At 41.1% G+C, this 576,716-nt stretch overlaps 3 protein-coding genes across 19 annotated transcripts; 1 reads left to right on the top strand and 2 right to left on the bottom strand.

The window, feature by feature from the left end:
• Positions 1-201,967: 201,967 nt before the first annotated feature.
• Positions 201,968-515,761, bottom strand: ARHGEF28 (Rho guanine nucleotide exchange factor 28). 7 transcript variants are annotated; one of them, XM_035014641.1, is made up of 36 exons: positions 515,598-515,761; positions 446,320-446,363; positions 375,871-376,018; positions 372,115-372,408; positions 354,332-354,515; positions 351,771-351,951; positions 349,731-349,803; positions 337,599-337,651; positions 336,965-337,025; positions 300,548-300,669; positions 296,645-296,925; positions 293,580-293,787; positions 290,791-290,902; positions 286,854-286,896; positions 281,770-281,893; positions 281,304-281,436; positions 275,377-275,432; positions 274,259-274,307; positions 272,264-272,408; positions 272,059-272,186; positions 270,727-270,867; positions 266,811-267,058; positions 263,035-263,157; positions 261,498-261,615; positions 258,122-258,376; positions 256,150-256,226; positions 251,109-251,287; positions 249,979-250,070; positions 248,615-248,797; positions 243,770-243,901; positions 240,284-240,384; positions 237,236-237,274; positions 237,090-237,137; positions 232,335-232,820; positions 231,011-231,308; positions 201,968-202,639 (listed from the first exon to the last, which is right to left on the bottom strand). In XM_035014641.1, exons 2-36 carry the CDS (start codon positions 446,350-446,352, stop codon positions 202,476-202,478), a joined length of 5,112 nt encoding a protein of 1,703 aa, XP_034870532.1. In that variant the 5' UTR covers positions 446,353-446,363; positions 515,598-515,761; the 3' UTR covers positions 201,968-202,475. The 7 variants fall into 7 exon arrangements, with proteins under 7 accessions (XP_034870532.1, XP_034870530.1, XP_034870535.1 ...); XM_035014639.1 differs by lacking the exon at positions 515,598-515,761 and adding an exon at positions 497,843-499,499; XM_035014642.1 differs by lacking the exons at positions 201,968-202,639; positions 515,598-515,761 and adding exons at positions 224,485-224,514; positions 497,843-499,500.
• A 28,158-nt stretch (positions 515,762-543,919) lies between these two features.
• Positions 543,920-563,093, bottom strand: UTP15 (UTP15 small subunit processome component). Of its 6 annotated transcripts, XM_035014631.1 has the most exons (15): positions 562,958-563,093; positions 561,473-561,516; positions 558,900-559,072; positions 556,983-557,075; positions 556,699-556,883; positions 554,120-554,298; positions 553,383-553,508; positions 551,643-551,778; positions 548,847-548,931; positions 547,991-548,140; positions 546,739-546,840; positions 546,180-546,313; positions 545,944-546,002; positions 545,374-545,425; positions 544,903-545,038 (listed from the first exon to the last, which is right to left on the bottom strand). In XM_035014631.1, exons 3-15 carry the CDS (start codon positions 558,987-558,989, stop codon positions 544,999-545,001), a joined length of 1,431 nt encoding a protein of 476 aa, XP_034870522.1. In that variant the 5' UTR covers positions 558,990-559,072; positions 561,473-561,516; positions 562,958-563,093; the 3' UTR covers positions 544,903-544,998. The 6 variants fall into 6 exon arrangements, with proteins under 6 accessions (XP_034870519.1, XP_034870518.1, XP_034870521.1 ...); XM_035014628.1 differs by lacking the exon at positions 545,374-545,425 and having other exon boundaries at positions 543,920-545,038; positions 562,950-563,090; XM_035014627.1 differs by lacking the exon at positions 545,374-545,425 and having other exon boundaries at positions 543,920-545,038; positions 562,958-563,090.
• Positions 563,094-563,174: 81 nt separating this feature from the next.
• ANKRA2 (ankyrin repeat family A member 2) lies at positions 563,175-576,127 on the top strand. Of its 6 annotated transcripts, none has more exons than XM_035014636.1 (9): positions 563,175-563,472; positions 566,975-567,367; positions 568,253-568,411; positions 570,873-570,938; positions 573,381-573,478; positions 573,966-574,091; positions 574,385-574,451; positions 574,950-575,050; positions 575,613-576,127. In XM_035014636.1, the coding sequence occupies exons 2-8, from the start codon at positions 567,079-567,081 to the stop codon at positions 575,024-575,026; spliced, it is 882 nt and encodes a 293-aa protein (XP_034870527.1). In that variant the 5' UTR covers positions 563,175-563,472; positions 566,975-567,078; the 3' UTR covers positions 575,027-575,050; positions 575,613-576,127. The 6 variants fall into 6 exon arrangements, with proteins under 6 accessions (XP_034870527.1, XP_034870525.1, XP_034870524.1 ...); XM_035014634.1 differs by having other exon boundaries at positions 563,175-563,687; positions 574,970-575,050; XM_035014633.1 differs by having other exon boundaries at positions 563,176-563,472; positions 574,970-575,050.
• The last annotated feature ends 589 nt before the right edge of the window (positions 576,128-576,716 follow it).

The raw sequence follows: 576,716 nt of genomic DNA, 5'->3' as shown, positions 1-576,716 counted from the left end.
ATTTGCTTAGTCTCTGTATGATACACATTTACAGAGTCTCAGAATTGAGCATGGGGAACTGAGCAGAGAGAGTCCAGGGGATGAAGCAACAGGATGCTGTTAGCAGCCCCAGTCACTGCTGTGACTTTAACAGCTCAGCTGGAGTTGTCCGGGCTCTAAGTAGTTTGTTCACACAAGAGACACCAGAGCCAGAACTGGTCTGCATCCCCAGTTGGACCATGGATGGAGTCGTGGCAAACAAAGGTCTGGACAGAAACCTAACAAGTATGTATAGGCATGGGCTGTGTTTCCTTGGATGAAATGTTTGGTTCTCACTGGTGACTTCCGCTTTGTGGAGAGAGATGGGAGAAGAGAATTTCCTCCCCAGCCTTCCTTTGTTGTCTTTCCCCCTCTCTGCTGAGCCTGGAGAATGGAGGGAAAGTAAGAAAGCAGTATGGGGCAGTGGTTCAGAGCTCACACTGTGAGTCTGGCAAGGCATGCACTTTACTCCACGCCCACCATAGCTTAATGAGCTTTCGTGGTCACGGGCAATGAGCATGCCTAGCCTTCCTGGGCTAGAGCCTAGATTCAAGTGGAACAAGAGAATTTACTTATTCTTCTTACTAAACCAACAGAACTTTGGCTTTTCCAGGAGGTCCAGGACAGGTGACAAAGTAAAATGGAGAAGAAAGTTCTCAGGAAAGAGAAGATTTACATAGGGAGGGTAAGCTTAAAATTAGGATGATTCACTTGATGTCTTGTTAACTGTTTTTTGGGGTTTTTTTTCTAAGATTTTTATTTATTTGACAGAGAGATAGAGAGCACAAGTAGGCAGAGAGGCAGGTGGAGGGAGAGGGAGAAGCAGGTTCCCCGCCAAGCCAGGAGCCTGATGTGGGGCTCCATCCCAGGACCCCGGGATCATGACCTGAGCCGAAGGCAGACGCCTAACCGACTGAGCCACCAAGGTGCCCCAAGGTCTTGTTAACTGTTTGACTCTTCTTTCTCTTGGACTTTTTTCTGCATTGTAATTCTCTTCTTCACACTCAGAACTTCACACTCAGAACTCTCCAGAATACTTTATTGAGTGGTGTCTTGAGGGATGAAGAAGAGTAATAGTGTCCAGAGTTGGGAGAATTGGTACCAATCTGGGACAGCAGACATAGGAACTAAGAATGATGCCTAGGAGCAGGAGACAGCAGGTCATGGTGTGAACTATTCCAGGACTTAATGGGATATCAGCCCCTTCTAGAAAGAATACTGGAGAAAAGGAGGGAGTGTGGGGGTGGATTTGGGCTGCCCATAGTATGTTACATGAGCAAAGATCAAGCTGTTGTATTTGAACTGGGAAGTTATCCAGGAAGCAGACATTTGAACTATTAGCATATAACCTGGTGATTAGGTATCCTTTGGGCTTTCCTCCTCAGATGTTGGGCAAAGGGTATGGAATTTCCTTGAATCTCCTTAGTGCCTTCTTGGGTAAGGATGAGGGCCCCTGAGATACACATATAACCTTGTCAGATCCTCAGCGACACTTATGCCATCAGAGTCCATGGTGAGCTACCTCCAGCCACTTCCTCCTCACTCTCCCATAGTGACTCAACCATCCTCATCTCTTCTTTAAGCCACTGTGGCTAAACAGGATTCCATAATACATGAAGTGGAACCAGCCCCAAGTCAATGTCAGCAGGACATGTTGCATCCAAGAGAATCACCATTTCTATACCTCAGTCCAACTCCTAGAGTTGTCCATAGCATTTTGAACCTCCAACCATTTCCTACTCCATGTCTGTACTTCCTAAGACAAAGCATGAAATGGATCAAGGGAAAGGTGTATGAGGCCAAAAAAATAAGCTCCTGTAGGGAGAGTTTGCCTCTGCAACTCTACCTGTGTTATTCTGACCTCTTCACTTGGGGAGAGGAGAAAAATCCAGCACCTGGGATGGGTCTAGGGGACCCATATTGTATTCATAGTTCTCCTTGGGAGGTAAGGATGGTTAGAAACTGCCAAGGTAATGGGCCATCTGTTCCCTGTCCTCTGGTCCTCAGCAGCAGAGGTCAGCCGTGGTGAGGAGAAGCTAGGTGATCCCCAGGAGCTACCCATTCACTCTACATTCCCATGGCCCAGATCTGCTCCCAGAAAATATGGTAATCACCCAGAGAGGAGGGGCCTGCAATGACTCAGAGGGAAAATGAAGGCCAGCTGGAACAACCAACTGTAGTCTAGTCTGAATGACTATTATACAGGACCCACCTCTAAGGAACTGCGGGCTACTTGCTGGAGTTAAAATGGACAACAAGCCTATAAGCTGCAGACTCATTTAAGATGTAGATAAGCACTGGCAAAAGTCTTCACCTCTTCTTCCTTCTGCCTTTTTTATTTTTAACATCAAAAATTAGTGCCATTCACTGGAGAAACAGGAGTAGCTATCCATAGTGCTTAGCTTGCCTAGTTGACACTCAAGTTGGCAGTTTTGTAAATTTACTTGAAAATCTGCTTTCTCTTTCCTGAGTTTTTAATAGGAATAGTGTTTCAACAGGACTGTTTAATGTAGAGTCACTCTTTAAAAATGGCTCTAGAAAGAAACCCCCCTTTTGTATTTTTATAATTACTTGATGGAAACTTAAAAGGGACACATCTTCTAGGAAAGCTCCAGAACAATCTGTGATGACAGATTGACACCAGCAGTGCCCTGTTGCATCACACTCCAGGCTCCAATCACCCTGCTGATGTACAAAATGTGTGCAAAATAGCGCATAAAATGGGTTGTCAGCTGGGGTGTGACAAGCTTTTTGTTGTAGGCCATACGTTTTATTTGTAAAGTTTGTAAGTGTAACCAGAGTTCCCCAGAATGTGAAATCATCTCAATTTCCCTCACACTCACACATTTATCCATCAGCATACTCTAATCTTTGCCTTCAGAACAGCCCCAGTCAGTATCATCATTACGCTGACTTTTGCAAAAGCCTTCTTACTTCTACCCTTGTCCCCCATTCCCCTGCCACTGCCCTCAGTAAATTATCCAATAGGATCCAGCATAAACTTTGAAAATAGAAATCAAACCATTTACCTCTTCTGTTCAAAACCCACTAATATCTTTCCATCTCACCCAGAATAAAAGCCAAAGTCCTTAGCTGGGCCCAGAAGGCCCAGCTAACTCTCTGACCTTACCACTTACTACTTTCCCATTCTTTACTCTGGCTTCCTTATTAGTCCTTAAATATAAACAAGTTTGTACCCCAGGACCTTTGCATTGGCCATGCTCGCTCATCCGATTGCTCTCTTCTCACAACTTGCTTCCTTAATTCCTTATAGTCTCTGATAAAATGCTATTTGGTCATTGAGGCCATTGGTACCCCCAATCACTCCTTATCCATGCTACCCTGCTTTAGTTTCCTTTATATTATTTATCATCACTTGACAGATTGCATATAAACTTGTTCATTATTTTCAGCCTTTCTGTGTAAGCAGGGACTTTGTTTTGCTCACTACAGTATCCCCAGTGACACAGAGCATGAGCTCACTAAATATTCCCTGGATGGTTGAATGAATTACTGAATCCTGATACTCTGTACCATCAGCTGGCAACAATGCCCAATAAGGCTGTAAGTGACCAAGGGGATGTTAGCAAAAATAAATTATCAAGATAGTGAGGGGTTTTTAGAGAATAAGCAAATGTAGGAGAAACATTTAAAAATTAAGGAAAAAAAATAAGCAGAAAATGATCCTGGTTCTCGTCACCCATTCACTGAACCAAAGCCAGGCCAGATTTGTTCTCTTCAGTTGCTGAAATCTGGTTCTTGTCACAAACCAACCTAGACATCTATTTTGATACACATATTATATGTCTCTTGGCATGCAGAGGACTCATATCACTTACCAGATTTATTGAAATTACGAAAAGCGGTGTGAAATGCCTCCTGCCATATGGGAAAGAGGTGAAAATGCTGACATTTGGCTCTTATCCAATTTCACAAAAGTTTAGAGTTTCAGACTGTTTTCTTCTCCTGGGTGTGGTGGCTCTTTCTTATCAAACTTCTATTCTCTGAGTAGCCAAAAAGACATCTCTGTGTATCTGGTGGTATTTTAATACTCAAAAAAAAACATCTTCTGATGTGCATCAAAATGGACATTTTGGCCCAGCTGTTACAAGAAGAATAGAAAAGGCCTTCTCTGCCCCATTAATTGTCTGTCTTTCCTATCTCACTTTATCTGTTTATTGGTTGCGGGGCTCCCAGTTCCTGCAACTGTTGGTGGAGACCCGGCAGTGCCTCATGCACGGGGCTGCGAAGATTAGATGAGAGAGTCCATTTAGGCCCGTGAGTGTGGTGCTAGCATGGAAGTTCTCGCTCAAGTTTTCCCAGGGATTAGCATTACCTGTTGTTAGGACTCTAGCTCATGCTCTGGGGGGCCCGTTTTATTGAGAGTTGACAGATCTTTTCCCCCTAATGCAGTTCTTTTCTAGATTCTGTTTTTGATTTAAGTGAGTCACTTTGGCTAGGGAAGTAGGCATGTGAATTGCAACGTTATGCACATTTGGAGGTGGCACTGTACCTAACGTCAGGCTGGCGGCATGCTATGAAAACTCTTCCCGGTGTAATGCTGTATGTACAGTTTCCCTGTTAAACATAAGCACAGCTTTTGTTGGTATTGAATCTGAAACAGCTTTATTTCCAAACTGGCTTACAAATACTGTCAGGAGGTCAGATCCATGGAAATAAACAACGGCTTCTCCAACCTGTATGTCACCTTCAGCCCCCAAACACAGCCCAGATTTCCTGTAGTAGGCACCGTCTCAGCCCACAGGAGTGTGTGCGTGCGTGCGTTTGTGTATGTGAGGCTGAGGAACAGGACCTGGTAAATGAATTCTTCTGGTCCTCTTTTAGGGGACCTTCATTTCAGTTGTGCTAACCTGCCATTAGACCTTCATCCAAAACTCCTACTAGCATTTCCATGAGGCCAGGCAAAGTTTCAGATCGTTTCTTCAGAAATGGCCACTCTGATCCATTAAACATGAAAAAGCTCATAGCACTGGAGCTGCCTGAGACTCCAAATCTAATCTGCACCCTTCCAAACAGACTGGGAAAGAAATTCACCCTTAGCTATTCTTGCCTCTGTTTACGGAGGACCCATGATGTACAAAGCACATGCGCGTTTGCTGCCGCCCTGGGAGCACGGACATGAATACAGCCTGCGCTCCCAAGACGGTCTGACCCTCAGCCCGTTGCTGACAGGCTTTCCAGGTAGTAACTGCACACGTGGTTTCCATTCCTTTGCCTTTTTCCCCTCAGGTGGCGGTTTACGTTTGTTTATACTCTCTGGCAGAGACTTCCAGCATTTTCTGTTGGTAACTGAGTGGTAACTGTGCTCAGAAGGAAAATGCCCTTGTCACAAGCACAGAACAAGAGTCTGCAATTTTTCCAAAAAAGACTTCTGTTAACCCAAATAAAGTTATATGTAATTAGGACCACATACTCATCACTAAGCTGAAATGACTACAGTTTGCAGAAGATAATTGTTTGTGAAGAATGAGGCAGTGTTGCCTCATACAGACTGGCATTAACGGGTGATAAAGTCTGCGATTTAGATGTGATGTTGGGTTATCTTGAGAACAAAATATTCAAGTCCAAAATACCCCTCTTAACTATATTTTTATAAAATAATTTCATAGATGTATTTCATATTTCTTGCCATTTTAAATCTGGTGACTGACTGCATTTCAACCTCTCCTTGATGACTCAGAGTCATCGTCATGAGCGTGGATAATTTTACTGTGCCTCAGAAAAGCAACCTTGTCAGGGCCTTTTGAGTTATGAGCTGTGGTAGAAAATTCCTAGGTAAATGTCTCAGAGTCTTAGATTTATTGAACTCTGACAGTTTTTCTAATTCTTTCCTGGATGTCAGACTTTCACTTGTTACTGTCTTGTATTTGTCTCTAGAAACCTTCCTCCACTCTCATCCTTTTATTCAAGGACTGACTTTGAGTATTCCCAATGCACCAGAGGGTACAGCTCAATCAGAACCAGGGGGCAAGGGCCTGCCTGCGTGGAGCAGGCCTACTAGTGGGAAAGGTGAATAATAACCAAGGTCACAATTAAACAAGTTAATTCTAATTTGCTTTGGTCTGGGAGACTGAATACTCACACTTGAGAGTTATGCATAAATTAAGAATAAATAGGATTTCAGAAGTTTGCATGATCAGATTCCATTTCTGTTTACTTATGAGTAATTCCCCAGCAATGAGATTGTTGGCTTCACGGCTCTCTGAAAATGTGGAGCTTCTGTATTACCACGGAATACTGAGCATAATACTAGAAACGGCTTGATATCCTTCAGGGTAGGTTTCTTATATTCTGCCAAATGTCCCTGTGCCTACAACTTAAAATTGAGGACAATATGGCACCTGAGAGTCTAGAGGTTCCAAATTCACATCTCCAGGCCTGGTTTCCCTTCACCTCCATATTTGCAGATCTAACTGCCAAGTCCCCCTCTCCGGGTGGATGTCTTGTGGCATAGGAACTTTTTTTTAAAGATTTATTTATTTTTTGAGAGTGCTCACAGCAGGGGGAGGGGCAGAGAGAGAGAGAATCCCAAGCTGACTCCCCTGAATATGGAGCCTGAGGTGGGGCTCCATCCTACAACCCTGAGATCATGACCTGAGCAGAAATCGAGAGTCAGACTTAACCAACTGAGCCACCAACTGAGCCACCCAGGCGCCCCTGAAGTTTAACTTCTAATTTGACCCCTCACCATGGCCTCCACCCTACATTCCCTTCCTCTAGTCTTTCCCATCTTGGCAAATAGTGCCATAACTTCCCCCAAACAAAGGAATTATTCTCAAGTTTTCTCCTCTCATCTCTCACTCTCTCCAGTCCTATCCTTCACGGACTGAGACTGAGGATTTTTATCTCACACGCAAATCCCAAATATGAATCAGATCACGATTCCGCCCTGCTTTGTTTGCTCCTGGAGAAAAATCCAAGCTCCCGGTGGGGGCTTCAAGGTGCGACAGGATGAGTCTCCAGTTTACAGTTTTCCCGGCTTATCTCACTGTGTTGTGAGATTAGTTACTGAAGGTATCTCCCCCATAAATGCAAGTAGCAACACACCGAGAGCATGCCGGCGAGAGTGCAGACACTGCAAATGTGCGACGGCTCTTCAGCTGCCTGGTCCGTAAATTTGCATGAAAAACCACACACAGAACATAACCAGTGACGCACCTCTCTTTATGAATGGAACGGAGACCTTACCTTCATTTTATGAAGTGCCTTCCCACTATTCTCACCATCAACCAACTGATCAACAATGGTCAACGCGTGCCTACTATATGCCGAATATTCTGTACAAAGATTTTAAGACCTGGCCACTGCCTTTTGAAGGTATTAAAATCTTGGCGAAAGATACAGATATCCATAGAAATGTAATCATGCAAAGCAACATAGAATGAATAACTTACCCTTCTGAAGGCAAGGACTCAGAGCATCTGAATTCCTAAGGATCTTTCCCAGTCCATGATCTGCCACTCGGTATTCAGCACTAAATGAATGGTAAAGACCAGTGCATATCAGACTTTAAGGTGAAAAGAATGCCCTTGCTAAATATAAAGTCAGATTTAGTGGGCCTGGTGGGAGCCGTAGAACTTGTATTTCTAACAGGCTCCCAGGTGATGACAATGCTGGTGGGGTGAAGGCCACACTTTCTGTTGTAAGCAGAGAAAACACTGCTACTCAGTGTGGTCACCAAATTCCCAGGCACATCCCCAGACTTACTGAATCTGAATTCATGGGGTTGGGGCTCAAGAATGGTGCTCTAACTCTTCAGGTAATTTGTACATATTCTAAAGATTGAGAAGCACTGACATTAATTACTAGGGGCCAGATGTGTTGAATTTAGAACACATGTCCTTCCCCCAGCAATAAGCCACCAGATCGATACCAGGCTTCAGACTTTTCAGGGATGTCAGTTCAGTACCGAGTGGCCTGGTTCGACTTTACCAACATAAGCAGGTATAAGGCTGGCTAGGACCCCCAACGAGAGATTGACACACCCAACATGTTTGTTCAGCACAGACTGGATCAGACCAGAGAATAGTGGCCAGGAAGGAGCTATGATTTAGCCAGATTGATGGCTATTCTTATTGTAATACTCATGAGGACAGGGACTTTAATGGGTTTAGCAGATGTGGACATCCTAATGCCAGAGAGGCACTCTGCCTAAAAGGTAATTGTAATCATCCAATACATTTCCCCATCCTCTGGCCTGAGATTGAGTTGTCACAGGCTCCCAGACACTGCTCCAGGCGCCCCAGATGGTCCTGGCTGACATACCCCGAGCATGTCATTATGCACACATGCAAACCACATGAGGGCAACTAGCTTCTGGAGACTAAATGCAGGGCACTACTCCTTCCCCCAGGGTCCCTAAGACACTGCTGCAAGGAAGAGAGATAAATGGGACCTCAGGTGCTAGGAGGTCTTGGGAAAATGAGGACCCATGGGAAATCCTTAGGGCAAGGGTGCTAGGCAGACACAGAAATTCCTCTAACTATGAGTTTATATGAGAGCAAAAAATATTGAAGTTCTGGCACTTTCCTTCTCTTTTAATTTCAACAAGGTCTTATTGTTTGATTTAGGAAGTATTATTTTAGACTCAGGGTAGAAGCATTAACTTTTCATTCTAGCAGAGAATTAAAACAATGATTTTTAAAATTTTATTTAGCAATTTAGCAATGATACCATCCAGCTAGTAAAAATAAAACAAAGGTAAACGCTAACTTGAAAGCAACAAACTCCTTGGATAATTAATTTTCTTTGATCTAACGGATTTCAGAAATTTAAGAAGCCCACTGATCAGGACTCATCACTGACCCTGACTTTGGAAATAGAGGTCCCCACAATCCCGTTCTGTAAGATTCACAATAAGCATGTCTGCACTGGGCTAGAATTATCCTAACTCCTTGGGCTAAAGAGCGGGCTCTATCTACTGTCCCCAAACTCTAAACACACAGGGAAGAGTCAGGCTTGCTATGAATTCCACTGTTGGAACTTCAGTTTGATGCTTTGAATTCCAGTAAGGTTCAAATAGCCCTAGAGGGGGTAACACCTTTAAATGTCCCCCAAAGTGAAGCATTTTGCCAGAAAGAAGTGAGAAATCATAAGAGCCAGTAGCACCTGGCTCACAAGATGAAATCGTGAAAGGCACCAAGACAGAAGAGTCTGAGAAGTCTTGAGACAAAACTAGTTTTTGTTTTGTTTTGTTTTGTTTTTATTTCCAGACTGTTGCTTAGGAAGGTGTATGCTTAGGAAATTTACTTAACGCCCCTTAGGAATGAAGACCATGCTAGACATGGGATGATAAGCTCCAAAGACTTTTCCGGGAAGATCAAGTACCAAATAGTTAATCGGAAGGGAAGGGAAGTGATGCTTTTAAAAGGAAGCATATTGTCTATAAACAGTGTATGCCTTCTTATCTCCTTTGAGATACAACCAAACATAGTAGTTAAACTTCCTGATCGTAATCAAGGAAGCTGCATGGCTCTGCATTTGCACTAGAGAGGTGCTTAAGGTAGAAAACACTTTATGGTGCAATCACAGTAGCCCTAACCAACCCACTGCTAGCCCTAGTTATTTTGGTTTGTTTGGACCTTGGCTTTTATGTGATCTTAACTGGCTTCCTTTCCAGGACTTCACTGTGTGTGAAGAGGTTTTGCTTTCAAGTGTTTATTGAATTATTTCTCGTGTCAGAATCAGAGGGAGACAGCGCTGGAAATGATAAATATTAGAAAGACAAGTCATTGAAAGTGTTAGCCATCAACCCCCAGGAGTTTGTGAAGATGAATTTATTAGACTCCAAACTCCCCCAGTCAGGCCATGGATTATGGGGACAACTGGAGGACTGGGGGTGAACAGTACAAGCAGCATGTCTAACAGAAAGATGTTTCCACCTGGAAGAATGGCTCAGTTCCAGCCCGATTCCTTGTGGATTTGTTAATTGGATTTGTTCTTGCAGTTAAGGCAAATCAGCATATATGCTAGTTAGTGGTTTCAGGCCCTGCACAATTGGAATTCTGCTCAAGGAAAGGTTGGCCGAGAAATAAAAACACTTTCTCAAGAGGTTTACTCCTATTGGACTGAAAGAAAATTTACATGTTAAGCAGAGCCAGAAAGCAAAGTCGAAGTTCTGTATGTCTAAATTTCACTACTTAGGATGGAAGATTCAGATGTAATGTAGTTAAGGCTTCCCATACATGAGAAAGGCACTGGGTTAGGGAGCTCCTTGGAAAAAGTACATGCATACAAAGTTGTGTGGCCACAAACCCAGCGCCTCATGTCCCACCGAACACTATGTCGTATAATAACTTCATAGATAAATCACAGTGCTGTCCTCCTTACGAGGAGAAGGTGCTACTGGCATTGCCATTAGTGGGCGCAGGTGTGCCTAAAAGACCCCTGCAATGAAGAGTTCTTTCCAAAGGGGATGGGTGGAGCTTGTTCAATTTACAGATGTAGCCGTTACTGTCCAGGCAGGGCAGTGGGTGCAATTAAAGCGTGTCTGGGGTTGCTGCACTTGGAAGGAGTCCCCTGGCCCTGGAGGGCTGACAGGACTTTGGGAAGATCCAAGAGAAAGAGGATGCATGCAGTGGACAGCTGAGGTCTTGCTAGACATGGGATGATAAGCTCCAAAGGCTAAAGAGCTAAATGCAATGTGGAATCACAGATTGGATCCTGGAACAGAAAGAAGGACATTAGTGGATGAAATGGTGAAATGTGAATAAAGCCTGCAGTCCAATAAACAGTCATATACCAATGTTAACATTGGTGTTAACATTGGTCTTGGTTTTGACGAATGCACCACAGTGATGGAAGATGTTACACCAGGGGAGCCGAGTGAAGAGTTTATGGGAAATCTCTGAGCAATCGTTGCAATTTCTTTATAAATCCCAAATTACTGTGCAATTTTAAAAATAAATCTTTTAAAGAAGTTGATGGGGCTAGCATGTAACATAGAGGAATTAAATGAGCCAGGCTGGGACAGTCCCAAACTGGTCAGCCCTTACCCTGTCTAGAGAATGTCCACGTCTCACCGATAGCCAGTTGTTGCCATGTGGAAATGCAAGCTTCCGTTTATAGATTTTCTGAGTTTTCGAGAGAATGCAAAACTGTATATGTGTATCTGTTATCCTCGTTTTAAAACAATGGCTCAAAAATGAAAAAACACATTAGGGACAAAGAAAATACAGCTGCTCTGTGAGGACAAGCGGCTCACATGTAGGACTTGTCTTGTGGGCACCAGAGCAGTAAGTGTGCAAAGGGATGATCCCAGAAGCTTCAATAATGTAGATTCCTGGGGTGCCTGGGTGGCTTAGTCATTAAGCGTCTGCCTTCAGCTCGGGTCATGATCCCGGGGTCCTGGGATCGAGTCCCACATCGGGCTCCCTGCTCAGCAGGAAGCCTCCTTCTCCCTCTCCCACTCCCTCTGCTTGTGTTCCCTCTCTCGTTGTGTCTCTCTGTCAAATAAATAAAATCTTAAATAAATAAATAAATAAATAAAGTAGATTCCCAGGTCCCAACATGAGAGGTTCTGATTAGGTAGATTTAAGGTCAAACCTCGGATCCTACAATTTTATTGATGAAATGTATCCCATGTGCTTTTGACACAGCAAGTTCATAAAAACACTGAGAAACATTTCTTTCAGGAATGAGATCCCTTTTCCCTTAGCTTCTTCACAACATTTCATTCAACTTCTTATTCTTTCTCTCATCATCAGTGACATAACTTCAAAGCCAGTATTAAAATACAGGTCCAGAACTGTTCTAATATGATCTAGCCACCAGCTACAAGTAGCCAGTAAGCAATTAAAATGTGGGGCTCTAAGTGGAAAATACACACAGGATTTCAAAGACTTAATACAAATTTTAAAATGTAAAATATCCTATTAATAAATGCTTATTATTGATAAAATGTTGAAATGGTAATATTTTAGATATAGTGGGTGAAGTAAAATATATTAAAATGAATTTCACCTGCTACTAGGAAACAAAGCTTCATATATAATGAGGCTCACATTTGTAACTCACATTATATTTCTATTGGATGGTGCTGGTCTAGGAAACTAGGGTAAAGAGGGTTGTTTTCCTTTCAGCCTTGATGTCTAGAAAAAGAAGACAGGCTTGGTGTTCATATGTCCATGGTTCTGCCCAAATAACCAGGATTTCATATTTGGGGACAGAGCTCTTAGGCAAACAAACAACGTTCATGTCTTAGCATCTCTCCCTAGAGAAACAACAGTAAGGAGCCGGCTAAGATTTGAGGCCCTTGGGTCCTGGCCATCTCTCCCTCTGCCACCAGAGGCATGACTAAAAGCCATTCACATAATTAATCTATCACAGAAGGATGGGACAAGCACACTTCATTACTGGTACTGTTGCCAAGAGATAAAAGAAAAGCTACACATTTTGCTAGGGTTTAAACTGGGCACAGATTAAGACAATGCCCCTGATCTAATCTCAGATTAAGAAATAATTTTTTGGGCACCTGGGTGGCTCAGTTGGTTAAGCGACTGCCTTCGGCTCAGGTCATGATCCTGGAGTCCCGGGATCGAGTCCCACGTCGGGCTCCCTGCTCAGCAGGGAGTCTGCCTCTCTCTCTGACCCTCCCCCTTCTCACGCTCTCTATCTCATTCTCTCTCTCAAATAAATAAATAAAATCTTTAAAAAAAAAAAATTTTTTTCAGGGGTGCCTGGCTGGCTAAGTTGGAAGAGCATCCAACTCTTGATCTCAGGGTCATGAGTTCGAGCCCCACACTGGTTGTAAAGATTATGAAATAATTAATTTTTTAAAAAGAAAAATAATAGTTTCAGAAGACACCTTTGAAGAGATTTTTAGAAACTTTACAGGCTGATGTTAGAGTCATTTGCTAAAGAAAAGTTAACAAAACATAGACATAGGAAGGATAAAATTCTTACCATGAAAATGACCAAGTATACTTACAATACCCCATTAGTGGTTTGGGTTGAACAGAATATCTCAAGTTCTATTTACTATCTCATTCATTCACTAGATACCCAAATGTATTGTGTCAGCACTTTCAATTCTTAATTCTTTAAGAACATCTATGTGCTTTAGGAGAAATTTTATCCATGTGTTTCTGATTCACTTATACTTAACTAATCAAAATGCCATTTTATAAGAGCCATTTGATGTTCAAAAATACTTTTTTTTTTTTTAAGAGTGTGTGTGAGCAGGGGAGGGGGACAGAGGGAGAAAGAAAATCTTAAGCAGGCTCCACACCCTGTGCAGAGCCCGATGCAGAGCTTGATCTCAGGATCCTGAGATCATGACCTGAGCCAAAATCAAGAGTCAGATACTTAACTGACTGAATCACCCAGGCGCCCCCGATGTTCAAAAATACTCTTGATCTGCATTAATAATCCTGTTTTCTTTCAACCTGAGGGTCCTGTGGTGTCTCTACAGAAACCTGGATTCAAGTCCCAAGTCAGAACCCACACAATTCAAGCAGTTTTACAACTTGGCAAGGTAAGTTTTACTGATTCAGTTTTAAAGAAGTGTCCCAGTATCTACACACCTACTTGCTCATTCTTTTGGGGATCATTTTCCTGGTCTCACCTGTCTGGGTTATGTGTATTGATCTTTGTTGTTGTTTTTAATGAGTATTTCTATTCAGCAGCTCTTTTCTTTTGGTAATTACTTCTCTCCCACCTTTCAGCCTGTTGTCTGCAGGTCCCCAAACCCCCACTTCTGCTCTCGGTTTCCAAAGCTCTTGCCTTTCTCGGCTCTTCTCTACTCCCCACTTCTCATCAAATTCAGCATTCCCTTCAAGTTAAATTCCCACTTGTAAATGTCTGCCTTTGCCCCAGGGTAACCTAACTTCTGCCTTGTTAAGTTGCCCCAAATTCTGCAATTATCTTTCCGGTTGTTCTTTCTTTTATCCCGCTCCATTCTATTTGTGGGTACTTCAGAGATAGAACATCTACACAAGACCTATCTTTCTGACCACGAATAAAACACACTTCTAGCAGTCAGCACCCCTGAAGAAAAGGCTATGTGTTATTAGAAATACAGATGAAATTAGACATGTGCTCAGTGGATCCCAGTGCAGAGGACCATTTGGGACTATTCAAAACCTATTGGCCTGGCAGCACACTCTGAGAGCAGTATTCATAGCTCAGCCTCTTATTTTTGATTTGTTGATGAGAAGGAAAGGAAAAATAATGCACCAATAACAAGTAGTGCTTTGGTGACTTTAAAATATGTGGACATTTCAGCAAATGTCATTTTCATAAAATAAAAATATGTGTAGTCTATATATTCTAAGTCAGAGCAGATGGTTTTAACAGACATCCGACTACAAATTCGTCTTCAGGATTCCCATTTCTTACCACATTGGTGTCTTCGGTTCTCACCCTCTCTATTCCGACAGCAATTTTCCCAAGATGCTGAGTACTCCCCACCACAGCCTATTTGGGCTTGGATTCCTGTGGGAGGTTCCCCTGTATCCTGTATCAAAAAATACACCATTTCCATCTTACTCCCTTGGGACCTTCCTTTGGGGGAGCCCAAGAATCAGGAAGATCAGGCAGTGAATGAAGATGCCACAGCCCACTTCTAAAATTATCAATTTACACAAGAAGACACATTAAAATAAGGATCAAAAATATGTCAAAGGCTAGAGATTAGAAGGGAGAAGGAAGAACACATCAGAGACCTCAGCTAAAGGGAGCTGCCAAACGTGAGCACCAAGTTAAGCTCTAAGCCTTAAAGCAATCAGATGACAAGGAGAGATGCTGAGTTTTACAGTTTTCAGTGTCTGATCAAAGAAGCTTACGGACTGGTTTTCTCCTGACAATAAATTCTTGGAGCTTTCTGTTGAATTGATTTTTATATAAATGACAATATAGACTAAAAGTGGCTTACAGAAGATGTAGAAATGATTTTCTTATAGCCATTTCTTACACTGACCTGCAATAAACACTGAGGGCAGGCTGTTTATTAAATCATAACTCAGTGAAGATATTTCTTTGGGGAGTTTAGCTAATGTGGTCCAGACCCATAACGTTCTAGAGATTTATCCTGACATACAGAGAAAGCTCAGAGGGCCTGGAGGAATGGATGGTTAGTAGGATTCAGAGACACTTGCTCTTAAGAACTCATTGTTTTTTGCTGATCCTTAGGCAGAACCTGGAGACTGGTCCCTATGTTGGAAAGCAAAGCAAGCCATATGCTCTGATGTGCAGGTGTCAATGCTGAAGTTTTATCATGAGATAAACATTTCTTCATCTTGAAGGTAGGACTAGCCTGACTTTCCCTGGTTTTAGGCTAAGAATCCCACCTACTCATATAGTTAGGGCCCAATTTACCTTGGTCAAACAATTATTTGTCTAATGATCCCACTGAAGCTTGAAATTTCTCACATAAAATAAGGTTGGGACAAACTTGGCTTGTAAACTTTTAAAGGCAGGTATCTGTTGCAATCATAAAATAACCTACCTAGGGCACATTCAAAGATAGCATTTTAAGCTGTTCTTCCTCTGATAAGACTACAAAATTTACTCTCATTTATTTATGTGTCTTTTGCATGGAGACCTCATGAGCACCAGAAATGGTAGAGAAAAAGCCAGTCTGCGTGGTTCACTGGAGAGGCTCAATGACGAGAAATTATAGAAAATAATGTTTTTCCTTTGAAATCATGGCCCAGAAGAAAGGGTCAGCATTAAGGGGAGCTTTGTAGCTATTATTTTAGCCCATAAAGATTCTAATGCCTCGGTAGTACTGACTGGTATGAGCCCGATACAGGGTATTGGTTGCTAGGAACATTGTACAGACTCCACTTCTTGGGCATGGATGTGTTGGGTGAACTGGTCACAGCCCATCAGCAGCCTGCACCCTAGGAGCCAGACTCTGACAATGGCAACTGTCACCAAGGTTCGGAAGAGAGGTGGCACCATAACGTCAGCGCTCCACTGTGGAATCTTAAAGGCGATTACTTCTCTACCCAGCCCAGGCGAAGTACCAAATAAGTTGCCAGTGCCTAGCATAAGCAAGTGAAGATTTGGGGAGTAAATAAATGGATGAACGCCAGTGAGCATAAAGGCAACAGAGAAACTCTGGGGCTGGAGCCAGTGATTCCAGCTTGATAACCATGCTGACAGGAGGTAGGCTGTGACCCCATGACTACAGCCAACTGGGAGAGACAAAATGAAAATGGACTCTGAATTCCCAGCAGTTGAGGACTTTGGGACCCTCGTGATAAAAAAAGGAGAAGGCGAGAGGACCACATGAGTTAGCAGAACCTGTGCACGGCTCAGGTTAGGCAGAGGTGCTCCTGGCTGGAGGACTGGAAGAAGTCAGTGGCACTTTCCCACTCTGCCTTCTCTTCCCAGCAAGACTCCCCAGGGTGCCCTCCTTGTCTTATTTGGAGCATTTCCCTCCTTCCACTCTCATCTATAGATGAAGTGAGCAAACGGAGGCAAGTGAGACAATTTCCCAGGCTAGTGGCTCTCTCAGAGCTTTAAGAAAATACCATCCCAGAGATTCAAATTTAATTGGTTCAGGGAGGCCACAGTCACTGGCAGTCTTTAAAAGCCCCCCTAGGTTATTTCAAAGTGCAGCTGGGGTTAAGAGCCAACATCCTGGTCAAACGTGAAACCCTCCCTCTCCTGGGGCATGTACATGCTCCTTCATGTGAGTAATGTGGGTGCACATGAGCTGTCTCCTTTCCCTCCTTTGAGAAATCTGAAGGCTTACACTCTCCGTTGCCCGGTTCACTTCCAAATATTACACAAGATTGCTTATCCAGAATGACTGAGGTCTGACTTCCTTGCCACTAAGGATTTACATAGCATAGCTTCAAAAGAACACAAGTTTACAATGATGTTTTCATGTAATATTTTTACACAGTTGTAAATTATGCTTTAAACTTTTTCGTTTTGGGCAAATGATAAATGCCCAAAACGAAAAATAAATTTTCAAAAAGCCAAAATGTGAAAACCCCCAAGTTACCAGTGAGACTGCTCTGGCCTCTCCATTCAGCCATGACCCTAGTGAGCTAGTGCATGGGTCACACCTTCTTCCGGCACCAGGCTGGGCATTCATCATCCCTCAATTATTTCAAAGGCTTGAGTATTTTTTAAAATGGTTTAACATTTTAAGAATCTTTTAGAATTCTGTGGTTTGTGAGACTTTGGGGGCTTCTGACTCTCAGAACTTACCTTGTTTTTTAAGGCAAATTAAGGAAGTAGGGAGAAGGCTGTTTCTCCTGAGCCGTGATGAGAAGGGGACACTGATCAAGATACTTCCAGATTATTTTTGTGGGATTATATTCCTTCTGCCTTTATTTTCCCAAAGGAAACAGTCCTCCATCTTCTAGTCCATTAAAGACCTCCCACGAGTGATTGTGTCACCCTTGATGATCTTCCCTAAATGTGTTAAATAGAGGAATGTCAGTGGTAGGATTTCTCAATTAACATTTCCAAGCAATATAACTAAATTCTAAAAAATATATCCAGAACAAGAAATGTGTGCCCACATTAGAAATTTGAACCAAACTATCCAGGAAGTTCTAGATGGGTTCATTCAAAAGATACAAGATAGAGAAAACATCCATGTCCCTTGTTAGCTAAAGCACGTAATTGCATTCCTTGATGTGATATTTTTGGATGTGCAAGGTTGTAGCTCGGAGAATGCAACCTTTCCCAAGTATATTCAGTAAGAGCTGGTAACCCACAGCTGGCCTCTAGGCCCTGCCTGGCTTGCAGTCTCTGCCATCCTTCTCAGCTCCCCACCTGCAGGAACAGCACAGTGACAAGACAGAATGAATGAGCTAATGCCCCAGCTAGAACATTCAGTTGTATCATACCAGTTGGTGGGAGAACCTTACTCTTAGAGACCATATTATAGTAAATGGAATTCTTCTCTGCTCCCCTTTATAAGAGTGTGGCAGAGACTGCCTAGCTGGCCACTAGACCTCCTTCTCCTTCTTCCTGGGCACACAGGTAGATATGCTAAGTTAATGTGTCTGTGGGATCTGTTCTTGACCAGTGAATTTTAGGCAGACATGGTAAGTGCCCCTTCCAGGCCTCGCTTATTATAACCCTCCCATGCGTGATTCTCGATGCTTTTTCCTCTCATTGGTACAGTCTATCAGCACCATTTTTATAATAGCATTTCCTCACTTCATGTCTCTGCAACCCATTTTGGTAATTCTCACAATATTTCAAACTTTTTTATTACTAGTACTATGATATTTGTTACAGTGATCTGTGATCTGTGATGTTACTATTGTAATTGTATTGAGGTAACACGAGTCACATCGATAAAAGATGGTGAACTTAATAAATGTGTGTATTCTGAGTGTTCCACCAACTGGCCATTTCCCCATCTCTCTCCCTCTCCTTAGACCTCCGTATTCCCTGAGACACAACAATATTGAAATAGGCCAGTTGATAACCCTACAATGGCCTCTAAGTGTTCAAGTGAAAGGAAGAGTCACACGTCTCTCATATTAAATCAAAAGCTAGAAATGATTAGACTTAATGAGAAAGGCATGTCAAAAGCCAAGACAGGCTGAAAGCTAGGCCTCTGGCATCAAACAGCCAAGCTATGAATGCAAAGGAAGAGCTCTTGAAGGAAGTGAAAAGTGCTCCTCCAGTGAACACAGAAATAACAAAGTAAAACAGCTTTACTGCTGATAAGGAGAAAGTTTTAGTGGTTTGGATAGAAGATCAAACCAGCCACAACATTCCCTTAATCCGAAGCCTAATCCAGAGCAAGGGCCTCACTCTCTTCAATTCTGTGAAGGCTGAGAGAGGCGAGGAAGCTGCAGAAGAGAAGTCTGAAGCTAGCAGAGGGTGGTTCATGAGGTTTAAGGAAAGACACCATCTCCATAACATACAAGTGCAAGGTAAAGCAGCAAGTGCTGATGTAGAAACTGCAGAAGTTATCCAGAAGATCTAGCTCAGATAATCCATGAACGTGGGTACACTAAACAACAGATTTTTCAGATTTTCAATTTTCAACAGCTTTCTATTGGAAGATGTCATCTAGGACTTTCATAGCTCAAGAGGAGAAGTCAATGCCTGGCTTCAAAGATTCTAAGGACAGGCTGACTCTCCTGTTAGGGGCTAATGCAGCTGGTGACTTTAAGTTGAAGCCAATGGTCATTTAGCATTCTGAAAATCCTGGGGCCCTTAAGAATTATGCAAAATTTACTCTGCCTATGCTTTACAAATGGAACAACAAAGCCTGGATGACAGTACATCTGTTTATAACATGGTTTACTGAATATTTTAAACCCACTGTTGAGACCTACTACTCAGACAAAAAGATTCCTTTCAAAATATTCCTGCTTGTTCACAATGCACCTGGTCACCCAAGAGTTCTCATGGAGATGTACAACGAGATGAATGTTGTTTTCATGACTATTAACACCACATTCATTCTGTAGCCCATGGATCAAGGAGTAACTTAAACTGGTAAGTCTTATTTTTTAAGAACTACATTTCATAAGGCCACAGCTGCCATAGATAGTGATTCTTCTAATGGATCTGGGCAAAGTCAATTGACAATCTTCTGGAAAGGATTCACCATTCTAGGTGCCATTCAGAACATTTGTGATTAATGGGAAGAGGTCAAAAGAGCAACATGCACAGGAGTTGGGAAGAAGTTGATTCCAGCCCTCATGGAGGACTTTCAAGGGTTCAAGACTTCAGTGGAGGAAGTAACTGCAGATGTGGTAGAAATGTCAAGAGAACTAGAATTTGAAGTGGAGTCTGAAGATGGGACTGAATTGCTGCAATTTCATGGTCAAATTTGAATGGGTAAGGACTTGTTTCTTTTGGACAAGCAAAGAAAGTAGTTTTTTGAGATGGAAACTATTCTTGCCGATGATGCTGTGAAGATGTTAAAATGACAACAGAGGATTTAGAATATCACATAAACTTAGTTGATAAAGCAAGGGCAGAATTTGAGAGGATTGACTCCAATTTTTAAAGAATTTCTACTTTGGGTAAAATGCTATCAAACAGCATCACATACTACAGAGAAACCATTCATGAAAGGAAGAGTCCATTGATGTAGCAAACTTATTTGTCTTATTTAAGAAATTGCCACAGTCACCCCAGCCTTCAGCAACCACGACTCTAATTAGTTAGCAGCCACCAACATGGAGGCCAGACCCTCCACCAGCAAAAAAATTACAGGTTGCTGAAAGTTCAGATGATGGTTAGCATTTTTTAGCAATAAAGTATTTTTTAAGTATATACATTGTTTTTTTAGCCATAATGCTATTGCACACTTAACAGACTACAGTAGAGTGTAAACATAACTTTTATATGCACTGGGTAACCAAAAAATTCATTTGACTCACTTTATTGCGATATTTGCTTTATTACAGTGGTCTGGAACCAAATCCACAGTATCTCCAAGGTACGCTTGTATATATATAATACCAGCCTACCAATGCCAACTCCCACCTTTTTCTCTTCCCCGCAGGTAAGTAGACGAATCTGAGAGGAACATTTTTATAGGACCAATCTTGAATCTGCTTTAGTTGACAGTTTAAAAATAAATCATATGCAAACTTGGGGGCTTTGTACTATTTTGTGGGTGTACCTCAAAACCCACTGAAATTTACCAAGGTGTTGTGACATTAAGACTGAGAACACTGCCTATATAAAGTAGGTAGCTGTGTCTATGAAAAGACTGGGATGTGAGAAAAAACTGACAGGATGGATTTTACAGCCAGATATGTATCTTTTGTACAAAAAAAGAAATGATAAGTAAAAAAAATAATTTAGAGGCTTCTTCTAGGAATGTCAGCAATATGGTTGTGGTGGTTGTAATGGAGATCTCTAGCTAAATACTCTTGGTTTTGGAGGCTCTCCCAGGTATGGAATGGCACCAACCATGGTCGTCAGTTACTTTAGGAACCCACAGCAGACCATACCTCCTGGAATTGATGCCTTTGGGTCACCCCCTCCCTTGATTCTGGGCTGCCCTGTAACCACTTTAACCAGAAGTGAAACTGTGCCAGTGGCCTGACTGGTTTTTAAAAGGCCTGGAAGTTTCTATTTTTGCTTCTTGAATCTCCTCAACTGCCAAATAAGAAGTCTGGCTATGCTGCTGAAGAAGCCATGTGGGGAGATTCAGGGTAGAGGACATGGAGAAGGAAAAGACCTGGACTACACGAAGAGAGACATTGAGTCCAAGAGTCCCAGTCTCCAGCCAAGTCCAGACCCCAGCCTCCCTGCCAGCTGAATGCAGCCACACGATGACCACCTGCAAGCTCATATCAAAAAATTATGAGGAATAAAATGGTGGTTGTTTTAAGCCACTACATTTTGGGGCAGTTTGTACCTAGCAGTAAGTGACCAAAACACCATCACCTCCCCAAACACATCTACAGGCTTAAGCTGGAACCCAACCCTACCACAGCCTGTGCCCAACTGTCATGGCTGCCAAAGCAGCCCTCACTGGCCTCTGCTACCACCGCCAAGGGAGTCAGTGCCCTCTGGACTCCTTCAACCATCCCATCGGGATGACCCCCTAATTCCATATCCCTGAAATCCCCCCTCTTCCAGGTCCCTTCTCCTGACTCGGTCAGGCCAACTGGAAGCATTTCTGACAGGAGCACCCCTGCCCTTCCTCCTCATCTGGTCTCCCAAAAGGAACTCATGCCATCTCATCTTTGGAATCCCATCAGAAAAGCCAGTCCAGTGTGTGCTGTGCGTGCATGTATAGGGGGACTCTTAACTGCAAATGGATCAAGTCTTATTCTAGAACTGTGGCCAGAAAAATGAGTTCCTGGCACGTCCCACTGGAATCTGGAACAGATTTTCCCATAAAAAGCAATATTATAGGTGATTTTAGGTTCTGTGGTACTATTAGAACTATAGTTCAGCTACATTGCTGGTTAAATAGATATTTAGGAGCTGCTCTGGGAACATAATTACCTTTTATAACATTGTCCTAATGAGAAACAAGATCCAAATAACTGCCTTAAGAATGAACCTTTGGAAGCAACCCGTCTGTAAGTTGAAAACTCTCATTCTATATTGAGCACCATTTATATAGTAGATGCTGGGGGGGTGGGGGGTTAGGAGGAAAAAATAATATTGTGGCCTCTTCCCCAAAAGTTGCAGTTTCTTTGGGAGGCCTAACAGTGAGAAACAACATCCAGCAAAGTGGCCTATAAGCAATTCCAAACTTGAGTGAGACTGACTAGTCAGTGATTCTATTCTCAAGGCTGCTAAAGCAAGCCCAGAAGTCATCTTGCCTGTTGTTATTTACATCAGCTTCCAGACCCCTGTTTCGAGAGGGCTTGTGGACACCTGCTGTTCAAAATTGCCACTGAGCTGTTCCCTGTTAGCAGGAAAGGAGAGGGCAGCACCTGTATACAGGTGCTTAGGAGGCACCTGCATTCAGCTGGCTATTTAGTAATGACAATAGGAGGGCTCTGGAGCTTGGGAATTCATTATAGGAGGGCAACAGCCTGGTGGCTGGACAGAAACCCAGAGGGTCCTTACCACTGGCCTCATAAAGGGCCACCAAAGAGGCCCCACCACAGTGCTTCTCAACATGTGGTCTGGGGACACCTTTATTGGAATCACATAGCAGGGGCACTTACTAAAAATGCTGATTCCTCGGCCACAGCCCAGATCTTACAGTGAGGCTTGGGAAGCTACATTATTGATAAACTCCCCGGCTGACTGTTATGCTGATGCAAGTTTGAAATCGCTGTTCTAAATAAAGCCACCCTAGAGATGCAAGAGTGCCACCAAGATACTCAGGAGTATTTTCCCCGGGAAAACTAGGGGGGAATCTAGACACAGGTCTTAACCCCTTACATGCTCCACTTTGGTAGCCTTGCTAATGCCAGCCAAGTTTTTAGAGGAAAACAAACATGTTCAAATTGCTGGGCATGGAATCAGGGCTTCTGCACACTCTCCCAACACTTTTTGGCTCTATTTACATTCCAGGCACAGCACCGTGCATATACTGCAAACATGTCTAAGGCATCTGGACTGAAACCCAGCATCTGCTGTAAGAAAAATGAGGTTTTCAAGCAGGCCCTCTTTGGAGTGGTATGCTGCCAAGTGAGATAGGGCCTCCAGGTAGACTCCATCATGTGGAAACATAGGAGCAAATTTCCCCAGGACTAGAAAATGTGCTTTGAATAATATGCCAGGACTCATACAGGAACATGTTTCACTCCTTCCTCGGGTTTCTTGCCATCAAGACCATCCTGCTGCCCCAGGACATTTGGGTCCCTTACCATCAACCAGCAGTCACTCAAATGCAAGCACCATAGCATACTGGGCATTGCACTGGTTTTTCATTATTCAGGGTGAAATCATTTTAGAAATGATTTTGATAGCGAGGGGTACATGCCCATATGGCAGGCTAATTTTAAGATAAGAGTTGTTATGTCTGGCTCCCAACATTTACCCGCCTCTGCAACCATGTGGGCACCCACACACTTTGTGTCTATCGCCTCTGGGACAGGACGCTGCTGCCCAAGCAAGGACAACAAAGGTGCCAGACTCTCAGCTTCTCCCTTTCAGAAGCTTAGGCCCAGTACATAAACAGAAGATTTGGATCAATATGGAATTTGAGCTATTTCCCATTCCCTCCAGTACCACTCCTTACCCCCACACCCTAGGGAAAGCCACCCAGACTGAAGCAAGAAAGATCCAGTCCAGTTGGGTCACTGCAAGGGTCCCTTCCCCACCACTGGTCAAATCCCAACTGAGTTTGAGAATCTCACTGAACATGGGCATTGTAAAGCCCAGGAACACAAAACAAATAAGGAAGGGCCTTGAGTAGCCCCGCCATCTTCTTAGGCCTCCAAATATTGTGGGAGTACAGCCAAATATGTCCAGGGGCAGGAAATGGCTAAGCAGCGAACTGTTTGGTTAGGTATCAGGGGTTTGGAGGGGACAGCATATATCGCAGAGAATGTCAACCTGAAGAGATGACAGACTCACTTCTCCCTCCCCCAGGGCCTCAGAACTATAACCACCTGTGACTTGGACACAACCCTGGGAAGGGGGACAGGAAACCTGAACTGACTGAGATTTGGGTTTTGCCACTCACTGGAATGAGGGCTCAAAATGGAAATGAAGCTCAGATAGGTTCCAAAAGGTTGAACACTTTTCTCACCTGTCTACATTTCTGTGCATTATTACTTGCTTTAGAAAGTTTCCAAATGCCCATAGGTGATGCTAACAAGTAATTGAAGCCAAAGTGCTGAGGGTGGAAATGCCTTCAGTCTGAGGCCCCCAAGGGCTCCTTCAGGGCAGAGCCCTAAGCTGCCCATTTGGTTGTTAGAGGAATCCAGAAAAGCCAGGACTGTGCCCTTCAGACTCTGGATGATTCGACATCTGGTGGCACGGCTGATTTTGCTGGACAACTCTGGACGAAATGAATAACTCTTCTAAACCTTCTCCCCATTAGAAAGGGACTCAGAACCTGTCTAATGTGGATATGGAATGGCCTCATCCTACACAAAGTGTGTTTCCATCATTGACTGCAAAATGGCATGAAAGGCCTTTGGAAGTAGAAAACAGTATAAATATGCTCTCAAGTGACTTACTGGAGCCTGATGTGGTAAGCTTGGGATTCCAAAGCTATTCTCCAATTAAAGCCTAGGATTTCCTATTGAAATTCAAGGTTTTGATCAGGACATTCACAATGACTCAAAGATCTAAATATGTACAGTGTCAAACCACATTCTGAGCAGACATGAATGCTTAAGATTCCTCATGTATTTATCAAAAGTATGGCTGGGTTATAGTTTCATGAGATGATTATAAAGTTGTGTATGATGTTTGCATTTTCCTCATTCCCCCTGTTTTCTTATTCATGTGTTTTGCATTTTCATTCTACAGAATTCATTTGCCCTCCTCCTTATTTACTCCAAAACTTTTCTCCTTCTCGTCTCCTATTTTACTTTTCATCTTCACATTAATTCTGTTCTTCCTCTTTTCCTTCCTTCAACTTCCCCCTATATTTTTTATATTCAAAAGTGTATTTATATCTTCTCCTTCCCTTCACTTTTTGTCCATTCTTAATGCTGTTGCTCCTTAACAGTAATTAGCCTCTATTGAGTACTTAGTAAATGCCATGCTCCCTGCTAGGTGTTTACGTGTATCACGGTACCATAAATAGGGGAGGGAAATGAGACTCAGAAACTGAGTAACTTGCCCAAAGTCACACAGGAGGAATGGGGAAGCCAGGGCTCAGATAAAAGCGTCTGCTTCCAGACCCCAGGTCCCCGATGCGTACCTCCTCCTGTTATGCCCCATTCCCCACTGCCCTAACTCCACCTACTTCTGACCTCCTTTACCTGGATTACCCCTGCCTGCAACCCCACCTCCCTCTTCACACCCACCCTCATGCCCCACAACACACACACCTAAGATCTCCCCTTTGCCCAAGTCTATCCTATCCCTCCCCCTGTAGAGGGTGTGGCTGTCAGGCATGACATTCTCCTACCTGCTGTCTGTCTAGGGAACATGTTCAAAAGCCCCCTTTCAGGCCATTCATTGGGCCAGGGACCTTCCTTTCTTCCCCTGCTGTGACAATTCAGAGCCCATTTTTGCTTCCAACGGTCAGAATTTTTCCACAGTAACATTCTGATGGTTCTTCTCTCTTCTTTGTATATCTCTGTGTATGTATGTGGTTGAGTGCACCAGGTTCAATTTTTTCCAAAAGCTTTCTTTGAAAAAAAAAATAACCACTTTGATCCTAAGTCTATTAAAACTGAATGGCCTCAGTGGGCCCTTTGTACTATTTGCTCCTGGTCCTTTCATTCTCCTGCTCTCTGAGATAGCACACAACTCCACCATCCTCACCCTCAGTTGATGAACTTGCTTCCTAAGTGACCGAGCAAAAGGAAACAAGCAGAATCGAACTTCTGAGACTCTCATCACCACATCCCCCCACCTCCTTCTGGCTCACGTAACCCTCCCTCCCACTGGTCACTGTGGAGGAGGCATGCATGCCCTGGGTAAGCTGACCCCTTCACCAGGCACTTCATCCCATTTTCCCCACCTCCTCAAGAGACATTGCTCCTCCAAATATCCTCTTCTCACCTGAGAAGGGGGAGCTCTATCTTCTGCCTCTGTACCAGATTGGTTCCAACACTTAAAAATATACTATTACAGCTTCCTTCTTTAAAAAGCAAAAAAAAGCTCTTAACTCCACGTCCCCTCTCTAGATAGTGTCCCTTTGTTTCCTTATCTTTGAGGGGAAACTCCTCCAAAGACCTATTTTTTATGGTCTGCAATCTCTCCACCCTCACCCCTTAACACCATAGAGTCATCCAGTCAGGCTTGTTTCTACCCATAATTCCATCAAAATTACTTCACCTGCAGACAACACAAATGACCTCACATTGTTCAGTCCACTGGACGGTGTTCAGGAGCACGTGACACCACAGGTTGCTCTCTTTTGCACACGACACATTACTGGCTTGGTTTCCAACATGCCACAGGCTCTGGTGTTCCTCCTTCTTTCTAGTTGGTTCTGATCAGATTTCCCCTATCTCCATAATTTCTAAACCACTGTTTTTCAACATTTAGCGGCGAAAGAATCACCTGGAGGTTTTGTAAAAAGAAAAAAAAAAACAAAAACACCTCATTATGAAGGACCCCCCCCACCCCCGCTCCAAGTTTCTGATTCAGTAGGTATGGGCTGGCCCAAGAATTTGTATATCTATTAAGATCTCAGGTGATGTTGATGTTGATCTCTGGATCAGTTTTGAGGGGCAGTGCCTAAATTTTTCAATTATTATTCACTTCAGTGATGATATTAAGCACTTTCACAGTTTCAATATTTCTACATGCTAAAAACTACTAAATTTATATCTCCAGGCAGGTCCTCTGCCCTGACACCAGAGTCACATATCAAACTGCCTAACTTACCTCCTGATTGGGTTGGCTAATAAGCAACTCAGCGTTAGTGCGTTCAACCTGAGCTCCTCAGAGTCCCTCCCAGACCCTGCCCCTTCCATGGTTCTCTCCTCAGTCAGTGGTAACTTCAGCCTTCTCATTGCTCAAGTCAAAAACCTGGGAGTCATTCAGTATTTCTCTTTACTTTTACACTCCACTTCAATCCTTCAAATAACCATACTTTAAAGTAAAAATATATCTGGAATTTAGTCAGTTCTCACCATCTCTAATGTTGCCACCTTGGTCCAAGCAAGCATGATTTCTTTATTGGATTATATTAATAATTTCTTAAGAGGTCTTCCCTACCACATTCTTTACAATCTATTTTTTTTAATTAATTTATTTGACAGAGAGAGACACAGCGAGAGAGGGAACACAAGAAGGGGGAGTGGGAGAGCGAGAAGCAGGCTTCCCACTGAGCAGGGAGCCCAATGTGGGGCTCGATCCCAGGACCCTGGGATCAGGTCCTGAGCCGAAGGCAGACGCTTAATGACCGAGCCACCCAGGTGCCCCAACAGTCTTCTTTTTTTGAGAGAGAGAGAGAGAGTGCACCCATGCAAGTGGCAGGGGACCGGGGGCGGGGAGGCAGAGAGAGGGAGAGAGCTTCTTAAGCAGGTTCCACGCTCAGCTTGGAGCCAATATGGGGCTCGATCTGAGGACCCTGAGATCATGACCTGAGCCGAGATCAAGAGTCAGATGCTTAACCAACTGAGCCACCCAGGTGCCCCTACAATCTATTCTTAATAAAGCAATTAGAATGATCTGGCTGGCCCCAAGCCCTTTGTCTCCAGTAAAGCATCCAATGGTGCTCCTGGGATGAGGGGAGGTGCTTCCTGGTGCCACCACTGCTGGAAACATTTCTATGGCCTGGCTTAAGCTTTTTGAAACTCCATTTTCATATAGTTTTTTTGTGTGTGATTTTCTTAAATTTATAGCAAGTGACTGTTAGATGAGTAATATAGTAGGTATAAATAACAAATTCTGCTGTGAAAGGATCAGCAAAGCATAATTCCTATGTCATAGTGGTTGTACTTAGAAATACTTTAGGTTAATCTTGAAGTGAAATGTCTTTACTATCATAGAATTTGACCTTGGGCCTAGTAGTTAAGAGTGTGTGCTCAAAAGACAGACTGGAGTGTTCATATCTTTGCTCTCATGTAGAGAGCAAAATGGAGTCTCTCATGTCAAGGGGAGCCTGTGTCAAGCAATGATGAGAGTAGATAAGTACCCCCACTAGGAGATCTCGCCTGGACCAACGTCAGCTGACTCCCCAGAACTGATACTGAGTAGAACCAAAGGAGGTCTACAGAGACCGAAAACTGATGAAATCCCTTTAAAAAGGGAAGGATTTGCGCAGCAAACTGTCAGACTCTTCAGACCTGACCCGTCTATGTCTGACCATTCAAAAAAGGCAGCTGCCGCTGAAGACTCTGCCCGATGGATCTCTGAACAGAACCGAGAGCCTTTGCTGCTGGAATAGAAGAAGCAGTGTAGAGAGCTGACCCCGACCGGGCTGAGGCCTTATCTCAACTGCGCGCCTACAGACTGACTTCGAGTTTGGTTCGCTCACTTCCTGCGCCTTCTGTTTTGTTGTGTGGCTTGTCTTCTGTCCTGCTCTGTGTGCCGTGTTAAGAAGCCAAGTTTAGTCACATGGTGAAATGTCATTGAGTCTGGAATCCTGAACCTGCTTTATCATTGTGATGTAACTTTGCTTTATGACTGAATAAAGCTCACACTGTGGAAAGACACAACTCGTGTGTGCGCCTTCACAGCATGCTCATGACACTCTCCCATAAGTTACTCTAAGCTAGTTTACTACTGTCTACTGTGCTCGGTTATAGTTATGATGTTCGCTACGGTTTAGCTCATGATCCTGAGAAAGGGAAACTAAAGGGACCCCATGAAAAATTGTTTCCACTCCTTTTCCTGCATCCTTTCTTGTGAGGACCTGCACCCTCACCTTGCGCACACCTTATAGAACAGACACTGTCTGTCCTCCTGATAAAGGTCAAGGAGTTAATAATTTCTTTGGAGTCTCCCAGCACAATCGATAACATCTAAGGAATGATGACTGGGCAGGGTCATCATGAACATTTTCCAAGACTACTGACTCATCAAGACCCCTGGCTCCAGGGCATAAGTCACTGATGGAGAAGACCTAAACACTCTTTGTTCCTGGCTGCCTGAGAAGACACATGCACTGGACCACAATCCTCAATAAAAACCCCAGGCCCCAAGCAAAGACAAGGCTCACTCTCCTTTCATTTCTGAGTCTTTCAGATGCTCTGTCTGGATTTGCACTCTCTCCAGGTCTTCAATCAACTCTGCTCTCACTTCCTCTCAACTTGTGTTTGATTTCTATCCTGCACGGAGTCAAGAACCCTCTTGGCTGGTCCTGTGGAACCCACTCTGGTCCTCAGACCCAGCCAGCCTGCATCGATACTGCAGAATGACTTGTGCATCATTTTACACTCACCGTTTTGCAGACCGAATTTTTTTTGGCCTCCTTTAGTCATAAGGGAGAACTATAGTTGAATTTGGCCATGGAAATGTTAACTCTCTAAAAAGAGGGAGGTTACAGGCCAGAAAATTATTTTTAAATGAATTATTGGGTAGGAAATCAACAGGCTTTCCCTCCCATTTGATACCTTTCCTATACATTTTCAAAGGGAGATGCTTGGTGTTTCACTTCTCTGGCAGTTCCTTTTATGGTGGCCTGATTTCTCAATAGGGAAGACCATCCTTCTGAGTGATAGCCTTCACTTTATATCCTAGGCCAAACATTCAAGGAGCCTGTGCAAACATACCTAGCAGACTCATGACAACGGGTGTGCATTCGTAGGCACTGAAAGGAGGGACCAGCTTTCACAGTGGGTGCTGCTGCTTAGGTGATGCGTGTGAAAGCGTGAAAACTCACTTGCACGTTAGGGAAAGCCTGACTCCTTCAGAGTCTGGGGGCTTTGATGATACATGGCTAGCACCTCACCTGGGCTCACTTTGTTTCCAGCAAAAGTTTGACTGACACTCACTGCCAACGTGGTTACCAAAACATATGTTTGTTAAACATTCTAAACATTCTATAGTAGTTCAAAGTTACTTTGCCCAGCAATGCCAAATGATGCTGCAGATATGAACAGGAGGACACCAAAAAAGGCTTTGCTCAATCTCATGATTACTGGACCTCTTTACCTTATCACTGTTTTTCAAGAGTGAGCAGAGGTTGCACTGAATTAAGCAGCCAAATTTGGAAAACTCATTTTTCTCTACCTAAAGTATATGTCGCTTCTTTGGTATTTCCAAATCATACTAAGACAATTGCAGGGACCTTGCTGACTGGTTGCTGGGTCAGTGCGAGACCATTCACCCAGTGTTGGGATTAGTAAACAGCTCTCTGGGAAGCAGAGGGCCACGATCCTTCTAGGACTGAGACTTCTTTTTATCGTTGCTTTCCTGGACACCAACATCCACATCCATAACTCTGCCTGAAATGTGTAATGTATATTCTATTCCATATAGACCACCTAGTTAATAATAATATTACTACTAATAATGGCAATACTATGTATTGGCTCCTGACTCTGCCTCAGGCATCATGCCAAGGGCTGGCTTCGTGAGCATGTCACTAGAGCAGTTGTATAGGACCTCATGGTCAGAAGAATTATGAGGGTTTAATGATCAGCATTGCTTTGAGATTTTTAATAATTTTATCTTTGAATTTTCATTTTGTAAGTCAAGTCCAATGAGACAAAGGAGCATACACCAGGGTCTTAGAGACTCAGCTCAAACATCTTTCTGCTGTCTACCATCTCTCTGTCTCCCCATTGATGGGTTCTAAGCCATGCACTTCCCTGCTCCCTAGTCCCCAGGACCCTGCCCAGCCTCTCCACCTTCATATAGCAACCACTGAGGCCTTTCAACCCCCTAGCATGAAGAGTGGGTCAAGTGCATGTGCCTCATGGCCTCTTGGGAGGGGGCATGGCAGCAACCATCTCCACCCTGGGCTGGCAGCCCCATGAGCATTCATCAGGTGACTGTGCTGGGGAGAATTTCTTGCCCACCCCTGATCCAGTTACTAAATCAGTCTCTTGGAAGAGACAGCAATTCTTTTTAGGGATTATTTGTCTACCATGGATTGGATAATAGGCCCCTGAGAAGGCGAGATGCCTGGTCTAATTTCCCTGCATCTAGCTGACAGCTTACAGGAAGGGCATCTGGGCATCCAGGGGGCTGTGCGCAGGTACCAAGTCACAGAGAGGGTCTGTTAGATGTCTATAAGAGCCCATATTCACCCAGGATGTATCCCATACTCAGAGCCACCAAAGAAAGGAAAAAATGTTCTATTTTAGTATCTTTAGTGGTACTCCTTTTCTGTTTTTTGAACAAGGGGCCCTGCATTTTCATTTTGCATTGAGACTTGCAAATTGTGGGGCCAGTCCTGTTCCTTTTAATTTAATGTGACTCGCAGTTACAAAGCCACCAGTGATGGAGGTTGATGGAGGTTGTATTTTTTCATCATTTTATTTTACTTTATTTTCACCATGATAAGTGTATTTTTTTATCCCTATCCCCTATTTCCTCTATTTCCTCACCCACCTCCCCTCTGGTAACCATGTTTGTTCTCTATAGCTGAGAGTCTGTTTCTTGGTTTAGCTCTCCTTCTCTTTTTTTTTTCCTCCCTTTGCTCACTTGTTTTGTTTCTTAAATTACACATATGAGTGAGACCATATGGTATTTGTCTTTCTCTGACTAATTTAGCTTAGCATTATATACTCTCTAGCTCGATCCATGTTGTTGCAAATGGCAAGATTTCATTCTTTTTTATGGCTGAATAATATTCTGATGGAGGTTGTATTTAAACCCACCTACACCCACTAAGAACTGCTGTTAGCTCTGCTACACTGATCTCAAGTCATGGCCCATTAGGGTGCACAGTTCTCCCCTCGGTTGTCTTAACCCCAACTCTGCACTGCTTGCGGTGTCTTCTCATTTATATATGTCATAAAATCTATTCACGTATCATTTGTAAATGGAGATTGATAAAAGTGAGAATTTGGCAAGGTGGGAAAGGAAATAAGATGGCATTTAAGCTGTAGGAATAGATGGGAATAATCAAAAAGGCACCATGATGCACAGAAAGCAAGAGAGAAAGCTGTTTGGAAGTTGTGACTCTTTCAAATTGCACCCAAATGCATTGCCAACTGTCAACAGCACTGCCTGAGCAGATGGGCAGGTGCAAAGTCGTGATGATGAGGAACACAATAACAATATCATGCCATAGTTTTCTCACAAGGTGTCCTATTCATCTGGTAGGGAGCTAAGCACTTTTATTAAGCATTTTCGAGTTTTTCTAATCTGTTTTAAGCATTTCACTTTTACATTTCTGAACAGATGGCCAAAATGGAGTAAATGTGTATGTTGTCGGGTATGTGTGGGCAAGCAGGCTGTGGGTGTTGAAGCAGAGATGTGATGGTATTGAGAGCAAGAATGAGAAGGTGCAGCCATGGATGACCAGCTTTTCCTACTCACTTCTTGCTTCATGTATTCTTTATCTGGGTTCCATTTTTCAACTTGGTGAGATCCAGGTGCAACATATAAAATTTGAGCTCTACATGCGGATTAAGGAAGATGTTGAGATCCTCAGTCTGGAGATCTGCTGACAGAGGCAGGAAGCCTGTTACTCGTGGGTGCTTGCTCTCCACACCCTTCATTGGAAAAGCATGGGGGAGAAGGAAGGAGACGAGGCAGGAAGAAAGACTGGCTCTGTCTGTGCTGCCTCAGGGCAAGAAGGAGAAGTTGCTTTTGGGGAGATTCTGCAAAACTGGACAAAAACTAAGTTAATGGGTAACGCTGGCTTCTCTCAGAAAGGATAAATTCAGCATGCTTTGGGCTTCTGTTTAATAAGCATTTGACAAAATTTAACATCCATAATCAAACCTTTTAGCAAACTAAGAATAGGAGGAAACTTTCAATCCAATACAACATCTACAAAAAATAAAAAAAATCTAGAGTTAACATCATATATAAGAACGACACTGACTGCTTCCCTTGAAGATCCAGACCAAAGCAAAAATGTTCATCTTCATGACTTCTATTCAAAATCATACTACAGATCCCAGCCAACACAAAGAAATGTAAGGTACATGGGTCAGAAAGGAAAATGTAAAACTCCCTTTCTTTGCATATAACATCACTGTTTATATATAGAAAATCCTAAGTTATCTATGAAACACCTACTAGAAACTAATAAGTGAACTTAGCAAATTGCAGAAGATAAAGATGCAAGAGTCAATTGTATTTCTACATAATAGTAAGAAACAAAATAAAATTGAATAAATTCCATTTCAATAGCATCAAAAAATTAAATACTTATATAACGTTGAGGGAAAGACATATAATATCTTTATGTTGAAAATTTTAAAATATTGCTACAGAAATTAAAGAAGGCCTAAATAAGTGGAGAGGTTTAATGTTTTCATGGATTGAAAGACTGGATAATTTGAGAACAACTGTCCTCATATTATGCTATAGATTCAATGCAATTCAAATCAAAATCCCACAAAACTTTATATAAAAATGGAAATGTTTTTTTAAAATCTATATGTAAGTACGAAAGACCTAGAATAGCCAAAGAAATCTTAAAGGAGAAAAAAACCAAATTGAAAGAACTGCACTGCCTGATTTCTAGACTTGCTATAAGTCTACAATAATCAAGATAGTCTGGTACTGCGTCAAAAACTAATGATGCATTGTATGGTGACTAACATAACATAATAAAATAAAATTTAAAAAAAAAGATAGTCTGGTACTGGCCTCAGGATAGCCTAACAGATTAATAGAACAGAATAAAGAATTTAGAATTAAGTCTGCATGTGTATATATGATTTTTACAACATTGCCAAAGCAAAATCTTCAACCAAGGCCTTTCTCCTGTGTTCCTCTTTGTGGGCTGTCCCCGGGGGCTCTGGATCTGTATGTCAAATGCTCACCAGATCTCCTGTTTCTCTGACCGCTCACATCACTCCCTGCCCCAGTCAACCAGAGCAGTTTTGGCTCCTCCCTTTTCCAGTCCCAGCACAGGTAGTCCCCAGGGACCCCTTTCCCTTCACAAACATCTCTGCCCTCTGTCTAAGTGGATACAAGGAAAAAGCTCTGAGAACTGAGCTGTCTTTTCATTCCAGTGTTATCACTCCCTTGTAGCATTTCCTCTCTTCAGGGAAAATTCCTTATCACCCTTCAGCAGCATTTCCCTGTTATATGTACTCAAACGGCACAGACGTGGGAGGTACACGGTGAAGAACGGGAAAGCACTTAAATTGAAACTTTCAACTGAACCTTCAGGTTTACTGATGGTGCCAGGGTTCAAATATGGAAGCGAAGCCTGTCCCAGCTCTCCCTGATCAGCGTGCTGCTCTAAGGCAGGCGAGCCATCAGCCTCCTCACTCCTCTTCAAAGGCTACTGGGCCTAGTTCAGACGTGGTTGGGTGCGAGGCCCCTTTCCTGCCATTCCATGTAGGGTAGGCCCACCTGAATGTTACTGTCCTAATGCATAACAGGTATTTGTCATTGACAGCTTAGTTGTATTTGCAGAGAAGTAGTAGATCCTTTCTCTTCCAAAGCCCTCATAAAAATTCTCATATCCTGTACTACCAAGAAGGCTTATGAATTCAAAAGCTACCCAGGGTTTCTTTGCATCCCTCCTGACTGAAGCAGTGAGTGCCTCTCAACAACTTAGGTGCTGAGGGAAGAAAGTAGGCTCCCCAATCCCTTCTATTCCCCTCCCCTTACCATAATTAAAACCTCAAATTCTCAGACTATAGGATTAAACTGCATATTTTCTGGGCAACTGAAGTGATCACTTTTAATTATCCACAGGTATATGGTTAAGAGAAATAGAATGTCATATCTGGTTTCAAAAATATTTTCAAGGAGCTTTTATTTTTTGCCTCTGTAAGTGGCTTTTTTTTTTTTTTGCCTCTGAGAGTGTGTGAGCTTCATTACTTTTGACTTTAGAAGTTTGCTCTCTTCTGAGTCCTTAGATTGCATTTTAGCTCCTGTCTGAAGTCAACAGATCTCCTTAAAAACAACAACCATCAGTCAAGTTTCTTCCATGGGTGTGGGGTTGGCAAGGGGGCCTGAAAACCAGAGTAGTGCTCTCAAAAATAAAGCACATCCAGAGTTTCCTGGTTGGAATCCTTCTGTGGAAATTCTGGCTCCACTCTCTCTACACGTGTTGGGGGAAAATTTATGGCAGTCAGTAAAGCAGCCAGAAAAAGATTCAGGTTTTCTCTCTCCCATGCACACAGCATGATCACTTGGATTAACCGAAGACTATTTTGTTTTTCATCTGGCCAAACTTGAACACATGGAGAAACCAAACAAATCTGGGGGGCCGGGGGAACAGTGACCACGTCAGCAAAGAAAAACAGCCTTCAGGTGGCAGGTTGGCAGGCTGCCCTGTTCTGGGCTCCAAATCTGGAGGCACTGACCAGGTGGCAGCTGCGGGGCTGTTTCTTAAACTGGGACGGGCTAAAGAGTAGGGTTTTGTCTTGGGGTGTGATTTTTCTTCTCTCAGCTGTGGTGCAGGCATAGTTGGGGTGGGGCTGGAAGGTGGCTTTTGGTTTGTTAATGTGTGTACATTAGGATTCCATTTTAGAATCAATGCTCAGTACCAAACCCACTCAGAATTCACCAGCAGAGCCAGCCGCCATACATCCTACAAGCGCTTTTGAATCTTAAGCAAAAGTTCCTAAGACCCTTTATATAATGTATCACTGTCCTTTTCCATTGGGCAAGAGAGGGAAATGGTTCTCTCAGAAAGTATATTTATCTGAATCAAATAAAATGGCATTTATCCAGAGGCTATTGTCTCCTAAGTCAAACCATCTGGCTCACTGCTGAGAAACCAGAAGTAAAAGTTTTCACTACCTAAAAATTCATCTTGTACAATACATGCACTGAACTGCATGAGGTGAGTCACGGACTAGACCTTCACATCTTTGTTCAGAGCTTATTTACTGATGTTGTAAACATATTTATATTTAGTTTTAAGTTTTATTGGTTTGGAAGATGAGAAGAGGACAAGGAGATGAGAGAAAACTAGAGAAGACAGGTAGGCATTATCTGCCAGAAGACAAGCTCCAGGAGGGAGAGATGGGGTCTGTTTTATTCATTGCCGAAGTCCCAGGACCTAGAATTGTAGTAGGCATAGAGTGGGTGCTTATAAATATTTGCCGAATTGATTAAGGGGAGCAATGGAAATCATTGGTTTTTAGGACAGTCTGCTAGGGAACAGGAAGAAGAAGGAGAAAGAGAGGGAGAAGGAGAGGAGGAAGAGGAAGAAAAAGAAGAAGAGGAAGAGGAAGAAGAAGAAAAAGCAGAAGAAGATGATGATGATGATAGGGGGAGAAAAGATGAGGACCTCAAAGCACACTAGTCAAGGACAGTTTAAACACTCTCAAAAAATTCTGCATACTTTGAAAGTTCTTAAAAACATCATTGTCTTACAGCTTAGATGATGAAGATGATGATGATGGTATCATGTATGGTTATTATAACCCTAAATTATCAAGACATCAAAATAAATAGAAATTAAAATGTCTTCATTATCCCCTTTTCAAGGCACAGAAAAACACAAAATATCTGAAAAAATGTTTTCCAAAAATATGCTTGTAACTGTTTTAAATTTTAAATTTCTAAAATTTGAAATTTTCTCAGTTTTAAACTTCTACATTCACAGATGTAGAATACAAGTTACCACTACGACAGTAGATGAACAAAGCTGATAGAGAAGTCATTGTATTATCAGAGGCACACAGAGTCTCTGTCCCTCTGTTGTCATCCGCTTACATACAGCTAAAAGGATCCCATCCTCCGGCATTCACACCCCTGGCATTTTGTAGTTGTAAAGCTCAACATAATTTGGCTGACCTCTCTAAGAGACGTGAGCAGCACTGTGACCCACTGTAACACGTAGGACTGAAGGTTTCTCTGAACTTTGCATATAGAGAGCAACTTTCCAAACACTTTTTTTTTTAAAGATTTTATTTATTTGACAGAGAGAGAGCACAAGTAGAGGGAGTGGCAGGCAGAGAGAGAGGGAGAAGCAGACTCCCCGCCGAGCAGGGAGCCCGATGCGGGGCTCGATCCCAGGACCCTGGGATCATGACCTGAGCCGAAGGCAGACGCTTAACGACTGAGCCACCCAGGCGCCCCTCCAAACACTTTTTTAACCAGTGTGAGAAATCATGTGGTTTCAAAGACCAGAGCCCTAAAAATGGGGGACTCTACCCAAAATTAAGCCACAGGTTTGGCTGGTTTTATGATTGCTCTGGGCTTTGCTTTCTCTGAGAAATGCAGAGATATTTGAAAGGAATTTCAAGAAAAAATTTAATGTTAAAAAAAATCTATGAATGATTTCAACCTCTGGAAAGAGTAAGCAGAAATCCTAAGAAAAACCCAGGATCCTTCACAGCACACAGAGGGGCAAATACCCTATGTGTGCATTGCTCTTGGTTTACCAACAGGTCTCTTTGTTGACTCTCCAAGAGTTTGGTATCTCTTAGAGAGGGTCATGGAGCAGAGTGAAGGAAAAGCAATATAAAATACTGATTTCCTAAAAAGCAATTTTATATAATTTACCTTATATATATTTATATATAACCTAAAAATATCCTTTGAAAAATCTTGAAAATCAAGTACTTACCAAATTGTCTGAAATGGAACCAGAAGAAATGGAACTAGAAGAGTAAGAGGGCGCCTGGGAGCTTCAGTACTGTCATGACAGAGAGGCGGAGAGTAGAGTCCAACTTCCTGGGAGCCATCTATGTAGGAAGCTGGGAGGCTAGAACAGAAGGACAAAAGTGATTGTAGGGGCCTTAGAAGTGAGATCCTGTCACCTGATTCCGAAAGCTGGGAGGGAAGAAGCAGGTCCTTGGCACCAGGAGCACCGCAAGAATGGCTGCAAGTATTGTAGGTCTCTGTTGCTTTCATCGGCCAGCACCTTCTTTCCTGGGTAAGAGTCTCGCACATTCCATATGGTCTAGGAGGGGCTATTCATGGGTTCTTTCTGTCTTAGTTTGAGATAGCTAGAAGCAGACCCTGAGACAAGAATTAAATTCAAGCAGTTTATTTTGTGAGGCAATACCAGCAGATAATGGTAAGAGAGTAAGAACCTGAGACAGGAAAGGAGAGGAATCCAATAAAGGCTGTGTCTTTAAGCTAGTGGCCACTGCAGGAATCGAACTTACACTTGCTGGGGAACTCTGGGGGAGCAGTGTAGAGCATGAGACTCAGAGTTAGCCCCCATGAAGGGCAAGAGAACTGGAGTCTTTATACACCTGAGGGCAGATCCCAGGCACTTCTGCATGACCTTGCATAAAAGCCAGACAAAGCCTTCAGGCCAAGAGAAACGGGGACTGATGCTTGGATGTGTGGCAGCTGATCTGTGAAAGAGCAAAGGCCAAGCAGATAAGTATGTGTTACTGACAGCTTCCATTATACCTTCTGTCTTCCCCTGCTAGAAGCCAAGTCCATCAGAGCACATGAGACTGGTCTGCCTGGGGTGCATGACTAGTGAGTGCAGTGCCAATGCAGGTCCTTCTCTCATTGCTGTGCATGGAAAGATAAATGCTCTCTTTCCACTGTAGTTGCAGAGTGAGACCAAGTCAGCCTAGAGTTGCCATTTAGGCACTTTTCTTGGGGCCATAGGAAAGCTCATCTACAGGAAGAAAGAATGAGGCCAACAGACTGAAGGAAGAGATGGAAGATGAGAAACAGAGAGAGAAATCACTAAGATCATTTTCATGTGAACCCTTGGATCCAGCTTGATCTGAAGCCAGTTTCATTTTTGGACATCTTAAATAGGAACCAATACATCCTTTTGTTTTCTTGCTTAAGCCAGTTTTTGTTTGTAACCAACAGAGTTTTGTCTAATATAGGAAAGAATAAATGCCTTTTGTCTTTTTTTTTTTTTTCCTTTTTCTTCCCCTATAACACATACACACACAGGTATATCACTGAATTGTATATCTGCTAAAAAGCTGAGCTAGTTATGTTAAAGAGAGTTAAAGGTCTCTCATGTCATTTGGGAATGACTAAGCAATGTATCCCAAATAGAAAAAACGGGGTTGGGGGGCTTGGGGGCAACACTGCAACAATGAATATCCCAGACAAGGTAAAGGATGCCTTGGAAGGGAACCCAGAGAACGGAAGATTCCATTCTGTTTCTCCTTATAGAGCATAACACTTAAGAGCCAAGTGAGAAAAAAATTATTTCCAATTCCCTAATTGTTGAGAGGACAGAGCCTACGACGCAAGAATAGATGAGCTTCTCAAGTCAGGCGGGAGAGGTGGGACAGGGCAGAGCTGGGGGGACTGGTGTGCTTGCCGCACAGGGGCACATCTGCAGGCTGGGAGATTCAGGGCCGAGTCAGGCACCCACGGCATGGAGCAGCTGAGAGGGTACCCAGGGCCCCAACCCAGGGACTGGCCGGGCATTCGAGGTACAAGGTACAGAGCTCAGTCACTGCAAGTTGTTTCTGCGCCAATCGGCGGAGGCCCCCCGAGGACCAGCAGTGGCAGAGAATACGGACAGTATGCTCAGTAGGGGCAGAAACTGCACAGATGCCGCAGGTAGGGCTGAGTGCGGAGCTGAGGGGTCAGGGAACACCGCTGTACTGAAGCCAGGTCTTACCAGCTCCCAGAGGCTAACCGCAACATTTCCAGAAATTGTGAGACCATCATTCAATGTAGCAGTTATCAAAACTAAATGATTATTTAATGAGTTTATTAAAAGCAAAGGTAAAAAAATATATACTCGAAACTCCTCATTTCCTAATTGTTTCACTGTCTCTTACAAGATCTATGTTCTTGAGGTTATTCCGTGCTTTCGTATCTGCATGGTAGAGATAGTAACAGTGCTGTGTCACTGTCTTCTTTAAGCTCCTGTGTTTAGGAGCGTCCTGTTGAGAGCTTCAAATCGGCCAGGACAAGAGCGGAAACTGCAAAGGCTACAGATGAGAACTTAACTTACTGTTTTGTTAATTGCTTAGACAAGAATGTGATGAAAAATGTTAACCATGCAACTTCAGTTCAGAAGGGTGTTATATCTGTAGCCATTACACTGTGAATAGCACAAAATATTGAAGGAATAGTCCCCATGGGCTGGAAAGCCACGATTCAGCAAAGAAGGTTCTCACAGCACTGAGCAGAGTGAAGGTCAACACATCTTTCTGGTTTCACTTTCATCAGAGTCCACAGAAATGAAGATATCTTTCAACATTCCTGTAGAAACTACTATTTGTTAATTGCAAGCAACTGAATATTGGTTGCAGCTAGAGGTTGACTACAGATATGAAACTTCAGCAAAAAACAAAAAGTGCCTTTTTTGTTTGGGGCGCCGGGGTGGCTCAGTTGGTTAAGTGTCCGACTCTTGATTTCAGCTCAGGTCATGATCTCAGGGTCATGAGATGGAGCCGTGCATCAGGCTCTGTGCTCCGCATGGAGACTGCTTAAGATTCTCCCTCTTTCCCTCTCTCTCTCTGCCCGACTTGTGCTCTCTCTCACTCACTGTCTCTAAAAAAAAGTAAGATAAAAAAATAAAATAAATACAAACCAAAAAGCATTCTGTGAGAATAAATCGGCTTAATGGAATTTAGAAAAATAGGATATTGTATATTTATTATTCTTCTTAAATGATATTCTACATATCCTTCATGTCAGTCAAATTTAGAATAAATTTACCTATGTTTATACACACACATACATTTTTTCTGGAGAGCCGATTGTTAACCATTTACCAGCACACCACGGGGGCTGGGACACCATATTCTTCTCTATCTGGCCCTCCCAGAAAGCCGGCAAAAGCAAAGGAGCTTACTTGAAAAGGGGGCTCCATTTCTGCCTCAGCATGGAGTATGTGTCTTTGTAGAAGAAGAACATTCAGAGCATTTAGGACACATTTATGAAGACCATGATAGGTGAGAGACCCCAGCAGATGCAGGACTAATTGTGGTAAAGATTGGTCCCCCCACCCTTACCCCACATTTGCACATTTCCTATCCTCTGGATTTTTCCTTTGTGCTTTAATTCAAGTCACATGTGTAACTTGAGAACCTATAAATTACAAAGAGTCTTTCAAGCAAGGTTAGTATGTAAATATAAAATATAACATTAAATTCCCATCATTAATATTGAAGAGTAAGTCAATATTTGATAAAAATCACCTCAGGGGAGTGTGCCTTTCTGCCTGGCTTTATGCCTTGCAGACTTAATCAATTATTATTTAATTACCCGGTTAAATGTCATGGCTTACAAAGCAGGGATTATATTAATAATAACGTGAGGTTTGTTTTAAAACAACCCCATACATTAGATGGAGCTGATTTTGTTTTCCCATCTCACAGAGCACAGAATTGACATTATTCTTCTGCACCTGGTTTTGAATGAATTGCTTCTATTTAAGCTTTTCCCCTCCTCCCTCTCCCTTTTAAAAAATCATCCTCCTATATTTGTCATATTTTTCCAGTCTTTCAGCTATTCTCCACCGCACCCCTTCTTCCCCACTGTGGGAGTCTTAATTCCATCGTAAATCAAATAGCTTAACAAAGGATTGTGCCTGAAACACAGTAACACAAAATAGACGCCGGGTCACAGAGAACAATCTAGTTTCAAAGGAAGGTGGTGCACCATGCAGAGCAGTTTCCGAGCCAACACCTTCTGACTGAATGGTTTGCTGTTTAATTGTCGCTAAAAGTTGCTATAGCAACCGTTCTATCAGAAGGATTTGTTGGCACCTAGATGGACTTTATTTCCCTGACATTCAAAGAGGAGGGCGAGGACAAAGTCTAATGAGAGGACTGAGGGACAATAAATCTCTCTCCTTTCAGCTTTACCATATTGGACCAACACTTGGGGTGTTTTGAGCATGGCCCTTTGTCCATGAGAGTAGTAAAGGCACTCTCTGGAGGGGAGTAGAGAGCAGGGAAGGAGCAGACCCGGGATGCTTGGGGAGAAGGCTAGAGGGACAGCTGAAACACGGTGGGCCACGCAGACCTTTTGTTCTCCACCGTCTCTGTGCTGTGGTTTTGGGAGCAGAGCCAAAGGAACGTTACCTGCATTGTGCCTCTCGGGAGCTGGGGCGCGGCCGCCAGTCCTGCCTCCGAAACAAGGGCCTCACATACAATGACAGGGCCATAATAGCCTGGCAAATAAACTATTGGAACATTTGGCTTTATGAATATTGAGTAAAATTCTTCAAATAAATTATGAAAATGAATCTAAGTGAACAGACATCTGAATCCCATTGCAAGCCTAGGGCCACTGATTTGTAATGCTAAGTATATTAATAGTTGTATAAATGAGGAATACTTTGCAAAATAACTGGTGAGCTTGAAAAAATGGTGCGCTAAAGGGACTACTAATTGTGATTGCTCTTAAGGAACACCAGTGCTCACGATGTCCAACCACAGAGCTGAATGGAACATATGCAAAACACATGGACAGGTGGTGCCTTCTCAGATACGGAAAATAAAAATCAGATTATGCAGCCTTGAAAAATTATAACCGACAAAGTATCATATAGCCTTTCAGGAAGTCAGTTTGACAGTAGATACCAAAATCCTTAAAATTTTCAATAACCTTAGACTCAGTCACGTTCCACCTCTAATCATTTGTCCTACGGTAACAATTACAGATACATGTGAAGTCATAGCAATAAGAAAGTCAGTTGTAGTGGGTTTTATCACTTATTCTAAATGTATAACCATAGGAAACTGGTTAACATACATTATGGTATATACATGTAACACAGTACTTTGTAGCCATTCAAAATGAGGCTGAAGGATAGTTGATAAAATGTAAACAACATTAATAATATACCACTGAAGGAAAAAACAGGTTACAACGGAATATATATGGCTGGTTTCATTTTTAAGAGCATCCATACATTACAAAATTATTGCGATACAATACAACATTGATGACTGTTCATGAAGTAAAATTATAGATGATTTTATGTTCTTTATTATGCTTACTTATGTTTTCTGGTGTTTCAACAATAAATATGTTTTCCTGCTGTACTAAAACAAAGAAAATGTACTCTTTTTACATTTCTGTCCATTAATCACTTAGGTAATTCTTATCCAAGTTATTTTAAGAGAAGGAAAATCCTGGCCAGACATTCCAGCCTCCTGTGTCCTGATAAGCTCACATCCACTCTGGGAATTAATGGGACACAGATGTCCAGGTTCTCCTGAATAGAGTCTTCTACACTGCTAAGTCTTGGTTCTGAGATCTGTAGTTCAGGGACTCCCCTGTGTTCTGGAAGAACCAAGTTGCTAGAAGCAGTGACTCAGGGAGGCAGGGGCAGGGAGAAATGGAAGTGTTTTTGCAGGGCAAAGTGTTATAAATGTAGTGTGATTATGAAATAAGAAGATTGGTTTTATTGTTGACTTGTAGAAAACAGCCTCTCCATTGTATAGTCAAACCTAATACAATGCAGAAAGAGCCCACTGAAACCCAGCAGGGCCTCACCTTAGGACAGGACGACCTGAGAACTATCTTGCTTCCTCTCTTTCTGGGCATCCCCAGGAATCAGGAATATGACAAAGGGTGTCTGTCCTCTTCTCTCATCTCACTCCCACCCCAGTGTAGGCAGGCATCAGCAACCAATCAATCATTTGGAGTTGGCGCTTGAGCTGGGACCCTTACGCCATTCCTGGCCACAACGAATCTTCTCAAGTATCATCACAAAGGACCATACTTTTAACTTGCCAGTCTTGCTCTCCACTGTGACAAATACAATACATAGACTCTGGAACACCTTTACAAATGAGATATTTTAACACTCAATAAAGGCAATGTATTCATTGTATTTCTTGTTCTCGGAATAAAAAGTCATATAATATGTTTATTCTAAGGTCCTACAGCCCCTAAATAAGGAAGTAATGTGTATCAAGTACTTTTAATGGTTGCTAGTTTATTACATGCACTTATATTAAACTTGGCAGCACTTGCATAAACTTATTACATTAATAGGGTTACATAAATTTGATTTTAGAAAAAATAATCTATCCTTGAAAAGAGAATGTCATCACCTTCATGTAAACAGTGATCCTCCGCAAACAATGCCCTTTATTTTGGCAACGTGTCTTTCCTGCCATCTGCCTCCCAATGCACTTGCCAAAGTTGCAATAATAATTGAGTTACAGAGGGAATTAAGTGTAATGGAGGGGAAGGAAATTGATTGCTTAATTTTTATTAACAGAAAGGGAGAAAATTATGGCACCCTGCTATGAACCGAAATAAAACAAAGAGGGAAGATGCGGAGAGAGGACTCCAGGTGGCAGGAATGTTCCTGCATCAACATCAGCAATCCTTTGGCGAGGCTGAGAGGAGGCCAACACTGATGGTTGAGCAGAGAAACTGGAAAGGAAGCAAGAGGGAACAAGTAGCCAGGGGCTGGAGTGATCTGGCTCTCCACACCAAAAGAAAGGGTGCAGATGCCAGAGAGGCCACTAGCTTCTTCTGGAAAAGTAGGTCAACTCTTACTGCACTTGGTCTGCCCACATGTCAAGGGTACACATCATGGCCAGGTTGAGGTTAAAGCCTGGGGTGTGTGCAGGCATATGTGGAGAATGAGGGACCTCCAATTCTTGCCCTCCCCAGAGGTGACTACAACCTATAAACTACTGGATAGAGTCACTGGGACTTGCCTGCATCCTCTGAACAATGTGTTGCGGAATTAGCATGAGGCTGCCTGCCTGGGACTTGCCTGCATCCTCTGAACAATGTGTTGTGGAATTAGCATGAGGCTGCCTGAGCAGAGTTGTGCCCCCCTTCCCATCTTGGACAGAGACCCGTTCCACCTTCCTGAGAAGTGAGTTTCTTTCCTCTGTCAGGGGCAGCTGTGGGGTCACTAACCTGCCTGCGACTCCCTGGAACTAACTCAAATCTGGGCATCAGTTTCACGTTTGGGCTGTGAGCGGTGGGAAGGTAGTGGACCTTCTGGATGCTCGGTGAGCAGAGCAACTGGCTTGGGGAGAGAAGCTCAAATGATAATATGATAGTGTCACTGCAGGTAATGCATTAGCCCCCTTCATTCTATGCCACGCAGTCAACTGCACACAGGACGCGGCGGCATTTGGTTTCTCCCGTGAGAGATGTTCAGGCTTGAGAGTGGCCAGGATCACCGAGGTATTGCATTAGGTTCCTCAGAATACCAGACTCTGACCCCCCACATGGTTGACCTCTTGATTCTGGGTAGCAAGTTCATGGACTTTTTAACTGAGAATACTAGTAGATGGCTTCTCACCAAAATTGAGAGCAGACACGTTTGCTAAAGAAAAAGCCACAGATCACAATTCTGACTCCCTCAGAGAAAACAAGAAAGAAGGCATACAGCTACATTCTATACTAACAGGAGTAATTTTCTTAAGTTTAAATTATAATTTGGAGAGAATTTGGTAAAGTAGAACCCAGAGTGCAGAAAGGTAGGTAATATTGTTGGGAAGAAGTTAAATAAATTTGACACATCCATATGATAGACATAGATGCTGCTTTTCAAGTCTAATTAAATATTATGTGAATATATTCACAATATAAAAGCAAATTTTAAAGAGGATTTAAACTGCTATTTTCCAGGATGAACTCAATTATAGAGGAGAACCAAGAAAGTATACTGTGGAAAGTATACCAAAATGTTCACAGAACCTAACTGTGGATCATAAGATAATGAGCGCTTTTTTATTTTATTCTTTTTTTTTTTTTAAAGATTTTATTTATTTATTTGACAGAGAGAGAGATAGTGAGAGCAGGAACACAAGCAGGGGGAGTGGGAGAGGGAGAAGCAGGCTTCCCGCCGAGCAGGGAGCCTGATGCGGGGCTCTATCCGAGGACCCTGGGATCATGAGCTAAGCCGAAGGCAGACGCTTAATGACTGAGCCACCCAGGTGCCCCTATTTTATTCTTTATACATCCAATTTTGCTAAAATGATCATGTGTTACTTAAGAGTGAGAAAACAAATTTTTAATGCCATTGGGCATTTTTTTTAAATGATTAGAAATCATGTATCCATTATCCTTTTGTGAAAACACGTGGAGGCCAGGGAAGAAAGGAAAAGTTAATTTATGAAACCTCAGTAATTTAAAATATTTATTTCTGTTTCAGATAGTTGTGCCCATGATCGAGAGTGTTATCAGGCATCCTGGAGCCTTATTTCATAGTGCTCTCCCCCATAATCTGCTATTATCAGATTCTCCGGCTCGGTTGTTCTTTTTTGCTTTTTTTCCTTTTTCGTTCTGCTTTTCCAAACACAGCTGGGTTATGTAACTGGATATTTCCCAAAGACAAATGGCCTTTAGAACATGCTTTATTTATGTAGTTCTTACTTACAAGCTAGGCCATACCTTAAAATATGTAGTTTAAAATGCTGGCCATTCCAGGTTGCCTACAGCTAAGCCTTCCCTGAAATGTTCACTGCAGGGAAGAGCACTGAATTTGTGGTCACAGAGTCTTACCTCAAAATGTAATCTACGGATCCCAAGATCCCCATCTTCCAACTGTGTTATGAAATTTGAGTGATCCGGACCATTAATTATAATGTTCCTAATTGTCTCAAAGATTTTTGGTTGTAACACAGTCTTCCCTGTGGGACAGAGACCAGCAGGACTCTTGGCCACGATAAGACATTGGGCTCCCACGATATTTTTTGGTAGAATGTCAGGGCATAAGCTGACCCATATTCCTTCCCATCTAGGATTGTTAATGCAGTAGCTGTCTGAAATAAAGGTGGCACTGTAGGTTTCCCACTACTCATTGACTTCACCTGCTAACCCAAGTATGCCAGGAAGTTTTATTGATTTATTGATTTATTTATAAAGATTTTTATTTATTTATTTGAGAGAGAGAGAGAGAGAGAGAGAGAGAGAGAGAGAGCAAGCATGCGCTGGGGAGAGACAGAGGGAGAAGCAGGCTCCTAAAGCGGGGCTCGATCCCAGGACCCAAAGAGATCATGACCTGAGCTGAAGGCAGCCACTTAACCAACTGAGCCACCCAGGCACTCTGCCAGGAAGTTTTAAGTCAAAGGACTTTTCCCAGGGTAGAGAGGCACCAGTCAGGTGAACCCACAGTCTCCACGTGGTCAGCTGCACTGACCAACATGAGGCTGAGCGCTAATGTGGAGAGAGGGGCAGCTCTAAGCGTAGAAGCCAGCTCTGCTTCGTAGGGAGAACTGAGAACAGGGGTGATCACTCCGAAATCCTAATTACTTAGCACTTAGGGTGAGACTTGACGAAATACTTCTTGAAACTTAAGACATATAACTACTCACAATAGCCCTCAAATGGAAAGACCAATGTGCATCAACTGAAGAACAAGGTAAAGGAATTGCTATATGTGAACAAACATAGCAGGGCATACCCACATGTGCTACATAAAGACAGCAACTGTCCATAAAACAAGATTCTGCGGGGTCTCTCTGGGCTGCAGGGGGTTGTCTGCCGGGTAAGCATCAGCCCCCACCATAAGGAACTTCCCTCCTGGCTTTTGAGCTAGACTCACCCTAACTAAAATTCCAGTTTTGCCACTTAAGATCTCTGTGGTTTTGAGAAAGGCAACTCCCCACGTCTCTAGTTCTCTCATCTCTAAGATGGTGATAATAATAGGCATGACTGACCCATAAGATGCTTAGTCTGAGAGATGCTCAAACAACAGTATGCTTACTACTATTACTATCCTCGTTCCCTTTTCCCATCAGAAACTGATATTTCCAGTCCAAATAGCCAAGTATTTGGCCTTGCAGGATTGCAGGCTCTCGAGAGGCTAGCACCTTCCTCTGGAGAGGCCACTGGGATAAAGACCCAGACTGTAAAATCTCTGTGGAATTACCTAGAGACTTCTCCCTCAGAAACTCAGAGCACAGGGAAAGCAGCATCTGGAACAAGAGACCCAGACTTGCAAATCACTTCCTGGAGCTTCTCCCTTATGGATGTATTCAAGAGGAACAATGGCACATTAGGAGCCGCTGGGAGAGACAACCACAGGCATTGTCAGGGGGCGGGCATCTGTGCCGAGGAGGGTAGAAGCGAGCCCCTGGCATTTCTGGAGAACAGTTGGGTGGTTATACTACAGTTGGATGCTACCTACGCCAGCTGCACATTTGCCTGAGAGGAGAATGGAGCGAGACCTTTGCTGAAAAGCGCTCTGGGAGCTGAACGCTGGGCCAGGCACCCGTGGCATGAGCTCACCGTCTCTGGCACCCGTCAGACACAGGGCTCCAAGAACAACAGCTGCCAGCAAGCTCTGCAGGAAGCAGCACCACCCACAGCATCTGGATAAAGCCAAGAGGGTCAGGATAGACTCAAGACGGGATGCTCAACCTTGGGACAGTCGAGATACTCTCTGCTTGCTTGCCTTGCACTTCCTTTGGATCTAAAGATGCCCAGAGCGGCCCTCTACTGTCACTTGCTAATGGGTCAAAACTCACATGAGGTTATTTCATTATGAAGAAGAACATTCTAAAATTAAAATCTCTTCTAAGTTGATAAGATTTTGGGGTCATCAAAAAGGGCCGTCTCTTCTCTCCAAAAGCATTAACCAGGAGTGTTTGCATTGGAAGGGAACGATGAGGTTGTTCCAATCTGATCCTGCATTGTAACGATGTGGGAACGAGGGCTGTAAAGTTACGTGATGTTTTGTACCCAGTCACCTCGCAGTGAGGGCAGGGAAGGGACTAAAAGCCAAAGCGGATACTGGTCCAGTTTATATTCTATTATCCCCCACTGCTTCCTTCTCACTTAGCAAAGAAAACACCTGCAATTAGAACCTCGATGTTAGGGAGAAAAAGTCTTCAGTGCAAGTGAAACCTCTGAGTGGGGTGGGTCACAGGAGAAACATTGCTGACTCAGCCACCCACTTTCAGCCCCAGTTGGGGCACGTTATTTCACCTCTTGGTGCCTTCACTGGAAAGCCAAAATGCCCTTGAACCGTAGAGGAGTAACTCAAGGATTAATAAGCTAATGCGGAGGGAGATGAGCGCTGCTGCGTGGTGTGTGGCTGTGGGACTGAGCTAAGTCAACCTCAGCAGGCACAGCAACCGCGGAACATGAACCCTGATGAGATAATTTCCTTCTTCACGGAGAAGGCCCTCCAACCTAATGAAAAGCTATATATCCCTCTTGGAGACAGCACAGTCCACAAAAATGCCATAGCACTTACAACATTTGTAGGGACTATGTACACATTTACTAAGAACGTTCCTTGTCTGCCCCCACCCCCTTATTCAGAATAGCATGTCATGTTTACTAAGCGCTATAATGTGTCAGACAGCACCCTCAGGGAATCACGTGCATTATCTCATCTAATCCTCCCAACAGCCCTGTTAGGGAGGTAGTCTTTTTATTGCTATTGTATAAATAATAAAATGGAGAGTCAGGAAGAGTAAGCAACATCTCAAGGTCATTGAGCTGCTAAGTGGTGGCACCTGAATGTGAGCCCAGGTGAAGGCTGAGCTCCCACTTTGCACTGGTTGCTGTCCTGTCCCCTTCCAGTATCTGTAGTGTGATGGAATAGAACCCCCATCGTATTACAGTCCTCATCAGAGTAATGACCACCCGGCAGAAAGGCTGAGACCCCAAATCCAACAGGAGGGATGTGCAAATGGCCTTAAGGCTCTTATGTTTTACAGAAAAGCTGAAGGGGAGATCAAGAGGGAAGATCAGCTAAATAAAATAATGACATAAAAACACAAGGACATGGAAGGACAGTGTGAAGGGACAGCTCAGGAGTTTTCAAATTCATATCCTAAAATCAATGTACTTCTTCAATTATATTTCATGGTATTGAAGCTATAGGACATAAAATTCAACCACTCTTGTGGACAATTGAACAAAATGAATACAAACACAGCATATTCCCTGAACAAACATTCCCCATATGGTGTGGTTCCTGAGGAAACAATAAAAATAATCCAATTTAGTTATTCAGGGTTCACCTTCCCTTGCCTATAATTAGTGCTGCTCCAGTGGGGGAAGTGGAGAATTGCCAAAACAGAATCACTAGTCCCGACGAGGAGCAATGATCTCTCTTATCTACAATTTTCAAATCCCATCACTTATTATAGATATTTATCCTCCCTACTAAGATCCCTCACAACTAACTTTGTGATTCTTTTTCTGTTTTCATTCTATTGTCTAGTGCATGAAATAATAGGTGCTCAAAATATATTTGTTAATCAATCTGACCTGTTTTTTTGGTTTGCTAATTCATAAGAGGACTCTGTCCGGGAATTATGGCTGAGGCCTAAAGCTGAAAAGAAGAGGTTCTGAGGACTCCTCATTCTAGTGAGAGCTTCTCATATGGGTAGGCACCTCCCTGCAGGTTTTACTAATTAATAGCTAGCAGAGCAAGCCCTGCTACCACCAGGCAAGACTCCCTCCACCACCCATATAAAGAGACTGGAAGAGAGAAAGTTGACAGAAAGCTAAATTGGGGGGGGGGGGCATGAGTGTTTGACGGGGGCATTATTTCCCTTCCTTAATTAAAGTGGGGAATGGGGCAACCTCAAGAGAATTATTTGTAAAGACTCTGAAGTACCTACAAGAAGGACTGACATTTCATGTCCCAGATTGGACATCAGCTTAGCCAATGGGCTAAATGCCCTGCCCTGTGCCATCCTGAGAGGTATGGAAAAGTGGGAGGAAGGGCTGTTGGCAGAGTTCTCTGCATTCCCATGTGTGAAGTTCCTGGAGGTGTCAGGGATGCAAAGAGAGGGACCTGGACTTGACCTGCATTGTCCCTTTCGTACCTCTGAGGACTATCTGCTCTCCAGGGTATTCCAGCAGCAAAAGGCTAATGGGCAGGCTGCCCGTGTAGAGAGTTGGAGGTGATGGAAGTGGCCAAGCTGGAGCAACATCTTCTATGTCATAGAAAGGCCTCACAGGCTACTGTTGAACTCAGTGTGAAGCTCCATGACAGAGTCAGCCTCTGGACACCAGCCGTAGAGCTTGGTGCCAAAGCGATCATTCTCTTTCCACCCCAGCTGGGGTGTACTGAGATCTAATCTGGACACCAACCACCCAGAGTTAGCATCAGACTCCACAGGTGTAAGGAGACGGTCCCCAACTAGATTGTCCTTACTCCAGATACCAGCTGCACATGGGGTCCCCAGGTCACCTATAATTTTGACTGACTGGCAGCAAATTCAGGAGTTCCCACAACCCCCTCAGGTTTAATGAGTCACTAGAAAGACTCACAGAACTCAAGGGAGCACTATACTTATGACTGCAGTTTTATTACAAGGAATACACTTAGAGTAAGGTTTGGGAGGGACTGCAGAACTTCCATGGCATCAGGATTCTGCATAGAATCAGGTTACAGCACCCTACCAACTTCTGCTTAGAATTAGGATACATCACCCTACCAGCACATTGATGTGTTCACCGATCAGGAAGCTCCACTGAGCATTGTATGTAGGGTTTTTATTGGGGCTTCATTACCTAGTGATGACTAATTGACTCATTTGCCACACTGAATCTCCAGCTCCTCTTCCCTCCCCAGAAGTCAGGCTGGCCAAAAGTTTCAACTCTCTAATCATGTGATTGGTCTTTCAGGTGACCATCCCTCATCCTGAAGCTATCTAGGAACCCACCAGATAATGAAGTAGCATAGCAAAGATACTCCTATGACTTAGACAACTGCAAGGATTTTTGAAGTTCTGTGCCAGGAACTAGACACAAAGATCAGATATATTCCCCATTACACCTCACCAGGGAGAGGCAGAGAAGCAGCCACAACCAACAGGAGATGATTATGAGCTCACATAGCTAGTTAGCAAGACATTTAAAAAACTGTGCCCCTCTTCCCTGCCCCCAAACCAGAACCAGAACCTCTACAAGGGAGGAGAGTGTGGTCTGCAAAGACCATGTGCCTCTCCACTCTACCCCTTGTCTGGTCTGGAGGAAGGAAAGAAGTCTCAATTAGAGAAACACCTGAAATTTTAAACTGAACCAAACTAATGTTAATAACCAAAAAGGATCTTAAAGTTATGGGATTTTCCCAAGATACCATTGAAGTGATGGAAAAGTAGGATTTGACAGCATGGTTGAAATCAGGGGCTAGAAAAATAAAATTGCTTCATGATTTAAGCCTCACAGAGCTTCAACACTCATTTATAGTTATTTGTAGCTGGTAGAATGGCTAATATGAAAAAGATGGAAAATATCAAGTGCTGGCAAGGAAGTGGAGCCACCAGAACTCTCATATACTTTTGAGGAGTATAAACTGCTGCAACTGCTTGGGGAAAATGTTTGGCAGTATCTCTTAAAGCTAAATGTAAGCATACCATATGACGCCACCATTCTACCCAGAGGGACATGCTCAATAGAAACTCATTCACGCATTTATCAGAAGACACGCACTGTAATGTTACTAGTAGCACTATCCATAATGACCCGAAACTGAAGATTCCCCAAATGGCCATCAATAGATTTTTAAAATATATTTTTTTAAAAATAGATTTTTTTAAAAAGTTGTAGAATGTTCACAAATGGAATACTATGTAGCAAGAAGAATAAATAATCCCAAACTACATGCAACAATGTGGATGAATCTCACAAACATAATATTGGTATAGAGATCAATCTTGGAAGATAGAGATAATGTCTCCCTTTGGAGCAACAGGCATTGTTTGCAGTCCACTGTAATGATCCAGGTTCCTTAAACTCAAGATTCCTCCCCTGCAATAGCACCCACTAAATGTGCCAGTGTAGCCTGACCTTCCTCATGTAACCCTGGTAGGATGTGGGCTCAGGGAACTAACATAAGGAAATGATAATACTCTAGCTATAGCAATTGCTGTTAAGTAGTAAAGCATCTTTACTCTCCACTGCCCATATAAAGAGACTGGAAGAGAGAGAGTTGCCAGAAAGCTAAATTTGAGGGGGGGGGCAGTCTTTGTATCCTTTACCAGCATCCCTGAAACTGGCAGGCTAATTTGATAGCTTATAAATAGGGTAGAATCTCAGACTCTTCACAGTTCTTGACGTCATCATTCTTCCACGTGCACGCATTCGAAAAATAATGCTTCTCAGGGTGTATCTACTGATTCAATCTATAGATAATACCGGGAGGAGTTCCTATGGAGTTGCCAAAACCCCACTTACCAGCCTTCTTTCCTCTGGTTTAGGTACACCCATGTATTTTCAATTCTTTCTTTGCATCAGTACCTTCAATGTTTTATAGTGTCAGTTGCTTTCACCAGATCACCCCCAGATGAGGTGTGCACAGCCCAGCTACAATTCACCCCACGGTGCCTTCCACCCAGCACCTGCCAGGGCAGGCATCAGCACTCACATGTGTCCAGTTAACACTCGCCATACTTTTAAACTTTCCTTGGAGCTCACCCACTGTGGCACTGCTGTTTAATTTTTCTCTTCTTCATTAACTTTTTACAGTTTGTCTCTTTGCCCCCTCAATGCACTGGTTTCCCTCTCCTCTAATATCTCAAACTTAAGCTGTATTTAATCTTCCCTTTCACTGTACAAATCTCCCTCTCTTTCCAGCTGTCTGCAGAGAGGTGCGCTGCATTTTTCTCTCGCTGTTTCGTGGGCTTTGTAGGCTTCCACTGAATTCTCCCCTCCAGGTGACACCACATCCCTGGCGCCTCCCTGATCAGCTTTAACATTAAGCCCGGTGCTCCCACTTCTTTATGAGGCTGTCACAAGAACAAAGAGCCATCACCACATTTCACATGCCAGCCTAGTGTGAAATTGTACCAATGGAAAATAGGTGATGTCTTCCCTAAATCCCGGGCCCCTATTTTGTTGATGATCCCCTTTTTTTTTTTTTTTTGCACACTCTTTCCGAAGAGCAATGTTTCAGATTATTTTTAAGATGCCTTGCTGGTTACTGGGGTTCTTTTCCATGTAACTTTTTTTTTCTGCTCCAACTACAATTCTACTCTTCAATTTCCCACCCTGCAAAAAAGGTAACAATATCAGAATGGTGAATTAGTCTTCTCTCAATAAAAATGACTATTTAATCTAATCACATGTCACATGAGCCGGCCTAATCCTTCTGAAATAGTTTTGGGTTGAACATTTTCTTAGGCTGAGTCAGATAAACATAATTCTCTCCTTTAACAGACTTCTCCAATAAAAGGTAAAGATTTAATGCAATTTCTGTGTTTTAGTTATGAGTTGTATGTTAAAGAAATGTGTATTTATCAAATTATATCAGACTTTAGAACAGCTATGACCCTTCCTCTTGCCTACCATCTCAGTAGCATTTCACTTATATCTATTACACGACACCCATGCATTTGAAATTCTCCCTTTAGGTAGTGAGCTTAATTAGCCGGTGGGCTTAAGAGACCTGGCTACGGTGGGGTGCACGGTGGGGTTCAGACAAGCTGAGTCTGAGCTGAGCTCCGGAGTCCTGCAGTCAGTGTGCTGGACTAATTTATACTCAAGGGTAAAAATTAAGCCTAGTTCTTGGTCACTGGCCAGACGGCTGCACAGGGATAAGGCTGGGGATACAGAGTGCAAAACTGAAATATGCTTAATACGTTCTTCCTCTTCATGCTGTGTGGTATGGAAATTGTTTCCGGGGCCTCTCACCAGCACATCTGTCTCAACTGCACTTATCATGTGACTTTTCAGCAAAAGGTACATTCATGAAAACAAGTATCAGTGACTATTGAGTTGGGAGTCCAAATTAATAGATGCTTATTTCTCCCCTGGGTTACAGGTATCAATACTCTTCTGTGTATCTCATTTCTGTGTAAGGTCCATCTTTAACCAAAATTGCTAGTAATTAGCTTTCACTATAACTTCACAGTACATCAGATCCCATGAAAACATACTGAATCTCAAAGTAACCAAGCATCCACCTTGAGAGAAGGGCAGAAGAATTTTCTTTTCTCAAGCTTCTTTGAGCCTTTCTTGTGTCCAGGTTTCTGGTGTCCAACATCTCTTACAATTTTCTGTTTTTCTCCATTTACACTTGAGTTATAGGAAGGCCTTGCGAGATGTCTTTGTTGGAAAGTTCCATGGGTGCACAAAGAACCTCACTGAAGTCAGGCTTTGTAGATGTGAATTATGAGGAGGCGGAGTCACATGCAGCAGCATGATGGCATGATATCCCTATCATGCAGGGATGCCATGACAGTGACATTGTGCTTCCTTACTTGACTCTTCAGCTGGTAGTTGAACTGCTTGGAACCTCTTGTCATCTATAGATCATACATCCTTCTACAACTCTGGACAACCCTGCTGACTGCCATAGCTCAGGAATTATATCTGGAGCATACAGTCAATGAATATTTGTTGAATAAATCTAGAATGGGGGAAGCAAACAGATGTCATAAATTATGACAGCAAATCACAACTACTGATCTCCTCAGGTACTAATTTCCACACTAAAGTTTGGGGCCTGTCCCTAGGATTCTCATTGAGAAGGGATACCAAGGACTTCAAGGACTGAGTATGGCACAATGAAGAGAAGAGACCATTCCAAAGAATTTCTTGAGAAGCAATAGTGGTAAGTTTTGAACACAAGAAAGATCAAGAAGAACCTCAAGTAGGGCAGATAACTGTATTCTCACATGGTGGTCTTGACAGTGAGTCTTGTCTGCATCAGTTTTAGTTAGAGAGAAAGGAGTTTGTGACCACACACTGACTTGTGTCATGTCAGAAAGGTGAATCTTGGCAAACTCTGGGCATTTTGTTTTTAGCTCTGATTTCTACTAAAATCACATGCCAATTTGACCTAAGTGCCATAGGTCATAACCCCGTGGTTGTGGCATTCTTCTCTTATGTGGACTGACTTTAGCATGTAATTAGCGGTTGTCTTATGAGTTGTAATTGGACATATTTGCATAGTCTTAGCCATTTTACTCAAATCAAGGTTAGGAAGTATAAATGAGCTAACCTTACCAAAAACGACACCTTTCGGCTTGCAACTGTGTTTTTAAATTATTTATTCATGATGATGTTGGGTTTGCATCGTTATTCAGGTTCACTTTCTAACCTCTTCTTTCCTTATAATAAGCAGTTTACTTATGCAAGGTAGTTGGCTTAGCTTAAGGGTATTTTCTGTAATATACAATATGTATAAAATAATATGTAAACAGTCCGTGTCATACTTGATCTCATTACCTGCTCCTCCTGAGGATAATGTCTGAACCGACCAAAAACTTGGGCCAGTAGAAGCAGTTGAACCTTGTCTCTACCAAAGATTCCCGGTAATAATTAAGTAGCCCAGTGAAATATGTAGCTCCCAATTCTCAGTGGCTGAGGACAGAGCTTAGAGAAATAACTGTCATAGTTAATTCCCTAATTCAATTTTAGTTTCAAGGGCTATCTCTTTAATCCACTGGATCAAGAGCTAAGGTATTGGCCAGTGATGTGGCTCCCTGTGGTTCTCCTGCCCTTTTGATGAAGCATCTATGAACAACAAACAGAAAGATCTGGAATGGAGTACTGGTAAAGCAGAAAACTTGCTTTTGAGAATTATTCAAACCTTGAATAATCCAATGTTGATTTTTCATTTGAAGCACCTGCAGCAGAAACACTCCACGGCTTTCTGGAAAAGTGTGCCGTTTTCAGGGGCTGCTTCATTCCACTTCTGCCCTTCAGGAAGGATCACACATTCAGAGCCCAGAAGGACAAAAGATGCGACTGGCTGAGGTGGCTGAGAGAGGGCTGTGGCAGACTGCAGAACTCACTTGCCAAAGAGGCAGCCGGGCTTGAGCTCCCGCCAGAGGCTGCCATGCAGCAACTGGGGTGACTGTAGCCAGATTTTCTACTCATCAAGAGAAACTAGAAATCTTAAGTTGGTTTTTGTTGTTGTTGTTGTTGTTGTTGTTTTAAGATTGATTTATTTATTTAAGAGGAAGGGAGAGAGAGAGAGAGCCCGCAAGCGGGAGGGGCAGAGGGACAGGGAGAGAGAGAGAATCCTCAAGCAGACTCCCCACTGAACAAGAGCCCCACCTGGGGCTCAATCCCACGACCCTGAGATCATGACCTGACCCGAAATCAAGAGTCAGCCGTTCATCCGACTGAGCCACCCAGGCGCCCCGTAGAAATCTTAAGTATTTGATTACATCAGTTGATTCTGAAATGCTGGCAAATAATTCAAAAGCATTTTGCATGCTCTCTGGGCCAAATAAAACACGAGTGCAGAAGATTTAGTGAGGGGGCCACAAGCTTGCAAACTCCACCTTTAACATGTCCTTGAATTTTTGCTGACACCCAGGTTTCAGTCTTTATTTTTCAGAATTGCTATAATGTTGCTATTTAGTATGAAGAAAATGAAACCCATTGTTACGATGGTAGCCTCAGCATTTTCAGTAATGAGTACAGATGATTTGTATTTAAATATTATTAGCTAATACAGAATTCTATGAGTTCAAAATATATCAAATTACTATTTTTTGAGGAAAAGCAAGCTATTCTGTTTTAATCCTATCCAGCATAGAATCAGTCTAGAAACATTTTTGATTCAATAAAGTCAGAAACCCTATCTCTAAGCATTTCCCCTTTCATTTTAAAATCTGTGTACTTCTAAAGGAAATGCAACATATCCATTTCTGGTTCATTTACATTAAATCATTAAAATGTTGCTTATAATCCTTTTGATGTCTAAGATGCTTTTGGAAGTCATTCAAAAAGTGTTCTAATCCTTTTCTCCCTGTAGTCACATTTTTGACCAAAATAAACAAGTTCAAACACCAGACGATTCTACTTCTAGGCTAGAACCCAAAACCTGCAGACCGTGTAAATTCTACATAGCGAGAAATGAATGATTTTTCCTAATTAGCACTATCTCCATTTATTCCATCCCATAGAAACAACGAAATAAACTCCTCAAGCAAAGAATTCCCATTTCACAATTGCAAGACACAGAATCTAACCGTTTTAAGTATGACTCTGAGCTGAGGTCAAACCCTTAGATTCTTAAAATAACATGAACTTGGTCATGCAGCTCAAAGCTACTGCTTGCTATTCATCTGAATACACACATAACAAGGGCTGAAAAGATATGCCATATGGGAAAGGGATATATATTTATGAGATGATTCTTTATGCAGAGAGGACATACATTGCTTTATATTCACGTTCAAGCAGACAGAACAGATCTTCTGTAAGAGATGGAGCTATCCCCACATTCCCAAGAGCTGTCACTTAAAATACAATTTTGATTAATATCATTTTCAAATTGAATACTGACTTGGTTCCTTTCCTTCCAACAGGAAATGCAGATCTGTAGGGATACAGGCAGAGAACATATGTAAGCTCTGGGGAATGGACAATGATGAAATGACCCAAAACATGATTATTCCTTGCTACTTCCTGAAATCTGTTCCTCAAATCCCCAAACTAACAGTTCTCTGAATTTATGGTTCACAAAAGTGTTCGAGGGTTTTCAGACCACTCACCCAGCTCCACAAAAAGTGCAGAAGGGAGGGAATTCAAAGATGTGCACAAATGGGTCAGCCAAGGTTCATTCCTTGAGATCTTCCAGATATTTATTAGGCGTTCATGGGAGGGGATGTTCATTTCTGTAGACACAGGATGGATTTTCCAAAACATAAAGTGCAGGTACTTTTAAGTCTGTGGCTAGACTGAGATAAACTTGTCTGCTGATGACGGGATTGTTCAAATGTAGCATGTCTAGTTTACTTGGGGCTCACCAAACAAAGCAGGAGGGGAAGTGGGAGGTATGCCAGGAAGTTTTAAAATCGAAGGACGTTCCGGGTTGGAGAGGCAATGATCAGGTGAACCCACAGTCTCCGTAGGAAAGCTGCGCTGACCTTAGAGGGAGGCAGCTCTAAGCCCAGCAGCCCGCTCTGCATGGTGGGGAGAAGTCCACTCTAGGGAATCTTGTGAAATAAGCATGTGCACTTTCATGCAATCATATTGGCTTCCTTTAGGATTAATGGGGCCCAGTCTCCTTGTTAAGGCTCAATCACAAAATTAGCAAACGTTTACGTGCTATTGTGTGTGCAAAGCATTATACTGAGCACCAGGGCAGCCTGACTAGTGTTTTTCCTTTCTTCCCCCTTCACTACCTGTCCTGGTGCATATGTGTCTCTCCATACATAGCCCATACCTCCCCCAACAAAAAAGCAAATGTGTGTTCTTTTCTTTTCCAGACCCCCTCATTGGCGGCCCTTCCCCAAGGCAATCAGAGGTATACATATTTCTTGGAGAAGAATTAAAATCATTATAAGGAAAGAAAAGAGAAATATTTGATGTTTATCTTTTAAATTTCCCAAATAGGGTCTTTTTCTCTTCTTAGTAAGTTGAGGTATAACATGCCTACAATAAATGCACTTATCTCAAGTACATGATTCAGTGAATTTTTACAAATGTATATATACATGTAACCACCATCCAGATCAAGCCATAAATATTCCCACAAACTCCAGAAGGCTCTTTGGGCCCCTTCCCAGCCAATACCCTCCCTCTCTCAAGAGGTAACTTATATACTAATTTCTATTACCATGACTTGTTTGCCTGCTCAAGTCGCTATATGTATTTTTAAATTGTTTTTCTTTTCATTGTTGATTCATAGGAATTCTTTATATATTATGGATGCCAACCTTTTGTCAGACATATACATTGTGCATATCTTCTTCCAGTCTGTGGCTTACACTTTCACTCTCTTACTGGTGCCTTTTAAATGACATTAAGTTCTTAATTTTAATGAAGTCCAATTTTTTAGCTTTTTCTTTTGTAGTTAGTCCTTTTTGTGTCCTGATTTTTAAAAATTGTTGCCTGTGCCAAAGTCATGAAGATGCTCTCCTATGTTTTCTTTTAGAATATTTATTAATTTATTTCACCCTTGAGGCTATTGTTCATCTTGAATTAATATTTTAGTGTGAGGCAGGGGGTCAAGGTTAATTTTTTCATATAGATATTTAATTATTCCAATACACCTTATGATAAAGATCATCCTTTCCTCATTGAATTGCAACTCTGTCATAAATCAAGTGACTATATATGTGTGTCTGTTTCTGGAAATAATTTTAGAGAACAGTATTTGATGTGCAGTTTCTGACTTCCAAAGAAAGCTCTTGCAGCCCATATCAGAAATAGTAGTTTTGAAAACCAACATTTTTTATTTGTTAGAGTCAGACTTGATCCAGAGGGGAAAAGCTCTAAAGAATTTAAAGGAAAACTGGGCACTGTGTTAGCTTGAAATTGGAAAAAAGAGAGGGACCCTGGCTAATGGCCTCTATCCCTAGAGGCTTCCATTGGACTTAGATGGGAGGAGGGCGGAGAGTGGGATGGGACACAGGCATCTGAAGATGGGGGGAATGGACCAAAGCACCTTGTAAGGAAGAAAGAGTCAATGAAAAGAGATCAGCATGAATTGCATGGGGATCAGGTGCTTGTTTCCCAACGGCCATTCCAGAGACTATGACCACGTGAGCAGTACAATATGAGGGCTTCCTTCTGACTGCTACTTGCAAATCACCCACATATGTATCATCTAATACAAGCAAAAACATCCCAAAAGCCAAGATCTTCTGAGACTCGGATGGACATGGACTCGAATGACATCTGTAGGTCATTAAGACGGTGACAGAGGGAGAACATTCAGCTCTTTTACTTGGGTGGGACTAAACAATGGTGACACTTACCTCCATTAAACAATACTTAGTCTCCTGGACCTGAGGAAGAGAATCATCCCTATCATTAGGCATTTTACAGCTGAATGGGAGGAGTACCATATCGTATTTATTGAGACTCAAGCAATGTCCTAGCCCTCTAAACTTAATCTCTGTATCACAGACCTGGAAGCCTGGAAACTACACTTCCCAGACTCCTTTGCCAGCAGAGTTCTGGTTCAGATACAGTCAACGAAAGACACTGATATGAGGTTTCAGTGGCAGAAGAGAGTTAGTCATTACTCTCCCTCTGCAAGCTGTAGGTAAACGTGTATAAAGACAAGAGTGAGGTTTACAGCGGCTTCCAGGTGAATTCCTATGATTTGCCTCTTGTAGAACTGCTAGAAACACTTCATAATTTCCTAAAAGTAGCAGAGGGTCTCTGTGACTTTCACCCCCTCACCCCTTATAATAGTTTTATAGGTATGTAGCTCCTTGCATTAAATCCCTTCTTGCTAAAATATTTAGAATGATTTTCTGATTTTCTGACCACACCCTGACTGATTTAGGAGGTCACCTTTTTAAGAAACTTTCTTGAAATAGGAAGTTGATCCAATCCATTATTCAACTTTACAACAATTAAATGTTATACATATGAGGAGTACAACTCTTGGGTAAATGGTCATAAATCAGTTTGCTTGAATTTTTCTTTTGGTGGCCATTTCTTTTCTCACCCAATTTCATTTCACCTGTTCCAATACCAACTCACAACTCAGCAAATACTGACTGAACAGATCAATAAAAATTGAGATAGTTTGATAGAGCAGAAAGTATGAAATTTAGAATCAAAAGACCTTAAATTTAAGTTTTGGCTCTGTACTTATAAACTCTGTGATCTTAGATAAGTTATTAAGATTCTCTGAGCTTCCTCTATTAGGTCTAACAAAAACTTTTGCTTTGTCTATTTCACAGGATTTAGTGAAATAATGAATGCATTCCCTTAAAATTGTAAAGTGTTTAACAAATATTAACCACTGTTAATAAACACTTGTCTTAGAAATGATAGAATGTTAATTGTGATATGGGTCACTGCTGTGATATGTTATTAGTAATAAAAATTTTAGTAATACCTTTTTAGTGATTAAGAGGTAACATTTATTTTAGGTCAAGCACTATTCTAAGTTCTTTACATGAATCAATTCATTTAATTCCCATAATAATCCTATGAGATAAGTACTATTATTATTCCCTTTTACTAGACAAGAAAGTTGAGGCACAGAGAGGTTAAGTAATTTGCCCAATTTTACACAGCTGGTAAAATAGTGGAGATAGGATTAGAACCCAGATAGCCTAGCTACAGTGCTTTCAGCCACTAAGAAATTTGGAAGCTGGAAGAATAATATAAATATAAAAAGAAAAGTGAGGCTAGAAGTTCAGCTGCCCCCTAATATGCTCCATTCAACAAGGAGACAGAGAGTTGGTCAGTGTCAGCTGTCAGTCCACATTCCTCCTCTTGACATTGGTGTGGAAAGAGACCATGGAAACGGGCTGTGAGCAGCAACAGCAGCTGTGGCTTCCCACTTGGGGGTAAATGGGTAGGAAAAGCAAAGCATGGCTAGAGGAAGACGGGAAAGCACAGAATGTGCTCAGACTTCAACAAAATGTTCAGGGCCAGCCAGCTAGAGTACCAGGCCTAAGCCAGGCTAGAGGCAAAACCCCAAGATGGACCTTGCAGCAGCTGTGCTTGGTGACATCATCTGCATTCTCAGGGCCCATCTGCAAGGGGCCACGCCGGCTAGAAACACTGCATCACATCCAGGAGGAGTGCTACACCCACATCCTGCTCCCCTGGGGTGCTGGGCATGCGGACCAATGGCTTTACACTGCTGTCTGCATTCTGAAATGCCACCTGGCACTGGAATCCTTGTCCACTTACCATCTTAGCTAACAGACATGGCCGCTTCCTTCCCTCACACTTCCTCCCGCAGTCGCCATGCTCATCTGCTTGTCGCTCAGCTTTGATCCTTCCCTCAGAAGAGCAATAAGAGAAATGGAAACACTTCCACTGCAGCATTAAGGGAAAAAAACCAACTTTCTTCATAAAGCCTCTGGTCCTTTGAAAAATATTTAAAGCCTCCCAGTCATTTGAAAAGTTTTCATACAGTAACAAAAATTACAAAATAGAATGACTGAGGTGGACAAATGTGGAAACAGACCTAGTTTGGGAACAAAGAAATGAGTGAATCTGGTTTTAGACCTTGTATTTCCGACGGAGTAAAGGGCTGCTAGGTGTGGCTCTGGAGAGTTACATATCCAGGGATGAACGGAGACCAGGGCTGGAGATATGAATCAAAGCATTGTTTTTATAGGGATGATAGCTGAAGCCATGAGAGAAGGTACAGTCTGAAAGGCAACACGTAGCTGGCAAAAGCGAAGAAGCAAAGGCAAGGTCTAGTAACTTTTCACAGCTTTCTTTGGGGAGATGTGGTGGGGCAGAGATGGCGCTCAAGGACTTGAACCAAAAATGTTCTGGTCTCCCACTAATTATTTTTCCAGATCTCTTGGAATGCTCTCTAAATAAAAAGTTGGGAAATTTGAGTAAACTTGAAATTAAGAGCCTTTAGAAAAACACAGGAACATATTGTATTATTGTATTATTTGACATATTCTATTATTCATTTTCCGGGCATTGGAATTATTTGTACTAAACAGTAATGTCACATGCAAGTGTTTGTCATTTCTCATCAGTTTCAGTTTTAAAAATTAGCATTACCTCAATGGACAATATACACCTTAAGTTTTCAAAATATTATCCCAACACACTTCTATTTTTTCTATTAGTGCTCCTCCTAGGTTAGAAGTTTATTAAGTAGATGAACCTCAGAAGTGCATGACCTCAATGATGTAGACTAGCTGAAGAAAATGCGAAAATGAATTCTTACCCAACAAGGGTCTTGGCTAGGTAAAATCTGAGATGACTAAACATGTATTTGATTGTGGGATGGGTTGAGTACCACCTTACCCTTTTCTGTCCACATCCCACCCCTTCTACCCCAAGATCTATTTGCAGCAACTGAAATAACATGGCGGGGGGGAGGGGGCTGAGTGGCTGCCTAAATAATATCTTCCATGGGGTTCAAATGTATGTAGACATATTTGGAGTAGTGAGGGAGTGGGGGATGTGTGGACAGGGGGTAGACAAAGCAGGTTCCTCAAGGGAGGAGTCACTATATGGAATAAAAAGAGAAATATGGCCCAGTCAGCCAGACCCAACCACAGGGTCTGCCTGTAATTCAGAGTGGAAGAGATGGTCCTGGGATATGCAGAGAAGTTTGTGGAACATGGGATCCTCCCATTCTGCTGCTCTGGTGGCATCTGTCTGTTTTTTTGTTGTTGTTTTTTTTGAAAAAATTGGAGCTGGGTGTGTAAACTGACAGGTGTGGCAATAAACCTTGCAGGAATGTGAGGCCCAAGGCACCAGGCTGTGTGACACCCCCACCCACGCCCACACTCCCATCTAAAGGTGAGAGAAGGAAGGAGTATTTTCCTTTCTAATTTACAGGAGGCGGTGAATCTGTCATGGGCCTCTGGTGACTGATAGCCCTGGTGGCGGCCGGGGAGAATTAGCTGAATGTTGGCCGGAAGGGGTCCAGGTCAAAGGCAGGAATGTGGCTCTGGGAGGCAGGGGCCAATGCAGGGTGGCTGAGGTCCGAGCAGCGGTGTCAGGGGTCCTTGGGGGCTGACCATGAGCAACAGAGGCAGTGGGAGGCAATGTCCCTAAGCGGCTTCACAGATGGACAGAAGACACTCTTTGGGAAGTCATGTAGGTAGGTGGGGGACCATGGAAGGTACTAGATGAACAACAGGGAGTAAGATGTTTCAAAGACATGGGCAGCAGCGGTCATGGCAGTTCATGCAAACCCCCAGGTTGGCATGCTGAGGGAGCTGGAGATATAAATGAAACCTGTAGCTCACAGAACAGGTAAAAAGCAGCTGCTTCCTTAATAAGCTTCATATATACATAAACAGAGGTCAGGAAAGCATGCCTTGTAGATAGGTAGGATAAATTTTTAAATTCGTTAATTTTAAATTACTTAAGGATTAATGGACGCTTTTAGGATGCTTGCATACAGTTAATCCTCAGGCATTTTAACATTTAAACCCACTCCTTGTTTCCCTCTAATCTTATTGACACTGTTAATTTGCTTAGCAAATATTCTCTAGCTAATGTCATGTCTGTAAGTGCCCCTGACGTATGTAACTGGGGGGACTCAAGCTCTGCTCCAGGGTAAACACCAGACACCTGGAGACCAGGGGAATAAGGCCATATGGCCCCATGGAGCTTGCCTTTTCTTGGAAGAGACATCTAACAGAAACTGGCAAGGCACTTGGTTAAGTAAGGACACAGCCCCTGGTGGGAAGGAATGGGACCGTCTTGAGCATCCAAGAGCCTTTAGTCTGAAGTTGTCAACCCTGACCACACATCAGAACCACTGTGAAGCATTAATATGTCTGGTCCTGTTTCAGGACCCCTGTGACGGTCCTGCTAGGTCAGCGGCAAAGTTACAATGTCTCCTTCCCCTGTGGACATGCAGCCTTGGAATCCTGGCGACAGAAGCACATGGTACTGCGAGCTTGGATTGTTCTATGACTGCGAGATCATTTAAATATGGTGAAAGAAGCTGAAGGAATGAAATCTGCACTCGTTCTTCACTCTTTACATCTTGCACATCCTCATGAGAATTCTGGCATGCTGGCCATTTTGTAATATTTCTGTTTATAAAAAGCAGCAGCCTGCCTCTCAGTGCCAAGTGGGAAGGGAAGAGTTGCAACCAGGTGTCATCTCAGCCAGCCACCTTCATTATCGATAATGGAGGCTGGCCACCTTGCAGGGAGGAAAACTGTGCTGAGACTGTGTCCACAGAGCATGGCCTATGAAGGACCTAGTTCTCTGAGAACCTCCTTGGGAGGGAGGATTCTCCAGCTCTGCTTCGACCTTTGAAATTATTCAAACAAAGTATCTTGCCAGGGGAAGACTGAGCAATTTTACCTCACGGTGTCTCGAGTGGGAATGTGATCTAAGAGAGTTTGTTGAAAATCCCTTCCGCCTAATACCTGCTTCTTGGAATTCTGAATCTTTCTACAGCTACCTAATAAGAATCTGTTAATTCAGGGTCTGGCAAGGACCAGGGAGTGTCCCCTGATCTTAAGCTAAGGGTTCCTTTAAAACGGGTCCTACCTTTGTTCCAGTAAGGCTAAAGTAATTCACGGCCCTAAGCCATGGAAGTGCTGTTAAAAAATCAACAAAGGGTCATGCTGTGTTTCAGATCTGGAACCGTCTGAAGCACTTACTTTGTGTTAAATGCTATGTTAGTGTGTTACCTGCATATCTAATTGAATTTCCCAACACCCTCATTTTACCAGCTCAGAAATTGAGACTTAGAGTATCTGCAACCTGCCCAAGGTCACACAACTGTAAGGGGCTTAGGTGGGAGTCCAACCTAGAAGGCCGGTGCACCTCCCAAGGACACGCAGGTAACTGCTCCTTAATCACCTCGCCCTCCTCCCATCACACCTGCTATGCATCGTGTGACCCCTGTGTTTCAAACACTGTGCTGGGTACTCCAAAAAGACTTGCCCTTTTCATTCTTACAGAAATCCTCTGCAGGGATTCCATGTCCCATTTTAAGGGTAAGAAAACGGAAGCAAAGCTGGCCTTTAAATGCAAGTCTTTGTGACTCCAGCATCTGCAGTTAACAACTCTGCTCCAAGTCAGGGCCCTGCCGACACACATCCCACCTGACAGTCCTGTTGTCTCCTCTGTCGGCATTATACTACATGCTTGGCTCAAAATGACATAACTGCAGAGGAAACTTCAGGAGAATTCAAGTCAGCAGAAGTAACTCTTCCTAGAGTCCCTCGTGGGAGCCTCAGAACATTCTTGTAGGTGTAAACTGATGGGACAGGATAAAAATCATCACTACTATCAACATACATATATTTATATCTATCCTTCCCCTTCTGTGATGGTTAATTCTATGTGTCAACTTGACTGGGCCACAGGGCACCCAGACATCTGGTCAGACATTATTCTGCCTGCGTCTGTGAGGGTATTTCTGGATGAGATTTACATTTGAATTGGTAGACTTAGTAAAACAGATTGCTCTTCCTAATGTGGGTGGGCCTCAACCAATCAGTTGATGACCTGACAGGAACAAAAAGATTGAGTAAGAAGGAACTCCTTCTGCCTGACTGCTGAGACATTAGCCTTCTCCTGCCTTTGGACTGAAACTGAAAAACTGGCTCTTTTTTGGGTCTTGAGCCTATGGCTTTAGGATTGGGATTTATATCATCAGTTCTCCTCTTCTCAAGCCTTTGGATTCAGGGCTAGAACTTACACTGTTGGCTCTCCTGGGTCTCCAGCTTGCAGACTGCAGATTTGGGGACCTCTCAGCCTCCATAATCCTGTGAACCAATTCCACATATCTTATTGATTCTATTTTCCTGGAGCATCCTGACTAATACCATATGTATACGTAGATGTATTTCCGTATCTGTATCTATATCTATACCCTGTTTTCTCTCTTCTCAAGAGAATTCTGATTCTGTTCATAGAGATTCTTATCTCTTGTGTCCATCAAGGAAATTTTTTTTTTCTCTGCAAGGCTGGGTCTTTTGGCCTTTTAGGACAGAATTAAGAGTAACTGGGGAGGAATACAAAAAGGCTGGGAAGTTAAGGCTAGTGTTGGAACTGAGGGGCATTTGCATCAAAAAGAAGGGAACTGGTGTATATATATACATATATATAAAGAAAGCAAAAGTTTTGTTTTCTTTGTTCTAAAATATTGTTGGATTCTGTTGTTTCTTCCACTGTGTTCAAGAAATTCATGTACAGAACTTGAGTACCTTTTGGTAGGGCTGGACTGTGTTTTATTGGCTGCAACTCTGTGTTAAGACTGGTCCACTGGGGCCATAGCTTTATGAGAAGCTCCTCTGAATGTTCTCCAGCTAAATAATCCATGCATTCTATAGATTTCCATGTTTTTCCAATTAGGTATTTATTTAGCCCTGAAGGAGAGGTAAACTGCAATGCAACCAATTATTTCAGATCCCTCTTCCCATGGAAGGAAGGAAGGAGAGAGGAAAAAAGGAGGGAGTAAGAAAGAGAGAGAGGGAGAGACAGAGAAATCAAACTGTGCTATGGTGACTTCTCATAATCCTTGAAACAAGATAGTAACACAACCAGCAGTAAATCAGCATTCTGGGAAAGAATTAAGCTTGAGTTCCCTAAAGCACCCATTATATATAACCAATCAGCTTATCTCCTATGCATCTAATTTAGTACAAGTTATGTACCATCCTTGGGAAAATTGAGAAAAAGTCGCCCAGATCATTTTGTGTGTTCTGCAGTTCAGATGAGAAAACTGGATGTGAGAGGCTAGGTCAGTCTCTCCGCAGTTGGTGCTATCAACGACTCGGGCCTGGGGATTCTTTGTCGTGGGGGCTACTCTGCACATTGTAGGATGAGGTGCAGCATCTCTGGCCTCCATCTGTTAGATGCCAATAGCACTCCTGCCCCCCACCCCCAATTCAAAAGCCACTATAACTAAATGCCCCAAAATATCTCTAGACATTGCCAAATCCCCAGGTGGCAAAATCACCCCCGGTTGAGAGCCACCAGGTAAGATCCTTCCTCTTCAATGCGTAGCAATGTGGGCGTCATCCAGAAGCTTGATGCAATTGTAGGATCTCAAGGCTCATCTACACCTCAGGAATGTTTGAATCTCTGTGTTTTAAGAAGATCCCCATGTGATCTGTCTGCACACCAAAGTCTGAGAGGCACTTCCATCTTGCTGAGGCCAGCTTAATCAAAACACTATTGGTCATCTGCCATGAGCAAGATAGTGTATCCTGCCCTGCAAATAAAACTGATAAATAAAATAACATAATCCAGGTCTCATTGACCACCCAGTTTATACCTGTTCAGCTAAGCTAAGTGTATTATATAATTATTCTCATACACATCTATAGAATCAAGTAATATGTAGCCAAAAATTATGATGCAGATCTATATTTATTTACATGGATTGATGTTCATAATGTATCTTGTTAAGTAGAAAAGCAAACTGTAAAATAGTATATGCTGTACAGTCTCAGTTTTGTGAACACAAATTAATTTAAATTACATGCACATAAGAAATCCATCAGAGTATATAAACAAGAAAAATTTTAGCATCTCTCAGAAAAAGAGAGTATGGGTGGTTTTTATCTCCTTCCTTAAAATATTTTCAGGATTTTTCTGAATTTTTATGACAAGCACATATGATAATTAGCAAAGAGAAAAATCCTTTTTTTCAGTTCTGCAAAAGATGACCTTAACAGCTACATCTGCTCAGCCTCACAGTCTGTTCTCACAACAAGGAAGTCCAAGATTCATCAAACATGTCCACGTTATGCCTCTTCTGGTTGAAATTCATCCATTCATTCTCCCAAAGACCACAGTTGGTACGAAAGGTAGACGTGCCTCTGTAACAGGCCCTGTGCTAGAGGGAAGTGGGAAGGGGGTGCCCTAGAATGAAGTGTTAGGTGAGGCAGAGACGAGCTCGTGGGGTTCACTGGTCCATTTCCTTTTGCCCCTTCGTTTCTTCGGTTAAAGGAATATGGGCAGAAATGAGATGTGATGCTCTGGGCCTGGCCCTCAGACACCTGCCAGCTATGAGTTGCTGTACCCTTCCTCCTTAACCTGGGTAGGTATAGAGGGGACAGGTGAGACAGATGGCAGAGTCACCCTGGGCCCTAGCATCACATGTTGAAGAACAGACCACCAATTGGGAGCATATTTTGGACTTGATATAAGCAAGAAATAATAAACCTTGATCACGTTTGAATGGTTATATACTTTGGGGTATTTTGAATGAAGTACTGTCGGTGTACAGAGGAAAGAAAAGCAATAAGGAATTAATACGGGAGTAGTAGCCTTCTGAAGGAGGACTAGTTTGAATAAACTGGATCACTGTTGAGCTGAGTCTCACATCTAGGCTTACGGGAAGCACTTACTAGCACAGATGATATAAATGGAAGAAGCCAGATAGTTGGGCCCTGCCTGATAACTAAACGATGAAGAGTGAATTAAAAACACTATGTCTTCTTTAGAAAGATGGTGTACAGCAGGAATCTGAGTTCACTGGTCACTAAGCAGGGCTTCACTGTCGTTATGTGAGCAAGCTGTAGGTGAAAGGCTATCAAGCAATTCCATTAGAAGCCTGAGTCTTCTTGCTTCCTTGAGCATAACAGCTCCTCCATTTAAAACTGCATTAAGTTAAAACTTGGCACCAGGCTTGTCAGCCCAGATGTGAAATTTTATTGTCAAACAAACAGCCCAAAAATGTTAAAAAAAAAAAAAAAAAAAAGGTTCCGGAGATCTCAGGTTGTTGTGGTTTAAAGGTTCTTTTATTGGAAAATTGAGCCAACAGATAGAAACTTCCATTTAAAATGTAAAATTTTGCAAAGAGTTACTGCTTTAAAAAAATTTTTCATTCTGTTTACTTGCCAGAGCCTTTGAAATAGCAGCCAATAACAAAAGAAAACAAATCACTGATTAATAAACTGTTTGGGTGGGCATGTGTACATTCTTTTCCCCATCTCTCTACTAAAATGAAACCTTGATGCTAAATAACAAACCTTGACCTACAAATAACTTCTCTGTTTTTCATGGTTTCCTTTCTTGGTCTTTTACCAGGCAGGAAAGTAGCACAGTCTGGATGATATATTGACAACTAACGCCTGCCTTCAGAGGAGAAAAACAACTGTTGTTAAAACAGGAGTAAACTCTGAACACTGCCCCACCTAGTTACCAGGCTGAAATTCGGCATCACAGGGTATTATGTTAAGCCAAAGCCAGAAAGAACCAGAGAAGCTACCCCTTTAGAGTAAAGGGCTGCTTTGACAGAAGGAGATACTCAGGCTACCTAACACCTTCAATAACTTAGCATTGTAAGACAGAGTCACAGTGTGGGCATGGAAAATGTCACAAGAAGAAGTAAGAAGAATGGTACTAAACCATGGCAAACTGCCAGAAGATGGAGCGTAAGTAAATTATAAATCTCTTCTGGAGCATAAGCAGAGACAATGTTCTTGATTAAGCGTGACTATTCCACATCAAGCCGTAGACCCCTGGAAGTCCACGCAGACCACCAGGGAGGCCTGGACCACCCCTGGAGGACCACTGAGCTGGTGGGTAACTCTGGGAACACACAGGCAACACTCTCTGTGGCCAGAGCTCTTTTTATTGCCTGAAAGATACAATGATACTTACAGCCCATGCTGGGAGTCTGTAGGGCTTAATAAGTTCATATGCATAGGCACTGAGAAGCTTGGAGAAAAGACTGAAATTGTATTATTCCTGGCTGGAATGTTCCCTTTAAAATTCCTTGTAATTACAGTGCCACCCTTGTAGACACAGACCACTGTGAGGTCCTGAGCTGTATCATAAACTTATTCCCACCTAATAAACCTCCCCTCTTGGCATTTCCCTCTCTAAAATGTTTGCTTTTACCCCAAAGCCTTCTCTGCCCTGGCCTACCAAGTTCAGTGGGAATATCAGGAGGCTAAAACTGGACGAGGACCAATAGAGCCTCAAGTATAATCACGCTGTGTTACTGAGGAACTGAAGGACTGACTGAGAAGCACCCTGCATGGAGTTTGAAGGCCAGAAAACACTCACCCGCTCACCTGAATGACTCTCAGACTCAGCTATTTCCTAGAGCTTTCCGACTGGGCTCCTTCAAAACAACGATGTTCCAAGGGCTGGGCCTGCCACACGTGGACAGTCCTAGCAATTTAATCTCTTTCTGTCTCTTTCTCCCTCCCATCCTCCTTGCCTCCCTCCCTCCCTCTCTCTCTCTCTCTCTCCTGCCTGTGCATGTCTACACATGCACAGTTAATGAGTTGCATTTCCTCCCCTGTGAGGAGTTCGTGTGTACTTGTGCGTATGTGCATAAATTCTGGAGTCTGCAAATCCTTGTTGGGGTGAGAATCCAAGATGTATTTCATTTAGCAAAATCATAGTACTCAGTTATTCTAAGTTTAACAGATCAATGACTCACAGGTTCCCACAAAGAACACCGTCTTCCTGGTACTCTGCCGTCTGAGCACATGTGAGGGTCTCTGTGCTCCAGGCCTCCTTTGCCTGGATATGGACTCACAGGGAGAGAGTACCTGACTGGATGTGAAGGAGAGATGTTTTGAGACTCAGGACCATAAGTGCTACTTCAGGGTCAGGTTACGTAATGGCCGTGGCTGTGGGACCATTCTCCTGACCTCATCACAGAAACCAGCTTCGTCTGGGGCCCTCAGGGCTGCAAGCTGTGGGAGAATGGAGTCATTGTCCTCATTTTCCTAAAAGGCACCATTAACAGCAGCAACAGTAGGAGAACCCCCCCACAACTGCTCATACAGTAGAAGTTGACGAAACAAAGCTCTGGCAGAAGGTAAAAGCTGTGGTTGTCCCAGGGTGGCTGTGGACCAACTCGCAGATGGATTCAAGGTCTACATTGGCTGATCTTTGAGAAATTCAAGAAGTGTTTGTGCACACATGGTGGCCATGGAGTAAGTAGAGTGGTGGCTGGCTTGTTTTAAGGAAAGAGATGCAGGAAGAGGCTGCAGACTGGGGCAAAAATAGGGGCTTTGGGTCATTATCGTTAACCACAGCTCATTGGTAGTCCCTGGCTGGGTTGGTGAAGCCTGGAACATGCAAGTAACACAAAGTTAACACTTTCATCAGGGATCATGCCTCTTGTTAGTGTAGAATAGTATCCCAAGGACTGAAAGTGTTAGGTAGTGTTCATCCCTACAGGCCCTGCTTGTAGTAAAGAGTGACCTGAGCTCCAAAACATTTTTAGTCAACTGATGCATGCAAAAGCAATATTTTGGTGTAATTAGAAAACCTGGGTTCGAACTCTAGCTCTTCTTGCTGTGTGATTCGGGCCAAATTACACATGGTGAATCCTCTACCATCTGATCTTCAATTTACATTACAATTTTAAATGGGCATAATAATACCAACCTCACAGGATTGATGGGGGAATAATTTATTTACTTCATCAATAAATATTTACTGGGACCAACTATGAGTCAGGCAGTAGAGAGAGAATTATGAATAAAAAGAAACACAGTCCTTTCACTTATGGAGTTCATCATCTGGTAGAACATGAGAAATAATGTATAAAAACCACATTAACCCAATGGAATCAAAGGCACCAAACAGACACTTTTATCACTAGTTTCCATGGCTAGTATTTCCATTAGGGCTTTCCTGCCTACAGATAGAAACCCCAAAATAGCAAGGAATTTTACTTATTTTGTGCATTGCCACATAGCACATAGTAGGCAACCAGGAAACATTTGCTAAATGAGCAAGCCCAAATATTTCCCATAGCTTTTAACAAACTTTCGTAGTTCCTGTAGAAGTAAACATGTTTTGGACTGCAAATGCACATATTCCCCCACACGCTACACAGGGCTGATTTGTTAAAATGATATGTGTGTCTGAAGTATCTTCCTTAAAAAGTGTACATATACATACACTTATTTACATATTCCCACTTAACACTCCAATTTGGTAATTGTTACTATGTATTTTCCCTGAACTCTGAGAACTGGCATAAGCTCCACAATTAGGCAGAACCTGCCATGCAGACTCCTCCATGCTCTCAGTGGGGACGTGTGCTCTCCCCTGCACGCCTGAGTTGAGGGGTCATGGAATGGATGCCATTTGCTCATCACTATGATCTCTCTTCAGCCATTCATCTTGTGTTCCGGGGGAGCAGTTTTGATCCCAGATGGCTGATGGAAGATGCGCAAGTGCTGGAACCATAGCTGCCAAGTGAAAGCAAAGAGTATTCCACCAGATGGTAAAATTCAAGTTCTATGGAAGCCCAAGGTGCCTTCAAGGCAATGGTGGTAAGAAATGGAGAGGAAGAGCAGAAGGCTGTCAGAGCCTGGCACAAATTCTCAAGACATTTGCAAGGGAAATATCATAGCAGTTGGGAGGTCTGACCTGGTAGTTTCAGACACCTTGGGCCAGAGGCATGCCATGCCTTCAAGAGATCTGAGGCATGGAAGAGCTATTACTAATGATAAGAAAATAATCTCCATAGAGAAGATATTCTAATGGGCAATACAGTGTCGATCTTCCAGTGCTCCCCCTCCTGGAATGTAACCCCTGTGGGTGTGCAGGGAGTTGAGAAATGACTCAAACTGGCTTAAACCAGGAAAGAACATATGCAACACTGTTTCCAAAAACCCAAGGGCAAACCTGCAGCAGACCTCAAAGTAAAGGAGATTCTGAGGTAAAAGCCATAAGGAATCTGACTCTTTTTTCTCCTCCTCATGGTGAATGCATTTTCTTTTTTCTTTTTACACCCTGGCTTTCTCTGCTTCTATGGACAGCACCATTGAAAACATAACCAATAATGGTGTCTATCTACCTATAAAAGACTTTCTCCACTTCATTCCATATTCCTAAGAAGAAGTATTCCTATTGGCCCAAGGTGGGCCTGGTGCCCACCCCTGCACCTATGGCCAGGGGTTGATTCATATCCTATGAACATAGCCACCAAGAGCCATGGCGGCGGACAGGTGGGGAGGAGCAGTTCCCAAAAAGAGCTGGGGGTGGAATAGGGGTGACTTGCTGGACATACAACCCAGTGGGTTTCCACGAAACTTCCTGATTTAGGACATATAAATGTGCCCACAAGTAGTTTGAAATCAGGCCATAGGTTTTTAGTTGGATGCCAGATGAAGTAGACTGAAGTTGGCCTCGTGGTTGGAAACCCAGGTTCTTTATTTTGCCTTGTGGCCTAAGGCAAAGTCCTTCCTCTGGACATCAGTTTCTTCTTTTAAAAAAATAAATTGCCTTAGGCCAGTGCTATATAAATAGCCATATCAAAAATATTTTTAAAATTCTAAAGTTTATCACCCATTGACAAAAAGGCTGCTTTAGGTTAAACTGAATTAGAGCAGTCTTTACCTTTTACTGAAGTTATGGCAACTGATTTCTCAGATGGGAAGTCCTAATGGGGTGAAATTAATATGTCTGAAAACTACAAAGTGGGGAGAGTGAATTCATTACTAATTCATAAATGCATTTTCGTTGGCTAACTCCTTCAAAATAGAATCCATTTGGAATGAATAACAACAATGATGGCTACCATATTCCTGGCTGTTTGTCAGACTCTGTGCTAAGACTTCATTGGATATTGCATTTAGTTGTCACAGTAATATTATTAGGTAGGCACTATTTTTAGTCCTTATTCTACACATAAACTGAGCTCTGGCTTAAAAAGGTGTTCCAGTAAGAATATGTCAAAGTCAAGCTTCAAAGCCATTGCATTAGCTGATCTTTACCTCTTAAGTTGAAATTAAAGGTGGTAGAATTAATACATTATAAAGCTATACAATATGAATGTGTGTGTATTATATATTTCATAGACGTGCCCTTTCATCTCTGATATTCCACACTTCCATGCATGTGTCAGAAAGGTGTAGATGCAAAGGAATGTTTAAATAGAACCTATTCCCTTGTCTGAAAGGCATGACAGTGTTTCAATCACAGAGCCAGGCACGTGGGGGATACTTTCCAAGCACAAGCTCAACTATATGAGGGCGCAAAGGAAAGTTTTTATTGGCCTGGGTAGGGTGATTCAAGCCTTGATGTTTTACTGCTTGGGCCATGTGGTTTGGGGGGTACTGTCGTAGGGTGTGTGAGTTTGTGATTGCTCACGTGTACACACGTGTGTGTGCACGGCTGGGTGTTTTCCAGAGTGGAACAAGAAGGATTAACTTTCAGCATTTGGTTTATCCTAACCTATAGCAGATGGGCACTGGCTTTAAGTTCTCATAAAGTTAACCCCAGGAGACTTGTTGAATAATTTATCCTCAACTTTGGAAGAGCAAAGGAATAAGGTGATTAAGAAAAATGGAAAGCCACATGATAATGTGCCATTGATGGAGTGGGCCTGTCTTTCACTGTGGTACATGGTGGGTGTAGTAGTGACTGGATTTGGAGGGGGTGGGGAAGGAGAGTGTTGGGTCTGGTTCAGGGGAGCCCTTGGAGCAGACAGCTCCTGACTTTATCCCAGCGGCTGTGGCAGAGCAAGTGAGAAAAGCCTCCATTCTCTACTCAGGGAAGGGCCTCAACTTGAAAATATACTGAGCTATGCTAATTTTAAGGCCTCCCAATATAACCATTTTATTTCATCCAGCTGTGGGGCCTTACTTTGGCTAGCAAGGAGAGCCAGAGAGAGAGAGGGAGGGCAGAGCTGGAAAAATAAATCTACAGGATGCCTGTCAGTACCTGTTTTTAACTTAACGGGTGTGGGAGCTGTAGCAGAAGTCACATGGATGATTTAACATAGACCACCACCCCCTGCTGACTATAAATGACCTCCTTTCCTGTCCCCACTGCCAGCAGCTGGAGAAGCCAAAGTCCTGCAAACCTCAGTCATGAAGCTTTCACATTCATGCTCCCTTTTAATAAGATGCCATGAGCATAGCTCACCATCAAACTCCGCCCCCCCCCAATTGAAACAACTTTAAGGAGACAGGGTTAGTCAGGATCTGTGGTTGCAAACAACAGAAACTGTTTCTAGCTAGCTGAAGCAGGAAAGGAATTTTTTGGAAGGAGACTGGATAACTTGCAAAATCAATGAGCAGGCCCCATGCAGAACTAGATGTAGACGGCATACAGGTGCCAAGGGAAGCCAGGTCGTGGAAGCACAGCCAAGATCATTGCCAGAAGGGTCTGGATGTCACAGCAGCTCTCCAGGAAGTCCCCAACACTCAGCAACTCCTAACATTGCTGGGACTGCCGGCACTCACCTGTAAGCACCCCCATATTTCTCTGCATCACTCACTAGAGATTCGAAGGCTGGGGCAGTAGCATCCAACCCCACACGCCAGCAGCTGAAAGAGGACCTGTCTGAACTGCTTCTGCTTTGAGACCCCGGGCAAGCCCTGCCTCCAACATAGCTTGGAGGATTCAGAGGCTGGGAAGAAAATTTCCAGACACTTACCACAGAGCTTTCTTTAAAAATGGGAATCCCCTCTTCCCAGAGATGGATAAAGAATAAGTCCCCAATATCATAAGGGGCCCAAAGACTGGAAGAGATGGTTCACGTTTATTGTTTTTTTGTTTTTTTACTTTCTAGGCAGTTTAGATTTCTCTGACCTGGGTTCAAAGAAGAATCGGTTTTGAGGTTGTATGTCCAGGAAAGTGAACATGAAGGTCTTGGAGCACCTATAGGTATGGGCCCTGTTCCTCTGCATCCTTTGAAGCAGAGGAAGGAGCAAGAGTTGGAGAAGTCACCTGCCTATAAAACGATAGTGCCCTCTTTATAAGTTGCCAGAGTGGTCTGATCCTATGAAGAAAATCAAAAACAAGTGTTTGTTTCTTTAAGCTCCTCACCGGACACAGCATGTGTTAGGCTGGAGATTTAAGGACAGAGCCCAGGGTGCAGGCTCTACTCAGCAAGTATTTATACTGAATCCGCAGCAGCCAAGAAAGGTCACCTAACCACTCCTTCCACTACTTTGGTGGGGGTGGGGGGAGCGGCAGGGAGGATATTTCCCAGATGTTCATCTGCTTTGTCTGTCACCATCTTATGGGAAGCACTGAGGATAAGGGGAAAAACTGCTCTAGGAATGAGAGACTCTGTCTCAAGTGAGCAGTATGATCCTGGGCACATCACCAGACCTTTCTGGACCTTGGTTTGAGAGCTGTAAGGAGAAAAAAAAAAAAAAACCCACCACTTCCAGTCTTAAAATTAACTGAAGGACGATGAATTTAAAATACAAAGCAGATTCTCAGTGGCTAAAGAACTGGCAGCTCTAAAGGAATGAGGAAAAAATGTAAACTCTAAGAGCACTGCCCTTTTGAGGTCTAAAGTTTCCCATCTCTAGGATAAATTTGAATTTGGTCTCCATTGGGGAAGTATGTCTGACATGGCAAGTGCCCCCAGTGCCAATCACCCGGGGCTGATTAATTTGGTGGAGGCATTTCTTCTCCTCCAGCTGAAGACAGGTGGCTGTTCAATAATAAGCATGCCAAGTGTGGCCCAGATTTAATAACAAAGATGACAATCCAATGTGGGAAGAAATAAGAAGAGTTCAGCGAGATAAGTGAGCTTCACGTGTGACTGTGTGCAAGATGAAGTAAGCACAGCTCAGCTGTCAGTCTGAAGGGCAGCAAACAATGATCAAGGACAGCTCTCCTTCCTAACCATCCATTCCCCTACCCAAGTGCCACCTCCACCGCCACCAATCCTGCCCAAGTCAGTCCATCTGCTTATTCAGAAATACACCCAGGGCGCCTGGGTGGCTCAGTTGGTTAAGCGACTGCCTTCGGCTCAGGTCATGATCCTGGAGTCCCTGGATCGAGTCCCACATCAGGCTCCCTGCTCGGCAGGGAGTCTGCTTCTCCCTCTGACCCTCCCCCCTCTCATGTGTTCTCTCTCATTCTCTCTCTCACAAATAAATAAATAAAATCTTTAAAAAAAAAAAAAAGAAAAGAAATACACCCAGCACTGACTGATTGGAATAGTTCAACCAAGAACACTCACTGCCACTTTATGTTTAGCAATGTGACCAAATAAGCTGGATATTTGACTCAAGTGTTCAATTCTCCTGTCCTATGGCTAATCCAAACTTCTCTGAGTTCTTTCCTAGCCTGTTATAAGAGCGAGGCAGAAAAACAGCAGTTGAACATATGTGTTTTTGCAGAACCTGTCCTTGGAGGCACTCAAGGCCATGGCAGAGATCTTCCCCAGGGCAAGAGGCTGGGATTCTTCTCTGGGCCTCCTCTGCCCTCCGGGGAGACAGGATAACTGGAGTGACTCAGGCAGGCCTAGGAAGCAGTGGTGGTTCGCACTTGAGCTGGTCTCTGGAGACACGCTCTCCTCACCCACGGGTCAGAACGAGCTCTGATCGCAGTGATGCCTGTCTCCTCTCTGTTAATGGATCTCTTGGACCAGTTCTGATTTTTCATGCTCCATCCCTTGAACTCCTAAGAAACTTGTTATACATCCTGACTTCTGATTTGAAGAGTAGGGCCACTGACCCATTCAGGTGGCAGGCTCTTTCTTCTTTTCCTCTTCTCGTGTTAGTTGTTAACCAGATGTTACTTATGGAAAAATATTGGTGGGGTTTTTTTCCTGCCAGTGTAGCAGATTACATATTCAGAAAACCCTGCCTACTACCAAATACCTAGAAATGCTAGGAAACGATAACAAACAAGAATGTCGAGGGATGCCAAAAATAAAGAGGGGAGGCCACAGTCCAGAGGGAAGTAAATGTCAAGGCAGGTGGTGATGAGGGGGTTGGACAAATTTGGTGCCCTTGGGTTTTAACGATGACAAAGGGGACCAGGTCTGTGCCAGATGGGGAGCTAGAACTAAGGCTCTTGTCAAAATCTGGGACTTGTAAAGTCAAAGTGTAGATTAAGGGGAAAAAGTGGTGTACCAGCAAAAGGAGATGACAAGAAATATGCATGACTTGATTTGGGTTCTGAGCGGTGAAAAAAAGATTTCCTGGAAAATTCGCAGCCTCGTGCTTGTCTTTCTGTGGGTGTGGGGTTTGAATTTACACCACCTGCATGGTTGAGAACACCCTAAGTAGAGAAGTTAATTTAAAAGTTTTCCCAGTAAGCTATCTGGAACATCTGGTTGAAGACCACACAAATCCTCTTTGGAGAATAGAATCTCCTAGGCCTTAGAAGATTCTCACAAAAGTAAAAACCAGAATTAATGTTAATGAAAGCAAGAGACACACACAGTATTGCTTGGCCTGGCCTATGAGGCACCCCACCCACCCTCCCATTTACCACACATCTTTCCTGGGGTGCCACTGCGATATTCGGGAAACAATCATTGCTTGTAGTTCTTTGAGAAAACCGACTTTTAACATTTCACAGGTAGCAAGATTCAGACACAGGTCTTTAGTTAAGACTTCCTTTCTAAGGAAGTTCAAGTTAGTTCTAGTGGCTATTTAACATGTTTATAGTCCAGTTTAGAGCTGGGCTCCAAAGTCAGATAGATCTCACTTGACTTCAGCCCACCACATGTCACATGACATTCTTAGCCCTAGAGAAAAAAGGGTCATAAAAATATCTACTTCATTTGATTGCACCGAGTTTTTAAAAAGGCAATGCATGCCAAGTGTTTAGCGTTATTTCCTAACACATACTAAATGCAATATTCACAAAATGTTAAAGTGTTATTATTTCATAATTGTTTACTATTGTAATTTTATTCGATTTTATATTTTCATTTGGAGGCTAGAGAGCTAATTTGATGAAAGTCTACACCACAAGTACAGCATTTGTTTTACATAGAATGGCCAGGATCCTACTTTTATTTGCTGAAGCTTCATCTGGATAATAATATTTTATATGTGACCAGCACTGTATAGTCTATAAAGCCATTTTGCATCCATGTTCTCATTTTGCTCCATTATTTCATAAGTAGAATGGGATAGATTGAATCATTTTGTGTTTAAAAACAAACAGGTTTAGAGAAACTGAGTGTCCAGCCCTGTTAATTGCTAGAACAGGAAATCCCCATGTCTTCTAAGTCTTAGTCCAGTGATCTTTCCAATATGGCAGCCCACTTCATTCCTAGAGAAGCAATCTTAGAGTTCCTTCTAGGAGCTAGGGCTATAGACTGGGGATGCTGTGCTGCTCTGGATGTAGTCTGCACCTACCTGGGGAGCATGTAGGAGAGACACCTCACTCAGAATTGGGAAAATCAGAAAAGACTTCCCAAGACCCAGGGCTCTCACACCAACCTCCAGTGACCACAAGCCATGGTAGTTCCTCTAGATCTCTCTCCCAAAGCCCCACAGCCCAAAATTGACCCCTTCGCTTCCCCTACATGATCCCATCCCCACTGATTTTAACCCAGGCACAGGAATTCTGGTGTTCTGATTCAAGTAAATCACAAAGGCCAGTGACTCCCCCATTGTTGGGTGTTTGCCTGAGCAGGGATGAGTTGCTGCTTGAATTTCCAAAAGGTGAAATAGAGGATAGACCAGAGTCGGGGAGGAGAGAATATGGAAGGGAAGGATTGGGTGGGGGTGGAGAGGCACATCTATGCCCAACCCCTCCATCTCTCATTCCCACATTAGACTCCCCAGGTGACACCAGAAACTGTGGGGCTGGCACGTAATCTGGTCTCCAATGGGAGAAGAAAATGCTGAGGAACTTTCAAAAGACATTAAATTTGTGTCGAATGCCTTTCTTCCCTCTCTGAATCCTGTCCTATCTCCCAGCCTCCCCCCAAGTGGAGATATTTTATGGGCAAACAGAAATAAATTAAGACCAGCATAGAAAATAGGGAGAAAGGGGGTAGGGGATAGGGAAGTTAAAAGAGGAGGAGGGGCCCATTCCTTTTCCTACCCCACCCACCCAGCCGCCCCCAGTAAGCCCCAGAACCACTCCAGCTTCTGCCCACCTTCAGTTGCTCCCAGAGCTTACCACCAGGAGAACTAGGTAAGTATCCACAAATTTTAATGGCTTACTTTGCAATTTGGAGCTGTAAAATGACACATACTGCAGTTTCATTAAGGTGTAATTTTTGAGTAAATATTTTTAATAAAACCCTCTAAATCTATTTCAGTGTTTGGGTTTAAATCACCTCTTAAAACTGAATATGCATGATAAATTATAGTCACAAGTCCCCCAATTTTCCATGAGCCTAATGTTTCTAGTTATAAGGTTTTAAGTTACAGGACATTTTCAGCACTGCTTGGAGGTGGAACGTGATTTCATTTTATAGCTGGAGAAACATTTCATGTAATAAATACACTTCAAATAAATCTATGGAATGAATGAATATTAGAAAAGCAAGGAGAGTTTTAAAAGGCAGGTGCAGTGGGGCAGGAGAAGAGGGAGGTAAAGTCTAAACGGGTGCAGACATTTCTAGGGACATCTGAAAACAAAACAAAACCTGGTGGGACAGTCTTAGTCCATTCGGGCTAGTCTAACAGAATATCATCGACAGGGTGGGTTCAACAACAGAAATTTATTTCTTATGGCTTCAGAGGCTGGGAAGTCCAAGATCAAGGTGCGGGCCGATCCCGTGGCCAGCTCTCCGTTGCATCATCACAAAGCAAAGAGTAGAGATAGAGATCTTATAAGGATACTAATCCCATTCACGGGGGCTCTAACCTCATGAGCTAATCACCTCCCAAGGTCCACACCTTCAATGATACCACATTGGGAATTAGGATTTCAACATAGGAACTGGGTAGGGGGAGAAGATACAAACATTCAGTCCACAGCACAGACCCTAGGAGGCTAAATTTCCTGAGACACAGAAGCCTTGAGGACAGAAGCCAGCTAGAACCAGTGAGTCCTAAAGGAAAGCCTCAGCCATGCACAGTGAGGCCATCACCTACTTCTGCTCCTGGTGTAGCACTTTTGGACCTAATGTGGGACTCAGTGGAGAGCAGCATGGGTAGGAAATAAGAGGGAAATCTTCCTCTAAAACTCTGGAAAATATATATAGGAGGAGTGGGGCAGTCCTGCTGTGAGAATGCTCCAACTGAGTGTGATAGAGAATGGAAAGTAAGAGAAAACATGGCATGTGGCTGTGCTGTGCGTGTGGCGCCCGGGGGGTGGCCTGGCACAGGAAGAAGGTGGTACCCAGTGGAAGATGGCCGAGAAGTAGCTACACCCACTGACACAGATCAAAATATTGGAGGGGGCGGGCGCCTGGGTGGCTCAGTTGGTCGGGCAACTGCCTTCGGCTCAGGTCATGATCCTGGAGTCCCTGGATCGAGTCCCGCATCAGGCTCCCTGCTCGGCAGGGAGTCTGCTTCTCCCTCTGACCCTCCTCCCTCTCGTGCTCTCTGTCTCTCATTCTCTCTCTCTCAAATAAATAAATAAAAAATCTTAAAAAAAAAAAAAATATTGGAGGGGGCATTCAGTAGGAACTGGGCCCCTCATGGACAAGTGGGATCAAGAGGTGGCAGGCCTGACGTAATTTTGCTAATCTGCCCTCAGGTTGGGGAGACTTGAGTTACACAGGTAACCGCTAATTGGAACTCCAAACTCCTGTGTCTAATGCTTACTCCCGTTCTGCTCTAGCCTGTGTCCAGCAGCTATCCTCAAGTTGATTTTATTTACCAGAATCACACACACACACACACACACACACAAAGCTTATGAATATGCAGGTCATAAATGTATTCAAACCAAGAGCTCTTTGAAGTTAAAGATTATATATTAACAAGGCCCTGAAGAATGGGGACAGATCACCACTGCATAGAGCTCTGCAGTGATTTTAAACACAGTTACACACATTTCATTTGGTCCACATGATGAGCCAGCGAGGGAAGCACTGAGCCAGAGAACTTGACATAAAACCAAGCAAGTACAGCTGTGTAGCTGAAACTCTGTACAGAGATCGTAGGCTCTCACTACCAGCTTCTTAGCAAAGCAAGGCCTCCCTACTCGTGTGAGCCAGGCTGATGTGGTTGTTTGAGATCTTATCACTCCTGGAAGGGGAAGAAGTGAAATTCATGTGGCCTTCTGGAAAAGATCAGGTATTTTGTCTTCTACTTGGGGATTTGATTCTTCTTGACAAGGGAATGGACTTGATGAGCTAATGTAAGGAACCAGTTCTTAGAGACTTGGTTTGTTTTGAATTGTATTTGTGAAGTTTGTTTTAAGATGTGTCTACCTGTCACCGTGACATACACCAGTGTATGTGGGTTGAAGCAGCCCCTTTAAAAACACTCCACCACAAAAAGGGGCCTGGAAACTTTGTAGTTAACCTCTGCCCTTACAGATGAAGACACTCTTTTCTGGGTGCCTCTAGCCATACCACTAACTGCCACAGCCCTGACGTTTTAATAGGGATGGCAGAAGGCTCCAAAGGACAGTATCCTTTAAGCCTCCCAAGACTCTTGAAACCTATGGGCCTAAAGCTTCCATTTCTGAAGCACAAGGGAGTGGATTTCATGATTTCTCATGTCCCTTTCTCACATTAATTCTGTCACCCAATGGAGCTGGGTCTTTACTAGGATTCTAAGGAAAGGTCCCTTTGGGCAAAGAAGGAGATGCTGAAAATCTCAGGAAACCCAGAGATTCATTCATCCATCTGTGAGAGTCACCAGAATTCCTCCTTCTATTACAGCCAGTTAGTAAATGACTGTGTGTGTCAATGGGCTATTACTGTGGACCCATTCTGTGATTTGGGGGCTCTATTTGTGACTTCAGCTCACAAGTTTGGCTGCATCTCTTATTCATTCATTCATTCACATATTCATTCATTCACTCAATACATATTTTTTCATGTAACTGTGTTCCATGTACCAACTATTACTAACTAGATGCTAATATTTAATATGTGTAGTTAAATGGCAGCTACAATGTTAAGCAACATGCATATTTCACCTCATACTCTTCCCAAGAACTTAGAAGGCAATTACTATTAATATCTCCTTTTTATAGGTGAGAAAATGGAGGCTGAAGTTAGAAGAAACACTATAGCAGCTATCCCACATTAGACAGTCTGACTCCAGAGACCAAGATGTTGACCATGGCACTATACTGCCTCCGGGAAATTCAAAGGTGAGTCAAGCATGGCCCATACCTTCATGAGCTCATACTTTAGAAGAAGAGGCAGAATTGTAAAATAAGCACAGTGAAACTAAATGTTATCCTAAGGGAATGTGCTCTTGAAATAGCATGGGAGGAAGGAGCATCCTAGCCTGCCTGGTGGAGAGTATGGGAATCAGGGAGATCACCATTGTGTTACAAGAAAATGAACATTCAAACTGGGATACAAACTTCAATTACTCAAACTTCTTTAATACAAAGATAAAATACAGCTGAAATCACTATCAAAAGGCTTATAGCTCTATAGAACAGGTCAGCCCTCACTGGCAAGAGAGATATGAGATGCTTCCCAATAAATTGTAAATGAGGGAAACTTTGCCTTAGAGAGGTAAAGTATCAGCTATACAAACCTGAATAGTGTCTCAGTCCACTCGTACTTTTATGACAAAAAATTATAGATGGAGTGACTTATAAACAACAGAAATTTAATTCTAATAGTTCTGGAGCCTGGAAAGTCAAGATCTAGGTGCCGGCAGACTGGGTGTCTAGTGAAGGCCCACTTCCTGGTTCATAGATGGTCATCTTTTTGTTATAACATGACATGTCATAAGGAGTGACAGAGCTCTCCAGGGTCTCTTTTCTAAGGGCACTAATCCCATTCATGGCACCTCTGCCCTCATGATCTAATCAGTTGCCAAAGGCCCCACCTCCTAATACCATCACTTTAGGGGTTAGGATGTCAATATGAATTTGGGGGAGGACACACAAATATTCAGTCTATAATAAATAAAAATATACAATGTCCATGAGGCTCTAGCTTCCTTGCATGGCAAACCTATCTGAAAGTGTTAACATAGGTAAATAAGAAACACTCCTGGGGTGCCTGGGTGGCTCAGTGGGTTAAGCATCTGCCTTTGACTCAGGTCATGATCCCAGGGTCCTGGGTTCGAGCCCCACGTTGGGCTCCATGCTCAGCGGGAAGTTTCCTTCTCTCTCCCCACCTGCCCCTCCACCCTGCTCTTGCACTCTCTCTTGCTCACTCTCTCTCAAATAAATAAAATCTTAAAAAAAAAATAAGAAACACTCCCATCAGAAAGAATGATCAGCCATGTTTGGTGGTCTTCAACAAGGAGAGATTCAAAACTACAGATTGGTGCTGCCCCTCTTGGCACTGTTTAGGAGAGAGTATGCCCTTTTAGGCCAAAACTAGCAACCCAATGGGTCCACCCACATCTGGATGTCAATTCCTGATGATCACAATAAACATCCCCATGGTAGAATAAACTCCCCTATTTCTGATTCTGTAACTTTGCTCCCCCAGGATCTTGTCTATAAGGAGAAAGTGCTTTGGTCAGCCAATTTGTACATCTGCTTGGGCTTGACAATAACATTTCTCAGTGTAAAATAATAAATAAGCCTCCTAGCTTCTGTATAAAATAATAAATTAGGCTTCTACATAAGCTAGGTGAGAAAATTGAGACACGGAGAGGTACGACAGATTCTCAAGAATTCTCTCTGTAACCCTTCTTAAATCATCATCATCAAAGTAAGACATCACCACAGGCAGGGCACTCCCCAGATTGCATGGAGCCCTTATCTACATAAACAATTTGATTAAAATATAGGTTACAAAATTCATGGGCTCCTGTGAGGTACAGTGATTTTGCAATGGAGATTTGAAATACCAGGTAGAAAAGAGGTCTTCATGCATTTGCTTATTGTTCAGTAAGTACACATGAAGATCCTTCCAAGTGTCTAAGCACCAGGAAGAGCTAACATCTACTTTCTCTTTGTGTTCTTTATTGTCAAATGCACTGTTTCTGCCAAATTTCATACCTGTCACCATAAGAAAAATGTAGTAATGTTGGTATTACTGATGATGCCTTGGCTCTTCAGAACCTGTTTCTATTGAAATGATTTAGATGTTGCCTCTGCTTATTCCTCATACTGCTGATTTAATGCTGGTGAAATCTTCATTCATGACACTGCATCATTCATCTAGCTATTTGTAAATACTGGCTTCCAGTGACACTCTCAAATATAGTTACTGGGGTTCATTGATGATGACCACAAATGCAAGTCTTACTAAGAGTATGTAGGAATGTATGAGCAATAATTCATTTCCTTGTCATAGTGAATTTATCACTTGGAATTTTATAGCATCAACATAGAAGAGCACATCTTCCAAGTATATCTTCTTTTGAACTCTTTCGGCCATCAACAGTGTCTTTATAGATTGTGATCTCTTTGCACCCCTGCCTTCCACACACCTCCATTAACAGGGGATGTGGGTGAGGGGTCTGGGCAGCTAGAATACTGGTCTCATTCACACATAGAATGTTCACTATTTATCTGGCAGGATTCAGACCCACCCAGGAGAGCATAAGGTCATTAACTGAAAAAGTCTGTTGGCATCATGGAACAAAAGTTTAAAAGCCCTGTAGACACAGGTGTGGCCACCGTGGAGAACTACCTGACATGTGGTATGGACGCTTTGGAGGGGTGGGGTGACTGCCCAGCATACCAATAGGAAGCCAGATTGCCACCCCTGCCACCTTTGGGTGTTGCAGCCCAGAGGCAGCCTCATGGTCAGAACACAGATGGGTCAGAGCAGAAGCATGAGCCCACCATGCAGCTATAGGCCAAGAGTTGATGGTTCACCTCTGTTAGCCCAGAGCCCTGAATTCAATCTGTGTCAAACATGAACAAGCACCACCCAAATTCAGTATGTCAGCACCATCCTAGAGGCCCAGTTCCAAGAAAGGAATCACAAGCTGGCCAAAGGGAAGGATCTGCACACTGGGCCACCCTGGTAAGCATTAGTGTTAGGGACAAACTATGAATTTGTGTCCCCAAATTCATAAGTTGAAATCCTAACTCCCAATGTGATGGTACTAGGAGGTGGGCTTTCGAGAGGTGATTAGGTCATGAGGATAGAGCCCTCACAATTGGGATTAGTGCCCTTGTAAGAGGAGACACAGGAGCTTACTCTCACTCTCTGCCCTCCACCATGAGAGGGAACAAGAAGACGGTCATCTCAAAACAGGAAGTGTGGTCAAACTGGACACTAGACTGCTGATGCCTTGGTCTTGGGACTTCTAGGTTCCAGAACTCTGAGAAATAATTTCTGTCGTTAAAGCCACCCCATCTATGGTAGTTTGTTATAGCAACCTGACTGACTAAGCGAGTTACGTTATATAAATACAAACCTTGGGGATCTTAAATTTTGGTTCTCCAATCTATTGAAGTAGACTCTGGCCTAGGAGTCAGGAGACCTGATTTTTTTCTTTAAAGATTTTATTTATTTATTTGTCAGAGAGAGAGAGACAGCGCGTGTGCGCACACACACATACACACACACACACGAGTGGGGGGAGGGGCAGGCCGAGGACTGCAGACTCCAAGAAGCAGACTCCTTGCTGAGCAAAGAGCCCAATGTGGGTCTCAATCCCAGGACCCTGGGATCATGACCTGAGCCAAAGGCAGATGCTTAACCAACTAAGCCACCCAGGTGTCCCTGATTTTTTCTTATATTCCTCTTTATTTTGATATCATTTTAAACTTACAGAGAATTTACAAAAATAGTACATAGAATGCTATATATCCTTTATACAGATTTGCTAAAAGTTTGCATTTTGTCTCATTAGCTCTATCATTCGATCTATAATATATAATATACACATGTATGTATATGTAGATACATATTTATAAATACATTCATTTTTATATATACATTGTATGGATATATATATATATTTATATATCCATGCATTTTTCCCCTAAACCATTTGAGAGTGATGGAGACTCTAAATGTTTGCCCCTAAATATATTATGGTATATTATTTCCTAAAAAGAAAGATATTTTCTTACACACATTATAAAAAAATTAATATTGATAGAATATAGTTATCTAAACCACAGTCTATTTAAAGTTTTGTCAATTGTCTCAACAATTGCTGAAATCCTTAGACTATATAGATAACTTGTTTCTCATCAAGACTTTCCATTCTCTAACTTTAGCATCCATTGATAACTTTATAAATCAATCAGTTCTTCTGTATTTATTATCATTCTAGGTAAAGAAGAACTTCCCTTTCTTCCCCATTTGTTTATTTACATCAGTATAGAATTAGAATTTTTATTCCACTCAATGGGTTATAATGTTCTACACTTATTTTGATGTTCAAATTGTCCCAGGTTTAAGAAACATGGATTTTAATACCATTTCTGACCCTAAGAAGCTATGTGAACTGGGGCAAATCACTTTGCCTTTTGAGTTCCAGTTTCCATTTTGCATGACAAGCGAGCTACACTAGAAAATCATTAATTTCTTTTTATTACGTAGGCCTCAAAAACCAAGATACCTAATTTTCCTTCTCTTCCTTTCTAGAGGTTTTTTTTTCCTTGTTGTTTTTGTTTTGAGAGTATTTTTTAGTCTGCTTTTAAAATCATCTAAATAGCCATAATAGTGGATCATCAGCCAAAAGCAGCACATGATTAGCTAGTTCACTTATTTCTTAGCATGAGGAGAAGGAGGAGTAGAGTATGGCCTTTTGTATCAAAAGGATGGAATAAATTGAAGACCTCTGACCCTCAGCAGGAAATATTTGCCGCTTCCTCTGACAATGGCAGGTCTTCTCACATGGGGCATTGTTCTTGGAACTAATGGCCAGAGAAGAAGCAATTCTCACCACCTCTTCATCTTCCCTCACTTCCCCACCATTTCCCCACCCGCCGAGATGCCTAACACCCCAAGCTCTGCGGTTCTGTCTTTCCCTTACATGCTTTATGACCAGGGTGGGTTTGGCTTTATTAATGAGAACTGGCAGGGTGATTTGGAGAGGAAAGGACATGTGAGGTCCCTTTTGTGCTCTCCAATGACTCTATTACAGGCAAACAGGAGGAAGGCTTCTGTTCACAACTGCATGGTCAGGGTGTCATGTATGTTGTGTGTGTGTGTGTGTGCGTATGTGCAAACATGCCCATACACATACTCTGCAAGAAACACCAATTAATACCTAGTTTTTCATTTCTGCTTTTTTAAAAAAAATTCAGATACTGTGAGATGTACATTGCTATTTAACTGAGTTATAATTTTATTCTTTGTTTGCAATGCTGATGAAACTAATTAGGACCACTTTTAATGAGAATTAAGGCCAAAGGAACAAAGGTAAAAAAAAAATGAGGAGCATACATATGATAAAATGCTTCCTTTGGTCATTTACTATCAAGGATTTCTGGCAGTTTTGCTTTCTCATTCTTCTAGCTTACACCCAGGTCAATAATGGAGCAGACTAAACAGAAAGGGTTTGTTCTTTGCTTCTTTGTTCTAAATATTCCTATCAGCTTCCTAGTGTACTGTCGATCTCACTATGAAAACAGTTCTTACCTCTTCTTTCTAAAGATTATGATTTGGGGAGGAGAAGAAGTAGAAATTATTTATAGACATTTAAATTTTGTTTTCAGGCAAAAACAAGCCCTGGGAAATAAATTCCCTATGACCAGATTCCCTGTCATTTGAAAATACAGACATTTTTTTTGTTTGCTAACATCCCTAGACATTCCGTTTTTTGAGGAATTCCATGCAGAAACCTATGTTTATCTAAGTATCGATTGTACACAAGAGTTTAGGTGAGTTCCACTACAAATCAGAAACCAAACAATATCTTAAAAAAGATTAAGAATATGGCGAACACATAGCTTTTATTCCATCCACCCAGCATGTTAGTGTAGCAGATATTTTGACTATGCCAGCAATCTGCAGAAACCTTTCTGAATGGAGGAGCTTCTAGAATCTAACAACTCCGAGAAAATGAGTTATTCTTGTTATCAATTGGGGACAGTCGCCATTCATACTACAGAAGAAAGCAGATCTATTGCAGAGCATGAAATTAAATTTTCCAGGTAGCAACAAGTAATTGATACCGTGGGGTGACCTTTGCCCACGGCAGCCAATTTCAATCTGTAGAGAACAGCAATAGGGCCAGCTACCCTGTCTGACCCCCACAAGCTGAGCTTGAAAAACAAGACATTCGAGTAACTTCAATTTCTCTCTCATAAATACTCCCCATTTTTGTTACCTTTGTTCTCTCAGCCTTTGCTCTAATTCGTATTTCCCTGATGGTCACATTTTTTATGAAATTATTAACTCATCCACCTAAGATACTAAGTGAGAATCAGATTTCTCAACTTACTCTGTGGTTCAGAGTTTTGGGGGTTTTGTTTGTTTGTTTTCTTGCTTTTTGGTTTTTCTGGAGTTTTTTCTGTAATATGACTTTAATTTTTCTGGGTTTTCAGATCCTACCTTTAAAAATTTATCATCAGAAAGGTTTTTGGAAAATAGAAAAAGGTAAACCTAGATAAACCACACCTTTTTTTCTTATGGAATACTCACTTATATATTCAAAATTAATTGGTTTCTTCTGCATTGTGGCAGAGCATCTATCACCAAGAATGAGTTTTAGCATATTAAATTTATTTAAAGATGAAGTTTGGAGAGGAAAGGCAACCAACAGAAAAGAAAGTATGTGCTTGGCTTTGGGAATTATTTTAAAACTAAATTGGAAATTCATTCCATAACCTATTGCTAGTCTTGACATTTTTAACATGGAGTATGCAATAGCTCCCAAATTATGATTATTTGGTTCAAAGCTCCAGACCATTTTAAACCCCTTAGGTTAGGAAAATGGACTGAAAGCACTAATGTAGCAATTTAGGGCATAAATTATGTAAGTGTAAAAAGCAGACCAGAAGATCACAGCAACTTGAGCCAATTTAGATTTTAATCAGATTTCTCATTCCAACTTTAATTAAAGTGTTTGACTTAGAAAAATGGCTATTAGAAAAACTGACTGCCAGTAAAGCAAAGAGAAAAATTAATTGGAAAAAAATGTGCCCTGATTGCTCTGAAGATTCATAGCATATGTTAGAAAGGGAGCAGAAGAATGCTTTAATGAACTATTCTGACATACAGTAGTATTTCTCTCTCTAGACATATAGAAAAATGTGTGTTGTGTTTTTCTTCTTCCATGCTGACATAAGTAAATAGAAAATACCTTTTTTAAAAATTTAAACTCTAATGATACCCCCAAACTAACAGGCTATAGCTTATCATTAACTTCCTCTGCCTGGTTTGGTCAGGCTGATTTCTGTAGCAATGAAACAATTAGCTCATATTTGTTCAGTCTTTACTGGCCCAGGTACTAGGAGGATTCTTAAAGAAGTACTGAACATGGTTCCTGCTCTTGGAAATCTTGTAGTCTTACTGAAGATAGACAATCAGATCTCAAGCCTGAGAAATTGGATGGCACATTTCTGATGCTTATAAAAGCTGAGATACAGGGGAATCTGTCTAGTTATAGCAACTCCACTGGTATCTATGAAGGTGGGAGATTGAAGGATGGACAGAATTTGGGTAGGTACAGAGGTGTCCCAAGTTACTGTAATACAGGGAGCAGTTGCATAGGCTGAGGCAGGGGAGGGAAACCAATCCTGACCAGAATGGAGAGTTTTGTTTTTTTGGGTTTTTTGGGTTTTTTTGAGAGAGAGTCAGGGGGAGAAAGCACATGTACAAGTAGGGGGAGGGGCAGAAGGAGAGAGAGAGAATCTTAAGCAGGCTCCACGATCAGCGCAGAGCCCAGCATGGGCTGGCTCTCACGACCCTAAGATCATGACCTGACTGAAACCAAGAGTCTTAACTGACTGAGCCACCCAGGTGCCTATTTATTTATTTATTTATTTAAATTCAGAATGGAGAGTTTGTATAGTGGAATGGAGGTGTAGGAGTTCAATTGACCTGGACCCCGAACACAAGACAAAGGTATTTACATCAGATAGGATGTATCTCACATTCATTAGGTACTATTACTGTCTGTCTGGACTTTGAGCATTTATATTATTTCTATTATCTCTTTTCTAGGTGCTGGAGATCTAGGGGAGAGAGGATGCAATTTTTAGGAAGATCAGTCTGGTGGTTTGTGAAGATTGCGTTGTCAGGAGACTGGCCGCAGGGAAGCTAAGAGGCCACTGTCCTGCCCAGGGAAGAGGTGGACCTATCTGGACTGAGACGGATACAAACATGATGAATGCAAAAAGGAGAATGTGAACCACCGTCATTCAGCAAAAAATGTTTGACACTTTCTATGGGCCATCCCGGAGGTAAAAAATCAGTAAGACTTGGTGGGGGAGGGGGAAGCTCACGGTCACGTTGAGTCCAACTAGCAAGACCACACTGCCAGAACTCTAGGAAGCATAGATGCAGGCTCTATCACACCTGGCTTGATGACAGAGATTGGCATGGCAGGTGTGTGCGGAAGTGTCAAGAAAGCCTTCACCTGGAAGGTGATGTTTAGCTGGGCTGGGAAAAATAAGCCAGATTTTGCCAGGCAGAGAAGAAATAAAACACAAAAGCAGAGGATGAAAATTAATTGGGAAGACAGGCAAGCATTAAAGACAGAAATTTTAAAATTGAATGAAAGAGGTGCCACCATCTTTTTTGGTCTTATACATCCTGTCTCTGGGACTTTCTAAACCAAAAAAATTTTTTTAATTAAAAAAAATAATAAAGGAGGAAGAAGGGATCCCATACTTTGGCAAACAACAAAACACTGAGAAATAAAGAGGCGGAATACTTCAATCCGTGGGACAAGGCTTCAATGCTCATGCTTCACTGGGAAGAACAATCATGGGAAGTGAGGCAGGAATGTCAGCCAAGGTAAAGGCATGCATTTCTGCAATTACTGCTGTATCACAATAAGCCACGAAGTGACACGGCCAGTGGGCTAGACAGGGGGCAGGATGTCTCCAGACAAGCTGTATGAAAAACCCCATCTCAGAACAATACATCAAAGGGAGGAATCGAGAGAAAGTCCCCCTCCTGCCTCCCTCCTGCCTTCTCTTTCCTGTTTATCAAACAAACACCATGGGAGTTCCCTTCCTATATTTCTGGGTTGGGTCATCTGGCCTCTTTTGGCAACAGACCTCTTTTAAGGAAGCAGATCTGGTAACCTATGGTGTGGCATTTTATGGGATTAGAAGTGGAGGAAGAGCTGAAGACCACACGGAGGCAAGCATGAGATCCAACACGAAGTCCTTTGCCTCAGCTGCCAGTCCAGGGGCCAAGTGTCCAGGGGACAGGTGAGGCCAGGAGAATCTGATGAGGCCAGTAGGATGTGTGCTATATGAGATATCTTATTACCATACATATATCTCATAATTATTGTGATCAGTCCTTCCCTTATGCCAAGAAATTTCCAGACCCACTGCTTCTTTGATTTCTCCTTTCTGTATCCCTGATGTGCCCAATTATTTAGATATTTTACAAGGGCAGCTTGAAACAAGGAAAAGCAAAACCCATGTCAGTTAATGCTGTCACTTAGAAGCTCACTGGCAAAACTGGTTAAGCAGGATAGAGATAAATAAGGACAGATGGCATTAAATAAAAGGATGTGAGAGAAGTAGGTTCCAAATCATAATTTTTTTTTTAAGATTTTATTTATTTATTTGACAGAGAGATAGAGAGAGAGCACAAGTAGGCAGGGTGGCAGGTAGAGGGAGAGGGAGAAGCAGGCTCTCCGCTGAGCAGGGAGCCGGACGTGGGGCTCGATCCCAGGACCCCAGGATCATGACCTGTGCTGAAGGCAGCCGCTTAACTGACTGAGCCACCCAGGCGCCCCGATCATATTTTCTTAAGCTTAGTTTTCAGCAAAATCTTTTCTTACTTTTAAAGGGGGGCAGTGGAGGACTGTGTTCATTTCCTTGAAACCTGATCCTCTTCTTAGGAGAAAAGCAAGGACAGGGGGTGAGACTGACTGTGAAGGAGAGGCACATAGGCGCTCTGAAACACAAATGTTTACAGTCAGCGCTCCTCGGAAAGCATGGGTAAGGCTGCCATGAGACGCGCAGAGGTGGGATATTTCAACTATTTCCCTCACAGACTGATCTGACATACTCATAAACTCGTAAACTACTTTAGGACAAACCCTTTATTTATTTATTTATTTTTAAGATTTTATTTACTTGACAGAGAGAGACCAAGCAAGAGAAGGAACACAAGCAGGGGGAGTGGGAGAGGGAGAAGCAGGCTTCCTGCTGGGAGGGAGCCTCATGCAGGGCTTGATCCCAGGACCCTGGGATCATGAGCTGAGCCAAAGGCAGACGCTTAACGACTGAGCCACCCAGGCACCCCGGACAAACCCTTTAAAACAAAAAATAAGACAACAAAAAACAATGCTTTGAGTTCATACACATAAATGGTCTATGTGGCAACCAGCCCATGAAAAATGATCACAAGCCTTCTCTGGAAGGTTGCTTTTAAACTTGAAAATGATGACATTATCAGCAATTGGGTGGAAGCCTCATGTCCATCTGAACTGTGGCTCTGCTGGTTCCTTCCTAATTAACCTCTGTCCCACTGACTCTATAATTCAGCAGGGGCCTATAGATGCTCCTCTTTTAAGTTAACTCAGGCTGTCTGCTCATTCAAGCTAATCCTTATAGTGCTTTGCAAAGAATGAAAAGGAAAAGATTAGCAGTACCTGAAGCTACAAATGGAAAGCCTGTGGGTGGAAGAAGAGGAACCATTATTTTTCCCTTTTGTCTGAGCCCCCTATTTTTGAAGCTGTTCAATATAACTAATTAGAAGAGAGAATTCTGAATGTACCATCTTGCCATGCTTATAGTTAAACAACCCATGTAATTACTCTTTTTGTCTAAAATTTGGTATCATGTGAAATTTTACCTGATGTTTACATCTTTTTTTCAAAATTTGGTCATTTCATACCACCTTAACAATTTTTGCTATATCTCTGGGTCACTTTTAAATTGACTTACTTTGAAGAAAGTAAATGGCTCTTCAGCCCTATCTAAGCAATAATATTGTGAAATTTCAACTTTGATGTGCTCTGTATGTACGTGCATTTGTGCACGTATCCTTTTTAAAATGTATAATCTCATCTCATCCAAATTTCCTAGGGCCTTGGAGAATAACAAAGTATGGAGTGGCAATCTTTAATTAAAGCACTGAAACAACAAAATGGAAAGAAAAACAGAATCAGGGAACCTCTACATTCCTAGAAACGTATGGGAGTCCGAACTGATGTGTTTGTTTGTGAAAGGGAAACATTGCAATATTTGCCACCTGACCTGAATCTTTAATCTAACTGTGCATTAAGAAATACTCTCTCTAAATCTATATCTGTATTCACCCTTATTCATCTTTTTATGTTTTTGTCTAGTAAATCTATAAATAACCAACCAAAGAAATGTTAAATCACATACTATATAAAATCATCCCATGTTCGACAATTTGTTAAAAGATGGCTCATGAATTTAGTTGGTTAATTTGAGGAGGGAAGGGAAGAGCTCTTTGACATGAGGGTTGCTATCACTGAAACTCCTCATTTCCTGGAGATCCAGTCGCTGAACCTGGCACACTGGGCATGTTTGTTATGTGGATCCATCAGAGCTATCTGAATGGATCCTTTGCAGAATCTGCACTCAGACCTCCTGCCACTTTTTCTGCAGGGAATCTGGCCCCAGTTCACTCTCCTTAGAGAGGGTCACATAAAAAAGTAGATGTAGACAGACTCTTAAACATCAGCGCATTCATGAAAATCAAGTATGGTTTAGATTCAGAGCAGGAAAACAGAAGGAGTTCCACTTTCAGAATAATGGTGTGAGGAGCTCCATGAAATCATTCCCCAGCAACCGTAACTAGTGAAAACTATTTTTAAAAGCAATCATGTAGTCTCTGGAAATCATCCTAAGGACAAACATCAATTAAAAAACATTAATTCAAGAAACTCTACTAAATCTTAGAACAGTAACAGTCTGTGGCCCTTAAGGTATGGCTACAAGCCATGCTCTCCCTTCTCCTGCCTTCTAGCGGCTCAGAGAAGCTCCACTCTGCACAGGTGTGGCCAAGAAGAAGGGTCCCTCTTGTCTTGTCTCCCAGTCAAGAGATACAGTATCTCACTGAGAGGGAATGGCCACCGGCATTTCTCATTCCCTTCATCAATGACTTGCAGAGAATAAGTTCCTGGCAAGTGTGGACAAGATGTTGCCCCTTCCTTCCCCTAAACCTCCACTCATAAGGGAGAGGTTCTCTGTCAGACACAGCAGTGCAAGAATACTGGAGCCCCAGTTGCCCTGGTCTCAGCTTGCTATTAGGGTGGAGATCCCATTCTGGGAGAAACACATTGAGAAGACCAAAGGCCCCTGCCTAGCACCCTGCTCATAAGGCAGGGCTGTCACCCTTTTCTCACCTCTGGAGCAGTGGCTCAGAGATTTTTGCCAGGGAGTAAGGCAGGCAACAAGAAGAGAAAGCTCTGAAGCTCATCCCAAAGGAACTGACTTTATTTGAAACAGAGTGTCGGCAAGTTCAAGCCTAAGGATACTCTCAAAAACATCAGCCATGTTGGTGGCAAGTGATGAAGAGGCAGCTGGTAGCTCTCTGAGAACAAGAAATGAAACTATAGGGCAGCTAGTTTATGAGAGAGAACAAAGGAAAGAGACAGGTAAGACAAGCCATTTCTGGGGTCAGAACACCCCTCAAAGACTGTGCCTGCAAAAGGGGCTGGATTGAATAGGATCAGACTGAAAAGCCATTCATACCCCAGGCATTGTCAAAGACGGTAGTGAAATCAGCCAGCAATTAGGGGAAACTCTCAGCTTGGTGGGATACCAGGTGAGGCAGACACTGTAACAGATAAACCAAGGATAAAAACAGTCAAAGAGGTGGCGCCTAGGTGGCTCAGTTGTTAAGCGTCTGCCTTCAGCTCAGGTCCTGATCCCAGGGTCCTGGGATCGAGCCCCGCATCGGGCTCCCTGCTCCGTGGGAGGCCTGCTTCTCCCTCTCCCACTCCCCCTGCTTGTGTTCCCTCTCTCGCTGTGTCTCTCTCTGTCAAATAAATAAATAAAATCTTTAAAAAAAAAAAAAAAAACAGTCAAAGAGGGCCTTGCTTGAACCGCTGTCATCCCAGGGTAACAGCATGTGCATGGCCAAAGGCTCTACTTTCTGAGAAGCAGTACCATAAAGACCATACTATGGGAGAAACAGATTTCACTAAAATGAGCCAGCCAAATCAACAAGTAAATACCATCAAAAACAATCCACACAGAGGGGAAGGAGATCAGTATCCCAAGCTGGTACAATATATTGTCTAAAAATGCCCAGTTTTCAACAGAAAACTATGAGACATGAAGGAAACAAGAAAGTATGACTAATACACAGGGAACAAAGTAAGAAACAGGAGCTGTAAGGGGACGCAGATACTGGATTTAACTAAAGACTTCAAAACAAAAAACGAAACTCTGCTTTAAAAAGTAAAGGAAGAGAGATGCCTGGGTGGCTCAGTCGTTAAGCATCTGCCTTCGGCTCAGGTCATGATCCCAGGGTCCTGGGTTTGAGCCCCGCATCGGGCTCCCCGCTCAGCGGGAAGCCTCTTCTCCCTCTCCCACTCCCCCTGCTTGTGTTCCCTCTCTCGAGGTGTCTCTCTCTCGGTCAAATAAATAAATAAAATCTTTAAAAAAATAAAATAAAATAAAAAGTAAAGGAAGGTACAAGGACAATGTCTCATCAATAGACAATGTTAATAAATATTTTTTAATTAATTTGCAACTGAGCTTTGTCTTTTCTCTCCATTTGTTTATTTAATCATTTACATCAGTAAGAACTCAGATATTTATTTTATTTTATAATTTGAGTTATAATCCAATACTCCTTCACTTTGTTGCTCCAATTATTCCAGGTTTGTCCATTGGGAGCTCTTTGGGTTGGCTCCTTTGATATGCCCCATGAATATAGGGTTTGGTAGGTTTTGGTGTTTTGTTTTTGTTTGTTTTAGCACTTCTTTACTTTCTGGCACTAATCTTCATATATTTCCTGCCCAGTCCCTGAATCAGCCATTTTTCCCAAGGAATTCTGGTTCCTTTTATTGGAAAACGGTGCCAGAAACCATGACCTGAAATCTAGGTTTCTTCTCTGAGTAATGAAGATGTTCTAAAATTAACTGTGGTGATGGTTATGCAACTTTGTGAATATACTAAAGAACACTGAATTGTACACTCTAAATGGGGTGAATTGTATGATACACAAATCTCAATAAAGCTCTCATTAAAGAGAAAAGGAAACAGAATCAGTCTGGGGGAGTACTCTATTTTACAAAGCAAAGAACTACATGGACAAAAACTGTAAATAATAAATCCTTTGCAACTAGAATGGAGCATGTGGCCTCAGGGTGACCGTCAGGAAGGAACACATTTGGAATCACAACCACACATCAGGAATTACTTCCTGCAAATAAGAAAGTCTCAAAAATTTCTGAGCACTTTTTAAAGAAAGTTCAGCCATCCCAAATCATTCAAATTACCCTTTCTTAGGACCTTGGGGAGTGTTACATGTGGTATTGCTTAATTAGAGCTCTGAAATAATGGGATGTAAAAAACAGCATCAAAAACTCCTACATTCCTGGAAATACTGGGGAGTCTAACTAGTTTGCCTTTAATGGAAAACACTGCAGTGATTTCTAGGCAGCTACCATGAACTCCAAGTGCACACTGGCTGGTAAGGAGCTCCCCCACCGCCATCATACTCAACACAAAGACCTGGGGCTGTACTGCGCCCCTAAAACTGTCAGGGAACATAAGCCTAAACAGGTGTGAGTGTTGCTTGTTTCCTGAACATGCTCAGAAGCCCAAGGCTCCCTTATTCCATGTGTGGGAGACTATTTATTGGTACAGGAAAGGGTGGGAGAAAGAAAAGGAGATGAGAATTCAGACCCAAGCAGTTGTGCAGCCACCTCTGGTGTTTATTATCAGAGCTCCCAGAGAGATGCACTGTTGACCTCCTTTCTTGTCCTCACTTTATAACTTGTTCAAGAGCTAATGCATACTCTTGACTATAAGAACATACGTGTAGGTATAAGCACAAATATGTGTAAGGAGTTAGATGAGGACATAAACACATATGTGGTGAGAGACTGTAATGAAATGGTTAAAAGTGCCTCTCCAGAGTGACACTTAATGGGTCCAAACTCTGGCTCTGCCATGTACCAGCATAGGACCATGAGTATGCTCCCCCTGTGCTTTAGTTTCCTCATCTATAAAGTGGGGAAGAAAATAATACCTACCTCTGTGATCACTATAACTATTAGATGAGATACTGAATAGAGTGTATGGCATATAGCAGATCCATAATGTTAGCTACTAATATTATAAGTAGCATTATATATAGAAGTATTATTCCTTGCAGTTCGGATTCTATTTCTCCATTTAAAATATTAAACACAAATAAAACTCCATGGAGTCACACAGAATGACAGAATTCATATAACTAACGTACTGTTTCTTTGCCTTTACAACCACTGTGCTTTTGTTGCTTACTTCAAATCTACAGGCATGTGTGGTGCACAGGGGTGGGTTGGAGATAAAAATTGTGCTCTGAAGGCAGTTGAACCATAAGGGGCTTATTCTCAAAACACATGTAGCTGAGTGTGATTGTGTAGGAGAATGATTACATAACTGAGAGAACTGGACTTTAGTTCCATGTACAATGCAATGATTGGTAAAGGATAAATAATAAAATTGTCCATGTGCTAAAGCTTACACGTATACTGTTAAAATCAAGACTAACTGCTCAAAAATTGTTCAGCAGTTAGACCAACAAAAAGATATTTTGGGGGGACAAGTATTTTATCACTAATGTTGTTTAAAATTGTTAGCATATGTTGATAATAAAAAGCAAACTGACTTATAGTCAGTTTTGTTATTGTTACTAAATTACCTGCAGACAACGCCCCCATCCCCTTATTGCCTGCACTCAGGATGACCACTCCGTCCCCCATCCTTGGTTCACCACTGTTACCAGCAAATTAGGAAAGTTCTAGTTCTATATCCTTATAAACGTTTGGTATCATCAATCTTTAAAAATTTTAGACATTCTATTGGGTGTGTGATATCTAATTTGTGGCTTTAATTTGAATTTCCCTGGGATTAATGATATTGAATGCTTTTTCATGTACTTTTGGCCATGCATGTATATTCCTTTGAGAACTGTGTTAAGTTTTTAATGGAGCTGTTCAGCTTTTCATTCTTGGGTAATAAGAGTTCTTTATATGCTCTGAGTTCACGTCCTTTGTCATATATATATTTTACAAACCTTTTTTTCCCCAGATTGCAGCTTTACTATTCACTTTCTTAATGTTATCTCTAATCATCATCATCTTACAACTATAAGTTAGTTTGTGAAGAACTAACATGTTTATATTAGGCAATATTGCCATTCAGCCATCTAGTGTGTGACTTGGGATATTCAAATATTATTTTATGTCTCTCAAAAAAATTTTATTTTATTCATATAGGCCTCACACATTTCTTGTTAAATTTTTCTAACCATTTTATGTCTTTTACTATTATTGTGAGTGGGATTATTTTTCCATTTTACTTTGTAACTAATTATTGTTGACCTACAGATAAGTATACTGACATTTGTAGACATACTAGCAATTTGATGACTCTACTGTCCTTTCCTATCAATTCTAATAATTAGGGAGAAATTCGTTTTAAAATATTCCCTCAAAAATAAAAATTGTCACACTTTCTTTTCATAGTAAGGAGGGGGAAAGCTCATGCTTGTATTTATTTGGGGATCTGTAGTTTCTCTGAGAGTATATAGGTTATTTATATTTAATATTTTTCCCATTATAAATGGTGGAAACTATAGAGGAAAGTTTGAAAGGTTAATTAGATCAAAGGGCATCATAGTACTCAGTGATATCCCATGTTTATATAAAAATATGAACACACACATACACACACACACACCCCTCCATATAAAGAGATTGGCTTATGTCTAGAAAGTGCTCATGACTAAATTTCAGACATGACTAGACATGTCCAGTAGCGTGGTAAACAGCAGGCAACCAAAACAAATGAGTGCTTTTATAGTCATTTGTGAACACACACAGAACAGAGAAAAATTTGAGTCACCCAATGAACACCATCTCATCTGAGGTCAACTGAGACAACACTGCACCTTCTTATTTCAGCTCATACAGAGATGACCAAAGAATGGAGAAGTAAGGGATGGTGCAGTAGAGTGCAAAAAACATAGGCTCTGGGGTCAGTTGAGCAGGGTTTAAATCCCAACTCTGGTTACTTGTTAGAGGGGTGGCTTAGGCAAGTCACTTAAACACTTCTGAACTTCATTTTCTCTTCTGTATAATCAGCAAAATAGAATCTACCAGAAGAGGGAGCTGTTTTCAGAATTTAAGATTATGATCTACTTGAGGTGTGTGGGTATGTGTGGGTGCATGTGTATGTTTATTTTCCTTAGGAGCAATGGTTCAGTATTTGCTAATTAAGTTCACTGCAACTCTATAGAGAACATAACTACTGAGAATAAAAAAGAATCAACTATCTTTAAATAATATATTATTTTATTTGCTTGATTTGGGCTTTAGAAAAATGGCATGATATTGTATGCAATCTTGTAAAACCTGGGTTTTTTTCCTTTTTCACTAAATATTATTTGTGAGATTCTGCATTAGATATATACTAGTTCTATTTCATTTATTCTCACTGCTGTATAATACTCCCCTATCACTATCTATTCTTAAAGTTACCTATTGATGATCTTTCGGCTTGGATAGTTTTTGCCCTTACAAATAGTATGTAGGACCATTCTTGTAGATGGATCAGAAATTACTGAGGGGCTATGTCCAGGAATAGAATTACTGGATGAGTCAATAAAACCAGATCATCTTCCAGTGTTGTGGTACCAATGCACATACACTCCAGAGTGTATAAGCAATCTCTCCATCTACACTCATATCAGCACTTGAGTCTGTCAGATTTCTCAACTGTCTGCTAATCTGGTGGTTATGAATTAGGTTCTCATTTGGGTTTAATTTCCATTTCCTGCCTACTAGTGAAATTGAGCATTTTGTCCTGTGTAAATCTATCATTTGTCTTTTCTTTACCATAAAATATCTATTTCTGTTACTTACCTAGTTTTTCTATTGGGTTGTTTTACTTTTATTTCATACCTTTATTAATTCTTTATTCTCAGTATTAAACATTTGTTGGCTTATCTCTTCTGCAAGTTTAAATCTTATCTCTTTGCTTTCTTTATGGTCTCATTTGATAACCAGGAATTTTTAATTTTAGTTTCATTATTCTTTATTTCCACAGTCCCAGCAATTTATCCCCATTCTGCCTTTTGTGGGTAATTACAACACAGATGTGACAAGACAGACCAATATTTCCACCTCCATGGTGCTCCCCAGGAACAAAGTTGAAGATAGCTCTCCAGTGAGAAGACCACCAGAGTCTCACCAGTCACCAGGAAGAAAAACATACTTGGCCCCAACTTACCAAAACAACAGAAAAAAATATGTAAAAAAAATTTTAAATCAGACTGGCAAACCCAGCTGTCTGGCTACCTTTAATGACCCCCAACCTATCCTGCATGAATCACCTAATTCCATGTCCCTGGCCTGGCTTTCTCATTCAGATCGCCCCCTACCACTCTTAGCCTGTGTGCCCACTACCACAAATCTTTTTCTTTAGAGCTTTACTGATGAGGAATAAATGTGGTAAATCTGGCTCTTTTCACTTTGTAAAGTTTTTTATCATTGTTATACCCCTAAGCCTGTCACCATTAAGTTTCCCTGTTTTGAGAAAAAAGAGCAACATTCTTTTTCACACTTAAGTAATTCTAATTTCCAGTTATTCCTCACATGTATGTGTTAAAAGAGGAAATCAGATTATTTTTCCACAGACTTGGCTTAAGGGTTTCCTGGAATTTATGAACATGCTTCCCTAAAAGAGAATAAAAAGGAGCTGGGAAGGTAGGCAGAAAAGAGGGAAGGATCCCTCAAAAAAAAAGAAAAGAAAAAAAAAAGCCCCTTACTTTTACTTTTTATGATCCACCCTTTCCCCTTCTCAGTGCAGCTTCCAAAGGGAATTGTGGAGCCTTGTTTAAGACTGTTTCTTGTACATATTACCTCTATCACAAGCTGTGTGGATAAGTCAGCCTAAGAAAGTCCCTTAGTATTCCTGGACTTCAGTGGTTTTGTACATAGCATCAAGGATGGTGAGAAAGAAAAAAAAGTTTGAAAACCTGCCCCTTTCTAGAAGAAAACATGCCACCTGAGAGGGGCTCCTTTTCCGGTTGGTCTGTGAGCTTGTGTTTTTAGAGGCACAGCCCTTGTTTTCCACAAGAGACCATCCCCAGTTCCCTACAATCCTCTCACTTTGCAAATTCTTACTTATGGTCTGATGTGTTGAAACAATAAACATGGGTGCTTCCCCTGGAGTCTAGGGGTGAGGTGGGGGGTGGAGGCCAGGAAAGGGGTTTCCCAGCTTTGTGTGAGAAGTGAAAATGAGGTGGCAGCTTTAGCAGACAATTCTGGGCCGTTTTCCTCCTGCCAGAGTGCAAGTGCCAGCTGAGGCCCAATACCTCGTTTCATTGTGTAAAGACAGGAAAGAGATCTCTCAATTATCTTCAAATTAACTGCCTCTTGCCATTATCCGTTCCCTGAGGACCAATCAGAGACTGTGTTTGAAAAAGCTGGGAGTCCGCCTACCACTTCACCCACTCTCTGGGATCCCTTCCCACCTACCCCCCTCCCATACACACACCCAACCAAAATCATCTGTGGCTGCCATTTCTCATGACAAACTTTAATGCTTTAATTAGGAAGCATCTGTGTGTCCACTCTTCACCAACACCATATGGTGCTCAGTACAAAATATGTTTCATTTTCATGAAGGCAAAGCCTTAGGAAAGGGCAGTATTTTGAATATCAATTGTTGTTTCCACATTGGGTGAAGAATAAATTTGCTGTGCTTCAAAGAGATGACAGTGTTTGAAGGAAGCATTTTGTTGTCTACCTGGTGTAGGGAAGAAAAAAATTTCCCTTCTCACTTTCTAGGTTCTTTGGCTAGTCTAATAATTAAATTGCTGTAAGAGAGATTAACAAGAGAAAAACATATTTAATTACATACCTATGGGAGCACTGTAAGATATGAAAACCCAAAAGACAGCCAGGTATTTGAGACTTATATAACATCCTCAGCTAAGAAACTGGGTAGAGGTCTAGAATTCAAAGGGGGAGAAAAGCCACTCACAGGAAGGCAGAGGAAATATTTGGAAAACAAACGTCTTGTTATGCAGATAAGTTTCTTAGGTAAAAGTATCTCTGGTAATAGTTGTGTTTCTGGTACAGGCCCCCTTTCCGTTATAAATTTAGGCAGCTGAGGGGGAGGTAAAAAGCTTTTCCTGAATCTGCCCGGTTTTGATTGCCTTTAGCCGAAAATAATCTTTATGCCAAAGAGACATATTTTGGGGTAGCAAATCTGCTCCCTTTTGCTGGCAAAACTTGGAGGAAAAGATGTCTTATATTAGAATAAAGCAAAATTCTACTTTTAAGGCTCAGAAATTGAAAGCCTTTTAGAAGTATATTCCACGAATCCTCAAAACAGTCTAAAGATTTAGGATAAAAGATGTCCTATACTAACATTTCAACTTTTAAACAGAATGGCAAAACAGCCCTCCCTTACATGTTTAATATAGAAATCTGGGACCCAGTCTTAGAATGTTGAAAAGGCACTACTTACCAAAGCAGTCTGCCTATTGCGCTCAGGAAAATGATTTTTCAAGGGCATACTGCATGGGGAAAATCAACTACTTTGCTTCTTTGACAGCTCTAAACTGACTTGGGAAATATGCCTTATGGGATATGGTCTTTGGATTTGTTTTCCTTTCAAATATTGTGTCCTTAAAATAACAAATCTAAGCTTTCCAAAGTTCACATTTCTTTAAAATTAAAGAGCTTACACCAGGCCAAGTTTCGAGATCTTTTCTCCAGTGAGGAATAGGAGGAGATACAGGCCAAATTCCAACATGGGACTTTTCCTGCTTTTATGCAAATCACTCAACATGCAAATGATTAAATAATTAAACCATGATGGTGTTTAAATAAGCCATGTCTATTTTCTTCACTGCCCAGGTCAGCTACCATTCTTTCGTTGGAGGCAATAGGAAAGGGTTAGGGAAAGTCCCTCTGGAGGGTACGAGATTGGACTGGGAAGGGCTGTAATTACTCATTTTCGTTTTAAAATAAATAAAGCAGTGGATGCTATGGAGTGAACACCATACCCCTGTTCCCAAATGAGGAGACTGGTTTCTTTCTGCCTGGTCACCAGGGCCCCTGTTCTTTACTCCAGCCCGTGTGTCAGTCACCTCAGTTCTCTCTCAGACTCGACTACGTAATTATGAGCTACCACATGTGGCTTCTGAGACACAACTTTAATTATCCAAACTCAGAGCAGACAACAGACTCTGAATTGACTGAACAAAAGCCTATTAAAAGGTGATCCCCTGTGGTCACATTGCAATTATTATCAAGGGCCATGGTGGCTATGGAATTATCTCTGCAATATCTCACTAACCTTCTACGTTGGAGTCATGTGAGTGAGGATTTGTGCCATAATCTCATTTCTTTTAATGGTGTGACAACAAAAATAAAGGGCGGGGCGGGGGGGGGGGCTGCCTGGCTCTGGCCTGAAACTCAATTCAGAAGGCCACCACAGATGTGCAAACACAGCACATCCAGCAATTATTGCTGATAGCCTCTATCTTTACACCCACCAAGCCTGGAGCTGGGAACTGAGGGGCTTTACCACTCGCAGAGTTGGCCAGTGAGGCACACAGCAAGAGCAGCAGAAGGCCCCTGTGAGTGCAAATAAACAGGAACCACTCAGCAAAGTGATCCAGTGTGTCTTTTTCCAAAGAAGATTTTCATATAAACATAAAGAATTATTCCACTGCAACAGTAAGTCTTGAAATAAAGGGTATTAATGGGATGCTCATGGGCCTTTTCTTTGCTATAAGTGGGAATACTTGGCCCACACGAGATGCTCATTTTCATCCTTTGGACTCCTTGAGTAATACATAATGCAGATTAGCACAGATCTTTTTCACTTCTTAACAATGTGAAGTTGACTATTCAGCTTCTGTTCAGAACCTCAGGTCAGCTTGACCACATAACTTTTAATGTAACATAAAGAAAAAGCATAACGTTCTAAAACCACTGCTATTTTAATTGCTTATTTAACAAAACTGCTTTAATGTATTTTACTGGCTGGACAGATATCGTGATTTAATCACAGCATAGATTCCTACATTACAAACATAAGAAAATCCTGATTTGTCATCAAAGAACCTGAAGACAAGGCATATCATCATATTATCACAAATCCCTTTTCCTTCCCTGTAATTCCAATCTTTCCCTTAGAACCATTATGTTTTTGGAAGATGTGTTAAAACAAACCTATTTTATGGCCAGCTTTACCTCATGATTTATCTGTGTTATCATTTCCAAATTAACAAACCCAGGCATTCAAGGATCCATATAATGTAGACTCAGTGTGTGAATCTCAATCTCATTTATTTTCCCTTACTTACCTACCCATGACATGTAAGCTATCTAAACCAAATTCTTTAAATATTCATGATCTCCCACCTGGCTGTGTTTGTTTACTCTGGTCCCTCAAGCTAAAATGTCCTCACTTATTTCCTGTTCCACCCCTGATGATGACAGCTGATCCATCCTCCTGGATAATTTCAATTACTGCTTACTCCTTGTTTATTTTCCCAGGAGGTGCCATGCTTACCTAAACCTCAACAGTGCTCTTTTTAAAATTTTATTTTAAGCAGGCTCACCTCTAATGGTATTTACCTCATTGTAGCATGCATTATAATAAATTATGTGCTTCTCTATGCCTCTTTCCAGTGTGTAATCTCTTCAAGGACAATGATTAGGAATTACTCCACTAGTAACTCATTTATTCATTCATTCAACCATCTATCCATTTAATAGTTATTCGTCCATTATTGATTCAATAACACTATCAAGCTTCTACTAGATATTGGAGAATGTTTCAGGCATTGAGTATCTAAGGATGAGAGAGATTAAATAAGACACAGTTCTCTGAGTACCTACCATCAAGGAACCTAGACTCTAATAGAGAGAGAGAGAGAGAGAAGTATTCCGTGAATCAGTGTTCCCAGAGAAGTGGCTCTCAGAGCATGCCTAGAACAGTGCCAAATGTATGGCAGTTGCTCAAGTTGTATTTGTTAAATTGAGTAGACCCAGTTCCCCCTGAGTTCATTTTAGAGTAAGAATAACTTTACCTAAATGCGCTAAGATGTGTTATCTATAATGATTCCTAACTATACATCTTTAGAGATATATATCTCCCTTCCAATGATTCAAAAAGTAAAGGGCCCAATGCAAATTCTTCATGCATAAAACTTTCAGAGATGCTTTCTGAAAGCCCATTAGCTAACAGAGACTGATGGGTGGCAAGAAATGAGGTAGGGGAAGCTGTAATCATGAACCTTGAACACTCATGTCCCTTTTCTTCTTTCAGTCTATTAGTACCAGGCAATGCAACACATAAAGTGTTAGAGAGGTTTGTTCTCCAGAGTGAACACTAACTATTGGTGTAAGGTCAGGGAAGTCTTCATCAAGAAATACATTTTGAACTGACTTGAACTGACTTGAATGATAAAAATTCATCCGAGTGTCCATCCTGAGTTGATGTCACCCCTTCGCCTCTTGCATTCTTCACCCCTATTCTTCCTCTCTCCAAGATGTGAGTTATCTTTTGTTTTTAAATTAGGTTCAAAAAGTGCTTTAATATTTTGGTTCTTACACAATTCTTTTTGATTTTTTTTAAGTCAATGTAAAATCTGGGGTTTGTTAATAATAATGTACCAATGTTGATTTCCTAATTTTGACAAATGTACTATGGTTATATAAGGGGGAAATCTGGTATGGGTACACAGAATTCTTGGTACTATCTTTACAACTTTTCTGCAAATCTAAAGTTATTCCAAAATCAAAATATATTTGAACAATAAACAAACAAATATACCTCTTCTAAAGTAGTCAACGATAAACAGGAATATCATTTGGAAACAGAAACAAATATGCCTCACCCTTGCCCATATCAATCTCTATTTACGCTCTTATGCGTTCTTTTCTCAAGCTGACAGGATGGTGCAAAGCATGGATCCACTCATCCCCATCTATAACCTCTTGCGCTCTTGAACTCCGAATACAATTATAGGTCAACATCTTCTTGACTGGATTGGATGAAGTGGCCCAAGTGACATTTTGCCTTCAGGCTCTAATGGTGACATGGGCTATCCCTGGGGTTCTGACCACAGCTCTGTCATTAACCAGCTAAGATTGTTTTGTTAATCTAATGAATGGTTCCATAGGAAATAACAGAGTAAAGGCTTATTAAAGGTGAAGGCTTCATCCATTAAAATGCCCTTTGTCCTTAATGAAGGTCAGTGGAAGACTGATTATAGGAGGAAATCTTGCTTTATGCTCACCCATATGTCTTGATTAATCATCACGTCAAGCAAGTTGTCAGAGTGGGTTTGTGCTTGCCTTTATTCTTTGAAAATTTTGGTAGCAGGGATTACTGATACAACCTTAGTATGTTCTGCCATCAGAGAATGGTGTGTGACATACAGCATTACCCAAATTATTTGATTTTATTTTCTGAGATGAAATATTTTCAAGTATGTATTTTTTTAAATCTCTAATCTCACTAAAACTTTCAGATTTGCAATGTCCAGTACGGTAACCACTAGTCACATGTGGTTACCGAGCACTTAAAACCTAGCTAGTATGAAGTGAGATGTACTCTAAGTATTAAATGAACAACACTGGATAGCAAAAACCTACACTGCAAAAGCAAATGTAAAATATCTCGTTGATAACTTATATTGATTATATGTTGAAATGATATTTTTTAAAGTGTTGAGTTAAATATAATGTAAAATTTTATTTTACCTGCTTCTTTTTCCTTTTCTTAATGTAGCCAGTAGAAAATCTGAAATTGTATACATGGCTCAAATTACATTCCTATCAGATAGGGCTACATTAAATGTTCCAGAAAAATGTTCAGTGACTGCCTGAGCATATCTTTTCCTTAAGCATAGTTTAGATCTGTCTTGCGGGCAGTGGGGACATGATGAAAAATGTTATTTTCCTTTACCCTCCTTGATATAATGAACTAATCAACTTAGGTCTAGCTGCTCCACTTTGCTCACAAAAAAAATACAATTATTAATCTTCATGCCACTAAACCCTTACCAAAGACCAGAGCTCAGGAGCTACTTGCCTCAGCACTGGGGATATACATCTAAGACACCATCTTCACCCTGTAGGCAATCTGTTCCTGTCCCTGCTTGATGCTTTCTTCTTCTCTGATGTCTGCTTAGAAGTCTCACCTCCACAGTTAGTCGCCAACTACTTTGACAGCTTCTTCCTAGGTCTTTCCAAATTATCCTTATCTTTTACAAAAGCTTCTCTGCAGCAGCTCCTTGAAGGCAAGGCTTTTATCTTATTAACTGCCCTATCGTGCCTACCTCAGCACTAGGCACATAGTAGTTGCTCCATCGATATATATCAAATGAATAAGAACAAGAATAAAGCATATTGAATATAATAATATGCCTGATTGCTTTTCTTTTTTTTTTTTTTTAAAGATTTTATTTATTTATTTGAGACAGAGAGAATGAGAGAGAGCACATGAGAGGGGGGAGGGTCAGAGGGAGAAGTAGACTCCCTGCCGAGCAGGGAGCCCGATGCGGGACTCGATCCAGGGACTCCAGGATCATGACCTGAGCCGAAGGCAGTCGTCCAACCAACTAAGCCACCCAGGCGCCCTGCCTGATTGCTTTTCTAAGTGCTTTTCCTATAATCTCTCATGAAACCCTCTTAGAAATCCTCTGAGGATGAGATACCACCTCACACCTGTCAGAATGGCTAAAATTAACAAGTCAGAAAATGACAGATGTTGGCAGGGATGTGGAGAAAGGGGAATCTTTCTACACTGTTGGTGGGATGCAAGCTGGGGCAGCCACTCTGGAAAACAGTATGGAGGTTCCTCAAAAAGTTGAAAATAGAGCTACCAGGGACGCCTGGGTGGCTCCGTTGTTAAGCATCTGCCTTTCGCTCAGGTCATGATCCCGGGGTTCTGGGATCAAGCCCCGCATTGGGCTCCCTGCTCTGCAGGAAGCCTGATTCTCCCTCTCCCACTCCCCCTGCTTGTGTTCCCTCTCTTGCTGTGTCTGTCAAATAAATAAATAAAATCTTTAGAAAAAAAAAGAAAGAAAGAAAATAGAGCTACCCTATGACCCAGCAATTGCACTACTGGGTAGTTACCCAAAGATACAAATGTAGGGATCCGAAGGGGTACGTGCACCCCAATGTTTATAGCAGCAATGTCCACAATAGCCAAACTATGGAAAGAGCCAAGATGTCCATCAACAGATGAATGGATAAAGAAGATGTGGTATATATATACAATGGAATATTATGCAGCCATCAAAAAACCCCCTGAAATCTTGCCTTTTGCAATGACATGGATGGAACTAGAGGGTATTATGCAAAGCGAAATAAGTCAATCAGAGAAAGACATGTATCCTATGATCTCACTGATACGAGGAATTCTTAATCTCAGGAAACAAACTGAGGGTTGCTGGAGCGGTGGGGGTGGGCAGGATGGGGTGGCTGGGTGACAGACATTGGGGAGGGTATGTGCTATGGTGAGTGGTGTGAGCTGTGTAAGACTGATGAATCACAGACCTGTACCTCTGAAACAAATAATACATTATATGTTAAAAAAAAAAAAAAAAAGAAGAAGAAGAAGATAGTAAGAAGGGAAAAATGAAGCGGGGGAATCGGAGAAAGAGATGAACCATGACAGACTATGGACTCTGAGAAACAAACTGAGGGTCCTAGAGGGGAGGGGGGTAGGGGGATGGGTTAGCCTGGTGATGGGTATTAAAGAGGGCACATTCTGCATGGAGCACCGGGTGTTATACACAAACAATGAATCATGGAACACTACAGCAAAACTAACGATGTAATGTATGGTGATTAACAACATAATAAAATAAAATTTTAAAAAAGAGGTAATTAACATTACAAAAAAAAAAAAAGAAATCCTCTGAGGTAAATGCCAAAATTGCCTACATTTTACAGACAAGGAAACCAAGGTACAGAGGGGCTATACAACAAGCCAGCTGGAACACAGGTGGTAAGTGATGGAGCTAGATTTCAATGCAGGCAATGCTGTTGTACAATCAGAGGGAGGTGGTCTCAAGCAGTTCAGAAACTGACTTGGTGAGGTTGGAGATATCATGCTGTGGAGTCTCCTAACAAGAGCGCTGGTCCCTAAAACAAGGCCATGTCCCAGCCTTTCCATCTGCTACTCTGATTGTGAGGAGACAGATGAACACTAAGTAATTTTAGTTTAGGTAAGAATCTGTCCCATACATTCAGATATTGCTGGCATCTTGTGGTGGAACCCCGTAACATGGTGGCCCCATGCTCTGTGGTGAGGACAGGTAGAGGCCTGCACCCATTCTTGTGTCCAAAGTGCTGGTTGGCCAGGTCAGTCAGGGAGCTCCAACTCTCATCAGTTCTCCTGACAGGGGAGCATCAATCATGTCATCAGGGAGCATCAGGGAGCATGACAACTTGGACCTTTCCTTGAAGCTATAGGTTGATGCTTCCACAATCTATTTGACACTTTGGAAGAACATTTGGAAAAGCCAATTCAGCATTGCAGAAACATTCCCCCTTTTTTAACGTTAAAGAATTATAGGGGCGCCTAGGTGGTGCAGCCAGTTAAGCCTCCAACTCTTGGTTTCAGCTCAGGTCGCTGTCTCAGGGTCGTGAGATTGAGCCCAGCATCCAGCTCAGTATGGAGTCTGCTTAAGACTCTCTCTCCTTCTCCTTCTCCCTCTACCCTTCCCTGCCCTGCTCTCTCTCTCTCTCTCTAAAATAAATAAATAAATCTTAAAAAAAAAAAAAGAATTACATGCAAAAGGTGGGTAACAGTGGAGGCTAGAAGATATTGAAGGAATGTCTGAGAAGAGGCAGACAAGGAGCATTGAGGTGAAATGGAGAAACACCTGCTGGTGTCACAGGTTACTATGATTCAAGTTCTGACTCTGATATTAACTAGAGAATATTAACTCTTTTATGACCTTAAGCAATTCACCTTACCTCAGGGCCTCAGTTTATTTATCATCAAATAAATGAGAAGGTTTGACTCCTAGCATTCATCAAACAAAACACTGATACTTTAAAATGGTGTAAACATGCTTCCATCCTGTAAAAAAAAAAAAAGGGCAAGTACATAAATTGAATTCACCTCTGCCAAACCCCCTCCCTATAAATGTTACAGGGAGGAAGTTAGTGCCAGGGAAACTCATTAGAGGTTTAGACCAAGTAGTGTATACATGTTTATACTTCAACCAACCGTCCTAAGACACTAACACAATGGCTGGTTCAAGCTTCTAAACTGTGGAAATGGTTTCTTGATTGCTCTTGAGTGATAGTGTGAAACAGTCTCCTAAAATGGCTCTAGACTTCTGAGAGCTAGGCTTGTCATTCACAATCCAAGCTTTTGAAAAATTTTTCCTCTAGTTAGCAATTAAATTTCATACTGTGCATCTTTTATGGGATATTTTCTTTTCATGCTGATCATAGAACACAAAAAGAGTTTGTCGTTAGATAGGAAATAAAAATGCAAGGTAGTTGTCCCAAATTTTATAAAAATTGCTTCTAAGTGGCATTTACACAGCATTTCTTCCTGTCTACATAAACTTTCATTGTATATTTTCTGTAGAGTGTACATTTCTAGGTCTTATGAGAGTGAAGATGAGTTTGGGGAACACATAATAGGAAGCACTGCATCTGAGTCGCCTGGGATATGCAGTTCTTTTGCAAGGCATTGCTATTTATAGATGTTTGCATCTGTCTAATTTTAGACTTGTCTAATTTTATATACTAAACCCTTTAGGCAACAACCATGACTAATTGTATGTTTTGAAGTATACATAGCGCATGGTTGGTGCTCGATAAATGTTAAATAATTGAAAATGTTAACAATAATCATATTTGTAAGCACATTGAGCAAGACTGTTCCTAAATATGTTTTAGTGGAGAGCTCAGTGCATTGTTGGCAGGCAAACAACATGGAATGATAATAACACCAAATGGCCCTCTTGTTTTTTTCCAGAAAAAAAGGAAAATTCAGTGACAAACTGATTTTAGGGTCTGCAATAGACAGAATAGCCCATTAAAATGTCTGTGTCCTAGTCCCTGGAACCTGTGGCAAAGGGAAATTACGGTTGCTAATCAGCTGGTCTTTATATGGAGAGAGTATCCTGGATATCCAGGTGAGCCCAATAAAATCAAAAGGTTCCTTATAAAGCAGGGGGTAGAGGGTAGTAACAGAAGAATCACAAAGAGAGATGTAAAAATATATTACTGTTGAAGATGAAGTGCGGGGGCATGAGGCAAGGAATGCAGTCCCTAGAAGCTGAAAAAGACATGGGAGGCTGGTCTTCCCCTAGAGCCTCAAGAAGGAATGCAATCCTGCCAACCTCATGATTTTAGGACATCTGACCTCCAAAACTTATAATAAATGTGTGTTGTTCTGAGCCACAGATTTTGTGATAATTTGTTACAGAAGGAATTCAAAATTAATAAAGTGTTTTAACACAGACATGTGGGCCAACCACTGGTGATAAGTGGTTCATACATGCTCTGGGTACTACCTAGAATGTTATCCAATATTACCTCAAAAAAATAAAAACACAGAAAAAAAGCAGAACGCAAGTCTCTGGGTAGACTACGACGACCATTACATAAAAGCACATATATAGGGCACCTGGGTGGCTCAGATGGTTAAGCGTCTGCCTTCGGCTCAGGTCATGATCCCAGGGTCCTAGGATCGAGCCCCACGTCCAGCTCCTGGCTCAGCAGGGAGCCTGCTTCTCCCTCTCCCTCTGCCTCTCCCCCTGCTCATGCTCTCTCTTTCTCTATATCTCTGTGTCTTGAATGAATAAATAAAATCTTTATTTAAAAAAGCACATATATAGTATATGGACAACTGAAAACTAGAAGGGGAGGTAGACAATTGTTTTATATAAGGCCAGTAAAACATTTTTTTTCTGAAATTTACTTTAATGCTACCCTAATAACTTTAATAATATTTTTAAAAATAATCTCTATGCCCAATATGGGGCTCAAACTTATGACCCTGGGATCAAGAGTTCCATGTTCCACCAACTGAGCAATCCAGGCGCCCCTTTAATAATAATTTTTTAAAGAAAGAAAGGAGAATCCCAGTTTTATAAACAAGCATATATACCAGTGATTTTCAGACAGATACACATACTTTCCAAGGGCTGTGTGATCACATGTAGTTCTAAGGGATTTTTTCCCCAGATCCTCAACTTCTGTCTCTATTTTTTCCTAAATTAATTAGGAAAAATAATTTTTCCTAAAATTAATCTAGTCTGAGAATGAGACTTGGAAACATGTGCCTATGTTTCCAAAAGTTCTCTGGTCTATATGAAAGAAAGATAACCTCTCATGCATCTCAAATCTAACTCTGATATCTTGCCACAGTCCTAGGACTCTCCAAGACATCAAACAAAGGGGGCACATCCTCTGAGCACCAGAAACCGATGGGGTTGTCATCTTTCCCAACCCCAGGGGCATTCTGGCCCAGGTTTGGGTGTTCTGAACTCTAATCCATGGTGGACCCGGTTGGTAGAACAATGGCTGCTTCGGTCATTTCTCTTCTTACATCCACTAAGTGTTGTCAAAATACCTCCCTCTTGAGGAAGAGTTCCAAAGAGAGCAGAGAAACATGGATCTCTAAAAACAGTTGTTCCCTTACATATTTAAATAAAAGTTATAATGTTTAGCTATGCTCAAAGTCTTCTCTGGAACATATCACTACTTGGAAAGAAACAGTCAAACAGTCAAATAGTATAGACTTCTAATGTTGATTCTTTCAAATAGAAATGGAATATTTTCTGGGATTACTGTATTTTTAAAAGATCTATTAGAATAAATCTTTTGGATAAATCTTTGAAATGATTTTTTTCAAATTTGGTGTGTATTATTAATAAGATATCTAAAATCTATTTTGTCAAATTATATAATGAGCTATATATCCCAACCCTGGTCAATTCTCACCTAACTTCATTTAATAAAACGTTTAATATTTGCCACCTCCAATTTTCAAAAATTTTATTATATTCTAGCTGCCAAACAGTTAGTATTCATAAATATATACATTTCACTTTCAGTAATTACAAGGGGAAAGGTCTAGTGAAATTAATATCTAATAAAATTAAGGGACTTATTTTTACATATGATTGTACCTTAATTATCTAAAACCAAACACCAGAGTTTGATACACCCACATGCACATAAGGTTACTAAAAAATTACCGTGCCAATTACCAATTACCAAAAAATTTGTCAGACTCCTTGCTTTATATACAGCTTATTATCTCGCAACGTATCACACCTTGCATTATTACAAATTAAAGAGCTTATTCATTTACTATTCTGCATTTGCAGTATTATAAAAATAACCTAATTATATTTGTCATCACTTTAGTCCTAACCTGATCTACCTTACAAAATGCACTCCATAATTTATTTCTTTTTGTAGCTTATAATATTACTCAAAACCTATCAACATATTTATTTCAGTTGTAAATTAAAGTCATAGTCTTCCTATCATGGAGTAACTGTAATTTGACTAATTTGTTTGAAAATTAAGCTAGGCTTCTCTATAGGGTTTATGGTCATTATTTCTCACAGTTAAATAAGTTAAAATCTTCAGCTTCTGAAAAATATTATTTACAATATATGATAAGAAAAAAAGCATTTAGCATAATACATTTTATTGGAAAAAGTACAATAAAATTAGCAATGTTTTTCAGGTTAGATACAGTGCCTCTAAGTAAAAGAGTAAAAGGTATAATTGATAATAACTTCGTAAGTCTTGATATGTTTTTTGTATACTTCCCAGGAATTGAGAAAGTGGATGACTATAATGCAAAATTATTTTGCAAGTCAAGTGGTTTCTAATTCTTTGATTTGAACAGAAACGAAGAAGTACCTAATCAAGTTGTGAGCTAAAAGATTCTTCAATATAAATTTGGATGGCAGATCATTATCTGATTTTTGGCTCATAAACTCCTAAGTTCAAAGAAATGAGCAACAATGCTATCATAAAACTTTCTATTTTCATTTACTTATTTGTGTGAAGAAAATTTCTCAATGCTTCCATCTACAAAATTAACCATTAGTAACAGAATTGATGCTGAACCCAGTTCATTCTAGCAATAAGTCACAGAACACGAAAACTATTAAAAAAGAAAGCCACTCCACGGGTTCCTGGGTGGCTCAGTTGGTTAAGCAACTGCCTTCGGCTCAGGTCATGATCCCAGAGTCCTAGGATCGAGTCCCACATCGGGCTCCTGGCTCAGCGGGGAGCCTGCTTCTCCCTCTGACCCTATCCCCTCTCATGCTGTTTCTCTCTCTCTCTCTCAAATAAATAAATAAATAAAATCTTTAAAAAAAAAAAAAAGCCACTCCTTTCATTTGACTAAGACACACATACTTAAATGTTTCCTCTTGTTTAATTATTTATAAAAATATATGTTTAGGTTGTTTTGATCAAATGAGTACTTATAATAAGTATAATGATAAATGAATTAGGAAAAAATTTAACTTTTAGATCAGCTCTGTCCAATGGAACATTCTGCGACGAGAGAAGTGTTCTCTATGTGCCCTACTAATATGGGAGCCACGAATCAGGCACTTGTGACTAACATGATGAGGGAACTGAATTTTTAATTTCATTTAGTTTTAATTAATTTAAACTTAAATAGCTTCTAGTGGCTACTGTATTGGATAATACAGACTTAAAGTCTATGGATACAGGGAATAAAACAAATTTTCAGTTTTTAGGTATATTTTTCTTATAGAATAGTATGATGGATGGGATAATCAATAAGAGACTTTAATATATTTTTACATAGGAATATATCAACATGTGGACAAAATTCTGTATAGGTAATAGAATGGAAATATATAGAATCAAGGGTTTGAGGGGAGATATAAAATTTCCAAATGTTAAAAAAGATCTTGCTCATCTACATTTTTTAACAGATCCATGGTGGATATCAAATCCTTGTAGTGCTTAGATTCCTTGGATACATTCAAAAGAAGAATGTAGCAGTTTTATTTTTAGATGTTAATATTTACAATATGTTGCAAGAAGTCTTATATCCTTGGTAATGACCACCTTTCAATGATTCTAAGAGATACATTTTTTTTCACATTTTTAACATCTCTGAAATTGGGATGCATCTCACAATGATAGTGGGTCATACTTTGATAGCATTTTTTCTTTCTTAGCTGTTCATAATCTAACATAGTAAGTATGAAGCATAATACCTTGCAATCAATGTATTCTTAGATTCTAAGATATGTGATATTTAAACTGAAGATAAAAATTTTAGATGTCAACTTGAAAATGTATGGGGATACATAGTTTTTGAAAATTCTGCAACTATGTGATCAAAAAACATTTGTAGACCACTGATGGTCTTTCCTACTGAAGTTCAATTTCAATCACAGCTTCTTTATGTGCACAGAACAGAAAGGATTGCTTAAGCTAGTCAAGGAAGGGATTGGGAATTGGAGACTGTTAGTGCAAGAATCTGGAGTTCTCAGGGATTCAAACACTGAGTTCCTCAGACTGGTCTCAAGAACTGGAAAAGTCATTTTCCCAAGCCTCTCACCATTTCTTATAGGTCATAGTGTTTCTCCTCTCTGTTTTCTTCTCCTATCTGCCCCACTTTCCTACTTCTCTTAGCAGAAAAGTTTTCTCTATCCACCCATCAGGGCTTGCATAATGGCCTCAGATCTGTGTCTATACAACTTTTCAGCTCAGCAACCCACAGTTTATTGGCTCAAGTGCTCACTGTTCCCAAACCAAGGAGTGAGTTCTGATTTATCCAGCTCAGATAAGATGTCCCTTCCTGATCCAAACAACTGCGACTTGGATGGATGATCCATTTGTATAATACAAATGTCACTAGGAGAGAAGAGGTAGTGGGTGAAGGCAATTCCCAAAAATGGGATCTATGAGCAGGCAGGCAGCTACAAATTCATCATTGAGAGTCTGCAATAATCAGAGCTAACATAGAGTTCTTACAATTGCCAGGCACCATACTAATTGCTTCAAATACATTAATGAATCCTCATTTAAATTAATCCTCATTTAATCCCCAGTGCAATGCTAGAGGTAGACATTGATAACCACATTTTACAGATAAGGAAACTGAGGCATGGAGAACTTAAGTAAATTGCCCAAGTTTACACATTTGCTAAGTGCCAGAGCTTGGATTCAAACCCATTGGAGTTAACTGCCTCAATACTTTCATCTCTGTATCTGGACTTGCTTATGGCAGCACTAGGCATGGAATATTCTATGTCAGAAAGTAGTAACTAATAGAAAAATTGTAGCAATGGATACTATCACATGACCAAAACCCACAAAATATTTTCAGACTTAGAGGAGAAAAGAGAGAGGAACTATAGCATTTTTAAAACTATTTCATTCCAGGAGCGCCTGGGTGGCTCAGTCAGTTAAGCGTCTGCCTTCAGCTCAGATCATGACCCTGGGGTCCTGGGATCAGACCCCATATAGGGCTCCCTGCTCAGTGGGGAGCCTGCTTCTCTCTCTCTCTTCTTCTGGTGCTCCTGCTTGTCCTCTCTCTCTCTGCCAAATAAATAAAACCTTAAAAAAAAAAAAAAACTACTTCATTCCAGGCACTTTGTATACACTGTTATTTTATATGCACTATAATAAAAAAAAAAAGTAAGTATTAAAATCCCATTTTACTGTTGGAAAAACTCAAGTTCCAAGGAGTGAGTAACTTGCTCAAGGTCTTACCACTACTAGGTAGCAAAGCCAGCGTCCTGACCCAGGCCTGACACCTGTGGCCTTTTCTCTACATCTCTCTGCCAGGTTAGTGTCAAAATAAGATGATGTGCAAGGTAGAGAATAATTCAGTCAATCGTGAAACAACCCAAAATAGAAGTCAACTTCCTCAAAGCAAAGTCGTTTTTTAAAATTCACTTACAAATATGTGTTTGATTAATCTGATTAAACATAATTACTCCCTATTTCCTTTTTCCTGTACAAGCATTAATCTAGCTGTCCCCTGATCCTCTGCTGCAGTTGTTGAAATTTCTACTGAAACAAGGAAAATTTCTGGCCAGTTCTTTGCCTAAGATACAACTAACTACATGATGGTTTATTTTTGCTCTGCTCTTCCTTGTAACTAATTCTCTGCTTGTTGACTTAAAATGAATTTTCAGGGGTTCATAGTATAAAAGGAATTTTAACTCTTCAAAGGCAAACGCCCAAGGCAAGGACAAATCTTCATAAAGTATACTGGCGAACATTTTGGTATACTGTGAGAGGTTGACAATGACAAGTAGGTCCAATGACAAATGCCCTCTTTAGCCCAAAGAAACCATTTTGTTATATTCAGTCTAGTAGCAACAACAAAAATGACATGTCATCCTTGAATGGAATGGCACAAGCCATCTGAGCTCAGGGTTCTCTGAAAGCATTTCAGTCTTACTTACATGTTGTTTTTGTTTGTTTGTGCAACTCCTCATTCTCCCACCTCACAGTACCTCTGTTCAACTGCCACTGAGGAGATATGTCACCAATAAAGCAGGATGGGGATTCAGACACTGGGCTTAAATGTAAAATCAGAAAGTGATTGGGCCTATCTGTTGGAAGGAGCCAGGGTAGAGATGGCTCCTGCCCAGCTAGGCTCTATCTGAACCAACAGCTTTAATGGAACTGCCTTCAAAGGGGAAGGGAGCTGATGTGTACTGAGGCTGACTGCACACCAAATGCCATGCAGGGGTCTTTACCTGCATCATCTCATTGAATGTCCCCTGGAGGGAGGCCTTATTAAGCCACAGGCTTCAGATTAGGATGATGAGGCTAAGAGAAGCTCAGCAAACTGCTGGGGGGGGGGGGGGGGGGGTCATACAACTAGGAAGCGGCCTGGCTACAAGTTAAAATCAGTCCTGAACAACTCCAAACACCACACTCCCCCACTTTACTGTGAGACTTCCTACCAATCAATGCAACCCTAATAGGCTGCACAGAGTAACAAGCAACTAAGAATTATTAATTAGGCCTTCCTAGAAGAACATGCTTGTGATATGGCAAACTGCATTTCACAGCTGAGCTGCATCTCATTTCTGGTCTCCCTGCTTCCAGGCCTAGATTCACAAACCCATCTTGTACACAGTTACCAGAGTATTCCTCCCCAAATGCCGTTGTTATTGTGTTACCCCTCTAATAAGTCTCTATCACCTAGAAGATAATGTTCTAGAGACCTCCCCTGCATAGGAGAGGAAGGAGATTGAGAGGCTTGAGGGAGACTCATTGAGGGGACAAGGCTCTGTGGGAAGTCAAGAAGGGTCAAATTAAAGGTTAATTTTCACAGGAGGGAAATTAACCTGAGAGAGGAGAGAGGAACTTCTTCCTGAGATATGAAGGAAAGATGAGAAAACAAATTTAAAGCTAGACTCTTAGAGGTGGAGTGTTCTTAGAAGGGAATCTCATAGGAGAGATAATATATGTGGAAACCTCTCTCACATGAAATCTTTGGGCAACTGCCAAGAGTCATAAAAGAAAATCTGGCTCACGAGAGGAAAGTAACATTCTGTAATCATGAAAATATTCTCCATGCTGGGCTCCCCTGAAGCCAAAATACTCATTCTGAAGTAATATTCTTATGGCGAACATGGTGATACACCACCTAGATTGGCCTGAGATAAGGGACCTGTTGCCCCAGCTTCTGAGGGTCTGTCAGGGGACAGCTTTCAGCTGTCAGCCTCATCAGGGAATGCAGCTCAGCTGCAATGAGCCTTCTCACCCAAAGTCATGCCCCATCCCAGGCAGCCCATTTCTAGAGGCTGAGTCATTGTGGAGTATGAAGACCTAACTATCTGGCTCAACTCAGGACAACCTGAATGGCAGCTCAAGTGCTCCCCATGGGGCTGGCCAAGGTTCCTGCTGGCCCTCAATCACATCTCTACTTCTTCTATCCAGCCCTTTCTCTTCCACCAGTGTGGGTCCCAAGGACACTCCTTAATAAATGTCCTGCATACATCCTGTGTAGAGACAATCTCAGAGCTTGCTTTGCAGCAACCCAACCCACAATGGGACTTTTATGAGCAAGGAGCCAAGAGCAACACAGAAAACTGGTTGTCATACCCCAAGTCCATTGAGACTATCATAAAACAGTACAAAATTTCTCATCTTGAGGCATGGGTAACTGCTCAAGCAGCTCTGTTGGTTAGTGGAATTATTACCAAAATAGTCTCCCTTGCTACAATATTCTTATTTTCAAAGAACTCACAATAATTTATTATTATTCATAAAACTTCATGAGGTTAGGTAGTTTTATCTTTACCATGCACAAAATCACTCAAATGAGGACTTGTTAAACACCTACCCAGGCACTATGCTAGGAACTAATTTGCAAAAATGAAAAGAAGTCCCAGCTCTTACAGGTGAATAGAGGGCACAGCCTCTGAAACAAGGTGAAGAGAGCTACAGTGAAGGCACAGACATAATCTTTGATTGGAGTCCAAAATGTCAGAAAGATGAGTGGCCAGAAAAATACATGGAAACTGTAGCCTTTATCACAATCAACCATAACAGTGGGGAATGCAGACCTGAGTCAGACTGAGTCTGAATTCTGCATTCATCACATTCTAGTTCTTCCTAGGTAAGTTACTTAACCTCTCTTGGTCCCAAGGTTCTCCTCTACATAGCAATGGTTGGATTAGCTAGGCTGGGCTGCCATAACAAAATATCACAGACTGAGGGGCTTACAGAACGAGGATTATTTCTCACAGTTCTGGAGGCCGGGAAATCCAAGATCAACATGGTGGCTGAACTGGTTCTTTGATGAGGACACTTTCCCCGGCTTGCAGATGGCCACCTATCTGCTGTGCCCTCAAATGTCAGAGAGAAAGGGGAAGCAAGCTCTCTGGTGTCTCTTTCCATAAAGGCACTAATCCCATCATGAGGACCCCACCCATATGACATCATCTAAATCTAATTACTTCCAAAGTCCCATTTCCATATACTATCACATTGAGGGTTAGGGTTTCAACATATGAATCAATCCATAGCAGTGGTACAAAGAGTGCTTTCCCCATAGAATTGTTGTAAAGATTAAATGAGCCAATATGAGAAGTGTGCCTAGACCAGTGCCCCATATTAATTAAGCTCTATTTGTAAGTGGTAGCTGTTATTAAAGTCACAGAGGCTGAGTCAAAAAGAGGGAGGTGTCAAATATATCAAGATTTTCCTTGTGGAGCTCAGTTTCTTTCTTTTTTTTTTTTTTTAAGATTTTATTTATTTATTTGAGAGAGAGAGAATGAGAGACAGAGAGCATGAGAGGGAGGAGGGTCAGAGGGAGAAGCAGACTCCCTGCCGAGCAGGGAGCCCAATGCGGGACTCGATGCGGGACTCAATGCGGGCCTCGATGCAGGGACTCGATGCAGGGACTCGATCCAGGGACTCGATCCAGGGACTCGATCCAGGGACTCCGGGATCATGACCTGAGCCGAAGGCAGTCGTTTAACCAACTGAGCCACCCAGGCGCCCCTGGAGCTCAGTTTCTTTGGGCATATTATCTCTCAAAGGAAGAGAGAAAATGAACTTATTCTTAAGAATTACGAATGGGGCTATTTTCATGCAAATATTGGCATGGAGAGTCCCTTCACAGTAAATTACTACTAAGGTGGAAATCTCCAACCTCTTTTCTTTACTTTCATACCTTTCTCTCCTTTCTCTTACGATCAAATGGCTAACAATATCGGAAACATGTCCACTTAAGGGATTACTCTTGTTAAAGAGTATTTAGCTTTTAATCCCACAGGGCACAAGCAGGTTGAAATATAAGACATCATAGAAAAAGAAGAATTTAGCAGGGTTAATCTAGAGGTGAGAGGTGAAAGGGTTAAAATGGAATCCAAAGCAAACTGAGCTCAGTGAAAATACCAGTCAACTCTAAGGCCAGCAATGGTTTGTTTCTCAACCTGAATATCAGTAGCTCTGGAACTGTGTTCAAAAATAATACTTTGTATTTGGTTTTCATACCTTCTCTATCTCCATAGGGCTTCAGTATATTTTCTATTGACAGGCTGTTGGATTCAGTTCTGCATTCAGGAGATGTGGCATTAATGGCCTTAGTTAAGTAAACAAAAAGAGATTTCAAAATCGTTTAGGCTGAGTGAAATAGGTCCCTCATCCTTTTTGGAATTCTTAAGTCTCATTCCTATGTGGCTGCTGAATTCACTGGCAACTGCTGACAACTTGATTATTTTGATTGTTGCCATCTTAGTCATTTCCATTGTTGTTAGACTATGAAGTTGACAGCCCAAATCCTTAGATCTTGCCTGGCCCTTCAGATCTTTCTTTTTATTTTTTGCTTGGTCCTCCTCTTTTAGAAAGAATGGAGAAGGACTGGTATAATTAGAATGAATTATGGTGCAACAGTGTGAACATACACTGTCAAGGGGGAGGGGGAAACAGGCACCCTCTTACATTTTTTTTAAATGGTAGCTTTATTGAGGTCTAATTCACATATCATAAAATTCATCACACCACCCAGTGAGTTTTAGTACATTCACAGTTGTGCAACCATCACCATTATCTAAGTTTAGAATGTTTTCATCACCCCAAAAGAAACCTTGTACCCATTAGCAGTCATTCCCTAATCTCCCCTGCCCCTAGCTCCTGGCAACCACTATCTACTTTCTATCCCTATAGATTTGCCTATTCTGAATATTCCATTATAAGTGGAATTATAGATATGTGGCCTTTTGGCATCCTGTTTCTTTCACTTCACATAATATTTTCAAGGTCTCATACATTCTTGATAAGGTGTAAATTGGCTCAATATTTAGAGGACGATGTGTCCATATCAAGGAAAATTTAAAACGCATGTACTCTCAGAAATTTATGTCTGAGAATTAATCCCTCTGAAATATTTCCACATACATAAAGACAATTGCAAATACATTCACTGAAGCATTGACAAAAGTTGGAAAAAAATCTAAAGTCTATCACTTAGGGGCCTGGTTGAATACATCACAGTTCTGTGCAGTCTTTCACAGAGTAAGTTAGTCCTGTGTGGAGTGCTGTGGAATGACCTCTGGAAACTATTGACAAGCAAACATAAGAACATAGCGAGATGGAGAACAGTGTGTAAGTTGACTTCCACCTGTGTAAAAAGAAGTGTGTGTAGCAGGGTGAGGGAGAAGATGGAGGGGGAAGAGGAGAAGATGACGAAGGAGGAGGAGATCTATCTCTGGTAGGATGTTTAAAAAATGACTAACGGTGACTGTCTCCAGGGAGGGGAAATGGGAGAGGGGGTCTAGGGTACAGGAAAGGGAAGAGAGAGAGACTGATTCTTCATTGTATACCTTTACCAAAAGGCATAACATTGTTTGAATTTTATTTACTACATACATATACATCCTTACAAAGTAAAATGGAGATGATGGTGATAAATTTTATTAAGTTGCTGCATGGGCATATGAGAATCTCAGGTCGACATAACCACAGCCTCTGCCTTTAGGGCTTTGTGGTCAGTCGCAGCTGGGACTGACACCCAAGTGGAGAGGACCAGTTTCAGTGAAGAATAAAGATCAATGACCTGAAGCTCAACAATTTCAGTTCTTATCTTCCCAGAGGCTTGCTGTCACCTGCACAGCACTTTTACCTGCCAATTAAGGCATACACATGCTTTGATGTCAATGACTGCCTGGAAGAGTAACGTGAGACCTGCTCACTGAACCCCTCACCTCACCCTCCATGTTGTCTCTCTCCCAAAGGCTCCTGACCTCACTGTGCCTTTTGGGAATGGTTCTGAGTCCATATTTACACAACTGAACTTTGGGCTGTCAGCATGGGGTCTGGGATGCAGTTCATTATCTTAATCTTCCCTTGACCTTTGGCGGAAGCAGTGCCATTTCCTGTCCTGTTTCTGAAGCTTCTCTCCCATCTACCAAAACACTGACCCCAAGTAGGAGACAAGATACAGTCAAGTTCTTCTCCTCGACATTGTTGCTCTCTGCAAAGTCAAAGTCACTTTCAAGTTTGATTCCAACCAGAGCTCATTTCCCTCCACTAGTGTTAGGATGAAAGTCAAAGATGAATTGAAAGACTTACTGTGCAGCTTTTATTTTTAAAGGGGGTGTTTAATTATGGAAGGCATGATTAATATTTCAATACTGTTAATAGTGGCTTCATTTATTTTTTTTCAGCCAATAAGAACTGAGAAATCCTATCTCCATAGCCAAAATCTGATATAATTCCTCCTCAGCTATACAAAAGTCTCTCTGTTGCTATCTAGAATAAAAATGTCAACGCACATCATGTATTAAAATTAACCTGTATTTACTTGGTACCTTTTAAGATCTGTCTCCAAATTGCCTCAGTAACCTCTAGCATCAAAGCCTGGTGAGAATATGTGGTGTTTTACTTCCCGTTTGAGTAACACCCATTAAGAAGGGCAGTAATTAAAAGCAAATCATAATTTTTAAACCTTAAGGGAAGTTATTGCCATGTTGCTGGAAACATTCAGTTACTGGAATGTTAGCTAACACCTACATACACTGCAATTAGTAACGAACAGCAAACTCTAGCAAGCTTTAAAACAAAACCTCTCCTAAAAACATCATCATGTAAGTAACAGTCCCATTCACACATGTATATAAAATGTCATCTTTTCTCTGTACCATTCCAGTTCCCTGCTTGGCCAGCATTACTGAGCACTGACCGCTCACATGCAGGGCATTAGGAAGACGGGCGATTTGTTCCTGTAGCCTGTGGTACTCCCAAGTACATGGAGAATGATGCAGTCTCCAATCCCACAATGCTAGCTGCAACAGAGAGAGATCAACTGAGGCCATTTTCCAGGGCCCCTGCATTTTTCAGCAATACACTTGACCCTGAAAGCTATATAGGATGAAAGGGAACCCACTAAAGCCAGCTTCACGGTTGTCTTAGTTTTAATATCGTTCTCTGGGATCCCACCCACGAAACATCAAATCTTCCTCTTCTTTCAAATGCCACTGCCCTAGAGAGTATTGGTCTTATCTCTGGCTACACATTTTTGTCACCTGGGGTGGGGTGGCAGAAGTTAAAATATACCAGTGTCAAGGACCCATACCAGAGGCTCTAAATGAATGAGTCTGTCTTGTGTCATTTTAATATCTCCCTAGGTGATTCTGAAGTACAGTCAAAGTTGGAGACCACTAGAGTCCAGATAAGCCTTCTCCACATCTTACCTGGACTATGGCAGAGGCTTCCCAATGCCTTTGCCTTGGTCTTTTGCACCTGAACTAATCATCTTAATGGGTTACAATAACCGATTTATTTCTCCTAGTCATCCCTATTTGATGAAGAGCAATGAGAATAAAAGATGGGCAGAATGAAAAAATACCAGCTACAATTGGAAATAACATTTAATATTTTGCTGTCTTTTCTCCCGGATTTTATCTTGTGTATATGTACATAAAATATGGTTTTACAAAAATGATAGCTTTTCATTATCTTCTATTCTCCTTTAAAAATATATCATGGGCAGGGCACCTGGCTGGCTCTGTTGGTAAAGCAGGTGACTCTTGATCTTGGGTGGTGAGTTCAAGCCCCACGTTGGGCATGGAGCCTACTTAAAATTAAATATATATATATATATATATTAAATACATATATGTATATATATATCACGGGCAAATTTCCACATCAATAAATAGTTACATCTTTTCTCTTAATTATGCAGAATCTGAGTGTGTGGCTGGGTCACTGTGTTTTTAATCAACTCTATTTTAGGGTGGGGCATTTACACTGTTTCCTTATAGGGTGTTTTGTTGTTATTTTTGGTTTTTGTGTGTTTTCATTTTCTTCTGCTATTATAAACAACATTGGAATAAACCATTTGGAACAAAGATTTTTGTGAATGGACCTATTTCCTCAGGATATATTTCTAAAAATAAATTTGCTGAGTCAGTGTATCTACTCATTCTAATGCACATTACAAATAGCTCTTCCAAACCACACTTAAACAACTAGTGCTTGCGAGTGTTACTCTAGCCCCTCACTAACATGGCATTACCGCTTAAAAAAAAAATCTTTGTTCAATCCAGTAAATAAAAAATGGCATCTACCAGTTTTAATATGTTTAAATTACTAGTACATTTGAACATTTTCATCTTTTCTTGAATGTCTTTATTTCTTCTTTTGCCCATTTTCTATGAGGTGTTCTTTTTCTTATTTATGTGTAAGAGCCATTTATATAGCAAGGCTATTAAATTTTCCCCAGTTTGTCCTTTTTAACTTTTTAAAAGTTTTCTTATTTTTAACTTTTATCTTTTTAACTTTTAATAGTGGTTGGGTGGTATACAACTTTTAAATCTTTACTTAGTCAAATCTTTTTCTGTATAGTTTTAACTTTTTCATGTCACACATTAAAAGTTTTTCCCCAAGTTAACATTATATAAATATTAACCTATGTTTTTTTCTAGTACTCTTATGGTTTTGTTTTTTATATAATTACATATTTGTGTGGGCACCTGGGTGGCTCAGTTGGTTAAGCGACTGCCTTCGGCTCAGGTCATGATCCTGGAGTCCCGCATCAGGCTCCCTGCTCAGCAGGGAGTCTGCTTCTCCCTCTGACCCTCCTCCCTCTCATGCTCTCTGTCTCTCATTCTCTCTGTCTCAAATAAATAAATAAAATCTTTAAAAAAAAATTACATATTTGTGGCTAATTAACTTTGAAAGCACAAATCAGATCATGCCATTCCCCTCCTTAAATCCTTCCCTGTCCCTCCACTTCCTCTAGGATTAAGTTCAAGTTCCTTCATGCCCCTCACATTATCTGGTCACCCTTTAGCTCTATGCTGCTTTCATCTTTGTTCACAGGCTTCCCCCCTGCCCCAAAATACACTCTAGGAGTCTCCTTCTACACATAGCCTATTCCTTCAAATTCCATGAGAATAGTGACCAGGACTGTTTTGATCATGCCAGCACCCAACACAATGTCTGGAAGAAAACAGACGTTCGTTAACTATTTGTTGAAAGAAGTAACAAAACACATATTACCTTCCCTGGGAAGCCTCCTCCCATGCCTCTGGACAGAATCTGCTCTTCTATTGTGTTCCTAAAACAGGTCATTCTGATCACTGTTCTGCTCTGTCATACTGTGTCATTACATTGTGTTATAAGTATCTGGACCCACAGCTATCTATCAGTCAGGTCCAACTCACATCTTATCCCTTGCTCCTCAACAAGGGTGGGACATGAGCAGGTACTCAATATATGCTGTGGATTCAGATAAATGAATTCTGATGAGATGTCCCTCGTTTGCAGTTCTACCTTGTATGTGCCCAAATGTGCAGAGACCCCAACAGTCTTTTAAAAAAAAGACAACTAAATGATTAGGTGACAATGTATGCCCCCAGGTACAAGCTACGATCATGGATACGGGACCAAACAGTGCACCGTGAAAACAGTGTCTCAGAGTAACGGGGAAGCCATGGTAGTGATGCCTCCTGGGCACTATCTAGCCAAGTCACTAAGGATCAGAGAACATCACTGATGGCCCCAAAGCCCTTCCCTGGGGGAATCAAGAAACAAAACAAAACAAATTTAAAAACTCTGGGATGGGTGAGAAATCCTCGTAGGCTCACCATCTGTTCTCCAAAAATGTTGTATCTGAAGAATTAAATAGATTTAACAGATAATGAAAATGAGTTACTCGTATTACTCCCCTTGGCCACCTTTAACTTAGCACTTCGATATGACTTATTCCCTATCCTTCTACATATTTTCTTTCTTTTTTAGTATTTTACAGCTTTATTACGTGCCTCCTTTTCATTACAAGCCACTGCAAATCCCTTTAGACAGTTAGTGGAGTACCTATTATAAATAATTAAAAAAAAAATTTATGCTCTTTCTTCCACCTCAATTCCTTCTGCCCAGAGGGCTTCACGCATGAACTGTCTATATTGAGGCTTTTACCAGGAAATAGCATTGAAGACCTTTAAGGAAGCTAGATGACTAATTGGTTCCACTTAGTAGCTTAGACAGAATTAGAATTTTCTTTGGATGACATCCATGATCATAATCTCTGACATTACACTGACCTTGGGCATGGCGTTTTACCACTCTACGGTTCAGTTTTCTTATCTGCAAAGCAATAATGCAGGTGGGTCTGTATGATCTCTAGGGTCCCTTCCTACCCCAGGACTATATCTAATCATCTTTTCTAAGAAGATAGGAACAAAGAGACCACCCAGGCAGAGAAGAGAGAGCTCTCTCGCCTCCGGTCTGGCTCTGTAACCCTACCTTCTGTCAGTCACCCCTCTACAGATAAGGAGTAGGGGAGTAAATTCCCAGCCCAGGCACACAAACACAGCAGGAGTGCTAAGGGCACCTGTGTTGTGCCATCCATACCAGCTTCCCCTGACGAAGGAGCCAGACTATGAGCCAGCTAAGGGCCAGCCACCTGGATAGACAGTGTGATGGACTGCTTGTTAAGGACACTGTACTTTCATTTATATACCCAAGAGGCTACTAGCAATGGGTTAATTTGGTGGTCCTACAAAGGAAAACCTTTTCAAACTATATCTTGGGTTTCAAATGTCAGATATAAGGCTTTATTTTTTTTTTATTTTTATTTTTTTAAAGATTTTATTTATTTATTTGACCGAGAGACACCGCGAGAGAGGGAACACAAGCAGGGGGAGTGGGAGAGGGAGAAGCAGGCTTCCCGCGGAGCAGGGAGCCCAACACGGGGCTCGATCCCAGGACCCTGGAACCATGACATGAGCCGAAGGCAGACGCTCAACGACTGAGCCACCCAGGCGCCCCCAGATATAAGGCTTTAAAGCAGAAGTGTTTTGAAGCTGGGAGTCTGTTTACCCTGGCCTTACCCAAGGGGAACAACCCAGGCTGGACCCCACCAAAGATAATTTTCTATTCCTAAGGATACTGCATGCCTTCCAGGCTTCACAAGTGCCTGGTTACCTTAAGTCCACCGAAGAACCAAAAAAGAATTTGCTAGGACCAGAACCATACCTCGCCTGGCTTTCCCTGAGGAATCCTAGGCCTGGCCCAAGGAGTGGTTGTTGGAGTGGAGGGAAGCGGTGTGGGGCAGGCTTCTCTCCCCTCCACACAAGGCAACACAAGAAACCGGAACAAGGGAAGAATGGAAGTGAGCATCCCAGTGGTTATTTAGCTCTCCTTCCATCTTCCAGGTAAGTTGTGACACACACTGCATGGCTCACATCCTACACTCCGAGGTTTTCATATAGCTCCAGGAACAAGCTCACCCTACCCGACTGTACTTGGGGCAAAGGACAGTGCTCAGCGAGTGCTTAAGTGGACATACGGTACAAATAGACAAGTAGTCAGCTCATGGCTAGGAACACAGCCTGGGGCGCTAGACTGCATATGAGCTTGGGTAAATTGCTTCACCTCTCCCTGTTTCAATTTCCTCATTAAAGAAATGTGGCTGGTGTGATAATGAGTAAATGTAGAGAATACTGCCCTAGCACAGAATACGGCCTGTAAAGTGACTGACTTTATATACATCAAATAAGCCCCTATCGCTATCTTCATCCCCCTAGATGAAACTCGTAGAATAATTCATATTGATGTTCAAGTTCAATGCTTTCAATTTTTGTTCTCTTTTCAAGACTTCCTTTGGTGGTGTTCATTTTGGTGGTATCTGCTAGAATAATAATGCTGGCAGTAGATGGGGTTAGGAGGGCAGGTAGTGAGGGCAGGAGAGATAAGAGCCAGTAAGTCTCTTAGAGATATCTTTGAAAGAACATATGAATATTGAAAATGATTAGATTTTACTTATAAAACACACAATATTGCTTCATACCCTTTTTGCATCAAGGCGAGGTAAGCTTTGTCGTCAGGCTTAAGAGTGAAATCATCATTTAAAAAAAAAGCATACTATTAAGTTTTGGGGCTTTTGTGTGTTTGCTCATTTTCACATGTATCTGACCCAACTCATGTGTTATTTCAAATTATAGGAAATTTGCATATGCTTGTAAATTGAATAACAACATGCCAAACTGATGAATTTTTTCTAGCAGGAACATTATCTCCCAATGCAGATCTGTTGCTGGTCCTGTTTCTTTCTTTTTTTTTTTTTTTAAGCCAAGAATTTTGGATAAACTTTGTGATTCAGAAGGGGTGATGGCTTAACTAGGTCTTGAACCATGAATGCATGAACTTTAATTTGCAAGCCCCTTTCTCCAAGCTAACCATGTTTAGGGATGTTATGGAAGCTGAGTAAAGTCCCACACTAATAAGGAAGAAAGGCTTTTACAAGAGGATGCTAATTAGTAAATTAACCATTATAGATCTCTTTGTCACATTCAGTCTGGGCAGATTAATGTCTATTCACAAAGCTACCTGCTGCTTTCTATACCCTAGAGCTGCACTATCCAACAGACACATGGGAATATAAAGCACTAGAAATGAAGGGATGCCTGGGTGGCTCAGTAGGTTAAGCGTCTGCCTTTGGCTCAGGTCATGATCCCGGGGTCCTGGGATCGAGCCACACATCAGGCTCCCTGCTCAGCAGAGAGCCTGCTTCTCCCTCTCCCTCTGCTGCTGCCCCTGCTTGTGCTCTCTTGCTCTCTCTCAAATAAATAAAAAAAAAATCTTTAAATAAATAAATTAAATTTAAAAAAAAAGAAATGTAGCTAGTGCTACTAAGGACCTGAAATCTCAATCTGACTTAATTTTAATTAGTTTAAGTTAATATAGCACATGTGACTAACAGCTACCATATTATACAATATAGATAGAAGAACACTTCCACTCAAATCTCCAAAACCATACAGAAGGCTGCAGGTAATCCTGGATGATATAAAAGTCAAAAGTAACAAATACTATAGTTCAACATTCCTGCCACAAATCTTTATCAGATTTCTTTATCTTTTTTAAATAGGCAGTGAGCATATCACCCAAGATACTCAGTCTTCAACCTCTCCTTCAAGGCCATAAACATGTTGAGGAAAGAGATAAGCTTGGGAGAGAATTTTTCCTTTATTTTCAAGTACCTACAATTTTCTGATATTAGACTGACTTCCTCCATAAACTGGTTTTTAGATCAAAGTGTCCAAAACTCAATATGCAAAATACAATGTCAGTGATTTCAATTCAGGAAGAAGCTGCAGCAGAATCTTATTACTCTTATTGACTTATTACTCTGAATGACACGGAAGAATCCTTTGCACATAGGCTATTCCATATCTCACTCTTTTCTGCTGTAAGAACTGCGAATCCCATTAACAGATTCTCCTTTGGTCGCCTGAACAATACATGAGTGACTCACAGTTTTGAACATTTTGCTGCTGAACTACTTTGAAGGGCATAGGATGGGTCTGTGGCAAGAATGGGCTGAAGATGGGAAGAATAGCTAATATGTGCCTTGTTTGGAACTTTTCATTTCAATAGTTTATAAAAAGCAATTAAGGAAAGGAATGAGGGTCCTGACCAGGTAGAATTCAATTCTCCCCTTCTAATGGATTCAGAGTATGAGGAGCATCAGGGTAATCCATCATTGCATTACTGCCATCACCAGAGTTGTCTGTGTTTCAGAAACTGTTCATTTCCTTCACTGGGAGGACACAGACCTCTGTGTGCTGATTTGGGTGTCAAGAAATACAAAAAAGATGAAAGAAGAGAATTGGAAGCAACAACTCTCAGGTCAACGCTGGAAAATGTCTGCTCTGTATTCCATGGCTCTTTGCTTCTTGTGAGTCCAGACACCTGTCACTGGACTATGAGGCTGTGGGTGGCCCTATTTGTAGGATTTCCATGCTTATCTGACCCTAGATAAACCTTGGTACTTTTTAAGGGTCAGTTTAGGTGCTGAGCTGAATGATAAGAAAAACTTTTCTAAATAAGTAATAAGTTAGAGTCCTTTGATGTTATAAGAGTGTGGTTGGAATTTAATGTGGCTCTATCATGAGGAACACTCTATCACCAATGGGATGTGGCAAACCGCTCATAAACTGCTTACAAAGAGTCAAACGATCAATAATGAGATGGATTTGAAGCTGAGGTTATGAGTTATTAATCTGGATGCCAGGTAGAGGCCAGTGTACTGGGCCCTCAAAGACATAGACATAAAGAGCATATTTATCAACACAGATTTTAGGATAATTCTACAAAATAAAAGCAACCATTTATTGAGCACTTGGTGTGCTTTCCACACAGTATCTCTAATCTGTACCATAACCACTTTTGATGGGTTCCATTATTTTCCCTCTTTCCCAGATGCAGGAATTAAATAAAGCCCAGAAAGGGAAAAAACCTCACCCAAGATGACACAGATAGACAGTGACCAAGCCAAAATTGGAACTCAGAATATGCTGGCCCCAGTGCGGGGAGCTTTTTCTGTTTCTCTAAGACAGGTCACAGAGAACTACATACTTCAGATGTTTGGGTCCAAGGGCAAGAGGAAGAACTTCAAGGATATGTCCAGCTTCCTTGCCTTAAAGCCCATATGGAAAGGAAAGAAAGTAAAAGCCAAAGCTCCGAGCCCCGGAGGCATCTGCTTCAGGGAGGGGCCATGGGGCCGATCTGGTACTTACTCAAACCACAGATGGAACTCAGCTGGGGTCCTCATGAGCTGAGTGTGACCTTGGCAAACCAACTATTAAACCACAGTACAAGAAAGTGCTCTGTGTCTCATTTTAGCCTCATCAAAATTTCAGGTAATTAGCCACAAAAAAAAAAACCAGAAGCACATCTACACTTTTCCTTAGTAATTCTACTTTCAGCAGTTTAACCTACATAAACTTGTATATGTGCTAAAGAATGAATGTACAAGATTATTCCTTGCAGCACTTTGTAATAATGAAAAATAGGAAACAAACCAAATTTTCATCAGTAGGGTCCTGAGTCAATAAATTACAAGACATCCAATTAATGGAATTCTAAACAACTGTAAAAAAGAAGGAGGAAGCTCCCTATAACTTGATATGGAAAGATCTCTAGCATGTAGAGCTAACTGAAAAAAGGAAGGTATTCAATGATATTTATATATGCTAACTTTTATATGACAGCAGGAAGAAGAAAAGAATCTCATATTTCCTCAAAGAACTTGAAGACCAAGAGTCACATGCTCTTTTGACTGAGCCAGGCAGGCACCCCTGGGGCTGTGCTCTTTTCTCTAATAAGGAAGAACACCAGATTCTCAGGCAAATGGCCAGGGTCCAAATGTTGATTTTCCCAATTCCTAACTGGATTAAGTTTTCTGAACCTCAGTTTTCTCTTTTAAAATAAAAAAGGAAGGAAATAACAGTATCACCGCGTTGAGGGTTGACCAGGATAATGTGCAAAGTTAACTCCAAAACAGTCCCGATACATTGTTACTTGTTGTCATTCTAGGCAAGTGAACTCAGGGCCGCGGGCACAGGCATTGCAAAATATCCTGGACCTGAGCTCCCGGGTATCCTCTTTTGACTTTGCATTTCACCTTAGGTAAGAAGTCTTGCCTTGACTTGACAAAGGACTTGAGACACTTAGAAGTGCTTCTCCTGGACCTCCCATCCCCGTGATGTAGCCAGCTTTACTGTCTCACCTCCAGAGGAAGCCATCTCTACCCCCTGGCCATTGCTTTTACTTTGTCATGTGAGCAGTCCTGGTAGTAAAGCAAACCATGTCAGATGCTAAGCCCCAGGAAGCCAGATTTTTGCCTACACACTGGTGTCTCAAACTTCTCTGCTGTAAATGATGTTGATGACAAGGGCACATCTTCTGGGAGAAGAAGCCAGTGGTGGCTGTTGATGAAATGGACATAATACAACTGCAGGTCTCTGATCTCCTGGCCATGAGACGCTACATGGAAGAGCATTTCCTCAACATTGCGTGTGGATTTATGAAGCTGAAATGCCCAGGCTCAGTTGCCTGTTCGTCACTTCTGGCGCTTGCTGCCGCCTAGGGCTCGTGGCACTGCTCCTTTGGAGAACTGTGCTCCTGAAACATGGCCCCTTTAGCTCTTTGCTTTTCTCCTATAGCAACACACAACAGAAGGGAATAGTGCCTGCCTTTCAGCACAGATGATTCAGCTTAGCAGTTAAGCTTCACTCAGAATTCTCTGCCTGCCTTCCTAAATCTAGATGATTCTTTTATCTCCCTTGCTGTGCAAGAAGGGTCACAACTTTCTGACAGCTAAAGCTCCCTTTCTCTCTTTTTTAGTCCTTGACCTTTCCCTCTTTCTTCCCAATGCTGAGAGGCATTTTCTCTGCCTTGATTATTTGAACACAATAATACTTTAGGTCTGATAACCCCCAACAACTGAAATGTAGGGTCCAACCTGCCTCCTGTATCTCAAGAAATGAGCAAGAACTGAACCATTTCTGCTTCCATGTCATTGCTGTTTTGCCTTTCCTCCTGCTTTGCCCCTCTTCCCCCATTACAGCCCTCAGACTCTGAAACCTCAGACAACTGAGACTCCACCTGCTCATCAGGTGTGGATGGGGCCTGGCATCCCCCCACTGTGCTTGTGCACCTTCAGTCCTTGCTCTGACCACTTCTGACACCTCTTGTATTTGCCTTGTTTAGGTACTCAAGCACAGCCATTAAAAGAAACAAAAATTAAAGACAATTGATTGTGGAAGCATTTATTTTTGTTTTGATGACAAATCTGCAAGTAACTCAATTCTAAACAATAAAGTCTCCAGTTCATAGACCTGATTTAGACCCCCAAAAATGTGATTATTTTCAATCCCTAATAGTTATTCATATTTACTGAATGAGTATTAAGTGCCAAGCACTCTTTAAAGTACTGGTCCCAGGTCAAGTTCCCTAGCAAAGTCTGAGATGGAAATTCCTATGTAAGCCAGAGAGTACTTATATTGAGGAGAAACCAGTAAAGGAGTGAGAGGAGCAGGGCAAGGAAAGAAGCTAAGCAAAGTGTGCTTTCTAGAGAAGTCTAGCCCCAGCATGATTCTACTGGAGCTCCGGACAGTGAACTGTATCCCAGCATTGATCCCTTCCGGAAGCAATGGTGCTGGCTCATATACCCCTGAATCAGTCAGTAATTGGCTATGGCCCACCTCTGGTGGGGTAAGGCCACCAACAAGACAATGTGAGTTATTAGCAGCCCAAACCTGCAGCAGAGGGGACAGGTGTGTGTGTGCCTCTGACAGGATCTGCTTGGAGTAGGAACAGGACCTATTACAGCACTTCACAGAGATTAAATTATTAATTCTCCACACCATTTGAGCTAGGGCACCATTATTACTATCCCTATTTTACAGAAGAGGAATCTAAGACACAGAGAGCAAGTGATGAAGATCGCAGAGAACCATGACTTACACCAAGACAGTCCCACTCTACCTGCCCAGCCAGCCTCCATACAAAGCTGCTCTTTACAAGGGAAGATTTAAAGCAGCCTAAGCGGGCACATTCTTGTCCTTACATATTCACCAAGTCACTTACATTAGCAGTCACATCCACTTATGCAAAATGTCTAATTTGATGAAGAATTAGTAAATATTTTTCATTACTGCAACATAAAGATTGACCAATACTTCCGAAAATAGGATAAAGACTTGTTAGCAATGCTATTGCACCAAAAGCATGCATCTCCCATACAAGAATATGTATATTTCTTACTCCATTTTTTAAAGACTTCTTTCTTTATTTTTGAGAGTGAGAGACAGAGACAGAGAGAGGAAGTGGGGGTTGGGGCAGAAGGAGAGGGAGAGAATCAAGCAGACTCCCCGCAGAGCACAGAGCCAGATGCAGACCTCCATCCCAGGACCCTGAGATCATGACCTGAGCCAAGACCAAGAGTCGACCACTTAACCAATGAGCCACCCAGGCAGCCCTTCTTAGTCCATTTTTAATTTTAAAGCACAGCTCACTCTATTTTACTAAATCCATATTTCTCACAATTTTAATCAATAGATTAGTTATAAAGCCTAAAACAAAAATTAAAGACAGTAGGAAATAAATTTTTCATACATGTTTTATAACAATGGTTTTTAAATGTCTTAGAGCAAAAGTTCATGTCGCACTTGCTACATTTCCAATCATGTTTGGCCATTTTCCTTCTCCTGACAGCTTTGATTTAACATAAAAGACAAGACATCTAGTGCTATGGTTGTGTAAATGGTATGGAACACAACTTCACGTTCAAAAAAATGTATAAGAACACAGATTAATGTACACCTATGAAGGGTGCAGACCATGTTTCTGTCACTCATACTAATGATGTGCCCCTAAAAAGAGTAGCATGTGGAGCAAGGCCAAGGTGAGTTAGCCACTCCCTCCAGGCAAACAAAAGGGAAAAATGCCTTTGGTAATACCATTTCACCAAACAGCTCCTTGCTTTTCTCATAATTAATAATGCCATACTACTACCTGAAAATAATACAAACTCTAAGAAACAGACACATTTCATCTATTTCTCATGCTCAGTTAGAAAGCTCCCAACATTTTTTAGAAGAAAAGAGAGTTTTAAAAATAAGACCCTAAAGCCTCCTACTACAGACAGTTTTGTACTCTGTTTACCATTATTCTTTGAGATCTAGACAATCTCTCTGGGAACCCCAGCCCATGTGTTTCCTGCAGTGTCTTGGCTGAGCTCAGCAAAGCCTAGGATTTCACTAGGTGTCAGGTAGCAAGATCTACTGTGACAGTGTGGACTTCCCCTCAGGGGATCTATTAGTAGATCAGAATACCTGGCAAACCTTCCTAAAAATGGCCCCAGAGGACCCAAGAAGGCTAACCCAGAGTCAGTGTGGCTATGAGGGACCAGCTGAAATAAATCAGCTGAAAGCTCCCAAGGGGCCCTTAGCTTAGATAAGCAAAAGCTAGGAATGGAAGCAGAGAAATGAGGTCTATTTTCTGACTCTCAGAGGGGAAGGAGGAAGTTGGCTAATTAAATTTGGAACCCAGGTGAGGGAAAAGACTCCATGATTTGGCTAACCCAGGAAGGAAATATATTTGTTGGAAAATTAGAATACTGAAACTCTAATCTAACCTTTTGTCCTCTCTGAAGGCTTGAAAGTGGAGAGACTGGTCTTGGAATACAGCAGACACCTCTGTTTTTGAGATTTTCTGGGCTGCATGGGTGCTGCCATTGCTTTAGTAAAAGGAGAGCCTTGCTTGGATCATATCCAAGGCAGTCTGGTTGCCACAACACCCAGAACACTTCGTTATAAAGTGGTCCTTTGTCCCAGAGCTTTCCATTCCATCCTCTCATCTCCTCCCAGACCCTGCCGCATCAATCACCTCCTCTCTTCTCACCTCTTTAATCTTTCCCTTTTCACTGGCTGCTTCCCCTTGGCCTATACACTCACTCTGGTCCCCCAGATCCTAGAACAATGACAAAACCCTCCCATGGACTTGTTTCCCTCTCAAGTTACTGTCCCATCTTCTTCCTGTCACCACTCAACACCTGCTTCCTCTACTTCCTGACCTCCTATTTATTCCTTGACTCTGCAGCTTGGATTCTATTCCACTTTGGGAAGCGCACTCTTGAAGGTCTCATTCAACATAGCCAATGGCCTCTCCCTCTCCACTCCTCTAACAGGTAACATTATGAATCACTCCTTTCCTAAAACCTTCTTCATTAGTTTTCAGGGCTATCATTGGCAGCATTCAACTACCTCTCCAGTGCCTCCCAGACCACAATTTCTGAGTCTTCTTTGCTGGCTCTTCTTCCACCAACCACCTAAAGTAGACATTCCCCAAAGTTTTGTTGCTTACATCTTTCCCTCCTCACTCTCTGTGTTCTATCTTGAAGAAATCATCTACTCTCCTAGTGGCCACAGTCTTCCATATGTTCCACACAGATATACACGTCCAGACCCAGTCTCTCTTCTGAACCAGTTTGCAGTGCAAGATATTAGATAACTTGTGGGTACCTCAAATTCAACAGGTACAAAACCGAAGTCCTTATCTTCCTTGTTAAATCTTTCTTCTTCCTAAAGCCTGTGACTCCTCTATAGTCATTGGTACTGAGGCTCTATTCCTTAGGACTATCTTTGACTTGTTCCTCTCCCTCACCTACCACATGCAATTTATTTATTTATTTAAAATTCAAATTAGTTAACATGTAGTATAGTATTGGTTTCATGAGAATTTAGTGATTCATCACTTACATATAACACCCAGGGCTCATCACAAGAGCCCTTCTTAAGCCCATCACCTATTTAGCCCACCCCCCACCCACCCCCCCTCCAGCAACCCTCAGTTTGTTCTCTATAGTTAAAGAGTCTGTTATGGTCTGCCTCCCTCTCTCTTTTTAGCTTATTTTATTTTTCCTTCCCTTCCCCATGTTCATCTGTTTTGCTTCTTAAATTCCACATATGAGTGAAATCATACGATATTTGTCTTTCTCTGACTTACTTCACTTAGCATAATATCCTCTAGTTCCATCCACGTCATTGCAAATGGCAAGGTTTCATTCTTTTTAATCACCAAGCAGTATCCCATTGTACATATATACCACCTCTTCTTTATCCATTCCTCAGTTGATGGACACCTGGGCTCTTTCCATAACTTGGCTATCATGGATAGTGCTGCTATAAACATCGGGGTGCATGTTACCACATGCAATTTAATTTTAGAATCTTGATGATATTCCCTTCACTTTATCTTTCATATCCAAATCCTTCTTTCTACTCCCACTGTCCTAGTTTAGGCTTCCAGACCACCTCCTTGTCAACTAAAGAATTAAAAATATCCACCAGCCAACTGCTCTTCCCATTTCTTATCACTTCCTCTAATGTGCTTCACACACAAATAGAAAGTATCAGATAATTGAATTGATGACATTTCCCCATCCTCAAAGACATTGGTGGCCCCCTATTTTTTACAGAGTAAGTCCAACATTCTCAGCCTGAGCAGCCAGGTCTTTTAGAAGCCAAAGTCCAACATTTCCTCCTATCACCCTCCCTTTCCCAACACATACACCCTCATTCTTAAGCTTGCTGAATGTACTCTGCATTTGTTTTCTGGCTTTTTACTATTTATGTGAAAATACATCCTCTAGTTGCAGCTTGCTGAAATCTCGCCCATACTTCTAGACTTTTATTAAATACTAGTTCATAGTCATTCCAGAAAGTATCTTCACCTACAACCCCCCCTCAAATTAATTCATTATTCTCTCTCCTCTATACCTAACACCATACCTTTTGACTTCTATTATAACAAAGGATGATCCATAAAACAGCAGCAGCAGCATCTCCATGTTAGAAATGTAAATTCATGGCCTGATCCCTGACCTACTGAATCAGAATCAATGGGGGAAGAGTCTAGGATTAGTGTTTTAACAAGATTGCCAGAGGACTGTGAGATTGGCTAATTCAAGCACAACTGCTTTAGAGCCCTCACCCTAGAGCCAGTATTACATGTTTGAATGTGTCTCCCCACCTAGACTATGAACTTCCTAAGGCAGAGCTCGTCATATTGCTTGGCCATCTTGGTATCACAGGAGCTTAATGAAAGCTTGTTGAGTAGCCCCTGGTTATAGCTTGGTGTGGCCTGGAGTACTGCTTAAGTATAGTGATTCTGTGAAGAATCTGCTGCACATCAGGAAAAGAATCAGCCCTCCAGGAGCAGTTTATTTATGTTATTTCTCTGTTGGATTTGGTATCAGTGGTGGGAAAAGAGAGAGACGTTATATTTAATATAAAGGTTCAGAAAGAATTTCTTGCCCAACCAATGGCTTCATCTTGGCTTCCTTGAGTGTTGAGAAAGCTAGTGAATGCTAGTAGACATATATCACCTACCAGGCACTATGCTATTTTGTTTCATTCTCACAACAACCTAGGTGGTACATACTACAATAATCTCCAATTGAATGACGAGTAAAAGGAGGCTCAGGGTGGGCCATGATCATGTAGCTAGAAGTGGTGCAGCTAGAAGGTTTGAGGCTATAGGTCCCACTCTGAGCCATCACGATAAATATCCTCTATGCTTCATGCCTGCTAACTAGGTCTGGGCTTTTCATGGAAGCCACAAGATTCTCTGCTGGGTCTCATGAGATCATTTAATGTCCCAACCCAGTTGTGAAACCAGGTTTTACTGTGTCTCCATGTACCCTGGCTTTGCTTCTGCTCTTCTCAGCACTGAAAGCCCCAAGGCTATAATAGCACTTTTCTTGCCCAGTTTTAGTAGACTCAAGGTCAAGGCAATTATCACCTGGGCAGAGACTCCTTCCCATCTTCAGACAGGAGGGAGGGGAGATGCTTCTGAAACCCATTAAAACCTGCCTGGGAGCACTCTGAATCATAAGCCCTGTGAGTCATGGAGCCCTCTAAGTTGGAGTAGGCAAGAGGGCTGTTGGTTTTTATGGCAACGTACTCAGTACTCTCAGGGTATTGTTAATTAGCCTTTTAAGACCTAGAAATCTCCAGTTTTGGCATGGGAGTGGTTATTCACAATTGTCCCCCAGATAGAGGGAGATTGATTTTGGACAAAGCCTATGGTCTGGAAAGCTCTGTCCGCTGGAGTGTATGCCTAAAACACCAAGGGCACACCCTTGTCTAGAGCTCTGGGTCTGCTTTTATAGCCTTGAACTTGAGAGCTGAATAAAAAGAAAGGTCAGACTCACAGTCCTCCCAAGGGCTTTTCTTAAACACAATATTACCAGAGGAACAGGGGAGCCATTTGTGTTTGGAACCTAGGACCCAGCAAGCTGGCTTGGACCCTGCACTGACTCCCACATTACCTTTTACTGTGGGAGAAAGGGACAGGGGGAATTATGTTCCTTTGGCACATACTCTCACTCAGTATCTAGAAAGAAAAACTCCACTTTCTTGGCAAGCCAGCTTGTGAGCACTTTTACCACAGTATTTAAAGGGAAAGTTTAAAAAAAACCCAACCATCTTCACTCTTCATTCATTCATTCACTCAACATCCATTCAGCACCTACTGAGCAGCAGGTGTTGAGTTACAAAGAAGATACTATAGTCACTTTCCTAAAAGAATTCCCAACGCATCTAGTGACTCCCAGTCTCTTGGGGCCATTCCCTGCAGACAACCCCATGACTCACAATCCCCAGAAGAAGTAGGAAGGAAAAATTTTCACAGCTTCAGCCCTAAGAGGCTTTGCTCCACCTGCGCAGAGGGAGGCTCTGGCACAGACCATGGGCACCTGGTCCCCTCTGGCTCCTCCCTCCTGAGCCCCTCTGTGTCCTCTCCAGGCAGCCACAGCCTCAGTCACCTGCTCAGCTCTCCTGAAGCCCCCCGCAGCCTCAGCCAAGAGAATTCTTTGGCTCTGCTCTAACTCCATTAGAACCTCCTCATGCTCTCTAGAATGCTGAGGAGAGAAATATCTCCTTGATAAATGTAGTTGCCCACCCCCAATTCCAGTCTTACCCATAAGCTTAAGAGACTAGAAAGTTCAAAACTGATTGGGTTAAGTCCCCTACAGGTACTTTAAGAACCAGAGAAACAAAAGAATCCCACCCACCTACCCCTTACATCGTCATCTCCCAACTGTGGAAGAACTAGAGTGAGAGGAGCAAGAAGGAATGCTGATGGGTGCCAGACAACGGGGAAATTGTGGCTTCAGGTGAAAGAAAGCTCCTGCTAAAGCCTCTGAGAGTGTGCTCTTCACTCCACTTACGGTGACTCCTTGTGCAAGGAAACGGGCAGTAAGGTGAGTGCCGAGGGAGGAGGACCTGTGAGCAGGGGACAGAAGGAAAGAGGAAGGAGAGCGTGTGGTGAGGGTGCCCCTGCTGGCCTCCTCCAGCATCGCAGGGACCCTGCTGTTTCTTAAAACGGAGACCTAGCGTGAGCCACCTCTAGCCCGGCTCCCTGTGGACACACAGCCTGCAGTGCTGCTGCCGTTCCCCCTCAAGGTGGGAGTGAGGTTTCAGGCTAAGGACGAGACCGGTGGACCCCAAATGTTATGGTCCATGGGGTGATTAGCCAGCTCTCATCCACGTGTTAGGAAAGAGAATCCCCTAGAAATATCTGAGGTGACATGAGAGGTGGTAGGAAAAGAAGCGGGTGCTGAAAGCTGTGGGGCCCAACAAGCAATTAAGATTTCAATAGAGGGGCGCCTGGGTGGCTCAGTCGTTAAGCGTCCGCCTTCGGCTCAGGTCGTGATCCCAGGGTCCTGGGATGGAGCCCCACATTGGGCTCCCTGCTCAGCGGGAGGCCTGCTTCTCCCTCTCCCGCTCCCCCTGCTTGTGTTCCTTCTCTTGCTGTGTCTCTCTCTGTCAAATAAATAAATAAAATCTTAAAAAAAAAAAAAGATTTCCATAGAAACAAGAATAATTAATTAGCTCTCAAAAGTGAGGGGCAGGGATAGGAAGGTGGGGGGATCAGAATTCCTGCATGCCTCTGCTTCCCTTTCCTAGAAAATACCAGCTGGATACATAGAGTCAATTTTGCTATCTGTCCTTCCTTTCAAGCTAGTTATAACCTGTCCAGAGTTTGATAAGTTTCTCACTTCCAATAAGTACAGCAGAACTACTTTAAATGATAGCAGCTTATGATGGATACAGATGACATCCAATTATTTCCTTCCCTCACTATAAAATCCGGTTCACTGTTCTGGTTTTTCTGTTTAATCTGCCCTCCCTGGTTCCACCTTCACCTTTATCCGCCCCCTCAACTTTAAGCCTGGGTCGGGGGGCAGTCTTGATGCCTCACATCACTGATCGGTGGGCCACTGCCTCTGGCTTCCAGGTGGCAGGTCAGTGGGAGGCACAAGCAGCAGACTGGAGGGCAGAAAGAGAGATCAAAGCATTTCTTCCTGGGCTCCTGTCTTCTTCCACACGATCATTCTGGCAGTGCCCATATCCTTCTGGAACTAGAGGTCCTACTGGGCAGCCCATCTTCGGGGCTCCAGTCCTCAACCCAGTGGAGGACCATGGTTTCCTACTTTTACTTTCTAAGACCTGGAGGATAATGGGTCTCTGGGTGCCTCAACTTCCCTTATGGTTCCCCTTATTCTGTACCCACTTCTATAAATAGTCCTTACCTTAAATTATCTTCAAAATCTCAGCAGAGTGTGCCTCCTGGTTCTTGCCAGGATGCTGTCTGATACACCCATATTCTGTGCAGATGTCCTTCTGCTCTAACAACAGTGACATCCAATGGTTAATCCAGTTTTTTATTAGGTATTTGCTAGAGGAGCTTACATTTGTGGACAAGGAGAATCTAACCAGTTCACAGTGTGGTATTTTTATTGGTGACTGAGAAAAGAAGCTAGAAAATACGATGTAGGGGGAGCCAGAATGCCTTCTATGTAAAAATAATAACTTAAAATTAAAAAAAAAAAATGTTTTTCCATGAGGACTTCCTGTGCTGGGTCCTGGATGCAAAGATGCCTAAAACACAAGCTCTGCCCACAAGAAGCACACAGTTTAGTGGAGGAGAAAGAAGCTTGAAGAGGTAATAATGATAGAGTGTGCTGATGGCTGTGTCCAAGCCACGAAGGTCTGAGGCGAATACAGAAGAAACTGCCTAACCAGAGAATGAAGGAAAGTCCTGGAGGAGATGATCCCAAACCCGAGCCTTCCTCGTGGGTAGGAATTTGCTAGAAGAAAGGTATATGGAAAGAGATTTTGAAACAAGGATATACCAGGCTGAGCTATACAGATGATTGTGTGCTTTCACACTAATCCTCACATTAGGATGCAGAATCTACCCAAGGATTGCAGTTATGCAATTGGAATCATGTTTGGGAGCTTTTAAATTTATTGATGCCTGGGCACCCCTATATTTACTCTGAAACAATAAAGTTAACCTTCAAGGTCATTCCCTTGCACAGAGCCTTCTGGAGATCCTGCGATGCAAGGGACCCTGCAGTGTGTTACGAGGTCACATGTGTGTAAAATCTGCAAAAGGTATTGTTTTGTTCTTATTAATGAGGACCCCCAGACTGCATGCTATGCAGGACCACAAACCTGGATCCATCCCTTTACCCAGGTCCCACTCAACCCAATTCAATCAGAATCTCTGGGGATATGACCTGGCCATCAGCATGCTTTAAAAGCTGCTGAGTGAGTTTAATGTTTGACCAGAGTTGAACACATTGTGCATTTTAATAGCTGGAAGAGATCTCAGAGTTCCTGGTCAAATCCCCTCACTTTACAGCTGGAGTAACCATAATCCAGAGAAGAGCTGAAGGTCCCACAGCTCATCACTGAAGAGCAGGGTTCAAACCTAATTCCCTTAGCTCCAAATTCATGCTCTCCTGCTTAGATAACTGGCAATTTCTGGTAACAAGTACCAGATACCAAAACACATGTGCTTGCCCTCCCTTCCTTCAAAATCTGGTCCTCAGAGCCCTGGGCTGATTAGCATCTCATGTAAGCTTGCCGATTCAAGGAGGGACAGCTTGTCTGCAGTGGTAGAAGCAGAGGGGGCAGGGGAAGCAGGACTGGGAGTGAGGGAGATGAGGCAGTGATGATGAGCTCTCTCTAAGACTGGCATCCACAGGGAATGCCTTTGGCTAATGCATTAATAGTTCCCCAGGTCAGAGAGAAGAGGCACAAAATTATAACCGTTCCAGCCAGAACATCCTGTGAGAGGCTTTTCTGGAGCCAGTTTTTACCACACTCACAGTCTATGCAATTATCACCTGGGCAGAGCCTCCCCTTTCAGACAATCCTGTATTGTGAGGAGCCCATGAAACCCACTGAAATGCCCAGAGGCCCCACTGAGTCATGCCAAACTTTTTCCCGAGGTCTATAAGACCATTCATTTCATAACAGTGTACTTCCTAATGTGTTCATAATTAGTCTTTAAGGTAGACCTCAAAATGCCTCTTTAAAAGTACTGTTGTATTTTTTAAAAATCACCAGGGGAATGGAAACCATGAGACCATTTTGGGAAATGAGGATAACTCCATTTTGCTGGGAAGTATGGTAGTCCCCGGGCATTTTCAGACAGGGGACAAGAGAAGAGACGTAACTCTAGGTCTGTGTGGTAGAGGAGCTGGCTCCTGAGGCTCTGAGTTTCACAAGGAGGCTGTGTTTTAAAAGCCTGGAGGTAGAAAATTTTTGAGTGGCTACAAAGGAGGCAGAGTCACATCAGGGAGAATGAGGAACAGAAATGCACACGCCAACAAGCACCCAATGACGAGCATTTCCCATCATTCTTTAACATACAGACAGCAGGAAAACTGCAGGATGTTGGATAATGTCTCTTAGATGCTAATATACTCTTTAAAAGATTTAATTGGGTGGCACCCGGGTGGCTCAGTCAGTTAAGCATCCGACCCTTGATTTTGGCTCAAGTCATGATGAGATCAAGCCCTGCTTCAGGCTCCATGCTGGGCGTGGAGCCTGCTAAAGATTCTTTCTCCCTCTCCCTCTGCCCCTCCCCCCCAAAAAAGATTTAATTGGTATTGTTACTACAATGCTAATGAGACATGGATATCTAGTAATGATGCTTTTAAAGTCCTGCTTCTTTCCATTTCCTTTCACAGGTGCTGATCCCTAATAAACATCTTGCAAACACCATCTGAGTGTCTGCTCCTGGAGAACCCAACCTGCGGCAATGTCATTCTCCCTCCTCAATACTTTGTATATATGAACACATACATACTCAAAAGTCTATACGTATATTCATGATGTCCTTTTTCTCAGGCTGTAGCCCCCTCACAGAACCTCAGAACAAGCTTTCAATTCAATTTATCTGACTGCTTAGGAGAGGCAGCAGAGCTTAATGGTCAAGACCATTAACCTGGGGATTCAACTTGGCTCAAAATCACAGCCCTTCCCTCATTTATGAAGGCCAAATGTGATAATGTATATAAAGATCTTACACAGTGCCTGACCCACAGTAAACCTCCAGTAAATGACAGCTACTATTTTTGCCATCCAAATGGAACTATTTCCAAGACTTGAATCCAAGCCAAACACACACTAAGGAACTGCTCTTTCCTCTTACAGTGGGACAGCTCTAATTTCAGCTTCTCTTTCTCACTCTCTGCTATTCTACAAGGGACAAGTCAACTTTTCCTCTCACAAAACAAACAAAAAAAGCAAAAAAACAAAGAACAACAACAACAAAAAACCTTTAGTTCAAACTTTCATAATCATTCTTTTGAATTGTTACAATAGGTTCCAAACTGGTTTCTTACCTCTTAAGACTCAATTCTCCATCTCTAATCCATTCTTCACTTTGCCCATAGTTAGGTTTCTAAAATGCAGATAAGTTCTCTGCTTGAAATCCTTGAATAACTTTCATTTTCTGCACAGAAAAAAATTGTGCAAACTATGTTAGCCACTGAATATGGCCCCGCCTTCTGACTACCCTACTGTCCTAAATCTCATCAATAACAAAAATAACTTGTAGTTTCCAAAACGTGCTGTTGTGTTGTATGCTGTTTTATGGTTCCTTGTGTTTGAATACTAATTCCTGAACCTTCCCTTTCCACAGTACATTCCCAGATCTTCTGTGAAAATCCTATTTATTCTTCAAACTCTTTGCTATGGATTGAATGTTTGTGCCCCTCCAAAATTCCTGTGTTGAGTCCTTATCCCCAAAGTGATGGTGTTTGGAGGTGGGACCTTTGGGAAGTAATTAGATTTAGATGAGGTCATAAGGGTTAAGGCCTCATGATGGGATTAGTGCCCTCATAAGAAAAGAAAAGACAAGAAAGAGATCTTGGCTTCTCTCTCGGCCCTGTGAGGATAGAGCAAGAAGGCAGCCATCCACAAACCAGGAAGAGGGCCCCCTCCGGACACCAAATCTGCTGGCAGTCTGATCCTGGATTGAGCTTCCAGAAGCTCCAGAACTGAGAGAAATAAATGTTACTTAATCCCCCCAGTCTATGGTATTTTGTTATAGCAGCCTGAGCTAACTAAGCAACATCTCCTCAATGCCCTTTATCCTTCACTTATTCATTCCTTATCCCTCAACGGAACACTGAGCATGTAGGAGAGCTTGTGCTACATCCTAGGGATACAAAAACCATCCCTGCCCTCAAGATGTACATAGATTAAATGGAGAGATAGGCAAATAAGCTGACAATTTCAATGGATTGTATGAGGTACCGTCAGAGCACAGAAAAGGGACATCTAAACCAAAGGCTTAGAGAAGCCTCTTCATAGGGGTGATGCCTGGATTCAGCCTTCCTTACTTCAGGTTGTTCCTAGCCTCACACCACAGAGATGATCACCCTCCACAATGTAAAATTTCTGTAACCTTGTGTGTGATCTTATTGTTACTTCATCTCTAGTAATACTGTAACTTAATGATTCTCCTAAGAATGAACAGTTAAAGACAGGAGTCATCTCAGTATTCCCAGATACTTTTAGAATGTCTAATACATAGTAGATACTCAATTACTGTTTGAAGAACAAATGGATGGATGGATACATGGATAGATGCTCAATAAACATTTGCAAGTACTCAAAGATTTTATTATATAAGCATAATTGAAATTAGAGAAAGAACTCTAAGTAAATTCACTTAAAATGTAAGTGATAAAGAAAAATTAACTTGAACTTTATGTTAAAAATGAAGTTAAAATTACCAAAATATGTTCTTTTATAGTAAAAATTTAGATTATGTGCTTAAGTAGGCACAATTTTTTAGAAATAATATGGGGGGGTAAAAATTGTCAAAAAACTTCTCTGACAGCATCCCTGAGGACACTGTAATTTCAGGTTACTGCTGTGCAGTAAGTAAAAGAAATACTTTTATTTAAAAAGTTCAAGATCTTGGGCGACTAGGTGGCTCAGTCAGTTAAGCATCTGCCCTCAGCTCAGGTCATGATCCTGGGGTCCTGGGATTGAGTCCCGCATCAGGCTCCCTGCTCAGTGGGGAGTCTGCTTCTCCCTCTCCCTCTGCCCCCCCCCCGACCTTGTGCTCTAGCTGGCTCTCTCACTCTCAAATGAATAAGTAAATTTAAAAAATTCAAAACCTTGTCATTTTTCATGAAAGCCTCTCTTATATTTTGATATGTAATCATCACATTTAAGCATGCATTTTGTTCATTTTCCTTCTTTAGTTGATAACTGACCAAACTCTCTCACATCTTTATTTGCCAATGGCTATTGTCTGTGTTGTAGGTAATAGTACAACATCACTTGTATTAACATCATAAAATCTTACATCCCCTGCAAAATACAGAGTCTCACTCTTTTATTTACATTGTATTTTTACTTTCTTTTGGGTGTACTCAACAACAGGCAGTAAGTGGTCTAGTAATAACATTGATTCAATGGGCATGAATCAATCCAATGATTTACTGGTAAACCTCTAACAACTAGTCCCCCAAAAAACAAGAACTCTGATTTACAGTGTTTTCCAATTGCCTAGTGTAAATACTCCCCCATGGCCAAACCCAAGTGACCAACGTAATGTCTCTGAATGTGGACGTGGGAAGAGCTGTGTACACTGCATCTGAGAGCCTGTATGATGAGCCAGCTCTAGCACGTCACCAGATAGATACCAGTGTTAAGCTGGATGTGATGGTTGAGGGGTCATTAATTTTTAAATTGGTTAGTTTTTAGTGGATATTTCTGTGCTACGATGACTCTTCTTTTACTAGTAAACGTTATAACCTACAGCATTCAATAATTAAGAATCCCATGTACATGAATGGATAAAGAAGATGTGGTATATATATACAATGGAATATTATGCAGCCATCAAAAGGAATGAGATCTTGCCATTTGCAACGACGTGGATGGAACTGGAGGGTATTATGCTGAGTGAAATAAGTCAAACAGAGAAAGACATGTATCATATGACCTCACTGATATGAGGAATTCTTAATTGCAGGAAACAAACTGAGGGTTGCTGGAGTGGGGGGTGGGGTGGGAGGGATGGGGTGACTGGGTGATAGACACTGGGGAGGGTATGTGCTCTGGTAAGCGCTGTGAATTGTGCAAGACTGTTGAATCTCAGATCTGTACCTCTGATACAAATAATGCAATATATGTTAAGAAAAAAAAAAAAGAAGAAGGTAGCGGGAGGGGAAGACTGAAGCGGGGGAAATCGGAGGGGTAGACGAACCATGAGAGACGATGGACTCTGAAAAACAAACAGGGTTCTAGAGGGGAGGGGGGTGGGAGGATGGGTTAGCCTGGTGGTGGGTATTGAGGAGGGCACATTCTGCATGGAGCACTGGGTGTTATGCACAAACAATGAATCATGGAACACTTCATCTAAAACTAATGATGTAATGTATGGAGATTAACATAAGAATTAAAAAAAAAAAAAGAATCCCATGTACATCATTTAAAGATCCCTAGAGTTTCCCCAAGTAAATAAAACCTTAGTAATATTTCATAGTGTCTCTGGAGCAGACCCTGAATTCACTGCCCATTCTTTGTGTCTAATACTCCTTCCAAACCCATCACCACTTCTATATCCTGGGGTTGAAATACCAAGCTTCTCACACCTTTTTAGCAGTATTCTTCCTGGAAACATCATGAGATCAGAAACTAAGCTTAAATTCTTCCGTATTTTCTCTACCTTCTCCAAATCAGGACCACCCTTTTAAATTGTTATGAACTGAATCTTACCCCATCTTCAAAATTCATATATTGAAGCCCTAATCCCCAGTGCACCGTATTTAGAGAAAGGGTCATTAAAGAGGTAATTAAGGCTAGATTAGGTTGCAAGTACCAGGCCTTAATCCAATATGACTGATGTCCTTATAAGAAAAGGAAGAGACACCAGGGAGGCACACATACAGAGAAAAGGCCCTGTGAGGATGCAGAAAAAAGGAGGCTGTTTGCAAGCCAGCAAGAGAGGTCTCACCAGAAACCAATTCTCCCAGCACCTTGACCTGGAACTTCCAGCCTTCAGAACTATAAGAAAATACATGTCTCTTGTTTAAGCCACCCAGTCTGTGGTGTTTTATTATGGCAGCCCTAAGAGTCTAATATCCCAATGAATTGCTAGGATAGCCTTGAACATCTCCTAGTTCCTTGTGGTAAATGAACAAACTAATAATGCTGTGGGATATATGTGAATATGTTTGTATGTATAAATTCATGTATTACTCTGATTTTTAATTTAGTACACAGGTTACTTAAAGATTGTTGAGAAGGTTGACATTGGACCATCTGCAGATTAATTACAACTTGATCTTCCAGATGAAATATAACTGTCAGCTTCATTCAAAAATATTTATTCATTTTGGGAATTGCCATAATTAATATAAAACGTTCTTGCACATACTTGTATTAGACTCAGTATAATCAAAGACATATAAGTTATTAAAAAGAACTTTCAAAGTTTGTTGAAGTAAACCTGTAGTTTCAGATAACCCTGTTTCTATGTACTTTTGATTCACCTGCTTCTGAAGCAGGATGATGGGAGAAATCAACTAAATTATAAAGGTTGTTTTTTTAATGAAATAGGCCAAAGATGAATGAAACTTTACTGTGAATAGGGAGTATTAGTTTGCCCAAGTAGACATTACAGAACAGGGTCTGACTAACCTCAGACCTGACCAAAACAGCTCTATTTGCCAAAAAAAAAAAAAAAAAAAAAAAAAAAACCCAGTCATTTCCACTAGGTTGCCAATAAATCCAGACTGCTGGCTACCACCTACAAACACACACAAGGCAGCTCACTGTTGGAAATGTGCACAGAGTTGAGTATTTGTAAATTTAATTATACCTCTGTTTGCTGGTAACAAAGATCTAGTTAGTTTATGTTCTGGGTTAGGTAACAGGTTCTCTCTGGCTTTCAGAGCACCTTGGCTTAGCTTCTCCATCCTACTCCACCCCTCTTGTTGTTCCACAGCCTCTTTGCGTACAGAGGAACTCTTTGAAACAGGAATCTGAAGTGTCAGACTGGTCTCTCTACCCTTGGTGCTGACTCAGATCCTGTGAGTGAGTGCTCTATGAAACTAATGAAAATAAGACTAAGTCCATAAATAGTAGAGCCCACCAAAGAGGAAATACAAATCACTGATGAAAAGACAAAGAGATTGTGTTTCAACGGTGATTAAAAGAATGGCATGTGCCACATAATATTTGCCACTTAGCAAATTGACACTGTTTTAATGAAAGGATGGGCATTGAAGACACATGAACTTGGTTCAACTGCTCTGCCCTTTACTGTCTGATGTTACTGGAGAACAATTTGGCAATATGTATGAAAAAACCTTTAAAATGTTAATGTGCCTTCTGCTTCCAGCCATGGTGGAATAAAAGATAACCAGATTTACTCTCCTGCCTGAAATTACCAAAAAGTATTAGGTTTAAAAAAAATCAGATAAAATATATTAAACAATGGTTTTCAAGATATTCCCCAAAAGACAGGAAACAAATGGGGTGAGCCCTATGAAACTGCTTCAGGTAACTGCTAGAGATTTCCCAGACCATGGTGTGGCGAGAGGGCTCCTTGAGTTGATGAGAGCTGAGAGTCTGCAGAGACCAAGGCAACTGGAGTTCTCAGAACAAAGTACTGGGGACGTAAGAGCTTCACCAAGAAATGTGCCGAGGGTCTCCCTTGCTGATTAGTGATCAGCACACACACATGAGGAAACTACCTATGGATGGAGAAAGACCAGTTAACAGGATTAGGCACCCACACAGGGTTGGATGTAGGGCATGTTCCCATAGACACACTGGAAAACGTCACAATTCACTAGACAGAAACACAGAAGGATCTTACCTCCATGGTGGGGAACAAGCCCTAGATGAAGCACTAATGTAGTCTTGCTTAACGAATCTTAAAGCAAGACTGAAAAGGATCAAACTGTTTCTGACCAGTTTAACTACATTCTGGGACAACTTATGAATACTGAATAAAAAAAATATCTAGTACCCAACAAGGTAAAGTTCACAATGTCTAGAATACAATAAAAATTAGCTGCCGTGCAAAAAGGCAGAAAAACATGACCTATAATGAGAAGGATTATCAATTAATCAAAACTGAATGAGAACTGACACAGATGTTAGAATTATCAGGCAGGGACATGAAAACAAGTATTATAACTGTATTCCATATGTTCAAAAATTAAGTAGAGAAATGAACATTTTTCTTTTTTCTATTTCTTCAGCTTCATTGAAGTACTAGAAGATCTATGTGAAATGAAAAATATACTTAATATACTTAATGGTATTAATGACAGATTAGACAATGCAGACGAAAAAATCAGTGAATCCGAAGATATAGCAGTAGAAACGATCAAGAAAAAAGTATTTTTTAAAAAGATGCACAAAGCATCAGTGAGCTCTAGGAATTCAAGTAAGCTGAGATATGTGTAATCAGAGTCCCCCCAGAAGGGAGGAGGGACAGAAAAAAAATGTTTGAAGAAATAATGGCCAAAATTTTACCAACGAATACCCTTAACACCCAAATTCCAAGAAGCTTGACAAACTGCAAGCACAAGAATCAAATAAACACAAGTAATTAAAACCAGTGATAGAGGGCACCTGGGTGGCTCAGTCAGTTAAGCGTCTCTGTTCAGCTCAGGTCATGATCCCAGGATCCCAGGACACTGCTCAGCAGGGAGTCTGCTCCTCCCTCTCCCTCTGCCCCTACCCCGGCTTGTGTTCTCTCTCTCTCTCTCAAATAAAGAAATAAAATCTTTTAAAAATAAAAAATAAAACCAGTGATAGAAAGAAATCTTCAAAGCAGCAAAAGAAAAAGGACACATTACAGACAGAACAACAAAAATAAGGATGACGGCAGTTCTCTCATAGGAAAACAAAATAGTGGTGCAACATCTTTTAAGTACTGAAATTCTTTCAAAATACCCAAAAATTAACTCAAAATAGATCACAGGGAGGGGGCGCTAAAGTTAGTTGAGGCCTGGAGATCTTTAGCCATTACTTTGCACTGGGACTAGAGGGCTCGAGAAGCTCTTTTTAAGCACACTGACCTCCCAAAAAGAAGTAAGAATGTAGAACCTACAAAAGCATGGGGTGGGGAGGGAGGCATAGTACTCCCCTCTGGGCAGGCGATAGGAAGCCAAGGAGTCCCAAGGAGGCTCCAGAGGCTGACACCATGACTCTTACAGTCTCAAGGTCCCAGGAGACAGTACACTGAAAAAGAAAATAGGACTCCTCTCTCCTGCTCCCTGCTGGGACGACCATGTGTGTCCTTCAGGGCTCTGTGATCATGGGATGTCCACAGAGCAAAACAAGAGGTGAGTATGTGGGACCCTGAGCTACCCCAGGTATCCCCAGAAATGACTAGGGGAGAGACTGAGACAGCACTGGAGATCCCGAAGTCTTCATTTCAGCTGGCAGGGAAGACCCAGCAAATGTACTAATTTTTAAGAGACTTCATATGAACCCAGGAATTGGTGAGGCAGAGGCTCATTTGGGTGACAAGGATACCCCAGGAAAAACTTTAGAAGAAAATAAATCTGTATTATCAGTTATTATCTTTGGATGGTGAAGTTCTAGGTGATTTTTATTTTCTTGATTTCTGTATTGTCTGAGTGTTTTACATGTATCACCCTTTCAATTCAAAAAAAGGAATAAAGCTATTTTAATTTATTAAAAATCTCCAAAGCAAGTTCAGAATTTAAAGAAGGATAGTATAATCCCATTTAGTGAAATACAAACTGAATATAAATGTATAGAATAGAATGGGAGGCAATGCACCAAAACATTAATGGCAATTTGAGTGGTAGAATTGTTGTTGGGTGGTTTTCTTTTTTTCATTTTGCTTTTCTGTGTGTTTTTTTTTTCTCATTTTGCTCCAATAAATGTTTGTCACTTTTATAATTAGAAAGATTATAAAATTATTATTATTTTAAAAATCTCATGAATAGAGAAGAAGGCTGGCCAGACAGGTAAATGTATACCCATCCACTCATCTCTCAGGGATCTCTCTCTTTTATCTTATAAAATGAGGTTGGACTAGATGAATTTTAAAGCCCTTTTCACTATGAGAATTAATCTATTTTAAATTTTTCAGAGATCACATGTGAACTACTTGGGTTCTCTTAAGTTTATGCTTAAAAATAAAAAGAACTAATAGGAGAGGTTTTTAATTTTTCCAAAGGTTTTCCCCTTCCTCAGACTGTCTACTGAGCTGGGCATTTTGCCCTAGATTTTCTTCTTTGAAACTGAGTCCTTTATTGCTTCAAATGAGATTAATTCTGAAGTTCAAGATTGCTAGGCCTTCATGTTTATTTATAAGCTCCTTATTGAGGCATAGAACTTGTACTTGCTCAAAACCTGATGCAGCCTTTTCCATGCCATACTGCCCATAAATTATCCAAAGACTAAGTTTCCAGATTGATTTTTTTTCCTTCCCTCCCCCATTTAATCATCATATTAATCATTCCAACATTTTCTTTCATTGAGGATGTTGATGAATGGGAAGTAAATTATCTGTCAATTGCATATTCACCAAAGTATGTAAGATTATTCCAGACTTCTTAAAAAGTAGCTATCCAAAACTGCCCACTAGAAATACCAGGAGTCTGATTTCCATTGAGTTATGGCAGCAGATGTGCTGGACTCTCCCTGGAAAGGCTAACGCTCAAGTAATCACACTGGTGCACATGAATTTGATTTTATTAGTTGCCATTATTATTTATGGTTTGCTGAGGAGCAGTGATGCATAGCTCTTTGTGGGCTCACGCTCTAGCTCACTTAGCATGGAAATACTGGGCCCAGGATATACTTTTCCTCTTCTAGTGTCTCATCCTTACAGGCATCAGTACACAAACTCAAAATTGAAATGAAGATCTGGAGCAACTGTAGTATATGATGTTTCCCTACCCCTCTTATAGCTGATGACCTCCTTGGGTGGGGGGGGAGCACATTTTTATTACCTTTCCAATATGGGTACCCTAGAGGCTATTGGGGCGTACTACTCATTCATGTGGAAAGCAGATGGCATCATGGTTATAAGTGTGAGCTTTAGAGTCACACAGATCTGAATTAAATCCTGGCTCTGCCACTTATTAGTTACCATCTTCAGAAAGTTACTTAACGTTTCGGGGCTTCTCTTTGTTCAACTGTAAAATGGAAGTAATAATGATACCTACCCCAATGGGTTATTAATGAGGATTAAAAGAGATAAGATATTGTAGGCCCCCTAGGAGGGTTCTTAAAGCACAGGTAAAATCCAATAAATTTCAGCAAATATGATTAAAAAATGAAGACCATGGCCTGCTGCATAGGTTCACAGTGAATTGTAATTTTCTTTAACTTGTTCCAGAGAGGCCACCTGACATCCCCAGGCTGCTAGTCTCGTATTTTGTGTCCACTGCGTTTCTTTTTTCCCAGGCAGACCATTTTCGTTACTGTGTTTTCTGCTATTGTTTAGACAAAGATCTCACAGGTTCCTTTGTGTTCTTTTCTTACTGCTGGCTTAGTGCTTCTCTATGTTGATAACCTTTCGGGATACAAGTTGTGGGGGTGAGGGGATGACTGGATGATGCAGCTTGACACGATGAGCCCTAAGGCAACTCCTTCACTTTCAAACACTTTAAAACCATTTTTTTAAAAAGGACAGTAAAAGAAAGAAAAAAATAGTCTATTTAACTTGTGTTAGTGACAGGGGGAAAAAATCTAAGCACCTTTATGACTGAAAAGAAAGCCACAATGATGATAGCTTGTGTTTTCCTTGTCAAACCATTTGCAAAAATTATTTCATTTTATTTTTGTAGAAAACAAAAAGATGGACAGAGGTATAATACTTTAAACTGGTTTTGTCAACAACAATGTTAAGGCAAAAAGGAGGTTAAGCAACATGTTTTTTGCTGCAGCTGGTCAGTAATTCCAAGACCAGTAATTCTCAGTGCCATGAATCACTTTCTCATTTAATGTCTTCCTCTCCTTTGGGGAGACCAAAGGCTTCCATGTGAAGTTTACTGGAGCCACTCTAATTATCATCATCAACAATAATAGCTAACATTATGGAGCTCTTATTATATACCAGATGCTGTTCAGAGTTTTTTTTACATGTGTTAAGTCATTTAATTTTTCAACAACCCTATGAGATTAGTATAATTACTCCCATTACTAACAATGTGGAAAATATGATACTTGTTGGAGGACACACAACTGTATAGTATCATGGTCAAGAGCTTGGGATTGGCAGAGTTAACCTGGATGAACAGCTCTCTAGACCTGTTGCTTCTCTTCTCACACATCTGTCTTTCCACCCCTGCTCCTCTCCCAGTGTGAGAGCTGTAAGCATGGTACTCTTCCAAAGGCAGCCAAGTCAAGGTCCACAGGTTGAATAATACTTCTTTAAATGAGAGAGATGTAAAAAGAAAATTTGGGGCATTGGCCTAAACCAGTTTCCTTTTGCAAACCTCTGTCATTTCTTATCCTTAGTCATGGGTGATAAGAAGAATAAAGAGGGAGATGGATAACTCTACAGTCAACCTGAACAATGAAACAACATTTGAGAGATTATCTATTCAATCCAATATAACTGCACTTTGAATACCATCACTAACAAGCCAGAGTCTCAACATATCCAGCTTTAGAATGTCCTTGGACCTCATCATCAAATGGACATCTTGAATGTCTTAGAGCTACACAGAAACCATCCAAACTTTATGGCTGTCCCATCACTCAGAAGAGGTCAACTTACAACAAATTGGTGCCAAGTGAAAGCAGGAAGAGGAAATGGCTCTATTTCATTGACTGTCACAGGTTGGAAGTGATTAAAAACATGAGTTCTTATACAACTCCAAAGCCTGACATACATTTGTGAAATGAATCCCTTCTGAGAAGGGCTCCTTGAAACCTCTTGAGGTAGAAAACCTTATGTTCTGACTTGCAAAAATAAAACTGTACCTGCCTGGGTACAAATCCTCAACCAAACGATGAACCCACTGCTTGATGGTGGAAGCAGGAGGAGAAAGAAACTGGGGGGCTCCTTCATTTTCAGGCCAGCCACAGGATGGAGCACAAGCTCAAATCTTTTTTTAAGCAGGAGAAAAAGTAGGTTGGTGGGAGAAGGTCCAAGTAGGTGAGGAGAATGTCACCATTAAGAAGCTGGCTGTCCACCCAGACCCTCTGGACCACAGAATCACAGATTCTCCACGTGAGCCTGCTGCTAAGCACTATGACACACCCCTGGGGTATGCATCATGTGGGATCTAAAAGATGTGGGGGAAAAAATGAGACAAAGAGTCTGCCTTCAAAGTTTGCTGAGGATTTGGGTTTCCTTGGGGAATTTATTCAAGCATGAGCTTCTGCTCTGTCGAACAGATGGGCTGTTTACATTGCTCTTCTCCCATTAGGATTCTAAATTCATGTAAAGACATGGCAAGAGAAGATAAATAAAGTATTCTAATACCTAAAGATGTTGGGTCTTAGATGCATTCCACCCCTGCAGAAACATAATGTATTTTGCCCTGCAAGAGTCCTGCACCCCTACACAGTCCAGATCAACCGCTCTGAAAGGTCATGAGGGGCTCACAGAAGCAGAGGGGTAGCTGGCACAAGGCAGAAGACGTCACAGCCAGCACAATGGCAGGGCAGAGGGAAGACCCGGGCCTATGCTTCGCACTTGCTGTTGTTCACACACATCGCATATCCTATTGTGTGCCCACAGTTTTAACATCGTTCCTATGCTCATGGATTATTAGGTTTTCCCCTGGCACTTATGTATTCATTCTAAATGTACCAAGACCCTAATGTATAAATGGAAAATTCATAAAAGAGAAAATATATTTAGAAAATGATAAAATGCCAACTATCCGAAACTCAATTGAAAACCACAGTGAAAAAGCATCTTTCACTTCTCAAATTAGCAAAGAGTTTTAAATTATAATACCCAGGTCTGGCGAGAATGTTATAAAAGGAACCTTCTCTTGATGATGATCACGATGATGATAGCTATGAGAGCTCTTACACCTAGTCAGTGCTCAATAAAGAGTGGATGAATAAATGAATGAGAAGTTCAAGAAATGCTGCCTTCCAGTTCACCTTGGACTTAGCCAGGCCCACCCACACTTGCCATGGCTTTTCCCTGCAGAACATCAAAGTCACTGCAAAGCCTCCAACAGACAGCTATTTTATGAGGTCCTATCTGCTCTAGAACAGTTTATCATTCTGACAAACAACCTCAGGGTAAATGGCTGTCTCCCTTCACATTGAAAATTCTCCTTGGCCCTGGTTGAAAATGTGATGAGTTTTGCAATGGACTTGAAGTTCAAAGTGTGATTCATGTTCTTTGAGAGTAATCTGTCAAGAGAGCATTCAACAATATAAACTATTCTCTCTAGGAAGGCGTGGCTAGTGGTGTTTTGGTTTAATGCAAACCCATTTGGTTCCATAAATACATAGGTGAGCCACAGTAGTGGTAGTGGGCTACCACCATTTGTTCATCTTGGGGGGCAGTTCTAGGGGGTTGACTCTCCCTAAAAGGAGTCCTCAGAACACATTATGTGTCAGAAAGAGATAAATGTGAGGAAGTATTCACACAGAAAGCACAGGATTCCAGAACAATTAGGACTGACTTGCTCTTACTGCAAATGAGAAAAGTGAGGCTCAGAGAGGTTAGGTAAGTGCCCCACGTTAAACAGCCAGTACAGGAACCCTGAGAAACTGGTGCCCAATCATGGTCTTCTTCCACTTGAACTGTGTGGGTCAAAGAATATTTCATGGAGCACCAGTTCTAAAAGATTTTCCAGGAGAAGGCAGAAGGGAGAAGGTAAGAGAAGTTTTTGGAGTGGTATAGTCTTTCTTCACCCAAAACCAATCTCAGGGGAAAAAAAAGATAAAAATTACTACAGGGTCAAAGACAGAACCGCAGAAATAAATCAATAACCTCCCCCAGGAAAACTCCTGATCTGAAATACTGGGAGGGACTATCAGTGTTCCCTCTATTTTTATTCTTAATCCTGACTCCTTCAGAAATACTGTGAACTGGACCATTATTTATCCATCTGAAATCTAAGTTTTATCAGCATTGTAGTTATGCCATTTCCAAAGCACCTGATGAGCTTTGCTCCTGGCCTGGATAGAGTGGTAGATGTAATGTGTATTCCGTAATCACTGCCCAGAAAAGATGACCCTTCTTGGTAAATTGCTCCTTGATTATTTTTACAAAAGCTTCCTTTTTAAATAGTCAGAACAAGCTTTTGTATTTTCTGCATTATGGAACTGTCCCTTAGCTTTAAAATATAAATAATTAAATAACTTTTCAAGGTCACTTTATGGCAATTAACTATCATGGGAAAGAAGATGAAATCCCCAAAAGGATATCTTCTGATAGGAGAGAAATCAGAGGACTTTGTCTAGGTAACCTGTTTCAGAGTTCAGAATGTACTGGATGAAATACAGGCCTCTCCTAGACATTCTCCCTCAATTCTTTAAGATTCTGCAAAGCATTTTAGCTCTCTTTGTTTTATTAAGAAGGACTGGATCAGGTATGGCTCATTCACTCTTTTTAGCATAATCACTTCCCACTCTGGAAAGTCCCCTGTTGGGTCCTCATCAAACTAGCCTTGAGATTCTCGCAGCCCGTTCCTGCCTCTGTTGTGTTCAACTCTCTTGAACAGTTGTGAAAGAGATACTCAGAACTGAGCGTGACCGTAAATGGAGCAACTGAGTTTCTTTTGAGGATCTCTTCCCTGCTTCAGAGAAATGCATCCAGGGCATGGCTTATATACACCTGCAAAGAGAAATGGGATGGGCAATTGGGGGTGAGCACAGCTTGCACAGCTTATGAAAGAGCTCAGTGGGCTCCTCTCAGGGGAACTGAATGACAGAAGCTGAGCCAGAAGCTTAGCTTAGGGAGGTAGGAAAGTAGAGAGGAGGCAGGGGCAGAGGGGAGAAATGACTTCCATCCCAAGCATATTCTTCAAAAGTGGTACCCTCTCCTAAGTATTTTAAGGTAAGGTACAGATGTACAGTTAATAAGATGTGAACCTTCATGAAATATGTGATTAAATGACCATTGGACAGACTTTGGAAAAACTGAAAAATGTCTCCTGCACTAGCCATAGGTACAAAGCCCCTCCCACTCCAGCAGCCTCACACAGGGTCTCAGACATTCTACAAAGCCTCTGTGTAAAAAAGCCTGAAGGGTCTTTTCTTTGTTGCTTGACCACTCAGAATGGAAATGTTGTCTCTTTTGACTTAAATGGGTACTTGAGTGTATCTAAAGTAGCAGGAAGTTCTCTGCTCCTAAAGCTTTCAGATCCATTTCTGATGGAGACTAGGTGGGACCCAGACATAATCTGTGAGCAAATCTGGACAATTCTGTCCTCTACTCTGGGCACCTGAGAAGCAAGAGAAAACTTGTTAGAGTTGAAAAGGAAGAGCAACCAAGATTTATGAAGAAAGATTAAAGCAATTAAAAGAGAGTCTGACCAAGACATGACAAAGATGGGGGGGGGGGGTAAAAGTCCATAAATATTTGCATCATGAAAAATTTTCTGTCACACACATGTATACACACACACACACACACACACACACCAACACCCCAACACCCCACAGAGGGGTTGAATGCCTATCCTTTAAGGAGTTTAAAATAGACTGTTAGGAGAATTATTGCATACCAGAAAGGGTCTAGTGTTTCCTCTCAAGGGTACTAAACCCAAGGGTTAGCTTGGGGGAGGCAGAGAGGAATTAGCGGCAAAAATGGGAGTTATTTCTGTCCCAAGTACATTCTCCAAAGTGCTATTCTCTTTTATGGGCATATATGATGGCAAAGAAGCCAGTGTAGGTCAACTTTGGGATTTATAATCATCTCTCCTTACTATAATTTGGTGCAATGAGTTGGATGAGGAGATAATTTGAGATAATAAGCTATTGTCATTGCTGTGTGCCTTGAGGTAATGACCTGTTGGCTGCTATTGTTGCTGGACATTGTGAAGCCAAAGGACTTGATATAAACTGCTTCATTTGAGATTGGCAAAACAGTACCAAAAGGGCCTCTGATAACCTTATTGCATGCCCACCTTAGAATACAGTTACTGGGGGCGCCTGGGTGGCTCAGTCGTTAAGCGTCTGCCTTCGGCTCAGGTCGTGATCCCAGGGTCCTGGGATCGAGCCCCGCATCGGGCTCCCCGCTCTTTGGGAAGCCTGCTTCTCCCTCTCCCACTCCCCCTGCTTGTGTTCCCTCTCTCGCTGTGTCTCTCTCTGTCAAATAAATAAAATCTTAAAAAAAAAAAAAAAAAAAAGACTACAGTTACTGGCTGCCATTCTCGCTCAGAGTTTTATATTCCTCAGAAAATCGTGTAGCATTCCCATTCTCCCAAGGTACCTGAACTCTCCTAAGAGAGGGAGGAGTTTTGATAGGAAAAGATGAGGCCTGCAAGGTTGTTCAAACACAAGACAAGTTCTTCTTGGGTGTGTCCTAAGGCATTGGAAGAAACACTGACCAGCAGGATACAATGAGAGATCATCCACAAAGCCAACAGACTGGAGCTGCAAAGAACTGCTGCTCCGAAATCCTTGTCTTATCACCCATCTTTCTGAGGAACCACACAATAAACAGTAAGACATTTATTTCATAAGTAATATACATTCACAGTGGGGGAGATCAGAAAACACATCTAAGCTGTGGCCAACTGCATCATAGTCACCAAACTTTCCCACTGCCTGTATTCATGCCCTTTACAATGACTTTGCAGATCTTTGCACTAGAAACAGTATCTATTTTCCTCCCCCACTGATTTAGGCTTGGGCATGTGGGCAGAGTGGACTATGTGCCAACTCCAAACCAAAGCCTAAAGAGTAACATGTATTTCCCCTTTCTCCTTTGCATTTCTGCCATTGCCAGGAGAAGAATATGCCCTGGGGGGGCCTGGGGGGCACAGTCAGTTGAGGCTCTGACTCTTGGTCTCTGCTCAGGTCATGATCTCAGGGTCACGAGACTGAGCTCTGGGTTGGGTTCAGCAAAGAGTCTGCTTCTCTCCCTCTCCCTCCCTCTGCCTCTCCCCCACTCACACTCGCCATCTAAAATTAAAGAAGTCTTTGGAAAAAAAGAAGAAGAAAAAGAATGCCCTGGTTAGCTCACTGGTCCAAGGAGGATGAAATACATAGAGTAGACCTAAACCCAATCCGCAGCTTACAGCCACAGCTAGCCAAGTTGAGTCCAGCCGAGAATGGCCTAGACAGAGACATGGTGGTGTGTGAGAAAAAGTGACTGTTGTCTCAAGTTACTGAATTTTGGGGTGCTGTTACACACCAGTGCTATGGAAAAAGCTATGATCTGTAAGTATAGAGAGAAAATAAACACCCATAAGCCTACCATCCAGAGATAACCACTATTTGGTGTGTGCTTTTTTCCCTAGTATTTGTTTATATATCTATCTATGTGTGTGTGCTATATGTATATTAACTTTTATAAAGCAATATATATAGTATATGTGCTTTGAAATGTTTTTTCACTTAATTTGGAAATTTTTTCCAAATCAATAGTTTAAAACATATTTTAACACAATTTAATGAATAGTGTTCAGCAATATTGATGTAGCATATATATTTTTAAATTTTAGCTGAATTCAAATGGTAGCTGAGTATATTTTCTTTGTAAACGATATAAAAATATGTAGACTAAAATGCAAGTCTTACTTTAACACTCGCCTTCCTGATATATACTCGTTCCCTCCCCAGATGAGCACTATTAAAAGTTTGATTTATCTCCATTTGGACCTTTTTATTATGCATTTATTGCAGGTACAAACAAATACACCTACACACATGGAAGATTTTAAAAGTGACTGGTATTATAATCATTTGATAATCGGCCACTTTTTCACTAAGCAGATTCTTTTAGAGGTTGTGCATGTCACCATGTAGATTTACCTCATGATGTTAGATTGCTGAGTAATATACCATAATGTGGACATGCCCCAATTTACTGAAGTACTCCATCATTAACAAACATGTGAGTTGTGTCTACGTTTTTGGACTGTTTGGTGAACATCCTTCTTCATGCCTCTTAGAGTATGTATGCAAGTGTTTCTTCAAGATCAGGACAAGGAGGGCGACTAATGACTGTTATAGATACTGTCAAAGTGCACTCCAAAAGGCTGTGTCCAGTTTACCTCCACCGATAGCACGTGAGAGGACCCATGCACACCAACACCAACCAAGTCCTCTGCATTTATTTCTAATTAATTTTGCAGCCTCTCCCAGAATTTCAGCTTCCTAATCTTGAAAACGGCCATGACAATTCTTACCTCATCACATTATGAAAGGAAATCAATTACAAACTTACCACTATTAGCTGCAGTAGCATGGCTCTCATTTTCCTCCTCATTGCCTGCTCGCTCTCCTCCATCCCAGCCCACTATGCTTCTCACACTCATACATTTCACACATCTCCCTAGACCTTCCCCATCCTTCCTAATTCTCAAAACCCAAATTCTCACTGTCTTTCAAGGTTAATTGCAGGTCCCTCCATCATCATGTGGTTCACTGGCCATTCTTTTTGACTCTCATACATGCTCTTGCTGTGCTTTTTTTTTTTTTTAACTTAGAATTACCAGCCATTTAATAATAATGTTAAAATGGATGTTCCTTATTGGTTCTTAACTCTGTATGAGCCCCTGTGCCCAATGCCTCTGCAGACATTACCTCCTTCATCATCACTACACTATTATTCTTCTCATCTTACAAAGGAAACTCCAGAGGCCCCACAAATGTAAATACCCTGCTCAAGGCCACACATAAGTGGCAGAGCAGAGATTCAAAGCTACATCTCTATGCTGCAATGCCTGTCATCAACCACTATGCAATGGTTGCAACCATCTGCTGACCCCTTCAGGAAACTGTAAGTCCCTGAAGGCAGAAGCAGAACCTTTGCACTGATTTGGCAACGTAACACAATGGCCTGCACAGGGGGACACTCAATGATTGTGTTGACTGGTTGAGTCTCTACCTTTCAAGGTCCACATTCTAGGCATGAATCATCAATCATTCCCACCACGGCACATGTCATCGTTTAAGTCCTTGGAAGAGAGCGAAGACTTTATTGAGTAAACACTGTGTACCCACCCCTTCTGCAAGAGCTATTTGGGCTACCCAAGAAATAGATCATACAACCCCTTGGCTTCAGGAACTTTGATTCCTATTTGAAGGATTAAATGGAGACAGTTGGAACAATTATTATGAATCAGAATGCCCCAAAACACCTACCTACAGAAGAAGACCTGAACCAAATCAAGAGTCAGAGAGCATACAGTAAGTGTTTGGGAAGAGAAAGTCTCCACAAAGCTGAGGTCATGTGAAATGGCCTTTGAAGACAGAGTGGAAGGGGGCAAGTGGGAGGGAAGACATTACTGAGGTGAGGAATAGCCAGAATGAGGTCATGGATCCAGATTTCCAAGTCCTCCTTCTTTCCCATGCTCTGGGCTTCCCTGCTCCTCCATTTCCCTCTATAAAAAGTGGGGATAATAATATAGTACATCGCTTGTACTTAACAAAAATAGTAAAAATGATCTAATTAGGCCATGCCTATAAAGCACTTTGGAACTCCACTAGAGAAAGAAAGTGACTATAAAAAGGAAAGTTATTATTAGCGTGAATGTGGAATAGCCTCCCCCCCCCTTTTTTTTTTAACCAGAGCAATTCTCCTTTCACAATTAATGTCAGTCCTAGAAAGCAGTGGCCTTGCAGATTCCTGCATAGAAAACCTTCTCTATTTCTAGGTTTCAGACAGAGACATTAGACTGAGAATAGCAGTTCCACCTGGAAAATGGAAATGGTGAGAAATGATGAGGTCCCACTGGTATCTGAATGGATGAAAGATTCTGTATGTAGGAAGCAACTTAAATAAGCCAGGTGATAAAGATGATTATGAACTAGCAATTCAGTTGGAAGCCTGAAACGTGGCCAGTCTGGCCTTAGGCTGAAATGACCAAATCTCATACTTAAGCCCATTAGAACATGTTTGCACAAAACTGTTAAGCAATGCTGGTTGGCTGTAGCCAAAAAAACAGTCTGCACAGTAAGTGCATTGTTCCCAGCATAATACTAAGATCTTTCAAGATTGGAGCATTTCCCCCTGGAAAACAAATTTTGAAAAGGACAAAACTGCCAACTACTTAAACTATGGGTTTAGGGGATATCTCTTTCTTGTTGGAGAGGATGTGACAGTACTCCATGTTGCCAAGATGGCAGGGCTGTGGGCAATTTGTAGATGTGGTTAGAGGGAGGGAGATTTTAGATTAACCCAGAAAGGAATTTGTAATACTTAGAGCTAGTGCAGAGTGATACAGGCTTCATCTTGAGATGCTGATGTCCCAACACTGGAGGTATTCAAATGCCAAGAGAGAGACAAGGGAAGGGGTTCCGAAAACAGGGAAAAGTGAACTAGATGACTTATAGTCGCCAATTTACGCCTATGATTAGTGTGTTTCTTCATCATCGAAGGTGGCTCTAGTCAATATCAAAGGAACCTGGATCCAGGAAAGGGGATGCGGGCCAGTTAAAAGTCCCCTTTGCAAAATGTTCTTCAGCTGCAAATTATTCAGCATCAACTGTGAATAATACTGCAACAGCCCTGGCTTCACCATTTCCTGAATGAGAATTAGCAGAGTTTGGGATTTGGGGATCATTTTTCGCTTTCCAAAAAAACTTTAAGAAAACAACTATGCTATGATCTGACAGGAAATGTAGCATGCCCTGCTCTGGATTGCATCTTTTTCCAGGATCCTGTTAATCCTGGTGTTATGATGGCCCAGGGAGCCCAAGGTATGCTCTCAGAAAAGACACTGAAGGATGTAGTAGTAATCATATCACGGCAGCAACGACAATAAAGATAATAATGAGAACACAACAACTATCACTGGGAGTATGCCTACTGATTCTGATGCTATTCTAACTAGTTAAACTCATTTAACCCCATTTTATAGATAAGTGGAGTCAAGCTTTGGAAGGAGTCAGTTTGGATCCATGTCCAGGCATGTAACCATAATGCTACACTCTTGACATTTTAAATTTCTTTTTCCTTGTAAATATGTTTCTACATCATCTGTTTTATGTTCTGTGTTTCCAGCACCTTCTCTCTGCCTTTTTTAGAATGTGTGCTCTTGGAATCCCTAGCAATAGCCCTGGTACCAGGCAGATCAAGCCCTGTCATCTCTCATCGGTGTTACTTACAAGGTATGTAACCTCCTCATTCTCATCAAGCCTGCTCTCTATCTACGGACCAGGAGTAACAATGTCTACCCCTTATATCTACTTTGAGGATGAAGAATGGCTGTGTCTGTGTTGCCCCTAGCATGATGGCTAGCACAGAGGTCGCCTTCCGTACGTGAACTCTATCACGGAGGAACACCCTGAAACTCCTGTGTCATCTGTTTCCAAATGTGGAATTTTTCACAGGGCATCATGCTGACGATGAAAGTGGCCGTTCTTGCCTGTGACTCTAGGTCACTTGCCAATATCTGGGCCTTTAAGACACCAGCCCAGGGCTAGGCAGGCAGGGTCCACCAGAAACCTGTAGTTTGATTGATTTAGCACCTGAGACATGTCAGAGCAAAGACCAGTCTCCTTGGTGTTTACTGCAAAAGCTGCCAAACATGCTCAGTGAGCAGGAATGACTGTCTCCCTCTCTCCGTGGCCAGATTCCGGAGCCCGTGGGAAGTCAGCAGCAAACAAGATTCCATGAAATCCAGTCAGGATGCTTGAAGGGGGTGGGGTGCTTCTAGAAGTTACACATTAATTGGGGTAAATTCAGATTTATCTCACATCGCTTGTAAATTGATGGGAATCGGAATCCTAGGACACTTCAAAGAGCCCTGGTAATCTTCAGGTGCTGGGAATTATTTAGTAAAAGGCAGCAGGAAAAAAGAGGGCTATCAGCAAGTCTTTTCTCAAATAAAAGGTCCACAGAATGTATCCACAAAGCTGACGGCTGCTTGCATCGTTATGGGTGATAGTTATGCCCTGCACCAAAGTGCAAAGCACAGGGAACACAGGTCTTGAAAGCAGAGATGGGCATTTGCTTTGAAAGAATTCAAGTGGAATAGGATTGTGTGTTTCCATGTAAGAGCCACGTGGTTGTAAAGTGTACAAGAAGTTTTGCAAACCGATCCATTTCCCGTGGACAGAGATCATCTTTTGAGAACTTTATTTTTACTTAACACTTGTGCTATGTTAGGGTGACCTACAGCTCCATGTGTCTGGGACTGAGGGTTTCTCAGGACATAGGACTTTCAGCTGTAAAACCAGGACAGTCTGTGGCGAACTGGCTGAGTCGGTCACCTCTCAGTGCTTCCTAATACTTTAGATGATGGCCCTTTCTCCCCATACTCTTCTTCTTCCCCCCACCAATGTAATCAGTAGTTCTTCACCAGCACATTAGACCCCTCTGGAGAGCTTGGGAAACTCCAAATACCTAGGCCACACCTCAGGTCCATTATATTCACAAGCACTGGCTATGGGTTTAGGGGCTACGGGTTTAGTCTCCCCAGGCTTTGTGCATGAGAGTTTAGACTCACTGCTTGAAGCAGGCACCACATTAGGTGGGTGTGGGGATGTGAGGGCTAATGCCCACCCCTACTTAAAGGAACCCTCTGTAAACCCAAACTCCTCGTGACAAGAATAATCTCCAGCTAATTGGTTTGATAAATTTGTATCTTACTCTTTCCTAAAAATAAGGCCCACCAGGAGACGCTCATGTGCACGCACTCATCATCTCTAAGCATTTTAGAAAATAACTGACATTTATAGTTTTATAACCAACTAAGGTTGAACAACAACAAAATGAATTGCACTTGGATATTACTAAAAGACTCTTATCACTGAGAATGCTAGCAGTCTTCCTACCTTTGAAAATATTTTTCTCAACCTGATTCCTGATTTTGCTTCAGGGCACGGAAGACAAAAGAAGCATGGGTACAAAAGGCAGACAGACCAGGGCTTGAATCTTTCCTCTGCTATTTACTCCCTATGGGAAGATCACTGCACTCCTCCCTCAGTGAACCCCAATGTACTGATCTATAAGATGGGAGTGATAATGTCTTCAGGGTCACGAGAAGGTAAAATAAGAGAATGAATATATTGAGTTTTAACCAGTGTCTGGTACTTAGTGGATACTCGACAAGTAGAAATGTCTTCACCCACCTAGAGGGAAAACGAAGAAAGTGTGTATCTACCTGATAAATGATTGCTGATTTGTATGGGAAAATCAATATCTGCGGGGGGGAAAAATGGCTTTGAACTAAGGGCTCCCCTTCTGAGCCAACAGAATCATTCAGTCAGAACATCAGGCAGCTGAAATCCTTCCCCACCCATTTACACATAGCTACGTCCAGATCTCTGGAAGATACTGTGTCAAGATTTCAGCCACAGGCTTTGGTCAGTGCCTCCCTGAGCTGTCGCTTTTGATGTGGGCTTAAGATCTCAGGTCCCTGGGAATAAAGCCCCTTTCACCAGCAGAGACAAGAAGGAAAGGAACATGTGCTCTGGGCAAGGAACCAGCTCAGAGTTTAACCCAGCCTGGTCAGGAGAGATTGAGAAGGGGAGGGTGGGGAGCATCTGGATACAGACTGAAGCTTCTCACTCGGTGAACTGCCTGCACTTGGCATATAGGGGCAGCCTGAAAGAGGGAAAGACTTACACCATCCCCTCTAAGGTGGCGCCTCAGATCCAGCCATGCTCACCCTCACTCCTCACTTTCCAATTCTGCATGTTAGATGGGTACTGAAGGAATAATCCTTTCTGCTCACTACTCTGATTCTACAGAATGTGAGACCTTTACCCCAAGGCTTCTCACCCAGTCACGGGTAAACAAATTGGGTTTCTATTGTCTGGCATCCTCTTATTAAAGAATAATGATTTTTCTCCAGTCTCCAGATGTTGTAACCTCATGGAACAGTATGTGCACCCTGCTAGCTCATTTCGTTCTCATCTTCATTCCAGGGAAGGTTGAGGGGGGCAGATGTTCTAGATGAAGATAATGTTTAGCTATTCACTGTTTACAGGCTTAATCTCCATTTTGTTCCTTGGAGAAACATGATTCTGGTGTAGGGGCTCCTTAATCTGGATGATTATCAAAATCACCCAGAGAGCCTGATAAAAATCTAGATTTCTGGGCTGCACCCAGATCTACTAACTCTGAATCTCAGGGGTTTTTGAGGGAGGAATCTCCAGATGGAGAGTGTCAGAACTGAATTGAATTATAGGATGCCCAGCTGGTGTCTCGGGGAATTGCTGGGGGGAGGACCCATACATTTGATGATCAGAAGTGTAAGAACTAAAGTGCTCTCTGTGAACAGTAAAGGAGAGCCACATAGGACAAGTGAGTTTATCCTTTACAGTTGTACTCGGTTGAAAACCAGGGATGATCATTTTCATTTTTCTCCCTGGATGAATCTCTAGTGTACAGCACAAGGCCACAGGCTCAGGCTACCAGTACAGTCTCCCTCATCTCCCTCAGACTTCTCTCTAGCCACCAGCAGACTCACTTTTCTGCTCTTCTTTCTGACCCCGGGAAAAAACTGGCTTTTTGCAAAAGACCAACCATTCAGTTTTAGGCTTCTTTTTGCTGAAATGCTTTTTCCAAACCGATGAAATCAACGGATTTCTTTTAGGATATGCCTAAACGTTTCTCTTGAAATCAGCTTTTGAACTTAGCTTTCAACTATACATCATATTTAGAACATTTGGGGAGTCTACAGTAATCAGAAACTAATTATTTTCATCTCTGGAAGAAGTAATGAACATATTGTGATTCTTGGGTAGTCAGATGAGGCCTTTTTGTTATGATATCATGGTCTTGAAAGAACAATTGACCGTGGGGTGCCTGGGTGGCTCAGTCGTTGGGCGTCTGCCTTCGGCTCAGGTCATGATCCCAGAGTCCTTATCAGCCCCTGCATCGGGCTCCCTGCTCAGCGGGAAGCCTGCTTCTCCCTCTCCCACTCCCCCTGCTTGTGTTCCCTCTCTCGCTGTGTCTCTCTCTGTCAGATAAATAAATAAAATCTTAAAAAAAAAAAAAAAGATGGCACATGATTCCTCTTCTAAGGTCATCACCCCATTATTCGTGAAGCTCAGAATTATCTTTTCACACCACTCCGTTTCCAGTGCCGGATATAACCTGTGGGCAAAACATTTGGCATATGACTCTTTCTGCCCATACCCACCATATGTGGGTCTCCTACATGTTGGAATCCAAGGGTGGAACTCAAGTCAAAACTTCTCTGAACAATAATTACACAAAAGTGACCTTTTCTCCAGGTTTTATCCTTATTTTAATAGTTATGATAGAGCAGGAATAGTAGAAACAGCAGCAGGTATACCGTTAATGAGCACTTTGTATGAGGCCCACTGTGCTTTCCTGAATCGTTGCCTAGTTTAATCATTTCAAATACCTTGCAAGGTTGATGTTACTATCTCCATCTTAGAAATGAGAAAACAGACTCAGGGAGATTCTACCCAATGCAATAGCTAAGTTACTGAGCTGGGAATGGGACCAGGTGTATGTGATTCCAAATCCATTCTGTCAGCTTCTACCCTTTGAAACTAATCATGCTAAGAAGGCTTTTTTTGAGTTCCCACCCACTGTCCATCACTGGGCTGTGCCTGTTTTCTCCATTATGCGTTTAATATGTTCTGTTTATCAGGACTTTTTTTTTTTAACTGTCTAATTTCTAAAAGCAAACTGAGAAAAAGTTGAAATAGCATTCTGGAATGACATCTGAGGTGCCGGGATTGAAGTGTTTTCTTACCCAAAGGGTCATAATAATATCTCGCAGATGGTGCTTGCTACCCATCACTGTCTCTCCCTCTCTGCTGGCAGCTCATCTCCTTTTTAATCCCTCTCTCCTACTCTCTGCCTCCGCACCGAGTATCTGTTTATAAAAGAAAAGTGTTATAGCATCTATCCAGTGCTATCAAAAATATCTCACTTTGTCTTTCAAACAAGATAAGTTGCATTTGAAAAAACGAAGAAACGATGCTGAGGACACGTGAGTGCACTGCCCTGTGACGGTGGTGGCACCTGGCAGAAGCGGGACTGGAAAAGCCCTTTGACAGCAAGTCCCTCAGGAATGCAACCAAGTTAGTCCAGACTGATGGGGCCCCCTGCTGCCTGCCCGGGGTCTCCTCTCGCTCTGCGGAGGATACTCTGCCCCGCATCAGTCCCTTTTCCCCTCTTCCTTTGCTCACCATTCAGACAACATTGTACGGTGGAAACAGCAGTCTTTGGGGCCCGAAAGGCTGGGTTTGACTTAGTTCAACTTCTCACTGGCAACTTCTGAGCTTCAATTTCATCTGCGAAGAGAGGGTAACAATAGCCCCGTGCAGTGTTTTGGGGGATTCAATGAGATAGTGTGAGAAAGGAATATTGCATGGGGCTGAATCATAGCAGATACACTTCATCAGATAAGTGTATCTTCTAAGTGCTTTCTCCCCTTCTGTATTTACAATGCCCACCTACTTAAACAAACAAGAACTCACAGTTTCTCCTTTTATGTCCTTTAGGTTAGAATTTGACTATAATGCCACACACAGAAGTTGAGAGCTGAGTTGCCAGTAATATAATGGCAAAGTGGTACAGAACAGTTATTAAGAGTGAGGGGTCTGGAGTGCAGCTGGGTGAGTGGCTCTGCCACTGACCAGCTGGGTTGAGCAAATAGCTTCTAAGCCTCAGAATCCCTCTCGGTCAAAGGAGATCACGGTACCTGCTTCATAGTGATGATCCTATCTCAGCACTTAGTAGGCTTCCTGGGTATAGGGCAAAAACTCAATACATTTCAGCTATAGTAAATACTGCTAATGAAGACTAATATTTATAAATAATTTAATTATAAGAAATCAGTCCTGCTTCAAACTTAGCCCTATAATAATGTCACTTTTTCCTGCATTCTGAGAGGAAGAGAAAGGAGCAGAGCCATAGGTACAAGCCAAGAAATGCTCAGAGTCCTAAGAATGCACAGGGAGTGTCAGGTATGTGAGTGGCCTGTGACATCTGGTGTCCTAAATCAAATTACTAACACATATGTAGTGTTTATGATATGTCATGCACCATTTTAAATGTTTTATGCATATTGATTCATTTCATCCTCAACAGCATTCCATAAAGTATTATTATGATCATCGCCATTTCATAAATAAGGAAAATTGGGCACAGAGAGGCTAAAAGATTTTGTCTAAGACTACACAGTTAGTGTCGAAAGTCAGGATTTGAACCCAGGCAATCTGGCTACAATGCTTACCCTCTATGCTATATTGCCTTTAAAAAATTGTAAAAAACTACTAATTTTAATATTGAGTTCTTGATGAAAGAACTTAAATTCCAACAACGAACTGCCTAATTGAGCTTCAGAGCACAACTCGTGTGTAAAATGGGGATCCTTCACACTTTCTGCATTCCATTTGGAATTCCATTCGTATATTTATTTAATCAGATAAATCCCAAATGAAGTGTAAGTCCTTGGGTTCCAGCCCTCCCTGGAAGCTAGGTCTTGGGGAAGAACAAGAGCAGAAGAGCCCCTTCTCAACCTCCGAGTGTAGGCAGAATTCTAAGGTGACCCCAAAGAGTCATGCCTTTGAACAATCCTGTCCCCTTGAGTGTAGGCAGTACCCCTGACGGACTTCCAGCCAACAGAGAATGGTGAAGGTGATGGATGTCACCCCTGTGATGACAGTAGAGGGAGGGTCTCCTGCGGCCTTGAAAAGGAAGTCGCCTTGTTGTGGGAAAGCCTGAGAGGGGCCACCAGCAAGGACCTGCAGAGCAGCCCCCAGCGGACAACCAGCGAGAAAGCCGGGCCTCCGTCCCACAGCTACTCCGAGCCCAATGCAGCCCACAACGCTGTGAGCTTGGAAGGGGGCCCCGAGATCCAGAAAGAAATGCAGCCCACTGACAGCCTGATTCCAGCCCCGTGAGACCTTGAGACAGGACACAGGTAAGCCAGGCCCAGACTTCTCACTCAGGGAAACTCTGTGATAATAAATATGTGTTCCTTAAGCTGCTAAGTTTACGATCATTTGTTATGCAGCAATAGAAAATAAATATGCACTGCCTTTGTCACCATGTAGGTGGATAAACTGCCCTTGACAAGACTAGATAATACTGGAGGGATTAAACACAAACCTTCTAAGTCATCTAACTCCTGAACACAGAGTGTCTTCTAGGCATTAAATTAAAAATATAAAAGAAGAAATACAAAGAGAGTAGAACTTAAATGTTCTCACCAGGAAAAAAAAAAGATAACTATGTGAGGTGATGGATATGTTCATTAACTAGATGGGGGGAACCTTTTCAAATGTATACATATATCAAGTCACCACAATGTATACTTTAAATATCTTACCATTTTTTATGTCAACCATACCTCACTAAAGCTAAAATGAAGAGGAAGGAGGAGGAGGAGAAATAATAAAGGCAGATTCCCTAGCGAAGATTAAAAAAAAAAAAAATACTAACAGGGATGTTTTATCCCTTTAATTTTTTTTCCCCAACTGGGCACTTTCCTTCTTTTCAAGGCTGTAGGCCAGAAGAGCAGAGAGCACCTCAGAAGTCTATCTCTTTCATTCTCCTGGCTCCAGAAAGGGCCCCACCTAAATCAAATGTAATGAAGAGGTGTCTACTCTTAAACTTCTCCCTTGACATTCCAATGACTTAAAACCTTCAACCTCAAAAAACTCTTTCTATCCACTGGAAGTTCTCCTTCCTAAGCCTGCTTTCCTCTGGCCCCTCCAGGAGTGGGGGAAAGCAGGCTGTCTGCTTCGTATGCACAGCAACACTTCATATATTTGAAGACAGATAAATCCCTCTTAATGCTTGTCTTCCTGAGGCCCAAATCCCTGAGCCCCTACCCCATCTCTCCAGTTCCCTGATGTCTCTTGCAACGGCTTCTTGCTACCTATGTCCCTCTCTTATTAGACTGTATGAAACCCCAACCACAGGAGTCACAATTCTCTATCAGGATAGGAGATCAGAGACCCTATTTTACCACAGTATAGCTAAAGAGAGCCCCACAGATTATGGGGGGGGGTAGAAAGATCAGGAACAAGAAATGGGGAGGTACTAAGGAACCAGGAGCTGGTGAAAATTCTTCTTAGGGAATTAAACAGGTGTTGGCAGACGCAAGTAGGAATTATTTCAGTAAGAGACTTTATTGTGGGCATTGTAAAGAGAACTAGGAGTTGGAGAGAGAGACGATCTGAGTAGTTTGTATCAGTGGTTCTCAAAGTGTGATTCCAGGGCCAGCAACATCAGCATGCCTGGCAATATTCGTTTCCCAGGGCTGCCAAAATGAATAATCACAAACCAGCAGCTTAAAACAGCACAAATTTATTCTCTCATAGTTCTGGAGGGGAGAAGTCTAAAATCAAGGTATAGGCAGGCCCATGCTCTCTCTGAAAGCACTAGGGAAAGATCTGTTCCATGCCTTTCTCTTAATTTGTGGTGACATTGCCAGTACGGAGAGTCCTTGTCTCATAGACTCCTCATTCCAATCTCCGCCTGTTGTCACATGTCTCTGTCTCTGGGTCTCTTCTTTTCTTGCAAGAACACCAGTAAAACTGAGTTACTGGCCCATCCGACGCCAGTACAACCTCAGCTTAACTAATTACATCAGCAATGTCCCTATTTCCAAAATAATGTTTCTCAAGTCCGGGGAAGGATATGAATTTTAAGAGGGTACTATCCAACCCAGGAACTAGTTATAAATGCAAATTCTTGGGCCCCACCCAAGACGTACTCAATCAGAAACTCTGGAGGAGGGGTCCAGCAAGACAGTTCAACAAGCCGCCCAGGTGATTCTAACACTTGGAAGATTTGAAAACCACTGATTTTGATACGACTGAGACACTTTCCAAAATACACCAAAGTGACCTTGACTCAGATTTTAGAAATCCATAGAAACAGGAGAGTATCCTCAGCAACATGCAAAGTTACCAGGAGTAAACATCTGGACCACTTTCTCTGAGATTGGGTCTGTGAGTTTATTTTGGTAGGGAAACGTATTATTTTGTTATGAATACATTTAGAGGGTGTCTTGCACTTACTGATCAGGAACCAATGTGTGACTGTTTTCTGTCATCATGCACTCAGGGACAGTCCAAGAAAAGACCAGCGTGGAAAAAGATTCTGATATTCAATCACAGTTAATAAAGGGCCCTCCATCCCTGCTGAAAGGACTCATCCTTGCCCATAACAGTACAAAGGATCCTGAGGGAAGTAAACTCCACGATCCAAACAAAGCCCCAGAAACTGGTCTGAGATCCAGAAGTGACAAATCAGGGATCAAGGCAGTCCAGGAGGAAAATACACCAGCTCTTAGAGCACAGGAAGGAAAGAAGCCATCCCCAAAGGAAACATTTCTAGCTTCCCCTTTGCTGAATAAACACACCTGCCTGGGATGCTAGATGAAGCTCCTGAATTTTAGTACCGTCAGCAGAACTTCCTGGCCGTCTGGGAAGCTTCATGCTGTATCCTTCAAACTTGCTGAGTTTTTATTGCAGAGTGTGGCCTGGAGACTTTGACTGTCTCTCGGGGGTTAGTAAATGAAGGGACATGAAAAGAAAGTAAGATAGCATTCAAAAAAGTCCCTTGCACAGTGTGTAATGGAAAATAATCACACTGAAAATAAATGGCAACGTGTCCTTTGGGGACTCTGCGCTGCTGCCTGGTGCCTGGGTTTCTATCCTTCTGGAAGGAATTATGCAGTGATGGCGGCTTCTGCACAAGCTGCGCTCTCAAGTTTCCCAGACAATATCCTGACTTTGGATATATGTCTCAGCCAGATATATGTCCATTGGCTTGGGACAGCACGATAGCTGCTTGGTGGCTTGTTAGAAGAGTGAATATATTAAGCGAGGCAGCAGTTTTTATTTTTAAAATTCAGGCTCTTTCTGACTCAAACATGCCTGAAGGAATAATATCGTATGCAGCCTTACTCCTCCTAAAAGCTTAAAAGCTTCTTGAGAGACAAATTGGGCCACTTAGATCCTCAAATATTACTCCTATTCTGCATCTATTCTATAGTGTGGTTTGAGATTTGGGGCATTCACATGCCCCTTGGGTTCTATATTTAAATAGTGTGGATATCACTGGTTCGCTGCCCCATGTACAGGCGTGTTTGGGGGGTGGGGGATGAATGGGACCCCTCAGAGGTTAGGAGGATTTGATGAAACAAGACCTTATGTAGATAATATCTACCACCCTCTCCATATGCCAATTCACCTTGCTAGCCTCCTTCCACTGCACCACCCCTCCCTACCCAACTCACCCGCCCCTTCCCTCACACCTATCTATTTACCCATCCCTCCTTGCCCCTGCCCCTACCAACCCCCAACCAACAGCCACAGGGCCTTTATACTTTCTCTGCCCCACAACCACGGCTCCTGGACAGCACACATAGCAGAGTCCCAAGTTCCATTCCCAGCAGGTGGACACATAGAGGGCAGAAAGAGAGGCATGTCTCCCCAGTTCACCCTCAACCCTCACTCCTTTCCTGGAGAGTAAATGTGCCCTTATGAGGCAAGGCTTGCTGTGCTGCACCTGCGTGTTCTAAGTACTCGTCCTACCCCTGCCCGCTGTAGGGCAGAATCCCCAAGCAGCTGTGCACAAAAATACAGGAGGCAGTTATCCTGTGAAAAATTCACTAAATCCATGTGTTCTGAATTGCCTGGAGGACCTAGTGCGAGATTAGCCATCAATAACCAATGTCAGAGCCAAGCAAACCTAAAAAACTGGAAAAAGAAAAAAAAAAAAGCTCCCTAAGAAAGAGCTCAGCAGGCACACTTCCTGTTCACTTCAGCATCAGCAGAATATTCAGCCAAACCAGGGGGCTGGCAGAGTAGGAGGCGGTGAAGAGTCAGGCTGGAAATGGAGCCCTGTTAGGTCTGTTTTTTAATCAGCTTTATTAATGAGCAGATTTATTTAGATGCCACTAAATTATGGTATAGCGTAACAAGTGTTATGCAAACAAAATATGCACCACCTGAAATCTTTCTGGTGGCTTTGCCAAATACTCTCATAAACACTGGCAACATACAACATCAGGAACACTCCCATAAGGTGTAATGTGAAAGATAAGGGGGTCCCCTCTCACCTATTATACACAGCTTGAGGAATCTTTTTAATTAGAAAATATGAAATGTAATGCATAATGTCCTAAACAAGGTCCCGCCGGATGCAATATTATGTGTAGACTTTAAAAAAAAAAAAAAAAAAAAGATCCTTTTTGAGTCTCATGCTGTTTTTGCTTCTTTTGTACATAATTACTTAACATCTCTCTTTTGTTCCCAGTGTTCTTGCAAACTTTTTTTTTTTCTTAGCGCTCTTTTATGGGCTTGTCTCTCTCGCATTTCCTGTCATGGAGTAGGAGGATACTTTTTTAATTTGTAATAAGGTTGCTTAAATCGCTTCCTCAATCTCTCTCTAGAGAACAGGGTTTCAATAAAAACATTTCATGGGCTCTGAGAATGTCTTTGCTTTGTTGCTCACTGCTAGGGAGATGGGGAGAAAGTGGGAACTATTGTCATGGATCCGGGCCTGGCAATGAAAGAACATACAAGTCTAGAGAGATTAAGTACAAATTGGAAGGGCGGGGGTTGTGCTCTGCGCTTTCAACAGCAGCAATCCGCCCACCTCCCTCCCTCCCGGGGGCAAACAGGAAAGCAAAGTGTTAGGTTGCCTTCCCACACTCCCTTGCCTGCAGCTTTGCTCCTTCTCAGGGCCCATTTGTGTGCAGGCAGGTAGTGATAGGGTCACTTCTTTTATCCCCCTTGAAAATATTTATGGCTAAACATTGGAAATTGCCCTGGGAAGTAACCCTATAAATTTCCTCCTGACCCCCACCTTCTCCTATCTTGAAACTCAAGATGAATCAATCCCAAACTAAAAAAAAAGGGAGGAAGAACTTTCAAAGGTGAAATTTGATAGCAATTTCTTATCTTATTGGCAACTCTCCGAGTCTACATGAACCACTTTGTTTGGCACGGGTGACTGACCGCTGGCTGGGAAAACACAATTCCTGCAGGGAGCTTCCAAGCCTCAGCTGGAGACAGCTTCAAGCCACTCCACCCTGTCTTGGAGAGAGTGACACCTCACTTTGCAGACTGATAAGCATGCGTGCCTGACATGAAAGGAGGTCACCCCCTCCAAAACACTGTGGCAAGAAGTGAGCATCTGCAAACTAAATGGGCCCGCAGGGGCTTTGCTGGGATTTGGTGTGAGGCCTCCTCTGCCATGCGTGTGAAGTTTAGGAGACTCCCCCTCAGCAGGCTTCTCTGCCACTTAGGTCAAACGCAAACGGCAATTCTTTCTTGTCTAATTCCACTCAAAAGTGACTACACTGCAACTGGGACAAGTACTCAAATCAGTTGCCAACTCAGTTGCCTTATAAAAAGAGGACCGATTGGCTCATCAAAATGAAGAAGTAGGGAGATCAGCGATCAGGTGTGGTTCAAACAAGGTCCTGGGGCTACACTTTGTGGTTCTCTTGGCTATGGATAGGTATAGGATCTCCATGGATAGTTTTTATTGATAAGCTATTATCAGGACAGCTACAAGAGTTCTGGACCTTATACCCACACATGACAACATGACAACGTCCATCCTAATGTTCACGGCAAGAGTCCTGAGATGTGTCTTGACTGGATTACATCGATCATGTACCTTCCTCCTGAACAGATGACCATGACCAGAAAAATGGAATGTGCTTATTGTCCTCATTAAATGAACTAGGAATGACCGCTGGAGCATGGAATATTAGGTTCAACTATCTGAAACTGCAATAGTCAATGATGTCTTACTTGTAAAAATAGTAATTTCATACAGTTCAACCTAACACATGGGATGTGTACAGAAAAGGATGAAAGCCAAATAAAAATCCAAGTAGTTAAGAAAACAGGTAGGAAACCAACATGTCTAATGTGTGACCATTGCCAGGGGGGCTGACAATATTTCTCTGACTGGCTTTACTGTATAGTAGCTATGTGAAGTTAGGTAAATTTTTCAATTTCTCTGTGCCTTGCTTTCCACATTTACGAAATGGAGATTACGATAGCATCTACCTTGAAGGGTTATTGTGAGGATTCAATGAGTTAAACACAAAAATTTTAAACTAGTACCTAGCTCTCAGTAGATTATAAACTGTTATTATTACTGTTGTTGTCATTTCTGGGCAAATGCAATGGTCTCCATTTTCCATCACCACGGGGCTTCATGCATACTTGGGTAATGTGCTATCTTGTAACCAATAGCAATAGTTGCATTCCCAGAGCGTTAATGTGCTGGGGTTATTAAAAACTGGGGCCATCACTCAATTACATTTCATCATACTGAGAAAAGGTTGTTTTCATTTGTGCGCTTACCCACAGCGGCTCTGCAATCACCACACTCTCAAAACCAATTACAGTCAGTGAATTACCCAAAGACATAAAATTAATGAAATTTTCTGACATAGTTGTTTTCTAGAAAGCACAGAGTGGCTAGAGAGGCACAGACTGAAATAAGATGACTGGTTTCATGTGCTTCTCAATCCCAAAGGGAACGCCAGCTTGCACATTCTCCTCCACCCTCTACAAGGGAGGTTGACTTTGTTGTTTGGTTGGTTGGTTGTTTTTAAATCCTGGGCCTCAGTATTATCAGTAACATCCTAGGAAAATTATCTTGGTTTATCCTTCTACCTCTAGCGTGAATTTTATCAAAACCATCCCAGGCTAGATGGGCAGCCACACTACCCTGGGGGAACAGCTCAACCCTTGCAAGAGGCCCGCTGTCTCCCATTTCCTCTGCTCTGCCCTCAGTGGGAACTGGGGCTGCGTGATGGAGTAGTGGCAAGGGGAATGCCAGGTGGCAGAGATGGAAATGGAGGGTTTGGGCAGGGGAAGAACTGTTCTCAAAGATGTGCAGCGCAAGCCAACCACTCCCCAGGCTGCGGCTCCTGCCTGCAATCTCTGTTGTGAGTGCTGGAGCGTGAGCAGAGGGGAGCAGATGTCTTCTTCCTTAAAAATAAGGTGTTTAGACTGCATGGTGTTTAATCATGCTCAACTACAAACTTCTAGGACTCAGGGGTTTGGAGGCTCTGATGACATCCCTCCCAATCAGTTCTAGTCTAAATTTCCAGGGGCACCATCTGTTAACACCTTTTATCCAGGGGCAGATGCAGATCTAGGCTCCAAAAAATATAAAATCACATCAGGGCCATAGCCTGCTTTGTGCCCACCAGAGTCTCCAACGGAAGTGCCTTCAGAAAACTGTCAAGGTACCATCTGGGCCAAATGTGGTTTATACTGATCCACCTGGCTAATAAGGCTATTGTGGAGGAACCACCTTTAATTTATGTGGTCTTTTGCATGATGCTGAGTTGTCATAGCCACCAAGATACCAGCCAGCCTACCAGGCTAGTAAGCTCTTTGCTTGCATTATCTCACCGCACCCTCATAACAATCCTCTGAGGAAGACGTACTAGCCCCTTACTGCATATGAGGACACTGAGGTTGGGTTCAAAAAGTTTAAGTAATATGCCCAAGATCATAAAGCCTAATACGTGATATAACAGAGTCAAGACTTGAGCTAGGCGTCTGCTGTCTGCTTCCGCAATAAATCTTCTTAAAGTGCCTGAGTTGCAGGCTCCTTGGTGGGCACAAAAACAGATCACTTAAATTTCTTTGGGCCCCCCCTCACGGCACCCAGCACAGATCTATACACCTACAAGAGCCTCACAAATCTCCTTTATGTGCCTTTCCTACCTATGAGGTTCAGCTGAACCCCACTTCAGACTTCCAACAGCTGCCCTGTCCATTTTTGGCCTTCACTTCATCTTACAATTCTTGTCATAATATCATCCATGACTACTGTGCACCAAACAAAAGCAAGAACTATTAGTTTTGGAAACCATCGCAGGTATGAAATGAATTCAGAAAATTTGGCTCTCTGCCTGCTGAAACTTGAGGAATCAAGCAAGCACATGTTGTTGGTCAAGTTTGGAGATTTTTCTGAAGACGTGTGGCTCCCGTAGCTTTCGTTCCACATTCTTTGGGTGCTTGACTGGATGTTCCATGTACAGCATTAAATTTAATTTCCCATCCTCGATAACATCCCAGAGTTGTTAAATGCACCAAGGTACTTGGTAATTTATCTTACTTAAGTTGTTCACAGCTCAGTAAGCATGCATTCATTATCATAGAAATCACTTTAATGTTTAACAAACATATCTGGCATATTCTCACCATTCATGTTTTCCATTTTCACCTAACCTGTCAAGAAACAAGCTATGTGTATACAAATAAACAATTCATGCAGAGATGACTTTTCACTGTGTCTAAGAAAAGACATTCAGTTTTCAGATTCTCTTAGGAAAGAGGTTTCTCATTCCTCAATAGGCTCTGTTTTTTTACTTTGAGTAGCTATTCCTCCAGTATGGTGGGGCCTCCTTCCATTCAAGACCCTGCTGAAGATTCACACCCTGCATGAAGTTTTCCCTGAGTAACAACACACCTATTTCTCACTGTCTCAGGATATATGTATGCAATTTGTACATTTCCTGTCCCGAGCTGATAACTCTGTGGTTGCTGTTCCTCATGAATTACTGGGTCACATGAGTGTGGTCTCTTCCATTAGACTGCAGTTTCTTCTGTTTCTTTTTGTTTTTCCCACACTCTTTTGTGCTTCTCACGATGTTGTGCCCTCTGTTAACACTCTATAAATGCATGTCAATGTTGGGCACCAGGGTCTCATGTTTCTTTGAAAATATCCTGCAAAGACCCACCAGACAGCCACAGGGAAGGTATCTTAAGGAATGTGAAAAAAATACAGGCTGCTCCTTTCTTTCAGGTTGCCAAAAAATGAGTTGAAAAGGTAAGATTTTATTGATGAAATAATAACAATATAAGTCAGTGTGAGAGACTCTTGGTGTTCTCCAATGTGCATTTTTAATGAGCCTCTCCCATGATACAAGATACAAACTGGCAACCAGTCAAATCATTCAGGCTTGTCCTGAAGAGTTTATCCTACACAATGCTGTCTCACAGAGTGTTTAAAAATTCATAAATCAGCTGCCAAGAAATTTGTAAAAATAGGACCTATCACAAATATATTTCTAGCTTCTCTTTAAAAATGAAGTATGTTTCTCTTTTTGGAAAACGAAGACAATGCTGGATCCATATTTCCATTTCAAACATCCCAACGGATGGAGTATGGATTGTCCATTTTTCCACAGTACTCATCATTTCCTACATTTTCTCTAGCACTTACCTAGAGGTCAGCTAACATTTATCATCTGTCCACTTTTTTAAAAAAAAATCCTTAAAAAAAAAATTTTTTTTTCCAGAAAACAGGAAAGAAAATAGACTGAAAGGTCTATTTTGTTTTGTTTTGTTTTTTAAAGATGGGGGAAACATTTCTTGTGGAAAGGAAGACTATGACCATGTGTTTAACATGAAAAAGTGTGTCCGAGTGAAAGAATACAGCTTAATGTTCCATTATGAAATAAAACATGATAAGAACTATGATCAGTGAACCCGTCAGGAATACATCCAGCTGCAAGTAATAGAAATGCAAAAAACATTGGCTTAAATAAGTAAGAAGGTTAGCAGCTCCACGAAGCTGTCAGAGCCACAGACACCTTTCATCCTTCTGTTTTACCATCTCTTGTGTAGTTTTCATGTTCAAGGTTGGAAAGCATTTTCCATATTTCAGGCAGAAAGAAGGAAAAAGGACAAAAGGCAAGCCTCTCACAGACCTCTGCCTGTGTCCCATTGGCCAGAACTCTGTCACGTGTCTACTCCCAGTTGGAAGGAAACTGGGAAATCAAGTTTCAGTCTCCAGAGGTTAGAAAGACAAGGGAGAAGGGGGTCTGAACATGTGAATGAGCCCTTCAATGTTACTGCCATAACTGGAAATGGAAAGCTATGTTTAGAATAGACAAGAATGGAAATGTCAATAGAGTGTATCCATGAATGTGAATCTAATCACTCGGTTACCTGGTCCTGTAAGCATGTGAGGTTGCTATCCTTGGTCTGTGACCTACTGTATTTTTGCAAATGCAAACTTGAATCATTCTATATGGGAGCCTGGCATGTGCAAGGAATCCTTTAGCTGAATATTGAATACCAGTGTAATCCAAAGCATCTACCTCAAAACTGGGCTTCGTTTCCCTGTCAGGGCTCATGCAGTAATGTTGGTGAATTAATAAAAGTTTGTTTATTTTAAAGAAATGGACCCCCAAGGAAAGTAAACCAGCTTTATTAGTAACTTAAGTCCTATATGTAGAGTCATTAAAGGTCTAAAGGAACACTTAAATTTTCTACCACATTGTATTGCATTGTGTGGGGGATACTATTATGTTATAATAATGTTTGCAATTTTGAGGATTTGCTAATGCTTTAGAATATATCTCTGGTGAATTCCAGGGGTCTATCATGCATAATAAACTACTGTGTGGTAGGCATCAAAGTTATACCCTTAGGGAATTGGGGGCGGGATTAAAATGGGCAGGACTGTTCAGGAAGAATTGCACCGTTTGCTGCTGGAGCTGACAGACACACAAAGTTAAAGTGATACATTGTTTGCCCAAGATTACAGCAACATCTCAATTACCTAGAATTCAGACATCTTGCAACTTCTCCTATCTAGAACATTTCAGGGAAACACTAAAACAAGCACAAAAGGCTACAAGAAGAGCCAAAAGAGATTTTACAAAGTCCATGTACTAAAATGTAATTGTTTTATTCCTAAGAAAGCCTTACTCAGAGACTATTTACTCTTGCTTTACTTAAAAGTTCACTAAGACCAGTTATCTGGCCTCTTAATCCCATATTGAGTAGGAGCCGCTGATTTTAAAGAGAAACCAAAGAAGGAGGCCACTGATAGAAGCACGAAGTTACACCAACAGAATGACAGCAAGAAAGGATACAAGAAATATTCTAAAAATCAGAATTCCAAAGTCATTGCCACCCAGTGCCATGTAATGAAGGGACTTCAATAACACTTGGCCAGTTTTTGATCAGGACAATGATGGTGCTGTTTAACATTCACTCTGACTTATCAGGAAAAGGTTAACTTGTGTTGAGAATCACTGTTTAGGAAGTCAGAGAAATATGTTTTATGTTTAAAAAAGATTTTTTTTTTAAATAAATATGCTTTTACCCTTAAAGGGAATAAGTTTCAGTTACCTGGAAAATTGTTACTGTGGAGGACTAATAATCTGGAGAGAGTGACTATGTTGTATTGATACATACAAAGTTATGTGTATATGTTCAATTTGTAAAAACATAAGAAAATAATCAATGTTCAGGAGATAACCATCTCCTTTTAAAATTACAATCCATTTTGAGTCAAGCTGTAAATACTGCCATACTTGAAAGCAGAATGAAATAAACATGCTCAAGGATATTTATTGACCTGCACTAACTCCTTAAGTCAATTTGATTCTGATACAAATTGCCCCCAAAGCACTCCCAGCCCTCTCCCTTTCACATACAACACAGGCAGGACTGGACATTACAAGACAGGAAACAGAACAACCAAAGTATAACACTCATTAACCACAAGCATATGGAATGCTCCAGCATGTTTTAATGACTATGGTCCAACTGAACCACAGTACTGAAATGTATCACTTCCAGTAAATGGAAACTAAATATCTTCCATTAAAGAAGGATTGAGTAACAGTCTCAAAATTAGGCCCTTCCAAATTACTCTTCGGTTCAATAACCCTGCTGCTTAAAAGGGTATGCATTATACAGTGTTTGATACCCCAACAGGAAATAATATAGAGCTACTTTGCAGTTGGTTCTTCTCATATCACTTTGATAGTCAGAAAGTGTGCTTTCTGCCCCACCTCCAAGGGGAGGATAGATTGGCCTTCATCAAGTGCCTTCTCTCAGGTATTCCTGGTCAGCACAAGCAGCACCATCTGCCCCAGGAGTGAGACAGACAGCAAAGGAAAGAACATTGCTCTGGAGGCCATGTGAGAAAGAGGAAATGAACATCTTGTCTGCCTCTATGAATCCAGTCCGAGGCCCAGCACCTGCAGGAAAACCAAGGTTTTTGAAGAGCATGTGGAGATTGAAAAGTTAAATATAGAGAAGTAAAGAAGGTTTCTGAGGTTGAAAACTAAAGCATCATTTTTTGCTACCAACCCTGACTCTCAAACTAGAAATCAGCAGCATTGTTCTTATCATACCACATATAATTTTTTCAGTATTTTGCACGAATGAAGCCCTATGCTAAGCATTTTACATAAGTACATGTTCTTATTTAATCCTGTGAGGTAGCTATTACTTTCCCATTTGTACTGCTAATGAAACAGAAGAGCAGACAGAGAGATTTGTTTAAGTGATAGAAAGTGGTAGAAATGGGATTTAAACCCACGCATCTGATGCCAAAGCTCATTTCTTAAACCACTGGTCAATGTTCTTAGGCTCACCAAAGTAACCACGTCACCCTACAACCTCTGCCATAGAGTCAGACTCAGGGAAATTCCCTCAGTCCTGCTTGGAGGAAGTGGCCCAGCCCAAGAGGGGTATCAGTTTAGAAATGGAGGGATTCTAACCCTCTGGAGCTCAGATTCTTATCCCTGTTGTTCTCTGGACCTTGCCACACCCAATTAAAATGTCCAGCTCCTGTTATCCCCGAAGTGTCCTTTCACTGCCATGCCCCAGTTGTGTGACTACAACCCATCCATGCAGTTGTACTTGAGAGAAAGGAAGAATGATTCAACTGTAGGCAAAGAGCTTGCCTTGATGTATCTGTCTTTAAACATGGATAAGATTAATTGCCTAATCCTAGATCTGCCAAGTATTAAAAAAACCTAAGTTAAGTTTATACATCACTTTGTGATTTTCTAGTAGCCTCCTCTCAATCATCCCAAATATATCTACTATGATCCTTTTCATTTCCAATAAAGTTGATTGGTTTCCCTCTGCTGAAATCTTTCAGCATCACTCTCCTTTGGGCCCTTGTTCCAAGATCTTTAAAAAACTTCCACCCTTTTAATTAACTGACTCATAGAGATGAAGCCAAATGCATGGGCTAGCCAGGAGGAAGAAATGTTCCACTTTTACTTAGAGAAAAAGGAAGGACTAATACATTTTCTTTTTTTTTTTTTTTTTAAGATTTTATTTACTTGACAGAGAGAGAGAGCACAAGCAAGGGGAGTGGCAGGCAAAGGGAGAGGGAGAAGCAGGCTCCCTGCTGAGCAGGGAGCCCAATGTGGGGCTTGATCCCAGGGCCCCAAGATCATGACCCTAGCCAAAGCAGACACTTAACCGACTGAGCCACCCAGGTGCCCCTACATTTTCCTTTTTGATTAAACTGTGGGAATCAGCTTCCTCCTCCTTCCACTTCTCTCCTTAATGGCATCATCTGCTTGTTTGTGTCATTGGTAGTTTCCTCTGACAACTAAGCTTTTAAGTGACTGACATACTTGGGTAGCCAAGAGAGCCTAATTCCCATATCTTTTCTCCCTCTTTCCCCACCCACCACCATACTTTCTCACCATAGTTGTCCTTTCCCCGAAACCATAGCTACCAGCTTCTCATGGTCTTTGTTAGATGCCTACTGTCCAAGGAACTCATTCCTACTTGTGGGAACCAAACAGAGTTAGCTAACTTTCCTGCTTCCTCCAAACTTATCACTAACACCTTCAAAGTCTGTCCTTCCCCACCCACACACTGGGAAGTTGGATCAGCTGGAGTCTGGAACAGAAAAGTGGCTGGCATGGAGAACTGGGAACTAAGGGAACACCAGGGTCAGCTCCAGGGTAAATAGCTATCCAGGCAGGGCTGGGCCTGAGAGCAAGAGCCAGAAGCCCCAGAGGCCTGAACTGAGAGCAAAAGTACATAGGCCCAGAGTGAGGTGAGAGGTGGGAACCAGGAGAGGGGATGAGTCACACAGAGCAACCTGATGCCCAGGTCCAATCCAAAGGAGGAGCTGGGTCAAAACAAGTTATGACAAGAGAAGCACAAGTTTGAGGTGAACCCAAGGACAGGAATTGGAGGCAGGAACAGGACACAGCTGAAGGCAAGCAAAAGGAATCAAGCATAAAACAACAAGAGGATGGGGAAAAGTGCACCAAGTTCTGAAATTCATCTGTGTGAAGAAGAAAATGTTCTCTGCTTTTCCCAGTGGGAACCTGAGCGCCACCAACAGCATTGCAGCCAGATTACATGTTGCTACTGGGAATCATGTTATGTCATCTCATAGAAAAATCTGCACAAACACGCCAACTTTCCTCGGTAAAATCAAAGGCCCACTCCTCTCTTTCATCTTCCTGGCTCTACACCTCCTAGGCTCCCGAGATGCTGCTCTTGGCTCACTCTCCACATTGGGATCAGCAGAGTTTATCAGTTCCAGCAGGGTGAGCAGCCCACACTGCATAAACAAACTGCAGGGATAACAGGGAAGCAGCCAAAGTAGCTAAGTACACCCCATCCTAACGTGGGCATGGTGGGCAGAAGTAATAAGGGCCATGGGACAACTTCATTTTGGTTTAAGAGAATGAGATCTCTGGACCCTATAACATAAGGGAATGACTGTGTTTGAATTACTGGTTTAAGAAAAGGTACTGAGGGAAGAAAAAGAAAGAAAAGGTACTGGGTTCCATTAATGGGTCAATCAAGCTTTTGGTGTCCTTTTTTTCTTTTGATAGTATACGACCAATGGATTCAAGGTGGTCTTCCTTATTGAGTCTGTGGGAACATGCGGAGGTCCAAGAGGAATGTGAGAGCTGGACCCAGTCTGCCTCTAATCCAGGTGATGAGATTCAGGGGATTCTATGTGTCATTCAGCAACACATCACACTTGGCCCAACAAATTGTACCTGAGAATCCACTGGGTCAGAAGGCAGAACCAATAGAAATTCCTATGGTACCTAATTATGAGACATCCAGAAGCTTCAACCCTTGGAAAATCACTCCTTTCTCTCCAAGTCTATTGTGGGATATATTAATCTTGGCTCAGGGAAATGGATTGAAACATGTTGTGTGTTAATCTAACAGCCAGTGTCCCACCCCTCCCTGTGTAATATACTAAGACAGTAAGGTCAAATTTGTGCTAAATATTAGGCATCTTGCCGGAGGCAGCTTTTACCAAAGAAATGGCAAATGCTATCCCCTTTTGCTCTGTGAGTTTTTGCAGGGATTTCAGCAGAAGTTCCTGAGTGGAAAACTAAAAAGATCATAATTATCTCTCAAGTGATGACAACCTGAGATTTTCTTCATTCCCCCTTCCCTTTATCCTCCCTACTTGGGGGTGGTAAATTAGCCATCAGCACTTCCCAGGTGAGGTCACTAAGTTCATGAACGCAACACCCTGGTAAAAAGAGACAGACCATAAAAGACCAGAGAACCAGCCAGCTACTGATGACCTAGGCACATGCATCAGCATTTCCCCATCTTTGATAATCATGCTATTACAAGAACCTCTTTTCTTTTCCACTGTGGAAAAGTGGCTTATACCTGTTCTCTTATCTACTGCTTGATGATGTTGTAAGAATTAATGAGGGGTCTACTATCTACTTCCAACTTCTCAGATAAAAGGACCTCTGGATGAAAGTCATTGCAAGCTGGTGCTGGGGATGGTTAATACCATCATAGAAATGAAGTGTCCGAAAGTAAGCTCTAATAATGGCTAGTAATACAATCATGGAGGTTTACTGAGCATTTTCTATGTACCCTCTAAAAGCTTCCCATGTACCTCAAAATAACCTTATGGGGGAGGCAATATTATTATCTCCAACCGGCAAATGCAAAAGTGAGACATGGAAAGGTTAAGCCAGAAGTAACTTAAGGTCACATAAGCAGTAAGCAGGAGCCCTGGGCCTCATATCCAGGTAGTCTGATTCAGAACCCAGGCTTATAATCACTACTCTATACTGTGTTTAGCATTCACCTTGAACTAAGATCCCTGGCTCTACTGTACCTTTATTAAACTATCTCTGTGAAGTAGAGAAAATTTCTTTCTGCAAGGCTGGGATTCTCTCTGGCACACTGAAGCTGATGAACTCCTACCTAAGGAGTTTGGGATGAGTTAACCTTAAATTACTTCTCTGCACCCCATACTTAGTTGGCACCTTCAGATTGCTCCCCCTGGAGGAGTACTTGGAACTTCAATATAAATTCAATTGAATGTACTGGAGGTAAGATATCCACACTGGCAGCATAAACCCTAACCCTGTACATGAGCAGGGCCAGCAATGGAGTTCTGCTCACTGGAGTTATGCCAGCCATTCCTAGATGCCAATTTGTAACCTGATGTTGCCCAGATGAATCCATTAGTAGGCTTGTCACTGGCAGTAAGAACTCCACAGTCCCCCAAAGCCTTTTCTTCCCTTGCAGTCAAGGCTGGAGTAAAGGGTGGGGGAGTTATGCCCAGTGGGCTGCACAAAGCTGCCAGCCAGCACGCAGAGCCTCTGACAATTAGCACAGTTCCTACAGTTCCTTAAACAATGTTGATGGACCCTTGTCTTTCATTAAGCTGCCTGAAAGCCAGTCTCTCTTGATGGATCCCAGAGGGAAAATCAAGGAGGAAAGAATTTATTTTCAGACACAGTTGAACAGCAAGCAACTAAAGAAGCACCTAAAAAAATGATAATTAAAAATTTCTCCAAGGAGCAAATTAAGATGAATGCCCCAAGAGCTATTCACAAAGATCTGTTTAGAGAATGTCCAATTAGGATAATACACACCACATTTCAAGGACTGGAGGGATTGCTCCGCTTCACCCCCTTTTTGCCATTGTTGATACACCAGCTTTCCAAGGGAATGCATTTTTTCACATGTTCAGGAGCAGCATATTCTCTCAAGGGAAGCACCCGGAGCCATATCTGGTGGCACAGTATCTTGTTCCCACCCTGATTACAAGAGTCACAACAGAAGTTAATTTAGGCCAATGAATGGCACCTCATTAAAAGGACAAACCACGACGTTGACCACATTTTGTGCCTACTGATAGGACTCTTCGGATAGCCCTTGTGTGCTTTTATCTCCATGTAACAAATGAAATGAGCATCCACCTTTTCTGAAAGGGAACGCAGGGTTCCCTTGTTCTGTTCATTTTTACTGGGCTTCCACAAGGGCTCTGTCAACCTGACTTCCAGATAAACGTCACCTAGAGTGGTTTCATTCGGAAGGATTTAAACGTATCTTGCGGTTGATCCTCAAGTTAAGTCCTCTACAAGTTTCCTAATCTTCTGTGAGAGGATGGACCATATTACAGATGGGGGAAACTGAAGCACTAGAGTTTTGGGGCAACCCAGAGGGGCCTGAGCTCTGCTTTCAGGCCCAGCCCCTTCCCATTCACAGCCTTCTGATTAGATGGCGCCTCCTAGCAAGACAAAGTAAGCACGCTTCCCAAAACAGAGGATACATTTCCAAATGAGGGTGGGTTGGTTGAACTTTCTGACCTAAGCTTTTTGAACCTCCCACATTTGGCAGGTCAAGACAGGATCAACCCACTTAAGAACCAATTTTTTGCTTGTCTGTCTGCAAGGCTGCTGTGTCTAAAGCACGCTGGGAAATTTTAAAAAGCAACCATTAGTGTCTCTGACACATGAAATGCCTACCAGGGTCTTTTTCCTGTTTGTTATCAATCTTAATATGAAAATATGCTACAGCGAGCAAAGAGAAGCAGTATTTGAATGACTTTCAGTCTCAATGTAATGCAAATTCCTGCAGTTCAAACGCAGAAAGTGCCTCAATTCTTTTGCTTTTGGCCAGGAATAGATCATTTATTACCCCTCACTAGGAAGACTATGGCAGAGCCCTCATTATCTCATATCCATGCTTTCCAAATCAATCAGCTCCCTGCTACACTGCTGGGCTTTTTAATTTAAATGTCAGCCAAAGTTAGAATGTGTTTTATAAAAATGTCAGAGCCTCATTAACTTCAGTTTTGTGTTGGTCTTGTCTCTCACTTTTAGTTGACAATGTTAAGGAAATTATTTTTCTAAGAACACTTGCACTAAGGCTTCTCTGAATTGTCATGATACTCTCCTTAAAAATCGGAACTCTGGTGAAAAATTAAGATGCTCCAAATTACCGGCATCTATACAGAGTCACTTTTGACTCATGTATAAAGGGTCTTAAACGCCTTCCCACCTTGGTATTCACATTGGGAATAAATAAAATACTCTAAATGCTGGAATTTGATCAGTATTTCTCAGTGGACTTTTGGAATATGACACTCCTACACATTGCAAGATTTTCAGCTTCCCTTCTCCTCTCCACTAAATGCCACTAATTCTTCCCAGTTATTGTGACAACAACAAAACCCTTCACACATTTCCAAACAGCTCCTGAGGCAAGCTGTTTTCTCTGCCCTGTTGAGATGAGATTAAGCCACAAATTTCAAAACCCTCACACTGGACAAAAAACAAACCAAAATACTCGCCAGCCACAAAGTCTCTCCTCACACCTCCCTTCTCAGGAACTCCCCCCACCCCACCCCACACCCTTATTTCAACTCCTTAAACTGTATGCTGGGGCTGCTCATTTCATTTGGGGGATTTACTGCTTTGCGATGCTGGGTGAACTATACTGTTCTCTTGGTACTGATAGAGGTCTTTACTGGCTTAAATGGTGATGTGCTAGAGAGCAGGTATCTTAGGATAGAGATCTTGGGTTCTACATCAAGCAGAGTCCTGAGCACGGCTGATGTTGATACTGGATGGATGGGTGGATGGACAGATGGATGGGTGGATAACAGGACCTAAATCCTGGACCAGTGGCCAATGGCTTAGTAAGAAATACAGAATATTCTGTCTCAATGCTTCTTATTTGTCTTCATGGCTTGCTAGGGTTCTGGATCGTGTCTACAGCACAGTGGCAATTGGACTCTTTTGCCCTCAAGCTAACACATGAAGGACACAACAGAAGGAATATTGTAAAGTCTGTTGCCGGGGCAGCAAGTATATCGAAGTGACGACAAATAGTGTGTGTGTGTATACACACACAAAGAATACATGCTAACATTTAACAAGTATAAAATACTTTCCCCACATTTCACAATTTAAGGGAAAAGTCGATTTTCCTCTTGAAATAACCTTCTCTACTGCCTCTACTTTTATTATTTATTTCAAGGTTTCCATTGCCGCTCTCTCACTAATGCACTTAACAGATGTCCTTCCAAAGGTGTCAAACCACCATTGCTCTTGTTATTTTCTTACTCCCCAATTTCTTTTTCAGTAAACAAATTACCCAGAATATATTTCCCCCTCATCTGTATATGTTGGGGAGAAGAAAAAATATTTAAACATTACATTTTTAATGGTGATTTTTCTTTTTTTTTTCCAAGTTTTTATTTAAATCCTAGTTAATATCTGTGATAAAATTGCTTTCATGTGTAGAATTCAGTGATTCATCACTTACATACAACACTCAGTGCTCATCATCACAAGTGCCTTCCTTAATACCCATCACCATTCAGCCCATCCCCCACCCACCTCCCTCCATCAACCCCCAGTTTGTTCTCTATCGTTAAGAATCTCTTAGGGTTTGCCTCCCTCTCTCTCTTTTTTCCCCTTCCCATATGTTCATCTGTTTTGTTTCTTAAAAGGTTATTTTTAGTATTAATAACCACAGATAAAGAAACAAACTACAGTTGATTCAAAAAGCAAACACGAATCCTTTCTATTTCTGTAGCCTCAGTAAGTGCTCTCTTCTATGAGATAAATGGACATAATCACCAGATGAAAGGTGAAAAATACAACAAATTTAACAATCAAGTTTAAGGGTGAGTGAACTACAGGTCACATCTGGAGAGGAAAATGCAGAAATGAAGTTGCAAACTTGAGTTTTTCTCAAGGGATAATGATAAATTCACATTGATCCAATTTGTTTCTCTATCTCCATAGCTCGCAGTAACCCACAAGTGGAAGATGTCTGACCTTGTGCAAGATGTAACAGTGCTGCCTGCAGCCTTCGTCTCTTTAAAGGAAAGAAAGAAACCATCCCATTCACAGACTGAACCAAGATCAAATCAGTGGCATGGCAAGACCGGGCAAAAGTTATGTCAGGCGACAGCTTTTTCTTTCTCTGTGTCCCTCCCTGCCACGTAGGCCATGCAGTTTCCCACTACCTCACTCCATTCTGACTTACCTCCACGATCTGGGGGTAGGAAGAGGTTGAGTTTGAACCACTAGGACACTGTCCCCCAGGAAACAAAGTACTTCTGTGATGCTTTCTGCTCCCCCATTTTCAGACAACACCACTTCCACAGCTGGGAGACAATTAAAAAAAAAAAGAAAGAAAGAAAAAAAAAATCATGCTTTAAAAGCTACCAGTACTGGTCAAACTGTTGCCAGTCCAGCAGGAAAATCTTAGCACAATTTCAATGCATTATCTCCTTCCTGAAGACCAGGAGGAGGCAGCATGGGGACAGGACTCACTGGGGATTCACTTAAGCAGGATTCAAATGGAATCTAATTTGCTGAACTTGAACCTAAACCTAATAGTAATATCATTCAAGAGAAAAAAGAAATACAGTGTTTTAAAAATGAACAGATTTCAAACTAAAACAAATATCCTCCAAACTGAACCTGAGCTAGACTGATGTTTCATTAACTTTCTCATCTTGAAGGCTTTCCCCTGGCAATTTCTGCATGGCACTGGGCCGCCAGTCTCTTTATTGGCTGCCAGTTCACAGATGACAATACCCCTGACGGGCTGGACAACGAATACAGTTCCAGTCTGCAAACTTGGCTTCCCTGCCAGGTAGCTTAAAAACCATTTATACAGTCCAGTTTGATTTTTGAGTGTGCAGACAGATGGGTTATTTGAACACACTGATCCGAGGACCTGTTTTTATATATTCCTATGCCTCTTATAAATCAGATCCAAAAAGGAATAATGGATGGGCTGCTTGGCCATTTCGAGCAATTATTCTGTCTGTCATGGGTGGAGGGAAAAGATGGAGTAGTGCCAGCAGAGTTATCAGCAGTTACTTTTTACTGGAGGAAATGTTCCATGTCTGTACATCTATGTCTGACTGCTTTGTCTCTGATTGTCTCTAGTTTTTTTCTCCTCTCCCACGTACACATGTACTCTCCTTAATTACTAGCAGAAAACAGTGCATTCTGCACACTTCACAACATCTGTTCAGGCCTTAATTAATCCAACTCTCACATGGTATCCACAGCAACGATGCTTAACAGGCTCAGTCTCTGCATTCAAAACTCTTCCTCTAAGTGAATGAGTCAAAGTACGGTCCTTACCAAAATAATTTTACATTAATGCTGGTGTCAGATATAATGAGAATTTTGCACAGAGGTGTTTACATGGAAAGACCAAGTTATGATATCACATTCAGCATAACCATAGTAATATCAACTGCCTCAAACTAGGAATACGTGTTCAGAGTAATTTTTCCAAGGTATCGTCGAAAAAAAAATCCCATTACTCCCTTTATGATACAAGAAATTCCTGTGCTATGGAAGATTAATGACTACAGTTATTCCGATGGAGCATACAGTTATTGTTTGTAGGGCAGTTAGAAGAAACAGAAGCGTTAAAAAGAAACTCATCAGGAGGTGTGCTTCCTGAGCTCCTGGCTTTACAGAGCTTAATTAAAAGCCTACTGTCCTTTGCTGGCACCTGCCAACTTCTTACCCAAAGTACAGCTTGCCAGCAGCAGAGAGGTGGACCGAGGCTTTCCAAGGAGGCCATGAAGGCTGCCAAGCGAAATGTCAAGCACATTTCTGAGAGTCTGTTCTAGCTCTGTGGCCTATACAGATGCTCTCCTTGATACTGACTTTATTTGTATTTCTATTTGAAGCTATTATGGGCAAGATTGTAAAAATAAGCACTGACAACTACCCAGAAAACCTGCTCAGATATTATACATGGTGTTGGAGGAAGGCGGGGGGGGGGGGGGGGGGGGGCAGGGAGTAAGAGTAAAGAAAGCAGGGAAGATTGAAGTCAGGTATTTACCCCCAAATGGCATTTGAGTCCATACCCACTTCCGTCATTAAATGCTTGATTTGGGCGCTAAGAAGAAGTAAACCATTACTCAGAGTTCTAGCTCCTTTTCCCTTCGTGGCTTCCTTCTTTGAATAGGCAAACAACCCAAAACCAGCAGAGAAAAGAACTTAGACAAACTCATATGTAGGCAAAAATGTACTTTAGTAGACAAATCAGATCCCTTCTATGATATCAAATGATCAATCCACTGAGCCCCTGAACAAGGACAGGATCTTCCCGAACTTTCCCCAGTGACTGGAACTCTGTGGAGCCTGGGAATATGGGCCCTGGGGACAACTTACCTCCAGGCTTCCTAGGGACAGAGCCAAGGAGAGCCAGGAGCTTGGGGGCTGGGGGTGGAGGGACCCCAGTCCTATGAATAAAAAACAGGGGTCATTGGAGGATGTGGGGGTGGGAGATCTTCCAGGAATAAATGCCAGTTCTCTAAGTAACTATAGTATCTACTGAAATGAGCAGAGAAAGTATAATCTTATTTTCTTACCAAATTCATTCTTTGTCCTCATGCAATTGTCTGTATGGGACTAGGCCGCTGGCAGTATCCAAAACTTCTGACTTTTAGGCAGACAACTAGGATTCAATTAACAGCAATGTTAATGTTTCTCAGCCATGAAGCTTCTACAAAACTACTGAACCATGTTCAAGTTACTTCACCCAAAACGATATTCAATCACCACCTCCAAGTGATTGCTTTGAACTCATAAGCAAGAAGAAATGGAATGGAAATGGAATCAGGGTTCTAGCTCCAGTTTTGTCACTTCTTTGATCTTAGATTTCCAAAGACTCTTGTTCACCCTCTCATCCCTTCGTTCAGTAAGTATCATGAAGCTCTTACTCTGAGTGCAGCATCATAGCAGGCTTTGATCTTGGATATCTCTAAGGGCAAAGGAAAATGGGCTGTGGAAAAGTGCCATCATACTTCCCCAGCTATTTTAGTTCCTGAGCATGCCCACACTTACCACCTTTGGATCCCTATCACCAGCCTATAACAACTGCTATCACGTTTAGAGTGGTTACTCTGGGGCATTTGCTGTACTGGTCTTACTAATTCACTTAGTTCACACAACCGGCCTGCAAGACATAACTATTTTTATTACCCCCGTTTCACAGATAAGCAAACTGAGCTCAGAAGCAAGGCTGCAGGACTGTACAACTGTAAGCGATTTCACTCACATTGGATTCCACGAGCACGGAGGCTCTGTGGTGCTCCCTGGCATTGTGCAACCCTATGGACCTTGGGGCAAGGGGGTGTCAGTAAGCAGAACCCAAACTTGTCTGACTTTGTCCTATCTTTTGACTGCCTCTCTCACGCTGGGCAGAGGGACATCCATGCATGAGACGCAGTCAGGAAAGAACATGGTGAACTGCTGGTGTCATTCTGGAATATTCCTTCCATGTATCCCCTCTACTTGATTTAATTTTTTTTTCTTTTCCATTCTCCACAAAGCCCTAGTGCTAGACTAAGGTGGGGTGAGGGGTGGCGGCATGCGAGCCGATAAAGAAAATCAAACAGGAGCGGCCTCCACGATGGCGACTAGGAAAATCCCGAGCGTACCTCTTGCCACCGACACAAGTCGACAGCCGCACAGGCGACGACTCCCTCTCCGCACAACTGGAAACTAGCTGAGCAGCTGCTTCACGTGGCAAACAAGGAAAGAGCCACTCTGCCCGGTCAGGAGAGGCCGAGACGCCGTCTCGCCAAAATCCCCACGCCCCACGCGGCAGCACGCGGGTGGGAAAAACAAAGCCTGGAGGGTCTCCCCGAGGAGCGAGGGGTTTGTGCCCCACAACAGGCGCCCCAGCTTTCGGGGCCTGCACCGGAGAGATGAGCCCCCGGACGCCTGGCTTTGAAAACCTACAGGGCGGGGCCCCCGGGGGGCAGGGCGGCCGCGAGCGGGCGGGGCTCTTAAAGGGCCCGGCGCGGAGGAACCGCCCGAAGGCACGCGGCCTTCCCCTCGGGGATTCGTTGGCTCACCATCCAGCACGGGCCTGGCGAGGTCCTCCCCAGGGACGCGGGTGCTGGCGGCGCCCTTTGTTCGCCCTCCCCCTTCCTGGCTCGAGTCGCGGGCCCACGTCGTCTTTCCTCGGAGCCTGCGGTCTTCACGCCCAGCTGGCGGGAGCCGCGCCCCGGGCTCTCCCTCTCCCGCCCCCGCAGCACCGGGATCTCCCCGAGGGCAGCTTTTGCACGAGGCTGGTGCCGCCCGGGTTTCACAGCTGCCACCCAGGGCACACCCCTTGACCCCCGGCTCTGGAGGCCAGGGCACTTGCGTTCCCGGGCCCCACGGGAATGTAACAGAGAGAGTCTTGGCAGGCTGCCCCTCTCAAGGCACTGCGTACCCCGCAGGCTGAAACCCAGCAGGCTTCCCGAGAGAGGGGCCTCTTGGCTCGTCCCTCGGGCCTAAGGGCCAGGCTTCAGGTGGGGCCTACGGAGGTGCTGCCGGGGAATTTAGGCCAGGGGATGCCATCTCGGCAATTTCCCTCTGCCTCCCTGCAGCTTGCAGGTAGCCCCAGAAAGGAGCTTAGACACTGGTCGCGCACCCTGATTTTCCCAACTACCACCTGGTCTAGTGGCCAACAGGACTACATTTGTCCCACGGGATTGTGGATATCTGAACACTTTAACAGGTGCGGTCTGAGGGTCTGGCCTCCAGTCAGCCTGAATCTAGGTGCTGAGATGCTCCTTGGGGACGCTGAAAGGTCTGTGCACACCCTCAACTACCTTCCAGACTGGGAGAGGTGGCTGTTTCATCTAATTCATAGAAATGAACTCAGCGAGTCCAGCAAAATGAGGAAACAGAGGAATAGGTTCCAAATAAAGGAACAAGATAAAACCTCAGGGAAAAACACCTTAATCAGAGAGTTAATAAAGCAGAAGAGCCAAGTGAGTCTTCCCCCCGCCCCTTCCCTCCAGTTAACTCTGCTTTGACTCATGCACGTCACCAGTTCCTCCCACAGAAGCACCCTCAGGCATCCTTCTGGACCCCTCGGTCCCAAAAAACATCTTCAAGTGGTCCTATGGTCCCCTTTACTCTTGGTTTCTTGTGGCTTGGGCTCTAGTAGGCAGACATCCACTCAGGCAGAACCCAGTTGCTCCTACGGTAGAGGTGGGGGTGGAAGGGTGAGCGGATGACGAGGAGGCATATTCCTCCATAACCTGGAACCCCATCAGTTAGCAAGGTGAGAAAGAGAAACTTCCACGTTTCCTCACAACTTGTAGAAGAGTGTTTGAAAGCGGGGAGGGTAGATGGAGGTTTTCCTTGGACACCTTAATCCGGGGAGAACTTGATCTGCAGTACCTCCAACCGCGTGTTCCAGTGTCTCTCCCGGCTTTTATTTCGGGTCTCTGGACTTTTGCTTGGGTTGCCCTCCTTGCTCACACTATCTTTTCCCCCTCTCTGACTTGCTACCTATCCTTCAAGCCTCAGGCATCTTCCACTTTCGGACAACTCGCTCCATTCCACATTTTCCTTGCCCCCAACATGCTTTTCCTATGAGCTCCCATATACTTCTCCTTCTCTGTTCTTGGGCTTGCTTCTCCAACCACTTGAAGGCTAATTCTTCTTTATTTTGCTCCTAGCAGATTGTTTGGTCTTCAGCAGGTAGCCCACCGGCTACTGAATAAACGAGCTGAGTGAAGGTTTCGAGATGCAAGTAATTCGAAAGTTGACCTTAGGAAACCTTAGTCCAGCCTTATAATTAGCCAAAGCCAGGCATTCGACTTCTCTCTTCACAGTTTTTGGCTGTGTAGGCATGGCACGATCTGCCAGAGGACTGGCACCAGGCTTAGCAATTATTTTAAAAGATTATTTAATGATTTAATAATAGCATATATTGACAACTAGGCCCCGGGCTCTGTTTTAAGCGCGTTGCATGTATTAATCATTCACGTCTCACAGTTCTGTAAGGTAATCATCCCTCCTCTGTAGGTGAGGACACAGAGACCGGGACACACCAGGACAGACACAGCGACACACCAAGGACACACGGCAAGTGGAAGATCAGGCTGCAAACTCCACGCTCTCCGCCGCTGTGCCTCTCACTGAGAAAGACAGAGATGGCTGAACACTGAGAACCTCAGGTTGGTTCTGAGTTTGAAAGGTGGTCCGAGGTCACAGGAAGGAATACACACTCCTTTTTACTCCTTTATCTGTCATCCCAGGATTTAGTTATACTCACCTTTTCTGCCTTGCCTAACTCTTCACTCCATCATAGCGCACACACACCACGACCACGTCCGCCTCCGCAGCACGTGTTCTTGCCCTTCTCTCAATGAACAGGGCTCCAGTCGTGAGCGGGCTGGGGAGTGGTGCAGGGCCCCAGCGATGAGGCAGTCCTGAGGGAGTGCAGGGTAGCCTGGGCTCGAAGGGAGGCGGCACATGAATTCCTGCATCCTGCAAAGGACAGGGGAAAAGCCTCGCTAGTCTTTCCACGACCCATCTCTGAAGGGAGGGATGTTTCCTCGAAGCTCTTCAGTTGGTGGGAAAAGTAGATCCTTTAGAGGAAACTTATTTATGATGCTGGAGAAATAGGGTGGTCTTCTCCTAGGATTGGTGAATTTCTGTCAGAGCCACAGAGTGACCCCTGTTGAGACCTGAGCCCAGTGCATAGTGAGGACCAAGTGAAAAGGAAGAAGTTATCAAGAAAGCTTTTCAACTTAGCTTCAGGGGACAAGCCATAATCTTAAATAAGACAATTACCAAGAGGAACCTAAAGACTGTAGATATCTCACAAGACGCTCAGGCTTCCCCAGCGTAGCTACATGAAGACCCAAAGTTTGCAGGGCTTGAAAATCGACTGAGCACATGTATTTTTAAAGAACTGTGTGGGGATTCTGAACATCTATTTATATTTTCACATACGGATATTTCCCTATCCAATGTCAGGGGAAAAGGGAGGATATTTATAGTTATCAGAGCAAGGATTTAGACTGAAATATCAGTATGTTCCTTATTCAAGGGATACAGGATTCTGGACAAGGCTTTGTTGGAGAGAGAGGGGGAAGACAGGTTTTTCTCTTCAGATGCCTTTAGGAATGGAAGATGCATCTCATAATTTCGGAGTTCGGCTTGAAGGTGAAGTGATCGACTAAAATTTTAATAAGCTATATCCATTCTTGAAGGTTAGTCTCGTAACTTGTTCTTATGATTGTGACCAGAATGGCCAGAAGCAGCCAGAGTCAGGAAGAGTACCCCCAACAAAGGCTCTTTTTAAAACTATGACTTGACTTGCTTACGGGAAGATAGAAAGTAGGTATTCAACTGGCCAAGTAATGGAATCTGGGTGAAATTTCTTCCCTTCCTATTGCAGCCCCCTCCTGGTAAGTGTCGCAGTTCTGGGTGAATTTAGTACTCTTTGATTTTCACTTTTAGTAGCGGGAGATAGTGTTTGTGTGGGAAATGTCTACTTTACTATGGTCTTACACAGCGTTCAAATTTCAAAATAGTGAGGTGAAAGATATTTTTTGACTCAGAGCAAGACGTATACAATTATTCCTGAAGAACAAACTGAAAACATTTCCTGGTTTATTTTCTTACAGAGAGACCCATATGACTCTGAAGGCAGGATGTGCCACTTTTCCCTTGTGAGAAAGCACACACAGTCAGCAAGCTTCACCCAGAAAGTGGTTTTTGTCCTTAAAGAACTGCAGGGCAGAGGTCCTCCTAGTGAGTGGTAGTTGTTCTTGCTCCCAGGGCCTGTGGAGACAGGGCCAGCTGAGAGACCCGGGCACTAATGAAGCCTCACTATTTACATCAAAATGCACTGGCCGGGGCTCTGCCTCTGGGCTGTGGTGAAGGATGACGCTCAACTGTGGTTTGAAAACCAACCAGCATTAGGACCAAGAAATTGAGTCTACAAAGCCTGTGGCCCAGGTCCTAAGAGTCCAGATTGTGTCCGTAGCAGAGTTGTTGCCCAGTTGGAACCAGTGCCCAGACAGGACATGTTGGTTGCATGGTGACCATAACAGATCACCACGGGGCGGGGGGGGGGAGTGAGCCCTGAGACTTCCCAAAGAGAAACTAGCATGTAAAAGCGAGCCAAGGAAAGGCCTTTCCCACATCTTCCTCTGCTTTTTGGGGCCCTGAGGCCACTCTCCCTAATCTGCTGCTGTGGTTGGGAAAGTATGCCCATCAAGAATATCACTCTTTCCATCCAGATTGCTTCTTCTTGATCTTAAAAAATGCATTTCCAAAACCAGATGATCCAGTAGAAAATGCAATAAGGAATTTTACTCTAGAGTCATAACAACTTTGAAAATATTTCTGCTTATTCAAGTGAATTTCTCCTCCAGAAATCTGAAATTAGGTGTGATAAGTTAACGATTAGACAAACAGAACTGCTTTCAATAATTTAATTGGACTCATGCCCAAAAAATGAACTTGCACGGAATATTAAATATTACTCTTAAAGCAATTTGGACACAGTCACACGAACATCAGGAAAAGAAAAAAAAAAATTCTCCACAAAATGCCAGTGTTTTGTTTTGCCTGGAAAAATTATAACACAATTACAGGTAAACAATATTTTCTTCAGCTCCATCTCCAGTTTCCCCGTCTTGTCTGGTCAGTGTCTGTAGATTTAGCTTTGCTTCTGCCATAAATGTCTGCAGCTGAGAGCCATGTGGATTGGAGTCATGGGGGGTTGGGAACTCAGTCTGAGAGATGTCCAAATCTGCAAAAGACAAACAGCACAGGTCAGGAGAATCGGCTTGAGGCCTGCAGAGCAGGGGATTCTATGACTCATAGCTCTCTAAAAACCTGGGAAATGCAGGGGCGCCTGGGTGGCTCAGTTGGTTGGGCGACTACCTTCGGCTCAGGTCATGATCCTGGAGTCCCGGGATCGAGTCCCGCATCGGGCTCCCCGCTCAGCGGGAAGCCTGCTTCTCCCTCTCCCACTCCCCGTTTGTGTTCCCTCTCTCGCTGTGTCTTTCTCTGTCAAATAAATAAATAAAATCTTTAAAAAAAAAAAAAAAAAAAACCTGGGAAATGCAGGGCCCATATGGTCAGCCACAGAGAGAATCATGGAGTCCAGTGAGAAAGGAACAAAATGTAATTAAATCAAAGAATTTAATCAATATATCATTAAGGTGTGTTTGGCAGGGTGTACAAATGTCTCCTATGGCTAAAAATAACCTTTACAAAATAATCCCAGTGAGGTGTCAAATGAATAGAGACCTGTCACCATTTGTGGGCAGGTAAAACATTGCTCCTGCTGAAAAAGGGTGCCCACTTATTTTTAAAAACCGGTTCAAGGTCTTAGAAATAGAGTATATACTCTAGCTATGTGCAGTGAACTATATGCATCTGCACAGCACCTTCCCTCAGAATATCTCAAAGTCAGGGATTGACCTCAAGACTCAAATAATATAGCCAGGCTTGTATTGATGTGGGCAAGGGGCAGGGAGAATGGAGCTGAAAGATGGAGACCCTCCAGCTTCACCATTATGCAAATCTGTTAAGACTATACAAATCACTTAGCAGGAGTAGCCAGGTTCCTAGGGAAAACTGTTCCAATATCAACTATGGCTGGGTTCTTTTTTTTTTTTTTTTGGTTACCTAGCAACAGCAGGGCATAGTCTATTCTCCCTTCTTCTGGTAAAACCCTCTAATATATGGTTTAAGGGAAGATGAAAAGAGGTTCATATTTGAAGGAAAGAACGGCTTTTGCTGCAAACTGTTTTCTTTTCCCTTGTTCTATTGACCACCCTTCCTGAGGCTCAGCTAAATGGCAAAACTACAAACAACTGGCTTCAGTCAGAGCAAAAAGCAGAGCATGTGTGGAAACCCAGGTGGGAAAGATGTATACGGCTAGAGCCCACCTGCTCCTTGGTCAGTCACTAACAAGAAACATTATAATCATTGCCACATTTTATTCAAGGACTCTATTATTTAGGTGGATACACAAAACTGGTAGCATTCTAATGACCAAAAAAACGCTTGTAACTTCTGCTCTCCTGACAAGGATGTTTAGCTGTCAGAGAAGGCAGCAAGCAAGGCCTGGCAGGAATAAGGAGTAAAATGTCCTCACATTGCTCCATCTTCGGGCATATGGTGCCCTTTGCTACATCTTCTTTCATCACTTCTTCCAGTAAGAGGCCGGGCCAGTGGGAGGGGGACAGCCAGAGCCACAGAAAGCAAACACAGGTCACCTGGAGGAGCTGACTTATGTCTCTGGAGCAGAGGAGGGCCCCAGGGGGAGGAGAGAGTGGGAGGAGGTAAGGCTGTACTCCACAGCTCTGCCCCAAGCTCTCGAGGCCAGTGGAGCACAAAGAAGAAATTCATTTACATTTGGGTGACTTGATTTTACTAACCCTGATTCCAAATCCTATACTTCAGGTACTGGGAACTTACTCAATACTGAAAATGTAACTACTGAAGATACTTCTAACTAACATTCTCTGCCTTCTCTGGGCACAAGAACTCTTTTGGGTCTTTTACCACCGTCACTCTTTAAGCCTCAAAATGTTGTAACCCACATTTTACAGTTTGGGAAACTGAGGCTCAGGCTACTTAAATTCCTTGCCCAACATCATGCAAATAAGAACTAATCTAGATCTGAACTCAGAGGACCATTGTCACTTGCTGATCTGATCAAGATTCTCAAGATTCCCATTTCTCACAGTGATGGAAAGGGCTTGACCGTCTTTGCTAAATTAAGAGACCTTGAATATTTAATACTTATCCTCCCTAAGTACCACATTTTGAAGAGTCACTTAGCAAAAACAATATTAGCAAAAGAAAGACATTCCAAGCTCCTAAAAATGGACATAATTATTATAAAATTGCGAGCCTCCCTCATTTAATCAGGTAAACAGGAACCACCACCCCCGGCAATGATTTCTCTGTGAGGGCAAGATAGATCAACCTAAAATGCCCTCTGTTATTTTATCACATTTGGAGACAAAGCATGCCTGACTGTGGTCACAACAGACATTCATGTTTTCAACTGCTTTCCCCAGCCATTGAATGAATAAAGCCATTTAACCTCTAACAACAAATATTCTCAGTTTCACTACTTGTGTTTAGTATTACACAACCTAAAACACACACACAGTTCAGAACGTCCAACTAGCAGAGGCTGGAAGATTGGAGCACGGTTCATGTGAGCCACTCCAGGGCTGCCTCCTAGCCAACAGAAGGTCCAGCCAGGCTGTAAGAAATACCACATGGAGAATGAACAACCAACCATCCATTGAATGAGGTGGTTGAGAGGTGACTGGTGACAAACGTGCCCGTGCCAGGCACAGTGGAAGCCCTTAATCCATCTAAGTTTCCTTCCTCTGGGGGTGTGAAACATGTAGCAGAGAACCCAAAATACTGGTGAGTCTAGATCTGGCAAGTCCTCTTAATGGTTTCAAGAGAAGGCATGCTCAAAAAGAGCCAAGAACTGAGTGTATATCAGAATTCTTTGGATTTTTTTTTTTAAGATTTTATTTATTTGACAGAGAGCACAAGCAGGGGAAGCTGCAGAGGGCAGGGGAGAAGCAGGCTCCCGGCGGGGCAGAAAGCCCGATGCAGGGTTCGATCCCAGGACTCTGGGATCATGACCTGCGCCAAAGGCAGACGCTTAACCGACTGAGCCACCCAGGCGCCCCCAGAATTCTTTTATCTTAAGTTAAACTGTAGGCTCTAGTTCAGAAAGACAGAGAACCAAGAATAAATGGGGGGTGTAGTTTTTAATCTTCTCCTGTGTGTAAGGGAGTATAAAGGTTTAATGAGAACTTTTTCAGATAAGAATAAAAATACAGAAGAACATCTCTAGGTGAGAAACAGCTTGTTAGACCCTAAAGTGAGACTCATGTTGTTATCCCAGATGGAAGAATGGAGGTTGTTGTGATTGTGTATCACCTGAAGGGGAACTCAATTTCCTTCTCCGTGTTCTTCCTTGGTTTCCACCTTAACTATTTAGGTGAAGTCAGACAACCTTCTTTGAAATTAGAAACTGTTCCATGACTTCTGATTTTATTATTCCATTTCAACCCTGAAAGAACTCCAGCACAGCAACTATATACTTCTCAAGGTCAGCCACCTTTTTCCACACTTTTTACCCTAGAGAATATGATCATTATATGGAACCCTAAACTGAAAAAACATTTGTTAAAATAAAGCCTCATGGACTCAGAAGGCAGAATTCTTGAGGAATAAAAATCATCCAATTTTGTGATCAAAATCCCTATAAATTGTTGGACATAAATATAGAATACCTCATTTTTTAATAAACAAATAATAATTTAACAGAAACATAACTTTGTCAGCCATAAAGCAAATGCTATTATAATGAAACAAAACTTCAAACTACAAGGAAACTTTCAATCTAGTGTCTCATTACAACTTTCCCTCTTACTTGACCTAAAAGATACAATTTGATCTTGGCCATACTCCAAGGCAACTAAACAGAAGGAACACTGTTAACCGTAAAATAAAGACAAATAAGCTGAAACACATAGAAAACCCAAGGCCTGGCTGAACCAAATAGAGAAAGTCTTGGTGCAGGGTTTTCTACTTAACTGAAGTTTTTCTTTTCACACTCTACAACTTCATCTTTAAGAAGAAATTTCCTTAGACCCACTGTGGGGTCTAAGTCACTCTGCTAATGAAGTTTTTAAACATTCTAAGTATCCACGTTTTGACCGGTACTATTCCCTTTCTCCTGTGAATAGGGGGTAGGAAGCACCCATGCACGGATATCCACAGGTCATACAGTTGCCTCAGTTTCCCTATTTGCAGCCCTTAGTTGCAACCTGTTGGTTGACATTTGCATTTAACATTTTCACAATTTGCTCCCCTGCTGTTGGAATTTTAGACTGTCAAGGAAGAGGATCTGGGATGTAGGATGGCTTACAATCATAGAAATCAGCTCCTGAAAAGCTGACACTAGCAAGAAGCAAAATCAGCCCTCCCTCCATCAGCTTATCACCATTATAATTATTTTGAGCCAACTGGATAATTGGTTTAAGACCAGACTATAAACTCAAGATGTACAGTGCAACCATGCTCCATATTAAAAACGAATGAAGGTCCCCCTAAGCTGAGAGCTGAATGCACTCTGTAAACCACAAGGTAAAATGTAACCTTGGGCAAGTCATTTCTCCGCTTTGGGCTTCAGTTCATGAACGGTTTAACTGAAATCACCATTCTGGCCTCTTGAACTCTTCTACTGAGAATTTATACGTCTGTGTTTTGGCTTAGTGATTCACCAAGTAATAATCTGAGGAAACAACAAATGAATATATTTTTTAACTGCTTTATGGTCAAGAAATGCAAATTTATTACCTTAAGTTGCATCTAAGATAATGTTTTTTTTTTTTTAAGATTTTATTTATTTGAGAGAGAGAATGAGAGAGAGAGAGAGAGAGAGCACATGAGAGGGGGGAGGGTCAGAGGGAGAAGCAGACTCCCCGCCGAGCAGGGAGCCCGATGCGGGACTCGATCCCGGGACTCCAGGATCATGAGCTTAACCAACTGAGCCACCCAGGCACCCCTCTAAGATAATGTTTTTAAGGTAATTTCTAGACATACATCCCACCACTCTACCTTCATTCTTCCTAACAACACCCATCTGATTGAGCCCACATCGAGTCCTCAAAGGGCAGTATTTGGAAAGCTACCAAATGAGAAGATAATGTCCACAGTCAAAACCTGCACGTGATCTTCCCTTCAACGAATAGCAAACTTAAGAGTAATTTGTCATAAAGTTTATGACAAGTCAAAAAGGGTTGTCTATCATTTTAAAATAATGTAATATTTGCCTTTTCAGGATTTTCTGAATGGAAAGGCATTTTAAATCATGATAAATTTGAAGCTTTATTTAAATTCAAAAGCACCCGTGTAGCTTTCATCTTAATATCAACTGTGGACGTCTAGAATTTAACTCAACAGTATGGCCAGTGGCCAGGCACCAGCAGTCCAGTGCTACAAAACGCACATTGAGTCTACTGTTGAGATCGTTGACGATGCCTTGCTCAGCTTCCGTGTCTCGTCCCATCCCATTCTCCCAAACAAAACTCACAAAACAGAGCTTCGTGTCTTCTGGGTCTTGGCTCTGTTCTTGTTTATTTTAATGAAGTGTTCTGACTTGTGCTTCTTATTACCGTATCCCTTGTGCATATTCCTAAAATCAAAATTCACACTTCCCTAGAATAACTCCACCTCAAAAATTTTTTTGATTAATGTTCCAAGTCTGCAAAATAAGTTGTATTCCCTATTTAAGGATCGATTCATGCTTTTACTGTGAAACATTTAAAAAATCATTTCCTGATGGCATTACTGGCAATCACTAATTTTTCTCAGGAGCCTCAATGCACAGCATTTTCCTTCTAATGGAAAACGCTTATTGTACAGAGCTTGAGGTATCTTCAGAGCAAAGGAAAACTGGTCTATGTCACAAATTTTGTCCGACTCCACTTTCCATAGTGAGTCACAAACAGGATGTGAGCCTCTGGCATGAAAACAAACCCGGAGTTGGTATCTGAAGCCAATGATCTCAATTACTGTTATGATTCCTTTACTACTCCTCATGTACCAAAACTGCACCTGAACTAAAATAACAGTGCCCTGGGGCGGGGGGGGGGGGTGCATGCACGTGCGGGGTGGTGCAGGAAGAAATTTGTAACATATAAAAGCAAACTGGTGTAAGTTTTTTAAATTGTGACTGTTACAGCTGGACTTTATTTTCTTATCAGTAATTAACATACTTGGAATCATCTGTGAGTTATATGGGTGACAATGACAAGAAACAAAGCAATTGGAGTGATTGATACAATGAAGAGATTATATTAATATAAGACATGTTATGATACATCAAGCCTGTTATCTGAACTTTGAACTTCGCTTTGCTCTCACTCTCCTTTCTCCCTGTAAGGTGGCAACGTTAAGGACTCGTGCCTTTCACATTAGCAAGCCCCACAGGAGGATGGGGCAAGTGCTTCTACCTTCCCCTCTTCTTTAGGAGGCATAAACAAGATACTAATAGGTATTAATGATAAAAGAATACAGTGATCAGGTAAGTTGATGCAACTCTGGGTAAACCAAGTTTATTAAGAGATTCCTTAGAACGTTAACAGGCTCCGAGAGGGGAAAAGAGGAAGTGGCATCCCCCAAACTCAGGAAGACTTCTCTCTCAGGGTGCTTGGCAGTGCCGTGTTCCATGTGACATACTTTGGGAATTGGTACGCTGGAGAAAGATAAATGTATTATAGACTAAGAAAGAGAGAGTCAATGACCACTATCCCAGAATAAATCAGGGGCAGGAAGTTGAAAATAAATGAGGTTTGCCAAATTAAGAAACTCTTAACCCTGTGTATAATGTCTGATGGTGGGCCCAGGCAATAATCATCAATGGCTGCTAAAGTTAATAGGAGAAAGGCGGATAGGGAACCTTATAATGAATGGATCAAGGTGACAATACCTGAACCCACAGATCAATTTATAATCATAAAAAGAGAAACAAATATGGTAAGCCTCATGATAGGATGCAAGAGGAAATGTATACTTTACAATATAGGAAATCTATCTTTTACATGTCAGAAAAGCCTCTATCTAGTCCAACATCAAACACCCATTCCCAACCATCCAGTTTACAGGAAATACAGGGGTAAAATAATATGTTAAGTAACACTATAGAAAATCAATCAGCAAAATTCAGAATATAGGACTTTTTTTAAAAAATATTTTTCCAGGAAAAAAATCTTTTCAACAAATAAACAGCTTAGTCTTTTCAAAAATTTTAAAACTTTTTTAAAAAGGGGGCAGAGAAACTTCAGATTAAAAGAGATTTAAAGGATATACAAGCCAAATGCAATATATGAAATTATTTGGATCCCAATTCAAACAAACCAAGGGAAAAAAACTGAGAGAAATTCAAGTACTAACAGTATGATTTTAAGTAAAAATTGTTACATTTTTAGGTTTAATAATGATATTGTGGTGATGTTTAAAAAAAAAACTACTCTTTGTCTTTTAAAGAAAGACACTAAAGTATTTTGAGATGAAATCATGTCTTGGATTTGCTTTATGATAACCCAATGTGAGAGAGAGAAAAGAGCATTGATGAACCAAGATTGGCTTGTCTGTGTGTTGGCCATCATTAAAGCTGAGAGTTCATTAAACAATTCTACTTTTGTGTACATTTGAAATGTTCCATGATACATTTTTAGAAGTCCATAGCTTAACATATATTTGGACTATAAAATTATAAAGGGTTCTCTGTTATTCCAACAGTATAGCTTCTGTACATCTGCTATAAATGGAACAATGTGGCAATAAATTAGAATCCTCCTCTGGATGCAGAGTATGTTTTGATCAATTTTAATGCAACCATATGACAGGTCATTGGCAAGTGTGTGAATAAGTTTATATCTATTCAGAATGATACACAATTTATATGACTCTATTCCATACAACAGATGAGGTTCATTTGAGTTTATAGCTACCCATAAAAAATGATACAGATTCAAGTATGGTCCTTCGCTTTTGCCTAGAAAATCTTACATTTCCTAAGTGAACTATAATTCAGAATAGATCTTTTATACCCTGGGTGTATTTGTGGATAGCAAGGAATTGATAAGTTTCTCTTGGAATTTAGATTCCTAACCTTTAGCCTTTTGAGTTTACCTAAAACAAAAAAGTACATTTAAGAAATAGAAAATAGGGCGCCTGGGTGGCTCAGTTGGTTAAGCGACTGCCTTCGGCTCAGGTCATGATCCTGGAGTCTCTGGATCAAGTCCTGCATCGGGCTCCCTGCTCGGCAGGGAGTCTGCTTCTCCCTCTGACCCTCCCCCCTCTCATGTGCTTGCTCTCTCTCATTCTCTCTCTCTCAAATAAATAAATAAAATCTTTAAAAAAAAAAAAAGAAATAGAAAATAAATGCATTTAGTATATCAAAGTAAATTTCAGTTTTTGGTTTTTTTTTTTTTAAAGATTTTATTTATTTATTTGACAGAGAGAGACAGTGAGAGAGGGAACACAAGCAGGCAGAGTAGGAGAGGGAGAAGCAGGCTCCCCGCTGAGCAGAGAGCCCGATGCGGGGCTCGATCCCAGGACCCTGGGATCATGACCTGAGCCGAAGGCAGACGCTTAACGACTGAGCCACCCAGGCGCCCCATAAATTTCAGTTTTAATAGTAGGTATAAATATATATTGTCAAAGGAATTAGTGAACATATGATTCAACAATTTTATCTACTCAAATTAGAGTCCTGAGAATCACCAATTTGGAATTCTTATGTGTAGAAAGTAGCTTAAATTTTCCTTTAGTCTAATCCTTGTCTTCTCAGCAGAATCAAACTGAGTGTGTAGTCAAGGTAGAAGTGCATTATAGGGCTCCTCTTTTTAAACCACCAATATTATTTGACCTTCAGCCAAACATCCAATTCAATTGTCACACCAATCCACAATGGTAGGTGTATTATGCAATATGAATGGGAGAGCCTAATACAAATATAGACACAAACCTAACTTGAAAACAGAAGTCAGGAACACAGGGGGGCACCTGGGTGGCAACAGTCGGGTAAGTCCCCAACTCTTGCTTTCGACTCAGGTCGTGATCTCAGCACAGAGTCCACTTTACATTCTTGCTCCCTCTTCCCCTCCCACACCATGCTCTCTCTCTCTCTCAAATAAATAAATCTTAAAAAAAAAAAACCCTCAAGAACACAGGAAGCTGAAGAAAACTTCCAAAGGCGTAATTCTTATCTTCAAAAAATTACTGAAAAGACATTCAACTACAAAACAAAAACACGATTCCATAAACCATCAACTATAAGAGAACAAATTTCTTGAAATTAAGGATATGCTAGCTGATTTTTAAAAAAAAATCAAGAGCACTTGGGTGGCTCAGTCAGTTGAGCCTCCGACTCTTGTTTTCAGCTGGGGTTGTGATCTCGGGGTAATGGCATCAAGCCCCACGTTGGGCTCCATGCTCAGTGGGGGTCTGCTTGAACATTCTCTCCCTCTGCCCCTCTCCCTACTCACTCTCACACTCTCTCAAATTAAATAAATCCTAAAATAAAATTTAAAAAAATCAATGGACTAGTAGGAGGTTAAGGACAAGAAAATCTCCCAGAAAGTGGAACAAAAACATGAAAAAATGGAAATAGAAAAAGCAGAAATATCAGAGGACCCAAGGGATCCAACTTAAAACCAGAAATAGCTCCAGTAAGATAATAATGAATAGAAGCAGATTTTTTTTTTAAGGAAAATTTCCCAGAATTGAAGGAAATATCTCTAGATTGAAAGATCTTAATGAATAATCAGCAAAAATGGCTTTAACAAAAGACCACCCTAAGGCATATGATACAATTCATCCAAGAACAGATAAAGAGAGAATTCTAAAGGCTTCCAATAATTGAGAATAGGTCACAAAAGATTAGAAACAAAAATGGCATCAGACTTCTCAATAGCAACCCTGAGAAGTAGAAGAATCAATCCTTCAAAATTCTGAAAGAGAATAATTTTCCATCAAGAATTCTAAGCCTAGATATCTTACAAAAACCAAGTTTTTTGTAACCAAGTTTTACAAAAACCAAGCAAAAATAAATGGAATGAAAAATACCTTTCAAATTAGTTAATTGGGAAAAATATGCTTTCACGACACCTTTTCTTAGAAAGTTTGGAGATCAGCCCCACCAAATAAAGGAGTAGGTCATAAAAGATAAAGAATGGGACTGAGGACATAGAATCCATCACAGGAGGGATATGAAGGGTGCCCCAGCTGACACCTGCATAGCAGGCCTGGACCAAAAAGGACATCCTGGAACAGGAAGACAGAGGGTCCTGGAAGGGAAATTTCAAGGAAGGAAATTGAAGCTGATAGATGTTGGATGTGTTGAGTGTAAACTAATACTGGTCAGTTCCTGAGAGGTATCAGAGCTTTGGAGGAAGACATAGTGGAAGGTAGGAAAAAAATAAGCAGATGAAAAAGGCAGATGGTTAAAAACTCAGGAAGATATAACAGAATAGTCAAAACCAACGTTATTTTAAGTAGCTTCTGCACATGAGGTTGATTTTTCTCCATCTTGAAAGAGCTCAGCTCTCACAAATATCCTTTTCCAATCTTAAAGTATCCACATGTAACTATAAACATGATTTCTCTGAAAACTGTATCTGAAAGTATAAAACATACTGAACCCATTTGAAAAGAATTAATGTACCTACATAAATAAGACTGAACACTTGAAATTCCAAAATGTGCTGTTAGGAAAAACACCTTTATAAATAGTCAATTCACCAAGGAGGAAACCTAAAAGGAAATAAATACAAAAAGATACTAAATCTCACTAGTAATTGGGGAAGTACAAATGAAAGAGAGTTACTATTTCATACCCATGATATTGGCAAAATTTAAGAGACTAATGAGACTGAGTGTTGGGGAAGTTCTGGAAAAACTGGAACTCTCATATATTGCTGCTAAGAATTTTGTAACTTTAGAGAGAAAACAGTAATACCCAGCAAAACCAAAGACATCCCTACCCCTTTTAGATGTTACCATGTAAATAAACTCTTACTCATTTGCACAAGGAGAATGCATAAAAGGCTGTTTACTGAGAATCATTTGCAAGAGGAAAAAAATTGGAAACATCCTAATTGCTCATTAGTAGGGTAATGAACATGCTGGTGTTTATTCCTATAAGAGAATAGTATACAGCAGTTTAAAATGAATTATTTGAGCTACATGTATGAATATGCACACTTAGTGAAAAAACCAGTTGCAAAAAGGCATACATATTATGTATTTATATAGAATAATAAAAACAAAAATGTTATTTATGCATACATGTATGTAGTGATAGCATAAAAACATACTATAGAAAGGATATGCACCAATTATAGGATATTGGTTAGCTCTAAATAGGAAAAAAAGGGAAAAATAAAAAGGTACATTATATCTAACATTCTAAAAAAAAAGGCAAAGAGATATCCGGAGCAAATACGGCAATGGTTAACATTTGTTAAATGCACATTTTTTCCTATGCTTTTCTGTAAGTTTGAAATTTTTCATAATTAAAACTTTTATAATAAAAAACGCATTAAAATACACAGCAACCAATTACAATATGTAGTCTTTATTTGGATTCTGAATCAAAAAAACAAACTAGAAAAAGCACACATGCCCACATACACCCACACACGGAACAATTGGGAATTTAAATACTGACTATATGTTGATACTAGGGAATTTTTGTTAATTTTTCCCTTGGTGTGATAATAGTTTTAAAAGGGGAGCCTTATCTTTTAGAGATATATACTGAAATATTATGGATCAATAAATGTTGACACATGATTTTTAGATACCTCTGCAAAATAATACTGGGCGTGTTGGGGGTTAAGCTGCTGGATGAAACATGACTGGCCATATGTTCCTAAGTTTTTCCAGTTGGGTAACAGTCACTGTGTGGCTGTCATACTCTTGTTTCATTATGTACGTGTTTGAAATTGTCCACAATACATTCAAACAGACAAAAAATGTCAAGCTCAACGTTTAAATCAAAATTAAGATATGCAAATTCTGGAGTCCCTGTTAAGAAATAGGAATAACTGTTTAAGAGTGCACTGAATTAAATGGCATGTAGGTCTCCAGCTCAGGAACACAGCCCGATTTTCATGGCTCTGAAGTCCTCTAAAAGATATAAAGACCACAGATTCCTAAGTACCCCGTGCCAATTAAACTGACTTTCTGGAAACTGTCTGCTTCATGACCCTACCCACACTGAAAGAGTTATGCCTCTCATTTTACTGAAAGAAGTGAATTCATTTTTCTGCCAGGTGAATAATGCAGGAACTCAGGAATTTTAATGCTGCATTTACTTCTTACTGACTCAGTTGAGGGAAAAGCATCTGTTAAAATTCTTGAGCATACAAGATCCAGTGTTTCTTATTAAAACAAAAGAAGGCAAGGAATTAAATCAAATACATCTAAGCTAACTAGTTCTAACTACTTCTTAATTTTATTGGACTTGAAAAAAATTGGTATCCAATTCTTTAAAGGTCTACAAATGAATGTATTTTTCTTCTTGATCAACTACAAAATTATACAATGTCAAACAACTTACATGCCTTTTCTGTTCTGAGAAATTGGTATTTACAGTTTTCAAAGCAACATAAAATTTTTTTCTTTTAGAAATGAGAAACATTATTTTTGTAATTCTATTTGTTTAAAATAACATTTGCCAAGAAACCAAACTCCAAAATGTATTTTCCAACTGCAGCTTTGAGTTTATGCCACTCAAAAATGATTATAATTTTAAAAGTTCAACATAATATATAGAAAAAAATGTTTTGTTCAGTGCAGATTTTCACACCCTTGGCATTCTTTTCACATTTATTTGTTATCAAAGATAACTATATTACATTTCTGGAAATTAAACTTAAATATTTTTAGAAATCATACATAGAGAAGAAGGCAGTTTGCCAAACAGAGACAAAATAAGGATTTTACCAAAACAGCAATCAAAAGAAAACATATGTATCAGAGGATTAACTGCTCTATTCATTGGAGCCATCTCCCTCTAAAGGAAATTATTATTTTTTTAAAGATTTTTAAATTTATTTATTTATTGGAGAGCGAGCGAGAGAGAAACAGCATGAGAGAGGAGAGGGTCAGAGGGAGAAGCAGGCTCCCCGCTGAGCCGGGAGCCCGATGTGGGACTCGATCCCAGGACCCCGGGATCATGACCTGAGCCGAAGGCAGTCGCTTAACCAACTGAGCCACCCAGGCACCCCTAAAGGAAATTATTTTTTAATTGTCTTATGGCTACTAATGTCATATGAAGCTACTCTAGCTGTTAATATTTGTGCTTGTTGACATATGACCTGTGACTAACACTGGAGCCTACAGAAAGCAAATTTCCCTTTCATTATCTGCCAGCTGACATGAATCCCCAAGTGTGCACTACATCCTCCTCCTTCTGGATAGAACTCTTTCTTCTATAAACAGCTCTTCTCAAGAAGGAGCCAGAACATTACCATATAAGTTCTCTTTGGTGGAGTCAGCCACCAAGAGCAAGGATCATGAAGAGTAGCCTCAGGTCCTCCCTTAGTAACCAGCAGCCCTCATTCCTTACAGACATCTGAGGGCCACCAAGCACACCATCTTGAGAATGCCTATTACCACACAGTTGGGAGACACAGACACAGATAACTATAATATAGGCAAGGCATACTGCTGAAAGGCTGATGAATACAGTCCACAGCGGAACACCACCTCACGGACCCTCCAGAGAGTGAGCTTCCAGGTTTGGCGGCCAGGACTCCAGAGAGGATACAACATCTTCATTGAGCCTTGAAGGCTGACCAGAATGTCAACAGAGAGAGATGGGCTCGCGTGGAGGTATTCCAGATGGAATTTGCAACTCTTGCAAAGGGGAGAAAATGCTAGATGCTATAAAAAAAAAAAAGAGAGCTGTCAGGTTTGGCTGAACTCTGAGTTTGTGCAGGTGAATCCAGGCAGGGGTATGTGCTGAAAGAGTAGCCTGTGGAGGGTCTTGCATGGAAGTGTTAGCAGTTCTTACATGAGGAGTGAGCATGGTAGCTACAGTCATCCGGACCCTTGTATGGTTGCCCATCAATCTGCATACTTGGCTTTACCTACACATACTGCCCCTCCTGCAGGGACACTGTATTCCGCGAGATTTGCCTACCAGGACTGAAACCACATTTAAGTCAATCAAGTTTCCATTCCTTTGATGGACATTTTTTGTCAGTTAGTAGAGAGGGTGTCAGAATGAAAACTGGTTTGAGGGGTGCCTGGGTGGCTCAGTCAGTTCAGCGTCTGCCTTCAGCTCAGGTTATGATCTCAGGTCCTGGGATCAAGCCCTGCATTGGGCTCCCTGCAGGCAGGGAGTCTGCTTCTCCTTCTCCTCTGCCTCTGCCCCTCCCTGCTTGTGCTCTCTCTCTCTCTCTCAAATAAATAAAATCTTAAAAAAAAATAATGAAAACTGGTTTGAGCTTATTATCCATTTGTTCTTCACTCAGCAAGCACTCAGTGCTTAGTGTGTGCTCTGCGCTGGGCCGACCATGAGGGAAAGCAAGTTGAACAAGACCTTGACTCAGCACCCGGGAGGTCTATAGTATGTAGAGCCACTGTGAAAATTTCAGTTTCTTAAAAGTTAAACAAGTACCTATTCTAGAAACAATTCTACTCCTAGGTATTTGTACAAGTGGAATGAAAACATAATTCACCAAAAACAAAAACAAACAAAAAACCTTGTAAAGGAATGTTCACAGCAGCTTTATTCACAGTAGCCAAAAATGAGAAATAAGCCAGGTGTCCAACAACAGAAGAATAGGGAACTGTGGTAAATTCATCAATGCAAGATGACTCGGTAGTAGAAGGGAACCAACTATAGATTCATGCAATGCCATGGATGCATCTCAAAACCATGCTGAGTAAAAAAAAAAACTGAACACAAGAAGGTACATAGTGTCTAATTCCATTCCATTCCATTCCATTCTAGAATTAAGCAAATTAACCTATGATGATGGAAAGCAGAGGAGTAGTTGCTTTAGGGACTGGTTGGAAAGGAGTAGAAGGGAGCTTTCTGGAGTGATGGAAATTTCTGTGCCTTGATATTGTTTTCACCAGACTGAAGAGAGTTAATAGGGGAGCATTTCACTGTATTGTGAATTATAACTCAAACAAAACAAACTATATAAAGAATCCTAGAGTCTAAAGGGAAAACAAATGCAAAATATTGTAGAAAGGAACAAAAGGGTGTACTGGACACATAGGATTACACAAGAGAGATTCCTAACCCAGACAAAGAAGGTTTGGAAAAGCATCTAGAATTAAGTGACCCTGGAGTTCAGTCTCGAAAGAGGAGTAAGAGTTAACCAGGATGGAAGAAAAGGGTAGGAGAGAAGATATTCCTGACAGAGGAAGTAGATGTACAAAGGGTGTGGGGGTGTCTGGAGACAGGATGGAGGAGAAGGAAAGGCAGCTAAGAAGTTAAAGGCCAGACCTGGCCCCCAGGCCCAAACACATAACCTCCTGGTTCTTCTTCAGGGAGGACCCCTCTCAGCGCATGGCACCTTTGAAAAGGCCCAAGGAAGCGAACCCAGAAAATCTCTAAGAAGACTGGACACAAACCCTTATCCACAGGCCCAAGTGCTGACCTGGGGGGTAAACAAACTCTGTCTTAAATACACTTTGGATTTGGTTTTCAAAAGACAACCCATATGGTGAATCATGTTGGGATATGTCACTTGGATTTCAACCATTCCCAAGGGAGAAAAAATGTATTTGAAGGGTGTGCCGTAGGTAACAAATTTATTTCAACATCCACTTACATCAAGTGTTTGCTCCACTATATTTCAAGGAACAGTAGTAGCCTCTGCAAGATGCTGGGCTGGACAGGAGGATACTGTGGTTAAATACTAGGATTTGGGAAGCGCCACTTTTGGGCACACATGAGCACAATAAAAGTTTTGGAAAAAGCTGGGTAATTGCAAAACCAGCATTTCCCAATATTGTTATTATGAGACCTGTCCATCACATAACACCTAGTGACAGCCAGTAGACTTGTGGAACATGTTTTAAGACGGGACTTCTTAGGTAAAACCCAAATGAGATGTAAGTCTTTCAGGCCACCAGAGCCATTGCCTGGAAGCGGTCCAGGGGCTCAAGTCTTCAAATGCACTTCCTCATGATTTATAGCTTTCTTAATGCAAGGTATAGTAACAAGTGATAACTCTGTCTATGGAGTACCTCCAAAGTTCCAGCTATTTTATGCTTTGTCTTATGTAATCCTCTTACCACCTCCAAAGCGGATACTATCAGAAGTCCAATTTTATACACAAGGACGCAAACACACCAAGTAATCTTAAATACGTGCTTAAAATTGCATAGGTAATAAATGACAGAGGTGGAATATGAACCGAGGCATAATTTCCAACCCTTCTATCTTAACCACCATGCCAGTCAGCCATCTCCACTGTATAATATTAACTCAGTGCATTCCTTTGTGCATTCATTTGTTCGTGTCTCCATGCATTCAAATCCCTCACTTAAAAATGAAGTGCTGATAAATTCATGTCAAGTTCATTACACTGGAAAATACATTTTTAGTCTACGTTTGCTGAAACTGGGTTTAGGAGATGGTAGAAGGTGGATCCTTTATCTTCTCACTTTTGATTATCAGGAGAATACCCTATCACCTACTTTTATCTCAGGAACGTATCTGGTCTTGGTCATTCTGGCCAAAAATGGTATTGGCAAATAGGTTTCCGCCCTAGTGGCTTTTCTGGGTCAGGGTTGATTCAGTCATTGAATTAAGCCCTTCATGAAACACATTTTCTGGAATTTTCCTGAACCATAGATTCTCAAAGCTGGCCAATGGACTCTATTAAAAAAAAAAGAAAAGAAAAGAATTATCTCTAAAAAAACTAAAAAATCATCACCAATAACCATCACCAGAAGTATTATAAACTTGTAGAAGTACTTTAAGAAAATAAGCATTTTACCTTTAAGCCCCGCTTGACGTATAAAAAGAAGAATTTAATTGTGTCCCTATGTGGGTTGGTGGGTGTGAATCTATCTTAACCAGTAGATAAGAGATTGAATCTGACAAACGTATCTGCAACATTTACATAGCAATATATCTGTATCTCTTATCCGACAAGTATTTTAATTTACTAGCAGCATGTTGTGCTAAAATCCTCCCATACTCTTACCAGGAGGAATGACAACTTCTTGTAGTAGGGTAATTTTAATGAGATTTTTCCCAATACTTCCTTTGCTCTCAGGCTCACACAGTTCAATTTCAGGCTTTCTCCCTCAAGTTCATTAAGGCATCTTGGACAGAGGAAGCTCACAAAAGACGAATTTAGTTTCTGATCTTTCACAATGCTTTACCCTCAGGCTACTTGATCAGCATTAAATAAGTAAAAAAATTTTTTAATGTGTAAAGATAGTTCAGTGGAATACCCTAAAAGAAAGCTAACAGCCACTCCCCCAACCCCTTTCAGTACTGCAGCATTCTCCTTTCAGGGGGATGTGATTCCCGTCTGTGGTCCCCAGAGAGACATCAGTGCACAACTGCACTTTTTCACACTGCAGCCTGGATGCAAAATATGGCCTCATTACTACATGCCGACTAACAGACCATCACATTTTGGCCAAAATGTTTCTTACATTTTCTCCATCTGATCTATGTGCCAATGAAGAGGAGTTTGCATATGCAAAACTCTGTGAGAGTGTTTTAGAGCTCATGCTGAACAGAAGCGTCAAGCATCTAAAAATATAGGATGAGCTCTACTTGTGTATAATCTATCATGCCAATCTGGATAATTTAACAAATAATCAAAAATAGTACAGCTTTGGGAGAAATAAATTTGTCAGGAGTCAGAAGTTGAACCTACTCATGGGAAGTAATACAGCTCTGAAAACTTAAGTTTCTTAAAAGAGGGTTCACTTTTAATCAGCTGGGATATATATTAAGCTTCCATATTCTTGTTTTAAGAACATCCTCAAAACATAACCATATGGAAGCAAGTAAAGACAACACAATATACATACATCCAAGCTTATATAATTTTAAGAATGTTTAATAGTTCCATATTTACCATGCTAAAATAAGAAGGAAAAAAAAAAAACCCCAGCAGAGCTAAACAGTTAACTGCAAGGGCACATCTGAAATGACAAGAATATAAGCTTAAGATCTTAACATACAGATTCCAGAAGCTTCTGGCAGAGTCAAGTATGTGAATTCTCTGACTTGTAATATCACACCATCCCATCTTCTGCCATCTGCCTCTAGCAAATGTCAGTGTATTCCCAGGATGGAAACAAAAAGCTTCCTTTCTGAATCATTCCTACAAAGACTTCAAAAATACGGCCTACTGCAGTTGAGCATTATTGCCTTGAATTCAGGATAAAATACAAAACCATAGCCTCCTTCAGTAATTCAGAAGAATCAAGAATTCCCTCATCTAAATGACTAGTGTCTAAATTGAACGAGGCAAACACTTACAGACTCCTATACTGACAGCCCAGTGAAAGGCCAAACCATTTTTGAGAAATGGGAACTAGAGAACTCACAAGCTACAAGAAAGTACTGAGGCTTCCAAGGACATGTTAGAAAACAGAATGTTAAAAACACCTCCCCATTTGGGGTTTTTCACGAAGAGGTCTTCGAGCATACAATTTCTGTTTTCTGTTGCTGGAGGATTTAGGAGACTCTCAGAGTGCAATGTGCTTTTTGCAGTGTTACAACATTCTATATGATTAATTGATTGCAAATCACTGCAGAGGGTGCCAAGATCACTGGTAGGAAGCAGGTCATTAAATAAAATTAAAACTCGGCCAATATTTTGCTTGTAAACGTTACTTCCAAACCCTTACAGCACCATTCCTTACAAAATGGCCTCAATTCACCAGAGAAGCAGAGTGTCCTATATTTTTGGCCGATGATCCAAATATTCTATATTTAATCCAAACATCCAGCATGTTATGTTTTAGGAAGAAAAAAGCTGTGGTGTAATGAAATTTGCACAAAGAGAGCTATGGAAAAGAGTCATCATGAAAATAATTAAATTTTGCACAGCCTTACTGTGAAATTGTTCTGTGAAAGGCCCAGAGTCCTATCCTGCATAACTGGAAACTTTGCAAGATTACATTTTTCCTTAGGTAAATCTTCAAACCAAGCATTAATGTTTCAAATTAAATTGAATTAATATGTCATCCAGAAAGAGAATGGAGACCCTGGCCCCTTATCCAAGGAAACTCAACAGTGATTTATCATGGCAAATTAACATCTCCACAAATCAAAACTTGGGCCCAGTTTTTTTGTTTTTTTGTTTTATTATCTGGCTCAAATCTGTGCAAAACAACAGGGCAAGACTTCTCCCCCTCAGCCAGCTGTGTCTGGGAATTGACCAGCTGAGAATATAAAGGTGCCTTCCAGTTAGTGTAAAGCAAAGGGATATATTTCTTAAGGTGCCACCACACTTAATTTTAAGATTGCTATCATCAATATGTGATCTCTCAGGCAGTATTTTAAGTCTGACAAGTTAGAAAGTTATGCCAGGGAAATTGGTTCACATTCTAGGAGTATATTTAACTAAACAAATAGTGTTTGTTTTGCCTGGGGAAATATGCTAGACTGTTAAATAGGATTTAGCAAAAGAAAAAGGGTTTAAGAAATTATTTCATTGATGTTGAGCTAACTGCCCATGTTTAATTTACTGGTGTTCGAGCTACTATATGGTTAAAAAAGAAATACCCCAGTGAACAGAAACGTTGGCTAAGTTATTGATAAAATAGATAAATGCTAAGTTGTTTATGTGCCATCTTCCTAAAATGATAGTGATGGGTTCATTTTTATTTTTAGAATAAATTAAAACATTTTATGAAGAACACATTTTAACTTTTTAAAGTTTTCATTTGCCATACAAGGCTATATGGGGCTATACATAATGTTCTAAATGGAAAAATAAATCACACAAAGAGATGCTCTCTAGAGTTATACAAAGAGTACCTCCTGTACCAATCTGTTAAATAGGACTATACATCAGTAAACACATTTATTTCAACATTAATAAGGAAGAAAAGTTGATAACTGAATCCAGTTAGGTATTAACGGCAAACAATCTTACAGTTACTCTGACGTTTTAAGAATGCCGTTAGCATACACCCATCTTACAGGTTTTGGAACTCAGTGGATCCAGTGAGCTAGCCTCCTCTTGCCTGCATGCATTAACCACCAGCACACCCCATGTAACTCTGTCTTTTCTCAACCTTTTCCCGTGCCTCAGTCGAGTCAAGCATTGTGGCTCAAGCTCAGAGGTGCTGTCATTTCTGCTAAAGAGTATGGACCTTGGGTGCCTGGGTGGCTCAGTTGGTTAAGCGACTGCCTTCGGCTCAGGTCATGATCCTGGAGTCCCAGGATTGAGTCCCGCATCGGGCTCCCTGCTCGGCGGGGAGCCTGCTCCTCCCTCTGACCCTCCCCCCTCTCATGTGCTCTCTCTCAAATAAATAAATAAAATCTTTAAAAAAAATAAAAATTAAAAAAAAAAGAGTATGGACTTTGACGCCTTCACTCACGTCATAAATATTTATCAAACGTTCATTTTATGCCAAACAGTGTGTTTGGTGCTTCTGAGAGAGCAATTAACAAAGGAGACACATGCAGCTCCCTACCCCTATGAAGCCTATTCTGTACTGGGGCAGGCAGACATTACATAAATTGTTACACAGGTAATTAATTCAAATGATGGTAAGTGCTAATAAGAGGTACTTCCTGGCACTTCTGAACCTTGATTTTTATCCGTCTATCCAGGACTAATAAGAACAAATTGATTCAGAGTAACCAAACTCAAAAGGAGATTGAGGTCATAACCAGAGCACGATTTTTAAATTTCAGAGTAAGGAATGGTTCAGACCAAAATATTGTTGGCCATTCTCAGCATTTTCTTTCTAGTTGAAAACCTACTCAGGGAACTCAAGTACAATTATAAGATTTCCTGGGGATATATGGACATAATACAACCATTTACATAATGTAACCAGTAAGGGTTGGAAGTTCTATAGGTATGGAAGCTCTATATGCCAAACTGAGATGTTCAGTTGTGTTGCCAGAATACTTCTTACATTTGGTTCTGGAAACACAGTTTACCGATGTAAATGTTCCTCTATGGAGAGGAACAAAGGGAAGCTACAGGCTGTGCTACTGAATGCCATTTAACATGCCTCCCAGGACAGTTGCAGCACAACCAACACCCCCTCTCAGACCAACACAGAAAAGTAGTTCTGCTTTATATTAGAAAAGATTTCCATTCTGAGTTAAAAAAAATATTTTCCAAATTTAGCTTTTTTTCTAAATCTAAATCTTACCGGCTTTAGTGGCATTTAGGAGACGCTTACATCTTTATCGGTACACCACCCCTGAATCACACTCAGAATTAATTACTTCCAGAAGGTAGGAAGGAAGCAGATATTCCCCAGATCCCAGGACATGCCAGGCATTTTTCCCCCCTGTAGTTCTGTTAACACTTCCTTCCAAATTGTACAGATGGGGAATTAAGGCTTAAGAATCATGCAGCCTTAGGAGGCAGAGTTAGTGTTTGAACTGAGGTTCTCGAACATCAAGCCCAGCACTCCACATTGGCAGTACAGGGATAGAGGGCAGGCTGGCTGCTTTGGAATCACCTAAGGAGAATGTTCGATACACAAATGTGTAGGCTCCAGCCATGTCCTACCAAATGAGAATCTCTGAACAGAGCAGTTCATACTTTCATTGCATTTTCCCAGAAATCCTGAGGTGTAGCCAGTTACAGTAACCATGGTTCCAGCAACCAGTCCCACCCATGACACCTTACATCTCTTCAGCCTCATCGTTAGACAGTAGCCCTCCATGACACAATCACAGGACTTTGAATCTGGAGTCAGGGGTGGGGGAGGGTCTCTCCAAGTTTTAAGCCACTGACCGTAAAAACTCTTCCCATTCAACACTATTTTTCTAAATTCATCGTTTCACAGAGACTAAACAAAAAGTAAAAGAGAAAAGTTGCCTTACTTGAAAAACCCAGTGACAGTAACTATCATCTCACAAGATTGCTGTAAAGAAAAAATGAGATCATGAATTCAAATGTGTTTTTAAATGGCATGAAGTACCATATACTATTTCATTATTAATTCAACCCAAAGTGAGTTGGGATAAAATTTCCAAACCAGGAGTATAACTTTCTCTCAATTTAAGTGGATTAAAAAAACAAACCAAACAACAAAAAACAAAAACAAAACAAAACAACAACAAAAAACACTCATTTTTACAAGTAAACTTTTACTATAACACAGCCAATCTCATTCTTTACACATTGTCTCTGGCTACTTTTGAGGTACAATGGCAGAGCTGACCATATGTGACCAAGACCTGATAGCCCGGAAAGATGAAAACATTCACTATATGGTCCTTTAAGAAAAAGTTTGCTACCCACTGAGCCAGATGGCCATATTCTTCTCAGGCAGACATAAATTAACAGTCCTCAGCTGAACACTTCACATTTTAAGCAAGCTCTACAAAATGTAACCTCCATTGCAGGATGGACATAGGGGTGAGAAAGGAGTCCTAGATTCTGATCTGTGGAAGGTAAGATGCTTCCTTTCCCAGTTTTGGATCATTGTCTCATGAGTCAATGCGACTGATAGGAGCATGCTTTATCCTTCAGGTATGTTTGGTATGTAAATGGTTAGAACTTCTCTTCCAAACCCAACCCTCAATCACTTTAAAAATAAAGTCATACAAGGGCACCTGGGTGGCTCAGTCAGTTAAGCATCTGTCTTTGGCTCAGATCATGATCCCAGGGTTCTGGGATCAAGTCCTGCATCTGGCTCCCTGCTCAGCGGGGAGCCTGCTTCTCCTTCTCCCCCGCTTGTGCTCTCTAGCTTTCTCTGTATCTCTCCAATAAATAAATAAAATCTTTAAAAAAAAAAAAGAATAAAGCCACACGATACTAGAAAAGCCAAATATGTAGTCCATAGACCACATACGTGTGTATATGTATATTTACGTATATATTTACATTAATGTATATTTTTTTTCTTGTTTTAAGCTAAGGACGACCCAAGGCCAGACCTAACCTCTGGAATCATTCATACTGAATGGACTCTCACTTCAGCAGCTTGTTGAAACCAAATTGGAACCCAGGGTGGGAATGAACAGGCAGCCACATGGCTGGCTGCCTGCCTCTGAATCCACCCACCTGCTGGTTTTACTCTCCTGCTGTGTACTGGGCTCTATGCGCTAAGGCAGGATGGCCCTGGCCCAGTTGGCTCACACAGCCAACCTGCCCCCAGAGAACTATGCAATCAGGAAGCTGGCAGCGCCGGGGGCTCACCAGGCCCTACAAGCAAATGGCATGTTTCCCTTTCCTGGTACAAAATCTGCAAAAGGCAAAAGTCAATCATCTACACTTGTCAGTGAAATAGATTAAAATTAAGCCTCTGAGCCCAATTCTTTATAGTCTTGCCATGACGTGGATTACTGAGAGCAAGTAATAACCGTGATTTCCTTAAAAATGTTCCCAAAGTGATAATCAAAATTCCATAGGAAAAAGAGTTGCCCAGTAACTTCCCAATAGATGTATCTGGACAAAAAGTTGATGTCATAACGAATGTTCTCAACCCTTCAGTTTTTAGTTCACTTAAACAACTCAAAATAAAGGCATCTAATATCCCTCCCATTCAGAGAGAGCTCAAAGTTCCCAAGGTCCTTCATTAGGGCATAGGTTTGGAAATATGGTCTAATGAATCTACAGACTCAATATTTTCTGCCCCATGCTCTATGTGTTGACATAGAGGATTGATAATATATCAATAAGCAGATATAGATTATTTATCACAATTTTACAAGTTCAACTCACTTCCCTAACCAAGTAAAAAAGACTTGCAACGTAGTTATATTACAATTCAACTTTAATATATTAAAAAAAGTTTAAAGCTTTCATGATACCTAAAAATACTGCAATGAGAAAAATAATCATTTTATCCTGTGTTAAGGGCTAAACTTCTTCCCCCACCAAATTCATATAATCAACTCCTAACCCCCATTACCTCAAGATGTATTTGGAGATAGAGCCTTCAAAGAGGTAATTACGTGCGGTCATTAGGGTGGACCCTAAACCAGTATGAATGGTGTTCTTGTAAGAGGAGGATGTTAGGACACAGACAAGGAGGGGAAGGGGGGAAGCCAATGAGAAGACACAGGGAGAAGACAATCATCTACAAACCAAGGAGAGAGGCCCTCAGCAAAACCAACCCTGCCAACACCTTGATCTCAGACTTTCAGCTTCTAGAACTGTGAGGAAATAATTTTCTGTTGTGTAAGCCTCCCAGTCTGTGGTCCTTTATTATGGTAGCCCCGGGAAACTAACACATCCCTCTTTTCAAATATACTTTTGTCCTTGAAGTTTATGGTATCCAATGCCAGTCTGACTTTTGTGAGAAATTGCCTGAGGTCTTTGGCAAGACTTCTTTCCACACAGATTACACAAATAAGGCGCCCATTTCTGAATTATGGAATATTTTAAAAACATTAGAAATTATCATATAGTCACTTCTTTAAAACTGTTACTTAAATACTAACTATAGCATGGGTTCTTATTGGGAAATTTTCTATTTTCTTTCCATACATAAAAAACAGGTCAATGAGTTTAACACAGTTGTCTGTATTTAAAAAAAAAATTGCCAAGATGAAATATTCTGAATACAATGCTTTGAATTTTGACAATATTTTGATGGGCGCCAAATCCTAATATGTACTAAAGGGAAACACTCAACACTCTTTTGGAATCCAAATTTAATAAAATTATTCTTCTGCCAATAGCTACATGACTAACACATAAAACTTGGCTCTTGCTGTAAATTTTATCATATGCATGGCAAAACCATAATGCTTTAACTACACTGAAGAGGAACTTTTTAGGCAACCTTCAAAAACTGAGGTACAGATAAAAATATAACTGAAAAGGGAGACTAAGAAGATTTCAGACTAATTTCCATACCATAAAGCGTTTTGTCTGGTGTTGAAAGAAAAGGTCACATATAGACTAATAGATGCACTGTATAAATAGTTCTAGAATTCCAAAGCTAAGAGGGGGGGAAAAATCACGAAAACAAAGTATTTGTTTTGCCATAAAGAAGAGTAATTAAACTGAGTGTTTCACGGGTCCAGTTACATAGCAATTGTCCTACAGGGACTATACAGTTTAAGGAACTTCAAATTTTCTGTAGTCTTCTTGAAGTCTGTGTCCCTCAGAGGAGTATTGATTAAGTTCTTAAAACAACCCCTTCTTCCACTAAAAATAAAATCAAACACCAATTTGGATTTAATGCTCAAACACCCAAGACATGTGTTCAGGAAACAACTTCCAAAAGTGGAGAGTAGAGTTCTTCAAAGCGCTACCTTCAAAAATATTTACAAGTAACATGGGGTGATTATTAGGGGACATTAGAGAAACAAACCCTATTTAAGAAAATGTGCCTATTGGGAAAAAAAGTGAAGCTAAAGGGTATTTAGGTTATCTGAAGATGCTCAGTATCCATGTGAGCAATGGCCACCACAGTCCCAAATATTGAGAAATATCTTCCAAATGGTAATACTAAAAAAGATAGGAAGGGGAAAAAAACAACAATGACAACAATAATAACAACTGGCCCTTAATTGTGAACATCCTGCTGGGCATCAAGCAACATTTATTTCACTTCTATGCCAACTTCTACAGAAAGTACAATTCCAAAGAGCTTTCTAGAAATCAACCACATGCAGCGTCCTGGTGAAGAGTGAGGGCTCCGGAGCCAATCCTCCCAGGCTCCATCTGTGGCTCTACCACTGACTAGCTGTGGGACCTTGGACAAGTCACTGAACCTCTCCATACCTCAGTTTCCCCGCTCAGATGGAGAGAAGAACAGAGCCGTCCCCGTGGATTGTTGCATGAATGTGTTTCTCCCTGGAGAACTGCAGCACAGGGCTTGAAATTTGGTGTCCCCTAATTGTTGTTGGTGATGGTGGTGGTAGAGCAAAGCAAAATCCAGTTACAACCCGAGCACAACAAAAATGGCTGGTGAAGTTGGACTGAACAAACCAGTGAAAAGTCTACCCTCCGTGACATCTAAACACATTCAAGAATCTAATTTACATGCATTTTTTTCCCCATCCAGTGCCTCACAGCACACACTGCATTCTAGAGTTTCACAGGTCCACTGATCCTACGCCCACAGCACCGGACCAGACAAATAAAGGAACCATTCTTGAAGGAGTTGTCCTCACACAACTGAAACTTAGGGCCTACGGATAAAATCTTCAGCACAGCATTCACTCAACATGGCTAAATGCACATTTCCCAAAAAACACCAGCCAAGAACATCAGAGGCAAATCTGGTTGAGTCAGAATAGTGCGAGCCACAGGTCCTCAGGAGTGGTGGCTGAGTGGCCGCTAGCCCAAAGATGCAGCGGCAGACTGTGACAGGGAGTGTGGACACGGCACGGTCCTGAATTCCAGCACCTGGACCGCCACTGTCTCGGCCTTAACGCGCAGACCGCCTTCTGCCAGGGCGGCACCCCCCTCCCCCGCCAGCACGCGTTGGGGGCACGGGCGAAGTCTGGCCAAGACCATCAGCAGCAGCTTATTTTGTGCTACTTTCAATGTTAAAAGCTGTGAAAGCACCAGCACGGTTTGAACAATTGTATCTGGCCCCGACCACCCTCCTAAGAACATATATCCCATTTTCATGCCACTTGTCTATCAGCTCCTAATCTCCTTCTATTCTCTCCTCCAGAAACTGCTTATCCTGTTTCAAGGAAACAAACATAAACAGGGTTTTCTGACCAGTTGCAAAACTCCAGTGCCTAACAGCACACGCTGCATTCTGATCTAATCCCTACTTACACACACAAGGATGTTCCTGAGAGATTCAGGCCAAAGTTAATTTTCCTCTCTTCTGCCAATGTCCTTGGTGTCCTTGGCCTCTGCTGGACACACAATAGCTGAAGCATAAGTACATTTTCTCAGCATTTCCCTTTGCTATCTTTAATTCCTTACATGTGGTGAGACTGGTTTTGGATATAATCACTATTTATTTCCTTAGTACATTTTCTATCTCCTGCAAATCTGCTGCCAAATGTTTAAAAGCTTTGTACTTTGAAGCGCAAGTCAACAGAAGAAGATGGGAGATATACAAAAAGAGAGAGATGCTCCTTTTAAACAAAAGCTGAATGTGGTTTAACTCAAACTGAGTTTTTGAATTCTACCAAAGCCAGGATGCAAAACCACCCTGACAAAAACATAAAAAACACCATAAATAGCGACTTAATGAATCAACACAGCAAAGCAACATTTACCTAGAAAAAGCCTTCTGCAATGTGGTCTCCATAGTACTAAAGTTGCAAGATAATAAAGGAGCTACGTTCTCTAAATTCTGCTATTTAAAAAAAATCTTAATGAACCATTCCATTTTTTTTTTATTTAAGGAATATTTGAAATGATGCTTTGAGTAGTGATTTCATTCTCTCCCAGATGCTGACAAGAAATAAGAATGTTACAGCAGTGACTAAGTAATGCAAAGAATTATCCACTATGAAGAATTCACATCTTTTAGATTAGTAATATATCAACTCTCAGGCAGTGTCACAATTATTACTCTCTGATTCGGAGTAGCTGAGTACCCTCAAAACTTTCTGTTGCTGAAAAATCATCCAACTGACATACGAAGAATATATATGAAGCATGGCAACAAATCTGCGTCAAGTTCTGAAGATCTCTATACTATTGCTTGTTTTATGTTTCTGAAAGATTTTGCTGTCAGTGATTTATTTCACATCCATGTGGCCAGCCATTTGTTTATTCTATTGCATGCCATCTGTTTTTTGGTAGAGAGGTTTCAAGTTCTTCTCATTCCCTACTTCATATCCCACAGAAAACAATTTATAATAGACATAGATTTAAATCACTTGGATTCATGTGGCATTGGTAACTCGAGCTGCCTTTCATTTATATTTGGCAAATGCTTTAATGGGATTAGCAAACTGTGTTATTATGTGGTACTTAGGAAGATACAACACTTTTTTTTTTTTTAACAATGACAAATGATGTTAACAGTTTCATTTTGGGGTGTTTAATAGCAGGAGAGATTTCGCTAACATTAAAGGAAATTGCCCTGATAGACAATAAAGTCCTACCACAAACCCTGTCTCTATCTTTTATTTCTGAGAGCCAATGAGTATGCGTATCGGAATGTGGTAGAGTCTACAGTGAGGAATGACTTTCCCTTACAAGTGAAGCATCTTGGTATTTATCACTTAAGCCACAGATCTGAAAACCCTGTCTGGTTCTTACATCTTGGTGGCATCCTCACAGCAGTCTAACCATGTCCCAACTTTTCTAGAGGATGGCCCCAGACTTCACCAAAGAGAAGTTTATGCCACAAACTCCAGCTCATCAGAACCAATTTATTCCCCTTCTAGGACTCACTTTGATTTGCTCTGAAGAAGAGCCAACCATTCAGAGAAACAGCTTCTTGTTGAAACCATACAGATGATATTTAAAGGGTTAATTACCATTTTTACAAGAATCCTTGCTGCTTGGGTGGAGAGGGGTTATCTGATGACAGGACCCAGCGGCTGTCCACAATTCATGGTTGACATCCAAGGGCTGAGAAATGTCCAACTGGAGGTCTACTTGATTTTCACTAGTCCTTACCAAATCAGAATTAGCTATATTCTGGGGATAAGTAGCATCCTGGACACCTGATAGAGTCGATTTGTTGTAAGAGTTAAGTGACATTTGTACTAAAGCTTCATTAACGAAGAATGAATTTTCATGACACAAACTCTCGGATCGATTAAGTTCCATTACCTGTGTAAGAAAATACAGAAAAAGATACAGTAATTTCTCCAGCAATCTGTACAAGTTTTATGAAGTATGTCTAATAGTTTTAGCAATCAAGATTTTTAATAAGTCTTATACCCATCCCCTTTTACTGAGTTAGTGCCAAAGCTTCAATTCACTGTGTCTAGCCTACCTTTAAAAACAAAACAAAAGCAAAAAAACCTAGCAGTCATGCCCTCTACCACTGAAGTGTTTCCACTTTCAGAGCAGCATTTTCATTTTTGCTGAATAAAATGGTGAAAATATATGCATGAGGTATTTGCAATAAACGTAATTTAGCCAAGTCGAAAGGAAAATCAGACGCAACACAGACTTTCCTTATCAAGTTTTACAACTTTATGCACTATCAGTAAAAAGCATTTCTGTGCTCAGAGCGCAGCGAAGTAAACTCCGGGGGGGGGGGGGGGGGAATGGAACTGGTGAACCTGAGTAGAAGGGGTACCAATGGAACACAATCTTCAGAAAGGTTTTAATATCCCCCCAAGCCACTAATTAGTATACACATGTTAACTTTATTAGTTAACAGACTAGTATTATACTTGCTAAATTCAGTGCCTATAGATGCACATTAAAAGCTAACTGATCTGCTAAAAGGTATACCTATAGGAAACTCGCAAGGCTAGATCAAGCAAAGGGGTCCTTCAAGTCCAGGAAAGGCAGCATGCTCCCAGCGAGCAGGGCTCCAGGACAAACTTTGCCTTACTGGAGGACTCCTTTCTGTGTTTCTTCCTGGGGTAAGGGCACCACAGAGTACAACGAGCCCTCCATCCAACAGGAGCTAGGTCTCCCAAATTTCCCTATTGCGAGTCAAGACGCATACGCGTGGTCTCAGCAGGTTCCCAGTTTCTGCTACCTACATATTAACTCTTGGGGGCTCTTAACACAGCGGCAAAAGGACAGGCATTTGGTCAGTGTCCCCAGAGTGACCATGACTAAACCCGTCTCTGAGAGGCTGCCTTCTACTCGGCTTCCACAAGCATGGAAGATCCGTACCTCTGTGCTTCTTGGAGCAAACTCTGCGGGAAGGCTACTCTGCCGGCCGTGCTTCCAACCACACAGCAGGCTCTGCTGGCCCCGCATCCTCTCCCTTTCCCTCTCCACCAGGCGCTGGCCCTCCCGCAGCCGCTCCAGGTTCTGCTGGTACTCCCGGAGCTGCTGGTCCAGCTCCCCGCGGTTCCTGAGCAGCAGCCCCTCCTGCGACTGGCACTCGGCCTCCCGCTCCTGCAGCCGGCCGGCCCGGGCCTCCTGTTCCCGCTGCTGCTGGGCGCACTGCCGGAGCCAGCGCCGCTGGTCCTGCTGCAACTGGTATTGCAGCTTGTGGATGTCGGCCAGCCCCTCCCGCTGCTTCTCCGGGTTGCGGAACTTCTCCTGGTCCTGGAAGGGGCTCCCTCGGAAGGACGCGCCGGCGGAGAGTCTCTCCTGCTGCGGGAGAAGCAGCCTGTGGACCTGGATGTGGCTATCCTGGATGGTCAAGGCGGCCTGTGAGAGCAGGGCAGGGGCAAACAGTCACCGCCTCCACGTGTGTGTGCGCGCTCTGGGTTGCAGCGACCTCTGAACACAAAAAGCACGACCCCATTCTTTCCTCTTAATATTTCTGTCCCTTTTCTAAGTTATCTCCCCAGGCTGACCTTGGCATTGCCAAGAGGCTTATCCCACATTTCCTAGCAGGATGGCTTGGGAATTAATATCCAAAAGAAAAAAGAAAAAAAGAAAAAGGCACAAAAGCCATACTCATCCCCACTTTTGGAAATGTGGTTTTGTTGCTGGTTGTTGGGTAATATTGAAGCACGTCTTGTGAATAAGAATTCAGTACGTAAATTCACAAGACTGCATTCCTGTTCTATGTCTCGTTCTCTGAGGGCTCTCCACTCAATAATTCACGAGAATTTAAGATTCTGTATAAACCCGGTAGTATCCTTTATTTGAGTCCCAAACCAGAAATTACTTAAGCTATATTACATACATGAAAACATAAAAATAAAAGTCAACCACTTGGAGACTTTTGGTAAATAACCTTTTTATACTGTAATGCCCAAGGATAGCCTTTAATTTAATCTTGAGGAGCTACGTAAGTGGTAAAGCTATCTCGTTACTGTTATTTCTTTGTATTATAGCAGGAAGGTCAGACATAAAGTCTTAAGCTGAAATTCATTTGTTTAATAGATTGCTAACAGGAGGGTGGAATGATTAAGGGAACATAGATACTCTAAAGCCCAGAGGATATTACCAACCAGATTAAAAAAACATTTGGAGTTGTGGTATCTGCCTATGAAAAGTTTGGCAGCATCACAGGAAATAATTGCCAAGATTTGGAAGGGTTCCACAAAACCAAAAAAAAAAAAAAGAAAAGAAAAATCTCTGTGAATGCCCTTGGAAGCTTTTAATTTTTTAAGTTCCCATTTAAAGCACAAAGAAGCACAAAAGGGACAAATTGAAAATGGCCACACACTGGGTATCTATGTGTGTTTTGACTCGTTATGAGAAATTATTACTCTCCCAGGAATAAATTCACATTTTTCTTTCCTAAGAATTTTTAAAACTGTCCATGTAACAGATGCCGGGAACATGGGGATTTGACTTGTAGTTCTTTGTTAGAGCAACAGTTCCCTATACTTCTGAAGGTAAAGAACTCAAGGAAATTTTAAATTGGTACTTGTCTTGGAATAAGATTCAAAAAATATATTTGCTGGAGCCTTTCGAAATAAAATTCACGTTTTTAAATTTGAAAACTTACTTCTAAAAATTCCAAAACTCACATGAATACCTAATTAAGGTCTTTTAGAAGTTATTAAAATGAGAACAATTATTATCATTGAAAATAGGTACTAATTATCTTTAAATATGAAATAATTAGCACATAAATAACTGTTCAGGACTCTGCTGACTTGGCTAGAGCAAATGGTAGGCTGCACATTTACTAATTCTAATAAATTTCAAGGGCATCAGTATAGCAAAACAAACAAAAATCCAGCATTTTGTACATCAAAACTACCACAGGAAAAGACAACACTCACGAACAGTTCACAACAGGCTAAGTAAGTGCCACCATGAAGCATTCTTCATGTCTACCTAACATTTGAGATGAGACCACTCTCTTCTCTCACATAGAGGTGGACTCTGAAGACTGGATATTCATTTTCACACACCTGATACTTAAATTTAGGAAAGACAACAGCATTTGCTTTTCAAATTTAGGAAAATTCCCAATTTGCTCTCTCAACTTTTGTCTTCTTTCTACCTTCCCCATATACCTCATCTCTAACTCTGCTCTCCTAACTGAGGGATCAAATTTCATTTGCATCTGATTCAAAAATGCATATGTAAAAACTTCAGTCATGCGTAAGAGATTCAGCTTCAACAGAGATGAGTATCCCATGAACAGACATCTTCCAGAGCCCACATCCTCAGACCCCCTCAAAAGCCGTGGCTAAGAGAATCCACTGTAGAATTTGATACCTCCCTTCAATCCAATGTGGTGCAAAAATTAGGTCATTTAGGTGAGCTTTTCTGAACCCTGAATCCACAAAGCGTGGCATTCAACATTGAAAAGAAGAGAGATGACCTGTGAATGTTTTCATCAGGCAACACAAGCTAGGATACTCAATGTTTTCATCTCCCAAAAGTTAATGAACTATGCTCAAACTATATTCATTTCTCAGTTAAAATGTAAAAGAAGGAATGTTTTTTTCTATGATAAATCAACTCTAAGAACATCTATCCCAGGCCAGCATGTTTAATGTCAGACCCCAAAGGTATTCCCATTAGATCTTGCACAAGACAAGGATGCTATTGCCACAATTTCCAGAAGTAAGACAAAGTAAAAGCCAAGAAAATCAAATTGATGTAAGTATTGAAGAATAGCCATAATATCATTACTTTCAAATTTTAGCTTTCTATCTGGCATAGTCCAAAGAATAGAACTGTTAAACAAAAACATCTTCCTTTAATCTAAAATAAGAGATGACAAACAGCATGTTCTCCAACAAGAGGACTAATTACTGCAAAAGTGACAGGTCTCTCCAATTTTGTTCATAAATAGGAAATTTTAATTTATCAGTCCTTGTACGTGGGTAAGAAACTTGTCAGAGTGATTCAAATCTCTCATGAAAGAATATATGGATAAGTATAGAAAAATAGTTAAGAAGAGACTATCACTGTCATATATTCAAATATAATCCAAAACTTTAATTATTAAGATAGGGGTACTAGAGCAATAGGCAGATGATCAATAAGACATAAAAGAAAGAAGTCTTGATGCAAAGTATAAATAAGAAAACATCAAATGCAGCATGACTTTACATTGTTTTCTGGCAAAAACTTAAAGTCAGACTTAATTTTAATACTCTTTAATATTCAACAGGTCTAAGATAAGAAGTATGAATGGCTAATAAACCAGGGGCAGCAGAGAGGAGTTTAGTTTCAACAGCAACCAAAGAAATGAAAATTAAGGTAATCAGATACCTTGATCTATTTTCAAATTGAGGAGAGAGGGATGTTGACCAGTTTGATTATTTGGGTAGTATCTATTAAAAACCTAAAAAAAATAATTCCAGCCATTTATCCTAAGGAAACACTCAGCCATGTTTAATGAGATTAGTGTACAAGAATCTCTAACAGACTTAATATGAAGAATTCCACAGACTTAAATATTATACAGCCACCAAAAATTGTGCTACAGAATAATAGCTGAACACATAGAAAGGTACATCTTATAGTAAGGTATATATAAAATGATTCTAAAAAACTGGAGGGAGGAGCACCTGGGTGGCTCAGGAGGTTAAGCATCCAACTCTTGATTTCAGCTCAGGTCCTGATCTCAGGGTCATGTGATCGAGCCCCACGTTGGGCTCTGCGCTTGGCGTGGAGTCTGCTTGAGAATCTCTCCCTCTCCTTTTGCCCCTCCCCCTACTCAAGCTCTCTCTAAAATAAATAAATCTTGGGGGGGGGGGGGAAACGGAGGGATATATACCAACATAACAATAGTAATTCTCTCTGTATAATCACAAGCCATTTTATTTACTTACATCCTCAAATTTTCAACTAATTTACATTTAACACTAACATTGCTTTCATATCATTAAAAGGCTTTTAATCCATATATTGAACAACTGGATGTATCTGGCCTCTCTTGTGCATGAACTAAGGGATCATCCAACCCTGTAATCCTAAAAGCAAGCACAATTTTTATGCCTGTCTCTCTGTGAAAGACAGTGAGCCATTCGATGGTAGGCTTTGTGGTCCATCTGCCTTTGTATGCTCAGTCCTTAGCACAGTGCCCAGCACAGAGAGAGCACTCAGTAAATGTTGGGTGGATGAACACACAAAAGGGTGAAGGAACTCATGAATTATTTAACTGCTGCAAAGACCCAGGTCCACAGGAGAAAGTGAAAAAAGTTTAGGTGCGAATTTAAGTTTTCACCAGAAAATGTGAAGTCATGCTACACTCACCTAAGAGTTTCACTGTAAACTTCAAGCCAGATCATAGTCATCCATATTTTTTAAAGATATGAACTGTTTTATGGTTTCAGAGAAGAATGGTATAAAAAGTAGGAGTGTTGCCCATGATTACAAAACCAGGCGAAGTTCCACGAGAAACCAGGGGAGTTACACTTTGGGAATTAGGCATTCTTTTAAGATCATTCACCACCTCTCAAATGTTCTAACTTTTGATGCCTGGGAATCATCTAATAAAATGAATTGCATTAAGAGAAACATCCCCAAGGTCAAAGATTAGAGGAGCACAGTTACCTGAAGGCTATAGAGGAGCTGGGTTAAATTCTGTATCGCTTGTATAATCTGGAAGATAAAATCGTAAGTGTCAAATTCTTGAAAAAGCTCTCATTATCTAAAAATAAAGAGAGGATGATAATATACTTCAGGTGTGTAGAGCTCACCTCTGACTGTGAAGAAACTGGGAAGCTTCTGTATTCCACCTAAAATACGTAAAAAATAAGAAAATGAATAATTGCTCTTCTTTTGAAAAGCTGCACTTAGTGTTCCAAAATGTATGACCTCAGGTAAATCATTTCACTCTCTCTAAACTCTTCCATAGTGACCTTCTTTCTTGCCAGAAATCAAAGCCTACAGATTTAAATAACCACTGGATGAGAGCCCCATCTGTGCAAACTCTGCATTTGAGATGCATGGCAACTTTTCACCCAAACATCCCTTTTAAAAACAAGGGATGACAGTAAGGAAGCTCTGCACTCTCTCAGTAAGTGACAATATTTACCTTGTGGAAACCACACCATCAACTGAGCTCTCTGTGCCCAGACTGAAGTTGGCCTTCAGGCCAGTCTGGCTCCCTGCATCCTGAAGGCCAGATTTGGAAGCTCGAGAACATCATGCCTGAGTTCTAGCTCCCTGTCTCCATGTTTAAGACTCACAAGGCCAAAAGGGCCAGTGGTTGGCAGAGGAAACCCAGACCCAGGGGTGGCCCAAGGGTCAGCACCTAGCTGGCCTGCTCCAGATCCTACTGTGAGTTCACTGGAAGCATCTGTGATTGCCTTAGGAAAAGCACTCTCAGCAGAGGCCTTGAGTGGGGCTGGAGACCATCTGCTCCTGGGGACGGTGGGGCCTATGTTTCATTCTTTGTCTCTCTAATACAGACATTAGAGACACATGTGGACAGTGAGGATTTCCAGTTTCCACAACTGAACTGAACATTTGTCTATTCATTTATTGCCTGTCTTCCTTCACTAGGATATAAGCCAATGAGTAGCAGGACTTCTTATGTGTATTCATTGCTGTATCTACAAATTTAACAATGATGCCCCACTTCTAATGGACATTCACACTCCATTCTATAAATAAATGTCGTGCACCTGCTGTGTACTCCACTCCTCGTGCTATGGGAGATCACCAGATTCCCTGCCTTCCTAGAGCCTACAGTCCCCTGAACGTTGCTTGCTCTTATCTGAGCAGCTTTAAATTGAAGCTACAAGAAACGGTCAGCTGTTGTAATGTTCTCAGGTAACTCCGGACTTGTTAAATTCGATTAGTTCAGGCTGGTGAAGCTCTGCGATCTCAAGACAGCCAGATCCCTTCTTCCTGTCCCTCCCCCACACTCTTCCCCATACTGCCCATAAAAGATTTCTTTACTGAACAGAACGTCTAAGACAGGAAGGATGAAGGATGGAAAAGGACATGAAGTTTAGAGTCTTTAGACCTGTGCCCAGAACCACCCCCTCCCCACCATACTGGGCTAAGAACCCCCATTCTCTAGTGAGTTCTAGAGTTCTCTCTGCTCTTGTGGTTCTGTCCCTGCTGTACGGTCCTTACCTTTGTAATAAGAAAATCCTACGCTACAGTATTTTTATACTCTATACAAATTAGAAACACAGAAATGAGTTGAATTACGCTATATGCAGTTACTTATTCCCAAGAACGGCTAAGTTTGGTACCGGACAGAAATGTTTAAGGTCCTATTTTTCATGGAGCTGGTCCGCCACCTTCTGGTGCATGCCATAATTGCAGCTGGTGATTGACACACCAGGTATTTTTCCTTCTGCAGCACTTTTTAAAATTCTTTCAGAAAAAAAAATTTTCTTTAATCTTACCTGATTAAAGAAGCTAATTACAAAATATCCATCACACACACTTTTAAAAGTTTGATTTCAGGTGATCCTACCCTATTTGTTAGTTCATTTTCTCAAATGCCTTATTAAAATTCTTCCAGATAGGTTCACCCAACGAAGGACCTACACAACCTCATTTCACTTACCTGTGACTGAATCATGGAAGGAAAAAAGACCTTAGCGGTGGGAGCCACCATGATTTCCGTTCAAGAAAAAAACTATTAGTAACTAACCAGCCCTCCCCTTCTCTCCCTCCCTTCCTCCAGAACAAAGTCAGTTAGAAGCAACAGACTGAAAAGTATAGTCCGCACTGAAAAGGAGGGAAAAAGTAGGAACGTTTTAAGAAGAAATAAGTCAGAAAGCTTACAGTCAGAGTAAGCAGAATAAAATATTGCATTCCTGTTTTCATTTTGGCCTATGAAGTTTTTTTTTTTTTTTTTAAATACTAAATCACAGCCATATCTGCTATGGATTTTTCAAAATCTTTGGACCTGGTGTCTCAGTTATGTAATATATACAAAAATACATAATATATAAATTATTACATAAATATATGACGTATGTCATTTTTCCACATTAGCATATACTGGTATCTGGTAATGCGCCTAATTTCATTTTAGATAAACTCTTGAGTCCCAGACAACCCCGGGGAAGGCAACTAGCCACCTCCCAGAATCATACTCTTATTCCCAATTTCTGACATCCCAGGTTCATTTGAACTAAAGAGGAGGTTTCCTGCATTTAGTTTTTCAATGAGTGTCACAACCTCTGTGTAAAACTATGTCAAAAAGAAGAAAAAAAAGGCATTTGGAACCACTTTGCCCCAGGCAAAAAATGGTCAGGTTGATTAAAAAAGTCTCACAAAAAAGTAGGTGACCATGTGGGTGGAGAGAGGGAAACAATCTGAAATGAGAGGAAGATAAAAGAAAGTGAAAGCAACAGGGGGTCCAAGTCAACTTTATTTCTGCCACTTGAGCGCCACCTGGTGGCCCTAGGGACACCACCGGATGCCACGACTGCCTCGTGGCCAAGCGCTGCTAAGTGTAGCAGGTGACAAGCTAGAGCTTTGCAGGGAGAAAAGCAGAAGCGAGACCAGAAGTAAGAGTGCGCAGACACACAAACATTCGAGTTTTAAATCCTTTTAATTAATAACTTTGAAATCGTTTCTTTGTTTACACCTGCACGATATAGGCCGAGCAAGAACATTTTGAGAAAACTTAAGTTAGAGAGGTTAGAGTGCGGAAATTGCGAACAATTGAGGAAAACACTTGCATACCACTCACTGCCACGGACAGACCAGGACCTGAGGTTATGCTACTACACAAAGTAATGGGTGCCATTTACTAACGAATCAGTTCACAATACCTTCTCCCCTGCATCAGAGACCGCCAAGTCGGTTCCCACACCCTGGGTGCCAGGGTCCACATCCCAACAGCCTCTTCCTCCTGTCCCTTCTGTGACTAGTGCTGGAAGCACACCAGTGAGACAGAAACAGAAAGGACATCATCAAACATCAGCCAGCGCACGGGGTTCTCGTGTACACAGCTGACAGGTATTTCAAAATAAGAAACACAAAAACACATGTATTACATACCCTCATTCGAGGGGCCAAAACAGTGCAAAGCACAGAGTCCCTGCCCTCAGGGAGCTTACATGCTAAGAGATACCAAACTGACAAATGGCGTCAATTACCACCCATCTTTTAAGTTTTCTTTCCCGCAGAGAGGTGCTCATGTGATGTTGGCGATACCGAGAGGGTGGGTTCTACATCTCACTTGCGCTTACTAGGAAAAAGCCACTGCCAAGAAGGAAATTGAAAACAGGCACTGTACAACGAAAGCAGGGGCTGGTCGACCCAGGTCTGAGCAGACAGCTCGGTGATAGGCTCCTTGGTGGCCAGTGTAAGGGCAGCAGACCATAAACGAGGTTTACGAGGAGGAATCCAACAACGGGAGGGAGACATCTTTCTAAGCAGGGTCAAGATGGCTAGTACTTCATGAGCTCACAGCTGTACAAAGAGGAACCCGTCCCTGTCTCCAAATAACTTTTTAAAAACGATTTCCAAGTGTTTTTTTTTTTTCTCACAATACTTGCTTATACTCTAGACTCACAACTGTAAATACTGTATATTTAACCTATGAAACACAGAAATATTTCTAAATCCAGATATATTTTTAAGAAACACAGATTGGGGCTCCTGGGTGGCTCAGTTGGTTAAGCGACTGCCTTCGGCTCAGGTCATGATCCTGGAGTCCCGGGATCGAGTCCCGCATCGGGCTCCCTGCTCAGCGGGGAGTCTGCTTCGCTCTCTGACCCTCCCCCCCTCATGTGCTCTCTCTCTCTAATTCCCTCTCTCTCAAATAAGTAAATAAAATCTTTAAAAAAAAAAAAAAAGAAACACAGATTTCACTCCATCCATTAAATCTCTGCTGGTGCGATTTTATTTCTTTGCCCATGTGAACTCAGTTAAAACTTACACTATGCTCACCTTACGCTGACTTAAACTAGACTTTCACACACACAGACTTACATTGGAACCATGTCCAAATGGGGCCCTGGTGAACTATTCACTTTGTGACACACAGTGCCATCTTGAAACTTTATTACTGATAGAGGAAATACTTTTTCTCCTTCTTAAATGGAAGTCCTCTAGGACTCCAAAAGCTACTTCTATTACAAAGAATTTTTTGTTTAAGTGGAAACCGCTTCAAATTATATCAGCTAAAAATTAAGTTCATTTTGCCCAAGGCGGTCAAATGCTTTTCACTCATAGTGAAGGGACATTTTATCGAAATTTATCTGCCACTCAAAAAATGGTTTCACTACTGGGCATTATACTCACTTCTTAGAGAGATACCCAAGGCATTACCAAAGAATTAGCCATTCTCTCCCTCTCCTTCCTCCCGACTCCATGGCAATAAGGACCATCAAATGGGCGAAGAAGCTGATGGTGAGCCAAGTAATCAGGTTCCTCTGTTCCTTATTCAGTTTCAGATCTCCAGAATTCTCTAAGGAGTAGATTATATTCATCCATCTGATTAGGTATATTGAGGACTAAAAAATAGAAGGCCTTGCTTGGTCTATGACTTCAGATCAGCATGGGCTTGACTTAGAAGGACCCAGTCCTGAAAGTTCAACAAAGAACTGACCTGGTCAGTGACAAGTCCTCACTTAGGAATAGTATTTTGCGCCCACCAACCTTATAAAGAGAATCCAATTCTTGTAGCACCAGGCTCCAATCCAGCCCAGAAACGAAGAGGTCTTCGGGGGTACAGAACCCTACCAACCTGCCCCTGTCCCTTCCCTACATGAATCCTGGTATCAGGGCACTGTAAACAGCCTCTCGATGGTTTTCACAGATGTCACGGGTGTCCCTGGGCCCTGTCCCCAGTCATGGGAGATACAGGTACAGACAGGGAAAACCTTCATCGCCTGATCTCGAGGGAGGGAAGGTGCAGCCTTGTGCTCTGAGCAGCTGCGGGAGCCGTGTGGAGCCTCCCCAGCTGTCCCCGGGGCGAGGCTGAGAGCAACAGATCACTCCATGTATTTTTAGATGGAACTCCCTCAATGGCATAATGAGTTTCTTCTTTTAAAAGGAAATCACCCAGGACAGTACAACTCCCCTGATGAATCTGGGCTGTGTCAAAATGAAAAACATATGTGCATTTTCTGAAAATAGAAACGCAGGACTGGATCAAGCAAAATTTGAGAGGACAAAATAATTATTAGTGCTGATCTCAAAAAAAGTGCAGAGTTTTAAAACTGCACTGCCTCCACGTATCCTAATTAACCCAGGGATGTTGTTAAAGAAATTCAGAGACAATTTAATCCTCCAATCTCTAGCTATTAATGGGGGCACATTTTGTCTTGTGCATAATGAGGCCTGGTGGAAATAAGGTTTTTATCACGCAAATACAATGAGAAATAAGCTCTTTATATAAGCTCTTAACTCAGAACCCTGTAGGGAATGGAATATTCAGCTCATACATATAACAACATCATTAGGCTTTGAGAAATCACCTAATTCTCTACATGACACTTTTCTGTATTTAAAATATATTGGAACAGTGCCTTTAATGAATGAATTCTGACCTGAACTGAAGCGTATGATGACAAAGATCAAGGATTTTTTGGCACTTCTGTCTTTCCCCACACCACCAAACCGTGTGTCTGTGGGAATGTGTTAGATTCTAGCTTTCTGGGTTATGTTTGCTCAGTGGATGCCTCAGAGATTAAGTCTAAGGACTTGTTCTTCTGTGAACAGCAGGGATCCATTTTCAAAAAAAACAAAAACAAAAACAAAAACCCAAAGTTTAAAAGTTATTTCACGGGGCGCCTGGGTGGCTCAGTCATTAAGCGTCTGCCTTCGGCTCAGGTCATGATCCCAGGGTCCTGGGATCGAGTCCCACATTGGGCTCCTTGCTCAGGGGGGAGCCTGCTTTTCCCTCTCCCGCTCCCCCTGCTTGTGTTCCTGCTCTCGCTTTGTCTCTCTCTGTCAAATAAATAAATAAAAATTAAAAAAAAAAGTTATTTCACAACCATATTCCAAATTGTATTCCATGAATCCTATCAAAACTGAGGCAGGGTCAGGTTTGGAGAAGGTAACAAAGCTTGCCTGGGTAAGAGAGCAGTATAACCCACCAACTATTCTCGAAATCCTTGTCCTTGGAACAGCAGTGTCATTACCATACGTAAGTTAGGCTAGCATACTGATTCTCAGGTTTTCTCTAATTTAAAAAATACATTGTCTCCTCCAAATAGGGACAGAGTCATTGCCTTCATTTCATCTGACCACTGTATGTTCCAGAGACCGTGCTCAGGCTCACTGCAGAGGCCTGAACTTTCACTTACAAGCTGGAGAGGATCCTGGCTCTCCGGGGGCACTCTGCATATCCGTCAAGGCAGATTCTCCAGAACCTTCCCCGGATGACTGACAGGCATCGCCCATTTGTGAGGCCTTCACTGCAACTTGGAGGCTCTCGGCTTAGAAGAAAGAAGAAAGAATACAAAATTTAAAAACCAAATATAAATAGTTTAATCTAGATCAAGGGTTGGCAAACTCTCTCTGGCCTGTGTCCGGTTTTATATGGCCCAGGAGCTAAAAATGGTTTTTACATTTTAAAGAGTTGTTAAAATATACACACAGGTACTTACACATGCACAAAGAAGAATGTGTCCCAGAAATTGTATGTGGCCTGCAAAGCCTGAAATATTTACTATCTGGCTCTTTAGAGAAAAAAGTTTGCCAACCTGCAATCTAGACCAATACTTTAAACATCATTTTATGATAGAAAATTAATAAAAAGATGCACTGTATAAAAAAATCTCGGGCGCCTGGGTGGCTCAGTTGGTTAAGCGACTGCCTTCAGCTCAGGTCATGATCCTGGAGTCCCGGGATCGAGTCCCGCATCGGGCTCCCTGCTCGGCAGGGAGTCTGCTTCTCCCTCTGACCCTCCCCCCTCTCATGTGCTCTCTCTCATTCTCTCTCTCTCAAATAAATAAATAAAATCTTTAAAAAAAAAAAAATCTCAAATTTAACTTTCAGTACATTAGTCTGCTGAAAAACTTTCTGTAATTCAATTAATTTAAATATGATTTTAGGTATAAAGATTTTTAAATGTATTGCTCAGAAATATTAGCTATTCTTCGAAAAAGAATTTCCCCAACTGTGCCTTAAAAAATATAGATTCCCAATCCTTACCTACACCTACTAGATCACATTCTCCAAGGGAAAAGACAAGGAATTTGCATTTAAACAAGCACCAAAGGCTACTCTTAGGATCTGTTAAGACTGGTAAACACCACACCAAGAAAGTCATGGTTTTATTTACAATAAATGCATTCAATGTGGAATGACATAATTTTGAGGGCCCTACAAATATTTCTAAAACATTATGTCCACTCTTTGAATCTAGCAAATACTCATTGAGCACCTACTCTGTTCCAGGGGGCCATTGGGCATCTGTACCTAATCAGGGGAGTCTGCAGACTGGAGGAGGAAAACACAACATACACATAACTATACACATGGGAGCACGTGATCAGTGTTAAGTTCGATGCCCCAGTTCTTAGAGCATCATAAAATGCTCCAGCAGGTGCCAGGGAGCAAGACCGTTATATTCGCCAGTGGGATTAGGAAAAAGTTCTTAAAGGAGATGAAAGCTGAGCAGAATCTTGAAGGATGAATGGGATTCAAGACGTAGAGACAGAAGAGGAGAAAGGAGAGCAGAAAAGCAGTCCAGTAGAGCAACGACCCAGGGAGACCACTCAAGCTGTGTTACTCAACTATTTATTTTTTTTCCCCAAAGATAATGACCTCACCCTGATTAAGAATTCCTGCTAGATCTCTGAGTCCTGATCATCAACGACTCAGGGTGGATGAGGTTGTACCTTAATTGCTCCGTGTTCTCTTGAGCAGCTGGTTCCCCAGCACCAACATCACAGGATGGGCCAGAGGAATTAAAGCAGAGGGATGTAAACTGGGCATCGATGACAGTTTTGATGGTGGGGGGTGGGGGAGGGAGTGAAAGCTACTGGCTAAAATGGAGAGGGGGTGACTTACTCAACAGAGATATTATCAAGGCCAATGAGAAGGTCACTGGTTCTCATGAACCCATTCAGAAGTACTTCTAGCTTTATTTCTAAAATATACCTTGCACCCGTCCACTTCCCTCTACTTCCATTGCCAACATTCCTGGGTCCAGAGCAAAGCCCCAACACCCCCCATCAGCGTGCGTAACTGCCAACCACCCATCTCCAGGCAAACTGGTCTCCGTCCACTCTGCTCTCTTCTCCAGACCTAGGATGGTGCCACACCCATGGTTAAAAGCACCCATAACTTTCCATCAATTTTGGAATAAAATCTCTATTTTTTTAACCAGAGCCTGCAAAGACCTCTCTCTGCGCACCCACACAACCTCACCTCACACGCTTCCTTGACTGTTGTAACCCCGCCTTCCTTCTTCCCTTGAGCATGCCAAGCTCGCTCCACAGACAAGGGCATTATACTCACTTTCTCCCTGCCCAGGAATGGTCCTCCCCTGGATCCCCAGACAGCTGGCTTCTTCTCATCTTTCAATTCTCATCTCAAAAAATCATCTCCCCAGAGAGGTTTTCCCTGACTTCTCTAAAGCAAAGCCTTCGCCTCAGCCCAATCTTATTTTCTTGTGACCTTTGTGAAATTATTTTGTTTCCTCGCATATTGTCTGTCTTCCTCCACTATAAGTTTTTATTTCCCTCTTTTTTTTTTTCATTTAAGTGCAGTTGACACACAATGTTACATTCGTTTCAGGTGTACAACGTAGTGATTCCACAAGTCTATACATTATGCTGTGCTCACCACGCATGTGTAGCTACCATCTGTCACCATGCAATGTTATACGGTATCATGGACTATATTCCCTATGCTGTACCTTTTATCCCGGTGACTTATTCATTCCATAACTGGCAGCCTGTACCCCACTCCAAGTTATAAAAAGTATTAACCCTTTCCTTAGCACCAACAGCAGAGCACAGGGTAGATGCTCAATTAATACTGAATAAATGAATGAAAACGAATGGATGAATGAATGATTCCACCAGTGGACCCCACGTCAGACATCTTCTATGCCCTTCTTAAGACCTCGGTTTCCTTATCAAAAAAAGATCATAGAATGCCATGATTTCTAAATTTTCCTCCAAAGCTGATGTTCCGAGATTCTGAGCCTGAGCTTGGCAAACTTTGTCTGCAAGGGACCAAGATCGTAAATAGTTTAGGCTCTGTGGGTCACATGGTCTCATGGCAGCTATTCATCTTCACCAGTGTTGCAAGAAAGCAGCCACAGATAATAGGTAGACAAGCAGGGGTGGCTGTGTTGCAATAAAACTGTATTCACAAAAACAGGTGGTAGGACACATTTAGTCCATGGTCTGGAATCTACAAAACCTTGTCTGCATTCCCTGCCACTCTCTCAGGTGGTGGCTGTTTTCTCTCTCAAACCCATTAGCCTACTGTCACTTCGAAACTATTATCCCTACCTCCCCAACCCCCCTTTTCCTTTAATTTCGTGCCATCAGATGACACCACTCACTACCCCTTCTTGTTGCCATCCATCTACAGATTCCTTGAACAACTTAGCATCTGGTGCAAGCTCTCTCCCTTCCCCGAATGCTACTCCTGTCAAATTCTCAGAAATTGCCATTTTTATGAACCTAGTCCTCCCAATACCTTGGCCAGGGGTCTATTTAACTTCCTCATTTCCCCAATGATCTTATCCTTCACCCTACCTCAGCCACCAACTCCCAAGGTTGTACCCTAAACTTTATTATTACCAATATTTGCACTTTGCCCCCTTATATAGTCCATTCTCCATACAGCAGAGGGTTCCTTTTAGAACACACATGATGTCACTCTGCTACTCAAACCCTATAATGCTTCCCACAGTGTCCCTCAGAATGAAAGCCGAGCTCCTTACTCACCTCAGTCGGGTCCATGTAATGTGAGTGGTAGTTGGCTCTGACTCATCTGCCACTCCACACCCCTCCCTTCACGCTACCTGCAAGGTCCTCCTTGCTATTCCTCAGGCTTGGCATGCACCTGCCTCGGAACCTTTGCATCTTCTGTTCTCTGTGTCTGGAACAGTCTTTCCCCAGATATCTACTTGGTTTTTTCACTTCTCTGTATCTGCTTACACATCACCTTATCAAAGAGGTCTTTCCTTGTCACCCTAACTCAAATACAACCTCCCCATTCTATCCTCTCTTTATTCCCTATCCTGTTTATCATTTGTTTTTGGTTTTGTTTTTTAAAGATTTATTTTACAGAGAGAAAGAGAGCATGCACACAAGCGTGTGGTGGGGAGGGGTGGAGGGAGAAGGAGAGAATCTCAAGCAGACTCCCTGCTGAGCATGGAGCCCAACCCGGGGCTCGATCTCAGGACCCTGAGATCATGACCTGGGCCGAAATCAAGAGTCAGAAGTTTAACTGACTGAGCCACCCTGGTGCCCCTGTTTCTTTTTTTAAGTAGGGTTCAGACTTTATTAAAATCTTCACTGAAGCAATTGTCCTCTATAGTTTTCCAAATAAAATGTCTTTATTGTTTTTTTATTGAAGTATAATTAACATAGTTATATTAGTTTCAGGTGTACAATATAGTGATTCAACAATTCTATGTATTACTCCGGGCTCATCATGATAAGTGTACTTTTAATCCCCACCACCTATTTCACCCAAACCCCCACCCACCTCCCCTCTGGCAACCACCAATTTGTTCTCTGTATTTAAGAGTCCTTTTTTGGTTTTTCTCTTTTTGGATTTGTTTCCTAAATTCCATATATGAGTGAAATCATATGGTATTTGTCTTTCTCTGTCTGATTTATTTCACTTAGCATTACACCCTCTAGGTGCATCCATGTTGTTGCAAATGGCCAGATCTCATTCCTTTTTACGGTTGAGTGAGATTCTATTGTATATGTACACCACTTCTTCTTTATCCATTCATCTATTGAGGGACACTTTTTTGTCTTCATAGTACTTGACACAACCTGACACATCTATTTCCTTTTATTTTGCAATTTCTGGAATATGAATTGTAGTACAGTTGGAACACTGTCTTATTTTGCTATATCCTGAGCACTAAAACCACAGGGCATGACACACAGAAGGTACTCAAACATTTTCTGAACTTGTTAAACCAAACAATTTTGGAAGCAAATTACCTTCTTTCAGTGCTGCTGCTAGTAATGAGGCTGCCTGGGGAGGCTCTCCTGGGTCAGGTTTAATGAGGAGGTGGGGCTCTAGATGGACATCCTCAAATCCACTCAATTCTCCAAGTTCAGCATAGATATGCAGCTTCTCCTCCAAATATGTGCAAATTTGTTGGTCTTGATTACTGAGTATTTCTATGAAATAGTATTTACCATGGAAGGTTATCAGATGAATATAGCAACTGTATGAAAATCCAAGCTCTAAGATAAAGATTTTCCTCATCAGCAAGCAGTATGGTCTCACAGTCAAGTACAAGTTGTTGGGCAGCCAGAACCAGGTTCAAATCCGAATTATTCCACTTAGTGACTATAGCCCCAGGAAATCACTTAACAACTCTGAGCTTCCATTGTCTTTTCTGCACATTTACTGTACTCAGATGTTTGTTTCCTTTCCCATGCCCCTAATCCCAGAAAAAACTTGCACAACTATTCATTGTTCAGGCTGTTTTCTATTAAGACTAAACACTAAGCTCAGGAATGAAAATTGAGGTGGCACTGTTCAAGATGACTGATATCCACAAGGGAAAACAATGCAAAAGCCCGAAGCTACTCAGGCTTCAGCCCATCTTGGTTAAAACCAAACCTACTAGTTTATGTTTTTGTTTCTAAATGTCCAATTTCTTTGACCAATTTTGCACGCATCGTTTTTCTCTGATTCCAACATATCATGATTCCTCCAGTTTAAAGGGACCTCAACCAGCATCTAATCCAGGGGTTCTCAGTCTGCTCCAGTATCACCTGGGAAGAGTTTTAAATACTGACATCCACAACCACCTTCCATAGATTCTGAGTGAATTGGTTGAGCGTAGGGCCCAGGCATCAGAATTTTTACAGAACTCCCAAAGTAATTCTGATGTCCCGCCAGAGATGAGACTCACTGAGACTCATCTAATTGCCTTAATTCACGGACTTGGAAACTGACGACCAGAGTTAATGGGTTCCTTGTCCAAAGTCACACCACTGTGACCTGACAGGGCTGGAACCTAAAATGACACCACTGGACAATGACCCCAATGCACAGCTGCACCACACTGCCCACAGCTCTTGTTTCGTATATATTATGCGCCCCTATTTTTTTTTTGAAAATTTGTTATGTATTTTAAATCACTAAGGAGGAAGGTGGGGGCGGGGGGACAGTCATCTTATTTGAACACTCCTAGTGCCAATACTTCTTGTTCTGAAGAGTGGTGAATGGGCTTCAAGCATATAGAAGTAGATGAACCATTTAACCACAACCTCCCACTCATGACACATGGGCTTTCCCAGCATCCAAGGAGAACAGCACAGCCAAGGGATCAGAGATGTCTGCATGGTACCTTGACATTGCTGAATTTTGGCCACTCTTGCTTCAGCTTTCCGCCTCTCTTCATCAGATTCGCTTGTCCTTCCCCCTTCTTCTTCTGGGCAACTTTAAGAGACAATAGTCAAGACAGACAACTGAAACCAAATCCAAATATCTTTAGGTTCATTAGAAAGACATGGGGACTTGGCGGCAGCATTATTCATAGAAGAAAAATTCAGCATAAAGAGAATTGTTCATGCCCTCTAGCCAAGGTATCTGGTTTTCCTGAGTATACAAAGGACCTTGCACAATATGACATAGCTCTCAAAGTCAGAAGGACAGGCGGACTCAAAAATTCCGACAAACACATACACACAAACATACACTCATGTACACCCCCACACCTGACACTCAACACTAGCATTAGGTCCAACTAAAATACTAAGTTTTGCTTTCTACTACATGTGGGTACTTCTTAATGGGACAGAGGAGAGGTAGTTGGAGGGATCAGAGGGTAGGGTGCCAGGTTGGGTGTGGTGCAGTAGAGGTGGAAGAATTTTATAAAACATCATTCAAGATCGATCTAATCAAATTACCATGAAGAATGATCACCCTCACCCTGTCTCATTTATAAAAACTTATAAAACCACAAGTAATGAGAAGTAAATTGACTTAGAACACTTAGATCCTCCAATCAAAAAAATGTTTATTGAATGATTCTTCAGAATTAACCACAAAGAGAAACAAAAGGCAAAGCCCCTGCCCTCAAGGAGCTTCCAATCTAATAAACACATATACACAGAAAAGGTGATAGCTACAAGGTGGTTTATGACAAGCACCGAGTCAACGCTTTAGAGAGCAGATGATAAAGAATTTCAGGTAAGGAAGAGACCACTGGACTGAAGAGGTCTTCGCGAAGGAGGGAAGCCAGGAGCTGCACCAAAGATGAGCAGGAGTCACACAAGTAGAGGGGAGGTAGGGCTTTGCATGCAGGGAGGTGCAGAGAACAAAGCTGCAGGTGAGAGGCTATCAGAGGCGGGTGCAGGGGGCGGGGAGCAGACCCTTCTGGCTGAAGCAAAGTGTTCATGCAGAGGAAACATGGTTAGAATACTCTCCCAATTGAACAAGTGCATTCCCTAGAGTGTGGACAGAAGGAAATGTTACCTTTCTACTGCCTGTTGGATTCGTCTCATCCAGTTATTTCGTTCCTCCTTGGAGTTGGTATGAATTTCATACATCTCAGGACCAGCAGATGAAGCACTGATCAGAAACATGCCTCTTTCCTCATTAGCAACTTCTCTAGCAATAAGCTTCTGAAGAGAAATAACCGATGGCTTCTGATCCTACATAAAATAGAAAGATGTGCAGGTAAAACAGCATCCTACCAAAACCAAAGGTCTCACCAAACACACTGGCTAAGGAAAACAAGAGTATTAGGCAAATCATTTCACTTCAACCTTTCAAAAGCACTCTGAAAGTTGGTAAGATCTCCAATGGAAAGGACATGGTGAAGAGAGGATGGAGAAAAAGGATACAGGAGAATGTTTGTCCTTAAGAACGAGTGGCTTAAAAGGACAACTTTTAAAAAGAACAATCAGGGGGCGCCTGGGTGGCTCAGTCGTTAAGTGTCTGCTCAGGTCATGATCCCAGGGTCCTGGGATGGAGCCCCGGTTCGGGCTCCCTGCTCGGCGGGAAGCCTGCTTCTCCCTCTCCCACTCTCCCTGCTTGTGTTCCCTCTCTCGCTGTGTCTCTCTCTGTCAAATAAATAAAATCTTAAAAAATAAATAAATAAATAAAATAAAATAAAAAGAACAATCAGAGCAGTAAGAATATCAAAATGCCATAGTCCGGGGCTTGGGGGCTTTTCTAGAAGGGCATGGGATAGAACATAGCATCTCAAACATCACAAGGAGACTGAGAGGGGTGTGAGATCTAAGAGACCATCGGATTTAGCAGGATTTAGGGCAGACTGTGAAAATGACAGAGAGGAGGGGGCATGACCTCAGCTTCCCTGAGCATAACCAGCGTCTTCTGCTACCGTAGGACAGAGCACAGCGACTGAACTTCTGTGGTTCCACCTGTGAACGCCTCTTCTTCCCACTAGCCACATGAGCTTCTGGTAGGCAGGAAGGGCTCTGATTCATCTGTGTACGCCTAGCACATTGCTTTGCATAGAGTAGGCTTTCAATAAATGTCTGTAGAAACGGATTTAGTGTAATTCCATCAGAGCAGAACAGGAAGAAAAGCTAACATCCGGCATACAAGCCCTGACTAAATCACCTCTTCTACGTACATTTACTGCCATCTTTCAAGGTCCCATTCTAAGCACTGGGGATTCAATGATGAGTAAGAGAATACTACTAATTTGGGTTGGGAGCCATAGTTGAAATAATAACCAAAAGAAGGCCTGCAGGAGATAAACAGTTTGGGGGGCTAAGTATGAAGAATTTTCTTTGATCTGTGGCTTTCACCACTGTTTAGAGTCAGTAGCAGTGCATGGTTTGGCTTCTCTTTCTTGGACTGAGTGATCCCTGGACCCAGAACATGTCACGACATGCCGCATGGCTGACTCCTTAGTGCTAATATGTCTGCTTGCCCAGCATGACACAGCTATGCCACATCTAAAGTTGTGTGCAGGGGTGTACCTAGAATACCTCTTCAGCCCATTCTTCTCCGAGCAGCAAAAAACAAAAACCAGAAAATGACAAGTTTTTGAAGACTGCCCTCTCTAATTAGGGCGAGCCCCTGAGCACTATTAATATCCTTCATTCAGTCATGGATATACTATCCAAGACTTCATTTGCTTTCCTTCTTTCAGTGCAAGAGTTAGGCTCCGCAGCTTACAAGGTAAATGGCCTCTGTATATAAAAGGCAGAGTAGGTTTAAATTGCTTCAGACATTAGCAAGGATGAAATTATCTGAACCAGTTGGCTAGTGCTGCAGAAGGAGGGGAGGTGGTAAGATCAGATATTTTTTAACTGAAAAAGGTAAGCAGGTAGAAAGTAGCATTAATTAAATCACCATCAGATGAGGAGACAACAGGGGCATGTCCATCATTATTCATATTAATCACACAAGAACACTAGAGATGATCAAGAGTTCAAATTAAACTTCTAGGAATGGAAGTAATGGGTCTACCTTAGAAACAGATGTTAAAAATTGGTCATGCCAAGGCCTAACCCAGATGATCAAGAGTTCAAATTAAATTTCTAGGAATGGAAGTAACGGGTCTACCTTAGAAACAGATGTTAAAAATTGGTCATGCCAAGGCCTAACCAAAGCCTAACCCAGCAGGGGTGTTTGTTTGTGCCACAGTATTTTAAAAACAGATTTTTTTTTTAATAGTCACCAACATTTAAAAACTGGGGGATTTCCCCTTAACAACAACAACAACAACAAACCAGTAGTTGTAGGGGACCCTGGAAAAAGCAGACTGGCAATCCTGGGCCCATGTACTCATGTGAACACACGGGCTGTCACTGAGTAATCCCTGCCCTCCGGGAGACAGGCCATGTTCTCACCAGGTCACTATAGTCTCTAGCACTCGCTATGGGATCCTGGATCCCAAGCACACTCCCAGTTCCCTCCTATATGTTTCCTGCCAAACCCTTGAGGCAGGCTGACAGCTTCTGCCCCCGGGGGAAGAGGAAAAGGAGCGGTCACATTTAGCCCTGTTGTACATTAACCCCATCTCCATTTGGGATTCCGCGGAGTGGCGGACTCTTCTAGTAATGCCATTCAAAGTCCTGCTGTGACCGCTTCCTGTCTTGAACGTGAACTTGCACATCTCCATGTTCCCTTGTCTTTTTTATTGTTCATTTTGAAATTACCTTCTCTAATATTTAAGAGATCCTTCTAGACTCAGTAATCCAGGATTTAATGAATTTATCTATTTTTTTCCTATTCATTTCATAGATTTGGGTCCTACTCCCATTTCCAGCTAAGTCCTCTTTAAAAGCAAAATTCTCTTGTAGGGACTCCATTTTTCTGCTGCTCATCTTCTGGCCATGTCCAAATTCATCATGTCTTTTGTAACATGTTGCAAGTTAAGCATTTCCTAAAGAGGTTTTTCTAACAGCATGAAGAGCAGAGAAACTTACCTGTGGGTATTAGCATCAAGCTAGCTTTCTCCAATGCCAAGTGGAGAACCAGGAAATCCAGACATTTGTATAACCCTAGCTAATATAGCAATTCCCTCAAGCAATTCCCTCGAGCTAATATAGCAATTCCCTCAATATAGCGTAAATAAGATATTTATGACTGGAGGGCTATGCTAACTAAATGTCTACGATGCACCTCAAAAGCATATGCTTGAACAGTACAGTGCCCTTGAGTCCTTAGGGATAATGCTTTCTATTTTGCTCCCTGACATGGAGAAGGGCTTGGCTGGCTTTTATGAAAGCTGCTGTGTATCAGGCTAGCAACTCCATGAAACAGTATCAGCACCATCTTACTGTTGTCCAGAGCCAAACCCCTTCTCCCGAGAGGAACAAAGCTGCGGCTGCCTTCATTCTGGCATTTGGTGGACTACACTCCTAACATCCCACTTAATGGCAAGCGTAGTCTAAGTCAGGCACAGATAACTCTGGAAGAAGTCACATAGGAGGGACAGATCCATATTTCAAGTAGTAACTATAAAGTGAGCATCACACTTTCATCTCAATCCATATGCTATGTTGTCCTAGAAAATAAGATAGTTGTCTTTATGCTGTGTCTAATCTTTGACCCATCAGCAGGTCATCTTGGCCTGTATTAACACCCAAGAAGGCACAATTGGTTTCTCTTTCAGCTCTCTGGTTTTGACCAAACTTTTGTTTCTATAAAGGTGTGGTGTGAATTTGTTTTCTCTTCTAGCATGGTCCTCACCTCCCACAGGACAAACAAAATGGTTCCACCTTCCTACTTACTTTCTCTCTATTCACAGCATCTCAGATAATAGCACAGAGAGACTGCTTGACAAATCAGTGGCTTGTCATGAAATCTGCAATATATACAATTCAAATGTATCAGAGCCATGGGGACTTGTCTAAGGCCTCTTGCTGTCCTCTGGAGTAGCTTTGTGAAGCCATCTCTGACCTTTATACAACCTGGCATCGGTGTGCTGATGAAACCAACGTGCTTAACAAGATGAAGAAGCCTACTGGGCCAACCTGACAAGCACAGGTGGGCAGGTGAGGCACTCCACCGACTCTCCCTCCCCCAGATCCACCCGTGGGCAGGCAGGCTTCTGCGTTTTCTCTGAATTCGCGAAACAGAAACTTCATTAAGCTCTGAAGGTGCTAAAACCAGTTGGAATTGATAACATCTACTAGTGGTTCCCAAATGTCCTCTCTGCCAATGGATGATAAGTAAGAACCATTTTAGAGCGCCACCATTATAATGCCCACATTGGTACTGCCTCTTGGATTCTTTCCTTTAACAGGGCCTAATGCTCCATGAGGCTGACGAAGTTAATTGATGACATCTTCCTTCTTTAAGTGAGACATTTTGGACCACAAGATGCTGGGTAAAAAATGTTACAAAACACTGGTTTTACTTCTAGTCTAACTCTATGCCAGCCATGAGATTAATGTAACATGCTATAAAGATAAATTTTACATGAATAATCTTAGTAATTAGTAGTCATTGTAGTAGAAACAAAATCTCCTTTAAACTTTAGGAGAGGAACAAGGAACAACATCACCACAGTGATGTTCTCTTTTTGGCAGAAGGAATATCATGATAGTTATGAATGGGGCTAGCTACAGGTACAGCAGGGAAGGACCAATGGAAACAGAACAAGATCCTGGAAGAAACCCACTGTTCCCAGCATTAAACATTTGAGTGGCTGGGAAGGCATGGTCAGGAAGGGGGTGGGAGAGATCTGGAAGATATACCAAGATGGCCAGAGGACAGCAAGTCACTTGAGGGACTTAGGCAAGTGCCTGTCCACCAACCAGTCCCAAAGTACTTCAGTATCTTTACATTAACAATTGACAATTAAATTAGCAATTAACAACCACTCCTGGCTATAAATCAACACTTTGCACGCTTTTTAAACCAAATGAGATGCTTCTTACTGAACACTGCAATCACCAATACTAATGGAATATAAGGGGTATACTCTTGCCAATGGCTACTTAATTTCACAAGGACTTTCAGGCATTTTTCAAAGATATGTGGGACTCAACTATTTAAAATATGCATCACATGGCCGTATACTTACAACAGCAGCAAAGATGTATTTCTGGTCTTTTTCTTGTAAAAAGAGCAGCACATCAGTTAGAAGTAGAGCCAGGATATCTTCAAAGAAAAGATATTACTAGTATTAACGAAGGAAACCACAGTTCAAATGCCTTTATCAAATATTCTGATTTTATGGTGGAAACTTAAATCAATTTATTAAAAATAAGACTAAGATTTAGTCTAATTATGGAACTTTTATAAAAATGCCTGTATTTATGATAGCCAAAGAGAAATTCTACAGACAGATTAGCTGTGTTTAAGCATGCATGTTTGTGTTACTCTAGGTATCACTAAATCTCCAGCAACATTTAATACTGGAGCTTTCAAAATGGAAAAGAAATATCCAACAAACAAAAGTTCTAATAGAATGGAGCAAACGCTTACCTTTAGAAAAAGAACCTTAATCATAACTGTTAGAGGGCAGCTTCTGCCTTGAATTATGTACACAAATCTGTTGAATCATTCCATCTAGACCTGAGCAGAGTTTGCGATCCTATACGTTGCCCCCAAATTGTTCACAGGAACCCATCTCTACTAGCCGACTAAACATTCTAACAGAGTTAGCAAACTGCTGATGTGATGAAATGGACCAAGAGCAGAGGACTTGTAGCACTGGGGTCTACAGACTGGTTAATAATTTAGCTTGGTTAATGTTCTAACTGCGGTTCATGTTTAATTGCAACATTGCTGATCAACAAATCCCATTTCAGTCATTAGCTGCAAAAACCATGAAAACTTGATAATCCTCCCAAGGGTTACCTCTGAGCTACCTTGGAGTAACTAGTTACCTTGGAGTAACTAAAACAACCTCTTCCTCTCACTTATCTGAGGAAGTTATTAAGATACATTAAAAACAGGGAGAGCAGACTGGTGGTTCTGAACCCTGGCTGCACAGCAGACCCACATGGGGGCCTTTAAGCATCCCTATGCTTTGTGTTCATCCCCAGACCAATAAAATCAGAATCTCTGGGAGAAGACTTGAACATCGGTAATTTTTTTAAAGCTCCCAAGGCGATTCTTTTTTTAAAATTTTTTATTGTTATGTTAATCACCATACATTACATCATTAGTTTTAGATGTAGTGTTCCATGATTCATTGTGCATAACACCCAGTGCTCCATGCAGAACGTGCCCTCTTTAATACCCATCACCAGGCTAACCCATCCCCCCACCCCGCCCTCCCCTCTAGAACCCTCAGTTTGTTTTTCAGAGTCCATCGTCTCTCGTGGTTCGTCTACCCCTCCGATTTCCCCTGCTTCATTCTTCCCCTCCTGCTACCTTCTTCTTCTTCTTCTTTTTTTTCTTAACATATATTGCATTATTTGTTTCAGAGGTACAGATCTGAGATTCAACAGTCTTGCACAGTTCTATAGTGTGTGATCAGAGTTGAGAAAGCCTGGATCAACCAAGATGCTACCTATCGAATCAGTCCTTTAGAACTGAATAAATGGTTTTAGACTCTACCTAGATTAACAGAGTCAGGTTAATGCCAGTTAATGCCAAACAGCAGCACTGAGGAAGAGTTTGTACCACTGCGAGCATGTATATTTCTGCATCTTATTACTCAGTAAGAAATTCGACATTCAGAGCTCATGTCTCCCCTCACGCATGTGACAGCCCCCAGCTGGCTTGGCACATAGGCTCTAGGTGTGTAGGCGTACTGTCTCATTCTCAACGCACTACATTTGCCAGAGTAATATTTCCGGGCCAACAATTAGCAGAATTCTCAGCTCCTTTGACTCCAATTTCCCAAACTGTAAATTCATAAAACGTATATGAAGGTTTTTGCTTGGGGCAGCAAAATATGTAGCATTTGCCTATTGAAGTTCATGACTTGATTCTTTCCCACTTCCCCAGGGGTCGTGTGTGTGCCTGCCATCTCGGAACCACTCTTCTTTTGAAAATCTGTCCTGTTAAATGAGTAACATATGTCAAAGGAGGAGAAATAATACCTTTGAATCGACCCGTAGCAGTTTTCCAGTAAACAAGGCCATCATGTAAGAGAGTCCTTTCTTTACTTATCAGTGCTTGCTTCCTAAACACATGGCCATTTTTGAGCTTTGTGTAGGTTTTGTTTTCGATCTTATTTAGGATCTCAAGCCATTTTTGATTTTTCTCATACTCGTTGACTTTTAAATCCACTGCTGCAATCATGTCTTTAATTAAGCACAGAGCTTTGCACAAGTCTTTATGTTCTTCACTTCTTTCTGCGTGGGAAAAAGAAAGAACACCATAGAATAAGCCAGAGTGCTGAGGAAGAATTTTTTTTTTTAGGTTTAAATGCAATTAAATTCATACAAAGAGCAAAAATCACACAACAAAAATGTTGGATTAGGTTCAAATACCTTATCACTCTGCACCCTTTCTCCCCAAAAAGAACTGTTACAAGATTTAATTATAAAAGATTTATTTATCAGATATGCTTGAGATGAAATACTATCAGTAACATGTCCGAGTTCTAAAGACAGGTCTGACCTTCCCCAAGAGTAGGGAATATGTTATATACTAACCTAGGCTTTCTTTCCACCTTCTCAGACACAGGTAATCAAGTGATCCCTTCACTGAATTTCTTAGAACTCAGCCAAGCTGCAGGCCCAAATGAGGGTCCTCTCATGAAAGGGAGATGCAGAGGGACTTGGACTCATTTGCCTTCCTGGGTCTCACCCTCCATAAAAAAATATTCAAAATGGTATTTGAACATTTTTTCAACCTAAAAAAATGGGACAAGGCACTGTGCCTAGTGGGTCAGCCATACTCATGCCAACAGTAGACAATCATCAATTCCAGTGGTTACTCTTTAAAACACTGGCCATCTGTTCGTATCTCTCAATTATCTTAAGATTATTTAAGATTATTTAATTATCAATTATTTAAGATTTTATTTATTTACTTTGACAAAGAGTCAGCAGCGAGAGAGGGAACACAAGCAGGGGGAGTGGGAGAGGGAGAAGCAGGCTTCCCACGGAGCAGGGAGCCCGATGCGGGGCTCGATCCCAGGACCCTGGGACCATGACCTGAGCCGAAGGCAGTCGCTTAACAACTGAGCCACCCAGGCGCCCCTCTCTCAATTATCTTAAGAAAAAGCTCTGGAGGAGTTTCTGGAACAACCTCCTAGAACCCCAGATGACACTGAATTTAACTACTATCTTATTGGATGATAAGGAAAACCTAGTTCATGTTTACTGAGGGAAACCAAAGAGAAAGCTTCAAGAGGTCAGAAGGTGCCAGAAGGAGAAAAGAAAAACTGGCAGAGAAAACAAACCCTATGGCAGCAGAAATCAACGCACAGAAACAGCAGTCAAGTGAGATGAGAACAAATCCTCAAACAGTCTGAACATTTCCAGGTTCTCAGTGTCCTACATGCATGAAGGTTGTTCCAGAAAATCAAGGAACAGATCCTGACAGGGATCTTTCACAAGGAAGATGCTTTCTTTCTCGCTGTCTGTGAAAGTATCCTCTTTCCTACACTTACCAACCCGCAAAAGGTTCTCCTTTCCAAAGAGCGTATTTCATAAATAGGAACGGGGAGTAAAGAAAATCAAAGTTGAGTTACAAGGTAACTTGGGGTGAGACCAAGAAAAGGCTTAGTCTTTTGACCATCAGGGACAAATTACTGTCTTGTAATGGCGGGCTACCCTAAGTGATGCAACATCGGCCTCACCTGGGAGTCTTGCTAGGGACCTTGGGTTGCACCTCAGACCTCAGTGAAGCAGAATCCAAGATCTGCAGGAGAGGACTATGCCTAATGAAGTTTGAGAAGCACTGCCCTAACTGAGTCACACAAACCAATGATCCCAGGAGCCAGAGAGAGCAAGAACGGACCACTGGTAAGATCTGACCTAAGGAAGCAGTGTCCATTCACTCAGCCATCATGACAGCTATACCCGGAAAGCCCTAAGTCATGCTGATCATTTCTGACACGCAGTAGTTAATGACTGTTATTCGGTCTACCAGGAATTTGGCATGGGATAATTCTTAGAGTAGCAGTAGCTGACTTAACACAATCTGGCAGATTTTAGTCTTTGAGGTATTGTATTTAACTCTACCCTTAAGACAATATGAACATCGTACAAACTGAAAGCCTTAATTTTGTTTTCATTATTTTGCTGAGAACAACATTTATGAGGCTTTTCTCTTCATATTGTGCTGATATTTTCTTTTACGTTGAATTACAGGGAGCACTAAAAATGGGATACAAGGAACTGAGGTTACCATTCCTGCCTGAACTTAGTTCTTAATGTGACTGAAAAAAGGAAACACTAATTCATGTATTTCTATATGCCTAGACCGCTTCCCCAAAAAAGGATGTTAGAGGTTAACTTTTTAGAGGGGGCATTTAAGATCTCATTACCCCTTTCATTACGTCCAAGTCAATTGGTCATAACGAAGGTAATAAAAACAGCTCCCACTGGGTGAGTCCTTTGTTTACACCAGGCTCTGCTCTGGGCATTTTATGCAACGATCTCATTTAATCCTCACAACAATTCCCTAAGGATTATTAGTCTCACTTAATAATGGAGAAAACCGAGGCTCCTTTAATGAATGTGCCCAACAAATGAGCCGCAAAACCAGTATATGCAATAGCAATGCAAGTTCACATGATTCCAAACCCAGGCCCTTGTTAACCAAACACACCACCATCCGACAAATAATTTACTCAAGATCAATAAGCTAGCTGGAGGAACAGGCATTTTTATTTATTCGTTCATTGCACTGGTATGTTCTTATTTATTGATAGACTCTTCTGTACCAGTCACTGCACTAGGCATTCAAGATCCAGTTGTGAACCAGACAGACACAGGCCTTCTCAATCCTTTAAGGAGCTTACGGTTCAGCCATGTGCATTATTAGCTTCTTAAAAGATGCCTAGATGTTACCCCTGGAACTTGATGAACTGACAGAGTGAAAAATAGCTCCCTCAAAAATCATTCTCAATCTAATAATTCACTGCTTGGAAGATGTGACATCTGGTGATAGGATCCATGGGGTATGTTTCAACAGACTACTGACAAGGTAACGGGAAGATGAGGAAGCAGAGGTATTAAGAAGATCTGGACACAGGGAAACTGAAGAGGGGATAGGCGGGTTCAAAGTACGAAGAACACTACTTGGCTTAGGCTGCCTGGAGCAATTCAGACTATTGCCCAAGCTACATAATAAAAAATATCTTCTCAAAAAGGATCCAAATCCCAAGACTCTAAAAGTTTTTCCCTAATCAACAATCTTCATAAATCACAGGCCACAAGCATTTGTATCTGTTGATGACACCTCGGCTATGTTTAAAATTAATGCAAGAGGCAAATGTTTATCCCAGAAGTTATGACTCACCCTTTGTGTACTGCAAAATCCTTTCCACCAGGACAGGGTATTTTGTGATGCGCTGAGTGACTAGCAGAATGCATTCTGGAATTCCTCGGCGTCGAGCCAAAAGATTATTATTTCGAAGCTTAAAAAATACATATATACATTTTTATATACACAAACTGTGTTTTCTTTTTAGGTCTGAGTTTAATAATACAAAGAATCTGCCATTACATCATTCTATTCAGATACAACGTAATATGCATTATCATTAAAACTTGATTCATTGTCGGGGCGTCTGGGTGGCTCAGTCGGTTAAGCCACTGCCTTCGGTTCAGGGCATGATCCTGGGGTCCTGGGATCGAGCCCCACATCAGGCTCCCTGCTTAGCGGAGACCCTGCTTCTCCCTCTCCCTCTACCTGCTGCTCCCCCTGCTTGTGCCCTCTCTCTGTCAAATACATAAATAAAGTCTTTAAAAAATAAAATAAAACTTGATTCATTGTCATTAAATTGTACACTTTGTCATTAATCTATCAATAATCTCACTCTCGAAGACTAAGAAGTTTCAAGTTACATTGATATATTTGCAGTTAATTCCAAAAGTAAGCAAGTTTCACTAAGTGTTAAGATTTATGAAGAGCAAAAGTTCTGGAAAATATTCACAAATCAAAGTCATATTTTGAGTGTGAGTTTGCAATTAACTGTTGGTTTTTCTAACCAGTCTTCCTCTACATTTGTTATTCTTTATCACAGCACTTACAATTCCCTCTAATCAGGTCAACTTTTTTCCTAAAAATTTCATAGTATTCTTTAAGTTTTCAAGTTCTCAATACTCATGTATGGGGTGTGGGGGAGGGGGAGTATCTCCTAACATTCTCAAAATAAAAGAAAAAATGTATAATCCATCTAACTCTAAAGGACAAATTTCTTCAACACATAAACTGAACACCAAAAAATAAATAAAGGGATGGGGAACAATCAAATTAAAAGAGATTTAAAAGATACAACTCTGATACACAATATGTAAACTTTAGTTGGATTCTGATTTAAGCAATCCAATTTCATTTTTTAGGGAAATCTGAATACTGACCAGCTGTCTGAAGATATTAAAGAATAATTCTTACCTTAATTGTGCTAATGTCATTGTAATTTTTAAAAGATGCATTGTTTAGAAATACATATTACATACATGTGAAATTATATGATGTTCTGGATTTGCTTCAAATTAATCCGGGGGGGTGGGGTGGATTCTGTATTTTCACTAAGGTTCTTCTGATTTATTACTTCTCAGGACATAAAACGACAACCCAGGATATTACAAAGGTGCTCAGAAGGTTGGAGGACACTTTACAAATATAAGATACAAAAGGAAATAATTTGGGAGAAATATTGTACTAAGACAGAAAAAGAGATTTTCCATCTTTGCCACAGGCCTATCTCTTTCTTCTCCTTCCTTTGAAAATCAGCACCTCGATGTGAAACTTGTTAAGGTCATGTAACAAGAAAGCACGAACTATTTCCCTGTGCTGGCTTACCACTTTGCAATAGTTTAAAAATACTTGCCTTAATAAAATTCTGAAACTTTTTATTTTGCTGGAGTTCTTTAAAGAGGTTAACAGCTTCTTTGTGATGGCTACAGAATTCTCCATATATTTTCTTCATTTGATTTGCATTTTCTTCTGAAAACTGAGAATGACATTTCAATGATGGTTTATAAATTTAATTAGTTTTAAACACTGAAAAGAACATGCAATTTTCATATATTTCAACATATTTTTGGCAAATAAAGAATAAACATAAAATTTCTGAACACAATCCCTTCTTTTCCCCAGACACCTTTTAAATTAAACTAAGAAGTTGCCAAGAGGTAGGGGGAAGACATCAACCTACTGGGGTTATACGCTATTGGACTAATTCAATTATCACATTGCCAAATGAAAAACATTTGTTACCTTTTATTCTTTTTTAGGTGTTTGTACAACTTTATCATTTCAACTTATTGTTCTAGTACTTTGCTAGACTGAAGAAAAGCTATGTTGCAACATTTGGGGGTGCTCAAGAAGGTCTGACCTCTCATGGGTTGACATTTACATTTGGTGAACTGACCATGTCCATGGACTCAGTCCTCAATTTGGAATTTGATTTTTGTCAATACATCACAAAAGGGAAAGGCAGGTAAAAGGGAAAGATGAATAATCGGAATGCCAATTTATTAACTAATGGACCAAAGTAGAGATATGGGCTGGATATTTCAATAAGCTTAACTTGTGCAAACATCCCTTAGAAACTTCTAGATGGGAACCAAATCAGATTAATAAGGTGGCATGGAGGAAACAAACTGAATTACTTGAATGTCAATGTTTTACCCTCTACCACATTCAATATTATCCCAACAGAAACTAAAACACAGCCACCCAGCCCCTGACAAGTACTTCAACTTACATCCCCATCTCTGATCTTTTCATCTTTGCTTACGGTTTCATCTATGCTTGAGGCAAGTATGTCTCAAGAGCTGATTCTTAAATTACCTATGATTGCTAAAAACAAGACAGAAACAAAAACAAACAAACAAAAACTTAGATACTAAACTAACAAAGTATACACAGGCCTTCTATGCTGACAACTATATAATGCTGGTGAAAAAAAATCAAAGATGTAAATCAATGGAGAGATATATCACGTTCATAGATTGGAAGACCCAACATAGTAAAGATGTCAATTTTCCCAAATTGATCTACAGGTTTAATGCAATCCTCCTCAGAATCTCAGCAAGTTTTTTCTTAAAAAAACATACAGACAAGATTATTATACAATTTAGATGGAAAGATAAAATAAAAGCTAAAAACCATTTTGAAAAAAAGTCAAAGGACTCAGTCTACTCAATTTTAAGACTTATTATATAGCTATAATAATTAAGACTGTGTGAAAGGACAGACACATAGATTAGCGAAACAGAGTAGGAGCCCAAAATGTCCAGTGGATTTTTGACAGAGGAGCAAAAACAATTCAGTGGAGCAAGGATGGTACTTCCAACAATTGGCATTGGGGCAATTAAACATCCATAGATCAAAAACAAAAAGTGAATCTTGACATGTGGCTCATACCTTAAACAAAAATTAACTCAAAATGGATCACAGACTTAAATGTAAAACACAAAACTGTAAAACTTTTACAAAAATACACAGGAGAAAATCTTTTGAGATCTCAGGCTAAACAAAAAGTTCTTAGACTTAAAACCAAAACCATGACCTTTGAAAAGAAAAACTAAAAGAATGGACTTCATCAAACTCAGAGAATGAGAGAACAAGTTACAGACTTAAGAAAATGTTTGTAAATCACATAGCTGACAAAGGACTAGGATCTAGAATATATAAAGAAATTTCACTATTCAACAGTAAGAAAACAAACGATCCAATTAGAAAATGGTCAAAAGACATGAGCCAACCTTTTATCAGAGAGGATATACAGATGGCAAATAAGCACATGAAAGATGTTGAACATCATCAGATATGGGGGAATTATAATTTAAATCACAGTGAGTTATCCATATATGTCTTTCAGAATAGCTAAAATGAAAAACAGTGACAATGCCAAATGCTGGTGAGGATGCAGAGAAACTGGATTACTTGTAACTGTTGATGAGGATGTAAAATCGTACAACCACTCTGGAAAATAGTTGGCAGTCTCTCACAAAATTAAGCATGCAACTACCATACAATCCAGAAATTAAGACACCCACATATTTATCCCAGAGAAATGAAAACTATATATACACACACACACACACACACACAGACATATATATATGTATCTTTAAGCATATTTGTATCAATGAACTTAACTCCTCCATTTTTAGTAAATAAACCAACAGCTGAACTCTATTAGTGTGCGCTACACAGTGAAATGGATTCAAAATCAGTCTTTTGGAGAAGATGGCATTTTGGTATTTATCAAGAGAAAGCCAAACTAAGCTAACTAGGGGGCGCCTGGGTGGCTCAGTTGGTTAGGCGACTGCCTTCGGCTCAGGTCATGATCCCGGAGTCCCGGGATCGAGTCCCGCATCGGGCTCCCTGCTCAGCAGGGGGTCTGCTTCTCCCTCTGACCCTCCTCCCTCTCATGCTCTCTGTCTCTCATTCTCTCTCTCTCAAATAAATAAATAAATAAAATCTTTAAAAAAAAAAAAAAACTAAGCTAACTAGGGATGCCTCTCCATGACTTTCCCCAAGTGCTCCAAGGGACTGCAAAACATGGCATTCAAGCGAATTCCCTAGTGTTTGGTTCCTAAGTGACCCATTCATTCAATAGATATTTATGGGACCAAGCACTGTTCTAAGTGAAATTAGTTTGATGAATTATTAAATGAAATTCATTAAATAAATGAATACATTAGTAATCAAATCAACAAGAATCCCTGCTTTACTGGGACTTACAAACTAGTGATGATAAAAAGCTTCCCCAGGTGTCACTAAAGAGGTCTCAAGAAATCATATGCCTAACCCATTGTTCAGAGAGCAGATTTTGATTCAAACCTCAGTCAGGCTACTTAGGAGATAAGTGAACTTGAGAAAACCATTACTACCTTCTCCATGCCCCGGTTTCTGTATTCGCACAATGGGGAAGATAATATCTACCCTATATAGAGAGTGGTGAAGGGAAAGGAGGTAGTATACATACAAGTACTCAGGAAACTGCTCGCTCTATGAGGGTCACTGAATACATGTTATTTAACTTCTCTATTACCATCTATATCACAGAAAACCCCTTGCAAAGGGATCAGAAGGCCAATACGAATTGTCAAAACTTTGTTTTCTCTTTTCTATTAGAAGAGTAGCACAGTCCATTCTCATGATGCTTCAAACATCCCACACACCTAAAAAGTGCCTCCTTTTAGTGACATGTGCTGTGTTGTCCCCCAGGCAGGAACACTAAGGCTTTAATGATAACAGATCTTCCTCCCTCTTCCTAAGATGAGCCAACATCCATCTTGACGATAGTGGCATGACTACCACGGTTCCATGGGGGGAGCCCTGTTATCACAGAGCCACCACATCAAGAAGTCTACACAGAATTTTCATAAGAAATTTAGATATGACTGTGACTCCTGGTGGAGAGAGGGATGGGGATCATCCCACCAGGTCCTGAGACTCACAGAAGTCAGTCACTGGCTGGTAAAGCTCTCAGCCACCAGGCACGCAAAGGGGTATCGAACAAAAGAAAACCAACCAATCCCATCTGGCAGTAATGGTAAAGCAATTCCAGTTCTTCACAGGCTTTTAACATTGTAGAGAATCAGCAAACCTTTAGGTTTCTGAGGTTAGGGCCCATAAAACCTCCCTTACCTGCTGCACTAGAATATCTCCAATTCGGTTGATGACGAAATTCCTGTCATCACCAGCACAGGACTCCTGCCTTCGCTCCTTCATATTATAAAAGAAATGCCTATGGATTTCAAGTAACTCATCTAAGCAGGGGAAGATTTTATCCACGGTGCTGTGATCAAGCTGCAGCTCCTCCTTCATTCCTTTCCTGAAGATCTCAGACATGATGAGCAGGGTCTGGATATGATGCATCTCTGTTTGCATCAGCTCTGAAACACACAGGCAGAAAGAAGCTTGGACAACGAAGTACTCCAGTGACCTACATTAGTGGCTAAACACTGAATGTCATACAAATTAAAAAAAAGGGGGGGGGGAATGTTTATGAACAATGACATTCTTCTGCTATAAAAGTCAGCATTGATCCCACTTTCTCCAGAAGAAAACAGAGTGTGATGATCAAGGGACATTGTGGATAAAGTGAAAAAACAGCCCACAGAATGGGAGTCAGATCCTTCTTCAAGGCCTCCATGCTTGCTGTTCCAGCTGCCTGAGATGTTTTCTTCCCCAATCCACCTAGCTCCTTCTTAAAGTCGTCCAGGTCTCTTCGAATATTACTTGTCTCTTAAGTCTCCCCTGTATGCCCTAACGTTTCATAGCCCTTGTCCCCCTGTTTGATATGTATTTTTCTTTTCAGCACTTATCACTACCTACAACCTATTATGTATTCTACACATACCTGTACTACACTGTAGGTTATGTCCTCTGTCTTCCCACAGCAAAATGAGTTCATGAGAGCAGAAAATCTGTACATTCTGCTCGCTGTTATTTCCCCGGTTTCCAGACTTAATGCCTGGCATACAATAGGTGCTAATATTTGTTGGAAAGTATACAGTATTTTATATATTTCTCAGAACCAAGATAAGTAGATGTTCTTATCTGTACTTCTAGATGAATAAACTGTGCCAAAAGGTTGTACATAACTTGCTCTAAACCTCAAAGCAAGTAATGAGGCTTCTTTGAAAGAAGAAAAGGTGAAGGAGGGCAGTGGGCCAGCCTAGGGAGAGAGATCAGACTTCTTATGTGGGTAGAGTCAATAGACAGAAACTAGGAGAGAGGAATTTCAGATCTTAGCACAGATTAATAGATTTAAAATGCAATGTCTATGGAAAGAGTTTCTAGAAAATGGAGGTGTTCAAGAAAAATGTGTATGATCAGGTTACCGGGCTATGGCAATGATGATTTAAATACTACAAGGAACATGGAATCAGATGTTTTTCAATGACCTTACCTGGTCTTCAAATATCAATTTTTAATAAAGTGTGGCTGCCAATGATGCTAATTACTAAGCTCCTGTGGAAAAAGTAATGCTGGCATTTCCAGTAAAAGGACTGAAAAAAAATTTTTTAATGCAAGAAAAATATCTCATAAGGGACTTGCATCCAGAGTATAAAAACAAGTGTTACAACTCAACAGTAAAAAGACAAAATGAACAAAAAAACCCACTTCAATAGGGGCAAAAGATTTGAACAGATGTTTCTCCAAAGAGATATACGAATGACCAATGAGTACATGGAAAGATGCTTAACATCATTAGCCCGCAGGAAAATGCAAATCAAAACCAAAATGAGACACCACTTCACACACACTAGGCTAACTGGAATAAAACAGGTGGACAATAAAGAAGTGTTGGTAGGGATGTGGAGAAAGCAAAATCCTCAGTATATCACTGGTGGGTGGGTAAAATGGTAAAACATCTACTTATCTTGGTTCTGAGAAATACATAAAATACTGTATACTTTCCAACAAATATTAGCACCTATTGTATGCCACGCATTAAGTCTGGAAACCGGGGAAATAACAGTGAGCAAAATGCACAGATTTTCTGCTCTCATGAACTCACTTTGCTGTGGGAAGACAGAGGACATAACCTACAGTGTTTGGAAAACAGTCTGACAGTTCTTCCCATGGGTTGAAAATAAAGTTACTATGTGACCCCAAAAGTGGCAATAGTCCAAAATGACCATCCACTGATAAAATGACCATTAAATGATAATTAAATAAAACATAGGATATTTACAGTAAAATAATTTACAGCCATAAAAAAGAATGAAGTATTGATATACAACACAGATGAACCTTGAAAACAATATGCTAAGCACAAGAAGCTGCCATATATCATACAACTCCATTTATGCCAAATACCCAGAGGAGGAAAATCCATAGGGACAAGCAGATGAATGGCTGCTGGGGCTAGCAGGAGAAAACACGGGGAGTGAATGCTAAGGGCACAGGGTTTCTTTTTGGAGGAATGCAGATGCTCTGGAATTAGACAGTTGATGGTTGCACAACTTCATGAACATACTAAAAACTACTAAACTCTACACTGTAATGGAGTGAATTTTATGGTATATTAATTCTATCTCAATTATAAAAATGCATCATGAGGGGAAATAATTCATGATTTGTGGGAGAACCATAAGTACAATTCTAGATTAGTATTTTAGACTCAGATATTAGGAAGACTCTAAAATATTAGCCATGGAGGGTAAACAAATCTCAATGTAGCTTTATTATTTTATCATAAACAAAAATCTCTTTAACCCACTAACTTCAAGTTATTATTTCCTGCCATGTTTTTCGCACCTACTCTGTACTAAAAGCACTTATTCATATCGATTCATTTAATCCTTTTATCTAATTATCCATTATGACCCAAAAAATAGGAATGATTTTTCTCATCCTTTGAAGAAAGACAACGAAGGGGAGCCTGGGTGGCTCAGTTGGTTAAGTATCTGCCTTCAGCTCAGGTCATGATCTCAGGGTCCTGGAATAGAGCCCCATGTGGGGTTCCCTGCTCAGCAGGGAGTCTGCTTCTCTCCCTCTCCCTCTGCCGCTGCCCCTGCTTGTGCTCATTCTGTCAAATAAATAAGATCTTAAAAAAAAATAAAGACAATGAAGAGAAGAGTGAAGGATTTCCTCTGGAATACAAGGCCCTCTAACCCCAAAGGCCATGCTGTGAACTGCACAACATGATAATTCATCCCAAATGGGTTAGATTATTTTTAATATATGAAATCAAGAAGTAAGTGAAGAAAAATTACAATATAATACAAACTACATGAGAAATAAAAGGGACAGCATCTTCCCACCTATACAGCCCTGGACAGATTTCAAACCAGGCTCGTACATCATCCCACGTGACCTGCCTAACCATCAACCTGACAAGGTGAGAAGGAATCCTTGTCACCATGGACTTTGTGGCCCATACCTGCAAACAAAGAACTAGTAAAAACTAAGAGTGAGTCCCATCTTTCAAGTAGGGTACCCTCTTGGAAGCACTTCTGAGGATCTACTTTGCATTTTAAAATTATTTCAACTTCATTTTTCTCTAACCAGTCGATAATTTAACTTCCCCTAATTCAGATTGCATCCACTCCCAATAGTAGGAAGTAGTAAAATCTCAGAGTTGAAATTCACACTTAGGACTGCAGAACGCAGGCCCACATTGCTCATATCCAGGTGCTGCCCATCCCACCACAGTCTACGTGACGGGTACCTGATGGTGCGTGCAGGCAAGCTGCAGAGCTGTGTACCAAGCAGCCCTGTCTGCCCTACATTAAAATATGTGAAAACTTACAGTGATTCTCAGAAGAAGTATAGGCCATGTGTAAGTAAACTTGAAAAGGATCTGAGAAATAAAATTCGCTTTGTATCACATACATACAACGCTTCAATTAAGCCTCACATTTTAAACGTGAATATCATTATCCCCATTTTAAAGACAGAGAAACTAAGACCCACGTGAATTAAACCATTTGTCTGAATCAAGTAACTAGAAAGGACTGAGATTTGAACCCACGTCTGTATGACAGCAAATTCTATGCTCTTTCCCCTATACCACCCTGCTTCAGCCCAAGAGCATATTTTAAATGCTTACCAAAAATGACATCTTGTCTTTTGATGACATCTTTCTCCTGCTTACTGCAAAATGAGGGATCCACCACCAGACTCCAAGATTCTGCTTCCAGCTCCTGGGCGTCACTGCTGAGGTCACTCCACAGAGAAGAATCCACGACATCTAGCGTGCCCGCAGAACACAAAAGCCAGAAGTGGAATAACACAAAACAAAGACCTTTCCAAGTACCCATGTCTATAGATTCATCACACAAAATAAACCTGCTTTGAACACAAAAACAGCTAAGCCAAAATACTGTTGATATGGGGCAGAAACATCTAGAAACCAAACTGGTGAAAGGATCCAAATCAAGGCAGCTTGCAAGAAAGCAAAGAATCATTAAAAGAGTGATGGTGTGTATGTCTAAAAAAAAAAGACATTTAAAGATTCTTTTGTTTGTTTTGGTGTGGTCTGTTTTAGTTCTTTTATTTTTGGTAAATTTCTGAGACCATAATGTGCTTACAGAATCTTGAACACACACTACCTTTTGCCCCAGGTTACTCTGCACTGTTTACTCAAATCTGAGTTTTGTACTTGTCCACCTGATTTGCTCTTGACTTGGCTCACTGTCCTTAATATAAACAAGAAAGCAGGGTACAAGGGCTCAAGTTACAGGAGAGTACAGATTTTTTTGACAGAATTTGATATCACACACACATACTCCTTCCAGGAAAACTAAATCCTATTTGCCTAAACAGCACTCCTGAGAGACAGTCCAGCTCAGAGGAGTCAGCATGAGAGGATAATGGATTGAAAGACTCAAGTTTAAAATAAAAGCAATAGATACCGGGGGAAGAGTCCATCCCTCACCTCACTGCTCTCCTTTTCTCTGGTCCTCCTTCACTTATTGATACAGCTTGGATACAACACACAATTCACCAGATTAAATCCTATCTTACAAAATATGCTTTTAAAAAATGCTTTTATTCCCCTAGAAGTAGGGGGCAACAGATGGGGATAAGTATCTCAGAAATCTAGGCAAGCGCAGTCCTAACTAAGTGAAGTACGTATTTTTAACATATGATCCTTATTCCAATTCATCAGTAGTTCTAAAACCTTATAAACAGTAACAAGCACACAATGTATTTCATTCTCTTATCTTCATGCCACATGTCTATTTAATATATCATATATCCTTGGCCACTACCTGGGAGTATTCACTGAGGCTAAATTTTCATTTATCAAAAGAACCTATACCAAAAAGACACCATGAAACAGAATTCTTTAAAACACACACACACAGAATATGTTTGATCCTTCAGAAAATATTCCTTCTGGCAATTCCTCCCAGAAACAAACGTGTCTTCTCCTCACCTTCCATTAAGAAGGACTCCGTGGAGGGAGAAGAGCCCATGGACTGTAGCAGCTCATCGGAATGAGACCTGCTTCTCCAGGTGTTCCCATCACTCTCAGACTCCAGGGTTGGCCCCGACCTTCTGAAGCTGGAGGGAAGGAGGGAGACGAGTCAGTTCCAGCAGTGGCTCTGAGACGTGAAGGCTCAGGCGGTTTCTCATCTTACCTTTCCAAGGCAGTGCCTGGAACACTTCTAGACAAAGGATGGGCCTGTGCCGAAGCTTCTTTTCTCCCGATGGGCAATCCAATGGGCATGGAGGAAGAAGGGTGCAACGAGAGACCAGGTTGTGGGATGTCTCGAAATGAAGAGTCTAGAAATAAGAGATGGGTGCTTCATGTGATTTTCACAGAGGGCAGTAATTACAAGGAGTCACTCAAAAGCCAAGGAGTGAAACACTGGAATGGAGACTGCTGATATGTCGCATGCCCAGCCTTGACACCAGTCTCCTTGCCACCTCCTGACATCTGCTTCAAATGTCCCTTCCATTTCACACCCTCCTGATACCCATGCAGCAGGCCTGCTTCAGCACAGCCACTTGGAGACTGTGGGCGGCTGGGATTACACAAACAAGAAGATGGAATGGGGAAACACTAAGAGAGCTTTCCCATAAACCACTGCTTGTACTCCTTCCAGCCCGCTTTAAATAGATGCAAGGTGTTATTAGCACTATTAGTAGAAGGCATATTGTATGTTTCAACAATCATACACACATCCACACAGAACCATGTCAGCGGATTGGAATGATGCTGGGGAGTCTGTTCTTTAGGGGGTGAGAACTTCAGGCAAATGAAACCTGCAAGTCAAGCTGAGCTCTTCTCTCTCACAGACTGAAAACTAAGGGGTGCTTCAATACCTTTCTGGTTTCTTGCAAACTTCTTCTCAACACTTTCTTCTAGATCGTTACGGGCATGTATGTTTTTACACTTGATGTGTACCATACATGACCCTCAGGAAATATTTCAATCCTACAATATCAGAGATAGAGCACACACCTTCTCAAGCAGAAGAGAATCAATACTTACATGGAACCCCGGGATATTATGAAGGATTTTATACATGTATGATTTGGTTTGATTTTCATGACTCCCAGAGAAGGAATTTTATCAATTATAAGGTCCTTTTATTTTCATGCCGAACCTTATGAAATTGACAAGCGCCTCCCAACTACAATCAAAGGGACTTCTGTCCAAGCAGGGGTGTAAACGAAGTCACAGTCGTGACTCTCTGCACTAGCTTTACCTGTTCAACATCACACCCAATCGCATATCACCATGAATCTGCATACTGTATTGTCCCATGAGTCAAGTGGTTTTGGAAACACTGGTCACACTGTTAGAGCATTCAAATGAAAAGTGACTACAAACTTAAAAATGCCTTCCACGTGGCAAGCAATGCCATATTTGAGGCAGAACAAATTGCAAAGTCTCTCACAACAAACGGGAGGATTTTGAAACTTAGGAGATGATGGTCCCTGGTTCTTGCATGCAATGTAAACCTACTGTCAAAAGCTTCCAATTAGTGCCAAGAAGAACTGTTTCCTATGAAGCAATATGTAATTCAAAGAAAAACAGAAGCACCAAGTTTAACTGTAGATGAGAAAAACGCCAGGTTGCCTTGAAATATCACTGTCATCCTAAAGGAGCTGATGAGATCACAGCCTCAAGCCCAGCTAATAAGCAGGACCAGGTCACTATGATAATGGACAGCAGGGACTGTAGACTCCAAACTTCAGGATTTTATCCCTAACTCTGATTCTGAAGAAGCATGTGATAGGTATTTGTGTAGTTAAGTATGTGTTAGTGCTAGGAAAACAAAGTTATGGACGCTTCATGTCGTGTTCTCTTTTCCCCCAAAGGTTGTTATTAAATCAATAGTGTATATTACACTAGATCATGTCTTAGAATTGAGGCAATATCCTAACACGTCCCCCCTTACAGTCCTCTCTGAAATAAAATATCATATAGTACCTCTAGCACAAAAGCTATTAGACTGGCATAGAAGTTTATAACATTCTTGACCTCCTTGTGTAAGTAAATATTACACTAATCATGTGTTAGGAAAGAAGAAATATTTGGACAAAGGAGAAAACAAAAGGAGTAGGTATTTCGCATTGGAAAAAAAGTATGGTATGTATGAAATTGCCATTTCCACATCACTTACTTCCAAGGATGGTCTGCGGTTTGTTCTTGTTGTATTTCTCTTGGAATTTCTGGTAAAGAACATTAGAAACACGTAAAACGAGATTAAATTCCATCTGACTACAAAAATGTCCACCCAGTTACACAGGATTCTTATCAATATCATTTTTGTTATCTTATTTCAAACAAAGAAATATTTAAAGCAAAAGACATTAAATGCACCGAAGAGGAAAATGGCATGATAATGAGATGTGCAGGCTGTAAAGAACGTGTGCCTCATGAACAAGTATCATGAATATCCCAGCTCTATTAAAAGTCTTTGGGAACCAGAAATCTCCATCTCATGGGTCCAGACCGCAGCTGAGAGAGAAGCTCCTATCAGCGCTGCCTTTCTCCTACTTGTTCTTCCTACTCTTGGCTACCCCTCCTGCCTACCGGCCACAACACCCTGAGGTATTGAAACATCACCCGTAACTACATGACCAGACACAAGGTCTGTTTCAATTGGCACAGCGGTTGGAGACTCCAAGGTTCCCTCTGAAGCGTCATCACGCTCACTCGCATACATTTTGGACGTGACTTTAGAGTGGGAAAGAAAGGAAGAGATGTGACCAGATGCGTCCATTTCCTCAAGCCCCCTCCCAATCTCAGAGACCATTCCTTTATTCCAGGGGACCTCACAGTGTGGTCCCAGGACAGCAGTACCACCTGGGAACTTGTTAGAAATACAAGTTCTCGGACCCCACCCAGATCCTACTGGGTCAGCAAATATGAGAATGGGGCCCAGAAATCTAGTTTTCCCAGGTCCTCCAGGTGATGCTGTTATTTGCTAAATGTTTGAGAATTACCGCTCTACGCTTCATATACATACACTTGAGGTCCACACTGGTAAACCAAGCAGTTCTCAATGGAAAGACTAACCCACTTATACCTTATACCACAGGCAGCCACATTTGAGCTTTTCCTATTTCCAAAGGTGGATAGTTCAGGAAACAACTATACATGTGTGTGTTTTTTTTTAAATCACTATAATGATCACTTTAAAAACAAATATAGACAGTAATAAAAGAATAAACACCTAAACAGATAACAGAAAGCAACAAAGCTACATATGCACAGGTAAAACAAATGACAGATTACCTTGGTACACGGAGGGGCAGCGTCCTTACAACCCTTGTGTACGTTTGCATTACAGTCTGAAAGACAAAAATGAGTAAGACAGCATTGTGCTTTTACCGGTCATCATAAAAGTAGCACACAAAAATATTTAGAAAACGTAAGGAAAAATATCTAGATCACATGTAGCCCCACCCTTGAGCACAAGCACATGGTTAACATTTTCATTTCCTTGGAGATATTTTCCCCCTTCTGCACAGTCTTACCAATTATGAAACCTGCAATCATGCATGATAGACACTTCTGTGTCTGCCTGAGAACTCATTTACCACTATATGCCCTGCCCTGCAAGGGATTTCTGATATCTGGCTGGTGGCAACTGCCCATTCCCGCACCAGGGAGAATGCCTTGCAAGATGGAAAGAAAGAAAACAAACTCACAACAATGCTGAAAAAAGTCCTGTCAGGCTCCAGGAGGAATTCCTGCTAACTACAGATAGCCACATTAAAAGAGACAAGTTGGCCGCTTGCTTGTCTTCCTCTATACCGCACGTGGCCTCAATTTCACTAAAAGAACGGAAGAGTTTGCCTGCTCCTTTCTGCCCACTGGCTCAGAGATCCAGGCTGTCTTCACAGAAAGCCGCCCCTGTGCGTGGGGACTGCTTTTTGCCAGGCTGTTGTCTTCCTGCCCTCCATCCCCACCAGCCTCCACACCACCGCCATGACACTCTCGTCCCACCCACCTCCACACAGTAAAGGGAGGAGCCTGCAGCTTATCACAGTTTTCATTAGAAAGAATCCTTCCTCGTGGGTAGGAGGTCCCATTTAGGTCCATCCCAGCCACAGTGGCAAAGTGCCTATAACCCACTGAGAAGCTAACCCAACTTCATCCCGCTGTAGGTCTACAGAGGCATTTTAGCCAATACCTCAATGGCCAATGAGCAGAGGTCAGGATTATCCACGTGCTGGTCCTGCTGGCAAACGTGGTAATCAGAGTGCTCTCTCCTCATTGCAGAACAAGTGAATGAAAGGAAAAGGGGAAGAAGTAGAAACTATGAGATAACACAAAGTTAGAAAACTCACAGGAAAAGTAAGCCACTGATGATTATTAACTCTAGAAACAGAGAGGAAAAACTTAGATATTTGAAATGTATTCTCCCTCAGAGACAAATAACAGACATAAAATAGGACCAAAAGGCCATGAAGGGAGTAGAGGACCTGATAATAGGCCAACACGATAAGAGGGAGATGGAGATTTGGGGGACAAGAAAGCAGAACTTGGACCCAACGGAGAAAAATCAGTTTAACCAAAATATCAAAGCAGCACTGGGAAATTAAACTTGAAAGATTCCCCCCTGGATGTAGAGAAAAAGGAGGGCATAATTATAAAGTAGAAGATGTCCTACCAAAAAAAGGTAACAGAGATCACACTTCTCCAAGGAAGAAATCAGAAAATCAGAAGCAATGGTCAAAGCTACAATGGACAAAAACTTTTATCAAACTAAAAAAGAACTACAAAAGGCAAATCAAAAGGTCTCCCTGTTTTCTAGGAGTTAAACGACACCTATTCTGTAGACACGTTCTGACGATATCTGTATGACTGAAAAATTTAAAGTTCTCAAGTATCTAGGCAGAACAAGTTACCAACAAAGAAATAAGGTCAGACAAGCCCCAAAACTTTTCTATTGTAATATTCGATGCCCAAAATTCATGGACCAATGTTGACAGGATGTCTGGGGGAAAGGTATTGGCCTAGGAATTTATTTAGCCAGATAAATCTCTTTTTGTGTGTGAAAGAAGGAAGAAAGGATATACTACCTCCTTAGAGACACAAGGTTTCAGAAAACAGATCAGTTCAATAACCCTTTTGAAAAAATGATTTACCTGAAATCCTACTCAAGACTATTATGAGCAGAATCAAAGTTAAGAGTTCAAGAATCAATCAGCTTTATTTTAAAAAAGAAAAAAAAAAAGAAGCAACAAAACCAGCTAAACAAAGAATCATATCTAAAACATTTTTGTAAGCAGAGATAGAGAAATGAATACAAATATCAAATCATTCTTGAAAGAGAACACTATTTTTCAAAGATTAAACATACAACATAAAAAGAATAATTTAATAGCTTAGTATACCAATAGAGTCTAGGGGAAAAAAGGGTAAATATAAGAGAAATTTAAGAATATCCACGTATAAGCCTTAAAAGTTACCACTAGTAGATACTACAAGAGCTTATCTTGCCAAGTCCCTGAGAACATAAAAACCAACAACACATGGTATAAATAGCTAAATCAGACATCAAGGAAAAGAGCAAAGAACTATAAAAGATAGTTGACAGCTGTAAAATTAAATGTAAATAAGAAAAAAAAGCCTTGTTATAAAATAGTATCTCTCAGTTACAGATTAACTACAGCTAAATTAAAGACACATGCCCCAAATTAAAAACACAGAAATTTAAAAAATAATAATAAAAACACAGAAATAGGGAAAAATACAAAGAAAAGGAAAGCAAGAGGAATGTTAATTTTAGAGAAGGTAAAAATCAATGCCAAAGGCAATGATTGAAGGGTAATTTTATGTTTATGAAAGCTAAATCTGCAATGAAGCTTTGTGATTTGTGAACTTCTGTGCACCCAGTAATGTAACATCTAATATATAAGCATCTAAATATAAGCAGGGAAATCTATCTATAAACAAAAATAATTTTATAGAAATATAGTATTTATAAAAAACTAGAAACTCAGATTTTAACAAAGAAGAATACAAACACCGGAATCTTGAATACCTATATTACGTTTTGTTTTCTATCATGTTAAGATTAGAAATAGTAACCTTCATAATTAAAAACAAAAATACACGCATAAAATAGGATTTACCAGTAACAGCTGAGTTTACATGTCAAAATCTGCCCCATGTAAAAAAGCTTAATAACCAAAGTTTAAACCCCCAACACTCCTCTTCTTAAAAACTATAAATCTTAGAACTTTTTAAAAAACTGTGCGTTAAAGAGGAAACTTTACATATACTCATCCTGATGCTAGCTAGAATGTAAGACAACAATCTAAGATGTAGACAGTGTTGGGGTGCCTGAGTGGCACAGTTAGTTAAGCGTCCGACTGCTGATTTCCGCTCAGATTATGATCTCAGGGTTGTGGGATCGAGACCACACAGCCAAAAAAAGATGTGGACAGTGTTATATGCAAAAGAATGCCACTTACCACATTATTTGTTGTGAAAAAAATGAGAAAAAGTTAAATGTACACTAAGTAAGGAGTAATTAAACACATTTCATATCAAATAAAACAGCATAAATAGCTAATGAGAATGAACTCCATTAAAATATGAAAATATGAATAGCCATCTTCTCTAGTTAGTAAGATTTGGGATAATTTTAAATTTCTCCTTAAGCCTTTTTTTTTTTTTTAAAGATTTTATTTATTTATTTGAGAGAGAGAATGAGAGAGAGCACATGAGAGGGGGGACGGTCAGAGGGAGAAGCAGACTCCCTGCCGAGCAGGGAGCCCGATGCGGGACTTGATCCCGGGACTCCAGGATCATGACCTGAGCCGAAGGCAGCCGCTCAACCGACTGAGCCACCCACGCGCCCCTCCTTAAGCCTTTTATCTTTTATGAGTCCTATTGCATTTAAAAAAAAATAATGACTTTTTTTTTTAAAGATTTTATTTGTCAGAGAGAGAGCACAAGCAGGGAGAGCGAAGCGGCAGGCAGAGCAGAGAGAGAAGCAGGCTCCCCACTGAGCAAGGAGTCTGATGTGGGACTCGATCCCAGGACCCCGGGATCACGCCCTTAGCCAAAGGCAGCCGCTTAACCAACTGAGCCACCCAGGTGTCCCAGTAATGACTTTCTTAAAAGCTAAATACATCCTCCATATTTTCAGCCATTTTGGCCTTCCACTCAAACTTCCATGGCCATCGACTTGACCAACTTTTCTGTGAACCAACATGTTCTGTGCTACACTACAGTTTACCTTTCAGTGAGCCCACCTCCCTCCCTGAGACCCCCTGCCCCAGTTTTCTGTCTGTCATTAACTACACAGGAGTGCCCAAGGCTGGGCTCTGTGATAGCTGCTGCAGGGGATACAGAAGCATCACTGTGTCATTTAGTCCTTGAAGTCTGTTTTAGTAGTTAAATATCAAGAGGTTGTCCATAATCCAGTATGAAATGGAATAGGATAAATAGATCATACATGTGGTGCACAAAAATTTTGGACACAGTGGTCAGGGAAGACCTCCCGAGATGAGGTGAGAAATCAAGACAGATGCAGAAGACATGGGAGAAACGAAGAGGAGGGAGATCATCAGAAGCAAAGGGTCAGAGACGGGAGAACACACTCGGTGGGAGAGAAGGACAACATGCCTGGCAAGGCCTCTGGCTGTAAACCAAGGCTGAAGAGGGAACCAACTGTAGGACTATTTGGCACAGAGGGCACCTGACACATCTCTCTGCAAGGTGTGGGCTTAGTCCAGTAAACAGAGAGAAGTCCTTAAGTGGATGTGGGTAGATGACAGCAGTGTTTGACAAAGACTAATGTGGTAAAAGTACTTATTCAGAATAAAGGAAGTGAAGGAGTGAATGGTGTTGAGTGGTGGGGGGTGGGGGGGTGGACAACAGGAAGAGGGATCAGCATGCCCAAGGTGTGAGCTTGCACCATTAACATAGAAGGAAGGACAGCCTTTTGGCATGTGGATGGTGAGGCTGGTTTTTGCCTTGTTGGTCTGGGAGACCAGAAGTCTCTGGGAGATGGTGGCCACAGATAGGGTTGCTCTGAATCACTGTGTGAGCCAAGCACAGGGTGGTCAGGAGAGGGCTGACTGAGAACGTGTTATCTGAACAGACCTGAAGGAGGGGAGGGGGCAATCAGTCCACTGGCTGATCTGAGGGAGGAGCACTCCAGGCAGAAGGAAGAGCCGGGAAAGGCCTTCTGGCGGTAGCATGTCCGACCCGTTGAGAGAACAGCAAAGATGCCAGAGCGGCTGGAGCAGAGGGAGGAAGGGGGAAGGGACAGAGGGAGAGACGATGGGGCCTCACACCCATCGTCAGGGCTTTTGCCTTCCGCGGGGGTTGACAGGAAGCCACTGGAGGATCTGGAACACGGGGATCTGTGCCTTCACAAGCTCACTCGGCTGGGATTTGGAGAACAGATGCTTTTAGAACTGTGCCATTTGTGCTAAAAGTACAAGGAAACCAGTTAGAAAGCCACTGAAATGGTGGCTTTAGACCAGGGTGATACCAGCAACAGGGTGAAAGGTGGCTGGCTTTCACACATATTGGGAAGACAGAGCCAAGGGGAGCGCTGAAGGACTAGATGTGGGATGTGAGAGAGAAAGAGGCATAAAGAAAGACCCCGAGCTTTTTGCCATGAGCATGTGACTGGCGTGCTAGAGCTGCCATGAACGGAGAGGATCAGCCTGCATGTGGGCACAGGGGTGGGAAAGCAGAGCTCCACTTTGGACATGCAACTTTTGAGAAGCTGTTTAGATGCCCCAGTGGAGACATCAAGTAGGCAGGGAGATATAGAGGTCTGGGGTTCCGGGGGCTGTCACTTATGGGCAACAAGCACTGACTCGAACCATCACGGGTCACTGCTCGGTAAGTTGTCAAATCACACGGGCAGCGCTACAGTGAAGGTTTATGTAAAGATGCTTAACAATGCCCCTACTCTCCGGGGGCCTGGGTGGTACAGTCAGTTGAGCATCTGACTCGTAGTTTCGGCTCAGGTCATGATTTCAGGGTCATAAGATTGAGCCCTGCATCGAGCTCCATGCTCAGCACAGAGTCAGCTTAAGACTCTCTCTCCCTCTCCCCTCCTAAAATAAATAAATAAATCTTTGAAAAAACATAAAACAAAAAACAATGGCCCTATTTTCACGGGGCACTTTACTGTCTGGGGATGCAAAATGCAAAGACCGCACACGTTGGGCCCAAGAACTTACTGGAACACTGGAATGACTCCTTCCCCAGGAGCGTTTTATCACAAACCGAACACTGTAGAACCCCAGAGAATGTTCCAGGGACAAACTGATGGCGGCTCAGTTTCTCTTTGTCTTTGGCATCCTTGCTTTTTGTCTTCAGATACAACAGCAACAGCCAAGTGGGGAGAAATGAGAAAAGACAAATGCTGAGCGCCAAAGTACTTACGGAAGCCACACAAAGTCTCTACATTTTCTGTCTGAATGTAAGGACCGCACACGGAGGAATGCAGTAATGCCAAAATGAATCATGGCCAGCCTACCGTTGTCTCGTACTTCTAATGACTTGGACGACATTCCATAACAAATGTAGAGGTCTTCGAGTATGTGTGTACAAAAATCTAAGAGCAGTGACTTTAAAGGGCAAGTGGAAACCATACTAACTGCTGAAAAACAGAACCAGCTACATTTTAAACACAATTTTAATTACCTTAGATTTATTCCGAGGGCTTGTCATCCTATTCATGAGGAAGCTGAAAGTTCGGCTCACTTTGTATTTTTCAGACTCTGACTTGGCAGGTATAATGTATTTATCCCATTCTTCTTCCTGAATTCTACAAAAAAGAATCTGTTACCATGGCTTACCAGGACTTAAAGAGGGAATAAAAAACAATATATAATATATATACACACACACACACACATATATATATGCACACACACGTGTGTATATACACTTTTTTCTCAGGTTTAAAGGTTATTCTAAAGATAAAGATACATACTAAAAATGTATCTTATAGATGGATAACAGATGGATGGATGATAAAGCAACCATCTCACAATGTTATAAATTATAAAATCTAAGTGGTAGACATGGGTATTCAGCATATAATTCCTTCAACTTTTCTGTATACTTTAAATTTTTCATAATACAATACTAGAGAAATAAAGGAAAACTTAGAATTTTAGTCTGCAAACACTCATCTCCCTATTTGCTATGCCAACAGAAATTTCCAAGGCACAGAGAAGGCAAATAACCAGTAATAGGAAACTGGATTTTATTTATTTTTGGAACATAGAGATAATACTCAGAAGATACACATTTCCTTTGATAATACAGCTTGAGAAACAGACTGCCTAGCTCTTGGTTCAGTCTTTCCCACTCAACCAGGCTATTTGCAATCTGAGACTCCCTAGGTTGTAAAAGAGAGAAGGCTGTTGATACTTCCCCACAATAAAAGGCAAGCTAAAGATAATGGTATCCAATCTGTGAACACACTGAACATTTATATTCCCCTAAGCCATATAATCATTCTTTAGAAAAAAACAAGTCCCATCTATGACAAGTTCTATTTCCCCTGAAATTTTCTGATAGCCTTATATTTCTAACATTATTACAAAAAGACAGAGAGAGACAAAAAGAGAGAGAGAATATATTAAAGATCAACCAAATATCATGTAAAACCAAGTAACGCTTCTGTGAAACATTCTATAACCAAAGTCTCTCCCACTTCCCAAACTTATCATTCATCCACATTAGATGAATAACATTCATCTCTGGGATACACTTTTCAAAAGCTATCATATTACTGATAATCACCAAAATATATGATCACATTTTGTGACAATGAGTCCAATGACCAATCTTAGGACTTCAGTTTTTTTCATCTGATTAATGACAGGCTTAGACTTACAATTATTTCTAAGGCCCCTTCCCACACTTAAATATAATATGTACTTACCTGATACATATTAAATGGAATTTTAAGTTAGTTATTTATATTAGATATAGATTATTAATAATATAATTATTTGTGTAAAATAATCGAGAGTTCAAACCTATGAATGCATTTAGAAAAGATGATAAATGGCTTCAGAAGTGCCTCTTGGTCATGCAGATCCAAAGGCACAGGCAGGACAGTGTATGTCCTGCTAACTAGAATTCGGCACAATAAGTGAAAGTGGGTTTGCTACCTAGAGAAAACAGCTCAAAAAGCTAGAAAGGAAAGAGGGCAGATGGAACTGAAAGTACCCTATGACTACTCAGAGTCACAAAAGGAACTTATATACTTTGTTATTTCCTTTCTACTTCCACAGCCACCTCCCTAGATAACTGACTGGTTAACATATTTATAAATTTCCATACCTCTTGTTTCTTAAGCATCCTAATTTGCAAAACTCATGATATATTATTCAACAGACTCACTTTTGGAATGGAGGAGAAAAACAAATTTGAGACCTTAGAAAGAATGGTCTCTGGAACATCTTCTGTGATCCCAAGTGCCTTCCAATGTCTATGTCAAGAACAATCTGGTGAGGAGACCTTAGTCACAGAATTAAAGAATGCTAAGAAGTCCTCCCCGCTACCTACCTCCCAGTAGAAACACAGCTCTACTCTCTTAAAGATCTTTTTTTTTTTTTAAAGAAGATTTATTTATTTGAGAGAGAGCACTAGTGAGCATGAGAGTGCGAGTGGGGGTAGGGGCAAAGGGCGAGGATCTCAAGCAGACTCCCCACTAAGCACAGAAACCGATCGGGGGCTCGATCTCACGACCCTGAGGATCATGACCTGAGCCAAAAATCAAGAGTTGAAGCCTTAACCCACTGAGCCACCCATCTGCCCCTCTACTCTCTTAAATTCTGTTTATCCAACTCTTTTCCCAATTCCCTATGCTACAGAAGACCATATCAAAAACAATGTTTCAGTTTTGATCTAAAACCTTTATGTGGATCACAATTTTCCTATATCCTATATATTACTACAAAATGACATAAAATCATACCACTTACTCTTTAAACTTAAAGGCTGAGAAAACCTGAGACATGACCAAGTAAACAAAAAAATACTGAAACACTCAATATTAAAAACTAAGAATGGCCATCCCACATGGTAGAAATGTGAATATCATGGACATGATCCACTGTCACATTACAAAAATGAATAACATAGTATAACCTCTGGGCAAATGTAGAAGGCTGGTTGATTCCATGTTTCAAATCTAACAATACTATATTCACCTATGTTACAATTAGTTATGTTAAGGAAGAACTAAGAAGGGAAAAATTGCCAACTAATTTCACAATAGATTTTAAAAAGCTTTTCAATTTATAAGAATCTGGAAAAAAATTCATTTAAACTCTTTTCAAATCCCAGAACAAGATGCCTAAACTCTATCATCAATTTGATGACCAATGAAATCATCTTCAAAATAGTTTTACAAACCCCATTCCTCAGAGATTCTCATGGCATTACCTTTTCAGTGAAGATTTTAAGTATCTTAAGAATATGGATCCTCCTCATCTTAATCTTTAAACCTGTAATATCTGTAACTTATTTTTCAGAGAACTGAATATCTAAGTATTAAAAGGAATTCCCAATATCCAAACTGAAAATAGACACAATGAGACTTTTCTGGACATTCAGATGCTCATTTTTTAAAAAACAGATCAAGTAATAAATGTAACACATTTAAGACAGTGTCAATAAAAAACAATCATGCCATATAATTGTTAAGAAGTTGGTACGCCCTGTAAAAAAATTTTTTTTAATTTAAAAAAGAAGTTGATACACCCTGAAACTAATACTACAATGTATGTTAACTAACTGGAATTTAAGTAAAAACTTAAAACAAAGAATTATATCCTTATATTGAAAGTATTAAACTGTATTTGTCAGCTACTGTATAAACTAACATTTTTGGAGAATTAAATACTACTATATTTTGTACTTAAAAAAATTGATAGAAATGAAGTGTCTGTTCCTACAGAAAAGATCCTACAAAGTCTGGAGTGATCCCCCTTTTACCTGTCTGCATTCTTTCCCAGAAACTAAGTGATTAATATAAATAAGAGAATTCCAAAGAAGGCAGATCCCTCAAGTTCAACATGGCTAGAGCAAAGCATTAGCAATGGCCAGGGATCCTACTAGAACATCCAATAAGGTATTGTGCACAGACTAAATAAGTGAAAGATCTACTCCACAAGATACACCAGGGAATATGACTGAGAAAGTCAGATGCTTTCAGGATATGGACCAACACAGACTAAAGAAGAGAAAAAACAGAAGTGACAAAATAAGAAATAAGAAAGGGATACTCCTTACACATACCATCCAAGTTAAAATATTTTATAGGCTAATATTTAACCAATTATGACACTGGCTTTTTCAGTCTTAAGTCCCTCTCCTAATGGAGAATAAATATTTTTGATTGAAAAAAAATCTTTACATTAGTCCATTACTTCTCCAGTAATTAAAAAGATAACAGGGAGAAGACTATTAACCAAAATGATAACCAAGATGATGATCAAATTCCACAACTGAGTAATCTGCCTAAACATGAGTACCCAATGTACCCAGTGTAAATGTAAAAACACCCAATAGGTCAGTTATTGCTGCTTTTGCTATCATCACTATCCCCATCATGGCCATGTCCTCTTCATCATCATCCTATCAATAAAGGGTATCCTTAGTCTTCCTATTTGTGTCACTTGAAAATTTCTATTCTGGTCTCCAACAAAATAGGAATGAACAAATGGAAGCTTTTTCTTAGTGATACTTTTTTTTTTTTAAGGAATTAAAGATTTATTTATTTTTAGAGAGAGAGAGCGGGGAAAGGGGGGGGGGAGAGAATCTTAAACAGACTCCCCATTGAGCACGGAAACTGACCTGGGGCCCGATCACACGACCCTGAGATCATGACCTGAGCCAAAATCAAAAGTCAGAGGCTTAACCGAATGAGCCACCTGGGCGCCCCCCTTTTTTTCTAAAATTTAAAACAAAATAGTCCATCTTGATATATATTAAAAAGTTCCAAAGTTTTAGCATTATTATGACCCAAATTAAAGCCATTTTCACTCTTTTTCACATTGTGTCTTCAAGCCAAACATTTAGGTCATTTCTGGCACTGGTTTTGCACATAACCCCAGGACTATTTCACAGTGTGACTTATGAGCAGTTACTCAAGACCAGTAGAACTCAACAATCCTGCCTGCTTGCTGGTCAGCTTCTCAAGCCTGACTCCAGCAACAATTCTGCCTTCTGGGGAAAAGAGAAGCTGAGGTTTCAAGCTTTCAGATCTGCCTATCAACCAGAAAACTGTGAATGCTTAAAATACTTTCACTATCACTTATTCTTTCTTTCGAAGTTAACCAACCACTCTAAGCAATATTCCATAAGGAGATAGCAGAGGTGGTTATGTACTTTCTACATCGGACCAACCAGGGGCCTGTTCCCATAGCAAGTCTTCTTGTCATGGCAGGCAGACTTAGCAAGAACCTAATGCCTTTCTAAAGCAGGTAATCCTCACCCTGTTGTTCTCATTGGTCCAGGACATTGGAGGTGTTTGTCTTTGAAAATAACCCAAAAGAGAATACTCTGTCCCCAGTCCTGAGACCTGCACATCTGGGGACTCACAGGAACAGGCTGTCATACAGATCAGAGAGGGAGCAAAGCATTCAGGCAGGCTCATTATACAGAAACCTCTCACAAACTATTGAACAGATCTCAAAATTCATGTGCAAATATTTCCAAAGATAGCAAGCAGACCCTCAGGAAAACTGGAACAGTTAAAATACCTTTTTTCTCTTGGTGGCTCCGGTAAGCTGTAAGCTCTTTGCTCTACAAGACACAGAACAATAAAATGAAAACTGAGGCAGACAAACTAGCAGTCATGTGTTAGTCTAAAATGCACACGCTCAACTGTATTTTATCATTATTCACACCACCAGTTAGAAAATAATGAGAAAATAAGTCATTTTATGTAAGCAGGGCATTGCTCTGGGTATCTTTATCACCATCCCTAATTTGGAGAGAACGGGCGGAGGCCACTATGTGGCAACATTTAATGACTTTATGAAGTTGGCATCAGCAGGAGGCAGCAAACATTTTCAGCATTGCAGAAAATTAGTTCTGTCGCTTTGGATATTTCTCATTAGAGCTTTCATCCCTTACTTGTAATATTGATTCCCTAACATACAGAATCAATCCATATGTTAGCTGCCTTTTCGGGAAGCTCAAAAGAAAAGTCTTGAAGGCCAACATAAGGAAGAGTCCATTTTAATATAGCTGCAATGACTTCATAAAATCCTAGCAGCAGCCACTTCAGAGATGTGCTTTGTGGTAGGAAAGGGAGATTCACTTTCCCCCCTGGACTTGGGGGTAAGGGAGATGGGAGATAGAAGGAACAGTCTCAGGCAAGAAGCTGAGCACCATCTTGTTTCCAGAAGTGGAGTGCTCATCAGAGCAGAGACACATTTAGAGAGCGAGCAAGAACTGGAGGGAGAGGACACTGTAGAGCACATCATCTACAGAGCAGGGACTATTCCTTTACCACCACAGTCCAGAAGAGTGAAGAGGCAAAACCAGTTTGCAAAGGAAAGTGCATCAGATACATAAGGAGGAAAACTAATTAACACATATCCCCTGAAATGTGTAAATATCAATGTTCAATCTAATGCTACCTCGTATGTAACAAAAAATCTGCTTTGGAAGAATTTGGAGGATTTTATTGCCATAAATATTAAAGCTTTCAGATCTGCCTATCAACCAGAAAACTGTGAATGCTTAAAATACTTTCACTATCACTTTTAATTCACTATCACATTTAATTAATTAATTCATGAGCAGAAATCATTATGCTTGTTGTAAACATGCTGAGATGCCAAGAGATTAAGCCACATGTCCAAGATAATCAAGCTAATAAACTAATGGAACCAGCCTCAGGCAACTGGGCAAAGTCTAATAGGATTCCATCTAACAGTGCACAATGATTTTCAGAAGTACATTCACTTCACTCCTCAAATTCTTAAAAGTAAAACGCTTTTGTCCTTCTTGGTAAGGTTGTAATTATTGAGAATATTCCTGTCTATCTAAACACACAACGTACCAGAGGAAATTACAGGATAGGATTTTGTTTTGTATATACAAGCATTAAATAATGTTGCCACATCAGTGTACCCTTGGCACCCCCAAAAAACCATGAGAAATGATAATAAGTAACCTCTTGGAAGTGACAAAGATGAGAAAACATCACAAATAAGAATACAGAGGGCTAAAACACTATCCTATTTTGTGTATCTAGTTTATAGCTCATATATAGGAGCTTCCAACTGGGGTGAAAGGAGACTTGGATTCTGTTCAAATAGAGAAAATTTTTAGGACTATTCCAAACTCATCGTGAAGGAACTTAAAGTAATGTAAATGTCAATTTAACTTTGATTAATCTAAATGAACTAAACAATGAAGCATCACATCTTTGAACTAGTCAAGCTTTCACTCTTGTGCTTTGATCACACCTACACACAGACGCACAGAGTTAAAACTATTCCCTCTTCTTTAAGAGCTAATTGATTCTTCATATACCTATGGTTTACGCATTGGAATCTTGTACATTTATTATGTAGCTTCAACCTACATTGCCTATTTGTGATTCTTACCTTCTGGAGATGAAACTTCATTGAAATAGCCCTATTTTTAAATATACTGTCTAAAGGTAAGATTTTATTAACAGAAAAGCCAAAGGAATTGATGTCAGTTTTTTTATTCTAACTCAAATGCAAAGATTTAAGGATTGTATGTAAGGCAGATACCCTTCCTTATTCATTAAAGAATTCATAAATCAGGGCTTTTTTCCCTTATAAACAATCCATTTCCTCTCAGTCATCTGGTCAACAACTTCAAACTTCTGAACTGACTTTATTTTTTTTTTTGGCCTGAGTTTTCTTTTTTTTTTTTTTAATTTTATTATGTTATGTTAGTCACCATACAATACATCATTAGTTTTTGATGTGGTGATCCACGATCCATTGTTTGCGTATAACACCCAGTGCTCCATGCAATACGTGCCCTCCTTAATACCCATCACGTGCCCTCCTTAATACCGATCACTGGGCTAACCTATCCACCCTACCCCCTCCCCTCTAAAACCGTGTTTGTTTCTCAGAGTCCATAGTCTCTCATGGTTCATCTCTGACTTTAAAAACTAGTCACACTACAGATATAATGGCAAGGCTGCCATTTTGCACATTATAAAGACTTAGAAGCATTTTCTAAATAGTTAAGTTATGAAGTTAGTTCCCTATCTAGGACCATCAGTGAAAAGATGTCAAGGTACCATTAAAGGAATCCTAACCTAAACCAAGGTTAAGGAGACCTGGAGATCCCAGAAAGACTCATGATATATCTATATATCTATCTATACATTAAAAAAAAAGGGCAAGTTTAATCCATCTTTTTCCTGTCCTCTCAAGTTGGCTGTATCTTTTCTTTCTCTTAGTCCTTTTCTCCATTCCACATTCCGAAAATTTAAATCATGTTTATTATCAGTCTTGCTTTCTCCTCTTCCAGCAAGGATTCCCAGAAAGAAAAAGGAAAACAACAACAACAACAAAACAAAACCTAGCACCTGTTTTGTGCTCTATGTATCTTGTCTAGTGCATTCATTCAACAAATAATTATTGAACATCTCCCATATGTAAGTCATTGTTTTAGGATGGCAGTTCCAACCATAAAGATTCTGTTTTCAGTATTGCTTCACATGGCATAAAAATGTCAACAACAATGTAACAAAGAATAAGTAAAAAAAGAAGAGAAAAAGACTTGTGAAATAAATTCTATTTTAAATATTCTATAATAGGAAACTACAAATACTTGGGCACATCTTGCTTTCTGAGGCTTTTAAGACTCTTAAGGATAATAGACAAGTGAAGCATTAATATACTAAGAAACATTTTATTATAATGCTTTATATTACATATGGACATGAATACTACCAAATATGCCTTTAAATATAATTACTATAAAATATATTATGTACAGAAATATCTTTGTTTCAAAATAAAGTCAAAAATTGGAATTGTGGCTGAAAGGAGATATAAGGGCAGCTCTGAGTTGCCCATAATTATTCTGTTTATTAATCTGAATTCAGTTTTGAAAATCTGTCAAGCTGTAGGCTTATGATGTGCACACTTTCTAAAGATGTATAAATTAAACTTCTATTGTATCAAAGTTTTAGTTCTGATTGTTTACATTGCCCCAAAGAATGCTGAGATATATTTACTGATGTTTCAACTCTTTTCTTTTACTACCACTCTCTCAAGTCCCTTGCTAAATACAGAAAGGGAACAAATCTATTTTGCTGCGCTTTGTTTTAGTTAGATTTCAGCAATTTACACATAGGGCAAAGTAATTTTTTATGATTTCCTGAAAATCCTCTAAAGCTCTCATAATAATGAACCTAGAATAAATTCTCATTTCCATTGTCCTTGAGGAAAACACTTCGTTCAAAAAATAAAGCAACAGAGAAGGGTGAACCTATGTGTATTTTCATCAAAATGAAATCTATATCTTGACTAATATCCAATGAGAAAAGGATTTTGCTAAGCCTAGAAAAATCAATTATGAAAATGGAATTGAAAATTGCCTGCTACTTTTGTATATTTTATATACTTTTGCTAACTGAAAATCTGCCCTGGAATAGAATGCTCTCAAGACCAAATGGTAAAGAATGCTTACCTTCACTAGAATGGCACACTGTAAAATCACGCACCAACCGAGTTTTTCCTAAAGAAATTTTGGGTGATGAGCAGGAGTAAGAACGTGAGCGGACTCCAGAAAGCAAGGATTCCTAAAAGAAATCATACCAAAGTTTTTAAAAAAAATTCTACAGCGGATTTGAAAGCATATGTTCACCACAAATGTTATTGAAATAGCATCTCCGTAAAAAGTCAATGTGAATCTTACTGATGTAATCTCATTTTTTTTCTTCGCCTATCACAACTTTTAAAATTTTATTGTCTTTTCAACACATTAGTAAACTTGAGCTTCCTACCCCATATATACTTTAAAATGCAATTATGATATTCTAATCAAGTTGGTTGAAAGTGAAAAATTATGTCAAATGATTTTTTCTCTGCATATTCAACAATTAGCCACTTTTTTTCACCTCTGTTATCAGGGGTGTTTTGTTTTTGTTTTTTGGTATTTTACGCTGTAGTATCCAAGCAAAATTCCATATTAATTGATACCTTTTTATTTCATAATTATTAGAAGTTAGAAGAATTGCCACTTACAAGAGTTTTTTTTTAACACCCAGACAGCTATTTAAATTTATAATGTTAGCTGCAGCCTCTCAGGAAGAATGCATCAGGTCAACGTACAATTCCTCCCAGTCTGTGCCCACCTTTCAAAAAGCTTTCCATATAGCACTTCCTGAGATGGTATCTGAATTTCACTGATTTATGTACTTTAATTTTTTTAAGTGACCTATATTTTTGTTACCGTTTTCACAATTACATACTGTTTCTGTCATTATATTTGCAACATATGTGACAATGTAAGATGGCAAGATAATTAAAACATGGTTATCTTACATGTTCTGGAAAATTTAAATGAATATGCAACAGAACACCAATAAAGCCATTTATCGTACCTGACTCTCATCCAATAGGGTCCTAGTGGCCTTTTGATTGATCCCACTCATCTGTTTTTAAGATATCACTCAGAGATAAAATAAAGTCATGCAAAATTTGTTACTAAAATTAAGCCATTAGCAACTATCCTTCACAAGCACTGGTAGCTTCTATTCTCCCTAAGTGAAAACATAAAGTTTCCCTAAGTCCACTGGTTTAGTTAACAAGCCTGGAGGAAAGCTGAAACAGAAGCCTGCCCCCGTCACAAAGGGCCTTGGGCCTTGGCTCCTGAATGTCTTCTTAGGGAGGGCCCACTGGTTCTAGACATCAGACAGCTTGAGCTGCCCTATACCCCTAACAGTGACTAGTCACAGAGGGCCAGAGCCAAATGTCACCCTCTGCATGTAAGTTATGTATAGTAATTATTTTTCATAACCATGGAACTTTGAAAATTAGCCAGAATTCTTTGGCAAAAAGTTAACACAGGGCAATTACAGAGGCAAGGCAAGATACATTTTATAGGACGGAGTCTTCCTGAAAGTGAACAGCATGAACTGATTCACAAAGACTGAATTACTTTTCCTTCCAAGTAATAAGAACTTTTTCACAATTCCATTCAAAATGCAAAGAAGTATCTACATTAACAACCATACCCATTTCTTATCATCCAGAAATATCACATGACATTTAGGTTCAAAAGATCATGACTGCTCTCCAGGCCTCAGAGCTGAGGGGAAGGATTCAGGAACTGCAGTCAGAAAGTCAGAAGGCCTGGATTGAGGGCGCCTGGGTGGCTCAGTTGGTTAAGCGACTGCCTTCGGCTCAGGTCATGATCCCAGGGTCCTGGGATGGAGCCCCGCATCAGGCTCCCTGCTCTGCGGGAGGCCTGCTTCTCCCTCTCCCCTTCCCCCTGCTTGTGTTCCTGCTCTCGCTGTCTCTGTCTCTGTCAAATAAATAAATAAAATATTTAAAAAAAAAAAAAAAAAAAAGAAGGCCTGGATTGAGTACTGAATCTATCACCAATTGGGAGCAACCTGGACGAGACACCTCATCTCTCCAAAACCTCATTTACCCAAAAATTAAAAGTATACTTATGTCCCAGCTAGCTAAGAGAAAATTGTAAGTTTCGTGTATGTCGAACTCATGTTTTGAATACCGCAAAGTACACCACAAAAACAAAGCATCATCATAACCATCAGAGATTCACAGTAAGAGAAATCTGGGCACAGCACACATTGTTTTACAGTAGTAAACTCAATTTAAAAAGAAAACAAGTGGACGATAGAAATCGAAAAAGAAGAAAACACACGTGCAAACACAAAAAGGCTTTGTCTTCAAGGTTGGAAGAGTTCATTATTTAAAAAAACAAAAACAAAAAGCCAAACAAACAAAAAACAACCATAACAAAACTCTAACGTGAAAACGTATATGAGAGAAAAGTCCTCTCCTGTGGAAAAACTGACAAAGTTTATGGTGTCCCACATTAGTTCGTGTAGCCAGAAATGCTCAACAAATATCACCTTTGCCTGTAATGTTATTTACCTCATCATCTGAGCCAAGTAAAAATGTATGTGAGCAAACAAGATTTCTCCCTTTGCTGAAGGGATGCTGGCAGAAATCATTATATAAAACAGCAAAATTTTCCAAGTATGTGAAAGATTATATGTACTGATGGTAAATTAACAAAACATAAACCCACCATTTTAAGGACTATATAAATTAAACAGAGTGGGAGAGATTAAAAAGACAATCAGACAGCTCATGAGTTTCTCAAAAAAAAAAAAAAAGTTCACACATGTGAATGAAACATAATTTGCCCTTTGGATAGAGGTGGATGTTTAGATAACATAGCTTCCAAGTTTACAATAAACCAAATTAATACAATAAGAATACCTTCAACTGCAGGTTACTTGATAAAGAAAGGGACTCTGTCCTGGAGATACTAAAATCTGGTTCAGTGGTGGTCTCAAGAGAGTCCAATTCATCCCCACTAGGAATCCCAGTTCTTGAGGAACTCTGAGACACTGGAGTGTAGCAAATGTGTGACTGCTCGGAATGTCCTTCCCCTTCACTGTCGGCATCCAGGGCATCGAGGCTAGAACTAAAGCACAGAGGAATTAAAATAATCATGTAAGCCAACAGACTGACCACGGACTTGCTGGTTTCTATTTCTCTCCATTCAAATTCTCTCCTTGGCAGAAGATGCAACAGATACTCATTTAAAACGTTTCTAACAAAATTTCCAAGAGATTTTCCATTTTTATCCTCCCCCCATCCAAATCTCCTCCTTTTTAAATAAAATGTTATGTTTCCCCAAACGAACATTTCCACCTAGCAGAAGCCATTGCGAGTACTCTAAGAAACAAAACCTGGTGTAAGTTAGTACTATCCTATTTGTTTTGTAAATGTAATTATTACAGGCCCTAAGTAGTTACCCTTCGAATATTAAAACTGCACAAGAAACAGAACCCCATGGTTGTTTGGGAGGCCTCTGGGGGATGGCAAGTGAAACTATGCAGCGGGGGACTAGAAAGCTCGGGCAGTGAGACGTGTTCAAGGACAGACTGCAAAGACCTCACATCCGAGTTGATGGCAAGACCTGAGTCAACATGAGTCAAGTGGGCTCCCAAATGTGTCATGTTAGATTATCATTTTTAGAGATTTTAGCTGAGCAATCCACCTCAGAAACAGGTAGTACTTCTGCTCAACGACTGCTGTTCTTTCCTAATTTAACTTTAATAACCAGGAAATTAAAAGGAAAGAATGTGACCTTCCACATTCCTGGCTCATTCCATAACATTTACATTTTAAGCCACTCAAATTCTAAGGCCAAGAGCGTCCACAGGCATGTGAATACTGGATGCATTTTTAAATGTATTTTTATTCCATTGTTGCAGTTCTGGAGTTAAAATTTTAATAACACCACAATGAAACCATCTTGATTATGAAATATGATGCAGAAAGTGAAACTCTGAATTAATCCACTGTGGTTATTTTTCTTAAAAATCCATAAGCTACTTAGTGCCCGCTGAATATCCATGTAATAAATTATGACACTTGCCAAAGAGACTATACTACACATGTCTCTAATCCCAACACTTAGGTTACTCTCTGGGGCACCAGCAAACTCAGAAGTGAAGGCTACAACTGGCATCACTGAGGATTTCCAGAGTAGGGTCCTTCTCCTTTCAGAACCCATTGAAGGACTTTACCTTGGCACTGAGCAGAGAACAAACTAGAGGTGGACCTCACACTCTAATTCAACACATGAATGTTGAAGTCCATAAAATTATTTCTCATAAAAAACCAAAGCTTAGTGTGAAGAAACACCTTCTGGCAAATGCTGGTGCTCTGAATGTTACAGCAATGTAATTAGAGATATACTAAGGTGCTATGTAGTTTTCTTAATTCAACGATAGTCTGAGAGTAGACAGAGCCCTTAGGGGTGGTGGTGTGTGTGTGGGGGGGTGGTTGTTAAAGGTCCGCTGATGCCTTGTGCCTCTGTAGTTGTCTTTCAGCTTGTGATCTTGTGATGTGTCTTTTAACTTTGTTAATACAAATAAATATTAGTTCAAATGGTTGGCTGCCTGCCATCATATTCTAACTAAACAAAAGTCTTTCCAGTTATATACAGCATTTCTCCATCACTGTGAGTACATGCTAGAAGTATCAGGGATTATTTTACTTTGCACACTATACATTAAGACATTTCTTTAAAAAAAAAAAAAGATTTTATTTTTAAATAATCTCTACACCCAAGGTTGGGCTTGAACTCACAAACCTCAGATCAAGAGTCACATGCTCTACCAACTAAGCCAGCCAGGCACCCCTAAAACATTTCTTTTTCTACCTATTTAAATGGGCTACAATTTTTCCTAAGTTAGTAAGCTAAGATATTTGGTATCATAAACCATATTCTTCAGGATTACCTCTTGGTTCTTGTTTTACAATACCATTTTTCAAGATCCCATTAGTGAAACATGAAATCCATTGTAAGTTGTGACCAAATTTTTCTTTTAAAATAGTATAGAATAGAAAATATAAGAATTCATTCCACATGTTATTTCATAAAACATTTATTTAAATTTTTTGTATATTTATGTGGTGGGGTGTCATGGTGTGATAAGCATTTCTTACTATGAATGTTGGTAAAACAAAAAAGGTTTTCAAAATAAAAGTTTTAGAATGAAATAAATTGTTCTATCATCTCATTTTCTTCTTGTTGTTATGCAGTTTAAAATAAATGTTGCTTTGCTTATATTCCCCTTGTAGCTTCTCAAAACATCAAAGTTTCAGTAACATATGGTTATGTATTGTGCATATTTTACTTTCACCAAAATGTTTTAAACCTTAGAAAATTTAGGGTTTAGGCCCCTGTGTTAACCTCAGTTTTTATTGTGTGCCCCCAAATTTCTCCTTCATGAGAAGTTCCCAGCCTCTCAGCCCCTCAGCCTCTTCACGGTACATTTCACTTTGAGTTCATTATCAATCATGTTACATGCTCCGAGCCTGACACCCACTGAAGGAAGAGTCCCACTGCCATCCCAGGGCCAAAATGGGGCTTTCTTGGATCATAAGTCCTTTGTCCTCATTCCTACATTTTCTGGAGGAGACAGAACATCTTTATTAGATAATGCCAAATTATTTTCCAAGGTTATTACACAATTTTCACTCCTATCAACTGTATATAAGTGTTTCCATTGTATACATTTGCACCAAAATATGGTAACTTTAAAATATTTGCCTACCTAGCAAGTGTACAATGTTATTTCATTGTGGTTTTCCTCTATTATATCTTACTTTCAAGTCAAGGAATGTAGGAATCTGAAAGGGGGCAATATTTTGATGTAGAGATAAAAGTGGTGGGGACAATAAGATATAATAAAATACAATTTCACAAGTCCAGCTACAAGGTTCTTTGATCTTCTACACTTCTCCTCTAGAATATAGCACCTTACCTTCTTTTCTTCAGATGACTTTGTTCCTTTTCAAATCCATGATGACCAAAGGAAAGATTAAAATTGGAAGCATATGAACTAGATGGTGATGGGAAGGACTGCTGAGCTTCAGTATTTGAGGTCACTTCCTTGTTCTCACTTAGTGGGTATTTTCCATGGCTGGTTTCGGCAGCAATGATATGCTTGCAGTTCTGAGGCCCCAGAGTAGAACCCATGGATTCAGGGCAGGTGTTTGTAGTGATTCCTTCTATATTAATGTAATTAATATCCAAATCACCAACCTGGTAGTTGAAAGAAAAATATTTGCTGAGCAAAAGCAGGAGAGATTGGCTGAACTGAGAATAAAATTTTCCCAATTGAACAAGCTTCCACCTTTTTTACCTTGTTTTGTTTGTTCTTGTTTTGTTTTATGTAAGCAGAGAATTCTTTCATGATGTTTTTGTTCACTTGGCTGCTATCCCACCATTCACGAAAGGAAGAAGACCAACTGAGTGCTTTATAAAGTTGTTCTTTACTGTGAAACCAAAAATGGACTATGCTTTTAAGATTTTGTGAGCCACTGATTCAAAAGGGGATATATTTTAAATACTTGAGCAAAAACTAAAGAGTAGGCAGGTTTATTTAGAAAGTAGTTTATTGGAATCTGGATAACTAAGGTAGTGGTGGTCACATAAATCTGACTCTCAAAAAAAACAAAACAAACTACAAACTAGAATAAGAATAAAACTGCCTAAGATGAATGGACTTAACTAGAAAACACAAAATGCCCCAAACTTCAAATTATCTGTAAATAATAAAATTAACACCAAATCTAGCAAGCAACCTGTTATACTGCTGCCATAAGCCTATGTGCAGAATATAAGTGGTCTGGAAAATTCTGCACAGCAGAGAAAAGAGGGAGCTAATGGAGGGTCTAAGACCAACCTAAAATCGGCACTGGAAAGAGAAAGTGCAGCCTACACCTATGAAAAACAGTCCTTTATTTAAGGAAGAGGATTAAAAATATCGGTGATCTGAGGTGGCAGTCATCAAAGGCATCACTTCTGAGGGAGAAGACAGTAACAAGAAAAAGGATGACAGTCTGGTGACAGGGTAGCAAAGGGAGAAAGAAGCAAAAGGGGAAAATGTAGAGTCCTAAATCTTCATCATCATAATAATTTACTATGACAAAAACAATCAAGGAATGCCCAAACCAGTGGATGAGAGTCAGCTGAGTAACAGGAGATGTACAGACACTCAAACCCTCTTCCTGCAAGACACTTAATACTTTAAAAAGAAGATAGTAATTTTACTGAAAACAAACTTGGTAAATCAAAGATAAGTAATGGGACAAATTATTTTCCTGTGCCTCCTGATACAATGCAGTGAGAAGGACACAACATCACTTCTGTAATAATCCTGCTTACCAGACATAGCCTGAATCCAATCATGAGGAATTATCAAACAAACCAAAATTGAAGCACATTCTAACAAAAACAAACAAAATCCTGGTCTGTATTCTTCAAAACTATTGACTCCATAAAAGACAAATACTAAGGAACTCTTGCAAATTATAAGAGACTCAAGAGATAGGACAACTAAATTTTCTTTTGCTACAAAGAATATTGGGATGATTGGCTAAAATCGAGTAAGGTCTGCAGACAGTTACTACTATACTAATGATGATTTCCTGATTTTGGTAACTATAGATGCTTAGTAAGAGGATGACCAAGCTTTTTAGGAAATATACACCATGAAAGACTGAGGGATAAAAAGGCACCAAATTTTCAATTTGCCTGAAATGGTTAATATTATATACTTAGTTTCATCATTTGCATGTACAAAAACATACTATTCAGAGTATAGTTAAGCTAAAATATGATAAAATATTAACATTGGGGGAATTTTTATAAAGAACATATATGTATTCTTTGTACTGAATTATATAGGCTTGAAATGATGTCCAAATAAAATGAATTTTTTTCAAAGTAGTTTATATGACAGAGTAATTTTCAAAGTAGTTTCTACCACGTATATTTCCTCATTAGGTAGGTTGATAACTGAGAATTCACTGGAAACAGCATCACAAACAACCTACCAATTTTTTTACAGTTCTGTGCCAGGTTGAGGCAGAAGAAGGAAATGAGACAAGAGTCTTCTCAGATACTGATAGCAATTGTTTTAAATATGCAGAATTTGGACTCATATCATCCTTGTTATTCAAATGGACATAGAAACAGTAAAAGAATACTACAACTATGCTACACAGACAGAGTGAACTTCATTATTTGTATCCATACTTTTAGTTTTATTTCTGTTTTCATTGCACAAATTCAGCAATCCTCTGCTACATTTCAGTTTATCATTTAGGCTGTTTGAGTTCTCTTGAAATGCATGTTTCAAGTTATTAAAGCAATACTTACCTCAAGATATTCCGAAACAGAAATTATATTCTAACCTCATCTTTGGTTTGGGAAGTTTTGCAAGTTTAATGTATCTTAGAGCACAGTATTCCCCCATGTAATACTGAAGCATGTACAGTTTTAGCTACTTGAGGTAAGTGAAATATTTGCAGTATTCACTGAGGTTTAGAGCAAAGAGATAAGGATACAAGTACTTCACTTAAATGTTAAGAAAATACAGCAACCATTAGAATCAGAATGTGGCTAGAGCACACCAGACCCAATTGCCCTGTATCTCCAAAGAATGTCCCCAAAACTCCCTATTTGTCCTAACCTCTGCTTCATCCTAGATTTCTCTAAGTAGGGCTGACATTCAGCATGCCAAAAAAACTATACCAGGTATTTACAGCTGATGTCCATTCTGACTGGTCCCTCTGTCATCCCGAATATCAGCCCAATCCATACCTTTTATACTATGCATTTGATGTAACAATGTTTGGAAAAGAAAAGGAAAAAACCAAGATATTTGACTCAAAGGGTGAAATTGAGATCTACTAGACAGAGAAGTTTATATCACAGAAAACATCTCTAAGTAACAGGGTACAATATATGCGTAATAACAACAACAAAAAGGGTAAATTTCTTTATTGCTCAGTAAGCATATATATGGTGCATCTTCTATGGGGGTTAGGTTTGGAAGTCTGTGGAGAAGGCAAAAAATTATGTTTTGTCAAAATTACCCTTGAAAATCTCTAAAATCATCCATAAAATCGTATGCAGAGCATAAAAATCTTCAGATCTAAAACTATGTTTTAATTTTTATAAATATTAAAATTTGAGAATCGCTGAGCTAGAGAAAATAAAGGATAAATCCATATATCGACGCACATGCAAACCACAAGCCTCTGTGAGATCTAACTCACAAACCTCTGTCAGAGACTGGGTGGGGCATTCTAAAGGGTTCCAACTTCCCTGTAGTATAACAACATTCTCTCTTTTTTTTTTTTTTTAACATCATTCTCTTTTAATATTAAAGCTCTATAATCTTAGTATATGTTAATAGGTGTGTTACAAGGATTAAAGAAGTAATTTATATGACAGCATTACATGGGGCTGGCATCAAGCTCTTGCTCATAACTGTTTGCTGAATTTGAATACAAATATTACTTAATCAGGTCATGTACACAGTGTGTTTTGTTTTGTTTTGTTGAAAAGCTGTAGAGAAGATACTAGCTTCCCAATTGTCACTTCCTATTTTGACTCCATGCAAGAGCTCACACACTCTTCTCACTTGACATTGTCTCAAGACCCCTCCCTACAGTTCTTCTAGGTGGGGTAACGAGTGCTGTGCATGAAAGGAAAACCTAAGTTAAGTGCTCATATGATGAGGCTCCAATGGAGCATCACCAGGGCCACACTTAGGCTGAAATTTTCAGAGCAACACAATGATGACTATAATTCTCATTTACTCAGGTTTTGGAAAGAGAGCAAGATCCCTCTTGTAACACCCGTCACGCCTTACCTGATCTATCACCATACAGTTAGCATAAACTTCATCACCGCCATTCAGCACACCAGAGAGTCGGCCTGCAGCAAAGAATGTTGGGGAATGCTTGGATTTTTTGAAGACATCAAAAGAGTGATCTAGAGGGAAAATGACAACAGGACAGAAAAAAAGTAGATGGAATTTATTTTACAGTCAAACTTTACCTTCTTTTTTTTTTAGATTTCATTTGTTATTTGAGAGAGAGAGAGACAGAGCAAGAGAAAGAAAGAACAAGCAGGGGGCAGGGGCAGAGGGAGAGGGAGAAGCAGACTCCGCATTGAGCAGGGAGACCAACGTGGGGCTCCATCCCAGGACCCTGAGAACATGACCTGAGCTGAAGGCAGACGCTTAACCCACTGAGCCACCCAGGCGCCCCAAACTTTACCTTCTTAATCGAACAGTTAAAAAAAATGCAGGCTGCATTTTTTAAATGTGTTCACATATTAACATCTATGTGCATGTATTTTCTGTTCTACATCCAAACCTTCTCAGTTATCTAAAACCTAAAGAATAGTTATAGATAGTGTGTGCCCATTTCAAGCACTATTTTTCCAATCATAAGAGATTTTTTATAAAATCATTAGATTTCTTTTTTTTTTTTTTTAATTGAGAGACAGCATGCGAGAGAGAGAGCGAGCACAAGCAGGAGGGAAGGGCAGAGGGAGAGGGAGAAGCAGACTCCCCACTGAGCAAGGAGTCCAATGCAGGGCTCGATCCCAGAACTCTGGGATCACGTCCTGAGCCGAAGGCAGATGCTTAACCAATTGAGCCCCCCAGGCACCCAAAAATCATTAGATTTCTGCTTTCCATTTCTAATAGATAAAACTAGAGTTCATTCTACTTTATCAATAACTTGGAAGCATTTGTGATTGTACTACAAGCCTCAGGGCCACTGCAGTGTTCAGGCTCCATACCCTTTACTAACGGACCAAAGACAGGACACAGTCTAGGAGTTCTGAATGAATATGCATACTCTTACAGAGAATGTTGCTTCTTTTTTAATTATCGAAATGTTTTTGTTTGTTTCTATGTTCTCGGCTTTGTTACAAATAGATGAGGTTGCTCAAAGTTGAGTTCCAAAGAGTTGAGGTGCTACTGTATTTGTAGGGAACAGGAAGTTGGAGGCAGTAAAACACAGTGAAGCCAGAATGCCTCATTTCCTGAGACTTTGGCTCAATACCTTTACAGAGTTTCCTCATCTATAAAAGCAGATTTTCATGATGCTTTCCCTGTCGTGGGGTATGAGAGTTAAATGAGTTCAAACATGGAAAGCACTAAATACATGCCAGCATTTAGCAAGAGCTCAATAAATATTAATTTTCAGTGTTACTACATTTTGTTATTAACAGTTATCTCAAGCATGTTCAATGTGAGGTTACTGATACTAAGAATATGGTGTTACTATCAGTATTATTAATACTATCTTAGTGTTATAGTAATAGTAAATTATCAGCATCTGTAAATGACTTTAGTAGGGTGGATTCAAAGGTGTGCTTGTAGCAGATATCATCCTCCCTGACATATATATTCTCAAGGGGACACAAAAGGAATAGTGTTGCCTCTGTTCTATCAGAAATAGCCCTAATCTCACCACCCCTCCAATCTATGTCATAGCATAAAAGCCAGGTAAGCCCATGGGAGTGAATCAGAAAATGAAAAAAGATTAGTAACTATTGGGCTGATGTACTTCTGCTGGAAGACATTATAAAAGTTACAAAAATATAGCAATTGTATGAACCAAATGGCATCAGTTTCAGATTCTGTATCTTAACCTACCTGCTGACCACAGAACACCAAAATGAGATTTCATTGAGCTTCTCAAGTAAATATACAGTGTAAATGGAAACTATTTTCTTTTATCCATAATGTCTTCTTTTATCAATTTATATAGCTAGCACTATGACAAAGTCCACAAATACTTCAAAAGTATGACCTTTATGATCAATTACTATACATTTTCATTGTAATTACACAAAGTAAAAGCACGTTCCAAAGATTATAAATCAAGAACCTGACAAAATGCTTTCAACATGTTCTGAAGAAAATACGTGCTTAAATGTCATTTTATAGAATGTTTGAAAAACAGTCATGAATAACTCAACATGGCCCTCTGAAGCATAATTAATCTAGTTTAAGTGCTCCACAATGGTTTGTTTTTTTTTTTTTTTAAGATTTTATGTATTTAAGAGAGAGCATGAGCGAAAGAGAGAGAAAGAGAGTGCGCACAAGCAGGGGGGAAGGGCAGAGGGAGAGAAAGAAGCAGATGCCCTGCTGAGCAGGGAGCCTGATGTGCGGCTAGATCCCAAGACCCTGGGATCATGACCTGAGCCGAAGGCAGATGCTTAATCGACTGAGCCACCCAGGCACCCACACTGCTCTATGATGTTTTAAGTTTACACACTACAACACACCTGGCATTTCTGCCATCACAATTGGTAACTTTGGCCAAGCTGGGGTTTAATTTATTTTCTGTGTAATTTGATCAGTGTTTTAGAAAATGATATAATTTGTTAACAAAGATGGGTCCCTAATCCCTTATCTCCAATTCTGAAATCTAGAAAGCTCTGAAAATCTAAACTTTTCTTCATAAATTTGGTTCATAAACATATTTGGTGCAAAATTTGACATGAACCACATGAGGCCATGTCTAGTTTTTATTTACCTCACCTGGTGTGAATATTCATACATTTTGCTGTAGAAATACTACCACACTGGATGATGGCATTGCCAGTCATATCATATTATAAGCACTATCCCAAAAAGATCTGAAAATTCTAAATTCCAAAACAAATCTAGTCCCAATAGTTTCAAACAAGAGACCAGATTTCTGTTATTACAGCAGATATTAGATCAATATTTCCCAAGATTTTATCATTCCTCTTCCAAATTTACAATTTTGCCATATCTACTTATTACCTGCATTATATTCTCTAATACTTGTTTTTAGATTGACCCACCCTTTTTTCTTTAAATAAAATGAATTTTAAAAGAAATACTTTATCCTTACTATAAACAGAAAGTCAGTATTCCCTGTCAAAACTGGAAGAGAATTATACAGACTAAACCAATGAAACCACCTTCTGACTGAATATAGTTGCCAATCAAAGCTGAGAGTCTACAAGGGTGTCTTGTTCACTGTCACGAAAGGAGATTCAGAAAGACTGGAGGATGTTAAAGATGCAGGGGGTTGCAAAATGAACTTTCTCCTTGAATCAGCAGAAAGATCAAGAATAAAAAGAAAAGGAAATACCTGCCTTCTGTGTGATTCAATGTCAACGAGCATTAGGTCGGGATACCAGCTTTAAGATCGACAGTGCCCAAAAGAATTTACCCTACACTTTGGGAAAATTGCCTAGACCATGTCATCATCCTGTCACTTAGGTAATGACTCCACTGAGACATTACTGTACAAAATCACAAGACAGTGGTGACAATGGAAAAATCTCTGTCTCCTCTCTAGATCTCTCATCCATAATCTACCACGTAAGATTTTCTGGGTCACTCAGAGCAACAATTTCTAAGATTGGTCCAAAAGACTTTTTCAGTAGAACTCTAGAGCATTCATAGCCTCCTCTTGCCAAAGGATACCAAAGGGTAATCAGATCTGCAAGTGAACACAGATGAACAAACCAGAAGATGACAGCCTTCTAAGACCTTCACTCCTTTATTAACTTCAACACTAGTCATTGTAGTTAATGGGCTTCCAACCAGCAGAATGAGATTTATTACAGGAAGAAAATAAGTCTTCAAAATTACTTTCAAATAATCACCAGATACATATATTAAATTGGCTAATTTATCTTTGTCTCCATCATTCAAAGAAAAAGAAAAAAAATTCAAAAAAGCTACAATGGCTTCTTTAAAAAAAAACAACTAATCTTATCAAGATTTAAGATATATTTCATTACTTCCATTTTAGTAGCAGTTAAGTGAAAAATAATTGCCAAAAAAAAAAAAGAATCCTTCAGGTCCTTTCTCAATAAGCATATACAGATAACACGCAATAAGAAAATCAGCTCTTTGTCTTAAATTATGCTGTTTTTAAGACAGTTCTCCCTGGGCACCTGGGTGGCTCAGTTGGTTAAGCGACTGCCTTCGGCTCAGGTCATGATCCTGGAGTCCCTGGATCGAGTCCCGCATCGGGCTCCCTGCTAGGCAGGGAGTCTGCTTCTCCCTCTGATCCTCCTCCCTCTCATGCTCTCTGTCTCTCATTCTCTCTGTCTCAAATAAATAAATAAAATCTTTAAGAAAAAAAAAAAAGACAGTTTTCCCTAGCAAAAAGCTAACTTTACAGTTCTGTTGATAACATTTATTTTTAATATGTGGTAGACCCACATTTCAAAGGCAGTATAAAAGGAACCAAAACTCAACTGCCATCCAAATGGCTGAAATTTTTACATCAGTGAAGAACAATGCATTGTAGTCATTAAGAGCTAGGGCCCTGGGCTGCTTGAATGCCTAGCCCTACTTCACCAGCTATTCGCTGTGTGACCTTGGGCAAGTTACTTAACCTCTCTACACCTCCATTTCCTGATCCATAAAATAGGGATGATAACATATCTCATAGGATTATCCCAAGGATTAAGCGATTTAATATTTTAAGTGCTTGGACATCATGTGACACAAAGTAAGCCCTATAACACACTTGCTATTATCATACTAGTAAATGAGGTTGTCTAGTTTTGTCTAGCTTTTATCAAATGATTTCTACCCTGGTTAGAACTTTACATGTTTCAAACCAACCCCAGGGAAGTGGAATGCATAAAACATTCATGTGCTACACAAAGAGCTTTTAAAATGTAACTCTCTTATTTCAGACCTAGCTCACATTAGGACATTTTATAAAGTCCATCCTGGAAATGGTAACCGAAAAACAAAGTCAAACTGCCCATAAAATTTACCTCCAGCAACTCAAGGATGAGATCTCACGAAATGGGAGGGATTATAACAGAACCAACAAAGAATAAAGTCAGACAATCAGAGACAGTGTTTCCCAAGAACAAAGGGAAGATTTGAGAATTGAGGATGTTCCAACATGATCAAGCGGCCTCGGGCCAGGTTCTCACTGCAGAGTGAGTGCCTAGAGGATAAACAGCAGCTCCAGGGGATCCCCAGATCTCCTCTCTCCCATTATGCTCATTGCTCTGTAATGCGATCTAAGGAACTCTACAAGGACTCCCTGAAGCAAAAATCTGCATCGGCGCTTCTTTGCTACACTAGATGCTTCAGTCAGGTGACAGGAGAGACAACTGAGAGTAAATGTATTTCACCCACAGAAAGAAGGAGAACTAGTGAGGGGGAGAGGGAAAAGCAGCTGCAAGTACCTCCCTTTTTTCCAACATTCACAACTACCCCCAAATGGGCAGGAAACAGTTAATAGCACCGCTCAGCCTAGGGCCTCTGCAACCTGAGTTCGGTGAAATCCAACCCTCCCTCCTGAAGCTAAGGGCCTTGCAGCTTAAGGAAAATGTGGTCTATTTGCCTGGTTATGTAAGAGACCCACATCCAGACATAAACCAACCCGGCTAGGACAGCCTTTTGCAAACCTGCTGCTGACCTGGTTTGGCCCGCTCTGGGTGCCAAGCTCGCGCCTGCCAAAAGCAGGGGAGGGCCTCTCAGTCCACCTATCTCTTTACAATGGCAGGGCAGCTTTGTTTGTTTCTTTCATTCATTCATTCAACTGTGCTTTAAGCCTAGCAAGGCTATGAATACAGAAGGATTTATGGAGAATGACTAACCACCACAAGATGGGTCGAGAATATTTTAGAGTTCAGTTCCTGGCGCTCCATGGAAACTGTGCCCATCACAACCTAGGGGTCAGTTCTCCCCAGTAACCGTATGTGACCTAGGGCAGCATTTGATACTGAGATGGCTCCCTTTTCCCCTTTGCCTCCAGGACACCTCTCTCTCTCTATCTGGCCTTTCCTTCTCAGTCTCTGTCATCCTCTCAATTTTAATACAGGTTGCGGTGCCCCGGGATCAATCCTCAAATGTCCCTCTTTCTCTCTCCCTCCCTCTCCCCACATTCCCTGGATGTCTAACAGCCTGGCGTCATACACCATTGTATGATGATGACTCCCACAGTCCCAGAGTTTCATATCCAACCCAGACCTCCCCCCTGAATCACAACCATCTCCTTAACATCTCCACAGAGTTGTCCAGCAGCCACGAAAGCAAAACACAACTCCTGATTTTCTCCCTTCTGCAGAAGCTCCTCCCCGTCAACAGCAACTGTCTCTCCCTGGACTGACCTTGACTGTTCTCTTTCACAACCAAACGAATCCACAATCTGACCTTTTCTTACACCTCCACCCACTGCCACGCCAGGGCAAGCCACCACCATCTCCTGCTCAGACTACGGGAAGACCACTGTCCCCTGACTGTTCTCCTTGCTGTCGCTTCTCTGCCCTTGACAACCCATTCTCCACAACATATACAAGGCAATCGTGTTACAAAGAAAATCAAATCACGTCTTGCCTTTGCAAAATTCTCCAGTGGCTGCCCCTCTCATTTTGGGTAAAAGCCAAACTTTACCACAACCTACAGTGTTTTACTAAAATGGTTCTGGGCCGCACTTTTAACATGGGTAGTGTGTGTTTTAAGAAGGTGTTTCCCCACACATCCAAGCAATTCTGACACCAGCTGGGTGTCCTACAATTCAACTCAATTCTGGCACTTTCTACCCAGAGATAACATCAGATTCCACAGATTAAGGGTTTAATCCTACAAGACTACCCACCCCCACGTTCAGATGCCAGTCACAAGTCCAGGTCGTTACCTATATTTCTGACCAGTTGGCTATAAATTGGTAGAGACCAATTGCCATGACCCCCTCTCCTTAGGTTAGATTCATTTGCTTGACAGGTTCAGAGATTCAGAATAACATTTTACCGATTAAATTACTGATTTATTTTTAGAGGATATAACTCGGAACAGCTAGATGGAAGAGATCCATAGGACAAGGTATGAGGTGCTTCCATGCTCTCTCAGAGTACAATGCTTTCCTTATACCTCCTCCTGTTCCTCATCCAAAAGCTCTCTGAAACCTGTCCTCTTGGTTTCATTATATACACACGATTGATTAAATCTTCAGCCATTGGTGATTGAACTCAAACTTTAGCCCCTCTCCCCTCCCCAGAAGCGAGGGTGGGTAAGACTGAAAGTTCCAACTCTCTATTCACATGGCCAGTTCCCCTGGCAACCAGCCCCCAATTCTGAGGTCCAAAAGTCACCTCATTAATATAACAAGAGACACCTTTATCATACTCATTACACAGGACCTTCCAAGAGTTTTAGGGAAGCCTATACCAGAAACAGGAGAAAGACCAAATATGTATTTCTTATTATAAATCACAATGTCATACTTACATAACCTGCCCCACCTCCACCCTCACCCAACCTCTCTGAAGCCTGCCAAATACTCTACTCCAGCCTCACTGGTCTTGCCATTCTATGCCTCAGGCCATTTGCACTTACGTTCTCTCTACCAGGATTGTTCTTCCCCTGGACATCCTGATGCTTTGCTTCCTCACTTTCTTCAGTTCTCTACTCAAATATTATCTTATCAAACAGCCTCTCCCAGGCCATTAGGTATATAAAATAGCACCTCACCTCCAAGACCTGCTTTATTTCCCCTTATGCCATAGATCATCACCTAGCATCATATGTCTTTACTGTATATTGTTACCTTCTACTAAAATGTAAACTCCATCAGAACAGCGAGTTTGAATACTTTGTCCACTATATCCCCAGGGCCTAGAGCCATGTCAGGTGCATAAAAGATTCTCAGTAAATACTACCTGAAGGAGTGAATACTTTCTCATCAAGAACAGAAACCTTGTACAGGGTACAACTGAGACTATTCCCTTCTGGTCTGACAAATTTCCTCAGATTCTGGAAGTGTTCTTGTGCGTTGCCCAACTGTTCTTGCTCTACTCCTGGTTGTAAAGGAAATATTGCTTTCTTTTGCAACACATTTCTGTGTTTTGCGTTCTTCTTATTTCTCATTCATCCATTCATTCATTCTCTTTTCCAACATGTGCGGTGTGACTACTGACTACCAGCCACCATGCTACTTGCTGGGCCCTGCCCAGGTTCCTCAGCCTCCATCTGTGACTCTTAAAAATATCCTTAAGCATAGTCCTTGTAGACCACTTCCCCAGGAGGTCCCCTGACAGGTCTCTAAACAGCCAGCAGGCTGTCCTCTGAGCTCTTCCTGCCTGTTGCCTCCCGTGTAGTCCTATGTGATCTACCGCACTCCGGAGACAGAAGTTTCATTTTGTTCCTCCTGGTAGGATAAGTAACTTCCCGGTTGGGGTCTGAGCTAAAAACAGCTTCTTCCGTTGTGCGGAACAACGCAGGTGCCCGTCACTTCTGTGCGACACCACCCAACATGCCCCGGGGCAGAAGGAGCCCAAGAATGCCTCTTTCATCTCCTTATTTCAAAAAACCAAGGGATCACTCTTTCACTAACAGAATAATGAGGCGACCAGGCAGATTTGCAAGGTAAAGGTACTGGAAGATCAGGAAAAAAAAAAAACAAACATAAAAATGGAGAGAAAAAAAATTCTAGGTACTGCAAGAGAGTCAGCATCTAACACCTGTTCCCTATCAGGTCATTCATTATACGAGGTAACACCACTGTTAGAGCCAACGGCGATACAGTGCTTACTCTGAACCAGGCACTACATGATTTCCATTTATTGGCTCACTTGATCCTCAGAACAATCTCCTGAGGCAGTACTATTTAGTACTTCCATTTTGCAGAGCAGGAAACTGTGGTGCTATTTAAGTAACTTCCCCAAGTTCCCTTAACTTCGTCGGTGGCTTCCCTACGAAAGCACTCTGCTAGCCAGTTCAAAGCATTTATTTTAATAATCGAGCTTACTGAGTATCCCGTTTGAACTAGAGAAAACGGCATCTGAGCAATGTCTGGTATTCTCCCATCAGGAAGTTTCATTATTGTGCTGCGCTGTGACTTGCGCCTACTTGTGTCGATTTACTTCCTGGGCCCATGCTCTCCGCCTCTGGAGATTTGCGGCCAGAATAGGACAGTTGTGAGTCTGGCTGAGAAAACGTTCATACAACAGTAAATACATGATCTCGTTTTGTTTAGCCACACGACACACAAGATAACAGAGAAAGACAGGACAGATAAACTGAGATGTTAGCTGCTACCTTCCAGGTGATGGAATACAGGTGGTATTTAATTTCAACTCTGGGTTTTCTAGATTCCTAACCACCATCATTTTTACATGTAGAACAAAAGAAGAAACAGGTTGTGTCTTCAAAATGTGCCTCCCATGTGAAAGACCAGCTGTGGAATCTCAGGCAAAAAACCAGGTAATCAGTAAATCACCCGTATCGGATAATACCTGTGTAGACGCATTAGCTGGGAATGTTTTATGCAAGGGTACACAGTATTGTTTTTGCGCGTCTGCCAGCCCTCCTCTCCCTCACCCCATGAGGTATTATCGTGTTCGGCCTGTAGACACGACAGCTGAGGCCCAACGAGAGTGATTCACCCACCGATGTTATTAAGTGTTAGAACCAGAACACAAACAGTGTCGACAGAGACAGCCTTTCTCAATGCAGCACCCTATCCCCAAATTCCCAAAGTCAAAGGGAACTTTTGCCAAATTCTGAAATTTAAGGACAGTCCTTTCTGCAATGGTCTTGGTGTGCTCTGGGAGAATGAAAAAAAACTCACCCTCACAAGTGAAAAGGAACGTTTTCAGGGATAAACTGTCATTTATCTCCTTGTTTATTCTTCCTCTAAGTTTCTCTTAGGATTTTCCTGATATTAGTCTTGGCCTGGAACATCTCTTGGCCTCACTCTTCTGAGTTGGACTGGAGGTTACAGAGAGGATCCATCCAAATTCCAAAATTATCCCCAGCCCAGGAATTTCCTGTGGGTCATGCGTAAACTGAAGTTACTCTGAAGATTTAAGTGTACACCAAAACATGTCTGAGAGAATCCAGGGAACCTCTGTCTCCCAAAATAGAACGGTTCTAACATGGACCCAAATGCCTAATTCACCCTCAGAACTTGCCTCACCCTCCTGGGATCCTGTGCAAGAAAAGGGAGCCCTGGGGTGAGAACAGGCCTCTCGACCAGTTCCGTTAACAGTAACAGCTGAGGGCAGAAGTGAAGGGATTCCAGAAGTGTTGAGGTGAAAGCTGTTTTTCCAGCTCTCTCCCTCGGAACAGCAGCTTAAAACCCCTTCTAAATAACAAGTTACAACTTGGTGCTCTAAAATCAGATCCTAAAAGAAGCCCTATTCTGCTGTTTTGAAAGACCTAATTATCAAAATTATCCAAGAAGAAAACAAGCCTTTTCCCTCAAAATACACCGGAGGCACAGGGGGAGGTGGGGAGAAGGGACAGATCAAGAAAATATCGTCCTTGGAGAACAACAATTTTCTCCCACATCTTCCCAAGTTCTCATTCCTAATTATAGTAGCACAAAGTAGCCTTCGAGATGACATAGGTTTATGTGTGCAAAAGGACTTCCAAATATGTAAGCAACTGTTTCCCTCCTTTGCTTCCCCCAAACTATCAAGGAGATGTTCACTCATGTGTTGTATATAGACTTGTAGTGATTAGACTTAATTAGCAATTCCTTTCCTTATTTTTTTTTAAGATTTTATTTATTTATTTGAGAGAGAGACTGAGCTAGCGAGCGGGAGGAGGGGCAGAGGGAGAAGCAGGCTCCCCACTGAGCAGGGAGCCTGACACGGGACTCAGTCCCAGGACCCTGGGATCATGACCTGAGCTGAAGGCAGATGCTTAACCAACTGAGCCACCTAGGCACCCTCCTTCTTTTCTTTTTAATTTGTTTTTTATTAATTTTTTTAAAGTAATCTCTATGCCCAACGTGGGGCTCAAACTCATGACTCTGAGGTCAAGAGTTGCCCGCTCCTCTGACTGAGCCAGCCAGGTGCCCCAGCAATTCCTCTCCTCCTTGATGCAGCTCTCTAAGGCCTCTATCAAGTTAGTCTACAGAGGGAAACAATGAGCAAACTGAAGGGGAAAAAACTGGCACATTCTACAAACACCAGAATAGAAGTGAAAGATCTCAAAGAAACTGGCGGGACTTTGACAAGACCATTTTTGGCGACTGTAGACAAAAAAATATATAAACTGGTAAGGAAGATATTCCTGGAGGATGTCATCACAAGGAACCTTATGAATAATTCATATCCTACAGAATCTTCTAGGAAAACACGACCACATAAAAATGATTGTATTCAGTTCAAAAGTCATAAGGAGCTCCCATTCTCCAGCACCCATTTGTAGAGATACGTGTTTTTACCCCGACCCCTTAATATCTTAAAAAGTAACTGAGTTCTACTATTGACAAGGAACTATGTGAAAGGTTTCACTTTTTTTGAGGGATAATTGACATTAGTTTCAGGTGAGCAACAATGATTTGAGATTTGTATATATTGCAAAATGACCACAGTAAGTCTTGTTAACATCCCTCATCCTTGTGATGAGAACTTTTAAGATCTACTCTCTTACCAACTTTCAAATAACTCTCACTTATTTTTTTGTGTCCTCAATAAGAGCATGTGGAAGGAAGGGAGGAATGATGAAAGCCAAGCAATGCCTGGCGTTCTTCCAAATTGTTCTCGGTTTCTCCTGGTTGGGAAACTCCTGAATCCCATTCCATTATCCTGAGCAATCCTGGGCACCTGTGTGTACGTTAGTATGAATGAGAACTGGATAGGATACCAGTTACAATTCTTAACCAGGGTTTTCATTGGCAGGGACAACAGAGATCAAAGAAATGAGACATGTGGTTTCCCTGCCTGGGGGGAAAAATGTGATAGGCCAGAGCTACTCTGAAGGGAGGTGGGCTTTTTGTGATTCCATGTGGGGCTCTGTAGGAGACCACCTAGCAGGCTGTCCCACAGCATCACGAGGAAAACCACAGCTGGGAACACTTAGTGGGAGAGTAAGTTCAGGCAGCAGGGCAAGGAAGGGCCAGCTTCCCAGGCTGCTCCCGGTTGCCTAGTGGTGAGAATGGGTCCCTAAGATCCCACAGGCCTGTGAGAAGAGTAATAATGACGGAGTAGAGTACTTGTGGCCTGCCATGGAGCCCACCACGGCACCAAGGGAAGGACCCTGTAGCAGATATTTTTAGACAAGCGCCTGAGCCAGCAGTCTGGGACATAGGTTCCAAGTTTTCTATAGTATAACAAGGGTGAGGCCAAGTCAGTGAAGGAGAAATCACCAGGAGAAATTCAGACGAACGCCAGGGAGAGGATCCAGTTGCCAGATGTGGGTCACAGATGTTGAATATTTTGTGCCTCAGGGAAGAGCCCAGGCTAACAGATCTGCCACAGACACCAGGAGGACCCACAGGACACTCAAAGATGAGGCCTCCTCCTATCCACCACCAATTGCACCCTACCCTCACTAGAAAATCACATTCCATACCAGCTTGGCCAGAAAAAGGAGGAACACGAAGACACTGAAGAAACTGGATATTTTACTGAAAGAGACTGAACAGTTACCGAATATAATGGTTTTTATTATTGCATCAGACCAAGCTTAATGCATTAGACTAAAATAAACCCTTTCCCCTCCCCACTGCCTGGAGTATAGGACTTTATAAGAAAGATCAGATCTATTACAAAATAAAAAAATAAACGCAAAATAAAAACTATGTGAGTGTAGTGTGAGTAAATTTGTACCACGATACACTTACAATATTTACTGCCTGCTTTCTGTTATCCAGGCAGTAGAGGTGTGAAAATAGGTCATCTAGGCTCTGTCTTCAAAGAATTTAGTGTCTTAGGGTGAGACACTCAATATTAGCTGTGATGCACTAACGAGGCCACTATTATAAAAACATGCAAAAGCCAGAGAGGCACAAAGGATAGAATGATGAACTCAGGTGCACACCTCTGTTTACTGCAGTATTTACAATAGCCAAACTATGGAAGCAGCCCAAGTGTCCACTGACTGATGAATGGATAAAGAAGATGCGGTATATTTATACAATGGAGTATTATTCAGCCATAAAACGACTGAAATCTTGCCATTTGCAACAACATGGGTGGAGCTAGAGAGTATAATCCTCAGCTAAATAAGTCTGTCAGAGCAAGACAAATACCATGTGATTTCACTCATATGTGGAATTTAAGAAACAAAACAAATGAGCAAAGGAATAAAAAAGAGAGAGAGACAAATCAAGAAACAGACTCCTAACTATAGAGAACAAAGTGATGGTTAGCAGAGGGTAGGCGTGGGAGGATGGGAGAAATAGGGGATGGGGATTAAAGAGTACATTTATCATGATGAAAAAAAATAAATTTAATTTTTTTTTTAGGAAAAAGCATGACGAACTAAGGGCATTCAGGGAAGTCTTGCAGAAAACAAACAAACACCTTTAAGCTTCATCTTACAGGACAAGCTGGAGACTTCTAGTCAGAAGTGGGAGCAATATGCACGTGAATTTGCTAAAATAAAAATAAAAGGGGGAGAGAGAAGACTTACTGAAAGCATGTGAGGACATGTCACAGAACCACAGGAATTTAACACCCAAGGCTTGAGAGGGAGGCACCTGAGCAGCAACAGGACCTCAGGGAACGGAACAAGGGCCTGGAATCTAGCAGGACCCTACCACACAAGTGCTTCTCTCTTTACATGTTTGCAGCGTTTCCTCCTACCACAGACTGTTTTTTCCCAGCAAATGGCTTCCCCTCATGCCTTCTGACACTGCCACTCATGAAGGGAGACATGTCCTTCCAAACTCCAGTCTCAAGAATCCCAAGGCAGGACTCTGATTGGCCAAGGAGGGATGCTGTGATTGGCCCCAGCCGGAGCGGGATGCCCAGCCCAAGCACCCAAGAAGGCAAGGTCGCCTGAGAAGGGGGCAGCATCATTTGGACCTATGGCCAGAGCAGCAGAGGGGCCCCCTCTAAGCAATCTGAAAGCTGTTCAGCAAAGGGCAGGAGGATAGGCAGACAACAATAATCATCTAGGCCAATGCAGTATTTGGCATCTCTCTACATTTCCATAACACCATGAGTCAACAGTGTATGAGCCTGGGCTATTTCCCATCACTTTGATACACTCTATGTATGTCTAACTCTGCCCATTTGCTTGGAGGGAACCACCTGCCTATTCAAACCCTACCAGTTCACCACAGGCTATTAAAATGACATCCCCTTTTCAAACTGACATTCCTCACTTCACCTTGAACTTCAACAGTAATTTTCCCTAATTTTTCCTATGGGATTCATCACTTTCTGGCTTATTATACCTGAATAAACAATTATTGGTTCTTGCCCCAAACTGGAGTGGTAGGGAAGAGCCCCTGAACATGGGATAACTGGAATAGTGCCTTCCTTCCATTATAGGGATTAAGGCAGAAATACATCTTGCCCAGGAATTTAAGCTGGCAAAAAAAAAAAAAAAAAAAAAAAATCAGTTTCACATATTTGGCCAAATATTTGTTGAACTAAAGGGAGCCCCAAGGGGTATGTAGCCTTGTTGTTTGGCAAGGGGCTTGTAGTCTGCCTCCTTTCCTCTGTGGACCAAGGTAGACTTCCAGGCAGAGTCAGAAATCAGAACTGCCCTGTTCTCAAGGTAAACACTATCTTCATTGTGAGCCAACAAAATCTTAGCAGGTATGTCATCTTTAAGAAAATGTTTCTCTTCCTCAATAAGGATTTTTGTAGTGACTTATTCCCCCTACGGTGTTCAGGCATCCTTTAGGGGAATTCTGGAACTGAATACACACATGTACATGGAAGTCTACATATGTGTCCAGTGAAACTTCATGAAAGAAAGAAGGGAAAACATGGAAGAGAACAAGTAAGGCCACGAAATAAAAGTAACTCACCTTTGAAAATTATCATTCAACCTTCTGAAATGTCATCATACTTTAAATACTCGCTGTGTGAGGGGATTATTTTTCAGACTATGTACCTGCCCTCCTAAATGAGCTTACAGGAAAGGCCAAAACAGTGGTCTGATGATTCTCATCTCCATTCCCAGCAAACTCAATCCCTCTAACTTGACCTTTCTGAGACAAACTTGTGAACTTTCCAAAACATGCTGAAAGCTCTCCCATCCCATCCTTTCTCAATTCATCTTGCCTCTTCCTCTCCTCAGCCAACTACCCAGAGCTGCACACATCTGTCCATCTCTTCCTACCCAAGCGATGATGTGTGGCAGGACTATATACTTAGGCGTATGGTCTATCAAGACAGAGAAATGGCTCTATCACTTTACTTCTCCAGAATTTTCACCGCCACCTCTTTTCCTAGTCAAAGAGTCACAAGAGAGGGAGAAGCTAGGATGGTGAGACAAAATGGCACCTTTCAAACATAGGTAGCTACCCATGAAGTTCATTATCCCTTCCCTCTACGAAGAGGTGGTACAACATCCTGGGAAGAACGAAACCTCTCAAGTCAACATCCTGGTTGTAGGACTTGCTCTTCGTCTATTGGTCTTTATCTTGGACCACGAATGTCCCTACTCTTGGGCCTCAGAGCCCCCACCTAACAAATGAAGGTGACGACCACATCTATCTAACATACACATCTGTTACAGGCTAACTCATGAAAAACACCTTATCTGGATGTCACTCGCTTACTCATTCTCCTTCCTTATTCCACCATGGTAACTGTTCCTTGATTTCCTGGCATGGCCATAGGAATCACTTTACAACTCGCTGAGCTTCAGTTGCCTCGCTTAGAAGACAAAGGAAGTATCTCTCTTACAGAGTTATTTTGAGAATCAGATATCCTATATGTAAAGTGCCTACCACAGCTTGGTAAGCAGTGGCTATGATGATTAATAAAGCACCACAAAACTCTCATTTTGACTACAGCTACACAAGATGTGGTACCACCTAAGCTCTCCCAGGTTATGAAGTTTTCTGTGAGGCGCAGCCTCTTCCGTCAAATACAGACTGGTTTTGCACCAGCACATGGTGGGGGAAGGCTCTCTTCCACACTCTCATCAGAGAGGCACAGGATGTGAGCTGGAGCAGGCGAGAGCCACAGAAGTTGCCTAAGTAGATGAACGGCACTGGGTCCCGATGATTTATATTAAAGAATGCATTTTGAAGACTGGAGACTAATTATGGTTAACTGAGGTAAGTTCCAACCCCTGCACTTTTGAATCTTTGATTTACAAACATTAATTTTTGTGGTTCAATCTCCTACTGAAACCAACAAAACAAAAGTCCAGGCATTCCTGGAGTCTCTGAAGCAGAACCGTCATGGATGCTAGCCCACCCCAATCATTAACCACAAGGCTCCCAGTACAGCCTGTCCTGAGGCTGCCCATGGAATGACAAGGGGCAACTTTCGAGAATCCCAGGATATTTCTGAGGCAGCTTGGTTTTAAATTCTTTCACCCTCTGCTTATATCACATTCCCTTCTAGACATGGTCACTTCCAAAGGCACTGTTTCTAAGTTAATCCTTTTCCCTTCCATTCTGACAGCATGGGGATAAGAAAGCACTAGATTCACTGTTTAGTTGACGTAAGTATTGGTGGGTTTCTGCTTAATCTAGTTTTCCCCTTTTTGCCAAACCCTCTCTATTTTCACATCTCTTGAAACAAGCCAGCATTGTGTACTTGTATATGTGTCTATCAAAGAGCAGTGATAATAAAGACAGGATGGGGTATTAAAAGACAGAATACTAACAAGGGGGATCAGGACAAAGGAAGCATATTGTGAATAAAAGAGAGTATTTCCAACAAAATATGAGAGGCAGAAAATCTAAGCCTTCAAAACCTCCTTCCTGACTTCCCAAGTGACCAGAACTTACCCATACTAATTAGAAGAATGAGCAAGAAATACAATCCACCTTAGTTTTAAAGACTGACAAAAATCATTAGATCATCCTACAAGAGACTGGAGACCACAGTTCCGGCACAGACAGGCGACAGGGCTGAAAAAATCCAGTTTCTTGGTGTTTCTTCCACTATATAGAGGTGACATGTCTGGATCCTGTAAGATGTGGGATCCATTCTTAGTGCTAACATCCCTGTAAGCAGGGACAGTATCTGTCTGGTTCACCACTTCGCCCCCACCCTCCAGGACAATGCCTGCCATTCTGGACATGCCTGTCGAACACATGACTACTTCTCCATCCACTTCACCTCTTCCGACCCATCACACTCATCTGTAAAATGAGGTAGGTGGATCAGGTCATCCCTAAAGCCTACAGTTCTGGGACTCTGTCTAGCCAACAGTGCAGCGTGACGAAACCCACTCTTCACAACTGGCCATCATCGTCTAGTGACAAATGCAAACAGGGAACGCAGTCAATTCCCAGCTGTCTGCGACCAACGTTATTTCCACTTGTCATTTGTTTATTAGCTGCAATAATTATTTTCAAATCCCAAGTACCTGCTTTCACTTGAATTGAGTTTAAGCATAGCTACGTTATGACTTCTTGCTGTAGCTCAAACTGGCTGTGCTCCAATTTTAGATTTCAAAGGAGAGCGTGATTAATGCACTCCCTACGGCTCCACTGGACTCTCAAGTTCCTCCACTGGTCTTCTAATCATTAATCCCACATCGCCCCAGTTTGTTAGGCTACGCAGGGCCCCAGCTACACAGGCATCCGGTCAGTTGGCCAGGCACAAAAACATATGAAGATCATTCCCCAAACCGAAATGAGTTAGAATGAACACAGAGATTTCATAGTCTTACAGAACAGCAAGCTGCCCTCAAGCAGTCCTCACCGCACCAGAATATTCACCCCGAAGAATTAATGAAAGAGTGTATCTCCCCACTTTCGGAATTTAGAAGTTTTTAAAAATCTTATTTGGAAATAATTTCAAACTTCCAGGAAAGATAGAATGGCACAAAGAACACCAAGATATCACCTTTACCCAGATTTACCTATGGTTAACATTTTGACTCCATTTTCTGTATGTGTCTGAGCGTGCTTTTACATGCACATGCTCGAGCTATCTCTTACATAAAGTTTTTCCTCCTGAACCATTTAATGGTAAGCTGCATTTATCACGGCCCTTTCCCCCAAAGAAGAAACTAAGTTTAAAACCCAACAACAGAAGGATGGCTGGGTGGCTCAGTCAGTTAAGCGTCTGCCTTCAGCTCAGATTGTGATCCCAGGGTCCTGGGATCTAGTCCAGCATCGGGCTCCCTGCTCATGGGGAGTCTGCTTCTCCCTCTCCTCCCAGTTCGTGCTCTCTCTTTGCTATCTCACTCTCTCTAAAATAAATAAATAAAATCTTTAAAAAAAATACACACACACAACAGAAAAGTGGAATGTTGTACAACATTTTTAAGTCCCCAGTAATAGAATTTCAAGGATGGCAGCTGAGCAGCATAGGGAATTTGTTCAGGTTGAGGCTTTCTACCAGCACTGGATGTGTAACCAATCTTATTCCTGGGGGTGGCCTTGATTCTAGCCAAAGAGCAAACACACACATGCAAACACACACACACACACACACACACACACCTCTATTTTATTTTAGAAGGAAAAAAGGTCCTTGAGGCAAACCAGGTATGTTGACAACTGCCAGCCTCCATTTTTCTCATCAAAAAGCAGGGGGTAATTCAATAGGTCATTCTGTTCCGGCGAATAGAGAACTCTGCTCCGTAAGGATAAAGCTAGAGACAGCTCACTTTCAGAAACATCCCTTCTGCCTTGAAGTTCATGAAAAGGTTCCTTTCTCCTTGAATTAAAAACATAACCACATACTCCCCACACATGATAAGGGACAGATGGGTCACCAACTTTCTTGTTTTGGTAAACTTCAGAAGGCAACAATGGCCACCTGCTGAGGCCAGCTGAGGAGGGGGCGGTGGAGACCGAGGACACCTCCCCTGTACCCTAACACCAACTCGGCCCTTGATTTCCCTGGATGTCGAGAATGACTTGCAAGGGGGAATGAGTGGCATAGCACACTGCATTATTAATCATGCTACAAATAGGGCGCCTGGGTGGCTCAGTTGGTTAAGCGACTGCCTTCGGCTCAGGTCATGATCCTGGAGTCCCTGGATCGAGTCCCACATCGGGCTCCCTGCTCAGGGGGGAGTCTGCTTCTCCCTCTGACCCTCCTCCCTCTCATGCTCTCTGTCTCTCATTCTCTCTCAAATGAATAAATAAAATCTTTAAAAAAAAATCATGCTACAAATAAATGACTTTTTCTTTGGGCAGTAAAGTGTCCTGCCTACTTGGTAATTACTAATAAACTTTTTAATATATAACTAGATCCCCTGGAGATACACAGGCTTTTTTGTTTAAATTACTTTCTTAAAATCCCTTCCTTGGAGCAACTATAAAATCAATAGTCTAAAATGGAACATTATTCTTCAGTAAAGAATTAAAGAAAAAAAAACACCTGCTTGAAAACACAAAAGCAGCAGAGACAGGTTATCGAATATGTACATAGTTCTTTAAGTCAACAGGACTCTCTATTGTCAAGGTAACTCCAAGGTAACTCTGATCAAGTGAATCTGCAACATTTCCCTTGTACTGAACTCCCCCCCCCCCCTTGTTTTTTAAAGAAAACTGCACATGTACAATATAGAACAAAGGCAGAGTCAAAGTGAAAGGAACCAAAGAACAAGTAAACCTACTCGTCTGAAGCCTCTCTGGAAAGAATTTTTAGAGTGAGAGTTTTATATAAACATGTGTAAACTTGCACTTCATCAGAAAACAGTCTGGCAAAGCAACAAGGAAAAGAAAGGTAAGAAGACAAAGCTCCCTGGCTTGGCTTGGAGGGAAATAAAATAAAAGATTCCAGGATCTACCTTGCTTGGATGCCCTCCGTCGAATCTTCATTTTGGGGAAGGAAGGCCATGAGTAGTTAAAAGGGGAGTCCGAGTCAGAATCCATCTTTTTGTTTTGCTTCAATCAACAGATTCAACATGAGAGACTCAGGAAGAACTCGGGCGTCCCCAGCCAGGAGGCAAGTCTCCCGAGTCTCCCCGGGTGATGTCAAAGGAAGGAATGGGGCTGGGTGAAAAGCTCCCGCACACGGGGAGGGAGAGGCCATAAATGTTTTGCTTCCTTCAGGCGTCCAGGCATGTAGACGGAGAAGGAGGCTGTAAATATTAAAGCCAAACTAGGGAAGTGAAAAGAGGAGAGAGAGAGAGAGAGAGAGAGAGAGGCAGCTGAGAGTTGCACTGGTAGATCACAGTCCAGTTATTCAAAAGGTCACTGAGAGCATATGAATCATTAACTCCCCTCTTCTCGTGGCTGGAAATGGAAATGAAGAAGGAAGGTAACTGTGAACTCAAAGAGAGCTGCCTGGGGTTCAAGAAAAGCCTCCAAATGCAGGTACCTATTTTGTTCTGGTGCTAGAGGATCACTCTCAGAAAAGCCACCCTGCACAGTGACATCAAGGCTGAGGTTTCCAAGTGTGGACAGCCAGAAAGCTCAGGACACTGGCAAGTAAAAGCCAGCATACACAGGGCAGGGAGTTTTCCAGAGCAATCCACTTTTATACCACTGACAGTATCGGCAGCTTTTCAGATTCTAGGGTCAAAACAGCTCTTATAATTCCTTTAACAATCTAGTCTCGCCATCCCTTTAAAGCTAAAGTAGTTGGAAGCTTTAAGTGTTAGAGATAATTGTGCTTATTAAATACATGAAAAGTCATCTACTCCTGTTCGGCACAATTGGGGCATTTTGCTTCAACTGTCACCAAGTTTGGCTTCCAATCATAAGGATTTGGGCACCCTCAGAGCTTGGCTCTAAACCTGCAGTCCCTCTCAACAGAGCTAGTGACTAAGTTACCACAAACCAAGAATCCTTACTTGGTCCCCAGTCCCCGTGAACAACCCTCTGGTAATTAGCATTCAGTAGAAGCCCATGACCACCTCCCCCTGACCGGGGACACTATTACTTCCCTTCTCTCCACGGGCACAAAGATACACGTGCCCCACAGAAGCTCAAGCACAGCAGCCAAGATCTGGGGCAGAAGAAAGCACACCCCAAGTCTCAGAGGGGAGTCTCTTCTAAGCATTTACTTAGTACTATTGATAGCAGGAAACGGTGTGTTTTCTTTTGTGAGGTCATCAGACACCCAAATAAACGAAGACTGCGGAAACAATATGAAGGTCTGTATGACTCTGCAGATCTGAAGCACAGCAATGTGCCTTAATTAACATTCCTCTTTACTCCAGGGGCGCCTGGGAGGCTCAGTCGGTTAAGCGACTGTCTTCGGCTCAGGCTGTGATCTCCGGGTCCTGGGACCTTCCGGCTCTCTGCTCAGTGGGGAGTCTGCTTCTCCCTCTCCATCTGCCCCTCCTCCCACTCGTGCTCGCTCACTCTCTCTCTCTCAAATAAATATTTTTTTAAAGATTTTATTTATATATTTGACAGAGAAAGAGAGCACAAGCAGGGGGAGTGGCAGGCAGAGGGAGAAGCAGGCTCCCGCTGAGCAGAGAGCCTGACGCGGGGCTCCATCCCAGGACCCTGGGATCCTGACCTGAGCCAAAGGTAGATGCTTAACTGACTGAGCCATCCAGGTGCCCCTCAAATAAATAAATCTTTAAAAAAAAAATTCATCTTTACTCCAAGTATTTCCCAAACTGTTGGCTTTATCATGCCATGCTGTGTCAGAAAAGAGATGCGTAACCTGCTCCCTAATAGCTAACCCTGTCTGATTGGATGCGGAGTGGGTGAGAGGTCCGATAGAACTGGAGCAAGGGGAGAAACCACTTAATTACAAATGCAAATCAAAATTAGAATTACATGAATCACTCCTATGTTTTTATATGGTTTGCTACATAAATATAACATACAAATAACAAAATGCAACTAGGAGACCGTTGTAAGCACTACAACTAAGTCAAAATAAACATTAGTATATGTTCTACTTTGTGGCCTTTTATTTGAAAAATAATTATGTATTTTTCTTAATTAGATGCAATTTTAAGAATAAATTATTCTCAATCCTTACATCAGGTAAGAGAGTTTAAGTGCACATGGATCTTTCATAAGAAAATAAAGTCTTGAAGATGAGTGTTTCCATTCATTATCAGTTTTACAGCTTAAGAAAGTGCCAGGGACACTGTAGGCATGTGATTAATGAATGAACGATTTACACTTACTACTCTTAACCTATGGATGGAAAAGTTTTACATGTCATCTGTAAATGTTATTTAACATCCTGATTGAAAATATGTATTTCAAAAAAATTTTTTTAACTCAAGTATAGGTGATACACAATGTTATATTAGGTTCGGGTGTACAGAGTGATTCAACAACTCTGCATGTTATGCTCAGTAGAGCTACCATCTGTCACCATACAATGTTATTACAGTACCACTGACTATATTCCCTATGCTACAGAAAATATGTAGCTTTGCAAGAGTTCCTGCAGCTTTGTGTCAAGTGTTTAAAATATATTTGCATTTTATTCATCACAATAGTAACTTCATTTGAAAAAATAGAAGAGGACTTGTGAGTCAACAAAGCCCACTGTCCTCCAAGGCTCCAGGAAATACTTCGGGTGTACATAGATCCATGGACCCTCGGCTGCCTCAGAGAGGTCTGTAGACTAAAGAAAGGGAACCTCCACCTGTTTAGACAGTCATCAAATTAAAATTTAAGTGTCGGATCAGGAGATAGTATTATCTTTCTCATTTTTCGTGTATGTTTAAGTTTTAGAGCCATTTAACCAGGATAAATCCCAGGTCAACAAACTACTAGAGCTATTTCTCTCCTGACCATGAGTGATACATGAGAAGAAAGTCAGGACAATCCCAAGAGAAATGTGAAAAAAATCTTTGTAAAACACATTTCTGGTAGTTGGGGTGCCAAGTAGATTCATCTTTATCTAGTTCTCCCCAAATCACAGGGCTTATTCACCAATTATCTATCAATTGATTATTGACATGAAAATTATTCTGACAACAAAAAAGAACTACCGAAAAAATACATGTGAGAAGCTCAACAAGATTTTCTATTCTTATTTGCTTTATTTACTGACATATTTTAAAAGTGAAATGATTGCCACTGACAGCTATATAGCATTAAGTAACACATAAAGTGAAGTAGAAAATATTGTTTGCACACCTCTATTTTTAGGACAGCTCATTTTATTGCTCACCAAAGACTTTCCCCAAATGTGGGTCATTTATCTTCCTTGTTTTCTAGAGTAATTCACTTTTTTCCCCCATTATACCAGTATGATTGCATTTAAATTAATTCAAGATGTTATTTACATCTCATTCATATTCAATGGATTAATTTCTTTGCTTTCCCTGGCTGATTCCAACTGCAGTCGGCAGAATTCAAGGACATATTCCCAAGGCCACTTTCTCATCAGGATATTCTACAACTATTGCAATGCAAGACTGTGAATGATTTCATCAGCCTTACTGTGCCTCCTTTAATTAGAGAATCCTTAGAAAATTACCTCCAGGGGCGCCTGGGTGGCTCAGTCATTAAGCGTCTGCCTTCGGCTTAGGTCATGATCCCAGGGTTCTGGGCTTGAGCTCCGCGTCAGGCTCCCTGCTCAGTGGGAAGCCTGTTTTTCCCTCTCCCACTCCCCCTGCTTGTGTTCCCTCTCTCGCTGTGTCTTTCTCTGTCAAATAAATAAAATCTTTAAAAAAAAAAAAAGAAAAAGAAAAAATTACCTCCTTAAGGCTACAATCATCCAGGGCAGACGCTGTTGCCTTGAAGCTTCAGCTGTGGGGAAGACCCACGTGGAAGGGAAGCTGCCCTTGATTCTCCTCATGTCATGACAACACATCACCCACTTTTCAACCTTGGTGAAATTAATCTTTCTTAGAAGGGTATTTATATTTTGATTTGAATTACAGTATTTATACAGTTTTCTTATCCTCCAGTGAGACCCAAATGCCTTGAGTGCAAGAACTGTGTCATACTCATATTTTTAAGGAGCCATAAGGTAAAAAGGAAAATTGTGGGGTTTTGGAGTCATATATATCTGCGCTTGGAGAGTGGTTCTGTCACTCAATTACTTAGTGTCACTCATACTTTCTGATCCTCAGTTGTCTCATATAAATGGGGTCATAACATCCATACTACAAAGAGTTATAAGGATCAAATGAGGTCATAAAGATAAAGAACTTAATGTAAGTTTTCTTTTTTTAATTTAATTTTATTATGTTATGTTAGTCACCATACATCATTAGTTTTTTTAAGACATCATTAGTTTTTAATGTAAGTTTTCATTAAGTTTTAGCTTAACTATTAAATAAAGACAAAGTTTCCCTTTCATTGTATTCTCTTGTACATTATAGACACTGAAGTAACCCTAACTTTACCTCAGGAGTAATGGCTTGATTTTCTGAACTGAGACATGCAAATGTGCAAAGAAGTTCCAAGACAATCATACTAAGACTGAAAGAGGAGGAGGATTTGTTTCTCTGTTCTATTGTTTAAAAACCAGAGTCCACGGATTTTAACACTGCTAGACACCATTCTTGGAAAAAGTCACTAAAAAACACCGGCAAGAGGAGACAAGACCCCTAAACACCAGGACAAGCCTATCCTGGCTCACTTAAGCCCGCACAGTGGCAACATAATGTAGCCTTAGGTGAAACTCAGAGATGGTCAGAATCTTCCTCAAAATCCCTTAGGAGGCCCCATGTCATCTCCTGGAGTTCAATACAAGCAGTTCTTCTTTGTTGGAGAACATTGTGACTTCGGTTATGCACCAAGCGAAATGCTTGGCTCTGAGAGACCATGCTATACAGAAAATAAGGATTTTTCAAAGCATAGCTCATATCCATGTGCTAAAGATGCGCTCATTCTGAGAAGCACAGTGGGAACAGCACCTTCACATCTCCGCTGTCACACTCACTCAGAGCCATGGAGTCGTGAGTACAGTCATCCCAAGGTTTGAATGATTAATTTTCTCCCGACTTCCCCATTCTCTTTTTGAAACAGAGCCCACGAAATTGATCTCACATAAAACAGACATAACTCGGGAACACGGGACAACCACTGTTGTCATGCACTGGACTTTTAGGGTGCACCATTTCCTAATGCCACCTTACTTTAAACGTAAGAATACTTTTTGTTTCTTATCTACCTTTATTACCTTGGTTTATTTGAATAAAAAGCCTGCATGCACTTTCAGAGGTTTTTATATCCCCCTACTACCTTAGGGGAAAAACTGGATATAGCCTAAACGTCCATCAAGATATTACTTGTATTATGACATATCCACGTGTAGTGTAAGAAGAAATATCCAAAACACTAAGGACAGGAAAGTAGATTTACAAACAAAGCAACATATTCAAGAATTACATTGTCAAGGTTTCCACCAGCAGTTACAATAGCTACAAGTATCAGTTTCTATTCAGATGATACTCTTAAGAAAAAAAAATAAAAAGACTCTTCCTGGATCTCTGTTTTAAACCTTGAAATCCTTGGCATAACCTCAAAGAAAAGAAGTAGAACAAACTGGCTAGATGTTTCTGAACAATGAATTAGGAGAAATTTTGACTCTGTCGGAGAGAAGCAGCTTTGAATACTGAATGTGAAGGGTCCTAGAAGTGGGAGAAGAAAGGAGATGAGCCAGGAAGGTGAAAAGAGCAAGGGTGGAGGGACAGTCACATGTCTTGTCATAGCCTCGGGAGAAAGAGATTCCTCTTGGCAGGAAGAGCCACGGCAATTAGGGAGAGCAACATCTACCTTTTAGGTTTTTTCTGCTAATGTTCCAATTCCCATTTTCCCAAACCTTTCCAAAAACGTCTCTTACATGCCACAAACTTATTTACAAACTTACTTTTTTTTTTAATCAATTTGAACATTCAAAGTTCAACTTACTGTTCTATGGGCTTGTATATGGTCATTCACATGCATATAAGTGAACTAGGAGATATAAAATGAGCAAAAAACTTAGTCTTAATGTAAACTCAAATCTATCAATTCCACAGTTCTGAAGCTAAATAAAGGGTGGCTGATCCTGAATATGCTACTATTGTTACTTCTAGTCCCGCTCAACAGAGTAAGGAAATATCTCCAAGTGTGCCCTGACCTATTTATATACATTTATCTATAAACATTTCTACATGCAACCATGCATATCTATGTTAACTAATCATGCGTGCATACTAATGTGGCCAACTCTAATTCATCAGCACACAGATCATTCTAGCCTCCTCCCCTTGGTTATCTACCAACTCCCAACCACTCCAACATAACAATAATGTCTATAATCCATTTGCTTAATTGTTCATTTCCAGCGCACTGTTACAGTGGTATAAAAACTGATAACCTGTATCCCTGTGAGAAACAACTTTATCACCTAGAGGACAGTGCTTATGTACAGTTTATTTTGCTTTTATTCTTATAGACTCTACTCATTTCCAAAGTTACTGAGGTCTGAAAACTTCTCATCTCTTACAGTAAGGAATCTCATACATTTTTAGTAGTTAAATTGTTTTGTCACATTCTGCTTCCATCAAAGGATCCTCCAACTTCATTTTTTTTATTTGCACACATTGAAGTTTACTTCTGTGCCATAAAGTTCCCTGAGTTTTGACAAATGCAGTGCCATGTATCCACCATTATAGTATCATAAAGAAAACTTTCACCCCGCTAAAAAAAAAAAAAAAAAAAAAAACAGCAAAAAAATCCCACAATGAGGGGAATGTGTAGAAATGACAAGGAAGCCAACTAGAAGAATCCCCCACTGTGAGAGCTAGACCACTTCTCAACAAATAAAGCAGTCCTAAATTAGGATGCAGTGTCAAATACCCATGAATGCATACTGACATAAATGATTAAATAAATAGAGGGGCAAGTATAAGTCTCCCATGTAGAAGAATTCCCAGTTATTTATTTGCCCACAAGGAAGTATACAGAGGACACCCCACCCCTGAAGTACGGGCTGCACATCTTTCCAAAGAGTATGCGAAGAGTAGTGAGGAAGAGTAACTTCACAGTGAAGAAACCTGACAAACCCTACTCTGCCACATAATCAAGGTCATCATTAACAGTTTTAAGTAATGTTGACAGCATATACCATTGATGTGATGAAAATGGCATTTCACCTCTGTGGTCTTCCTCCCAAAACCCATAACCTCAACATAATGACAGGAAAAACATCAGAAAAATACCTACTGAGGGACATTCTACAAAATATCTGACCAGTAGTCCTAAAACTGTCAAGATAATTAAAAACACGCAAAGTCTGAGAAATTCTCACTGCCAAGAGGAGCCTAAGGAAACATGATAACTAAATATAATATGGTATCCTGGAGAGGATCCTGGGACACAAAATGGAAATTAGATAAATCGAAGGAAATCTAAATAAAGTATGGACTTCAGTCAATAATAATGTATCAATATCGGTTAACTCATTTGAACAAATGCACCATAGTATTTGTTAATAGGGGAAGAGGGACATGTGGGAACTCTCCATAACTATCTTTATAATTTTTCTACAAATCTGAAATCTGTTCTAAAAATAAAATTTAAAAAAATTTTAAAGGATGAGGCAAAAAGTACAGAATCTATGTTCACTCGATGGATGTTTGCGGAATTCATGCTAAAAGACTGCATCACTTAATCATATATGCAGAATTCAAGTCATGCATAAAAGTCCACTTTCTTTTGCCTAAAGTATCATGTGAAGTAACTGCGTAGCTCTGACAAAGCTAAGTAGACATTAAAAGATGATATGCTGAAACTAATTTTAATTTTTCATAAACAAATAGTGTCTCTTTGGAGTTAATAGGTTCCCAAGAGGCAACCACAGTGAGAGGCTCCCATGTGCACCTGAGGGTAGGTGCGTCTACCCGGTTAGATCACAGAAATCTTATTGGCAGACAAATCTCAAGAGCATGGATGAAACCCAGCTAGCTTACTCAAAGTCTTCCACTTAAGTTCTGGATAACTCCAACTTTACTCTGTGATTTTTTTTGTTATTTTAATTATTATAAAGAACCACATTTACTAGTAGATCTCCTGTTCAATTTGCAATGGTACCACTTCTCTATACTTTAGCTCATACACATCCTTCCACAGAATCTCACACTATGAAGAATAAATTCTATTGGCTTTCTTGCTCATGCCTGAAGTAAGGGGCCATATTTCATAACAATGTCTTCTCAATTAGCCACTCTAAAAGTTAAACCAACTTGTCCAGATAAATTGTAAGCTTTCATGCCAGGGAATACAAGCGTTAACCGCCCTGAAGTCCCTTCCAAGGGATTAACCACTGGTACTCAAAAAAGAGCAAGCCTAAACTCACATAAGCGCACTACACACTGCAATGAAGCCCAGAGCCAAGGGATTCCTCTGTGAGAGCAATTCCTTTATTAAATTTCTGGACACACTGGTATACTCAAGGATTTCAGCACAAGAAAAGGGGAAGAAATCTGTGGCTTGAATTTTAACTTTCCATGTAAAAATTTTAAATATTATTTCCAGAACATATTTCCTATTTTTCATTTGTTTCATGTTTTACAAATTAGTAGTTTCCTTAATATTTTATTTTTGTTTGAATTTTATAATCTAATCATTTGACTTAAACATCAAAATAGAATCTTTAGGGATGAAGCCTGTGTGATTTACTCATTCACTAAGCTATGTTTATTTGGAGTTGAGGATCTTATTTTGGAGAATGAAAATTTAGAATTCATATATAATGAGGAAATGATGGTCTCTTTAAAAAACAGTGTTGGGAAAACTGGACAGCCACATGCAAAGAATGAAACTGGACCACTTTCTTTCACCATACACAAAAATAAATTCAAAGTGGGTTAAAGACCTAACTATGAGACCTGAAGCCACAAAAATCCTGAAAAGAGCACAGGCAGTAATCTCTCTGACATCAGCCAGGCAACATTTTTCTAGATATGTCTCCTGAGGCAAGGGAAATAAAAGCAAACTACTGGGACTACATCAAAACAAAAAATTTCTGCAGTGAAGGAAACCTCAACAAAACTAAAAGGCAATTTATGGAATTAGAGAAGATATTTGCAAATGACATATCCAATAGTTAGTTAACCTAAAAAATATAAAGAATGGATACAACTCAATACCCAAAAAACAAATAACCCAATTAAAAAATGAGAAGACATGAACAGACATTTCTCCAAAGAAGACATATGACCAACAGACACATGAAAAGATGGTCAATATCACTCATCATCAGGAAAATGCAAATCAAAACCACAGTGAGTTATGACCTCACACCCGTCAGAATGGCTAAAATCAAAAACACAAGAAACAACAAATGTTTGCAAGGTTGTGGAGAAAAAGGAACCCTTGTTCACTGCTGGTGGAAATGCAACCTGGTGCAGCTGCTCTGGAAAAGTATGCCTGTTCCTCAAAAAATTAAAAATCAAACTACACTACAACTGAGCAATCACACTGGTATTTAACCCCAAAATACAAAAACCCTAATTCAAAGGGATACACGCACCCTGATGTTTATAGTAGCATTATCTACACAGCCAAAGTATGGAAGCAGCCCAAATGTCTATTGATTGATGAACGGATCAAGAAGATGTGGTATGTATATACAATGGAATATTATCCAGCCATAAAAAAGAATGAAATTTTGCCATTTGCAACAACAAGGATGGAGCTAGAGTATAATGCTAAACAAAATAAGTCAGAGAAAGACAAATACCATATAATTTCACTCATATGTGGAATCTAAGAAACAAAACAAACAAGCAAAAAACAAAACAAACAACTGAAGGAAAAAAGAGAAAGAGAGAAACCAAGAAACAGACTCTTAACTATAGAGAACTGTTGGTTACCAGAGGGGAGGTTGGTGGAGGAATGGGTGAAATAGGGGATGGGGATTAAAGAGTACACTTATCATGATGAAAAAATAAAACGAAAAAAAAAAAGAAAATTTAAAATTCAGAGAAAAAACTGCCCTTTTTCCCCTCCCTCAGTTACCATTTCAGAAATTAAGTTGGTTTGTTGAATGAAAGCAAAAGGCAGTTTGGCTTGTACCATGGATACAAATAGCAGGCCTCCTTGTAAAGCCCTTATGATATTAGTGTAAACCCAATTCGCTTCCTCTCCATCTGTGTACCTGGAAATGTACAGGTACATTTATGTCATTAAATGACTCTGAAAGCAAGTGACAATCACTGGATTTTCTCTCAGTAGTTTTTTTCCGAAGTTTTTACATTTCCCACGTATCTATGAGGATATTGATGATGATACTCATTCAAAGTCTGCAAACCCAATACAAATTGGCTTCCATTCCATTGCTTTTGCCATCTATTGCAATACAAGTAGAACCACATTTCCACAACTCTAAAAAGATGGAAACCCCAGGAAGGGGTGATTTCAGCAAGGCAGAGCTCCCTCAAGGAAGTACGTCATGGTTCTCAACCTTGGGCCACACTGAGAATCACCTGGGGAACTTTAAGAACTCTAAGTGTGGGCTTCACTCCAGACCAGTTAAATCAGATTTCTCTGGGAATGGACACAGGTTTCAGTATTGTTAAAGCTCCAAGGGTAATCCCAATGTGCAGGCTGAGTTTAGAACCACAGATTGAGTGCCTATGCAACTCTTAACCTTAACTCACTTTTATTTTGCATTTTTTACATTTGTGAGCTAATAATAGGCAAAGCATAAGACTCATGGTTTCATCAGACAGTAGATTTGGGAATTCCAGTTTAACACAGTGTTTGTATGTGTGTTTTTTCATCAGAAGAAAAGCAATATGATACTATACACCTCCAGTAAGGCTTTAGTTTCTTCATGTGCTCTAGTTTATAGTATATATTAACCTAAAAGTCCCACAATTCTTTAATTCATGGGATAGAATACTGCCAATAAATATTCTAATTGTCTAATTTAAAGAAAAATGCTTTATTCACATTCCACAAGGAAAATATGCCCAAACAATGAAGCCACAAATAGAAGAGGCAGAACACTTATAGTAAAGGACCCAAACAGAGCTTGTAATATTCAGCAGAATTCCAGTAAGTCAGTAATTTCTTCTACCAAAAACGTTTAAAACCTCAACAAGTGTAGTAAGAAAATTTCATTGAACACAACAGAAGGAATACGAGTCCATTTTTACAAATAACTTTGCATTCCCAGTGGTCTTAGGTTATTTCTCCATTCCTAGCCCCAGCTCCTTTATTTCAAAATCCAATCACTGATAAGCTTTGGCTTGTGGTAAAAATAAAAACTGCCCCCCCCCCACCACAAAGGAATCCACAGAAGATTCTGTAGCCTGGGGCATAGAGAAAGATCTGCCAAAAATCAGACTTCAAAACTTCTTTTTCAGAAGGTTGAGAGCTCTGCTAAGTTTCCTTCTCCCTGACACTTTTTAAATATTCCTTCATGTTTAACATTCTTGAGATCTCAACATAGATACACATATGTTATCAAATAACAGCCAACAGAGGGCCCACTTCTACAGACATGGGTCCCAGATTTTTTTTTTTTTTAAGATTTTATTTATTTATTTGTCAGAGAGAGAGAAAGCACAAGCAGGGGGAGAGGCAGGCAGAGAGAGAAGCAGGCTCCTTGCTCAGGAAGGAGCCTGATGCAGGAATCGACCCAGGACCCCAGGGACCATGACCTAAGCTGAAGGCAGATGCTTAACCGACTGAGCCACCCAGGCATCCCATGGGTCCTAGATCTTAAGATTCCCTGATGTTTGGAATCATCTCAAAACTGTTCCCACAAACAACTTAAAAGTGCTGTTTTATATGGTTGTATAACTTAGCGGCATTAATTTATTTCTAAACTTTTAGTTAATATAAGAGAACAAAGACTAACCCGGTTAGCCCTACTTATTTGGTGCTTTATGCCAAACCAGCAGGATTCACTACACAGTCTCCACGCACCTTACCACTGAAATCCATGGGCTTGAACCTCTCCCAGATAGACCCACAAATGGGGATCCCAAAAAACGAGTTTGTACTACCCCAAACATTCTGCTCTAGAGGGGCTGATCCTCTGGATCTTCCAATGATTTCCTTCCAGCTTCCGTTTACTGAAAATATTTTTTCCTAAGCTTCCTATATAGCACCTTTGTTTCTCCTTCTGGGTCTTTTCTGTAGTCCTGAAAATCTGTGCTGTCTAGGTTAAGCAATCTGAAACACTCTGCTTCCTACTGAACATTTCTGTCTATTTCTGCTTCCTTCTCATGACTGGTCTGGATCAATTTTTTGGGGTATCAGGTCAGGTTTCTTTCCACACCAGCTTTGGTTTATCTCTCAGAGCCTTGGTACCCACACCTCCCAGGTCCCAACACCTACTAACTAAAAGATTAAAAGGTTTTCTTTTTCTCATGTTACATATAGGCAACCAACAGTAATAGCAATGAAGTGACCCAAAGTACTAAAGAATAATTGGGATTCGAACCTCAGCATATACTGAAAATCAGGTCCCTCTATAAAATCAAACAATACATATTATAAAAAGAAGAGCTTTTCCTCTCACTGATAAATACTGACTGGCAAAATCTAGACATTTTCCCCTTCTTCTTAGAAAAGTAACCCCTATTTTTTGTAGAAAAATGTACAGAATCATTTTAAACTACCTACTAACACAGAACTTACTTATGGCATATAATGTTAAATGAATAAAACAGGGCACAAAATTCCATTGTTTACATGATCACAACTATGTTAAAAATAGATGCACGTAAAAATACTGGTAGGAATACAGCTAAGTTTAATAGCAGCTGCTTTGGGTGGGCAAAATATAGGGTTGTTTCTCTTTTTTCCAACAGGTTCTAAAATTCCCAATTTTTCTACTGTGAGCATTTATTGCTTCCACAATTTAAAAATATTATTTTTGGGGCACCTGGGTGGCTCAGGTATTGAGCATCTGCCTTTGGCTTAGGTCATGGTCCCAGGGTCCTGGGATCGAGCCCCTTGTCGGACTCCCTGCTCAGCAGGCAGCCTGCTTCTCCCTCTCCCACTACCCCTGCTTGTGTTCCCTCTCTTGCTGTGTCTCTCTCTGTCAAATAAATAAATAAAATCTTTAAAAAGAGTTAAAATTAAAAAATTTTAAAAATAAAAATATTATTTTTTCCAAAAGTCTTATTTTGACATGATATTCTATATGAAATCTTCTCTGGCCCACTCTCTGCCAGCCAGACCTGGAGTAGTAAATGCAGCCTTCCTTCCTGCCCAGAGCTTCAAGGTACTGGGACTTCTCAAGCACAGAACCATGATGTCAACCAGTTCCATCACCACCTCCCCTAATGTCTCTACCTCCCTCCTATCTTGTCCCTTGAGGAAAGTTAAAACATGCTCACATGGTTCTTGTTTTAACCACTCTATCTCACCAATCCTTCATTTTTTCTATCCAAATAGTCCTACAATGTACAGCTGTAGGTAGGTAACTCTCAAGCCATCTTTAGTCCAATGCAGGACATGGCTGATAAATTACTGCAGGAAAATCAACATCAGTCTGAATGTCACTAAATCTGGTCTGACATACACAACTTCACTCACACTCTGGAGTATCACTTGCTAAGAGAGCAGGAGTGTCACGTTCCAGGAGCTTCTGTAATTCACCTGCCACATTGGCACTCTTGATTCGCCAGTCCTCAAGGACAAACTTAACTTTTAACTGCAAATCTTCATTTCTAATGAGGCACAGTTCTATTTTTTTCAAATTCAACCCTTTAAAAGTAGAGTTCACAAGACAGCAACGTATCAAGCCATTCGCAATTTGGCTAGTGCAATGATGGTTTATGCATCTTCATTTGCAGGTGGGATTCCAAGAAGGCAGCTGAAGCTCACCATCCCTCCAAATTCTCACAGCTGTCCCCTTGCTCGTGCTTGATGTTCACTTCCCTTCTCCTTGGCACAGCATTTGCTGGGGCCCACTATTGAGCTTCTATTTCTTAATCCTATTGAGTCCTGCAGACTTGAGCCAGACAGACTCTTTCTGCCTTCTTAATTTCTCTACTGACCATCTCATCTATGTTCTCTAAATTCATTTCCTCTGAATGCTCTGCCCTCTCTCTCCATTCTACATGCCTTCAATGTTAAGGGAACACACGCTGAGAAGTTCCGGTCTGCACTCTGATAGCACCAATACAGGATCCCAGCCCTTCAGCTGACATTCTCCCCTTTGAGGCTCTTATGGCATCCACAGAGAACAGAGCCATCACTCCTGAACATCCCCTTACTACTCGCTGAGGTGGTTCAGAGGCCCTGGCTTGGGTGAGCTTACCAGCTATTACCCACCCAAGACATCATCCCTGCAATCAACAGTCCTTGGCAGTGTATGAACCAATGGCCAGTAGGATTCCTGATGCTCTGATGGTCAACGATACAGAGGGAACTTCCGGGGCAATAAAAACTAAAGTTATACGTTAATTCCTCAGCCACACAGTCATACATCACACACACAATAGACCTCTGTGGCTACTATTCATGGTGAACAGTACAGCTCTAAAACATGCCCATCGTCACAGCACGTTCTACTGTAACAGCACTGATGTAGTTTACGATAGCACGCTAAACTAACTAATACAAGTCAGCCAAGAAATCAACCTCGATCCCACATTTATCAGTATGTCCTTGGAGACTGAGCAGAATGTAAGCACATATAAAATAACACAACAGTTTGGAAGTGGCCTTGTGGAAAAGCAGTTTCAATTTCCAGACTCCAGCTTATCATCCAACTATTGCTCACTGCTTCCTGTCCCCTTCTGTCCCAGAAGGTTCTTTTAAAATCTACTACCATTTTCTTTGCATAGAGTCAGGTAAGTTTTTTCAATCCTAAAAGTTTAAATGAAGAAAAAAGCCAGTGTTAGCACAAGGAACAATCATTTGTGGCCCTTTTCATAACTCACTGGGGATTAAAGTCATACGAGTTTGTCTCAAATCATTTATTACGATCCTCCTCAGACACAATGATGTTACTGACAAAACACACCGATTAGATCAGGCTACTATATTCTCCTTACCACGGGGCTTCTTACCCAGCAAATGTACCGGTTTGAGAATGGAGTTTTTAAAAGTGAAAATTAAAATCATCCTATGGAATACTTGTAACAGCCGACATCCCCCCCCCTCCTCCAGCAATTTGTCTTGATAAACATTCTTCAAAGCTAACATTCCTGGAAGCATGATGTAATTTGTAGATGAGACATCCTGCATGCTCGAGCAGCAGCTATGCTCCTGGATTTAATGGCCTCTAAGAGTCATTTAAACTGAGCTGTTTGCTTCCATTTCCCCTTCCTCTTCCCCTCTTCTGGAAGTACATCATTACCCTTACCTTATATAGCAGAAATATTCAAGGTGTGCGAATTGCTTGGCAGAGTCTAAGTTTCTGTTCCAGTTTCAGTGGTAGTACCTCGTCCAAAGAGATCGGGCAGACACCACTGGCTTAGAGCCAGGCTACGGGCAGCACAGCCAACGGCCGCTGACGGTCGTGCTTGCTCCTCACCTTGCTTTATTCTTCATGACTCGCCCCCCACCGCTGGCACTGTCCTGCCCGTGCCTGCCAAATGTGCCAACAACACTCCACCGGCCTCCAGCAAGACCCCTGCGCCGCGAGGCTCCAGGCCTGGCCCCCCTCACTACTAAACTCGCCCTGGGCATCATCTCGGTCTTCCCCCCTTTCACATCAGCCTGAGCACTCCTCTACCACCGCTAATACCACCCCCCTCCCGGCAACACCTAGCACCTAGCTCTGCGCCGGGGCTTTCCACTCAGCCCCAGAGGTCTGCACAGACCACCCAGGGGCCCACAGGAGACATCAGCTGATGGCCCAGGTTATGTATGTCCTCCAGCCTCCAACAGCTTCCTCAGGCTCAAACTCAAAGGGGAACTCTAGGGTCCAGATTAGCCCTCAAGAACCAGCAAGCGGCCAGGGAGACCTGGGGACATGCCCTAGGAAGATGTGAACTAGAATCTGGAGGCAGATGAGCATGTCCAGTCCCAGGGAAAAACTACCTTCACTGTGCCATGGGATGTCCTGGTGCCCAGACAACGTCTGGTCCTTCCGCAGGCTCGTCGGCTCAGCTCCAAGGGCCCCGCAACTGGGCATCAAAATGGGACGGTGGTAAGCCTGGGGTTTCAGGGCCAGGCAGAATGGAATTAGGAGTCTCAGTCCCACCACAGGCTGTCTGCCAGGGGCCTCAGTCACTTCACCTGAAACCGAAGCTGGTGTCTACCTCAGAGAAGTTACGAGGTAACTAACACAGGACCAGTCCCAAGCCAGAGTCCGGCTCAGAGCTCAACTGCTCAGGCAAAGCCTTCATTGCTTTGTCTTGGTGTGTTTTTCAAAGGATTATAAGTGGAGCTTCAACCCCTGAACTCAAAGTATTGTAACTGCTGCGGCAACAAAAACGTATCTGCATCGGTTTCGAAAACTAGACAAAGCTCCCAGGAAGGAAGGTTTTATTTTAAAATTTATTTTCTTCTGGTCCTCTCTATACCCAGGACTGGCATACTCTTAGGAGCACAGGGGAAAGCGCTATTTTGGAACATACCCGAATCTAGACTGTCCCGGTCTTCGTGGTCATTCGGTTGAACCACCAAGTTTTCCACACACTGGAAAAGATAAGGTCAGGCAGGGTTTTGACAAAAATTACTCATGTGCCCCAATTCTGTTGATTTTTATCAACTCAGAAAAAACCACCTCAGAGACTATCAGTGAAGACATGTTACATGTCTCGCCGCACATCAACAAAACTAGTCTTGTACTTACTTAGCGTTATTCAGGAGCTACAGAAAGGGAAGGACCCGCCCCACGCGGAAGCCCTCCCTAGGTCCTTTCTTCCCAGGACGTCTCCCGAGCGTACTCTTGCAGTCACATTGCTGGCAAACATTTGTAGCTACCCATCTTTAAGGAAAAACTTGGTTTTGGAAAATGTATATAATCATCTTGAATATACAACTGCAACCCAGAAAGACAGCCAGCTTTGGTCATGAAGAGTAGAGACTGAAAATGCAATAAAGCCAACTGAATTTCAAGTTATTCTGAATGTGACATGGGGTACACATGGAGGTTTGTTTTTGTGTTTTTTTGGGCGGGGGATAAATTTGTTATTACCACTAGATCTTCACTTCTACTTCAGCTCTGGGGAAAAGTGCAAAAAAGAAAGAGGGGCAAAGAATCATTACCTTTACATCCTCCTTTTCAGGTGATGATCCGCTGGTCACCAAATTCTTAATCTCTGCAAAAGGAATGATCCTCATCAGGAACTGCTGATAGGAGCTTTCATTAAAAAAAAAAAAAGAAAGGAAAGAAGGGAAGGGAAGGGAAGGGAAGGGAAAGGAAGGGAAGGGAAGGGAAGGGAGGAAGGAAGAAAGAAAGAAAGAAAACCCAAAAAGCAGGCAACAAATATAAATGAATTGCCCCAGGAGCTGTCTGTGTGGAGCTAGCCTAGATTAGGCTTCTTAAAAATCAACTGTCCACAGAGTATGTGATGGTCCAACTGCCACACTCTGGTAATATTTGTGTGGACCAAGAGGTAAACAAGCCCAGGACCTCTTGCAGGAAATCCTGAGGAAAAAAAAAACCATCATTAAATCAACAAATGCCCCTGATTCAGAAGGCAGGCTGCTCACAGAACGAAGGCTCTTCAAAATAGCCGAGATTCTAAAGACATGACTAGTACCTACCTAAGGATATCCCACATGTCTAGTTCCTTAAATACCACAGACTTCATGTTTCAAAAGCGCGTAATTCATTCCAGATGAGGTTCTGCCTTTCCTTGGGCATCCTTGAAAGTCCGTAACACCAGCACAACCCTTGGGCTCCCACCACAGATGGTGCCAGGCTGAGCATGGACAGGCCCCAGGCACGCCAGGTACCCTTTTTCTGAATAAACCTTTCCTGGAAATATTAGTGGTCAGGATGTTCTAAGTTAAACATTTAAGGGGTATTTTCCTCTGGGTCTTGACTGGTTCTCTTCCCACTCAGTTGCCCGTAAACAAGAGCCACTATTGTTAATATATAACCACCAAAAGCAGACTTGGGCCTGGGGAAAATAAGCGCTGGACACTCCTAGCAAGGGCAGGTAGTTAAGAAACTTCAGCAACAATGTAGGAATATACACTCTTGTGGGCCCAAGGCCTCCTCTGGACTCCCTCAGCTGCCCTGCCTGATGCCGATTCTGGGGAAACCCCACTAGTTTACCTAGACAGTCCTCGCTCCACTTTGCCAGCCCATTAACTGAAGTCACCGGAGGCTTCACACCTCCAGGTGGATTTATTCAAGCTCCTCTTATTGCCAGGCACGGAAGCTAGGAGGTTCATTCATGTTCTGGCTTAGAAAAAGTATAAGGTACTTTCCTGACAAATCAGAGTAAGGCAAGGATAGAGCAGAGAAGTCAACTTCCTCACTGTCCTGATGGGCTTTTTAAAATATGCGTAATAGGGGCGCCTGGGTGGCTCAGTTGGTTAAGCGACTGCCTTCAGCTCAGGTCATGATCCTGGAGTCCCGGGATGGAGTCCCGCATCGGGCTCCCTGCTCAGCGGGGAGTCTGCTTCTCCCTCTGACCCTCCCCCCTCTCATGTGCTCTCTCTCTCATTCTCTCTCTCAAATAAATAAATAAAATCTTAAAAAATAAATAAATAAATTAATTAATTAATTAAATAAAATATGCATAATAGAAACTTTGCATTTACTAACAATTAATGAGATATTTATACTCCACAGTAGTTTAGTCTCTTGACTCCATAATCCCTCTTGGCCCCATAGTTTAAAATGAAGCGACAATACCTTCAGTTTCACGTGGTCATGTCAACTGACATCAACAGGGGTCAAGGACGCGCGGACAGCCTGGGCGGCTTTTGCTCTCTGGCACCCCCAACCTACCTTTAAATGCACACCCCCCACGGGGCCTCCAGGTGGCAGCACGGTAACGTCTGCACAACAACACGGTCGGCCCTGGGAATGCCAAGGTGAGCCGGCTTCGCCCTTCAAAAGCTGGCTGCTCAAGTGCCCAAATCCAAAACCCTAACATAAAGCTTTCTGCCCCAGTGCACAGACGCAGAAAGTGATGGGCAGCACCTATAGAAACTACGACGGATTTTGTTTTGAAACACACAAGCCCGGACTCTCAAAGTTGGCGACGTGGGCGAAAGAGCACCATTTGCTGAAGGAAGGGAGGGTAACGAGAACCCAAGTTTCATAGACACTTCTGCCTAGATATCAAGAGAGTCGCACACGTTTTTATGTTGTTATTGTAAAATATTCCTTTAAAACGGTTTCAGACCGTACGCTCTCGAATTTAGGATTCTGCATTTCTTTCTTTCTTTTTTCTTTTTTTTTAAAGATTTTATTTATTTATTTGAGAGAGAATGAGAGACAGAGAGCATGAGAGGGAGGAGGGTCAGAGGGAGAAACAGACCCCCCGCCAAGCAGGGAGCCCGATGCGGGACTCTATCCCGGGACTCCAGGATCATGACCTGAGCTGAAGGCAGTCGCTTAACCGACTGAGCCACCCAGGCGCCCAAAGCTTCAGTTTCTGACACTTCATTTTAATCACAGGTTATGATCATTGTTCCTCTTTCTTTGATGATTGATATACTTTATTTAAACTCCTAGAAACAGAAAGATGTCACCTGGCTCTGTCCCCAAAATAACAGCAAAAGCCCTCAAATTCACTGTGTTCTTTTTTTTTAATTTTTTTTTTTAAAGATTTTATTTATTTGAGAGAGAGAGAATGAGAGACAGAGAGCATGAGAGGGAGGAGGGTCAGAGGGAGAAGCAGACTCCCTGCCGAGCAGGGAGCCCCATGCGGGACTCGATCCCGGGACTCCAGGACCATGACCTGAGCCGAAGGCAGTCGCTTAACCAACTGAGCCACCCAGGCGCCCTAGGATTCTGCATTTCTAAAGAATTATGTACCTAGGGTGGTTGATGAAAAGGAATAGCACGCATTTTGTTCAAGATCGTACTAATGCAGAAGGCCACAGCATCTGAGAAAACCCAGCTTGCAGTAACAGAAGCTGGGTCATCATGGTGAGCGTGTTCAGATTCCAGCTTCCTGCCACTCTCAAAATTTCACTGTTTGCACACCGTCAGCCTACAGTTTTCCTTATTATCTACTGCATTTTTCTTTTGTTTCAGGTATAATCTAATTAATGCCACTACCACAAACTTTATTAAAAGAGACAAGTGTTTATAAAATTTGTACTTCATCAGTTTAAAAATAGCTTCCAGGGCGCCTGGGTGGCTCAGTTGGTTAAGCGACTGCCTTCGGCTCAGGTCATGGTCCTGGAGTCCCGGGATCAAGTCCCGCATCGGGCTCCCTGCTCAGCAGGGAGTCTGCTTCTCCCTCTGACCCTCCCCCCTCTCATGTGCTCTCTCCCTCTCATTCTCTCTGTCTCAAATAAATAAATAAAATCTTAAAAAAAAAATAAATAAATAAAATAAATAAAAAAAATAAAAATAGCTTCCAAAGTTATAAAATCTTTATGCAAACATTATTAAAAATATTTGTGACAGTGTATAGATTCAGAATAATAACGTATCTTTACGGGGTGCCTGGGTGGCTCAGTCGGTTAAGTGGCTGCCTTCGGCTCAGGTCATGATCCCAAGGTCCTGGGATCGAGCCCCGCATCGGGCTCCCCGCTCAGCGGGAAGCCTGCTTCTCCCTCTCCCACTCCCCCTACTTGTGTTCCCTCTCTCCTGTCTCTCTGTCAGATAAATAAATAAAATCTTAAAAAAAAAAAAAAACTGTTTAAAAAGAATAATAACGTATCTTTAATTAATCTGGGACAATACACAGCTACATCCTAGAGCTTCTGAAGAATTTGGCACTCATTCGACCGGAGTTTAATCAAATTGCTCCAGGAGAGTTTCTGCTAAATGACTAGGGTCCTTTTACACTCACTCCTCTGTAACACCAATGGCATAGTGTGATCAAACCACACATTGCCATGGCAACCTGCAGCAGATAATGATATCAGTAACTTTTAAAGGCCTATTAATCTTGCCTGCACGGCCCACGCAGAAGGATTATCCCCTCTAAATCCGATTTACCAAACTTAATAAACATGTTCTCTTATTGCCAAACTATAATGGAACAATAAACAATCTCTAATATTCATGTTCACCAGCGACACCGTACCAGCAAACAGGGTTTTCAAACAACAGGGTTAGGCAGCTCTAAGATGACTACCAGTGTTTTGTTAAGAAACAAATTAGCCTAATAGATCTCAACTCTGTGTTAAGTCTTATTGCCCCCTTTTGAAAAATGGGACCACAGAGGCTGCACTTAGGCAAAGCAAAAGCTTACACTGAAAATACAGGACGATCGGTATTCTCCTTTAACTACCCTTTGCTGTGTCATCTGACTCCCCCCAGGAAGGAGGCAAAAAAAAAAAAAAAAAAAAATCATGATCAGAGCCAGCCAGACAACTACTGCTGCTTCATTCTTGGTTCAGGTTCAACTGTCCACAATCAAGTTCACAACTGGGTTAGATTGGCAGGGCATCATCACAAGTACAACTGAAAAACGAGGGTCATGCTCTCAGCTCACGCTGCCTCCCCCACAAAGGCCCAAAGTAGAGTGGTGCAGAGTCTTTGAATGGATCCTCTTCTCTCAACAGACTGAGTTCTGGGAAGGCCGGGTCCAAATTGATTTTGGCCCAACCCTTGAATCCCCAGTGCCAAGCGAGTGCCTGTCCTGTTAAAGGCACTGAATAAATGCTTCTCTCCTCCACCTCAATCTGGTGGCCCAAAATAGCTGACGAGATGTACTGGATCATTAGGCAAGCTCTAGGTCAGGACAGGGAAGGGAAAGTTGTTCACTTTTTTGAAATACTAATTGAAACACTTTGAATACCAGCACTGTTTATCATAACTTCTGAACTGCCAGATTGAGCAGACAGATGAGTGCTTTTCCCTTTGCTTCCTCCCACCCCTCTAGCTAAGCCCCAAAATCACCCTTTTCTTTCCAGTTTATGCACTGGTGTTTCCCTTCTAACAACTTTGCTTCAATTTATCACTTCAGTGTTTTATCCTAGTGTGTATGTCCAATTCACAAATCCCAGAGAACTAAAATGGCAGAGGGAACAAATTTGAGAAACTCTCCTACTCTTAACTCACAGACTATCTTAATACTGTGCCCTTTTGTTTCGGTATCTCAATTACTCCATTTTTTCCTAAAAGTGGGGATACTAGTAAAAACTACCTTTTGGACTTCCCAGTATAAATATGGATTGGGAGAAAGGATCAGGCAATTATCTATAAAAATATGAGCATAAGCCCCATTAGTCTGTGAGCCCCAACAGTCCATTCAAGTGAACAAGCATTGTTGAGCCACAGGATCAGCCAGGGAGAGGACATCAAGGTGAAAGAAGAAATTCCTACCCTAAAGCAGCTCCAAATGTATTTACAATATAATTTTCATATTTGCACTCTACATCCTTTCAAAAAGATTTTGACATCTGTTTTTACATACTTTAAATTACTTGTGACACTTTTTTGAGCCACAAAAAATAATTAAAAAGCAAAAGAAAACCACTGTTAATGTTTTAGAATATACTTCTTCTCTACATGCATGTTTTTAACAGCTTTAAGGTATAATATCATGCTAATTACCCATTTTAAGTATACAATTCAATTATTTTTGACATATTCAATGTTTTGCAATTAGCACAATTTGAGAACATTTTCATTACCCCCAATAAGAAACCCTCTACCCATTAGCATTCACTACCCATTTCTCCCTAACTGCCCCGCCCCCCAACCCCGAAGGCAACCACCAATCTTCATTCTGTCTTAATGGATTTGTCTGTTCTGGATATTTCATATAAATGGCATCGCACAATATATGGTCTTTTGTATGGGGATTCTCTCACAGAATGTAATATTTTTAAGGTTCGTTCATGTTGTAATCTATCAGTAGTACATTCCTTTTTATTGCCAAATGCCATTCCACTGTATGGATGGACCACATTTTGTATATCCACTCCTGATGGACGTTTAGGTTGCTCCCGCCTTTTGGCAGTTACGAATAATGCTGCTATGAACACTAGCATACATGTTATTAGGGAGATGGAGGTTTTCACTCTATCTAGGAGTGTCATTACTGGGTCATACAGTAACTATGCTTAATATGTTTTTACAATATCATTTTGGGTTTGTTTTGTTTTGTTTACATCTCCAGTATGCATTTGCCCACTCCCCATAAAGTCTCAAAAAGTGAGGAACTTACTCGTGGGGGAGAAAAAAAGATACGCTCAGCCCAAAACTTTGGTTGCAACTATCACATAAGCAGAAGCTCTAAATCATGACATCTCACGCTGAGGTCATGATGTAATTTGCCTGATTTATTCAACTGCTTGAGTAAAATGAGGCAAGTCATACTTGAAAGCTATAAACAACATTCAATTTTGTCTTGTGAATACTTTTCTGGCCCTCTGACTTCCCACTTAGATTCTATTTCAACTCAGGAAAGAAACTCTTTAGCTATATTTTCAACTTAAGCTTATTTCAAGTGTATTAGACTCCTGATACAATCAGGCTCCATTAATGCTAGTCCTTGCCTCTACCCAGCTGATCTGACCCAGCTGGAACCAGTATCCATAGCCCATCTGAACAGTCTGTTACATCTAGGTGAGTTCTGAAGAATCTGAGATTCTTTCCAGCTCAAACTGAGATTCTTCTGATAAACTGGGGAGGCAAGGAGGAGAATTTTTCTTCATGTGTGAGAAAATACTAGTATTATAATAATAAATAAAATGAGCATCATATTAACTTGATATCCTATTTTTATCCTTGGCCCTTTGATGATGAAACTCACTCTCTCCTGTGGGCAGGAAGAGAAAGTAGATTGGCAAAGTCAGCCTCTCAAGGAAGCACAGAAAAAGCTGAGCTGCTCTGTAAGATGAAATGAACAATTACAAATCAATTCCCAGGGCTGGAAAGTACATTCCCTTGGTATGATCTGTATTGTCTCAAAAATGCCAAAATACTTGACATTCAGGTGAACAACGCTGATCAAGTCCTTGGATGGATACTCCATACTGGGGTTAAGATAAGAACTCTGTGTTCAACTGAGTAACCATCCCCACAGAACAGCCTAATTGCTGTCCTGAAATCCCCAACACCTCAAGTCCCAGCCATCCTGGTGTAAATGACCTGTATCTTGACAGACATTGAAACCATATTCAACACTTCTTAAAAAAGCATTCAGTTACAATATTTAATAAATGAAGAATCTTGGAAAGGAAATCTTGCATAGATAAAAGCCCTCTTGTTTTCCCAATAACTCATAGGAGATACTCAAAGAAGGAGAATCCCCCACCCAACCACGCAACGCCCTCTTTCACATTTCACTCACCCAGAGCACACAGAGAAGGGCTGCATCCTCATCTAAAGAACGTTCAAACAAAACAATCTGCTCACCTCGTTACTGTGACAGGAAGAGCCTCGTCTTGGTATCCCAACACATGCATGATTACCACTAAATCCAGCCTAGCATATGTTACAACTTGCACTTATAATAAGCTAGCTTTGCTATGATGCTTCCCAATGGCTAAGCATCGAAGGTCAGACACTAGTCCAGGGGCTCCATCTGTATTTTCTCATTTAAGCCTCACCATGAAGTATTAAATGATACACCCAACTCCACCATTTTGCAAAAAAGGAAACACAGCTGAATAACCCGCACGATGTTCAGAAGCCAGATCATGACAGAGCTGAGGTTTTAGCAGAGTCTGCCCGTAGCTGCTGTGTGTCATTGAGACATGCCTGTGCACGTGGGTCATAAATCTTCCTTGTAAGAACTTTATGAGACAGGTCAGCCATGTGGAAGAAAGCTCATTTCAAGGCAATGATTCCAATTTTGCACTTCACCATCACACAAATGCTGGAGAGGACTCTCCACCAGCAGCCCCAAGACTACATAGCTAAGTGTGCTATTACCGAAGGGCGGTGGATAGTCTACGGTGTGAGAGGTAAGAGAATGCACCTGCCTGGCCTTCTGACTGCCTGGGCAAGCTGTCTCACCTCAGACAAGTTACGTGATCTCTCTGTGCTGCCATAAAATGGGGAAAACACTCCTGACACCCGGAGGTGTCCCTCTCAGTGACCACTGGCAAGTGCACGCCATGAATGTCCCAACTTTGCTCAGCTCACAATTGCATTCCCAGCACCTAGAATGGTGCCTGGCATCCCACAAATACTGGAGGGCAGTTATAGAACAGTAAATTCCTCGAGATCAGGGTTTTTCCCTTTGCTTTTTTGGTTACTGCTATGTCACCAGTGGTTAGAACCCTGCCTGTCAGCAAGTGAGCACTCAAACATTCACCGAATGGGTAAGTCGATGAACCTGCAGGATTCTCAACTGCCTGCCTAGGCTGTGCCTTGTGCCTGGATCCACAGACTCTCCCGCCTTTCTCATGGGGCTCATGAAGAGGAAGCCTCTCTGCCCTGCGGGGAAACTCCCGCTTCAGCCCTGCAGAAAAGGATTCTGCCCCCTGTCTTGTGTGACTACAAGTTATGCTCCAGTCCCAACTCCCCATTTCCTTGTTAATGAAAATGTGGAACATAATTAATGCAGAGAAACCAAAAGAATAAGGGACTATTAACACAGAAGCTGAGACAGCAAATCACATAGGGTTTTGGTTTGGTTTTTAACTACAGAAGAATATAAAATGAAATGGAGTCATGTAATGGTCAGGGGTATTGCGGTGGTTCTGTTTGTTTTATGGCCCCAGAGACTGCATTTTTAACTTATTTGGTCAAAGAATCCTTATTTTTCAAAGCATCTTCCAAGATTGGGGTTTTGAACAATGCTCTTCAGGAAATCCTAGAATAGTAGGAACAAAGAAGGCAAGGGACAAAAGAGTTGGTTGGTGGATTAATACTAATAATTAGCTTGTTCATTTGAGCGAATTAAGAATGAGAAGATTTTTTGGCCATTTCATTCATTTGGAGTAACTTCCCATCATTCTGGGAGTATGATTACAGTTACGAAACTATGGAAACATAATTGGCTCACAGACAATAATGACACCATTTATCACACTAACGGGGACAGTAAAGCCCATCTCCAGGATAACGCTCTCATCTTTTAATCGATGGCAGCTGCAGATACAAGCTTAGGGCCTCCCACTCCACTCACTGCCCCTGGAGGAACACAAAAACATGATCTCTTAAGAATCTTCTAGTAGGTCACAAATGGAAAGTTCCCCTTTGGGGTTTAAAGAAGAAGGGGGGGAAGCAGACTTTGACATTCAAAATGCTTTGTTTTTCCAGTTGAGTTGCCTAGAGCTTTATGAATGGACAAAAACGGAGCAGGTCCACTTTAGTTGAATACTGCCCTCTGCTGGAACCTGTGAACAGTTTCTAATATGTCCCCCAAGAATATACAAATCAAAGCATTGCCTAGAAGGTCTATACAATACATTACACACTAATGATTTGAAGTTAGAGCACTTGAGTTTCTATCTTTTGCTTACTGCTTGCATGACCACAGGTGTATTACCTTGGCTGCTCCTAGACCCATCAAACTCAACCCATCTAAAATGAGGTACATTTTTTTGTCATGATCCTGCTTCCTGTAAGGTCTAACCCAGTCAGGAACACACAAGGCCTGGAGGAATCGCCCTTCTCCCTCACCATTGACACCCACCTGACATCTTCCACCTTCAGGGCAGTACCCATCTGTCCCCACCTCTCCACGATCATTACACTGCTGTGGTGCAGACCCTCTTCTGTATCACTTACAGCAGTGCCCCTCCATCCCCCCCACCCCCCACCAAACCCTCCAATGCACTCTCCACATTCTCACAGCGACCTTTCGAAAGTAATAATCTAACCTAATTTGCTTTTGCTTGAAACAGCTCCCACAGCTGTCAGGGTGGAGTTCCAATTCCTTGCCTTGTGTACAAGCCAGGTCAATATGCCTCCCTCTCAAGCCTGTGTTACTGACAACACACACGTGCCCTCCCCCGACACATACACACGACTCACACACCCCTAATCAACAGGACTACAAAATGATCTTCATTTCCCTCAATTCATCATGTGATCCAGAACTCTGTATTGCGTACATTTCCTTATCTGGAATTTCTTTCCCTCCATTCTATCACAGCTCCAGGGTCACCTCCTCCAGGAAGCTTTCCCTGACCACTCCACCATCACAAGCCACAGATTTCTCACAGCATTATTTGCATATGACTCCTACTGCACTTATCATAATGGGCTGGGGCAGCTCATTTTTCTGCCCCAACCTCAACTGTCAGCCCCTTAAGGGCAAGAATTTAAACACTTATTCAGACCCTACTTTGCTCTAAATTAGTTTAAAGGTGAATTAGAAGGGAAGAAAATACACAAAATACACAAGTAAAAATCACAAGAAAAAAAGCAAGGACAAATATAAGGGCACAAAAGGACACAAAAATGTAGTTAACAGTACACTACACATTTCCAGGCCAGAAACTTAGCACCAAGTTTTTGTTTTTGTTAACCAGCTACAAGAAAAACACCTTGTAAGTTATAGGTAGAGCAATAAAAGCGAGCCAAATGTTCAGGAGAAGCCAGCATTCCTGACATGAAACCAGAAAGAGTTTCCTCCTACAGGTCTTTAGGAGAAAGCATAAAGTAACCCACGGCCTCCTTAGGCAGGCAGGACCCACTGCCCCCTCAGAGCCTCCAGCACGTCATCTACAGAACACACATGTGAGGGCAACTCCATGGGGGCCCAAGCACGTCCAGCTTGAACAGCAAGCCCAGCTGCTGAGCTTAACCCAGGAGTGTGTACAATATGGATGGGACTCACAGACTTCCAACAACTTGCTACAAACCTTCCTTATCCAAGACTACTTTTTAACAAACATGGGGGCCAAGAGTTTAAGATTTTACTACCTGACAAGTAAGTGAAATGCAACTCAGTCTATGTTGCCAAATATAAGCAGAATCAAACTATTCACCAGCAGTCAACTTTGGTGGCTTCGGGGCAAGGGTCTTGTCCTATCTTTTCTCCCTAACCCCAGCATCCAGCATGGTGGTTCTCAGCCCTATCAGACTATTGTCCCTTTACATGTAACAGATGTTTTGTAATGTCCCTCCACTCTCCTGAAATTGGATAATGTAACCATGCTTTATTATGTATAACCTTATCCTCATGCATAATTTCAAAAAATAAAAAATATTCTAAAATATAAAGGAAAAGGAAAGAATTGATAATCAGATAATATGTATTTCAATACATAAATTGTTGCCCTAACTACCTTACAAGACATAATGACAAAGTCAGATTCCTACAACTACTAAGATTTGGGATAAAAATGAAAAACAAAACATGAAATCAGAATCTGTTCAAGAAGTCAGGACTATTTAAGAAAAAAGGTAAGAATGCTCCCCAGAATCAAAACTTGCGTCGATCATGAAGACTTGCTAACAGATCGACTTATTTGTATATGGAAAAAGGGAAAAAAACCTGAAATGAAATGAAGTAGAAGCATGTATGCCCAGATAAACTGCCACATTGGAGAAAATAGAGTACAGGATTCCTGCAGGTGCATTATTTTTTTAAAGATTTTTTTTTAATTTACTTATTTGGCAGAGAGAGAGAGCACAAGCAGGGGGAGTGGCAGGCAGAGGGAGAAGCAGGCTGCCTGCTGAGCAGGGAGCCTGATGCAGGACTCAATCCCAGGACCCTGAGATCATGCCCTGAGCTGAAGGCAGATGCTTAACCGACTGAGCCACCCAGGCATCCCTCAATAATGCATTATTAAGAATATACCTCTTGCTGTGGACTCCCACAAGTAGATACGTAGGACTGTCAACAGCTGTGCGGGACAACCTGGATTGGGTATGACTGTCTGCACCCTGAGGTGCAGAGGTTCCTGCACCCTGATGAACATCCAGCATCCCCTGCCTTCAGCCCTGCATGCCAGTGGTCATCTCCATCCCCTTTAAGACTGACTAGCCCAGGGCAGAGCAGGGCTCCACAAAGGTGGAACAAGCTGAGGGACCAGGGACTGATGAAGGACAGCCTAGAAGAAACACACTGAATCAGGAGAGTACCCTTAAGTTCAGGATGGTGGCAGAAGCTGGCCCAGGGCCTAGCCAAGAGCACTCCGTAAATGCTAATTGAATAAAAAGTGAAAGCGGATTACATTGTTTGACACTGTCAGAGGAACCAGCGTCCTTGTATCCCACAACCCCGATCCTGTCTGTGAGGCCCTTGGTCCCTGTTACGCTTCACTACCCACTTCAACCACCAGTTAACTTGTTAGTCCTGAGCACTTTCTGGGTTGCTCAGTGCGGGGAAGGAGCTTGTGTACCTTCTTCAGTTTCTGCAGCACTGGATGGCATGTCTTGTCTTTCCTCTGGCCTGGCTTCTTGATCTTCAAGAACCTAAGAAAGAAAAAAAAAAAATCAATGAAAACAATCGGAGGCTTCAGATATGCGACAAGGAGATGGAAATCACAAACATAGGTCTGGGAGCTGGGACAGGCCAGACAGTCTGGAGAGGTCTGGAAAGACAGGGTGGGTAAAGCTGCTTGGAGTACACTCAGGCAGCACCCCAGGAAGAGGAGGACAGACACTGGGGGAACCAAGAGGCATGGGTTGCAAACGTCCCCGCCATGAATCTTCTACTACTTCCCCACATCACAACCAGAAGGTCCTCAGGAACATAATGCATGAACCAAAAAGGGACAGAAGAACAGAAAATCTTGAAACTATAAACAAGAGTCACTGTTTCTGCAGGTGCCCATCCTGAGAAACCCCTCCCCATGCCAAAGAACACAGGGTACGGGGGGCAGGATCCCCATCACAAGGAAGACCCAGGATGTGCACGGGCCTTGCTCTGCAAGCCAGCATATGCTGGTGCAGGCTGCCCTGGCTGAGAGCAAGCTGGGGGCCTCAGAGAAAAAGTGCCCTCCTGGAGCTCTCTGCATTTTCTTTTCAAATGGTTACTGCCCGGCCGGTGAGCGATGAAGAGCCACAGAATTATATATTGATGTGCCAAACAGTGAAACAGCCCAAGACTGCATCCGCACATGTTCCCAAACAAACACATGGGCACACTTGGGCAGGCAGCCCAGCAAATGGCCCAGACCCCTGAACCCTCATGGGCATATTATTAATTAAACTCAGTGTCAAGCGCCTTGCTCTTGACCATTTCAGAACATCCTGAGGCCAGATAACAACAGCAACAAAAAAACATGAAAATATACACAGTTAACCAAACCACAGAGGGGCAGGAAACAAGAAGTGCCCACTCACCTACCCTCCGTAGCTGTTAACTCCCACCCGCCTTACCCTCAAGAGGCAGTATTGTCTCTTCGAGGACCCATCATGGAATTACAGGGTAGAACAGACCAGGTATGTCCTGGGAGGCACTAAGGAGATGGGAGCCTGAGTGCCTAGGGTCCTAAGAGGTCTCACCATGCAGGCTCAAGGCCCACGTGATTACCTGGGGCCAGCAGTAACCCTGACACCCTAGTCTTTTGGGGAGGGTAACTGCCCAGGCTACCTGAAAAGGGCATCAGGGAATGCTGCTTCCTGATTACAAAACAAAAATGAAATAGGAAAATATTTTTTTTTTTTTGTAAATGGGGTGTGTTAAAACAATTTTTATTCTTTTTTCTTTAAGATTTTATTTATTTGACAGAGAATGAGCGAGAGAGGGAACACAAGCAGGAGGGAGTGGGAGAGAAAGAGGGAGAAGCAGGCTTCTCACTGAGCAGGGAGCCCCATGCAGGGCTCGATCCCAGGACGCTGGGATCATGACCTGAGCTGAAGGCAGACGCTTAACTGACTGAGCCACCCAGGCACCCCAAAACAATTTTTATTCTTTTGAGTAAATTTAGATGCAATTGTAGGACACTTAAATTTCCTAGTTGCCTTATTAATTTTAGCCAAGAACTAAATTCTCAACATTCTGATTAACAGGCTAATAGTTTAGCCTAATAGGCTAATAATTTAGCCTAGAACTAAATTCTCAACATTCTGATTAACAGGAAAACGTGTTATGAGAAGAGAACTAAAACAAGATTGAAAAATGTAGCTAAGGGGATGTCTGGGTGGCTCAGTTGGTTAAGCGGCTGCCTTTGGCTCAGGTCATGATCCTGGGGTCCTGGGATCAAGTCCCGCATCGGTTCCTTGCTCAGCAGGGAGTCTGCTTCTCCCTCTGTCAGCTCTGCCAGCTGCTCCTCCTGCTTGTGCTCTCCCTCTGACAAATAAATAAATAAAATCTTAAAAAAAAAAAAAAAAAAAGGTGCTATCCTCCAAAACACGGTTCCCAAAATAATGAGTTTGCAGTCTGTACTCTCAAGGAGTATGAGTTTTTATACACCAGAATGAAGAGACACACACACCTTGAGAAGAAAGGCTCTGTCCCAAAAGTATTTCCTGAAGAGTTTAATATCTGCCTCCAACAAATGCTCGGCTATGTGGTTCAGCGTCAGGGTCAGTGTCTCTGATGAGTGAATATACTTCAGGAAAGCTTGTTCGCTGAGCTGCACTCGGGAGAAGCCTGGAGAATGTCTGCCCTGGAAACTGAAATGTCACAAATCAAAACCGCTGGCAGTTTCCAAGACATCAACCCCAAGATCCCACTACCCTCACTGCCCCCATTATTACCAATCCAACTGGCAAAACGATCCATGAAAGCCATGTACTGACAATAAGTATGTAAGATCATGTAAACAGATGCTAATAAAACCACCTTCTTCTACCTAGACAAGATGCCAATTGAGAAGCTATTCACATACACTACATACTTTACCGTCATTTGTAGAAACTAATGAAACTACTGACTTTTAAACATAGTATTTTACCTCAATATTTCATTCTCTTTTTAATTCAAAAAGATGCCTCTTGCTTTAATGGGGTCACATGTGGTAGAACAAATTAGCTGGCAGCCAACAGCTTATTAGGTGATTACAGTGGAAAACAGATATGATCTCCAGGAAGCACAGTGAGGTTTGGATGTTACAAACAAGTGGGATATTCATAGCACACTGGTCCACTGTTGTAAATCATTTTGTCATGCAAATTAAAACATGCATACATTTGATCTTGTTGTATTCTTGAAAACATCCATAAACAAAGAAACAACATTCCCAAACTAAATTCTTGAAAATAAACTTACTTTCTGTTCTGTTTTGGCCAACAACAGTTGCACATTTATTAGCTATACGTAGGCTTCGCAGTTAGTATAATATTCTGGATGGCTCCCAAGGTCATGCAATTGCAACAGTGAAGGAGCATCAGGAGGAAAATGCTAGTGCTTCCAGAGAGCAGCCCACCTCAGCATGTTGTCACATCCCTACGATTGCTTCCAGATTCTTCACTTCACAGTGCTAGCTCTATGGCTCTTTCCTCTTCTTACATGACCCCATTTAATTAATGAATATACACTTCATGAATATATATATATATATATAAAACATACTTTTAATCAAATAAATGCTATCTCCGAGGATTGGAACAATAAAGAGAGATCCTTGTACTCTTAAGATTTGGGGCATCTCCCCACACACTTGATATTAATTACTAGAATCTTCTGGAAAACAACTCCCCATGCTAACATGCCACTGAAGTAAACGGACTCTGAGCATGAGCCAAAAGATTGTTATTAATTTAGAAAATGGAAGCTTCACCATATATTCAGAATTTAGCTGACAGTCTACTTCTAATACCATTCATGAATAGATCTGTTAGATGTGCAAACTTTTAAGGAACATATTATCATCTTCCAGTCCTAGTAGAAAGGTACTAAGGTACTAAGCTACCCAAGATGAAGTCAGCCAGGACTCTGATCTAACAATGAACCATCCACAATGACTACGTCAATGAGTAATGCCGGCCTTGGCGTTTTGGGCAAAGCAAGTGGGGTCATGTTAGAGCCAAGAAAAAGACAATTCCTTTTGATGGGCTTTTCCCTTGGTTGGTGGTCATGTGACCAAAGTAGAAGAAAGTTCTAACTTCTACTCCAATATCCATTTATGTACCATAAAACCATAAATTAATTACATTGAGTTTCATGAGTCAAACAAGAAAAACCAGTCCATCAAGACACACCATACAATAATACTCTGATGATATTTTATATTTATGTAGTACTTTGTAATTTTCAAGGTACTTTCCCATTTATTTTTAACACCTGTTAAGTCAAGGAAATCACTATATACGAATCTCCTTTTCATAAGAATGACCAATCTGAACCATTCTAAGTAATAAACCACCCATTTCTCATTCATTAAAAATGCTGATAATCATCATGAACATAGCAAACTTTACAGTTCCCTTACTTTATTATTTCCTTTACATTATTTCACTAGATCCTAATAACCACACCATATCTTAGGGTTTGTCTGTTATTGATTCAACAAAAATTTATATTCTTTCAATGAGTGTTATCGGCTGAAACTGTACTAGAAATATTGCAGTAGGTAAACAAATAATTTCAGCCCTCAAGTGATACAGGATGGAGACCTAGGTAACAAATGATGACTATATTTAAAATGATAAATTATGATTGATATTGTGAATTAGTAATTTTAATCACCATATTATAAATTAATCATAATCATTAAAGACCCTGACATGGATGGCTTTCTGAAGCACTTATTTAAGGTGGCACCTGAAATATAAGTAGGGGTTAGACTAGTATTTCCCAACTTTTTTCTTCCTGACAGTCCCCTACGAAGCCCTTCAAGACATTTTTTCCCTAACTACCCCTCCATGAAATGTTGATACCAAATATATCTGTATAATCTGTTCATGTATCTGCACTTTATACATGAAAACTAATGGTAAAACAGAAACCAACATTAACTTGTGGTCTGGTTATTTCAATTCTTCCACAGTACTTGGAACACTTTATATAGGAACAGATCAAGAGAGAATCAATCTATCAAGTAGCCAAACTCACTTTGTGATGTCTTCAACCAGCTTGGAGTGACCGGCTCGTAAAGCTAATTCTAATGGTGTGGCACCTTCTTTGTTGGGTAAAGACAAAGCCTGAACTCCCCCAGGGAGGCACAACAGGAAATGAGAGAGCTTAGGTAAGCCCCATCTCATAGCCAGGTGTAGAAGAGACTCTCTGCATAAAGAAACTGAAAATAAAAACAAACTGTATTAGTTCCTTCATTTACAAACTTTGTCTTATATGTTTTATCTATAATACCATAGATTTAGACACAACAAGAATGTCAGAACTGGAAGGAACCATCAAAAGCATCTAATCCAAATACCTTATTTGAAGTAGGTATTTAACGTGGGGTTTGAACTCACAACCCCGAGATCAAGACCTGAACTGAGTGAGATCAAGAGACGGACACTCAAGTGATGGAGCCACCCCGGCACCCCCATTTTACTGCTGTGGACAGGCTGAGTGATGTGTCCAAATGTAGGTAGCCAGGAGGTGCTGGAGCCAGGTCCGCCCATCACTGGTACAGTGCTCTTTCTACTCCCTACAGCACACATTCACATCGCCTTTCACTTGTGCAGTAAAGTCAGCCCGGAAAAACAAGTGCATTCAGCTGCCCTTGAAGGACATGCTGCTACTTCAGGAGGGCACTCTCTCGGAGGCCACAACCGTAAGCAAGTCCCTGTTTCCCCTCTTTAGCTGCAGAGGTGCTCCTCCCCTGATGAGAAGCTAGGGCAAAATGGGTTTCCGGGCGCCTGGGTGGATCTGTTGGTTAAGCGACTGCCTTCGGCTCAGGTCATGATCTTGGAGTCCTGGGATCGAGTCCCGCATCGGGCTCCCTGCTCAGCAGGGAGTCTGCTTCTCCCTCTGACCCTCCCCCCTCTCATGTGCTCTTTCTCTCTCTCATTCTCTCTCTCTCAAATAAATAAATAAAATCTAAAACAAAAACCCAATTATTTAAAAAAAAAGAAAGAAAGAAAGAAAGAAAGAAATGGGTTTCCCATGTCCAGAAAACTTGAGACCATGGTCATTCTCCAACTTCACGGAGGTGCTCTAGCGCATCTATTAGATTCCTGGGATTATTTCAGGGCTGGCAAACCCCCTTAGTGCTTTGCTTCAACAGCTCAGCCTGGGCCTCTTCACATGGCCCTTGGTTAATCTGTGTATCTGAGTTTTCACAGTGGTGTTTGCAACTTTTACATTATGGAGTATATCACTGTAGAGGCTGAGGGGTTTTATTATTCTCAACACCTAACATAATATCTGACAAACTGAAGTCATCCAGTATTTGTGGAGTTGAATGGCAACTGTTAAAATATCCATTATTTGTGTATGTTCAAATTGCCTTATTTGCACATAGTTTGTACAACTGTATTTCTACTGTAATACTCAGTGCCTGGAACACAGCTGGCTCATGATAAATATTACACTGGAAATGTGGAAAAGAATAAATTTGTTTACATTAAAAAAAAGGTGGGCCCATGAACTCCCTAGACATCAAGACATACCTTAAAGCAAATCTTATCTTCACAAACTAAACCTGAAAATCCTAACACTCAAGATCTGCTGGAATGCATGCAGTGAGAATGTGAATTGCATATACCCTCAGGTTAAATAATGTTATTGGCTGCAGCTGTAATAGGAAAGCTGTCTAAAGTACACGGCATTGCACTGTAGGAAAAGCCAGAGGGGAGGGACCCCTTCCGTCTTCTACCCCAATATAGTGCCCGGCACATGTATGTGTCTAAAAATACCTGCATATTGAATGAATGAATGAATATATGACTAAGGGGGCTCTTCCCCTGATGAGTACCCATGAAAGTGAGCTTTAGGGATATGACTGCAGCTGCTATTTGGAGCATCTATCATTCTTAGTTCCATCTCTGAAACCTCGACTAAAATCTGTGAACAAAAGCTGCTTACTCTCTCGGAGTTTGGACACGGAGGACAAAAACTAACTACTTCTCCACACAGCTGGCAGTCTGCATTAACTTCACTTTTCCACTGTCTTCATTAACATAATTTCACTACTCCAGGAGACTCTACCCACGGCAAATGATAGTCTGTTCATCATTCCTTCAAGACCCATCAATTCTTCTGTAAAAAGCATCCTTTTAAGCCCTAAAACCAATCTTTATTATACCATGATCCTTATCCAATCCTAATCCAACTCCCTGCATTACGCATGACCGATCCTCTGCATTAGAAGACCATCATTAAACCAACCTTCAGTTTCTCAGTAAATTCCAACCTTGCCCTCTCCGGGAAGAGGCTGCTGAGGCTCCACGGAGGCGGTCTCCCTTACTGGGCTAGGCAGTTAGCTCAGCTTTGTCTCACCAGCAGACTGTGGGGATGCTATTTGGGGAGCCAGCATCCAACAACACTCTAATTTGAAACAATCAGAAGGAAATACTCCACTGCACAAATGCAGAAGAAAATTGCTTAGCTTACATTTTTAGTGGTTTAGACTATTCTTTTATCCAGATCAAGAACGTGAAGTCTTATATTTCAAATACGTAAATAAGCCCTCTCAGTGAAATACCACCAACTTCACTGTGCATTTGCTCCATCACCTGTCTGTGTGACAGCACAGACCCCCTGCCCCCCCATCACATGACATCTGAAATGCCAAAACATCTAAAAACAAAGCAGTGCACACCTGCCAGATATCTGTTTAATATACCTGATATCTTCAAAAGGCTATTGAAGAACTTATCTTTATTTTACCCTTTAAGTTTTTGACCTTTAAACTCATTTTATTAGAAGGAAGGGTTTTCATTCTTAACAGATTCCCAACAAGGCATGTTTGAGAACATTTCCATTTTTTTTTTTTCCTTCTTAAATAATAACGAGGAAGGGACTGGTTAGGATCAGGTAACAAGACAAACACAAATGCACAAGTACGCTCCTCAACATGTATGTCAGCATGAGATCATAACCAGCCACCCTCGAATGGAATTTCAAAGTCATAGATCCCAATCTCAATCTGGTAAGAAATACTGCATGGTTATATGGGACACAATTCTCTTCCAAGACGAAGACCAAAAGGGAACAGCTAAACATATTGCATTCCCTTTTGAAAGAAAACCATTGGTCAAGGCAAGTAGAGCATCAACAATTTAAATGGAATGCCTTATACTGCTTTGGGCAGTGCCCCAAATACCCTTGACTTTGGGTAGGAGTTCACTCTATTCAACCTGGTTGACTGTGTGGGGGGGCAGAAGTTGCTTCCTCCTCTGGAACACTTTCCAGGCCTGTTCTGCTAGTCCAGCTCCCCATTCCCTCCTTGGGCTCCAATCTCACATCCAGTTCACAGGAGAGCACAGCAAACTTGTGAGAAACAACGGCTCACTGCTGAAACTGTCCCTCTCCCTCCCTCCCTCCCAATCTACCCACCTCCTGGGAAGGTGGGAAGGCAAGGGGAGAAAGGATCTTCTGATGTGTGAAGGAAACAAATAAGATGCTGACCAAGATGTTTTGAGAGAGAGCCTTCTCACTCAGTATGAAAGTTCAGAGCCCAGAATCAGGCAAACAGCCTGAAATAGGAAACACCATGACATATATAAATAATTCTGCTTGTTATAGAGTTTCAGATTCTTAACAGCAGTCAGGAAAACAAGCTGTGAAAAGGGGTTATACAATCTGGCAGAAGTGGGGGGCAGTGTTTAAAATGTATTTTTAACCAAATAAATATGTCTCTTCCTGTGTGGCTAATGCCAGGAGTTATGCGAACTAATGTTACCAAAACAGAATTACTTGTAATTGTTCTAATGGCTAACATTAGAAGGTATGACCTGTCACATCCCGGGAGCAAAATCACCCAGACATGAAGAGGAAGTGAGTAGACTGTGCCAATCAATCAGCATTTCCCATCATGGCACAGAGGGAGGCTCATCGGACCCAGACAGGGAAGGAGGCTCAAAGCCCATGCCTCTCATTCTGCCACACCTCAGTTTCTGTCCCTGGAAAATAAGGCAGTCACATCAAAGACCCAACGTCCTGAGAGTATTCATCCCAGCCCTGACTTACTGAGGATCAAGAATCCATGAAATACAGCGCACACCAAGGGACCTCCCATAGTGTTCGAGCACAGGACCCGAAACAGCTGGTGTGGCTGTTGCTAAAGGAAAGTGATTTTATATACTGTTCAGTCCAAATTCAGGATCATCATAGCTTCACAAGGTCTGGAGATAGCAGAAGATTGAAAAATAAATTATCAAGCCCTCAGGAACTCACAGTCACTGATACAGGAAATGTAAATCGGCATAACCACTTTGGAAAATACATTGCCATCATCGAATAAATTTGAAAAAACTGAAGTCTTCACTGATTGAGCATTTCCACTCCTACATAGAAACCCTAGTGAGCACTATGCTTTGTATGCCGCAGCAAGCACACATTAAAATGTAAAATTGTCCAAAAACAGAAGTGATCTCAACATCAACCAACAATAGAATAAACTGCAGTATAATCACCTCGTACCCTAACAACAATAAAAATTACAGACTTGGGGCGCCTGGGTGGCTCAGTCGTTAAGCATCTGCCTTTGGCTCAGGTCATGATCCCAGGGTCCTGGGATCGAGCCCCGCATCGGGCTCCCTGCTCCACGGGAAGCCTGCTTCTCCCTCTCCCACTCCCCCTGCTTGTGTTCCCTCTCTTGCTGTGTCTATCTCTGTCAAATAAATAAAATCTTTTTAAAAAAATTACAGACTAATATAGTAAAAAACTAAGAAATATAATGTTGTTGCAGAAAAGTCACAAAAGAGTACACGAATGTTTCAATTAATACAAAATTTTACAAAGTGAACAACTAAGGCATACTATTTAAGAATACATAGGTAGTAGAACTTTAAGGAAAAACAAGGAAACGGTTACTCTACAAGTCAGCATCATTTCTCTGGGACAAAGAGGAAACCATGAATAGAGGAGACTGTAGCTACTTCTGGGGTCCAATGGTGCCTATATGTCTCCCCCCCCCAACACACCCAGGAAGCTGTGTTTAAGGCTCTCCCCAGGACAATTATCACAAAATTTCCAGGGGTGGGACCGAAGCCTTATTTTTTTCTGAAGATTCCCAAGTGATTCTAATACAATGCCAGGGCTAAGATCTGCTACTTTCTCTAAGTAAGTGGTTAACAAAATACCTATCTGTGCTTCCTTTTTATACCACTGTCTTCCCTATCATCTCTTAAGATCTATTAGCTAAAAACTTCACCAATGAGTAACAAAAAAAGTTTGACTTTCACAAGTTATTTTTAATATACAATACCTGCTCCCAAACCAATATATCCTTAAACACTGTAAGCAAATTATTAAAGATAAATGTGATAGGGACAATAATCTAGAAGCAAATGCTTTTAAATGCAGTTTAATTCAGGAGTACTTCTACTTTGTAGGATTTACTAATGGTTCACAAGTCATTCAGTAGACAAACACTAAGTGAATCTAGTACTATATGCCAGATCCTGTAGATACAAAGATGGACATGGTCCCTTGTCTTTGAATATCATACTGCCAGCCCACTTTTGTTTGGAATAAATATCTGACCTGTGAAACCACTGTCTGATGAGTTACAGCTCCAGGTGTAGACACAAAGAGTACAAACAGAAATAAGGAAACTATTGGACCTACAACCTCCCTCATGTATCATGACTTGAAAATTTACACGTTGATACAATGCCACAGTGATGAGGAAAAAGAGAATGAAAAAAAAATTGCCAAATATTTTATGGAGCGCAGAAGAGAATATTTAGCATGAGCATCACATACAATCTCGTATTTTTTCAGGACTCTCAATGAAATGTATTATGTATCATGTATTATGGCATCTTTCATTTAAGTGGTCTAATCAGGGCTTTGGTGTATAAAAAAAATCACCCCTCCTTCTCCTAATGTCCTCCATGCTATTCCTTATGTTTCACAAATAAGTGAAACCATATGATAATTGACTTTCTCTGCTTGACTTATTTTACTTAGCAAAATGAAGGGGGGGAATCAGAGGGGGAGTCGAACCATGAGAGACTACGGACTCCGGGAAACAAACTGAGGGTTTTAGAGGGGAGGGGGGATGGGGAGATGGGTTAGCCTGGTGATGGGTATTAAGGAGGGCATGTACTGCATGGAGCACTGGGTGTTATACACAAACAATGAATCATAGAACACTACATCAAAAACTAATGATGTGGTAACATAATAAAAAAAATAAAAAATAAAATAAATAAAATTTAAAAATCACCCCTACCCAGAAGATCAGAGGTTGTTGAGTCCAGAACAGGAACTGCAAATATAAACAGGTTCATAGGAAAGATATTGAAACAGAACACCCGAAGGAGCACAATACCAACATGGCAGGCATGGCTGCAAAGGGAGAAGAGAGTGTAACAAGGCTAAGGGTGGGTTTTAGCTTCCTGAAATGTCTTTTCTGCATCAGACATATTTGAGACACTCAGATTACAACCCCTGACTGCAAATCTGGGAAAACACCAATCACTCAGTTTCATTCCATAAAATTCACATTGCGATATAAAATGCTGAAATGCACTTTAATGGAGTTTGCATCTCTTTTAGGTTGGTTATACTTTATTTTACCTTGTGGAACTAGTACTAAATCACTTAAAACATTAAAAAGTCCTTATCAGAACTCAAAGATGGCAATCCAGTTTCTGGCCTTCACTACCTGGGGACATGTCCAGACTGAACTATACAATGTGGCCATCAATAGAATATATTAAGAATCCGGTCACAATACTGTATAGCGCAAAGGCAGACAAAAGAGTTGAAAGATCTGGATTTGAACACTTACAGAAATGTAGCTGTGGAAAGACCACTTAATTCTTAAATTTTAAGGTGCTTGATCTGAAGAAACAGAGTATTATCCTCCCAGCCTACTACCCAGGAGTGTCAGGGGGACATAATGAAAATACCTTTTGAGACAAGGTTGTCAAGAACTATGAAAGCCAGTATTGGGGGACTTCTCAGTGGTATACATTTGTCTGATGTTTTCCATACAAAAAGTACAACTGTCACTAAACAGAGACATGATATACTCCAAAACAGTTTTCCTCTGGTTGTAATTTAAAAGCATAATTGAAGGTAACCAGATGTCTGCTTAGGAGGCACTATAATTGCATCTGTGTAAGATACCAGATGTGCCATTGTGACAAACGTGCAAAGGCCCCCCGCCTTGGGCAGCCGGCAGTCATTAGGTGCCATGAGCAACAATTAGGTCATACCTACTTTCCAGTCTGTGCACTGGATTTTTTTAAATCATTTGTTAATATTTCTTCAAGCTCTGGTTTGTGTTCACCATTTATTCATTCATTAGATATTTGCTGACAGCCTACAATGCACTGAGCATTCTTTCCCCTCGCACCACAGCGTAGCCTGTGGAATTGCCAGGCATTCTCCCAACTGACCCTTCAGGAACCCTGTTCCGTTTGAGAGACAAATGAAAATACACTGCAGTCTAATTTTATTTTAAGATTTTATTTATTTATTTGACAGAGAGAGCACACAAGCATGGGGAGCAGCAGGCAGAGGGAGTAGCAGGCTTCCTGCTGAGCAGGGAGCCCGATGCAGGGCTGATCCCAGGACCCTGGGATCATGACTTGAGCCGAAGGCAGACGCTTAACTGACTGAGCCACCCAGGCACCCCACAGTCTAATTTTATTATTGAGAGGCAGAAAAGTATAGACTCCACATATCTTGGCAATGGCCTTTTGAAATCTGCACTGAGAGTCTGAACTGAACCCCCACCAGGAAAACGACTTCCCATCTACAGCTGGACAGGATCCACTCACTGCCCTTACACTGGAAGCCAGAGCCCCAAGTCCAAACAGCTAGACTGAAAAATATTCAACTCCATGGTTATGAGTTACAACTTCAGTGGGAAGTCTCATCCCATCCTTGAGCACAAGGGGCACACCCGGCAAGGGGTATTCTGTTGAGTACAGAAGAGGAAGGGAGAGGGAATAAAGCAAACAGGAAATAGGCGTTGAAGGTCCTCCCTACCTGGGATGAGGCTGGGGGGGTGGGGAGGTTGAAAGAAGTTCACTAGAAGTCCAGATGGGCAGCTGTCACATATGAATGAAGCAAAGAAATGAACCATCACAACAACCTTTTTATTTAATTCTTATTAGGTGCCAACAACTGTAAGGACTTTATATTCCTTGTTTCCATCTAACATTTATGAAGCAACTTACACGTATTATCTTATTTAATCCTGACAGCCATTGCACGAGGTAAGACCTGTGATTATCCCCATTTCATAGGGGCAGAAACTGAGCTTTGACACCCTCATGCAATTGCCCAAGCTCACTCAGGTACCACATGGAGCATCAGGGATCTGAACCCAGACTTTTGCACCTCCAAAACTCAAATTCTTACAGGCAAAGAAATAATTATGTCAAATATGGCAAAAACAAGAAGGGCAGTAAAGACAGAACTTGAATAAGTCAACAAAATGAGAGTGAGGAAAAGAACTAAGCCACACCAATCCTAAGGGCTCAGGCTCACTGGACTCTGCCCATGTCACCTTGATAGGTCACCACACACACACAACACACACACCACTGTCTCATGACAAACCTGCAAAATAAAAGCTGCAACAACTACAAATGTAGTGCATAGAAAGCAGCTATGTGAGAATCATTATGAACTAGAACCTAGAGCAGGAATACAAAAGACTGGGGGTTGGGGGTGTTCTACCTATGTCGGGCTCATACTCCCATAAAGGCCCAGGTTTTAAAGAGTCAAGACCAGGCCTTTTACAGTTCACTTGGACCCCATAGAGCAGAGCACTGCCAAAGGATCCCAGTTGATCATTTCCCCAAGAACATCTCATCACTTCTATCTGCCTCACTGCCCACCTCCTTCACAAGACTCTCCTACCTGTCTCTTCAACCATCAGCCTTTTAATCTGCAAGCATGGGTAATTTTAAAGCCAATTATTTATTTTTTAGATAAGGTAATACAAGGACAGCCACCAGCATTCAAATACTCTTACATCTAAGAAAAAAGCAAAAATTTTAGTTTTTTGCCATAAGTATTAACAGACTCCTTGGATACTGTCATTTTTAAATTCAATTTTAGTCCCCTGAGTGCAATCAAAAACTGTCATATGCATCCTGCAGCGTTTAAACGATTTCCAGAGGAAAGGACAGGGGTGGGACATGGTTACCCAGAGGTAAATTCCAAAACCTTCCACTGTTCTGAATCCTTTGGGAAGCACATTAGAGTAGGGTGTTTGAAAAAAATATGAGCTTCCACTTACATTTTTTTTCCTTGAAAATTATGAGGGAGGGAGAAAGTAACCCTCTGCTCTATCTCTGATGTGAGAATAAATATTTAATTCTCAATTCCAGTCTAAGGGCCATTGGTGCCAGATAAAAGCAGGAAGCTTATTCTTTAGGGAAAACTTTAAGCTGCCTTCTCATCTTTACAATGTAATACCTTAAAAAAAGAGAATATGGTTAATGAGTTTAACTGAAAACTAAATTCAGATTATTTGATGAGGGGTTCTGTTTCCTTGAGAGTTCAATTTCATATTAAATTCTTTACTGCCAGAAAACCCACTCCTTAAAAATGAATGGCTAAAAATGGGATGGAAGACAGAGAAAACATTTTTAAATTAAAGATTTAAAACTTCACAAATGATGCATATTTGAGTACATGCTTAAGTAATGTATAACAATATTATCAATTTAACATGGAACCTATTCTAAAAAACATTCTCTCCACCACTACCATTCATGCACTGGGTTACCTTAGCAACTGAAAGAATAGAATTCCAGCTTAAAATGTCAGAAAAGGAAGTGTGGAGAGGTTTGTTCCATGAGATACTATCAGAAATAACAGAAGGCTAGAAAGTAATAGAGAGTGTGTATATAACTGATTGAAAAATGTCAAGATTTCCAAGAAAAACATTTAAAACCTCAGAGTTAGTTGATACCTGTCATGCACTAATTTCAAAACTCCTCAATCTTTTAAACAGTTTAGAAAACCTGTATTTTGTAATAACTCTGTCCTTTGTGGGTGTCCTGGTAGGACACCAGCTGATGTTATTTCAAACTTGCTGTCCAGTACAAAGCTTTGGGTCGAAGAACAAAGCTGACATTTCACAGTCTGGGGGACATCACGTCATTCTTATAGTTCAATATGCCATCCCCTGGCTAATAAGACCTAGAACATAAGTTGAGGCCAACCAACAAGCCATGCTCCTGAGCCTTGCTCTATTTTTTTCTATTTATACAGCCAGCAAATTGTACTCAAAGATAAAAACAGCAGCCAAGGGGTGCCTGGGTGGCTCAGTTGGTTGAATGACTGCCTTCAGCTCAGGTCATGGTCCTGGGGTCCTGGGATCGAGTCCCACATAGGACTCTCCCTGCTCTGCAGGGAGCCTGCTTCTCCCTCTGCCTCTGCCTGCCACTCCCCTTGCTTGTGCTCTCTGTCAAATAAATAAATAAAATCTTAAAAAAAAAAAAAAAAAAAGCAGCCAAGCTCTATTTCAAGTGTTAAACAAATCTTGCTTCTTACTGGTTACAGTTCTCTTTCCTCTATTCAAAGAGAGCTCAACAGATATTTTCCTTTGTCAGACATTGCTGGCCCACACATTTCCTTCTGCTGTTGCCTAGAAAGAAGGTGAGGACTCTGGGTGTGCGGCCTGAAGCACAATTGCTTCAGGAAAATTGGCAGTTCCCACTTAGTCTTTAGTTATGAACTGTTATTTCTCACTTAATCATTTCTCCTGAGATAAAAAAGCAACATAACTGCTCTTTAAATGCCTTAAGGTAACACTAAACAATTAAGACACATTTTTTAAAGATTTTATTTATTTGAGAGAGAGAGCACAAGCAGGGGGAGCGGCAGAGGGAGAGGGAGAAGCAGACTCCCCGCTGAGCAGGGAGTCCGAACACGGGACTCAATCCGAGAACCCCAGGACTATGACCTGAACCGAAGGCAGATGCTTAACCAACTGAGCCACCCAGGTGCCTCCAATTAAGATACATTTTAACAGTCGCCGAATGACCCCCACTTTTATAAAATTTCTTCCAATGTTCTTTTGTCCTTCTGCATTGTTTTTCCTTTCCCCCCCATTAGTTGTAAAGTGTAGAAAAGATTCTCCTTCAAAGGGAACTAATTTACAAAGACCCTATTAATAAAATAGAGCATCATGCTAACCACCCTTCTGAGTAACAGCATGACCTATCCATTAAACTCATGGTCCCTGACAAGGTTTCTACTTTTCCTCTAAGTCAATATTAATTACAATGGAACTTGTTTTTGCACATACCAATACTACTTAGACTTGCCCTAACAACATGTAGTCTGCAACTAATACATTTCTTTAATTTCTCGATTCTCAAATATTCTCATCTTTGAAATCAGTAATTTTATTAATTATCTAAGGCACTTTCAGTGGGTTCTACCAGTTCCACCCATTACTTTTTTGGGGACAGCTCCCTAAATACAGCAGCTGTGTTTAGGTCCAAGACAGTCCTGCAGAAAAGTTTCACAAGCTCAGTTGGCTTACCCTAAAAATTTCTTCCATTCACAGAATCAACTATAAAGGTAAGAGTCAAGTTTAACTCTTTTCACTTGATAAAGCAATCTGCCAATTAAAATTTTCTTTATTTAAAAATTATATTATGTATGCCCTGCAGATTCAATTCATGATATCACTTTTCTTAAAAGTTCTTGCCATGAAAAGGAAATGGTACTTAGGTAACAGGATGGAGTTGTTACCTAATGTTATAGCAGTAAACATTTTATAGTATATAAATGTATCAAATCAACACATTGTACACCTTAAACTTACACAATGCCAACTATGTCTCAAAAAGCTGGCAAAGAAGATTGTGTTATGTTTTCATAATTGTTATAACAGAGTTCCATCTTTTCCATAACTAAAAATTTGTGCCTATAATGAGACCTCTGAATATATGAACTATTTTATGTAGAGAACTGTAGAAAACGCCAAAGTCACTGTTCCTAATAATTTACCTTGGCAAAAAAGGAATTAAATCTGCAAATTATTGCTACATATTGGTTTGTAAATGTAAATATATGCTGAGAGAGGTAGTCTTTTTGAGGGTTTTTTTTTTTTCCTTAATGTAAGTGCGCTCATTTTTCTTCTATCAGAAAGCTTAACCAGGACAACCTCTACTTATTCCATCGGGTGGGTTAAGAGCTATTATGTTCCTAAAGGCAATGCTCTCGTCCTCTGAGATGGTATTTGTAGTCCCTTTGGGCTCTTTACTCAAATGGTAGCCTTCTCGTGGAGATGGGAAGCTTAGTGCTTGTCAGCCATGTTGGGCTTCTGGGAACACAAGCGAAGTAATTCGGTTGAGCAGGAAGGGAACACTAACTCACAAGTTATGAAACAAAGGAAAGCACCAAGGAAATGAAACAAAATACCTTATCCCAGTTAATCTAATTGTCAAAATTATGCCAATCTCTGAGAACTATAGCTCTGTCCCAAAAAAAACAAAGTACCCAAAACAAAAAAAGATAAATTGTGACATTTTGTTGGATATATTATTCTACTCCAAGTTTTACTGCAAATATGGGGTCCTGATATCCCGCAAACATTTTTTATCATGAAAACTATTTCAAAGAACTGGGCTTAATTTTATGAAACAGAAATCCAATTTTATTTATGGCACAAAATTAAATAAAACCAGTGGTATTTCCTTCCCTAGAACATAAAATAAAGTTGCATTTTGAGTAATGATGGGTAAGAAGCAGGGCCAAGAAAAATCTCTGCTTTTCTTGATGAGACACAACACTCTGCTCAGCCTGGCCCTTCTCCAGGATCTCAGGCCTTCCTGAGAACACTCAGTGATTGAAGAGGAAAAAAGTGAAGGATTATAAAATGCAAAAGGCAAGGAAATGCAGTCAGGCTTCCCAGTAAGGCTTCCACCAGACTCTTCCAAGACAGAATCATTACAGATATCAATTAATCCTCATTCAGCACATCCATTTATCCCACAAAAAAAGCATAAATAAATAAACACAAAGAATTTTAAGCACAAATGGCGAAGCTTTAAATCATTTCTGGGTAAGTATTAGGAGAAATAATTAGTAGGAAAGAAACTGTTTTCCACTTAGGATGCCACTACCACTTAACACAATGAACTCCAGCAGGCCATATGCCACCGTTTCGTCGTCTGCGATTATTTCGCTACCTCGAAGACAAGCAGCACTAATAAAATCAGTTAATTAGGGGAGGATGCATTGAGCATGTACAAGATTCTCAACTGCTCAGATGAAAACTCTACTAAACTGGAAAAGAGGGACCAGGTTGTTGACACAGGAGACTCCTGAACTCTCCTCCTCCCATGGAAGTGCCAAATGTACAGCAACACCCACAGCAATTCTCTCTGAGAGAAATCCAGGAACTAAGTGAATGACTTCTCTCATACACAGGGTAAATGTGGAAGCACCACATCAGAATGGGTACAAAAGGCTGAGACACACTCACCATAAACTCTGCCCCTGGCACAGTTCAATACAATCAGAAGGGAACCCCAACTCCCAGCTCCTCCGTGAGGAATGAAAGGTTTGGATCACATCTAGCACCCCAACTTTGAAAGCCTCCACCGAGCTGAGAAAGCCAGTGGAGCCTGCATCCAAGAGTCCCACAGGACTACAGCAAGGAAGTAGTTCTTAACAGGCAGACAAGCACTCACCATAACCATTCCCTCAGGGTTCAACATAGAGGAAGCAGGTGGAAAGACACATCTCCCAGTCCTTCCCTGGAAGGAATTTGACTGCATACTTTATAAACTGCTGCTTAAGGGTCCACTTTCTCATTGGCATGCACCTAGGAGCTGACTGTGATCTTCCCTGGACCCCAAGGGAGCCAGTGGGCAATCCCCCACCCCTTCTTGGTTTGGTTCATTCCAACAATAGATCCAGGTCACCAGCATCTCTCTGGAAGCAGCTTGTACACACATCTGGCACCCCAGGTTTTACAGCTGTCACCTAAGGGACAGCACCCCTGAATGCCTAGCTCTGATAGCCAATGTGGCTTGCCTTCATTGAGTCCCGCAGGAGTGTATTGGATAAAGAGGTAATTGTTAATGGATGCACACAGAAGCCCTGGCTGCAACTATCCCTCTGGGGTTCAGCACATACTGTCCCAGCTTATGCTTGAGCATAGGGTTTCTAATCAGCCTGCATCTAGGTGATAACTGAGATCTTCCCCTACAGGACACTGATGGGTCTTGGCACACCCTCAACTACTGGGTACCACTAAGAACAAAGACAACAACTTGGGCAATCACTGAAGTTTGAGAAGCAACCAGGAACTTGGGCTAGGCTGACCAACAAGGTTCATCTAGAGGAGACCAGTCTGTCAAGACTGGGAGAGGTGTCTGTTTCATCTATTGTACAGAAACCAACACAGAGAGTGAAAGAAAATGAAAAAAAAAAAAAAAAAACAAAAAAAACAAACCAGGAGAATAGGTTCCAAAAAAAAGAACAAGACAAATTTCCAAAAATCAGTCTTAATGGAGGTAAGTGATTTATCCAATACAGAGTTCAGAATAACAGTCATAAAGATCCTCTCCAAGGCTGGGAAAGCAGTGTGTGAACAAAGTGATAATTTTAACAAAAAAAAGGTAGAAAATATAAACAACTACCAACCAGAAATCATAGAGCTCAAGAATATAATACATGAAATGAAAATTCAAAAAAAAAAAAAAAAAAAGATTCAATAGCAGACTAGATCAAATGGAAGAAAGGATCAGCAAACTTGAAGATAAGGTAGTGGAATTCATCCACACAGGGGAGCCAAAAGAAAAAAGGGTGTTAACTCCATCCCTGAACAGTGATGTTGTAGAGAAGTTCCACTATGAGTCTAGGCTTCAGGCAATGTTACCTCCATCACTGTAAACTGTTCTAAGAGAAAGTCTAGAAAAGTTCCTAGAAATTTTCAATAAATTGTTTACAATACCAAGATTTTGTCCTTTGTAGCCTCATTTGTCCAGACCAAGTACAATTTGCATTCTACATATGTACATACAACATACTCTATATATGGAAATCCATTCACATACGCACATGAAAGTCAACTTTTACTGAGAACTTAGTATATTCAGAGACTGTTAAAGAAGATTCATTACATATTATCTAATTTAATCATTACAACAAGCTGATGAGATGGGTACTATGATGCTTCATTTCAGAAGTTAAAACTCTATGACATAAGAAGTGAAGTAACTTGCCCAGGATGCCTCATAGCAACAGGGTCAGGATTTGAACCCAGCTCTAAAACATAGATTTTCAATGACTGTGACACTAGAATTGTTCTCCCCTAAAATATATCTCATGCAATGTAAAGAACCTCTTGGTGACATACATTTGCCTACTTTAAGGATATGGATAAACAAGGGTCATTACCAACGGATGCTTAGAAAACACAAATACATTTCCAAATAGCAATAAAAATGGCAGTTAGGTGACCCTTGCCAACTTGGCGGTTAGCCTAGTGTTCACCCAACTTACCTGATTATGTATATCTTATCAGCATTGACTGTGCAGACATATAGCCCCAACACAGAAAATAGTATGCATGTATTATTATCAGTCCACAGAATTAAGATTTAATTCATTCCTAAATTTTAGGATGAAAATATAGCACGTGGGTAACATGAATCCCATTTAGAAGGCTCTTAGTTTAAGTTATTCATGTGCAATAATTAAGTCCCATAACCTTCAACAATTTGTCATCTGCAGAGGCACACATTAGCCCACTGCAGACTCCAAGCTGCTATGCTGAGGGAGGTGCTGGGCTAGGGAAGGAGCCCTGCTTCTGACCTGCAACTGCTGCTCCTGGAGGCTTGGGGGCACTTTACTTGTGGCCTTGAGTGCAGTGACTGGTGAAAAAGTATGAAAACTTTATGCCTTTGTCAAAATGAATCTGCCTTCCAAAAAGTAAAACACCCTCCAATATTAGAGGTTGTTTTTTTTTTTTTTTTAACTAGGAGGCTTAAGAAAATGAAGTTCCTTAATCAGAAAACACATATATATACAAATCAATACATGTCAGTACATACATGTATATCAACATATATGCAAATATACATGTATGTCTGGACATACAGGAACGTATATATGTATATGTGTGTATATACGTGTGTATACATGTATATACATTCATATATACATGATAAAGTTCCTTAGCCAGAAAACATGTACATTTTTCATATATATATGAATTATAATAGTGCTATCTAGGATGTGTGACTTCCTTTTGAAGGTCCTAAAATACAACTTCCATTCTTACCACAAATACTTCTTGAATACTTGATATGTTCCAAGCCATTTGGTAGGTCTTGGAGATAATGGTGAGGAGAACAGATATCACCTAGTCCCCATGGTACCCACCCTTCACACTTATCAATCAGCTACCATACAGCTCGGTATAGCACACAGGAGTCAGACACGGCTCAACAATGAACTAGGATTGTGACCTATCTCATCCACGTTCTTCAGGAATAAGAAACATCTTTAATTTCCCAAGAGAGTTTTAATTTAACCCTGACTGAAAGAAACAAATGGAGATCCTCTCTGTTTGTGGCATATGGCCTTAAGATTCTGTTTACAAAAAGCATATACCTTTACCTCGATTAGTGCATTTAATCTTATCCACCATCAAATTTAAACCAGTCTGTAATTAGAATTTATCAGGGGGTGCCTGGGTGGCTCAGTTGGTTAATCGTCTGACTTCCACTCAGGTCATGATCCCAGAGTCCTGGGATCAAGCCCAGCGTCGGGCTCCCTGCTCAGCAGGGAGTCTGCTTCTCCCTCTCTCTCTGCCCCTCCTCCTGCTTCTGCTCTCACTCTTGCTCTCTCTCTCAAATAAATAAATAAAATCTTAAAAAAAAAAAAAAAAAGAATGTATCAGGAAGTAGAAACTCTTAAAAATAGCGTCATTTCATCACTAGAGTCATACAATAATAGAGAAAGACAGCAAAAGTATATGTGTTCAATAAAACACAAAACAACATCAATTTCTACTAAAATCATGTGATTTGTTGCATGGAGCACTGGGTGTTATATGCAAACAATGAATCATGGAACAGTACATCAAAAACTAATGATGTACTGTATGGTGACTAACATAACATAATAAAAAAAAATTTGTGATTTGTAATCACCAAAAGAAGTATCTATTGAACAGTTTAGCCTCAAGCCTTGCATGGACTTATATAAAACATCCACCTTTGTTCACACACAGATCCCACATGATTGGTGTTAAGAGTCTATTCAGTCTTCTAATAAACAGGAGCCACCCGGAGGTTTCTCCAAAAGTTAGTACAAATATTCGAATGCTCTCCGTGACACTGGCATTTTAAAGACGTCAACACATTGGTTTTATTTCCTGCATGCCGCATTTGTTTGAAGTGTTCCCACAGAGCTGGCTGCTTGTTCTTCCTGATGGCTGCCTGATGGTTCCACCTACTTGGAGAAATGGCACAGCAAGAAGAGGCACCAATGGAAGGAGTGCCACAGTCCAAAGCAGCTAGCTCAAGAGCTTGCCACCAAGGAACAGTCCTTCCCTCCTTGAGGCAAAGCTCTTCACCACCAGGAACAGAGCCAAATAGCATCACCCAGCCCAGGGTTGAGTGACTCAGGATCTCAGGAAAGCCAGTCACGTCAGAATAAGGCTCAGGACAAAAATGGGCAGGAAAATCAACCCATGGAGACAGACAACAAATTGTAAGGCACATTCTCAACTTCACATCGAGAAAAGACATCTGAATATCTGGGTGAAGACCCACCTTCAAGTGAAGAATTTCCCAAGACAGTCCACTCAAGAGGCAACTCCAGATGGGTCAGAGCCAGCACGAGCTCCTCGTCCAACGCAGGCAGGGCTCCCACCGTCAGGGCAAATGGAGTCAGCAAGGTCTGATGACTATCAGTGGTGAGGCGATCAGCTTGAGTGACCAGCAAACGAGCCAGCCGGCAAGCCATGTTGTCCACGTAGGTCACTGAGCCGGAGGCCATGGTCACTGGGGAGTAACCTTCTGAGCAGAGGCACACAGATACCGTCACCGTCTCCTGAAGTCCATGGCCTGGACAACAAGACAGTAAACAGTTCACCTACAGTCTACAGGAGATGCTCACCCAGTGTCCAAGTCAGGGGTCACCAGTCTCGCTGCACTGAGAACGGAGACCACACGCTTCCAGAGAGCAAAGCAGAAGAGAAAGGCAGCCAGCTATCTTTAAATGCTGCCATGTTTGTGGGGCCAAATTAAAGCTGATTCCATCTTCTTTCAATGACTCCTGATTTTAAAAGTAACTTTTAGGAGCTCTGAACACTTCAATGTCTATTCTCTTATCATCATCAAACACCGTTATTTGGCGGTGTTTGTACTTCTACCCCAACCCCTGAATTCAAGTTCATCCTCTAAAGGCCTTTGCCCTTTCCTCCTCGGCCACTTCCTCCTGAGTCCTATATTTTTATGTATTTTTTTTAGATGATAGTTTCATAAAGTAGCTCCAAAGAGTTCCTTTGAATGTGAGTTAGGGTGGGTGAAGAGAACTCAGCAGAAATACTTAACATATGTTGTTCATTGCCCCCACTCCCGCCACTTCTGAGAATGACTTTTGTGTCTTGGAGGTGTTAATATTTCCGTTGTGGGTGGTTATCTAATCCTACTACCTGTCCTTCCTACTTATACTCTTCTTTCACTTCGCTAGGGTGAGTGAACTACTACCCAGGTACATTTTTATGCTGTACTTGGCAGAATACCCAGGAATTAGTATCACCAAACTGCTGTGATTATTGTAATCACAGCCAGACAGAGGAAGTGTTAACATTCAGCCACCACTCAGTCAGCTGAGTGTCTGCCTTTGGCTCAGGTCACGATCCCAGGGTCCTGGGATCAAGTCCCGCATCGGGCTCCCTGCGGGGAGCCTGCTTCCCCCTCTGCCTCCCTCTCTCTTTCTCTGTCTCTCATGAATGGATAAATAAAATCTTAAAAAAAAAAAACAAAAACATTCAGCTACCACTGGCCCCCAAGCAAATGGCTAATAGGAGCCTTAATAGGAACAAGAGCATCCCAGCTCACTAAGTGATAACTACTGTCATGCTCACATCACCTCTTCAAAAATGACCCAGTGGTGCAAGCACATAATGCAGCCGTCCGTCCCCAGGCTACACTTCCAGGACAGACTACAGAAATCTGCTCTACACACTTCCGAAAGGTTACCCTGGCAAAGCTCTAACAGGAGACATTTAAGGTTCAGAAACAGGGACTGTCACCTGTCTGTACGGAATCTGTTAAAAACAAAGGTGAGGGGGTGCCTGGGTGGCTTAGTCTGTTAAGGTTGTGATTCTGGGGTCCTGGGATCGAGCCCCACATCAGGGTCCCTGCTCAGTGCGGAGTCTGCTTCTCCCTCTCCCACTCCCCCTGCTTGTGCTCTCTCTCTCAAATAAATAAATTAAATCTTAAAAAAAAAAAAAAAAAGGTGAGAACCCTCACTTTGAAGTAGTCCACAATATCATCAAACAGATCTTCTTTAACACACAAGGAGTAGGAAAGAGGCTCACCCCTTACAGCCAAGTAAAGAAAATGACAAAATTTTAAAATGAGGACTGGCACTTCAGTTATTATTTTCATTCTTCCTCCATAAGAGGCTTCATAAAAGAAAACCAAGCAAAGGAGGAGAAGCAAAAGGCAGTAAAGACATAAACGGAAATGCCAAAGCCAAAAGGCAGAGGCAAAAGAGACAGAGCCGAAGTGACTCTGTGCTATTAATGAGGTTTGACTATTTTTTTTCTTAAAAGGATGGCAGTTATTAGGCCAGAAAGAGAAGTGATTAAAATTGCTCAGTTTCTAAATGTTACTACCTGGGTCTGGTTTTCCACTATCGCTCTCAAATACTTGTTTAAAGTTGTTCAACTTCAATTTAGAATTTCAACATAGATGTAATTCAGAAAAATGCTCTTTTTTGTTTCCAAATTACTCGGAATGCCTTGGTTTTCATTGCAGATTATACTCACTACTCTTTATGGGCTGCATTATATTCTGTAAATTCATGTATGACCATGCATTGGATGTATGCCTGGATTACCAATAAAAATACACATACATCTATAGGCATAGCAAAAGAATGGCTGGTTAATATTTATTACTTGGCTACTTCTTGTATTCAGAAGGAAAGGCTGGGGTGCCTGGGTGGCTCAGTTGGTTAAGTGTCTGCCTTCGGCTCAGGTCATGATCCCAGGGTCCTAGGATCGAGTCCCATGTAGGACTCCCTGCTCAATGGGGAGCCTGCTTCTCCCTCTCCCTCTGTCTGCGGCTCTCCCTGCTTGTGCACACACGCTCTTTCTGTCAAATAAATAAATAAAATCTTAAAAAAAAAAAAAAAGGAAAGGTTAATGATAATCATGGCCAACTAAATCTGTTAACCTTTATAGAAAGCATTACATCAATTACAGCAGCATGTTAAAAAAAAATGCGCATAGTCTCAGAAATGGGACAACAGATTGATCTGATGAGCAAGTCCAGGGTTGAAAAACCTTTGTACTTCTCTGCAATTCTCACTATGTCTGTGTTGTTTGCATGTTTACTGTCTACCTTCTCTCTGCATGGAACAGATATACTGCAGAAGCACTTAGAAATATCTTTCCTCTAAAAACGAGGCCAATCCTACCCTTAAAAATACTGAAGGTTCCCTACATGATGCAATATAGAGGGTCTCAAAGCCCCACGATTAAGGAAAACTAATCCATCCACAAACTAGAACAACAAAACCCTCCCCTCCTACAAGTAATAACATCTTCATTACACCTTTGGGCTACAGCTTCATGTCTCAGATACATAACCCACAGCCCAATGAAACTACGCAACTGTATCTGAGAACTATTAGCTCTTAAGAAAAATTAACATGAAATATTAATGAGTCATCTGTCACCATGGTAATTGAAGAAGACATGTAGGAGAATGACAAGTTTCTGAACATGAACATTTTGGTGGTGGGAAGAGAAAGTTCTGGGGCCTAAGATCTAGTAAGGAAGAATCTGGATACACAGAGTGCCAAGGAAGGAACCCCAGCCACCAAAAGGAGCAAGCAGGAGAGCGGCGAACAATGGGGCTGCCAGACTGCAGGGGAAGGAGGGAGGGAGAATGAAAACCTGTTGCCAATGTCTCAGTTCTGCCTGAGCCATCCCTGGCCGTAGGCCCTGGAAAAACAGGAGGTGATACTAAGACAGAGTGACCCCTCTACTGGACTACACACAAAGCATAGCCAACTTGGAAAGTTGGGTGCAATCAACAGGATGGACCTGCCCAGTCTAAGGCAAGGCTGACACCACTGGGAGAACCTCAGAAGCAAGATAACCCAGTGTGAGTGTTCTCATGGGCTCTGTCCCTTCCCTGCTCCGCAACCCCTCTCCACCTCTCTCTCCACCCATCCCACTTTGGAGCACTGTTTACTTTCTCCTCCTGGTCCTCTTCCCAGCCTATGTCCCTGGAGGAAAGATGCTTCCAGACAGATTTGCCAGTTGCAGAGTAAAGACTACACCTCACCTGGAATGCTGGATTGGAGAACATTATCCTCAGCGCGTTCAGCAATCACGATGTGTCTCTGATGAGATCCATTGTAAATAAAGTAAAATTCGGCATCTTTAGGAAGATAAACATTTTTGCCAAACTTTGCATAGATGGTCATCTGCCCCTAAAAAGAGTAAGTTAAGGCATCATCACACTTTCTTGTTCTGATTCTAAAAAACCACAATAAAAAGGGCTGGGGTCCAAAATAGTGTTGTTTGTTATGTTGATTTCATGTGGTTGACTCTCAAATATCACAAATCCTCCTTTCCAACAGCAAACACTTGGGACGACAGAGAGGTGCTTTCTGACATTTGAAAGTATGGGTGTCAGAGCTGGTTTGTTCTGTTTTTAAAGCTGAGTAAGTCCAGAGGATAGGGAAGAATTTTTAAGTTTACTAGCTGTATAAATGTGATTGAACTTTGTTGTCTTTTATTTCCTTTGAATTCCTACCTGATGAACATCACTGATTCCCTATTAATTTTTTTCTGTACCTGACATACCACCATACTACAAAGGTTCAAAACGATTATCTTTAGTTATTGCCTTACCCTGTACTGGATCCCGGTAGGTTGTAAGGACTTTAAATATTCACAAACTATGCCAAATACATAGCACCACATGCTCCCACACTTGTTGTGCCATTTCCAACTGCTATTTGTCTTCTGAGGGAATTCCAAGTCCTCTTTTTCATCCGGCCTGGCCTCACACTTTCTCTTGAGAGCTTCTAGTCGGCACAAACCCTAAGTGCCCTCGTTCCGAGAGGAGCTGCCCCTGGGTCACAGAGGAAGGTGAGGTATGTCAAGGAAGCAAGTAGCAGGTGAGGGCTCTCCAGTACATTTTCATCCGGAGGCTGTGTGGAAGGGCTAAATCTACATTTCTACAACCAAGGGAGAAGCACCAGTAGACAGGCCTGCCAGACCCTCCTGGGACACTGGAAAACTAAAGGCTTCAGACACTCCCTCCAATCAAAAACAAAAAGCAATACAGGAGAGTCCTCCAGGGAGATGGTACATTCCACCCAGCCTGTGGGAGTGGCAGGGAAATGGAAACTAGGAGGTGGAAAGGGTCGCCCACTTTGGAAGGCCTCCAGAGCTGGGCCCACTGCGGAGAAGCATCTGGGCTTTTGTGTGCTTGCCCAACAAAAACAAACCCTCTCTTGGCAAGTCCCTCCCCCTGTGATAGGGGAGAAAAGGAAACAAAGGAAATTCTACACAGCCTCCTTAACATCTGTTTGCCTTTGATGGCTATCATCAACACTATATTCTGTAGGATATCAAGAAGTAGGCCAATCAGTATCAGAAACAAAATCACTGCAGAACTCCTTTCTCCAATAATCACATGGATATTTCATCTAAACTTTAAAAATAAAAAGGCTGTTTTCCTAGTGGTTTGAAATCTATCACCCACAAAGCATTACCTTAAATTATGAATTGGTATAAATACAAATTGTGGTTTCCTGGAAAAAAAATCACTAGTTTACACAATTTTGGATTGTCCTTTCTCTGCATGTGAGCACATGCAAACATGCAGGAATGTCATCAATAGAAAGTAGCATGCCAAGAATAATCCACCATACGATACCTTCCAAAAAAGTTCAGGAAGAGGATCTGAAAGGCAAAAAAAAAAACAAAAAACCAGTAACAAATGTCTGACATGACAGAGAGGAAACTTAGATGAAATTCCATTTCCTAAAAAAGGAAGAACAGCCTGCGTTAGTCATGTTCCTGGTGGCTAAAGGGACTGTTAATTGTCCACAAACAGAATCTGACCTGACTTGTGATTTTTTTTAAAGAAAACAAACTGTATCAACAGATCAAAGCTTTTCGCGAATCAGAAGAATATGTAATCTGTATCTATTCAAAACAACCCTCACATTCGTATTTTCTTTGGTTGGGTGAACAAGGACCACAACTTATGAAGGAGCTTAAATGCAAGACTTTCCAAAGCAATACAACCCCAAAGAGAACAGTTTTACAATTTAGGTGTGCCTTCCTTTTGAGCCCACACCATGCTCTACATTGATAAAAAGAAGATAAACAAAAACAGGTCAGAAATAAGACCTATCCATTAAAGAGAGATGGCCACAGTCTTAGCGCTAAGAACACTAGTCAGCAATAAAAAGGGGTCTTCTTATTTGCTAATCGCAGAGATCAGAAAGACACAGAAGGCATTATGAGAGGAGGAGGGATGGAGGTGATGCAGAAATTAAGAGAGAAACTCAGAAAGAATGGGATGGGGGTGGGCAGGAGAGTATGACAGAAAAAGAAAATATGAATATGAAAGAACAGGAACGTTTTCATTCCAGAAAGCGAAAGCTCCAAGGAGATTCAGACTAAGCCACACACATGAGGAGAAATGGGTTTCTGAAAATGTTCCAAAAAACCAGTACAGTGTAAGTAACCAGCCACAGGTGACAATTTGGGGGGTAGACTGGGGTCTTTCTAATCACTCTGGCCCCTGAAAATCTGCTCTTTTTCGAAAAGGGCCACTAATTTTGTTAATGGCAAAGATAAATACCAACCTACAGAATTCTGGTGTACTTCTACCTGTTCCCCACCTGGAATCAATATCACACTTTTAGGCAATTAAAACTATAAACTTTCCTAAGTGAATTTACTGCCATCAATATCAGACTCACTCTCCTTCTATGCAGAAATACTAAACATCATCTTTCTGTCAATTCACTATATCCCACATTTAAAAAAACACACATTCAACCAGCAGTGTAAGAGGGTTCCCCTTTCTCCGCATACTTGCCAACATTTGTTGTTTCCTGACTTGTTAATTTTAGCCATTCTGACCGGTGTGAGGTGGTATCTCATTGTGGTTTTGATTTGGATTTCCTTGATGCCAAGTAAATGGTGAGCATTTTAGATATAGATATAGAGCATGAGTCTATTTGTAAGCTGGTACAGCCACTCTAGAAAACAGTATGGCGGTTCCTCAAAAAGTTAAAAATAGAGCTACCCTACAACCCTCAATTGCACTACTGGGTATTTATCCAAAGGATACAATCATTGTGATCCAAAGGGGCAATGCACCCTAATGTTTTGTTTTGTTTTTTTATTTGACAGAGAGAGAGAGCATGAGGTGGGGAGGGTCAGAGGGAGAAGCAGACTCCCCACCTAGCAGGGAGCCCAGTGTGGGGCTCGATCCTGGGACTCCAGGATCATGACCTGAGCTGAAGGCAGTTGCTTAACCAACTGAGCTACCCAGGTGCCCCAACTCCAATGTTTATAGCAGCAATGTCAACAATAGCCTAAGTATGGAAAGAGTCCAGATGCCCACTGACAGATGAATGGATAAATTTGTATTTATCCATGGATAAATTCAATGGATAAATTCACCTGGGTAGCTCAGTTGGTTAAGCGACTGCCTTCAGCTCATGTCATGATCCTGGAGTCCCAGGATCGAGTCCCACGCTGGGCACCCTGCTAGGTGGGGATAAAAATGGATAAAGAAGAGGTGGTATATATATATTATAATATATAATATTACTCAGCCATCAAAAAAATGAAATCTTACCATTGCAACGTGCATAGAACTAGAGAGTATTAGGCTAAGCGAAATAAATCAATCAGAGAAAGACAATTATCATATAATATCACTCATATGTGGAATTTAAGAAACAAAACAGAGGGGTATGGGGGAGGGGAGGGAAAAATAAAACAAGATGAAATCAGGGAGGGAGACAAACCATAAGAGACTTTTTTTTAAAGATTGTATTTATTTATTTGACAGAGAGAGACACAGCAAGAGAGGGAACACAAGCATTTTTCCTTTTTTTTTTTAATCTTAAAAAATCAATTTTATTTAACATAAAAGGTTATATTCGTTTCAGGTATACAGTATAATGATTCTGCTTTTTTGTCTCTTTTTTTCTTTGTTCAGTTGTTTCTTAAATTCCACATATAAATGAAATATATGGTATTTGTTGTTCTCTGACTTACTTCACTTAGCATTGTATCCGCTAGATCATCTATGTTGTTGCAAATGGCAAGAATTCTTTTTTTTTTAATTTTATTTTATTATGTTAATCACCATACATCATTAGTTTTTGATGTAGTGTTCCATGATTGTTTGCGTATAACTCATTTTTAAAAACGTTAATTCCTGGGGCGCCTGGGTGGCTCAGATGGCTAAGCGTCTGCCTTCGGCTCAGGTCATGATCCCAGGGTCCTGGGATCGAGCCCCATATCGGGCTCCCTGCTCAGCAGGAAGCCTGCTTCTCCCTCTCCCTCTGCCTCTCCCCCTGCTCATGCTCTCTCTCTCTGTATCTGTGTCTCAAATGAATAAATAAAATCTTTAAAAACAAACAAACAAAAAAAAACCGTTAATTCCAGTGTAGTTAACAGACAGTGTTATATTAGTTTCCGGTGTGCACTATAGTGATCGATTTGGGTCAGACGAAATATTCTGTGTAAGCGTCAAAATTCAGCTCCTCCCTGCCCCGCCGCCTTCCTTTTTACAAAGGTGTTTCCAGATTGCAGTTCCTGGTAGGGTGGATATTTCTCTTCTCATTGTCATTTATTTTCCATCTTTCTTGCCCTTTTCCTGCTTCCACTCAATTCTCAGTTGCTTTGTTTTTCTAGTCCTTTCTCCTCCTGCCACTGCCATCGCTCCCTAGCCCACCGCTGCTGCTGTTTTGTGCTCTCCCTCCCCACAGAGCTCTCATCCTGGTTTTTTCTTTCCTTGCCTCGCACAGACTCTTTTGGAGCTGGGGCTGAGCGGAGTCTCTGGGTGCTCTTTCCTCGTTGCCCTGTGCCCCCGGTTTCTGCAGTTGCGTGTTTGCCATGCTGTGGCTTGGCTGGCTTTTACCTGTGCTTGTTCGCATTTGAGACGGAGAAGAGCAGTAGGCCCTGAGACTGTGCCGTAGTTTGACAGAGCGGATGAGGGTTGAGGAAGAGAAGATACAAGAGCGTGGGGAGAGACGGGTGTTGTGCAGTGAGTACTGGGAAGCTCTGACAGCGTTGATTGCCTCTACTCCCGACTTGTTTCCATGAAGGCCTTTCTTTCCCAGGCCCTGGGGAGGAGTACAGGGGTGAGGCGGTAAATCTTCCAACTGGCAGGCAGCTTGGAGCATGGGAAGAACACTGGATGCAGGGTGAAGACCTGGGCCCCAGCCCTGGGTCTGCTGTATGGTCGGACCCAGAGCAAGTCGCCTATTGGTATGGACTTCCACTTTCCTCATCTGGGATGTCAGGGATTGAGCCCATGAACTCTGAGGCTTCTTACAGCTCTATGTTTTTTAAGTTCTGAACCCCTACTTTTCTGAGCAAGCATTCCTGATTCTTTTATCCTGCACTGGTCATTATTTGATAGGCCCTTCAGTGCTCTTGTTTAAGAATGGCGCGCGCGCGCGCGTGTGTGTGTGTGTGTGTGTCCGTGTCCTACTCTGAAATAAGAATACAGATGATCGTGTCACTGAGATTGTGTCAGTCTTTGTCCAGGAGTTATCAATTCATGAAGACTTAGGGTTCTTTGTATTCCTGATAGTCTTGGTTTCAGTTTGGCACATTCAATGCTGTCAGTGGACCCAGACTGACCTTCATATGACACATGGTTTGACATACATTTGTAGACCTCGAGCATTAAATAATAACCCAATGAGATGATTGTCTGCTTGGATTCAACCTGAATCTGAAGTTGATGAATCGCAGTCATCAATGGAAATTAAAAGCTTGTTTGAGATGTGAGCTAGAGGTGAATTTGAGTTTCCAATACAGACAAGCAGAAGGTGTCCTAGAGTCTGAGGGGCCTTACAGACACCAAGTAGGTGGCATTGAAACTTCTTTTCTGAAGGAAAACCTTTTTTTCTCCCAAAGGAAAACCTCTTTTTCCCCCAAAGGAAAACGCTTTTTCCCTAAACAAAGTAATATGGGGAACTTTAATATATAAAATGGATAAAACTTTATTGTTAAATGTGTTCTTCAAATTTAAATATATTACATTTATTAATTCACCGAAGACAGTGACTTAGCCTGGCAGTTCAGGTCCTCACCAGTGTATTAAAACTTGATAAATAATATATTTCAGTGAATGCAATCTTTTTAGATTTAGAAATAATTGGAAACTGGGGCACCTGGGTGGCTCAGTTGGTTAAGCGTCTGCCTTGGGCTCAGGGGCCAGGGGCCTGGGATTGAGCCCCACACTGGGCTCCCTGTTCAGCAGGGGACCTGCTTCTCCCTTTCCTGCTCCCTCTGCTTGTTCTCGCTCTCTCTCTCTCTCTCTCTCTCTGTCAAATAAATTAATGAAATCTTAAAAAAAAATTGGAAACCTATTTTCCAAAATGAAATTTAAATGGAATGCTTGTGAACTCCGTTAGAATCCATATTTCCCTTGATCTCAATTTGAAAACTACTATTGCAGAGACTGAAAATGAACTGTCAACCCAAGGAGCTAAGAAATTGAAGCAGAAGAATAAGGGAGAGATTAATTTAAATACACACAAAAATACCACTTATCTAGACCTACATATTTTTTTTTCGTATTAAAGCTATTAATCTAGATTATATACCAGGTATCATAGATTCTAGATTTGTAAGACTAGGTAGGTCTGTATTTAGCCCCATTCTCTTTTATGATACATAAATAAGCAAAGCAAAATAAAACAAAAGCAATGTCTTCTGGTTGTGCTTATTCCTTCTAAGCTAAAGCAATCTTTGTCATCTTTGGCCATCTCTGATTCTTAGAAGGCTCTCACTGTAGAATTGAACTCTGTGCCCTGTCCTTCCCTCCATTGTTCTGGGCTTTCCCCCCTTGGGGCCTGCAGAACATGTCAGAGCCCCTGTCAGCCTGAGAGACCCTCAGATATTTCTAACAGTGACCATTTAACCATGATTCTACACTTCTTTAGCCAAACAGTCCCAGTTCCTTCAATTGTTCCTCATATGACAATATGGTTTTTGTGTCCCTTTGGCATCCTTGTCCTTTTCCTCTGAATGTGTTGTCACTTTTCTCTGTATTGAAGTATTCCATGGCCCAGGTATGTCTGATGGAGAGCAGAGCCTGATCATACCCATTCTTAATGGAGTTACTAGATTTTCACCCATGCAGGGTAGGGCAGAGTTAGCATTTTAGGGTAGCTGTGTTGGTGACAACTCATGCTTAGTTGATTATTGACTAAAATCCTAACTGCCATCCAGTTGATAAACTGCATTTTGCTTCATTCCTTATTTATGTACTTGATTATTTGGGAACCACGCACAGGACCTTTCTTCCTCAAGAACTACTGGGGTGATTTAAGAGTACAGATTATAATTGGAATTTTCTTACACCCAAGCCAGTACATTTCCTTCAGTGGTCTGCTTAAAGTGTCATATATATTTTCAGTTTCTAGGAGTTCTGTGTTTTCATACATCTGTGAGTAAGTTAATGATTTTATTACTTTTTTTAGTGATTTTAAAAGGAAGTAATCTAAGGAGACTTTTTTTTTTAAGATTGTATTTATTTATTTGACAAAGACACAAAGTGAGAGAAGGAACACAAGCAGGGGGAGGAGCAGAAAGAGAAGCGGACTCCCCGCGGAGCAGGGAGCCCGATGTTGGACTTGATCCCAGGACCCTGGGATCATGACCTGAGCTGAGGCAGATGCTTAACTACTGAGCCACCCATGCACCCCTCTAAGGAGACTTTTCAATGAGCAATAATCGCACCTCTAAGGAGACTTTTAAAGCCTACTTCTGTTTCTCTTGAGGAATTGGAGTAATTTACTGACCTCTGTCCTGAATTGTTTTTTTTTTTTACTCACTTGAGCTTTGATACAGAAACAAAGGCTATTTCAGTTCTGTAGTGGTGAATCATCCCATTCAGTGTGAAAGTCCTGGAGAATTTTTGATTTGTGTGTTTATGTATAACTGACTTCATTGCAGAGATATGAAAAATGTGTGGCTTTTTAATATTAACATATACATTTAATTATGGTAATTGCTCCTTTTGGTAAATAATTGTGTTACTTATGTGATTCAGATCTGTTATATCCTTGTCATTTTTTTTGTCTGCTTCTTCCATCAGCTACTGAAAGAGGCATGTTAAGGTCTAACTTGTGATTATGGATTGGTCTAGCTCTTTGGCTTGTTAATTTTTTTTTAATATTTTGAGGCTGTTATTAGGTGCATACAGATTTAATACGATGATAATCTCTTTTTAAACTATGATGCAAAGTTTCTCTTTTTTTTTTTTTTTAAAGATTTTATTTATTTATTCATTAGAGACAGAGAGAGAGAGGCAGAGGGAGAAGCAGGCTCCCAAGGAGCAGGGAGCCCGATGCGGGACTCGATCCCAGGACCCTGAGATCATGACCTGAGCCGAAGGCAGACGCTTAACCATCTGAGCCACCCAGGCGCCCAAAAGTTCCTCTTTCTTTACTAGCAAGACATGCTTTAAAATCTACTTTTTCAGGGATGCCTGGGTGGCTTAGTTGTTAAGTGTCTGCCTTTGGCTCAGGTCAGAATCCCAGGGTCCTGGGATCAATCCCCACATCAGGCTCCTTGCTCAGCGGGATCCCCCTGCTTGTGTGAGCTTTCTCCCTCTCTCTCTCTCGCTCTGTCAAATAAATAAATAATATCTTTAAAAAATATCTACTTTTTCTGATACTATTTTGGCCATACTTGCTTTCTTTTGGTTGGTATATCTTTTTACTTTTAAGCTTTCTGTGCTTTTTTCTTTCATTTTTGAATTAAAAAATTCTGTACTATTTTGGTATTGTATTTGGGTCAGTTCATTTACACTTAAAATAATTGCTGGTATATTTGGATTTATATCCTCTATTTGACATACGTTTTATGTTTTTGTTTCTCCTGTCTTTGTGATTAATAAAATATTTTCTAATTGGGTTTTTCTTCTGTAACTTGTTATACATTTTTCTACTGTTACCCTCAACTTAAAACTTATTTGACACAAGTGTAATGAGCTATTATGTTTAACATTTTCCCCAAACTGCTAGACACGTGAATCCCATTTGCCTTTTACATTACTATTGTCAGACATTTTAGTTCTACAAATATTTTCAACTCCAGGGCGCCTGGGTGGCTCAGTCATTAAGCGTCTGCCTTCGGCTCAGGTCATGATCCCGGGGTCCTGGGATCAAGCCCCGTATCCGGCTCCCTGCTCCGCGGGAAGCCTGCTTCTCCCTCTCCTGCTCCCCCTGCTTGTGTTCCCTCTCTCGCTGTGTCTCTCTGTCAAATAAATGAATAAAATCTTTAAAAAATATATATATATATTTTCAACTCCATGACATAGTTCCTATTTTGTACATTAGATATTAATTATATTTACTCCACTGTTCAATTCTCCCCTCAGTGTGTGTTTATGTTGGAGATCATTTTATTTCTGCTTGAATAATTCCCTTTAATGTTTCTTTTAGTGTTGGTTTGCTGGCAATAAATTCCCTCAATATTTGTCTGAAGCATTTTAATTTCAGCATCCCTTTTAAGGATTTTTTTTTTTTTTTTTTTTGAGAGGGAAAGAGAAGGGTGGGTAAGGGGCAGAGGGAGAGGGAGAGAGAACCTCAAGCAGACTCCCTGCTGAGTGTGAAGCCCTACCCAGGGCTCAATCTGACAGCCCTGAAATCATGACCTGAGCTGAAATCAAGAGTCGGACACTTAACTGACTGAGCCACCTTGGTGCCCCAAGGATATTTTTGATAGGCATAGAATTTTAGGACCTCTGTTCCTCTGTTATTTTATTTCTTTTATAAATAAAATAACAGAGGTCCTAAATGTTAAAGATAATATTCTGTTGTCTTCTGACTTCCATAATTTCTCTGAGTGGTTCTCCCCTTTCTGGAACTTAAATGCATTTTGTTCTTTTTCCCGTAGTTCTCTGATGCCTTTAAGGATATGACTTTTAAATTTTTTTTTTTTTTAAGATTTCACTTATTTATTTGACAGAGAGAGACACAGCGAGAGAGGGAACACAAGCAGTGGGAGTGGAAGAGGGAGAAGCAGACTCCCTGCTGAGCAGGGAGCCCGATGCGGGACTCGATCCTGGGACTCCAGGATCATGACCTGAACCGAAGGCAGTCGCTTAACCAACTGAGTCACCCAGGCGCCCATGACTTTTAAATTTTTAATAAAATTTTCAATTTTTCTGTCTTGATTTTCTAGTTGTTATCAGCAGGAATGTTGGACTTCTGTGGTTTGTTTTATCCTGTCTGGAAATGGAAACCATCCCTACTTGAAAGGGTCTTTCTGAAGAAATGTCTTAAAAGACTCTTAGGGAAGATACACTAAAATGACTTAAAAATATGATTCTGATAGTCCCCTTGGATTTAACCAATTTGTATTCACCTGTGTTTTGTTGATTTAGTTTTGGTTTGGGACAAGAAATTTGAATGATCTTGTTATTTTATACTATGCAAAAGATGGTTAAAACATGCTTTCAATCAGTGGCTCCTAAACTTTTTGAATCATATGCTCCTTGCACACTTAGAAGAATCTTTAATTGAAAGACACTTTCTCCCCAGACTAATGCCTGAAACTGCATTTATCTTGAGGGGACTAAGGAATATTTCTCTTCCCTCCCCTTTCCACTCCACCCCTACCTGTGGATTTCAGGATGAGAATCTTTATATTAAGTATGTAAAATAAAGGCTGAAGTGAAGTAAGTCAATAAAGGTGTAGTAAGTCAACAAACACCTGAGCACTGCTCTTTGTATAGCAACACGTTGGGGAGAAAAGTATGCTGGGCCTGGGGCGGGAAGATGTGGATTTGATTTGCGGCTCTGCTTCTAACTGGACCTTATAGTACCCGGGTTCTCATTTATGTGATTAGAGCCATGATAATACTTCCTAGGTCTTACTGTGGGAATAAGAGGAGAAAATACACAATAAAGCACTTTGTAATTGTGAAATACTGTGCTCATAAGAGATAATATGTGTGTATAGATATGCATATATCTATAATAAATGTACACACAGGAAATAAGTTTTGCATTGTCTCATGTTGGTTTAAAGAAGTATTTAAACACAGTAATTTGGAATAAAAGACTTAATGCCCATAGCACATTTTTTGAATTGTGCTTGAAGAATGTAAAGAGGATATGTAACTTGCAGGTAGGGGTAGAAATCAAGGCACTCAGTACTGTCCATCTGGCTCTGGGATCTTGAGATAGTTAGTACTGACTAGTTCCTGTACTTTTATTTACTTAACTATAAAATGGGATAATGCACTTTTAAAAATTCTCAAGAATCTCACAACATTAAACATGCTGCTCTGCAGAGAAGGTTCTGTGTAGAATCATTATTTTTTATTGTAAAGACAAGTTTCAGGTGTTAAAAACAATCAAATTTGATAATTCACTTAGAGCATTATGTTTATATTAGCATATTGGTTTTCATGGCATGTATTAGTAAACTTGCAGTACAATATTTAGCACCTCAGTTAACATGTACCTTCAAATACATCTCCAAAAACTAGTGAAACAAAAGCAAAAATGAACTTTTGGGACTTCATCAAGATAAAAAGCTTCTGCACAGCAAAGGAAAGTCAACAAAACAAAGAGGCAACCCACAGAATGGGAGAAGATATTTGTAAATGACACCACAGATAAAGGGCTGGTATCCAAGATCTATAAAGAACTTCTCAAACTCAATACCCAAAAAACAAATAATCAAGTCAAAAAAATGGGCAGAAGATATGAAAAGACACTTCTCTGAAGAAGACATACAAATGGCTAACAGACACATGAAGAAAGAATGTTCATCAACATTAGCCATCGGGGAAATTCAAATCAAGACCACACTGAGATTACCACCTTACACCAGTTAGAATGGCAAAAATGGACAGGGCAAGAAACAACAAATGTTGGAGAGGTTGTGGAGAAAGGGAAACCCTCTTACACTGTTGGTGGGAATGCAAGTTGGTACAACTACTTTGGAAAACAGTGTGGAGGTGCCTCAAAAATTTAAAAATAGAGCTACCCTATGACCCAGCAATTGCACTCCTGGGTATTTACCCCAAAGACACAGATGTAGTGAAAAGAAGGGCCATATGCACCCCAATGTTCATAACAGCAATGTCCACAATAGCCAAACTGTGGAAAGAGCTGAGATGCCCTTCTACAGACGAATGGATAAAGAAGATGTGGTCCATGTATACAAGGGAATATTACTCAGCCATCAGAAAGGATGAATATCCAACTTTTACATCAACATGGATGGGACTGGAGGAGATTATGCTAAGTGAAATAAGTCAAGCAGAGAAAGTCAATTATCATATGGTTTCACTTATTTGTGGAACATAAGGAATAACATGGAGGACATTAGGAGAAGGAAGGGAAAAATGAAGGGAGGGAAATCGGAGGGAGAGATGAACCATGAGAGACTATGGACTCTGAGAAACAAACAGGGTTTTAGAGGGGAGGAGGGAGGGGGGATTGGTTAGCCTGGTGATGGGTATTAAGGAGGACGCATACTGCATGGAGCACTGGGTGTTATACGAAAACAATGGATCGTGGATCACCACATCAAAAACTAATGATGTATTGTATGGTGACTAACATAACATAATAAAATGAAAAAAAAAATGTACCTTTAATGTGATTCTACCCTAAAAATCACCCCATGTAAAGGCTGTGCAGAATACCTTGAAAAACAGTAGTACATGTCTTACTATCATATACAAAGGTCCCCACTGTCATTAAATGACATTTATTATGTTCCCATTATTATTTGGTTCTATAGAAGTTAGAATTGTATGGATACCTTTGAGAATATGATGAAATCAATAAACCTTTCTTCAGAAAAATGGACACATACACCTATGAAGAGGGTTTTGCTAAGAATTTTAAAAGGTATCCAGACCTCCTGAAACCCATTCATGGATTTTTCCTGTGGCCCTGATTAAAAAACCATCCCTATAAAAAGATGCACACTTTGGGGGCGCCTGGGTGGCTCAGTTGTTAAGCGTCTGTCTTCGGTTCAGGTCATGATCCCAGGGTCCTGGGATCGAGCCCCACGTTGGGCTCCCTGCTCCGCGGGAGGCCTGCTTCTCCCTCTCCCACTCCCCCTGCTTGTGTTCCCTCTCTCGCTATGTCTGTGTCAAGTAAATAAATAAAATCTTAAAAAATAATAAAAAGATGCACACTTTGTTCTCATTGTCATAATTTAAAACTACAGTATTTATTCCGTATTCATGCCAGATATTTTAGAAATTAGATGGTTAAGGTTGTTTAGCAAATGACATTGTTAGTAACAAGTATAATTATACATAGATACATTGTATACAGAGGGTGAGAGTGAAAAGAGTAGGGAGAACATTAGCACAAGGATATTCAGTGATTAGAATAATACAAGCACCAAGCTACTCAAAGTATTTAGAGACCTAGTTTAAGGAAAAAAATATTTAGAATGTGCACATCAGTGCCAACCACTTCCATCTTAAATGTCATCAGAAGAAGAGTAAAATAATTGGATGAAATAAATAGTTTAATGGGGCAAAAAGATTGAATACCTTTTTGGTTCTTTGAGAAGAAATCTTCTCAAAGCAGAAGGCTTGGTCTTTGAGAATTATTGATGAGTTTTACAAGTAGAATTTCTCAAAGAGGATGCTTCTAGGTAAAAAATGTTGGTTTAATTAACTGTGTGTGTGTGTGTGTGTGTGTTTATACTGAGGTGTATTCAGTATGGTTCTAGTCCAGCTTTCCTACTCAATATTTGTTCCCATTTTCCATGTTACTGGCCTGCAGAGATTTTACAGGAGTATTTGAGAACTTTTTATCTGGCCAAGAGAAAATCACAGGTGATACACCTTCAATATTCAGAGAGGAAAGGGACTGATTGTGATGTTCATTTCAACTGGTTCACTTGAGAAAATGAAAATTTTGACCTGCTTAAGGCAAACGTGAATGCAGATATGAATAGACAAGGGAAGACCAGAATTCTTGAAGTTGAAATTTGAACAGGCCACTAACAATATTGACACTATTTAGCAGTAGTCTTTAGTAAAAGTAATTTGAGGGGTAGGGGGGAAAAAAAGATGAAATCAGTAAGGAACTGTTCACTATCCATAAATTAGGAAATAAAAGTTTTGGCAAGGTTGCAATGAAAATGATACTCATGACCAGCACTGGTGGCCATGAAATTTGAAAGAACATTACTGGAAAGCAGTTTGGTGATTTGTGACAAGTTTTCATATGTTTGGACCCATTTCTGGAATTTTATTCTACAGTAATAAAACATAAAATAATGCACATGAAAAAGTTTCTTGTAGTATCATTTATAATGTTAAGCTAGAAACACTTTTCAAGTACAATAATACAGGGATGACAGAGGAAAATATAGAGCATCCCATTTGATGGAATGCAATTGAATGGTGCCAAAAATCAGAAGATGGAAAAGTACTTTCGATAGAAGAGAGAGGAGCACCCTATGTGTACTTATGCCGTGAGGGTAGCTCTGTAAGAATTAGCTTTGCATTGCACAAAAACTGGAAGGCAGTAAAAGAACGAAAACAAGTTGCAACATTGGAAAAGTGTCAAGATAGAAGGGATTTAGATTTGTTTAATCCCTATCATTTTGTTCAATACTGAGAAATGTTAGCCTTCTAACTTAATGTGCTTATGAATTTTTGTGTTAAATATTGAATTAATTGGAAATTGAATGTGTGATATGAGGCCTGTTTTTGCCCCTAATAGATGGCTATTGTTCCAAAATAAAATTTGCTGAGTTGACTGTTCTTTCCCCACTGGCTTGAAATGTCACCTTTATCACATAACTTCTATGCATCTGCTTCTGGGCTCCCTACTCAGTGGTCTGTCTCTGTGCCCATGTCGCACTGTTTAAATTATTATGGTTTTATTGCAAGCTTTGCTTTGTGGTAGGGCAAATTCTGATCCCACTCTGCACAGCCCAAGCATTATCTTTCTCCAAAATGTTTTTAGTCTTGTGAATCTGTTCTTCCAGATGCACTTCAAAGACTTCATTTGAAGATCAAGTTTGGGTTTTGACTAGAGCACATTAAAGTTTTAGATTAATTTGGGGAAATAATTTTGCCCATTATGCCTCTGTGTCCAGAATTTTCAGTGAAATGAGTGTGTATTTTTTTAATTTAAATTCAGTTAATTAACATATAGTGTATTATTAGTTTCAGAAGTAGAGTTCATTGATTCATCGGTTGCATATTACACCCAGTACTCATTATATCATGTGTCCCTCTTAATACCCATCACCCAGTGATCTGATGGGTATCCCCCCACCCACCACCCCTCCAGCAACCCTCAGTTTGTTTCCTAGAGTTAAAAGTCTCTTATGGTGGGGCACCTGGGTGGCTCAGTCGTTAAGCGTCTGCCTTCAGCTCAGGTCATGATCCCAGGGTCCTGGGATTGAGCCCCACATCGGGCTCCCTGCTCGGCGGGAAACCTGCTTCTCCCTCTCCTACTCCCCCTGCTTGTGTTCCCTCTTTCACTGTGTCTCTCTCTGTCAAATAAATAAATAAAATCTTTTAAAAAATGGAAAAAAAAGAATTGAGGGCAAAAAAAGCACCATGGAATGTGTCTTCTTGTGACACATCACAGGGGATGTTTTTCCAAACTCCTCACATCCAACTAATGGCCACACCCCCAGCTAGAAAGTCCCTCTCTCCTGTGTCCTACACAACAGTGTTGGGAGGAGAGGGCACCCTCAGGGATTCCTTTCCCATTGTCAGTCCCACTTTAGAACTGGCAATGACTTTAGAATGCAGGACCCCATTTTTCTGGCCTTGTCCTCCTTTTTAGCCCTGTACTTAGAACTTTCCTGAATCTTCAGGTCAACTTTTCAGGGCTCTCCGCCAGTGAAAAATATGACCTACATGCAAAGCTGCCCAATGTTGGCTTCACCAGAGACACCATCTGGCCAAAAGTTAGTTGGAGTCTGTTACTTCTGAATTCAGCACAAAGCCCAGCAGGACAAAAACATCTGTAGCAACCCACACAAAGAACCAATCCCAAAAGCTTAAGTGCATAAATAATCTTGTTAAAGAATAATACCTTCCATTTCCTTAGCGCTTCCCTGCTCACAAGGCACTGCTGTGTATGCTGTCCCATTTGGACCTCACAACCCCCAAAGACACAGAGAATTGAGGGACTGGCCCACAATCCACAGAGGGGGCAGAACTAACCATTGGTTCATTCCAGAGATACACTGTGTATACTACTATGTGCTAAGGTTACAACAAACTACCTGCCCTCACTATCTTTCTATTGGAGGCAAAGACAGGAAATAATCAAGTGCCTGATATGTGAGGGATTCATAAGACCTCATAAAAATAAGGTGGGGTAAAGAGAGATATTTTAGACAGGAAAGTAGGAAAACGCCCCTAATGAGCTGATGTTCTATTGGAGACCTGAATAAAGTAACAATGTGAACCATGTGGATCTGAAAGAGAATCTCATGTTGGAAAACTGACAAGTGCAAAAGCCCTCAGGTGAGCATGTGAGACAGGCAACCCTGGTGGATGAAGCAGAAGAGGAGAGAAATGGGAGGCAAGGTCAGGGACAAGTGAAGCTCATCATACGGGCCCAGGTGTCAGCTCTGCAGTGGGAAGTCATCGCCGAGCCCTGTGTAAAAGGGTGACAAGACCTAAACTTCCCTCTAAAAGGATCCTCTGACTGCTCTGTTAAGAAGACATCACGACGGGGCAAAGGTGAGATGAGAGAGGCCCACAGCAAAAACCAGGCAAGAAACGACCAGACATTTTCTGCCGTATCACAGAGGCTCTTGGGAGGACTTTCTCTGCCAAGAGGAAGAGAACACAGCAGTCTCCCAGGAGACAACATCTTTACTCAGCTCTGTTTATCCTCTACTGCAGCGCCTCTAGCAACCCGGTGTCATGGAGATGACCTGGGAGCCACAAGAGCAAAAATGGGTGCTCCTCTCCATGGCTAAGTGGGCAGCTGTTCAGGCTCCTGTGCAAGAGCTGACTGTAATTCAGGGCCCTTCCTTCCATTTCTTACAGATGCATGGACAAATGATGGATGGACAGATGGATGGATGGGGAGGGAGCGAAAGAGAGAGAGCTTTCATTCATCTCTCCGCTGGCCTTTATCACCAATTTACATCAAATGATCAAACTGCAGTCGTGGTCATCTGACTTTTCAATTTAAACATGGAGCAGCATGGATCATCCTCTAACCCCAACTTCTATAATACATAGGCTTCTGTTTATAAGGCCAAACATGTCATGGAACACTACATCAAAAACTAATGATGTACTGTATGGTGACTAACATAATAAAAATTTAAAAAAAAAGATGGCAGGGCAAAAAAAAAATAAGGTCAAACATGAACCTTCAATCTAAAAACAGAATATGCTTTACAAACCTTATTATGTGCAGATAACTTCACTACTGACAAAGCCCCCATAGAGACATTACTAGAGGAACCTCAAGAAAAAAAGTCAGAATTTGTTTTAACTCACATTGAATTCAAAATTTCTCACTTCCCAACATGGAAATTCAATGTGAAAGCAATAGTACTTATCAATTTATTAAATGAGGTTGCTTGGTAACCCAAAAGGATAAAAATGACCATGAAAGGAACCCTTTGTGTTTTCATTAATAGCACTGTGCATGGGAATGTATCAGGCACCATGCCAAGTCAATCAGCTCACTAAGTCCTTACAATCACTCTTCAGGGTAGAAACCATCATCCAGAGTTTACAGATGAGTGAACTGAGGCTTTCAGAGGTCAAGGACTCTGACCACAGTGATCTGGAAGTTCAGGGGCAGATGTAGGAGTCAAGGCCATCTCTGCAAAGTGGGCTCTGCTTCCCTCCTAACTCCTGCTACATCCTGCCATTGTGCCCAGTGCTCTATCACCTGGAGGCAAGGCCTCTGCAGGGGCCGGCCCACTGCACTGAGGGACCCCAACCGTCTCACTACACCTAGATCTAACTTAAGCAGGGGGGTCTTCAGTTACTCATCAATATACTGTGAATACTTAGAAGAAAAGATCTGTGTTCGAGGAGCATGAATATTGTGACCACATTTTTTTTCTTCTTTCTTCTCACTGCATTGGACAAACCCCTAATCTGTGCCAGGCACAGATGATAGAGGACAAGACCTGATCTTACCCTCAGAGAGTTCACATACTCACAGGCAGAAAAAAACTTAGACACCCACACTTCAGTACAGGGCACCCTGTACAGCTGGAAACAGGAGGATCCAGGTCCACCTTGCAACACTGGGAAAGCCCTCCCCCAGAGGACAAAGGGGACTTCGTCTAGGAAAGGGAATTCCAAGTAAAGCATGAGGGCTAGCTATAGAATGGTTCCTTGGGAAAGGACAGTTGATTGCAACCAGGCTGTCAACACTTGAGGTGGTAAGTAAGACCACAGGGGAAGCTGGACGTGAAGGCAGAGGCCAGCTCAGAGAGGGCCTGAGGGACAGGCAATCATTGGGGGGGGGAGGTGGATTTTGAGCAGGGGAGTGACACAATCACCTCTGCATTTCTCTAATGGACAGAAAGGAAAGCAGAAAGGATGCTATGGAGGTGGCCTTTCTTGGGACACAGTCTCTCTCACAGTTCTCTACTGCTCAGTCATTTCTAAAGAATACCAAAAATAACCCCAGAAGTTAGGAAAACATGTGTCTGGGTCAATGTGACAGGAAATGCTAGTCTGGCTCGCCACCCACACCCTAAAGCATTAGTGGAAGGAACATAAAGGTTGAGCGTGAGGTACCTACAATCAAATTAGACCGGAGTTCCAACCTCAGCAGCCTCAGTTACCTCAACTATAAAATGGTGATAAAAACCGAACCCACCTAGCAGGTAGGACAGGTAGGAGTCAACCAAATCAGCACTGACACTTAAGTGTTTTTTAGCTAGTTGCTCACATCCCCCGGATGTACTGAAGACCCACGTGACGAACTCCAAGACAGTTCACTCTACCAGAGTTTGGCATGGCATCAGTGACTGCATTTCTCAGGACCTGGATGCTACTGTAGTCTGTTAGAGGGTTAAAAGAGTGCTCATTTTCTAGGATATTAATCTATCTCGGTTGCGCGTGTGATTTTTTCTGGAATCGGAAGTGGTGCAAACAACAGGCCATGAGAGCACTAAGAAATGTTAACCTATGCTCTGTGCTACATCACTACCCTGTCTGTACCTCCATGGAACCTTTTCATAGATCCTAGAGTCTCCCTTTCTCTTTTATGTACACATTCTAGTAGCAATTGCCTAGAAGCACGTTGTGCTCCTCTTTCTGAAGACCGTGAAGTCAAACTCCCAGCATTTCATACCCTCTCATCACCAGCGAAAACTCTGCCCCTACTCCTTATGCCCATCCTGACCCCATGTACTCTGTAAAGCAGCTCTTCCAGCCAGGTCTCCGTGATACCCCTCGGAACTCAGGGCATCTCATCTCAACCTCTCTTACAGTACTTAGCTCTTCCTGCCTTAGAGTCTTTTCCTCTGCCCAAAATATAAGCCTCCATTTTACTAATTGATTTTCCTTCCATCCCTCTGTTTACCCTGTCACATAATGAGGGCAGGAGAGCATGGTGGTGAAGTACACAGGTCCTGGTCTGGGGGGGTCAGGTGGCCCTGGATCCCGTTCCCACCTCTTCCACTTATCACTGTTTACCTTTAAACAAGTGGCTTAACTTGTCTGTACCTCATGTGTAAAATGGGATTAACAGCAGACACTCCTTCTTTAGAGGTCAGTGAGGATTCAAGCCCGTAATGGATGCTGTGCCTGCCACATGGTAAGAGTTCAGGAAGTGTTAGTAAGTCTTCTTTCTCATTTGTAAGGTACATCCATTTTGTAAGTAATAAGGCATAATGTTCATGAATGATTTCTTCCCAAATGTCCTTCAAATATCTGGCATCCATAGGACCTAGACATTATCTCAAAGGCAGAAAGGACTCAAAAAGTTAACTCAAATTTCAAATGTTCAATTAAAAGGAAAGAATATTTTTGCAAACCAGAAGAATCACTTTTCATCGTGTTTCCACTATGATCTTTAATATACCACTTTTTTCTTATCCAAAGTAAGATATAGTTTCCTACTTCATTCATCAAATATTTATCAAGCCCTGATGAGTACATTCCAGACACCGTTTGAGGAATAAAGGATGTAGCAGTGAACTGAGCAAATCCCAGCTCTCATCATTTTGAGTCCTCTGGAAAGACAGAATAAACAAATATCAAACATTGATGGGGCTATATAGAGATTTTAAAATAGAATAATGCCAAGTGCCCAGGGAGTTACTTCAGATTGGGCAAAGAGACCTTGGAAAGGCAGGACATGGAAGATGAGAGCTGAATTTCAAGATCTGCAAGGTTTTTTTTATAAAGGAAGAGAAAGGAATGAGAATGGGGTGGATGAGAAGGACACAAAAAAGACTAGGTCAGGAAAGAAGGCAAATCTGTTGGCAAAAACCTTGGAAGGCTTTGTCCCCAAACACAGGGATGAAATGAAGGGAGCTGCTCCACTGCCCTCAGTTTAGTGACAGGCTAGGTAGGAAGGTAACCTGGCTACCGTTAACAGAGACCTGAAGGCTGGCTGGAGTAACCAAGTAAACGCTCTCATCTTGCTCACATGAGAGCCCCATGCAGATATTGCTGCCCAATAGCCTTCCAAGGACCCAGACTCCTGCCACCATGTGGCTCTACCACCTGCAACACTTGGATCCCAAGTTAGCCTCTCTATTCCAGCCAGAAGGAGAAAAGACTATGGGCAAGCACAGCTGTCCAGGCCTGAGCAGGGCACTGGTCTCTGCGGCTACATTCCGCTGGCAAGAACTCAGCTAGAAAGAATAAGTGGGAGACACTGTACAGCTGTGTGCCCAAGACAAGGAAGGTACGTTTGGTTCTTGGCTCAATCTCTGCCACAGGCTCTGGCACAAAAAGTGATTCCCAGGGCGCCTGGGTGGCTCAGTTGGTTGAGCGACTGCCTTCGGCTCAGGTCATGATCCTGGAGTCCCGCATCGGGCTCCCTGCTCGGCGGAGAGTTTGCTTCTCCCTCTGACCCTCCCCCCTTTCATGCTCTCTGTCTCTCACTCTCTCTCTCTCAAATAAATAAATAAAATCTTTAAAAAAAAAAAAAAAAAGTGATTCCCAGAGCAGTGTAAGAGCTAACAGTATCCCTTCCCAAGATCAGGCTAATCAAACTGCAGAATGCTATACTTCAAAAACAAAACAAAAAACTTAACAAAAGCAAGAGTTGGTAAATTGAGTTGAAAACGATGATCAAGCAATGTCATCACACACCTTTAGCCAACCATCCTACATCACAACTGTTTCTAACACTAGATAAATGATGGAAAGAGCAGTGACAGAAAACACGATTTACAGAGCACACTGAACCCAGAGTCGCTTGGCACCTCACTCATGGATGTCATCAGGATTCCCAACAGGATACTTCTCCTCAGCTAGAACATTCAGCACCACATGATCCTTTCTAGGTGTCCACTAATTCTCTGTGGCTAAGAATATTCTTTAGCATTCAGAACAAAAGGGAAAAATAGTAACGTTTCAACTTGTCCTAACTCTATGTGATTACATCAAAGAAGGCTTTGTTTTATTATTTTCCACACTGTTCTATTTCCAACATTTTATCATTTAAAACCATTTTCTAAAGTTTTCAAAAACAGATATATCTATCACACCTGAGTTTAAAGAAAAATTGCATTTTCAACTTGTAGAGCTAAGGAGTTGATTCAAGAGCTGTGGAGGCACCAAAAGGGAAGCCACTAATTGTGACCCATGATTCAGTGAGCCACTAGCCCAACCATTCCTTTACTACATTCTGATGAAACAAATAATTAAGAATGAGAAGTCCTTCCAAAAGACAAGGGGGGGGGGGGGCTCTATCTTGTTCTACCTGCTTACCAACGGACACATAGATGTCCTTGTCAAATGTACAAATGGCAGGAGCAAAGTTGGATGGGTTATTACAAATCAAGACTTGAAATGAACAGGGCCAACACTAACAAGATGGATTTCCCAACTATGAATGAAAGTATTGTACTCTGAGGAAACTCAGCAGCACAACAGAGGATGGAAGAACACCAGATGAAGACCACTGATGTGGAAAGGATCTAGAGATTTCGGAAGACAGTGACCCTAGGACAGTTGACGTTGTGACACAGCTACCTGTAACAAGCTGAGACTACCTGAGACTGCAGGCCAGTGTCCAGAAGGGGAAGAAAATAGTTCCATTGTCCTCTGCTTGAAGCCAAGCCTCGCTGGGGTTTCCTGTTTAATTAGAGCCACTGGGGTGATAACAGCTCTCAAACCTACATCAAGTAAAGAAAGGCTGTTGAAACTGGGAGTTTACTCTGGCAAAGAGAACACTTAATGGAGAGACTTAAAGCTGTTCTCAAACTTTTGAAGAATCATGTACAAGAAAGAGCAGAGTTGCTTCACAATGTCTCAGGGGCAAAACTAAAACCAATGGAGAGAATTACTGGAGACAGATTTTTAGACAATTAGAAATTTGTAATAATTACAACTGTCCAAGTATGGACTCTCTTCATGATGGGGTAAAGAATTTTCTCTCTACCGTGGTAATAAGAGCAGATGACCATCTGGTCCTGTTGTCAGAGAGAATTTCTATATGTAAAACTCTATGATAAAAGTGGTTCAAACTTGCATTGAACATACACGGCTTTTTCCTTTTGCTGATATTCAGAGCATCACAAAAGCACAAAATGGAGGTGGTCACAAAAGATCATTTCATGCACCCCTCCCTGAGTTCTCAGCAGACAGTCAAACTGACCCACAAAGAGCACTTTAAATTTTGCTTTATGTTTCCAAGAAGAGATTTCCCTATCTTCTTAGTATCCCCAGTCTTAGCTTTTCAGGAAGTTCTTCCTGTGTCTCATCTGAATTCTTCCTGCGCTAATTATACCAAATAACATGGATAATAAAATGATGACAGAATAACATATAACATAGAAAGAAACATTTGCAAAGACTAAATATGAAGCAATGAATGTTAAAAGGTTTCCAATCTCTAAATGTCAAATGTCATTCAGAACAGTTCTAAAACCCATTACAAGACTGGTTTGCACGCTTTCGTTTTTGAGTGCAAACACAGACCTCCTTGTGTAAGAGCTCTGCTATTCTTTTCAGACCCAGCTTTCTATCTCTATGCACAAAGAATGGACTGAAGCTTCACGTGTTTAGATTCAAATCACTCAGAACAGAGGGGAAACAACACTTGAGCGGCAGGAACACAGGACAGCTTTAAAAGGTTAGTGACAACATTGAGCACTCAAAAATGCCTGTTTGTTTAAAAGATACCAAAATACAAATTCAATAAAACCTGTCATTCTCTCATTTCTTTAGGAACTAGATAAAGCCACCAAAGACAAAAGCTGCCTTGAGACAATGCTCAGCACAGAATTCTCACTGGCCTTCTTCCTAGCAGCTTGCACTGAGCTTAGTAAATGTATCACATACTGTGTTGACGTGCTCCAGGAACAAACCAATTTGCCTACTAGTCAACTCCTTACTTCCCAATTAACTGGAAAGCATGTACTAGCTCTTTTTTCAATGCTTCCCTAACAGAAATAAAACTAAAGCTAAGCTGTCAATCAACTCTTTTAAGAGAAATTGTTTTTGTTACTGCCATAGCTGGGTTCTAAGAGAGTATGTCCATAAACAAGACAATGAACTGGTATCTGTTTAACTGGAATTTTGTTTACAAGCTTGCTAGCTCTATGAAGAGACAGGAAGCTCAGAGCCCAGAAGCTGCAAAGGACTTCCTTTTCATCCTCGAGACTGAACCAGGCACTCCTCTCCTCTGACAGTGAGTTTTCCACTCTATGGAGAGGTACGTACACACGTACACACACCCACACATACACAATTTCTCCCCTGTTTTCAACCAGAAAGGGTTTGGTCTTTACAACCAAGCATGGTCCGGTGTGGGGAATAACTCACATTGCCCAAGTCAGTCACTTTGATTACTAGATTAACAACTGATTCTAGGAGGCTTTTTAATGATTAATTTAAAAATATGCATCTTGAAGTTGAGGCCTGGCAGATAAAAGGGTTGCCAGACACCCAAAATGGAAGCCAAGTCTTTAAACTCTTCTCATATCCTTTTCATACTCTTCTTCATTATCCAACCAAATGTTGTTAGCTACTCTTAAGAGAACATGACTTGCCTAGGGCTCTGCGAGCCAGGCATGTGAATGAATGCACTTCTCCCCACCAAGAACATCCCTAAGTTTTCCAAAATATCAAGAAAAAAAGCAAACTCCTGGACTATCTCAGTACAGAGACCTTACTTCAATCAGTAATGGAGACGGCATTTTTTTCTTTAAGATTTTCTTGATTTTGAGAGAGAGAAAGTGAGCAAGGAGAGGGAGGGGCAGAGGGAGAGAGAGAATCCCAGCCAGACCCCACCCTGAGTGTGGAGCCCAACACGGGGCTCAATCGCATGACCCCGAGATCATGACCAGAGCCTTAACTGACTGAGCCACCCAGATGCCCTGGAGGTAGCATTCTTTAAAAATACAATAAAGAGGGCGCCTGGGTGGCTCAGTTGGTTGAGCGACTGCCTTTGGCTCAGGTCATGATCCTGGAGTCCCTGGATGGAGTCCCGCATCGGGCTCCCTGCTCGGCAGGGAGTCTGCTTCTCCCTCTGACCCTAACCCCTCTCATGTGCGCTCTCTCATTCTCTCTCTCTCAAATAAATAAATAATAAAATTTAAAAAAATACAATAAAGATCTTTAGTTATTAGATTATTTAACCTATGATAGTCTCTAACCTTAATTTCACTTAAGAAAAATAGTGCAAATTCCTTTATGAAAGTGAAGAACAGTAATATTCTTACAGTCACCATTTAAATCATTGCTAATAGTTATTGAGTTCACCCAAGAGAAAAAATTAAACAGGGTGAACCAAAATTCTATTCATAGAATAGAATAAGCCTCAGAGTTAAAGGTCATATCCACAGAGAGACAACTGGTCATACTAGTTCTAAGTGTTCCTAAATGAATTCATGTAATACAGGGCTGTGTGTATAGGATTAGGTATGTGCGAAGAGCTACACCTGAGGAATTCTAAGTTCCTCTGTGCCAAAACCTCTCCTGTATCAGTGTGCCATGATTTATGATATTCCTATCATCAAGTTTACTTCTTGGGTATTTGTGAAGTCATTCAAAATTATGATAATATTTAATGATACAGAAAAATATTTGTGAAGTGAAAAATAGGTCACAAAATAGGTAAATAAACATTTTTGTTCAAGTAATTGCATATACCCAGAATAAAATGAGTGATACAGGAGATTAGGGTTTTGTTGTTGTTGTTGCTGTTTTAACCTTCTTGGTATTCTTCTGTATTTTTCAAGATTTCTACAGTGACCCTGCATCATCATATTCATGAGTAAGAGAAAAATCATAAAATTTCAAGTAAATATAATGATCACCCTTTGATAAACTGGTCATGCAGCTATCCCACTCCTAGGTATTTATGTAGATATTATTGTGAACTTATGTTCACACAGAAATTGTACAAATGATTACAGCGGCTCTATTCTTAACCACCGAAAAGTGATAATACCTCAAAATTCCTTCAGTTGAAGAATAAATGGCCTGTAGCATCTCCACACAGTTGAACACTATTCAGCAATACAAAGGAATGAACTACTGAGACACACAACACATGGATGAATCTCAAATGCATTATGCTCAATGGCAAAAACCAGACTCAAAGGGCTGTATCATTTAGGTTTCCGTTTATAGGACATGCTGCGACAGGTAAAAATATAGGGAGGAGGGCAGATCAACAGTTGCCAGAGACTGGGATTAGGAGAGACACTGACTATAACCAAGAGGCAGCACAGGGAATTTGAGGGGGGGGTGATAAAAATGTTCTATATCTGGATTGTGGGGCTAGTTACAGGACTGAGTGCATTTGTCAAAACTAAGAACTATATACTAAGAAGGATGGATTTTACCATAAAAACATTATACTTTAACAAACTTGCAAAAAAAAAAAAACAAAACAACTACTTGGAACTGAAAGCCTACTCATATCCAGATTATATTCTGTTCTGGGTGATTCTTTTTTTTTTTAAAGATTTTATTTATTTGACAGAGAGAGACACAGCGAGAGAGGGAACACAAGCAGGGGGAGTGGGAGAGGGAGAAGCAGGCTTCCCGCCGAGCAGGGAGCCCAGTGCGGGGCTCGATCCCAGGACCCTGGGACCATGACCTGAGCCGAAGGCAGACGCTTAACGACTGAGCCACCCAGGTGCCCTGTGTTCTGGGTGATTCTTTCTCCAAAACGCACCTATGTTTCTTCAAAATTTTTAATTATTAATTTTAATTATTTTATTAAGTATTTTAATAATTATCACCTAATAGACATGGGATGCTGAAGGACTGGGACACAGAAATGAGAATTTTTAATAGGGGTGAGGAGATTAAATACTGTTCAGGATACTCAGGCCTGTCTGCAATATCCCTGCAGACCCTGGCAAGGGCACCTCTGTGGACCACTCACTGGACACTATACAAGGGATTCCAGAGCTGGAGAGAAGGTGTTTAAAAGGGCGTGAGGACAGCAGGTACAATTTTCTAGTCTAATACTTTCAGGAGGCAACCAAATGCAAACTCTGAAATCCACGCCAGAGAGCCGGGATGTGGTTGTGACTGAGCACTTCTAACCCTCAAGCCCATGCCAGAACCATTTCTAGACAGATTAAGGCACGACTAAGCAGTCACCAGGCCAGTTTGGTTTGCTCAATTTAGGGCTTAAAATGCCCTGCACACCTCTGGATATTACAAAAGTGCTTCTGAGAGGGGTCTGAAGAGATTTAGAATGGCTTATCCTCATAAACGGATTTGGGAACAAGGAACTTTCTCTTGAGCTTAGTGAGGGAACTGGTTTTCTGTTTTGTTTGGTCTCTCCCCTCCCCACTCCCCCTTTAGAAGAGCATACAAATAAGCCTTAACTGATGCTTATCATGAGCTTAAAAGAGTTTAATTAGAACAGAGATACGAAAACCAGTTTTTATAGAAGTAGAGAATTCTTTTTCCTAAGAAATATTCTTTTTCTCTGAAGATAAGAGAGTGACACCTATTCTTTTATCTGTGGAGAAGGTAAGGGAGTAAAGTGGCCTAAGACAGGTACAGAAATTATTACTGGACAACAATTACATTAATCTCTTTCCTGAACACTTTGAAAATAATGCAAAACCTTCTTAAACTATGGAGTGAAATATATCAGGTGCCTGGGTGGCTCAGTCGGTTGAGCGTCTGCCTTGGGCTTGGGTCATGATCCTGGGCTCCTGGGATCAAGCCCACATCAGGCTCCCTGCTCAGTGGGGGTCTGTTTGTCCCTCCCCCTCTTCTGCTACCTGCCTCTCCCCCCCTGCTCATGCTCTGTCCCTGTCTCTCTCTCAAACAAAGAAATCTTAAAAAAAAAAGAAAGAAAGAAAGAAAGAAACCTCCTAATATGTAAAAAACAGAGACTAGCAAACTAATATTCTTGAAAGAGAATGGGCTAATTAGGAGATTATTTTTAAGGCCTTAAAAGGGCTGTCTACATTAAACAAGAGAGATTATCCTAATCTGTTCATTAAACCAAACCACCAAAGAACAGCTACTTTAGAACTCAGTTAGCCCTGTTTATATATAAACATATATATGTACACACACATTAACCATCATGTTCATGGTCTCTGAACAGGGATTTACCATAAAATACCTGTTTGTTTCTTGTCAGGGCTTTTCTGGGAATTGAATTTGTCAGGAGTAGCCCTGTCAGGTTTAAATTAGTAACCAAATGTCCAATAATAAATGAAAGCAAGAAAATTCACATCCATTATTTTCATGTCCTACTCAAAGCAGGTCTTCCTAAAAAATAAAGCATTGTACCTTTTGAAAAATATAAGGTGAGAGATGAAATGGTAACATGGAAACTTGCTTGAGCTGCAGGTCAAGAGAACTGGGCCCCTGTGTTTTATTCATCCCCTCCACACACTTATGGAGTCATTCCAGTCTGATGGTCCCAGGGAAGCCATTTAATAGCTGTGCAACTTTGGACACATCATTTATAATCTCTCTGAGCCTTTGAAAGCAAAAAACCATACTTAGCACACTGGGTAAGTCATGGGAATTAAATAAAAGGTTTACAAAACAGCGAGCACAGTGTTTGGTATGTAGTGGATGTTCAAGAATATTAATTATCTCTCGCCCTCTCTCCTTTCTGAAAAGCTTTTGTTATACATTCACAATGAATCTTTTTGCTTAGTCTACGAAACAGTCCAGTGGAGAACCAAGCTTTTCTATCTCTGAGTCCACATATGCCGGACAGATCTGTAGGCTCCTGCTTAATTATTTCTCAACTAGCGGTGAATAGCTGCAAAAGTCCATAACTGACAGGCTTTCAGATATGACCATTAAACATTGACTAAGTGTCTAGGTCTGCAGAAAATTTTCTAGGTTAGGGTGGGGCCAGCATGGGACACATGACAGAATTGTTTCTAAGCCTTTTACACCAAGGACAACTCAGACAAGGCGTATACTAACAGATGGGACCAAGTTTCCTCAATAGTTTCCATGCAAAAGGCTCCCGGGTTTAAAAAAAGAAAAAAAAAAAAAAAGACACTACTAATAAATATAAATAAAGTCTTTAAAATGAGCATTTAAAAATTAAAAGCCAAATGAAAACTAGTCAGGTAAGCCACATTCAGGCTCATTTTAAACAAAGGCCCCCAGAGCGCTCAAGTAGAAGTACCTTCTGGAGGGAAATAAACCTAAAGTCATTGACCAACAGACCAAACCCACAGGCACTTTGAACATTTTAGATTTGTCCCTCTCTGCACCTTCAACAGGATCTAAGTAATGATTTTACTCCACTTCTCAGGGATTGCATCAACGCGTTTTCTGGATTCGACAGGACAGGTTGGTGTCAGCAGTGACTCTGTAAGTCAATACAAGTGGAGGTTTGGAGAAGGAAGTCTTTGGCCAACGGGTATCCACAAAACCCTGAAGTTGGTATTATATAGAGTCTTCACAGACACTGAGGCAAGGGACTGCATCTCATTTCACACCTCAGGGCCCCCATGTTCCCTTGCACACCGTGAGGGACAGCCCTGTGGCTTTCCTTGCCCTTCACAGCCCAAGGGAGAAAGAAAAAGCAAAGAAGTACAGATTCAGCAGCTTCCTGCTCTCCAGGTTCTCAAAACAAAGACCTTAGTGAGAATTTAAGTAAAGAAATGTTCTAATCTCTCTTTTAAAGCTAATGATTAATATGAGTTCAAGCCTCCTGTTTTGGGGAAAATGGAGAACCACCACATTTTATATAAAGATACTAATTTATTTATTTGACAGAGACACAGCAAGAAAGGGAACACAAGCAGGGGGAGTGGGAGAGGGAGAAGCAGGCTTCCCGCCGAGCAGGGAGCCTGATGCGGGGCTCGATCCCAGGACCCTGGGATCATGACCTGAGCTGAAGGCAGATGCTTAAGGACTGAGCCACTCAGGCGCCCCTAAAGCTGCTATTTTCAAAGGCATGGGTCTTTCAAATTCCCCCAAAGGTTCTTCAAATCCTAAGATGGTCAGCAAAGTGACAATGTTTGCTTAATTCTGGTGTAGATGGCACTTCCGTTTTCTTGGATGTCCACTTTGATATGTATGTGCCATTTGTAAGAAGCTGGTCAGAAGGAAGAACAAGGAATGGGTTGGAAGGTGTGGACCAGAACCTTGGTCCAGCCCGTGGCCCTAATGCACTTTCAAGTCTCAGAGGACAACTCTCTTCAAACTCCACCTATGCGTTCACTCCCAGCTGGTCAGGTTTTACCATCCCACCCATCATTCGTCTTCCTCCTCTTGCATTCCGACTGGCACCGTAATGAGATTATCAACATGTCCAAGTCCAATGCCATTTTAGGGTCAACTTCTTCCTTCATCTTGTATCCCCTCGCTCCTTCCTGTGATCATCAAGTTCTGCCATCCCCATCACCCCTTCTAGGTCACTACAATCCAGCCAACATCCTACCACACCTCCAACTCCTAGATAAAAGCTCCCTCTGACATTGTAACAGCCAAATGCCATCTTATGTGACCTCTCTGCTAACTCTTATGACCCTCATTCCTTCAAGTTCTCCCCTCCCTTCCTTTCCCATCACTTGTTCTGTCCGATTCAAACCACCTTAGTTTTGCAAGCTCTCATCACTGATTCAATCCATCCAAAAGAAGGATGTGCTGCCTCCGGGAACCACCTGTCATGTCTACGCATGGGGTCATTTACTCTTACCCATAAACTACCATGATTATTAAATGATCTCTATAATCAAAAGGGAAAACAGAAAAAGCATATTTGCATTATTTTCAATATTCCTACTTAATATTTAAGGCAACTGCCAGATTCAAAATAACATACATTAACTCATTCGTCTTTTACAACAACACATTCTTAGTTTAACCCATCTGCCCCTGAGGCATACGGTCCAACAGACAGGATTAATATGAGCACCTACAGCTGTCCATTCTTCTGCCAGTACTTCTTCCCTACAGCCTGGCAGTCTGGGGCTTTCCTTCAATGACACCTAGCAATGAGTCACATCCAGTACTTAGGAACCCCAGTTAATATTTTGTTCCTATGTAAGAATATAATTTGCCTAGGGGCGCCTGGGTGGCTCAGTTGGTGAAGCATCTGCCTTCGGCTCAGGTCATGATCTCAGGGTCCTGGGATCGAGTTCCGCATTAGGCTCCCTGCTCTGAAGGGGAGCCTGCTTCTCCCTCTCCCTCTGTTGCTCCTCCTGCTTGTTCTCTCTCTGTCAAATAAATAAATAAAATCTTTAAAAAGAGAATAAAATTTGCCTTGTTATTGAGGTTTTCATTATAAACATACAACACAGGGCTTTGTTTCTAGGAACATGTACCCACTATGGATGTGATACCTGTGTCTTCCAACTTGCAAAGGAAGTTACTTAGTGACTGATACCTAGTATGACAATGGTAATACTTTGAAAAATAGTGATTCCTCTACCACTCTCAATACACACACACACACACACACACTCAATTTAAGCATGTCATCTCTCTCACGTCAGCCTGAAGCCTTGGGGTCTGGAAGGTTATACTGAGGAGAGAGGGCATTTTAGCATTGTTATAGCAGAAAACAAAAGAGAACTATCTGCTTCTGACATTGAAAATATGATTTTATGTCAGGACAATGGGCTAGAAAATTCGGCTTTATCAAGAATAGAACTTGAAAAATACAGATTATGGTGTCTTCTATGAAAGACAAAGCTGCTTCTTATTAAGGCTACGGATGGCACTTGCTACCCTAGAAGAGAAAGAACCTATGAGAGCAGAAAGCCTAAAATTCACCCCCCTGGGACCAGGGGGTATAAGGAGAGGTGGGTGGTAACATATGTGAGCCCTCATCTCCCTTCTGATTTTTGGTTCTAGCACAGGAGAGGTGTCAGATAAGTTAGTGTCCTGTAACTTTATACTTTCACTCCAAGAGTGAAAGTAACATTTGACCTATGGTATAGCCACTTTGAGTTCTGGTATGGTGTGGATGGGACCAGAAGTTCCTGTGCAATCCTAAGGAGGAAGTAGACAGAAGTGAGTTGAGAGGCAATAGGCCTGGCTAGCAAAAAGATAACCCACTGCAGAGATTACAAGGGTGATGTCATAGGCCATGCACTGGATGGAGGGTGTGATAGATCTGGAGAGGTCCAGAAGAGTGTCTGAAGGAGCTGCAAGATGGAGTCTAGGTCAACTGAGGACCACAAGTCAGGCTTGACATAGCTCAGAGACACCAAACCACAACCTACATAGCTGCAGATACTAGTCAGACACCCAAAGATGGAAAAGTTCATTGAAAACTGTCATAAAGGCAAGAGACGCCCAATCCCCACTCCCTTCCCCATACATGCAGAAAGCATCCCCGAAAGGAACAGAGAAAGACACATATCTGAGTAATTGAGAATTTTATATAAATAAGCAAGTGTACAAAACCTAAAGGAACTATTTATACCATTGCATCAGACTACATATACTGGAGTGGACTCATTTTGTGTTCTACTGCCCAGGGGACAAGGAGGCGGGAGAACACAGCTTTCTTAGAATTAAGTGAACAAACATTATTTCTTCTGGAATATAGCTTGAGGAGATCTAAACTCTTCCTAACTAGTATATAGAAAAATTCCATTTTAATTAACACTATTTCCAATATAACAGTATCATTTCCATGACCCATAACAATAGTTCTTTGCTGCTCTAATTAATACAACAGTAAACTTACAAATAGCATCCTTTCACATGCTGACACATGATAATTATGGTTTATCTTTCCTTCTACCACATCTCATGCCCAGAAAGCTAAAAGCTCTCTTCTTTTTGAATTTCCAGCACTCAGGGCAATACCTGACATCCAGTTGGCAAACTACTTTCATTACCAAAAGTAGTAATGAATAAACATTCAATGATGAATAAAAACATGACCATGACCACTTTCTACTTTCCAGTGTTGTGGTTATATTGTACACAACTTAAGTTATTGTTGTCATTTCAGTTTTCCCAAATACCAGGTTGATATTCTAATAAAGAGATTTCCCAGAAAGGGAAAGGCAGAAACCCAGAAAGACAGCTACAGGAAAGAGAGCAGGGAGATTAACCACAATGTGAAGAGGACAAGATTAAAGACAACAGGGAAATAAGGAAGTCTGTAATCCAAATGACATAAGCAGTTTAACAGGGCAGATTCCCAGAAAATCTGTCAGGTGACCAAGAAAGGAAGGGAGAAGAAGGAGCAAAACACCTAAGGCTGAAAAGATGCTCAACACCACTAATAATCAGGGAAATGCAAATCAAAACTACAATGGGATATCCCCTCACACCTGTCAAAATGACTAAAATCAAAAGCACAAAAAAGAACAAGTGTGGGCGAGGATGTGGAAAAAAAAAAAAAAAAAGAACCCTCAAGCACTGCTGGTGGGAAAGCAAACTGGTACAGCCACTGTGGAAGACAGCATGGAGCTTCTTCAAAAAATTAAAAAGAGAATTACCATATGATCCAGTAATCACACTACAGGGTATTAATGCAAAGAATACAAAAACACTAACTCAAAAAGATATATACACCCCTATGTTTATTGCCACATTATTTACAATAGCCAAAAAATGGAAGCAACCCAAGTGTCCATCCATAGACGAATGGATAACAAAGATGTGGTGTGTATATATATAATAAAACTTTACTCAACCCTAAAAGAGAAGGAAATTGATCCCTGGTATAGGGACTACTTAGTGGTGGGCCTTGCAGATTTGATCTTTTCTCCTTCTGGATCTGAGGCCTCTACCACAACCATGTTAAGCCACATCTTGGGTGAGGCCAAGAAGCATCCAAGCTTGATCCCACTATACATATTTATTGAAGGAGGAAGTACTGGAGTTGCACTGTATGTCTTGCACCTGGCACTGTCCAATCCAGATGTCAGGGCGCCTGGGTGGTTCAGTCGGTTAAGCGACTGCCTTCAGCTCAGGTCATGATCCCAGGGTCCTGGGATCGAGTCCCACATCGGGCTCCCTGCTCCGCGGGGAACCTGCTTCTCCCTCTCCCCCTCCCCCTGCTTGTGTTCCCTCTCTCGCTGTGTCTCTCTCTGTCAAATAAATAAATAAAATCTTTAAAAAAAAAAAAACAATCCAGATGTCAGTTGGGGTAGAAAGAATAACCCAGAACCTTGGAACAAACTAGGTCCCAATGGTCAATACAAGATCTATTCAGTGAATGGGATTACAGCAAACTGAAGAAAGAAGGTCCAGACTTCTAAATGAAACGTTTCACTATAAAGCTGCTTACAATGAAGGTCTTCCGGAAGACATCTGCATAGCGTTCCACTTATCCAGGACTTATTTCCCCTCTGAATGCACAAAATCATGTTGATATATTGTGTTGGGGGTTTACACTGATTAATAACTATCTGAAACTTGAAAAAAAGGAATGAAATCTTGCCATTTGCAACAATATGAATGGATCTAAAGGGTATAATGCTAAGTGAATTAAGTGAGTCAGAGAAAGACAAATACCATATCTTACTCATATATGAAATTTAAGAAGCAAAACAAATGAACAAATTAAAAAGAGACAAAAAGCAGAGTCTTGAGTATAGAGAACAAAATGGTGGTTACCAGCGGGGAGGTGGACGGGGGGGATGAGTGAAATAGGTGATGGGAATTAAGGAGTGCACTTGTAATGATGAGCTCTGAGTGATGTATAGAACCATCAAATCATTATATTGTACACCTGAAACTAATACAACACTGTATGTTAATTATACCAGGATTAAATAAATAAAGTAGGGCTTCCCATCCTAAAAGAAAACAAAAAAATTTAAAAAACACCTTCAGCTGGGATCTAGGATGGGGACAAATCAATCACACCAAATAATTTGTCACATTAATGTGAAAATCGGCCTGCACTTCCAAAGTTGAGAAGAACCACAAACAATGAAAATATGCAGTCCCTTTATGTTCATTTACATCTGCTTGGGTCAATTTTTCAGTGATTTTGTTTGTTTGTTTTGGGTTTTTTTCTTACACTTCATTCAGCATCCTCTGTCTCAATAAATGTTCTAGATTCACTGACTGTTCAAATAAAGAATATACTTAAAGTATATGAACGGGTCACTCATAACAACAACAGTGTGCTTTTTATAGTGGGAAACATTTAGAAATTCTGAGCACAGGAAGTACAGAGTATCTTTTAGTAATAAGTTTTACATCAACATTGGCTTTATAATTACTCAGAATTCAGATTTTTTCCCCTAATATTAAGAAATATTTAATATTTTAAGCCAAATTAACTTAGCTGAAGCAGACATTTTCTCTAAATCCATCAAACAGTCCTTCAAATTATGTTCATAATGAAGTCATGATGTGACTATGGACAGGGCTGAAAAACATGCACTCTGGAAAAGTTTCAAGAATATAACCAAGAACCTGCAAAGACTGGGGTTGGCCAGTTAGGAGAGCAATGGTGTTTCCATAACAAAGAGAACTGAAATAAATGCAGGCCCATAATCACCATCACTGGGAAGGGTGGAAGGGACAGAGAGATGGCCAGCAACACTGGGTGAACAGGACCCCATTGCTAAGTAGTCCAACTGATTACATCAGTAGTAAGTATTACCGACCCCAACTTGGTTCAACCAAAATAAACACAAGCAAAATCCAGACAACAGTTTGGATAACCATGTAGACTCCTACTACAAATAACATGAGAAAGAACAACACTGGATCTCAAAACAGGCCCTCAGTGCTCAAAATACTACACAATGACATAGCCACTATACTCAGAATTGTCACAGAATTCTCAAGACTTGCCACCAAAGAGAAGAAAGCAACAATTCTCAATTGAGAGCTATAACTGTTTATGTGAGCACATTCAGGGATCAAAGGTGCCTGGTTCATCACAGCTTGTCATTAAAAACAAAAACAAAAACCCTAAAACAGCCTTCCTCTTGATCGTGTTTAACTTCTAAAAGGCAGTGAATTAAATTATGAGTCTTCATTCCAAAATAAGCCTGTAGTTTATATCAAAAGAGATTATCCTCCTCCCTCTTTGTAATAAATGAAGGTGGTAACACCTCATCTTTGTGTGCCCCTCTATTGAGCCGTGGTAGCTGATACCATCCAAACATATCAAGAGGAAACTATGATTAGCATAAGTCACCACTCAGTTACAGGACAGGGGAAGATTTCTTTACAATGCCAGCATATTTCTATGCAAGACAAATGACACCTAGACAATTTTACTTGAAAATCAAGGCATTACTCTTAGGAGATAAGTATTCGGAGCTCTGTTAATAGTTCCCCCACTCAAGTGAATACCATATTGAGATAACTGCTCTGTCCTGAAGGTACATGGAATCTGCTACTTAACACCTAATACTTTAGATGTGCTGTGACCTCTAGATAAAATTTCTTTTTGCAAGAAATAAAGGCTTTAGGGGCACCTGGGTGGCTCAGTCGTTAAGCGTCTGCCTTCGGCTCAGGTCATGATCCCAGGGTCCTGGGATCGAGCCCCGCATCGGGCTCCCTGCTCAGCGGGAAGCCTGCTTCTCCCTTTCCCACTCCCCCGGCTTGTGTTCCCTCTCTCGCTGTATCTCTCTCTGTCAAATAAATAAAATCTTTAAAAAAAAAAAAGAAAAGAAAAGAAAGAAAGGCTTTAAAATAACAGAAGTCAATTTTGAGGTATTGTAGACAGTTTGCCTTTTGGGCTTTGCTCGGTTTCTTTTTTGTCTGAATGACATCCAAACCTCTTCCTTTTTTTAGCGAATCATCCATTATTTGGGTCTTCATGGCAGGCGAGACCCTACCTCACAATATAAAAATGGACATTTCCTACACTGGTCTTTGGCAGTCATATGTCCTAGGGTCAGCTCATCATGTCCCATTTCAGATTCTAAATTTGGGGTGAGTGACATAAAGACCCAGAGGTCAGAGAGATTGTTCATGGCATGAGCAGGGGCGACTGCAAAGGGAATCAGCCACACAGTCCAGCAGCAGCACCAAACCCAGATTCCACTGACAACAAGACAAGACTTTGACTGTGGTTCCTTGTTCTTTTGAGTTGGGTTTCCAGCCATCTTCCAGTTACTTTCTATTTTGCCTAAATCAGAGTACTGTAGCCTGACCCACACAATGGGAGAAGTGTTTTCACAGGAGTGGTAAGAAATGAGTTAACCTTATGAACAAGTATTTACTTTGTATAAGGAGGAAGTTAATTGTTAGTAAATATAATCGGAGAACTCACTCTTTTCTATCTCAGCTAAACATTTTTTTTAGTTTCCTTTTTTTTATTAACATATAAGGTATTATTTGTTTCAGGGCTACAGGTCTGTGATTCATCAGTCTTACACAGTTCACAGCACTCACCATAGCACATACCCTCCCCAATGTCCATCACCCAGCCACCCCATCCCTCCCACCCCCCACCACTCCAGCAACCCTCAATTTGTTTCCTGAGATTAAGAGTCTCCTATGGTTTGGTTTCATCTTGTTTCATATTTTCCTCCCTTCCCCTATCATCCTCTGTCTTGTTTCTCAAATTCCTCATATCAGTGAGATCATATGATACTTGTCTTTCTCTGATTGACTTATTTCACTTAGCATAATACGCCCTAGTTCCATCCACGTCATTGCAAATGGCAAGATTTCAATTTTTTTTTGATGGCTGCATAATATTCCATTGTATATATATACCACATCTTCTTTATCTATTCATCTGTTGAAGGACATCTAGGCTCTTTCCATAGTTTGGCTATTGTTCAGCTAAACATTTTTGTGTCTTGTTTTTATTTTCTCAATGCTAACATGTTATGAAGAAAATATTCAGTTAAAATCTCTTACTTCATGAAGCTCATCTATGATGATAATCCAAACAGCATTTACCTCTGGGGTAGGTAACAACTGGGAGGGGGCACACAAGTATGCTAGACAGTGTTCTCTACCTTGATTTGGGTGATGATAATAGAAACAGGTTTTTGTAAAACTTTAGAAATATGCATGTATTGGGGTGTCTGGGTGGCTCAGTTGATTCAGTGTCCACCTTTGGCTTGGGTCATGATCCCGGGGTCCTAGGATGGAGGCCCACATTGGGCTACCTGCTTAGTGGGGAGTCTGCTTCTCCCTCTGCCCTTCCCCCTGCTTATGCTCTCTCTCAAATAAATAAAATCTTAAAAAAAAAAAAAAAGATTTGTGCATGTGATTCCATGTGAGTTTATCTAAATGATACAGGTACATAAACACAAAGATAAACGTATGGCCCAGAAGGTGTGCTGATAAGGTATCATCATACTGATGATAAAGCAAACAAAGAATATCCTCAAAATATGCTTTTGTACATATTATCTCCTTTGATCTTGGACTTCCCTGGCATTTTATTCTGACAATGGAAGAATTATCACTGGACACATTTCAATGCCCAGTGATTTTCCTCAGTGCCTCCCGGAAAAGGACATATCTAGCTCTGGTGTCATTTCTCTTCACACCTTCAATATGTGAATCAAAAATCTCTGCTGGGTTTCAAGTGAGAAAGCCAATGTCCTGCATTCCTACCTCACTATATCATAATTCCCAAACTCAGAGGCTGGCTTTGTCCTTCTTCAAGCCCTGCCTCCATTTTCTATCTGGTTCAAGAGATGATGATGATAATTAACTATGTGCTAGTCAATGATGCAGGCATTTTACAAGGCCAAGTACCTAATCCCCTCACTCTATTAATGAGGACCAAGACACAGGAAGTTAAATTACTTCCTTGACGTTAAAATGTTAACATGGTACAACTGGGTCACCTGTATCTCCCAGTTCATGCCACTTACTAAATCTAAAATCCAGGTTATTCTCAGCTTTGTTCTTTCTTTCATTTTTCCTGGTGAGGAAATAATGACATAAATTTCTCCTTAAAGACATCCATTTTCCACTTCAAATTTTGCACATGTGCACACACACCTACTCAAGGCAAGACAAATAGTGCCAAACAGAAGAAGGAATACATCAACCTGGAATGTGCATATATTACTACTCTGTATTCCTTCAAGATAAGAACCAAAAATATTTTATTTACCATGAAAATGTCTATGGCCATTCCCCAGTTACAAAAGTCCATCTTACAAATCTAAGAAGTATTCACTATGACCAAACCCTTGGATGACTGTCCCCTCCTTCAAAACACCATCATGGCTCCTCTCTCCAGACTTCTGAGACTGGTGATGTTCACAAACATGTCAATATCACATCTCAAATAGTTCTACTAGATGCTTCTATCAGTTCCAGAAGCCAATCAACAGGCCCAGAAAGACACTAGTGACTCAATTTCCTCTTCCTGTGCCCTTGCCCAACCACTCCCTGCCCCAAATCAACCCTCACTTGTTCCAAGAGGCAAAGGTAAGTCATATCAGCAAGAAACTACAGCATCTACGATTTGACACTTAGCCCTGTGTCAACACGACGTCAAGAGCTTGGAGGGGTGGGGTGAATGAAAACAAAGAATTTTACAAAGCAATTATGAAGACAGAAAAATAAAAAGACCAAGAGAGGTCCTGGGAGAATGGCTAGCTGCATTTGAGAATATGCTTGAAATGATCCCCTAGAATTTGCCTGTGTAATAGTTTCCACCAATCTGGACCCTGGGAAATAAGTTTTCCATACAGACCTAAAAACAGCCTTTGTGTGGAAGGTAAGAAGTTTTTCACAATAACTATGCCTCATCAAATATGGCATTTGCATTAAAATTTGTATTTCATATAGTAATTTTGTTTTCTTAGGACTGTAGCATCTCCCCCATTTGCAAGTACAAGTGGAATGAGGTATTTGGGAAAAGCACAATAAATAGTGACTAAAGGAACCCCTCTCAACAAATGCTCACTATATTTATATTTCAGTAATTATACTTCATAAATCAATGTTGTAAACTCCAAATTCAGAACAAAGTTGGTATTATCCTACAACCAATTTCCTTCCATTTCTCCTCCAAGAGAATGAAAGAAGGGTAATTCATGAACTAGGTTAAGAGCCTGGAATGCAAGTAGTGGGAATAGGCCTCAGTTCTGCTAGTCTACTGAGGACTTTTCTATTGTTCTGTGTATAATAGAAGCATGCTGATAATTTCAAGGGAAAAGTTCACTGAACTTTGTGCCTGTTCCAAATACTTCTTTCCCCGTTTCCCTCCACTGGTTAACATGCATGCAAAATTCTATGCAACTGAGCCCAGGCTTGCTGGAACCTTTGGCACAGCCTCAGCAACAAGATAGAAACTGGCACTGGCCCTGGAGTACACTCTAGGTATCAAGTCACATATGCGGGGGAGAAGAAAGCATCCATCTCACCAGGAAACAGAGAAAGGTGAACAAGGATCAAAAGATCTTCACTTCCACTTCAGTCAAAAAAGACTTACTTGTAGTTTCACTGTATTTTTTTTTTATCATTTTACTACCTCGTTTTATATCAACAAAAAGAATTCCTAGTCTACGTATATGGAATCTTTCTTCAGGTGAAAAAGAATTCCATTACTGCTGAATCCTGACAAAGGCATTACGAGGAAAAAACTACAGACCAGTGTTCCTCATGAACATAGGGAAAAAAACAACAAGTATTAGGAAATTAAATCCAGTGACACATAAAAAGGATAACATGGCACAACCACGTGGGGTTTATCTCAGGAATTTAAGACTGGCTCAACATTCAAATATCAATGTAATTCACCATGTTAACAGACTACAGAAGAAAAATACTTTTTGTGCATCTATTGAGATAAGGTTTAACCAAGTTCAACATCCACTGATAATAAAAACTAGTCAGTGATAAAGAACAGGGTACATTGGATAGAAACACTAAAGTCTAGTGGGTAAATTCAGTCTCACAGAAGTACAGGTTAACAATTACAAATGCTCCAAGAAAAATGAGTAAATGTGTGTAGTTAAAAAGACCCAAGTTTCTCACTGTGAAAGATAAGAGCTACAATCAAAGGGTGAATACTAGAGCAAACTTTGTGGTGCTAGACTGGAGTCAAAGAAGTTCATGTTTCTTTTCATAAATCAGAGAGGGAAACATAAAAACACAGGTAAGTATGCACAATGGATTAGTGTATACACATACATTTCCAAGATCTACCCACTCCGAGAGCCTAGGAGCAGTGACACTTCAGTGGCAAGGAGTGCACCCAGCACCCAGATCTTGGTTTCTATATCCCATCTTCCAGCAAAAAGGAAACAAGGATCCTTGGGGGAAATAGCTGAGTCAGGGAAAATACACGAGCAACATGAAGCCTCTTGTGATACCAAAGAAGGTGTTTCCAACAACAAAAGCAGATAGAAGCATTTCAAAGAGACAGAGAAGTCAATCTGAAAGAGCTCTCAATGTCTAAAGCTGAAATAACCTGAGCAAATAAGTAAGAGTATGTGGTTATAATGCAAAGAATAAAATAAATATCCAGAAGTCCATATGATATGGACTTCCTTACATAGGAATTCCAATCAATATAAAAGGAACAAGAGAAAAAGAAAGTTGCTACTCAAACACCACAGTAATCATTTCAAGAGGAAGATCCATGAATGAATGCTATAATTAGTGGGGAAGTTAAGGACCAACAGGCTACTGAATAATCTCAGGACCATTCTTTTGGGCGTGCAACCTGAGCAGTTGTGCAGTCTTCCATGCTCAGAAGGACTCACAGTTGGTTTCTTCTCTGCTGTTTCCATCTTGAAATTTTTTAATAATTTTGAACATGGGGCACCACACTTTGTTTTGGGCCTTACAAATTATGTTGATTTTGAAATCATCTAAAATCTCTCCCATAAAATATATATTAATTACTGTACTGATTTTAACATATACCCATAAATTCTGAACTTAATTCGCCTTTCCTTTGAGTGTGGCTGATCTTAGTGATTCACTTCTAACAAATAGAGTATAGAATTAGAAAAAAAATAGTAACTTTACTGTGGAGAATCCTAGAAGACAACTGCCCTAACCAAGTGATCTGAATTAACATCACCTGTAATTAGACATGTTGTCAGGTCCTCCTGGTACCATGCAATGAGAAGGTACTTCACCTCTGTGATATCCTTCTCAAAAATCTAAAACCTTAGCCTAATCATGAGAAAACATTAAAAAAAAAAAAAAACAACTAAACTAAACTGAAAGACACTCTCAAAGTATCTGGCCACTATTCCTCACAACTGTCAAGGGTGTAAAAAACAACACTTAGAAACTATCACAGTTTCGTAGACATTAATTCTTCACAACTAAATGTAATGTGGTGTCCTGGATGGGGTCCTGGAAGAAAAAAAGGACAACAGTGGGAAAACTGAAAATCCAAGTAAGTTCTGCAGCTTAGTTATTGCTATTGTCCCAATCCATTTCAAATTTTTGATATTTGTACCACAGTTATATATGATGTTAACATTACAGAAAGTATGGTGAAGTATATACAAGAACTCAATTCTTCAGTCTAAAAAATATTTCCAAATAAAAAGGTTTTACAAAGTAAAAATGGAAAAAAATTATATGGGGTTCTATTTGGCCTGCTCCATAAATGGGCTATCATATAAGAAGAGAACTTCTAAGACAAAATAACCAGGCCTTTATGTTAAATTTTATTTTTTAGAATGTTAGTTCCTAAGGCAAGGGAAATAGCAGTCTATGCTGTATAAAGCAGATTGAGAAAAGTAAAGGATTTCCAGTAAGTTCAGAGTTCAATGGTTATCAATGATTTAATATGATAAAAATGAGTGATTTTCATAGATAAGTCAGCTTTCATTAATGAAGTGAGAGTTTAATAATACATGAACATGGTCACTGCAGCATTATTTATAAAAATTTACAACAATCCAAGATATAGAAACTATGTAAGTGTCTGTCAGATGAACAGATAAAGAAGATATGGTAAATATACAATGGAACATTATTCAGTGATAAGAAAGGAAATCCTGCCATTTGCAAAAACATGGATGGACCTTGAGGGCTTTATGCTCAGTGAAATAAGTCAAAGACAGAGACAAATATTGTCTGATCTCACTTACACACAGAATCTACAAAAGCCAAACTTGTAGAAACAAAGGGTAGAATGGTGGTTACCCTGGGCTGGGACATGGGGAAAATGCGAAGATTTTGGGTTAAGGGTACAAACTTTCATTATAAGATGCATAAGTTAGAAAGACCTAATGAATAGAACAGTGATTATAGTTAGCAACTTTTGCATATAATACAGTATTAAGACCATATTTTAAATGTTCTCACCACCATAAAGAACTGGTAATTTTATTATGGTAGTGGCACAAAAACAGACATATAGATCAATGGAACAGAATAGAGAGCCCAGAAATGGACCCTCAACTCTATGGTCAACTCATCTTCAACAAAGCATGAAAGAAGGTCCAATGGAAAAAAGACAGTCTCTTCAACAAATGGTGTTGGGAAAATTGGACAGCCACATGCAGAAGAATGAAACTGGACCACACAAAAATAGACTCAAAATGGATGAAAGACCAAAATGTGAGATAGGAATCCATCAAAATCCTTGAGGAGAACAAAGGCAGCAACCTCTTTGACCTCAGCTGCAGCAACTTCTTCCTAGAAACATCGCCAAAGGCAAGGAAACAAGGACAAAAATGAACTATTGGGACTTCATAAGATAAAAACTTCTGCACAGGAAAGGAAACAGTCAACAAACCAAAAGACAACCAACAGAATGGGAGAAGATATTTGCAAATGACATATCAGATAAAGGGCTAGTATCCAAAATCTATAAAGAATTTATCAAACTCAACACCCAAAGAACAAATAATCCAATCAAGAAATGGGCAGAAGACAGGAAGAGACATTTCTGCAAGGAAGACATCCAAATGGCCAACAGACACATGAAAAATTGCTCAACATCGCTCGGCATCAGGGAAATCCAAATCAAAACCTCAATGAGATACCACCTCACACCCATCAGAATGGTTAAAATTAACAAGTCAGGAAAAGACAGATGTCAGCGAGGATGCGGAGAAAGGGGAATCCTCCTACACTGTTGGTGGGAATGCAAGCTGGGGCAGCCACTCTGGAAAACAGTATGGAGGTTCCTCAAGAAGTTGAAAATAGAGCTACCCTACGACCCAGCAAATGCACTAGTGGGTATTTACCCCAAAGATACAAATGTGATCTGAAGGGGCACGTGCACCACAATGTTTATAGCAGCAATGTCCACAATAGCCAAACTATGGAAAGAGCCTAGATGTCCATCAACAGATGAATAGATAAAGAAGATGTGGTGTATATATATACAATGGAATATTATGCAGCCATCAAAAAATATGAAATCTTGCCATTTGCAATGATGTGGATGAACTAGAGAGTATTAGGCTAAGCGAAATAAGTCAATCTGAGAAAGACAAGTATCATATGATCTCACTGATACGAGGAATTTGAGAAACAAGACAGAGGATCATAGGGGAAGAGAGGGAAAAATGAAACAAGATGAAACCAGAGAGGGAGACAAACCATAAGAGCCTCTTAATCTCAGGAAACAAACTGAGGGTTGCTGGAGTGGAGGGGGGGATGGGAGGGATGGGGTGGCTGGGTGATGGACATTGGGGAGGGTATGTGCTATGGTGAGTGCTGTGAATTGCATAAGACTGATGAGTCACAGACCTGTACCCCTGAAACAATAATACATTATATGTTAATAAAAAAATAAATAAAATAAGAACTGGTAATTTTGTGAGGTGATGGAGGTGTTAACTAATGCCACAGCGGTAAACCATTTTGCAATATGTAAGTGTAGCAAATCAGCACATTGTATACCTAAAACTTACAATGTTACATGTCAATTGAAACAATTTACTCAGATTTTATGTTTATTTAACATATATTATATAACATTTATTTATTAAGATCTCAATTTATTAAGGTTATTATATCTCAATAAAGCTGGAAAATAAATAATACTAGAAGTTCATAATGCTTAGAATTACGTTTTAGAACATGCGGACAGATTAAGAACAAAACCAAATAAGTTCCAGAGCTGAGGGAAAGCATAGGACATAGAATTGGAGTGCTCTAATGTGACCACCCATTCCATGACCTGGACAAGACCCACTTCCTGCTAGGAGTTTGAGTCAGCACACCCTCAGCAAGGTGGTGGGGCCAGATGTTTGTTAGAACCTCAGAACTAGGCAGGATCTCAATGTGGATCTATAAAAGCAATGCTCGCAGCTGTTGTTACTAATATTCATAAGCAAAGCATGAGACAGCATAATTGTTCTATAAAATAAAAACAGCACAACAACAAAAACCTTAGCCAATAACCATCCCAGACAATGGAAGTTGCAATAGAAACTCCCAGGCTATTCACAACCCATCAGGCAGAATTATCACTTCTAGGGAATTAGGGCAGCTCTTCTCACAAATGCAGTAGGGTCTTCATAATTATTAAATTTAATTTCCCCAAGGTGAAAGTAGATTGGGTAGCTCTCAATTGTCTTCCAGTCCTGCCATTTTAGTGTTTTAGTTTACTCCCAACCAGTAGGGGATTACTCATCAACTTCTAATATTCCAGAAACACACACACCTTTTCATACTAGAAAATATAAAAATTCATGCCTTTGATACAATGCTTGTTTTCTTTCTATTTTGTTTAGAAAATGACAGATTTCTTTGGTTAATGGAGAGTCACTGATGGGAGACATAATAAAAAGTTACGTAAGCTTTTCTTTTTAAACTTTTTTCAAAGGAAGTGAGCCTGCCCCAACCTACTGCTCAGGGATGATTACACTGAACATATGGCTCTATTCCAGATCACCTATGTTAGTAATTTACATCTGTCTATCTGAGCACTTCCCAATTTCTGTTCAGATTCAGTACTGTAAGATACTTTGTAGCCTGTCCTTTGGAACTGCCAAGCCAGCCCACTCTGTCAAGCCCTTTTCCTATCCCTGGACTGAAATAGGAATGCCATTTCCTACACCGAGGCAGAAGTAATGTCCCCACCAACACTGGGTGGCCAAAGCAAAACCACTCTATTACCAACTATTACTTTTTTACACACTTTACATACACTATCACCATTACCTCAAGAATAAATCACCCCCAGACATTCCAACTTCTCAGTTTGCCTCTCTGCTCTGATCCTAAGCAGCTATAGGATGAGACCAAAACAGGCCAAGACTGAGAGGAATGCTTACTCTAAGGTCCAACTCTGGCAGACGTTCCATGGAGAGTAGGTCATGTGATGCTGTACCACTGGGCAACAAGGTAAGCAACCACACATTCCAGGGAGAGGACCTGGGTCTACAGAGGAGTCAGACCCAGGAAGAACCCAAGGCAGCAGGTTTCAGGTGACCAGGTCAGGATCCAAATTCCAGTATTCCTAGCTCTGCAGAGACCACGCATGATAGGGTCAGGGCTACCATTCTGAAAACACCTCTATTTACTTAACGGTCTTTTGACTTAAGGGTCAAAGTCACATACTACTCATACATATCATCAGATAATCATATTTGTTGACCTTAAGAAGCAGGAGCAGGACAGGAGCAGTAAAGAAAGGGAGAGGTGGGAAAAGGCTACTTACCCACCAAATTGTTTGACCCCCACAGCCCCCTGTACCACCTTGGCTTCCTGTAAGTAGCCATGTCTTATACAGGACCTTCATTCAAAGATCTCCTTCACCTAGGGAAATAAGTCACAGGCTGGCATGTTTTTTCCCCCCAACCTGCATAGTTGACCCAGAATTTTCTTACACAAGTCAAGATTTGTAAATTTAAGACTGTCATTTTTCTCTGCATAAGTTTGATTCCTATAATCAGTATTTACTGAGTACTCATCCATGCCACACTCAGGACTCAGGACTCAGTGATGAAAAGCAGATGCAAAGTCCCAGCTCTCATAGCTGGCTCTCACAATTCATATTCCAGTAAGTAATCACTAATTGTGACACAACAATTTTAATAGAATCCGTAAAATATTTTGTTTCCCCATGGTACATTTAACTTTGGCTAAGGAGTCAAAATCACTTTCAATATTGTTTTGTTGCTTGATGTTTAACAGTCTTCGTTTGAATAGTCTACATCAGAGGCTAAGGATGGCAAACAGAATTTCATCTGCTTCTTTTATGAGCTATTTCTGTCTCCCTGTCCACAGAGCCCTTCTGAAAGAGTGTAGCCTAAGAGTATGCCAACATTCTGACCCTTCACTGCCTCAGCTCCACTCAGAACTTTGATGGCTGCTGGACCTACTGCCTAAGCATCCTGGCATACAGTTTATTTTTCCCAAGTGGACCACCATAAAAAAGCAGCAGCCCCAGAAACACCACCCCACTCCAGCATTCCTGAAACCTGGGTCTAAGCAGGCTATGGACAGGTGGTCACTGGTGGGTACTCACAGGTCTACTAATAAGCCACTTCATTCACCACCAGCATCATTCCCATCATCGTAGGTCAACATCTGAGATGACAACACAGTCCAGAAAAGTGTATCCTTCAGATACCTAGAATGGTCCAGGAAATCACAAGTCCTAGAAACTCTAATGAGAAATTTTATATCCCCTGGCCCACAGCAGGCATGCTAAAACTAAGTCTCCTTCAGGGGGGCCTCCTGCCCCACCCCCTGAAACCAACACAAAGTCAAATGGCAAACTCATCTTTCAGAGGTGTGCATACACAGAATATGGAGAGATGGGTTAACCAAGCTAGAACACTGGCCACTGAGTGTCTTATTTTATATAAAAACTAGGAAGGATGCTGATCACAGTATTGATGATTAGTCAATAAATAATCACTGAGTGCTTACTCTCCAAGTGCCACATGCTGCCTGATGCTCACTTCAAATGTCACAGAGTTAAAAAAAAAGCTTCAAGTAGACAGGTATTAGGTAGCAAGTGTTAAGTTAGTACTCATCAAAAGAGAAGGTAAGAGCATTAGATGACTAAAAAAGGTTGTTGGTAGAGCCAGAATAGAGGAGGGAAGGGGTGTAACTCAAAGTAGGAGAGGACACAGTTTATCTTTAAAGGCTCTGTATTTTTATAAGCCTGACCCAATGGTGGCTTGCCTTGGTGGCCTCTGTCTCCATGTGTCAATGGCTTTCAATGGATAAGATATCTTTTACCTCTGTTTTAAATGTTTTATGAAGACAAAACAATTCATAAAATTACATGTCACCTAAGAGGATCCGAGTCCTAAGTACAAGCATCACAGCTGTGAAATTCCAAGTACTTCAGTCCCCATAATGTTAAATCCTTCAACACATACATGAAAGTGTTCCAGCCACCCTTCCCAAATTGTGTACATGAACCTCTAGTCCCCTTCATCCTCCTTCTACTGAATATTAACCATCAGCAGTGCAAAAACCTCACAACACCACAATACACCAGGATGATGTCCCAGTGAACCAGTGTTCTGACACACTGGCTGGAGGGAACAGGCTATTCTAGAAACTCTTCTGCCAGACACCATGACACTGAAACCACTGGCTAATCATAAATCCCAACCCAAGATATTTAATAGTTCTGTGATGAGGTGAAATGTGGCCTTGCTGGAGACACAGAGAGAGTCTTCACTTGGGACAGATTCTAACAGCATACTTAACTGGAGCAAGTGAGAGAGAAAGAAAAAAATGCCAAGAAAAGCAAACCAAAATGCCTCATGTAATCTATCTCCTAATTCAAACCAAAAACATAAAAAAAAAAAAGATGATGATCATATGGTCAAGACAAAATGCTACACCCTACATTAAGGGAAATAGAATGGTTGAGGTAAAAATGAAAAAGTAAAGGGTGCCTGGGTGGCTCAGTTGGTTAAGCGACTGCCTTCGGCTCAGGTCATGATCCTGGAGTCCCGGGATCGAGTCCCGCATCGGGCTCCCTGCTCGGCGGGGAGTCTGCTTCTCCCTCTGACCCTCCTCCCTCTCATGCTCTCTGTCTCTCATTCTCTCTGTCTCAAATAAATAAATAAAATCTTTAAAAAAAAAATGAAAAAGTAAAAATCACTACCTCCATTGTAATTAAGTAAAGTTGACTAGGCAAATCCAATTCTAGAAGAAGTTAAGACATGTGAAGAACATCCTTCAACAGAATCCTCCTTCCTTTCAGACATCTGAGCCTTGTTCTGCCATAAATTGTTGCTTGAAAAATAACCTAGAATGTGTTTTCCGACCATTCAGAAGCTCTAAAAGGTGCTTTAGTAATCCTGTGGGTGCTGGCTCAAAGGATTTGAAATTTGTTCTTATACTATGATTATGTTTCAAGTTTCTCCCCACTGTTACTCATTTTTACAGTTTTTTTTTTTAAGCCCTTCATTTAAAAAAAAAAAAAATCCTCAACTGGTTCACAGCCTGGCTTACTAACTCTGGTTGGCTAAGTTTACATTTGGAAAGGCTGTTTGGATTTTTCCATAAGGAAACCTCTGAAGACAAGGACTAAAGCAGTTCCCTTAGGTACTTCCAGGAGATTCACTAACCTACCCTAGGCCAACAGGTGGACCCCTCCCCAGGGCCTTTAACACCTTAAGGCCAACTTAGTTACATGCATTTGTCTACTGGGGAGATGCACAGAGGGCCCAACAACTCACATTAGTCAAGGCCAGAAGTGACCTAAATGTCAGCTCCTATCCCCCCCGGTTCAGTCCGCTCCAACTGCCATAACCACATACCAATAACTGGGTGGCTTATAAGCAACAAATGTTTCCTTCTCATAGGTCTGGAGCCAAGATCATGGCACCAATACATTCGTTGTCTTGTGAAAGCTATCTTTTCACAATAACTTCACATGGTGGAAAGAGGAAGAACTCTCTGGGATCCCTTTTAAAAGGGCACTAATCTCATTCATGGAGGCTCCACCCTCATGACCTAAGCACCTCCTACAGGCCCCACCCCTTAATGCCATCACACTGGTCATGAGGATTGCAATATATCGATTTGGAGGGGACCATAGCACCTCCCTATATTCCTTCCCACAGAAACTCCCACACTAAGTCACTTTTCTTATACTTAAATTCTCTTTTAAACCAAGTTGACTATGTAAAGTATATAGGCAGTTTACCTATTTATCTACTTATACTGAAAAAGGACTTCAACTACCTTCACTTTGACTCACTTTCTAGTGGATTAATTCTTCTTTCCAGCTTAACTCAGCCCAAAGACCCTGCTGGCAAAGCCTCCCATTCTAGGAACAGAAACTACCCCCTCAAGGAATAAGTATGGCCCTGAGTCAGCAAGACCCTGCCCGTGACTGACCCCAAGACAGGGATCAACCTGTCACTGCCCACCTGCACATGCCCATCTATCTCTGTCCCACATTTGCCTTCTATAAACCGAGAAGTGTTTTCAGCACTTTGGAGACAGCCTTGGAGACATGAGTCCTCTGTCTTCAGAGTGTTGGCCTCACTAAATTAATTCCTTTCTTGTTTCACCACCACTCATCTCTCTGCCTTTGGATTTTGCCAGTGGTGAACTGCAGAACCTGGCCTGTTTGGGACCCTGGAAGCCAGGGGCTCTTGCATCCCTGCTCCCCCAGCTACAATTTCGGTAATATTCATGGTATATACAGACACTCTTTCAGGAACAGATAGATAACAATTTTAAAAGACTTTCCAATCACTGAATTAATGTTGAAAAGTAAAGATGCAAGGTCCTTAACTTTACCAATACCTCGAAGTTCAAGCAGGTAAGCTCGTTGAACATTTTTTTTTAATTAATGATAACTGAGGACCACCAGCCCTGCTCTTCCTCCCAGGGGCAGATCAGGCCAGGGCCTGAGAACAACCTTAGTACAATCCTTCAAGAAATCATGTTCCACACAGGAACCAGTTATTCACACCTCCTAAAGGCTTGCCTTCTGGAAATCAAAGAATCAATAAAGTGAGGATCAGAGAATCCCAAACCAAAAAAATCTGGATTTGGAATTCCAAGACATTGTGAAAATTATTCTCTTAAGCATCATTCAGGCAATTCAATTAAAAGTCACCAATTTAGCCATAAAACATGTAGTTGCATAAGTTGACTGATTGACGTTTCCCTGTTATGTTGTCCAGGTGACATTTGACTTTAAAATAGAGTACCTTCCTTTCCCCGATAATCCCCTCTGAATTCTGGCTTTTCAGTTGGATTCACATAACTTTTTAGATAAATCTACTGCTACCTGAGCTCTCTTCCTACACAAATGGATTTAGATAGAGCATTCTTTGCTACCTGAACTCACCATATAAACTCTTGCTATCTCAACTCAAAATCCAAATATGTTCAGATGAGAAATGTCTGTAATTTCAGAGAGATGCATAAATCAACTTTAATCTCACCCTGAGACAGAGTGAAGACTGGTTGCAATTTGAAAGGCTTGGAGAATCTTAATCAGTAAGCCATACTACAAGGATGGCTACGTAAACATTTCAAGTATCTTTATCAAAGTTTATACAAGACTATTTCACACCCATGAGAATAGCAACTATCAAAAACAGAAAATAGCAGACGTTGGTGAGGATGTGGAGAAATTGGAATCCCTGTGCATGTGTTAAGAATGTAAAATAATGCAGCCACTGTGCAAAACAGTTTGGCGATTCCTCAAGAAGTTATACAGAGAATCACAGTATGATCCAGAAATTCTGCTTCTAGATACACAACCAAAAATATCCAAAGGAGAAACTCAGATATTTTTATACCCATGTGCATAGCAGTATTGTTCACAGTAGCAAAAGGTGGAAACCACCCAAATGCCCATCAACAAATAAATGGATCAACGATATGTAGGATATAAGGAGATATTATTCAGCCTTTAAAAAAAATAAAAATAAAATTCTGACATATGATAGGACATAGATGAAAACATTCTAAGTGAAATAAGCCAGACACGAAAGGACAAAAACACTGTATGCTTTCACTTATTCGGCACCAAGAGTATTCAGATGCACAGACAGAACAGAATGGCGGTTGCCACAGGCTGGGGGGAGAGGGGAAAGGGGAGTTACTGTTTAATGCGGACAGAGTTTCAGTTGAGGAACACAGAAAATTCTGGAGATGGAGAATGGTTGCTCACCAATGTAAATGGACTCAAAGCCACCAAAATGTCCATATAAATGGTTACGTGTTAAAATTTATATTTATTTCACCAAAATAAAGGGGAAAAATCTATTCTACTACACATCTACTAGAAAACCTAAAATAGTGATTATATTTCTTTTCTTCTTTTGTTTTTATTTTCTCTATATGAGAAGGTGGATAAAACTATTATAGTCATCATTTCACTATATATGTATCAAACCATCATGCTATATACCTTAAACTTATCCAGTGATGTAGGTCAATTATTTCTCAATAAAACCTAAAAGGAAAGAAAAACAACAACAATGCAAGGAAAACAATGCAAGGAAACTGGATCTCCCATATATTGCTGGTGTGAATGTAACATGGTACAGCCACTCCGCAAGACAGTTCAACAGTTCCTTTAAAAACTAAACATATATTTAGCATATGATCCAGCAATCACACTCCTAGACATTCATCCCAAAGCGATGAAAATCATGCCCACACAAAAACCTATATATAATTGTCCACATCATATTTATAGTAGCCAACACTTGGAAGCAACCAACATGTCCTACAATATGTGAATGGTTGAAGAAAGTGTGATACATCCATTCCACAGAATACTACCCATCAACAAAAAAGAAGGAACTACTGATATACACAACAATTTGAATGGATTTTAAGGACATTACACTGAGTGCGAAGAAGCCAAAATCAAAAGATCACAAGCTGTATCACTCCACTCACGTAACATTTCAAAATGAAATTATAGAGATGGAGAACAGATCAGTGACTTCCAGGAGTTAGGGATAGCAGAGGGAAGAGTGGTTTGTTCAGGGAGGCTGAAGGGACTTTCAATTATCTGACATCAAAAATGCTTCAAAAATTATTCTGTATTCTCATCAGGACCACACACACTTTAGTTAATGTCCCTCCCAGTCTTTCCAATTTCTACTGAAAGCACAATGGCAGCTACCCACAGAAATTCCACTGACAACTTGTCATACACCAACTTACACCCACCACAAATTGGCCTATTTTCTTCCCAGTTTTGCCTGGGGGGGAAAGGTTACTATTAAGTTCAATCAGTGGTATGGACACAATACCCGCTATTTTGGTATTTAATCCTCTACCACTTATGTGTAAATACCTTCTTAAAATTCAAGAACCCACAAAGATGTATAGGGTGCTGTCACTTCAAACAAATCCAGTATATAAAAATCTGAATGCAAACACGGAATTTACTGTGATTATCAAGTGTTCATAACTGGGTTTTGTTAAATAGTATCTCTCCTGCTAATATGATTGTTTACATGTAACTTTCCCAAAATACCTTTACTACTATATTCTTCAGTAAGTAATGAAGATGTAAAGATTCGTAAGAATCACAATAATAAAAGCAAACAACTGCAAAATTATGAAAGCCAATGTTGTATTTCATACAAAAAAAAAGTCATACAATTCATGTTTGTACCACTAATCCTTTTGATAGTTATTTCTATTCCAATTCATGCCAATTGTTTTCCGTTTCTTATGAAAATATGCACTATCCCTTTCACACAAGATTTTATGATGAGGGGCGCCTGGGTGGCTCAGTGGTTAAGCATCTGCCTTTGGCTCAGGTCATGATCCCAGGGTCCTGGGATCGAGCCCCACATCGGGCTCTCTGCTCAACAGGAAGCCTGCTTCTCCCTCTCCTAATCCCCCTGCTTGTGTTCCCTCTCTCACGGTCTCTCTCTCTGTCAAATAAATAAATAAAATTAAAAAAAAAAAAAAGATCTTATGATGAGATTAAGTGACAACATTTGTGATTCCTATTTGACCCACAAATATTCTTAATCTAATTTATGAGTGGCCAAGTACACATAAACAGATTTATAAAATTGCACATTAAAGCATTAATCTGAACATCTCTACTGAAAATGAGTACTTCATTAATTTCATTTTTAAGTACTTAGCAGTTACTTTTATTTTTTAAATATTTAAATTTCTTAAATCTATACATGCATATATATGTAAAATATATGCAGATATACAAATTTATCTTTTTTAAAATTCTTTAAATTCAATTTAGTTAACATACACTGTATTATTAGTTACTAGTAGTGATTCATCAGTTACATATAATACCCAGTGCTCAGTACATCGAGTGCCCTAATTAATTACCATCACCCAATTATCCCTTACCCCCCAAACCTCCCCTCCAGCAACCCTCAGTTTGTTTCCTAGAGTTCACCATCTCTTATGGTTTGCCTCCCTCTATTTTCATCTTATTTTTCCTTCCCTTTCCTTATGTTCATCTGTTTTGTTTCTTAAATTCCATGAGTGGAATCATATGGTATTTGTCTTTCTCTGACTAATTTATTTCGCTTAGCATAATTCCCTCTTGTTCCATCCACATCCTTGCAAGTGGCAAGATTTCCTTCTTTTTGATAGCTAATATTCATATATACATATATATATAATTATAGAAATGGAGAACAGATCAGTGACTTCCAGGAGTTAGGGATAGTCGAGGGAGGAGAATATATATATATTCTTTAACCATTCATCTGTTGATGGACATCTGGGCTCTTTCCATAATTTGGCTATTGTGGACATAGCTGTTATAAACATCAGGGTGCATGTGCCCCTTCAGATCACTATGTTTGTATCCTTTGGATAAATACATATTTAGGCCATTCACATTGAGAGTGATTACTGAAAGATATGATTTTATTGTCATCATGTTGCCTGTGAAGTCCTTGTTTCTATAGATTGTCTCTGTAAATTTCTGTTCTATATACAGAACTATATATAGTTCTATAGAACTATATATACTATAGAACTATATCATTCTTGGGATCTTTCTCCTTTTATAGAACCCCCCTTAATATTTCTTGCAGGGCTGGCTTAGTGGTCACATATTCTTTCAGTTTCTGCCTGTCCTGGAAGCTCTTTATCTCTCCACCCATTCTGAATGACAGCTTTGCCAGATAAAGTATTCTTGGCTGCACGTTCCCCTCATTTAGTACCCTGAATATGTCTTGCCAGGCCTTTCTGGCTTGCCAGGTCTCTGTGGATAGGTCTGACGTTATTCTGATATTCCTCCGTCTGTATGTAAGGAATCTCTTACCCCTAACTGCCCTTAAGATGGTTTCCTTGGTTCTAAGATTTGCAAGTTTTACCATTACATGCCAGGGTGTTGGTCTGTTCTCCTTGATCTTGGGAGGGGTCCTCTCTGCCTCTAGGACACAAACGCTTGTTTCATTCCCCAGATTGGAGAAGTTCTCAGCTATGATTTGCTCAAATATATCTTTTAGTCCTCTCTCTCTCTCCACCCCCTCAGGGATCCCAATAATTCTGACATTGGAACGTTTCATGGCGTCACTTACTTCTCTAATTCTGTTTTCATGGATTTTAAGCTCTTTGTTCCAGGCCTCCTCCTGTTCCTTCCTTCCTATCAGTTTCTCTTCTAGATCACTAATTCGTTCTTCTGCCTCATTTACCCTAGCTGTTAAAGCATCTAGTTTACACTGCATCTCATTTATAGCATTTTTAAGTTCGACAGTACCTAATAGTGCAATTGCTGGGTCTAGAGTAGCTCTATTTTTAACTTTCTGAGGAACCTCCATACTGTTTTCCAGAGTGGATGCACCAGTTCGCATTCCCACCAACCAGTGTAAGAGGGTTCCCTTTTCTCTGCATCCTTGCCAACATCTCTTGTTTCCTAAGTTGTTAATTTTAGCCATTCTGACCAGTGTGAGGTGGTGTCTCATGTGGTTTTTGATTTGGATTTCCCTGATGCCAAGTGATGTTGAGCATTTTTTCATGTGTCTGTTGTCTGTTCATGTCCTCTCTAGAGAATTGTGTGTTCATGTCTTCTGCCCATTTCTTGACTGGATTGTTCTTTGGGTGTTGAATTTGATAAGTTCCTTATAGATTTTGGATACTAGCCCTTTATCTGATAAGACATTTGCAAATATCTTCTCCCATTCTGTAGGTTGCCTTTTAGTTTTGTCGACTGTTTCCTTTGCTGTGCAAAAGCTTTTTATTTTGATGAAGTCCCAATAGTTCACGTTCACTTTTGTTTCCCTTGCCTTTGGAGATGTGTCTTGAAAGAAGCTGCTGTGGATGTGGTCGAAGAGGTTGCTGCCTGTGTTCTCCTCAAGGATTTTGATGGACTCCTGTCTCACATTTAGGTCTTTCATCCATTTTGAGTTTATTTTTGTGTATGGTGTAAGAAAGTGGTCCAGTTTCATTCTGAATGTAGCTGTCCAATTTTCTCAACACCATTTGTGCAAGAGACTTTTTTCCATTGGATCATTAATTTCATTTTTTTGTGGATTCTTTGTTATCTGTTCTCAAGGGAATATAAGAAGCCATGTTTCCTCTTTCAAGAAAGTCACATTTAATAACTACAACCATATTCTAACCAATAAACATTTATATCAGATGCTTAAATATATTTGGCTTTACTGACTTGTATTTTCAAATTCTCTCCCATGGTCCCCATTTCCCACATCCCAGATGACCCCAGGCCAGCCCTCATCTATATGCTGCTCCACAACCTGGTCATTTCAAATTCTAAGCTGGCACTGAAGTCTTCAGAAATTTTTAAAGAAGATAAACTTAATCTTTGACGTGGTCTACTGTGACAACTGTTTCTAAATTGCTTAATGAGCTTTCCCCTACATCTCTCTCTCCAGCAGTTCCTTTCACTGTTAATGATCTTCACAAAAGTAAAGGTGAAAGACAAGCCCCCTGGGAAAACATGGAACCGTGGTAGCCATGAACCCCCAAAATTTCCACATCTGTGCTACCTGCTCCAGAAAAAGAACTGTCACTGTTACTCTGAAGCAGAGCACCAGGGAATGAACTCAGGCTGCTGATTCTGCCCTCAATAGTTCCACCATCAGTCACAAGGTGTAGATATTCTTCTCCTCTGCACTTAGAAGAAAATGTCTGCAAAGTTATGTATGAGAATGTGTAACCACCACATAACGTGATACACCGAGGCAAAGTCACAAGAGCTGGGTTTCAATGCCCACACTGCCCTCACACCAGGCGTGATCTCCACCAGCACCTGCCACCCAAGCCTACCCGGGCCCTCTCTTCCATTCACGGGGCTCCGACAAGCCCATGTGCCCTCTCAGACCATGCCCCCTGCTTGGACCACTCCTGTCCTTCCTGTCTGCTGGCTAAATCCACTCACCCTTCTAACCCCAGGCTCCATTGGTAAGTGTTCCCTGAGATCCTCTGGTGGTTTCAGGAGCATCCTCAGTTCATCTTTACCCAACCATTTCTCACTATTCACTTTCTAGGACTATGCTGCCTCCCTACTAATGAAGTCTTAAGGGCAGGACAGCCTGCTTCTCCCATGTTTATGTACCCTGTACCCAGCAGCTTTACCATAAAGCTAACAAAGCTTAAGCTTCAAGGCTCCTGCTTTACAAGGCCTCTTCTGAAGCCAAAGGAGAGCCCTAAGTGTTATGTTTAGGTTTTTTCTCAATTTCCAATAGTAATATATTTTAAATGTGACAGTTTAATCTGAAAGTCAGGGGTGGTCACCTTGACCGTCAGAGGAAAACAACATGAACTACTGGGAAATTAGCTTGTGATTGAGTGTCTACCCAAAGTGTTTTGGGTGAAATGTTACAGAAAAAAAATAATTACTTTATATTCTATGCTGGAGTTAAGTGGGAGATGTTTTAACTGTCATTAGTTGAGTATGCTGTCTTTCCGTTCGACTTCCCCTAGGACACACTTCCCTGTTGGGTGGCACTAAGGTGTCTGAGGGCATTTTCAGAATTCAGTGAAGAAGAGGCTGGATTGTGAATGCATACAGAATTTCTTGGCTTTTAAAAATATTGTCATTTCTCATTATAAATATTCACTTTGATGCACTTTTGTTTTTTCAATTTTATATTCCTTTTCTGAAAAAGAACCCTTCAAATTGCGTAAGCTCAGGCCTCACAAAACCTGGATCTGCCCCGCCTGTGTCTCACCTAACTTGAAACACTGAACTGGTCAAATGTATGAATGCATGCACAAATGAACCCAGGTAGATCACTGAACATCTCTCAGTTCACCACCTCCAAGAAATAGCAGTGTATAGGTCTAATGAAATAGCTCATGTGTAAAAACATGTTGCACAGCACAACAATGTGCCCCAAATGTAAGGTAATAATGCAATGACTTCTTTCCAAAGACATGGAGCGTACTGAGAGATGGGAGATACTAGTAAAGAATGCCAAAGAAGGGGTTTGAGTTCGTGTGACATCATTCACAGATCATCTTTACTGAGCTAGGAAACTCTTTAGGAATCTTCAGTTGGACAAGATAAGCGTGTAATTCCCTACAATTTTATCAAAACTTCCTCCCTGTTAAATTCTAATTCTTAGTGGGGCACCTGGGTGGCTCAGCCGGTTAAGCGTCTGCCTTCGGCTCAGGTCATGATCCCAGGGTCCTGGGATCGAGCCCCGCTTCGGGCTCCCTGCTCCGCAGGAAGCCTGCTTCTCCCTCTCCCACTGCCCCTGCTTGTGTTCCCTCTCTCGCTGTGTCTCTCTCTGTCAAATAAATAAATAAAATCTTAAAAAAAAAAAAAATTCTAATTCTTAGTTAGGAATTGTCAACCTCATAAAAACTTAATTTTGTATGGCATAATATTGAGAGACTCTATATAGTGCCTCCAAAATGTAGTTAAGCTTCAAATTCTGGGGCATGTTCTCCACAAACCTTGTAACTTTCTGACCATTGTGACAGCCCCCTCCTCATGTGACCTTGGCTCTGATTCTTGTGCTCCTGGAGTACAAAACAACCTGCCTGTCCCCATCCCAAAATAGGTGTGGTCATATATCTGCTGGGAAAATTGTACAATAGTACAGAAATAAGCAAGCAATAAAACTGAAGAGTATATTAAATGAATCTTGACCACTGCTTGAGTCGAACTAAATTAGAACCATATATTTATTTAACAAATATTTCCTGAGCCTGGCACTGTACTGGCACTGGAAAGTCAGGGTACAAAAAAATAACATTTTAAATCTCTGCTGCCCTGGTGATGACAAGCTTAATAAAAGAGATGAAACCAAACAATAATAAAACCTCCTCAAAAACCTTAAATGGTAAGTTGGGTGTCCCATTTGAGCTGAAACGTGCACAATGAGTAAGAATTTAATTATACAAAGGGAGAGGAAACAAGAGTGTGCCAACTAGAGGAAACAGCATATACAAGGTCTGGGAAAATGAGTAAGGATGACACTCATGAGGCACTGAGAATAGTATGGCTAGAGTTTATGGTGCAAGGGGTTTATACAATCACAGATGTGACCAATCACCATCTTTAATTATCATTTTTTTCAGCTGGGTCACCTCCCCAGTGACCACAGCCATGGTCTAGAATGTTGCTATCATGGGTCAGAGAACAAGCTTACCTTCCCTCAATGGTTTTCTAGAAATGCAGTCAGCCAACATTTACTGAAAGGCTGTAGTACATTGGACACCACACTAGGTATTTCGATACAATGAAAGGTAATAATCTGTGTCCACAGGACCCATAGTTGTGGTGTAACAGAGAATGCCCTGGGCTGAAATAGGATCTGGGGTTCAAAGCCAAGTTCTATTGTAATTCAGCTAGGTGGCAATTCCTTGATCACTTCTGAGCCTATCACAGCTCCTGGCCCAGATAAATAAGTGCTGATGAAGACAAACCAGCCCCACTTCAATGAACCTCAGCTTTCCTTTCTGCAAAGGAAGGCTAATTCCTAGGGTTTTCTATAAATCTGAGAACTCTTTAAGAAGCATACAGTATACCATGTTTGGCATATAACAGATTAAAAGCCAAACATTTCTAATATATGTCATTGGACTCAATGTGTCCATTTTGCTCCAGATAATTTGTCCTACTTAAATGTGAATGTATATTCTTTAGTGGAATTTTCACTTTTTTTAATTTTTCTAAATCATTTTTTTTTAAAGCAGAAAGCTATTATTCTCTTTCAATTATCCTCACCTTTGGAAAGCCCAGCCTTTCAGGCCACAGGCTATACCCACGGTACCAAGGGGTAATACATCCTGATTACCGAAATAACCAGGAAGCAGGAGCATCCTTTCCAAAATGGTAACATGACTCATAAAGTGCAACCAAGTCTTAGAAAACTTCCAAAAATATACCAGATGTATAGCTTTCCAGTGTCATAACCTAGATACAATAATATATCCCATTCCTACCTGAGGGATATCTCTGGTTATGGAGCCAGAGCAACTTGGGCAAAGTTCTGCTATAAGAAAATAAAGCCCACTAAGGTAGAGTGAGAACCTGTCTAATCAGAACAGACAGGGAATATGGCTACAAAGCAAGAGATGAACCTGCAAGAGATAATATTTGAGGGGGAGAATAAAATACAAAGTCTAAGAAAATGGCAACTCTGAAGAGGTTATAGGCAACAACCTAGCGATTAATTTGCATAATGGCGGAGGAGAGAAAACAGACAACCCTGACCATCAGCACATCCTGATGCCTGATCAGCTACAGAGAATAAAGAAACGGAAGAATTAGGGAAACTCAAAGGTAAAGTCACCATGCCTGCAAGAATGGTGATATGGGAACAGCAATCAGGAAGTTGGACAGGGGGTTAATTTGGAGAAGAACTGAAAGACTGTTAAAAATTTAACAGTCCAGGGGCACCTGGGGGGCTCACTCATTAAGCGTCTGCCTTCGGTTCAGGTTATGATCCCAGGGTCCTGGGATCGAGCCCCACATCGGGCTCCCTGCTCAGTGGAAAGCCTGCTTCTCCCTCTCCCCCTCCCCCGCTTGTGTTCCCTCTCTCGCTGTCTTTCTCTCTGTCAAATAAATAAATAAAATCTTTAAAAATAAAATAAAATAAAATTTAACAGTCCAGATATGAAGTCAGTGCTAGGTAATGGAATGGAAATACCAAACAGGCCAGCTCGAAACAGAAAATATGGCCTGGGCAGAGGTCAGGAGGAGGACCCTCATATGGGAGTCTTCAAGGAGGTGCTGTGGTTCCAACAACAGGAGAGCTGAGCTTGCCTAGAAAGAGAAAATAAAGGGGCGGGCCCTGGGTACACCCATATAAGCAGAAGGGAAGAAAACACAATAGCCAAGAAAGGACTCAGTAAGAACCAGCAGAGTTCATGAACAGTAAGAATCACATAGGGCAATTTCCCTACATTCACTCCCCACCAACTTGTCATTTCATCACCTTGGCATCCAAAACTTTCCATGGCCTGGCTTTGCTTACCTCTCTGACCGGTCTCCTCTCCTTCTCAATGATCCAGCCACTTGGGCCTTTTGCTGTCCCCCAAATATGTGAAGTTCATTATTAGTTCAGTGTCCTTTGTGCTTTCTGATCCTCTAACACTATGGGGGATTCTGGCTCTCACCCTACCTCATGACACACACCACTCTCTACAACATCATCATGTTGTAGATGCCCTGATATACCACTGAATGTCTTATGTTTTTAATTGTTTACCTAGTTATCATCCATCTCTCCACTCTCAAGTAGGCTCTGGGAGAGTAGGGTCTTAGAATCCTGTTTCCCTCTGTGCTACACCCTTACTGCCTAGAATAGTGCACTATATTAAGTGGGGACTTAAACACCTCTGATTAAGCAAGAGCAAAATTGGTAACCTTCAGGAGATCAGTTTGATAGAAATAAGGCTAAAGCCAGAGTGTATCAAATTATGAAAAGGGGAATGAGTTGGGGGTTAAAAATAGCTATTCAAACCACACACACGCACATCCTAAGGGTGAGAGGGAAGAATTGTTGATAAAGCAGAATCACTATCACATCTTCTGTAATAGCTCCCTTTCTAGAATGTGTTAATAAAACATTTTAACTGGATCACATCTTACTTCTTCTGAGGGTTCTCAGAGAGAAAAATCTGACCCCTATGAATCATGCCTAAACTTGTTAAGATGGTAATATATTTTTAAAATCAACTAGAACAAAAATGTCAATTACTTCGCATTCTGTGTTAAAGAACACAAGGCTGCATATTGCCCAAATTGTGAGGGCTGTCACAGAAGTATGGGAAGTGAGACCATCAGACTTTATGAACATGTGGTACTTATTTATCTAGAGCCCCCAGTCTACACCCACAAAGAAATCCCTTCAAAGTTGGGCGCTAGGGCTGATTCTTCCAGAAGTTTCCCTGGTTGTACATTTTACCTTTGAGCCATTGTCAGAAGTATGTCATATCAGTGGTGACAGGAGGGGTTACCAGCAACTGTCACTGTACTAAGAGGAAAGGGTACCATTTAAGCATCTGGACAGGGACAAAGCTAATGGAGGGTTTATGTAACATTCTAAGGCATACGTTTTGCTAATGTCTGAGAAGTGGTTTTCTCCTCTGCTCCTGTCATACCTTCGAGCAATCTCCTGCAGCAGCTAAGGAACTCAGGACTTCCAGGAACTGACATCTTGTGGCTGCTGGCCAAGCAGGATGAAGCATTTACCATGGTTCTCCTGCACTATGGGTAAAACATGCAGCTTTCGAGTTTGTTTGCCCCCTCATAGGCAAAAGAGGAGGAATGGCAAAAAGGTAAAAGCAGGACCAAACAGGAAAAAGTCAAGTTAGCAGAAAACAAAAGCCATCAAGGAGAGGCGACTTCAATTAGCCCAGCCACAACAATGTTGGAAGAAACCAGGCAATAGGTGGCAATTAGCTGAGATGCACATGTTGCTTTGATTAACTCGAGACTCAATTTGCTAAAAATAAATTTTCACAAAGGCAACACGTGACCTAGAAATTGTTTTCAGGCAAAAGCCCTTCCTGATTCCATTCTCAAAGGCAGAATTAACTGTACTGGTATGTGCTAAAAGACACCTTCACCCATGCTCTCTGACACCTGAGCTAATAAAATGTCTATCAACTTGAGCTGGAGAGCTTGATGGGGCAAATGAAAAACAATTACTGAGCCCAGATTTTTTTTGAGTAAATTAGTTTTAGAGGGTCAGGGCTGGGCTAGATTTAGTTATTGGTGGGATCCTCTAGCAAGACAAAAAATTTTGAGAAAAGGGAGATGCTTTAATGGAAGGTCTAGGATGTGGCACCATTCTTCGTGACTGAAGCTCAAGAGAGACTGCAGGGCTGTAAAGAACAAAATGGCGCCCTTGGGTAATGGCCAGGGGGGCAATCAAGTTGTGGTGACAGTACAATGGGAAGGTCATTTTAATTAACAAGTGAAGGTGGGAAAACCCCAGGCTTATTGTGGTCTCTACCACTTTCTGAGCCACAAAATTACATGGCTTCTAATATAGATAGCATTAAAAATTCTGAGTATCAAACTAGCTCAGTTAAATTAGTCAAGTGAGTCACTCCCCCTAAGAACCCTAATTTCCTCATCTCCAAGTGAGGGTGACCAGGCAAGTCTCAAAGAAAACCTCCCTTACTAACACTGAGCTAATTGTGGAGAGAAGCCAGTCATGGGCAGCCATCAAGGACACAGAGCCACAAGCAGAGAAGGAGCAACATCTGGAGGACAGGATTTCCTTCAACAGGAACCAGAAGCCAGAGGGAGTCTGCACAAGTCAGGAAGGAGGCATCTGCCAGGTGAGCAGAGAACAAAGCCACTAAGTCACTGCCTCAATAGGAAGCTGCCTCCCTTGCTGGGAAACAGGCCTGGGGACCTGTCCTCAGGTCCTCCCCCCGTTAAGGCTGGGACCAGGAAAAGTACACTCAGCCAAGGACCCAAGGAAGTTACTCCAAGCCCCAGAAATACAAGTGCTTGACTAGGGGAGCTCAGCTAGCTACCTAACGAGCTAATCAGAGGCCTAAACAGATTACACTTTCAATTAATATATATACAATGAGCCCAGCCGCAACCAATATTCTTGGGATGAACACAGCAGGATAGTGTGAACTTGGAAGAATAACAAACATAAAATGCTAAGGGAAGAGGGAAGCAGCTTAGATCCATCTGGCAACAAGTACTGAAGTGAAAACTGCACTGCCTAACCGTTAAACCATTTGCAGCCTCCAGAGAAAAGAAATGATGATACTCTTCTCAGTCAGTTGCTATGATGAACATGCCTGAAGGGTGGAAGAGAGCAAGAGCCCACACGCAAAGGTTCACAGACACACCCTCTGCAGATGTTATAAACATCTCCAGGGATTAGATGCTCACATGAAACAGAAGTGGGGAAACATAAGAAATGAAGAACCATAGCAAAAAAATTAAAAAATCAAATTTTTGAACGTCTGTAAAATATACAAAATTTAACACACTGCCTTTGCACAATGAAAATGAGAACACCCAGTTTCATAATTAGTAGTTATTAAAGCTAAAAAAAACTGGATATTAAATATATCTGAAAGTTATTTAATGAAATGCTGTTACATCTCATTTGCAAAGCAAGCCATTAAAATCTGAAATACATACACCTTTCGTCCAGCAATTCCACTCCTGGGAATCTATACTACAGAGATAAAAATATCAATATATAAAGACATATAGACAAAGATACCTTGTAAATAATTGTTCATGGTTGCCAAGAACCAAAACAAAGTGAATACCCATCCACAGACAAGACATGGTGCACACTCACTCATTAGAAAGAATGAGTTTGAGCTATGCCTGATTTTCTTTTTTAAGATTTTATTTATTTGTTTGACAGAGAGAGAGAGAGATAGCGAGAGCAGGAACACAAGCAGGGGGAGTGGGAGAGGGAGAGGCAGGCTTCCCGCGGAGCAGGGAGCCCGATGTGGGACTCGATCCCAGGACCCTGGGAGCATGACCTGAGCCAAAGTCAGACGCTTAATGACTCAGCCACCCAGGCACCCCATGCCTGATGATTTAGAGGAGTTTCTACCAGGTATTGCTTCATTGAAAAAGATACAGAGGTCCAAATATGATCCAGATTTTTTAAAATGATTTTATTAAAGCCTGTGTCTAAGTTTATGTGTAGGGTTGTAGGAGCACACAGAAACACGTAAATATATACAGTAAATCTAGTTCTCAAACCAGTGTGCAACAGAATTACCTGAAAGTTGCTTTAAAATGCAGATTGCTGGGCCCCACCCCCAGAATGCCTGATTCAGTAGGTCTGGGGTAAAGGTCTCAAAATTCTTTTTGCCAGTAAGTTCCAAGGGGATTCTAATGCTTGCTGCTGAGACAAAGGCATCAATTTTCAACAGTAGTTACCAGGGAAGAATAATTAATGGAATCTGCCCAAGATCCTAACAGATTTTCCATAGGATTCCTTTTATGGAACACTGTGTGTACAAATTTGCAAAAAGTAATTTCTAATATTTCTGCTTACATTTGTTATGATGAGCAAGTGTAATAAAGCTATTTTTATTGAGAAAAAAACTTTTGCCATCAGCAATTTCTCAAGAAAGAGCTCGTCTGCTTTATTCACAGCACTGAACTGATTTGGGGAAGATTAGTGCTAATTACAACTTACATAAAAATCAAAATATAATGTGAAAAGAGGAAGTTCCTAGATTAACAAGTATAACATATATTTGTTTTATGACATTTATTAATCTACAAAAACTTTGAAAAAACTCAATTTAAAAAGTAACCAAAAAACAATGAACAGCAAAAATACTATCTGGCTTGTGAAGGCAAAATCTCTTTCAAAATTCAAGCAAATACCAAGCAAGCAAAAAAAGCTCCTTTTAAACTCTACTTGCATCATTTCTGATCTTTTTATGTACGAAGTAGGAAACAAGGGGCTAAAAACAATAAACTAAAAGAATAAAAATAAATTTATGACTTCCAATATAGAGCTTTCAAGCTCCCAAGTGGTGTCAAGGAGACTTAAGATAGAGAATAAACATCTCAGATCAGTTATATAAATTATAATTGACACTTTTCCAGGCTTTCACACTTGTCATTAGGTTCATCACCACTACTCTTTGCTAGCTTAACACTCTTCCTCCTCCCAAAACCATGTTGTCCCTCAATCTAAAAACGAAGCCTAGGGACACCTAGAAGTCAGTTAAGTGTCCCACTCTTGTTTTTGGCTCAGGTCATAATCTCAGGGTCCTGAGCTCCAGCCACGTGTAGGGCTCCATGCTCAGCAGAGAGGCTGCTTCAGATGCTCTCTCCCTCTCCTTCTACCTCTCTCTAAAATAAATAAATAAAATCCTTAAAAATAAATAAAAATAAAAAACAAATAATAAGCCTAGACCTCAAACCAGATTGCATATGTCTACTATTTTTTCTATCATGAGCAAACAGCCTGGTCTTCCAAAGGGGCTCCTTTAGTGCCCCTTAGAGCACAGATACAGGAAGCTGCTCAGAGGCTGAAAATTGGATTTGCAAGGCTCACATCCCCACGGTCTACAAATCGATATAAAACTCTTGGCTACCAGTCACCAACCCCTGCTTCTTCTCTAACCTTATCACAGTGCAGTGTTTCTCTTTTCCTGCAATAGCAACTCAGTGGACCTCCATTGTTCATTTGAAAAATTAGAATGAGTCTGTGGCTGAACTGAGGAATATCCCTGCATCTCCAACACTAAGACTGCCTCCTTCCTAAAGTTAAGCAAGCGGAAATGTTTACCAAAAAACTATAAAGTTCTACAGCACACCAGACAGAATCAGAAATTTTAACACCCTCTGAAACAAATTCCTGAGATACAAAAAAAATATTTTACGTTCTTTCTTTGTGCACACAATAAAATACACAAGATTATGAAACTATATGGGCATAAGAAACAGGCCATGATTTGAAAATACTACATACATAGAAACTAAAAATGAAGTAATGGAAACTAAAATTGTCCTGGCAAAAAGATAGAGACTCAACAATACAGAAAACTTAAGTAGAAAATAAAAAGTATTGGGGGCGCCTGGGCGGCTCAGTTGGTTAGATGGCCGGCTCTTGATTTTGGCTCCCGTCACGATCTCAGGGTCCTGGGATAGAGCCTGGAACCAGGTTCCACACTCAGCGGGGAGTCGGCTTGGGGATTCTCTCTCTCCCTAGCCCTCTGTCCCTCCCCCTGCTTGCACAAGCTCGCACACGTGTGTGCTCTCTAAATAAATCTTTAAAAAAAAAAAAAGAACAGAAAAAATGCTTCTAGAATTCAGACCACAGAAAGGACAAAAAACAGTCCTTGAAATGGCAGCTGTTTGGAAAGAGAAAACAATAGTGAAAGACCTAAAAGAATAAAACTTTAAAAAGAAACATGAAAGCTTTCTTCATGGATCCAAACAAAATGCATGAGGAAAACAAGAGTACTTACATCCATAGATTTTCTATAGGTATAGAGATATCTTTCCACCATCTTTTTAAAAAATTTTAATTCTAATATAGTTAACATTACAGTGCTGTATTAGTTTTAGATGTACAATATAGTGATTCAACAACTCAATACATTATGCAGTACTCATCGTGGTAAATGTACTCATGATCTTCTCTTATCTCACCAATGCCAAGCCTTCGCCCCCCCCCCCCCCCCACTCGTAAACATCAGTTTGTTCTCTGTACTTAAGAATTTGTTTTTTGGCTTGTCTCTTGTCTTCTTTGTTCATTTGTTTCATTCCTTCAATTCCACATGAGTGAAATCATATGGTATTTGAAAGTACAACATTCATGACACAAACCCTCAATAAAGTGGGTTTAGAGGAACATCCCTCAACATAATAAAGGCCTTATATGAAAAAGCCACAGCTAACATCATACTCAATGGCAAAAAACTGATAGTTTTTCTCCTAAGGTCAGGAACAAGACAAGGATGTCCACTCTCACCACTTTTATTCAACATAGTACTGGAAGTCCTAGCCACAGAAATCAGACAGGAAAAAGAAAGAAAGTCATCCAAATTGGTAAGGAAGAAGTAAAAGGTTCACTATTTGCAGATGACAAGATACGATATAAAGAATACCCTAAAGACCACCAAAAACCTGCTGGAACTGATAAATGAACACTCTACCATTTTTAGTAAGGATTCTCTTTAGTGACCAAGAAGCAAAGACCTTTGAATTTTAAAAATGAATTCTGATGGCAAAACAGTTTATAATCAAAGGAACAACAACAAACTCACCTGAACAAGGTGCCTTTTTGTGGAGGGTGGGTCAAAGTTGGGAATAATTTCTATCAAATTTTTCCTCATAATTATGACTCCATTTATGTGATTTAATCCTCCATGAAATAAATCTTGCAATTAATATTTTTAAAGCCCATCTTAATAAGATTTTTCATTAGCATACAATTATTATTTTGTAATTTGTTATAGGCCCTTTAAAATCTCTAGTTTTATTTGGGTTTTACCTTCATTATATACTTGCCAGTTCTAAAAGAACAAATCATAACAAATAGGATTGTTAGTACATAAAAGTATCAGAATAAAGACATCCAATATATTGCAGCTGAGGGGCACCTGGCTGACTCAGTCAGTAGAGCCTGTGACTCTTGATCTCAGGACCATGAGTTCAAGCCCCGTGTTGGGTGTAGAGATTACTTAAAAAGATAAAATCTTTAAATATATATGATTATACACATAGTAATATATATTTTTATATATATTGCAGTCAAAGAAAACATCATCTAAATAAATGCCTTAATAATTAATGCCTTAATGTCAATAAAATTCAACACAAATATAAATACAACTCTGAAAAAACACAAAAATATCAACAGTGTTTATATTGATGACAGGATTAAACATGGGGTTTTTTCTTGGTATTTCCAATCTTATATGAAATATAAATATGAATTTTAAAAATTAAATATTTACAAACCAGATTTTGTAAACTAGAAGCTAGAAGTAAATATTTATCAAACTTCTGAACACAGAAAAGCAGAGGGGAGGCCCGCCCCAAAATATAGAAACAAGTTTTACTATAGTTCTTATGTGTGCTCTATTTACATGTTACTAATTTGGTAAAAATTGGTTTAAGTCTTATTTTCATTATAATGTGTCCCCTCTGACCTCTCACTGCATGTGCCCAAGTACACAAATTGGCCGAGATCAGTTTGTAATACTGACATAAAATTTTAAGTGGGGGGCAAAAAATCAGGTTACAACATATATATGTGTGTGTGTGTAACCTGATATACACATATGTGTATATATGTGATATATATGATATATATATCGAGTAAGAGTCATATCAAACATAAAAATACATAATGCATTTCATCTAAGATCATTTAAAATTTCCACTTTATAATCCACTAAAAAATTACCAATTATGACACAATTGAATTTTATTTTATACTCACTGCAAGAACTGCTAAATTGAGACCAATTTTATCATGTATCATGCTGCTATTTCCCCATCTTCCATGTTACTGTGTGTTCACAGTAGCTTAGCTTTTTAATGACAAATCCTGGTAGAAACATCTTGAAAGCATTTAATTCACGTATCACCAACAATCACAACTAATTTTGTCACAAGTAATCTTAAGTGACAACCATATGACCATTACAACCAAGGACAGACATGCATAGGTAGTAACTACAACATGACATCTGCCAGAACGCACAGCGGATATAAGAACATCTCAATTTCAGAGATGTTAAAATGAGGGAGGGAAAAACTGCACCTTAGAATTGACAAAGAATTATTTTAACATAACATCTACTGGGGATGAGATTCTGAGTAATGTCTTCTTAACACCTTTCATGTATCTCATTTTATTCTAGTTAGTATATACTGTTTGATAATTTGAAAAAAAATATTTTTGCTTTTGCTTTTTAAGTCCCTTCTTTCCTTAGGCTATTTGTACTGACTCTCTAGTCTGATCATAATCGAATAGGTAGGAATCAAAACTGCTATACTATAGGATGTTGATCAACTACAAGATTTATTATCTTGATTAGGTTTGTGGGATTTGAGGTAGGAGAGCAGGACAGAATAAGTAGAGCTGAGGAGGAGGAAGATACCCAAAAGGGGAAAAAAAAAAAAAGGGAAACTTAGGAGCTATTTACAGTTTAGCCTTGGACCATCTTCATCTTTAATTATGGCTGAGCAGAGCCCAACAGCCTACAGACAGTTTATGACCTGCATGTCGTAACCTAGGAAGAGTACTACAGACCATTGGGTAACCCAGGAGGCACCTCTTTCATTATTCTGACATCCATTCATTTTCATTTACTTTTTCTGCAGAGAATAGAGTGGGGGATGTATAAGGTGGGGGGATGGGTAGGGGGAGAGGGAGGGAAGGTGGGCTATCTGTATAGTGAAGTGTGGTAAGGGGAAATGAATAGATTTTAATTGAAGATTCTAATTAAGTTTGTTCTAGTTCCTATACTTCATTCTATTAAGGATTAACCTAAATTGAATTCATATTCTTAGTCTAGATGCAGTATTCTGGCTGAACTCCATGCACTGAAGAATCAAAGGTCACCTGAAACCAGTTCCCACATATACCCATCCATGCCCACCCCACCCCCACCAACTCAGTCAGATTCCAAGGAAAGAGGTTTTGCCCAAACTAAGGAGGGAAGATGAAGCCATATGCCATTTTACATGTGAAGAGACCATCCATTCACTTTCCTGTTACACCCAGCAATTGTTCTCAAGAACAGAATCCTTCCTCCCTCAATGCAGAAGGCACAACTGACCAAGCATCTCACTGAGCATCTCTGTCACCCCAATCCCCACCTATTCTATGGATGCCCCAGCACTTTGCCCTTTGAACTCCTATTTCATTTTAGCTGACACAAATGTCACTAAACCTTACCCCAAAAAAGACACACAGAGAAGATATTCTTGAATATTATCAGGATATCTTAAAATACAATGTTCAAAAATCATTCACATGAATGAAATGGGTATTTCTGGGTCCAGAAGTTATACAGTTTAAATAAAGGTCCTCAGGGAAATATCATTAAAACCCAGACCTTAGAACCAAGAGCCAATCAGTGTCCATGTGAGACAGTAACACTATTTTTTTTTAAAGCCTCAACTCAACAGTGAGCCAAACATCTCTCCCCAGTCACATAGGTTTTGAGTGTTAGAAAGGGCCACTTAGAGCTGAAGTCCAGTGCGTAGGGACTTACATAAAGAGGTACTTCACTGCAGCTCAACTCCATGGCTTCTGCATCTGCAAAGAAAATAATGAATGAGCACTGTTATTACAGGAGGCACAATAACCAACCAGCACCACTGTGTCCTGCCCTGCAGTTATCAACAACCAGGGAGGAAGAACCACTGATAGGAAAACTGCAGACACAAAATCATGAGCGACAGGAAAGACATTCTATCTGTATAAAATACCCTCCCCATTTCTTCTTTCACATTAATTTCTACACATAAGGAAAACCTATCAACCCCAGACATTATCCTACTGATGGCTTCAAAAAAGAAATATTTGAAATATTTCAAGAAGCCAAGAAAGTCAACATAAACCTGTCCGAAATTTTGCCTTAGTTAACTCCTGGAATAATAGGCTCCTCAGAGGTTAGAATCGACCTTGGTCCAAATGAGGCTGGAGACCTCAGTGACAAGACAGTTCTTTGCCTCTCATCCAGAAGGCCAAAGATTTCAGTCTCATGCTTACACGGCGAGTAGGTACTCCACCGTTACCAACCTCTCCACCAGTTGGATCCAACCCATCTGCCTCTGGGTATGCCTGCTCCGTTAAAACACACACCCAGGGGCGCCTGGGTGGCTGAGTCGTTAAGCATCTGCCTTCGGCTCAGGTCGTGATCCCAGGGTCCTGGGATCGAGCCCCGCATTGGGCTCCCTGCTCAGCGGGAAGCCTGCTTCTCCCTCTCCCACTCCCCCTGCTTGTGTTCCTGTTCTCGCTGTCTCTCTCTGTCATATAAATAAATAAAATCTTAAAAAAAAATAAAAAATAAAACACACACCCAGTAACCAGCTTAAAGCTCAGTGTGGAAAAAAAAAAATAGCTAGCTTCATTCCAAAAGGGGTTCACTAACCACCTACAAGGGGCCAACCATTAGACAAAGATGATCAGGAAGTGGTCCAGCCCTCAAAAACCTGAGCTCAACAAGAAATACCTAAAGACAAAGTGAAGAGTAGGTTGCATGAGAATTCTGAAAGGGTCAAACAGTGAGACCCAACCACCACCCAAGTTCTGCCTCTGGGTCCCAGGCCAAACTCCAGCTGTAGTACCTTGGGGACATCTGGTAGGGCATATAGCAACCTGAATTGTGACATTTAGTACAGTAATAACCAAAGTAAACACTAGGCAAAAAGGAAAATACTCTAAGTTCTATTTTTATAAAAACCTTCAACTTCAGTTTCATTAATACTTCATATACATGCTGCAACTGGCACCCTCCTAGGTCACAAGGTATATTTCCTAAGTCATCCTCAGGGAAGACCAAAGGTCTAACAAGCTCATTTTCAACACATTGTGCCCTGTGGCAGTTTATGTAGACCTACTTAAACGTGCTTATGTATTATAATCAATTCTTAATGAAACTAACCTCATAAACTAGATGAATGGCTTAAGGATTCTAGGAAGGAAACTTCAAATTAAAAATAATGCTAATAAGAATATGACAAATGAGACTCTCATTCCTAAATATGAATTACTCATCAACCCCACTACAAAATAAAAATGACTAATCTAAGAACAAATAGATAGCCCTCCCAAAAAATCATCCATCAAGTATGTTTAAAATATGAAAGTATACCCAATAGCATACACCATGACCTCCTACCCTAAATTTATACTGGGCTTCAAGGTATCAGCAATTTTTTTCCCGATGTTTACAATCATGCTGTACAATTTTGATCCGTCAAAAAAATTTCACTAAACTTGATAAAGTCAGATCTTTTTAAAATTTCTACTTAATAGCAAAAGAAGTGTATTCTACAGGGGCGCCTGGGTGGCTCAGTCGGTTAAGCGTCTGCCTTCAGCTCAGGTCATGATCCCAGGGTCCTGGGATCGAGTCCCGCATCGAGTCCCGCATCGGGCTCCCAGCTCTGCGGGGAGCCTGCTTCTCCCTCTGCCTCTCTCTCTATCTCTCATGAATAAATAAATAAAATCTTTAAAAAAAAAAAGAAGTGTATTCTACAGTAAGTATGGTTTAAAAAGGAATGAAATACACAGAATATAGTAAAACCAAAATGTATTCCTTTGTAAGCAAAACTTTGAACACTATCGAATATTCTAATAAATCTTAGCACACACCAAGCTGTGTAACAGGTGTGCCATACACATAAAAGTACAGATGTTTTCCCTTACTCAGCTTTTTACACCTTGTCTGATGATACATCTAAAAGAAATCACTTTTGATGAGAATATGGACTTAATCTGAAGACTGAATTACTTCTTTATTTATTTTTTTAACAGAGAGAGAGACAGCGAGAGAGGTAACACAAGCAGGTGGAGCAGGAGAGGGAGAAGCAGGCTCCCCACAGAGCAGGGAGCCCAATGCGGGGCTCGAGCCCAGGACCCTGGGATCATGACCTGAGCTGAAGGCAGACGCTTAACCGACTTAGCCACCTCTAAATTACTTCTTTAATAAAAAGTAATGTTGTAGGGGCATCTGGGTGGCTCAGTCGGTTAGGCATCTGACTTCAGCTCAGGTCATGATCCCAGGGTCCTGGGATTGAGCCCCACATCAGGCTCCCTGTTCAGCGAGGAGTCTGCTTCTCCCTCTCCCCTGAGCCCCCTACCCTGCTCGTGTTATCACTGGTGCACGCTCTCTCTCTCTCAAATGAATAAAAAAAAAGTCTTGGAAAAAAAGTAATGTTCTATGGGAAAAGCATTCAACTACAATCACTGGTAGGGCAGCTGCTTGGATAAGAAGCTTGAAAAGCACCATGAGTGAAATTCATTCACTGTGTCATCCAAAGGAAAGATACTGTAATGAACTTGAAACTGAAAGCCCACAGAGTTCCACAGTACATCAATCATGGTTAATTTTATAGCAGGAAGAATTTCAGTTGAATAAAGCCAATTATACCCTCAAATTAAGGGAAAAAAAGAATTTCAAACCTGGTCCAATCTTTTCAATTTCTGCCATGAGCTGGGAAAGGATCATAAAAATCCATACACCACACTGAGGTGTATTGGTTATACTGTGGCAAAGTACTTTAAAAAGCTGTCAAACTTAAACATGGACTACATAATTTTCTCTTTCCAAAATAGAAGGTTCTGGTTTTTCTAAGAAAAGTGGCTATTTATGACATGTCTTTAAAAACATTCATTTTTCCAAATAAATAGCCTGTTCCATCAAGAGAGGGGTGATATTTTAGTAAGTGAAAAATATTTCAAAGGAAATTCAGGTTATAGATAGTACATGCCATCACAACATTTTGAAAAAGAGTATTAATACATGTTACCATTGCTTGGTGACTTTGTTGCAGTAATTAAAGCTTGCAACCTAGTAAAGCCCTCAAATCTGCAGGCTTTAAATTCTTGGAAAATAAAAAAGCTTTCAAATCTACATAAATCTTTCAAAACAAATATTTCATGGGTTTTCTATTTTAAAAATGTGACAAGTTCTAAGTTATAGGAGGACTGAGTGACATCAGGGGAGATGGGAGTTTGCGGTCACTTTTAAACATTAGGAAACTTATGTAATTAGTGGACGGGAGTAAAACATAAATCCCCTGATTTTTAAGTATAACACTGTACTTCCATTAAAATGTATCATAAAGAGGTTATCTGATTCAGCTATGACACACATTAAATCCAATTTCAAAGTAAAAGTGCTTTGAACCAGACACCCAAACTGAAGTGTCACAGAGTATTACTAAACAAAATAATGATCCATGTGTCTTATTACTTTCACTGACATTATTATATATCAATGTTTTTAATGAGAACAAAAAGGTTATGAATAACAATCTTTGTAGCTTTTTTTTTTTTTAAGATTTTATTTATTTGCCAGAGAGAGAGTATAAGCAGGGGGAGCAGCAGGGCAGAGAGAGAAGCAGGCTCCTCGTCAAGCAAGGAGCCCGATGCAGGACTCGATATGACTTGAGCAGAAGGCAGACACAATGGAGTGAGCCATCCAGGTGTCCCTAATCTTCATAGCTTTTTTTTTTTTTAAGATTTTATTTATTTATTTGAGAGAGAGAGAATGAGAGAGAGCACATGAGAGGGGGGAGGGTCAGAGGGAGAAGCAGACTCCCTGCCGAGCAGGGAGCCCGATGCGGGACTCGATCCTGGGACTCCAGGATCATGACCTGAGCCAAAGGCAGTCGCTTAACCAACTAAGCCACCCAGGCACCCATCTTCATAGCTTTTTAAATTTGGGGTAGGTTTTAGATAATACACTGTTGCCGTAGTACAATTTACAAATAAACACAATAAGGATACACAGGTTTTTTGGGGGGGGGTTGTTTTTACTTCTAAGGGTACAACATTTGGCAGATCTGCTCCTATTAAATAAGCCTTTCTCCCCACTTATCAGGCAGTGGGTAGTCTTCCCAGTGGTTTCCACGCAGGCTTAGTAGGATAAGGAACGAGCTGTGGAGTGTGCCCAGGGCACCAGAGCTGGATTCTAGGCTTACCTAGCACGAAGGTGCATGGGAGTTGTACCGCAGGGCAGAAGGCAGTATCACACCACTTTAAAGCTACAAAGGATCCAGTTTCTCTACACTTTTCCATCATTATGATGCCAACTACATCACGTGAGGGTTTCCAATCTGCATCATACTACGATCTCAGCCAAAAGGTAAACATCAAGGGCTAGACAACATGCCCTTTCTACTTCACCTTACATATTGAAGAACTCCAATTTCATTATCCTGCCTACTCTTTTGCCCTTTTTCAGTACAGACATTGAACAACCATTTGAACAGCAACTGTTTAGTTCTTGAAAGAAACTACATTTCACTCCTTTTAAAAATAAACTAAAACTAAAGTCCCCACAATTATCAGCCTTGGTCCCAAACCTTCTAAAAATCGCTCTCAGAATTTCTTGGTTGAGTTGGAGAGAGAATAATTTGTGGCAAGTGTATTATATACTCAATAAAATAATGTAACTTCAAATGGATATAGGTATAAAAAACAATATTCTCATTTGAATTTTTCTAAAAATGATCCCTCGCAAGATCTGCACTCACTTGCACAGATGCATGACTAAATCATGCCGTGCCACCTTTTACGTCAAGTTTAATAACAAAACCATTTTGTACTTCCCAGGCAAGAATATAACTGCCCACATTGTACACACACTAGCTTTTCACTACAGAAATGTTATGCTCTACACTTCATTTCCCAAAGCTTAACTTCTCCGTCTGCAATTTCAAAAATTCTCAGGCTCAAGTAGTTTTTTTTGTTTTTATTTTTCAAAAATGTTTCTTGAAAAACTTAAGGCCAAAGGATTTCTAGTGTTTCTGGCAGACACCAAAGAATGATTTAGGGTACACAGCCACCATTTTTAAGTTTACTTCAGAGGGGGGAAAATCTTGTGAAAAGAACATCAAGATGCAAAATCTTCAGTATTTCACACATATTAGAAAGAATACTTAATATTCCAGTGACATCATTTGCTAGTTACTTCTAATAAAAATTAGACCATTTAACAGGTGAAGAGAATATTCCAAATTAAAAATAAAAGAAAATATAACATTCAACTTATACAGAAAATTAATCGTTCTTGACTTTATGGAATTCTGGGTTTCTCCATATAAAACCCATGACTTTAATTTTTCTTTGAACACGCCCAAAATCCTTGGCTTGTATACCTCTTACAAGACCTATTAACAAATAATGGTCAAATATTTATTAATACTATTAGGAACTACATTTGGAAGGCTACTGTGTTTAGGCACCATGCTAAGTATTTTACAAACATCTTAGAGAATCCTCACAGCAGCCCTGAGAGTAACATGTAGGAGGTCTTACTCACCCGAATCTTTATTTACAAGGTTACACTGAAGCAAAAGTTACCTAAACCTAAAAGTAACTGTTAAATCAACTGACCCCTTGGAAGATGAGGAGCAACTCCCTCCCACATTTTTTCTTCACCTCACCTCCCCTTCTTAACGCTGCCATCTATTCTCCAGGCAATCCCCCTTGTATGTCAGATGTTTTATAGTGTTTGTTTTGGTCTTGATGTGGTTACAGGATATCATAAATAAAATACCTATCACCCTAAGATAAAATTGGAAATTTTTTTTTTAAGGATGAAATAAAGTTAAATACAATTGAGAATAATATTTTTGAGTATTGGGAAACTCCTCAAATCATGAAATCGCTGATCAATGAGAATGTGGCAGAGATCCATTAACAAGTGAAAAAGTGATCATAATGAGATAAAGGCTTAAAGATAAGTTCAGTATTAAAGGAAGAAGAGTACGTTCTCCTCCCTACCCTATGAGAAAATAGAAGAACTTCTTAAGTATTTCTAATAAAAATAACTCCTTGAGGGGCGCCTGGGTGGCTCAGATGGTTAAGCGTCTGCCTTCGGCTCAGGTCATGATCCCAGGGTCCTGGGATGGAGTCCCGCATCGGGCTCTCTGCTCCTTGGGAGCCTGCTTCTCCCTCTGCTTCTCTTTCTCTGTCTCTCATGAATAAATAAATAAAATCTTTAAATAAATAAATAAATAAATAAATAATAACTCCTTGAGGCACCTGGGTGGCTCAGCCGATTAAGCATCAGACTCCTGATTTCAGTTCAGGTCACGTCATGATCTCAGGGCTGTGAGATTGAGCCCCGCGTGGGGCTCCACACTCAGCATGGAGTCTGCTTGAGATTCTCTCTCTCCTTCACCCTCTGCTCCTCCCCCTGCTCTCTCTCCTGCTCTCTAAAACAAATCTTAAAAAGAAAAAAAAAACCCTCATACTAGTGCCTTGAAAATCAAATGTAATAGCATCAATTTTGTCAGAAAAAGTCATAATCCCCCCACCATCACTCTCTCTCCCCCTCACTTTCCCCCCACAGACACACACTTCATGTTCCTCCTAAGAGTAAGAATTAGCAGGTGAAAACTACACTTGCACTAGCATCCCACTAAACACAGCAGGCCAGATACTCCAGCTGCCTGCTTCGAGAGCCTGGACTCGTACCCATGATGCTCTGCTGCCTGCTAGCCACAGAAATCAAATATCGTTCTATAAACGATACTCATTTTCCTAATTCCGGTTTCATTTTCAAGAAAGCAGAACCCCAGGCAAATCTTTTTTCCACCACTCTTTCCTATAAGATCTTGGTCCCCATTTTAACGAGATTCACTTTAGGCACCTCCCTGACACCTGCTCTCCCCCGGTAAGAGGACATCCAGTGTTACCAGCTCCACTTTACAGGAGTAAAAAAAAAAAAAAGCTTAGCAAAATTGCACCACTTCGCTGAGATCAAACCGCCGGAAGTGGTCAAACTGGCGCGTGAGTCCAGCCCATCAGATCTGTCCAGCCCAAGCTCTCCTCAGCCTCAGCACAAGGGGGCCTTTTGGAACATAACTATGGTCTCAAAGATAGCAATTTGCTTGGCTGAAAAGCAGCAAACACCTCATAGGAGTAACGTCTCAGGAGCAGGCTGCCCATGAACACCAGCTCTGCCCTCTTCCAAATGTGTGATTCAGGCCCATTATTTCTCCTCCCTGAGGCAGTCTCTCATCTGTCAGCAATAATAGTAAGAGTGCCTGTCTCCTAAGATTTCTGTGAGGACTGAGATTTGACGCTAACAACAGAAAATACTTGGTGCCTGTCACAAGCACTCAAAGGCTAGCTGCAATTATTAAGCTCAGCTAAAGGGCTTTTTAAGCATTTGAATATTTTGAATGACCTCTAAACGTTAGACTGATCAAAATGACTCAGCACTAGCTGGGGCCAGACACATCTGAAATGGGTCCACCCAGCTCAGCCTCACCCCAGCCCAGAGGAACCTCCAAGCATCAAGAATTCTGAATGGTATTATACCAGATATATGTGACTTTTACAGAGCTGAATATTGCCCCTACGGTCTGAAAACTCAAAGGAGCCATTACCACTGGGACAACTCTATTGCCATCTCGGGTTTGAAACCTTCCCTTGGAAATGTTGATTCTCAGCTCTGTAAACAAACCTAGGAGCATAGAATTCTAACTGTGTTTCACAACTGTTCTGCTAACTGGAGAAGGAGAAAAGAACACATCAACAACAGGGAGATAAGGCCAAGTCTAAGGAAAAGCCTCAGTCCTGGCACAATGGAAACGGGTAAGAAGAGAGCATATGAGAAATAAGCCTGTTAAATACACAGTGGTGTCTACAGAATGGCCTCAGACTGGTGTTATCTACCTGAGTTACACAGGGTTGAGCAGCTTCAAGTGGAGGAACAGAGTGCAGCCGAGGAAGAAGGGGAGACAGTCTGAAATGGTGCAGCCTAAATGAGAGAACATCTGTGAAGTACAAAGAGGAGTGTGAGCTAGCTCCTAACAAAATGTCCCTCCAATGATGAGCACAGGGTGTTATACGCAACTAATGAATCGTTGAACGCTACATCAAAAACTAATGATGTACTATTTGCGGGCTAATTGACAATTAAAAAAATAAAAAGTCCCACCAAAGCTGTCACACTCACTTGTATTTTGTAGGCTGTATTTGCATACAAAGCCTTTTATAAATCAATTAAAACAACCCCTTAACCATCTCACTTACGCTAGTGATCTGTTCAGTGTATCCTTCATCATCAGTGCAAAGCTCTATCACTCGGCATCTTGGGAGAGATACAACCTATCAAGTTGTCAATTCCTCTATCATGTCCACAAGTCAATTTGCTGTCACCTACTTCATGCCAAGCACCAGGGAGGCTGTCATGCGAAAGATTAAAATATATAACACCCTACCCACCCCTATCACTGATGAACTCACAATCTGGTTTGGATAAGATCTACATCCATGAAAAGCTACAAGTTTTAAGGAGTAATAGCACTGACCTGACAGAATATAATAGTGTGGGGCAAGCATGAAGTGGAAGTGAGTTCTAAATGGAATGGGGGTGGAGGACTAGCACAAAAAATAAGACTTTTATACATAATCCATCCCTAAAACACACCGAATCTGTGACAAAAGAGAACAGACTTTCAGGAGCAGAGGGTCCCTTGCCAGAGATTTAGTAACACTAACTGCAGAATTTGGTCAGAATTTAACAAAATACACTCCAGCTTTTCTGACAATGTGCTTTACTTTTGCTTTTTCTGCCTAACAACATACACAAACAAGTTTAGCGAGGATTTCATTGGTACTGATAATTCTCTACTTGGACAAATGACCTTATCAGAGTTATCAGACCCTTGCTTTTTTGCCAGCTTCTCATTTCTATTCTTTAATTTTCCACTCACTTTTATAAAGCAAGGAAATACACTGACCCTTGGACAACATAAGTTTGAATTGCTTCGGTCTATTTATCGATGGATTTTTCTTCGATACATATAGTCAGTGTTCGGAAGTTATTTTCTCTGCCTTATTTTTTTTAACATTTTCTTTTCTCTAGCTTACTGTGGTGTAGAAATACAATATATAACCACATGATTTCACTTATGTGGAATCTAAAAAAATAAAAAAGACAAATACAGAGAACAATAAACTGGTGGTTGTCAGAGGGGTAGAGGAAGAAGCAAAATACGTGAAGGGAATGATTAAGAGGTACAAGTTTCCAGCTATAGAACAAGTCATGGAGATGAAAACTATAGCTCCAAGAATACAGTCGATATTATATTAATGTATGGTGAATACACTTACGGTAAGCACTGCATAAGGTACAGAACTGTTCAATCTCTATGTAGTACACCTGTAACTAGTCTAACATTATGTGCCAACTCAACAATAAAAATTAAGACATTTTAAAACTGGTATAGCTAAATTAGTAGACCCAATTCTAGACAATAAAACTAGTGGACAGGGCACCTGGGTGGCTCAGTTGGCTGGGTGACTGCCTTCGGCTCACGTCATGATCCTGGAGTCCCAGGATGGAGTCCCGCATCGGGCTACCTGCTCAGCAGGGAATCTGCTTCTCCCTCTGACCCTCCCCCCTCTCATGCTCTATTAAAAAAAAAAAAAAAAAAAACTAGTGGACACATGTGTAAAACCTGGAGAAACTCTAGAATGATCATTTAACATTTAGAATTATGCCTTAAAGCAAAGATTAAAGGAAAGGCGGCTTAGCCTTAGAAATAGGATGAGTCTTGGGGTACCTGGGTGGCTCAGTCAGTTGAGCCTCCAACTCTTGATTTTAGCTCAGGTCATAGTCTCAGGGTTGTGACACTGAGCCCAGCATCAGACTTCCTGCTCAGCATGAAGTCGGCTTGGGATTCTTTCCCTCTGCCCCAACTGCTCCACACATGCGCTTTCTCTCAGGAAGGGAGGAAGGGAGGGAAGGAGGGAGGGAGGGAGGGAGGGAAAAGAAAAAGAAAAAAAAGAAATAGGACTAGTCTCTAAATGTTTAATTTAGTTCAGCACATTTACTCAGAACTTCCTATATGCTTATTACTGGGGGGGAAAAAAAAGTGTGTCTCCCTTCAGGTACATGTCAATCTATTTGACAAGAAAGGGCTTACCTATTGAAATGAAGTCAGTAAATCACCTAAGGAAAAGACAATACCAAGGGTCAAATAAAGCTCCTAGGGATCAGGAGGCAGAAATACTCTCATCTGTCAGTAGCTGAGGCATTGGCACGGCTCCCCAAGGAGATGGAGCCTAAGCTGAGCCTTCAATATACTCTATCCCAAAAGACATTTAGAAATGGGGCAGGGCATCTTTTCAGGTTCTCAAACGATGGGGTTGGTGAGATGGGGAAAAAACAGAAGAGGAGAGGGACCTGCTACTGGCATTCAGCACCTGGGAACCATGGATGCTCCATGTCTACAATGCCAGGCCAACCCTACATAAAGAGTCATTCCACCCCAAATGGCACCACAGATCTCTGTTGAGAATCACAGAGATAGACAACAGACATTCACCAGGTACACGATGAAATGGGAGGACATTTCAAGTGCAAGAAATAATAGGCATGACTGCATTAAGTATAAAAGTGTTGTTCAAGGAGGAGCGAACACCTCCAGAGCTCTTGAAAGTTTATGGGGTGGTGGTGGGACAGAAGGATGCAAACTTGTTCAGTGTCCCAAGGATACACCTCACTAAGGAATATGAACTTCAAGCCAGTGAGTAGTTTTAAGCACAAGAAGGATGTGATCTGAATTGTGTTTTCAAGCGGCCACTGTGCCAGTAGGTGGAGGAGGGATTCTGTAATCAGGACACCATTGCTATCATTCAGGCGAGAGACACTGAAAGCAATGTCAGGGGCGTCTGGGTGGCTCAGTCGGTTGGGCGTCTGCCTTCGGCTCAGGTCATGATCTCGGGGTCCTGGGATCGAGCCCCGCATCGGGCTCCCTGCTCGGGGGGGGGGGGGACGTGCTTCTCTCTCTCCCCCTACTTACGCTCTCCTGCTCTCTGTCAAATAAATAAATAAAATCAGGAAGAGAAGGGAAGGGAAGGGAAGGGAAGGGAAGGGAAGGTCGGGTCTGGGGTTTGGGGGTTGTTTTCTTTTTTGGGGGTTGCTTTTTTTTTTTTCCTTTCTTCTCAGTTGGGAGAAGGTGCTTGCAAGGATGAAGGAAAGAAACCAGAGTATCAGAAGTGCCGGGGAGAACAGATACTGGCACTGGGTGCCAAGTGGCCGGGGATGTTCAATGTCCTAGAACAAGGACAGTCCTGCGTAACTGCAGAATTGTCCCATGTCCTTCTTGGCCATTTGGACAGATTTTTAATTTTGCTTCTAATGGCTTTGGTATGCCTTTTCCTCAAAGAAGCTAGCCATCTTCAAAAAGTCTCCTCCAGAAAGGGCATTCCTCACAGGACAGTTCCTACATTCTAGAAAACCATATACTACATAATACTATCTCTACTGTAATTGCCCGGGAATTAACAACTTTCTTTCTGTGTCTACCATTAAAATTCCTAGATATTTTTGTTTAAATTAGAAATTACCCAACTCATACTTTATAATATATATATTAATATTCTTTTTCAATAGAAATGCTAGGCCTCAGTATTTCAAAATTACTGTGGAAAAAATCTTAATATCTAATTCCACATTGATTCTGTTGGGGTAAAAGGTTTTATTTTTTCTCACCAAGAGAAACCAAAGAAATAAAAAAAATAAAACCTTTCTCACCAGGAGACACTAAAGAATAAGGCTCTGTGTACATACCTGCTGTGGTCTGAGTGTTTGCCTCCCCCCTAAAATTCATGTTGAAATCCTAACCCCCAGGGAATGGTATGAGTAGGTGGGAGCTTTGAGAGGTGCTTAGGTTAGGAGGGTGGAGCCCCCATAAATGGCATTGGTACCTTATAGAAAAAAGACAACAACAACACAGAACTCCCTAGCCCCTTCTGCCACTAGAACATGCAATGAGAAGCCTCTGACCCAGAAGAGGGCCCTCATGCAGCCCCTGCAGTCACCCTGAACTTGGACTTCCAGCCTCTAGACTATAAAAAATAAATTTTTGTTTATAAGCCACCCCGTCTGTGGTATTTTGTTACAGCAGCCCAAACAGACGAAGACAATGCCAAATATATGGTCAGTGCTTAATTGGTACTTCTCACATTAGGACTTCTCATCGACAAGACTACATTTAGTTCATCTCAACTCCAACATACACACATATGCACACACAAACATGTAACAGACTTACCTCTCATCTGCTAGTTCTCTATGTTCATATTCTCCTCTAGGTGCAAGGTCACTAACTGAGTAATATAATCCAGGTTCATAGGATAATAGTGAGGAGTGTGAAGTCTCGATCTTCCCTACCAGTAGGCCATAACTTGACCCAGAACATTAACTGATGGGAATATGGAAGGAAAGCAGGACACACAGCTTGGGGCAAGTAGGTCTATTAGCCAAATTAGAGGAAATATGCAGTTCCCATCCTGTGTATTACACAGGTACCTGTATACATCACAGTTTTGTCTAGGTGTGTGGCCTAAAAAGTTAGATTACATTTATGGGGAAAACTTCATTTTGGCTGAGTTCACAGGGCATTTAGTAGAATACAGATACCATACAAAAAAAACCCAGGTATGAAATGAGCCCAGTCAAGTAGTTATATTTTTTTTAAGATTTTATTTATTTATTCATGAGAGACAGAGAGAGAGAGCACAAGCAGGGGGAGCAGCAGGCAGAGGGAGAAGGAGAAGCAGGCTTCCCACTGAGCAGGGAGTGGGACTCGATCCCAGTACCCCAGGATCATGAACTGAGCCAAAGGCCGACGCTTAACTGACTGAGCCACCCAGGTGCCCCCCAGTTAAGTAGTTATGATTGGCAGTATGACTGACACCAATTCCAGACTACACTCATTGTCCACATTAGTCATGAGCTCACACCCTGGTATGCTCTCCTGATTCCACTTCCTCTAACTCTATCAGTTGTTGAAGAACCACTGTAGTTCTTCCCACTTTTCTCCATCTCTAGGATGCTACTCTGAACAGAAGATATCTTTCCCTATTTTGTAATCAACTAGCCATAGATGAGGCCTTTAGAATGCTTTCTTTCTGGCCCTGCCCATATCACCTGATCCATCTCTCCTCCTGTGATCTGAGTCCCATTAATTCCAGATAGCTAAAGGACTTGGTACCCACAGTAGTTCCCTCTTCACTGATGTGTTCAAATTTTCCTATTTCTATGTCCCCCTCCCTTCTGTCCTATGGTCAGCACTAGTCTTCTTTTTTTTTTTTTTTTTTAAGATTTCATTTATTTATTTGACAGAGAGAGACACAGCAAGAGAGGGAACACAAGCAGAGGGAGTGGGAGAGGGAGAAGCAGGCTTCCCGCTGAGCAGGGAGCCCGATGCAGGGCTCGATCCCAGGACCCTGGGATCATGACCTGAACTGAAGGCAGACACTTAACGACTGAGCCACCCAGGCGCCCCAGCACTAATATTCTAATGTGAATAAGCCAGGGTCCTTGCCCTAGGGAACTCCTAGTTTACTGGAGAAAGCACACAATGAAACAGCTAATACCATGTCATACCATGTAATGTTACCATGTAACATTAGAGTAAAGAGAAGTATCGGGTGCTGGCAGAGAACATGGGAAAGGCATTAATCCTGACAGGAATGAGCAGGGTAAGCTTGTTCTTACAAGTTCACAAAGACTTGTTAGATGTTTTTAAATCTAAACTTCCTCTCTGTCTATATGATGGATTAAATAACTTGAGGACCCCATTGTTTAAAATATTAGCTAGACTATTTTTAACAATTAATTCAAATGTGTAGTTGAACTCTCAGTAAGGGAGCCTTCCACAAATCCTTTAAGACCCATCAAAAAATCATTGTGATCACCTACTGAGAATCTTTACCCTGAAAAGTTATGCTGGTCTCAGCCAAGATGACTGGATCTTAATGGCCATTGAGAGCAAGAGACAAAGTTACAGATCCACGTGTGGTTGAGTATTGGAACTGAAACTCCTGTATGAGACGTACAGCAAAGGGCTACACCTTTAGTCAAATACAATATTATGATGTAGCAAAAGGAAAAGAAAAGGAACTTTTCTGTTTCAGTCCAAGCCTTTGCTAAGGAGGAGAAATGATGTTCTTTGGACATCTTCAACTGCAAAGTTTACATACAAGATAGTCCCATTTATGGGTATGCATGCACTTAGAGTTAACTCTGAATTATAAGACTCCCACAGTTGACGTGTCATTAGTCATAGGCTTACAATGCAAAATCTTGAGACAGTTGACAAAGCTACTGATCATGAGAAAGACAATAAAACAGTAAAATTAGACCCTCAGAAATTCAAGTAATAGACTAACCAAACATTCTGCAATGTAAATATGTTTAAATAAAGATTCTAAAAAATAACTTATGAACAGAATATGATTTGCTCCTGGCTGACTTGACAAGGACCAGGATGCTTTGACTAAGACCCAAATAGAACTTCAGAAAGTAATAGGTTGAGTGTTTGAAAATTCACTAAACAGGTTAAGTAGCAAAGAAAGGAAAGTCAGGAAATAATCAGTGAGCTGGAATTTTGATCTTAAGAAATTACCCAGAATACAGCACAGAGTCAGAAAAGGTGAAAAATATGAAAGATGTTAAGAAACACGAAATCTGGAATGATAAAGTCCAGTATACATTTTATAGAAGTTCCACACTAAGAAAAAAACAACAGAGGATAAATAATACTTAAAGAGGCTTTTGGAGAATTTCCATCAGTTGATAAAATTCTCAGATTCTGAAAATATATGAAGTCCCAACAATTCTACATCTACATACATCAAAGTACAGCATATCTTAAAAAGGTATTTTACCAAATCACATCTATTGTGTGGTTTCATCTTAATAATGAAAATCATATATTTTATATGATGACTGAGAAAAATGCAGAGTATAGAGAACTGTTCATATTGGTTATAATGTGGAACTGCAAGGAGTGATTAAAAAAAAAAGGTCTTCAAGTTTTTAAAAATACTCCTCTGACCTATATTAAAATGTATAAATAAGACACGTGGTCATTTTTTAAAATGTTTACGTTTTTAAATTTTAAGTTGTATTTAATTTGAACTTAAATTTAACAGTTTAAGTTTTATGTTTTGAAATTTTTAAATCTGAAAAACAAATTAAACCACAAAAGGAAAATCACTAGCACACCTTGGCTCTACATTTTTAAAGCTGTTTGCTTCAAGGCCTCAGTTTACTTATGAGTAAAAAATGGGATGGTAGTTTCTACTTTGCCGAACTGTGTGGAAGATCAGATCAGCTACTAGAGGTGAATCTCCCCATGTTGATACTTGGAATTCCTTATTTTAAAGTAAAATGTGCCTCCCCCAATTTTCACCCATTTGTCCTACACTGATTTCTGAAACTCTACAGAACTAGGGTCATCCCGTTTACCTCACAATCTCTGAAGACTACCTATCAACACTTCTCCACTCCTGTAGGTCTTCTCTAGGAGGAGAACTGCTCCCTCCATGACTTCCCTCACATCACTGTTTCAAGCATTTCTCCATATATGAGGCCCTAACTAGTCCGCCCTTACTATATTACTAGTTGTGTTAAAGACAGTACCACCCCTCAGGCTTAAAATCCTAGACCATTTCTGATTTCTCTCCCATCCTCATTCCCCACACTCCTTCATTCACCAAATAGTCACTACTGGCACTCTGTCTCCCTCGCATCTCTTCTTTGTTCTCACTATAATCTAGCAAGCCCTTCCTTTCACCTCTCCCTGCCAGAATATTCCAAAATAGTCTGCTATGTGGTCAGCTGCATAATGTCCTTCCTACTTCTAACCCATTTTGGATATTGATGCCAGGTTAAATAGTCAAAATTATTTCCATCATTTTACTCCCCTGGTCAAGAACAAACCTTACCCTCTGGTGCCTATCAGATGAAGTACAAGCTCCGCAATGGGCATCCAGAACCTTCCACAATATTGTTCATACTCATATAACCCATCAATCACCACTTCAACACACAAATCTCACTTACACCCCAGATTGGCTGCCCCATGAAGCCATAGACACCCAGGCTCTATGAAGATGGCCCAACCCAAACCTTTTACCTCCATGAATCCCTCCCAAATATTCTAACACTGTTAACATGCCACACTAGGGTTTGAATCTTGGCTCAAACACCTACTAGCTCTGTGACCTTGAGCTACCTACCTATCTCACAATACCTATTGTAGGATCAAATGGAGTCCAGTAGACAAAATACTTGTAAGAGTACTGATGTCCAGTATCAAATTCCAGGACCTTCCCTCCTGCCATGTCCCAAACGACCTCCCCTATATCTTTTATTTATTCTATGATCTAACAATTATATCTTGGTACTTTTTGCTCAATGTTTCATGGGTTTATCTTATCTCCCAGCTAAATCTTTTCTCCTTTGCTGTGCTCTGTGTACATCAAAATATAACTAGGAGACTAAACCCAGTCATTATATTTGACTAGGACTGGAGGACAAAAGTGTTTTTGTAAATACTGCTTATTCATTAAACAGTATCTGACCATCTGCTGGGCACGAGGATATTATGTGCTGAGGATATATAATTAAACAAGAAACAAAAACCCTAGCCCTTCTGAAGCTTACACTACAGTTTATAGACAACATAGCAAAGTATATTTTATGGTACACTTCAAAATGATATGTATTATTTTTAAAATGGAGCAAAGGAAGAGAACAGAGTGGAGAGGTGGATAGTGGGGCACCATTTTCAATGTAGTGGTCAGGGCAGGCGTAGCTGCGAAGATGATATTTGAGAGAGCAGGGCAGACAGCTGGGCTGAGTCTCATATAAGAGCAGCACAGAGGGGGAAATCTGGAAGCAAAGCATGAACACATGCATTGTGAGTGACATCCAGGAGTCAGTGTGAGGGAAAAGGAGAGCAAAGGATGAGGACAGGGGAAAAACAAAAATCCTGGTCACACAAGGCCTTGTAGGTCATCACGTGGACCTTAGCTTCTGTGAGTGTGAAGAAGATCCACTTGAAGGTTCTGAGCTGAGGAGTGACATGACAGGACATACACACTAAACGGTATCATTTAATTCCTATGCCACAGGCGGGCTGAGAGGAGCCAAGGACAGAGCAGGGGGCTGGTTTGCAGGCCCTTGCAATAATACAGCAAGAGATAATGGCCAAGACCAGGGGGTGGCAAGGGGGGCTGTGAGCACTAACTGAGTTGTGGACATGTTCTCAAGGTAAGACCAATAGGATTTCCTAACAAATCAGAAGTGGGATGTGAGAGACAGAGGAGGTCTCCCGAACTGGCAGGCGAGCTCAGGGTGGTACTGCCATTAACAGAGATGGCAGTGTAGGTGGTGCAGGTGTAGCAAGGAAACCAGGATCCCCGTTTGGGGCACATTAAGTGGCAAATGCCCACACGGGCAGACCTGTCACGCAGGCACTGAGATACCCAAGCCTGCAGTTTCTTCTGCCCACCAAGTCCTTTCCTGAGTCACGCCTATAAAAGCACTAGTGGGAAGATGAAAGTGGTTAAAAGAATTAGGAGCAGAGGCCATGCCCCTGTCCTTGCGGATTTGGCAGTCGGAGAAGGAAACACAGCAGCTATTCCTGAGCCTCTGGCACAGCCAAAGCTGGAACAGCAAATGCCATCCTACAACACACTTGGAAGGTATCCAAGCAACAAGGTGGGTTACATCCAAAAAATGGTTCTAGATGCAAAACCATGCCATCATGTGGACCAACCAGGTTCCAGCTCCATGTAGGGCAAAAGCAAACCGCCTCTAACTCTTCCCTCTTACAGTTCTGTTCTCCAGGTAGAATTTGGTTTACAAAGCTATTTACCTTGGAGGGGCACCTGGGTGGCTCAGTCGGTTAAGCATCTGCCTTCGGTTCAGGTCATGATCCCGGGGTTCTCGGATTGAGTCCCGCATCGGGCTCCCTGCTTAGCGGGAAGCCTGCTTCTCCCTCTCCCTCTGCTGCTCCCCCTGCTTGTGCTCTCTCTCTCTCTCTCAAATAAATGAAATCTCTAAAATAAAAAAAATAAAAAAGCTATTTACCTCGGAGATGTTTATTTTCCAAAGGAACAGGAGTTTGGGTTTTCTAACAGTCAAGGAAGAGGACCAGACTAAGAACAGGGCGGCCCGGGTTGGCCCTGGCTGCCGCCCCAGGCCCCGCCCCGCCTCTGCTTCAGGACTGGGTTTCTCCATGTGTAAATACTACCACAGCAAAAAAATATTTTCCACTGCCTACACACGGGGCTTTAGGGAGGATTCATGAATTAGTGTGTATAAAACACTATGAGCTATTCAGATAAAGCGACAATGAAACTCCCCTCGTAAGTTTCTGAGGCCCAGAGTGATCTCTTTTCCCCACAAACTCCACAGAAAATCAGACAACCATCTGAAGTTACCCTGTACCTGACTGAAGAGACAAAATGAAGTCATGTGTGAAACCTCTTTGTGAAGTACATTTCCAATATAAGGATTTCTAGAAACAATCTCTCGAAATAAAAATACAGGTTAAAAATCACTTAAAAACCAACAGAAAGAGGTAGCTCTAGTAAGGCTCCACACAGGAGTTAAATGTGTTGACCTGGGAGCCAGAGTGAAGGCAAACTCCTAGCTGTTGGACAAGCTAGAATCTTAATTCCACCACAGGAGAAAATATGAACTGCCGCCTAAGGGCCACAGAATTAAGGGCATGGTAAGAGCCATCCATGAAAAGAGCTTTGTTGAAGGCTTTTTCTCCTGTTTTCTAAAAGCTGTCCAACTCCACTCAAATGATCACAATTAACACTGACATGAATAGGCCACTGTAGGGATTCTGCTCATAATCCAAAGAGATGGCTTTCCCTACCCACTGTGATTTTACATCAGTATTCAAGCAACCCTTGAGGGTCTTGTTCCTGGCTCAGAAATGTGCCGAAGACCAGAGGAATGCACAATCTGGAGGTGAAGACTTTCCTTAACAAAGCAAGGACGTGCTTGAATTACTGTGAGCGTCATGGTTTAGCACACCTCAGCTCTTCACTTCAGAAACAGAGAACCGAGGGGTAGCTAGAAAAGGATCAAACACAGAAAGGGGGCAAACAGGCTACCTGCTAAAAATGAAACCACGGTTAAAATGAAATCTAAGCCAAAGATTCGGTGAGCTCATTCTGACAGTGTGTCCTGAGTAGGCCGGCATGTTCACCAAGCTATGGAAACCAGAGGCAAGGGAAGTCTGACGACTCACTCAAGGTCAGTGAGTTCTAATCTCTCATCTACTGATGACTCATGGTAAATTCCAGATTTCCAGTTCTGTGTTTACTGCACACTGGCACTAATCTCCGAACTGGTCTCTCTCCCTTCAGCTCCAGCTCCCTCCAGTCCTCATGGCCTAGGACCAAAACATCCAACTTCAAATACTGCTCTGGGTGTCCAGCCCCTTAGCCTACCTCAAACCGCTCAGGGGCTCCCCACTGCCTAAGGAGGAAAGGTGCCACTTTTGTACCTGCCATTCAAGGCCACCATGAGCTACAACCCCGCCCAGTGCTTCACACAACGCTTCCTTCCTTTCTTCTCTAGAGCAGACATTTATAGGGTTCTGGCTGTCTAGCACCCTTCCCTTGTTAGCATCTGGCTCTCCTCTCTGAGGAACTCCCATCGTGTACAGCTTTGATAGGAAGTAGGATCTCATCGCCCTTACAGAAGCCAATGGGAATTCATTCTCTCTCTCTCTGCCCAGTGCAGCCAGGGGTGGGTACATGGGTAGGGTGCTTAAGCAGGGGTCTACTCATCGCTCGGCATCAGGGAAATCCAAATCACAACCTCAATGAGATACCACCTCACACCAGTCAGAATGGCTAAAATTAACAAGTCAGGAAACAACAGATGTTGGTGGGGATGCGGAGAAAGGGAAACCCTCCTACACTGTTGGTGGGAATGCAAACTGGTGCAGCCACTCTGGAAAACAGTATGGAGATTCCTCAAAAAGTTGAAAATAGAGCTACCATACAACCCAGCAATTGCACTACTGGGTATTTACCCCAAAGATACAAATGTAGGGATCCGAAGGGGTATGTGCACCCCAATGTTTATAGCAGCAATGTCCACAATAGCCAAACTATGGAAAGAGCCAAGATGTCCATCAACAGATGAATGGATAAAGAAGATGTGGTCTATATATACAATGGAATATTATGCAGCCATCAAAAGGAATGAAATCTTGCCACTTGCAAAGATGTGGATGGAACTGGAAGGTATTATGCTGAGCGAAATAAGTCAATCAGAGAAAGACATGTATCATATGATCTCACTGATTTGAGGAATTCTTAATCTCAGGAAACAAACTGAGGGTTGCTGGTGTCGTGGGGGGTGGGAGGGATGGGGTGACCGGGTGATATACATTGGGGAGGGTAGTGCTATGGTGAGCGCTGTGAATTGTGTAAGACTGTTAAATCACAGACCTGTACCTCTGAAACAAATAAAACATTATATGTTAAAAAAGAAGATAGTAGGAAGGGAAAAATGAAGGGGGGGGAATTGGAGGGGGAGACAAACCATGAGAGACTATGGACTCTGAGAAACTGAGGGTTCTAGAGGGGAGGGGGTGGGAGGATGGGTTAGCCTGGTGATGGGTATTAAAGAGGGCACGTTCTGCATGGAGCAGTGGGTGTTATGCACAAACAATGAATCATGGAACACTACATCAAAAACTAATGATGTAATGTATGGTGATTAACATAACATAATAAAATAAACAAACAACAAAAAAAGCAGGGGTCTACTCTTCAATAAGACATGACATGAGGGCAATTAGGATATTTTTGCACCAAATTGTTTGTTGTTGGCACCCAAGAACTAAGGCTGAGGTACTCCCCAGCTTCTTTCTTACAGCTTCCATTTATAAACAGGCCATTCTCCCCAGGATGGCCTAATTCAGTGTCCCCCTCTCAATACCATGTGTATACTTGTAACCCTGTGCCCTCTTCCTGGGAAATACAGGACAGAAGTTCCCTAACAGGGCTAAGCACAAGGCAGGAACACCAAACTCGGTCCAGGAGCTGGGCATGCTGCACTGAGAAGGATGAATACAAGTTAAGCAGACTGAAGGGAGAACGGAGGGGGTTGGGGAGAAAGGCTGCATTCCAGCACAGGCACCGAGGACATGGAACATTGCAAACTATGTGTGAGGATTCAAAGTCCTTCTACAGAGTTGTGCACAAGATACCAGGACCAGAGCTGCAACTAGAGACATAAGCCGCACATTGCACACCGTGCCAACAATTTTAGTCTCCATCCTGAAGGTTAAGGGGTGAATTCAAAGCACAAATACAAAGCCAAAAAGAGATCATAGTTCCATTTTTTTTTCCTAATTAGCTCTTTGAATCTCCTAAAGCTTACTCTTAATATACACACTTTCCTCGGGGCGCCTGGGTGGCTCAGTTGGTTAAGCGACTGCCTTCAGCTCAGGTCATGATCCTGGAGTCCCGGGATCGAGTCCCACATCAGGCTTCCTGCTCGGCAGGGAGTCTGCTCCGCCCTCTGCCCCTCCCCCCTCTCATGTGCTCTCTCTCTCAAATAAATAAATAAAATCTTAAAAAAAAAAATACACACTTTCCTCTATAAAATACAATGTAATATTAAGCCAAGAGACCTGCTTTAGTTAGATTCACTCCAAAATGATTTCATTTTTTATATATATAGCACCTGGGGAAAAAAAATCAACCCATCAAATGCCTGAGCAAAGCAGTAAAGAGAAGTAGGTGTGATTTGTGCAAGGTAGTAAAAAGAATCAAGTCAGGAAAGAGGCACGCACCCCTGGATTAGAGCTCCCGTTCTGCCTCAGTACATGTGTAACTTTGGGCAAGTTATTTAACCTTGTTAGGACTCATCTGTTTATCTGTAAAATGTAGTTAGGATACCAACAGCTGTAAGAGTGTTAGGGTGAGGAAATCAACCTTACATAAAGCACTTGGTACACACGAGTTACACTCTGATGCTATCCTTTTCTTTCCAAGAAACTTTTCCCCAACAATGCCCTAAGTTACAACCTGTCCACTACACCCTGATCCATCACTGGAAACCAAAGAGCCAAGAGTAAGGAGATTTGGGTTCCTACATCTGCCATTTTTTTTAACTGTGTGAGTGAAAGCTCAACCACTTGGGAACTCCATTTCCCTATGCATAAAATGGGGAATGTAGGGGCACCTCGCTGGCTTAGTCGGTAGAGCAGGTGCCTCTTGATCTCACGGTTGTGAGTTTAAGTCCAACGCTGGGTGTAGAGCTTACTTTAAAAAAAAAAAAAAATGAATATAATTGCTGCCCATTCCAGGACATGTAAGGATTAAATGAGATTCGTGGAAACTTCAGAATACCGGGTATGTAAAATATCGCAAAGTATTTGCATACTTATAAGTGACCTTCTCAAAGTTATTTCTGACACCACCTTTGAATTTCCAGTTCAACCACTTTCCTCATGTCATTCATGAACCTACAAAGACTCTTTATTGCTTATTACGCCTCTAATTCTGTTTGGCTTCCGACCTTCCTTAACATAGCCCCACCCTACCTAGCTCTCTAGTGCTATTTCCTTCTGCTCCCCCAGATTATCACAGTATCTCTCTCATGATCCACAGTGATACCCATTCCTGCAGTTTTGTTCATACGGGTTCTCCTGCCTCAAGCACCCACCTCTTATGCCCTCCATCTACCCAAGTGGGTGATTTTCTGAAGCCCATCTTGCCTTGCTGCTCCATTACACCTGATTACTCCACAGGTAAGAATTCGTTCCTAGCTCTGAACTCCTAACCAGAAATCTTCGACTTATTTTTTTTACTACATTCTGTAATTTCTCTTTCTGCTTGTGCTATCTCTTCTTCTTGAGGGAAAAGATGTGTTTTATACTCACCCCTAATTCCCTAAAAATTTGGAATAGTTGATTGAACACAGAGGAAAACATGGACTGGAGGTTCTCAAACCTCTTTGCTCATCAAAACTTCTATCCTCAGCTAATTTCCAGAAACCCTTAACAAGCACCTACTTTTTGGTCAAAAGAACCAAGGTGAGTAGAGCAAGCCCCTCCATCTTACAGGCTCCAAAGACAAATAGGTTGACACCAGACTTGAGTACAATGGAGCATGGGAAGCCAGGACAAGCCATGGTTGTAGCACATGGTTCTATCCCAGAATTCACACCATAGCTGTAACACAGAATCGCCTCTTCCCTTCTAAGAACTGAACCATAATAAATAGACAAAGACACACTTCACACATTATGAGTAATATATGGAAAATAACCTAAAGGTCCCACTTCAAGAAAAGAATAGTAATAGAGAATTTTATGCAGCCAATGAAAATAATTTTGGAAGAATAATGAATAACAAAAACATTACCAACATAAAAAGTGAAAAACAAAGGACGTTCCAAGTACATACTATGTGATTTCAACTGAGATATCATGAAACAGGGGCACCTGGGTGGCTCAGTTGGTTGAGTGTCTGCCTTCAGCTTGGGTCCTGATCCCAGAGTCCTGGGATCAAGTCCCGCATCGGCCTCTGCTCAACGGGAATCTGCTTCTCCCTCTCCCTGCCACTCCCCCTGCATGTACTCTCTCCCCCTCTGTCAAATAAATAAATCAAACCTTTTAAAAGACAAATAAGTAATAAAAAATAAAAAGTTATCATGAAACAAGTTGTTACTGACTGCACACACTAACTATATACCACACCCTAACTGCTAACATTTTCACATAGTGATAGAGACAAGGGCAGCCTGGTTGAGACCTGTAACATCCCCCATCATCTCTACCCGCTTCCTCCAAATGCTACAACTTCAGTAAAACAATGTGTTCTGTTTCAAGACAAAGCTCTGCCCTTCCAGTAGAACTGCTTTCCCTCCATTCCTACTAAAGAGAAGAGTTTGAGTTGTCTGTTTACATGTGTTACTTATTTATTCTGCACACTAATGTAGAGAGTATCATGTTCATTTTGTGGGAGACAAACAGACTGAGGTCCTTAAGGCACCGGCTAAAAAATAATAACCCAAAAGAGCCTTTCACCTCACATATTGACCTGTGGGTATTGTCCTAAGCATATTTACCTGTTTTTCCTCATGAAAATCAAAGTTCCTACTTAACATTCGAAGAACATACTCCCTCCAGCTACAATCCTAATTGTAGGATTATATAATTCTCCTTCCTCCCCTCCCAGTCAGGGAGTCATGGAGCTGCCACATTCCAACCCAAGTGAGAAACAGGGCCCATGTGAGGGCCACAGCAGGTTGTGGGTAGAGGGATTTGGAGAGTCCACCCTCAGTTGTCCATCTCCCCATCTCCCAACTGCACAGGGCCCTGGAAGACACACCAACAGTCTCCTTCCCTACCACCACCTACTGTGTTAGCTCATCTTTCACTTTTATTCCCTGGGCAGCTGAAGAACCAGTTTCTCTGGCAGTTTCTCCATTATCCTGCTACTATTCCTCAAGCAAGTATACTTTCCCTTCCCTTATTTCCCAGGGACAGTTTATTACTGGTGACAAACAGAAAAACCTAAAATGGAAACAAACAGGGGTTGGTTACAAACTAATGAAAAGCAGCACTGAAACAATGTAGCTCAATAAAATCAACTTAGAATCATCAGAACAAATTCAAGTATGCAATCCTCATATATTTTACTAAGAGCACAGGCCCCAGAAAATAATTTCATGTCTGAGAGCTCCAATTCCCTGATTAATAAGAGGGCTGAACTACATTATGGCTCCGTCATTTTAAGTTTTTATTTTAATTCCAGTTAGTTAACATACAGTTTCCTATTCGTTCCAGGTGTACACTTTAGTGATTCAGCACTTCCATACATAGCCCAGTGCTCATCCCAACAAGTGCCCTCCTTCATCCCCATCACCTATTTCACCCATTCCACCACCCACTTCCCCTCTGGTAACCATCAGTTCTCTATAGTCAAGAGTCTGTTCCTTGGGGGCACCTGGGTGGCTCATTCATTGAGCATATGCCTCTGGTTCGGGTCATGATCTCAGGGTCCTGGGATCAAGCCCCGCATCGGGCTCCCTGCTCCACAGGAAGCCTGCTTCTCCCTCTCCCACTCCCCCTGCTTGTGTTCCCTCTCTCGCTGTGTCTCTGTCAGATAAATAAATAAAAGCTTAAAAAAAAAAAAAAAAAGACTCCAGAGGCGCCTGCGTGGCTCAGATGGTTAAGCGTCTGCCTTCGGCTCAGGTCATGATCCCAGGGTCCTGGGATTGAGCCTGCATGGGGCTCCCTGCTCCACGGGAAGCCTGCTTCTCCCTCTCCTTCTGCCTCTCCCCCTACTCATGCTCTCCCTCTCTCTTTCTGTATCTGTGTCTCAAATGAATAAAATATTTAAAAAAAAAAAAGTGTTTCTTGGTTTGCCTCTTTTTTTTAACCCTCTGCTCATTTGTTTCTTAAATTTCACATATGAATAAAATCATATGGCATCTGTCTTTTTCTGGCTGACTTCACTTGGCAAAACAGTCTCTAGCTCCATCTATGTCCTTGCAAATGGTAATATTTCATTCTTTTTATGGCTGAGTAATATTTCATTATATATTATATATAGGTATATATATGTATATATATATAAATCTCACATCTTTATTTAAATTCAATTTATATTATTAGTTTCAGGGGTAGAATCCAGTGATTCATCAGTTGCATATAACACCCAGTGCTCATTATATCAAGTGCCCTCCTTAATGCCCATCACCCAGTTACTCCATCTACCCACCCACCTTCCCTCCAGCAATCCTCAGTTTGTTTCCTAGTGTTAAGATTCTCTTATGGTATGCCTCCCTCTGTTTTCATCTTAGTTTATCTTCCTTTCCCCATGTTTATTTCTTTTGATTCTTAAATTCCAGATATGAGTGAAATCATATGGTATTTATGTTTCTGACTGATTTATTTCACTTAGCATAATAACCTCCAGTTCCATCCACATCACTGCAAATGGCAAGATTTCATTCTTTCTGATGGCTGAGTAGTATTCCATTGTGTATATATATACACCACATCTTCTTTATCCATTCATCTGTCAATGGACATATGGGCTCTTTTCATACTTTGGCTGTTGTGGACATTGCTACTATCAACATTGGGTTGCATGTGCCCCTTTGGATCATTATGTTTGTATCCTTGGATAAATACCTAGTAGTGCAATTGTTGAGTTGTAGAGTAGTTCTTTTTTTAACTTCTTGAGGAACCAACATACTGTTTTCCAGGAATACCACATCTTCTTTATCCAGGCATCAATTGATGGACACTTGGGCTGTTTCCATAATTAGGCTATTGTAGACAATGCTGCTACAAATATCGGAGAGCATGTTTGAATTAGTATTTTGGTATTCCTTGGGTAAATTCCCAGTAGTATGATTGCTGGATTGTAGTATAGATCTATTCTTAACTTTCTGAGGAAACTCCATACTGTTTTCCTGAGGGGCTGTGCCAGTTTGCATTCCCACCAACAGTGCAAGAGGGTTCCCCTTTCTCCACATCCTTGCCAACTCTTGTTGTTTCTTGTGTTGTTGATTTTAGCCATTCTGATGGTCATGAGGTGGTATCTCATTGTAGTTTTGATTTCCATTTCCCTGATAAATGATGTTGATGATCTTTTCATGTGTCATATCTGAGTATCTTCTTTGGAGAAATGTCTGTTCATGTCTCCTGCTCATTTTTTAATTGGATCATTTGTTTTTTGGGTGTTGAGTTTTACAAGTTCTTTATATATTTTGGATACGTACACTTCACCAGATAGGTCATTTACAAATATCTTCCCCATTCCATAGGTTGCCTTTTAATTTTTTTGATTGTTTCCTTCGCTGTACAGAAGCCTTTTATTTTTATGTAGTCCCCATTGTTTATTTCTTCTATTGTTTCCCTTGCCTAAGGAGACATATTCAGAAAAAAGTCAGTATAGTTGATGTCAAAGAGGTTACTGCCTGTGCTCTCTTCTAGGATCTTTATGGTTTCTGGTTACACATTTAGGTATTTAACCCATTTTGATTTTATTTTATGTACATTATAAGAAAGTGGTCCAGTTTCCCAACATCATTTATTGAAGATACAGTCTTTTTCCCATCGGATATTTTTTCCTTTGTCAAAGATTAATTGACCCTACAGATGTAGGTTCGTTTCTGGGTTTTCTATTCTATTCTATTGACCTATGTGTCTATTTTTGTGCCAGTACCATACCATTTTGATTACTACAGCTTTGTATATAACTCGAAATCCAGAATTGTGATGCTTCCAGCTTTCTCTTTTTCAGTGTTGTTTTGGCTATTTTGGGTCTTTTGTGGTTCCATACAAATTTTAGAATTGTTTTTTCTAGCTCTGTGAAAAATGCTGTTGGTATTTTGATAGGGACTGCATTCTATCTATAGATTACTTTGGGTAGTATAAACATTTTAATATTCGTTCTTCAAATCCCTGAGCATGGAATGTCTTCCCATTTTGTGTCTGCTTCAATTTCTTTCATCAATGTTTATAGTTTCAGAGAACAGATATTTAGTTAGGTTTATTCCTAAGTATCTTATGGTTTTGGGTGCAATTGTAAATGGGATAGATTCCTTGATTTCTCTTTCTGCTGCTTCATTATTGGTGTATAGAAATGCAACAGATTTCTGTACATTGATTTTTTAACCTGCATCTTTATTGGATTCATTTATCAGTTCTAGTAGTTTTTTGGTGGAGTCTTTCAGGTTTCCTACATAGAATATCATATCATCTCTAAATAATCAAAGTTTCACTTCTTCCTTGCTGATATGGATGCCATTTCTTTTTCTTGTCTGACTGCTATGGTTAGGATTTCCAGTACTTGTGAATGAAAGTGGTAAGAGTGTGCATATCCCAGTCTTATTCCTGACCATAGAGGAAAAGCTCTGTTTTTCCCCATTATGATAATATTAGCTGTGGGATTTTCATTTATGGCTTTTATTATGTTGAGGTATGTTCCCTCTAAACCTACTTTGCTGAGGGTATATCACGAATAGATGTTGTGCTTTGATGAAGGCTTCTTCTGCATCTATTGAAATGATCACATGGTTTTTATCCTTTCTCTTGTTAATGTGATGTATCATGTTGATTGATTTGTGGATACTGAACCACGCTTGCAACCCAGAAATAAATCACACTTCACTGTGGTAAATGATTTTTTTAATGTATTGTACAACTCCATTTTAAAGAGGGTCACAATGAAAGTCCTCCCAGTACACAGAATCTGAGTCTGATATTTCTGACTCCTCCTTGCTCTACCAGCAGTAAGTCATCCTTGTTGTGTAAAGCCTCATCCAAACCCTCTTCAATTATCTTTCTTCTAGATCAGATACCCCTGGATCCCTCTCCCACCCTATTCCTCTGCCCATCCTCACCATGACCAAAAATATATGTATCAAATAGGGTGTAAAAGTCATAGATGTTATATTTAGAAGGCAGGACCATATAATGGTTAAAAACCTAAGATTTAGGGTGCCTGGGTGGCTCAGTTGGTTAAGTGACTGCCTTCTGCTCAGGTCATGATCCTGGAGTCCCAGGATCGAGTCCTGCATCAGGCTCCCTGCTCGGCAGGAAGTCTGCTTCTCCCTCTGACCCTCCCCCCTCTCATGCTTGCTCTCATTTTCTCAAATAAATAAAATCTTTAAAAAACAAAAACAAAAACCTAAGGTTTAGATTCAGACATGGGTATAAATCTAGTTTAGCAACTCATTAGCTTGTGACGCCAGCCAAGTTGTTTAGCCTAAGCCTCGGCTTCTTCACCTAAAAAATGGGCATCAAAATAATGCCTAGGTCATAAGATCATTCTAAGAAAAAAAGAGTAACACACATGAAGCCCTTAGCATGTGCCTGGCATGCACATGCACTATAACACCATGATCATAGTAGTGGTGGCTATTATTACTGCTATAAATATTACCCTGAATCAAACCACAGACTGATGGAAATGAGATACTCTGGCAAAAGATGACTAACCTAGGAAATCCATCCCAAGAGCCACTCCTACAATGGGGAGGAAAAGCTTCTGTCTTGGGGGTGGGAGGAGGTGTGGAGTGATGACAGAGCAAGAGTCAAAGAGAGAGAGGTATTGATTAAAAGTGAGAGGAGACACAGCCCTGTGCATTTACCCTTCCTGCCACTTCCCCCCATTCTCCGGGGAGAAGGGCCACAGATCTCAAGGGCCAGTACAAAAAAGGCATTTCCGCAGTAACCTATGAGGGATGCAAGACTGGCTTGTGCAAGATAGGAACAGCCTGTAACATCTACAGTTTAACTTGTTTAGGGAACATTCAGGTCTGTACTACATTTAATGAGAAGCTACATTCATGTTCCACTTAATTCTAACAATCATTGATAAGCTGTGCTGAATTGTTGACTTCTGGGAATACTGTGCTTCACGTGTACCAGCAACAGATCTGTAATATTGCCTGGAAATGGCCTATCTCCCCAAGGACTGAACAGGAATTCTCAATGCACGACGTTCCATGCAAGCATCTCCATTCTGTTCTTCACCAGTACAGAGGCACCCTCAACAGAAGATTCACTATTTCATAGAAAATATGAGTTCTCTGCCGTTGCACCTATTTTCTAAGATGTTATTTGTGGAACCAGAGAACCTGCCATTATATCAGAATGTGGATGTCCACGCAAAGCACCTCTGACTTTGATTTCACAGGAAATGTATCAAATAAAATCAAAATATATTCATCCCCGAGGACAATCTAACTTTTGACATACAAGGAAGTGTTACGCTGTCAATGAATACATTTATAAGCATCTGCCTAAGAATAATGAAAACAGTTGAGCAATTAAATGAAATCCCCACTCAATCACTTTATTCACTTAACATTTATTGGATAATCAATATGTGCCTGGGCGCCTGGGTGGCTCAGTCGGTTAAGCATCTGCCTTCAGCTCAAGTCATGATCCTGGGGTCCTGGGATCAAGCCCTGCTTCAGGTCCCCACTGAGCAAGGACTCTGCTTCTCCTTCTCTCTCCCCACTCCCTGCCCCTCTCCCTCTTCCCCTCCCCCTGATCATCCTGTCTCTGTCTCTCTCTCTTTCTCAATGAATAAAATCTTAAAAAGAGAAAATATGCCAAAGACACCATCACCTCTTAAAAATACTCAATGGGAGAGGTGCCTGGGTGGCTCAGTCATTAAGCATCTGCCTTCAGCTCAGGTCATGATCCCGGGGTCCTGAGATCGAGCCCCGCATTGGGCTCCCTGCTCCGCGGGAAGCCTGCTTCTCCCTCTCCCACTCCCCCTGCTTGTGTTCCCTCTCTTGCTGTGTCTCTGTCAAATAAATAAAATCTTCAAAAAAAAATACTCAATGGGAATGACAGAATAAAACATATAAGTATATACACAATGTGTCACAGACAATTCCTTGTAGTAATAATCAAATTGGGACGGCGGGCAGACACTGATTAACAAGAAATAGGACCAATTACCAGGTGACCCCAGATACCATTCTCCCCTTAATTTTCATGGTAAGAGCCTTCACCTTTAGCTGCACACATAGCCAGCAAAAGCTGCACTTCCTGATTCTGTAGCCACTATGACGTGGAGCTACTGAGCATTTGAAATGTGGTCAATCCTACACCCTGAAATGCTATTTTAGACACACTGTGTTAAATATGTTGGATTAATTTCATCTGTTTCATTTTTTAATAAGGTTATTACAAAACTTTATATTACATATGTGGCTCACATTTTAGAAGAAACTGCTAAGCTAAGAACTATTACCCAGCCTTCCCTGAAGTTAGGTGTGGGCATTCCATGAAGTTTAGGCTAAAGAGATGTGAGGAGTTAGGTATACAGTGTCAGACTCCTCAAAGGAAGAAGTGTGGCCTCCATAACTTCTTTCCCTGTTCTTGGTGGTTGGCAACAGATGACTGGTAGCAAGCCTGCTACAGTCATGCCAGTGAAAATAATGCCCTACGGATGGTAGAACAGCACAATAGAAGGAACACAGTTCCTGAATAACCTCTGAGTGAACCACCCATCTCTCCAGCTTAGACTTTTACAGAAAAGAAGTTCTCCTCTTATTTAAGCCTCTGTTTAAGTCTCTTTAAAGTTAACTTAACTATATTCTAGCTAAAATAGGAAGGTCTAAGAGGCTTCCTAAAGGGATTGATACCCGTAAAGACACCTTCCAGAGCAGGAGTTCACCAGGTAAAGGACAATAATATACTGTTCAGGAGGGCCAGGAGCAAGAAAGGTGTTTAGGGCTGAAAAGGCAACAGAGTCAAGGTAGAGGTGCAAGGTGCAAGCAGGCTGTGCCTGGTGAGCTCTCAAACAGAAGCACCACCTTGGAGAGAGGTGACGGCATGATGGAGAGGTAGCACTGAAGGGTAAAGCAGGAAAGACCAAATACTGGAAAGCCTTGAATGGTGGAGTGTGAACCAGAACTTTTTTCACGTAGGAATGGGGAGCTACTGAAGATCCTACCTAAGGAGAGAACATTCAATTCTGCTTTCAGATGGATCATCTTGGTGCCAGTGCAGAAAGCACATTTTTGGGAGACCACATCTAAGGCAGGTAATGTAGTAGCAATTCAGATAAAAATAAGATCTAAACTACAGCAATAGCAGTGAGGAGAGGATGTGACAGCATTAAGGCTATTTAAAAAGTCAAGTCGCCCTAAGGAATAAAGAAGAGTGAACACTAAGCGCAGACTCCCGGGCTTCTGGGTTAGAGGAAGGGGCCATTTGGGGTGCAGTAGCAAAGAGACAGGCTCAGTCTCAGACACACCAAATCTGAGAGGTCGGCATTTATGCCAATTCACATCTTCAATGGATGCCCCTTGCCTAGTTCTCAAAGATGGTACCAGAATTAAGGATGTAGTTGATGTAGACACCCAGTGTCCACAGGGGATGATAAGTGCCAGCAGGAAGGGGGGGTGCCAATCATAAATCACAGGAACGAAAGACACTACTCAAACTCTCCAAACTCTTTTCAGAAAAATAAGGAAACCAAAGTACACAAAATATTTATGGGGAAATGGAAAATAAAGAAGAATTGAAGCTTTTATAAGAATTTAAAGCATAGGGCGCCTGGGTGGCTCAGATGGTTAAGCGTCTGCCTTCGGCTCAGGTCATGATCCCAGGGTCCTGGGATCGAGTCCCACATCGGGCTCCCTGCTCCTTGGGAGCCTGCTTCTCCCTCTGCCTCTCTCTCTCTCTCTCTGTCTCTCATGAATAAATAAATAAAATCTTTAAAAAAAAAAAAAAAAAAAAAGAATTTAAAGCATAACTTTTATTCAAAATGTCTCTTAATCTCTATATTATTTGTGAGTCATAACACATCCCAAATGACTTCGAATATATATTTTCTAATCCATTATTATGTTTTTTGAAGATGACATATATTACAATTCTAAGTTTTGCTCAAAATTAAGCCAAAATGAGATTGGAATTCTTTTTTTTTTTTTAAAGATTTTATTTATTTATTTATTTATTTGAGAGAGAGAGAGAGAGAAACAGCATGAGAGGGGAGAGGGTCAGAGGGAGAAGCAGGCTCCCCGCTGAGCCGGGAGCCCAATGTGGGACTCGATCCCAGGACTCCGGGACCATGACATGAGCCGAAGGCAGTCGCTTAACCAACTGAGCCACCCAGGTGCCGAGATTGGAATTCTTAATAATTCCTTTCTCTTGCGGCGCCTGGGTGGCTCAGTTGGTTAAGCGTCTGCCTTCGGCTCAGGTCATGATCCCAGGGTCCTGGGATCGAGCCCCACATTGGGCTCCCTGCTCCGCAGGAAGCCTGCTTCTCCCTCTCCCACTCCCTCTGCTTGTGTTCCTGCTCTCGCTGTGTCTGTCAAATAAAAAAAAAATCTTTAAAAAAAATAAAAAATAATTCCCTTCTCTACTGTAAACCATAGGAGTAGGTTTTCTGCAGAACTTGCATACTCTTTTTCTCTACTTTTTTAGCAAACAACAAGAGAAGAAATTCTGTCATTTCCTAGTTTTGACAAATGCTGGTTACTGGGAGTCCTAGCAACCTAGTTAACTAAATACCTTTAGGAAACATGACCTGGATCAAGTCTCAGCTTCAAAATACAAAACTCTGACCCACCTTTCTACTTTCCAGAAGTGAGAATTAACTGAGATGTTAATAGGAGCCCTCTATAAACTGTGAAAGCATATACAAATTCTATTTTCTTATACAGAATAAACTGCAAAATTACTAAAATCTCTTTCTTAGATAGAGCAGCAAGCTAATGGACAGAGAGAAACTTTTAGGCATTAACCATGACTTTCATCAAAAGCTTTCCAGGAAAAAAGATTTATACCTCTTGAGTTGGATACAGATTCCCAAGTCCCACCTGCCAGAGATTCTAACTCAAGGGGCCTAAGTACACAGGAAATGAGTTCAAAAACTCCCTAAATGGTTTTTTTTTTATGAACATATAATGTATTATTTGTTTCAGGGGTACAGGTCTGTGATTCATCAGTCTTACACAATTCACAGCGCTCACCATAGTACCTACCCTCCCAATGTCCATCACCCAGCCACCCCACCCTCACACCCTCCCCCCCGCCCCCCCCCCCGCGACCGCGCCCCCCCCCCCCCCCCCCCCCCCCCCCCCCCCCCCCGCCCAGCAACCCTCAGTTTGTTTCCTGAGATTAAGAGGCTCTTATGGGGGCGCCTGGGTGGCTCAGTTGGTTAAGCGACTGCCTTCGGCTCAGGTCACGATCCTGGAGTCCCGGGATCGAGTCCCACATTGGGCTCCCTGCTCAGCAGGGAGTCTGCTTCTCCCTCTGACCCTCCTCCCTCTCATGCTCTCTGTCTCTCATTCTCTCTCTCAAATTAAAAAAAAAAAAAAAAAAAAAGAGGCTCTTATGGTTTGTCTCCCTCTCTGGTTTCATCTTCTTTCATTTTTTCCTCCCTTCCCCTATGATCCTCTGTCTTGTTTCTCAAATTCCTCATATCAGTGAGATCATATGATACTTGTCTTTCTCTGATTGACTTATTTCACTTAGCCTAATACCCTCTAGTACCATCCACATCGTTGCTCTCCAGATGGTTCTAATGACCAGACAGATCTGTGATTCTACATAAACAAGAAAGCACTGCCCCAGATCACAAAGCCTTTCCCAGACACAGACACTGCAATTCAGATGGCTAGAATCTGTGGTTGTCAGTTCATCCCTTCATGCAGTATTAAGAACACCCAGTTTGCAGCGGACAATGAGCTGGGTGCTGGGAGCCCACGGTCTAGTGGGAGACACAAAAGACAACACGTGCCAGTGTTGACAACATCAAGTGCTCTGGTGGATGAGATGCAGTGACCTCTTGAGCACAAGGGAAGGGGGCAGTGGACCCAGACACTAGGACTCATTAAGAACAGAATTTATGGGACACGCGGCTGGCTCAGTTGGTAGAGCATGCAACTCTTGATCTTGGGGTTGTAAGGCTAAGCCACACGTTGGGTGTAGAGATTACTTAAAAATAAATTATTGAAAAAAAGAACAGAAGATAGCCAAGTTTTTGCAGGGAGTAGGGGAGTGAAGTGGAAAGGGAATGGTTCACAGAGGGAAAAGGGATATACAAAGGCAGAGAAGCAAGTATCAAGGTGTGTTCAAGGAGCTCTCAGGAGAGCTGACAGAATGAAAGGCCAAAGAGGAAAACAAGAGCCAGACCAAGAAGGGTCATGTAGACTGACAATCAGGAGGAGCAAGTGACAGATTCTAAGCAGAGAACAGACATGCTCAGTTTATATTTCAGAAAATGTGCCCTGGGAACAGATTGGAGGGATGGTAGCAATGGCAGGAGAAAGGATGCAGATAGAGGAAGCCGTTAGAGTAATCCAGGGAAACGGTGAAGCCTGAACCATCACAGGAAACACACAATCGGCCATAGGAAGAAGTCCATGTCAACTAACTCAGGGTCCGCTAAGTTCCACGCTCATCTACAACCTAGATTCTCACTAACTTTACAATAATGCGTGATGGGAAGATATAAGAGCAGCATTTAGAGTGACCCTAGCCAGATCATAGCCCATGACCTAAAGCAGGCCATGTAAGAGCCCCTCTTCTATAAGACAGTTGTTTTCAGTGATAATCTTTTCTGAAAATGCATAATGTCAAGGAACAGCAGGAAAATCTTTCTTTATTGAACTACAAATATATAATCATGCCAGTAAAAATAAAGCAAATGTAAACAAAACTTTTAAATGCCTTCCAAGGATCCAATGAAGTCAACTACTAAATTGTGCTAATGCTAACATTTTTCCTACATTCATTTTTCAGTTTCAAAACAATCTAAAAAATGGAATTTCAATTTGAAAATTATTCAAGTTCAATAGTTCAAGTATAACATGTTCACTTTTATGTTATGTTAATCACCATACATTACATCATTAGTTTTTGATGTAGTGTTCCATGATTCATTGTTTGGGTATAACACCCAGTGCTCCATGCAGAACATGCCCTCTTTAATACCCATCACCAGGCTAACCCATCCTCCCACCCTCTCCCCTCTAGAACCCTTAGTTTGTTTTTCAGAGTCCAACAGGATTAAATTCCTTCACTGCTTTACATTTTACATATTCAGACCTTTTAATTCCAGTATAATTAATGCAGTGTTATATTAGTTTCAGGCATGCAATATAGTGATTCAACAATTCTATACATTACTCAGTGCTCATCACGATAAGTGTACTCTTTATCCCCATCACCTATTTCACCCATTCTCCCACACCCCTCTCCCTTCTGGTAACCATCATTTTGTTCTCTATACTTAAGTCTCCTTTTTGTTTGACTTTTTTCTTTGTTCATTTGTTTTGTTTCTTAAATTCCACATATGCATGCAATCATATGGTATTTGTTGTTCTCCAACTGACTTATTTAACATTTTACCCTCTGAGTCCATCCATGTTGTTGCAAATAGCAAGATTTCATTCTTTTTTATGGCTGAGTAATATTCCTCTGTGTGTGTGCGCACGCATGCATGCTCGCACACATTTTTTTTTATCCACCCATCTATTGATTGACACTAGGGCTATTATAAGTAATACTGCAGTAAACATTGGGGTTTGTGTATCTTTTCAAATTAGTGTTTTCATACACTTTGGGTAAATACCTAGTAGTGGAATTACTGGATAATATGGTAATTCTATTTCTCCTTTTTTTGAGAAACCTCAAAAAAAAAAAACCATCACTGTGCTATCATTGCTTATTTCAAACCCACTGCTTATATACACTATTAAGTAATACTACAGATATTGGACACACAAACTGAAACTGAGGCGATTTTGATTGATGCCATATCTTTTCTAACCTACTCTCACAATTTGTAAAGCTTGTGTTAGGGACCAGTTGAATAAATGGGAGTTGTCATAATTAACTGACATTGTTTTCAATATGAACATTAAAGGGTAAGTCATTAAAATGTGCTAATTTGCAGTTTATATAGATATCAAAATCCAACAGTAACTGTAGCAATTATTTAGAACTTGGACCAATTTATCATATGACCTCACTGATATGAGGAATTCTTAATCTCAGGAAACAAACTGAAGGTTGCTGGAGTGGTGGGGGTGGGAGAGATGGGGTGGCTGGGTGATAGACATTGGGGAGGGTATGTGCAATGGTGAGCACTGTGAATTGTGTAAGACTACTGAATCACAGACCTGTACCTCTGAAACAAATAATACATTATATGTTTAAAAAAAAAAAGGAAGGGGCGCCTGGGTGGCTCAGATGGTTAAGCGTCTGCCTTCGGCTCAGGTCATGATCCCAGGGTCCTGGGATCGAGTCCTGCATCGGGCTCCCTGCTCCTTGGGAGCCTGCCTCTCCCTCTGCTTCTCTCTCTCTCTCTCTCTGTCTCTCATGAATAAATAAATAAAATCTTAAAAAAAAAAAAAAAAAAGGAAGAAGATAGCAGGAGGGGAAGAATGAAGGGGGGGGACATCGGAGGGTGAGACGAACCATGAGAGACGATGGACTATGAGAAACAAACTAAGGGTTTTAGAGGGGAGGAGAGTGGGGAGAGGGGTTAGCCCAGTGATGGGTATTAAGAAGGGCACGTATTGAATGGAGCACTGGGTGTTATATGCAAACAATGAATCATGGAACACTACATCAAAAACTAACGGATGTAATGTATGGTGATTAACATAACATAAAAATAAAAAATAAAAAAATTTAAAAAAAAGAACTTAGACCAACAGAAGAATTTTGGTGGCAAGTAACATTAACAGCTATTGTTCAGAACTGCTGGTACATGGTAATGGCAAAAACCAGACTGACTAAAGCCTTTTCTGACAGTGTTTCCCTGCAGAAAACATGCCCCATTATTATCTGCACCCTGGCAGGTTGGGGAAAGGGGGTGACCACAGCCCGCCCTTGGGAAGCCAATGGAAACTGAAGTGGCCCAAGGGGATAGAATCAAAGTCAATGAAGACCAAGTGCAGAGTGATCAAGAATAGAAAGTAGAGAAATCCTGGGGAGTGCCTAAATGAGCAGTCACCAAGTTCAAAATTCTTTAAAATGTAAACAGCCTCCCGGAATGCATAAAAAATGCTGGGAACAGTACAGGTACTGACGTCAAAATTCTGTGCCTAGTCTGGAGCATTTCCTCTAAAAAACAGCCATGAACTTCAAGAGGTCATAACTGACCAAACACGGACTTATTACACTCTTCATCCTGGAAATATTTAAGATGTCAAGCTATATAAATCAAATCAAACACACCCAGGTGTCTTACATAGGTGGTAGTAAGTGTAAAAGATGAGGCATTTCATGTCACTATCAAGACAAATGTGAAGATACACAGGCAGTGAGAACTTTCAATCAGTTGATTAGAGCATAACCTATTATTACATGTGAACAAGCTGGATTTCCCCCTCCTCACCTTCTTAGACACCATGGCAAAGTTAAGAGAGAAAGGAGTGCCACAGACCAGAGATCACTAAGCTACTGGACCAAGAAAGCATTGCTTAAGTTTTCCTTAGTTTCCTCATCTGTAAAACCAATAGTGAGATTGTTCAAGGAATTAAAACATTCACGAAGCTGTAAGCACAGTGCCAAACAAAGGGAAAGCAATTAATAATTACCATCTTTGTTGTTAATAGCAACTACAGAATTCCAAACTGAATTACACACCTGACACTCCCTGTAATAGGGCCCTCAAATGCTACAGGAACTGCTCAGATGGTTGGATAAACCTCATAAGCCTAGTTTTTCCCAACCGCACAAACACATTTACACAGGGGCTCTACTTCCTATGGCCTATGGCAATCATGGGCTAATTAGGAGAAGTCCCCATCTTCTGCAGTAGAAACACTATGTGCACCAAACCCAAGACCTAGAAGTGAGATTTTTTAAAAATATGTTCAAGGAGTCTGCTTCTCCCTCTATCCCTCACCCTGCTCATGATCTCTCTCTCTCCCTCTCTCAAATAAATAAAATCTTTAAAAATAAATAAATAAAAAATATGTTCAAGATCCAAATCCTTCCCAGGGAGGCACCACAACTCAAAATTCCAGGATATTCAGCATGTACTTATCCCAAAATCTTCCACGATAGTGTCAACTGATAAAATAATTGTTTCCACGGATCATGACTCCCAAATCCAGACAAGATGAGAAAAAAGTTCTTTACCCAGTCTTCAGCTTTCCATTTGACCTCCAATGCAAAAGAAAAAACTCTTGTCAACTGATTTGGAAGGGACTACCAAATACTAACACTTGGGGCTCATGAAACTTTATTTAGGGGCACCGGGGTGGCTCAGTTGGTTTAAGCTTCTGCCTTTGGCTCAGGTCATGATCCAAGGATCCTGGGATCAAACCCCACATGGGGCTCCCTGCCAGTGTGGAGCCTGCTTCTCCCTCTCCCATTGCTCATGCTTGCTCTCTCTCTCAAATTTTTTTAAAAAAGAAAACTTATTTAATAAAAGTGGCAGCCATTTACAAATGACTTAAATGTATATATTCCCACCAACAAATGAATTACTAATGAAACCTCTTTTGGTGGTAATTTGTTTTTCCTGAAGAGAAGGGAAATGTGCTGTAACAAAATGCTTCACTAATGTTCTTTTTCAAATGGCTTTATACTCTAGCTCAACAATGGAAGAAAAAAAAAAGTGGGGTTTGAAGTGGTTTATTTTTTATTGTTTTTTTCCAATCTCAAGTACAGAACAAGGGATTCCTACCAGAACATGGCCACTCAACAGCCCCTTTCTTATATAATTGGCCTCTTTGATATTTTTCTCCCTAATTTGATTTGGCTCCACATTTTTCTTTCATGTTATTAAATGCACAAGTATTAAATTATCATAAAGACAGAGGAGCTGGCATGATACCAAATGGTCACTGTTTTTTCACATATTTATAGCATGTATACGGAATAGTAAATCTAGACCATAAAAGCTCTATCTGCAAAATTATCATCATTTAGGGTTTGAAATTTTAAATTACTCAAAAATATAAAACCAAAGTATTTCCATTTATAACTTCATTTGACTGGCAAACTATCCAGTTTTAACCAGAGCACTGGCATTACCCCCATTTCATAAATGAGGAAACTAGAAGTACAAAAACACCCATCAAGTTCAGCTAGCTTTACACCCCAATACTCATTTAATTTTAGGATTTTAAGTGGGAACTGCATATTAAGCTAAAGTCACCTATTTAGAATTCAGTTTCTCTAAGTTAGTCAGATAAGGATTTATTCTTCTTTCCTGTAACTGTTCGGCAGTTTTCTCAACCATAATACTGAAGAAGTTCAGTTAAACTGAATGCTGGACCATGAGACCTCTGTTGGCAGAAATTCTCTTTGTCACTAGAGAGATCAAAGCTCTGCCTAACTGGGGCGCCTGGGTGGCTCAGTCATTAAGCGTCTCCCTTCGGCTCAGGTCATGATCCCAGGGTCCTGGGATCGAGCCCCGCATCAGGCTCTCTGCTCCGCAGGAAGCGTGCTTCTCCCTCTCCCACTCCCCCTGCTTGTGTTCCCTCTCTCGCTGTGTCTCTCTCTGCCAAATAAATAAATAAAATCTTTAAAAAAAAAAATTTAAAAAAAAAAGCTCTAACTGATAGTTAAATGGCATTCTAACACAAGGTATATAAAATTAAAAGGCTGCTTAACTTCCATATGGGCTTTTCACATCCTACATGCATCTATTATAGATTGCTCACAGAATCACAAAAGGGGATGGCTGAGGCAAATGAGGACTGAGGTCTGAGTACTGCCATGGGCTTATGACTAAATACCTACCTGATCTGTGCAGATGGGTGCAGAGAAGAACCCAAGGGAGAGAGCTGGGATGAGGGGCAGGAGCCCAGGTAGAGTGCCCACTCAGCGCCAGCTCACAGCCCCTCTGTCACTCTGCACACTACAGTGTTGGTGTCCTAGACTTGCCATTTTCAAGAACATTAAATTTTTCCTATATAGGCAACTCACTTTACTATAGTTTTCACATTTTACCCCATTAAGGATACAAGAATGGGACACTGGTTTGCAAATCCATTGTATTCTTTTCCTACACAATTTTTTTTTTATAATTTTGTCTGGTCCCAGGAATTCAGCTAGATAGGGATCAAACCATTCTGAACACCTACAAACTCAACAGGAGATTGAAGAAAAGAAGAGCAGCAGCTCTCTGAACAGAAAAGCGACCACTTTCTAGAAGGTAGGACCTGCGGAGAAGTAAATCCGAGGCGATATTCGGGAAGAGAGACAGCAGGGGAGGGGGCCTCCCTCCGCCGCTACCAGCAAGTGATAAAGCCACGGGAAAAAAAAAATCAGAACTTTCAGAAGTCGGCTCTGCTGAGGGACATTGCTCCAGTGGCTAAGAGGGGGGGGGGCAGGCGGGTGGAACCCTCACCGGACAGTGTGGTCTCAGGATCCTCGGGGTCACAGAAAGACCGGAGGTGCCTGAGTGCGGCAGAGCTCCCAGGTATTGGAGCAGGGAAGCCGGCCGCAGAGACTGAGCCGAGGCGCAGGCTCTCAACTCGGGGTTGCCATAAACCGTGATCCACGGCACAGTCGAGCCACTGCTCCTCCAGCAGGAACCCAACAAGCGGCAGATCTGGGGAGACTCCCCTTCCTCCCCCGGGGAGAAGCAGCATGGGAGTGCACCGCCGGGATCTGCTGGGTTTGGAGACTCCACAGGGAGTCGGGTGCCAGAGACAGAAACACACGGTCACAGGCCGGGTGAGCACCGAGTGCAGCCGGAGACCAGGGGGATGGGAGTGACTGACTGATTTTCTCTGGGGGTGCACTGAGAAGCGGGGTCCCGAGTTCTCGGCTCCTCCAGGCAGAGATTGGGAGGCCACCATTTTGACTCTCGTCCTCCAGCTGCATGGAAAGTTTGCAGGGAACAAAAGCTCCCGAGAGCAAACCCAAGCAGATTACTTAGCCCGGACAGGCAAGGGTGGGGCAATTCCGCCTCCAGCAAAGACATGTAGGAACCATGGCAACAGGCCCTTCCCCCAGAAGATCAGCGAGAACAGCCAGCCAAGACCAAGTTTACCGATCAATGAGAACAGCAAAACTCCAGCGCTAGGGGAATACTGCACATAGAATTCATGGCTTTTTTTCCCATGATTCTTTAGTATTTCAAAGTTATATTTATTTTTTTAACTTTTTTTTTTTAATTTTTCTTTTTCCCTTTTTCAACCAACATCTTATCGATCCCTTTTTAAAAAAATTTTATTTTTCATTTTTAGAGTCATATTCTATCCCTTCATAGTAGTTACCCTTATTTTTGGTATATATGTATATATATAAGTAGTTCTCTCTTTAAAATTTTGGAATAGATTTTCTCCTAACAGGACAAAATATACCCTAAATCTCTAGTGTATGGCTTTGTTCTAGTCTCCTGCATGATCACATTCTCTCCCTTTTTTTTTTAATCCTCTTCTTTTTTCAACCAACTTCTTGTCAATTTCTTTTATAAAATCTTTTATAATTTTCATCTTTACAGTCATACTGCAACTCTGCATCATACTTACCCTTATTTTTGTACATATATAAGTTTTTCTTTCTTTAAAATTTTGGGAGGCACTTTCTTCTAACAGACCAAAATACACCCAAAATCTAGTGTGTGGCACTGATCTATGCACCAGCTTGATCATATTTGATCATATTCTGTTTTTTGTTTGTTTTTATCTTTTTCTTTTTCCTTTTTTTTCTTTCTTCTTTCTTTCCCTTTCTTTTCCCACAGTTTCAGTTCTCTTCAGATTTGTTTAGTGTATATTTTGCTGGGGTTGTTGTTACCCTGTTAGCATTTTGTTCTCTCATTCATCTATTCTCCTCTGGACAAAATGACAAGATGGAAAAAATCACTCAAAAAAAAGAACAAGAGGCAGTACCAACTGCCAGGGATCTAATCAATACGGACATCAGTAAGATGTCGGAACTAGAGTTCAGAATGACGATTTTAAAGTACTAGCTGGGCTTGAAAAAAGCATGGAAGATATTAGAGAAACCCTTTCTGGAGAAATAAAAGAACTAAAATCTAACCAAGTTGAAATCAAAAAGGCTATTAATGAGGTGCAATCAAAAAAGGAGGCTCTGCTAGGGTAAATGAGGCAGAAGAGAGAATTCGTGATATAGAAGACCAAATGATGGAAAATAAAGAAGCTGAGAAAAAGAGAGATAAACAACTACTGGATCACGAGAGCAGAATTCGAGAGATAAGCAATACCATAAGACGAAACAATATTAGATTAATTGGGATCCCAGAAGAAGAAAGAGAGAGAGAAGCAGAAGGTATATTGGAACAAATTATAGCAGAGAACTTCCCTAATTTGGGGAAGGAAACAGGCATCAAAATCCATGAGGCACAGAAAACCCCCCTCAAAATCAATAAAAATAGGTCAACACCCCGACATCTAATAGTAAAACTTACGAGTCTCAGAGACAAAGAGAAAATCCTGAAAGCAGCTCGGGAGAAGAGATATGTAACCTACAATGGTAGAAACATGAGATTGGCAACAGACCTATCCACAGAGACCTGGCAGTCCAGAAAGGACTGGCATGATATATTCAGAGCACTAAATGAGAAAAATATGCAGCCAAGAATACTATATCCAGCTAGGCTGTCATTAAAAATAGGAGGAGAGAGAAAAAGCTTCCAGGACAAACAAAAACTAAAGGAATTTGCAAACACAAAACCAGCCCTACAAGAAAGATTGAAAGGGGTCCTCTAAGCAAAGAGAGAGCCTAAAAGTAACATAGACCAGAAAGGAACACAGACAATATACAGTAACAGTCACCTTACAGACAATACAATGGCACTAAATTCTTATCTTTCAATAGTTACCCTGAATGTAAATGGGCTAAATGCCCCAATCAAAAGACACAGGCTATCAGATTGGATAAAAAAACAAAACCCATCGATATGCTGTCTACAAGAGACTCATTTTAGACCCAAAGGCACCCCCAGATTGAAAGTGAAGGGGTGGAAAACCATTTACCATGCTAATGGACACCAAAAGAAAGCTGGGGTGGCAATCCTTAAATCAGACAAATTAGATTTTAAACCAAAGACTATAATAAGAGATGAGGAAGGACACTATATCATACTTAAAGGGTCTATCCAACAAGAAGATCTAACAAATGTAAATATCTATGCCCCTAACATGGGAGCACCCAATTATATAGGCCAATTAATAACAAAAGCAAAGAAACACATTGACAACAATACAATAATAGTGGGGGACTTAACACCCCCCCTCATTGAAATGGACAGATCACCTAAGCAAAAGATAAACAAGGAAATAAAGATTTTAAATGACACACTGGACCAAAGGGACTTCACAGACATTTTCAGAACATTCCATCCCAAAGCAACAGAATACACATTATTCTCTAGTGCCCATGGAACGTTCTCCAGAATAGATCACATCCTAGGTCACAAATCAGGTCTCAACCGGTACCAAATGATTGGGATCATTCCCTGCCTATTTTCAGACCACAACGCTTTGAAACTAGAACTCAATCACAAGAGGAAAGTCGGAAAGAACTCAAATACATGGAGGCTAAAGAGCATCCTACTAAAGAATGAATGGGTCAACCAGGAAATTAAAGAAGAATTAAAAAAATTCATGGAAACCAATGAAAATGAAAACACAACTGTTCAAAATCTTTGGGATGCAGCAAAGGCAGTCCTAAGAGGACAGTACACAGCAATAAAAGCCTTTCTCAAGAAACAAGAAAGGTCACAAATACACAACCTAACCCTACAACTAAAGGAGCTGGAGAAAGACAGCAAATAAAGCCTAAATCCAGCAGGAGAAGAGAAATAAGAAAGATCAGAGCAGAAATCAATGAAAGAGAAACCAAAAGAACAGTAGAACACATCAATGAATCTAGGAGCTGGTTCTTTGAAAGAATTAACAAGATTGATAAACCCCTGGTCAGACTTATCAAAAAGAAAAGAGAAATGACCCAAATAAATAAAATCATGAATGAAAGAGGAGAGATCACAACCAACACCAAAGAAATACAAACAATTATAAGAACATATTATGAGCAACTATATGCCAGCAAATTAGACAATCTGGAAGAAATGGATGCATTGCTAGAGATGTATAAACTACCAAAACTGAACCAGGAAGAAATAGAAAACCTGAACAGACCTATAACCACTAAGGAAATTGAAGCAGTAATCAAAAATCTCCCAAAAAACAAAAGCCCAGGGCCAGATGGCTTCCCAGGGGAATTCTGCCAAACATTTAAAGAAGAATAAATACCTATTCCTCTGAAACTGTTCCAAAAAATAGAAATGGAAGGAAACCTTCCAAACTCGTTTTATGAGGCCACCATTACCTTGATCCCCAAACCAGACAAAGACCCCATCAAAAAGGAGAATTACAGACCAATATCCTTGATGAACATGGATGCAAAAAATCTCACCAAAATACTAGCCAAAAGGATACAACAGGACATTAAAAGGATTATTCACCATGACCAGTGGGATTTATCCCTGGGCTGCAAGGTTGGTTCAACATCTGCAAATCAATCAACGTGATACAATACATTAATACAAGAAAGAACGAGAACCATATGATCCTCTCACTAGATGCAGAAAAAGCATTTGACAAAGTACAGCATCCTTTCTTGATCAAAACTCTTCAGAGTATAGGGATAGAGGGTACATATCTCAGTATCATAAAACCCATCTATGAAAAACCCACAGCGAATATTATTCTCAATGGGGAAAAACTGAGAGCTTTCCCCCTAAGGTCAGGAACACGGAGGGATGTCCACTATCACTACTGCTATTCAACATAGTATTAGAAGTCCTAGCCACAGCAATCAGACAACAAAAAGAAATCAAAGGCATCCAAATTGGCAAAGAAGAAGTCAAACTCTCACTCTTTGCAGATGATATGATACTTTATATGGAAAACACAAAAGACTCCACCCCCAAACTGCTGGAACTCATACAGGAATTCAGTCAAGTGGCAGGATATAAAATCAATGCACAGAAATCAGTAGCATTCCTATACAACAACAACAAGACAGAAGAAAGAGAAATTAAGGAGTCAATCCCATTTACAATTGCACCCAAAACCATAAGATACCTAGGAATAAATCTAACCAAAGAGGCAAAGGATCTGTACTCAGAAAACTATAAAATACTCATGAAAGAAACTGAGGAATACACAAAGAGATGGAAAAACATTCCAGGCTCATGGATTGGAAGAACAAATATTGTGAAGATGTCAATGCTACCTAGAGTAATCTACACATTCAATGCAATCCCTATCAAAATACCATCCACTTTTTTCAAAGAAATGGAACAAATCATCCTAAAATTTGTATGGAACTAGAAAGACCAAAATGTGAGACAGGAATCCATCAAAATCCTAAAGAAGAATACAGGCAGTAACCTTTTCGACCTCAACCGCAGCAACTTCTTCCTAGAAACATCACCAAAGGCAAGGGAAGCAATGGCAAAAATGAACTATTGGGACTTGACCAAGATAAAAAGCTTTTGCACAGCAAAAGAAACAGTCAACAAAAACAAAAGACAACCGACAGAATGGGAGAAGATATTTGCAAATGACTATCAGATAAAGGGCTAGTATTCAAAATCTATAAAGAACTTATTAAACTCAACACCCAAAGAACAAATGATCCAATCAAGAAATGGGCAAAAGACATGAACAGACATTTTTCCAAAGAAGACATCCAAATGGCCAACAGACACATGAAAAAGTGCTCAATATCGCTCGACATCAGGGAAATCCAAATCAAAACCTCAATGAGATACCACCTCACACCCATCAGAATGGCTAAAATTAACAAGTCAGGAAACAACAGATGTTGGCAGGCATGCGGAGAAAGGGGAACCCTCCTACACCGCTAGTGGGAATGCAAGCTGGAGCAGCCACTCTGGAAAACAGTATGGAGGATCCTCAAAAAGTTGAAAATAGAGCTACCATACGACCCAGCAATTGCACTACTGGATATTTACCACAAAGATACAAATGTAGGGATCCAAAGGGGCACATGCACCCCAATGTTTATAGCAGCAATGTCCACAATAGCCAACCTATGGCAAGAGCCTAGATGTCCATCAATAGATGAATGGATAAAGAAGATGTGGTATATATACAATGGAATATTATGCAGCCATCAAAAAAATGAAATCTTGCCATTTGCAACAATGTGGATGGAACTAGAGGGTATTATGCTAAGCGAAATAAGTCAATCACTGGAAGAAGTATCATATGATCTCATTGATATGAAGAATTTGAGAAACAAGACAGAGGATCATAGGGGAAGAGAGGGAAAAATGAAACAAGATGAAACCAGAGAGGGAGACAAACCATAAGAGCCTCTTAATCTCAGGAAACAAACTGAGGGAAGCTGGAGTGGAGGGGAGTGGGAGGGATGTGGTGGCTGGGTGATGGACACCGGGGAGGTTAAGTGCTGTGCTGAGCACTGTGAATTGTGTAAGATTGATGAATCACAGACCTGTATCCCTGAAACAAATAAGACATTATATGTTCATAAAAAAAGAGAGAGAGAGAATCCCAAGCAGGCTCCACAAGTGTGGAGCCCGACATGGGGCTTGATCACAAGACCCTGAGACTATGACCTGAGCCGAAACCAAGAGTCAACCACCTAACTGACTGAGCCACCCAGGCACCCTGAAACCACTGTCATTTTTATTTAAAAGAAGGGAGCGTACCATAAACTGTACTTACAGTGCAATAATTCTATATTTAATAAAGATAAGAGATATATTTATCCTACCAAAGAAGGGAAGAGTTGGGAAACCACTGAATTGAAATCATACAAAAAATATAGGCAGACTATAAAACAAAAGGCTGTGGGTTATAATTCACTGATAAAAATTTTACATGTTTTTATTATAGTAATCAAATGTACATAAACCTCATTATGATATACCAACAGATACACTCTCACTCCATATCCAAAGGCAAACACATCCATGTTCTCAATACAAAATGCACAAGTTACTAAATTAAAACTTCTTTGCACACATTCATGTAATTTCTTAATTTAAGGAACACATATTTCTGCACCTGTTTCTACCAGAAGGCCAAGAAAGCCTGCTTCATACAATGGCTATTCCTCCCTGCCAGAGTCCTCAGCTCTAAACATATGAGAACACCCATACCATACCTCTCTCGGCAGTCACTACACAAGCTGCCCTGTGAGGGGGGACCTGTATGTCCTCAGTCAGGGGGCTCTGCATGCCCACATCTCTCATATTGCCTTGAACAGTGTCTGGCTTAAAGCAGATACCTCCTTATGGGTGCTTGGGTGGTGCAATCAGTTAGGCATCCAACTCTTGGTTTCAGCTCAGGTCTAAATCTCAGGGTAGTGAGATCGAGCCCCACGTCAGGCTCCGTGCTCAGTACAGAGTCTGCTTAAGGGCACCTGGGTGGCTCAGTCAGTTAGGCGACTGCCTTCGGCTCAAGTCATGATCCTGGAGTCCCGGGATCGAGTCCCGCATTGGGCTCCCTGCTCAGTGGGGGGTCTGCTTCTCCCTCTGACCCTCTTCCCTCTCATGCTGTCTCTCATTCTCTCTCTCAAATAAATAAATAAAAACTTAAAAAAAAAAAAAAAGACTTTCTCTCCCACTCCCTCTGCCCCTCCCCTCTGCTCTCTTTCTCTAATACAAAAATCTTTTTAAAAAATAGATACATAAATACCTCATTATTTTTTTCATTTGTTTTATTTCAAGGGAGCTCATGCTCATTATAAAAGAACATCATGCTTAATTATATACGCATACAAAACAGAAAATGATAAAAGGCATCCAAATTGGTAAGGAACAGGTAAAACTATCACCATTTGCAGAGGACATGAAAATATGTATAGAAAACCATAAAGAGGGCGCCTGGGTGGCTCAGATGGTTAAGCGTCTGCCTTCGGCTCAGGTCATGATCTCAGGGTCCTGGGATCGAGTCCCGCATCGGGTTCCTGCTCAGTGCAGAGCCTGCTTCTCCCTCTCCCTCTGCCACTCCCTCTGCTTGTGCTCTTCTGTCTATCTCTCTGTCAAATAAATAAATAAAATCTTAAAAAAAAAAAAAAAGAAAACCATAAAGATTCCACAAAAAAAACTACTAGAACTGATAAATGAATTCAGTAGAATACTAAATCAATGTACAGAAATCTATTGCATTTCTACACACCAATAATGAAGCAACAGAAATAAATTAAGAAAGCAATCCCATTTACAACTGCACCAAAAATAACAGAAAACCTACGATACAGACTTAACCAAGGAGGTCTAAGACCTGTACTCTGGAAACTATAAAACAATGATGAAAGAAATTAAAGATGACACAAATGAAAATATTCCATGCTCATGGATTGGAAGAATATTGTTAAAATATCCATCTTATCGCCCCCCCCCAAAAAAATGTCCATACTACCCAAAGCAATCTACAGATTTAATGCAATCTCTACCAAAATACCAACAGCTTTTCTCACAGAACTAGAACCAACAATCCTAAAATTTATATAGAACCACAAGACCCCAAATAGCCAAGGAAATCTTTTTTTTTTTTTTAAAGATTTTATTTATTTATTTGACAGAGAGACACAGCGAGAGAGGGAACACAAGTGGGGGGAGTGGGAGAGGGAGAAGCAGGCTTCCCGCCGAGCAGGGAGCCCGATGTGGGGCTCGATCCCAGGACCCTGGGATCATGACCTGAGCTGAAGGCAGACGCTTAACGACTGAGCCACCCAGGCGCCCCTAGCCAAGGAAATCTTGAAAAAGAAAAACAAAGCTGGCAGTATCACAATTCTGGACTTCAAGCTCTATTACAAAGCTGTCATCATCAAGACAGTATGGTACTGGCACAAAAACAGACACATAGTTCAATGGAACAGAATAGAAAAACCAGAAATGGACCCACAACTATGCTGTCAACTAATCTTCGACAAAGCAGGAAAGAACATCCAATGGAAAAAAAACAGTCTCTTCAACAAATAGTGCCAGAAAAACAGGAGAGCTACATGCAAAAAGAATGGAACTGGACCATTATCTTACACCATAGAAAAAATAAACTCAAAATGGATGAAAGACCTAAATGTGAGACCTGAAACCATAAACATCCTAGAAGAGAGTACAGGTAAGTAATTTGTCTGACAATGATCATAGCAACATTTTTCTAGATATGTCTCCTGAGGCAAGGGAAATAAAATTAAAAATCTATTAGGGGCACCAGGGTGGCTCAGTTGTTAAGCGTCTGCCTTCAGCTCAGGTCATGATCCCAGGGTCCCGGGATCAAGCCCCGCATCAGGCTCCCTGCTCCACGGGAAGCCTGCTTCTCCCTCTCCCACTCCCCTTGCTTGTATTCCTGCTCTCGCTATCTCTCTCTCTGTCAAATAAACAAAAAACTAAAATCATTAAAAAAAAAAATCTATTAGGACTACATCAAAATAAGAAACTACTGAACAGCAAAAGAAACAAACAACAAAACCAAAAGACAATCTGTGGAAAGGGAGAAGGTATTTGCAAATGACATATCGGATAAAGGGTTAGTATCCAAAATCTATAAAGATCTCATCAAACTCAACACCCAGAAAAGAAATAATTCAAAAATGGACAGAGGTGCCTGGGTGGCTGAGTCAGTTAAACATCTGCCTTCAGCTCGGGTCATAATCCCAGGGTCCTGGATCGAGCCCTACATCGGGCTCCCTGCTCTGCTGGGAGCGTGCTTCTCCCTCTCCCTCTGCTGCTCCCCCTGCTTGTGTGCTCTCCCTCTCTCTCTGCCTGTCAAATAAATAAATAAAACCTCTAAAAAATTTTGTAAAAAAACAAAACAAAACGGGCAGAAGATATCAAAAGACTTTTTTCCAAAAAAGACATCCAGATGGCCAACAGACACATGAAAAGATGCTCAACATCACTCATCATCCGGGAAATGCAAATCAAAAGTACAATGAGATACCACCTCATACCAGTCAGAATGGCTAAAATCAACAAAACAAGAAACAACAGAAGTTGGTGAGGATGCAGAGAAGGGGGAACCCTCTGGCACTATTGATGGTAAGGCAAACTGGTGCAGTCACTCTGGAAAACAGTATGGAGGTTCCTCAAAAATTTAAAAACAGAACTACCCTACAATCCAGTAATTGCATTACTGGGTATTTACCCAAGTAACACTAAAACGCTAATTAAAATTTAAAAAAGATATATGCACCCCTACGTTTATTGCAGCATTACTTACCACAGTCAAATTATGGTAGCAGCCAATGTGTCCATGGATAAATGAATGGATATAAAAGATGTACACACACACACAGGAATATTATTCAGCCATAAAAAAGAATGAAATCTTGCTATTTGCAACAACATGGATGATCTAAAGAGTATAATACTAAGAAAATAAGCCAGTCAGAGAAAGATAAATAACTATATGATTTCACTCATCTGGAAGTGAAGAAACAAAACAAATTAACAACAGAAAAAAAAAAAAAGAGAGAGAGACAAACCAAGAAACAGACTCTTAACTATTGAGAATAAACTAATAGTTACTAGCAGGGAAGTGGGTGATGGGGATTAAGAGTATACTTATCATGACAAGCACTGTATAGAATCATTGAATCACTATATTATATACCTGAAACTAATAAAACACTATATATTAATGATACTGAAATTAAAATTAAAAACGCAAGAAAAAGAAAATGAAAATCTACCCTAATCTCTCCATAGATAGGTAAATGCTTCATGTATATCTGGCATTAGACTGGGTCTGCCAATACTTACCTTTTAACACTTTTAAAAAGCTCTCCTCACCAGATAAAACCATCCTGGCTGAACATGTCCAAGACAGCTACTCCTTCTCACTTCCCTGTAGTAGGCCTTAAATTTATTACCAACAAAAGTGCACTTGGTATTCCCAACAAGGAAGAACGGTCAAAATGCATCAGTGGGAAAAATCAACCACATATTTGAAATTCTGTGGAAATAGGTTTACAAGAAGAAAACAGGCACCTGGCAGGAAAAATTTTTAAGGAAATTATTGAGACATGATACACTTCCTGTCAAAACAACACATGAGGTGGTGATTCATTCCATCAGTATCTTCTAAATGCTGTGCAACTTTAAATGCTCCATAACTTTAGTGACACTTAGTTGTGGCACAGAAGGATTTTCAGTTTTGATTACTAAGCTGTTCAAATGATCCTGTGCCCAAAAGCAAAGAAAAACCAGCATGTGCTCACCACAGTCACAAGAGTACTGTTCAATGTCACTAAGGCAAGGTAAGGCAGTACCGCTTACCTCCTCTAGTTTAATTCTGGCTAACGCTGTGGCCATTGATCTAATTCAAAGTTGTGCAATGCTTAGTCCTAGACTGGAAAATTGTTCCCTAATAGAAACTTTAGAATCAGTTTGATCTTGATACATGAAGCACAAAACAAAGACCTTCATCAAAATTTTCAGAATTCTTTAAAATTGCTTCAGTTTTCAAGTATCTGTAATTGAATGTATACAAAGCTAGGTTTTACTATGTAAATTCAACATGTAAACTTATTACAAGCATATTGCCAAAACACAGTGGAACATGGAAGTGTTTTCTGACTAACCAACTTTCTAACTTATTTAACCATGGAGGGATAAGTATTTACAATATAAGCCCAAATTGGAAAGGGTGTTTTTTAAAGTAGCACAATATTTGTTTAATACATAAATTTTACAGTTCAAGAGTTTGTGACTGAATTTGCCATCTGATAGTTCACAAATAAAATTGGAGTCCCTAAGTATAGATTTTCATTAAAATGTTTATTTCTTCAGTTTGCTTATTTTCATTATCACTGAAACAAATACATATTCACAATATAGATTTAGAACAATGGAACAGCAGGAAAAACTGGACAATACTTTGGTCCCCATCATACTAGGTATGGGTCCCAGAAACATGCCTTCACTTAGGCTGCTGAGAATGCCCTGCCCACACCATCTCACACCACAGTGTATTTATTTGCATTAATGGCTGCTGATTGGGCTGCACCTCGAGTTCCCCAAACACTACTTCCAAGCCTCTTAACCTAAGCTTCCAGCACCCAGTATGTGCCTGCCTTACAGTAATTAAGTTACTCAATACTAAACTCAGCTCAGTGAAGGCTCAAAACTCAAGCATAACTCTCCAACACTCCAGAGTGCCAACGCTTTGAAAGGAATTCCTGAAGAGGATTTAGAGCCCCTATATTCACCAAGTAAGATCCCCAACAGAATAATGTTCAATTTCCAAAACACCAACAAGTTATCTTTATCATGAGGTTCACTGAAAATTAGAAGGAATGTCATGCCTTAAAAACATCACCATTTTTGGATGCCTAGATGGCTCAGGTGGTTAAGAGACTGCCTTCAGCTCAGGTCTTGATCCCAGAGTCCTGGGATGGAGCCCCACATCAAGCTCCTTACTCAGCGAGGAGCCTGCTTCTCCCTCTCCCTCTTATCCTCCTTCCCATTTATGCTCTCTCTCTCTGTGTCTCAAATAAATAAATAAATATATTTTTTTTAATGGCATCATCAAAAAAGTCGTGCATTTCAGGACATGTTCTACACCCAGTCTAGACGAACTGATATATAGGGATGTTAAGTTCCATCTAATGTCAAATTAATATCCATTTTCAGTCATCTTGGAATTCAACTAAAAATAATTGCTAGATTATTACTGGCTAATTAAATACTTCCTGAGCAGTGAGGTATAAACAACAACATGGGTAATCTCAGGGTATGAGCAAGCATTTCTCCCTGTAATAGAACACACGAGCAGCATCATCAAACCCAACTTCCTGAACAATTTAGATGTTGCCAACCAAGTGCTATGAAGTGCTCTGGGACCAAGCATTATGCCAGTATTTGAAGGGATGTTTAAGACACCATCTTTAACTCCACAGAAATGAAGTCTAGGAATGGGAAACACCATGGAGAAGGGCTTGACTCAAACCCTTGAGTTACAAATGAAGTCACCAGCACCCAAAAAGGCCACATGACCCACCTGTATGTCAGTGGCAGTGCTAAGATTTCAACCAAATCCTGGTCTGGCCTGTGTTATGTTCAGATTAAGTCCTTGTAAAAACTTTCTTCTTGCGGCACCTGGGTGGCTCAGTCATTAAGCGTCTGCCTTCAGCTCAGGTCATGATCCTGGGATCAAGCCCTGCATCGGGCTCCCTGCTCAGCGGAAGCCTGCTTGTCCCTCTCCCACTCCCCCTGCTTGTGTTCCTGCTCTCGCTATCTCTGTCAAATAAATAAATAAAATCTTTAAAAAAAAAAAAAGACTTTCTTCTTCCCCAGAGTCTACTACCAGGGTTAAAATGAATGGCACAACTCTGGAAAACAGTATGGAGGTTCTTCAAAAAGTTGAAAATAGAGCTACCATATGATCCAGCAATTGCACTACTATTTACCCCAAAGATACAAATGTAGGGATCCGAAGGGGTACGTGCACCCCAATGTTTATAGCACCAATGTCCACAATAGCCAAACTGTGGAAAGAGCCAAGATGTCCACTGACAGATGAATGGATAAAGATGTGGTCTATATATACAATGGGATATATGCAGCCATCAAAAAGAATGAAATCTTGGGGCACCTGGGTGGCTCAGTCATTAAGCATCTGCCTTCGCCTCAGGTCATGATCCCAGGGCCCTGGGATCGAGCCCCGCATCGGGCTCCCTGCTCTGCGGGAAGTCTGCTTCTCCCTCTCCCACTCCCCCTGCTTGTGTTCCCTCTCTCACTGTCTCTCTCTCTGACAAATAAATAAATAAAATCTTTAAAAAAAAAATGAAATCTTGCCATTTGAAACGATGTGGATGGAACTGGAGGGTATTATGCTGAGCGAAATAAGTCAAACAGAGAAAGACATGTATCATATGACCTCACTGATATGAGGAATTCTTAATCTCAGGAAACACACTGAGAGTTGCTGGAGTGGTGGGGGGTGGGAGGGATGGGGTGGCTGGGTGATGGACATTGGGGAGGGTATGTGCTATGGTGAGCGCTGTGAAGTGTGCAAGACTATTGAATCAAAGATCTGTACCTCTGGAGCAAATAATACATTATATGTTAAAAAAAGAAGATAGGAGGGGAAGAATGAAGGTGGGGGAAATCGGAGGGGGAGACGAACCATGAGAGACTATGGACTCCGAGAAACAAACTGAGGGTTCTAGAGGGGAGGGGGGTGGGGGATGGGTTAGCCTGGTGTTGGGTATTAAAGAGGGCACGTTCTGCATGGAGCACTGGGTGTTATATGCAAACAATGAATCACGAATCATGGAACACTATACCAAAAACTAATGATGTATGGTGATTAACATAACATAATAAAAAAAAAATGAATGGCACAAACCACCAGCAGTCATGTTCAACTCCCACTAAAAAAAAATGTTCAATTCATTTAAATCTCAACATTTTCTCTACTTCTAATTTCTGCTGCTATCAACAAAGATAGAACAGTCTGTGGAAGATAAATTTTCCTACTATCAATGTGAAAAGGCAAAATGCTTATTCATTATTTTAATACAAAATGACACACCCTGATTTCCTAATCATAATCCATCAGGAACTAGAGAATGATAGAGGAATTCAAATATACAAGACAGGCACAGGTCATTCCCTTTTTCAAAATGGTATATTCTGCAACATCTAAATTATGCTTGGCATTCTTCAAGATGTGATTTTTCTTCAACTGTTCATGGTAAAGTTGGGTTTTCCCTACTAAAAGTTCCTGTTTTTATAAGACAAGCCAAGTAAAAAGCTATTTTGAGACTTTCTGTAGATAAGAAAGCATGGATTATTCATTTTTATTGCAGAACAACCTAATTTATGTGTGAAATAGATTATCTGCATCTTATGTAAAATTTTAAAAATTTTATAAAGCTAAAATAAAAAAGGACATGAGACCTTCATCTCGTAATAAAATATTTCAGTCCAAATTGGAAGCTAGCTAACCCTGAAGGAATAATTAGAATTCCCATGGCTAAGATTTTAAAGATTCTTAATACTTTGATATTCAATGAGGACACTATCAATAGTTCTGGCAATCAAATGAAAGAAACAAAACAAGTTTTGCTGAACAACTTAGTGTGACAAAAAACATACGATTACTTCTATTCCCCCTTAATAATCCATCAGTTAAAATCTATTAAAACACTGGGAACAGGGCGCCTGGGTGGCTCAGTCGTTAAGCGTCTGCCTTCGGCTCAGGTCATGATCCCAGGGTCCTGGGATCGAGTCCTACATCGGGCTCCCTGCTCGGCAGGAAGCCTGCTTCTCCCTCCCCCACTCCCCTTGCTTGTGTTCCTGCTCTCGCTATCTCTCTCTCTGTCAAATAAATAAATAAAATCTTTAAAAAAAAAAAAGAACTAAACACTGGGAATAGGTTGTGTGTGTTGTCCCTTGCCTCCAAAGATGGGGAGTGGTCAGCAGGTAACCTGCTAAGTTGCTAGGGGCTGTGGTAACCAATATAAAAAGCACTTTGAGAAATCCATCCCTGAGAACTTCTGCAAACCTGGCAACTACATGAAAGCCTACACTGAAAAGTTAGATGAGCTGATCCTTACAAAAGTGGCCTTTTCTGAATTAAAGGGAGATAGATTACACTTTCTATACAATGATTCATCTGGGCCTAATTTCCCTCACCATTTCATCCCATTCCAAACTCTACCTCCACCCACCTTTATTAACAGTCAATAAAATCACTGCCTAAAGAAATCACAGTTCAGAGACATAATCAACTGGAAAAGATTCATTCCATCCCATTTGGAAAAGATATGCACTCTACGGATATATGTACAGATTTTCACATTCTAGGAGTTCAAGACTAAAGGAAGGCCTCCTGATTTCTAGGTTTCTGTGGTTTTCCACACATACAAAGCGAAGAATGGCTTTTTTACCTGCTCTCCTGCCTCGTTTCCTCAAAGAATTAGAGTGTCATGCTCTCAAGAGTTATGTCAGACAAACTAAAGCCCCAAATAACCTGAGGTTGGGAAAAAAATAAACAACTAAGATTTTTATTTCAATTTTTTTTTTGCAAACACTTCTATCTTAATGGAAGATGTTAAAGGTTTATACACAGTGTAGTTTCAAAAAGTTAAGCATGCAGCTCTTTCCATAGGCTTCTACACATAACTATACCGACACAGCTATCTTAAAGTTGGCAAAGTTGATATAGCAGTGTCAATTTATGTTTAAACAAGAACATCAAAGAAGAGATGAATAGGTCTGCTTAGGACTGGTGTGAAATGAATGATAAAAAGAACTCTTCTCTATTTAAAATTCATCTCCTCTTTGAGGGAAATGACTTTCCAGTTGAAAAGGAGAGAAAGAATATCTCTAAGTGGAAAGTCCATCATAAGAAAGCATCAAGCTGCTCTAAGTTCCAGGCTTCTAGCCATGCGAAGAAGAATCCTATGCAATTTCCTAATCATAATCCATCAGGAACTGTGGAAAAGGAGAGGTTTCACACAGCAGACAGGCACAAGTCATTCCAATTTTCAAAAAGGCAGATACTACAAGGTATGGATTCAAGGAGTTTCATGTTGACCCTAAACAAGGTCCTAGATCAGACCATTAGAGCCGACTATTAGGAGGCTAAATGTCTGAGCACCCCAAAGAGGAGACAGTGGCTACGTGGAGCCAGCATGGATTTCTTAAGAGGAAGTCGCTGGGGAATAACCTCATTCTACCATATAATTACTAAACTGCTAACTTCATATACTAGAGATATAGGTTTGTTAGACATTGCATAGATCCAAATTAAAAGTCTGATGCTAGTACAAGAACAATTAGTTGAACTCTACCTGAAATCGGCAAACATCAATCAGAAATTCGTGTAGATACACCAAATTACCCTGTCTTCAGGACTAGGACATTAGCCTACAGAAGAGCGTTATTTTTTCATTAAAGCATTAAAGAAACCCCTATCAAACCTGTGCAAAACTTGGAACTATAAGGAGTAGTGACTAAGTTTAACAATCTAAAATACTTGGAAAAGTTAGAGCAAAAGGCTAAATGCAGGAAAATAAATTTGAGAAATTCAGTTCTATTCCTAGGACTAAGAAACCAATTGTAAAAGTCTGTAAGAGGAGACAGGGCTCAGCAGCAACCTATGTTTAAAAAAAAAAAAATCAGACTTGGTAATTTTTGAGATGACTGACCATCAAGGGTCACTAACATTATTTAGAAGTACCATAGTTCCAGTGCCTTCATTTGAGCAATTATTCTATCCCTGGTGTGTGCTAAGCACTTTCCACAGACTATCTTTTGGAATCCTTCTAACAGTGCTACAAGAAAAAGAGCTAAAATGGTGGGCTAAAGGTTAAGTGTTTATCCAAGACAAGGTAGGAAGTAGCAGAACCATGAGTCTCCTCAAGTCTGATTTGCAGCTGGTCACGCTAACCCTGAGGCTTCACTGCTTCCCTAGAAGGCTGAGGGGGGCGGGTGCGGGGGAGGGTATTAAGCAGGAGTACAAATGGTTCTATGGCGTTCTGTGCTGTCCAATAGCATCTGAAAGTATTACACTTTAAGAATCCAGCAAATTGGAATATGTTCAGTATCCAGGGGTGGTGAGAGGATTCCAAATCCCGTCACTTAACAAAAGATGAAAAGGTTTTTCTTTTCCAAATTAGAAGACTTGAAGGCAGGATATGCAATGTTTTTTAAATCTAAGGGGCTGTCATGAAAGTAAATTGTTCAGAATGGCCCCTCATCAGCAAACTATGATAAAAACAATTCTCCCCCTTATTAAATGTAACAGCTTAACCTTTCCAAAGATATACCTGGAGGGGGGGTGATGTCAGCACAATAGAGAACTAGGAGGTAGGTCCTGACATCCATCCCCCCCTAACAATGAAACAACAAACACCTACAAACCAATAAAAATAGCTCTAGCAAAGTTCTGCACTACAATGAAAAGCAACAGAAATACTATGGAGCTAGGGGCACCTGGTGGCTCAGTTGGTTAAGCGTCTGCCTTCGGCTCAGGTCATGATCTCAGGGTCCTGGGATTGAGCCCCACATTGGGCTCCCTGCTCAGGGGGAGTCTGCTTCTCCCTCTCCCTCTGCTCCTCCCCCCAGCTTGTGCTCTGTCTCTCTCTCTCTCAAATAAATAAAATCTTTTAAAAATACATACATACATACTATGGAGCTAAAAAAAATAGAGGATGGTCACATAGCAAGAGCATAGGAAGCATCTTAGCTGCGTCATTCCACTCTGCCAGTCCAGAGTATCTTGGTGCCAAAAACAATCCCCCAAAGGGATTTAACCATGCAGGGAAAAGGATAGTAGGAGAACCCCAGAAAGTTTCATTAATTCACCAAGAGGGACAACATGAGAGCAAGCGGAAAAAGGGATCTGTGAAATAATCACAAAGCAATTAAGTAAATAAGTTTTTACCTAGAAATAAGGACTCTACATTACGCTAAATAAAAATGGTTTTAATTAATAGACAAAGAGCAGCTGAATGGACCCCCCCAAAAAAACAAGACCTAACTATAGCTGCCTGTAAGATTCATTCTTGAAGAACACTCATAGGCTAAGAGGGCAAGGATAGAAAAATATTCCATGCAAATGGAAATTAGAAGAGAGCACGGATCACTATACTTACGACACAAAGTTTAAGTCAAAAGCTATAATGAGAGGCAATAAGGTCATTATGCAATGAGAAAGGTCAATTCATCAAGAAGATTTAACAATTATATGTGTATCTACTGTTAGAAAACCTAAATGTTAAATTAAAAGATCTGAAGGCAGAAACAGACAGCAAAGCAGTAATACCAGGGTCTTCAACAGCCCATTTCCAACAATGGATAGATCATCTAGACAGAAAAATCAATAAGGAAATAGTAGACTTGAAGTGCACTGCAAGCCAATGGACCTATGTATACATTCCATTCAACAGCAGAATAGAACATTTAAAAAAGAAAATATGTCCTAACAAATATAAGACAATTGAAATATCAAGTATCATTTCCAAACAGAGGTACAAAACTAGATATCAGTAACAGGAAGAAAGTTGGAGATGGGGAGAGAAAATCACAATATATATAAATTATAACACACTTCTGAACCACCGGTAGGTCAGAGAAATTAAAAGGGAAATAAAATATTTTGAGAAGCATTGTTAATAGAACATATCAAAAGTTACAGAATGCAGCAAAACCATTTTTTTTAAGATTTATTTATTTATTTATTTATTTGAGAGAACATGGGGGGTGGAGAAGAGGGAGAGAAACAGACTCCCCACTGAGCAGGGAGCCTGATGTGGGGCCCGATCCCAGGACCCCAGGACCATGACCTGAGCTGAAGGCAGATGCTTAATGGACTGAGCTACCCAGGTGCCCCAGCAAACCATTTCTAAGAATTTCTAAGAAAAGCACTATTTCTATAAATAGTAATAAACACATTAAAAACATCAATAAATGTGATACAATACATTGATAGAAAAAGATTCAAAGAAATCATTTGACAAAATTCAGCAAACTTTCATAAAAACTCTCAACAATTTGGATACAGAAGGAACATACACCTCAACATAATAAAAGCCTATGTAACAAACCCACAACTAACACCATACTCAACAGTCAAAGGTTGAAAACTTTTCCCTTCAAAATCAAGAACAAGACAAGGATGCCCATGCTTTTTTCACTCCTGTCTGACATAAGTACTGAAAATCCTATCCACAGCAGTTAGGAAAGAGAAAAAAAGGCATTCAAATAGAAAACAAAGAAGTAAAATAGTAAATGTCACAATCTTGTTATAGAAAATCCTAAAGGACCATACCAAAAAAACCCACAAAAAAATAAAAAACAAAAACAAAAAAAACCTTTAAATTCAGTAAAGTTGCAGAGTACAAAATACAGTCTGTTGCATTTCTATACGCTAACAATTAACTACCTGAAGAAAAAAATCCCATTCACAATAGCACCAAAAAAGATATATAGGAATAATTTACATGAGACAGTGAAATATCTATATGCCAAAAATTTTAAGACATTGACAAAAAAAAATGAAAACACAAATATGAGATATCCATGTTCACAGACCTGAAAAATTAATATTGTCAATATATTGGTAATGTCCACACTACCCAAAGCCATCTATGGATTCGGCATAATCCCCCTAAAAATTCCAACAGCATTTCTCAAAAAACAAAAAAAAGAAAGAAAAAGAAAAAACTATCTTGAAGTTTGTATGAAACCACAAAGACTTTGAAGCCAAAGCAATTTTAAGAACCAGAACACTGGACAGATCATGCTCTTGACTGCATACTACATTACAAAACTATAGTCATTCGGGGGCGCCTGGCTGGCTCAGTCGGTAGAGCATGTGACTCTTAATCTTGGGTTTGTAAATTCAAGCCAGAGATTATTTTTAAATAAAATCTTTAAATAAAAAAAAAAGCTAGAGTCATTCAAATAGTATAGTATTGGCACAAAAAGACATATAGAGGGGCGCCTGGGTGGCTCAGTTGGTTAAGCGACTGCCTTCGGCTCAGGTCATGATCCTGGAGTCCCACATCAGGCTTCCTGCTCAGCAGGGAGTCTGCTTCTCCCTCTGACCCTCCTCCCTCTCATATGCTCTCTCTCTCTCTCTCATTCTCACTCTCTCAAATAAATAAATAAAATCTTTAAAAAAAAAAAAAAAAGACATATAGATCAATCACACAGGGATCCCAGAAATAAACCCAACCTTCTATGGTCAATTTGTTTACAACAAAGGACTCAAGAACATACAATGTGTAAAGGACAGTCTCTTCAATAAATGATGTTGGGAAAACTGGACAACTACATACAAAAGAAAACCTGGACCACTATCTTAAACCACACACAAAAATTAACGCAAAATGAATTTAGAGATTTGAACATCGTAACTGAAGCCATAAAGCTCCTACAAGAAAATATACAGGGGAAAGCTCCTTAACTCCTTGATGTAGTTTTGAATGTTTTTTGGTGAGGTTTAGTGGGGTCCAGAGCTGATGACCACGAAAGAATTCTTGAGACGTTTTGGTGCAAATGGTACTTTTATTAAAGCACAGGGACAGGACCCGTGGACAGACAGAGCTGCTGCCAGGGGCGCCTGGGTGGCTCAGGTGGTTAAGCGTCTGCCTTTAGCTCTGGGCATGATGCCAGGGTCCTGGGATCGAGCCCCACGTCGGGCTCTGGGGAGCCTGCTTCTCCCTCTCCCCGCCCCTGCTCTCTTCTCTGTCTTTCAAATAAATAAAAGCGGAGGAAGGAAAAGAAAAAGAATGAAAAGAAAGAAAGAGCTGGGGCCTGCTACCCCAGGATTAAGAGGAGCAACTAATTATATACTATGGGATTGGGGGAAGTAAAGATAAGGGAAGTTCCAAAAGGATTTTCATATGTTAAAGAGGACTCACAGGATGTGGGAGGCCTTGCTATTGTCAAACTAAGGTTGCTTTTCTACCAAGGCATTAACATTAAGACAGTTGGGAGCTTCCTGGAGGAAAGTTACACTCTGCCTGCCTCAAGGATCTGTCAATGCACAGCAGGTTATATGGACATTTAATTTTATCTATGTTTCCTTATGCCTTTGTTTCCCACATCAACATCAGTCTTGGTGAGGATTTTTGGATAAGGCACCAAAAACGAGAGCAGCAAAAGCAAACAAATGGAAATCTGTCAAACCCAAAAGTTTTTGCACAGCAAAAAAGACAACCTACACAATGAGAGAACATCTCAGGGTGCCTGGGTGGCTCAGTCAGTTAAGCATCTGCCTTTGGCACATATCCTGATCCTGGGGTCCTGGGATCTAGCCCCGCATCAGGCCTCCTGCCCAGCGGGTAGCCTGCTTCTCCCTCTCCCACTCCCCTTGCTTGTGTTCCCTCTCTCGCTGTCTCTGTCAAATAAATAAAATCTTTAAAAAAAAAAAACACACAAACCTAATTTCCTAGTAACAGAGTGAAATGGTGGTTGCCAGGGGCTGGAGGAAATGAGGAAATGTAAAGATGGAACTCAAATTTTATACCTTTTGACCTATAACAGTAAGTTCTGAGGATCTAATATCCCACATGGTAACTATAGTTAATACGGTATTGTAGTTAATACAGTATTGCATACTTAAAGTTACTGAGAGTAGATCTTAAACATTCTCATCATATACACAAAGAACTTAACTGTATGAGATAATGATTTATTATCTTGATCTTGGTAATCATTCCCCAACATATGTATCAAATCATCACATCGGACACTCTAAATACATATTCTTATATTTATCAGTCAAGTTGAGAGGCAAAAAAGATAGCTTGGGGTGTCTTTATGGTATTAGCTCCACATCACTCCAAGTATTCAAGAGTAGTATTCAAGTAGTCAAATATTCATAAGTATGATACACAGGGGGATTGTGCATCTGCTAGAAACTAAGGGAAAACTTCTAGCTTTCTCTCAATCCTAAGGCTCTGACTCAAGTCAAGAATTGCATTCATTTCCCAGACTGAACATACAATTTCTATCGGGGCCTGTGGAACTGCCCATTTACATCTGAGAAGGACTAGTCATCTAACCTCCTGGGCAATCTTTACTTTTCTTCCCCTGCAAATCAGTATTTTCCAATGCAACCCACACTTGCTACACAGGAAACACTGTCATTAGCCTTTGAGGAACGCTGTGAATTAAAAGGCCTTGTTGACATGACCACAAAATTACCAACCAACATACGCATATTCTGATCTGATCACCCTACACAGTAGCCTACATCAGGGTTCCTGCTTTCAATGAGCTTACAATTAGGTTGGAAAGTCAAGACTAACACATAGGAGCCCATAATGAAAGCAGGGGCAGGTGATCAATGATAAATCAGAGGGGCCAGCAATATATTAAGAGTTCAGAAGGGAAAATTGGTCAAAGGTTTCAGAAGTATGCTTGATCTTGCTTTGAAGACTGCAACAGATTTTCGGTAGAAAGGAAAAGAGACCAAACATGAGGTCACAGAGGTTAGCAAGTATTCAGCCCAGTCCATAGGCAGTTATGATCTGTAGTGAAGCAGAGGGTCCACAAGCAGCAGCTTGAGACAGGTGACATGCCCATAGGGAAAAGGTAGTCCATGAGAAAAACCAACTGTTACTCTTTCCACAAAACTTTCAAATGTAGAATGCCAGAAACATCTCAGGATTCCAGAAGCAGTTAGCAAGCCCGGTTGTATCAGCTTTTTTAAAAAGGCCAGGCCCACCTGAGATTCCAAATCCAGGTGATACCACCAAACCACCAAGCTTGGAATCCTAGGATGGGTCTCAAAGTAAGGAGCCCATAATTTCAATCACTGAGCACCTCTTACCATTTCAAACCAACACCTGGTCATACAGCACCAGGAGGCTGGAGGAAGTGGAGGGAAACAGACAAAAAACCAGGAGACAATGCAAACAAATAGTGGGAGGGGACCGCATAAGAGAAATTTGCCTGGTGGAAACCTCTTGATCTTCACCAATACTTTTAAGTTCTTATGACCTCCTTTGCTCCAAGTCCTTCTAGTTTACAGTATCTCTGTTAAGGCTAATGGTGAGGTGTGGAAACAAGTGTGGAATGTTTATAGTGAAATTCAGAAAACACCAGCTAGCTTGTCACTTGGCTTCCTAGGACTATACCACCCCTTTTAAACATGGGGAGCTCCTCAGAATAAAGGGAGCAGGGTGGCCTATGACCTGCATGCATGGGATCTAGACTTTCATGTATGAAATCTCTCTGGACTAAGTCCAGAAAGATAACTCAGTCATTTCAACCTGATGACTATCTGGTGAGCAAGGTGAGGTAAATTAATGGTCTTAATAGTCCATAATCCCATCAAAATGCTCATTGACCATTGCAAGAACTGTACCAACCCTGTGGACGGTAACTTCCTGGCAGTGTCGCCCAAGATAGGAAGGCCAAGTTGACAAATGCCCACCTTCCAAATTTCATTGGCTTACAATATGAGGATTGGCGGGCCTTAGAGACCATCCAGCCTACTCTGCTTTACCAGAGGAGGAAATGGAGACCCTGAGAGGGGTCATACTTGCCCAGGGTCACACAGCTGGGAGATCACAGGCTAACTCCGTCCCTGACTCCTGGTCTAGGGCACTTTCCTACTGACCTCTCATTGCCTTCTGAAAGCAGGAAAACCTGCTAAAGCTAAAACTCTAATTGCCTATTTTCCATTTATTATATTTTCTAGCACTTACTCTCTGCCAGGCACTTCTAGAAGGGCTCTCTGTGAATTAACTCACTGAATCTTCAAAACAACCCAACGGGGCAGGTTCTAATGATTATCCCTATTTTACCAAAGGAAAACCTCAGGTAGAGAGGCCACACAGCCAGGGCAGAGCCAGGGCTGTCTAAAGTGGACAGTCTGGCTCCAGAGTCCCCACTGTGATTCACTTTGTTATAGTTTTAAAGAATTTCTTTAAGTTATAAAGCGATGGAAGAAAAGGAGCAAGTCTTAAGCCACAAATGGCATGGTAACTTGTGCCAATGACACTGGGAGCTAGACCATGAATTCATCAACAGGCGATTTATCTCTTCATTAACATATTAAGGGAAGGTCTGTATATTTCAACAGTTAACATTTTAAGTATGTTTTAAGGGTAAAATGGTCATGCACACACCTCTCAAAATCTGCCACTTGAAATAGGCTGGTTTAGCGGGTCTCTCCTAGACATGATACCAAGGAAAGCAAACATGTCATTGCCCATCTCCACCTATGCTGGCCGTCACTCATACATTCAAGGTTTCCTTTTCGAGAAACTTTCACAGTAACTTCCTACACAAGTGAAACCTCAAATTGCGGAAAAAATTAAGGAGAAATCACCTCTGAAGATTAAAAATCCATTTGATAAAAGGGTTCAAAACAAAGATCACTGGAACAAACGCCCAATATTCAATTACATGACGTTTTTGCTTTCCCTCATTTAAAAAATCATGTCAAATTTCATTATCTTGGTTATCCAGGAGAAGGAGTCCAGGAGCAGTAATGGTAGAAATAAGCAAATTACTACTGTGCCAAGATCAAATTAAGGAAAAAATTATAGTTGATTAAGATGCACTATCATATAAAGGTACCTGGCGGTTTACCAGTCACATGTCTTAGTGTCAAGTATGCAAAAGCCCAGGCAAAATGCAACAGATCCTGGGGCGCCTGAGTGGCTCAGTTGGTTAAGCCTCCAACTCTTGATTTCGGCTCAGGTCATGGTCTCAGGGTCCTGGGATAAGCCCTGCAAGGGCTCTGCCCTCAGTGGGGAATCTGCTTGGGATTCTCTCTCCCTCTCTCCTTCTGCCCCATCCCACCCCAGTGTGCTCATGTGCATGCTCTCTCTTAAAGAAAAAAAAAATGCAGGGGCACTTGGGTGGCTCAGATGGTTAAGCGTCTGCCTTCGGCTCATGTCATAATCCCAGGGTCCTGGGATTGAGCCCCGCATCGGGCTCCCTGCTCAGCGGGGAGCCTGCTTCTCCCCATCCCTCTGCTTCTCCCCCTGCTCATATTCTATCTCTGTGTCTCGAATGAATAAAAAAACTTAAAAAAAAAATGCAACAGATCCTAAAAACTCTAAAACCAGAAAAGTAATGCCTTAGACCTGAAATCAACAGAAATTTAGAACCAAAAATAGCAATTACCCAACCTGACCCATCTCTTTGTACCAAAGTCACATGAAAGAATTATCCTCTGTTCGACTAAAGCAATCTAAGTACAAATGTAACTAGACAAAACCTATAGCAACTAGATCTATCCTAGCTTATCAGTAAATTAAAGCATAATAAAATTACAGTCAGCCTAGGAGTTTGAGAGTAATTTGGGCTCTACCAGAGTTATTTGGCAGTACGATCTTAGCCAAGCCCCAATCATAAAGGGTTTTCCAATATTTATAGCATCCATTTTTCTGTGGAGTCTCCTTGGTCATAAACTCTGGCCAGACTTTAAGTTAGAGCTTAAGTACTAACAGAGTACTTACTTTTGAACATGATGCCTAATATAAGGATTGTATTCCAGAGTTTTAAGATTTTATTTATTGGGGTGCCTGGGTGGCTCAGTCAGTCAAGCATTTGCCTTCGGCTCAGGTCATGATCCCGGGGTCCAGGGATCAAGCCCCACATCGTGCTCTCTGCTCAGTGGGAAGCCTGCTTCTCCCTCTCCCTCTGCCTACTTGTGCTCTCTCTTGCTCTCAATTAAATAAGACATTTTAAAAATATTTTATTTATTCATTTGGCAGAGAGCACTGAGCTGGGAGGAGAGGGAGAAGCAAGTTCTCCACGAGCAGGGCGCTCGATCCCAGGACCCCAGGATCATGACCTGAGCCGAAGGCAGACACTCAACTGACTGAACCACCCAGGCGCCCCGTATTCCAGTTTTAATACCTACAATACTTTTCCCTTTCCCATATAGCATATACTAAAAGTCATGTATCAGAACTCACCTGCAATTTCTGCCTAATTTGTCTTAGTCACCACAGAACTTTCTTAGAAAAGTATGGGAAAATATTCTAAACTCTTCTGAAGTACTCACATGATTTAAAAAAAAAAAAGGTGTGAACCCCAAATGAGGGCCCTGATAAAATTTCATTGAGCCTTAGTTACCATTTTCCTCTTTGTTTCTAAACTGTTTAAAGGGCAGCACAAGTGCTTGGAAGGAAAGTCTAATGACACCTGTTACATAACCTGTTCTTGGTTGGCCAGGTTATATGGTTGTGATAAGGAAGAAAACAGTCCAAAGCAGAACAAACACTAATTCTCTGTTCTCCATTCTACTATTAGACAGGACATTCGAGTCACATACTCAGTAGCTACCTGTGTGCCTCAGTTTCCCTAACCACTAAACTTGAGGTCTGAAGTGATCCAAATTCCTATTTAATCAAAGTTAAACGAGCACAATACTGCCACAGAAAATTCACTGCAGAGTTCATAGTATTGAAATACTATGTTGTAGAAAGAAATTCCAAAGGTTTTTGCAGTACTCATTTCTTGTCCTCCAAATACTGCAAAGGACTTAGCTCGGTCATTAATCAAGAGGAGGCAAATACAAAGATGTTTTAAGAACATATATGTAGGGGCTCCTGGGTGGCTCAGTCATTAAGCGTCTGCCTTCGGCTCAGGTCATGATCCCAGGGTCCTGGGATCGAGCCCCGCACCGGGCTCCCCGCTCCGCGGGAAGCCTGCTTCTCCCTCTCCCACTCCCCCTGCCTGTGTTCCCTCTCTCACTGCGTCTTTCTCTGTCAAATAAATAAAATCTTTAAGAAAAAAAAAGAACATATATGTAAAACCCAGGATATATATAGAAACCTTCCCTGTTATCACTGTGCTTGGACTGTCATGTGCAAAGGACAACCCACAAAACCTAATAAGGACAGGTCTCTGTTTCTGCTGTGAAAACAGGATTTTGCTTTCCCTGAAAGCTTCAGGGCCTAAGAACACAGGATGACAAAGGTTCAGAAAACTAGAGACCCGACGGGACCATAAATGATGAGGGGTTTTGGTGGTTGTCGTTTTTTGGGTTTTTTTAAGGTTTGGTTTTTTGTTTTTTCTTTTCTTACCCAATTGGCGTGGGTCTGGTGGTAAATCTCCGTAATTCCGGGTCTGCAGAGATTTGTCCAGACCCAGGCAGGGGTCAAAGAGAGGAAGCTGCGCACACACAGATGTTGCAGCCTTTCCTCGACCCACCCAGCTGTAACCAATAGCGGGACGCTGTGGGTTCCTAGGGAGGCAGATGGATTCTCTCCTAGAAATCTAATTGGCGTCTGGGAAACCAGAGCTAGGTTTCCAAGGCGGCTTCAGCGCCCAGCTTCCACACAGCCTCGACAGAAAAGGATGTCTCCTTGACCGAGCACAAGCCCATCATTACGACCCCTAAGGAAACTTTTAGCACGAGAAGGTTAGGGTACCGTTCACCCACATCCCAGGTATTCAAGGGGCAAATGAATCCGTAAGAATAAGATCCGACGGAATGCCGACCGCCCCCTCCTAATCAAATAACTACAGATTCCTTTGAAATACTGCAAATATCTCCACATGAAAGAAGTGATAGCGTTGGTACCACGAGCTTGGTCTGCTCTCTGGGGGCCCAGCCCCCTCAAGAACCCTCACGCTGGAGGCGAGACACCGCCGGGAAACCAGCTTTCGAAACACCCCTTTCTCCACTGCAAGGGTGCATTTCCCTGGGGGAAATTTCCCTCCAGCCGCCCATCCCCGGACCCTGTAGCGGGGTTGGCGGGACGGGAACGAGGGGGGCCGCCGCCTTCTCTGTGCGCTCCCGGCTGCGCGGCGCAAGCGACCCCACGCTCCGCAGCTGCCGCCGCCGCGCTGGACTGTGCAACCCTTTGCACTTGTTGCTGTCCCCGAGGGACCCGGTGGCGGCGGCCATCCCTCGCGCCACTGAACCCACAGCAGCACCCACCTTTCCACCTCTGCTGTCCCTCTCGTCCCCCAGTTCCCTGGAGAGAGTATTTCTGGGATCAAGAACTCGGGCGGAGGGAACAAACTTTTCTGCCCTGAGCTACAAGAAGACGCGAGAAATGGAACCCCAAAGAGCACCTACCTGGAGCTAGGGCCCCCACAGCCTCCGGAACCCCGGCGAGGCGCTGCACCCCGCGCCCTGCCCGAGGGCGTCCGGAACGCGCCCCGGCCCCCCGCCGCCGCCGCCGCCGCCGCCCGGAGCCGGGAAGGCTCTCCCCTAAGCTGCCAACGCCCGGCGGCCGCGAGGCTGGGGCCAACGCGGAGGGGGCGGAGCCGCGGGCGCGCTCCCGGAGCCGGCTGGCTGCGCCCGCAGCTCGGGCCGCCCCCGCTCCCGCCGCGCCTGCCGGCTGCCACTGGATCCCCGCCTGCCCACCTCCCGGCCCCGGCATCACATGGCCGGGCCCGCCCGCCGCCGCGCCCGCCACCGGCTCCAGGACGAAACCTGAAGCTGCCCGACCGCGCTGTCTCCGCCAGCCCCCCTCCCGGCGCGCCTCGGCTGCCCTCCCCCGTCCCGGGGCGCAGGGACGGGTGGAGGCTGGCGCGGCCCTGCGGGGCCGGAGGAGGGCGAGGTCGCGTCCCGGTTGCGGCGCCCGAGCTCCCCGGGCCCCCTCGGGCCTCGCCTTGGCGCCGTCTGAGGAAGGAGATGGCCTGCCCCTTTCTGAGAGGAGGTGGCCATGCCCGAGGGAGGCTCAGGCTGTTCGCAGCTAAAAGCCACCACACCGGTGACAGAACATGGCCCAAGTGTGACTTAAAAATAACACGCTCTCTTTATGCTTGAGGTTCCCGTCCCTCTGTCCCAGAGTTGTGCGAGCTTCCATTCTCTTCGGGCTCATGCATGCAAGTAGCTCCACGGCTAGTCCTCATAACTGAAAAATTTTCATGAAAACCCTAAACTGTTTTTACGAGGAAAAGCAGCGTAGGAGGGACTCCTTTACCATCCAGTGCGCTTTTGCGGTCAGACTGATCATAACCCCAAGCAGAGGAGCTTCTCCATCAGCCAGACCTCCAAAACACGGACTTCAGACCACCTTTAAAGGCGAAATTACCAAATTGACTTTTCTCGAGAGTACCCTGAACCTCTTTGTTTTTCCTGCGAAGACTCGCCACCCACAGAACCAGGACAGGGGTGTAGCCCCAGGAAGCTGGCCACCAAGACCACCAGCCAGAAAGGAGCACACCTACCCAGCTCTCTGCAACACCTCTCCTGCGCCTTGGCCGTTTGTGCCTCTCTTCTCAGCCTCGCCTTGTCTTACCCACTTCGCTGATAGAGCCCCTGAAGAAGATAGCACAACACCGTCCCTCCTCTGAAGTGCTTAGCCCTGTTCCAAGGCAAAGGTCTGGCATTCTGCCTTCATAATTGGGCGCCCCAAATTGGACCGCACTCCTAACCCCAAGCTGCAGTCCTTGTTGCTTCTATTCCACATTGGGGATGAACCCAGGGCCTGGCCTCCGGCACCAGGCACTGCCTTTAATTAAAAAAAAAAAAAAAAAAAGTTCCTGCCCATGCCAAGACTTCAAGGTACTCAAGATAAAAACAATATTATTCTTTTCAAAAACAAAAAAGAATTTCCAACCATAAAATGTCTACTGGAGACTAATTGAATCAACATACCAGACAAAAATGGTTCCCAAATTCCGGTAAGCAAAAACATCGTGGTGGTAGTGGCCTTTGTTTTAGTAGTCTTTTTACATTACGAGTGTGGAATAACTGTGTACTTCTTTCTCTTTCCTCCCTTTTTTTCATTAATTAGGTCAGATATGTAGCAAGAAAAAAGTAAGAAAATGTGGGAGGAAGAACAAGTATTATAAGAAGTTACCTAAAACTCCTTCCCCCCTAAAAAGAAACAAGTAAAACTAGTAACCGTAGAACCTTTACCAGCTAAGGACCTATAATCATGCTATCTGCAGTTTTCTTCTCTCCAGCACTGAGCTTGATCAATATTTAAATAAGTGCTTGGCTTTCAACTTCTCTAGGTTCAAATATTAAGCAAAGTGTACTCTAGCAACCTTAAAAGAAGCCCGTGAATATATGAGGCAGGAAGGTATCAGGTGTGTAAATAACCCTATGCATTTGATTGATTTTGCTACTTCAGATACAGGTAACTCCGGACACTCAGCACTAAACTTGGCAAAGACCACATTTGTTTAGAATTCAAAGACAACATACTGTCCATCCCCAGACAGGGGACATTCACCGAACAAGAAACCAGGTTGGTAATTCAGTTGGGAAAATTCTCACTTCCTGGTGAGTATGATGCCAATGTCCCTCCCAGCTCAGTTCTGTCTTTTCTATATTCAGTCTCCATTCGTCCTTATAGACCTCCTCCACAAACTCCAAAAAATTGTCCTGGTTTCTGCCAGCCTCTGAACTTGGACGAAGTTTAATGACCTTACCACAGTTGAGCACGTGATTATAGTCACTGTCGTATGTCAGACTGTTACAGGTTCTTGTCCTCTCTTGTCATCTCAAGGACAAAGACTGTTTCTTAGCCTAGTCATCTCCAGTACTAATACAGGGCCCCTATGGAATATTTAATATTTGTATGGAGACTCTAGCTCTGGAATTTTTTTTTAAGATTTTATTTATTTGGGGGCGCCTGGGTGGCTCAGTTGGTTAAGCGACTGCCTTCGGCTCAGGTCATGATCCCAGGGTCCTGGGATCGAGTCCCGCATCGGGCTCCCCCTGCTCTGCGGGGAGCCTGCTTCTCCCTCTGCCTCTGCCTGCCACTCACCCTGCTTGTGCGCTCTCTCTCTGTCAAATAAATAAATAAATAGATTTTATTTATTTATTTATTTGACAGAGAGAGAGAGAGCGCACAAGCAGGGGGAGCAGCAGAGGGAGAGGGAAAAGCAGTCTCCCCTAGGAGCAGGGAACCTAATTTGGGGCTGGATCCCAGGACCCTGGAATCATGACCAGAGCTGAAGGCAGACGCCTAACCAACTGAGCCACCCAGGCACCCCAGCTCTGCAGTATTTAATGTTTGGTGTTTTTTGTTTTTGTTTTTGTTTTTTTTAAGATTTTATTTATTTATTCATGAGAGACAGAGAGAGAGAGGCAGAGGGAGAAGCAGGCTCCCAAGGAGCAGGGAGCCCGATGTGGGACTCGATCTCAGGACCCTGGGATCATGACCCAAGCCGAAGGCAGACGCTTAACCATCTGAGCCACCCAGGTGCCCAATGTTTGTTTTTTTTAAGTGAACTCTCTCATCAGTTATGTAGGAAGGAAATTTTATATCACAATTTTCAAATTTCTCTTAAATGGTTTAGAACCGCTCTAAATTCTATTATCTACTTAATTCTTTCCTGCTCTTCATTCTATTGGCCAATAATTCTCAAAGATTGAATCATTGTAAATCTGATGTTTGGCCACATATGTTAGGAATTTAACCAGTGTTTTCTAAATAAAAGCATGATACTAGCAGACCATGGATAGAAGGTTGGAGGAGGGGGTGCAGATTTTAGCATGAGAAATACAGTGGTTTCAGAAGATCCAACCCTTCTAGCCTCCATTTCCTCATCTGTAAATGGGCATAAAAATACTATTTACTGGGCGTCAGGGTGGCTCAGTCAGTTAAGCGTCTGCCTTTGGCTCAGGTCATGATCCCAGGGTCCTGGGATCGAGCCCCACATCGGGCTCCCTGCTCAGTGGAGAGCCTGCTTCTCCCTCTCCCTCTGCCTGCCTCTCTGCCTACTTGTGCTCTCTCTCTCTCTGTCAAATAAATAAATTTTTAAAAAAATACTATTTACTAACATTGTGAAGATTAAATGACTGAAGGTGACGATGGGACACATCATAAGCATGCAGGAAATGGTGGCAAGTAATATTTCAGAATATGGCTATGTTAGAACACTTCAGAGCTTTGAGATAATTAATAGAGCATGTCAGACTCTGAGGTAAGAAACTAGTTTTGGACTATCCCCTTGGTTGCTTAGGTTGAGAAGGTGAGGGAACACAGAAGAAGCCAGCTTGATCAAAACCAGGGGACAAATCTTGTGGGAAAGTTCTCACAATTTTCATTCTGGCTACACATTAGCATCACCCAGGAAGTGCTAAAAACAAAAACAAAAACAAAAAAACAGCTTAGGTTCCCACAATCCCACCCCAGACCAATTATTTCAGACTCTGTAGGGTCGGAAGGGCACATTGGTATTTTTTAAGGATCCCAGGTGATCACAATGATTGGGAACAGCTGGACTAACATAACTGAATTTTTGTCACTGGAGAAAGGTGAGAGCCAGCCCTCAATTATATGAGCTTAGGGAATCAGCTCTTCCCTTTCTCCTAATGGTGAGCTACCCTGTGTAAATCACTAGCTGATGGTGCTCCAGTGTAAGGTGCATGTGAATCACCTGTGGATTTTTTCCAAACTGCAAATCCTGACTCAAATCCTGCAATCCTGGCTGATACTGTGCCTTTGTGACAAGCTCCACAGGATGCCAGTGGTGCTGGTCTGAGTAGCAAAATAATAGATCCAAAATGGACCTTAGAAACAAAAGTAGAGAAGTATTCACGTTGTTACAAGAGAAGTCCTTACGTCTCTGAATATGTTTAATCAATTAGTATTTATTGTGCACCAACTATGCACAAAATATAATTTGCGGTCTTTTACGAAAGAATAGGCCATTGCCAGCCAGTTTTAAATGTAAGGTCTTCCATAAAGAGAAAGCACAGCCTCTCAAACAGGCCTAACTGCTCCACTAGGTACAGCATCCTCATTGCCCAGAGCCCACGCTACTTTTAGGGGCCAAAGAAAATGTTGTAATTTCTTTTAAAATCAGAAGACAAAAGACGAACTTTTAGGTCAAATAAAAATTCTTAATATATAATATTAATATATTTATCTTTATAACAATGAAATAATTTAATTGTTCTATTTATTTTTTATAGAGGAAGGGACTCATGAAGGCAAGAGTCTGTAAGGGCCCACAAAAGTCATGATGTGGCTATGTGTTTTAGTCTCAGGTATTTTAAGGAAAGCACACAAAGTTGCTACGACAACACAGATATTAGAACATTTCCATCATCACAGAAAGTTCTTTTGGACAGTGCTATTTTGGGTAGGTTTTGGTTAAAGAAGAGTCCATTCTTCCAGGAACCTGTGAAATGCAAGGCCGATGTGGGAAGTATGCAGACTCCAGCACAGAACCATTTTTTGTTTGTTTGCTTTCTACAGCTTCACAGATAGTCAGTTACTCTGTTCTTTTCTAAACCTCCCAAACCAAACTTGGTAGGAAACCAACTGATTGTTGGTATTCCGCTGCCCTTCAGGTAAGCCAGGACTTTTGGACTTGTGAAGGGCCAGTAAATCCTACCCTTGATCCACCTGAGGAACTGTAGAGGCTTTCCCCAGAATCTAGAACAGTCTTCATGTCAGAAAGTGATTATTTGCATCACTGGTTTGTTTAGGTGTTTTCCTTGCCAAAATGGCTCCAGCTCTCCCCGATTTGTACCTGACTTCTTAAATTATAAACCAACTCAAAGGCCCCTTTGTGATCTCCAGGGCGTAATTGTCCAAAGCAGGCCAGCTAGGTAACACCTCGAATGCATGTGTCTATAAATCTTCCATCGGTCAGCAAGTTTGTTTCCAAGAACCTTAGTGGAATGCTCCGGTATGGGACGTGGAGTCAAGTAACTCAACAGCTAGCTTTTCTCCAGTCCCCTAACACCCGCTGAACACTCACATGAGCATATTAAATCCCAGCCTGGAGCAAGTTTTCACAGTTCTAAGATAAAAGCTCTTTAAAAACAGAGTTGATCATTGAGATAATAACACCTTTTTAATTAGGGAGGTACAACTCAGCACTGATAATCCATGTGGGAACTAATGTGTCTGCAGGTGTCACAGGGGCTGTAATTATGTTGAAGACTTCTGGTGACATGCCAGGGGCAGAGAATGAAGCGTCACAGTGTTCTGCACATGACATCACCTGGAAGCCTCAAAACGCACGTATAGCTTTGGGCAGCTATTACTCATTAAAGAGGACCGAGATCCTGTTTTTCCATTTACAAAGGGCAGGCAGAGGAAGGGAGAAGACAGGAAAATCTATAAATAAAATTGGTATGAATCAGTTAACCTCCCCCAACAACAACAACAACAAAACCTATATAAAAATATTTTACCTCAGCTTTTTTTTTTTTAAAGATTTTATTTATTTGACACAGAGACTGAGAGAGAGAGCACAAGCAGGAGGAGCGGCAGGGAGAGGGAGAAGCAGCCTCCCCGCTGAGCAAGGAGCCTAATGTGGGGCTCGATCCCAGGACCCCGGGATCATGACCAGAGCCGAAAGCAGATACCAACTGAGCCACCCGGGTGCCCCTTACCTCAACTTTTTAAAGTTCATTCAGGGGCGCCTCGGTGGCTCAGTTGGTTAAGCGACTGCTCAGGTCATGACCCTGGAGTCCTGGGATCAAGCCCCACATTGGGCTCCCTGCTCAGCAGGGAATCTGCTTCTCCCTCTGACCCTTCCCCCTCTCATGCTCTCTCTCTCTCTCTCTCTCTCATTCTCTGTCTCAAATAAAGAAATAAAAATCTTTAAAAAGTAATAAAATAAAGCTCATTCAGACCCATTTGATTGCTTGTAACATGTAACCCAAAAGCAAAGTTTGGAATCTTGGAAAATCCAAGAATTTCTTTTCAATAGCTGAGTAAACTATCCTGCAATTTCTGAATCCAACTCATAAGAGCGAGATAGTTGATGCTAAGTGCAGTGTGCAGGAACTGTGTTGTTGTCTGTTTTCAGTTCTGAAAAGATCTCAATCCCACAGTCCCCTGAAGTTGGACACTTTGGCAGAGCTCTTTCTCACTCTGAGGAGGTACAGAGGGCAGGTAAGCTCACAGAGGCTCTGATACTCCAACTCAGACATAGAAGCTTAAGAATCATCCATGGGGCACCTGGGTGGCTCAGTCAGTTAGGCGGCTGCCTTGGGCTCAGGTCATGATCCCAGAGTCCTGGGATTGAGCCCCATGTGTCAGGCTCCCCGCTCAGCCGGGAGTCTGCTTCTCCCTCTCCCTCTGCGCTCCCCCCACTCATGCACGCTCTCTCTCTCTCTCATATAAATAAATAAAATCTTAAAAAAAAAAAATCAGCCATGATGTACAGTGGAAAACTAAAAGACTTGGGAAAAATGAAGAGTCTAAAAATAACATCTTTAATTCTTCTTTCTAAAAACTAAAGTGTCCTACCCAGAATCTGCCATAAAAGGCAGTTAATTCTCTTCTATTAAAGAAAATGTCTTTATTTTTTTTATTTTTATTTTTTTTAAAGATTTTATTTATTTATTTGACAGAGAGATAGACAGAAGAGCACAAGCAGAGGGAGTGGCAGAGGGAGAGGGAGAAGCAGGCTCTGCACTGAGCAGGGAACCCGATGCGGGACTCGATCCCAGGACCCTGAGATCATGACCTGAGCTGAAGGCAGACGCTTAACCATCTGAGCCACCCAGGTGCCCTAAAGAATATGTCTTTAAATTATCACACTCTGATATTATTTCAAAATGCAAATAATTAATTGTTTTCCATTTTGAAAAAAATAATTTCAGCCGTACACAGGAGTTGAGCATGGGAAGGAGCCACGACAGAAGCAGAGGACAAGCTCAGAGAGCTTAAAAGACAGCCTCGGCCTTCTCCCTCTAGAACAGGAGGCAGCAGACTTTCTGTGAAGGGCCAGATAGCACATTTTTTAGTCTTGGTGGGCTGTATGATCTCTGTCACAACCCCTCAACTCTGCTGCTATAGCACAAAAGCAGTGACTGACAATGGGTAGACAACTAAGCGTTGTCTGTGTTCCAGAAATTTCATTTACAAAAACAGATGGTGGGCTGGATTTTCCCCACAAGCTATAGTTTGCCTACCCACGGCTCTAGACTACTGGGATAATGTGGGGAGCTTTTAAAACCACTAATGCCCAGATATGACCTCAAATATGGACAGCTAGTCATGTGGAAAGCCACAACATGACAAAAACTGTCCAAATTAAGTTTAGCTTTAAACTATAGAAATTAAGAATCAAGCTATAGAAAATAAAACAGTGCAGGAAAAAAGAACTTTTCATAAATTCTCATGTATATTACAGAGATAGATATTTTTTTTAAAGTATCAAACAAGAACAAGATGCTATGAGGGCGCCTGGGTAGCGCATTTGGTTAGGCGACTGCCTTCAGCTCGGGGCATGATCCCGGGGTCCTGGGATCAGGTCCCACATCAGGCTCCCTGCTCAGAGGGGAGCCTGCTTCTCCCTCTGCCTGCCGCTTCCCCTGCTTGTGCTCTCTCTCCCTCTCGCTCTCTCAAATAAATAAAATCTTAAAAAAAAAAAAAAAAACAAGATATGAAAACGGAATAATCAGACAAGAAACTATACAAGAAAATTGAGGGGCACCTGGGTGGCTCAGTCAGTTAGGTGTCTGCCTTCTGCTCAGGTCATGGTCCCCGGGTCCTGGGATCGAGCCCCACATCAGGCTCCCTGCTCGGCAGGAAGCCTGCTTCTCCCTCTCCCACTCCCCCTGCTTGTGTTCCCTCTCTCGCTGTCTCTCTCTGTCAAATAAAATCTTAAAAAAAAAAATGCACAGAAAATACAAAATCAAAAATAAAAGTGTTTTAGGATAAATCTCTCATATTCAACATCCCACTAAAAAGAGTTCCAGGAAAAGAGAGGAAGGAAAGAGAAAGAAATTATCAAAGATACAATTCTTTCATTTACCTCAGTAGCAAAAAAATCTGATCTTAAGGGGTGCCTGGGTGGCTCAGTCGTTGAGCGTCTGCCTTCGACTCAGGTCATGATCCCAGGATTCTGGGATGGAGCCCCGCATTGGGCTCCCTGCTTGGCGGGAAGCCTGCTTCTCCCTCTCCCACTCCCCCTGCTTGTGTTCCCTCTCTCGCTGTGTCTCTCTCTGTCAAATAAATAAAATCTTAAAAAAAAAAAAAAAAAATCTGATCTTAAAAGGGCAGAAGAACTGAATAGACATTTTCCCAAGGAAGTCATCCAGATAGTCAAAGTTACCTGAAAACACACTCAACATCATCAGTCATCACAGAGATAAAAGACAAGATAAAGGGCGCCTGGGTGGCTCAGTCGTTAAGAGTCTGCCTTTGGCTCAGGTCATGATCCCAGGGTCCTGGGATTGAGTCCCACATCGGGCTCCCTGCTCTGCGGGAAGCCTGCTTCTCCCTCTCCCACTCCCCCTGCTTGTGTTCCTGCTCTCGCTATGTCTCTCTCTGTCAAGTAAATAAATAAAATCTTAAAAAAGACAAGATAAAGAGACAAAAGATAAATGTTGGTGAGGATGTGGACATTGGGGAACCCTTATACAGTTGGTGGGAGTATAAATTGTCTCGGCCACTATGGAGGTTCCTCAGAAAAATTAAAAATAGAACTTTAAAATGATTTAGCAATCCCATTCTTGGGTATTTATCCAAAGGAAATGAAAACAAGATTTTTGAAAAGATACCTATACTCCCATGTTCATTGCAGTATTATTCACAATAGCCAAGATATGGAAATGATCTGAGTGTCCATCAATGGATGAATGGATAAAGAAGGTGTGAAATATAGAAATAGAGACATACACACATATGTGCACATGTGCATACATGTGCATAAGAGAATATTATTCAGCCATAAGAAAGAAGAAAATCCTGCCACTTACAACAACATGAATGGACCTTGAAGGCATTATGCTAAGTGAGATAAGTCAGAGGAAGACAAATACTGGTATCATTTATATGTTGAACCTAAAAAGAACTGAACTTATATAGAACACAGAGTAGAATGTTGATTACCAGGGACTGGAAGGTGAAGAAATTGGAAGAAGATGGCCAAAGGGTACAAAGTTGCAATTAGAAAATGAATAAGTTCTGAGGATCTAATGCACAGTGTAGTGATTACAGTCAACAATACTATATTAAATACTTCAAATTGCTTAAAGACTAGATCTTAAATGTTCTCAAAACAAAAAAGAAATTATGTGTTGTGATAGTGTTAGCACACCCTAGGGTAGTAATCATATTGCAATATATAAATGTATCAAATTGACGGGGTGTATACCTTAAACATATGCAATGTTCTTTGTCAATATATTTTTGTGGGGAGGGGAGGAGCAGGAGAGGGAGGGAGAGAATCCCAAGCAGGCTCCAAGCCCAGCACGCAGCCCCACACGGGGCTTGACCTCATGACCCTGAGATCATGCCCTGAGCCAAAATCAAGTTGGACGCTTAACCAACTGAGTCACCCAGGTGCCCCAATCATATCTCATTTTAAAAATTAAAAAAAAAGGTACAGTTTTTTTTCACATTTTTATTGAAATTCCAGTTGGTTAACGTACAATGTAATATTAGTTTCAGGTACAGAACTTAGTGATTCCTCACTTACGTATAACACCCAGTGCTCATCACATCAAGTGTCCTCCTTAACCCATAACCCATTTAACCCATCCTCCCATCCAGAAAGGTACAATATTTTTAAACTCAAGAATTCAGGGACACATAAGTGTTGTGGAACACCTGCACCATGTAGTTGTTTAAAAAAATAATAATGTGGCTCTGGATATACTAACATTGAAAGATGTCCAGGGATATACTACTAAGAAAAGCAAATTGCAGAACGGTATGTTTACTAGAAGCCCATTTTTATTTAAAAAAATAAATAATAAAGTGTCTATAGTTCAATATATGTTTGCAAATGCATTGTAGCCAGCCAGGAAAACTACCCAAAAAGCTGTTCGTAGTGATTATCTCTTGGGAGAGGAGTGGGACTGGGGGGTTGTGAACAGCCCTTTCACTTTACATTTACGTATATCTTATTGTTGCATCATTTTTTACAGTGTGCATGTGTTTCTTCTGTAATTTTTAAAAATCAAAAGCAATAAGTAAATTATTTATAATATTATAGAGAGGGGGAAAAAAGTTTGCCCTTTGCAGTATCTCTGGGAAGAAAGAGCAGAAGATTATCAGAGGTCGGGATGAAAAGAAAATGAGGGGCACCTGGTGGTTCAGTCGTTAAGCGTCTGTCTTCGGCTCAGGTCATGGTCCCAGGGTCCTGGGATCAAGCCCCACATCAGGCTCCCTGCTCTGCGGGAGGCCTGCTTCTCCCTCTCCCACTCCCCCTGCTTGTGTTCCCTCTCTCACTGTGTCTCTCTCTGTCAAATAAATAAATAAAAATCTTAAGAAAAGAAAATGAAATCCCTGATTAGACAGAGATCATGCACCCAGATAAGGAACACAAGGAAAAGGCAGTGCCTGGCCCTTCAGGAGCTTACATTAGAGTTGGGAAGACAGGCCCACATGGATGGCTAGTAGTGATCAAGGCTCCGGTAGTCTCCTGCCGAATTGTGCAGTATGTCAAAGCCTGGGAACTCGGGACAGAGACCAGTGAAGGCCAGAGTAGCCCAAGTTGCTTCACGGAGGAAGGGAGTCTTGAAGGATGGCAAAAGGCAGAAGGGAGAACCTGAGCCAAACAACCAGTAAGAGTGAAGACATGGATTCTTATAAGCATGCAGCATTCATGCAAAAGTAAGTAAGTAGCCCATCCAGATTACAGAGATCATGCTAGTTAGTATTAAGTTTGGCTGCATATAACAGCAAACTCAGACCACAGTGGCTTAAACAAGATAGAAATTTAATTTTCTTTCATGTTGAAGGAGTCCAGAATTATACAGTCCAAGGCTGTTTCAATAGCTTCATCCTCCTAAGGGCCTCAGACTCCTCCCTTCTTGCTTCACCATCTTTAGCATTGGCTTCCATCCTCAGAGTGGCCTCATAATTGCAAGATGGTTGCTATAGTACCAGCCATCGTATCCATCCTCCACACAGCAGGAAGGAGTTAAGATCAAGGGGAAAGAGGCATACCTCCCAGTCCAGTCAGCCTCTTTTAAAGATTTTCCTTGGAATCCCCACCCACAACTTCTACCTATATCTTATTGAGGACCTCTGTCAGTCATAGGAGGTTGGAAGCATGTAGGTTTTCTAAGCAGGGCACGTTGCTGTTCTTATTAATACGAGCTTTCAGGAGTAAAGAAGAAGGACATAACCATTTCTATCAAATAATTAGGTTAGACTGTGAAGTTATCTGAAAACAAAGCACACAAAAAAATCTGAAAGGGGGAGAAAGAAATTAGCAAATTACCTACCAGTAATAAAGACATAGGTAGAGAGAGAAATAAATTTAAATAGAGTTTGAAAAGCATAGAAAGGAATAAAAAACATAAATGAGAAGAACACTAATATCTAGTTACTTCTAAAAGTAGTTCATTGGTTGCTCAACAAAATGAATATACTTAATACTACTGAATTGTACATTTAAAAATGGTTCAGGTAGTAAATTTTGTTATGTATTTTTTAACCACAATTTTTTTAAAAACTCTAGTTAATAATTTTTGTAGTTAAATATTTAAACTTAAAAAACATGGGGCTCAGCTCCATTCGGAAACTTTGCACCTTCTATAGTTTTCTAGAGAGACTGAGCGTCGTTCAGCTGTGTGCCCCCAATATGACCAATACAGGCCAGTCTTCCGTTCTGCTTATGCACTAAAGGTCAGCCTTTGTCCTTCTCATCCACTGGCCCTCGGTGCTTTGAAGATACCACTATAATAATAGTGACCACATTGTGCTATTTCGTTGGTTTATCGTTTTGCTGGTTAAGATGCAGTGTGGTTGAGCAGAAAGACAAGCATGGACTTTGTCACCACACACACCTGACTCGCCACTTGCCAACTGTGTCCCTCCAATCTGTTACTTTATCTCCTGAAGACACGCTTTCATCACCCTTAAAGTGAAGATCATTACATGAATCTTACAGGCACTTTTAAGATTTGGTGAGGACTGGAGCCTAAGACTCAGCCAGAACTTGGTAAATGGTGGCCTTCAATATTATTTGTGTCTTTTCTGCTGGACTCTGAGGTCTTTAAGGGCTCTTAATATCTTACTTATCTTCCTGTGCACCCCCAGTATCGACACGGTACTGGATGCCCTGACCAGAGTTGTTCCAGCACATAGAAGGCCAGCCCGTGGTGGTGCAGTGCATGTCACTACCACTTCGGAGTCGGGAGGGAAGCTCTAGGAACGAAATCTCCCCGAAGAAGATGGTAGGTGACATTGTAGAATTCTCCTTGAGGGACATTTGAAATTCTGAGATTCTAGACACCTAACAAGCGTTCCTTCTTTCCCTCTTTTATGTTTCATGGTTTAATAAATATGTTGCACATTCACAAACCTTCGTTTACGTGCACTGTGGCCCGTGTGCTTGATCTAGAGTCTACACAGACCCACCCTTTTCACTACGGGATGTGGGGAGGCATTCAGGCCTGGCCAGTCCCACCTGCGTCCCCCCCTCCAGGGAGTTCACCTACATAAATAGCTGTGCTGGGTGCTTGGGATGCCAGAAGCACAAAGGCTCTGCAAAAGCTCCTCAGAGCACCTCTTGGTTTACCCTAAGTCCCGTTCCTAAAGCACAGGGCGCTTTGCCCTGACCCCTTTGGTTGCAAAGCTCTTCTCTTGCTCTGTCCTTTAATCATTTGCCTCTCCCTGTCTCTTGACATTTGCACATCCAGTGTCAGGGTGGAAAGGAAGGCCATTTGATTTCTTCTGGGTATTCAAGGAAACTACCCGGTGCCGCATTGTGCCCGGCATGCAGCTCCACTGAATACATTCCTTTGTCGCGTTGTTATCCCGAGGTGAGGCAGAGCCCGCCGTGCGCTTCAGGCCAGAGGCCTGAGTGGACCTCTCACCTGGAAGCCCTTTGCCGGGATTCATGCCTGGGCCTCACCCCTGCACATGATGATTCAGCAGCTCCAGGGTGCATCCTCAACATAGGTATTTTGGGGTTTTTTTGGTTTTTGGTTTTGGGTTTTTTTTTTAAGATTTTATTATTTATTTATTTGCCAGAGAGAGCACAAGCAGGGGAGCAGCAGGCAGAGGGAGAAGCAGGCCTCCCGCTGAGCAGGGAGCCCGATGCGGGACTCGATCCCAGGACCCTGGGATCATGACCCGAGCCAAAGGCAGATGCTTAACGACTGAGCCACCCAGGTGCCCCGAACACGTGTATTTTCAAAATGCTACCTAGGTATTTCTGTTAAGTAACCTGCACTCCCTTCTTTGGAGCTACGCTTGGCAATGGTTTCTAGAAAGCCACTTTCTCATTGTACATTGGTCTCAGCCACCAGCCCTGCAAGGAGCTGCACTATGGGTCACCGCCTCAGACTCAGGGTAATGGCAGCTAACACTATGCTTAACATAAACCAAGCACTGTTCTAAGACCGTCACTTCTATGAGCTCATTTATTCCTCACAGCACTAGAGATGCTATCGGCTCCCAGTGCTATCTCCTCTTTGCCAAGAAAGAAACCAGTAAGTGGTAAAGCCCGGGTTTAAACCCAGTCCGTACTTACAACCCCTGCCCTATACGGCCTCACACAGTGAGCTTCAGGAGACCTCAGGAATCACATTTCTTTATGGTCAAACCAACGCCAGTCACCACGCTGACCGCTCCTGCCCTGGTCCATCTGGCTCCACCACCAACCTCAGCCCTCTCCTCTTCTTGGTCTATTCAGCCACATACGTTCTGGAAGCCAGATTGCAGATCTGTGTTTTTCTCCTGATCGCCTACGCCTTCGTTCAGTCTCTCCCACCAGAAAACTCAGCAGCACCCTTCATTCCACGTTGGGTCAGATGCCTTCTTCTGCCCTTCCCAACTCCGTGCAGCTCTTGGTAACCGAACTTACTGGATGGCATTTGGATGATCTGTATCTGCTTCTGTCTCCCTTAGCAGAGAGTTCACTGAGGTCAGAAGTATGTTCTAATCATCTTTTTTTTTTTTAATTGTATTTATTTGACAGAGAGAGAGCACATGGCAGGCAGAGGGAGAGGGAGAAGCAGACTCCCCGCCGAGCAGGGAGCCCAATGCGGGGCTCGATCCCAGGACCCTGGGACCATGACCTGAGCCGAAGGCAGACGCCTAACGACTGAGCCACCCAGGCGCCTCTAATCATCTTTTTTTAAAATGATTTTATTTATTCATTTGAGACAGAAAGAGAGAGGGACAGAGAGAGAGAGAGAATAAGCAGGGTGGAGGAGACAGAGGGAGAGGGAGAAGCAGACTCCCCGCTGAGCAGGGAGCCCGATGCGGGGCTCGATCCCAGGACTCTGGGATCATGACCTGAGCCGAAGGCAGATGATTAACCCACTGAGCCACCCAGGCGCCCCTGTTTTAATTATCTTTGATTCTCTGATGCCTCATATAAGATCTGGCAGAAGAAACACATAACTGTTTGTTGAATGAACAACATCGGCTTCAATGATACCTCCCTCAACCTTCTAGCAAGGATTTACTAATTCAGCTCTGGAGTCTGAGGCAAGAAGGAACATCTTGTGGGCCCCTATTTAGACTCATTATCTGTTCCTATTTTCTCCTCCAAACCCTGCCCCAATATAATTATGTTTTGTTTTCATTTGTTTTACAGCCGAGAAGCCAGGGCCCCAACTGTCTTACTTAATCTGCAATAGAAATGCTCCCATTCAAATTCCAGCTTTTCTCACAAGAAAGTACTCTTTATCTCATTCTCTCTTTTTCACCCTACTTGGACTTAACCGTAGGGGACCTACTACAGCACGCAAAATGGGGCTTGGAGGTTCAAAATGGAGGCTCCCAAAAAAAAAATAGATGTATGACATGCTGAAACACTTCATAGTCCTCTACCACATAAAGGTTGCTGATTGAAACTCTCTTGCCTTTATCTTTTAAACGTTGAGGACTTCAGAATTAGTTGCACCTTGTGAAGTGCAAGGGGTCACAGAAAAGGAGGTGAGGAGAAACTGCCAGGGGAATCACACAATGCTCAAGGACAGAAAAGAGCCAAATGAGAAGAAACACAGAATGACACTTGTCTTTCAGTTTCTCTGTAAGGCTTCATTTGGTTTTATAGATAAAGATATTCTCCTATAGGGGGGCCTGGGTGGCTCAGTCAGTTAACCGTTTGACTCTGGATTTCAGCTCAGGTCATAATCTCAGGGTCATGAGTTCAAGCCCCACATTGGGCTCTGCAATGAGTGCAGAGTCTGGTTGATAATCTCTCTCTCTCCGCCCCCACCACCGCTTCTCTCTCAGCCCCTCCTCCTGCTCGCTCCCACACACATGCACTCTCTCTCTCCCCCTCTAAATAAATAAATAAATAGATAGGTAAATAAATAAATAAAATCTTGAAAAAAAAAAGATATTCTCCTATAATTTCTATTCATCCCCTAGAATACTTATGATCTTTTCCAAGATTATGAAATACATGATCAACAAACCTCATTTGCCATCATTCTCACAATGGTTCCCCTGCCCCAGTTACATTTGCAGAGCTCAGTCTGTTTCACCGGTCATTTTGGCACGGTTAAAATGTGCCATTAAAATGACTTTGGTGGCAAATACAAAATAAAATCCTTAAAATATTACTTGGTATAAAACATTGCATTCTTCCTCCACACAATATAAACTGTACTAAGAACCAGGTTAAGATAAAAGTGTTCCAGAGGAGAATGAAAATGGTATTCCTTAAAACTTCAACCTACTGCCTTTGACTTTCACCTTTGATACGGTGACTGCATGACAAATTGTATAAACCATAATAAGTAAACATCACACTGCAAGATTAAAGCCCCAAGTGGGAAGTATCATTAATCATACCAAACACTTATTTGCTTTTCTGTTGGCATCAAAATGTAATTGTTTCTCTGTGAGTTAAACATACCTCATGGTACAATGCTGATTCAAATCTATGCAGTTGGTAACATAAAAGGGAAACTTATCATCTTTTGTCCATTGTAGGGACATGTTTTTCTCCAACCAAAATGATCAACCTGAATTAAAGTTTATTCTGTCCTCCTCTATCAACATTGCCAAACCCAGTGGTTCAAGTTTGAGTAAGGAAGAAAGAATGATCTATGTTTGTTCACTAGATTAATGAAAGCATAAGGCTTCAGGGGGAAAGGAAGTGTGGTCACAAACACATTTGAAAATCTGAAAAAAAGCTCAGATCTTCACCCCAAAATAATACACATTCACTCATATTCACCAATTTTTACACTTACTTTCTAGGGAGTTCTTGTCTACCCTGAAGTCCATTAATGGTCCACAGGTTAAGAACTCACACATTAGAACAAAATCTTCATGAAGTACAGAGATTAAATCACTTCTATTTCTTGATAGCAAAGCGTACACAAGTTGAACAGCCACTTAATTCTCATTATTAATGGAATATTGTCTTTTTTATTTAAGTAGCATCATATTACCTAAGATTAAAAATGATAACATTTTGAAGTAGAAGTTAGTAATAAAAGGCTTTTTAAAAAGAAGTTTTGCAGATCCTTCTTTAACTGACCCCTTACAAAGAGCTTGTCCATCAAGTTGTGCAAACCATCTATTTGATAAGCAGTTACTATCTAAAATATATAAGAAACTCATACAACTCAACAGCAAAAAAACAAATACTCATATTTTAAAAGAGGCAGACAACCTGAATAGACACTTTTCCAAAGAAGGCATACATGGGGCCAATGGGTACAAGAAAAGGTGCTCAACATCACTAATCGTCAGGGAAATGCAAACCAAAACCCCACAAGTAGTGGGTGAAATTAGTGAATGTTTAAGCTGAAACAGGATATTTGTATAATCTCAAATATTTCTCAAATACAAAGGGAAAAATAACAAAGGTGGAGAAACCTGGCTCACAATGCCTTAACTAAGGGATCAAAGTAACGTCAGCAGCATTAGGGCATATGGACATCATGTAGATTTGATGCGAAGCTCTGAGAAAAACACGGTATCGCTTCTGTGGTATTCTAGCCCAAAATATGTAGCCTAATCTCATCATGAGAAAACACCAGACAGCCCCACACTGAGACAGATGCTACAGAATAACTGACCAAAATTCATCAAAAGTTTCAAGGTCATGAAAGACAAAGAAAGACAAAGGAACCATCAAAGACCGGAGGATATTAAAGAGACACAACAGCTGTATGTGATGTCGGATCCTGGACTGGATCCGAGAACAGAGAAAGGACATCAGGAAGAAAACTGGAGAAACCGGTATATTTTAGTTACTAGCACTGCACCAATGTTAATTTCCTTGTTTTGATACTTGTCCTGTGGTTAGCAACCCAACTTGTTAACATGAGGGGAAGCTGAGGAAAGCCGCACCATTCTTGGAACTTTTCGATAAATCTAAAACGATTTCAAAATAAAAACAAAATAAACTTTAGGGTTTTAAAGCCTTCTATCCATGAAGCTTCCATTTTTGTCGAGTTCCCCAGAGACCAAAGAGTCACATCCTTGTTTAGCCCCAAGAGAGCAAGCCGCCTCCCTCTCCGGCAGCCCTGCTCACGCCCATCTCAAATCGTGACATTTGACTCCTCAGAGTTCAGCCTTCAAACGGCAAACACTTGGCACTTCCTGTATGCCAGACTCTGTATGGAAGGCACCTACAGTCCCTGTCCTAGCTTCTGTTACGAATTCAACCTTATGTCAGCCACTGCTTAAGTGAGTCACCCCTCAAATTTTAAATATTGTTCCACTGCTGTTTTTCCAGGATGGATCCAGGAGATGCCTACCCTTACCTCCTACACGGTTAAGAAAGAAATCTAGAGATAAACTAGCTATGTTACTATCCAGACTATTGACTAACAGTTTATATTGGTTGAGCTGAATATTAAATTGGTGTTCCTCTGACTATCAGATGACCTCCATGTCCTGCTTTCTAAGAATATCGATCACTGATCACATGAGCTGCTTACAGCAATAGCAGAGACAATGTGATATTCACAGGGACAACTGCTTCTCGGGGATGCTTTACAAAAGCCTGATGCATTCATCTTTTAGTGACTTAGAAATCACCACATCCATTATTACTTAAAGGAAAAAGAAAAAAACTGCAACAAACAGAGTACTATTAGTAGAAACTCACTGACTTAGGCAACAGTTGATTTATTTATTTTTATTTTTTATTTTTAAAGATTTTATTTATTTATTTGACAGAGAGAAACACAGCGAGAGAGGGAACACAAGCAGGGGGAGCAGGAGAGGGAGAAGCAGGCCTCCCGCCGAGCAGGGAGCCCGATGCGGGGCTCAATCCCAGGACCCTGGGATCACGACCTGAGCCGAAGGCAGACGCTTAACGACTGAGCCACCCAGGCACCCCAACAGTTGATTTATTTTTAACAAAACAAGAAAACATTAGCAAGTCAAGCTGTACCAGGAGCATAGTGATCTGAATCCGTATCAGAGTTCCCTGTTAACGATTTCAAATCCTCCACTTGCAAAATAAGAGTAATATCCACTTCCTATGCCCTCATGGGAAGCATCGTACCATGAAATTTTATAAGGCAATGAGCCCTAGGAACTTTCATTAAATATATTCTTCATCCAGGGATGCCTGGGTGGCTCAGTCGGTTAAGTGTCTGCCTTCAGCTCAGGTCATGATCCCAAGGTCCTGGGATCGAGTCCTGCATCGGGCTCCTTGCTCAGCAGGGAGCCTCCTTCTCCTTCAGCCTGCTGATCCCCCTGCTTGTGCGTGCTCTCTCTCTGACAAATATATAATAAAATCTAAAAAAATAAAATATATTCTTCATCTATATCTCAGCTCTAAGAAGCATTTTCCCACTTGAGGGTGTCTTGATACCATGAAGCCTTTGAAGCCTTAACTTTTTTTTCTTTTTAATGTATTTGAGAGAGAAAGAGAGTGAGTATGGAAGAGGGGAGTAGGGGCAGAGGCAGAGGGAGAAGCAGACTCCCCACTGATCAGGGAGCCCAATGAGGGACTCAATCCCAGGACCCTGGGATCATGACCTGAGCTGAAGGAAGCTGCTTAACTGACTGAGCTACCCAGGTGCCCCTTAACACTTCTTCTTTTTATTTTAAGATTTATTTATTTTAGAGAGAGAGAGCACGGAGGGGTAGGGGGAGAGGGAGAAAGAAGCAGACTCCCTTCTGAGCACGGAACCTGAGGCAGGGCTCAAACCCATGACCCATGAGATCATGACCTGAGCCAAAATCAAGAGTTGGACACCTAAGGACTGAGCCACCCAGACACCCCCTTACCTCTTTTTTGACACTGACACAGTAGGTTGAAGGAGGGAGGGAACAATGTCACTTACATATTTTACAAACTAATCCATGTTACCTTTTCTTTAGATGGCAACCTACATGCATAAAGTGGGAGGTCTCCAAGTCATCAGCGGGGAACAGACCTACCTGTTTAGAGGCTTACTTGGGAGTATATTATTCTACAATGTATGCCTGAAATACTATTCTTATTAATTGAAGATTTAACATTAATGTTCATAAGTGAATTTTGCTTACAGTTTTCTTTTGTTGGGGAAGAGGAGTTTATCAATCAGGGCAGTCTAGGCTGTGCTATGATAACAAGCAATCCCCAAATCTCAGTAGCTTAGAGTATCAAAGTATCAAATTCTTACTCATTATATGTCTACTGCGTCTCATCTCCATGACACATTCCCTCTGGGATGAACTTATCTGGCACATGGCTGGTTGTCATGGCAAGAGAGAGAGACCAGGTGAGCCATGAACTGGATTTAAAAGGTTCTGCTAGGGGTGCCTGGGTGGCTCAGTCATTAAGCATCTGCCTTCAGCTCAGGTCATGATCCCAGGGTCCTGGGATTGAGCCCCGCATCGAGCCCTGCATTGGGCTCCCTGCTCAGTGGGAAGCCTGCTTCTCTCTCTGCCACTCCCCTTGCTTGTGTTCCCTCTCTCGCTGTGTCTCTCTCTGTCAAATAAATAAATTAAATAAATAAATAAATAAATAAATAAATAAATAAAATAAAAGCTTCTGCTATAAGTGGCACGATGTCACTTTTGTCCTTATTTCATAGGCCAAGGCACATTACATGACCACTTCCTGATTTCCACGGTGGGGATGTACCATCCTACCACCAGGAGGAGCGTCTCAAGTCCTAGAGGTAAACCAGATGTACACTGTGTGAAGAACAATAATCTGTCTCCAAGGAAGAACAGCAAACACTTTCAACAATAGTACAACCTACAAAAAGAGAGGTTTGTCAATATTTGTGTCATGCTGGCTTCAGAGAGTTATGTGGAAAGTTTTCTTCTCTAAGTTCTACATCAGTTTAAATACATTAGAATTTTCTGTTCCTTGGAAGTTTTAAAGAATTCACTAATAAAACATTTGAGTCCAGAGCTTCTCAGATTAAGTTCTCAATTAGTTCCCTGGTCAGTGTTCTGTTTCATTTTTTTGTCTCTTTGGAACCTATTTTGTTCATTTATATTTTCAAGTATCCATATCTGTGGAGAAAGGGGAACGAACCCTCCTACACTGTTGGTGGGAATGCAAGCTGGTGCAGCCACTCTGGAAAACAGTATGGAGATTCCTCAAAAAGTTGAAAATAGAGCTACCCTATGATACAGCAATTACTCTACTAGGTATTTACCCAAAGGATAGAAAATATTACTTCAAAGGGATACATGTACCCAGATGTTTATTGCAGCATTATTTACAATAGCCAAACTATGGAGAGAGCCTAAACATCCATCAACTGATGATAAACATGTGGTATATATACATATATATGTGTATATATATATATTCCATATATAATGGAATATTACTCAGTCATAAAAAGGATGAAATCCTGCCATTTGCAATGACATAGATGGAGCTAGAGAGTATCTAAACAAAATAAGTCAGAGAAATACAAATGCCATATGATTCCACTCACATGTGGAAGAAACAAAACAAAAATAGGGGGGAAAAAAGAGACAAAAACCAAGAAAGAGACTCTTAACTGTAGAGAACAAACTGATGGTTACCAGAGTGGGGGATGGGTTAAATAGGTGATGGGAACTGAAGAGGGCACTTGTGATGAGCGTCAGGTATTATATGGAAGTGATGAATCACTATATTGTACACCTGAAACTAATATTATACTGTATGTTAACTAACTGGAATTTAAATAAAAACTTTTAAAAAGTATCCATGTAATCCAGCTTTTGAAATATATTTATATAAAGTTTTGTTAGATACTCTTCTAAGTTGTTTAAATTTCCTCTATATTGGTGGTTACTTCTTGTTCCTTCTTTTCTTTTTTTTTTTAGGTAGTTCATGCTTTCATTTTTCTTTTTTTTTAAGATTTTATTTATTTATTTGACAGGGGGAGGGAACACAAGCAGGGGGAGCAGCAGGCAGAAGGAGAAGCAGTTTCCCCACCAAGGAAGGAGCCCGATGTGGGACTCGATCCCAGGACCCTGGGATCATGACCAGACTGGAAGCCAGATGCTTAACTGACTGAGCCACCGAGGCGTCCCCATTCTTTCATTATTCTTTCCAGCTTCAGCGAAGTGTAATTGACAAATAAAAATTATATATATTAAGATATACAAAGTGATGATTTGATGTACATATGCAGTGACATGGTTACTACAACCAAACTAATTAACATGTCCATCACCTCACACAGTTACCACCTTGTTTTTAAATGTTTAATTTTTATTAACTTTATATGGTACAGAAATATGTATTTGCAAAAAAAGTAATTTTAATGAAGATAGTAATAGTACATACTCCAGAGTGTGAAAGTTGTGAAGATTAAATAACCTTATGTTTATGTTTTTAAAGATTTTCATTTATTTATTTATTTGAGAGAGAGAGAGAGAGAGAGAGCATGAGCAGGGAGGAGGGGGAGAGGGAGAAGCAGACTCCCCGCTGAGCAGGGAGCCCGATGCAGGGCTCGATCCCAGGACCCTGGGATCATGACCTGAACTGAAGGCAGACGCTGAACCGACTGAGTCACCCAGGTGCCCCTATACCCCTCATTTTATAGTTTATGTGATTAATTTATTTAGAAAACATCCTTTATAACAGTATAAAACAAAACTTCAACTCAACCCTTATCTAAGTGGTCTAAATGATGTTAATAATCAGGGGAACTAAGAAAAAGTTCCCAACTAGTGCAGGACAAGTAGACTTCCCATAATCACAAACATGTGAAAAACACAGTAAAGCAGGTAAGACATTTTTCATATATCATCACATTTATTCTTCCAACAGTCCTGCAAGGGAGGGGAAATTAGTCCCATTTGACAGATATGGAAGCTGAGTCCCAGAGTAGCTGGGACTTGCCCAGGATCATACAGTTTTTGTTCTTTTCATCATTCTACATTGTTAAAAAGGTTAATCTTAATTCAAAGAAGGACTTGGTTAGATTTTATTTCTGTATTTCTGGTTAGCATCTAATAATAATTATAGATGGTTTTTGAACTCACTTTGTCAACATAGTGCTAGCCAAATATCTTAGTTGTTTTGTGAGAGAACTCAGCTTTCTACCAAGAAACACCAGCCTGATTCAGAGAAAGGACTGTGGAAAAGTGGGTTTCTCTTGGTATTCAAAATAATACTGCCACCTCGTGGACTAATGGTGAGCTAGAGGCAAAATTGAAACTGCATTAGGACAACTTAACCTATTAAGAAACTGAATTAGGACAACCTAGCCTATTAAGCTGTCCTAATGCACAGTTTCAATTTCACCTGATTAAAATTCTCAATGGGCAATAAAGACAGCGTCCAGAAACATTCTGAGTTGTAGATATCAGAAAAACAATTATAAGCATTGTATCTTGTACCCATTGATTAAATTGATTGACACCTCTATCTGCACAGTGACATAGGAGGCCAGCATAAAAAGGAATGCAGCAGAACTATATGCACTAAGATAGAGCAATCTCTAATAAACGCAGAAGAGCAAGTATAGCGTGCTCCTATTTGTTCAGAAGTGAGGGTATGCATACATGTATGTTTAAACAGGTGTAGAATAGTTGGGGAAGAATACTGTATGGATTGCTTTCCTTACCTGCTGCTCCATCCTTCTAGGTTGCTTTCAGAACTACAGAGCCGCAAAGTTAAAAACCGTATTTCCCAGATTCCTTTGCAGATAGTGCTCTGGATGCAAATCTGAGTTCCACCGATTAGATATATTCACACATGATTTGGAAGGCAGGAGTGAGGGTAAGGCCAGCGTCTTGTGTGTTATTGTTAGCAAGCTTCCTCTCCAGTTTGCCCAGGTGCTGCTCATGTTCCCACACCCCTCATACAGAAGCCCTAACAGGTGCGGTACGTGATCCTCGATGCTGATTATGGATCACTCTCCCTCACCACTCCCCAGGAAAGCCTCAGCTTTGACTTTCATGCCATCTGACTGCATACCTAATACTTCACCTTGTTGGTTTCCACTGATCACTGGCCACTCCCCATCATTTCTTGAACATTCTAGCTCCTGGCTTGCTGTAACTGTCTCCAACATTCCTCCGGTCATAATTCTTGGCTCTTTCACCAGCACCTTCCATGTGTCTCACTACTTCTATCACACAAACTGTAACTCTTCACACAAACCAACAGCCCATTGATCCAGCTATGTTTTCACTGTTCTCACTCATTATCTTATTTCCTTACCCAGCTTGGATTCATAGTCCATCATAACCATACCACATAAATCTCAACAACTACCTCATCCCTTTCTCAATTATTTTCATTCACCAATGAAAACTCCAATGCTGGTTAAGTCCATGTCTCAAGGTATCCCACATCTACACCCTCTTAACCAAATGTGAATAGAAAATAAATACACAATCATGCTGATAGGCCTCACTTCAAATCCATGACATTAATTTCAAGTGGGCCCTTAGTGCTGCTGGTAGTCCTACTTCATTCTCTAGTTCATCCATTCTCCCCAAAATAGTAATAGCTAACAGAAATATTCTAGATACTTTTACTTCTCACAACCAAACAATGTGATGTTGTCTGATGAACAGATGAAGAAAAGTAAATACAAAATGGTAACGTAATTTGTCCAAAGACACAAGCTAGTGAGTAGCTAACCCAGGCAGATAGCTCCGAAGTCTGAGCTCTTGACCTTTCTAGGAGTGTATCATGTCTTCTGTTCTCTCACTTCCAAGACCTCTAACCTCCTCCAACCTCAGTTTTAGCTGGTTATCTTTTTCCAATGAAGGTAGCCAGTAAAGAACTTCCACAAGCCCTAACCATCGCATCTACACTCCTCATTACATCTGTGCCCATATACTTTGCCTTCCATCTTGAACCACGCCCAAACTATTCATTCTCCTATCTAAGCCAACCCTTCCATTTGGGCACTCGACCCCAAGTCCCCTCCTAAAAACATTGCCCCAGCAATTGGCCTCCCTCTCTCCTATATAACTACAATTTCAGTCTGCAGGATTATCCCCATCAGCATCTGTTCTGTAATTTTTTCCAGTTTAAATCTCAAATGAATTGCAAATCTCAAAACATTTATGCTAAGTGAAGCCAGTCCCGGGGCGCCTGTGTGGCTCAGTCATTAAGCATCTGCCTTAGGCTCAGGTCATGATCCCAGGGTCCTGGGATCGAGCCCCACTTCGGGCTCCTTGCTCCACGGGAGGCCTGCTTCTCCCTCTCCCACTCCCCTTGCTTGTGTTCCCTCTCTTGCTGTGTCTCTGTCAAATAAAATCTTTAAAAAAAAAAAAAGCCAGTACCCCCAATCCTAAATTACGTATGATTCCATTTGTATAAAATTGTAGCAAATGCAAACCAATCTGCAAATCTAGTGGCACCCAGAGTAGATCAGTGGTTGCCTATGTGGGTGGGGCCTAGCTAGGGAGGGATTACAGAAGGGCAGGAGGAAATTCTTGCGTGGGACATACTCTTTATCCTGCTTACAGTGATGGTCTCATGGGTGTACATGCCAAAACATAAAACTGAACTTTTAAAATGTGCAATTTATAGCATACCAATTATCTCATTAAAGTTATTTTTTTAGAACACTGTCTTGACCCCATATCCCATCAGCCATTGCCCAGTTTTTTTGCTTCCCTTTATGGTAAAGTTCCCTCAAATAGCTGCCTAAACACACCATCTCATTTCCATCCCCCATTCCTTCTGACTTTCTTACTCTTCTTTCCCTTGCTCTGTGTCAGTTAAACCAGCCACCTCGCTATTCTGAACTCACCAGGCATGCTTCTGCCTCGGGGTCTTTCCACCCCATCCCCCTAAGTATCAATAAGCATCTCTCTTAGTTTCCTTAAGACCTTTGCCCAATTGCAGCTCCAGTGAAGGCCTCCCTCACTTCTCTATTTAAAACTGCAACCCACCTACTCACCCCCAACAAACATACAGTTTATCTCCCTCTCTGCCTGATTTTTCTCTGTATCATTTATCACCATCTGGCCCACAATATATTTTACTTGTTTACTGAACATCTACCTCTCCCAAGAATATGAGTTCCAAGAGAACAGGGATTTTGTCTATATCATTCATTGCAATATCCCCAATTCCCTGACCTCTAATGTGTGTGTCTCAATAAATATCAGGATTAGTGAACTAGTGTCTTTGGAGCTATTTGGTTGTGAATAAAGGAAACCACTCACATTCATCTAAGCAAAAATAATTTATTAGAAGGATTCCAAAGAGTCTCCTGGACCCCAGAGGGAACCCCTAAGGTACAACCAGAAGGGAACCACAGCTGCTGCAAACTATGATGGTTTCTCTCTTCTCTAGCCTCACCTGCTGAGGCAGGATGGCCTTGTCTTGCTTATTTTTTCCCTGGACTTAGGTTTCCTTCTCCTTTCTCTCTGCAGCTTTCTGTTGATAATCCAGAAAGTATTCTCAGAATCCCACATTTTCCTAGACCAAGCATTTGATAATAATTCCCAATTACATCTCTCGGCTTAGACAGGGCTTGAGCCAGATATGCCACCCCTACTCTAGTTCACTACAGTCAGGGGAAAGAGGCATGTAGCCTAGCCACCAATGTCTTTTCGTGTCTGAGGGGAAATTTTGTTCATAGGAAAGACAATTTATAGTTACTTGTTAAGCATTTGAAAACTTTCCTTAAGGCTTTAGGTTTAACTTACAAATATTCCAACCATAAAACCAGTACATTTTAATAATCACTTTCAAGGGGGCCTTTAATTCATGTTTGATATAGATTTAAGTTGAATACATTAAATTTTAAATTTCTTTAAACAAACCCACTTACAACTCAAATTCCTTTAAACAACATTTATACGCTTAAAATATTTTTCTTCTACATAGCACTTCAAATGCTTGATCCAACAAGCAAAACCTTCCCAAGTACTTAACTCTTATGCATATAATAAATTAAATGTACACTGAGCTCCTAAATCCTCTGGAACATGTCAATATTTTTGCAGGTTTAGTAACATTTTAAAATACTTTTCAACTAAAATTCAGAAGTCTTAAAATCTGTTAGCCATTTTAAATTAGAATCCAAAGACCAATGCTACATACCGTAATATGCCTAATATGCCAGTTGTGTTTAAATACTTTAAATAACAAATACTAGTTTGTCCCAATGAATACAGAAGCTATTCCTGAAATTACCATACAGTATCGATGGCTATGGAAGTTGCATAACCTTCTTGAAAACTCATCTTCATTCTTGATTTCATCCAAGAACTGCAGCACTCAATGAAGTCCTGTTAAAGGGAAGTACTAGGTTTGGCCCCAGAGGGCAGGCCAGTCCCAGTGCCAGGCTGATGAAGCACTCAAGGTTGGGGAATTCAAGAGTGGGGTAACCACTGTAGCTAATTCAGCCTTAAATGAGAACACCAACACTGGATGGCTGCGGTAAGAATCATATAAAATAATGTATGGGAAAACCCTTGTCACATGTTACACACTTGATGGCAGCTAGTTTTAGACGAAATTTTGACTTCTAACTTTTACTAATATAGAAATTACCAGCATACTTATGAAGTTAAATATTTTTAAAAGTTTTTAAATACAAAATTTATTTAAATAAATTAACACTTCAAACATGAAGACAGTTTCTGACCTTGTCTAATGTCATAATTACTCAGGGAAGCAAACTCCTGGTTCCTTATAAGCCACTGTGCTGTAGGATTGCATAAATCAATTCACAAAAGGGAAACTAGGCCCTATTTTTGAGCACATCCCCTTTCCAGACCACAGAAATATTTTTTTCTGCCTTAAAAAAAATCTGAATTCACAGAACTAAATTTTAAGAGGAGATTCTCATTACAGAATCTTCCTTTAACTAAGGGTTCTTCTAACACAAGGAATGTTTGCTTACAGATAATTAACTACTTGAGGTGGAATACGAATTGGGAGAAGGTGGGAGAGGTAGCAAGTGTGAGATCAGTGACCTAACACTAGCCAGTGATTATCCATCAGGAATTCATATATCTCAGAAAGCCAAGAAGAAAATAAGAATATCTTTATAAAAAATATAACTTACATTGTCCTTAAAAAAAAAAAACAAAACTATTTTCCAAAACAAGCTACTCTAGCTTCCAGTTCTAAAACACAAGATGATTGTGGAGATTAGAGAAACAAAATCTAAATATAGATTACAGAAAATGGTTTTTAGAAGGGTAGGAAGCCATAAGATAAGCTCCAAACATCTGTATACAAGATTGAAAGGCTATTTATTATGAGAAAAATGGCAAATTTTATCACTCCTCTGATCTGAAGCAAGTTGAAAACTGGGTAGAAAAGCTGCATCTTGAGAAGGAAAAGAAACATGGTCCAATAAGGTCTATCTGTAGACCTTGTTCTGATGAGGACAGTCAAGATTAAAGGAATGAAAAAAAAATCTGGAATGGAGAGCACAATTTTTAGGTATCAGATCTGCCTCATCACACTCTTTGAATACATGTCTAACTAGTTCAGAGTTAAACTGTTCAAAGCTGGCCACTGATTTGTCATATTTGGAGCAGATGCAGTCCCATCCATTACCAGCCAAAGCAGAACACGTGACCTAGGATAAATGATAACATCAAGAAGACGGAGGCAAGATCAGCAAGGGCCTGGAAATCCCACAGTGATCAGAGTGAAGAGAAAATTTATTTGCTGTTGCCATTTCTTTTGCTGCTGTTGTTTCTCCAGGAGAAAAGTAAAAAATAAAGCCCTGTCCCTTTGGCAGCATTCCCAGTTGAAACCCTTTCCAGAGTTCTGAATGTCTAGCCAAATGTTGATACAGAACTTTGCTGTATTAAAATTAATATCACTTTGTCCAAGGTGAACAATATACTATGACCAAGACAACTGAGATCTTCTAGCCGAAGATACCATGAAATAATTCAAAATATTACATGGAAAACCATGTCTTAAAACAGGTACTTATTTTCCAATTCTAGATATTCCAGTCTCTTCCATAAAACTGCTTCTGTGAATAGTTTTTTGGTTTTTAATGTATCAGACAGATTCTCTTTCCAGTAGTTAATAGAATCCAATCTATTTCAAGTCAGTTGTTCATACAGGTCTCATTAAGCAGACACTATGATTCCACCTTCCTGTTCTCTAGAAAGCCATCAGATGTATGCTGCACCACCGAAGTGCTTTCTTTCCTTGTCATAGTAGCAAAAAGCATATCCATCATCCCCAAGGTTTCTAGGAGTTCTCTTTGGTAATCAATCTCTTTTTCTACAAGTCCTTGAAGTAACAAAAACTTTTTATCAACTACAGGTGACTGACCAATCACAGGAAGATATATATCTAGAAAGAGAGAGAAAACACATTAACTAGAAGTATCTTTCTAAACAGTAAATGAACAGCAGTAATTACAAAAAGTATAAAAATATTAACTATAAACACACTGAAAAATCTGTACTTATTTTACAATTTATGATTTACCAAAAAGAAACAATCCATCTGAATAAATGTATTTCAAAAAGAAATAATTACAGAAAGTACAGTGTGCAGTTTCTGACCTACTTTTTTTCCCCTTAAAAAATAGTCATGGTCATTGTAGATGTGTAAGCAAAAGTAATTTAATTACAATAACTCTAATCTCAGCAATTCAGTCAAACTACTGTAAATGTTTTACTTCCCTTAAAATCCAATGATATATGGGGTTGTTTGTTTTCTTCATGACAATCGTTACTGGAGATATGATAAAAACAAGGTATTGTAATCTATTTGATTTTATTATTTGACGACTCTATTGTATAAGCATGCTTGGATTTTTCAAGTTTTTTTTTTTTTTTTTAAGATTTTATTTATTTATTTGACAGCAAGAGAGTACAAGAGGGGGAGCGGCAGGGAGAGGGAGAAGCAGGCTCCCGCAGAGCAGAGAGCCCGACATGGGGCTTGATCCTAGGACCCCGGGATCATGACCTGAGCCAAAGGCAGTCACTTAACCGACTGAGCCACCCAGGTGCCCCAGTTTTTTGTTGTTTTTTTTTTTTAAGATTTCATTTATTTATTTGAGAGAGCAAGCAAGCAAGAGAGCACCAGTGGCGGGGAGGAGGGACAGAGAGAGAGGGAGAAGCAGACTCCCCGCTGAGCAAGGAGCCTGCCGATCCCAGGACCTCAGGACCATGACCTGGGCTGAAGGTAGACACTTAACCGACTGAGCCACCCAGGCACCCCGGATTTTTCAAGTTTTAACAACTACTTACCAATAATTATTTCAGCAGCATTGATCAAAACAGGGGCAAATCTTGGCTGAGACAGATTCCTACAAAGCAAAAATTTTACTGAAACTTGCCAACTTTAAAAAAAATCCTTAAAATAGATTTACTGAATTGTTCCATCAGTTCTCTACAAAGGTCAATCTAAAAGTAAATGTCTCTCATTTGAGATAAAGAAGGAGTTCAGATGCAAAATATATGGGTTTCATAGACATAAAACATACCGTATCAAAAAATTAAGAACACGACTGATTTCCTTTTCATCCCGACCTGCAAGGGCATTTGCAAGGACTCCTCTTCGATTTAGCTCCTTTATGATGGAAACTGTAATCTCAGGTGTCTTTATTGTACAACTGGGCTAGAAAAATTTTCAGAGTCAACATGAGCAGATAAGACAGCACAGTAAAAAAATCATAGTCTTGGAACTCACTAACAATTACCAAATTTAAATAGGTTTATTTATATCTTTACAGTTTTGAGTCACAGTAATGCACAAGGTAAGTAATAAAATGATTCTTCTAAAAATATGCCCTTGTAGGTTCATCATCTATAACAAATGTACCACTGTGGTGGGGGTGTTGATAATAGGAGAAGCTATGCATGTGTGGGGGCAGGGAGTCTATGGGAAATCTCTGTACCTTCCCCTCAATTTTGCTGTAAAACTAAAACTGCTCTAAAAAGTTAGTCTTAATTAAAACACTCATACATACACACACACACACTCTCTCTCACTCACTCACAGAGAGAGCATACTGTATATATGTATATACGCTCCTCACTCACCTCAAGGACTCTGTCAAGTGCCTTAGAGACCCGGAAATTTTTCAGATCCCTGTCATATAACTCCAGGTGTTTCTTTGATGGCCTGTTGATCAAAATGTCATCCTGTATGACAAAGTAAATTTATAAAGAAAAGTCAGTATCTGTAGAGAGTTTCGTTCAAAAAGAATTTTTTCATTGTGGATTTTTTTTTATACCTGGGTGGCCCTGAACTGTATAATGAATAATAGGCATATGCCCAGAATGCAGACTAACTGAAAATGGAATAATTTGCTACATCAATGTGTTCTTACTCTCCTATGATTTAACTTAGAACAGAAACACAATACCTCATTCTGGGAAAACATTACTCATTTCAATTCTCTTCACATGGCAGGCAGTATGACTTAGTAGAAAGAGAAAACCAAGATGGAAGAAACTGAGATTTAGTCCCAATGACTCTGGTTATCAGTAATGAGATGCTGGATCGACCAGAACTTATTTGCATCTCCATCTTCTCAAACGCCAAACGGGGACATAACTAGCTCTACTACTATTCAGGGTGGTTTAGGAGATCAAATCAGATAGTGTGTCAAAGACATTGTTTTGAATATGGTAAAATACTGTAACACTGTTATGATTCAGGGTATTAAAGTAGTCCTTAATTCCCCATTACTTATTTTTTTTTTTTAAAGATTTTATTCATTTACTTGAGAGAGAATGAGCTAGAGAGAGCATGAGAGGGGGGAGGGTCAGAGGGAGAAGCAGACTCCCTGCTGAGCAGGGAGCCCAATGCGGGACTCGATCCCGGGACTCCAGGATCACGACCTGAGCCGAAGGCAGTTGCCCAACCAACTGAGCCACCCAGGCGCCCCCCATTACTTATTAATAATGTCCCCAAACTAGCAATCTGAGAGAGAATTAATGTAGAGAAAAGCAAAATAAAGTTAAATCCCATGTGAATTACACTTTCCAGTAACATGCAGGGATGGTGTTGGCTACTCTAACAAACTACACTTTCTAAAAAAAAAAATGTAAGGGGCACCTGGGTGGCTCAGTTGGTTAAGTGGCTGCCTTCGGCTCAGGTCATGATCCCAGAGTCCTGGGACTGAGTCCCACATCGGGCTCCCTGCTCAGCAGGGAGTCTGCTTCTCCCTCTGACCCTCTCCCCCTCTCATGCTCTATCTCATTATCTCTCTCAAATAAATGAATAAAATAATTTAAAAAACTAAATTAAAAATAAATTAAAAAAAAAATGTAAGAAATATGCAAATACCCGTTGCTTCATGTAATTTTTTCCTTTAATAAAAGTTCGATATGCAGGCCTTCTTCTCCTGGGAAGAGAATCCTTCTTTGCTTCAGATTTCCGATGTTTAACACTCAGTATTCCATTGGTCATTCCTACAACTATTGTCTCATCTTCATGCTAAGAGCAATTAGAAAAATAAGTTAGTCTATTCCTAGCCCATCATTTATCTTAGTTTTTCCTCAAAACACCATTTATAACGTGTTTTCTGCTTATCCACATTTTCACCAAGAGTTCCAATCAGATATAGATATTCTGCCTAACAATGATCCATGCAAAAAGTTAGATAAATCACTTTTTCCTCCAGAATACTATTATATTGATGGAACATGTTATACCTGGTGTAAATTATCACTGTATAATAATACAGTTAATGACATCTTGGGAAACTTCTAAAATAATTTTTTTTCCTGAATCCTCTTACTAGAAAAAGGATTGCGTGATAGCATGACTTTCTACAATCTTGCCAAGAAAATATTTTGTAATAAGCTTTTCCTCTTCTAATTCAGATTTCTATATGATGTATTCAAATAGCCTCTTCTTCAATGGCTCATGAAACTTGACAGTGGACATTCCCAGATCTTGCTCTTAGTGTTAACAATGCCTACAGCTGTACTTGGTTTGAACCTACATAACAGTGGGCAAGACCTAAATCTCAATTCATACTAAATTTTTGGGACAAGTCATATAATAGAAATTGTCTTAACTATCTAATACGGCAAGAAGAAAGTAAGATTTACTCAAATACAAAGATAAACCCTAAAATTCCATTTTAGTTTAACAGACAAGGTTAGTGAAATCTTTAAAAAGAACTAAAAGTACTTACTGCAAGCGCAAGACTCAAAATTGAAGCTGCATAATCAAAACTGTGGACTACTTTATAGGAAGTCGTGCTATATACTTTCACCTTCCTAATAAAAAAGAAAGCTTTGTTACAAATCATCTAGGAAATGAGTATAAAATGCAAATTTCTGATTTTTTTTAGAAATTCAATGTATAAATATTAAAATTTACACAGCAATAAAGAAAAGTAATGATTAATAATATTAATTATAAATAATTCATCACTGAATCTCTTTTAAAAATGAACTATTAGAGCGCCTGGGTGGCTCAGTCGTTAAGCGTCTGCCTTCGGCTCAGGTCATGATCCCAGGGTCCTGGGATCGAGTCCCGCATCGGGCTCCCTGCTCAGCGGGAAGCCTGCTTCTCCCTCTCCCACTCCCCCTGCTTGTGCTCCAGCTCTCGCTCTCTCTCTGTCAAATAAATAAAATCTTTAAAAAAAAAAAAAATGAACTATTAGCAGTAGCTATGTTTATATAAAGACTTGACTAGTCACCAGAAGGACAGATCATGAACCAAAGACCATGAACCAATGACGATGAAACCTGAGAGTAAAAAGAAAGGTTGTTTCAAAGTACCTAGGAACCAAACCAGCAGGGTTTCTCAACATCAACGTGAGTTACACTATGGGCCAGATACTTCTTTGTTGTGGGGACTATTCGTGCACGGTAGGCTGGTCAGCAGCATCCTTGACCGCTACTCACTATACACCAGCAGCACTCCACCCCCAACTTCTGACAACATCCAAGAATGTCTCCAGATGTTGCCACACATCCTCTGGGAGACAAAACCTACTCTGGGTTGACAACTACTGTGAACAGAGCCAACTCACACTTGATTTTTGAGAGACAAATCTAAAAATGGAGCCCCAAACTGCCTAGTAACAGCACTTCAGAGACTACTACATATTTACATGATAAACTCCTTTGTGTTAAAAATACATTCTAGCTTTTATTTATTTATTTATTTTTAAAGATTTTGTTTATTTTTATTTATTTGACAGAGAGAGAGAAACAGCATGAGAGGGGATAGGGTCAGAGGGAGAAGCAGGCTCCCCGCCGGGCCGGGAGCCCGATGCGGGACTCGATCCCAGGACTCCGGGATCATGACCTGAGCCGAAGGCAGTCGCTTAACCAACTGAGCCACCCAGGCTCCCTACATTCTAGCTTTTAAAATAGGTATGCTTTTTTAAGATTTTATTTATTTGACAGAGAGACAGAGAGAGCACAAGCAGGGGGTGCAGGCAGAGGGAGAAGCAGACTCCCCACTGAGCAGGGAGCCTGACGTGGGACTCGATTCCAGGACCTTGGGTTCATGACCTGAGCCGAAGGCAGATGCTTAATGGACTGAGCCACCAAGGCACCCCACAAAATATGTATACATTTTTATAAACATACTGAAAAACCAAAGCTTTCCATTACAATGGAAATAGGAAATATGGAAATAAAATGACCAAAAACAAATAACTATGAATAAATCCTGGAACTGTGCCATAGTTCTAGCCACATGCTACTGAGCACTTGAAATGTGGCCAGTGAAAATGAAGAACCACATTTTTAATTTTACCTGATTTTAATTAACCTGAATTTTAATTTAAAAACTGAGGTAGTGTATGGGCGCCTGGGTGGCTCAGTTGGTTAAGCGACTGCCTTCGGCTCAGGTCATGATCCTGGAGTCCCTGGATCGAGTCCCGCATCGGGCTCCCTGCTCAGCGGGGAGTCTGCTTCTCCCTCTCCCGCTCCCCCCTCTTGTGCTCTCTCACTCTCTCTCTCTCAAATAAATAAATAAAATCTTTAAAAAATAAAAACTGAGGTAGTGTAAAAAATATTTTTCTGTTAAACACAACTATATTTCACTTTAATCACTAAATGTTATTACTGTATCATAGGACATGTATTCGATGCTTAACTTGTCTCTAGTTTCTCGGTAATAATTTTTACATCAATTACATATTGAAATAATATTTTAGATACACTGAACTAAATAATATATTATTAATGAAACCTAGTTCTTCTTGCCTTTTTAATGTGGCTACTAAAACATTTAAAATTACATATGTAGCCCACATCATGTTTCTGTTGGACAACACTGTTCTAGAACATTAACTAATAGAATACTAATACCTACTTAAAATAGTAATATTTGAATCACATAAATGTATAGAAATTTTCACATTAAGTTTTTTTTTCAATGTTCCATGTGAACATATTTATTTTTTTATTATGTTATGTTAATCACCATACATCATTAGTTTTTGATGCAGTGTTCCATGATTCATTGTTTGCGTATAACACCCAGTGCTCCATGCCGAACGTGCCCTCCTTAATACCCATCACCAGGCTAACCCATCTCCCCCACCCCCTCCCCTCTAGAACCCTCAGTTTGTTTCTCAGAGTTCATAGTCACATGAAGTTTTAAATTTGAAAATAAGCTAGGATATATACATATACTCATTATAAATATTTTTAAATATACCAATATACAATAAGGATTTTTAAAGAAACCACAAAATAACATAGATTATTTTAAAAGATCAATGTTCAAATGGTTCAATAAAATTCCTTAAGTATATAAGTTAAAGCACTAAGTTATGTCAAGTGAGAAAAAATTTTGCTGTATGTGAATAAAAGGTCAAAACTATTTTCAGCTGAAAAGATTTTTTTTTCCACAGAAATCATTTGACAGAACATTTACTTTAGCACAAATACTTCAGAAATAACTCATTTCCTTGAGCTGTAAATACTTGTACACTAGTAATAATAAAGGAAATTAAAATGCTAACCTATCCAGTGACCCAGAAAGTAACCTCTGTCCAGAGCTGCTCAGATATAAACATGTCACAGTTTTATGATGATTTTTCAAAGACACTAGCAACTGTCCTCCTTTCAGCATGTCCCAGATTTTAACATAACGGCCTCCTACAAAAAGAAATAATCTTTAGTTTGAAATTCTGCCTAAACATTCAATATTTTAAAGACTTGAAAAGCATTTTTCACTGGAGACTGTACAGCATGGAGGTGAAGTGAGGGGTCCCAGAGCAAAACTGCCTGGTTTCAGTGCTGGCTCTATCACTTAGTGAGTTTGTAACTGAGAATAATAATAATAGTTCCTACCTCAAAGAACTGTTTTGGGGATTAGATAATTGCATATTTGTAAAGTTCACAGAACTGCCTAGCAAAATAAAAAGTATAACCAAAAACGATTAAGAAAACTGTAATAAAATCATCCTGCAGAAGAAATTTTGTGTCACTATGGAAATGAATAATATAGTTATTCATTTGAAAAACTTCCCTATAACTTCTACTTTAAGAGTTAGAAGGTCCTTAAAGGCAATTTAATCCAATAGTTTAAAAAGAATTCTTTTAATACGGCATCTTTCATTTCATTAATATATTAGGCAAAAGTCTAGAAGGTAAAATAGAAAAACGAGCTGGAGAGGGAGAAGCAAATGTCTGCTCGATCCTGACTGGGAAAGTGGGGTTGGAAGCCAATTCATAGTCCCTGTCTCACCACACGTGGCAGCTCATGAGAGCGCAATTTAAAATAACTGATCCTATCCAAACTCTCATTTTCAAAGTCTATAGGAGTTGAGTGAAGGGACTGCCCAAGGTCATACAATTAGCTAGTGACACAGTGGAGATTAGTATACAGGTGTCCATTCTCCCTGTTCAACTTGAACTTATTTCCATTTCTCAAACTAACAGCAAGAAAAATGGATACATCCAGCCATGTTATTAATTTATTTTGAAATTAAAGAGGTACTGAGGAAGAAGTACAAAACAGGGTAATTTTTATTTGGATTTTAAAATGAAAAAAAAGCTACACACACAGCCATATATATGCTATAAATTATACATACTACCTATGTATTCTACTGTTAACACATTAATTTTGACTTGATAAGTGAAAAAAGCCAATTTACTTCTTCCACTCTAATTTTGAAAATGCTCTATGATCAACATAACAAAAAAAAAAACCTCAGTTCCAACTTGATGAAAAAATGTATCAAGACCCCTTTTGACTCCATGTTATATCCTCTTCCAGAACTACTGGCTATTTCCTGGGTAAAGTCATTTCAATCGAGAGACATAAAAAAAGACAAGCCTGATTCTAGAACGGAAAGAAGTGTGTTTTCAAAAGCTGTCACGATCTCTTAGGTAGGAATGACAGGAATACAACCCGGATTTTTGGTAAATACACAATGCAGGCTCTCAAGTTTTAAGATTTCAGATCTATCACTCTATCTTGGAAAAATTAGTTTAATAACTTTTATTTATCTCCTTAGTTGCAAAATAGGGAGAAAACTAATTACCATCTAGGCTCAATAATATGTATATAATAGCACAGTATCTGGCTCACATTAAGTACTCAATAAATAATAACTGCTGGCCTGCCCTACTTATCAGTTGACCAAAACCTAGGTATGCAATTCAAGGGCACAGTGTTAAATTATAAAAAGTAACTGATAAAAAAAACAACTGATTCAAGACCAACAGTATTGGAAAAGTAATTTTTAAAATACCTGCTGACGCCAGAAGACCTCCAGAGGGAAAAAGCAGGACACTTTCCACTGGCTGCCCATGCTCAACAGAGATCACACTCTTGTTTGTTCGTGTATCAAACATCTTCACAGTATGATCATAGGACCCTAAAATGCCAATTTTTGTATTATGTGAGTTTCATTACTCAAAACAATGAAAACTAAGTATGTGTGTGTGTATCCAAATATAAATCTTAAGAGGAGAAAAGACTTAGATGAAATTTTAAAGACACATAGTTACGTTCATGAAGGTGCACAGTACCTCCAAACTCTCTAGTACCACTGATTGTTTCCTGAAAAAGCATTATACCATACTATACTATACTATACTATATTATACAGGATCTTAAACTATTCGGATCTTCAAGCTATTATCACTACTGAATCACCTGGGAACCTTTGTGAAAGCACCCACAAACACCGCACTGCATTATCTTTGTTTCTTGGCTGCTGGAGACTCTGTGAAAACCAGAGTACTAAAACCATTACAGTTCTGATACTCATGTTTTCAGGGAAGCCTAATGCTTCCAAACACATTTGGAGGACAGTAAGAACAATCACTAAAAGAAGAAAAAGGAAATCAAACAACTAGATAAATTGAAACATATCCCTTTATGAAAAAATTTTTAAACTGCTCTATCCCAAATGAGTCCCAAAGCAGTATCAATTTATATCACAATTAAGTTATCAACTTCAGGAGGGAAAAACAGTTCACCAACCTGTTACAAACAGATCTGGGTTCAGTTTGCTAGCACATCCACACCTCACATAATCAGAATGTTCTTTGAATGTCAGAATTTCTTTGGAGTTTGGAATATCCCACAATTTAACTGTATAATCATCAGCCCCGGAGACCACATGGTATTTGTCTGCTGTAAAATCGACCGTATGAACTGCTCTAAAAGATCAAGAATCAATATATTAAAAAGCAAAAAAAATTCTATGTCACATAAAATACTCCTTTTCCCCAAATAACAATAAAAGCAGCTCAGTTTCAGGGAGTAATTGTAGGGGGAAATTATGAGAGAAAATCTTTAAAACAGGTGTTTGTCCCTAAGCCAATTTAAAATTTCAAATACCCCTACTCTATGAAGTTAAGAATAATAGCCGTAAAATTATATTTTCTAATACATTAACATTTCTACAAAACTGCTAAATAAATGTTCTAAATGTTGGAAAAAATGTACGTTTTTAATCTTTATTTATTTATTTTTTTAAAGATTTTATTTATTTGACAGAGAGAGACACAGAGAGAGAGGGAACACAAGCAGGGGGAGTGGGAGAGGGAGAAGCAGGTTTCCCGACAAGCAGAGAGCCCGATGTGGGGCTCGATCCCAGGACCCTGGGACCATGACCTGAGCCGAAGGCAGACGCTTAACGACTGAGCCACCCAGGCACCCTGTACTTTTTTTTAAAGGTTTTATTTATTTATTTGTCAGAGAGAGAGAGAGAGAGAGGGAGGGAGAGAGAGCACAAGCAGGCTCTCCACTGAGCAAGGAGCCCGACGCAGGACTTGATCCCAGGACCTGGGATCATGACCTGAGCTGAAGGCAGACACTTAACAGACTGAGCCACCCAGGCATCCCATAGAGCAAAGGTACTTTTAATTTAAAAAATTTCAAAATGGCTGCATAATGCAGCCATCAAAAGGAATGAGATCTTGCCATTTGCAACGACATGGATGGAACTGGAGGGTATTATGTTGAGTGAAATAAGTCAAACAGAGAAAGACATGTATCATATGATCTCACTGATATGAGGAATTCTTAATCGCAGGAAACAAACTGAGTGTTGTTGGAGTGGGGGGTGGGGTGGGAGGGATGGGGTGACTGGGTGATAGACACTGGGGAGGGTATGTGCTCTGGTAAGTGCTGTGAATTGTGCAAGACTGTTGAATCTCGATCTGTACCTCTGAAACAAATAATGCAATATATGTTAAGAAAAAAAAAAAAGAAGAAGGTAGCGGGAGGGGAAGAATGAAGCGGGGGAAATCGGAGGGGTAGATGAACCATGAGAGACGATGGACTCTGAAAAACAAACAGGGTTCTAGAGGGGAGGGGGGTGGGAGGATGGGTTAGCCTGGTGGTGGGTATTGAGGAGGGCACGTTCTGCATGGAGCACTGGGTGTTATGCACAAACAATGAATCATGGAACACTTCATCTAAAACTAATGATGTAATGTATGGGGATTAACATAAGAATAAAAAAATAAAAAATAAAAAAAATTTCAAAATGGATAGTTCCTTACAAAATTCTAAGAAGACTTGCCATTAAGTAAGATCATGTTAAGTGAATTTCTGTTATATTTTAAATGTTTCACTGATGGGGAAAGACCATCCTGATAATATACTATAAAAAACACTTGAGATTTCAAATCAGTAGCAAACCAGATAATCTTGATACAAAGTTTTGTTTTTTGTTTTTTTTTTTTAAAGATTTTATTTATTTATTTGAGACAGAGAATGAGAGAGAGAGAGAGCACATGAGAGGGAGGAGGGTCAGAGGGAGAAGCAGGCTTCCCACTGAGCAGGGAGCCCGATGCGGGACTCGATCCCGGAACTCCAGGATCATGACCTGAGCCGAAGGCAGTCGCTTAACCAACTGAGCCACCCAGGCGCCCGATACAAAGTTTTAATATAAAACTGCCCTGGCCATTTATCACATGGCAAAATATTAACTTCAAGAAGAAAAAAAAATCAACCTTCCAACTTAACTTCAAAATGAGAACCTCGAAAGTAGTCCAGCCCATAGAGTTCTCATTTATAGTTGTGAGGTTGCCTTTAGAACTGTGGTTTGTAACCTCGACTGGTCACAGAACTCACTGATTAGATGAAAGCTATAGAAAATCTCCCTAGACAAATGTACATTTCTTAAATGTCACATATAATTCTAGGGAATTCATGAGCCCCACCAAACTGGACCATAGGACTGGACCAGATTAAGTACTCTGTCGCACCTGGGTGGCTCAGTTGGTTAAGCGTCTGCCTTGGGCTCAGGTCATAATCCCGGCGTCCTGGGATTGAGCCCCGCATCGGGCTCCATGCTTAGAGGGGAGCCTGCTTCTCCCTCTCCCTCTGCCTGCCTGTCTGCCTACTTGTGATCCCCACCCCCCTCTCTCTGTCAAATAAATAAATAAAATCTAAAAAAAAAAAAAAAAAAAGATTAGGTACTCTTAGAACAACCAGGAAAGAAAGTATACACTGGTACATAATCTTCAGAGAACTGCTCTATGTTTTTATTCAAAGTCCAAAAAACAAATAAACAAAAAGCTTACAATGACAAAAAAAACAACTCTTACTTAGTATGACCTTCAAACTGCCTGAGGGGCGCTCTCCCACTTATATCGAAAAGCTGAACTCCACCATCTTCACTGCCAGCCACAAGCAGTCTACCATCCTGACGAAAAGTAGCACAGTATGCCGTGTCTTTAAATCGGGAAAAGGTTTTTATAGGTTCTTGAGAGTACCGGCCATAAATGTGAATCTACAAAAAGATAAAAAACACAGTATTTAACCAGATGGCTCAAGATCAGTAGTAAATACCAACGACACAAAGGGAAAATAAATTTAATATTATATTTACCCTTGAAGAAGCTGTGACAGCATAATTATATGGAGGCTGTGGAGAAAAATCTACTTTTGACACGGCACCAAACTCCTTGATTTGAACAGGGGTCTTAATAAAAAACAATACAAAGGATTAACAGAGTTACAACTGGTAAGACCTTTTAAACATTACAAAATTTCTTACTGATCATTTCTCTTTGTTCTTAATAACATTTACTAGGATATATTTAATATGAAGTATGAAGAAAGCAAAAAAGGTTCAAATGCCATCACCCAGACTATCCTGGTTGCCATTAAAGTACATAAATATATGGCTGGAAAACCATACCCCACTCTTTCTCTTTAGCTGTGGAGTTTTCTGCAATTATTGCTAGGGGGAAAAAGAGTTCTGTCTGTACCAGAATACATTTAACCATGTATTCTGTAACTAACACAAAGATCATACCATGCAGGCTGTTCTGCACCTTGCTTTTTTTCCACTTAATAACTCATCTTAGCTTTTTATATGATCAACAGATTTGCCATCCATTATATGATACATCATAATTTACATTACCAATCCACTACCGACACAGATTTTTCAAAAATTTCTAGTATTAAAAGTAATACTTTATAATAAACACCTGTAAACGTATATTTTAGCAAATTTGGGGGAGTATATCATTGAGGTAAGTTCCAAAGTGCAGAATTTAAATGGCTAAAAGGTATCTTTATCATGATAATGTCAAATTGCCCTCCAGAAAGTCTGCACCAATTTTCTTCTCTCAAGTAGCAATGATGATTAAAATTTTTCATTTCAGCCACTATAAGAGATGAAAAATAGCATACAAATTACTGTTTTAATTTATATTTCTTTAATTATGAATGAAGCTGCAGCTCTTTGATATATTTACTGGTCATTTAAATTTCTTGTTCCATAAACATCCCAATTCCATTTTTCTATCTAATTGTTCATTTTTTTAAAAAAATTATTAAGTCTTTGTAGACAGTCTAGAAGAACTAATTCTGCATCACTTCTGTCTTAGTTTTATTTTTTTGTGTGTGCTTTTATGTCTTTATTTATTCACTGAAGTATAATGGACACACCATGTGACATGAGTTTCAGGTGTACAGCAGAGTGGACAGCGCTGTATGTTATGCTGTGCTCACCCCAAGTGTAGCCACCATGTGTCACCAAATAATGCTATTACAATACCACTGACTGGATTCCCTATGCTGTGCCTTTCATACCCATGACTGATCCATTCCATAACCGGAGCACTGTGTACCATTAGGAGAACCAATGGGACCAGCAGGTCCTGAAGAGATGATGAAGACCTACTTCTACAGGAAGCAAGCAAGAATGGACCATAGGCTGCATGGCTGGGGTCACAGCCCTGTGAGCCTTTTTTTTTTTTTATTATGTTCTGTTAAGCACCATACATTACATCATTAGTTTTTGATGTAGTGTTCCATGATTCATTGTGTGCCTATAACACCCGGTGCTCCATTCAGTACGTGCCCTCTTTAATACCCATCACAAGGCTAACCCATCCCCCCAACCCCCTCCCCTCTAAAACCTTCAGTTTGTTTCTCAGAGTCCATAGTCTCTCATGGTTTGTCTCCCCCTCCGATTTCCCACCCTTCTGTCTTAGTTTTAGAAAGGCAAAAAAAAAATCTTGCATGTAAGATTCAAATTCAAAAATTTATTTCATTCAGCATTCATTAATCATCTATTCTTTGCTAGGCACTTGTATGATTAAAATCATTAAGCAGCATGGACTTTTAATTTAAAATTTCCAAGAAAAAATACCAGATATCAAATTTTCCACCCAAACTGTAAACTGCTGACAGATTCTTCTTAGTTATTAGTTCTCTATTACAGTATCCAAAGTATAACATATGCTGGAGAAATAAGCATAAATGCAAACCCCTCATTACCATCTACACTTACCTTATAGTTGTTCCAGTACAGTGTGTCTTGGGTGATTTTTTCACCAAGTACAGGATATGTCTGAATAGCTGCAGGCTTATAACCAGCCATAATTTCATATAATTGGACTGTTATCCAAGGGTAAATAGTTTGAAATTGACGTTAGAAATAATTACAGTGACTCTGCTTTATGTCTGAAAAAGAAAATATTTTATATAAATATATTATTCTTAAACCTGTATAGTTACCATTTTCACTCTGTGTCTTTTCAAAAGCCTGTGTGCTAGCTTATAAATTAGTGACCAATAAATCATTTAATTCTAACAAAGAAGAGACAATCTAAAGGAAGCAGGTAGAATACAGACAGGGCTACCAAAGTACACCATCCACTCAGCTATACAGAGGCTGTACACAAATGTTCTCACATCTAACTAACCAATTTACAACACATGGAAATAAATCTGGCTCAGCCATCCAGTAGCCAAAGCAGACAAAGCAGACTGGCTTAGACTGTTTATTTATTAATAACAGAAAACATTAAGGTGAAAATGCAAATACAAAAGTTTCCTGAAACTAAATTTAGGACAACATTTAATCTATATGAACATAGACTAGGGTCTTGACTGCCTGAAAGCCTTAGCAATACCAAGAAGGAAAACAAAGCTAATATTGTAACAGAGAAGCTTTAAATTTAACAGCTTAAAATAAAATTAAAAGCTAATATTCTGATGCAGAAGTTTAAATTTAAAAGCTTAAAATAAGTTAATATTCTGATGTAGAAGTTTTGTTTTGTTTTTTGTTTTTGTTTTTGTTTTTTTAAGATTTTATTTATTTATTTGACAGAGAGAGACACAGCGAGAGAGGGAACACAAGCAGGGGGAGTGGGAGAGGGAGAAGCAGGCTCCCTGTAGAGCAGGGAGCGCGATGTGGGACTCGATCCCAGGACCCTGGGATCATGACCTGAGCTGAAGGCAGTCACTTAACCAACTGAGCCACCCAGGCGCCCTCTGATGTAGAAGTTTAAATGTAAAAGCTTAATTTTAAAAAGTTTAAACAGTAAGAAAAGAAACAAGAATAAAGCAATTCTGAAATTAAATTCTCAATTTAAATAACAGAATAGGATAAAAATGAATTAAAACTTTTAATTGGGGCACCTAGGTGGCTCAGTCAGTTAAGCATCTGCCTTCGGCTCAGGTCATGATCCCTGGGTCCTGGGATCGAGCCCCATATCGGGCTCTCTGCTCTGCAAGGAGCCTGCTTCTCCCTCTCCCTCTGCCTGCTCGTGCGCTCCTTCCCTCTCTCTCTGTCAAATAAATAAATAATCTTTTAAAAAAATAAAATAAAAATAAAACTTTGACATGGAATTAAGCCAAAATGTCTCTCCAGGACTATTCAATTGCAAAAGAGGTTCATTTTATCAGTGGTGCAACTCATCATCTATTTCAAAAAGCCTGAAAACAGTACACCAGTAACACCAAAATAAGTAGGTATGACATATTCTAAAAGTTCTTTTGATGAAACATAGCAATCAACAATTAAAAGAAGGAATCTTTTCTATTCATTCAAGTACCTACAATGTATAGGACACTGTTCTAGGCTCAGGACATACAATGTTGAGTAAAACAGTGCCCTCACACTCTCCAATAGTCTCCATTTTAGCTGGTGATCGGCAGAAGCCAGGAATATGGAATCAGCCTTGACTTGTCCTTCCTCTTCACTTATAACATCCAAATAGTTAACAAGATCTGCTGATTTTACCTCCCTAAACTTCATCATGTCCACTCCACAGCTCTAACTCAGATCTCATCTACAGCAATAGTGCAGTACAAAGGGCCCCTTGACTCCCTCATCCATCTTTGAAATAGCCATCAGCAAGACCTAACTACCCAGCAAATCCAGCTTTTGCTACAAAGCACAACACTGCCTGAAAACAAAGGTCCTAGCTCCTTAACACGGCTTGTGATCTGGCCCTTACTTACCTTTCCAGCTCTACCTTTTTGTTATTCCCTTTAACACACCATGCTCTTTCTTCTCTCACTGTCTCTGCTCATTTGTCCTCTTTGCCAGGAATGATCTCTACCCACTTCCTTTTTATCTTTTAAAGCTCAACTCAAGGATCATATCCTCTATCCTTCTCTCTACTCCTAACTCCACTTCATTTTGCATATTTCTGTCTGTGTGCATAGTAACACTGAATTTGTAATAATCTCTTTTTCCCACTAAACTAACATTTCGTATCTGGAAGATTTTTTTTAAGTGCTTAAAGAAAACTTGGGGAAGGAAAGAAAGGAAGCACTGTGCTGGGTTCTATGGAAAAACACAAAATTAAAGGCACAAGTGGTGTCTATAATATGAACACTGCTACACATCAAGAGTCAACAAACTTTTTCTGTAAGGGGCCAGATGATAAATATCTTAGGCTTTGCAGGCCAACAGGCAAAAATGAACAGTATTATGTAATTACAAGGAAGCAAGCAAGAAAAAAAAAAAATCCCAATTTTTTACTAACAAAACCGCCCAAGTAATTATGAGTACAATTTTATGTTTATGAATGAAAAGATCGAGAATTTTGAAGGGAAAAACATTTCACTTACTTCTGGTTCAAGGTGTTTCCTATCATCAGACTGCATATATTCACCTGTAAAAAAACATTCTAGGCTCGCTGGCTGCCTGATGAAAACAGTCACCCGGCCAAATCAAGCGCGCAGGCCTCCGACCTTTACTGTAGTACAGTACATTACTAGAATATCAGCAAAGGAGTACATAACTCTGCCTTGAGAGAAATAGTTTAAAGCTCTAAAAGTTTACAAGTGAGGAGTGGGGACGCCTGGGTGGCTCAGGTCTTGATCCCAGTGTCCTGGAATCGAGACTGCATCGAGCTCCTTGCTAAGCCGGAAGCCTGCTTCTCCCTCTGCCTACCACTCCCCTTGCATGTGCGCGCGCTCGCGCTCGCTTTCTCACAAATAAATAAATAAAATCTTAAATAAAAATGCAAGTGAGGAGTAGTAGCAGTGGTTTGCCAGATTAAAGTGAGATACAGCACTGGAGGTGAGGGAGGGGGAACATGACACCATACAAAGGCGTGGAGGCAAGAAATGATGTGAAAATGATCAGGGAGAGGTCAAGAGCCGGAGAAACTGGGACTAGACTAATAACAGATACTACGATATAACGCAAAATATCAAATATATGCTATAAATAACGTACAGAGTACTAAGAGCTCCAAACAGCTTTTTAATTCTAACCGGCGGCTCCCAGAAAGATTCAAAGTGTGCATTTCTTTTTCTTTTTTTTTTTTTTAAGATTATTTATTTATTTATTTGAGAGAGAGAGAGAGACTGAGAGAGAGAGAGCATGAAAGGGGGGAGGGTCGGAGGGAGAAGCAGACTCCCTGCCGAGCAGGGAGCCCGATGCGGGACTCGATCCAGGGACTCCAGGATCATGACCTGAGCCGAAGGCAGTCGCTTAACCAACTGAGCCACCCAGGCCCCCCTCAAAGTGTGCATTTCAACTGGGCCTTGACATCTAATATTAAAACAGACTGACCTCTTTTTTTTTTTTAAGATTTTTTATTTATTTGACAGAAGAGAGACACAGCGAGAGAGGGAACACAAGCAGGGGGAGTGGGAGAGGGAGAAGCAGATTCCCCGCCAAGCAGGGAGCCCGATGCGGGGCTCGATCCCAGGACCCTGGGATCATGACCTGAGCCGAAGGCAGACGCTTAACGACTGAGCCAGCCAGGCACCCCAGACTGACCTCTTAAGATGGGCACAAGCGCGGGGGATAGGCAGCATTCGAAATCGAGAGCACATCATAAGCAAAGACAGAGATGGAAATGCGCCCAATGCCTTGGAGAGATGCGGGTTAATAATGGTGCACAGGAGGAGAGGATGTGATCGTAGAAGAGGCAAATCTACGTCGAAGTTAAATCGCGGGGATCCTGAGAGGCTGGTTAAGGAATTTTAGCCGTTCCGTGAAGACTGGGAAGCCCCAGAGGAGCATGCCGGACACCAAGGAAGGCCCGACTTGAGCCTGAACTACCCCCACTGGGAGCCGCCTTCACCTACGTACCGCCTCACCTGCCCCGCGGGACACTCTGCGTCCAAGGAGAATTTCTTGGATTCCGTCTCTTCCCCGGACTCTTGACGCTCACTTGGGGAAGATCACGCGGACCTTCCACGGAGCCACCAGCACGCAAGACACGAACAGTCAGGCCAGTCGCACAGAAGTGACGTAATGACGTAAGTTCACGCGCCTTACGCAGCCCGAGAGTCGCAGGGGAGGGTCAGGAGGGCGGGGCGATGGGAGAGGAGGAGACGTGATCCGAGGGCTAGACGGGTGTTGCCCTAGTGACCCAGAAGGGTCTACTGAAGTGACCCAGTCTCTGTAGTACTCAGGCAATAAAGACCGAGCAGCGGCGGTTGAAAAAACCTGGAAGGCCTCTAGGCTGCAGTGACGCGGAACGTTTTTTTGGCCAGAAACCGAAAGAAGAAATCGGAAGTGACGTCGCGGTCAAAACAAGCCGGGGTTTGGGGGCCTGCAGTGAATCTGTGGCCGCAGATGGAAAGGCCCGACTCGCTGTCGGCTGTCGAAGGTAGTCGCGAGGCCCTGCGCTCCCGTCCAGTCGGCCTCGGCCCCTGTCCCCCTGACCCTCCCGCCGTGGGTGAACCAGAGTTTCCGCCCGCGGCATTTGAGCTGTGCTGGGACTTTTCCGGCAGAGCTGGCGGGTGGCGACCGAGCGGACTTCCCTTCCTACAAGTGTCCCCTCCAGCGGGCTTCTGTCCTGGGACGCTGGGACACCTGTCGCCTGTGAGGCATCATTCATTTTCATAGCACCTTCCTTTCCTTGTAGGACAATTTCAGAATTAGGAAGAACCAGGGGGCTCCTGTTACTAGGATTCACTGCCGAGTAGCACAGTTGCCCAGTGTGTCTCTGTCTTCATCCCTGGGCTCTGACCGATCGAGGTGATCCTAGCTATCCTTGGCCATACCCCTTTTTCTTACCGCCTCCTACTCTCGATCATGTTTCCCCTCTTCTCCTAGTCTTCAGAATCTTAGCTTAACCAGTCAACTTGGCTCATCTCTTCTAGAGTAGTGGCAAGACAGCGTTCTGTTTTCACTCCCTCTTCTCCCAGGTTCTCCCCTCAAAGACCTGTAATTCCGTCTATAAACTCTGATTTATGACATGGAAGATGTTTAGAGCTAGAAAGAGTATTAGAGATGTCTATTTCAATCATCTACATTGTATAGATTAATAAAAATGAGTCTCAGAAAACGTATGTGATTTTTCTGTCCAGGGTTGCACAGCTAGTTAGTAGTGATGTTGAAAATGTAAAGGCAAATCTAATTAGCAAGCCTTTGTTGGGCATCTTGCAGGATCATTTCAGTATAGAAAAGAATTTAAAACAATGTTAAAGTTCAGATCAGAAAACATTTCTGGAACACCTGATAGGATCAGGTTCTGCTTTGTGTGCAAAGATAGTAAGAGTGGTCTCCATCCTAGAGAAGTTTTCAATGTCTTTGGAGTTTAAGTGGAAACTTTCAAGAGAATGATAAATACTAGAAATAGAAATAAATGCAGTGTGCTAAGAGAGCTCAGGGGATTGCATTTAGGCCAGCTCTGGATAGGAGTCTGTGGGAGATGGTTCTTCCCTCAGGAAACACAGTTCTTATCTTCCAATACATTTTTTAAAATTTTATTTTATTAAGTTATGTTAATCACCATACATTACATCATTAATTTTTGATGTAGTGTTCCATGATTCATTGTTTACCTAGAACACCCAGTGCTCCATTCAATACGTGCCCTCTTTAATACCCATCACCAGGCTAACCCATCCCCCTACGCCCCTCTCTAGAACCCTCAGTTTCTTTCTCAGAGTCCATAGTCTCTCATGATTCGTCTCCCCCTCCTATTTCCCACCCTCCATTTTTCCCTTCTTCCAATACATTTTTAAGGCCCTCTGCATTGAGCTTCCGTCTCCATTTGAATCACAACTCATTTTCTGTTCTGGTTTCCTTCTTTCCTTTTGCTAAAGTATATTGACTTTGTTACCTGTTACTTTCTTTTTATTATTATTATTACGATTTGTTATTTCTTCACCTCTTGTCCCTTGGAAGTTTGGATTAGTTTAGTGCTGCTTATTTTAGTGGTCAAGGTGATCTATCCAAATAGCTGGATAGGTCCTTCATAATGTATAAGCTCCCTTTTTCTTTTCGCTGCATAGGAAATAACAGGTAACTACCCTCACTACTCAAAGGATTGTTATAAGGACCAGTCTTGGAAAATGTTTTAAAACTGAAAATAGTAGTTATCTGTAAATGTATGGTTTTCCAGCCCCTGTTCCACTGTGATCATAATGCATTTTTCTTTTTAAATTCCAATGTTAAAACACCCTGCATCCTCTCAAAATTTCTAAGAGGCAGTAAACCCTAACATGAAAAGATTAACTAGATGTTTTAATTTTCTTCCCCCTGTCTCAGGGATTATATGCATCGGGCATTTATAATCTTGGAGTTCTTCATTTTTTTAGAAACAATTTTAGGTACAATAATGGAATTCTCTTGAAATTATATTAAGGTTCATAGGGAAGTGCCAGTGATTACTAAAAACTCAATTTAAAACAATAGTAAATGATTCCATAACAGGTGTGCTTATAATCTATGCTTTGAGAGTTTGCATTTATTGAATTCATGTCTTGATTATCTATATTTGAAAAAAATCAGTTCTTATTTATATTTAATTCTTATTTCTTTTTTTTTTTTTTTAAGATTTTATTTATTCATTTGAGACAGAGAGAATGAGAGAGAGAGAGAGCACATGAGAGGGGGGAGGGTCAGAGGCAGAAGCAGGCTCCCTGCCGAGCAGGGAGCCCGATGCGGGACTCGATCCAGGGACTCCAGGATCATGACCTGAGCCGAAGGCAGTCGCTTAACCAACTGAGCCACCCAGGCGCCCTAATTCTTATTTCTTAATACTTATTACAAAAATTGAGATCTAGAAATTATAGTTGGATCCTGATGCCCTAGAGATGATAAGGCAGAGGAAGCCAGTCTATAATCTATAGTTTGTGTAGTAACAGTTTTCATAAAAACCTATATTAAGTTACTAACATTTGAGCTGAACAAAAACTGATAAATAAGTATATCTTCAGTTCATCATAACCAAAACTTTGTAAAGCCTTTGACTATCCAAGAATCACAGGTGTTGTAGATGCTAATAGACATGGGTACAACATGAGTCCTATCTTAAATTCAAACTGAGAGCCACTTACAAACATAGCATGTTAAAAGATGAACTACAGGTAAGAGTTTAAAGTTTTCACATGAAAGGGTTTTTTTTTAATGTTTTAGCCATTTTAATTTATGAAATGCAGTCTTGGCACTTTAACATTAGAAGGTGGTTTAAAGAATCTAGCAGTCAATGAAAGGATCATTCACTTGAACTATTAAAACAACAAATGTCGAATTTTTGAGAAAAAGATGATATTAGGAATTTTTTTTACCATGTTTTGTCCCAATAGGAATTAGCTTCTTTCCATCTTGATGAAGTGCCTCCAAGTCCTCTGTGGGCTTCTGCTGTAGCAGGAATTTTGGGTAGTTCTGGAGGCTGGGAAGTCTAAGATCAAGGTGCCAGCATGGTTGTTTTCTGGTGAGGGCTCTCTTCCTGATTCACAGCTGCCATCTTCTTGGTCTATTCTAACTTGGTGAAAGAGCATGAAAGTTTATTTTCATTGTTACCTTGATCTTCTGTTCATTTGGCAATGTCCAGGAATAGGAAAGGGGAGAAAAGAGTAAAATTTGTTGAAACCTAGTGATGAAGGTGAGAATGTTACTATATTTCATTTGTTCTTTACCAAGATCCTGTGAGGTTAATGATGACACCTCCATTTTACAGGTGAGATTGAGGCTTAGAGAGGTTGAGTAATGTACAGGTTCACACAGCTAATAAGTGGCGAAGCTTGGATTCATACCCAGGTATCTGCCTCTGAACATTGTATGCCTACTATTGTGTGTAGGTGCTTACAAGAGCACTTTTTGCTTATTTTGTGTACTTTAGCTATGTTGATACGATATTTTTAACTTTTGTTTTCCAGATTTTTCAATATCTGAATTCCAGGAGCACAGTGGATACCACTCCTATAAAACAAAGAGGAAATCATGAAGGAATGTTTTAATTATTGAAACTACAGTTGAAATCATGGCTACATCAGCAAATCTGGATATTGGAGCTCAGCTGATAGTGGAAGAGTGTCCCAACAGTTACAGTCTAACTGGCATGCCAGACATTAAAATAGAACATCAGCTGGACTCGAATGCAGAAGAAGGATCAGCTCAGGGTGTTGCCATGGGAATGAAATTCATATTACCTAACCGATTTGATATGAACGTGTGTTCTCGATTTGTGAAGTCCTTAAATGAAGAGGATAGTAAAAATATTCAAGATCAGGTTAACTCTGACCTGGAAGTGGCATCTGTCCTATTTAAAGGTTGAAAGTTATGGTATAAATATCTGCATTTGTTTTCATTTATTTCATTTTGTTTGTTTGTTTGTTTTCCTTTCTGATCATGAGATTTTGAATTTGGAAGTCATATTTTAATATGATTTGGAAGAGAGAGTTTGGAAGTCATATTTTAATATGATTTTCTAGAATCTCACCAAAACCAAAATTAAATAATTTCATGTTATTTGATATCTATAAGTATCTGTTGATTTTTTTAAAAATTTTCTTGCTTGACCTTTGTTTATTTACAAATTAAAGTTTCTTATTGTACCCTTTATTTATTTATTTTAAAGATCTTGGTTATTTGACAGAGAGAGACACAGTGAGAGAGGGAACATAAGCAGGGGAAGTGGGAGAGGGAGAAGCAGGCCTCCTGCTGAGCAGGGAGCCCGACGCGGGGCTCAATCCTGGGGCCCTGGGATCATTACCTGAGCCAAAGGCAGATGCTCAATGACTGAGCCACCCAGGCGCCCCTTATTGTACCCTTTAAAATGATAGGAGAAAAAAATTATTTATGCCTTTTAAGAAATGAATTACCTTACTATTCCCTATTCCATGAATATTTGATTGATATCAGCTCCATGCTTTAATTCAGTGAAGTTTGTCATCATATTGTAGACTTACTTTCACAACAATCTGTTGAATAAAAAAACTAATCTCAGAATAAAATCACTCAAGATTAATACATATTTTTTTCTGGAACTTTCACTGTGATAATACAGAATTTTTATAGCAAAGAATAATATCACTTGAGAAATGGTTGAAGTTATACCTCATGTATTTCTTTTTTATTGTAAACATTGACATAGAACTTTGAAATGCTTTGTCATTAAAATGTTAGTTTAATGTGTTTAAATTTATTTTACTTAGCTGAATGCAATATCCATACATCTCCTTCTCCGGGAATTCAAGTAAGACATGTCTACACTCCCTCTACAACAAAGCACTTCTCACCCATAAAACAGTCAACTACTTTGACCAACAAACACAGAGGAAATGAGGTCTCAACCACACCTCTATTAGCAAATTGTAAGTATATCCCACTGATTTATTGAAATATTCTTATTAGTAATATAATGCTTTCAAGAATTTGGCTTTGAAATGCATATTCTATTTTGGAAAGCTTAAGTGATATCTTGATAGTTTTAGTAATTTAAAATTTTTTTCACACTATTACTGCATAATCAAATATTTCATGTTTTGTTAAGAACAAATACAGATTTTTTTAAAAAGATTTTACTTGGGGCGCCTGGGTGGCTCAGTCGTTAAGCGTCTGCCTTCGGCTCAGGTCATGATCTGTGGGTTCTGGGATCAAGCCCCACATCAGGCTCCCTGCTTTGCGGGAGGCCTGCTTCTCCCTCTCCCACTCCCCCTGCTTGTGTTCCCTCTCTCGCAGTGTCTCTCTCTGTCAAATAAATAAGTAAAATCTTAAAAAAAAAAAAAAAAAAGATTTTACTTATTTATGAGAGAGAGAGAGCGCACAAGTAGGGGGAGCGGGAGAGGGAGAAGCAGACTCTCCACTGAACAGGGAGCCCAATGCGGAACTTGATCCCAGGACCCCGCCATCATGACCTGAGCTGAAGACAGACGCTTAACTGACTGAGCCACCCAGGCGCCCCAAGAACAAATACAGATTTTAATACAGACTTTATATAGATTTATACAAGTACAGGTTTATATTTGTTTATACACATACAGATTTTATACAAGTTTTCTTTTTTTTTTTTTTAAGGGAGAGAGGTAGGGAGGGGAGATGCAGAGGGAGAGGGAGAGAGGGAATCTTAAGCAGGTTCCATGCGCAGCACAGAGCTGTCACAGGGCTCCATCTCAGGACCCTGAGATCATGACCTGAGCCAAAATCAAGAGTTGGACACTTAAGAGTCTGAGCCACCCAGGCGCCCCTACAGGTTTTCATTCTTAAAACCTTTATAGTCTTACTATAACAATTTATCATTCTGAACTTTGTGCAAACTAAGACATTGTGAGTGTTTTTCTGTTCTTGGAGTACAAGGCTTTACATTTTACTCATAAATTAGATCAGTGATCAGCAAGTGATTTATAGTAAAACCTGAGTGATTTCTATTGTAATTTTGAATTTGACTATAATAATATGAATATGAAATTAACTCTCTTAAAACCTTGAATCCAGGGGCGCCTGGGTGGCTCAAATGGTTAAGCATCTGCCTTCGGCTCAGGTCGAAGCAGGGAGCCTGCTTCTCCCTCTCCCACTCCCCCTGCTTGTGTTCCCTCTCTCACTGTCTCTCTCTCTCTCTCTCTAGCTCTGTCTCTTAAATGAATAAATAAAATCTTAAAAAAAAAAACACCTTGAATCCATAATTTTTTAAAAATGTAGAATCATTCTAGAAGAAATAAAATATTTCTACATAAATCAGAAAACATTCTAAATACTATAGATATGTTAATGAGAGAAAACAGGTAGCAGTTTGATATTAGGAACTATATTTGAGTATATAATGTAAATGCATCTATATTCTAAAGCATGGTAAAATATATGGTTTATTGGGAACACCATATCCATCCTGATTTTGAATCACATGCTGTAACAGTTAAGCCAGGAGGAGTCCATGACTCTTACTTCGCTATTAACCATTATTGTTCTACTTATTAAATTTACATGTGTTTCATAATTGCTTTCCTTTCTATTAAGGCCACTCAGTCATATCGCTGAAGTCGAGGATCAAGTGATACTAATTTTTAAGATGAACCCTCACAGAACAGTGCCTGTTTAGTTTTGTCTTAAAGATATTGTCCTAAAAAATAAATAAATGAACAAATTGATGGATGAATGAATAAATGAATAAATTAAATAAAGATGTTCTCTTAAAAATAGTCCAACCATATTATTTTTGAGCTGAAAAGAAACACCTAGAGATCATGCAGTTCATGACCCTCATGTTATAGACAAAAACGGTTAATCATTTATTCAAGGTCACACAGCTAACTAGCCACACCTAGGTCTGCATTCAAGAATTTACTCTCGAAGTCATTTTTCCATTTACTACCTCACTCCAAAAGTTAAGAAAAACCCATGGAGTCTTGAAATAATGATATTTGGGATTTCAGAGGATTTAATTAATAAAAAGACAAAAGGTGTGTCTTTATGTGTTTTAGACCCAACATCCTTTTAAGTTTGGATATTGAGTTAGCATTTTAAAAATTAAATACCTAAGCCATTTCTTTGATTGATAAGATCATTAGCAATTTGCATTGTTAATAGTTGATCATAACAGTTTGCATATTCATTGATAACAATACTTTACAGATGTCAGAATTGCCCTAAATGTATATTAAATCTCAGCTACAGAATGCCTACTTGTAATGTTAGGATATATTTTAAGTTAAAATTTTTTAAACAATAAAATGATAGTTTTTGTTTTAGAAAAGAGAATTGCTGCACAAATATGAATGGCATGATGAAAGTGTACCCTGCAGGTAGAAAAACATGAAGCTTTTTGTGGTATCATTTCAGCTTTATCTGTTCACCAGTTGGCTGCTCAGGGAGAGATGCTCTACCTAGCTACTCGGATTGAACAAGGTAATAGCCTGTTTTTTAAACTGTACTTAAAACATATTTAATCGGATTTATTAGATTTAATACAGGAAGGTGTAAAGACAAAAAAAAAAAATAGTTGCATAATCTCACCAGGCAGATAACTCTATAGGTAGTAAAGAAAATAAAATACTACAAAGTATAAAAGTTACAGCCTCCCTTACCACCCTAACCTTTTCCCCAAAAGCAAACATTATAAATTTCTTATGTTTTCAGGAAACTCTTTTAGAAAACATTTCTGTTTATTTTTGGAGTTATGTGTGGAAATATGTATTTGCCTTTCGCTATGTAAACAAGAGGGAGCACACTGCATTGTACTTTTTTCACTAATACTTTGGAGATATTTCCAAATGAGCACATAAAGATTTATTTCTTTTTTATTTTTTTAAAGATGTTCTTCATTTTGAGAGAGAAAGAGCACAAGCAGAGGGGAGGGTCAGAGGGAAAGGGAGAAGCAGACTCCCTGCTGAGCAGGGACCCCCCCCCCCAGCCCCAAGGCAGGACTCGATCCCAGGACCCTGGGGTCATGACCTGAGCCGAAGGCAGATGCTTAACTGACTGAGCCACCCAGGCGCCCCCTATTTCATTCTTTTTAATAGGTCCCTAATTTTGCACTGTATTGCTGCATACATATATGCTATGTTTTTATTTTTTAACTAGTCCCCTTGGTGATGGTTGATTCCAGTTTCTCAGTATTAAATAACATTCTTGTTGGCATTCTTTTTAAGAATACACATAGGATAAGTTCCTACAAGTTTATTTGCTGGGTCAAAAAGTATATGGAGGGGCGCCTGGGTGGCTCAGTTGGTTAAGCGACTGCCTTCGGCTCAGGTCATGATCCTGGAGTCCCTGGATCGAGTCCCGCATCGGGCTCCCTGCTCGGCAGGGAGTCTGCTTCATCCTCTGACCCTATCCCCTCTCATGTGTTCTCTCTCTCTCATTCTCTCTCTCTCAAATAAATAAATAAAATCTTAAAAAAAAAAAAAAGTATATGGATTTTTCACTTTTCTATATATTGCCAGGTATTTGTCCTGTCCTCACACCAAAGTTAGAGTTTGTATTTCCCCATACCCTCAGTGACACAAGATATCAGATTTTAATCTTTGCTAATCTCATGGGTGAAAAATGGTATCTCCTACTGGGTGTGTTTAGGTTTTTTAAATTATGGTCTATTTAAGCTCTTTTGTATGTGAACTGCCTGATACATACTGATTTATATGTCCTCATCTAAATTAAAGAAATTTACTTTTTGTTGTTTATGTTGCATATTTTTTTTTTCCAGTTTGTCATTTTCCTTTGATTGTCATGTTTTCAACAAAAGTTTAACATTTTGTAATGGTAAATTTATTTTTTTCCTTGTAACTTCTGAGTTTTATATCCTTCGAAAGGATTTTCTACTTCAAGATTATAAATAATGGAGGAGCACCTTTGCTTATTTTTTTTTCCAGATGCAACCACATCTTTATTTACAATCTTGTGTTCATTTTCCCTGTAGACACACTCCTGCAAACACCAAACTCTTCTGCTTGTTGTCCCTTTCCTATCACTCTATCTTCCTCCCTAATCTTTTTATTTTATTATGTTAATCACCATACATTACATCATTAGTTTTTGATGTAGTGTTCCATGATTCATTGTGTGCGTATAACACCCAGTGCTCCATGCAGAACGTGCCCTCTTTAATACCCATCACCAGGCTAACCCATCCCCCCACCCCCCTCCCCTCTAGAACCCTCAGTTTGTTTCTCAGAGTCCATAGTCTCTCATGGTTCGTCTCCCCCACCAATTTCCCCCCTTCATTTCTCCCTTCCTACTATCTTCTTTTTTTTTTTTTTTAACATATAATGTATTATTTGTTTCAGAGGTACAGGTCTGTGATTCATCAGTCTTACACAATTCACAGCACTCACCATAGCACATACCCTCCCCAATGTCCATTACCCAGCCACCCCATTCCTCCCACCACCCCCACTCCAGCAACCCTCAGTTTGTTTCCTGAGATTAAGAATTCCTCATATCAGTGAGGTCATATGATACATGTCTTTCTCTGATTGACTTATTTCGCTCAGCATAATACCCTCCAGTTCCATCCACGTCTTTGCAAATGGCAAGATCTCATTCCTTTTGATGGCTGCATAATATTCCGTTGTGTATATATACCACATCTTCTTTATCCATTCATCTGTCGATGGACATCTTGGCTCTTTCCATAGTTTGACTGTTGTACACCTTTACTTATTAATTAATTAACTTAGCTAATTAAACACGTGGGAGAAAAAGTTAATGGTACAAACTCACATAATAGGACTTCAGGAAGTGAGTCTCACTGAGTGGTATAATCCACCTTTTAGAATGCCAGTATTTTCATAATGATATTAATAGATGGTTGTTAAATTAGATGACAAAAATTGTTTTTCTTTTAAATAGAAAATGTTATCAATCACACAGATGAAGAAGGATTTACTCCTCTGATGTGGGCTGCAGCACACGGGCAAATAGCTGTGGTAGAGTTTCTACTTCAGAATGTAAGGAAAATGCTTCGGGAAATGTATACGTATAGTTACTTAAGTCTTGAGTAAAGATTTTCTATCTCCAGCCAACTAGATGTAATGGTAGAGGATCCAAAAAAATTTTGCACGCTTTTCATATTCTTGGGGAACTTGGATCTAGTTGGGCAAATAAGACTAAGCATACATGAAACAGCGAGAGAGAATTTCATGCCCAGCTCCCTCAGAGTGCAATGAGAACAAAAGTATGGTCAGCGCTGTAGGAGAAGCTTCACGGGGGAAGTGTAACTTAAGAGTGAAAGGATAGTTAGCATTTGAGATAGAGGGAGGAAGGAAGGCCCTCCAGACAACCCTGATAATAAAGGCATCCATGAGTAGAAGTTTACGTTATTAACCCCAGAACATTACTTGACCTAAGTACTGAACTGTAATTCTTATTGACAGAAATAACAATATTCTTGTTTACATGAATTGAAAAGTCTGTTATCTCCACTTGCCACTGCAGGGTGCTGATCCCCAGCTTTTAGGAAAAGGTCGAGAAAGTGCACTCTCATTGGCCTGTAGTAAAGGCTACACAGATATTGTCAAAATGCTGCTTGATTGTGGAGTTGATGTAAATGAGTATGATTGGGTGAGTCTATGATACTGATTTTTAAAATACTGTAATAAATTCTAGGAATTATTTAGTTTGGAGAGACATAATAAATTTTACTAAACATCTGGAAAAATAATTAGCTAGTTAAACACACGGAAGAAAAAGTTAATGGTACAAACTCAGTTATTACTTCTGATTTAAATATTCTTCACAAAATATGAAAATTGCCTTAAACGACTTTTACATACCCAGTTCTTAGTAAAACGTCTCACACAAACATTATTCAACTCTTGCTCACCTTGAAAAACTAAAACCTTTTCCTTTTGCAGAATGGAGGGACACCTTTGCTTTATGCTGTACATGGAAATCATGTTAAATGTGTAAAAATGCTCTTAGGTAAGCCAAAAAAAGTGAAAATATTTGGAAAATACCATATGAGGACTTTATTTTAATTCCTTACAAGCTGGCCTCCCCTGGTATTACTCAGGAGAATCATTACCTATTACTAAATACCTTAATCCTGCAAAGCACCTGCTACCACAGAGTTGCCCATGTGATAAGCAGCTCCGTCCCGTAGTACACCTGTGCTTGGAACATTTGTCCCTGTTGCTTTCCTCTTGAAGATTGTGTCTGAATCCGTCATTGTTTTCTCTGTCCACGGTGTCTTTGTGCATAAGTTTTGTCTATAGTTGTTTATGAGTTTCAGCTGTTATCGAGGACTCCTCTTTGAGGCATCCTCCCGCTGACCCACCAAAGTGAACTCTGTGCACTTCGTGTGCTCTGTACTTTGTTAGGCCATCCTGCAAATATCCAATTTGCTGAAAATCTGTCCTGCCGTTTGCACATGAGCCAGTCACAGACAAATGTATCTACATTTTCATTTTATTTATGCAGATTTTTCTGTTTTGGTACAGAAAATGGAGCTGACCCAACCATTGAAACAGACTCTGGGTATAATTCTATGGATTTAGCGGTAGCCTTGGGCTATAGAAGTGGTAAGTATTTTAGAACTGTCAGGTTTTATTTTAGTTGGTAAAGCTCTGTAAACAGTACAGACTAGCGGACTAAACCGTTTTCATCACTTGTAGTCATAAAATATGGCATGTTATCCTAACTAGTGACAGTAACTTTTAACTGTGGGCAAAATCAACAAATTCTTACAAAGTCTGGAAATGAGTTTGTTACTATTACTTTTCACCAACCCAAATAATTTGTTGCTAGAGTGCACACCTATTTACATACAAGACTTGTTTAACATTTTTGTAGCAAATTATAAAAGTTGCCCTTTCTCTGTTCTTTAGAACACACCTTGAACGACAACAGAATCCAGTAACTTGGACAATCACTAAGTCAGTGACAGACTAAATTTAAGTGCACTAAGTATTGCATTGCAATCTTACCATCCTCAGACAATGAATATATATTATTGGGCATATATCCTCAGAATAGGAGGAATACCTTTATTTTAAGGAGAAGTTGATGTTAAATTGAATTTGATAGTTCTGTGTAAAATTCTGTGATCAACATGCGGTGGTCTTGATAACCTGTCTGTTTCAGTTCAACAGGTCATTGAATCACATTTACTGAAGCTGCTTCAGAATATCAAGGAGTAGACATAGTCGTCAGGAAGTGTTGTCTGCCCTTCCATTTACTTTTTGGCTCTTATAAATGATAGTTTTGTTTACTTAAATATTTTTACCTCAGTTGCAAAATTTACTGGTTTTAGTAAGTTTTAATATTCCTCTGAGTAATTCACTGGTTTATAATAAAATTAATGTTGATGCTTTTTTATAAATGTGTTTTACTGCATATTTAAAATTATAAATTAATGTTTTGTGGCATGTAAATTTTTATGGTACAGATAGTTATCTGTCTTTGTATCAAGTGCTGTAATTTAACATTTTCAAAAATTGTTCTACCCTGTTCGTCTTCACTCTTGTATTAACTCATTGACTTCACACAGGTTTGCTATAAATCTAAAGGAAAAAAATTTGTTATTGTTGAATTTAAAAATGCACAGTGTGATTGTTTACAAAATGATGTTATAAATAAATAAAGTACTTTTGCTGTTAGTTTGCATGGTAGTTTTTTAAAAAATTTATATGATTATTAATGGATTATTTTAGGATTTTTAGTTTAGCCTTCTGTCCTGCCAGGACACTCCGTTAGATCAAACAATATAATTGGAATAAATTGAATGTAAGTCAATCAACAAAGACTTAATTATCATTTTTAGAAGTATATTTAGAATATTTTTCTCTTGTAAATAAGTTTTTCAGTAGGAAACATTGGTCCTTCAATAAAAGTCAGATGTTCTTTAATTCCACAAAAGGAGCACCATAAACACTTGTGTTCGTATTACAAGGTAACAAAATCCAACGATCCATTTGGGCACATCAGTGTGAGTATTGCTTACCTGTGCTCTCCACAACTGAAGAGCAACTCAATGACTTAATGCTGGAATGGAGTCTAAAATAACCACCTAACTCCTACTCTGATTCTTAGATCAACAGGTCTCAGAGAATATCTTAAAGAAAATTCCCCTTTCCAATTCTGTCATCTTTTAGCCTCAGGAACCCTGGTAACATTCCTCAGAAAAGTCCCTTAAGAAGTAGACACAAGTTAATTGGAACAATAGGAATGATCCTTAAGGAGCAGTTA

Source organism: Mirounga leonina, unplaced genomic scaffold (genome assembly GCF_011800145.1).
Source record: "Mirounga leonina isolate KUSES-001 unplaced genomic scaffold, KU_Mleo_1.0 Mir_168, whole genome shotgun sequence".
NCBI lineage: Eukaryota > Metazoa > Chordata > Mammalia > Carnivora > Phocidae > Mirounga > Mirounga leonina.
Note: the sequence above shows the minus strand (reverse complement) of the source record. Positions and strands in the feature narration are given on the sequence as shown.

Coding starts and splice junctions, on each gene's coding strand:
- ARHGEF28 (XM_035014639.1), bottom strand. CDS start 497,885: ATGGTTTTATCTGGTGAGGAGAGCTTTTTAAAAGTGTTAAAAG. Junction 351,952..354,331: donor CTGGTTGAAGACATCACAAA/GTGAGTTTGGCT, acceptor GTGACATTTCAG/TTTCCAGGGCAGACATTCTC. Junction 272,409..274,258: donor ACCGCAGACCATCCTTGGAA/GTAAGTGATGTG, acceptor TCTTATTTCTAG/ACTCTTCATTTCGAGACATC.
- UTP15 (XM_035014628.1), bottom strand. CDS start 558,989: ATGGCTGGTTATAAGCCTGCAGCTATTCAGACATATCCTGTACTTGGT. Junction 553,509..554,119: donor CCCAGATCTGTTTGTAACAG/GTTGGTGAACTG, acceptor TTGGCATTTTAG/GGTCCTATGATCATACTGTG. Junction 546,003..546,179: donor GTTCTTAATTTTTTGATACG/GTATGTTTTATG, acceptor TTTGCTTTGTAG/GAATCTGTCTCAGCCAAGAT.
- ANKRA2 (XM_035014634.1), top strand. CDS start 567,079: ATGGCTACATCAGCAAATCTGGATATTGGAGCTCAGCTGATAGTGGAA. Junction 574,452..574,969: donor ATGTGTAAAAATGCTCTTAG/GTAAGCCAAAAA, acceptor GTTTTGGTACAG/AAAATGGAGCTGACCCAACC. Junction 575,051..575,612: donor AGCCTTGGGCTATAGAAGTG/GTAAGTATTTTA, acceptor TGTCTGTTTCAG/TTCAACAGGTCATTGAATCA.